This window comes from Engystomops pustulosus, chromosome 11, assembly GCF_040894005.1.
Source record: "Engystomops pustulosus chromosome 11, aEngPut4.maternal, whole genome shotgun sequence".
In the NCBI taxonomy this organism is placed as follows: Eukaryota; Metazoa; Chordata; class Amphibia; order Anura; family Leptodactylidae; genus Engystomops; species Engystomops pustulosus.
In genome coordinates, this window is record NC_092421.1 from 70257788 (window position 1) to 70745885 (window position 488098).

Consider the following 488098-nt stretch of genomic DNA (forward strand, 5'->3'; position numbering starts at 1 on the left):
GGTTCACTAGTCCACCATTAGTTATTTCCTTCCACCAACATGTTCTACTGTCCATGAAATGTTATAAGGCAAATGGAGATCCTTCAAAAGTGTAGAGATATGTTTTACTCAATATTTTATTGAAGTAATAAGGTTGGTGTAATAATTCACATACCGAATGTTGTAACAACAATGTATCTGGTTTCCAATCAGCTGAAGGTTGTCACATGCGCAGATTTCAGGCCAAGCTATCTGCTCGATTTCCCACAATTAGTGGTGACCTTGCAAACCAACAGGAAAGATGAAAAAATTCTCATAAACCCGGGTATAAAGATCCTCCACTGGTCACAGGGAACTTTTCTTGGTGACAATGAAGATTCTGATAGTCCTGTCCCTTCTGGGTCTTGCTGGTAAGTTTCAAGTCCTACTAAAGCTTGTAAGGATAAAGAGAGGACAGACTGTAGATAATATTTTGTGAGTTCTTTAAACTGTTTGCTATCTTTATTTTTAATGGACACTAATATTTTTTTATTTTCAGCGGCAACCCCCCTTGTCGATGATGATAAGATAGTTGGAGGCTATCCCTGTAATTTGCCCTATCAGGTGTCTCTCAATGTCGGTTATCATTTCTGTGGAGGATTCTTGATCAACGAGCAATGGGTGGTGTCTGCTGCTCACTGCTACAAGTCGTAAGTACTACAAAGTAGAGATGATTCATTTGTTCATAGATTTTAACAGAGATTCAGTACCAATTTGTCAATTTTCCAGCTCCAAATCTTATTTTTTTTCAGATTCACTTCTGTTGAACCTATGGTGTACTACTTGTCCTGGAGTTTGGTACATAGTCCTCTAAAACACAAAAGAAAAACTCTAAAATCTAATTTTGTTAATTTTCTACAAATTTCTTAAATGCAGTTAGGGTTAAAGTTTAGACAAGCTTTAGAGTTCACCTTAGGGTTACCCCTCATTTTGACCTTATCCGTGACCCTAACATTAACCCAACCCTAAATCTCACTCTAATATAAAGGAACAGAATTAATTGTGAAAGGATATTTTCATAGAAAGACTATAGGAATTGAGCGGATTATATGCAATCAATTGAAACAGATTTGATTCAAAGTTAAACTGACAAGGGCAAAATCCAGAAAAGGTTCTTAAAGGGAAACTGTTAGTTAAAATAACCAAACATATCTTTGAAAACTACTATTTTACAGCAGTACAAACATCCCTATATTGTTCCTCCCCATGCCTGTAAATTTCCACTGTCTGTTGGAAAAGTTGGGTCACCATTTATATATATTCATGTTCTTCCAGCTCAGACTAGCTTCCAGCTTCGTGATCGACAAGGGACCTGCTATCTCTTCAGCTGAACCAAATTGGTTCTACTACCTAATACACCCCTCCCTCAGTAATGACGGAGATGCTGCCTTTGCACTCACCAAAGAGAATTCCTAAGGGAGAGGAAATGAGAATAATAGGAATGATTTCTCTCCCATGGGTTAGCTTGTCTCTCAACTCACTCATAACTCCTCCCTCAGGAATTCTCTTCAGCGAGCCAAACAGCCAACATCTGAGGGAGTGGTGCATGAGATGGAGGCGGGGCTGAGATGGAAGAAAATGAATATACCTGACTAAGCACAAAGCAGAGATGATGATCAGACTCAATAGAGGTCATTTGCATAGATGATGAGTCAAGTTTACATACGGACTGCGGTACTTTAGAGACAAGGGGAGAAACAATATAGGGATAGTTGTATTGCTGTATAATTTCAGCTTTTAAAGATATGTTCAGATAGTGAGGGTTCGTTCAACTGACAGGTTCCCTTTAAATATCATGAGCATGGTTTAAAATTGATCGCCTATCAATATTCTATAGGAGAAGGAATAACAGTAAGATCATAGGAGGTCTTACAGATAGGACCCTTAGTATTTGGGAAGGAACAAAGCCTCCTCAAATGCCCCATAGAGCGGGCAATAAAGCAGACACAAGGGCTTGACCTGCACTCTATTTAATCAATGGGACGTTAAGGAAACTTATTGCCTGGAAATCCCATATCAGTGAGTGGAGAATACAATCCTGGCATTCCTAATCTCCCTTCCCAAATTGGGCTCTGTAGAGTAATAATGTGCCCCCCATTCTCCCAATTGTTTAGTGGTCCTAGTGGTCAGATCTCCAGTGATAAGCCACAGATTATCTATCCTGTGCAAAGAGAATGAGAGGGTTAAGTGGCACAATCCTTATAATGCCATAGAATATGTAACATAGCTATATTTTAACTAGTTAACAATTTTTGTTCCCATATTTCAGAAAAATTCAATCCAGGCTCGGAGAATATAATATCAGAGTTTCAGAGGGAACAGAACAATTCATTGACTCTGAAAAGGTCATTCGGCACCCGGGTTACGATTCTTACATGATCGATAATGACATCATGTTGATCAAGCTGTCAGTGCCCGCCCAGTTTAGTGATGTCATCAAACCCATCAAGCTCCCTGAAAACTGCCCACCTAGAAGCAGCCCCCCTGCGGGCACCATGTGCTTAGTGTCTGGATGGGGAAACACTGGGGGTAAGTTGACAGTTTTTAGTTCTTCTTACATCTGGTGGATACTGTCTGTATAACTTGCTGTTTTTTGATATCTAGTTGTTAGCCCGGACGTCCTGCAGTGTGTGGACGTCCCTGTGGTATCTGAGGAATCTTGTCGTAATTCCTACGGAGACAGGATCACAGATAACATGATCTGCCTGGGCTATCCAGAGGGAGGAAAAGACTCCTGCCAGGTAATTATGACTCCCATAAAAAGATCACAGGATGCACATTCTCCAAGAAAACTTGGCAGAATAGTGAGTGCAGCTCTGGAGAATAATACAGGATGTAACTCAGGATCAGTACAGGATAAGTAATGTCATGTATGTACATAGTGACTCCACCAGCAGAATAGTGAGAACAGCTCTGGGGTATAATACAGGATGTAACTCGGGATCAGTACAGGATAAGTAATGTCATGTATGTACACAGTGACTGCACCACCAGCAGCAGAATAGTGAGTGCAGCTCTGGGGTATAATACAGGATGTAACTCGGGATCAGTACAGGATAAGTAATGTCATGTATGTGCACAGTGACTGCACCAGCAGCAGAATAGTGAGTGCAGCTCTGGAGTATAATACAGGATGTAACTCACGATCAGTACAGGATAAGTAATGTCATGTATGTACACAGTGACTGCACCAGCAGCAGAATAGTGAGTGCAGCTCTGGAGTATAATACAGGATGTAGCTCAGGATGAGTACAGGATAAGTAATGTAATGTGTGTACACAGTGACTGCACCAGCAGTAGAATAGTGAGTGCAGCTCTGGAGTATAATACAGGATGTAACTCAGGATCAGTACAGGATAAGTAATGTCATTTATGGACACAGTGACTGCACCAGCAGCAGAATAGTGAGTGCAGCTCTGGGGTATAATACAGGATGCAACTCAGGATCAGTACAGGATAAGTAATGTCATGTATGTACACAGTGACTGCACCAGCAGCAGAATAGTGAGTGCAGCTCTGGAGTATAATACAGGATGTAACTCAGGATCAGTACAGGATAAGTAATGTCATGTATGTACACAGTGACTGCACCAGCAGCAGAATAGTGAGTGCAGCTGTGGTGTATAATACAGGATGTAACTCAGGATCAGTACAGGATAAGTAATGTCATGTATGTACACAGTGACTGCACCAGCAGCAGAATAGTGACTGCTGCTCTGGATAATGGGTGAAGAATTAGCAGCATAATTTATGTCTTCTTGTTTTGGTGACTAGGGTGACTCCGGTGGACCAGTGGTGTGTAATGGAGAGGTGCATGGAATAACATCCTGGGGCTGGGGATGTGCAATGCCAGATTTACCCGGAGTCTACACAAGGCTCTGCAACTATGTAGACTGGATCAATGAAATCATTGCTAACAATTAAAGTGCAATTGTTATTTGTGACTCTAATTCAAGACTTGGAGGTTTATATGTTACTTTATTCTCTGTAATAAATGTTCTCTGATGAACCTTATATGTCTGAGCTTTATGTCGCACATATGTGGAACGCTCTGTGCTGAATTCACTAGTCCCAACGTGTCTAATAAATACCTCAAAAATATATTAAAGAGCAGAGAATTGTATCACTGCCCTGTACATAACCTAAGAAACCGCATAACTACCCACTGCTAAAGATTTCCAAATAACCGTCATACAGATAAGTATATGGAAAATGAAAAAAAGCCTTTAACCCCTTAACGCTCTGCGCCGTAGCTCTACGGCGCAGAGGTATAAGGGATGTATGAAGAGGGCTCACGGGCTGAGTCCTCTTCATACAAAGGTGGGGGTTTTTGCATTTTGCAGAAAACCCCCACCGCTAATAACCAGGGTCGGTGCTTGCACCGATCGCGGCTACTAACCATGTGATTGCCGCCGGCAAAGTCGCCGGCGGCGTTTAAAAAACGGCGGCGCGCGGGCGCCGCCATCTTTAATGCGATCGCCGCGCCCCGAACGTCATCGGGGGGGCGGCGATTGGTTGCCATGGTAGCCTCGGGTCTTCTTTTGACACGAGGCGACATGGCTTCTGCAGATTCGTTACAATGAGCCAGTGGCTCATTGTAATGAATGTGCTGCAAAAATGCTATATATTGCAATACAGAAGTATTGCAGTATATGGTAGGAGCGATCTGACCATCTAGGGTTAATGTACCCTAGATGGTCTAAATCAGGGGCGGACTGGGAATTTAAAGTGGCCCTGGAAAAAACTGTAAAAGTGGCCCCATTCGGTGGGCGGGGGTCAAAACAAGTAGGCGTGGCCTTGTGATGTGGGTGGAGTTACTAAACTCTATGCAAACTGTTAATAGATGGTCTAAATCAACATGTACACCGCAGAGAAAGAGACTCATACTGCCTCCTTGTAAAGGAATAACACTAGAGATGAGCGAACATGCTCGTCCGAGCTTGATGCTCGGTCGAGCATTAGGGTACTCGAAACTGCTCGTTACTCGGACGAATACTTCGCCCGCTCGAGAAAATGGCAGCTCCCGCCGTTTTGCTTTTTGGCGGCCAGAAACAGAGCCAATCACAAGCCAGGAGACTCTGCACTCCACCCAGCATGACGTGGTACCCTTACACGTCGATAGCAGTGGTTGGCTGGCCAGATCAGGTGACCCTGGGATAGACTAGCCGCTGGCCGCGCTGCTCGGATCATTCTGTCTCTGGATGCCGCTAGGGAGAGAGCTGCTGCTGGTCAGGGAAAGCGTTAGGGTGTTCTATTAGCTTACTGTTAGGCAGGAGTGATTCTCAAAGAACCCAACAGCCCTTCTTAGGGCTACAATAACGTTCTACTTTTTTTATTTTAATTTGCATCTTTTACCATTTTGTGAGGAATTAGCAGGGGGACTTGCTACCGTTGTGTTTAGCTCTTAGTGGCACACATATCCATAGCAAAGACCGAAGTGGGAAAATTCAGTAGGGGTTGGATTTCTATTAGGCAATAACTCAGTGTCATCTCATCTGGCATAGTAGTGTGCTTCCTTTGATACTTGGCTAGAAAATAGCCATAGGAGAATATAAACAGCTTCTTGAAGCCTACAGTAGCGTTCTATATATTTGATTTCTGGTTGATCTGCTGGTGGCTGTAGTTTCTGCAGTGCATGTACTTGCCAATTCTGAGCAATTTGTAGTGAGACTTGCGACCGCTGTGTTCTGCGCTTAGTGGCGCACATATCCATAGCAAAGGCCGAAGTGGCAAAATTCAGTAGGGGTTGGATTTCTATTAGGCAATAACTCAGTGTCATCTCATCTGGCATAGTAGTGTGCTTCCTTTGATACTTGGCTAGAAAATAGCCATAGGAGAATACAAACAGCTTCTTGAAGCCTACAGTAGCGTTCTATATATTTGATTTCTGGTTGATCTGCTGGTGGCTGTAGTTTCTGCAGTGCATGTACTTGCCAATTCTGAGCAATTTGTAGTGAGACTTGCGACCGCTGTGTTCTGCGCTTAGTGGCGCACATATCCATAGCAAAGGCCGAAGTGGCAAAATTCAGTAGGGGTTGGATTTCTATTAGGCAATAACTCAGTGTCATCTCATCTGGCATAGTAGTGTGCTTCCTTTGATACTTGGCTAGAAAATAGCCATAGGAGAATACAAACAGCTTCTTGAAGCCTACAGTAGCGTTCTATATATTTGATTTCTGGTTGATCTGCTGGTGGCTGTAGTTTCTGCAGTGCATGTACTTGCCAATTCTGAGCAATTTGTAGTGAGACTTGCGACCGCTGTGTTCTGCGCTTAGTGGCGCACATATCCATAGCAAAGGCCGAAGTGGGAAAATTCAGTAGGGGTTGGATTTCTATTAGGCAATAACTCAGTGTCATCTCATCTGGCATAGTAGTGTGCTTCCTTTGATACTTGGCTAGAAAATAGCCATAGCAATAGGATAGGATTGTTTGGTTTTAAAAACTCAAAAAAAAACAAAAAACACAAAAAAAAAAAAAAAACACAAAAAAACACAAAAAAAAACAAAAAGAAGTAAAAAAAAAAAAAAAGTTATAACTCTCATTTTAAAAATGTTTAACCCGAGGGCTAGGGGTAGAGGACGAGGGCGGGGACGTGGGCGTCCAACTACTGCAGGGGTCAGAGGCCGTGGTCCTGGGCGGGGTGAGACACCACCTGCTGATGAGGGAGCAGGGGAACGCCGCAGAGCTACACTCCCTAGGTTCATGTCTGAAGTTACTGGGACTCGTGGTAGAGCACTGTTGAGGCCAGAACAGTGCGAACAGGTGATGTCGTGGATTGCTGACAATGCTTCGAGCAATTTGTCCACCACCAGTCAGTCTTCCACGCAGTCCACCCATGTCACCGAAATCCCCACTCCTCCAGCTCCTGCACCTCAGCCTCCTCCCCCCCAGTCTGCCCCCTCCCAGGAAAATTTGGCATTTGAACCGGCATACTCTGAGGAACTGTTTTCTGGACCCTTCCCACAGTCACAAACCACTTGTCCGGTTGCTGCTGAGCAATTTTCCGATGCCCAGGTTTTCCACCAGTCACAGTCTGTGGGTGATGATGACCTTCTTGACGTAGTGGAAGTGTGTAAAGAGGTGTCCGACGATGAGGAGACACGGTTGTCAGACAGTGGGGAAGTTGTTGTCAGGGCAGGAAGTCCGAGGGGGGAGCAGACTGAGGGATCGGAGGATGATGAGGTGACAGACCCAAGCTGGGTTGAGAGGCCGGGTGAACACAGTGCTTCTGAGACGGAGGAGAGTCCTCGACCTGAACAGGTTGGAAGAGGCAGTGGTGGGGCCAGACGGAGAGGCAGGGCCAGAGCTGGTGCATCAGCGCCACTGTCAACTAGTGAAGCTCCCGTGGTGAGGGCTCTTGCGGCGAGGGCTAGATCTTCAGAAGTGTGGAGGTTCTTTAAGGAAACACCGGATGACCGACGGACTGTGGTGTGCAACATTTGCCAAACCAGGCTCAGCAGGGGTTCCACCACTACTAGCTTAACTACCACCAGTATGCGCAGGCATATGAATGCTAAGCACCCCACTCAGTGGCAACAAGCCCGTTCACCTCCGGCCGTGCACACCACTGCTCCTTCCCCTGTGTCAGCTGCTAGTCAGCCCCCTGCCCAGGACCCTGGCACAAAAACCCCATCGTCGCCTCCACGATCCTCCACAGCATCCACCAGCGTTCAGCTCTCCATACCCCAGACGCTGGAGCGGAAACGCAAATATAGTGCAACCCACCCGCACGCCCAAGCCCTTAATGTGCACATCTCCAGATTGCTTAGCCTGGAGATGCTGCCCTATAGGCTAGTAGAGACCGAGGCCTTTCGCAACCTCATGGCGGCGGCCGCCCCTCGGTATTCGGTCCCCAGCCGCCACTACTTTTCCCGATGTGCCGTCCCAGCCCTGCACCAGCACGTGTCAGACAACATCATCCGTGCCCTGACCAACGCCGTTTCTGACAAGGTCCACCTGACCACGGACACGTGGACGAGTGCTGCCGGGCAGGGCCACTATATATCGCTGACGGCACATTGGGTTAACTTGGTGGAGGCTGGGACCGAGTCTGACCCTGGGGCTGCTCATATACTGCCGACGCCGAGGATTGCGGGGCCTACCTCGGTCCAGGTGTTTCAGGCCTACTATGCCTCCTCCTCCTCCCACCCCTCCTCCACCTCCTCCTCCGAACTACCATCCGTGGGCACGGCGCCATCAGTCGGTAGCTCTAGGCACAGCAGCAGTGCCGTCGCTAAGCGACAGCAGGCGGTGCTGAAACTGCTGAGCCTAGGCGATAAAAGGCACACCGCCCAAGAGCTATTACAGGGCATTCCACATCAAAGTTGTTAACTTTGTCGCCACCCTGCTGTGTAATCCACAAAATATACTTGCAAACTTTTACCATTTAGGGATATTATTTCAGCGCTTCTTGCGCATCTGTTTACATTCCCCTCACCCGCCATATCCTAAACTTATAAGAACGCTACTACACTTGATCTTATACAAAAGGTTCTTAGAAGTGCTGTTTGGGGAGTAGCCTATAGACAGGGGCTTGGATTGGCGAAAGCTCGCCTGGCAGCGGAGCGCCAGCTCCATGCCAAGATCCAACTAACATAGTTTTAACTGCAGCACCTTTAATCTACTACTAGTTCACTGCCTCCATACATGGTCCCCTTATCAAACGAGCTGTGTCAGGCAGAATTTTGGGTTGTTTTCATGGCTTCCATGTTAACTTTGTCGCCACCCTGCTGTGTAATCCACAAAATATACTGGCAAACTTTTATCATGTACCGATATTATTTGAGCGCTTCTTGCTCACCTCCTTTGGTTCCTCTCTGCCACCCATTGGTTTGAAGCCTGAGTCCATTTAGGGTATGTCGCCATGACACTCTCTAGCCTGCTGCCGCTGCCTCTGCATGCCGTCCCCTATAGTGTCAGGGTCAATTATTGGATGTTTTAGATGCTATCTAGCTTCATTCTGTCACTCTGTCATGGCCATGCTGTTGCCCATAATTTTGGCATAATGGTGCGATTAGGCAGCCTCAGAGGCATCCATGCATGCTGCCCCTGCTGTTTCCTGTCCATTTCCGTGGTGTTTCCATCCTTTTCTGAGGTTCCCAGGTGTTTGGCCAAGCTTCCCTGTGCAGAGCCTTGGTCCCCTTGAAAAATGCTCGAGTCTCCCATTGACTTCAATGGGGTTCGTTATTCGAGACGAGCACTCGAGCATCGGGAAAAGTTCGTCTCGAATAACGAGTACCCGAGCATTTTAGTGTTCGCTCATCTCTAAATAACACTTCTATTTTAAGAGCACACAACTTAATACTGCCATGTATGTACACTAAAAACATACTACAATACCTTCTCCAATAAACATGAATGTAACTAGTATAATACTACTGCCCCTAAGTAAAATATATTGTAATAATGCCCCCTACTATACCTACTATAATACTGCCCCCTATGTACAAGAATATAACTACTATAATACTGCCCCCTATGTACAAGAATATAACTACTATAATACTGCCCCCTATGTACAAGAATATAACTACATAATACTGCCCCATATGTACAAGAATATAACTACTATAATACTGCCACCTATGTACAAAAATATAACAACTATAATACTGCCCCCTATGTACAGGAATATAACTACTATAATACTGCCCCCTATGTACAGGAATATAACTACTTTAATACTGCCCCCTATGTACAGGAATATAACTACTTTAATACTGCCCCCTATGTACAGGAATATAACTACTAGAATACTGCCCCCTGTGTACAGGAATATAACTACTATAATACTGCCCCCTGTGTACAGGAATATAACTACTATAATACTGCCCCCTATGTACAAGAATATAACTACTATAATACTGCCCCATATGTACAAGAATATAAATACTATAATACTGCCCCCTATGTACAAGAATATAACAACTATAATACTGCCCCCTATGTACAAAAATATAACTACTATAATACTGCCCCCTATGTACAAAAATATAACAACTATAATACTGCCCCCTATGTACAAAAATATAACAACTATAATACTGCCCCCTGTGTACAGGAATATAACTACTATAATACTCCCCCCTATGTACAGGAATATAACTACTATAATACTGCCCCCTATGTACAGGAATATAACTACTATAATACTCCCCCCTATGTAAAGGAATATAACTACTATAATACTCCCCCCTATGTACAGGAATATAACTACTATAATACTGCCCTCTATGTACAGGAATATAACTACTATAATACTGCCCCTATGTACAGGAATATAACTACTATAATACTGCCCCCTGCGTACAAAAATATAACTACTATAATACTGCCCCCTATGTACAGGAATATAACTACTATAATACTGCTCCCTATGTACAGGAATATAACTACTATAATACTGCCCCCTATGTACAGGAATATAACTACTATAATACTGCCCCCTATGTACAAGAATATAACTACTATAATACTGCCCCCTATATAAAGGAATATAACTACTATAATACTGCCCCTATGTACAGGAATATAACTACTATAATACTGCCCCCTATCTACAAGAATATAACTACTATAATACTGCCCCCTATCTACAAGAATATAACTACTATAATACTGCCCCCTATGTACAAGAATATAACTACTATAATACTGCCCCCTATGTACAGGAATATAACTACTATAATACTGCACCCTATGTACAAGAATATATCTACTATAATACTGCCCCCTATGTACAAGAATATAACTACTATAATACTGCCCCCTATGTACAAGAATATAACTACTATAATACTGCCCCCTATGTACAAGAATATAACTACTATAATACTACCCCCTATGTACAAGAATATAACTACTATAATACTGCCCCCTATGTACAAGAATATAACTACTATAATACTGCCCCTATGTACAAGAATATAACTACTATAATACTGCCCCCTGTGTACAAGAATATAACTACTATAATACTGCCCCCTATGTACAAGAATATAACTACTATAATACTGCCCCCTATGTACAAGAATATAACTACTATAATACTGCCCCCTATGTACAAGAATATAACTACTATAATACTGCCCCCTATGTACAAGAATATAACTACTATAATACTGCCCCCTATATACAAGAATATAACTACTATAATACTGCCCCCTATGTACAAGAATATAACTACTATAATACTGCCCCCTATGTACAGGGATATAACTACTATAATAATGCCCCCTATGTACAGGAATATAACTACTATAATACTGCCCCCTATGTACAAGAATATAGCTACTATTACTAGTAGCCATTACCCCCCCAGTATATAGCCAGCCAACCCCCCCACAGTATACATCCAGCCCACTGTAGTATATATACAGCCCCCCAGTATACAGCCAGCCAGCCCTCCTGGTATATTCAGTCTGCCCGTGCCCCAGTATGCGGCCAGACTGCCCCAGTATACAGCCCATAGCCCCAGTATACAGCCAGACAGCCCCAGTATACAGCCCCTGCCCCAGTATACAGCCCATAGCCCCAGTATACAGCCCCTGAGCCCCTGCCCCAGTATTACAGCCCCTGAGCCCCAGCATTACAGCCCCTGAGCCCCAGCATTACAGCCCCTGAGCCCCAGCATTACAGCCCCTGAGCCCCAGCATTACAGCCCCAGCATTACAGCCCCTGAGCCCCAGCATTACAGCCCCTGAGCCCCAGCATTACAGCCCATAGCCACAGTATTACAGCCCATAGCCACAGTATTACAGCCCATAGCCACAGTATTACAGCCCATAGCCCTGTATACAGCACATAGCCCCAGTATTGCAGCCCATAGCCCCAGTACACAGCGCCAGCCTCTGATATACAGCCCATAGCCCCAGTATTACAGCCCATAGCCCCAGTATTACAGCCCATAGCCCCAGTATTACAGCCCCTGAGCCCCAGCATTACAGCCCCTGAGCCCCAGCATTACAGCCCCTGAGCCCCAGCATTACAGCCCCTGAGCCCCAGCATTACAGCCCCTGAGCCCCAGCATTACAGCCCCAGCATTACAGCCCCTGAGCCCCAGCATTACAGCCCCTGAGCCCCAGCATTACAGCCCCTGAGCCCCAGCATTACAACCCATAGCCACAGTATTACAGCCCATAGCCACAGTATTACAGCCCATAGCCACAGTATTAGAGCCCATAGCCCTGTATACAGCCCATAGCCCCAGTATTGCAGCCCATAGCCCCAGTACACAGCGCCAGCCTCTGATATACAGCCCATAGCCCCAGTATTACAGCCCATAGCCCCAGTATTACAGCCCATAGCCCCAGTATTACAGCCCATAGCCCCAGTATTGCGGCCCATAGCCCCAGTATTGCAGCCCATAGCCCCAGTATTGCAGCCCATAGCCCCAGTATTGCAGCCCATAGCCCCAGTATTGCAGCCCATAGCCCCAGTATTGCAGCCCATAGCCCCAGTATTGCAGCCCATAGCCCCAGTATTGCAGCCCATAGCCCCAGTATTACAGCCCATAGCCCTGTATACAGCCCATAGCCCCAGTATTACAGCCCATAGCCCCAGTATTACAGCCCATAGCCCCAGTATTGCAGCCCATAGCCCCAGTATTGCAGCCCATAGCCCCAGTATTGCAGCCCATAGCCCCAGTATTACAGCCCATAGCCCTGTATACAGCCCATAGCCCCAGTATTACAGCCCATAGCCCCAGTATTACAGCCCATAGCCCCAGTATTGCAGCCTATAGCCCCAGTATTGCAGCCCATAGCCCCTGGTGTACAGCCCATAGCCCCAGTATTACAGCCCATAGCCCTGTATACAGCCCATAGCCCCTGGTGTACAGCCCATAGCCCCAGTATTACAGCCCATAGCCCTGTATACAGCCCATAGCCCCTGGTGTACAGCCTGCTCCCGCTATACAGCACCAGCCCCAGGTATACAGCGCCAGCCCCAGGTATACAGCGCCAGCCCCAGGTATACAGCGCCAGCCCCAGGTATACAGCGCCAGCCCCAGGTATACAGCGCCAGCCCCAGGCGTACAGCACATAGCCCCAGGCGTACAACATCAGCCCCTGGTATACAGCCTGCCCCTGGTATACAGCCTGCCCCTGGTATACAGCCTGCCCCTGGTATACAGCCTGCCCCTGGTATACAGCCAATACATAAAAACAATAACACATGAAATTCACCTCTCTGACGGCCCGACGCTGCTCCCCTGCTTGAACACAGTCCGGCCGCGGTGACAGCTCCGTACGGGCCGGCGTCGCACAGACCATGACGTCAGCCGCTTGCCGACGTCATGGTCTATGCGACGCCGGCGCGTACGTTGTTGTCACCGCGGCCGGACAGCGTCGGGCCGTCAGAGAGGTGAGTTTCATGTGTTTTTGTTTTTACACCGGCCCCACCAGTACAGGACCGGCCCCGGACCGGCCCCAAACCAATCGGCCCACCGGGATTTCTCCCGGTGGGTCTTATGGCCAGCCCGCCCCTGGTCTAAATAATAGTGAAAAAAAAAAGTTTAAAAAATAAAAAAAATTAATAAAATATTAAAAATTCAAATCACCCCCCGTTCCCTAGAACGGATATAAAACATAATAAACAGTAAAAATCACATATTAGATATCGCCGCGTCCCAAAATGCCTGATCTATCAAAATATAAAAACGGTTACGGGCGGCGGTGACCTCCGAGGCGGGAAATGGCTCCCAAATTTCCGAAATGCGACTATTACACCTTTTTACATAACATAAAAAATTAAATAAAAAATGATCAAAATGTCGCACAGACCTCAAAATAGTAGCAATGAAAACGTCGCCTCATTTCGCAAAAAATGACCTCTCACACATCTCCGTGCACCAAAGTATGAAAAAGTTATTAGCATCAGAAGATGGCAAAATTTGTTTTTTCTTTTTTGTACACATTCGTTTAATTTTTGAAAATGTATTAAAACACAATAAACCTATATAAATTTGGTATCACCACGATCGCACCGAACCAAAGAATACAGCTGAGGTGTTATTTGGAGCGAAGAGTGAAAGTCGTAAAAACTGAGCCCACAAGAACGTGACGCTTTTTTTTCAATTTTTTCATATTTGGAATTTTTTTTCAGCTTCGCAGTACACGGCATGTTAAAATAAATAACATTACGGGAAAGTAAAATTTGTTACGCACAAAATAAGCCCTCACACAGGTCTGTACACGTAAAAATGAAAAGTTATGGATTTTTGAAGTTGGAGAGCGAGAAATGAGCCGAAAAACCCTGCGTCCTTAAGGGGTTAAATTTATACAAGACAAAAAGGTGTAAATATCAATAATGAAAATGGAAAAGTATTGTATAAATAGCACTTGTCAAAAGGCAACGCTGAAAACAGCAAAATAATAATATTTTTTAATGTGTAAAAGTATAATAAAGTTTTTAATCCATTTATGTTGCACAATACAACAGAGGAAAACGTTTTAGTCATTTTCCTATTTCTTATCATAAAGAGATAATAAAATGTCTATTACTATCTGTACCTACACGTAAAAAATAAGCAGAAATGATTAATAAATAATTACATTTATAACAGGCTTTTGGGAGTCTACAACAAAGTAATAATAATGACCAATAATTATCCAATAATTATCCAATAATTATTCAATAATTATCATATTATCATATAAATAATAACAAGAAAAATGTAAACCACAAAATCACAAAAAATATATATATATTTTTTTTTGCAAATCTCCATTTTAAAAATCCCATGGAAAGGGTTCGCTGTCGTTAAAATCTAATTACAATGTTTACACATTTATAATTGTTTCACTTTTGGGGTGAAAGGAAAGTCACAGGGAGTTTACAAAAAATCATTTAACTTACTAAAGCCACAGGGGAACATTTATTTGTGCACCCACTAGGACCCGATCTACACTCAGAGTGGGTGTGAAGGGGTGCGGCCGGTGGTGGAGGTGCTTTCCTGCCCCACGCCTGCAGAGGACCTGGAGTAGAATTGTCCACCGGTGCAGCTTCCAATCAGATACATCGGGAGGCCATGATATATCCGGGCGCTTGGTAGGGGCAGAGACCATGTGCACAAGTCCTGGTGCATGATAAATGTCCCCCATAGCTCAATAATAATTACTCATTCCCAATAAACAAAGGAAGCGTACAACATATCTGCTCATCATGTGAATGGCCAAGCATGTATGACGTGGAACAAGAACATTTTATGCAATTTTAGGCTGAAGATCTCCATTTTGTCCATCAATTTTCATTTATTCCGAATGTAGATGGGATTTGTTTAAATCCCATCTCTTATCAGTTTTGCCTGCCACTGGGGCTTCCATTCACTTTAATGGAACCTGTGGGTGATGTTATAACTTCCAGCTCCTCAGTATTAATGTATTATGTGCCAAAGAGCAAATTGGTGTGTGTGTGTGTGGGGGCTATCAAACCCCACCCAAGTTGGTTGAGACCTAACTACTAGGACTCTCTCCTCCCCCTCTCCTCTCTGTAGACTATGTAATCTGAAGCTTCTGTCTTGCTGCTGCAAAGATATGAAAAAACATAAATAAGACAGAAATGTCAGTGAAAAGCAAGAAAAAAGAAGGGAAAACCAAGGAAAAAATAACAAAAAAAGAAATAAGTGGGCAAGCAAACCCCCGCTATGTAGTCTCTTGTATATCATGTCAGCAGTTGACCAAAGACTATATGAGTGGACCCAAACCACAGTGCCCTGAACCCAAACCCGGACCTGGATTGGATCACAGGTGTTGGCAGTCCATTCGGATTTGGACTACTCTATGAAATAAATAGGTGGAGCAGGAATAAATCCTACATCAGAGCTACAGTAGATTCCAAAACTAGGAATCTCTCTTGTCGCTGTATCCCTTGCGTAAAGATGGCAACAGTTGCATGACATTGGTCGCAGATAAGCCAGAGTGGTCCACAAGCTCTTTAAAAACGTTTCTAGCTTGTGACCTTCTCCAATAGCCTCTGCTGTGCTAATTTTAAAGAATCCTCTGTCAGCATTATAAATCATTTCAGTACTTTATATAAGTTTAATTCACATTACCTGGCTTCTAGTCAGCAGTATGTGGTGGGGCCCGGGGAATGGGCAGCTGTAGCCTGTGTGGGCCTGTGTCTTCTCATGCATGGGGAGGGGAAGAGCACTGGATGAGTGTGTGTGGTGGTGCCCGGGGGATGGGCAGCTGTAGCCTGTGTGGGCCTGTGTCTTCTAATGCATTATTCCTCTCCTGTGAGGAGAGGAGACTGAGACACAGCTACAGACCGGCTGCAGCTGCCCCCTCCCCAGGGACTCGTAACGCGCTTCTAGCTGGGAGCCAGGTAATGAGAATTAAACTTTTATAAACTAATTTTTTAAAATTAGCATAACATAGGCTTTTAGAGCATGTCAACTACAAATCACATTCCTGGTGACAGGTTCGCTCTAAGCATCTTAAATCCTTTAGCCTTACTTTACCTTTTAAGATTTGTAATTTGTGATGTGTCCCCTGTTACTCATAGTGTGCATGCAGAGGGCTAATAGCAGGGGCGGGAGAACGCCAGAGAAGTGGCTGCTTCTGATACTGCGCTGCCCTTAATCTCTGTTGCGTACTTCTGACTACTTACATCACCGTGCACCCCCATAATCTGCTGCACTACCGGCAGCCCCTCCCTCTCCCTGCAAGATCTGGGACTCCAAGCATGGCTGACATGTAAACGGATTAGGACAAATTTCCCCCTAAGCACCATGATCACAGTGCCTAAGGCGGCCAATATAGATGAGGTGGCTGATGGGGAGCTGGATCGTGGGGGGAGGGGCGCAGTTGGCCTGTGAGGGACGTGAATCTTTGGTGGCTTTAGCTTTTCATTGCAGTGTGTCAGTCACTCACTGGTCACCCGCAGCAGCAGATGATCCGACGCAGCAAGAAGTGAGAGTAAGAGTTTACTTCACTCTGATTGTTTAAGGTGGTTGCATCTCCACCAATCAGGAGGAAGTTCACTAAATCCCACATATGTGTGCCACTGACGTTGGAGCGCACAAAAAAAAATGTGTATGAAAACATGTGGTCACATGGGGTGTTCACATTGCGATTAGAAACACAATGTAAATGCCTGGGGGTGGGACTTGGTCGATCAGACATGTGTTTCCTTTGAAAGACATGCGATCTGTAACTAATATGCGATTTTGTCCAAGCTCCTCCCCCGGGCATCTCTATTGTATTTTTAATCATAATGTAAATGACCCCTACGGGGAAGGGGCCCATTAAGTTGTTTCCTATGGGGCTTAGCGGCTTCTGGCTACACATTGGGGGAGATATATCATAGCGGCATAGAGGTGACCTCCTCGCCATGGTGGCATGTAGGGGGTATGGGGAGGGTGTGAAGAAGACGCGGCCACCAGCAAAGTGCATGGGTGAAGGCTTTCCTTCCCCATTCCTGAGCACTCGCTAAAGCCTGTGACCATTTACACCTAAGTGCAGGTTTTTACATAAAAACTTGCCAGATAGAGCCTGTATCCACTGCGCCATGGTGGTGGGGCTTGTATCATATGCCGGTTAATGGTAAATTCCCTTGTATAATTATAGGTCTAGCTAAATTTGGGCTTTCCACAGAGCTCACCTGTTCCAGACACAACGGCCTTCACCAGAGTCTGATAATACTAATTTGGGTAACACAGACTTATATGGCTGCCAAGACCAGAGTCATGTGTCAGGAACCTTGAGAGATTGAACAACTTGGAACACATTGCTGCCAACAAATGACTACATGACCGAAACTTATCTGATCTTACCAGATGCAGTTGAGCCAGAAAAATAATAATACCTAGTAGATACTCAGGGGGAACAGAAATATTCAGACTCTTTAAGTTTTTCTTTGTTTCATTGCAGCCAAATCGTAACATCAAAAAAGTTCTTTTATTTCTCATTAATGTGCGCCCATCTTGACAGAAGAAGTATTCGGCCCCCGGTGATAAGTATTCAGCCCCCGGTGATAAGTATTCAGCTCCTGGTGATAAGTATTCAGCCCTCGGTGATAAGTATTCAGCCCCTGGTGATAAGTATTCAGCCCCCGGTGATAAGTATTCAGCCCCCGGTGATAAGTATTCAGCCCCCGGTGATAAGTATTCAGCCCCCGGTGATAAGTATTCAGCTCCTGGTGATAAGTATTCAGCCCCCGGTGATAAGTATTCAGCTCCCGGTGATAAGTATTCAGCACCCGGTGATTAGTATTCAGCCCCTGGTAATAAGTATTCAGCTCCTGGTGATAAGTATTCAGCCCCTGGTGATAAGTATTCAGCCCCCGGTGATAAGTATTCGGCCCCCGGTGATAAGTATTCAGCCCCCGGTGATAAGTATTCAGCTCCTGGTGATAAGTATTCAGCTCCTGGTGATAAGTATTCGGCCCCCGGTGATAAGTATTCAGCCCCCGGTGATAAGTATTCAGCCCCCGGTGATAAGTATTCAGCCCCCGGTGATAAGTATTCAGCTCCTGGTGATAAGTATTCAGCTCCTGGTGATAAGTATTCGGCCCCCGGTGATAAGTATTCAGCCCCCGGTGATAAGTATTCAGCCCCCGGTGATAAGTATTCGGCCCCCGGTGATAAGTATTCAGCCCCCGGTGATAAGTATTCGGCCCCCGGTGATAAGTATTCGGCCCCCGGTGATAAGTATTCAGCACCCTGGTGATAAGTATTCAGCACCCGGTGATAAGTATTCGGCCCCCGGTGATAAGTATTCAGCCCCCGGTGATAAGTATTCGGCCCCCGGTGAATAGCAGTCAGCCCCCGGTGATAAGTATTCGGCCCCCGGTGATAAGTATTAAGCCCCTGATGATAAGTATTCAGCTCCCGGTGATACGTATTCAGCCCCGGGTGATAAGTATTCAGCCCCCGGTGATAAGTATTCCGCCCCCGGTGATAAGTATTCGGCTGCTGGTGATAAGTATTCAGCCCCCGGTGATAAGTATTCAGCCCCCGGTGATAAGTATTCGGCCCCCGGTGATAAGTGTACGGCCGCTGGTGATAAGTATTCAGCCCCTGGTGATAAGTATTCAGCCCCCGGTGATAAGTATTCAGCCCCCGGTGAATAGCAGTCAGCCCCTGGTGATAAGTATTCAGCACCTGGTGATAAGTATTCAGCCCCTGGTGATAAGTATTCAGCCCCTGGTGATAAGTATTCGGCCCCTGGTGATAAGTATTCGGCCCCTGGTGATAAGTATTCAGCCCCCGGTGATAAGTATTCAGCCCCTCGTGATAAGTATTCAGCCCCTGGTGATAAGTATTCAGCTTCTGGTGATAAGCATTCGGCCCCGGTGATAAGTATTCAGCCCATGGTGATAAGTATTCAGCCCCCGGTGATAAGTATTCAGCCCATGGTGATAAGTATTCAGCCCCCGGTGATAAGTATTCGGCCCCCGGCGATAAGTATTCAGTCGCTGGTGATAAGTATTCAGCCCCTGGTGATAAGTATTCGGCCCCTGGTGATAAGTATTCAGCCCCTGGTGATAAGTATTCAGCCCTTGGTGATAAGTATTCGGCCCCTGGTGATAAGTATTCGGCCCCTGGTGATAAGTATTCAGCCCCCGGTGATGAGTATTCAGCCCTTTTGCTCAGTGATGAGTAGAAGCAGCTTTGGAGCTGGTGCAGCCAGGAGTCTTCTTGGGAAAATCCCCAAATCCCCGCCTCCCCTGGATCATATGACAGTTCTTTTCAGATCCTCTGCAGTTCCCTGGATGACGGAAAAATATAAAACTCAAATGAACATTAATGTTGCCAATGGATAATTTCTACTTTATTGTGGACAATGGCCAATGTACACGGGTACCACAGGCAGCAGAAGACTGAACTCATGTGAAGTAAATGCCAGCGTGTAACTGCCACAGCAGTGAATCCAAAAGTAAAATAACAAATGCTTCATGAAATTGTCACATTACCTGGACACAGTCACAGATTGATGGTGGATGTGATGCCTCAGTGGTTGGGATGAGTGGACCCAAACCCACAATGTCAATGCCATTCCGGAACCCAAACCCAGATTTGAAATGGAAATTTGGTTTCAGCATTCGGCTTCATACCAGCGGAAACACCCTCAAGCAGTGCTGGCACCAATCACAGGTGTTAACCCTTTAATTGTATCAGAATTTTCCCCTTCTCTCACCAATGACATCAGGGGGCGTGACAAATGTAGTGGGTGTTAAGGGTGGAGGACAGCAAATTCGGCAAACTACAACACAAACGGCTTCACTGATCTTTACTCAATAGTAACAGTAATAGTTGACTCCCATAACATAACATAGCCTTATACACACAAGCAAGTGTCATATTATCCTTATATGATTCTGACCAATGCAGTAAATCCTGAAGGATTGGACTGATGATGGATCCTATTACAGTCTGAGCCTACACCAAGAGGTAGCAACCAGGTGGTTCCCTGATTACCCTGACCTTTGTATGAGGGTTACAACCAGAGGACCTCTAAATCAATGCAAATAGAAGTAGCCCAAAGGCAAAGGCTTGAGGACACCATTGGTCCACATTGACTACATCACAGTAAGGTGATAGTAATCAGGGATCTAACTGCTGAACTAAATCTAACTCTTTGAACCATTAGAGCACAGCAGATACTGTTCATAAAAGATGCTAAGTCCCTAAGTTCCTTAAAGAAGTGGTTCCCGACCATTTGGTATTCGGGGACCAGCTGCACCCCAAATTTTTTTCTAGAACCATGGTCACTGGAAAAAAAAAGTATGTGGCGGGCAGATACCTCAAATCTAACCCCAACCCATATAATATGTTATTTCCTGCAGCCCCCCATCTATAATGTCCACTTTTCTGTAGCCCCCCCTTTACAATGATCTATTATATGTAACCCTCTCTCGTTACTGTAGTTCCCTATTTTATGTAGCCCCTTGATAGTGCTGCTTTCTCTGTAGCCCCCTTTTTATACCACTCAAATATAAGTCAACCCAAGTATAAGCCGAGGTAACCTAATTTCACTATAAAATAAACTGAGAAGCTTATTGACTTGAGTATAAGCCAAGGGTTGGAAATGCAGCCACTGCTCATTAATGAAATGTCCAGTAGCCTCCCCTCATTAATAACATATCCAAAACAGGATCCCCTCAAAAAAACACAGCCCCCAATAGTAATGTCCCCTGTCCCCATTACTTATTTTCCTCCACCAAAATGTTCTACTGTCCCTGAAATGTCATAAGGCAGATGGACATCCTTCACAAGTCTAGGGATAAGTTATACTCATTATTATATTGAAGTAATAAGGTTGGTGGAATAATTCATATACCAGATGTTGTACCAAATTTGAACAAGAGAAAACATTTCCATTTAGCTGAAGGTTGGCACATGGGCAGATACCAGGCCAAGACATCTGGTCATGATTTCCCACAATTAGTGGTGACCTTGCGAACCATCAGGAAAGATGATAACCACAGGTATAAAGATCCTCCTCTAGTCACAGGGAACTTTACTTTGTGACAATGAAGATCCTGATAGTCCTGTCCCTTCTGGGTTTTGCTGGTAAGTTTCAAGTCCTACCAAAGGTTGTAAGAAAATGGAGACAATATTTTTGCACTATTTTAAAATTTTTGTTATCTTTATTGTTAATAGACATAAATCTTTATTTTTAGTGGCAACCCCTCTTGTCGATGACGATAAGATAGTTGGAGGCTATCCCTGTAATTTGCCCTATCAGGTGTCTCTCAATGTCGGCTATCATTTCTGTGGAGGATTCTTGATCAACGAGCAATGGGTGGTGTCTGCTGCTCACTGCTACGAATCGTAAGTACTATAAAGTAGAGATTATTTATTAGTCGATTCATAGATTTAGTACAAATATGACAATTTCCAGCTCCAGATGTAAGTTATTTTCAGATTCACTTCAGATGAACAGATTCTGTTTGAATTGTCCTGGACTTTGTCTAGTTTTGTCTATAAAAAAGGGTTTTATCTCATTTTGTGGATTTTTAATTTGAGATTATATACCAATGTATACCAGTATTACAATTTTCGAAAAACAAATTGGGAAACACCAGTTCAGAAAAATTTGATAAAAACTGAACATTTGGTGAATCTTAAATGATTTGCGAATCTCTACTGTCAAAGCTCAGAGACAACGGCCAAATCCAGAAAAGGTTCGAAAGGGGAACCTGACGGTTTAATTGATTAAATAAACATATCTTTGAAAACGACTATTTTACAGTAGTGAATGGAGAATACATTCCTGGAATTCCTGGTCTCCATTCCCAAATTGGGCTCTGTAGAGTAATAATGTGCCCCCCATTCTCCCAATTGTTGAGCGGTCCTAGTGGTCAGATCTCCAGTAATAAGACACTGATTCTCTATCCTGTGGAAAGGGAATGAGAAGGATAAGTGGCACAATCCTGATAATGCCATAGAATATTATATTTTAACAAGTTAACAAATTTTGTTCCCATATTTCAGAAAAATTCAATCCAGGCTCGGAGAATACAATATCAGAGTTTCAGAGGGAACAGAACAATTCATTGACTCTGAAAAGGTCATTCGGCACCCGGGTTACGATTCTTACATGATCGATAATGACATCATGTTGATCAAGCTGTCAGTGCCCGCCCAGTTTAGTGATGTCATCAAACCCATCAAGCTCCCTGAAAACTGCCCACCTGGAAGTAGCCCCCCTGCGGGCACCATGTGCTTAGTGTCTGGATGGGGAAACACTGGGAGTAAGTTGACAGATTTTAGTTCTTCTTACATCTGGTGGATACTGTCTTTATAACTTGCTGTTTTTTAAATCTAGTTGTTAGCCCGGACGTCCTGCAGTGTGTGGACGTCCCCGTGGTATCTGAGGAATCTTGTCGTAATTCCTATGGAGACAGGATCACAGATAACATGATCTGCCTGGGCTATCCAGAGGGAGGAAAAGACTCCTGCCAGGTAATTATGACTCCCATGAAATGATCACAGGATGCACATTCTCCAAGAAAACTTTGCAGAATAGTGAGTGCAGCTCTGGAGTATAATACAGGATGTAACTGAGGGTCAGTACAGGATAAGTAATGTCATGTATGTACACAGTGACTGCACCAGCAGCAGAATAGTGAGTGCAGCTCTGGAGTATAATACAGGATGTAACTCAGGATCAGTACAGGATAAGTAATGTCATGTATGTACACAGTGACTGCACCAGCAGCAGAATAGTGAGTGCAGCCCTGGAGTATAATACAGGATGTAACTCAGGATCAGTACAGGATAAGCAATGTCATGTATGTACACAGTGACTGCACCAGCAGCAGAATAGTGAGTGCAGCTCTGGAGTATAATACAGGATGTAACTCAGGATCAGTACAGGATAAGTAATGTCATGTATGTACACAGTTAATGCTCCAGCAGAATAGTGAGTACAGCTCTGGAGTATAATACAGGATGTAACTCAGGATCAGTACAGGATAAGTAATGTCATGTATGTACACAGTGACTGCACTAGCAGCAGAATAGTGAGTGCAGCTCTGGAGTATAATACAGGATGTAACTCAGGATCAGTACAGGACAAGTAATGTCATGTATGTACACAGTGACTGCACCAGCAAAATAGTGACTGCAGCTCTGGATGATGGGTGAAGAATTAACAGCATAATTTATGTCTTCTTGTTTTTGGTGACTAGGGTGACTCCGGTGGACCAGTGGTGTGTAATGGAGAGGTGCATGGAATCACATCCTGGGGCTGGGGATGTGCAATGCCAGATTTACCCGGAGTCTACACAAGGCTCTGCAACTATGTAGACTGGATCAATGAAATCATTGCTAACAACTAAAGTGCAATTGTTATTTGTGACTCTAATTCAAGACTTGGAGGTTTATATGTTACTTTATTCTCTGTAATAAATGTTCTCTGATGAACCTTATATGTCTGAGCTTCATGTCGCTCATATGTGGAACGCTCTGTGCTGAATTCACTAGTCCCAACGTGTCTAATAAATACTTCAAAATATATTAAAAAGTAGAGAATTGTATCACTGCCCTGTACATAACCTAAGAAACCACATAACTATCCACTGCTAAAGATTGCCAAATAACCGTCATACAGATAAGTACATGGAAAATGAAAAAAAGCCTTTAAATTTTTACAAGTCAAAAAGGTGTAAATATCAATAATGAAAATGGAAAAGTATTGTATAAATAGCACTTGTCAAAAGGCAATGCTGAAAACAGCAAAATAATAATATTTTTTAATGTGTAAAAGTAGAATAAAGTTTTTAATCCATTTATGTTGCACAATACAACAGAGGAAAACGTTTTAGTCATTTTCCTATTTCTTATCATAAAGAGATAATAAAATGTCTATTACTATCGGTACCTACACGTAAAAAATAAGCAGAAATGATTAATAAATAATTACATTTATAACAGGCTTTTGGGAGTCTACAACAAAGTAATAATAATGACCAATAATTATCCAATAATTATCCAATAATTATTCAATAATTATCATATTATCATATAAATAATAACAAGAAAAATGTAAACCACAAAATCACAAAAAATATATATATATTTTTTTTTGCAAATCTCCATTTTAAAAATCCCATGGAAAGGGTTCGCTGTCGTTAAAATCTAATTACAATGTTTACACATTTATAATTGTTTCACTTTTGGGGTGAAAGGAAAGTCACAGGGAGTTTACAAAAAATTCATTGAACCTACTAAAGCCACAGGGGAACATTTTTTGTGCACCCACTAGGACCCCATCTGCACTCAAAGTGGGTGTGAAGGGATGTGGCCGGTGGTGGTGGTGCTTTCCTGCCCCACGCCTGCGGAGAACCTGGAGTAGAATTGTCCACCAGTGCATCTTCCAACCAGATACATTGGGAGGCCATGATGTATCCGGGCGCTTGGTAGGGGCAGGGACCATGTGCACAAGTCCTGGTGCATGATTAATGCCCCCCATACTCATTCCCTTTAAGGAAAGGAAACGTACAACATATCTGCTCATCATGTGAATGGCCAAGCATGTATGATGTGGAACAAGAACATTTTATGCAATTTTCGGCTGAAGATCTCCATTTTGTCCATCAATTTTCATTTATTCCGCATGTAGATGGGATTTGTTTAAATCCCATCTCTTATCAGTTTTGCCTGCCACTGGGGCTTCCATTCACTTCAATGGAACCTGTGGATGATGTTATAACTTCCAGCTCCTCAGTATTAATGTATTATGTGCCAAAGAGCAAATTGGTGTGTGTGTGTGTGGGGGCTATCAAACCCCACCCAAGTTTGTTGAGACCTAACTACTAGGTCTCTCCTCTCTGTAGACTATGTAATCTGAAGCTTCTGTCTTGCTGCTGCAAAGACATGAAAAAACATAAATAAGACAGAAATGTCAGTGAAAAGCAAGAAAAAAGAATGGAAAACCAAGGAAAAAATGACAAAAAAAGAAATAAGTGGGCAAGCAAACCCCCGCTATGTAGTCTCTTGTATATCATTTCAGCAGTTGACCAAAGACTATGTATGAGTGGACCCAAACCACAGTGCCCTGAACCCAAACCTGGACCTGGATTGGATCACAGGTGTTGGCAGTCCATTCGGATTTGGACTACTCTTTGAAATAAATAGGTGGAGCAGGAATAAATCCTACATCAGAGCTACAGTAGATTCCAAAACTAGGAATCTCTCTTGTCGCTGTATCCCTTGCGTAAAGATGGCAACAGTTGCATGACACTGGTCGCAGATAAGCCAGAGGGGTCCACAAGCTCTTTAAAAACTTTTCTAGCTTGTGACCTTCTCCAATAGCCTCTGCTGTGCTAATTTTAAATAATCCTCTGTCAGCAGTGTGTGGTGGGGCCCGGGGGATGGGCAGCTGTAGCCTGTGTGGGCCTGTGTCTTCTCATGCATTATTCCTCTCCTGTGAGGAGAGGAGACTGAGACACAGCTACAGAGCGGCTGCAACTGCCCCCTCCCCAGGGACTCGTAACGTGCTACTGGCTGGGGGCCAGGTAATCAGAATTAAACTTTTATAAACTAATTTTTTAAAATTAGCATAACATAGGCTTTTAGAGCATGTCAACTACAAATCACATTCCTGGTGACAGGTTCGCTCTAAGCATCTTAAATCCTTTAGCCTTACTTTACCTTTTAAGATTTGTAATTTGTGATGTGTCCCCTGTTACTTATAGTGTGCATAAAGAGGGCTATTAGCAGGGACGGGAGAACGCCAGAGGAGCGGGTGATTCTGATACTGCGCTGCCCTTAATCTCTGTTGCAGAGTTTTGTACTTCTGACTACTTACATCACCGTGCACCCCCATAATCTGCCGCACTACCGGCAGCCCCTCCCTCTCCCTGCAAGATCTGGGAATACAAGCATAGCTGACATGTAAACGGATCAGGACAAATTTCCCCCTAAGCACCATGATCACAGTGTCTAAGGCGGCCAATATAAGTGAGGTGGTTGATGGGGAGCTGGATTGCGGGGGGAGGGGCGCAGTTGGCCGGTGAGGGACGTGGCTCTTTGGTGGCATTAGCTTTACACTGCAGTGTGTCAGTCACTCACTGGTCACCTGCAGCAGCAGATGAACCGACACAGCAGGAAGTGAGAGTAAGAGTTTACTTCACTCTGATTGGTTAAGGTGGTTGCATCTCCACCAATCAGAAGTAAATTAACTAAATCCCATGTATGTGTACCACTGACGTTGGAGCGCACAAAAAAAATGTGTATGAAAACATGTGGTCACATGGGGTGTTCACATTGCGATTAGAAACACAATGTAAATGCCTGGGGGTGGGACTTGGTCGGATCAGGCATGTGTTTCCTTTGAAAGACATGCGATCTGTAACTAATATGCGATTTTGTCCAAGCTCCTCCCCCGGGCATCTCTATTGTATTTTTAATCATAATGTAAATGACCCCTACGGGGAAGGGGCCCGTTAAGTTGTTTCCTATGGGGCTTAGCGGCTTCTGGCTACACCCCTGGCATTTTGCACACATTGGGGGAGATATATCATAGCGGCATAGAGGTGAGCTCTTTTCACTACGCCACCTCCTCGCCATGTGGGCATGTAGGGGGTATGGGGAGGGTGTGAAGAAGAAGCGGCCACCAGCAAAGTGCATGGGCGAAAAGCTTTCCTTCCCCATTCCTGAGCACTCGCTAAAGCCTGTGACCATTGACACTTAAGTTTTCGCAGTTTTTTACATAAAAATTTGCCAGATAAAACCTGTATCCACTGCGCCAGGGGGCGGGGCTTGCATCATATGCCGGTTCACGGAAAAATTCCCCTTTATAATTATAGGTCTAGCTAAATTTAGACTTTACACAGAGCTCACCTTTTCCAGACACAACGGCCTTCACCATAGTCTGATAATACTAATTTGGGTAACACAGACTTATATGGCTGCCAAGACCAGAGTCATGAGTCAGGAACCTTGAGAGATTGAACAACTTGGAACACATTGCTGCCAACGTTTGACTGCATGACCAATCTTACCTGATGCAGGTGAGCAGGAACCAGAAGAATAATGATGCCTGGAAGTTACAATGCTGGAAAGGAAAGTAATCAGAGCTCTTTACGTTTTTCTTTCTTTGTTTCATTGCAGCCAAATGGTAACGTCAAAAAAGTTATTTTTTTCCCTGGTGATAAGTATTCAGCCCCCGGTGATAAGTATTCAGCTCCTGGTGATAAGTATTCAGCCCCTGGTGATAAGTATTCGGCCCCTGGTGATAAGTATTCGGCCCCTGGTGATAAGTATTCGGCCCCTGGTGATAAGTATTTAGCCTCTGGTGATAAGTATTCAGCCCCTGGTGATAAGTATTCAGCTCCTGATAATAAGTATTCAGCCCCCAGTGATAAGTATTCAGCCTCCGGTGATAAGTATTCAGCCCCTGGTGATAAGTATTCAGCCTCCGGTGATAAGTATTCAGCCCCCTGGTGATAAGTATTCATCCCCCGGTGATAAGTATTCAGCCCCTGGTGATAAGTATTCAGCCCCCAGTGATGAGTATTCAGCCCCCGGTGATGAGTATTCAGCCCCTGGAGATAAGTATTCAGCCCCTGGAGATAAGTTTTCAGCCCCCTGGTGATAAGTATTCAGCCCCCGGTGATAAGTATTCAGCACCTGGTGATAAGTATTCAGCACCTGGTGATAAGTATTCAGCCCTCAGTGATGAGTATTCAGCCCCCGGTGATAAGTATTCAGCTCCCGGTGATGAGTATTCAGCCCCTGGAGATAAGTATTCAGCCCCCGGTGATGAGTATTCAGCCCCCGGTGATGAGTATTCAGCCCCTTGTGATAAGTATTCAGCCCCTGGTAATAAGTATTCAGCCCCTGGTGATAAGTATTCAGCCCCCGATGATAAGTATTCAGCTCCTGGTAATAAGTATTCAGCCCCTGGTGATAAGTATTCAGCCCCTGGTGATAAGTATTCAGCCCCTGGTGATAAGTATTCAGTCCCTGGTGATAAGTATTCAGCCCCTATTGATAAGTATTCAGCCCCTGGTGATAAGTATTCAGCCCCTATTGATAAGTATTCAGTCCCTGGTTATAAGTATTCATCCCCTGGTGATAGGTATTCAGCCCCTGGTGATAAGTATTCAGCTCCTGGTAATAAGTATTCAGCCCCTGGTGATAAGTATTCAGCCCCTGGTGATAAGTATTCAGCCCCTGGTGATAAGTATTCAGTCCCTGGTGATAAGTATTCAGCCCCTATTGATAAGTATTCAGTCCCTGGTGATAAGTATTCAGCCCCTGGTAATAAGTATTCAGCCCCCAGTGATAAGTATTCAGCCCCTGGTGATAAGTATTCAGCCCCTGGTGATAAGTATTCAGCCCCCGGTGATAAGTATTCAGCCCCTGGTGATAAGTATTCAGCCCCTGGTGATAAGTATTCAGCCCCCAGTGATAAGTATTCAGCCCCTGGTGATAAGTATTCAGCCCCCGGTGATAAGTATTCAGTCCCTGGTGATAAGTATTCAGCCCCCGGTGATAAGTATTCAGCCCCAGGTGATAAGTATTCAGCCCCTGGTGATAAGTATTCAGCCCCTGGTGATAAGTATTCAGCTCCTGGTGATAAGTATTCAGCCCCCGGTGATAAGTATTCAGCCCCTGGTGATAAGTATTCAGCCCCTGGTGATAAGTATTCAGCCCCCAGTGATAAGTATTCAGCCCCTGGTGATAAGTATTCAGCCCCCGGTGATAAGTATTCAGTCCCTGGTGATAAGTATTCAGCCCCCGGTGATAAGTATTCAGCCCCAGGTGATAAGTATTCAGCCCCTGGTGATAAGTATTCAGCCCCTGGTGATAAGTATTCAGCCCCCGGTGATAAGTATTCAGCCCCCGGTGATAAGTATTCAGCTCCTGGTGATAAGTATTCAGCCCCCGGTGATAAGTATCCAGCCCCTGGTGATAAGTATTCAGCCCCTGGTGATAAGTATTCAGCCCCCGTTGATAAGTATTCAGCTCCTGGTGATAAGTATTCATCCCCCGGTGATAAGTATCCAGCCCCTGGTGATAAGTATCCAGCCCCTGGTGATAAGTATTCAGCCCCCGGTGATAAGTATTCAGCCCCCGGTGATGAGTATTCAGCTCCTGGTGATAAGTATTCATCCCCCGGTGATAAGTATCCAGCCCCTGGTGATAAGTATCCAGCCCCTGGTGATAAGTATTCAGCTCCCGGGTGATAAGTATTCAGCCCCCGGTGATAAGTATTCAGCCCCCGGTGATAAGTATTCAGCTCCTGGTGATAAGTATTCAGCCCCCGGTGATAAGTATCCAGCCCCTGGTGATAAGTATTCAGCCCCTGGTGATAAGTATTCAGCCCCCGGTGATAAGTATTCAGCTCCTGGTGATAAGTATTCATCCCCCGGTGATAAGTATCCAGCCCCTGGTGATAAGTATCCAGCCCCTGGTGATAAGTATTCAGCCCCCGGTGATAAGTATTCAGCCCCCGGTGATGAGTATTCAGCTCCTGGTGATAAGTATTCATCCCCCGGTGATAAGTATCCAGCCCCTGTTGTTAAGTATTCATCCCTTTGCACAGTGTTGAGTAGAAGCAGATCTGGAGTTGGTGCAGCCAGGAGTCTTCTTGGGAAGATGCTACAAGTTTTTCACCCCTTGGATTTGGGGATCTCGTGCCTCTTCCTTTCAGATCCTCTGCAGTTCCCTGCATAAAGCACAAAATAAAACTTAAATGAACATTATTGTTGCCAATTAACAATTTCTACTTTATTGCGGACAATGTACCATAGGCAGTGAAAGACCGAACTCAAGTGAAGAAAATATCCAGCATGTGACGGCCACAGCAAAGACATCAATGAATCCAAAAGTAAATAGCAAATGCTTCACCAAATTGTCACATTACTTGGACACAGTAACAGATTGATGGTGGATGTGATGCCTCAGTGGTTAGGATGAGTGGACCCAAACACACAATGTCCATGCCGTACAGATCTGAACCCAGACTTGAAGTGGAAATTTGGTTTTAGCGTTCGGCTTCATACCACTGGTAACCATTTCAAGCAGTGCTGGCACCAATCACAGGTGTTAATCCTTTAATTGTATCAGAATTTTCCCCAATCTCCCCCTTCTCTCCCCAATGACATCAGGGGGCATGACAATCCTATGGAAAATGGAGTGGGTGCTAAGGGTGGAGGTCAGCAAGTTCGGCAAACCGCAACTTAAACGGCTTCACTGATCCTTACTAGAGATGAGCGAACATACTCGTCCGAGCTTGATGCTCGTTCGAGCATTAGCGTACTCGAAACTGCTCGTTGCTCGGACGAATACTTCGCCCGCTCAAGAAAATGGCATCTCCTGCCGTTTTGCTTTTTGACGGCCAGAAACAGAGCCAATCACAAGCCAGGAGACTCTGCACTCCACCCAGCATGACGTGGTACCCTTACACGTCGATAGCAGTGGTTGGCTGGCCAGATCAGGTGACCCTGGAATAGACTAGCCCCTGCCTGCGCTGCTCGCATCATTCTCTGTCTGGATGCCGCTAGGGAGAGAGCTGCTGCTGGTCAGGGAAAGCGTTAGGGTGTTCTATTAGCTTACTGTTAGGCAGGAATGATTCTACAAGAACCCAACAACCCTTCTTAGGGCTACAATAACGTTATATATATATTTTTTTTATTTGCTTGTGGCTGGGCTTGCTGGCACTAGTAGTGCAGCTAGTACCATATTGTGAGGAATTTGCAGGGGGACTTGCTACCGTTGTGTTTAGCTCTTAGTGACACACATATCCACCTCAAACACCAAAGTGGGACAATTTATTAGGGGTTTGATTAGAATTAGGCAGAGTCTGCTGATTTTTTTTTTTTTTTTTACCTTTATTTCATTTTATAGCTCAAACTCATCTTGCAAAGCAGTGTGCTCTCATTGTAGGCTACAAAATAGCCATAGGAGAACCCCAACGGCTTACTTAGGCCTACAATAGCGTTATATTTTCCTTTTTTTTGTTTGCTTGTGGCTGGGCTTGCTGGCACTAGTAGTGCAGCTAGTACCATACTGTGAGGAATTTGCAGGGAGACTTGCTACCGTTGTGTTTAGCTCTTAGTGACACGCATATCCACCTCAAACACCGAAGTGGGACAATTTATTAGGGCTTTGATTAGAATTAGGCAGAGTCTGCTGATTATTTTTTTTTTTTACCTTAATTTCATTTTATAGCTCAAACTCATCTTGCAAAGCACAAAATCCAGTTGTGTGCTGTCAGTGTAGGTTAGAAACTAGCCATAGCAATAGGATAGCATCGTTTTGTTAAAAAAAATAAAAAAAAAATAAACACAAATTTTTTTTTTTTTCAAGTTTACACTTTAATTTGGAAAATGTTTAACCCGAGGGCTAGGGGTAGAGGACGAGGGCATAGACGTGGGCGTCCAACTACTGCAGGGGTCAGAGGCCGTGGTCCTGGGCGGGGTGAGACACCACCTGCTGATGGGGGAGCAGGGGAACCCCGCAGAGGTATACTCCCTAGGTTCATCATGTCTCAAGTTACTGGGACTCGTGGTAGAGCACTGTTGAGGCCAGAACAGTGCGAAGAGGTGATGTCGTGGATTGCGGACAATGCTTCTAGCCATTTGTCCACCAGTCAGTCTTCCACGCAGTCCACCCATGTCACCGAAATCGGCACTCCTCCAGCTCCTCCACCTCAGCCTCCTTCCCCCCAGTCTGCCCCCTCCCACCAAAATTTGGCATTTGAACCGGCATACTCTGAGGAAACAAACCACTTGTCCTGCTTCTGCTGAGCTATTTTCCGATGCCCAGGTTTTCCACCAGTCGCAGTCTGTGGGTGATGATGACATTATTCACGTAGTGGAAGAAGTGTGTAAAGAGGTGTCGGACGATGAGGAGACACGGTTGTCAGACAGTGGTGAAGTTGTTGTCAGGGCAGCAAGTCAGAGGGGGGAGCAGACTGAGAGATCGGAGGATGATGAGGTGACAGACCCAAGCTGGGTTGATAGGCCGGGTGAACACAGTGCTTCTGAGACGGAGGCGAGTCCTATAGCAGAACAGGTTGGAAGAGGCAGTGGTGGGGCCAGACGGAGAGGCAGGGCCAGAGCTGGTGCATCAGTGCCAAATGTTGCCCGTAGTCAAACTCCCATGGCGAGGGCTAGATTTTCAGAAGTCTCGAGGTTCTTTAAAGAAACACCGGATGACCGACGGACTGTGGTGTGCAACCTTTGCCAAACCAGGATCAGCAGGGGTTCCACCACTACTAGCTTAACTACCACCAGTATGCGCAGGCATCTGAATGCTAAACACCCCACTCAATGGCACCAAGCCCATTCACCTCCGGCCGGGCACACCACTGCTCCTTCCCCTGTGTCATCTGCTAGTCAGCCCCCTGCCCAGGACCCCGGCCCAAACACCTCCCGTGCGAAAACCCCATCTTCGCCTTCACGATCCTCCACAGCATCCACCAGCGTTCAGCTCTCCATACCCCAGACGCTGGAGCGCAAAAGGAGGTATAGCGCAACCCACCCACACGCCCAAGCCCTCAACGTCCACATCTCCAAGTTGCTTAGCCTGGAGATGCTGCCCTATAGGCTGGTAGAGACCGAGGCCTTTCGAAACCTCATGACGGCGGCCGCCCCTCGGTATTCGGTCCCCAGCCGCCACTACTTTTCCCGATGTGCTGTCCCAGCCCTGCACAAGCACATGTCAGAGAACATCCTCCGTGCCCTGACCAATGCCGTTTCTGACAATGTCCACCTGACCACGGACACGTGGACGAGTGCTGCCGGGCAGGGCCACTATATATCGCTGACGGCACATTGGGTTAACTTGGTGGAGGCTGGGACCGAGTCTGACCCTGGGGCTGGTCATATACTGCCGATGCCGAGGATTGCAGGGCCTACCTCGGTCCAGGTCTCAAAGGCCTACTATGCCTCCTCCTCCTCCCACCCCTCCTCCACCTCCTCCTCTGAATTACCATCCGTGGGCATGGCGCCATCAGTCGGTAGCTCTAGGCACAGCAGCAGTGCCATCGCTAAGCGACAGCAGGCGGTGCTCAAACTGCTGAGCCTAGGTGATAAAAGGCACACCGCCCAAGAGTTATTACAGGGCATCACGGCGCAGACTGATCTGTGGCTGGCACCGCTGAACCTGAAGCCAGGCATGGTTGTGTGTGACAACGGCCGTAACCTGGTGGCAGCTCTGCAACTCGGCAGATTGACACATGTGCCATGCCTGGCCCATGTGTTAAATCTCATAATTCAGCGTTTCCTCAAGACATACCCCAATCTGTCTGATTTGCTCACGAAGGTGCGCCGCATCTGTGCGCATTTCAGGAAGTCCAGCACAGATGCTGCCACTCTCAGGGCAGCGCAGCGCCGCCTCCAACTGCCCGCTCACCGACTGTTGTGCGATGTGCCCACGAGGTGGAATTCAACACTAACCATGTTATCCAGAGTTTACCAGCAGCGCAGAGCGATTGTAGACTGCCACATGTCAACTTCCACCAGAACTGGTAGTCAAGACAGTCAGCTTCCTCAAGTCTACAATGAGGAGTGGACGTGGATGTCTGATATCTGTCAGGTGCTGAGTAACTTTGAGGAGTCAACACAGATGGTCAGTGGTGATGCTGCCATCATCAGCCTCACCATCCCGCTGCTTGGCCTGTTGAAAAACTCTCTGGTCAGCATGAAGTCGGAAGCTTTGCGCTCGTCACAAGAGACGGGGGAAGAAGATTCCCTTGTTGATAGCCAAGGCACCCTTAGGTCTGTTTCTCAGCGCATATCGGAGGAGGTGGAGGAGGATGAGGAGGAAGAGGAGGAGAATGTTGGCGAGACAGAAGAGGGGGCCATTGTGCAGTCCTTCACTGTTCAGCATGTATGGGCAGAAGAAGAGGAGTTGGAGGAGTTGGAGGAGGAGGAAATGGACAGTCAGGCCAGTGAGGGGAGTGAATTCTTGCGCGTTGGGACTCTGGCGCATATGGCAGATTTCATGCTAAGCTGCCTATCCCGTGACCCTCGCGTTCAAAGAATTTATTCCAGCACCGATTACTGGGTATTCACTCTCCTGGACCCACGGTACAAGCAAAATCTTTCCACTCTCATCCCTGGAGAGGAAAGGAGTGTGAGAATGCATGAATACCAGCAGGCCCTGGTGCACAAGCTGAAACAGTATTTCCCTTCTGACAGCGCTAGCGGCAGAGGGCGTACTTCTGCGGGACAAGTAGCGAGGGAGAGTAGGCGACCAGGCAGCTTGTCCAGCACTGGCAGGGGTATGCTTTACAAGGCCTTTGCCAGTTTTATGTCACCCCAGCAAGACACTGTCACCTGTCCCCAGTCTCGGCAGAGTACGGCTGATCTTTACAGAAAGATGGTGAGGGAGTACGTAGCTGACCATACCATCGTCCTAAATGATCACACAGCTCCCTACAACTACTGGGTTTCAAAGCTGAACATGTGGCACAAACTGGCGCTGTACGCCTTGGAGGTTCTTGCCTGCCCTGCCGCTAGCGTGTTGTCCGGTTTTCAGTGCAGCTGGTGGCATCATCACCGATAAGCGTACACGCCTGTCGACTGACAGCGCTGACAGGCTGACGCTTATCAAGATGAATAAAGCCTGGATTTCTCCGCATTTCCATTCTCCACCAGGTGAAAGAAGCTGAACCTGAATAATGTATGCACTCCTCCTCCTCATTGTCCTCCTTCTCCTCCTCTTTGTACACTAAAGCAGAGGAAACTGGCTATTTTTTTGCCAGGGCCAACTGGCTCTGGCTATAGTACTCTATGTATTTAATTTTTCTGGAGGGCCAACTACCCTGTCCTCTGTTTTAAACAATTTTTGGGAGTGCCACATACAGGCACTCAATCTATGTAATTTTTCTGGAGGACCAGCTACCTGCTCCTCTGGTTTGAAAACTTTTTTCGACTGCCACATACAGGCACTATCCAAATTAAATTGTCTCCATAGCAGCCTCCACACGTCGTCTTATTAGCTGCCTTCACACGTTGTCTCCATTGCTACCTCCACACGTCATCGCCATAGCTGCCTCCAAAAGTAGTCCATATAGCTGCCTCCATACATGGTCCCTTTATCAAACGAGCTGTGTCAGGCAGAATTTTGGATTGTTTTCATTTCTTCCACGTTAACTTTGTCGCCACCCTGCTGTGTAATCCACAAAATATACTGGCAAACTTTTATCATTTACCAATATTATTTCAGCGCTTCTTGCGCATCTGTTTACATTCCCCTCACCCGCCAGAACCCAAACTTATAAGATCGCTACTACACTTGATCTTATACAAAAGGTTCTTAGAAGTGCTGTTTGGGGAGTAGCCTAGAGACAGGGGCTTGGATTGGCGAAAGCTCGCCTGGCAGCGGAGCGCCAGCTCCATCCCAAGATCCAACTAACATAGTTTTAACTGCAGCACCTTTAATCTACTACTAGTTCACTGCCTCCATACATGGTCCCCTTATCAAACGAGGTGTGTCAGGCAGAATTTTGGGTTGTTTTCATGGCTTCCACATCAAACTTGTTAACTTTGTCGCCACCCTGCTGTGTAATCCACAAAATATACTGGCAAACTTTTATCATTTACCAATATTATTTCAGCGCTTCTTGCGCATCTGTTTACATTCCCCTCCCCCGCCATATCCCAAACTTATAAGAACGCTACTACACTTGATCTTATACAAAAGGTTCTTAGAAGTGCTGTTTGGGGAGTAGCCTAGAGACAGGGGCTTGGATTGGCGAAAGCTCGTCTGGCAGCGGAGCGCCAGCTCCATCCCAAGATCCAACTAACATAGTTTTAACTGCAGCACCTTTAACCCCTTAACGACTTGGCCTTTTTTAGTTTTTTCACTTCCATTTTTCACTCACCAACTTCAAAAATCTATAACTTTTTTATTTTTCCACATAAAGAGCTGTGTTATGGCTTATTTTCTGCGTAACAAATTGCACTTCGTAGTGACGGTATTTAATATTCTATGGCGTGTACTGGGAAGCGGGAAAAAAATTCCAAATGCAGTGAAAATGGTGAAAAACCACATTTGTGACGTTTTCTTGTGGGCTTGGATTTTACAGCTTTCACTCTGCGTCCCAAATGACATGTTTACTTTATTCTTTGGGTCGGTACGATCACGTGGATACCAAATTTGTATAGGTTTTATAATGTTTTCATACATTTAAAAAAATGAAAACCTCCTGTACAAAATTTTTTTTTTTATTTTGCCATCTTCTGGGGCCAATAACTTTTTCATACTTTGGTGTCCGGAGCTGTGGATAGTGTCATTTTTTGCGAATTTTGATGCCGTTTTCAAAACTATAATTTGTGGGACTGTGCGACCTTTTGATCACTTTTTATTATTTTTTTTATATTTTTCAAAATGGCAAAAAAATGCCATTTTCGACTTTGGACGCTATTTTCCGTTACGGGGTTAAACATAGTGAAAAAACATTATCATATTTTTAAAAGATCGGGCATTTTCAGACGCGGCGATACCTAATGTGTTTATGATTTTTACTGTTTATTTATTTTTATATCAGTTCTAGGGAAAGGGGGGTTATTTAAATTTTTAGGTTTTTTTATTATAATTTTTTTTTTTTAAACTTTTTTTTTATTTTTACTTTTACTACTTTTCAGACTCCCTAGGGTACTCTAACCCTAGGTAGTCTGATCGATCCTATCATATACTGCCATACTACAGTATGGCAGTATATGTGGATTTTACTCCCCATGCATTACAATGTGCAATTAGCACATTGTAATGCATGGGTTAAAAGGAAGTAGCCTCGGGTGTTCGGAACACCCGAGGTTACCATGGCGACGGATCGCCGCTCCCCGTGACGTCATCCGCCTGGGCGCCGCCATCTCTTTGAAGCCGCCGGCAGCATTGCCGGCGGCGATCACGGAGAAAACACCCGCGATCGGTGCTAGCACCGATCGCGGGTGTTACCGGTAAGCCTTTGCTGCAATATGCAGCAAAGACTTACCAGCTATGGAGACTGCTCGGCCCGCGAGCCCTCCCCATGCACCGGCGCGCGTCGGGAAGTACGGAAGTACTAGTACGGCGCGCGTCGGGAAGGGGTTAATCTACTACTAGTTCACTGCCTCCATACATGGTCCCCTTATCAAACGAGCTGTGTCAGGCAGAATTTTGGGTTGTTTTCATGGCTTCCTCATCAAACTTGTTAACTTTGTCGCCACCCTGCTGTGTAATCCACAAAATATACTGGCAAACTTTTATCTTGTACCGATATTATTTGAGCGCTTCTTGCTCACCTCCTTTGGTTCCTCTCTGCCACCCATTGGTTTTAAGCCTGAGTACATTTGGGGTATGTCGCCAAGACACTCTCTAGCCTGCTGCTGCTGCCACTGCCTCTGCATAGTCCTCTATAGTGTCAGGGTCAATTATTGGATGTTTTAGATGCTATCTAGCTTCATTCTGTCACTCTGTCATGGCCATGCTGTTGCCCATAATTTTGGCATAATGGTGCGATTAAGCAGCCTCAGAGGCATCCATGCATGCTGCCCCTGCTGTTTCCTGTCCATTTCCGTGGTGTTTCCATCCTTTTCTGAGGTTCCCAGGTGTTTGGCCAAGCTTCCCTGTGCAGAGCCTTGGTCCCCTTGAAAAATGCTCGAGTCTCCCATTGACTTCAATGGGGCTCGTTATTCGAGACGAGCACTCGAGCATCGGGAAAAGTTCGTCTCGAATAACGAGTACCCGAGCATTTTAGTGCTCGCTCATCTCTAATCCTTACCTAATAGTAATGGTTAATGACTCCGATAGCCATTGTTAGGTTTTAATAAGATAACCTTATACACACAAGCAAGTGTCATATTATGCTTATAGGATTCTGACCAATACAGTAAAACCTGGAGGATTGGACTAATGATGGATCCTATTACAGTCTGAGCCTATACCAAGAGGGAGCAACCAGGTGGTTTCCTGATTACCCTGACCTTTGTATGAGGGTGACAATCTGAGGACCTCCAAATCAATGCAATTAGAAGTAGCCCAAAGGCAAAGGCTTGAGGACACCATTGGTCCACATTCACTACATCACAGTAAGGTGATAGTAATCAGGGATCTAACTGCTGAACCCCTCTTTAAACCATTAGAGCACAGCAGATACTGTTCTTAATAGATACTAAGTCCCTAAGTTCCTTAAGGAAGGGGTGCTCGACCATTTGGTATTGCGAGACCAGCTGCACCCCAAATTTTTCTCTGGTACCATGGTCACTGGAAAAAAAATTATGTAGCGGTCAAATACCTCAAATATAACCCCAACTTATGTGTTATTTCCTGCAGCCCCCCATCTATAATGTCCACTTTTCTGTGCCCCCCCCCTTTTACAATGATCTCTTTTATGTAACCCTCTCTCGTTAGTGTAGCTCCCTCTTTTATGTTGCCCCCTGATAGTGCTCCTTTTTCTGTAGCCCCCTTTTTATACCACATATACTCAAATATAAGTCAACCCAAGTATAAGCCGAGGTAACCTAATTTCACCATATAATAAACTGAGAAACTTATTGACTTGAGTATAAGCCAAGGGTTGGAAATGCAGCCGCTACTCATTAATGAAATGTCCAGTAGCCTCCCCTCATTAATAACATATCCAAAATAGGATCCCCTTAAAAACACAGCCCCCAATAGTAATGTCCCCTGTCCCCATTACTTATTTTCCTCCACCAACATGTTCTACTGTCCTTGAAATGTCATAAGGCAGGTGGAGATCCTTCACAAGTCTCGGGATAAGTTGTACTCATTATTATATTGAAGTAATAAGGTTGGTGGAATAATTCATATACCAGATGTTGTACCAAATTTGTACAAGGGAAAACATTTCCATTTAGCTGAAGGTTAGCACATGGGCAGATACCAGGCCAAGACATCTGGTCATGATTTCCCACAATTAGTGGTGACCTTGCGAACCATCAGGAAAGATGATAACCACAGGTATAAAGATCCTCCTCTGGTCACAGGGAACTTTTCTTGGTGACAATGAAGATCCTGATAGTCCTGTCCCTTCTGGGTTTTGCTGGTAAGTTTCAAGTCCTACCAAAGGTTGTAAGAAAATGGAGACAATAGTTTTGCACTATTTTAAAATTTTTGTTATCTTTATTGTTAATAGACATAAATCTTTATTTTTAGTGGCAACCCCTCTTGTCGATGATGATAAGATAGTTGGAGGCTATCCCTGTAATTTGCCCTATCAGGTGTCTCTCAATGTCGGCTATCATTTCTGTGGAGGATTCTTGATCAACGACCAATGGGTGGTGTCTGCTGCTCACTGCTACGAATCGTAAGTACTATAAAGTAGAGATTATTTATTAGTCGATTCATAGATTTAGTGCAAATATGACAATTTCCAGGTCCAGATGTAAGTTATTTTCAGATTCACTTCAGATGAACAGATTCTGTTTGAATTGTCCTGGACTTTTTCTAGTTTTGTCTATAAAAAAGGGTTTTATCTCATTTTGTGGATTTTTAATTTGAGATTATATACCAATGTATACCAGTATTACAATTTTCGAAAAACAAATTGGGCAACACCAGTTCAGAAAAATTTGCTAAAAACTTAAACTGAACATTTGGTGAATCTTAAATGATTTGCGAATCTCTACTGTCAAAGCTCAGAGACAACGGCCGAATCCAGAAAAGGTTCGAAAGGGGAACCTGTCGGTTTAACTGATTAAATAAACATATCTTTGAAAACGACTATTTTACAGTAGTGAATGGAGAATACATTCCTGGAATTCCTGGTCTCCATTCCCAAATTGGGCTCTGTAGAGTAATAATGTGCCCCCCATTCTCCCAATTGTTTAGTGGTCCTAGTGGTCAGATCTCCAGTAATAAGACAGTGATTCTCTATCCTGTGCAAAGAGGATGAGAGGGTTGATTGGCACAATCCTTATAATGCCATAGAATATGTAACATACAGTAGCTATATTTTAAATAATTAACAATTTTTCCCACATACTTTAGAAAAATTCAATCCAGGCTCGGAGAATATAATATCAGAGTTTCAGAGGGAACAGAACAATTCATTGACTCTGAAAAGGTCATTCGGCACCCGGGTTACGATTCTTACATGATCGATAATGACATCATGTTGATCAAGCTGTCAGTGCCCGCCCAGTTTAGTGATGTCATCAAACCCATCAAGCTCCCTGAAAACTGCCCACCTGGAAGCAGCCCCCCTGCGGGCACCATGTGCTTAGTGTCTGGATGGGGAAACACTGGGAGTAAGTTGACAGTTTTTAGTTCTTCTTACATCTGGTGGATACTGTCTTTATAACTTGCTGTTTTTTGATATCTAGTTGTTAGCCCGGACGTCCTGCAATGTGTGGATGTCCCTGTGGTATCTGAGGAATCTTGTCGTAATTCCTATGGAGACAGGATCACAGATAACATGATCTGCCTGGGCTATCCAGAGGGAGGAAAAGACTCCTGCCAGGTAATTATGACTCCCATAAAATATTCACAGGATCCATATTCTCCAAGAAAACTTGGCAGAATAGTGAGTGCAGCTCTGCAGTATAATACAGGATGTAACTTAGGATCAGTACAGGATTAGTAATGTCATGTATGTATACAGTAACTGCACCAGCAGCAGAATAGTGAGTGCAGCTATGGGGTATAATACAGGATGTAACTCAGGATCAGTACAGGATAAGTAATGTCATGTATGTACACAGTGATTGCCCCAGCAGCAGAATAGTGAGTGCAGATCTGGAGTATAATACAGGATGTTACTCAGGATCAGTACAGGATAAGTAATGGCATGTATGTACACAGTGACTGCACCAGCAACAGAATAGTGAGTGCAGCTCTGGAGTATATTACATGATGTAACTCAGGATCAGTACAGGACAAGTAATGTCATGTATGTACACAGTGACTGCACCAGCAGCAGAATAGTGAGTGCAGCTCTGGTGTATAATACAGGATGTAACTCAGGATCAGTAGAGGATAAGTAATGTCATGTATGTACACAGTGACTGCACCAGCAGCAGAATAGTGAGTGCATCTCTGGAGTATAATACAGGATGTAACTCAGGATCAGTACAGGATAAGTAATGTCATGTATGTATACAGTGACTGCACCAGCAGCAGAATAGTGAGTGCAGCTCTGGAGCATAATACAGGATAAATAATGTCATGTATGTACACAGTAACTGCAACAGCAGAAGAATAGTGAGTGCTGCTCTGGATAATGGGTGAAGAATTAGCAGCATAATTTATGTCTTCTTGTTTTGGTGACTAGGGTGACTCCGGTGGACCAGTGGTGTGTAATGGAGAGGTGCATGGAATCACATCCTGGGGCTGGGGATGTGCAATGCCAGATTTACCCGGAGTCTACACAAGGCTCTGCAACTATGTAGACTGGATCAATGAAATCATTGCTAACAATTAAAGTGCAATACATGAGATGTTTGTGACTCTAATTCAAGACTTGGAGGTTTATATGTTACTTTATTCTCTGTAATAAATGTTCTCTGATGAACCTTATATGTCTGAGCTTTATGTCGCACATATGTGGAACGCTCTGTGCTGAATTCACTAGTCCCAACGTGTCTAATAAATACTTCAAAATATATTAAAAAGTAGAGAATTGTATCACTAGGGCAGTACATAACCTAAGAAACCACATAACTATCCACTGCTTATAATTGCCTAATAACCATCATACAGATACTTAAAAAGAAAAATGGCCTTAAAAAGAGTCTAAGTTGCGCACGGTTTTCACAAGACCCGGGTTGGACTTGCTTTGGCGGGATACCATCAGGTTGTTCCACAGGCTCGACTTTGTCCGCGGTGGTGGCCAAGGCGAGGTACAGACTCATAAGGCAGAGAAAGAGTCGGGGACAGGCAGGGGGTCAGGACAGACAGCACAGGATCAAGGTCAGGAAAGTAGCAGGAGGTTACAACGGAAATCAGACAGGCAGAAGGAAACAGATTTCTCTGAGGAATAGAGCGCAGAGATCCGGCAGGGGACACAGGAAGGTTTCAGGTATTTAACAGGAAAGGCGGCCGGCCAGCGCCTATCATAGGCACTCTGGCCCTTTAAATCTTAAAAAACAGGTGCACGTTGGAACAAGGGCAGGTGAGTGAAGCTGCCGCTGGCATAGGTGGGCACACAGTGGAACACAGGTGCGTCTGTGACAAGAGACATGGGTCGCAAGGGAAACCATGACAAAGTCTAGCTAAATTTGGACTTTCCGCAGAGCTCACCTGTACCAGACAGAACGACCTTCACCATAGTCTGATAATATTCATCTGGGTAACACAGGCTTATATGGCTGCCAAGAACAGAGTCATGTGTCGGGAACCTTGAGAGATCAAGTGACTTTAAACACATTTAAACACAACGAATGACTACATGACCGAAACTTATCTGACCAGAAAAATATTGATACCTGGAAGTTAAACAGGGGCTACGGAAAGTATTCAGAAATGTTAAGGTTTTCTCACTTAAATTTATTGCACCCAATTGGTAACATCAAAAAAGTTCTTTTTTTGCTCATTAAAGTTCTCCCTACCCCCATCGTCACAGTAAAACAGAATTATAGATATTTTTGCTAATATATTCAACAAGAAAAATCAGAGATCAGCCCCCAGTGATAAGTATTCAGCCCCCGGTGATAAGTATTCAGCCCTTGGTGATAAGTAATCAGCCCCCAGTGATAAGTATTCAGCCCCCGGTGATAAGTATTCAGCCCTTGGTGATAAGTAATCAGCCCCCAGTGATAAGTATTCAGCCCCCGGTGATAAGTATTCAGCCCCTGGTGATAAGTATTCAGCCCCTGGTGATAAGTATTCAGCCCCTGGTGATAAGTATTCAGCCCCTGGTGATAAGTATTCAGCCCCTGGTGATAAGTATTCAGCCCCTGGTGATAAGTATTCAGCCCCCGGTGATAAGTATTCAGCACCTGGTGATAAGTATTCAGCCCCCGGTGATAAGTATTCAGCCCCTTGTGATAAGTATTCAGCCCCCGGTGATAATTATTCAGCCCCTGGTGATAAGTATTCAGCCCCCGGTGATAAGTATTCAGCCCCTGGTGATAAGTATTCAGCCCCTGGTGATAAGTATTCAGCCCCTGGTGATAAGTATTCAGCACCTGGTGATAAGTATTCCTCACCTGGTGATAAGTATTCAGCCCCCGGTGATAAGTATTCAGCCCCTTGTGATAAGTATTCAGCCCCTTGTGATAAGTATTCAGCCACTGGTGATAAGTATTCAGCCCCTGGTGATAAGTATTCAGCCCCCGGTGATAAATATTCAGCCCCTGCTGATAAGTATTCAGCCCCCGGTGATAAGTATTCAGCCCCCGGTGATATGTATTCAGCCCCCGGGGATGAGTATTCAGCCCCCGGTGATGAGTATTCAGCCCCTGGTGATAAGTATTCAGCCCCCGGTGATAAGTATTCAGCCCCCGGTGATAAGTATTCAGCCCCTGGCGATAAGTATTCAGCCCCTGGTGATAAGTATTCAGCCCCCGGTGATAAGTATTCAGCCCCTGGTGATAAGTATTCAGCCCCTGGTGATAAGTATTCAGCCCCCGGTGATAAGTATTCAGCCCCCGGTGATAAGTATTCGGCCCCTGGTAATTAGTATTCGGCCCCCGCTGATAAGTATTCAGCCCCTGGTGATAAGTTATCGGCCCCTGGTGATAAGTATTCAGCCCTTGGTGATGAGTATTCAGCTCCTGGTGATAAGTGTTCAGCCCCTGATGATGAGTATTCGGCCCCTGGTGATAAGTATTCAGCCCCTGGTGATGAGTATTCAGCCCATGGTGATAAGTATTTGGCCCCTGGTGATGAGTATTCGGCACCCCGGGTGATGATTATTCGGTCCCTGGTGATAAGTATTCATCAACTGGTGATAAGTATTCAGCCCCCGGTGATAAGTATTCAGCCCTTTTGTTTAGTGCTGAGTAGAAGAAGCTTTGGAGCCAGTACAGCCATGTGTCTTCTTTGGAAGAAGCTTAATCTAAGGAGAGGCTTCCATCAGCACTCTCTGCTATAAAGCCCAGACTGGTGGAGGACTGCAGTGATAGTTGACTTGTGGAACTTTCTCCCATGATTGCTAATTTTAGCTGGATTGCCAGGTCAAGGAATAGTTGCACTCATCTCAAACCTCTTCCATTTAAGGCCACTGTGCTCTTAGGAACCTTGAGTGCTGCAGAAATTATTGTGTGGTAAAATAGATAAGAGTTGAGAGTCCTCAGTTGGTGAAAACTTTTATAGGATAAGGTATAAGACAATATCTGAACAGAACATAAGTTTAACACAAATGGACATAGTAACGCTATGGAGGTTGAGAGAAGTGAAAAGAAACAGAACAAACTATGGAAGAAGAAAAGTCAACTCTAATTGCAATAAATGTTTTAATGACTTGGGTAGTGAGATGGTTTTATTTTCCCTTGATTGAGATCTTGTCCATGGATGGGATGACCCCAAAAGGTCTGAGGACAGTCGGATATCTGCAAGTAAGCTTGCAACCAATATCACCCTTTTTAGTGAGCCAATACAAGGTATAAAATACCAAGGACTTATAGACAGTTTCAGGCATTTTGCACCCGTTTCATCGCAATTGAAATTTTTTTTTTAAATTATATTTTAGCTTTATGAAAATAAGTTTCTCGGTGCACTGGGGATGGGCCATTTTTCTTCTTTCTACACCATGGGGCACATTTACTTACCTGGTCCGTTCGCGATCCAGCGGCGCGTTCTCTGCGCTGGATTCGGGTCCGGCCGGGATTCATCAATGCAGTTCCTCCGCCGTCCACCAGGTGGCGCTGCTGCGCTGAAGTCCGCTGGAATGCCTCGAAATACACCGGCCTACCCAGGATGAAGGTGAGTGAAATTTTCGCGACACAATTTTTTTTTTAAATGCGGCGGTTTTTCCGAATACGTCGGGTTTTCGTTCGGCCACGCCCCCCCGATTTCCGTCGCGCGCATGCCGGCGCCGATGCGCCAAATTCCGATCGCGTGCGCCAAAAACCCGGGGCAATTCAGGTACAATCGGCGCAAAACGGAAATATTCGGGTAACACGTCGGGAAAACGCGAATCGGGCCCTTAGTAAATGACCCCCCATATATCTAGATATCATTCATAGGGTATAGGATGACATGCAGCATAAAAGAAGATCTGCCACACACCAACTATAATGGCCAAATAATGAATAGTCACAAAATGTAAACATTTTTTAAGAAAAAGTGTATTGAAAAAGTAATAGTGGAATACATCTTTATGTATTTAACATTTACTTTAAAAATCATGCCTTATATTTATATCATTGCACTTCACAAAAAACAAAAGCTCCAAATATAGCCTTAAAAAATATCTCTTGGACCTTAAGTGTTTTTCCATGTATATGAAAAAATAAGACCATGTACATGTTTGGTTCCTGATTCCTGCATAGCTCTGAGATTTCTGGGTTTTGGGACTCTACCAGAAGTCATCTAGTCATTCCTTGGACACAGGGGGGCTCATTTACTAAGGGTCCGCGGAGGGCATTCCGTTTTGTGCCGCATCGCTCCGGGGATTGTGTCCCACGTGATCGGATTTTGGCGCATCGGCGCCAGCTTGCACGCGACAGAATTCGGGGGGCGTGTCATCAGACAACCCGACGGATTCGGACTACACGCAAGATTTAACATTTAGAATTGTGACGCAAGACACGCACTTACAAGCACCGGGAAAAAGCAGGTGAACTCCGGTGGACCTCGGTGGGGAAGCGTCGGATGCAGGTACTCGGGCGCACGATCTTCATGAATCGCACCCGGACTTCATCCTCGTCGGACCGTCCGAATCGAGGATCGCGACTGGACCGGATAAGTAAATTTGCCCCAGGATATCATTCTGTTTTTTTGATGTCTTTACTTCCAGTGTTGTTCCCTGGTCTGAAGCGGCTAATCATTGGATGAAGCAGGTCCCGCGAGTCCTTGGAATTTCCAGTTACGCGCAGAGCACAAAAACGGGATACCAGCGGGAGCGGAGTAAGTGTGTGTTGCATTGAAGCCAGCACAGCAAAAATGGATTGCGTGCACCGAAATCCTAGCGCAGACACCTGTTAAATACCTGTCCAAGCCATGCAATCCCTGAAAAAGGCAAACAGTCCAACAAAAGTGAGAAGCGCAATGCTTAGTAAATGAGTCCCAGTATGTAAAGGAAAAAGCCATAAATTTGTTCTTTCCTTGAACAGAATTTGAATAAATTGTTCCAAAATGTTCATATATGTTTAAAAAATATATTAATTTGGACTTCCTGAGGCTAAATGCCCGCAAATTGGGGGTAATTTACTAAGGGCCCGATTCACGTTTTCCTGACGTGTTACCCGAATACTTCCGATTTGCGCCGATTTCCCCTGTATTGGCCCGGGATTTTGGCGCACGTGATCGGATTGTGGTGCATCGGCGCCGGCATGCGCGCGACGGAATCCGGGGGTGTGGCCGAACGAAAACCCGACGTATTCGGAAAAACCGCTGCATTTAAAAACCGAAAATGTGTCGCTTGGGACGCGCTTACCTTCACTTGGTCCAGCTCGGTGTATTGAAGTGCGTTCAGATGCTTTTCAGCGCAGCAGTGCCACCTGGTGGATGGCGGAGGAACTACCATCATAAATCCCGGCCGGACCCGAATCCAGCGCAGAGAACGCGCCGCTGGATCGCGAATGGGCCGGGTAAGTAAATCTGCCCCATTGTATCATGTATTGCACACCTGGGTAGCAATCTAATAGGTTTGCTTTGCATTTTTTTGTCTGTTTTAGAAACAAAATATAAAGACTTCAATAAAAGTTAAAAAGTTCAAATCTAACATATCTGGAAATTTACAAATCCTTTTGAGTAGAATGAAGTGAAATGAGCTCCCACTTTGTAAACCTTCTGCTACATATCTCAAAATAGATATTTTCCTGGATTTGGTACAAGGGCCTCGCCTGTGAGAACAAGCATTTGTTGTCTCCGGTTGAGATGTATAAAAGACGTTCCTGCCATACTGGTGTCCTCACTCAGTCAACATGAAGTGTCTTCTCCTCCTGTCAGTCCTGGGACTTGCTGGTGAGTACGGAAGATACTTTCTAAAATTCCTTTATTGTACAAAATTTATTATGTTTTAAAAATGCCACCCGCAAACCAGATTAGTAAATTACTCCAAAAGTATGCCAGATTCAAAAATTGATGATTGCCATTTTTTTCCTCTATGTGTAGCGGCTCTCCCATACAATAATGATGACAAGATTGTTGGAGGTTACACATGTGCTGCAAACTCTGTCCCCTGAACGTTGGCTACCACCTTTGTGGAGGGTCCCTGATTAATAATCAATTGGTGTTCCCCGTCGTAAGTTACCATAAAAAATTGATATAAATTATTATCCTCGCCATTCTTGTAGCTAACCATTGATTATTTTCGCTTTCAGACGTATCGAGGTCAGATTTGGAGATCACGACATTAAGGTTTTGGAAGGAACGGAACAATTTATTTCAGCTGAGAAGTTCATTCTTCACCCAAAATACAGCCATTACTATCTGGACCATGACATCATGTTGATTAAACTTGCCCATCCCGTGGCACTCAATAGCAGGATCCAAAGTATCAGTCTACCCACTCGTTGTGATGTGGCTGGTTCCCAGGGCCTCATCTTTGGTTGGGGAAACACTCTGAATGACGGAGGTGAGTCTAGTCTTCTAGTCGTTTACTATGCAATGTGGTATAGGATTGTCGGGATTGGACCCTTTAGCCTAATATAAATATGGGACACTCTAAGGAAAATTTGTGTAAAATTTGTAAATTTTTTGAAAACGCCACTTACCCACAGGTTGGTACAATAAGTGTTTGCTGGGGATCTGAGAATTGGAATCCCCAGTAATCCCCCAAAAAGTTGATGTTTGACGATTGCTTTACTTTTTAAAACTGAATCTGAATTTTGATTTATTTTGGACAAATCACTCAAAATGGTTGTTAGCTTAGGGAGAAATGAAATAAAAGTTGAAAAAAATTATTAAAGCGAGATAGAATGTTTTGTAGAGGACTAGAGCTCGTGGTATGCCAATTTTCAGAACGACTGGAGTAACGATTGGAGTAACATCGGTTAGGATGATATTTTTTGTTTTCAGTGAAGGTTTCAAGTGTTTTTTTCCAACCAATCCACGACATCATGTACTGTTACTTCTGAAAGTGTTAAACACACTCAAGAGTTTATGACCATACACAATGCAGTAGACTTGATTTTCCAGCAACCCGCCTTCAAGACCTCCTCCAGATTATGACTAGACCGATAACAGGCACAAAGTGTGACATTGTTATGGGCAGACAACTGGGTGGGAACACTTGCAAACTAATAGGTCTGGTGATTGTTTCAAGTTCATAGTGGTGAATAACTACCAAAGTGGTACATGGAAGAACAATTGAGAACCAGCAGTACAGTCATAGACGCTCAAGGCTAGTTGATGCACATATAAAATGAAGACTGTCTGACCAGTTTGAATCCATGGAAGGGTGACTTAAGCACAAAGTGTCCAAAAAGTTACAGGTAGCAGCATAAAATGTGTTGTCTGTTCAGCACTAGACAGTGCCCATATACTGTCCCCAGGGCCGCATCTGCCATGAGGCAAGATGAAAATCTTGCGTCAGGCGGCAGATGGCAGCTTCCTGTAGGGGGCGGCATTGCACAGCCCAGTAACCTCACGCAGACCCACAGCCTGCGTTGTAGAGCCAGTGCTGCCGCCCCACTAGAAGAAAAGTCCTTGCTGGAGAGCAGGGGAGCGTCACCACAGAGGTGACAATGCTGCTGTATAGAAGATTAATCTCTTCCCTGCTGGACCCAGAGCAGGAGAAGCTGCTGGCTGATTCTGTGTGTAGTATGTAGGAGTGTGACTCAAGTTCCATGCAGGAGAGAGAGATCAGTTCCTGCCTCATTATACTATTTGCCTCCTCCCCCGAAGTCCTTACTGTCTTGCAGAACAAGCTGATGACTGGCCCTGGAGACAGTATACTAGACGCTGGAAGGTATGTGAGGACTAGAGGATTAAACTGTCCATGACATGCAGGTCCCTGTATCCCAGCAAACATACATAGCTCCCCCTCCCTGGTGTACTGGTAGACATGTTTTTTCATGGTTTTAAACAGACTGTCACTAATTCCATATGCAATAAACACATGCACATGCTGAGATGTAGCAGTGCTGAAATTGTTATGTAGCTGCATTAATTCCATATGCAGTATACACATGCACATGCTGAAATTGTTATGTAGCTGCATTAATTACATATGCACCATACACATGCTGAGATGTAGCAGTGCTGAAATTGTTGTGTAACTGCATTAATTCCATATGCAGTATACACATGTACATGCTGAGATGTAGCAGTGCTGAAATTGTTGTGTAGCTGCATTAAAAGAAATAAATAAAACTCTGGGGCACATTTACTAAGGGCTTTGCTCCAGTTTTCTGTCGGATTTTGAGCTTTCTTTTAGGTGGTGCGGCTGCACTATTTTTCATGCGAAAAACACTGTCATTGAAAGGGACATTCCAGACAGAATTGTGTTGCACGCCCCATGTTAAAGGTGCACCAAAAAAATGGTGCACTCTGTCAGAGCACTGCAGGGAGCGCCAGATTCATGAAGAACGTGCACCAGAAATCCTGCTCTATAGACAGGTAACTGCACATAGTACACCCTGCGCTGTTCTTAGTAAATGTGCCACAGTGTATCAGTGGTCAATATAAACTTCTACACTATGAGACATAAATTATTGACCGTTTATGTTCTTTTTATTTTTCTTGTATATACGGAGGAGCAGTGGTGTTTCTTTGAGCCAGAGATGCAGATATTCATGGTTATAGTTACGGTTGGCATTGAGATCTTCATATGTAGCTCTCATTAACAACTGTCACTTAAACAGTTAAAAATGTTGCTTCTATAGCACACGTTTCCATAACTTTTTTATGGGTACATACACAGCTATGGTTTCCATGGGCTGATTATGAGCAGACTGCCCGGGCCGTCTATGTATTGTCATCTGCACTCATCACTTTTATGTGTCCCAACACCTGCGCACGTTCATGTGAAGTTTGCCGAAAGGTGTGAAAGGATGATCTTTGCCTTATTTTATCACATATTCATACCTGCCATCCAGAACTTGTCCAAACAAGAACATGTAACATTCACATTAATGAGTACATTTTTTATTTTACACTGTCCCTCCCCTATTTCTACCTATGTTATGGTGGGCAGCATTTTAATTTTCGCCTCAGGCAGCACAATTGTTAGAATCGGCCCTGACTGTCCCCCACCTAATAGAAACATCAGTGCTGGACCATGGATCAATGAAAGAACGTGGTGTGGTCTGATGAATGGGAAGGAGATGTATGTGTGTATAGTAGAACAACCTGAGGTTCTACAGTGTATAAAACTCACGTATGATGGCCTGAGCTCAGGTCAGTAAAACCATGGTGATCCATGACCATCAGTAGTCTCATACAGTATTCAACGTAAGCACTATTTATGTTAAAAACTCTAGTGGATACATAGATGATTATGAGTAGATCAAGTATTCCACTGATGTTGTTGACCTGTCCATTATCCTGTTCGCAAAGTGGAAAACCTTCATCAGGAGTTGACAAATGAGATGTTGCTCTGCTCAATACCAGGTTGGATGCCAAATGTAGAGTCAAAATATTTGTTCTATTACTTATTAAATTGCATTTTGGCCTGAATATCCATGTGAATAGACACATGTCCCACTGATATGATAACCCTCAGCCCATTAAAGGGTTTGTATTGTTGGGATCAAGTCAAAAGGGACTCTACAGGATCAACATGAAACTTATCCTTCTTTTGCTGGGACTTGTCGGTATGTAGGAGCTTATTTGGTATATGTCTACACATATGTGTAATTAATATATGTAAGAGATGTAAGATGATCCTAGAGATGCATAGATACGTCTACTAATAGATAGTAAAGAAGAATGTGGATATTGGTGCATGGAGAACCTTGAAGAACTCTAATCTCTTTCCACATTACGTGGCGGTTCCTCATCTGTTTGCCCTTTTTTATTATGTTTTATTTATTTGTTCACTTACAGCAAATTAATCACTCTCTTAAAGGGGGTTTCCCATCATGAACAAGGGATTGATCATTGGAGGTCTGACTATTGTGACTCAGAGCAAACATAAGCATGGGGCAAGGAGTGCTGAGCACATGCCTGATTAGTTCTATATGGAAATGTAGGAGATAGCTGTCCCTGAATTCCCATAAAATTGAGACCTCTGTTTGGGCACGTGTTCTGTTCATATAATAAACATGCTGGTCTTGTGATCATCAGAACTCAAGCAGTCACACTTGTATGGCCTATGCAAATAACGTGGAATGGCAGGAAATTGACTTGGTGTCCACTAAGGTCCAAAAACATTAAATAGCTTGGACATGAGATCTTCAGTCTCTACAGTATATATTGTCCACTATATTTACAATTTTCTCTTTCGAGCCCCCCCCCCTCTCTCCCTCCTATTGCATCAGTCCAGGAATATTGCTTGGACAATTGGATATTTGTAGTTTAGGTCTGATATATTTACTATATTTACCAATAATCATTCCCTCCAGCTGCAACTCCCATCAAGGAAGACGATGATAAGATCGTAGGAGGTTACAAATGTGCAGAAAGCTCAGTTCCTTACCAGGTCTCCCTAAATGTTGGATATCACTTCTGTGGAGGATCCCTCATCAGTACTTTATGGGTGGTGTCTGCTGCTCACTGCTATCAGAGGTAAGGAACTATCTGAAATGTCTCTTTCTCTGACATCTACATTAGGACTTCGGCATGATTTTGATCACATGCTAAGATTCTTGGGTGAGATAAGTAAGAGAACATCTGCAGGATTCTAAAATAGTCAAACTGGATTTAGTCAAATGGTAGACTGACTGGTGGGGGTTTAGGGTAAAGGTCATGAAAGGTAGACAAGTCAAGTCTACGCTTAAAGTCAAGTAGGTGGAACCAACCAACTATCTCATGTATATGTTAAGTTTGCTGACTCCAACTGATGAAGGGGAAAGAATGAGGGAACAAGTACTAAAAATACTACTTTTTCTCCTCTCTACAGAGTCAACACATAAGTGCAAATGGTAAGCGTGCATGTGTAGGAAGTGTTGGGATGAAAGGTTCTTGGATCAACAAGAGGAGCTCAGCCACTGGCTATAGTATCGAAGGTGTATGGCCAGTTTAGAATGTAGCTGAAGTGGATTAGCTGATGATCATGTATCTGGGATCTCCAACCCCTTGTTGAGGGTTGATCCACATGACCACTCAGCAACTTCAATATTATGTCAAGTAGAGCAATTGTTTTTATGAGTTATTGGGGCAGATTTACTTACCCGGCCCATCCGCGATCCAGCGGCGCGTTCTCTGCGGTGGATTCGGGTCCAGCCGGGATTCACTAAGGCAGTTCCTCCGCCGTCCACCAGGTGGCGCTGCTGCACTGAAGAGCATCGGAACGCACTTGAATACACCGAGGCCGGCTGAGTGAAGGTAAGTGCAAGCTCCGCAACACATTTTCCGTTTTTAAATGCGGCGGTTTTAACGAATACGTCGGGTTTTCATTCGGCCACGCCCCCCGATTTCTGTCGCGCGCATGCCGGCGCCGATGAGCCAAAATCCGATCGTGTGCGCCAAAATCCCGGGGCAATTCAGGGGAAATCGGCGCAAATCGGTAATATTCGGGTAACACGTTGTGAAAACGCAAATCGGGCCCTTAGTAAATGACCCCCATTAAGTTTGGCTTAAGGACCCCATTCAAAGATATTTGTTTAGAAGAGTAATGATGTGTGCCGGAGGGACAACCCTTAGGTATCATATATTTGAGAGGCACACGTTTGTTCATTGTTTGATGGTCAAGACATCATGTGATAAGAAAATAGACTATCCCTAGGGCATTGACGAGGTCACCTAAGACAATTAAAAATTCTTGATTGCTCAACTCACTTTTTGTATCTTAGGCGCATTGAGGTGCGACTTGGAGAATACAACATCAAACAATTGGAAGGCGCTGAGCAGTTCATCGCCTCTTCTAAAGTCATTCCACATCCACATTATGACTCTTCTGTTCTCGACAATGACATCATGTTGATTCGGCTGAAAAAGCCGGCAAGGCTGAACACTGAAGTAAAGCCAGTCAGTCTCCCGACTCACTGTGACGTAGCAGGGACTCACTGTCTCATCTCTGGATGGGGGAATATTCTCAGCAATGGGGGTAAGAAATGGATGCTGTATAAAACAAAGGCATGCATGTCATAGAGCCATGAGACTGACACCTACAGATATACTGGGGGTCATTTACTAAGGGCCCAATTCGCGTTTTCCTGACATGTTACCCGAATATTTCCGATTTGCGGCGATTTTCCCTGTATTGTCCCGGGATTGTGGCGCACATGATCGGAGTGTGGCGCATCGGCGCTGGCATGCGCGCGATGGAAATCGGGGGGCGTGGCCGAATGGATACCCGACGGATTCGGAAAAACCGCCGCATTTAAAACAAAAAAAGTGTCGCAGAGCTTCCACTTACCTTCACTAGGAATAGGCCGGTGAACTTGAGTGCGTTCCGATGCTCTTCAGCACAGCAGCGCCACCTGGTGGACGTCGGAGGAACTACCTTAGTGAATCCCGGCAGAACCTGAATCCACTGCAGAGACTGCGCCGCTGGATCGCGAATGGACCGGGTAAGTAAATCTGCCCCACTCTATGTAGATGAGGGACAAGCATTTCCAAATAAACTGATTCAATATAATAGAGTAACAAAACATTTAGAGGACTGCAATTCACATCACGACCACCATTAGATGCACATAGATAATGTATTAACACAGTGGGGTAGATTTACTTACCCGGTCCGTTCGCGATCCAGCGGCGTGTTCTCTGCGGTGGATTCGGGTCCAGCCGGGATTCATTAAGGTAGTTCCTCCGACGCTGCTGCGCTGAAGAGCATCGGAACGCACTCAAATACACCGGCCTATCCTGGATGAAGGTAAGTGCAAGCTCCGCGACACTTCCGTTTTTTTAAATGCGGCGGTTTTTTCGAATACGTCGGGTTTTCGTTCGGCCATGCCCCCCGATTTCCGTCGTGTGCATGCCTGCGCCGATGCGCAAAACTCAGATCGCGTGCGCCAAAATCCCGGGGCAATACAGGGAAAATCGCCGCAAATCGGAAATATTCAGTAACACGTCGGGAAAACGCGAATCGGGCCCTTATTAAATGACTGCACCATCAGAATAGTGAGTGCAGTTCTGGAATATAACACAGGATGTAACTCAGGATCAGTACAGGATAAGTAATGTCATGTATGTACACAGTGACTGCACCACCAGCAGAATAGTGAGTGCAGCTCTGGAGTATAATACCGGATGTAACTCCGGATCAGTACAGGATAAGTAATGTCATGTATGTACACAGTTACTGCACCAGCAGAATAGTGAGTGCAGCTCTGGAGTATAACACAGGATGTAACTCAGGATCAGTACAGGATAAGTAATGTCATGTATGTACACAGTGTATGCATCAGCAGAATAGTGAGTGCAGCTCTGGGATATAATACAGAATGTAACTCAGGATCAGTACAGGGAAAATCGCCGCAAATCGGAAATATTCAGTAACACGTCGGGAAAACGCGAATCGGGCCCTTATTAAATGACTGCACCATCAGAATAGTGAGTGCAGTTCTGGAATATAACACAGGATGTAACTCAGGATCAGTACAGGATAAGTAATGTCATGTATGTACACAGTGACTGCACCAGCAGCAGAATAGTGAGTGCAGCTCTGGAGTATAATACAGGATGTAACTCAGGATCAGTACAGGATAAGTAATGTCATGTATGTACACAGTGACTACACCAGCAGCAGAATAGTGAGTGCAGCTCTAGAGTATAATACCGGATGTAACTCCGGATGAGTACAGGATAAGTAATGTCATGTATGTACACAGTGGGGCAGATTTACTTACCTGGCCCATTCGCGATCCAGCGGCGCGTTCTCTGCGGTGGATTCGGGTCCGGCCGGGATTTATGAAGGTAGTTCCTCCGACGTCCACCAGGTGGCGCTGCTGTGCTGAAAAACATCTGAACGCGCCGGAATACACCGAGCTGGACCAAGTGAAGGTAAGCGCTTCCCAAGCGACACATTTTCGGTTTTTAAATTCAGCGTTTTTTCCAAATACGTCGGGTTTTCGTTCGCCCACGCCCCCCGATTTCTGTTGCGCACATGCCGGCGCCGATGCGCCACAATCCGATCGCGTGCGCCAAAATCCCGGGGCAATTCAGGTACAATCGGCGCAAATCGGAAATATTCGGGTAACACGTTGGAAAAAGCGAATCGGGCCCTTAGTAAATGACCCCCAGTGACTGCACCACCAGCAGAATAGTGAGTGCAGCTCTGGAGTATAATACCGGATGTAACTCCGGATCAGTACAGGATAAGTAATGTCATGTATGTACACAGTTACTGCACCAGCAGAATAGTGAGTGCAGCTCTGGAGTATAACACAGGATGTAACTCAGGATCAGTACAGGATAAGTAATGTCATGTATGTACACAGTGTATGCATCAGCAGAATAGTGAGTGCAGCTCTGGGATATAATACAGAATGTAACTCAGGATCAGTACAGGATAAGTAATGTCCTGTATGTACACAGTGACTGCACCAGCAGCAGAATAGTGAGTGCAGCTCTGGGGTATAATACAGGATATAACTCAGGATCAGTACAGGATAAGTAATGTCATGTATGTACACAGTGACTGCACCAGCAGCAGAATAGTGAGTGCAGCTCTGGAGTATAATACTGGATGTAACTCAGGATCAGTACAGGATAAGTAATGTCATGTATGTACACAGTGACTGCACCAGCAGCAGAATAGTGAGTGCAGCTCTGGGGTATAATACAGGATATAACTCAGGATCAGTACAGGATAAGTAATGTCATGTATGTACACAGTGACTGCACCAGCAGCAGAATAGTGAGTGCAGCTCTGGAGTATAATACAGGATGTAACTCAGGATCAGTAAAGGATAAGTAATGACAGTTTTTATTATTTAGGCAGAATCTTTACCGCCTCTTTTTTACCTCGGTTTGTTCTTTCATTAGTTAATTATCCGGATGTCCTCCAGTGTTTGAACGCTCCCATTCTGTCTGACCAGCAGTGCCATGACGCATATCCAGGACAGATCACTGAGAACATGGTCTGCTTAGGATTCTTGGAAGGTGGAAAAGATTCTTGTCAGGTACAGGTCCAGCTTAAAGGCTTAAAGGGGCGTGCAGTTACCTTGTGTATGGTGTGTCCTTAGACAATGCTCTGAGGTAGTGACAGAGCCACGTCTTCTACAGGATAGTTGTATCTACAGACAGTCCCCGGGTTACATACAAGATAGATTCTATAGGTTTGTTCTTAGGTTGAATTTGTATGTTCGTCGGAATTGTATATTTTATCATTGTAACCCCAGCCAAATATTTTTTGGTCTCTGTGACAATTGGATTTTTAAAATATTGGATTGTCATAAGAACCAGAATTAACAATAAATCTTAACTACAGACACCTCTGATAACCGTTACAGCTGTTTAGCATAGGGCTAAAGTATTGTAAATTACCAATTACCAGACATCCGTATGTAACAAGGGGTCGTCTGTAAGTCGGTTGTGTACTTAAGTAGGAGACTTCCTGTATACATAAAGGTTCTGCCATAAATCCTCTTCTCGTGTCTCCGCTTCCTGTAGGGTGACTCTGGAGGTCCTGTGGTCTGTAATGGGGAGCTGCAAGGAGTGGTGTCCTGGGGCTATGGCTGCGCACTACCTGGGTACCCCGGGGTATACACCAAGGTGTGTAACTACGTCTCCTGGATAAAAGGGCACCTGGACGCATAGCGAGAGAATCCGCAGATAAAGATGGAAATCACATTTTTCTCTGTAATAAAATATATGATTATATCAATAAAATGACTGTGCAATTCTGTAGTGGGGTTGGTTATGGCTGTGCCATGCTGTAGTGGGGGTTGGTTATGGCTGTGCCATGCTGTAGTGGGGGTTGGTTATGACTGTGCAATGCTGTAGTGGGGGTTGGTAATGGCTGTGCAATGCTGTAGTGTGGGTTGGTTATGGCTGTGCCATGGTGTAGTGTGGGTTGGTTATGGATTTGCCATGCTGTAGTGGGGGGTTGGTAATGGCTGTGCCATGCTGTAGTGGGGGTTGGTAATGGCTGTGCAATGCTGTAGTGTGGGTTGGTTATGGCTGTGCCATGTTGTAGTGTGGGTTGGTTATGACTGTGCAATGCTGCAGTGTGGGTTGGTTATGGCTGTGCCATGCTGTAGTGGGGGTTGGTTATGGCTGTGCAATGTTGTAGTGTGGGTTGGTTATGGCTGTGCCATGCTGTAGTGGGGGTTGGTTATGACTGTGCAATGTTGTAGTGTGGGTTGGTTATGGCTGTGCCATGCTGTAGTGGGGGTTGGTAATGGCGGTGCCATGCTGTAGTGGGGTTGGTTATGGCTGTACCATGCTGTAGTGGGGGTTGGTAATGGCTGTGCAATGCTGTAGTGGGGGTTGGTAATGGCTGTGCAATGCTGTAGTGTGGGTTGGTTATGGCTGTGCCATGGTGTAGTGTGGGTTGGTTATGGATTTGCCATGCTTTAGTGGGGTTGGTTATGGCTGTGCCATGCTGTAGTGCGGGTTGGTTATGGATTTGCCATGCTGAAATATCGGTAGGTTATGGCTGTGTCATGCTGTAGTGTGGGTTGGTGTATGCTGTGCCATGCTGTAATGGGGGTTGGTAATGGCTGTGCCATGTTGTAGTGTGGGTTGGTAATGGCTGTGCCATGCTGTAGTGGGGGTTGCTAATGGCTGTGCCATGCTGTAGTGGGGGTTGATAATGGCTGTGCCATGCTGTAGTGTGGATTGGTTGGGGCTGTGTCATGTTGTAGAGTGAGTTGATTTAAGCTATGGAATGCTGTAGTGTCGGTTGGTTATGGCTGTGCCATTCTGTAGTGTCAGTGGGTTATGGGTGTGCCATGCTGTAGTGTGGGTTGGTTGAGGCTGTGCCATGTTGTAGTGTCAGTTGGTTGCAGCTGTGCCATGCCGTAGTGTGGGTTGGTTCTGGCTGTTACATGCTGTAGTGTGGGTTGGTTCTGGTTGTGCCTTGTTGTATTGTCGGTTGGTTGCGGCTGTGCTTCAGTGTCTGCCTTGTTCAGGAAGTTTTTGTTCCGCAGAGTATAGAGATAAATGTATGAGAATGTCCCATTAGATGCAGAGATAAAGAATGTGGTCAGAGCCACTAACATCAGACATTAGGAGAGGAATGGAAATTCTCAGACACTGACTTCCTGCAAGATATTTCTGGCTTCCTGTTCTGTGGGGAATACACAAGAACAAACTACAAAGTCCAGTAGAAATGGAATCTATCAAATTTTCCTTGAAGAGACTGCAAAAGACCATATAGCTGCATTCTTCCAGGTACAGCGCTATCATATTCTTACCATGGTCTTACCAGGTATTGCAGCATTCAAGTGATCTCCAGTACTAGACACAGCCTGTGGTTATGGGGGCACTGTATCCTTTAGGAGGAACCCTCCCAAGCTGTCATATAACCCATGTTAGATTAATACTCTAACCCTTGAAGCCACCTGATTGATTTCTGGTGATTCTGCAGGTGAGCTCCATGGGTACAACTTTCTGCCTTAATTTCTGGTCCCTTTTAAATTATAGTTTATGACAATGTTAATAATGGAAAGTTTGCAGTGTTTCTCATTTTCAGCTCTTCCATGCTAAGGTTCCTCCATAGGATCTACCATCAATAATTGGTGGGTTTCACACCCCAATCCTACATGTGGCGAACCTCTGACTCCTTTCCCACCTGCTTTGAGAGATGCAAGTTACTACATCCAGGAGAAGAAATAATAAGATCTGGCCGAGGCCATGTGGGTGGTTGTCACCCTATTGCTCTATGGTGGTTGTGGCAATGGTCTGACACCTGTGTGGCCATCCTTGCAGTCATGATGACATGATATGGAAACCCCAACATTAGAAGTTGTAATATGATATTGTTGCCATGTCCACAAGATGTCTGAGATGTATATATATATATATATACCTTTGGGTCTGTACAGGAAGTTAAATAACTACCGTAATTTGTCCATAACCTGGTTCATGTCAGACCTCACCTGGTCCAAGATGATTGTTTTTGGGAAGGGCATTCATAATGATGACATTACATCATGAAACCTACCCGACTTCAGTGACATCATACGGCCTCAGTGTGTTACCAATGTTTCCAGACCTGTTAACCTATATTTCCCGGGCGTTCTCATTTTTGCAGTCTCGGTCTGTGAATTTGCAATCCACTATAATGTACAGGATTTTTGGAGAGGGCTCATGGGCTGACATCTCTCTTAATACATGGTCGGTGTATGATGTAATATGCTTACACCCACAATCGCTGCTTGCAGGTAAATGCTGGTGGCACATCGGCGATGCCATCTTGGATTAGGTTGTCACTTCCTGTGTCTCATTCTTTGTATGAAACTCCAGAGCACGTAAGTTGGCAGGATCTATAACAGTGTGCCGGAGGCCGGAGACATACCGTTTTTTTCGGATTTTCATAGTATTCAAAGGTGTGCCTTATAGTCCAGTGCGCCTTATATATGAACCGTAGTTACAGACAACAGATGCCTTGATCTGTGCACAGGTCTGCCACCTGCTGGTCATTCATCCTTCATCCTTATAATCCGGTGCGCCTTATATATGAACCTAAACTTTTTAGCAGGCATTTATTGATTGTACGCCTTATAATCCGGTGCACCTTATAGTCTGAAAAAAGGTATCCTAAAATAACCTAAAAGTCACCCCTTCTTTTTCTAGAACTGATATAAAAATAAAACAAATAAAGTTATAAACATGTTAAGTATTGCCACGTCCCAAAAGTCCTGATTAGAGATGAGCGAACATGCTCGTCCGAGCTTGATGCTCGTTCGAGCATTAGCGTACTCGAAACTGCTCGTTGCTCGGACGAATACTTCGCCCGCTCGAGAAAATGGCAGCTCCCGCCGTTTTGCTTTTTGGCGGCCAGAAACAGAGCCAATCACAAGCCAGGAGACTCTGCACTCCACCCAGCATGACGTGGTACCCTTACACGTCGATAGCAGTGGTTGGCTGGCCAGATCAGGTGACCCTGGGATAGACTAGCCGCTGCCCGCGCTGCTCGGATCATTCTGTGTCTGGATGCCGCTAGGGAGAGAGCTGCTGCTGCTCAGGGAAAGCGTTAGGGTGTTCTATTAGCTTACTGTTAGGCAGGAGTGATTCTCCAAGAACCCAACAGCCCTTCTTAGGGCTACAATAAGGTTCTACTTTTTTTTTTTTTTATCTGCATCTAGTACCATTTTGTGAGGAATTAGCAGGGGGACTTGCTACCGTTGTGTTTAGCTCTTAGTGGCACACATATCCACCTCAAACACCAAAGTGGGAAAATTTAGTAGGGGTTGGATTTCAATTAGGCACAGTCTGCCATTTTTCCTTTTTTATTTTACGTTTATTTTGTTTAATAACTCAGCGTCATCTCATCTGGCATAGTAGTGTGCTTTCATACTTGGCTAGAAAATAGCCATAGGAGAATCCAAACGGCTTACGCCTACAGTAGCGTTATATATTTGATTTCTGGTTGATCTGCTGGTGGCTGTACTTGCTGCAGTGCATCTACTAGCCAATTGTGAGCAATTTGTAGTGAGACTTGCGACCGCTGTGTTTTGCGCTTAGTGACGCACATATCCATTGCAAAGACCGAAGTGGGAAAATTTAGTAGGGGTTGGATTTCAATTAGGCACAGTCTGCCATTTGTCCTTTTTTATTTTACGTTTATTTTGTTTAATAACTCAGTGTCATCTCATCTGGCATAGTAGTGTGCTTTCATACTTGGCTAGAAAATAGCCATAGCAATAGGATAGCATCGTTTGGTTTTAAAAACTCAAAAACACAAAAAAAAAAAAAACACAAAAAAAAGTTAAAAAAAAATTAAAGCTATAACTCTCATTTTAAAAATGTTTAACCCGAGGGCTAGGGGTAGAGGACGAGGGCGGGGACGTGGGCGTCCAACTACTGCAGGGGTCAGAAGCCGTGGTCCTGGCCGGGGTGAGACACCACCTGCTTATGAGGGAGCAGGGGAACGCCGCAGAGCTACACTCCCTAGGTTCATGTCTGAAGTTACTGGGACTCGTGGTAGAGCACTGTTGAGGCCAGAACAGTGCGAACAGGTGATGTCGTGGATTGCTGACAATGCTTCGAGCAATTTGTCCACCAGTCAGTCTTCCACGCAGTCCACCCATGTCACCGAAATCGCCACTCCTCCAGCTCCTGCACCTCAGCCTCCTCCCCCCCAGTCTGCCCCCTCCCAGGAAAATTTGGCATTTGAACCGGCATACTCTGAGGAACTGTTTTCTGGACCCTTCCCACAGTCACAAACCACTTGTCCGTTTGCTGCTGAGCAATTTTCCGATGCCCAGGTTTTCCACCAGTCACAGTCTGTGGGTGATGATGACCTTCTTGACGTAGTGGAAGTGTGTAAAGAGGTGTCCGACGATGAGGAGACACGGTTGTCAGACAGTGGGGAAGTTGTTGTCAGGGCAGGAAGTCCGAAGGGGGAGCAGACTGAGGGATCGGAGGATGATGAGGTGACAGACCCAAGCTGGGTTGAGAGGCCGGGTGAACACAGTGCTTCTGAGACGGAGGAGAGTCCTCGACCAGAACAGGTTGGAAGAGGCAGTGGTGGGGCCAGACGGAGAGGCAGGGCCAGAGCTGGTGCATCAGCGCCAAATGTGTCAACTAGTGAAGCTCCCGTGGCGAGGGCTCTTGCGGCGAGGGCTAGATCTTCAGAAGTCTGGAGGTTCTTTAAGGAAACACCGGATGACCGACGGACTGTGGTGTGCAACATTTGCCAAACCAGGCTCAGCAGGGGTTCCACCACTACTAGCTTAACTACCACCAGTATGCGCAGGCATATGAATGCTAAACACCCCACTCAGTGGCAACAAGCCCGTTCACCTCCGGCCGTGCACACCACTGCTCCTTCCCCTGTGTCAGCTGATAGTCAGCCCCCTGCCCAGGACCCTGCCACAAAAACCCCATCGTCGCCTCCACGATCCTCCACAGCATCCACCAGCGTTCAGCTCTCCATACCCCAGACGCTGGAGCGGAAACGCAAATATAGTGCAACCCACCCGCACGCCCAAGCCCTTAATGTGCACATCTCCAGATTGCTTAGCCTGGAGATGCTGCCCTATAGGCTAGTAGAGACCGAGGCCTTTCGCAACCTCATGGCGGCGGCCGCCCCTCGGTATTCGGTCCCCAGCCGCCACTACTTTTCCCGATGTGCCGTCCCAGCCCTGCACCAGCACGTGTCAGACAACATCATCCGTGCCCTGACCAACGCCGTTTCTGACAAGGTCCACCTGACCACGGACACGTGGACGAGTGCTGCCGGGCAGGGCCACTATATATCGCTGACGGCACATTGGGTTAACTTGGTGGAGGCTGGGAGCGAGTCTGACCCTGCGGCTGGTCATATACTGCCGACGCCGAGGATTGCGGGGCCTACCTCGGTCCAGGTGTTTCAGGCCTACTATGCCTCCTCCTCCTCCCACCCCTCCTCCACCTCCTCCTCCGAACTACCAGCCGTGGGCATGGCGCCATCAGTCGCTAGCTCTAGGCACAGCAGCAGTGCCGTCGCTAAGCGACAGCAGGCGGTGCTCAAACTGCTGAGCCTAGGCGATAAAAGGCACACCGCCCAAGAGCTATTACAGGGCATCACGGCGCAGACTGATCTGTGGCTGGCACCGCTGAACCTGAAGCCAGGCATGGTTGTGTGTGACAACGGCCGTAACCTGGTGGCGGCTCTGCAACTCGGCAGACTGACACATGTGCCATGCCTGGCCCATGTGTTAAATCTGATAGTTCAGCGTTTCCTCAAGACATACCCCAATCTGTCAGATTTGCTCACGAAGGTGCGCCGCATCTGTGCGCATTTCAGGAAGTCCAGCACAGATGCTGCCACTCTCAGGGCAGCGCAGCGCCGCCTCCAACTGCCCGCTCACCGACTGTTGTGCGACGTGCCCACGAGGTGGAATTCAACACTGACCATGTTATCCAGAGTTTACCAGCAGCGCCGAGCGATTGTAGACTGCCAGATGTCAACTTCCACCAGAACTGGTAGTCAGGTCAGTCAGCTTCCTCAAGTCTACAATGAGGAGTGGACGTGGATGTCTGATATCTGTCAGGTGCTGAGTAACTTTGAGGAGTCAACACAGATGGTCAGTGGCGATGCCGCCATCATCAGCCTCACCATCCCGCTGCTTGGCCTGTTGAAAAACTCTCTGATCAGCATGAAGTCGGAAGCTTTGCGCTCGTCACAAGAGACGGGGGAAGAAGATTCCCTTGTTGATAGCCAAAGCACCCTTAGGTCTGTTTCTCAGCGCATATCGGAGGAGGTGGAGGTGGAGGAGGATGAGGAGGAAGAGGAGGAGAATGTTGGCGAGACACAAGAGGGGACCATTGTTGAGTCCTTCACTGTTCAGCGTGTATGGGCAGAAGAAGAGGAGTTGGAGGAGTTGGAGGAGGAGGAAATGGACAGTCAGGCCAGTGAGGGGAGTGAATTCTTACGCGTTGGTACTCTGGCGCATATGGCAGATTTCATGCTAGGCTGCCTATCCCGTGACCCTCGCGTTCAAAGAATTTATTCCAGCACCGATTACTGGGTGTTCACTCTCCTGGACCCACGGTACAAGCAAAATCTTTCCACTCTCATCCCTGCAGAGGAAAGGAGTGTGAGAATGCATGAATACCAGCAGGCCCTGGTGCACAAGCTGAAACAGTATTTCCCTTCTGACAGCGCTAGCGGCAGAGTGCGTAGTTCTGCAGGACAAGTAGCGAGGGAGAGTAGGCGAGCAGGCAGCTTGTCCAGCACTGGCAAGGGTACGCTTTACAAGGCTTTTGCCAGCTTTATGTCACCCCAGCAAGACACTGTCACCTGTCCCCAGTCTCGGCAGAGTAGGGCTGATCTTTACAGAAAGATGGTGAGGGAGTACGTAGCTGACCATACCATCGTCCTAAATGATCACACAGCTCCCTACAACTACTGGGTTTCAAAGCTGGACATGTGGCACGAACTGGCGCTGTACGCCTTGGAGGTTCTTGCCTGCCCTGCCGCTAGCGTCTTGTCCGAGCGGGTTTTCAGTTCAGCTGGTGGCATCATCACCGATAAGCGTACACGCCTGTCGACTGACAGCGCTGACAGGCTGACGCTTATTAAGATGAATAAAGCCTGGATTTCTCATAATTTCCAATCTCCACCAGGTGAAGGAAGCTCAACCTGAATAATTGATCCACTCCTCCTCCTCCTCATTTTCCTCCTTCTCCTCCTCTTTGTACAGTAAAGCAGAGGAAACTGGCTATTTTTTGACAGGGCCCACTGGCTCTAGCTATAGTACTTTATGCATTTAATTTTTCTGGAGGGCCACCTACCCGGTCCTCTGTTTTAAACAATTTTTGGGAGTGCCACAAACAGGCACTCAATCTATTCCATTTTTCTGGAGGGCCACCTACCAGGTCCTCTGTTTTAAACAATTTTTGGGAGTGCCACATACAGGCACTCAATCTATTCAATTTTTCTGGAGGGCCACCTACCTGCTCCTCTGGTTTGAACATTTTTTTGGACTGCCACATACAGGCACTCAATCTATTCCATTTTACTGGAGGGCCACCTACCTGCTCCTCTGGTTTGAAAAATTTTTGGGACTGCCACATACAGGCACTATCCAAATTAAATTGTCTCCATAGCAGCCTCCACACGTTGTTTCCATTGCTACCTCCAAAAGTCGTCCATATAGCTGCCTCCATACATCGTCCCTTTATCAAACGAGGTGTGTCAGGCAGAAATTTGGGTTGTTTTCATGGATTCCACATCAAAGTTGTTAACTTTGTCGCCACCCTGCTGTGTTATCCACAAAATATACTGGCAAACTTTTATCATTTACCAATATTATTTTAGCGCTTCTTGCGCATCTGTTTACATTCCCCTCACCCGGCATATCCTAAACTTATAAGAACGCTACTACACTTGATCTTATACAAAAGGTTCTTAGAAGTGCTGTTTGGGGAGTAGCCTAGAGACAGGGGCTTGGATTGGCGAAAGCTCGCCTGGCAGCGGAGCGCCAGCTCCATGCGCATCAGCCGCTTCTTGCGCATCTGTTTACATTCCCCTCACCCGCCATATCCCAAACTTATAAGAACGCTACTACACTTAACTTGGTGCAGGCTGGGACCGAGTCTGACCCTGGGGCTGGTCATATACTGCCGACGCAGAGAATTGCGGGGCCTACCTCGGTCCAGGTCTCAAAGGCCTACTATACCTCCTCCCAACCCTCCTCCACCTCCTCCGAATTACCATCCATGGGCATGGCGCCATCAGTCGGTAGCTCTAGGCACAGCAGCAGTGCCGTCGCTAAGCGACAGCAGGCGGTGCTCAAACTGCTGAGCCTAGGCGATAAAAGGCACACCGCCCAAGAGCTATTACAGGGCATTCCACATCAAACTTGTTAACTTTGTCGCCACCCTGCTGTGTAATCCACAAAATATACTTGCAAACTTTTATCATTTACCGATATTATTTCAGCGCTTCTTGCGCATCTGTTTACATTCCCCTCACCCGGCATATCCTAAACTTATAAGAACGCTACTACACTTGATCTTATACAAAAGGTTCTTAGAAGTGCTGTTTGGGGAGTAGCCTAGAGACAGGGGCTTGGATTGGCGAAAGCTCGCCTGGCAGCGGAGCGCCATCTCCATGCCAAGATCCAACTAACATAGTTTTAACTGCAGCACCTTTAATCTACTACTAGTTCACTGCCTCCATACATGGTCCCCTTATCAAACGAGCTGTGTCAGGCAGAATTTTGGGTTGTTTTCATGGCTTCCATGTTAACTTTGTCGCCACCCTGCTGTGTAATCCACAAAATATACTGGCAAACTTTTATCATGTACCGATATTATTTGAGCGCTTCTTGCTCACCTCCTTTGGTTCCTCTCTGCCACCCATTGGTTTGAAGCCTGAGTCCATTTAGGGTATGTCGCCATGACACTCTCTAGCCTGCTGCCGCTGCCTCTGCATGCCGTCCCCTATAGTGTCAGGGTCAATTATTGGATGTTTTAGATGCTATCTAGCTTCATTCTGTCACTCTGTCATGGCCATGCTGTTGCCCATAATTTTGGCATGATGGTGCGATTAAGCAGCCTCAGAGGCATCCATGCATGCTGCCCCTGCTGTTTCCTGTCCATTTCCGTGGTGTTTCCATCCTTTTCTGAGGTTCCCAGGTGTTTGGCCAAGCTTCCCTGTGCAGAGCCTTGGTCCCCTTGAAAAATGCTCGAGTCTCCCATTGACTTCAATGGGGTTCGTTATTCGAGACGAGCACTCGAGCATCGGGAAAAGTTCGTCTCGAATAACGAGTACCCGAGCATTTTAGTGTTCGCTCATCTCTAGTCCTGATCTATCAAAATATGGTTATTCCTGGTGGTGAATCTGTAACGGAAAATAGCACCCAAATTTCCAAAATGCCACTTTGCAACACAAAAAAAGTAATTAAAAGTGATTAAGATGTTGTACAGTCCCCAAAATGGTAGCAATGAAAACATCATTATGTCCCATAAACAATGACATCTTATGCAGCTCTATATGCTAAAGTATGAAAACGTTATTGGTGTATGGCAAAATGAAGAACGTTTTTTGTACAAAATGCTGTCATTTTTTTAATAACCTATTAAAAATTATAATAAAACGTATATAAATTTGGAAGTCCTGTGACTGTACTGACCCGAGGAATAAATAATAAGAGTCATTTGGAGCACACAAAAAACTGTGTCCAAAAGAAAAGGGCACAAATTATTTTTTTCTACAATTTCATTGCAGTTGGAATTTTTTTCCTGCTTCAGATTGGCCACCAAGGAGATAAAATGGTGTCACTAAGAAGTACAATTTGTTAAGCAGAAAAAAAGCCCTTAAAAAGCTCTGTAAACGGAAAAATAAGAAGTTATGGATTATTAAGGACGGAGAGTGAAAAATTAAAAAAAAAAAAAAAATGACCCGGTCCTTAAGGGGTTAAGATTAGAGATGAGCGAACATACTCATCCGAGCTTGATGCTCGTTCGAGCATTAGCGTACTCGAAACTGCTCGTTGCTCGGACGAATACTTCGCCCGCTCGAGAAAATGGCAGCTCCCGCCGTTTTGCTTTTTGGCGGCCAGAAACAGAGCCAATCACAAGCCAGGAGACTCTGCACTCCACCCAGCATGACGTGGTACCCTTACACGTCGATAGCAGTGGTTGGCTGGCCAGATCAGGTGACCCTGGGATAGACTAGCCGCTGCCCGCGCTGCTCGGATCATTCTGTGTCTGGATGCCGCTAGGGAGAGAGCTGCTGCTGGTCAGGGAAAGCGTTAGGGTGTTCTATTAGAATAGTGTTAGGCAGGAGTGATTCTACAAGAACCCAACAGCCCTTCTTAGGGCTACAATAACGTTATACTTTTTTTTTTTGTTTGCTTGTGGCTGGGCTTGCTGGCACTAGTAGTGCAGCTAGTACCATATTGTGAGGAATTTGCAGGGGGACTTGCTACCGTTGTGTTTAGCTCTTAGTGACACACATATCCACCTCAAACACCAAAGTGGGACAATTTATTAGGGGTTTGATTAGAATTAGGCAGAGTCTGCTGATTTATTTTTTATTTTACGGTTATTTTGTTTAATAACTCAGTGTCATCTCATCTGGCATAGTAGTGTGCTTTCATACTTGGCTAGAAAATAGCCATAGGAGAATCCAAACGGCTTACTTACGCCTACAGTAGCGTTATATATATTTGATTTCTGGTTGATCTGCTGGTGGCTGTCCTTGCTGCAGTGCATCTACTAGCAAATTGTGAGCAATTTGTAGTGAGACTTGCGACCGCTGTGTTTTGCGCTTAGTGACGCACATATCCATCGCAAAGACCGAAGTGGGAAAATTTATTAGGGCTTGGATTTCAATTAGGCACAGTCTGCCATTTCCTTTTTTATTTTACGTTTATTTTTTTAATAACTCAGCGTCATCTCATCTGGCATAGCAGTGTGCTTTCATACTTGGCTAGAAAATAGCCATAGCAATAGGATAGCATTGTTTGGTTTTAAAAACTAAAAAACACAAAAAAAAACAAAAAACACAAAAAAAAGTTTAAAAAAAATTAAAGTTATAACTCTCATTTTCAAAATGTTTAACCCGAGGGCTAGGGGTAGAGGACGAGGGCGGGGACGTGGGCGTCCAACTACTGCAGGGGTCAGAGGCCGTGGTCCTGGGCGGGGTGAGACACCACCTGCTTATGAGGGAGCAGGGGAACGCCGCAGAGCTACACTCCCTAGGTTCATGTCTGAAGTTACTGGGACTCGTGGTAGAGCACTGTTGAGGCCAGAACAGTGCGAACAGGTGATGTCGTGGATTGCCGACAATGCTTCGAGCAATTTGTCCACCAGTCAGTCTTCCACGCAGTCCACCCATGTCACCGAAATCGGCACTCCTCCAGCTCCTGCACCTCAGCCTCCTCCCCCCCAGTCTGCCCCCTCCCAGGAAAATTTGGCATTTGAACCGGCATACTCTGAGGAACTGTTTTCTGGACCCTTCCCACAGTCACAAACCACTTGTCCGGTTGCTGCTGAGCAATTTTCCGATGCCCAGGTTTTCCACCAGTCGCAGTCTGTGGGTGATGATGACCTTCTTGACGTAGTGGAAGAAGTGTGTAAAGAGGTGTCCGACGATGAGGAGACACGGTTGTCAGACAGTGGGGAAGTTGTTGTCAGGGCAGGAAGTCCGAGGGGGGAGCAGACTGAGGGATCGGAGGATGATGAGGTGACAGACCCAAGCTGGGTTGATAGGCCGGGTGAACACAGTGCTTCTGAGACGGAGGAGAGTCCTCGACCAGAACAGGTTGGAAGAGGCAGTGGTGGGGCCAGACGGAGAGGCAGGGCCAGAGCTGGTGCATAAGCGCCAAATGTGTCAACTAGTGAAGCTCCCGTGGCGAGGGCTCCTGCGGCGAGGGCTAGATTTTCAGAAGTCTGGAGGTTCTTTAAGGAAACACCGGATGACCGACGGACTGTGGTGTGCAACATTTGCCAAACCAGGATCAGCAGGGGTTCCACCACTAATAGCTTAACTACCACCAGTATGCGCAGGCATATGAATGCTAAACACCCCACTCAGTGGCAACAAGCCCGTTCACCTCCGGCCGTGCACACCACTGCTCCTTCCCCTGTGTCAGCTGATAGTCAGCCCCCTGCCCAGGACCCTGCCACAAAAACCCCATCGTCGCCTCCACGATCCTCCACAGCATCCACCAGCGTTCAGCTCTCCATACCCCAGACGCTGGAGCGGAAACGCAAATATAGTGCAACCCACCCGCACGCCCAAGCCCTTAATGTCCACATCTCCAGATTGCTTAGCCTGGAGATGCTGCCCTATAGGCTAGTAGAGACCGAGGCCTTTCGCAACCTCATGGCGGCGGCCGCCCCTCGGTATTCGGTCCCCAGCCGCCACTACTTTTCCCGATGTGCCGTCCCAGCCCTGCACCAGCACGTGTCAGACAACATCATCCGTGCCCTGACCAACGCCGTTTCTGACAAGGTCCACCTGACCACGGACACGTGGACGAGTGCTGCCGGGCAGGGCCACTATATATCGCTGACGGCACATTGGGTTAACTTGGTGGAGGCTGGGACCGAGTCTGACCCTGCGGCTGGTCATATACTGTCGACACCGAGGATTGCGGGGCCTACCTCGGTCCAGGTGTTTCAGGCCTACTATGCCTCCTCCTCCTCCCACCCCTCCTCCACCTCCTCCTCCGAACTACCATCCGTGGGCATGGCGCCATCAGTCGGTAGCTCTAGGCACAGCAGCAGTGCCGTCGCTAAGCGACAGCAGGCGGTGCTCAAACTGCTGAGCCTAGGCGATAAAAGGCACACCGCCCAAGAACTATTACAGGGCATCACGGCGCAGACTGATCTGTGGCTGGCACCGCTGAACCTGAAGCCAGGCATGGTTGTGTGTGACAACGGCCGTAACCTGGTGGCGGCTCTGCAACTCGGCAGACTGACACATGTGCCATGCCTGGCCCATGTGTTAAATCTGATAGTTCAGCGTTTCCTCAAGACATACCCCAATCTGTCTGATTTGCTCACGAAGGTGCGCCGCATCTGTGCGCATTTCAGGAAGTCCAGCACAGATGCTGCCACTCTCAGGGCAGCGCAGCGTCGCCTCCAACTGCCCGCTCACCGACTGTTGTGCGACGTCCCCACGAGGTGGAATTCAACACTGACCATGTTATCCAGAGTTTACCAGCAGCGCCGAGCGATTGTAGACTGCCAGATGTCAACTTCCACCAGAACTGGTAGTCAGGTCAGTCAGCTTCCTCAAGTCTACAATGAGGAGTGGACGTGGATGTCTGATATCTGTCAGGTGCTGAGTAACTTTGAGGAGTCAACACAGATGGTCAGTGGCGATGCCGCCATCATCAGCCTCACCATCCCGCTGCTTGGCCTGTTGAAAAACTCTCTGATCAGCATGAAGTCGGAAGCTTTGCGCTCGTCACAAGAGATGGGGGAAGAAGATTCCCTTGTTGATAGCCAAAGCACCCTTAGGTCTGTTTCTCAGCGCATATCGGAGGAGGTGGAGGTGGAGGAGGATGAGGAGGAAGAGGAGGAGAATGTTGGCGAGACACAAGAGGGGACCATTGTTGAGTCCTTCACTGTTCAGCGTGTATGGGCAGAAGAAGAGGAGTTGGAGGAGTTGGAGGAGGAGGAAATGGACAGTCAGGTCAGTGAGGGGAGTGAATTCTTACGCGTTGGTACTCTGGCGCATATGGCAGATTTCATGCTAGGCTGCCTATCCCGTGACCCTCGCGTTCAAAGAATTTATTCCAGCACCGATTACTGGGTGTTCACTCTCCTGGACCCACGGTACAAGCAAAATCTTTCCACTCTCATCCCTGGAGAGGAAAGGAGTGTGAAAATGCATGAATACCAGCAGGCCCTGGTGCACAAGCTGAAACAGTAATTCCCTTCTGACAGCGCTAGCGGCAGAGTGCGTAGTTCTGCGGGACAAGTAGCGAGGGAGAGTAGGCGAGCAGGCAGCTTGTCCAGCACTGGCAAGGGTACGCTTTACAAGGCTTTTGCCAGCTTTATGTCACCCCAGCAAGACACTGTCACCTGTCCCCAGTCTCGGCAGAGTAGGGCTGATCTTTACAGAAAGATGGTGAGGGAGTACGTAGCTGACCATACCATCGTCCTAAATGATCACACAGCTCCCTACAACTACTGGGTTTCAAAGCTGGACATGTGGCACGAACTGGCGCTGTACGCCTTGGAGGTTCTTGCCTGCCCTGCCACTAGCGTCTTGTCCGAGCGGGTTTTCAGTGCAGCTGGTGGCATCATCACCGATAAGCGTACACGCCTGTCGACTGACAGCGCTGACAGGCTGACGCTTATTAAGATGAATAAAGCCTGGATTTCTCATAATTTCCAATCTCCACCAGGTGAAGGAAGCTCAACCTGAATAATTTATCCACTCCTCCTCATTTTCCTCCTTCTCCTCCTCTTTGTACAGTAAAGCAGAGGAAACTGGCTATTTTTTGACAGGGCCCACTGGCTCTAGCTATAGTACTTTATGCATTTAATTTTTCTGGAGGGCCACCGACCCGGTCCTCTGTTTTAAACAATTTTTGGGAGTGCCACATACAGGCACTCAATCTATTCAATTTTTCTGGAGGGCCACCTACCTGCTCCTCTGGTTTGAAAACTTTTTTGGACTGCCACATACAGGCACTCAATCTATTTCATTTTTCTGGAGGGCCACCTACCTGCTCCTCTGGTTTGAAAACTTTTTTGGACTGCCACATACAGGCACTCAATCTATTTCATTTTTCTGGAGGGCCACCTACCTGCTCCTCTGGTTTGAAAACTTTTTTGGACTGCCACATACAGGCACTCAATCTATTCCATTTTTCTGGAGGGCCACCTACCTGCTCCTAATGTTTGAAAACTTTTTTGGACTGCCACATACAGGCACTCAATCTATTCAATTTTTCTGGAGGGCCACCTACCTGCTCCTCTGGTTTGAAAACTTTTTTGGACTGCCACATACAGGCACTCAATCTATTCAATTTTTCTGGAGGGCCACCTACCTGCTCCTCTGGTTTGAAAACTTTTTTGGACTGCCACATACAGGCACTCAATCTATTTCATTTTTCTGGAGGGCCACCTACCTGCTCCTCTGGTTTGAAAACTTTTTTGGACTGCCACATACAGGCACTCAATCTATTCCATTTTTCTGGAGGGCCACCTACCTGCTCCTCTGGTTTGAAAACTTTTTTGGACTGCCACATACAGGCACTCAATCTATTTCATTTTTTCTGGAGGGCCACCTACCTGCTCCTCTGGTTTGAAAACTTTTTTGGACTGCCACATACAGGCACTCAATCTATTTCATTTTTCTGGAGGGCCACCTACCTGCTCCTCTGGTTTGAAAACTTTTTTGGACTGCCACATACAGGCACTCAATCTATTTCATTTTTCTGGAGGGCCACCTACCTGCTCCTCTGGTTTGAAAACTTTTTTGGACTGCCACATACAGGCACTCAATCTATTCCATTTTTCTGGAGGGCCACCTACCTGCTCCTAATGTTTGAAAACTTTTTTGGACTGCCACATACAGGCACTCAATCTATTCAATTTTTCTGGAGGGCCACCTACCTGCTCCTCTGGTTTGAAAACTTTTTTGGACTGCCACATACAGGCACTCAATCTATTCAATTTTTCTGGAGGGCCACCTACCTGCTCCTCTGGTTTGAAAACTTTTTTGGACTGCCACATACAGGCACTATCCAAATTAAATTGTCTCCATAGCAGCCTCCACACGTTGTCTCCATTGCTACCTCCAAAAGTCGTCCATATAGCTGCCTCCATACATCGTCCCTTTATCAAACGAGGTGTGTCAGGCAGAAATTTGGGTTGTTTTCATGGATTCCACATCAAAGTTGTTATCTTTGTCGCCACCCAGCTGTGTTATCCACAAAATATACTGGCAAACTTTTATCATTTACCAATATTATTTCAGCGCTTCTTGCGCTTCTGTTTACATTCCCCTCACCCGCCATATCCTAAACTTATAAGAACGCTACTACACTTGATCTTATACAAAAGGTTCTTAGAAGTGCTGTTTGGGGAGTAGCCTAGAGACACGGGCTTGGATTGACGAAAGCTCGCCTGGCAGCGGAGCGCCAGCTCCATGCCAAGATCCAACTAACATAGTTTTAACTGCAGCACCTTTAATCTACTACTAGTTCACTGCCTCCATACATGGTCCCCTTATCAAACGAGCTGTGTCAGGCAGAATTTTGGGTTGTTTTCATGGCTTCCACAACAAACTTGTTAACTTTGTCGCCACCCTGCTGTGTAATCCACAAAATATACTGGCAAACTTTTATCATTTACCAATATTATTTCAGCGCTTCTTGCGCATCTGTTTACATTCCCCTCACCCGCCATATCCTAAACTTATAAGAACGCTACTACACTTGATCTTATACAAAAGGTTCTTAGAAGTGCTGTTTGGGGAGTAGCCTAGAGACAGGGGCTTGGATTGGCGAAAGCTCGCCTGGCAGCGGAGCGCCAGCTCCATGCCAAGATCCAACTAACATAGTTTTAACTGCAGCACCTTTAATCTACTACTAGTTCACTGCCTCCATACATCGTCCCCTTATCAAACGAGCTGTGTCAGGCAGAATTTTGGGTTGTTTTCATGGCTTCCATGTTAACTTTGTCGCCACCCTGCTGTGTAATCCACAAAATATACTGGCAAACTTTTATCATGTACCGATATTATTTGAGCGCTTCTTGCTCACCTCCTTTGGTTCCTCTCTGCCACCCATTGGTTTGAAGCCTGAGTCCATTTAGAGTATGTCGCCATGCCACTCTCTAGCCTGCCGCTGCTGCCGCTGCCTCTGCATGCCGTCCCCTATAGTGTCAGAGTCAATTATTGGATGTTTTAGATGCTATCTAGCTTCATTCTGTCACTCTGTCATGGCCATGCTGTTGCCCATAGTTTTGGCATAATGGTGCGATTAAGCAGCCTCAGAGGCATCCATGCATGCTGCCCCTGCTGTTTCCTGTCCATTTCCGTGGTGTTTCCATCCTTTTCTGAGGTTCCCAGATGTTTGGCCAAGCTTCCCTGTGCAGAGCCTTGGTCCCCTTGAAAAATGCTCGAGTCTCCCATTGACTTCAATGGGGCTCGTTATTCGAGACGAGCACTCGAGCATCGGGAAAAGTTCGTCTCGAATAACGAGTACCCGAGCATTTTAGTGCTCGCTCATCTCTAGTTAAGATCCATGAGATTGTATTTCTGAAATGTCATCCATGTCTTATGGATACAGTCTGACAGGTGTTTTTATAAACTTCAACCACAATTAAAATTACTTCTGGAACAAGACTTTAAAGTGCCAAAAAAAGATAGAAGCATGAAAACTGTCTCAAAAAAATTCCACAACAAAATGAACAATTTGAAATTTCAAAATCTAACTTTCAAATGTTTGACCATGAATTAAAAATTCATTTTGAGGTCCCAATAGAAAATGATAATAGGAATGTAATCTGATTGGACGATTCTCAGTGTGACACCCTGGGGTGTATTCTACGGGTGACCTAGTTTAAAGGTGCAATAAAACAAAGTGGGTCAGAATGTTTCCCAGCAGTGTCTGTTCTTGGGGCTGGGGAGGTCTTCATGGCTTGTTATATAAGAAAACAGAAGTTTTTTTAAATGTTTTATGTTTTTTTGTTCTCTTTGATTCAAACATTTAAAAATGGAAAAATGGATAATTTGTATCATTAATAAGTTTCTTAATAAGTAGAGGAATTCACACATCACATTTCCTGTTTCCTCTTTCTCTTTATTGAACCACAGATCAAAAACTAATTTATAGATAGAAACCGTAATAATCTGTTAACTACCAAACCACAATCTTCCGCTCCTCCTGTTGACTTCCAAGGCAAGTGCCACCAAGATCTGAGGTGTAAGACTGCAGCTGGGAGCCGATTCTGCTCTTTTTGTATGAGACTGTAACATTGTGGGGACAGGGGGCACTGTGATACAAACTCATGGGAAGCCTTTACAAAAACCCCCAAGGGGATTTATCATTGTGGAATAGGCGCTTCTACCTGATGTCACAACAATGCAGCAAGATCTGTCAACACCTTGAGTTGGGATCTATCCCTTACACATGAGGAAAGCCATTAAGGTCCAAACCAAATGCTTAGGTGGAGGGACAAATTTAACCATAAAGCAGCCCAATTATTGGTTGGGGTCTTAAAAGGGGCCCCACACTGATTTCCTCAAAACACATTACATAGCTGTGGCAGAACAGGGGGCAATAAACTGTGTTAGGGATTAGAGATGAGCGAACATGCTCGTCCGAGCTTGATGCTCGGTCGAGCATTAGGGTACTCGAAACTGCTCGTTGCTCGGACGAATACTTCGCCCGCTCGAGAAAATGGCAGCTCCCGCCGTTTTGCTTTTTGGCGGCCAGAAACAGAGCCAATCACAAGCCAGGAGACTCTGCACTCCACCCAGCATGACGTGGTACCCTTACACGTCAATAGCAGTGGTTGGCTGGCCAGATCAGGTGACCCTGGGATAGACTAGCCGCTGCCCGCGCTGCTCGGATCATTCTGTGTCTGGATGCCGCTAGGGAGAGAGCTGCTGCTGGTCAGGGAAAGCGTTAGGGTGTTCTATTAGCTTACTGTTAGGCAGGAGTGATTCTCAAAGAACCCAACAGCCCTTCTTAGGGCTACAATAACGTTCTACTTTTTTTATTTTAATTTGCATCTAGTACCATTTTGTGAGGAATTAGCAGGGGGACTTGCTACCGTTGTGTTTAGCTCTTAGTGGCACACATATCCATAGCAAAGACCGAAGTGGGAAAATTTAGTAGGGGTTGGATTTCAATTAGGCACTAACTCAGTGTCATCTCATCTGGCATAGTAGTGTGCTTTGATACTTGGCTAGAAAATAGCCATAGGAGAATACAAAGAGCTTACTTACGCATACAGTAGCGTTCTATATATTTGATTTCTGGTTGATCTGCTGGTGGCTGTACTTTCTGCAGTGCATGTACTAGCCAATTCTGAGCAATTTGTAGTGAGACTTGCGACCGCTGTGTTCTGCGCTTAGTGACGCACATATCCATAGCAAAGACCGAAGTGGGAAAATTTAGTAGGGGTTGGATTTCAATTAGGCACTAACTCAGTGTCATCTCATCTGGCATAGTAGTGTGCTTTGATACTTGGCTAGAAAATAGCCATAGGAGAATACAAAGAGCTTACTTACGCATACAGTAGCGTTCTATATATTTGATTTCTGGTTGATCTGCTGGTGGCTGTACTTTCTGCAGTGCATGTACTAGCCAATTCTGAGCAATTTGTAGTGAGACTTGCGACCGCTGTGTTCTGCGCTTAGTGACGCACATATCCATAGCAAAGACCGAAGTGGGAAAATTTAGTAGGGGTTGGATTTCAATTAGGCACTAACTCAGTGTCATCTCATCTGGCATAGTAGTGTGCTTTGATACTTGGCTAGAAAATAGCCATAGGAGAATACAAAGAGCTTACTTACGCATACAGTAGCGTTCTATATATTTGATTTCTGGTTGATCTGCTGGTGGCTGTACTTTCTGCAGTGCATGTACTAGCCAATTCTGAGCAATTTGTAGTGAGACTTGCGACCGCTGTGTTCTGCGCTTAGTGACGCACATATCCATAGCAAAGACCGAAGTGGGAAAATTTAGTAGGGGTTGGATTTCAATTAGGCACTAACTCAGTGTCATCTCATCTGGCATAGTAGTGTGCTTTGATACTTGGCTAGAAAATAGCCATAGGAGAATACAAAGAGCTTACTTACGCCTACAGTAGCGTTCTATATATTTGATTTCTGGTTGATCTGCTGGTGGCTGTACTTTCTGCAGTGCATGTACTAGCCAATTCTGAGCAATTTGTAGTGAGACTTGCGACCGCTGTGTTCTGCGCTTAGTGACGCACATATCCATAGCATAGACCGAAGTGGGAAAATTTAGTAGGGGTTGGATTTCAATTAGGCACTAACTCAGTGTCATCTCATCTGGCATAGTAGTGTGCTTTGATACTTGGCTAGAAAATAGCCATAGGAGAATACAAAGAGCTTACTTACGCATACAGTAGCGTTCTATATATTTGATTTCTGGTTGATCTGCTGGTGGCTGTACTTTCTGCAGTGCATGTACTAGCCAATTCTGAGCAATTTGTAGTGAGACTTGCGACCGCTGTGTTCTGCGCTTAGTGACGCACATATCCATAGCAAAGACCGAAGTGGGAAAATTTAGTAGGGGTTGGATTTCAATTAGGCACTAACTCAGTGTCATCTCATCTGGCATAGTAGTGTGCTTTGATACTTGGCTAGAAAATAGCCATAGGAGAATACAAAGAGCTTACTTACGCCTACAGTAGCGTTCTATATATTTGATTTCTGGTTGATCTGCTGGTGGCTGTACTTTCTGCAGTGCATGTACTAGCCAATTCTGAGCAATTTGTAGTGAGACTTGCGACCGCTGTGTTCTGCGCTTAGTGACGCACATATCCATAGCATAGACCGAAGTGGGAAAATTTAGTAGGGGTTGGATTTCAATTAGGCACTAACTCAGTGTCATCTCATCTGGCATAGTAGTGTGCTTTGATACTTGGCTAGAAAATAGCCATAGCAATAGGATAGCATTGTTTGGTTTTAAAAACTCAAAAAAAAACAAAAAACACAAAAAAAAACAAAAAAAAGTTAAAAAAAAAATAAAGTTATAACTCTCATTTTAAAAATGTTTAACCCGAGGGCTAGGGGTAGAGGACGAGGGCGGGGACGTGGGCGTCCAACTACTGCAGGGGTCAGAGGCCGTGGTCCTGGGCGGGGTGAGACACCACCCGCTGATGAGGGAGCAGGGGAACGCCGCAGAGCTACACTCCCTAGTTTCATGTCTGAAGTTACTGGGACTCGTGGTAGAGCACTGTTGAGGCCAGAACAGTGCGAACAGGTGATGTCGTGGATTGCTGACAATGCTTCGAGCAATTTGTCCACCGCCAGTCAGTCTTCCACGCAGTCCACCCATGTCACCGAAATCGCCACTCCTCCAGCTCCTGCACCTCAGCCTCCTCCCCCCCAGTCTGCCCCCTCCCAGGAAAATTTGGCATTTGAACCGGCATACTCTGAGGAACTGTTTTCTGGACCCTTCCCACAGTCACAAACCACTTGTCCGGTTGCTGCTGAGCTATTTTCCGATGCCCAGGTTTTCCACCAGTCACAGTCTGTGGGTGATGATGACCTTCTTGACGTAGTGGAAGTGTGTAAAGAGGTGTCCGACGATGAGGAGACACGGTTGTCAGACAGTGGGGAAGTTGTTGTCAGGGCAGGAAGTCCGAGGGGGGAGCAGACTGAGGGATCGGAGGATGATGAGGTGACAGACCCAAGCTGGGTTGAGAGGCCGGGTGAACACAGTGCTTCTGAGACGCAGGAGAGTCCTCGACCAGAACAGGTTGGAAGAGGCAGTGGTGGGGCCAGACGGAGAGGCAGGGCCAGAGCTGGTGCATCAGCGCCAAATGTGTCAACTAGTGAAGCTCCCGTGGCGAGGGCTCTTGCGGCGAGGGCTAGATCTTCAGAAGTCTGGAGGTTCTTTAAGGAAACACCGGATGACCGACGGACTGTGGTGTGCAACATTTGCCAAACCAGGCTCAGCAGGGGTTCCACCACTACTAGCTTAACTACCACCAGTATGCGCAGGCATATGAATGCTAAACACCCCACTCAGTGGCAACAAGCCCGTTCACCTCCGGCCGTGCACACCACTGCTCCTTCCCCTGTGTCAGCTGCTAGTCAGCCCCCTGCCCAGGACCCTGCCACAAAAACCCCATCGTCGCCTCCACGATCCTCCACAGCATCCACCAGCGTTCAGCTCTCCATACCCCAGACGCTGGAGCGGAAACGCAAATATAGTGCAACCCACCCGCACGCCCAAGCCCTTAATGTGCACATTTCCAGATTGCTAAGCCTGGAGATGCTGCCCTATAGGCTAGTAGAGACCGAGGCCTTTCGCAGCCTCATGGCGGCGGCCGCCCCTCGGTATTCGGTCCCCAGCCGCCACTACTTTTCCCGATGTGCCATCCCAGCCCTGCACCAGCACGTGTCAGACAACATAATCCGTGCCCTGACCAACGCCGTTTCTGACAAGGTCCACCTGACCACGGACACGTGGACGAGTGCTGCCGGGCAGGGCCACTATATATCTCTGACGGCACATTGGGTTAACTTGGTGGAGGCTGGGACCGAGTCTGACCCTGGGGCTGCTCATATACTGCCGACGCCGAGGATTGCGGGGCCTACCTCGGTCCAGGTGTTTCAGGCCTACTATGCCTCCTCCTCCTCCCACCCCTCCTCCACCTCCTCCTCCGAACTACCATCCGTGGGCACGGCGCCATCAGTCGGTAGCTCTAGGCACAGCAGCAGTGCCGTCGCTAAGCGACAGCAGGCGGTGCTCAAACTGCTGAGCCTAGGCGACAAAAGGCACACCGCCCAAGAGCTATTACAGGGCATCACGGCGCAGACTGATCTGTGGCTGGCACCGCTGAACCTCAAGCCAGGAATGGTTGTGTGTGACAACGGCCGTAACCTGGTGGCGGCTCTGCAACTCGGCAGACTGACACATGTGCCATGCCTGGCCCATGTGTTAAATCTGATAGTTCAGCGTTTCCTCAAGACATACCCCAATCTGTCTGATTTGCTCACGAAGGTGCGCCGCATCTGTGCGCATTTCAGGAAGTCCAGCCCAGATGCTGCCACTCTCAGGGCAGCGCAGCGCCGCCTCCAACTGCCCGCTCACCGACTGTTGTGCGACGTGCCCACGAGGTGGAATTCAACACTGACCATGTTATCCAGAGTTTACCAGCAGCGCAGAGCGATTGTAGACTGCCAGATGTCAACTTCCACCAGAACTGGTAGTCAGGTCAGTCAGCTTCCTCAAGTCTACAATGAGGAGTGGACGTGGATGTCTGATATCTGTCAGGTGCTGAGTAACTTTGAGGAGTCAACACAGATGGTCAGTGGCGATGCCGCCATCATCAGCCTCACCATCCCGCTGCTTGGCCTGTTGAAAAACTCTCTGGTCAGCATGAAGTCGGAAGCTTTGCGCTCGTCACAAGAGACAGGGGAAGAATATTCCCTTGTTGTTAGCCAAAGCACCCTCAGGTCTGTTTCTCAGCGCATATCGGAGGAGGTGGAGGTGGAGGAGGATGAGGAGGAAGAGGAGGAGAATGTTGGCGAGACACAAGAGGGGACCATTGTTGAGTCCTTTACTGTTCAGCGTGTATGGGCAGAAGAAGAGGAGTTGGAGGAGTTGGAGGAGGAGGAAATGGACAGTCAGGCCAGTGAGGGGAGTGAATTCTTACGCGTTGGTACTCTGGCGCATATGGCAGATTTCATGCTAGGCTGCCTATCCCGTGACCCTCGCGTTCAAAGAATTTATTCCAGCACCGATTACTGGGTGTTCACTCTCCTGGACCCACGGTACAAGCAAAATCTTTCCACTCTCATCCCTGCAGAGGAAAGGAGTGTGAGAATGCATGAATACCAGCAGGCCCTGGTGCACAAGCTGAAACAGTATTTCCCTTCTGACAGCGCTAGCGGCAGAGTGCGTAGTTCTGCGGGACAAGTAGCGAGGGAGAGTAGGCGAGCAGGCAGCTTGTCCAGCACTGGCAAGGGTACGCTTTACAAGGCTTTTGCCAGCTTTATGTCACCCCAGCAAGACACTGTCACCTGTCCCCAGTCTCGGCAGAGTAGGGCTGATCTTTACAGAAAGATGGTGAGGGAGTACGTAGCTGACCATACCATCGTCCTAAATGATCACACAGCTCCCTACAACTACTGGGTTTCAAAGCTGGACATGTGGCACGAACTGGCGCTGTACGCCTTGGAGGTTCTTGCCTGCCCTGCCGCTAGCGTCTTGTCCGAGCGGGTTTTCAGTGCAGCTGGTGGCATCATCACCGATAAGCGTACACGCCTGTCGACTGACAGCGCTGACAGGCTGACGCTTATTAAAATGAATAAAGGCTGGATTTCTCAGAATTTCCAATCTCCACCAGGTGAAGGAAGCTCAACCTGAATAATTGATCCACTCCTCCTCCTCCTCATTTTCCTCCTTCTCCTCCTCTTTGTACAGTAAAGCAGAGGAAAATGGCTATTTTTTGACAGGGCCCACTGGCTCTTGCTATAGTACTTCATGCATTTAATTTTTCTGGAGGGCCACCTACCCGGTCCTCTGTTTGAAACAATTTTTGTGAGTGCCACATACAGGCACTCAATCTATTCCATTTTACTGCAGGGCCACCTACCTGCTCCTCTGGTTTGAAACATTTTTGGGACTGCCACATACAGGCACTCAATCTATTCCATTTTACTGGAGGGCCACCTACCTGCTCCTCTGGTTTGAAAAATGTTTGGGACTGCCACATACAGGCACTCAATCTATTCCATTTTACTGCAGGGCCACCTACCTGCTCCTCTGGTTTGAAACATTTTTGGGACTGCCACATACAGGCACTCAATCTATTCCATTTTACTGGAGGGCCACCTACCTGCTCCTCTGGTTTGAAAAATGTTTGGGACTGCCACATACAGGCACTCAATCTATTCCATTTTACTGCAGGGCCACCTACCTGCTCCTCTGGTTTGAAACATTTTTGGGACTGCCACATACAGGCACTCAATCTATTCCATTTTACTGGAGGGCCACCTACCTGCTCCTCTGGTTTGAAAAATGTTTGGGACTGCCACATACAGGCACTCAATCTATTCCATTTTACTGCAGGGCCACCTACCTGCTCCTCTGGTTTGAAACATTTTTGGGACTGCCACATACAGGCACTCAATCTATTCCATTTTACTGGAGGGCCACCTACCTGCTCCTCTGGTTTGAAAAATTTTTGGGACTGCCACATACAGGCACTCAATCTATTCCATTTTACTGCAGGGCCACCTACCTGCTCCTCTGGTTTGAAACATTTTTGGGACTGCCACATACAGGCACTCAATCTATTCCATTTTACTGGAGGGCCACCTACCTGCTCCTCTGGTTTGAAACATTTTTGGGACTGCCACATACAGGCACTCAATCTATTCCATTTTACTGCAGGGCCACCTACCTGCTCCTCTGGTTTGAAAAATGTTTGGGACTGCCACATACAGGCACTATCCAAATTAAATTGTCTCCATAGCAGCCTCCACACGTTGTCTCCATTGCTACCTCCAAAAGTCGTCCATATAGCTGCCTCCATACATCGTCCCTTTATCAAACGAGGTGTGTCAGGCAGAAATTTGGGTTGTTTTCATGGATTCCACATCAAAGTTGTTAACTTTGTCGCCACCCTGCTGTGTTATCCACAAAATATACTGGCAAACTTTTACCATTTAGGGATATTATTTCAGCGCTTCTTGCGCATCTGTTTACATTCCCCTCACCCGGCATATCCTAAACTTATAAGAACGCTACTACACTTGATCTTATACAAAAGGTTCTTAGAAGTGCTGTTTGGGGAGTAGCCTAGAGACAGGGGCTTGAATTGGCGAAAGCTCGCCTGGCAGCGGAGCGCCAGCTCCATGCGCATCATGCGCTTCTTGCGCATCTGTTTACATTCCCCTCACCCGCCATATCCCAAACTTATAAGAACGCTACTACACTTAACTTGGTGCAGGCTGGGACCGAGTCTGACCCTGGGGCTGGTCATATACTGCCGACGCAGAGAATTGCGGGGCCTACCTCGGTCCAGGTCTCAAAGGCCTACTATACCTCCTCCCACCCCTCCTCCACCTCCTCCTCCTCCGAATTACCATCCGTGGGCATGGCGCCATCAGTCGGTGGCTCTAGGCACAGCAGCAGTGCCGTCGCTAAGCGACAGCAGGCGGTGCTGAAACTGCTGAGCCTAGGCGATAAAAGGCACACCGCCCAAGAGCTATTACAGGGCATTCCACATCAAAGTTGTTAACTTTGTCGCCACCCTGCTGTGTTATCCACAAAATATACTGGCAAACTTTTACCATTTAGGGATATTATTTCAGCGCTTCTTGCGCTTCTTACATTCCCCTCACCCGGCATATCCTAAACTTATAAGAACGCTACTACACTTGATCTTATACAAAAGGTTCTTAGAAGTGCTGTTTGGGGAGTAGCCTAGAGACAGGGGCTTGGATTGGCAAAAGCTCGCCTGGCTGCAGAGCGCCAGCTCCATCCCAAGATCCAACTAACATAGTTGCAGCACCTTTAATCTACTACTAGTTCACTGCCTCCATAATAATAATAATAATAATCTTTATTTATATAGCGTCATCATATTCTGTAGCGCTTTACAAATCATAGGAAACAAATACAAATGTAATGTAACAGAGCACAACATTTGTATGGAACAACAGGAGTGAGGTCCCTGCTCGCCAGAGCTTACGGTTTATGAAGATGATGGGGTAACACGAGGTAAAAGAATATTTAATGGTCAAGCCATTCTTCTTAGGGAATAGAAAAAAATATAATAAATGGAATTGCTGTCGCTTGAACCACTCAGCCGTCATCTTATATACCAGGTCCAGGGTGAATGGGACTGCAGAGAAGTCTGGTGCCTGTTGGTTGCTGGATAACAGATGGGAGGACGACACAGGACGGGTTAGTAGAAGAGTTAAAACTTCATGCAGTTAATGAGTGTTATAGGCTTGCCTAAAGAAATGGGTTTTAAGAGCACGTTTGAAACTTTGGAGGTTAGGTATTAGTCTGATAGTCCGGAGCAGAGCATTCCATAGAATTGGTGCAGCTCTAGAGAAGTCTTGGAGACGCGAGTGGGAGGTCCGCACTAGGGTAGAGGTTAATCTAAGATCACTGGCGGATCTAAGAGCACGGGTTGGGCGATAGACTGAGATAAGAGAGGAGAGGTAGGGGGGTGCAGCATTATACAGAGCTTTATGGATGAGGGTTATTATTATTTTAAACTGTATTCGAAAGGAGACTGGCAGCCAGTGCAGCGACTGGCATGAACTGTAAGCATACATGGTCCCCTTATCAAACGAGCTGTGTCAGGCAGAATTTTGGGTTGTTTTCATGGCTTCCATGTTAACTTTGTCGCCACCCTGCTGTGTAATCCACAAAATATACTGGCAAACTTTTATCATGTACCGATATTATTTGAGCGCTTCTTGCTCACCTCCTTTGGTTCCTCTCTGACACCCATTGGTTTGAAGCCTGAGTCCAATTAGGGTATGTCGCCATGCCACTCTCTAGCCTGCTGCCGCTGCCTCTGCCTCTGCATGCCGTCCCCTATAGTGTCAGGGTCAATTATTGGATGTTTTACATGCTATCTAGCTTCATTCTGTCACTCTGTCATGGCCATGCTGTTGCCCATAATTTTGGCATAATGGTGCGATTAAGCAGCCTCAGAGGCATCCATGCATGCTGCCCCTGCTGTTTCCTGTCCATTTCCGTGGTGTTTCCATCCTTTTCTGAGGTTCCCAGGTGTTTGGCCAAGCTTCCCTGTGCAGAGCCTTGGTCCCCTTGAAAAATGCTCGAGTCTCCCATTGACTTCAATGGGGTTCGTTATTCGAGACGAGCACTCGAGCATCGGGAAAAGTTCGTCTCGAATAACGAGTACCCGAGCATTTTAGTGTTCGCTCATCTCTATTAGGGATCCAAATAATGTTGGAACTTATAAGTCCTGGGATACTGATAGATACCAATATGAAAGAGCATGACCAAGGAAGGTAGTTGAGAGACACCAATATGGAAGATTTTGAGAGACACCACCATGGAATATGTTGAGAGGCAAAACCACAGAAGATGCTGAGAGACACCACCATGCAAGATGTTGAGAGACACCACCATGGAGGATGCTGAAAGGTATCATCATGGAAGATGCTGAGAGACACCACCATACAAGATGTTAAGAGACACCACCATGGAGGATGCTGAGAGGTATCACCATGGAAGATGCTGAGAGGCACCACCATGCAAGATGTTGACAGACACCACCATGGAGGATGCTGAGAGGCATCAGCATGGAAAATGCTGACAGGCACCAATATGGAAGAAGTTGAGAGACACCAGCATAGAAGATGCGGAGAGGCACCACCATTGAAGATGTCGAGAGACACCACCATGGAAGATGCTAAGAGGCACTGCCATGGAATTTTCTAAGAGGCACCACCATGGAATTTTCTGTAAGTCACCACCATGGAAGATGTTGAGAGACACCACCATGGAAGATGCTAAGAGGCACTGCCATGGAATTTTCTAAGAGGGACCACCATGGAATATTCGGTGAGACACCACCATGGAAGATGTTGAGAGACACCACCATGGAAGATGTTGAGAGACACCACCATGGAAGATGTTGAGAGACGCCACAATAGAAGATGCTGAGAGACAACGCCAAAGCTAAATTTTTGATAGATGAACATGATTATTGAAATTTACATAGTTAAAGCCTTATATTATGAAGTCAAAATAAAGATTAAGTATGAAATTGGCAATGGTGTGGAATAGAAGTGACATGTAAAACTAGAGAATGAAAAACTAGAGAATTAGACAGAAAACGGTTAATTATAAGGATACCGAAGGGCGCCATTATTATGGAAGTCTCCCATATGGATTTATACTAAGAATCTAAAAAAAATTCCTAAATACCAAATATGTCCTAAAGTAGAATAATATAAGTGTAACAAGTTGATTGAATGGTATTTAAAAAGTAACATCTATGTAACCACCAAGTAACATGCACAATAAATTAAAATTAGAAGTAATAAAAAGAAAAATATTGAAAAATGAAAAAACTTTTTGAAAAAGTGAGTGAGCGAATGAAGGCAGGATGCACAACTATTGTACGCTGAAGGTGGAAGAAAGAGGAGGTAGAAGGACTCATTCTAAGATCAAAGAAGATGTTCAGATTGGAAGAGAACTAGAAGAGGAGACTCATGTACTGAATACAGAGAATGAAGGAGAGACTAAAAATCTTAGAGCTTTCATGGATCATTAAGAAACTTTTTTCAAAAACATATTTTACATAATAAGACAACTAATGTCTAATGTTTAGACAATCAATGTCTTGTATGGGTAGATGGACATTGGAAGTTTACAGTCAACATTTTATGTAATGGCGCTTTTGCTCATGGAAATCTCCTTGTGGCCTCATGGATCTGCACTTGTTTTTGGAAAAGGAACAGCGCTGTTTGCCCTGAGTAAGTGTTGTCTCATTTACATTTTTATCTACTTTTTGTGTGACTTTAGGATTCATTTCTTTGTTAGAATACTGTTTGTATTCCACTAGTGAACTTATTAAGAGGTAGCCTAGCAGGGTTCTCAGTTTTTGAACTGGCCATTAGCCCTGTGTAACTATCAAGCGTATTTCGGTCAAGGGACAGTACTTGCGGTTTTGGGTTAGTATTTTTGAATTTTGTATTCTATTTTTCAATGTTATAAAATCTGTGAATTGGAAATAACTTGTTTGCAAAATTTTGAGGATGCTTAAAATAAGGAGAAAGGGGACAACCTCGTTCAGGCAAATTAAAGTGTTGTCCGCACTGGAGGAAAGAGTAGAATCAGTTCTTTTGGAGAGATTTGCAATGAGATGATGGATTCCAATTTAGCATTTTGCCAGAATATCACATTATACATTTTAAAAGTTCTGGAGATACTGTTGAACTAACTATTAGATGGTCTCCTAAGTAGATCCTATCCAAATATGGCCAAAATAAGATAGCTTCCCAATGTCTACCTCAAGCCAACACCAAAGTTCAAAAGTGTTATTGCTACCTATAATTTAAAGTAAAATTTTGCTTGGAGGACTTATTCAAAAAATTGGGGATACCAAACCCATGGAAATGCAGGTTTAAAGAGGGGTCTTTGTCTCTGTGACAAACACTGTTGCTTACTTTGGAGCAGGAACAGTACTGAGCGTTTTGGGTAAGTTTTTAAGTCTCCAAAAGACATGAGTTTACACTACATTGAACCCAGTTTATATACAGCCATGATGGGCTGTGAATGCCCAGAAGCTGGAATTTGGAGCTGGAACAACCCTTTCAGTACTAGGTAAGAACTACTTACCAGCTCTTAGTGTAGGTTTTCGACGAGGTACCAGTCTATGTGACAACCTCTGCTGCTTACTTTGGAGCAGGAACAGCAGTCAGCGTTTTGGGTAAGTTTTTTTTAAAGTTCTGTGCATAATTTTTCTTTAAGTGAGGTCGTAAATGTCTAGAAGTGAAATTATTCCTTTCTGCGTCAACTTACCCTAAGTTAGCTTACATGTGCCAGCTACAACCCATGAGGTTGTTATTATTAGAGATTTTTATCCCTCTGTGGTAAACACAGTTGCTTATTTTGAAAGTGGAACAGCATTCAGTGTCTTGGGTGAGTTTTTTATTGTCCATATGACCCCAATGTAACCTAATTTGGGGTATTTGCTTGTGGTCTAAAAATATTTAAGTTTTGATACAGTCATAATGAGCTGTGAGCAACCAGAAGCAAGAATTTGGTCCCGGAACTGTCCTTTCCGTATTAGGTAAGATGTTTGAGATGGACACAAAACCTAGACATCAATAATCAATGCTGACCTTCGGTCAAAGTCTTTTCAGTCCTGCATAAAATACTCAATTTGCCTCAAATATTTTGAAAACAACCGAAGTGTTGGTGTCATGTGGAGCTGTATTCGTTCTAAGGTTGTCTCAGCTCAGTGCCTGAAGATTGCAAAATAATAGCAAAATGTTGATGATTGCAAAGATGATAATCCGGGTTTTAATGCAGTGACATACTGCTGTGAGGGCAACACACAATATTTTGGAAGCGGGACCCATCTTAAGGTACTAGGTAAGAATGAAAGAGGAAAGTGCCTTCAAATAAATCTATATGATAATACTCATAGTTTCAGGTCACTAGTCAAAATACATTATTAGAATGTGCATGAATAAAGACATTCTTTACTTATCAAAGTTTTTTTTAACCTTTTGACAGTATGCTTGCAAAGTATATAAACATCTTTTAATGGCTTAAGCCAATTTTTTTTTTTGCATCAAAAATTGTATACGATTTGATAGACTTTGGTAACAGTGGGAGATGTTGAAGAGCAGAATTTTTGAGATTTATGAATAAAGTTGGTCCTGCTATGATGATTGGGGTGATTTGGCACAGTAAAATACTTAACCTCCACAAAATGTAAGTAAATCTTCATATGCAGCATTATAACAATAGTCAACTTTTTGGGGTTTACGTAATAAGATGAAATACCCAAGATTCTTCCAGGTCTTTTTGTTTCTCACATATTGATTTCCATTGTCAACAAAATTGTCATGAATTGGCCAAGATTAATCTATAAAACCCAACAGAACTTGTAAATCTTTTTTAGCTTGTGTCTGATATCTGTTATCTAATATCCTATTTAAATTATGTAAATTGAATATTTGTACATATAACCATTGTTAAATTGCGTTTTGCACCATATATAAGTCATGTGATCACTGGGTATTGATTTCTTTATTGGCTTTATTAATTTAAAAAATTGATTACAAAAAGTTAAAAATTCCCTTATTGGACCAGGGACCAGATTTACTGTTAGCTCTTGTCAATGTGGTCCTATAACGCTCAATATTTTGGTGAAGGGACTGTACTACATGTAGGGGGTAAGTAACTACATGATATAAATTTTGATGCCAAGTCTATTGTTGATCTAGAATAGGTGTTAGGTGTAATTTTTTGTAGGGGTCATTTTTGCTAACAATATGATTGTGTATGTTTGTTGTGTGTGTCTGTGATCAAGATGATAATCAGTGAAGGTGTACATTTCTGAAAAGTGCTAATTTTTAACATTATTTTTGTTCTCATGGATCTACCATTCCAATACCATTACCTTAGGGTGGTACAGTGGTCTAGCTAACGTTGGCCAGACCACTTAGAAAATTGTGGGTCCTAGGGCTGTTCGTCATGTGCTTTTTTTCTCCATAATATGTCAGTGTATGCATATTGCATCTGAAGTTGAAAATATAGAAAAAGTAGAAGGTAAAACCACTACACCATCAGTGCAACCAATTCAAAGCCTGGTGCAGTGAGTGCACCTGGAAGGAAACTGGTGGATTTTATACAGAGTTATGTGGCTGTGAATGCAGGGGACAGACAGTACTTTGGAGATGGGACTACTCTGTTTGTACTGGGTGAGTTGATCAGTTATTGTCTTCTTGTGTTTGTATCTATAATTTGAAGAGAACTTTTAAGTTTTAGCATTCGTTGTGAGGTTTTTCTATTCTATTTAAGAAAGACTTTGGACTGAATGACAAAATTGTATCAGAATAGAAAATGCTCAATGCTCCTCAAGCCTTGTTTATCAAAGAATCAAAGAAATCAACCCTAAAGGTGATCCCACTTTAGTTATAGGTTCCATATTCTGATGTGTCAAGGATTATGTACTAGGGTTCGAGAAGTAGACAAAAACTGGTCCACTCAAGAGACCAAGTTCGGACACAAGATTTGACCCTAATGGGTGAAATGAGATCCAGCAGAGGTCAACCTCAGGTAATCTTTTGAGGTTGGCTGAAGGTGGGGTTTTTAGAATTATTTATTCTAGTGAACCTCCACCCCCAATTAGATTTTTTTGAATTTTTATTATTTGTGAATAAAGTATGTCCATAGAGTCAAAACCATAAAAAGTCTTCATCCAGGGACATGTTTTGTAACATTAGGAAGACTGTAAAAAATAGTGAGTCTTTTAGTAGAGCTTCATGGTGACAATGGGTCACTTTTGTTTACCATAAGGTTGGATTGGGTTTGAACTTGATCTGGAGGATACATTAGATGGGGAATGAAGTTGTATTTAATGTAAATTAAGATATTGCCAAACTGTAACTTAGCAGACGTTCTAGTCAGAAGATTCTGTGGCCACAAACGGATATTAAACTTGATACCGCAGAATCCTCCTCCCTTGGGGCTCTATGAAATCTCTCCTCATAGAATAGACTGTTATCATTTAAGCATTTACATTAAAATCTAATAAACGTAACACAATATTATATAATATATTATTATTTACATGAATATGACTCAAATTGGTCAGATTCATATAGATTTACATTTCTGGTGATATCTAGAACATTCCTTATGAAACAAAAGTTTTGTAGAAAGAATAAAAAACTTAGAAGTTGAGGCAGCGAAGTTAGAAAAAGTTAAGGAAGGGTCTTATTGTAGCTGAGTGTCATACGGTGGGCCACAAGTTCTACAGTATACTTCGGTAGTGGGACCACTATTAGTGTTTTGGGTAAGTAAAAGGCAGTCAATGTATTTATATGGGTAAATAATTTCATATGAGCTTGGATGGGGTAGAATATATTTAGGGGATTTTCTATAGTGTCCTCCTTTAGGTCTTTTATAGGATTAGTTGATGGTACATTAAGGAGTAAGATATGGTATCAACATTTCTGGCTGTGAGCGGTAATGACAGACAGTATTTTGGAAGTGGAACAATCCTGACAATCTTGGGTAAGTTATTGGAATTAGCAAATTATATTCTATATATTCTCATTGGTGACTTTCTATAGTGTCCTCATTGAGGCTTTTCTATGGGATCAGTTGGTAGCACATAAGTGGCTAAGATTTTATATCATCCTTTCTGGCTGTGAGCAGTAATGAAAGACAGTATTTTGGAAGTGGAACAATCTTGACAATCTTGGGTAAGTTTATCAAATTCAAAAATTATACCCTCTCCATAGGGGATTCACATTCATTTTGGGTGAAGAATAGACAATTAGTGTTAGGATTATGAATTGGAAACTTGAGTTAATGGGTCGAGAGTTAGGACTGAGATCAATGACTTCCAATTCAAAAGCAAAATGGGTATAATATCTAAAAATTATTTGTAAAACAAAATTCTGAAAAAAAGGACTTAACATTTTAATCCATAATGAGCAAAAATTCTAAATAATTAGTTAACACCTATTAAATTTTCCATTCAATTATTTGACCAAACTGGAATGGGCTACAAATCTTAAAGTCACAGTTTCATAATCTAGAGTAGCATGGCATGAAACACAGAATATAGGACAGTGATGGCTAACCTATGGCACTGGTGCCAGAGGTGGCACTCGGAGCCCTTTCTGTGGGCACTCAGGCCATCACCAGAGATGACTCCAGGTATCTTCCTGCAGTCCCAGACAGCCCAGGACTTGCTGTGCACAGAGATATTTATAGTGACAGCTCTACCTGGGACTATTTTCTGCTTTATTGGTCCCTCAGGTGCTGGTAACAATGAAAGCTGTGACAGAAGCGAGTATAAATCACAAATTAAATTTCTGTGTTGGCACTTTGCGATCAATAAGCGGGTCTTTGTTGTAGTTTGGGCACTCGATCTCTAAAAGGTTTGCCATCACTGATATAGGAGATCCGAGTATGTCACATGGTAGTAGAACAGAGTTTGACAAAATATGTTATAGTGTGATGTTTAAAGTTCTATTGAACAGAAACAAGATTGTCCTATACTTCTTTATTGTTCAAAACTAAGTTCTGTAGAATCATATTGGGTCAGGATGTTACGGTCATAAAACTGGCCATATAATTGCTGGGTGAAACCGACTTTTGGGGTTCAAGTATGAATCCGGCTCTGCTTCATCAATTTTGTGTCCAAGTTAACCCTATTGAAAGCCAAATTGTTCATGACATCATCATGCAGGTAACATTTGGTATAAAAATCCAAGAAAGCTGCAAATAAATTATAATTTTAGGTGACTCAATTCCATTGAGTTTGCTAATACAGGAACTAGGAAATACATTTTTGTAACAGACTATAACATTGTGAGCAGTGGGGGCACCGTGCTTCAAATTTATAGAAACCCTTTACAAAAACCCTGTCCCGAATCTATGGCCAAATTCACACAGACCGGATCAGTCCGTGCCTCCAAACATTCTATCAACACATCAAAAGGCTCTGAATCACAGTCAACATATCCAAAAAGTAACAGATATAAAATTCTCTCAGTATATTATCCTAATGAAACAACTCTAGTGGTCAATGTATGGCATTAGAGAGGGAGCCTTAAAGGGAATGAAACTACACCAGTGGACATAACTTAGCCTAAAAATGTGCTATAACACAAATAAGACAATGATTAGATCAAAAACATTCACCATTGTCCCTCCGGCCCCTCGTTAAGGATTTGGAGGTTTTCTTAGCAGAATTATCTACTGTGTAGTAGTTCTGTTGTTTACTTTGGAAGTGGAACGGTTCTCAGTGTTTTGGGTAAGTTTTAAGAATTAGAACCTTTTTGTACAATGTTGTCCTGCCGTGACCACTGCTGCAAAGCTCGAGTTTGGAGGGGGCACAGTATTATCGGTGCTTGGTAAGTGATATCATTTTATGTACCTACTGTAATCATTTATATGTGTGATATCGATTGTGCAATTGAAATTTGAATTGAATTTTCAAAATTTTGGTAAAAACTTCAGGAAATTTGTGACATTTTCATTGATTCAAATGTTTAGGAAGATATAGGAAAGATTTAGTACAGTAGTTTGTGACTGTGAATGCTGAAAGACAATATTTCGGAAGTGGTACAATACTTTCTGTGTTAGGTAAGTGTAGAAGAACAAAATATATATTGTAACCTCTCATTTTCAAATATTTTTTTATTCTTATTTTTTTAATTTATACCATTCCTTTTTTTAATTCAAGCTTGTCCATCTCATTTTAGCAGATTTTGTCACAAATGTAATGTATTAAACAAAATTAATGATGTGTATTTAAAAATATATATATGCACATGCTGACAATGTAAAAAATAGAAATATACAGAATTTAAGTAAAAAAATTTAAAGCAAAACAAATTTACTTATAATTTAGATTATAGTGTTTAGATTTTTTTATTTAAAAATGCATTAATAAAAATTAAATACTTAGACATAGTATTAAAGAACATAGATATGAGATTTGGATGAGCATACTTTGGCCACAATTCTATGTTAGAATACAAGACCTTGTGGTTTTACTGATCTATAGACCCATATAGAAAGCTGGGTGAGTTGCACTGAATTGGGGAGTAAGCTTAGACTACAATGCATGCATCTTTTGGTTAGAGGCAGAATAATAGTAATCTGTATGATATATAGTTATACCTATAGTAATAACTTACTCTATAGAACAATATGTTGGCTTTGTCTTTGATTCAAAAAATTTTCCGTAACTCCCTAAAAACAGTTTTGCTGCATCTGTAAAAATGAAGCTGTAAGTCAAAGAAAATTCAAAAATTGCATTTTTTAAAAATAGTATTTGTGTAACAGAATATATTATAGTGAGGACTGTTGGAGCATCATAATAAAAATTATAAACCCATAGAAATATATCATCTGTCTTGGTAGAAATGGTGGAAGGAATATGAAGATTCTGAATTAAGAACATTACAAAACTATTCCGTGAATGACTTAGACCAAGCACTAAACAAAGCCATCCAAGAGTTATTCAGCATTGGGACCCATTTGTGGCAGAGCTCCAGAGCAATCCAGTGGTTTCCTATTTGCTTCTCCCCCTCTATGACCCCCTTCACTGTCTACTTTGCAAGTGGAACAGTTGCCAGACTGCTCCGCGGGTCTGTGAGAGTTGAGACAAAATTAAAAAAACAAAAAAAAAAACCTAGAAAAAATTATAAAAAATAAAACATTTCAGGAGAGTTTTTATGCTTAAGTAAAAGGCTGTGAACTCTGGAAACAAGCAAGAGTTTGGACAGGGGACAATAGTGTCAGTCATTGGTGAGTTCCTTATAATTAACTATTTAAAAAATGGGTTTTCTATATATTTGTCAAAAATATATACCGTACATTAAAAAATTATTAATTATTAGATATTTTTGATTTAAATTTACAAAAATTTTTTGTGTATGTACATAGAAAGAAAGAAAAAAGATAGGTAGATAACAGATAGATAAAAATGGTACATGGATGGATAGATAGATATATAGAGATAGATACTGTAGATAGAAAGATTGAATGTTAAACAAATGGGATAATATATACTTTATGCAAACCATATGGAAATTCTAATATTACATATCAGTAAGGATGCTAAAAAAATGAAAAAATAGAAAGATTTAAATAATTTTGCAAGTTATTATTTTATATTTATTTCGAGCACCAACCCTCATTTTTGTGAGCTGCAATTATTGCTGATAGCTTTGAATTTAATGAGGATATTAAATCTAATAAAGATTCTTCGACCTATACATTTCTAATTCTTTCTTATTCTATTTTTGTGTTGTTGTTCTAGTATAATATATTATATTATATTATTATTACTTTTGGCTATTAAGTGACCACATATCTATTATTTCTAACAGAAAAATACAGAATGATTGCAGACCAGTTGCAAAAATATTTACCAAGTCTTTTGTAATATGTATTTCTTATAAATTTTAGGTTCCTTTGTAGCTGTTTTGCCATGGACTGCACAAAAGTTCAAAACTTTTTTTTCAAAATGAGGGGAATGGCCTTAATAAGACTTGGCTGAAAATTAGAGGCCAAAATCGAACACATATAAAAATGCAATGAAATATAATAGTAGTGTAAATATGGTCTTATACATTAGGACAAGTTTAACAAATTCATCGTTTTGGGGATTTATAAAATGTCAAAAAGGAGATAAAAGCAAGCCACGTATCCTGATGTACACATATGGCAAACATTGCAGTGATTCAATTCGATGCTGGAAATATTAGGGACAGGCAGTCCCCGGGTTACGTACAGGATAGGTTCTGTAGGTTTGTTCTCAAGTTGAATTTGTATGTAAATAGGAACTGTATATTTTACATTTTTGTAGCTGCAACCAAATTTTTGGGGGTCTCTGGTTCATAAGAACCAGGATAATAATAAAGCTTAATTACAGGCACCTTTAATAACTGTTAAAGTAAATTATCAACATCTAGAGGTCTGTTTGTAACTAGGGGTCATCTGTAAGTCAGGTGTTCTTAAGTAGGGGACCGCCTGTATTAGGTTAGGGATCGATCAATACAACTCCAGTATTCTTATGAACAAGGGTTCTGCAGAAATTCCTACTTAAATTGTAAAACATGTAACAAACTCGGTTCCGTTGGGTGCTTCAGAAATGTATGTTCTGGCTATAAAAACAAACCCATTAATAGAACCAGTTTTCTGCTGCAATCATTTGTTAAACCAAATCTATGTGTAAACATTTATTCTTTTACTGTTTTACAGATAAAGATCCTGCAGATCCTAAAGTCTCCATCTACCGATCCAGCAAACGTGAACTTGATGAGCTTAAATTTATCTCCTTGGTCTGCGTTGCCACCGGTTTCTACCCAGAATACGTGAAGATCAAATGGTTTGTGAATAATCTGGAGAGAATCAATTTATACGAGCCTACACCCCAGGAGGCAAAGGATGGGTTTTACTCCACCAGCAAACGTCTCACCCTGACCAGATCTGAGTATTTCAACCCAGATTCCACATTTCGATGTGAGGCTGCATTTCTGGATGGAACAGGGAAGGATTCTGCAGAGGTTAAAGGAGAAGCAGGTAATAGATTAACAAATCATGCTTAAAATCAAAGGGTTTTCCTGGCACTTCAAATGCCTATCCATAGGTGTGTTTATGACAACCAGATCCTGTGCCAATCAACTGTTGCACATTATGGTAAGGCCATAAAAATACATCCCTATCTGCAGTCTATTGATCTTCCAATACAGGACAGAACCTTGTTTTTCTGTCTCAGACTGTAGAGTTTAACATCTGATCAGGGTTGTTGGGTGTTTCACTGATCATCTACTAATGGCTTATCTTATCGATAGGTAACTAAATGTTATAGGACACCTTTAAAACATTAAAGTTGGGATTCAACAGAAAGCAACAAAATGAGAATGACCTAGGTTGATGTAATAGTAGTAAAAGTAGAATGGAACTGAAAGTATGAGTAGGCAGACAAAGTGAAAGAATGGATAATAGAAAATTGAGAAAAGGTTGACCATGAAAAAGTTTTGGAGAAGCGATACAGGCAGCCATTTTGAACTGTCTACCCACTGCTCACTGTTCTATCTCTTTATAAGTGAGGAAACCTTATTGGATGTGTTTTCTTAAAGCCACAAAGACATGATGTTGGGTTAAGAGCAGAATTTAAATATCTCAGATACCTTTAGAGCAGACGTCTGTATTTTATAGCCTACAAAAATATTTCCACATTGTTATAAATATTGTAATTCCAATAGCCTAGAAGACAAGAAATGACAAACTGTATCTTTATCAATGCGTGACCTTGTATAAGACAAAAGCCATTGTAATGTCTAACATTGTCTTTCTTCTCTTATTGACAGATTGTGGCGTCTCTAGAGGTGAGTGAAGTCTTTCACTTTACATTTATATTTACTTTATATTTTAATATATTTGATCCCCCCCATCAATTGAACATACTCTCGATATCTGTGAATTTGAAGCTAATGGCCTGTGTTAGTTGAGAGCCTATCCTTGGGATAGCAAATCAACAAATGATCACACTTGGTCCTTTCTCTGATAAACTGTTTGTGCCATGCGAACCCAGAGAAACTGGAAGCAGTTGGCTCCCTGTCGAAGGTGGACTTTGTTACTACAGATGACAGTCTATGGACATCTGGTGCTTCCACCTGTACAGCTGGTAGGAGCAGGGTTCAAATGTTGACTCCCTGATCAACTAGTAATGGACTATCCTCAGGAAAAACCATCAGTAGTTTTTCTGAATAAATCCTTTCCACAACAATTTAATACACCATTACTGTGTCCACACAAAGACTGTATTCAGGCGATAATGGATAATATCAACATTAAATTCATTAAATGGGTATTTCTTCTAAGATATCTAGGCAGAGATGCAGCACTCCTTCGGTTTCAAATCTTTATTCACGTGTGGACAAAAAGCAACATTTTAGCTAACTCATTGTAGCCATTCTCAAGCATTTCTTCTAAAATATACTCAGGATAACAAAATAACACATTCTCTAATTCACTCTTATTAACAAAAATACAGCATTTCAGAGATATAATTCTAACCTCTCTTTATCTGTCCTATACAATTTGGATGTCCCTGGATCTGACCATAAATCCTCTCACTATGGTCGGACAATTCCCTCTAGCTTAGCTTGTATTGCAAGAAAATGGGGAGTGTTAGGAGGCTGAAAGCACTGCAGACACAGGTACTTCCTGCTTCAGCCATGCTCCTAGCAGCACACAGAGAACACAGGAGCAACTCAGAGCTCAGTGTGACATAGTGTCTTATGTCCATCTCATTAATCTGATCAGTCTAATCTCCTTGTTTCTATGTGTTAGATACTAGTAGACTGTACAGAAGCTAAAGTAGATAAACCCTGTACCCTGATAATCCAACACATTGTCAACACACAGAATGTCATAGCAGGGATCATGAATTGTCTGCCTAGAGACTCCACGTTCACACCCTGGGATCTTACACTGACCATCACTGAGGGATAGGAGCTAAAACAGCAATACAGCTGAGGAAATGCCAAGTAAGGGGGCAAGAATGATCTTGAATAAACAACACTAAGAGATTAAAATTTGAGAACTTTCTTTCATGGGCAAACCCCTTTAAGAAAATCCACCTGTGTAAAATGATAGATATCACTATCAACATCTGCTATGAAATCTAGCACCATAAATAAAGTTATGGGGCACCCCATGATTAACACTCTTTGCCAATAACTGTGAGTAGATTGGCAGCATAGTATGTTCCTCAAAGATGTCCTCACAAAGTTAGGAAGTCATTATACATGCAATGTACAATAAAAACAATCTATAATTACTGAGCTTGTAGGACAAGAAACTAATACAGGTCCATGTATTTACAGAGTCCTATAGTATTCAAGTTAATCAGGGGAAGATCTCCTACATTATGGTTCTCTGCAAAAGTGCCCTCTATGCGCTGATTGTCCTTATCCTAGTGTGGAGGAAAAAGGTAAGAAAATATTACCGTATATACTTGTGTATAAGCCGAGTTTTTCAGCACAAAAAATGTGCTGAGAAACTTCCCCTCGACTTATACACGAGTCAATACTGTAAAAAAATAATTAAAAATGGCCAAAAAAAAAAAAATTATTTACTCACCCTCCGGTGGCTTCGATGCGCAGCGCTGCTCCCCCGATGTCATCGCGTCTCCTCTTTTGGCTTCCCGGCTCCTCTTCTTGCTTCCGCGCTGTCTACTGTCTTCTTTAACATCGTGTTGGGCGCCGCCATTGTTCTTCTCCCGTGCGGCGCCTAGTATGACGTCAGCAGCGGTGCGTCATACTAGGCGCCGCACGGGAGAGAACAGTTGCGGCGCCCAGCGCGATGTTAGAGAGGACCACCGGAGGGTGAGTAAATATTTTTTTTTTTTATTCTGGGCTGACTGTATACTACTGGGGGCAGTGCTGTATACTACTGGGGGCAGTGCTTTATACTACTAGGGGCAGTGCTGTATACTACTGGGGGCAGTGCTGTATACTACTGGGGGCACGCTCTATACTACTGGAGGCACGCTGTATACTACTGGGGGGCAGGCTGGGGTGGCTGTATACTATTGGGGGCATGCTGTATACTACTGGGGGGCAGGCTGGGGTGGCTGTATATTACTGGGGGGCAGGCTGGGGTGGCTGTATACTACTGGGGGCAGGCTGGGGTGGCTGTATACTACTGGGGGCAGGCTGGGGTGGCTGTATACTACTGGGGGGCAGGCTGAGGTGGCTGTATACTACTGGGGGCAGGCTGGGGTGGCTGTCTACTACTGGGGGCAGGCTGGGGTGGCTGTATACTACTGGGGGCAGGCTGTATACTACTGGGGGCAGGCTGTATACTACTGGGGGCAAGCTGTAAATTATAGGGGGCTGGCTGGCTATGTATTTGGCTGGGTCTGTGACCAATGCATTTCCCACCCTCGGCTTATACTCGAGTCAATAGGTTTTCCCTCTTTTTGGTGGTAAAATTAGGGGTCTCGGCTTATACTCGAGTCGGCTTATACTCGAGTAAATACGGTATATATAATTCCCCTTTTTATACAAGATTGCCAACTGTAAAATGATGTCCATTGTTCAGCAGGCAATGATCTTGACCTAAGCATGTAACTACTACTATAATACTGTCCCTTTTTAAAAGATAATAAATACTATGATTCTGACCCTTATGTACAAGATTATAACTACTATAATACTGCCCCCTACGTACAAGAATATAACTACCATAATACTGCCCCCTATGTACAAAAATATAACTACTATAATACTGCCCCCTGTGTACAGGAATATTACTACTATAATACTGCCCCCTATGTACAGGAATATAACTACTATAATACTGACCCCTATGTACAAGAATATAACTACTATAATACTGCCCCCTATGTACAAGAATATAACTACTATAATACTGCCCCCTATGTACAAGAATATAACTACTATAATACTGCCCCCTATGTACAAGAATATAACTACTATAATTCTGCCCCCTATGTACAAGAATATAACTACTAGAATACTGCCCCCTTTGTACAAGAATATAACTACTATAATACTGCCCCCTATGTACAAGAATATAACTACTAGAATACTGCCCTCTATGTACTGAAATATATCTATTATAATACTGCCCCCTATGTACAAGAATATAACTACTATAATACTGCCCCCTACGTACAAGAATATAACTACTATAATACTGCCCTCTATGTACTGAAATATAACTACTTTAATACTGCCCCCTATGTACAAGAATATAACTACTATAATACTGCCCCCTACATACAAGAATATAGCTACTATAAAACCGCCTCCTATGTAAAAGACTATAACTACTATAATAGTGCCCACTATGTACAAGAATATAACTACTATAATACTTCCCCTATGTACAAGAATATAACTACTATAATACTGTCCCTATGTACAAGAATATAACTACTATAATACTGCCCCCTATGTACAGGAATATAACTACTATAATACTGCCCCCTATGTACAAGAATATAGCTACTATAATACTGCCCCTATGTACAAGAATATAACTACTATAATACTGCCCCTATGTACAAGAATATAACTACTATAATACTGCCCCCTATGTACAAGAATATAACTACTATAATACTGCTCCCTATGTACAAGAATATAACTACTATAATACGGCCCCCTATGTACAGGAATATAACTACTATAATACCGCCCCCTATGTACAGGAATATAACTACTATAATACCGCCCCCTATGTACAGGAATATAACTACTATAATACTGCCACCTATGTACAAGAATATAACTACTATAATACTGCCCCCTATGTACAAGAATATAACTACTACAATACTGCCCCCTATGTACAAGAATATAACTACTATAATTCTGCTCCCTATGTACAAGAATATAACTACTATAATACTGCCCCCTATGTACAAGAATATAACTACTATAATACTGCTCCCTATGTACAGGAATATAACGACTATAATACTGCCCCCTATGTACAAGAATATAACTACTATAATACTGCCCCCTATGTACAAGAATATAACTACTATAATACTGCCCCCTATGTACAAGAATATAACTACTATAATACTGCCCCCTATGTACAAGACTATAACTACTATAATACTGCCCCCTATGTACAAGAATATAGCACACTTTCTGCTAAAACAAGTAAAGTATTATATCATATATCAGAAGCTTCGGAAAAACAAATATAGCTTGTTGCCATGTTTTAAGGTTTGGCCATAATGACTTTATTATTGTACTAGTATAGAATGTAATAACGTTACTCTGTTTCTTTTGCTAGGTGAATGGAGGCTGCTACTAATGGATATTGCTGATGCGTCCCAGCTGGGCTGTATATATAAAAGCTTGATGGATAAAGCAAATGTCCCTAAAGTTTCTTTCTGGACTATAGAGTTCTGGAAAAAAACATGGCAATCGTATTACAAAGCTTTGTGCTGTCATATATGTGTGTGCAATATTTACTTATTTCCTAATAAAACGTTACATTATTGTATTATACACTCTTCTGTCATTTTTAAATTCTTAAGCAGGGATGAGTGAATTCTTTCAAGTTCAGATTTGCCAAGATCGGCAAAACCCGATTCTAAAAATAGGGTTCGGGTACCCAAAGCCCAAAACTCGCACTCACTGGTACCAGCACTGGTCACGGATGTTACCAGCAGGAGGTTGAGCACAAATGTCAGGGCCGAACCTGAACCTCTTGCTGAGTTCTTGCAGGTTTAGTTCTGTTCATCCCTAATCATAAGTAATGTAATATTTGTAGACTGTGACTCCACCATCAGCTGAATAGTGAGTGTAGCTCTGCAGTATATCATAGCATATAACTCAAGATAAGTAGATCATATGTGATGTCATATATGAACATAGTGACTGAACTAGCAGCAGAATAGTGAGTGCAGCTCTGGTGTATAATACAGGATGTACCTCAGAATCAGTACGGGATAAGTAATGTCATGTATGTACACAGTGACTGCACCAACAGTAGAATAGTGAGTGCAGCTCTGGGGTATAATACAGGATGTAACTCAGGATCAGTACAGGATAAGTAATTTCATGTATGTACACAGGGACTGCACCAACAAAATAGTGAGTGCAGCTCTGGAGTATAATACAGGATGGAACTCAGGATCAGTACAGGATAAGTAATGCCATGTATGTACACAGTGACTGCACCAGCAGAATAGTGAGTGCAGCTCTGGAGTATAATACAGGATGTAACTCAGAATCAGTACAGGATAAGTAATGTCATGTATGTACACAGTGACTGCACCAGCAGCAGATAGTGAGTGCATCCCTGGAGCTCGTTACATCGTTAAGCTCTGTCTGTTGCTGTGGGAGGCTGTGTGCTGCTGCTGCTCTGAGCTCCAGGAATAATCCACCTCCACCTGGGGCCTGCTCTCTCCCTTCCCAGGGAGGGGGTGGGTTTCCAGGCATGAGCCAGAGCGGCAAGCCCCAGGCTCCTGCTTCCCGGGCCAGGCCGGCGGGGGGCAGGGGTAGCCAGGAACCGGCCGGCGCTATGGAGGACTCAGGGGTGAGACGTTCCACCAGGAGTCGTAGTAATACTGCTCCTGCTCCCCCTGGGTCCAGTGCAAAGAGGCAAACCCAGAAGCCGGACGTCCATGATGGTGCGGGTGAGAGCGGTCCTTCCGGGGCTGGAGCCATGAAGCGGAGTGCTCACAGAGGTAAGGCTGACCATGCGGGGGGAGGCTGGGCGGTGCAGGGGCCCCGGGAGTCTTTGTCCACCTATGCCTCCCGGGTCCAGAGCCACCTCTGTGAGTACGAAGAGGCGACTAAGACCATCAGGAGGCTCCGGGAGGAGCTGCGTTGTGCCCGCGCCAGGGCGAACACGGCGCAAAAGAAGCGCAAAATAGAAATTAATGGAGAAATTAACCACCTGAAGGCAGAGATTGCTAAGCTTGATAAAAGAAAAACTTTCATATTAGATAATAGCGGTCCGTTCAAAGAAAAACTTGTTAATGACGATAGATTTGCTCAAATGGCTGATACCAGAGAGCAAAGGCTGAAGGGGTTGCAGCCTGTGAGCCAGGTGGAGGAGGAGGATGATGATGATGATAACGAGCAGCAATTCCCACCTGGCGGCCTGCAGGAAGATCAGCAGGCCTCGTGCAGTGGGCCCCCTGCAGGACAGCCAGCAGTAACACCTCGCTCGGGGGAGGACAGTGACACCGGCAGCCAGGGAGGGGCGCTCATGGCAGAGATCCGGCTGCTCGAGTCCCCAGTGTGCATGCAGAACTTTTCGTTTGGTGATGAGCTCCCAGAGGAAGCCGCTGGGGGGAGCAGCCGGAGGAAGAGTAAGAAGACCAGGCCAAAGCAGCAAGAAGAGGTGAGATTCATCTTTACCCCCCTCCCTGTACACCCCCCCGGGCAAAGCGCAGGGTCAGCTCACTGTGCAAGCCCTGCTACCCAAACCCCCCCGAGTTCTGCTGTGGACCCGGTGCAAAGGTGCAGGGAGATTACAGGTGTGACATCTGGTGTGGCGATGGGCTCCGTCTCTGTTTGTGGTAACAGTGGGGGAGCAGGGGAGGCATCGGCCGCAAGGCCGGACATTCAGGGCGGCTCGGATGTGGCGATAACATCAAAATCCAGTGCTGTGGTGCGTCCCCCAGTGGGAGGGGGGGATAGCCCGGCACTGGTGGCAGCTTCCGGTGCCTCGGCGCCTCTTCATGCTGTCGCTGCTGATCACTCAGTTGAGAGGCGGGGGCAGTGTGGAGGGGTCGCTGAGGCTGAGGGCTCCGAACCTCCCAAACAAAAAGTATTATTTTGTGTCGGTGTTGGGGATAATGCACATTCTGTGGAGACTGGAGATCAGCGGCGCCTCACACCGGCTAAAGAGCAGCGGCGAATGTTACCAAGCAACAGAAAAAGTAAAATAACATCTGCTACCGATGATGCGGAGGGCACAAGTGTGACAAGAGTTGTGGTCCCCTTTGGGCGATGCTCTGCGAGGGGACCCCCGTCCCTTGTGCCCGAAGATGCGGAGGTGGTCATGTCCCCTGATGTTGGTGCTGGTCCAGCCAGTGTGAATGGTGTCAGTAATGTTGTGGTGGATAATGTGAATGGTGTGAGTGGTGGAGAACCGTTATCAGTTATGGGAGTGAGTGATGGAGTGACTGGTGGTGTGGGTGGCGCGGCTGAGGTGGGTAGTGTTAATGAGGTAGGTGCAGGGGTTGGTCCGGTTGCTCCCCCAGTGGCGGCCCCTATTAAGAGCTATGCCAGTGTCGCTGCTGGGGGAAGTAGGGTTCCATCATCCTCGTCTCTGGGCTCTGGGGACGGCTTTTTGCAACGGCGCCTCCTGCAGGCCTTACAGAAGGGAGAAAGGACGATCAATGTAGCGGGGCAGGAGGTTGATTTGTCGTTTTGGATAGAGAGGCACGGCCTGTCTGCCTTCCGAGAGCAAAGAGGCAGGGAGACATCATGGTCGCTCCCGACAACCGGGCCGGGTGCTAACCGTAGGAATGTGGTCCGTCTTCGGTGGCGTGGCAGTGATGTGTGTCCCCCTCGGGCACGAGTAGTTGAGCTGCTGCTGAAGATGGACTTCAAGGCGGCTGACATCTTTGCCTTGATCCATCCCTATGGTACATCTGAGTTTGATATCAGCTTTGTTCGGCCGGAGGGGCTTGAGCTCTTTAGCTCTTTAGCTCTTCTGGTCCAACTATGAGCTGAGATACAACGAGCCCGAGTGGCGGGACTTTGCTGTGCAAGCAGTGTCCCGCCAGAGCGAGGTCAAGAAAGTGACCGTTCTTACCCGTAACGAATCACTATCTTGCTTTGACATCATGACCTGGATAAATCGTTATGGAGAGGTGCTAGGATTACCTGAGAAAAATCGTGATGAGTATGGTATCTGGTCAGGGGCCTGGACCTTCATGGTGAAGTTGAGGCGTTCAGGTAACTCAGTCGCCCACATCCCTTCATCAGCCTTCCTGGGGAGGGATCGGATCCTGATCTTCTACCGGGGGCAGCCTAAGCTGTGTCACAGGTGCGGTGACCCCACACATTTCAGCGCAAACTGCACCGTGCAGAAGTGTGCGTTGTGTGGGGGTGTCGGCCATCTCGCTGCATCCTGTACAGGGCAGATTAGGTGTAACCTGTGTGGTGATCTCGGTCACCCGTACAGTCGTTGTCCTCTTTCCTTCGCTAATGCAGGCTCAGCCTCAGCGGGTGAAAGCCATGAGGCTGAATCTGCTGGGGAGGGGACTAGCAGAGGCGGAGGAATGGAGGGGCCAAGGAAGAAAGACAGGAAAAAGACGCCTGCCCAGCTAAGGCGTCTAGAGAAGCGTCAACAGGAGAGAGAGCGGGGGGAGTCTCGGGCTGCTGGGACAACCTCTGGCGCTCTCCTGGAGACCTCACCTGTCGCTGAGGCCCCAGGGGATGATGTACTGGATGAGGAGGTCAGGAGGATCGAGAGAGAGGAAGGTGCCACGTCCTCAGACTCCTCCCATTATGAGAGTATGGATGAGGATAATAGGGTGTGGCTAGAGGAAAAGCGTAAGCGTGGCGCCAAAAAGAAGAAAAAGGGTAAAAAGAAGGGAGGTGTAAGATCTTCTCCCTCCCTGACTAAGATACCCAAGGAAGGTGCAACCGACCCCCCGCTGGTCGAACTTTCAAATCGGTTCCTGGCCCTGGATGGAGCCTCTCCTGCCGATGGAGGGGCTGAGGGTGAAGGGCCAGAGGTGGCGGAGCCTGCAGGGGGTGCCGAGTCTCCCCCTGGGGAGTCAGGGTCCTCAGGAGAGGAGACTGGCCCAGAGTCTGGAGACGAGGATGAGGGGGCAGGTCCTGGATCTGCCCCTGAAGCATCAGAGGTGCGGGAGATGGACACCACAATATGTCTAAAAAGGGGGTGTTCATTTCCCGAGGGTGGTGGTAAGATGGGTAAAAAGAAAGCCGTCCAACTCAATCACTCATGATGGCGGCACCCACTCCGTTGACGCTGGCGTCCATTAATGTCGCCAGCATTAAGTCTGATGCGGCTAGATTTGCGGCCTTTGATTTTCTCGGCCGTGTTGAAGCCGACATTTTATTTTTGCAGGAGACCAGGCTGCCAGATTTGGCGGCCGTGTTTAAAGCTAAGAGGGAATGGAGACACGGGCCTTCCTATTGGTCTCTTGCGGCCGAGCCGTATAGCGGAGTGGCGGTCCTTTTTACCGCACCGGTAGAATGCCGACGAGTTATTGAGTTAGAAATGGGGAGGTGCCTGATCCTGGATGTCCTCATGAAGGGACAAGAACTTCGTCTTATTAACATCTATGGTCCCCAGTCCAAGTGGGACAGGAAGTGTCTCTTTATGAGGATCAAGCCCTACCTTTTTACAAGTCGGCAGGTGGTCTTTGGAGGGGACTTCAATGCTGTCACGAGGTCCCAGGATAGGGGAGGTTCCAGAGACAAGCTGACTTATGATAGCGTCGCTCTTAATAGCATAGCCAGTGAGGCTCGCCTGGTGGATGTCCACATCCGGCACACTCCAGGCCACGCGGGGTTCACCTATTATAGGGGTAGCTGCAGGTCTAGAATAGACAGGTTTTATTTAAAGGAGGAAGCCATCTCTTCAGCAGTGTCCGTTGTTGAGGTGGAGTTCTCCGACCACTGTCTAATTTTGTTTTCTCTGAATGTTACAGAGACCCCCCGGATGGGAAGAGGCTACTGGAAGCTCAATTCGTCTCTCCTGGAAGAAGCGGAGATAAGACAATCCTTCGAGGACTTTCTTCAGAGCCAGGTACCATTGCTGGGCCTTTGTAGCAGTAAGTCAGAGTGGTGGGAGATGCTCAAGAAAAGGGTGGCGAGATTCTTCCGCCAGCTCTCGAGCCTCAGGAGCCTGGACAGGTACCGCCTGTATCAGGGCCTGAGGAGGAAACTCGAGCATCTCGTCTCGTCTGGAGGTAGTCGTGAGGACATCTCCAGAGTGAAATCCTTGCTGAAGAGGTGTCAGTACGATAGACACGCATCTTTGGTTTTTGAGAGGGATTACGGGAAATACCGCTCGCCCGACCCTTACAGAAACTGCAAGATGTCAGTGAATGGTAAAGTTGTCACGGGACTGGTTGACAGTACGGGATCCCTGAAAAGGTCCAGATCAGGGATTCTGGAGGTCGTCAGATCCTTCTACTCGCACCTCTTGGGCAGGAAGGATCTAGATCGGGATGTGATATCGGCTTTCCTGGCTGAAACTGTCCCTGAGCCAGGAGTAGACCCCTCTCTTGATGTTTTGACAGAGATGATCAGGGAAGAGGAAGTCAGCCGGGCGATTGAAGGGCTCGCCCTCAAGAAATCGCCAGGCCCGGATGGCTTAACATCTGAGTTTTATAAGACCTTTAAGGACGCCTTGGTTCCCCTCTTGACTGAGGTATTCAATGAGTGTCTTTCCTCGGGCGCTCTGCCGAAGTCAATGAGGAGGTCTGCCCTGATCATCCTGTCAAAGGGTAAGGACCGATCTCGTATTGAGAACTGGCGTCCCATAGCGCTTCTCAATACGGACAGAAAGGTTTTGGCAAAGGTGCTGTTTAATCGGCTGGTGCAGTTTGCGCCCCGGCTCCTTTCGGGGACCCAGCACTGCTCTGTTCCAGGCCGCAGTACATTTAGTGCTGTGCTTTGTGTTCGGGAGGCAGTGGAGCAGGGCAGGGCTGGTAACTGGAAGGGGTACTTGCTGTCCTTGGATCAGGCAAAAGCGTTTGATCGGGTAAACCACGAGTACCTCTGGTCTGTCCTTCTGAGGTATGGCCTGCCTGGGGAGTTTGTCAATTGGCTGAAAGTTTTGTACGCAGGGGCAGAGAGTTTCCCGCTTGTGAACGGTTGGATTGGCCGCTCTTTTGAGGTCGGGTCTGGTGTTCGCCAGGGTTGTCCTCTGAGCCCACTTTTATACGTGTTCGCGATTGACCCATTCCTTAGGAGGGTTGATCGTGGGCCGTTGGTGGGAGTCGGGATGGATCGGGCAGCACCGGAAGCCACTCTAAGGGTGGTAGCGTATGCTGATGATGTCACTGTTTTCGTGTCCTCGGGAGGGGAGGCGCAATGGGTGATGTCAGAGGTTGACCGCTACTCAGAGGTTTCTGGGTCCAAGATCAACCGGGATAAGTGTGAGAGTCTCTGGCTGGGAGAGGGGGATCCAGGGTTTGATCTCCCGGACACTCTTCCAAGGCCCCAGGACTCCGCCAAAGTTCTCGGCATCGAATTCGGCCAGGGGGATTACCCCATGCAAAACTGGGACGGCAGGCTTAAGATCGCCGCTCAGAAGGTGGACCAGTGGAAGGGTTGGTCTTTGACCCTCAGAGAAAGGGTTAATCTGATCAAAACTTACCTGCTCCCATTGCTGATATATCTGGGCAGTGTGTGCATGTTGCCAGAACCCCTCTGGACTCGGGTGTACAGTCTGTTCTTCCAGCTGTTATGGGGGAATAGGCTGAACCTAATCAAGAGGGAGGTTACTTACCGCACGAGGAGACAAGGAGGGTTGTGTATGGTCAACCCTGTGGTGTTCCTAGTGAATACCTTTCTTAAGATCAATATCGCAAACCTCTGGAAAGAGAGGGCTCCTCCGTGGGTATACTCCTGCAGGGGATGGTTTCGGCCTTTCTTCCAGGAATGGGAGACAGGAGGGCGAGTGAAGGATCTCCGCACACCACATGGGCATCTTCCGGCTTACGCTACCCCGGTTCTGAAGGTGATTCGCCGGTGGGGTCTGGGAATGTGGGAGATCAGGACCATGTCGAGGAAAGTCCTTGACAAGAGGGTTCTGTTGACCCATTTCCAGAAGCCTCTGGCCCTCAGGGATTGCCCAAGTCGGGATCTGGGGGTGGGTTTGAGTTTATTGAATTCTATCCGGATCCCCTTGAAGTTTTGGGACGTGACTTGGCGCTGCTTCCATGGAAAGCTGTGTGTGAGGGACAATCTGAAGTGTAGGAGCTCTGAGGAAAGGGGTTGTCCCCGGGAGGAGTGCGGTGGCCTGCTGGAGAGCATGGACCACTTCCTGCTTCAGTGCCCCTTTAACACAGAGGTGTACAACCGGGTGGGCGCTTCCATCCATTGGCCCGGGTTGGCCGGTCTCTCCTATGCGGAGTGGGCCTATGGAGCATTCAGAGGCCTGGGTGGCCGGGACCGCTGCACATTATTTCTAGTCAGCCTAGTGGTCAGGTACCACACGTGGAACGCACGGTGTTTAGTATCGACGCAGCGTAAAATCCTCCCGGTGGATGAGGTGGTTAGGAACATTCTGGGTGACCTGGTGAAGGTGCGCTCTCTGGAGTATGAGAGGCTGGGCACAGGGAGGGCCTCTCTCCTTTGGAGGGGGTTCTCCTTTAGTGTCCCTTAGTCTGTCATCTCCTCTCCTGGTGTTGGGCTGATGCTGCACTGTAGATTTTTGTTTTGTGTTCTGGGCATGTAGTGATGTTGGGCTTGCAGGCACCGAACCTGGGCTTTATGTGGTTTTGATTGAAGTTGTTGAGATTTTATTTGTATTCTGTTTTCTTTATGTTGTGTTGTAAATACTGTATATATTGTATATAGTTGGGTTTGGGACATAGTGTTAGGTTGGGAGGGGGGTGATGGTGGTGGGACTTATGAACGACCCTGGGCACTGGTCTGGACTACTTAACGCAAACTTTGGACGTTAGACCAGTGTCTGGGGGGAAGGGGAGGGTGCGGGCGAGGGATTTAGTTTAGTGTAGTGTTATGTGTATTATGTATTATATATTTAAAAAAAAAAAAAAAAAAAAAAAAAAAACGGGTGTGGGGTGTGATCTGAGTGGGGTGGTTTGTTATTAGAGGGTGTGGGGTGGGTTTATGTATATTTATAGTCATTTATGTTTATTTGTGGGTGTGGCTTGTCTTATTGTTTATTGGTTTGGTTGAGGATGTGACAATCGGTTGGGTGGGGGTTGTAGTATTTGGTGTATTGTAAGTTATTGTTTTGCTAGGAGTGAATGTGGCTGGACCAGCAGGTAAGATTGTATATATTGTATATTATGTTTGGTTTGTATTGTTATGTTTTTTACTTTTATATAAAATAAAAGATCTACAGGATGGAACTCAGGATCAGTACAGGATAAGTAATGCCATGTATGTACACAGTGACTGCACCAGCAGAATAGTGAGTGCAGCTCTGGAGTATAATACAGGATGTAACTCAGAATCAGTACAGGATAAGTAATGTCATGTATGTACACAGTGACTGCACCAGCAGTAGAATAGTGAGTGCAGCTCTGGGGTATAATACAGGATGTAACTCAGGATCAGTACATGATAAGTAATGTCATGTGCATACACAGTGTCTGCACCAGCAGAATAGTGAGTGCAGCTCTGGAGTATAATACAGGATGTAACTCAGGATCAGTACAGGATAAGTAATGTCATGTATGTACACGGTGACTGCACCAGCAGCAGAATAGTTAGTGCAGCTCTGGAGTATAATACAAGATGTAACTCAGGATCAGTACAGGATAAGTAATGTCATGTATGTACACAGTGACTGCACCAGCAGCAGAATAGTGAGTGCAGCTCTGGAGCATAATACAGGTTGTAACTCATAATCAGTACAGGATAAGTAATGTAATGTATGTACATAGTGACTGCACCAGCAGCAGAATAGTGTGTGCAGCTCTGCAGTATAATACAGGATGTAACTCAAGATCAGTACAGGATAAGTAATTGTATGTACACAGTGACTGAACCAGGTGAATAGAGAGTGTGTATTTTCTCTCTGTGCCTATGGAGATAATTTGCTTATGTAAAATAAGTGATTCGGTTAATGAGTTATCTCAGGTTTCTTGTTTCTTTACTGTAAGAGAGGTTAATCTTTGGAATATCCTCGCTATGGAGCTTGCCCCATGATATAGATATAGGAACACATTTCTAGAATTAACAGATTCTTTACAGTGAAAACATCAAATCTGTGGAATAGTCACATTTGGAATTGAATTAGAGCAAAAGATCTGTGGAATATCTTCTCTTAGGAGTTACATATTCAACTTGAAGTATCTCTAGAGCTTCGCCAGGCAATTACAGGCCTGTAAGCTTAACTGCCATTGTGGGGAAACTATTGAAAGGGTAAGTAAAAGACTATATACTGGAGTATGTGACATCAAATAGTATAATAAGTGACAGCCAGCGAGGGGTTACTAAGGATAGAAGTTGTCAGACTAACCTGATCTATTTAGGTTCAATATGGATAAATGTAATTTTATGCACTTGGGGGAGTAAATCTGGGAGAGTCCCTTGCTGAGAAGGACCTGGGTGTACTAGTAGATCATAAATTAAATAACAGCATGCAATGTCAATCAGCTACCTCTAAAATCAAGATATTGTCATGTATATTGCCACTCTACAAGGCATTGGTTCGGCTTCACCTGGAATATGCTGTCCAGTTCTGGGCTACGGTCCATAAAAAGGAGGCCCTGGAGCTGGAGAGGGTTCAACGTAGAGCCACAAAACTGATAAGGGGTATGGAGGGTCTCAGTTATGAGAAAAGATTAAAACAACTAAATTTATATAGTCTGGAAAAGAGATAACATAGAATATACATGATTAATTTATATAAAAAAATACATGAATGGTTTATACAAAAAAATATGGTGGAAAGTTGTTTCAGGTTAAATCTAATCAAGACGAGGGGGCACTGTCTCCATCTGGAGAAAACAAGGTTTAATCACCGGAGGCGCCAGGGCTTTTTTACTATGAGAACTGTCAATCTGTGGAATAGCCTGCCTCAGGCGCTGGTCACAGCAGGGACAGCAGAGAGCTTCAAGAAGGGTCTAGATGCCTTTTTACACCTAAATAACATTGATGGTTATGTTATATAGAATTTTTTTCCCCTAAATTCCTTCCTCATCCAATCGCTTCCCTTCCTTGGTCCAAAGTGATGGTCGTGTGTCTTTTTTCAATCATATAAACTAATATATATATATATATATATATATATATATATATATATATATATATATATATATATATATACCAGCTATATGTAATTCTACAATATAACCAGTTATGAAGCATCTTCCAGTGTGCTGTAGACCGGTGGCTCGGGTGCACGCAGCTTCCTACACTTTTCGGGTTAATTTACAGGAAACAGTGCTCATTGCTTATAATAAATATGTGACCCTATTGTGACCGCAACCTTGTATAGAATAACTGACATGGAAACTACACGCTCAATACTCGCACCCACAGAACCCACACGGCAGGAAAAACACAGCTGCAGTCACAGGCAGAAGCTGCAGGTGGGTCTGAGGCTGCTACACGGATACAGAACAAGTCATATCTACCAACACACATGGAAACCTCTGAGAAACATCGCACTTTTATATTGCAAACTTTGTTCTATAACTGTGAGAATTTTCCAACTTCAGGCAAGATTTGCATTTACTTCAAAATGGCCGCCTTCTACTAAACAGTCACATAATGAGGTTTATGAGGTCTTCTCAGTTTAAAGACCTTATTTTTATCACTATAAGATCAACCTGTTGATATATCATTGTATCCCTAATATGGATTTAAAGGGAAAGTTAAAACAAAAAAATGATCATAGATACATGTGAGATGCATTGTTTCCCGCTAAACTTTTTCGGATATTGAGTGGAAGTACCAGTGGAATTGTCAGTAGGACAGTCAGAAGGGTAGTCATGAGGAGATTCAGTGGAGAGGCCAGTAGGACAATCAGTCCAGTTACTGTAGTAGGAAAGTCATGAGAACATTTAGTGGGGCAGTCTGTAGGACAGTCACTGGAGTAGTCAGTAAGGCAGTCAGATGGGTAGTCAGTGGGGTAGTCAGTGATGTATTTTGGGGGACAGTCATTGGGACAGTCAGTGTGGTAGTCAGTGGGATAGTCAGTGTAGTAGTCAGTGGGACAGTCAGTTTGGTAATCAGTGGGACAGTCAGTAGGACAGTCAGTGGGACAGTAAGTTTGGTAGTTTGGTAATCAGTCAATGAGACAGTAAGTGTGGTAGTCAGTGGGGTAGTCAGTTGTATAGGCACTGGGGCAGCCAGTTAGATAGGTAGTGTGACAGTCAATGGGGAAGTCAGTGGGCTAGTTAGAGAGGTAGTCAGTAGTACAGTCAGTGGGGCAGTCAGTGGGGAAGTCAGTGGTTTAATCAGTTGGATAGGCAACAGGGCAGTCAGTGGTACAGTCAGTGGTACAGTCAGTAGGGTAGTCAGTGGTACAGTCAGTGGTACAGTCAGTAGGGTAGTCAGTGGTACAGTCAGTGGTACAGTCAGTGGGGTAGTCAGTGGGACAGTCAGTGGGGTAGTCAGTGGTACAGTCAGTGGGGTAGTCAGTGGGACAGTCAGTGGGGTAGTCAGTGAGTTAATCAGTTGGATAGGCATTGGGGTGGTCAGTGGTACAGCTTGTGGGGTAGTAAGTTGGGTAGGCAGTGGGACAGTCAGTGGGGTAGTGAGTAGGGTAGTCATATGGATAGGCAGTGAGAAAGTCAGAGGGATTGTTAGAGGTTCAGTCAGTAGTACAGTCAGGGGTAATCAGTTGGACAGTCAGTGGAACAGTCAGTGGGGAAGTCAGTGGGGTAGTGAGTGGGGTAGTCATGTGGACAGGCAATGAGAAAGTCAGTGTTATAGTCAGTGGAGCAGACACTGGGAAAGTCAGTGGACCATATGTGTATGTATGTATATATGGATTGATACATGAGCAAAACATTTTCATACATCATTGATCTAATATATTCAAATCCTATGGAGGACTCCCGTATGTGCATTTTATTTTCAGTTACCTTATATAATACCTCAACAATGAGGACTTCTCACCACCTCTGCTCCAACTCATTGCATCCATTAAAAGAGTTTTCGCTCTAGCCCTCAACGTTCCCCAACAATCAATGCCCTAATCTTGAAACCAAATGGTCTGCACCTACCCAGGACCACCCATCTGAGAGTAGAGAGCCTGGTGATCCTGTTGGGTACGAAAATTGCACTTATTTCACTCTCTGCTATGGTTGGAACAAACAAAGAGTTGTCTTTGGGGCCATATTATTTAGACTTTATTCAAGAATCACGGTAAGAGGCATTAACAAAAATGAACACTCATGTCCACAAGTGGGCAATAATATGACACCCAGACACCCCCATACATGTATGCTGGCTCATGTTCAGTCTTTCACCAGATGAATTGATTGTGATGCTCACTTCCTTGTAGGCTTTAAACTTGGTTGGCTATTGCAGGACCTGTGAAGCCCATCATTGGGGCTCATTTACTAAGGGTCCGAACACCACCCTTATGTCGGGTTTCCCGAATATTTCCATTTTGCGGCGAATTACCCCAGGATTTTGGCACACACGATCGGATTGTGGCGCATCGGCGCCGGCTTTCACGTGACGGATTCGGAAAAAACGTGGAATTTAAAAAAAAAATTGTGTTGCAAAAATAGCACTCACATATACCGGAATGAAGGAGGTGAATTCCAGCAAACTCCAGCGGACTTCTGCGCAGCAGCGACACCTCGGGCGTGGACATCGGGCGCACGACCTTAGTGAATCCCGGCAGCGTCGGAGAACGTGCTGCTGGATCGCGAATAGACCGGGTAAGTAAATGTGCCTCATTGAGTTTGAGCCTGGGACCTCTAGAGGATCCAATGGCACTCTGGCCTATCAACCACATACATGTATATCCTCCAAAGGTCCTCCAACTACAGAACTGAAAACCAACAGAAAAGTCCCCCTACTTTCCCAAGTAGTAAATGTCAAGCCATGAAAACATGATACTTGTGGGGAATAAAATTTCTTTGGAGCCCAGAGTCTATGGATGTGTATATTCAACACAACTCGGGTCCATGTAGTTTGGGGCATGGATCACTGTGTTTGCCTCATTTCATCACTGCAAGACTGAGGTTCCTTGTACCTGCCAAAAAAGTTGATCCTGGGGGGTCACTCAGTCATTCCCCTTATATGCAGAACTTATTCCTGTCCCCAAACTAGGTTATCAGTGGAGTTGTGACATTCGGTAACCCGGCCAATCAGCTCATTGACACTAAAAATTTGATTAGAAGCCTACATATTTACCACAAGCATAAAAGTTGCTTCTGCAATGAGCCGGATATACCACTGCACTGTAAGTGGCGCTGTCTAGATCTACGTCCACCCATAGTGGAAGCACTACTGCTTACTTTCCTATCCTATGGATAGTTCATTAATAGTCTGTGCCTTGCAGATACCTTTAAGATCTAATAGGAATTCATGGATTATCCTATAACTGATAGACCTAATTGGCGCCATATGGGGTTGTGTATGGGGTTGTGTAAGAGGTTGTGTAAGGGGTTGTGTATCGGGTTGTGTAAGGGGTTGTGTATGGGGTTGTGTATGGGGTTGTGTAAGGGGTTGTGTAAGGGGTTGTGTATGGGGTTGTGTAAGGGGTTGTGTATGGGGTTGTGTAAGGGGTTGTGTATGGGGTTGTGTATGGGGTTGTGTATGGGGTTGTGTAAGGGGTTGTGTAAGGGGTTGTGTATGGATTTGTGTAAGGGGTTGTGTATGGGTTTGTGTATAGTTTTGTGTATAGGTTTGTGTATGGGGTTGTGTATGGGGTTGTGTATGGGGTTGTGTATGGGGTTGTGTAAGGGGTTGTGTAAGGGGTTGTGTATGGGTTTGTGTAAGGGGTTGTGTATGGGTTTGTGTAAGGGGTTGTGTATGGGGTTTTGTAAGGGGTTGTGTATGGGTTTGTGTAAGGGGTTGTGTATGGGGTTGTGTAAGGGTTTGTGTATGGAGTTTTGTAAGGGGTTGTGTATGGGTTTGTGTAAGGGGTTGTGTATGGGGTTTTGTAAGGGGTTGTGTATGGGTTTGTGTAAGGGGTTGTGTATGGGGTTGTGTATGGGTTTGTGTATGGGGTTGTGTAAGGGGTTGTGTATGGGGTTTTGTAAGGGGTTGTGTATGGGTTTGTGTAAGGGGTTGTGTATGGGGTTGTGTATGGGGTTGTGTATGGGGTTGTGTATGGGTTTGTGTATGGGGTTGTGTATGGGGTTGTGTATAGGTTTGTGTATGGGTTTGTGTAAGGGGTTGTGTATGGGTTTGTGTATGGGGTTGTGTAAGGGGTTGTGTATGGGGTTGTGTAATGGGTTGTGTATAGGTTTGTGTATGGGGTTGTGTATAGGTTTGTGTAAGGGGTTGTGTATGGGGTTGTGTAAGGGGTTGTGTATGGGGTTGTGTATGGGTTTGTGTATAGGTTTGTGTATGGGGTTGTGTATTGGGTTGTGTATGGGTTTGTGTATAGGTTTGTGTATGGGGTTGTGTATGGGGTTGTGTAAGGGGTTGTGTATGGGTTTGTGTATGGGTTTGTGTAAGGGGTTGTGTATGGGGTTGTGTAATGGGTTGTGTTTGGGTTTGTGTATGGGTTTGTGTATAGGTTTGTGTATGGGGTTGTGTATTGGGTTGTGTATAGGTTTGTGTATGGGGTTGTGTATGGGGTTGTGTATGGGGTTGTGCATGGGGTTGTGTATGGGGTTGTGTAAGGGGTTGTGTATGGGTTTGTGTATGGGTTTGTGTAAGGGTTTGTGTAAGGGGTTGTGTATGGGGTTGTGTAAGGGGTTGTGTAAGGGGTTGTGTATAGGTTTGTGTATAGGTTTGTGTATGGGGTTGTGTATGGGTTTGTGTAAGGGGTTGTGTATGGGGTTGTGTAAGGGGTTGTGTATGGGGTTGTGTAAGGGGTTGTGTATGGGTTTGTGTATGGGTTTGTGTAAGGGGTTGTGTATGGGGTTGTGTAATGGGTTGTGTATGGGTTTGTGTATGGGTTTGTGTAAGGGGTTGTGTATGGGGTTGTGTAAGGGGTTGTGTATGGGGTTGTGTAAGGGGTTGTGTATGGGTTTGTGTATGGGTTTGTGTAAGGGGTTGTGTATGGGGTTGTGTAATGGGTTGTGTATGGGTTTGTGTATAGGTTTGTGTATGGGGTTGTGTATGGGGTTGTGTATGGGGTTGTGCATGGGGTTGTGCATGGGGTTGTGTATGGGGTTGTGTATGGGGTTGTGTAAGGGGTTGTGTATGGGTTTGTGTAAGGGTTTGTGTAAGGGGTTGTGTATGGGGTTGTGTATGGGGTTGTGTAAGGGGTTGTGTAAGGGGTTGTGTATAGGCTTGTGTATAGGTTTGTGTATGGGGTTGTGTATGGGTTTGTGTAAGGGGTTGTGTATGGGGTTGTGTAAGGGGTTGTGTATGGGGTTGTGTAAGGGGTTGTGTAATGGGTTGTGTATGGGGTTGTGTAAGGGGTTGTGTATGGGGTTGTGTAAGGGGTTGTGTATGGGGTTGTGTAAGGGGTTGTGTAATGGGTTGTGTATGGGTTTGTGTAAGGGTTTGTGTAAGGGGTTGTGTATGGGGTTGTGTAAGGGGTTGTGTAAGGGGTTGTGTAAGGGGTTGTGTATAGGTTTGTGTATAGGTTTGTGTATGGGGTTGTGTATGGGTTTGTGTAAGGGGTTGTGTATGGGGTTGTGTATGGGGTTGTGTATGGGGTTGTGTAAGGGGTTGTGTATGGGTTTGTGTAAGGGTTTGTGTAAGGGGTTGTGTATGGGGTTGTGTATGGGGTTGTGTAAGGGGTTGTGTAAGGGGTTGTGTATAGGCTTGTGTATAGGTTTGTGTATGGGGTTGTGTATGGGTTTGTGTAAGGGGTTGTGTATGGGGTTGTGTAAGGGGTTGTGTATGGGGTTGTGTAAGGGGTTGTGTAATGGGTTGTGTATGGGGTTGTGTAAGGGGTTGTGTATGGGGTTGTGTAAGGGGTTGTGTATGGGGTTGTGTAAGGGGTTGTGTAATGGGTTGTGTATGGGTTTGTGTAAGGGTTTGTGTAAGGGGTTGTGTATGGGGTTGTGTAAGGGGTTGTGTAAGGGGTTGTGTAAGGGGTTGTGTATAGGTTTGTGTATAGGTTTGTGTATGGGGTTGTGTATGGGTTTGTGTAAGGGGTTGTGTATGGGGTTGTGTAAGGGGTTGTGTATGGGGTTGTGTAAGGGGTTGTGTATGGGGTTGTGTATGGGGTTGTGTATGGGGTTGTGTAAGGGGTTGTGTAAGGGGTTGTGTATGGATTTGTGTAAGGGGTTGTGTATGGGTTTGTGTATAGTTTTGTGTATAGGTTTGTGTATGGGGTTGTGTAAGGAGTTGTGTATGGGGTTGTGTAAGGGGTTGTGTATGGGGTTGTGTAAGGGGTTGTGTATGGGTTTGTGTAAGGGGTTGTGTATGGGGTTGTGTATGGGGTTGTGTAAGGGGTTGTGTATGGGGTTGTGTAAGGGGTTGTGTATGGGGTTGTGTAAGGGGTTGTGTATGGGGTTTTGTAAGGGGTTGTGTATGGGTTTGTGTAAGGGGTTGTGTATGGGGTTGTGTATGGGGTTGTGTATGGGTTTGTGTATGGGGTTGTGTATGGGGTTGTGTATAGGTTTGTGTATGGGTTTGTGTATGGGTTTGTGTAAGGGGTTGTGTATGGGTTTGTGTAAGGGGTTGTGTATGGGGTTGTGTAAGGGGTTGTGTATGGGGTTGTGTATGGGTTTGTGTATGGGTTTGTGTATAGGTTTGTGTATGGGGTTGTGTATTGGGTTGTGTATGGGTTTGTGTATAGGTTTGTGTATGGGGTTGTGTAAGGGGTTGTGTATGGGTTTGTGTATGGGTTTGTGTAAGGGGTTGTGTATGGGGTTGTGTAATGGGTTGTGTATGGGTTTGTGTATGGGTTTGTGTACAGGTTTGTGTACGGGGTTGTGTATGGGTTTGTGTATGGGTTTGTGTATGGGGTTGTGTATGGGGTTGTGTATGGGGTTGTGTATGGGGTTGTGTATGGGGTTGTGCATGGGGTTGTGTATGGGGTTGTGTAAGGGGTTGTGTATGGGTTTGTGTAAGGGTTTGTGTAAGGGGTTGTGTAAGGGGTTGTGTAAGGGGTTGTGTATAGGTTTGTGTATAGGTTTGTGTATGGGGTTGTGTATGGGTTTGTGTAAGGGGTTGTGTATGGGGTTGTGTAAGGGGTTGTGTAAGGGGTTGTGTATGGGGTTGTGTAATGGGTTGTGTATGGGGTTGTGTATGGGGTTGTGTAAGGGGTTGTGTAAGGGGTTGTGTATGGGTTTGTGTAAGGGGTTGTGTAAGGGGTTCTGTAAGGGGTTGTGTAAGGGGTTGTGTAAGGGTTTGTGTAAGGGTTTGTGTAAGGGGTTGTGTATGGGTTTGTGTAAGGGGTTGTGTAAGGGGTTGTGTAAGGGGTTGTGTATGGGTTTGTGTAAGGGGTTGTGTATGGGGTTGTGTATGGGTTTGTGTATGGGGTTGTGTATGGGGCTGTGCCAGATATTGTGTAAGGTCTTGAGTCCACTGTTATTATCACCTTTCCCATATGTCTTTCTACAAGTACATCACAGCAGTAAGTAGGTCAGTACCGAGCTCCCAGGTGTCACATCGTAGCGGTGTATATTTGGGTCACATCTGTGTGCGGTGACCTACTGTACTACTGCCCTACAAGACACAAGACTCGTCTGCATCACATCACATGTCGTCCGGAACCCACATCTAAGGACTTGGGGTTCCTTATGACACATCTTCCTATGTGGGTCTCACATCTGGTGCGGAAAATAAACCTACGTAGAGACAGGTACAGACACCAAGAGCAAAACACATGCAGGTATTTATTGTACAAGAGATTACAGTTATCACAATAACAATGTAATAATAGCATAAAAGTAACTATTAATACCGTAACTATAATACCATAAATAATGGTTCAATACCTGAGATCAGGGCAGGAACTATCCAAGTAGGAAAAACTTGTGGTTGTTAAAACGTTGTAAAAGTTTACTAACTTTTCCGGATTTCATGCCCCCCCCCCTCATTCATGCTATATTATAGATAGTATAAATGGGGGGGTCCAAGATCTGTAAGTGGTCCAGGGTCTGTATACATGTGGGGTCTGTATAAATAAGGGGATTAGGAATCTATTGTTGGAAGGCATAAGGTGTTGTGGTGGATGGTAGACACATGTCACCGTGGTGCCTGGCCTCGGTGAACTAAAACCATTATTGCTGGTGTCAGCGGCATTTCCTCAGTGACATGCCACTCCTACAATAACCGCCTGCCTATCAGGATCCTCAAATTATGATACTTTTTTTTTGTGGAATATCCCTCTTCACCGCACTGTATTTCATTCATTCTGGAAAAAAAAAAACGTATTGTTAGACGTATAACCCTTCACAGACCTGCAGCACCCCCACAGGACAAATAAAATATTACACCGTCTTCTTCAAGCTGCTGATGTAAATCATGGGTGTGCCAGGTCCTCCGAGTCTCCACCCCCGAGGAACCAATCAGAATTATTCATTACTGTACTGGATGGAGTCTTTCTCTATGTGTGGGCTTCATCAGGCTATTAGAGAGATGGGCAACAAGGGGTCACAAGGGGTCACCAACTTTTGCCAGATTGATAATGTTTTCTAAAATTTTATGCCACCGAGGAGCCACTACAGATAGAAGCGCGGCCTATCAGAGGAGGGGCCATGAGTATGGTTTATGACAAAGTTAGCTTGTTTACTAGTTTTTCTATCATTTATCCTTTTATTCTAGATGTTTGACTCATATGTATTTGAATCTTTTAGTTTTTTTAGATTTTCAATTTTATACTTGAAAGTCTTATCTATTTATATGTATGTATGTACTAGTTTTTATACTCTGATGCTTTTGTACCTTTTTACTACTTTTTGTATTTGTATTTCTCTATGCTTTTATACCCTTTGTGTAACTTTTGAAATCTGTATACATACAGTTGATGCTTTCTATGTATTTCATAGCTTTTACTGATACTTTGTATATGTTTTATTCTTCTCTGTGAATCACATGTGTGTAGGCACATGTTTTTTTTTCTTGATCTGCCGGATGATTCCTCTCGTTATTACTTGGTGCTGAGGTTACATGAAAGGTGTCAGGCTCTTTGTGTCACTGTGCATCACTGGAAGCACAGAAGTAAACTCCCTGATCTTTGGCTGTAGGAGACTGGATGCGGAGAGAGCTGTGCTTATCTGCCCTGGTCCTGTCCATCTTGTAGCCAGACTTGTAGTCACCTCCATAGTCGGGCTCCTGGCCCCTTAGCATGGAGGCGACCAGCTCCAGCCCCTGCCCCCTGTTCTGGTAATACCAGTACATATTTTCATGGTCTGTAGTCAGCTGCTCGCAGGTCATGATGGCTTCAGATCTGGGGTTTCCCATTAGATATCGGGGGCTTTGAGTGATGGTGGCTTTTAGGGCAAAACCTGATGAGAAGAAGACAATGACCATTAGCAATTCCATTCCTCAAGCTGTGGGACATAAGGAACACATTGTAACAAATCCATCAAAATCAGAAATAATTCTACTGTATATATGATGATAGAAGATTCCACAGTAGACTATTACTGATGTATCCGTGATCCCATCATCCTCCACCAAATGGATATATATCAGACATCGCTGTTACATTCTTTATCCATAGTTGTTTCTGGGAGAACGCATTTCAGATTTGATCCTTCTGCCCAAAACTTACAGACTGGAAGAAGCCAAAAGATAAGGAGCAGATGACTGGAGGACATGACTGGGGGCTCAGAGCTCTCTCCCCATCCTGCGAGACACCGATCTGTATTATACCGGGAGTGAGACGCTCCTCCTACAACATGTATAGCCTTCTTCTAATCTATTATATCTATCCATCTATCTGTCTACAATCTATCTATCTATCTATCTATCTATCTATCTCATATCTATCTATCTATCTATCTATCTATCTATCTATCTATCTATCTATCTATCTATCTATCTGTCTATCATCTATCTATCTGTCTATCATCTATCTATCTATCTATCTCATATCTATCTATCTATCTATCATCCATCTATCTATCTATCTATCTATCTTTTTTTGCATTATTTTACATTCAAGTGTTCTCTCCGTGGCTCGAGCGCTTTGCTGTGCCAATACACGCTGTGTTAAAGTATAGAACAAATATTTATGCATAGCCTGGTCTTGATTTACAATACATGTCATCTTAGCTCCTAGGTTTGTTTGGGTATGACTGTGTTCAGTCTGCATTCCCGCTGTAACCCTTCATTAATTTAATGTTTTTTAACCTTGTTTTTGTGTCATAACTTATGTTAATAAAATTTGTATTTTACTCCATTATACTCTGATGTCTTTGTTATGCCCCGTTTCCCAGGCTTTGCCATGCCGTCTAACACCTTTTTTCTTTCTTCCTCTCTGTTTATAGACAGTATTTTGGGAGTCAGGATACTAATAAACTAATAACTGGGGTACAGGACAGGGTTACCCTGTTATTTGTGGGGATGCCAGATGTTAATTACATAGTTACATCGTTTAATGGTTGCATAAAGACACATGTCCATCAAGCTAAACCAAGAAGGGGAAGGTATGGGATGAGGAAGGTTCTTCCTGGTCTGGTTATTACTTGGTGCTGAGGTTACATGAAAGGCGTCAGACTCTTTGTGTCACTGTGCATCACTGGAAGCACAGAAGTAAACCCCCTGATCTGTGGCTGCGGGAGACTTAATTCTCAGTAAACTTTCTTTCCCTTTATTCATCCGATTCATCTCGTAGCCTTCCTTGTAGCCATCCTCATAGGTGGGCTCGTTGTTCTTCAGCATATAGGTGACCAGCTTCAGCCCCTGCCCCCGGGTCTGGTAATACCAGTACATCCAGTCATGGTCAGTCGTCAGCTGCTTACAGGTCATTACCACTTCACTACCCACCTTTCCTATGTGAAGTGGAGGATCCTGGGTAATGGAAACTTTTTGGGTCAAACCTGGGAAGAAGTTATGACCAACATTCAAGGGAGCTACTGATATAGTGTGTAATACAACAAGTGGAAATTACATTACAACTGAGATATACTCACAGGCTGGAATAAGAATATAGAGCCGGAGCCTCCATGTAAGATACATCATGGTGTGATACAGGGAAGTTCTCAAACTACAGTGTTGAAGGGAGGAGCTCCATGTACAACACCTCTATTTAACATTGATCATATGATCGCTGCAGGATCAGGGGCAGTGAGCAGTATTCCTACAGCGGCCACTACAGGATGACTGTGGTATTGCATAGCTTCAAACACAATAAAAGGATTTTAATATGATATTATGATATTTGATTGAAGTATCAATTCTACAAACTTGATAAAAGAGAGGATCAGAATCAGAGAACTTCAGTCAGCGGCTAAGAATTCACACTCAGGACCTTGTGCCTCTGAAGGGGTGTTATTGAGCCATCAGCCATCAGTATTACAGGGGTCTTCTGAACTGCATTTTGGCACCTAAACTTAGGTTACTTGACAATGACACACTTGTGTACAGGACAGCAATGCATTTACACTTGGGGGGACATGCTGATATTTGGGGGATAGGACAGGGACATGCTGACACTTGGGGTACACCACAGAGACACGCAGACACTTGGGGGACAGGGACATGCTGACACTTGGGGCGCAGGACAGGGACACGCTGACACTTGGGGGGGCAGGACATGGACACGCTGACACTTGGGGTACAAGACAGGGACACGCTGACACTTGGGGTACAGGACAGGGACACGCTGACACTTGGGGTACAGGACAGGGACACGCTGACACTTGGGGGACAGGGACACGCTGGCACTTGGGGTACAGGACAGGGACACGCTGACACTTGGGGGGGGAGCAGGACAGAGACACACTGACACTTGGGGGACAGGACAGGGACACGCTGACACTTGGGGTACAGGACAGGGACACGCTGACACTTGGGGGACAGGGACACGCTGACACTTGGGGTACAGGACAGGGACACGCTGACACTTGGGGTACAGAACAGGGACACGCTGACACTTGGGGGACAGGACAGGGACATGCTGACACTTGGGGGGACTGGACACGCTGACACTTGGGGTACAGGACAAGCACACGCTGACACTTGGGGGACAGGATAGGGACACGTTGACACTTAAGGGACAGAACAGGGACACTCTGACACTTAAGGAACAGGGCAGTGATTTTATATTTGGGCTACAGGACAGAGACACCCTGACATGTTGGTAAACTTATTGCGTTGTATATTTCATTCAGTGCTGCCCCCTACTGGTGATGTGTGTGTGTTGTTATGATTTTATTTTTGAGTAGTTTTTGTTTTCCTCAATTACAGATTGAGGTTACATCAAAGCCTTTAGGCTCCTTTGTGTCACTGTGCTTGGCTTGAGGCACAGTAATAAACCCCCTGGGTCTCGGCTGTCAGAGTCTTGATTTTCAGGTTGCTGTACTTCTTGCCTTTTCTTCCACCCATCTCATAGAGACCTTTGTAGTCATCTTCATAGGTTGGCTCACCCTCCAACATCCTAGTGGCTATTAACTTGAGACCCTCATTAACTCGTTGGTGGTACCAGTACATGTAGTTGTGGTCTGTGGTCACCTGCTCACACTGGATCTCAGCACCAGTCCCACCTTGACCAATGATAGCTTGGGGTGTTTGAATGATGGTGGCTTCCTGGGCAAGACCTAGATCAGAAATGAGTATTTAATTACAAAAACCAGGCTCTAGAAGATGAGGAACCTAATGTGCTGGCAAGAAGCAGCCAAGACAACTATAATATCTATTATAGACAATATAAAAACTATTGCGTTGTAAGAACCCAAAATGTCCCACCCCATCTCCTATTCTGTCCTCCCTGTGGACTTGGACTCAGTCCTTGAGCTTCAGTGCAAAACCTCTATTACTAGCCTATCACTTACAAGCTGAGATGAGAAGATACAGAAGAAACATCTGTGGAGGAGACATGGGGACAATAAAGCCGTGCAGTCTAAGAGCAGCAGCGATATCACAGGGGCGGAAGTCAAAACCCTTCATATGGCAAAAGTGTAATTAACCTTTTACTTGTTGTCTTATGTCAGGGACAGGCTGACACTTGGGGGACAGGACAGGGACACGCTGATACATGGGGCGCAGGACAGGGACACGCTGACACTTGGGGGACAGGACAGGGACACGCTGACACTTGGGGTACAGAACAGGGACACGCTGACACTTGGGGTGCAGGACAGGGACACTCTGACACTTGGGGTGCAGGACAGGGACATGCTGATGCAACACCCTCGCCGATGCAATGGCGAGGTAGTGTTTGCGAATACGTCCCACCTGCATGTAATCCCATTACACTACATGGTCCTTATAGGACATAGGGGTATTGCAGTGGTGAATCCTGCCTGGCAAGGCAGAGGTTAAGTATTTTGTATGATGCAAGATACTATTGTCCAATGATCTGTGTTACATCCTGTGCTCTGTAAGCTGAGATGTGATTGGAGGAGCAGCCACCACCTGACCAAAGGGAGGTAATAAAACCCCTGGCCAGGAATGTTCTGGAGATAGAAGATTCTGAGAACTCTGGAGAAGTCTCTCCCAGATGAGAAGAGGAGAAGATCTTGTAGACTTAGAGTGAGTGAGTGAGTGAGTAATCTCAGTCTAGCCCATACCAGAGCAGGAAGAGCCTAGCCCCTGCCTCTGAAGAGTGGAGCATTAGACTAGAGTTAGTGTAGTGAGGAAAAGGGGTATCATCTTACCTTTAAAGGTGATACCTGAAGCCCTACAGGACAAGCTGAAGCTTCCTACCAGGAAACAGCTGCCTCCCAGCCTGCCCTCTACATCCAGGCTGGTGAACTATCTCCTGAGGCTCCCTCCAACTCACATCTCAGCACTCCATCTACCTGTTAAAGGCACGTTGCTGCGGTTCCTGCCGGTTCAAATAAAGAACTGTAAGTTGTTTTCTTCAACTTCTGTCTCCGTCTGGTCCCTGCTAATACGGCTGCCTTCATCACCGGCACCCTGTCCATCACCCAGAGACTCACACTCGGGACATTAAGGGGTTGCCCCAGGGAGATCCGCTATAGCAGCCTCTCCCTCATCATTTCTTGCCAACACCACCCTGCTGGAGACCTGCCAGGCTGTAGGACAGCCCTCCGGTTCCCCCGTACCAAGCACCGTGACAATAGCGTGCTTAGGCCGCAACCGCCAGCCACTCCGGTACCGCGGGCCCCGGCTGTCACCAGGCCTCACCTCAAGGGCTAGGCCCCGGTGGGGGATGTTGCAAGTGGCGTCACGAACAGGATTCATACTTCTGTGCCTTATTACGGCATTAAAGACTTTCCTTTATTAAAAAGACTGTGCTGCCTAACCCTGCTGCCATCCGGGTTTAGGCCCAAGTAATTGTGTGTTTCTGGACTGAACTGTGTTATACTGCTGCCACGTGCTGTCGAGCACCGCTCCAGCACTCAGGAGGTTAATCCCTGCAAGAACTGTGCCAGCTCTGCTACATCCGGCACTGCCGCGTCTGAAGATTTTTACCTCAGAAACTGTGGCGCAGCAAATAATTCAAGCCCGCCAAAACCTTCACTGGCGGGAAGTCCAGATGACTCACCAAACTCCGCCCACGCGCGAATGGCGCGAACCCCGCCTCCTGTGGCGCAGGAAAAATTAGAGCCCGCCACAGCTCTTGGACTTGGACTTGGACTCCTCCCACTGGCTCGAGGCGGACTTCCTGCCCCGCCTCAGAGAAGGGCGAGAATCTTGGAGAGTGAGGTCAGCACCATGTGGGGTCCTCCGCCATTCCCCCCTGTGGAGCAGCCGGAGTTCTACGAAATAATGGAGACTATGGTCGTGGTCTCTGCCCAGCCGGTCCGGAGACCCTCCGCTGGACATCGGCTGCACCGAGGACTGACCCGGGCCTTCGTCACCAGGACATGTTTTCAAACGGTGACACAGCACCAGATACCACCCGGGCGGTTCCTCGTGCCTCTCCCGGCTACCATGCTGGTACCGCGGACCCACGTGGAGGCGCCACGTGGAGAGGCCCCGACTCCTGCCGAGCCAACGCCTGGGCCTATTGCTGCCGCTCCACCTGCTCCGAGGCCTACCCTTCCCGCTGTGCGGCCTGCCAGCCCCGCTGTGATGGTTCCTGATCCTCCGGCAGTTCCTGATCCTCCGGCACCTACCTGTCGCCCAAGGAGATCCGAGCCTGCACCGGGGCCACGAGCCCCAGCACCGGCACCTCCGCAGCCTCAAGGCCGAGGTGAGGCCGTCCGCCGGCGACTCCGAGACGCTGTCTCGGAACAGCGACGCCGAGAGAAGGAGGCCCAACGGTATATGGCCGGCCGGTCTGCAGCTGGAGCTTGGGTGGAAAAGAACCGCACCACCGGCATGGTCCGGTTCTTCCATAAACAGCGTGGCTATGGCTTCGCCACCCAGGACTACACTGGACGGGAGGTATTTATTCCCCGCCGGTCTGTCAAGAGGCCCGACTTGCCGGAGAGATTGCACAATCTGAAGCCAGGAGAGTGCATCGAGTTCTCCATGCAGGAAGGACCTCGAGGACCATGGGCGGCTGGCGTAATCCGGATCCCCGACTCCGATGAGGACCGCTATCCACCATATGACGACTGGTATGAGGACGACGAGTGGCCGGAATCCCCGAACACCTCTTCTTCCTCGGCTGCGAGTCCCCGGGCGGTGACCCACGTGAATGCCCCATCCACGGTAATCGTGAGTACGGGTCCCATTGCCATCCATGGGCCGGGCATGATCCAGGGCGCCACCCCCACCGTCTCCCCTGCCGGGAGCATTGCCAGGTCCCGCGGCTCTTCTGTGGGAGAAGACATCCCGGCTAGCGCGCCTGGTCCGGAGGTTCCGTCTAGGCCCACATCTCCCCTTGCCGGTTACCAATGGGGTGATGACCCGGCCCCGGAAGAACCGGGGCTGGAAAGAGCTGCGGCGCTGCCGCAAGTCCCAGTTTATTTCGTTCTGGACCCCTCCGTGGTCCCTGGCTCAGTTGAGCCCCCGGCTGGAACAGCCGACACCCCGGGCGACAGCGCTCCTCCCCCTGAAGGTCCGGAGGATGTTGCTGCACCTGCAGTACCCGCTACTGCCACCGGGTGTCCCCAGCCGGCACCTACTCCCGCTGAGGATGCACAGGATTCCCTACTGACTTTGGATCCTGTCCCTGCTGAACCCAGCGAAGATGCTGAGTAACCCCTGAAGGGCTGTAGCCCACTTCAGGTACTGTACATATTGTGTGTATTTCTGTCCTAACCCTAAAGAGCCAGAGACTTTCCTGAGACTCTTACCCTTATTTATCTCAGTCAAGAGATTATACATTGTCATGTGCTATGATAGCACCCTTCCTCTGCCACAGCAGAGAATTTCTTCAAAGGACTCTGTCCCTCTACACTAGAGGAGGTCCTTTGCTTCTTAGTGCACTTTTCCCCACATCAAGGGCTTTACCCAGAAGATGGACTTTGTCACTAGAGACCTTCTGAGAGACTTTTGCCAACCTCAAGGAAAAGTTGCTACTTAATTTACTATCATTTTGCACTTAATGCCTTCCTTTCTAGGTATGGACATTCTGCTTGCACTTTTTATGCCTTTTCTTTGTAGGAAAAGAGACATTTGCTATCGTGCTACCCTGAGCCTATCTACCTCTGTAACGTTTGTAACGTTCAAGATGTGTACCCATTGGGCTCCTAAGCCAATGTGATCTTAACCTGTTTGCACACTGTCAGAAAATATATGCCAGTAGTCTGCATTAACCCTTTCATAGGCTTTACAGGTTGTAGTGTGGCTGTGTCGGACCGTCTTTTTATGTAAAACACTGACCACTACCTGATCCCTCAAACTGAGGTTTGCACATGGGGGTAGTCCGTAAACTGCGGGTCTTTCGGGGACCGGGGGTGTTACACAGTTAGCACCTGGATGCCACCCATACATGGGTAAGGATGCCAGTCAGGAGGTACTTGTGTCGCATATGCTAACGCAATGCATATACACACATTATATAATTGCCGCCAGGGAAGAAGCGTTGATACAACAAATATACAGGCCTTGGTGCGAGGAGTGGAATACAGGACATGACACCACACCTTTCCTACTGTACAGTTTGGTTTAATGGCGTCAGCGACCAACTGTCATACAGCTACATGTTTTGTCTTAGTCCGACACCAACCCAGGTGCCTGTCTCCAGGACCATGGGCGGTTTGTCCCTACACCTCACATAGCATGCACTTCCCAGAAGTGCCCTTAGCCCCCTCTGTGCCCCAAAACATCTATAGTCGAGCCGAGGGCGGCTCTTTCAATTGCCCCCGGGGTATGCAACACCCTCGCCGATGCAATGGCGAGGTAGTGTTTGCGAATACGTCCCACCTGCATGTAATCCCATTACACTACATGGTCCTTATAGGACATAGGGGTATTGCAGTGGTGAATCCTGCCTGGCAAGGCAGAGGTTAAGTATTTTGTATGATGCAAGATACTATTGTCCAATGATCTGTGTTACATCCTGTGCTCTGTAAGCTGAGATGTGATTGGAGGAGCAGCCACCACCTGACCAAAGGGAGGTAATAAAACCCCTGGCCAGGAATGTTCTGGAGATAGAAGATTCTGAGAACTCTGGAGAAGTCTCTCCCAGATGAGAAGAGGAGAAGATCTTGTAGACTTAGAGTGAGTGAGTGAGTGAGTAATCTCAGTCTAGCCCATACCAGAGCAGGAAGAGCCTAGCCCCTGCCTCTGAAGAGTGGAGCATTAGACTAGAGTTAGTGTAGTGAGGAAAAGGGGTATCATCTTACCTTTAAAGGTGATACCTGAAGCCCTACAGGACAAGCTGAAGCTTCCTACCAGGACACAGCTGCCTCCCAGCCTGCCCTCTACATCCAGGCTGGTGAACTATCTCCTGAGGCTCCCTCCAACTCACATCTCAGCACTCCATCTACCTGTTAAAGGCACGTTGCTGCGGTTCCTGCCGGTTCAAATAAAGAACTGTAAGTTGTTTTCTTCAACTTCTGTCTCCGTCTGGTCCCTGCTAATACGGCTGCCTTCATCACCGGCACCCTGTCCATCACCCAGAGACTCACACTCGGGACATTAAGGGGTTGCCCCAGGGAGATCCGCTATAGCAGCCTCTCCCTCATCATTTCTTGCCAACACCACCCTGCTGGAGACCTGCCAGGCTGTAGGACAGCCCTCCGGTTCCCCCGTACCAAGCACCGTGACAATAGCGTGCTTAGGCCGCAACCGCCAGCCACTCCGGTACCGCGGGCCCCGGCTGTCACCAGGCCTCACCTCAAGGGCTAGGCCCCGGTGGGGGATGTTGCACTGACACTTGGGGGACAGGACAGGGACACACTGACACTTGGGGTGCAGGACAGGGACATGCTGACACTTGGGGTGCAGGGACACGCTGTCACTTGGGGTGCAGGACAGAGACACGCTGACACTTGGGGGACAGGACAGGGACACGCTGACACTTGGGGTGCAGGACAGAGACACGCTGTCACTTGGGGTGCAGGACAGGGACACGCTGACACTTGGGGTGCAGGGACACGCTGTCACTTGGGGTGCAGGACAGAGACACGCTGACACTTGGGGGACAGGACAGGGACATGCTGACACTTGGGGTGCAGGGACACGCTGTCACTTGGGGTGCAGGACAGAGACACGCTGACACTTGGGGGGACAGGAAAGGGACACGCTGACACTTGGGGGGCAGGACAGAGACACGCTGTTACTTGGGGTGCAGGACAGGGACATGCTGACACTTGGGGGAAAGGGACACACTGACACTTGGCAGGACAGGACAGGGACACGCTGACACTTGGGGGAAAGGACATGGACACGCTGACACTTGGGGTACAGAACAGGGACACGCTGACACTTGGGGTGCAGGACAGGGACACACTGACACTTGGCGGGACAGGACAGGGACACGCTGACACTTGGGGGGACAGGACAGGGACATGCTGACACTTGGGGTACAGAACAGGGACACGCTGACACTTGGGGTGCAGGACAGGGACACACTGACACTTGGCGGGACAGGACAGGGACACGCTGACACTTGGGGGGACAGGACAGGGACATGCTGACACTTGGGGTACAGAACAGGGACACACTGACACTTGGCGGGACAGGACAGGGACACACTGACACTTGGGGTGCAGGACAGGGACATGCTGACACTTGGGGTGCAGGACAGGGACATGCTGACACTTGGGGGACAGGGACACACTGACTCTTGGCGGAACAGGACATGGACACGTTGACACTTGGGGTGCGGGACAGGGACATGCTGACACTTGGGGGGGCAGGACAGGGTCAAGTTGGGGGAAAGGACAGGGACACGCTGACACTTGGGGTTCAGGTCAGGGACACGCTGACACTTGGGGTGCAGAACAGGGACACGCTGACACTTGGGGTGCAGGACAGGGACACGCTGACACTTGGGGTGCAGAACAGGGACACGTTGACACTTGGGGTGCAGAACAGGGACACACTGACACTTGGGGTGCAGGACAGGGACACGCTGACACTTGGGGTTCAGGTCAGGGACACGCTGACACTTGGGGGACAGGACAGGGACACGCTGACACTTGGGGTGCAGGACAGAGACACGCTGTCACTTGGGGTGCAGGACAGGGACACGCTGACACTTGGGGTGCAGGGACACGCTGTCACTTGGGGTGCAGGACAGAGACACGCTGACACTTGGGGGACAGGACAGGGACATGCTGACACTTGGGGTGCAGGGACACGCTGTCACTTGGGGTGCAGGACAGAGACACGCTGACACTTGGGGGGACAGGAAAGGGACACGCTGACACTTGGGGGGCAGGACAGAGACACGCTGTTACTTGGGGTGCAGGACAGGGACATGCTGACACTTGGGGGAAAGGGACACGCTGACACTTGGCAGGACAGGACAGGGACACGCTGACACTTGGGGGAAAGGACATGGACACGCTGACACTTGGGGTACAGAACAGGGACACGCTGACACTTGGGGTGCAGGACAGGGACACACTGACACTTGGCGGGACAGGACAGGGACACGCTGACACTTGGGGGGACAGGACAGGGACATGCTGACACTTGGGGTACAGAACAGGGACACGCTGACACTTGGGGTGCAGGACAGGGACACACTGACACTTGGCGGGACAGGACAGGGACACGCTGACACTTGGGGGGACAGGACAGGGACATGCTGACACTTGGGGTACAGAACATGGACACACTGACACTTGGCGGGACAGGACAGGGACACACTGACACTTGGGGTGCAGGACAGGGACATGCTGACACTTGGGGTGCAGGACAGGGACATGCTGACACTTGGGGGACAGGGACACACTGACTCTTGGCGGAACAGGACATGGACACGTTGACACTTGGGGTGCGGGACAGGGACATGCTGACACTTGGGGGGGCAGGACAGGGTCAAGTTGGGGGAAAGGACAGGGACACGCTGACACTTGGGGTTCAGGTCAGGGACACGCTGACACTTGGGGTGCAGAACAGGGACACGCTGACACTTGGGGTGCAGGACAGGGACACGCTGACACTTGGGGTGCAGGACAGGGACACGCTGACACTTGGGGTGCAGAACAGGGACACGTTGACACTTGGGGTGCAGAACAGGGACACACTGACACTTGGGGTGCAGGACAGGGACACGCTGACACTTGGGGGGACAGGATAGGGACAGGCTGACACTTGGGGGACAGGACAGGGTCAAGTTGACACTTGGTTTACATGACAGGGTCAAGTTGACACTTGGGGTACAGGGCAGGGACACGCTGACACTTGGGGTGCAGGACAGGGACACGCTGACACTTGGGGGACAGGACAGGGACACGCTGACACTTGGGGGACAGGACAGGGACACGCTGACACTTGGGGTGCAGAACAGGGACACGCTGACACTTGGGGTGCAGGACAGGGACACGCTGACACTTGAGGGGACAGGATAGGGACAGGCTGACACTTGGGGGACAGGACAGGGTCAAGTTGACACTTGGTTTACATGACAGGGTCAAGTTGACACTTGGGGTACAGGGCAGGGACACGCTGACACTTGGGGTGCAGGACAGGGACACGCTGACACTTGGGGGACAGGACAGGGACACGCTGACACTTGGGGGACAGGACAGGGACACGCTGACACTTGGGGTGCAGAACAGGGACACGCTGACACTTGGGGTGCAGGACAGGGACACGCTGACACTTGAGGGGACAGGATAGGGACAGGCTGACACTTGGGGGACAGGACAGGGTCAAGTTGACACTTGGTTTACATGACAGGGTCAAGTTGACACTTGGGGTACAGGGCAGGGACACGCTGACACTTGGGGTGCAGGACAGGGACACGCTGACACTTGGGGGGACAGGACAGGGTCAAGTTGACACTTGGTTTACATGACAGGGTCAAGTTGACACTTGGGGTACATGACAGGGTCAAGTTGACACTTGGGGTACAGGGCAGGGACATGCTGACACTTGGGGTACAGACCCCTAAAGTTTTCGTACTTGGGTCTGTTGGGTGTCACTTTTCAGACACTTCTTAGACTTCACTCATATAGAAAAAGGTTTTATACTGACAATGTAGGGGGCATTCATTATTCCTTATTTGAAAAGCATGCAAGAAGTCACAATTCCTGGTACCCGGCTTGGAATTGAAATTTTGGGATTTCATTCCTGTTGAAGAATATACAACAGCTTTAGCTTATGTTAGAGGACTTAGGTCATACAGACAGCAGGTGGCGCTGTGTTAAGTGTTAATGTGTTCACTTATAAACTGCTGTGTCAGTGTTTTACTACTCTGCTGGTTAGATCTCTCTTGTATCCTCCATGTTTGTGAGATCCCATGTTAGGCATGTAATGGTTGCTGTGTGTCTCCTGTAAAGATCACAATGAATATCCTTCCACAACTGACTGTGTGCTGGTGCTTCAACTCCAGATAGCTCAGACTGACAGTGTCCAAGCTGAACAATGACAATTATCAGCTATGGAAGTGTAAAGTGGAAATGTAGTTATCCAAGGATGACCTGTGGGAGGTTATTACCACAGAAAGACCACAGATGAATTACCAGGAATGGGACAAGAAGAACAGGGCCACCCTAAGTCTGTTAGTGGAGGATGAGCAGCTGATTCATATAAGACATGAGAATACAGCACAGGGAATGTGGGAGGCATTACAAAGGATGTATGAAAGATCCAGCTTACACAGCAAGTTATTTCTACTCAGAAAATTATACAGAATGAGACTTAGCAAAGAAAAAGACATACAAGAGCCTATAAATGCAATGCTGGAAGTGGTTACCCAGCTGAGGACAATGGGTGAAGACATGAAAGACAGTCACGTGGCAGCCATATTGTTACATATGCCATACAGTTTACCTGACTCATACAGTGCACTGATCAATGCTCTGGAGACCAGGCCTGAGGCAGACCTGACCCTAGAATTTGTAAAGACTCGGCTGATCAATGAATTTCAGAGAAGAAAGGTACTTGTGCATGAATCCATGGATACTGATGCTGGAACTGCCCCTAAAGCTGCAGATACAAGTTTTCAGAAAAAGGAAACCAGGGCATGTTTCAGATGCCACAAACAGGGACACTTAACCCCTTAGCGCTGATGCCGGCTCGGCTCTGGATTGGAGCCGAACCGGCATCGGTAAACACGGGGTGCCGACTGTAACTAATAGCCGGCACCCCAGTGTAATACCCGCAATCGGAGTGGGCTCCGATCGCGGGTGTGTAACCCGTTAAATGCCACTGTCAGTGCGACTGTGGCATTTAACTTGCCTCTGGGGGGTCTTTCCCCCATGATCCCCCCCCCCCCCTGAACCGGTTTCGGGGGGCGCCGATCGCTGGTATGGAAGTGCTGGGGTCCGATCTGGTCCCCAGGACTGCCTGCAGGCACTGCCGGTAAAATGGCGTCTGTGACGCAAGTGCACAGGCTGGCACTGATAATACCCTGCAATACATCAGTATTGCAGAATATTATCATGAACAAGCAATCAGATGATTGCTTGTTCAAGTCCCATGGTGGAAAAAGTGAAAAAGTAAAAAAAAAATGTTATTCAATAAAAAATAAAGTAATAAATCAATTAAAATGCCCATAAGCCCCATAACATATAAAGAGACATATAGCCCCCCATAAAAGTCTAAATCAATGCAAAACCCCCACATATACAGTATCACCGCGTCCGTAACAACCCGTAGAATAAAAGTAAATCATTATTGAACCCGTATGATGAACGCCGTTAAAAAAAAATGTTGAAAACCCACCAAAAATTATTATTTTTACCTATTCAATCTTACAAAAAATGCAATAAAAAGTGATCAAAAAAATACTCTAGAATGATACTGGTGCAAAGTACAACATGTCCCGCAAAAAACAAGCCATCAACCAGCTCTGTAGCCAAAAAAGTAAAAATGATATTCCACTTGGAAGACGGCAATGCAAAAATTATAGATTTTTTCCCCACATTAGTTTTTTATTTGGCAAATTTAGTAAAACATAAGAAAAAATATTCATGTCTGGTATCCCCGTAATCGTATCGACCCATAGAATAAAGATAACAGGATTGTTAGGCTAAACGGTGAACACGGAAAAAAAAAAGTACAGAATCCAGTACAGAATTGATGCTTTTCTACTTCTGCCCTCAAAAAACGAGTTCCTAAATTTTCAACAATAGGTGATACCAACCCCAAAATGGTAACACTGGAAAAAGCATCTCATCCCGCAAAAAAAATGGCGTCACATGGCCCAAATAACGGAAAAGCGAAAATTTTACAGCCTTCAAAAGGAGACGAGAACACTAAAATCTTGGCAGCTGCAGGGTGCTCCTTCCCTTCTGCGCCTCGCTGTGCACCCATAAAACAAGTCACGGCCACATGTGGGGAGTCTCTGTACTCGGGAGAAATTGTAGAACAAATTGTATGGTGGATTTTCTATTTTCATCTTTTGGAAATGTGTAAATTTTAGGGCTAAATGAACGTATAACCGGCACAATTTGACCATTCTAAATTTCACCTCCATTTTAATTCAATTACTATGAAGATCTCAAGGGGTTAACAATCTTCCTAAAAGCTGTTTCTGATAGTTTGAGGGGATTTGAAAATGGGTAGATTATATAGGGGGTTTTGATGCTAAATATGTAAAATTTCATTCAAAACAGTATTTATCCGCAAAAGAGTAAATTCTGAAAATACGGAAAATCGCTATTCGATTTGTAAGCCGCGTGACATCAAAATAAATTATCCAGACATTTCAAAAATTATGAAAATGTAAAGTAGACAAATGGGAAATGTTATTCAGCAACTTATTTAGGTGGTAAATCTATCTGCCTGAAAATGTAATGATGAAATTTTTTAAAAAATTCATCATTTTTTCTTTTTTTGGAAAATAAACACAAAACCTATCAGCCAAAAATTACCACTAAAATGAAGTAAAACATGTGGGGAAAAAAACAATCTCAGAATAGCATTGATAAGTAACAGTGTTCAAAAGTTATAACCATATAAAACGACACAGGTCAGAATCCAAAAAATGGGGCTGAGCCTTAAGCTGTAAAATGGCTGCGTCCTTAAGGGGTTAAAGAAAGACTGCACAATATGGAAGGCAGAATAACAAAAACAAATACCCAAAGGAACTAAACAAAAGGTCAAAGCTACTACATCCCAACCACATGTTAATAACCGGAATGGTACATTCAAAGTAACAGATGATCAAAAATTGCAAACTTGGTGCATTGATTCAGGTGCAAGAAGTCACATGACAAGCGATAGGAACTTCTTCAAAGAGCTAGACACAACTAAAAGGGCAATGATCTATATTGCAGATGGAAGCAGCATTAATGCAGAAAGAACTGGACATGGAATCTTAATGTGCCCAGGTAAAAATGGAGGCAGTTCAGCCATACCCATGCAGGATGTGCTATATGTTCCCAGTCTGGAAGGTGGACTGTTATTGGTGAAACGCTTGACAGCTAAAGGACTTACTGTCAGATTCCAAGGTGATGAGTGTGCTATCCTACACGGAAAGAGGGTAGTATCCAATGCCAAAATAAATGAGCACTTGTATAACCTCAGCACAGTGAAGGAACAGTTAAAACTATGCACTCATGGACACAATGGGGCAGATTTACTTACCCGGCCCATTTGCGATCCAGCGGCGCGTTCTCTGCGCTGGATTCGGGTCCGGCCGGGATTTATGATGGTAGTTCCTCGGCCGTCCACCAGGTGGCGCTGCTGCGCTGAACTCCGCTGGAATGCCTCGAAATACACCGGCCTATCCTGGATGAAGGTGAGTGAAATTTTCGCGACACAATTTTTTTTTTAAATGCGGCATTTTTTCCGAATCCGTCGGGTTTTCGCTCGGCCACACCCCCGATTACCGTCGTGCGCATGCCGGCGCCGATGCGCCACAATCCGATCGCGTGCGCCAAAATCCCGGGGCAATTCAGGGGAACTCGGCGCAAATCGGAAATATTCGGGTAACACGTCGGGAAAACGCGAATCGGGCCCTTAGTAAATGACCCCCAATGACTGTATACACATATGGCACAGACGATTAGGCCACCGACATCCTGACAGCATACAGGAACTACAGAAAAGGAACCTGACAAAGGATCTTGTGTTATCCACCATTTGGTGTGAATGTTGCATTAAATCCAAAGCTACAAGGGCAACACTTCCTAAAGCAAGTGAGAGCAGAGCCTCAAGACCACTCGACATTATACACAGCGATGTGTGTGGCCCAATTAGACTAAGCACTACTGCTGGAAACAGTAGTGACCTTCATAGACGACTATTCAAGGTACACAGTTATTTACCTAATGAAAAACAAAAGCGAAGTTTTGGATAAGTTACAGGACTACATAACAAAGACAAGCAACAAGTTTCAAAGGAAACCTCTGATACTGCGAAGTGATAATGGAGGTGAATTCACTGGACACAATATTGAGACCTATCTAAATCAACTCGGTATAGAGCACCAAAAGACAGTACCCTACACACCAGAGCAAAATGGGGTAGCTGAAAGGAAGAACAGAACACTGACTTAAATGAGCAGGTGTATGCTAACAGATTCTGGACTACATGAGAAATATTGGGGTGAAGCCGCAGTGACAGCTACTTATCTACACAACAGACTTTTCTCTAGGACAATGGAGAGAACCCCATATGAACTGTGACATGGTGAGAAGCCAAAGCTACAACACATAAGAGTGTTTGGTTGCAAAGCATTCATGTATATCCCACCAAACTCCAGAATAGAGCAGTGGAGGGGGTTCCAGTTGGATACAGTGATAACTGAAAAGGATACAGAATCCTAGACACCAAAGCATAAAGGGTTACTATTAGCAACAGTGTCACTTTTATTGAAGAACTAAAGGATGGTGTGATGACTACACTGGAATCAAGAACAGAAGAGGAAAATTCTGATGACCAGACAACCACTGCATCCTCTGAACAAGTAGTTGAAGTCAATACAAACTCAGATACCATGAGTGAGATGACACAATCGACCCCAAATACAGAACCTAGGCGTTCAACTAGAGAAAACAAGGGTAGGGCACCAGTGCATCTCTCATACAAAGTGAGTACAGTTAGCGTTCATGAACCTGCATCCTGGGAAGAAATATCACATCTTCCGGACAGGGAAGCCAGTAAATGGATAAAGGCAGCAAAGGAAGATTTTCGGTAGCAGCTAATAATAAAATGCAGGTGAAACGTTTTGATGTAAAAACTGCCTTTTTACGTGGTGAGTTAACTGAAGACATTTACATGGAACAACCACCAGGATTCAAAGACGAGCAAAGACCTGACCTAGTATGCAAACTTCAGAAAAGTATACATGGTCTAAAACAGGCAGCCAGAGCGTGGAATGTGAAATTACATGAGGTCCTTACCAGTGAGGACTTTCAGCGGAGTAAGGCAGACCCCTGCCTGTACACAAAGAGACTGACAGACAGATGGATCTTTGTGCTCATTTATGTGGATGAACTTTTGGTCTGTTTTGAGCGAGAAGGGGATGAACGAGGAATATTACAAACCTTGAATCTGAACTTTGAGACCAAGGATCTTGGAAACATAAGCAATTACCTCGGCATTCAGATCGAGAGGGAAGAAGATGGATGTTTTCTTCTGAACCAGCAGCAGGAAAATTCAGGAAATAATTGAGACTTTTGGATTGGAAGATGCAAGTCCCCCATGGAAACCAACTACTTGAAAGAAATGAACAATCAAAACAAATTGCTACCAAATGATAACCAATGTAGAAGAGCCAACGGAAAATTTCTGCCACTGCTACAAGACCAAATATTGCAGCAGCCGTAGGAATTTTATGCAAAAAAAACCCTCAATGCCAAGTCAGCTATATTCAAATGGCGTAAAGAGATTAAGACTGTTCCTTGTTTCAGGTGGTGCTGTAAGCTGGGCTAGCAGAATACAGCCGTGTGTAACACTTTCATCAACAGAAGCAGAGTATGTCGCAGCAGCACATGCAAGTCAAGAAGCTATCTGGCTACGACAACTGTTGGTCGACTTCGGTTGGAACCAACAAAGGTCTTTGAAGACAACCAAGGATGTCTTGCACTTGCACAGATGGAGAGAGTCAACCCAAGAACCAAGCATATCGATGTTTCATTTTCTGCGAGTTCTTCAAGAACAAGAAGTTCTGGAATTACAGTACTGCCCAACTGAGGAGATGCTCGCGGATATGTTCACGAAACCTCTAAGCACAGAGAGACATTCTAGGCTGACGAAGAAACTCGGCCTAATGGACTAAGCCTTAGCTGTTGAGAAGGGGTGTTGGAGAATACACAACAGCTTTAGCTTATTTTAGAGGACTTAGGTCATACAGACAGCAGGTGGCGCTGTGTTAAGTGTTAATGTGTTCACTTATAAACTGCTATGTTAGTGTTTTACTACTTTGCTGGTTAGATCTCTCTTGTATCCTCCATGTTTGTGAGGATGATCCATGAGGATCCCATGTTAGGCATGTAATGGTTGCTGTGTATCTCCAGTAAAGATCATAATGAATATACTTCCATCACTGTCTGTGTGCTGGTGCTTCAACTCCAGATAGCTGCAATCTGCAACAATTCCGAGGGCGGAGCACCCCTCTGGAGACCTGTTCCTGGAGTCTCTAGTAAATCTGGGGTGCAGTGCACCTGCGGGGGAAAATTAGGTCTGGAGCCGAATAGAACAGTCTTAATAAATGTCCTCCTATGTATCTACACATGACCCTCTTGGCTGCTGCACTGTATGAGATCTTGGCTTCCTGCATCTGGTTGAGGTTCCTCATCATTAAAGGAAACCTACCACTTGTAGTGGCAGGTTTCCGATGGCAATACCGAGCACCAGCTCAGGGTGAGCTGGTGCCGGAGCTTATTTTAGTTAGGGTTTTAAACCGTGGTATCGCGGTTTAAAACACTTTTTAAACTTTATAGCCGGCGCAGGCAGGTACGCGCTCGGCATTTACCGTGCACGCGGCTACATAGGAAGTGAATGAGAGCCGCGCGCATGGTAAGCACCGAGCGCGTACCTGCCTGCGCCGGCTATAAAGTTTAAAAAGTGTTTTAAACCGCGATACCACGGTTTAAAACACTAACTAAAATAAGCTCCGGCACCAGCTCACCCTGAGCTGGTGCTCGGTATTGCCATCGGAAACCTGCCACTTCAAGTGGTAGGTTTCCTTTAAGTTACATGAAAGCCGTCCTGCTCCTCCGTGTCACTGTGCTAAACTCGATGCACAGAAATAGACCCCCTGGGCATGGGAGGTCACAGACTTGACTTTCATGTAGCTGTGCTTGTACCCTCTCTTGGTTCCCACCTCATAGTTGTCTTCCTGCTCATCCTCATAATTGGGTTTCTGATCCCTCTGTAATAAGGCGATGAGCTTCAATCCTTGGTTCCTTCCTTGGTGGTACCAGTACATGAAGTTGTCACCTGGTCACAGTCTATAAGAGCTTCAGAGCCAACCTTGGCCACTATGGCTTTGGGTGTTTGTTTCAAGGCAGTTTGCTGAGCAAGACCTACAGAGATCAGAGCTGAAGAGTCAGTACATGGCAATATATTATACAGTACTGAGACAGCTGACACATGCCCCGGGACAACCATCAATGACCATTGTGAGACTTGTCACGCCAACCCATTTCTGATGTATCATATCTATCCAATAGGGTCTGAACCCCTGGAACCCCCTTTGATTCTGAGAATGGAGGTGCCCGGTGCTTGTGCTCGGCTGGTCCTATAACTATAATAGATGACCAGTCACTTGACCAGGAGCGGATAGAAGTGTGCGCCTCTTTGGTTGGACTCCAACATATCAGACAGAAAATGACTTCAAATTTTTTCTTTATTTTTTTGTCACTGCTTCACAGACAGAGTCCTCGGTGACTACTTACCGTAGTCTGGCTATTACTTCCTTCAAGATACTTACATGCTGGGATAAGTAGATAGACCAGGAGCGTCAGTCCACAAGACATTGTGACACTGCTTCTCATAAGACACCAAAGAACAAGACAGAGGAAGTGAAATGCTCCAAATGCAAAATCATCAGAATTAACTCCTTCCTGACTCCAGACACCACCAAGTATGATACACCACGGGCACTTACTCAAAGATCCTGGCATCATAACTGTGGTCATATACTTATATTTGTTATTCATGGCATCCATCCTTCTAAAAACAACTTTTAAAATTATGCTAAACAGATGGTGCATTTTACCAGAGCCCCTTCATGCTGTAGCTTCACGGGCTGTTACACTGTCTCCCCTCTCCCTGTACTACCTCAGCACTGCACCCCTCCCTCTGCCTGATGTAATCTCACACAGTGGGATGGGAGAATGTGCTCCTGCACAGTGTAACAACCTGTGAAGCTACAGCATGGAGGAGCGCTTCTGGCTCATTAGCATAATTCTCAAAGTTGATTTTAGAAGAAAAGAGGCCACGAATAACAAATAGAAGAAGATTACCACAGTCACGGTGCCTGGATCTATGAGTAATGACCCTGGTTTATTATCGTGGATTTTGATGGTAGATTTCCATTTAAGCCAACTCATATTGTACATACTGGGGCAGATTTACTTACCCGGCCCATTCGCGATCCAGCGGCGCGTTCTCTGCACAGGATTCGGGTCCGGCTGGGATTTAAGAAGGTAGATCCTCCGCCGTCCACCAGGTGGCGCTGCTGCGCCGAAAATAATCTTAACGCCCCGGAATGCACCATCCCATAGCAGGTGAAGGTGAGCGCTTCCCAAGCGACACATTTCGGTTTTTAAATGCGGCGGTTTTTCCGAATACGTCGGGTTTTCGTTCGGCCACGCCCCCCGATTTCTGTCGCGCGCATGCCGGCCCCGATGCGCCACAATCCGATCGCGTGCGCCAAAAACCCGGGGCAATTCATGTACAAGCGGCGCAAATCGGAAATATTCGGGTAACACGTCGGGAAAACGCGAATCGGGCCGTTAGTAAATGACCCCCACTGTATTTCTACAAAACGGAGAAAGATCCGAGCACCACAATTAAAAAAGAGAACCAGAGGATCCTCCGGTGGGCCCTGGCTCAACCCAATACTGAACCCCAGAGGTCCATCAGAAAACACCATAATTTGGAGGCTGCTAGAGTATATCTCCTGGGGGATAATGAAGAGAGGCCCCCCAAATTGATTTTCTCTGGTGGGCCTAAGGAAACCCAGTCCGACACTGGCTTAGACCCTGCTAAGGTCCCTCTGCTGCTTTGTCCTGGTGTACTGCGAAACAATGTTACAAGATTTTGTGGTCTCTCTCTGGTGCCCCGATCCCGGCACTGGGGGTAATAGTAGAAAACCAATGGGGTCACTTGGATAACGTCTTTGGGAGTAACTCAAAGCCAAAGCAGTCAGGTAGCACATTGGGTCCACAACTGCCTTCTCAGCCATCTTACCGAGACAACGAAATATGGTACCGGAGTCCTCCTACGGAGCAGAGGGCAAAAGAAACTGGGGGAGGGAGTGAAATCTACCCCCACCCCTGTAGTTCCACCTATGAATATGCTGCTAATACTCAATACCTGAAACAAAGTAGCAATAAAGTCTATAAACCAAACACTTTACATACATGAGAATATTTAATTCTATAATGTAACAATATAATGGGAGTCGCCTCCCAGCAGCAGAGATGTAGAGGAGTTTTTGTAAGGCAGCCCCCTCCACCTGCACCCCTGTGGTACTCCATGCACAGTAATACACCCCAGTATCATTGCTAAATATCTTCTCTGTTTCCAGGGTAAAATCTGAACCAGTCTTTCTCTCAGCCTTAAAGTGTTTGAGTGTCAGCTCACTGACCGAGCCCACAGTTACAGATAATGAGATGAGTTCAAGGGTCCGATCCGGGGGTCCTTGTCTGTACCAGTACATATTGGGCACCCCGGCATTAGTCACAGTGCAGCTCAGTGATGCCGGGCGACCCGGCCGGAGGATGAGGGATGGTGGACTCTGGGTGATGGTGGACTGAGGCTGAGAATAGGGACAGGAGATGACGAGGAGGAGGAATCTGAGCATTGTCACCGGGGGTCCGAGGATGTGCCATACTATGACTGATACTTCTTACCTTCTACTCTCAGTAGTTGAGAGTCGTTCCTCCTACTTCCTTTGAGGTTCAAGCAGTTGAGGGAAAGATAAAGACCTCCAGCTCTAAATTCATTGTCAGACCTCGGGGCATCAGTCATAGCTCATGTACCGAATCAGAAATACACCCCCAAGTATATCCTGTGTAAGCCTGGAACTGTACATCTTGGGAGCCTCTGCCAAACCCAAGAAGATGTGGCTATTAGGGTTAATTATTAAATTGATGGGTCTAAGCAGCCAGTGCACCAAAGGCGGAGACTGAGCAGCTGGTGCACCAAAGGCAGGGTCTCAACATCTGGTGCACCAACAGTGGGGTCTCAGCAGCTAGTGCACCAAAGGTGGGATCACAGCAGCTGGTGCACCAAGGGTGGGGTCATATAAGCTGGTGCGCCAAAGGCGGGTTCTCAGAAGCTGGTGCACCAAAGGAGTGGTCATAGCAGCTGGTGCACCAAGGGCAGGGTCACAGCAGCTGGTGCACCAAGGGCGGGGCAACAGCAACTGGTGCACCTGTTTTTTTCCTCTAGGAATGTTAAAGGAAACCTACCATTTAGAATGGCAGGGGTAAGCTGTAAGTATCGAGCACCAGCTCAGGGTGAGCTGGTGCCGGTACTTACTTTCGTTAGTGTTATAAACCGCGGTATCGCGGTTTTAACACTTTTTAAACTTTAGAGCAGAGGAGGCTTCGGCGCTGCGCGCGACCGTGCGTGCGCAACATCTACAGCATTTCCTATGTAGGCGCGCGCGCGATCGTGCGCACGCAGCGCCGTAGCCTCTTCTACTCTAAAGTTTAAAAAGTGTTAAAACCGCGATACAGCGGTTAATAACACTAACGAAAGTAAGTACCGGCACCAGCTCACCCTGAGCTGGTGCTCGGTACTTACAGCTTACCCCTACCATTCTAAATGGTAGGTTTCCTTTAAAAAGTGAGCAAAGAGGCTGCACCAGGCAATGATATGACTGAGTGCAATAATAGGCACGAATGCTCCCCTTATGCACCAAGTTACTTTGCATAAATATAAAGATTTTGTAAAGTAACTAGTAAAAAGGTAAAGCCACAATGTTGGTTTTTCATGGTTGATGCATCATCCACATTCCACAATATTCCATGTGCTGACATAACCTTCAATAATAAGGATTATAAATAGTTACAAATGGTAAAGTGCAAAACTGCTGCAAAAAGCAAAGAAGCATGTTTAATGAAAAAGATTAGCAAGTTTTTGTTGCAATAGCTTGAGTTTCTAGTAGCATCTCCAGGGAACCGCTATGGGGTCAGATTTTACCCTACTATGCAAATTTTTAGCTGGTGCTGTGCTAAATCAACCTCCACTCATCAAATCAAGAAGTCTTCATTGACCATGTGATTTTGTTGGAGACTATTTATAAACTAAACATTAAAAATATCTTGGTTGTGGTATTTTGGCACATACTAATTATTTTGAAAGGCGGTATCTATGTTTTCACTAGACATGTGACTCTTTATGCATGGCTATGGCATATAGAGGAGCCTAAATCAAGGAGACAGAGGTCCAGCTTGTCTGTAACCCATTTAGAAAGACAAAACAGAGTAGAGGTTCCCAAAGAATAGGTGGCCTGAGGGATGAGGATATTTTTTATATGACTGTCCGTCTTTAGGTTTATTCACATAACTGTGTGATGGTACCCAACTCTGACTACTAGGCATCGAGCAGACATACATGTATACCCCCAGGGAGCAGATATAGGACAATGAATGGTGAAACCTTATAGTATATTGACCTGTATCCATTTCTGGAGACATCTGTGTTGTACAATATCCGTTGCCTGCACCCCCCGCATACTGTATACCACCTGCTGCACTCTTCCTCTCATTGTGATTACTGCATAGAAATAAATTATATATATATATATATATATATATATATATATAACCACACACATGTGCACGGATAAAGACTGCTATACACCGACATCCTGCGTCCGGGAGGGGAACTTCTGTACTAAATGTTCTTCTCAGGGGCTTTATGATAGTATGACCACATAGAGTAACATTATAAGGGCAGTGCAGGTTTAATAATCCTGGGGGTCCAAGCAAAGCCATGTCTGGGGTCCCTCTAATGCACTAATGCATGGAGTCTATTGACCGCTTGTTGTGCCATAGCTTTAAACAGTATTGGCATCCGAAGGACTAAGGTATAGCATGCAGGAAGATGTGGATGATGATGATCCGACCACTGTAGGGGCCCCCCAGGAAGCAAGATAGATAGATAGATAAGAGATAGATATAGATAGATAGTGGGTGAGTATTTGTATTGCCCCCGGCTGCACCTCTTCTGCTGTGTGACTCCAGGCACAGTAATATATTCCTCCGTCCTCTTTCTGGATATTTTCGGAGCTCAGGCTGAATTTCTGCTCGCTGTTTCTTGTGGCATTGAATTTAGAGACTGTAACTTGTTCTACAGAGAGTTTCCCGACAGAAGAGACTATAAATGTGAGAGCAGCGGTGGTCGTCCTCCTGTACCAGTACATGTAGGGGTCTGAAGCCCCCTGTACCCTGCAGCTCAGGTCTACCCTCCCCCCTCGGTGTTTTAGCAGAAGACGAGGTGACTGCATTATGGACTGAGCGAGCGATGAGGGGAGGAAGTAAATAACAGAGAGAAGGAGATACATTGTAACAGACGGATGGTTCTGTGCAGTCTCAGGGTCAGATCTCTATGTTCCCCTATGACCCCTCCTCCTCCATCTATCTCACACCGCGTTGTATACAATTTCTTTCTCTGTGTCATATAAATCATAACTGCACATTTTGGTGTTTTGTTAGGACTGGACCTGATTTTTCTGCTCGTGTCCGGGGCATGGTGGCTCAGTGGTTAGCATTACAGCCTTGCAGCGCTGGAGTCAACATCTGCAAAGAGTTTGTATGTTTTCCCCGTGTTTGTGTGGGTTTCCTCCGGGTCCTCCGGTTTCCTCCCACACTCCAAAACATACTGGTAGTTTGATTAGATTGTGAGCCCCCTGGGGACAGACTCTGTGCAGCGCTGCGGAATCTGTGTGCGCTATATAAATAAAGGAATTATTATTATTATTACAGGGGGTGTCCCCATGGACAATCATAGCCATGGCCTGTAGTTAGGCTGTTCGCCAACCAATCCAGAGTTTTAAAAATCTATTCGGCTTACACCTGTGATGGGCCCTGGCACTGATCATAGGTATTAAATGTTTAAATGCCACCAGCAAATTTGTCAGTGCATTTAAATTGCTGCAGCCACGTGTGCAGTTCCATTTTGGGGAGGTTCATTCGTCATGATGACATCATCTAGGAGCGACAATCCTCTCAAAAATTGTGGCACCTGCGGTCAATCACAGGTATTAACAATACGGAGGGTGAGAGGTGGAGCCGAACCTGGACCAGAACTGCTGAGGATGTTCAGGGTCAGGTCCGGGGAACTGCAAAGTTTGGTACAAATCCAAACTTTCCTTTATTAGGAGAACTCCAAGAGCAGCAGACATCAGTCTGGTCACAAACTCCTTCCTCTGGGGGCACGCAGGGCTGCACATTGGCTGGCGGTGGCAGGAGATAAGTCCTCTAGATGGCATCAACAAAAATTACTTCAACCTGGAGGAGTGGTCATCTAGACTCGCAACAAACTCCAGGGAGCCAGATCGGCTCTGTTGCATGAGCAGCATGACAATAGCAATCAGACAGCCTGCAGGGCCTCAGGCAAGTCACTGAAGTGACTTTCATAATATAAGCAAAACTCGTTAACCCTTACGTTAACAAACTCAGCTATACCATAATAATGCCACAGAAATAGAGAAAATATTGAATCCCTGGGTCGGGCGGATAGGAAAGCTAGCGTCCCATTATGTGAATTTGTGATATGCACATTTTTAATTGACACTTGTGAGTATGATGAACTGAAATAAATTTTAACTTTATTGGAACGTACCACTCCATCTGCCTGCATATTTTCTTCCAGCTACAAATATAATTAAAGGAGGAGAATGAGTGCGATGGTGCTAGTCTGAATGGTGACATACTTTCAGCAGGAGAAACTGAAGATTGGTGCTGTTCATCGATGTTTTAAGATGGAATAACGAGGGAGAAGAAGAATATTTGGAGCTCCGGTCATAGTGAAATTATTTTCTCTATTTCTGTGGACTTTTTCAAAGACTGTGTGGACCGGTCTTATACCGTGAGTAGCTCCTTAAGGGGCAAACTGTGCACCACGAACAACTGTGTTTCTGTACCATAATAATGCACCTACATCACAGGGACCTATTTTTGCCACTTTGTGCTGGCGTTGTACCATGCAGTCTACCCCAGGGTATTAAATATAGGGAATAAACAAAGTGCCATAATAACTGGATACCTGAGAGTCTGAGATGCCCAGTGGGTTGATCAGTCACACTTGGTCCCTTAGGCAAGAACACAAGGGTTATATTTATTAGTGGCCCAACTCAAGGACATTTATACCCTCCAGGGGGAAAATAAGCGGCCCCCAGCTTGGCTAAAAACCAGGGTTGACTCAAAACTGGAAAATAAAACAGACACAATACAATTTGGCACAACTGGTGATGATAAATATTTTAACCAATTCAGCCCAAAGAGGTGGCATGGCCCTGTCCTGCAGCATCAGGGCCGGAGCATGTTCTGTAAGGGGCTTAGCCCATCAGGGAATCAGGTGCAGCTCCATTCCCGTCTCCTTTGGGCGCTGGAACAACATCCTGGGGGGTCACTCTGTGTAGCAGGTATCTCAGGGTACTCAGGGAGGACGTCAGAAACTCCGGCTGACATGGGATACCCAGAATCCTTAGTTGTAGCAGGAACTGATGATCAGTACAGGAAGAGTGGAATGATGTTTTGATGGGCCTTCAGCAGTCAGTGGGGCTGATGAGCTTGCAACATCTGCATAGCTCCCAACCGTCCCGATTTTGCCGGGAAAGTCCCGTTTTTCTTACTTCTGCCCCGTGCGCTATGAGATTGTCACAGATTTTTCCCCCAGGTCCCGCATGTCCCGGCATAGTAAATACTTTGAAAGCCAGAACTCATAGTACAGAATCGCTTGTACAGACATCGGGAAGGGAATCCTTTTGAGAGAAATGTCGGGTTAGCGGAGAGCAGGGACCACGTCATCAGGTTCAGATATCTATCCATATATGGTCACTGCATCTCCTAGGGTTCCCCAGAGAAGACATTGGGCAGGGAATCCTTTTGACAGAAGTGTCGGGTTAGCGGAGAGCAGGGACCACGTCATCAGGCTCAGATCACCATCTGTCCATATATGGTCTCCAGGGCTTCCCCAGACACAAGCTATTTATTTAATTAAATTAAATAAAGTTTTGCCCAGGCTGAGATTCAAATCTGGGACCCTCTGCACTGCAGACAGGAGCCTTAACTAACTGAGCTATAAGCCCAGTGATACAGAGCTGAGGATTTCTGGTAACTAAGAAGTGTTATCTGACACTGTTACACTGTGACACAGACTAATGCACTGATATATAGAGAGGGATCTTCTCAGAGATTATTATTGTAATTATTGAGACTATTATTATTATTATAAATTTTATTATTTTTATTATTATGGAGACGATTATTAATAATAGTAAAAATAATAATAATCATCTCAATAGTAATAATAATAATCATCTCCTTAATAATAATAATAATAGTCTCAATAATTACAATCATCTCTGAGAAGATCCCTCTCTATATATCAAGGCATTAAATCTGTGTCACAATGTAACAGTAGCAGTCACAGTTCTTAGTTACCAAAATTCTAGAGCCAGAGAATCACAGAGGTCATAGCTCAGTTGGTTGAGGCACTGTGTCATTTAATTTCATGGACACTGCAGGTTCTAGGTTCAAATCCCAGTCAGAATATTTTTTTTTTTTATTGAGAGGATTTTTATTATTATAATATGGTTAAAATTTGGGGCGTGGCCAGGTAGTGATTGGGGGTGTGGCTTAGGGGGAACACCTACGCTACGCGTGCCGCCATTAAGAATGTGAACTGCGGCGGACCTGAGCGGGGAAGCGACATATGCAGGATATCGGGCGCACAATCGTAGTGAATCGCAGCACAGGGAATTATCGTTGGACAACACTCTTTCGGGGAACGTGTCAGAGCAGGGAAGTAAATGTGTCCCATTATGTGTGGCGCTGCCATGCAAACACTGTGGCTGTAATGAGAAACCTTATTGTGTTAGTGGGTGGGAGGCCCATTTTGAGTCTATATAAACCTTTTCATTCGGGGTATTAGTGGTCACAGCTGTTACCCTATCACATCCCTCTGCACTCATTCCCCCACCCTCAGCCCTTGTTGCAGACACCCCATAACAATATCATAAGTAGTATTAGTAATGCAACATCCCCACCAGGACCTTCCGCATGCGAGGGCAGTAGGAACTTGAACCCGGAGTGGCCGGTTATGATGGCGGCTAGGCTGCAGGTGTCATGGAGGCCTGTGGGTCTGATGTAGGAACAGCAGCAAAACATTGGCTCAAACTCCTTCCTTTGAGGATCGCAGGGCTGTTGATCGGTTGGATATGGCGATATTGAATGTCAGTGGCTTGCAGGATCGTCATTGCGGATCAGTGGTCAGAGGAAGAATCGCCCATGGAGCAGCGTCGGCTGTAGCGTCAGCAATCAGTCTAGTAACAACCATCTCAGACAGAGACAAACTCCAATCTCATTAGAGAAAGCCACAGCTCTCATCGTATAAAATAAAGTCTAATATAAAAATGCACTGTAGTGCCCTATTTCTGCCACATGGTGGTAGTGTGGTGCCATGCAGTCCAACCGCTATCATAGTGATCCTGAGTGTGAATGAGGCCATTAATAACTGCATTGATCTTTGAGTTGGGACCTAAAGGGGTGATCGGTCCCCTTAGCTCCCTTGGATTAAGATTATTCCTAGTTAATTTCGTAATGGAACAACTCCAGGATATTACAGTAGTAGACTTGGAGCAGATTTTGTAGCTCTTTATCCTGATCTTCTCCCTCTATGGAGCTCCAGGCACAGTAGTAGACGCACCCAGTCTGTACATTTGGAGACCAGGGTGTAGTTGGATCATCTCCGCCAATGGCACTTAAAGTTCTGCAGTTCCTCCATAGATATATTTCCTAGGGAGTAAGCGATAACCTGAGGGGCCCCCTGCAGACCCCCCATCTGTACCAGTATATATGTGAGCATTCTCCACATTGCATTGTGCCACATAAGATACCAATAAGCAGGAAGAACAGATGACAGTCTCTGGGCGGCAGGGCAAGAGGGACAGCTCGGGGGCAGGTAAAGGGATCCACATCATCATCACTGAGGAAGACTCGGAGAAGGCGCCGGCTGTCCCCCACCTGGCAGCGGCCACGTCTTTACATCCTTCCTGTGGTTTACTCTCCAAGTTACAAGAGGAAAGTGCAAAACAGATGGTTTAGATCCAGGATTAGATACAAGTTTGCAGGCAGTATCACACATGATAGGACTGGAGCTGGGGGTGTAGCAAGTTCTATCACACATATTATAGGATTGGATACAGTAGGGCAGCAAGGAGTATCAAATTATTTCATTGGATACAGGGATGCAGCAAGAAGTATCACACATCATAGGATTGGATACAGGGATGCACCAAGCAGTATCACATATGATTGTATTGGATATATGGATGCAGCAAGCTGTATCACATAAGGTAGGATTGGATACAGTGATGCAGCAAGCTGTATCACATATAATAGGATTGGATACAGGGATTCAGCAAGCTGTATCACATATAATAGGATTGGATACAGGGATGCAGCAAGCTGTATCACATATAAAAAAAACTTGTAAAAAGAGATGCGTTCCTCCTCCAGTAGGGGGCAGCATACAACTAAAGTAACATCTTAACTCCTTAGCGCTCCATGTCCGATATATCCGATGCTGAGCGCAGTGACTTAGGATATGTCCTGTAGGTAATGTTGCACAATAACTATTACACCCTCCCTCGTCCGGTTTTCCTTGCGCTATTCACAACGACGTCCGGTTTTCCTTGCGTTATGCCCCCATTGCCCCCCCCCCCAACCACACTTGTAAGTGCATTCTGATAGTAGAATCCCTAAAATGTTGAATTTGTACCCCCAAAAAAACCCGACCAGTCAGCAAAATTATACTACTAATATAAGATACAATGCGTCACAAGAAAACAATCTCAAAATCAGTTTGATAAGTTACAGTGTTAAAAAGTTATTACGACACAAAGAGACACTGGTCAGATTTCAACAAAATGGGCTGAGCCTAAAGTGCAAATTGGCTGGGTCCTTAAGGGGTTAAAGGAAATCTAACATTTGTTTTTATGCATTGTGAACCAAACATACCTCGAGAATGCTGTAGCGACACTGATGCAGGCACATATCTTGTTTAATCCCTGAAATGAGTGGTTCTGCTCAAAAAACTATTCTAAACTCAGGACCTTGAGAAAGCTGGGTGCAGGCTGGCTGCTGTTCATAAAGACATTACTTCCACTTACACAGGAGCTGTCTGAACTGTCCAGACAGGACTAATCAACCTGAGCTGGATGACTCATACACAGCAGCTGGGGGATGGTGCAGTGATTGATTTACTTCTACCTGTCAGGGACAACACAGTGATTATGTATTCTCAGTTTATCCTGGGCAGGACAAGGCTGGAGCAATGTATAATTAGGGTGAGGAGAAGCGATGGGGCAGCCACAGGAGCGACAGAGCCTCATTATCATAATTTTATAATTGTTTTTTCAGCAAAACCACTCAGCTCAGGGATTAAACAAGACATGTTTCTGCATCAACGTAACTATAGCATTCTCAAGGTATGTCTGGTTCATAATGTATAAAAACAAATGGGAGATTTTATTTAAGACAAGACATCCTGCAATTCTTTACACTCACCGGCCACTTTATTAGGTACACCTGTCCAACTGCTCGTTAACACTTAATTTCTAATCAGCCAATCACATGGCGGCAACTCAGTGCATTTAGGCATGTAGACATGGTCAAGACAATCTCCTGCAGTTCAAACCGAGCATCAGTATGGGGAAGAAAGGTGATTTGAGGCCTTTGAACGTGGCATGGTTGTTGGTGCCAGAAGGGCTGGTCTGAGTATTTCAGAAACTGCTGATCTACTGGGATTTTCACGCACAGCCATCTCTAGGGTTTACAGAGAATGGTCCGAAAAAGAAAAAACATCCAGTGAGCGACAGTTCTGTGGGCGGAAATGCCTTGTTGATGCCAGAGGTCAGAGGTGAATGGGCAGACTGGTTCGAGCTGATAGGCAACAGTGACTCAAATGGCCACCCGTTACAACCAAGGTAGGCAGAAGAGCATCTCTGAACGCACAGTACGTCCAACTTTGAGGCAGATGGGCTACAGCAGCAGAAGACCACACCGGGTGCCACTCCTTTCAGCTAAGAACAGGAAACTGAGGCTACAATTTGCACAAGCTCATCGAAATTGGACAGTAGAAGATTGGAAAAACGTTGCCTGGTCTGATGAGTCTCGATTTCTGCTGCGACATTCGGATGGTAGGGTCAGAATTTGGCGTCAACAACATGAAAGCATGGATCCATCCTGCCTTGTATTAACGGTTCAGGCTGGTGGTGGTGGTGTCATGGTGTGGGGAATATTTTCTTGGCACTCTTTGGGCCCCTTGGTACAACGCCACAGCCTACCTGAGTATTGTTGCTGACCATGTCCATCCCTTTATGAGCACAATGTACCCTGTAACATCTGATGGCTACTTTCAGCAGGATAATGCGCCATGTCATAAAGCTGGAATCATCTCAGACTGGTTTCTTGAACATGACAATGAGGTCACTGGACACAAATGGCCTCCACAGTCACCAGATCTCAATCCAATAGAGCATCTTTGGGATGTGGTGGAACGGGAGATTCGCATCATGGATGTGCAGCCGACAAATCTGCGGCAACTGTGTGATGCCATCATGTCAATATGGACCAAAATCTCTGAGGAGCTTCCAGCACCTTGTTGTATCTATGCCACGAAGAATTGAGGCAGTTCTGAAGGCAAAAGGGGGTCCAACCCGTTACTAGCATGGTGGACCTAATAAAGTGGCCAGTGAGTGTACATTTTTTTTTTAAAAGAATTTATTTTTGCAATTTTGAAATTTTATACAATTAAAATAAACAAAATCGAAGAACAAGATTGTCTGTCACATATTTCTTTCCCCCCATTACAGGATTATTAAGCAACAACCATGGTAACAATCAGGTTCTTACTGCGTTTCAAAACTAACCGAGGGATATTACAGTAAATGACAGCAGGATACTACAGCCAGACATCCTGATACAACACAAATAACTATTGACACATAGACAATCAGTCACACACACACACACACACACACCAGCACGCTCAGTCTCCTTCATCATGGAGAGGAGTATATATCACACGTGATTATAAGGCAGTATGGGGAGTCGCGCACCATCTGGACCAGATGCGATCAAACTTCTGGGGACACTTCCTGTTGGTATACAGGGACCGGTAGTGGGGAATGACACTGTTAATAAGTAGTATCCATCTTTTTAACGGAGGGGGCTCCTGGTCCTTCCAGGTCATCACCACCACTTTTCGGGCGTAGTATAATACAAACCTAAAGAAAATTTTGTCATAGTGGCCATTGATAACTTCATTTATGATACCGAGGAGACACACAGAGGGAGACAGTAATCGTGGGAAATCAAAGTGTACATTTAGGAACTCCAGCACTTCGGACCAGAAGACATGGACCCTAGGGCAGGACCAGACACAATGCAGGAAGGATCCGACTTCAGCCTGACAGCGAAAGCAAAGATCATTGGGCATTGCTCCCATGCGGAATAGTCTAGCAGGGGTGAAGTATACTCGATGGAGGAATTTAGATTGGATCAGGAAGTCCCTCGCGCTCACTACAGATGTGAAGTAGGACAGTTCGACCTCCCTCCAGTCATCATCTGACAGGTCAGGGATATCCTGTCTCCAGCGTTCACGGGCTCTATCAAATGGTCTGGACTTTTGCTCTTGCAGGAGAGCATAGCACTGAGTGAGTGGCTTAGGGAGGTCCGGGGTACTCATCAGAGTCTCTAGTTTGGAGAATTTCACTGTCAGGCTGAAGGAGCCGAATTGGGCTTTGAATGCATGTCGCAGTTGCGTGTAATGGAAGCTGGCCGTAGTGGGTACAGTATGTCTCTCCCTTATTTCGTTAAAGCTGAGTAATTCTGCTTCCGGAGATAATAGCTGGCCTACAAATTTCACCCCCGCCGCCCCCCACATTGTCCAGCCCGGGAGGGAGAGGAAGTGAGAAAGCCACGGATTGAGCCACAATGGAGTCCTGGGCGAGAGAGGGGGAGAGCTGCTCGGTTCTACCAGGGATTGCGCCCTACGCCAGCACACCGCTACCGTACGTAGGGGAAGTGGGGTATCAGATGGGGACTTGTATCTGTACAGCAAGTTTGTAAGGGCCTCGTAGGAACCTACCAGGGCACCAGCCAGTGCAGTAGCTGCATTACCCATGTCTATATCTATCCACCACTGGGCATATACTAGCTGGGAAGCCAGGTAATAAAGATACAGATCCGGGGCAGCCAGTCCACCCCTAGCCTTGGGAGCCTGAAGCAGCGCTAAACTGAATCGTGGGGCACTACACTGCCAGTAAAAGGACCTGAGAATGCCGTCTATGCGTTTAAACAGGCTCTTTGGAAGCAGTATAGGACAAGCGTGAAAAAGGTATAAGAATTTTGGAAGAAAAATCATTTTAAATATGTTAATACGCCCGTACAGAGACAAGGGGAGAGTGGACCAGGCTTTTAGACGCGATTCAGTTGCAGTTATCAGGGGTGTAATGTTTAACTCTGTAAATGCCTGGACCTTGCGTGACACCTGGACTCCCAGATATTTAAAGGTGGACACCACCTGGACTGGGACGGGGAGGGAGTGTACCCCTACATCAGATAAGGGAAAGAGGGCTGATTTGTCCCAGTTAACCCGAAGGCCTGAGAACCCCCCATAGCGTTCTATCAAGGACAGAAGGGATTCCAGAGAGGGGCCCACATCTCCAAGATATACAAGTGTATCATCAGCATAGAGAGATACCTTCTCAATAATAGTACCTCTAGTTATGCCCTTAATGCCCTCAGAGTGGCGGATCGCCACAGCAAGGGGTTCAATGGCGAGTGCGAAGAGGAGGGGAGATAGTGGGCAACCCTGTCTAGTGCCCCTGGCCATAGGGAGAGTAGGTGAGATGTTAAGATTAGTCCGTACCCTAGCCTTGGGATCATTATACAGTAGTTTAACTAATGCTGTAAATCGAGGGCCAAAACCCATTCTAGGCAGGAGGGTCCATAAATATGTCCACTCTACTGAGTCAAACGCCTTACAATTGTCTAAGGATAATATAAACCCAGGGTCTGGAGACCGCTCTGCTTCTGCAATGTTCAGGTGTAGTCTTTGTATATTTATGTCAGTTCCCCTCCCAGGCATAAAGCCTGTCTGGTCTGGGTGAACCAATGATAATATTACTTTGTTAAGCCTTGTCGCCAGAATTTTTGCTAGTATCTTAACATCTGAGTTTAGGAGGGAAATTGGACGGTATGAGTCGGGAAGCAGAGGGTCCTTGCCAGGCTTGGGAAGAACTACAATAAGGGCCTCTCGCATGGAGTCGGGGAGGGAACCGCTGTCAAACGCATCGGAGTACAGGCTAAGGAGAAGGGGGACCAGAGTCTCACAGTTATCCCTATACCACTCACCTCCCAGCCCATCAAGTCCAGGAGTCTTACCGGGGGGCAACGATTGGATGGCCAGTTCCACCTCCTCCGCCGAGAGCGGGGCATCAAGCTCCGAAGACTGTGCCGGTGTGAGCCTCCATAGTGGAAGACTGTCAAGGAATCTGGAAATCTCGACGGAAGAGGCGGACAATCTGGAGCTGTAAAGAGAGGAATAGAATTCATAAAATACCATGTTAATGGCCCGGGGTTCTGTAATCAAGGCTCCGTTACCATCAATAATAGAGGGAACGGAAGCACAAGGACGTTCAGCCCGCGAGAGATACGCAAGCAGCTTCCCGTTTTTATCTCCGAATTCAAAGATGGACGCTTCCCTGGCTTGCAGGCGCTTGCTGGTGCGCTCCTTCGCTACAGCTAAATGGTTCCTCTGCGCCTGAGCCCAAGTCTTTTTATTCCCTGGAGTAGGTTTATCTAGATATTCCTTTTCTGCGGTCACCAGTGCAGCGGTCAACCTCTCCTCCTGCGCATTTAAGGACTTCCTATGGCCAGCTACCCCCGACATGAATGCTCCCCGCACCGAGGACTTGTACGAGTCCCAGACTAGGAGAGGATCAGGATGGGTTGAGTGTACGTCCCAGAACTCGCTGTGCGCTGCCCTAACAGTACTCTGGACCGCTGGGGATAGGAGCCAAGCCGGGTGCAGGCGCCATAAGCGGGAGTCGCTGGGGGGGCCTATAAGGAGACTGATGAACAAGGCGGAGTGGTCTGATGCACTGCGCGGGCAATAGGATACCTGATCAACGTGCGGCAACATATCTGGGGAAACAAAGGCCAGATCAATCCGAGAGAAGCTCTTATGAACAGAGGAATAAAATGAATATTCTCTCTCTTGAGGGTGTTTACTACGCCAAACATCGGCGAGGTCTAGAGAAGTGAGCCACTCATTCAGACGGACCGAGCCTGTGTCCAGACCACTTGTACGATCTAAGGAGGGATTAGGGACAGCATTGAAGTCACCAATGCAGAGTATCGGACTTGGAGGCATAGCAGCAAGTTTACTGGATATTAGGTGCAATACAGCTGGATCAAAGGGAGGTGGGACATAAATAGACGCTATAGTAAAGGTAAAGCCCCACAAGGCACAATGTACGATCACAAAACGGCCAAAGTGATCCGGTGCTACCTGTATGACTTCTATGGGAAGCGCTTTGGATATGAGTATGGATACTCCCCTGGCGTAGACAGAGTAAGAGGAATGATAACCTCTAGCCACCCATGCCCGCTTCAGGGAGAGGACCTTCTGACCCGTAAGGTGTGTCTCTTGGATACATACAATATGGGGGGCCTGACGCTTAATGACATCTAACATCAGAGCCCTCTTGAATTTGGAGTTAAGTCCCCTCACATTCCAGCTCATTACCTTAAGTGAAGACATCTTAGCGGAAGGGAAAGGGGTGTGGGGAAGGAGACGTGAGCAACCAAGCATTCATCCTTTCATACCACAGAGACATAGACAGACAGACAACAGTGAGCATAACAAATATAACAGAACTGTACTAACAATCCCAAGAATACAAACCCCCTGTCTAACACCCTAACAGCAGTAGTGTAGACCTAGACCCACTAACAGTCAAATAGCAGAACAGTGGTCCCTAACTTAAGACAAACCTACACCATTTGTCCCGGGACCTTCAACCCTTAATGTATATGTGATCAGGAGGTTATTAGGCAGCCATATTTTGCGAGAACCAAAGAGGAGATAGGGGAGGGGGGAGAGAAAGGAGGGAGACGTAGGGAGGTAGTGGTAACAGGAAAGGGGGGGAGGAGGGAGAGGGAGGAGGGCGGAGGGAGAGGAGGAGGGAGAGGGAAAAGTGCCATGTGTGGCGCACTGGTCGATATGACCAAAAAATAGAACGCAATCAGTCACAGGGTACATTTTGTGAGGCACGTAGTATGTAAACAGATAGTAAAAACCTATAATAGTGATCTGGGACCCCTAAATATCTAATCAGGACTAAGTCCAGCATTGTCATTGCATATCAGATAAAAGGATATGTGAGTCCAGTCACTCAGGAGGTGCGGGCCTTCCAGCTGGGGCCCGTGGAGCTGCATCAGCCCAGTGAAGTGCTTCGGTTGGGCAGGTGAAGAAACGAGTCTTCGGTCCGTCCACAATTCGGAGCTTGGAAGGATACATCATGGAGTATTTATACCCCTTGTCACGGAGACGGGCACGGACCTCAGTAAATTGTGCTCGCTGTTTCCTGACGGATGCAGAGAAATCAGGGTAGAAGGACACTCTGCTGTTGGCATAGAGGATTTCTCCCTTGGTACGGACAGCCCTGAGGATAGAGTCCCTGTCCCTAAAGTGCAGCAGCCGGGCCAGGAAGGGTCTTGGATTGCCCCCTGGAGGGCCAGGGCGGGATGGCACACGATGGGCCCTCTCCACTGTGAAGAACGGGGAAAAGGTATCTGCAGGCAGCATATTTTTGAGCCAATTTTCAAAAAAGGATACCGGGTCAGACCCCTCCACTTTTTCGGGGAGGCCAACCACTCTGACGTTGTTCCGTCGCAGGCGGTTTTCGAGGTCATCAGCTCTGTCGATGGAAGCAGACATTTGGCGCTGAAGCTCTCTTATCTGTGTCGGCATAGGCCTCTGGACATCCTCCACTTCAGATATTCTGCGTTCAGTTTCTGTTATTCGCTCTTTGGCTTTGTGAACATCGTGTCTTAAAAGAACAAAGTCTTGTCGCAGCTCATCCACCTTGGTAACCAGTTTGGATTGGCACCCATTAATGGCCGCCAGCACCTCTGCAAATTTGCGGTCCAGTTCAGTGGCCACGTCAGGCGGATCAGCGCCCTCCTCATAACTTACACGCTGCGGCGGGCTCTGGGAGCCTTCAAAGAGGGAGGGAGAGGAGTTTGGGGACCCCTGAGGAGAGCAGGGCTGTGTGCGGGAGAATCTCCCCAATTTTTTTGCAGCGTTTGACTGTATCTGTGCAAGAACGGCTTGTGATGTGGAGCATTCCTGCGCATCCAGGGGTTCCAGGGACTGGAATGGAGGATCTTCATGGATGGATTCATCATCCGATGGAGGCGCAGACACCCCGGACGCCACTTTTTGCAATTTAGCCGTCCTCCTCCGGTTACCCATGGCGTCTGGACAGAGGGGGCCAGTGATAAACAATCGAGGAGCCTAGCGTCCAGTAATTAGCAGAGATACAGTCCAAACCCACGTGGACTATTGCAGCGGCACTGCAAGGGTTAATATAAAGCAGAACCCAGGAGCAGGGGATCACTGGGAGTATGGAGGACTCAGTGCTGGGCTGCACAACTAGGGGTCCCCAGGGCAGAGGTGGGCAGCAGCAGGGGAATTACTTCCCTACCTGGTCCCGGCTCAGTCTGGCAGTGTCAGGGTTAACCCTGCGCGCCTAGGCCTCAGGCAGCGCAGGGGAGTCCCACAAGATGGCGCCTCCAGCAGGATGCAGTGCTGGCTGGAGCTGTCACGGTGCCTCCGGTGGTGGGAGCGTTGTTCCGGGCTGCAGGGGAGGAGGATGATATCCCCGGTGATCAGCAGCGCTGTGTACCTGCCGCGGGACCGGGCGGCTAGGATCGGGCCGCCGCGCTGGTCACGTGGCCGGCTGCAGGGGAATGCCGGGGAGCGGTGCGGAGTCCACAGCCGCCTCAAGATCGGTGCCGGTGGACAGCGGCAGGTGCGCGGGGCACAGCGGAGCAGGAGAGAGGTGGCACAGGTGAGGGATGGCTGCCTGGGAAGGGAGATAGGGTGTCGGGTCCCGGGAGCTCCGCGGCGCACGTCCGCTCAGTCCGGCATCAGGCCACGCCCCCAGTGAGTGTACATTTATACAATACCACAGAAAAAAAGATCATATTTAAGAGTTTATTCATCTGCACCAGAGACAATAAAATACACAGAACAGTTGGGTGAGGGGCGCCCCCTACAGGTGTCAGAGAACTGTCCCCTATCTCTGCTTCCTCTATGTGAATTGTTGACAGTTTCTTACAAGGTATCAGCCTCAGGCTTTTTAAGTTCTCTACACACTGAGGTCTAATATAATGACTGCGGGCAGAGCTTTTGAAAAAAGAAAGAGTTTTAAGCAAAAATTTGCAAAATTTTTCATTTGTACAAACTGTAGAATTTGTCCTCCTACTCCTTGTATTAAAGTTTACATACAGTGGAAGACTACATGTATGTACACAGTGACTCCACCAGCAGAATAGTGAGTGCAGCTCTGGAGTGTAATTATTTGCTATATGTACACTTCTTCTGTATGTAACCTCTGGGATCAGACCTTTCATGAATATATAACAAAAAATGTTGCAACTTGATAATTTGTTGATAACTGATCTCTTCTGTGTCTTGGTTATTACGCTCTTCCATTAAAAAGAGGGAAGTTATAAGCGTCCCTTAGATGAGATGGTCACCCCTTCCCAAGTTCTCTTATCCTCCTAGTCTCAGTTCCACTTCTTTATAGGATTCTTAGAGAATAGTTCTGTGTACATCAGGGTCATGTGACTGTATCTCGGCGTCATCCCTCACCCGACATCCCTTATTTTCATGGATCTTTTCCTTTGTTAGACTTCCACCGGCTCCAGGGGCTGTAGATGAGCCTTCAGGAGCTGTATGCTACTAAGGATCTTCTTCTGGTGGCCAGAAAGTGTCACTCCAATTAGCTGAATATCTCTGGAAAGGAAGAAAACAGATCACGTACATTAAGATTGACGCAAACTTAAAGGGCACCTACCACCACGATTCTACCTATAAAGGTAGAACGGGTGGTAGGTGCATGTATGGGACGTGAGGATAGCCCTTTGTAGAGCTAATCATCATGTCCCCTTTATTTTGTAAAGCGGCTACTGGGGCGTGAAGTAGCCGGACATGAGGCTACAATTGCAGCTGCTCCAAGCCCCAGTGGCCTCTTTGCTCCTCCTACCCTGAGATCTTTGGCGCGCAGCTACGCAGAACACAGGCCCGTGGCTGCGCGGCCACTGCTCCAAAGCCAGAGCTGCTGCGCATGCGCAGAACTCCGGCTCCTCGGATGAGGGTGCGCAGCTTCGAGGAGCTGCTTGCCGAAGATCTAGGGGTAGGAGGAGCCAAGAGGCTACTGGGGCGTGGAGTAGCCGCGACATGTGGCCTCATGTCCGGCTACTCCACTCCCCAGTAGCCGCTTTACAAAATTTATATATTAGAACAATAAAGATTTCAAAAAGATAGTGGGGACGTAAGGATTATCTCTAAAAAGGGCTATCCTCACATCCAATGCATGCCGTTCTACCTATATAGGAAGAATCGTGGGGGTAGGTTCCCTTTAAAGGGAAAGTATCCTGAAAGTCCAGAATTTGCCAATGAGAGTCTATTACACTCATATAAATCCTCCCAAATCGCCCGGATTCTCCTTACTCTGCCGTCAGTCTAGAGATGGCGTCCAGCGTTGTATATCCGGCCTTGTCAAAGTTTTCTTTGTATCTCTCCATCTTTATCGCTTCCAGCCATTCGTGGGGTGAGGAGAGGGAGGGGAAGTCTGGGGGGCAGTTACTGAGGAGCGGCTGCGTGGGTCTGCGGAAAAAGCGTAGGCGAAACGCGTCAGGATTCCACATGAACGGACATCGGGAGGTGTTTTACTTTTGAAGTCGCAGCTTTTAGGTTAAATTATTTACATAAAAAGATCACAATGAATTAAAGGGAATCTCCTGTTTCTGTGGCAGCAGAGAATGGAATTTGTCGGGCGCCTCGTGTAAAACCAACAAAAAAGTTCTAACAAGTTATTTTATATAGAAAATCCCCAGAACTAGAATAAAGGAGTTTAGCTTCTGCTTCGAGATTTCCATTCATTTAAAAAACTAACATAGATAAACTAAAATAAAATAGTAGTTAAAATCCTTAAGTTCTCTATATTACCAAAAAGTGCAAAAAAGTTACGTAAATGAACAAAACTATATAAAAACTGCCTTAATATCTTTCTTTAAGGGCGGGTCCTCTATTCAACATCTTCATTTTATTACATAAGTCAAGATTAGTTTCAAATAACATCTCAGACTCGGATTCCTCCCATCCTGTGCTGCAGATATATAGTATGTAATGTGTAATACCTAATTTGCCCTGTGGAGGCGCTGCTATGAAACTCAATCCTTTCTGTCAGGTTTGTAATAAATCCCCTTCAGGAGATGGAGCTGCACTCACCTGCTGTTGGAGACTCCCAATGTTTTCAAGCTATTAGGATTTCTAATCATCCGATCCAAAGAGCTGACAATCTGCTCAAACCGAGGCCTCTGAGAGCGGTCACGCTGCCAGCAGTCTAACATGAGGAGGTGCAGGGCACTGGGGCAGTCTGGAGGAGGGGGGAGGCGGTACTCCTGCTCCATGGCATCTAATACCTGATGGTACAAAAACAAGATAATATGGCTGATGTGTTTATTTTCTTATGTCCTCCCTTTAACTGGGTTCACCCATGAAAGAAAATTTGCAAATTTTAACCCCCCTGACACATAAAAAGAGAGATGAGACAGATCAGATATGAGATGATGAGATACATGAGATGCATATAACATTCTCAGCTCTTGCTACATCTCAGCTACACACACTATCAGATCTAATGTGCCTCCCTCCCCTCCCCTGTATAAAGAACTTATCTGCCTGTAGCTTGTAATGCAAGTGTGAGGGCTAGAGGAAGGGAGCAGAGAAGAGCTCAGCTTCAGAAGATTCTGGGTCGGAAACTGAAATTGTGTACAAAAGAATTGACGGGGAGACAGGTTGTCTGTGATAGGTTTCATTTTTGTTAATAAGAAGAATATGCTATTTTGTTATCCTGAGTAAATTTAAGAATCTGGTCTTGGGAATAGCCATTTAATTTCCTCTTGGCTGGACATGTGTTTTGTATATTCCTGAAAAAACTACACATTTTTAAGTACTTTTTAAGTTGCTTTAAAGTCATAGATATATGAACAAATAATACCAGAAAGAATTCAGAAAGCTTGTGAGTCCATCCCCCACTCCCTTATAGAGAAAGCCTGTGAGTCCATCCCCCACTCCCTTATAGAGAAAGCCTGTGAGTCCATCCCCCACTCCCTTATCGAGAAAACCATTGAGTCCTGTAGTCACAGGTTGAATAAACGCAGCAGTGTGAAGATTTGTGCTTGAGAATCAGACTACACAGGGTTTGTGTGTAGTCTGTACCCATGGAGATTCAAAGATCTACATGGAAGCAAATATGTTCCACGTAAAACCATAATTATAGATGTCACCTCTTGATTACTCATGTCCCAGTAGGGTCGCTCCCCATAGGAGGCGACCTCCCACATGACGATCCCATAGCTCCACACATCACTGGCACTGGAGAACTTGCGCTGATGATGAGCTTCTGGGGCCATCCATCGTAGAGACTGCCTTCCAACCTGGAGGAAAGTGGTGGGAATTCAGTTATACTGAACAACTTCGGTAGATCTCTTTTCCAATGTGTTAGTATGATTAATAAGTTGAAATTGATGGCCAATCCACCAGTGGAATGGGCTATGTGGACATTCACAGTTCTCTAATGTTAAGTTGGTGAAAACTTCTAGGTTTTAGTGAGTGTTTTACAGAAGATCGAGAGGACACTTTGGCTCCTGTACTTGGGTGGAGGGATATGATGACTTGGGCACACAATGGACCAAAACATAAAAAGAATGGATAGAAAATCAGTCACATATACTAAAACTAATTCCTGAAGAACAGCCAAGACCCTTTCTTTGAAGTATGGTGGACAACCCAGTTCATGCTAATTACATTATTGCAAAATTTTGTCGGTTTTTGTAACTGACAAAAAGGAAAATTCCAAGAGGCCTGAGATCCCAATTTCGTAGGAGACCTTTTAGGAAGTGACCCAAAAAAGCATCAGTCTTAAGCCAGAATTTTCTCTCCCAATTATCCCAGATGGTATAACAAAACTCAACAGTTGACAACGTTCAGTCAAGGATATGGACTTACCACATCTAAAGGTCCATGTAGTCCGGACACTTTGCACACCAATTGTCCATTCACCAAGATGCTCCGAGCTGCAAGATTTCTGTGGATGTAGCTTCTGTCTGACAGATACCGCATACCAGATGCTACGCCACGGAGCATCGAGACCATCTGTAGGGCAGGCAGTCCACCCTCACACTGCTGAGACCCGCAAAGAAGAAGAAGAGAAACTCAGCCAACAACCATCAGGCAATTAAAAGAGCCATCATCATCACCACCCATTTCTATGATCCATTGTTCCTAATCCCCTACCCTAAGATAAGCGTCCAGTGCGCCATTCTCCATGTATTCCGTCAGGATCATGATGGGACGACTTCGAGTCACGGCCCCCTCTAGACGGACCACGTTGGGATGGTCAAACTGTCCCATGATGCTTGCCTCACCAAGAAAGTCCCCTCGCTCCTTGTCCCCGCTCCCCGAGCGCAGCGTTCGAATGCACACCGCTATGTCTCTCTTTCCTGGTAGACACAGGCGACCGCGGCAAACATCCCCGAAATCCCCTGGAAGGAAGGATATAGCATGAGCGAAAAAATGTTCTCCGGAACTGACCGAACTAGCTCATAAGGAATTACAACGTTCCCATGTGACAGCATTACCTGTTCCAGTCACTTCTTCAATCTTCACAAAAGACACATCAATCTCTCTAGCAAATTCCCGCACAGCCTCAGTAGGATCCTCGTACGTGGAGGGATCAATGTAATATTTCACTCCCAAACCTTAAGATAAATAGCAATTATTTATATACCACTTTACTAGAAAACTATCAAATATTTACATCCTGTATTATACTCCAGAGCTGCACTCACTATTCTGCTGCTGGTGCTGTCACTGTTGTACATACATGACATTACTTATCCTGCACTAATCCTGAGTAACGTTCTGTATTAAACCCCAGAGCTGCAGTCACTATTCTGCTGCTGGTGCAGTCACTGTGTACATACATGGCATTACTTATCCTGTACTGATCCTGAGTTACATCGTGTATTATACCCCAGAGATGCACTCACTATTCTGCTGCTGGTGCAGTCACTGTGTACATACATGACATTACTTATCCTGTACTGATCCTGAGTTACATCCTGTATTATACTCCAGAGCTGCACTCACTATTCTGCTGCTGGTGCAGTCACTGTGTACATACAAGACATTACTTATCCTGTACTGATCCTGAGTTACATCCTGTATTATACTCCAGAGCTGCACTCACTATTCTGCTGCTGGTACAGTCACTGTGTACATACATGACATTACTTATCCTGTACTGATCCGGAGTTACATCCTGTATTATACCCCAGAGCTGCACTCACTATTCTGCTGCTGGTGCAGTCACTGTGTACATACATGACATTACTTATCCTGTACTGATCCTGAGTTACATCCTGTATTATACTCCAGAGCTGCACTCACTATTCTGCTGCTGGTGCAGTCACTGTGTATATAGATGACATTACTTATCCTGTACTGATCCTGAGTTACATCCTGTATTATACTCCAGAGCTGCACTCACTATTCTGCTGCTGGTGCAGTCACTGTGTACATACATGACATTACTTATCCTGTACTGATCCGGAGTTACATCCTGTATTATACCCCAGAGCTGCACTCACTATTCTGCTGCTGGTGCAGTCACTGTGTACATACATGACATTACTTATCCTGTACTGATCCTGAGTTACATCCTGTATTATACAGTCATGGCCATAAGTTTTGAGAATGACACAAACATGATCTGTTACCCTCTGGTTTTATGTGTTTTGTCAGATGTTTTTATCGCATACAGAAATACAAGTGCAATCATATTATGAGTAACAAAAGCTTTTATTGGCAGTTAGAATGAGTTACTGCAGCAGTCAGTATTTGCAGTGTTGACCCTTCTTCTTCAGGACCTCAGCAATTCTCCCTGGCAGCTCTCAATCACCTTCTGGACCAAATCCTGACTGATAGCCGTCCATTCCTGCACAATCAATTCTTGCGTTTTATCACAATTTGTTGGTTTTTGTTTGTCCACCCTGAGCCATTTAGTTATCACCTTTGCTTTATGGCAGGTGTTCCATCATGCTGGAAAAGGCATTGTTGATCACCAAACTGCTCCTGGAGGGTTGGGAGAAGTTGCTCTTGGAGGACATTCTGGTCCCATTCTTTATTCATAGATGTATTTTTAGGTAACACTGTGAGAGAGCCGATTTCCTTGGCTGAGAAGCCGCCCCACACATGAATGGTTGCAGGAGGCTTTACAGTTGGCATGAGACAAGACTGGTGGTATCGCCAGGGCCGGTTCTAGACAAAGTGGGGCCCTGGGCAAAACTAAAAGTGGGGCCCCCAAAAAAAAATATTTTATGACCAGTCACAGTCAGCAAGAGGCTCCCTTTAGTATGGCAAAACAAACTGTAATTTTGGAGAATTTTATAGGAGATAGATGATAGGGAGATTGATGGTCAACATCTGCAAAGAGTTTGTATGTTCTCTCTGTGTCTGTGTGGGTTTCCTCGGGGCCCTCTGGTTTCCTCCCACACTCCAAAAAATTACTGGTAGGTTGATTAGACTGTGAGGCCCATTGGGGAGAGGGACCGATATTTTGTGAAAGCAGAAACTTGCCCCATTTTCAAAATTGCATTAAAGATTTTATAGACATAGGCGCCTTCATGCAACTTTGATTCAAACTGAAACATTTTATAAAAAATACTTAAAATTTTACTTTAATGGCAAAAAATGTTCTCCAAACAGAAAATATTTCCCTTCACATCTCCTGAATGTAATAGATGGACATGTGTAGAGTTCACAAATGTCCCATATTGATATGTTCACATGAATAAATCATCATAATATCACTAAAACTGTAATAACTAGATACAGGCAGTCCCCGGGTTACGTACAAGATAGGGTCTGGAGGTTTGTTCTTAAGTTGAATTTGTATGTAAGTCAAAACTGTATATTTTATAATTGTAGATCCAGACAAAACAAATTTTGGCCCCAGTGGCAATTGGAGTTCAAACATTTTTTGGTGTAATGGGACCAAGGATTATGAATAAAGCTTCATTACAGACACCTTACAGCTGATCATTGCAGTCTGGGACTATAGTAACATCCAGAGAGGTCACCAGAGGTCAGAGGGGCCTGTCTGTAACTATGGGTTGTCTGTAAGTCGGGTGTCCTTAAGTAGGGGACTGCCTGTATCTGCTTTTCAGCTAGAAATTTTAAGACGGTCACAACCTGCAAAATATAGCAATAAAACAGAATAAAAAGTAAAGGCGCCATAAAACCTATAGAATTTTGAAAGCAGACAACCAGGCGATGCATTTGGCAATTAACATTCAAAGTTTCCTCTAAAATATGTACAAATCCAGAATTCTTATATAAAGAAAATAAACTTTCCTACAACAGTAAGATGTGAGGAGATCATACAGACCCCACATGTGTATATTCACCAAAATATGCAGCAAAGGGAACTGCAGAAAATTACACTGAGCGTCACACAGATCTATCATTGTATCTCCCATACACAATGGTAACCCAAATAAATAACTATATATCCATAAATCAGGCTAATGAGATAATAAGCCACGTATAGATGTCACCATTGTATTATCCGCACAATGACAGAACCCTCCGCGCTTCATAAGAATGAGAGTGAGAACGTCATAACATAGGTGTAAGTAATGGAGGATGGTGGGAAATAATAACTTTATTCCAGGACATGTGTGTCGTTTTGGTGTAACATATAACTTTATGGACATGTTCTGGTCGCAGTGTAGTCACATTAGGCGAAGAGGATCGAATGTTCATCGTATCAGTCAATTTTCCCAACAAAAAAAACTATCACAAAATAAAAGACAATAAGAGAGAAAGTGTGTTCTTAGATAGTTCTGCATAGAGAAGGGTTAAAAACATGAATATTAGTTCATAGTATTCCTTATCAGAATGTAGTAAGATAGAAAGTGAATATTGCCATTATCTGTGAGGTGCAGCAGCTCCTGTGTGCAGCAAATGCTCCCTGCAGCCTGATGGCTAAAAATCTGGAGGGGGTGGACTTTAGGGGGCTGTATCTCTGGCTCTGTGATGTATAAAACCGCACTTCTTTTTTCCTATAAAAGAAGAGAGTCTCCTCTTTTATATGAATATGAATCTGGGTTTCTAAGTGTTAGGAAAACGTAGATATTAACTGTTAAACTGCCGTTGGGAGTGATTTTTATATTTAAAAATGTCCCCAGTTTTTCTCACTTTAAACCTGAATATCTTTGGATCCATGGCACCTTGAAACATAATTCAAGATTCATTTGAAAGAAGAGATTCTCCCCTTTCAGGGCCATGGGCAATTGCCCCCTTTGCCTACCCATAGCGCCGGCCCTGGGTATCGCTCACCTTGTCTTCTCCGAACAAGCTGTTTTCAGATGTTCCAAACAATCGGAAAGGGGATTCATCAGAGAAAATGACTTTCCCCCAGTCCTCAGCCGTCCACTCCTTGGACCTTTTGCAGAATATCAGTCTGTCCCTGATGTTTTTTCTGGAGAGAAGTGGCTTCCTTGCTGCCCCCCTGGACACCAGGCCTTGCTACATGAGTCTCCACAGTGTCACAGTGCGTGCAGATGCCTCACACCTGCCTGCTGCCATTCCTGAGCAAGCTCTGCACTGCTGGCAGCCCCATCCCCAAGCTGAAACACTTTTAAGAGACGGTCCTGGCACTTGCTGGTCCTTCTTGGGCTCCTGGAGGCTTTTTGGCAACAATGGAGCCTCTCTCCTTGAATTCCTTGATGATGTAATAGATTGTTGATTGCAGTGCAATCTTTCTAGCTGCGATACTCTTCCCTGTTAGGCCAGTTTTGTGCAGTGCAATGATGACTGCACGTGTTTCTTTAGAGATAACCATGGTTAACAGAAGAGAAACAATGATGCCACGCACCAGCCTCCTTTTAAAGTGTCCAGTGGTGTGATTCTTACTTAAGCATGACAGATTGATCTCCAGCCCTGTCCTCATCAGCACCCACACCTGCGTTAATGGAGCAATCACTGAAACCATGTTAGCTGCTCCTTTTAAGGCAGAGGCCTGCAATGAAGTTGAAATGTTTTTTGGGGGAAAAAGTTCATTTTCTAGGCAAATATTGACTTTGCAATGAATTGCTGATAAGCTGATCTCTCTTTATAACATTCTGGAGTATATGCAAATTGCCATTATAAAACCTGATGCAGTAGACTTTGTAAAAATTAACATTTGTATCATTCTCAAAACTTATGACCATGACTGTACAGCAGAGCTGCACTCAATATTCTGCCCGACGCATTGTAAACAGTGAAGGGTAGGGACACATATACTGCACTCACCTCTGGAACTGATGTAATGCTGCAGCCTGTCAGTATAAGGAGTCTCTCGTCTTTTACTGTGATTACAAAACACACAAAAATCATATATACGGGGTTATTTATTATTGGTTTTCCTGGGCTTTTTGGCATAAAAAAGTCATAAAGTAGTCGCATTGAGGTTTTTTAAGACTTTTCACTGCTAAAAAATCTTACAGGACTATTTACACCTCTTAATTAATCTGGTGTAAGCTGTGCAAAGCCAGATTCATGACTTGGGACTTTTGCAAAAAGTCTCATAAAAAGTCTCATAGTTACTCCAGTCCTCCGTTGATCTAAGTGCTGGGATATTTTTTTTTTTTTTTGGGGGGGGGACTTTTTGAAAAGTAGACCATAAGAACATTTATTACAGAGCCAAAGCTGCTTTAATGACTCTGATGGGCACCGGAGCTCCAAAAATAGACATAGGGGCACATTTATCAGGGCCTCTGAAATAATCGCAAATATTATCTTATTGCTAGTACTTGCGATTATTTGCCCCAATCCACCACCTCCGCTAATATTACTATTAGCCAGCTTTTGGGCTCTAGACCACCAGGGACATATTACTAGTACCTGGGCTCCAGACCACCAGGGACATTTTGATTTCTTTGGCTCTAGACCACCAGGGAAATTAATATTAGCTAGTACCTGGGCTCCAGACCACCAGGGACATTTTGATTTCTTTGGCTCTAGACCACCAGGGATATTACCATCTTAAAAAAATAACCTTTTAAAGAGAAGAATCAGAACCAGGAGGATGGAGAGACCAATGAAGGCTAAAGCACCGAGGCAGGACCCAACTATGAGAGGAAGCTTGTCCTGGGATAATTCTGATTTCTCTCCACCTGAAAATAACCAGACAATTATTATACATGATTATTACTATACAGGGAGGAGGCTGTATTCATATACTGTACATATAAGATATAGTTTCCATTGGTTGATAAATCCAACTTTTCCAATCCTCTATATAAAGAAATTATACCAAAATTGTCTTTGTCTGGAGTCACCACTAGGATGAGCTCAGAAGCCTATTGCAGATTGGGTTATTACTGAAGTCCTTGTATAATGCAGGGACCGCAAGCACTGTATGTGACCCCTGACCCCCTGCACCCTGATATTCCTGTGCAGCTGTGCTCCATATTTTGTGAGTGTAAAGTAATTTTTATTAGGTGGAACTATGATCATTGAACCTGAGGAAGGTTTATTGCACAATGTGGCCCTTGGATCAGAAAAGTTTGTGCACCCCTGAAAGAAGCGGCTTCAGTGAGGTTCTCTGCTGCCCCTGGTGGTGACTGCAGGTACTGTTAGATTTTACTACAGACAGTCCCCGGGTTACATAAAGGAGAGGTTCTGCAGGTTTGTTCTTAAGTTTAATTTGTATGTAAGTCGGAACTGTATATTTTATCATTGTAGCTCCAGGAAAAAATTTTTGGGGCTCTAAAACAATTGGATTTTTAAAAATGTTCGGTTTTGATAAGAACCAGGATTAACCAGCTTCATTACGGATGCCTGTGATAACTGTTATAGCTGATTATTGCAGCCTAAGGCTAAAGTACAGTAAATTACCAAAATCCAGAGGTCCGTTTGTAACTAGGGGTCGTCTGTAAGTTGGGTGTTCTTAAGTAGGGAACCGCCTGTAGTCTGTTCACATTTGGAGCTATCAGTAAAACATGTCCTTATAGTTTATCATCACCGATCTAAAAAGTTTGGAGACTTTTTTAAAAATAACCAGTCTCCAGTCCTCGGCTGCACTTGCACATTGTCACGACTCGTCTTCCCATATACATAAGCAATGAGGCTGTCAGCACAATGTCCTTAGCGAGCAGCCGGATATACATAATACATTGCTGCTGCAGTTAGGGTATAGAGGGTATAGCGGTGTGTGTGTATGGCGGGGCTCTGCTCATAGCCGCGCGCAGCAGATGGGTCGTTTCAGTGTATCAGGATACATTATTCATCAGTAGGGGTTACCAGAGCTCCTCCGGTGTGCCGCTCACCTCCCAGCAGGGTCTGGAAGTACATGTTTCCGCTGTAGGCGCCGTAGCCTCGCTCTGTTCTCGCCCTCACCTGGAAGGAGTAGATCGCCCCGGGGTTGAGTCCTCCGACGGTCGCCGTGTTGGTCTCAGTGATCAGAGACAGGGACTCGCCCTCATAATCCTGGGGGACAGAATACACCCGGATCAGGGCGGGTAACCATAGAGTACACCGGAAAACTGCCCAACAAGGGGCTCAAAAAGTTGCAATGCATTGGAGCCATTGGGTGTCCAGAAAATGTAACTTTTTGACACTTTGTCGCAAACTTTATCGGACGCCATCATTGTGTAAGAAAATTTGCAACATTCAGCCGGGGGGGGGGGGGGGGAGGGCAGTCAAGATGCTGCAGTTTGGGGGTGCACAATGTTATGGCAAAATATTGCTACTACTACTTGTGCATAATGTAGAGATTTTTTTAAAAATAGTTTTTACTTTTTTAGTACTTTGTGGGGAGAAATCCGGTTGAAAAAATGGCAAAAGTTATAGCTAAAATCTACACCAGCCCCAGGATGCTAATAGGACGCTGACCTGAATACAGGTAGTGCCTGCTGGGGGCGCTGTTTTTCTGGATTTTATTTTGCAGAGAGGGCAGAGAACTTTTCATTTCATTTAAGATCTGCAGATTCTTTTGTTCCCTTGTGCTAAATGATTATCATCACCAGAAACCACCATGTACTTAACAGGCAACACACCAGGGGGGTCATTTATCTTAAAGTCACTAAAATACAACTAAAATAGGTGCATCATAATAAGATAAATGACCCCCAAGATGTATGTAGAGATAGAGAGGTAGATATGGGATAGATAGATATGAGATAGATAGATAGATAGATAGATAGATAGATAGATAGATAGATAGATAGATATGAGATAGATAGATATAAGATATGAGATGGATGGATGGATAGATAGATAGATATGAGATAGATAGATAGATAGATAGATATAAGATATGAGATGGATGGATGGATGGATAGATAGATAGATATGAGATAGATAGATAGATAGATAGATAGATAGATAGATATGAGATAGATAGATAGATAGATAGATAGATAGATAGGAGATAGATAGATAGATAGATAGGAGATAGATAGATAGATAGATAGATAGATAGATAGATAGATAGATAGATAGATAGATAGATAGATATATAGGAGATAGATAGATAGATAGATAGATATGAGATAGATAGATAGATATGATATAGATAGATAGATATATTGATGGATAGAAGATAGATATTAGATAGATATATATGATATAGATATGAGATAGATGGATGGATGGATAGATAGATAGATAGATAGATAGATAGATAGATAGATAGATAGATAGATATGAGATAGATGGATGGATAGATAGATAGATAGATAGATAGATCCAAAAAAAGGAGGCAGCACTCCCAATAAAGTGAAAAAATAAAGAATTATGAGATATAAAATAAGCTTAGTTCGATTGTATCTATTTATCTTTCTCACTTCTGATCTTCTATCTCTCTCACATATCTATCTATCCATCTGTCTTTATCTCTTTATCTCTCTCATATCTATTGATCTAGTTACACATTGTGGAATACGATGGTTCCCCTATATAAGTAAAGCTTTATTATCTATCTATTTCACATTGGTAATGGGGGATTCTTTCTATATTTTCCCTGATGCTGCTCTGCCCTTAGGCTGGGGCCCAGTTGCTGCGTGGGCGTCCTATCAGTGTGGATATATCCGCGACACGTTCCGCAGATGTCACCGGAGCAGATGTTGCGTTGGTTGCTGCGGTCACACGCGCGGCAGGTACCTTCTCCCGGTATCGCAGCTGATAGTCCAGAATCTTTCCGTTGGGTTGTTCTGGTTCCGGCCAGGATAAGGTGATGCTCTGCATGGACCTGCTCACCTGGTGGATGATGGGCACGGCAGATGGCACTGGAATGGAGATTATGAGACATAATTGGGGAGGAAGGAGAGAGGCGGCGGGGGGAGGGAGAAGATGAGACCCAACATATTTTCTGTGTATCAAAAACACAAACCCCCTAATCTACAGAAAGAGCGCGCTCTGTGCGGTGACATGTGACTGCGGGGAGGGGGACGCTTGGCCGGAGCTGTCACTTTGAATTTGGGTCACAGCATCACCGCCTCTTGCGAGACCCCCGCACGCAGGGTAGAGAGGAAGCGTCACAAAGACAAAATCTATTAGAGTGCAAGCCCTGGGGGAGAAGCGGAGAGACTGGTAAGGAGACAGCCAAGAAACCGGAAAGGAGATACAAACCACTACCAGGATGCTGGGTGTTGTAGTCCAACAAAAAGAGACTGCATTGTACTGAGACTGGGGCTAATGTCAAACATGGAGCATTACTGTGCGTCTTAATACTAGGGCCCTGTTCACACTAGTGTCCAGTTTTAATGTAATAGTGATCGCCCCCAGTCGGGTAACTAGATGTTGATGGGCCCCAGTGCAAAGTCTGTGCCGGGCCCCCGACTATAATGTATGGTTTATAGTAATAGTCTTCTCATATGGGTAAGTGACACCATAAGGGCTCCCTAAACCTCTTGGGCCCTGGTGCAACCGCAACCTCTGCACCCCCTCAATGAAATGTTAGTTGCAAAAGTTTACACACCCTTTTTTTCCAATAGTTCTTATTTTTAAAAACGGGTCACCAATGAATCATCCTCAATCGAGACGATTTGAGAAGCTGCTGCGTTTTAGATCCATGTGTACAAAAGAAATGACACCTCCTTTTATTATTAGTTTTTTCTATATGATTTAAATGTTTTTAGTTTTTTTTAAAATTCTATTTACCTTATATACTCGAGTATAAGCCTAGTTTTTCAGCACAAAAAATGTGCTGAAAAACCCAAACTTATACTTATACTCGAGTAAAAAATAAATAAATCAAAACTCGCCTTTCAGGCGGCACCCATAGATCTTCTGTGCGATCCATCCGGTATTATTGTGCTGCACGACGGGGAGGGGGGGGCTATATACACTGGGGCAGGGGTTGGCAGGCTATATACACTGGGGCAGGGGCTGGCAGGCTATATACACTGGGGCAGGGGCTGGCAGGCTATATACACTGGGGCAGGGGCTGGCAAGCTATATATACTGGGGCAGGGTCTGGCAGGCTATATATACTGGGGCAGGGTCTGGCAGGCTATATACACTGGGGAATGGGGCTGTCAGGCTATATACACAGGGGCAGGGGCTGGCAGGCTATATACACTGGGGCAGGGTCTGGCAGGCTATATACACTGGGGCAGGGTCTGGCAGGCTATATACACTGGGGCAGGGTCTGGCAGGCTATATACACTGGGGCAGGGTCTGGCAGGCTATATACACTGGGGCAGGGGTTGGCAGGCTATATACACTGGGGCGGGGGCTGGCAGGCTATATACACTGGGGCAGGGGCTGGCAGGCTATATACACTGGGGCAGGGGCTGGCAAGCTATATATACTGGGGCAGGGTCTGGCAGGCTATATATACTGGGGCAGGGTCTGGCAGGCTATATACACTGGGGAATGGGGCTGTCAGGCTATATACACAGGGGCAGGGGCTGGCAGGCTATATACACTGGGGCAAGGGCTGGCTGGCTATATACACTGGGGCAGGGGCTTGCTGGCTACATACTGGAGAGGCTGTGACCAATGCATTTCCCACCCTCGGCTTATACTCGAGTCAATAGGTTTTCCCAGTTTTTTGTGGTAAAATTAGGGGCTTCGGCTTATACTTGGGTCGGCTTATACTCGAGTATATATGGTAGTTGTAAGTCGCTAAAAATATCTTTGCATAGATTTGCAAAGATGATTTTGTTTTTAAATTAAAAAAAAGTCCATTGTAAAAGTTTGCGCGCCCTTTGCTTTTGTTTTTTTTCCGATTGATATTTCTAAGCATTTTCTTACGGACCCTTTTCCATCTTTTTACTCCCCTCTTTCCACAAGCCGTATCTTTTTTTGTTTTCCCATTTACAGAGATTTATGAGGGCTTATTTCTTGTGGGACAAATTGTACTTTGCATCATTTTATATTTTTTTCATTGTACCGAGAACCTAAAAAAAAAAATCCAAATGTGGTAAAATTGTAAAAAAAAAAAAAACCCACACTTGCGCCTACGCTACACCTATTTTGTGTGTTCCGAAAAAGAGTCTGAGGCTCATTCTTTGTTATCCCCCAGGGAATAGCAGCCTCCAAATTTGGTTGTTTTCTACTGAACCTCTGGGCAGGGCTGGCATTGGGGGGCGGAAAACTGGGCAAATGTCTAGGGCCCCCTGTCCTAAAGGGGCCCACTGCATGTAGACTTTTGTGTGCAGAGGATGTATTGCTCCTTTAACCCCTTAAGGACGCAGCCATTTTGTAGCTTAAGGCTCAGTCCCATTTTTTGGATTCTGACCTGCGTCGCTTTATATGGTTATAACTTTTGAACACCGTTACTTATCAAAGCGATTCTGAGATTGTTTTTTCCCCACTTGTTGTACTTCATTTTAGTGGTAAATTTTGGCAGATAAGTTTTGCATTTATTTACAAAAAAAAGTAAAACATTTTTAGAAAAATTTGCCATTTTCGAAATCATTGCGTTTCCAGGCAGATAGATTTACCACCTAAATAACTTGCAGAATAACATTTCCCATTTGTCTACTTTACATTTTCATCATTTTTGAAATGTTTGGATAATATATTTTGACGTCACGCGGCTTACAAATCAAATAGCGATTTTCTGGATTTTCAGAATTGACTATTTTGGGGATAAATACAGTTTTGAATGAAATTTTACATATTTAGCATTAAAACCCTCCTATATAATCTACCCATTTTCAAATCTGCACCCCTCAAGCTATCGGAAACAGCTTTTACCAAGATTGTTAACCCCTTGAGATCTTCATAGTAATTGAATCAAAATGGAGGTGAAATTTAGAATGGTCAAATTGTGCCGGTTATACGTTCATTTAGCCCTAAAATTTACACATTTCCAAAAGATGAAAATAGAAAACCCACATACAATTTGTTTTACAATTTCTCCTGAGTGCAGCGACCCCCCACATGTGGACATTACTTGTTTTATGGGCGCACAGCGAGGCGCAGAAGGGAAGGAGGGCGCTGCAGCTGCCAGGATTTTAGTTTCCTCATTGGTCCCTTTTGAAGGCTATAAAATGTTCACTTTTTCGTTATTGGGGTCATGTGATGGCATTTTTTTTGCGGGATGAGATGCTTTTTCCAGTGTTACCATTTTGGGGTTGGTATCACCTATTGTTGAAAATTTAGGAACTTTTTTTGAGGTCACGAGTAGAAAAGCATCAATTCTGTACTGGATTTATTACTTTTTTTTTTGTGTTCACCGTATAGACTAATAATCCTGTTATCTTTATTCTATGGGTCGATACGATTACGGGGACACCAGACATGAATATATTTTCTTATGTTTTACTAAATTTGCCAAATAAAACCCTAATGTGGGGAAAAATCTATCATTTTTGCATCGCCATCTTCCAAGTGGCATAACATTGTTACGTTTTTGGCTACAGAGCTGGTTGATGGCTTGTTTTTGTGGGACATGTTGTACTTTGCAACAGTATCATTCTGGAGTACATACGTTTTGTTGCTTTTTTAGTGGGATTCAATAGGAAAAAATCATAATTTTTGGTGAGTTTTTAAAGTTTTTTTTTAGGGTTCAATAGTTATTTAGTTTTATTCTACGGATTGTTACAGACGCGTTGATACTATATATGTGGGGTTTGTGTTATGATTTAGACTTTTTTGAGCGTTATATGTCTCTTTATATGTTTTGGGGCTTATGGGCATTTATAGTGATTTATAAAGTTATTTTTTATTGAAAAACATTTTTTTTTACATTTTTTACTTGATCCACCATGGGACATAAACAAGCAATCATCTGATTGCTTGTTCATGATAATACTCTGCAATAGGCTGACACTGTGCCTTTAAGATGACGTCACAGACGCCATCTTAAAGGCACTGCCTTCAGGCATCTCTGGGGTCCCGACCGGACCCCAGAGATGCCATAGCAGTGATTGGCGGAGCCGATCATGGGGGAAAGACCCCCGGAAGGCAGGTTAAAAACCGTGGTCGCTTTGACCGTGGCATTTAACGGCTAAACACCTGCAATCGGAGCCCACTCCGACCACGGGTGTTACCACTGAAATCCCGCGACCCCCGATGCCGGTGCGCCTCCTGTGCAGAGCTGAACCGGCATTGTCTCTGCACAGTAGCTGTACTGCACTGAGAGCTATTCGCAGGACTCAGCGCAGTACAGCTACGGCGTGGAGCGCTAAGGGGTTAATGCCCCTTGGTTAAATATGTGGGTGAAGAAGCTTCTCATCTATCTCCTGTCTAATTATATATTTCCTGTCTATTTCATATCTATCTATCTATCTATCTAACTTTATGTCTATCTATCTATCTATTTCCTATCTATCTATCTATCTATCTATCTATCTATTTATCTATCTATCTATCTATTTCCTATCTATCTATCTATCTATTTCCTATCTATCTATCTATCTATCTATTTCCTATCTATCTATCACATATCTATCTATCTATCTATCTATATGTCTATCTATCTCCTATCTATTATCTATCTCCTACTTAGCTATCTATCTATTCATCTATTAATCGATCTCCTATCATCTATCTCACTATATATAATCTACTTTATATTTCTGCATCAATAAATCTCTATCATCTTTCCTATGTATCTTCTATCCTCCATCTCCCTATCACCAGTCTCTCCTATGATATTCTCCTACAGTCCCATATTACAGACACTTACCTCCTACTGTGTGTAACCACAAAGTGTTATTATTATGTTGGGCTAAAGGAGCCTCTTACTGACTGTGACTGCTCATAGAATAGTTTTATTTTGGGGCCCCACTTCTATTTTTTCCACTTTGTCGGTTGAACCAGGTGCCCAGCGGAGAATCCTCTGGTACTCTGGTGGGCCAGTCCGACTTTACTGTTAGGTGGCGCTGTTGAATTCAACTGCGGCACCTGACAGGTTAACTGCCATGATCGGTGACAGGGACCGGCAAGTTGTCAGCTGTGTATGGAATTTATTTTAGTAGTTTCAGTAATTTTTTAAGTCGCCATGGATACCTTTAATCCAGTCTTTGAGAGACATTGATTCACTTTCAATTTTTCAATAAACAAATTAGTTTGCAAAAGTTCTGTGTTTGGTGTCCCACTAGAGCATGCTGGGAATTGTAGTTTTTACAGTGACTAGAGCATCAGGTTGCATTATATATAAATTCAGTACTTCCTTATCGTAGAATAGAATGCTAGAGCTACAGTAAAGACTGACACTATATTATACAGACTCTATAATACACATGTACAGTATATATTATCCAGCAGTGTGACTATGACAACACCTCCGGGCACTGCTATACGTGCGCATCTCATGTGGTTATCAGTCTCCCCATGTCCTCACATCTACTGACACTAACCACAAGTGTGAACATATCACACACACAACACGTAGGGGACGCGAAGCCAGCGCGGCAGATCCGCTCGGGGGTGGATTCTCGCAACTTGGGCCCAGCGAGGCGCGAATGTTCAGGACTCCCAGAATCCGTGGAATCAGTCGGCAATAAGTAAAGGGCAGAAAATTTTGTCTTGTCGCCAAGTTTGTGTTTGTGATAGAGAAAAAGCTACAAAATGTGCAAAGATGTCAATTCTATATAAATTTCTATTTGATACATATGGTAATTAAAATGACTAATTGCGATGAAAAAATAAAACAATAATGAGGCGTGAAAACTTTTGCAAACGACGATAATTATGATTTTAGAAAATACTGTAAAAATAATGCAAAAATCACGAGTGCCACTCTGTCTGTGTGTCAGTCTCCACTGCGCTTCTGGAATTTTATTTTTGAGCCCTGGAAGCAGGGTACAGTGGCTCTAGTTGGCCAAACTGCATGTAAAATCGCTTAAAGGGGTCCTCAGACAATTCTGCTGTAGCTTCGCAGGCTATTACACTGAATCCGGACCATGATTAAGAACGGGTGTTCCATCTGAAACTCGATGGTTTTTGTCTGGAATGTAATGTGGAAATATGATTTGAAAATGTAATAAATTTGAAGTGTTTGGAGTTTGGCTGGACCGCTTGGATTTATACTATTACACTGAATCCCCCTGCTCCCTCAGCACTTGTCCCTCTGCCTGCTGTAATCTCACACTGTGGGAGGGGGGGGGGGTTGTGCTCCTGCACAGTCCTGCCTAACAGCCTTCGATACTACAGCATAGAGGAGCTCTGGTAACACCCCCTTCAGGCTCATTAGAATAATTTTGTAAAAAGTGTAAGATTTTTGTAGCATTTATTAAATATTGGCTAGAAGGTTATGCTTTCAGTTATCTTGGCTCTGTGGATGTATAGAACTTTACTGCAACTTTGTTTCCTTTCTAGTATACTTAGTATATGGAAGTGGTTTTGACCCCAATACTTTACCCTGCAGGCCATACCCAGAGAACTGCCTACAGAGAAAAACTTTAAGGATTGAATGAACTTTATAAGGATAATCTTGTAGGAATCTTGTAGGAATAAACACAGAACCCAATTACCCCCACCCATCACCATTACCCCAATTGTCCTGGATTGGCAGGACTCTATCTGAGGGAAGGGGGGAACTTGGCTGCAATGTGGGGGATTATGTGGGTGAGAAACATTTAGATTTTTGTGATTAGAATAGGGGAGACAATTATAAGTGGGGGTTACAAGCAGTGGTGCAACGGCTATAAGGCAAGTTAAGCCTTTTGCCTCAGGCGGCAGAACCTGCAGAGGGGTGGAAGCCTTAGGGGTGCAGTTAACTGCTATAAAGGAGGACCTGACACTTAAAAATAGTCTCTCTTCATACTTAATGTCAGTGGGTGGAGAAGACACGTACTAAAAAGATAACCTGATCCGTTACTATTGTATGGGGCGGGGAGGGAGCTGCTGTTTGGCTCGTCTCAGGCAGCAGAGAATTTAGGTTCACCCCTATTACAAGAAATGGGTAAGTAAATTTGGAGGCAATACCCATCACTCCCCCTACTGACCTGACTGGCTGATGCTGAGGTTCAGTGACGCGTATTTGGGCTGTTCCACGCTCATCTCCGACACCCTGTTGGTAGACTGCACCTCCAGAGTATAGGCCACCCCAGGGAGGAGTCCGGACAGCTGGACCCTGTTCTGGGTGACCCCCACCTGACCCGGCCGAAAGGTCACCCCGTCCCCACAGCGCAGGCAGCGGCTGGTCACACACTCTTTACAGGCCACGGAGTACATGATCTCGGGACGTCCCCCCATTTCTTTTGGGGTTCTCCAGGTTATAGAGACAGATCCAGGACCGATGACTTCATAATTCAGGTCCCAGGGGGCCGAGGGAGGTCCTGCAAATAGTCAAAAAGACTCAAATTCACAAATATCATCCCCATTATTCCAGTTGTCCCTAGTATGAGGACATAGATGTCACGGTTATGGGGATTTGGGATCTGTTACTGGGATAATTATGAGGGCACTGAGGCGACCAATCAAAGCTGTCATTATAAATTGGATACTGATGATGTCACCAGTAGGAGGGAACTAGGAGCAGTGAGGATATCATAAGATTGGTGGTAATGAGAGTTTCACTAGTGTGGGGTCACCCTGGATGTCCCATCATTGTTGGCACTGAGGGTATCACTAGTATGGGAGAACTGAGAGTACCACCAATATGAGAGATATTGGCAGTATGGAGGCACTGAGTATAAGACTTGTATAAGGGCTCTGAGAATGTTGCTAGTATGGGGGCATTGTGAATCTCCCTAATATGGGGGCACTGAGAATGTTACTGTTATGTGTAATGTCCCGGTGGATGGGTCATAACTAAATTTAGCCCTTGGTCACCTGGAGAGGGTTTGACTTCAATCCAATAGCTATCCTCTGCTGCACAGAAGTAGTGTTAATCGCTGCAGTACATGATGCCTACTACTGAAGGATTAACATCTGATGTTTGAAACATTTGTTGACTTTACCACAGAATTCCAGGCGGTGATTGGTTGGCAGCTCAGCATGCTTTGGAATGATCTCTGCAAGAAACTATAAATAGAAGTTCATTCCAAGGCGCTGGGTCTCTGGTTATTGAGTTTAACTGACAAAAGATCAAAGAACATCTCACATATACTGCTGCCCATGTAGTAGAGTCAAACTGGCTCCTACTCGTCATTGGGGCCATTTCACCATTGGCGCTTAGGTACTATTAAACTCCTTGTGTGTGCCTGCAGGAAGGACCATTATCGGACTTGCTGATGTTTTGGACTGTCTGTTATCTACAATGCAGCCTCCCCCTTTTTTGCATCTCCCTGTTGGCCCTGATGGCCATGGATGAGACCTGTTCTCCTGGATAAAGTAACCCATGACATATCCTAAGCTAACAGGTGCCCCCTCACTGCAGTCAGGCTCTGGTGGGGCACGTTGCACTGAGGGTAGGTAGTCACAAAGGATGTTACTAGTGTGGGGGCACTTAAGGTATCAATGGGGAGATTTATTGTATTCCAGAAGCCCCGCCCCTATGGCACCTCCAGATACATGAAGAGGCTTAGGGTGTTGTCGGCCAAAGCTAAATCCATGTTCAAGTTCAAAGTAAATGTTCACTATTACCATTTTGTGCAGGGACACCTGCTATGCCCCCTTGGCATGGGGGCACTAAGGGAGTCACTAGTGTGGGGCTGTCACATTTGTGGGGGCACTGAGGATGTCAGTACTGGGGGGCACTGTGGATGTGCTTACTATGGGGGCACTGAAGATGTCACACGTGTGGGGGCACTGAGGATGTCACTAGTGGGGGGCACTGAGGATGTCACTAGACTGGGGGCACTGAGGATGTCAGTAGTGGGGGGCACTGTGGATGTGCTTACTATGGGGGGCACTGAAGAGGTGACGTGTGCGGGCACTGAGGATGTCACTAGTATGAGGGCAACGGGTGGCACAGATGGCAGCACACTATATCTGGACACCGGCAGTCACTTACATTGGTCATTAGTGATTTTGTTGGGGGGCACTTTGTATGCAGGTCCTTTGTTACCCTATCCCCCCCCCTTAAATCTTACCTCTGCCCAGGTAAGTAGGAGCAGTAATAGTAGTAGTAATAAAGCTGTGACTTACCGGTGCACGGAGACTCCACGGATTCCTCTGGGATGCGGTGAAATCCCTTGTTACACACACAACTGCGGGCACCGGATGTGGTCGTGTTACTATTGGCCGGACAGACATGACACCGAGCGCTCACTGCATCTGGAGGACTAAAAGTCCCAGGAGGGCATGCTGGGGAGGAAGGGGGCACAATTAGCATCCTTTACCAAAATTAGAATGAAGTTACAGAGCTGTGATTGTCAGATGCAGCAGAGCTGTAATTGTCAGATGTAGTAGAGCTGTGATTGTCAGATGCAGCAGAGCTGTGATTGTCAAATGCAGCAGGACTGTGATTGTCAGATACAGCAGAGCTGTAATTGTCAGATGTAGTAGAGCTGTGATTGTCACATGCAGCAGAGCTGTAATTGTCAGATGTAGTAGAGCTGTGATTGTCAAATGTAGCAGGACTGTGATTGTCACATGCAGCAGAACTGTGATTGTCAGATGCAGCGGAGCTGTAATTGTCAGATGTAGTAGAGCTGTGATTGTCAAATGCAGCAGGACTGTGATTGTCAGATACAGCAGAGCTGTAATTGTCAGATGTAGTAGAGCTGTGATTGTCACATGCAGCAGAGCTGTAATTGTCAGATGTAGTAGAGCTGTGATTGTCAGATGCAGCGGAGCTGTAATTGTCAGATGTAGTAGAGCTGTGATTGTCAAATGCAGCAGGACTGTGATTGTCAGATACAGCAGAGCTGTAATTGTCAGATGTAGTAGAGCTGTGATTGTCACATGCAGCAGAGCTGTAATTGTCAGATGCAGCAGAGCTGTGATTGTCAAATGTAGCAGGACTGTGATTGTCAAATGCAGCAGGACTGTGATTGTCACATGCAGCAGGACTGCGATTGTCAGATACAGCAGAGCTGTGATTGTCAGATACAGTAGAGCTGTGATTGTCACATGCAGCAGAACTGTGATTGTCAGATACAGCAGAGCTGTGATTGTCAGAAGCAGCAGTGCTGTGATTGTCATACGCAGCAGAGCTGTGATTGTCAGATGCAGCAGAGCTGTGATTGTCAGATGCAGCAGAGCTGTGATTGTCAGATGCAGCAGAGCTGTCAAACAAAGGTTATCCCCATTTGAAGGGGGTCAATTTCCAACAAATTCGGCGCTGCTACATCTGGATCTCAAAATATATAATATATATTCTATACAGAAAAAAAAACCATTCTGTAATTCAGTTCTCTTACACTGGTTTCCATTGCTATGCATATTCCATTTTCGATAGATCCCTATATTTTACTAGATGAACAGATGTAGTAGAGCCGAGTTTGTCCTCTTATAGATCTTGTAAATATTATAATAAATATTCTTGTAAATATTATAAATGTAGTTTATTGACCCATTTGCTACTTATTGCACAAACAACAAACGCGACCTCATCCCAGAAGAGAGAAGAGATGGCCGCTAATACACTGTCATTTCGCTCATATGACAAACTCAGCTCAGTTGTGCTACATCTGGATACTATACTGAAGAGAGCAGAAAAACCTCAACACAATGTTGATTTCCTCTCCTGGAAGTAGGACACGGTAGTAAATCTCAGGGTGATCGTCACATGTAGATGATCCTGGGCAGTGCCAGAACCGGACCACCAGGGATTCCCTCTAATTAACGTTCCAGGAAACGTATCTGAGAGGTCGGTCAGGCAGAAGCTTCCATCTGAGTGATCGCCAATGACCAGGGGGCAGCGCCACAATCACTGCCTACGATCAACTCCCTCTAATTACAGCAATTAATACAGGGTTGACTGCAAATCAATGGAAACGGCGAAACTCTTCATTAAAGGGAATGTGTCAGCAGCTTTCCCCATACAGACACAATGCAGCCAGCATTAGGTATTGTCCCTGGAGAGATGAGTAATCAGACTTGTGTGTTAGTTAGTAGCAGCAGAACTGTGAAATATGGATATATATTCCAGGACTGTAGCGTATACAAATGCATTGAGAGTGTGTTCTCACACTGCTGTGCTCTGTGCTCTCTGCAGCCAGTGTTATGTATCATCCCAGGAGAGATGTACAAACAGAACTTTCTGTAAATTTGTAGCAGCAGAACTGTGAAATATGGATATATATTCCAGGATTGTAGCGTACGCAAGTGCACTGAGGTTGTGTTCTCACACTGCTGTGCTCTGTGATCTCTGCAGCCAGTGTTATGTATCATCCCTGAAGGGATGTATAATCAGAGCTTTCTGTAAGTTAGTAGCAGCAGGAATGGGAAATATGGATTTGTATTACATGATTGTAGCTTCTCCAAGTGCTCTGGAGGAGTGTCCTCACACTGCTGTGCTCTGTGCTCCTTGCAACCAATGTTATGTATCACCCGGTGGAGATGTGTAATCAAACCTTTATGTATGTTATTACATACATGTAAAATATTCCAGTATTTCAGTTGGGGACCCGTCCTCACACTGCTGTGCTCTTAACTCTATGCATTTATCAGCTTCACAGGCCCTCCCATGTGCTAATGCTATTCTGATTGAATACTTCACTATTCACTCACTCACTAGAGAGGAAGGGATGATGTTAAGCAGCTCAATGCACAGAGCCAAGAGCCCAACAGTGTGAGGATATTGCATCCTTATTGCACTTGGAGAAGCTAAAATCCTGGAATATAAATCCATATTTCACAGTTCTGCTGCAACCAACAATGTACACAAAGGTCTGATTACACCTCTATCCAGGGACAATACCTGACACTATCCGCAAAGATCTAAGAGCACAGCAGTGTGAGGACAAGCCATCCATGTACTTGTAGAAGTTACAATCCTGGAATATAAATCCATATATCACAGTCCTGCTGCTACTAACACCCTTCATCAAGGTCTGATCACACATCTCTCCGGGCCAACACTGAATTATATAATTCTACATTACCGCGTTTTTGTGCTGTGCCGTGTGCATATAACCGCCATACAGTGGCCGCGTACTTTAGTATTTTTAAAATAATATAATCGTTTAGTATCCAAATAATCTGCACTGTGCAAATAATATTACCGCCATATAGTGTCAACATTATAATATAATGGAATATTAAAATTATAAGTAATATTACTGCCATAAAGTGTCAAAAATATGTTAATATAATAGAATATTAAAATGATAATATAAATAATATTGCTACCATAGAGTACACATGACTTGCATTGCTGAATTAATAATCCTCCCATAATGCATCTTAATGATATGCAGTCTACAAATAAGAGCGCTGCCATATGGTGCACACATGACATACTGTACACCATTTAAATAATACCCATTTAGATCCTAAATAATGTGCATTATTCACATAATTCGGGTACCATATAATTTCCAAATAACTGTTTTCATACTTTTTTACCGCCATGTAGTGCCAAAATAACAGGGGTCATATATATCCCATGTTTATACCGCCACATAGTGCACAAATGTCATAGACAGCGCATAGAGTTAAACTATAAGCTGTTATTAAAATTATACCGGCCATATTATAACAAGTGCTGTGCCCTTTGAGAGGAGACATAATACCGCCATACAGTACACATTAGTGATGGGAATTCCGGCTCTTAGTGAGCTGGCTCATTAGGCTCCGCTCACTAAGAAGAGCCGGCTCTTCTGGCTCCTGAACGGCTCCCTATTACATATATAATAGGGAGCGGCAGGCCAGTAAGTCACCCCAGACCACTCCACTTTTAACCCGATTTTATTGGGTTAAAGGGGGTGTGGTGAACCATTTATGGGCGGGGTTTAGTGAGCCATCACGTGAATGAGCCGGCTCTCTGTGCCAGCTCGTTCGCGAACGACACATCACTAGTGCACATAAAATACTACTCTCTTGTGTTGCCCCGGGGGGGACACGGAGCCCCACAGGAAGCTGGTCATGGTGTGAGCAGAGACCTGATGGCGGTAATGGATGACGGTACGGAAGGTGTCGCTCATTGTTCCGTTCCCAGGGTATTAGAACTGCAGAACCTTCCGCAGCACATGGTCCGTTCGTGTCGCGCTGCCGCCGCGGTGACATTTTATTCTTCAGAGAAGCAGAAATTTGTTGACGCTTTGGGGCCGATGACCTAGATTCATCATCGGGAGATAAATGTTTAAGGTTTTGATTTTTTTTTTCTTCCTCTTGCCGTAGGGAATACAGGGGAAAAAAACTAAGTGGACGTCTCCTGCCTGCTGTTATAATCATGTACAGCGATGAAGGGATGAATATTTCATATTATAAACACCATGTAGACCCGTCTGATACATCTAGGACTACGTGTCAAAATAAGACAAGTGGGAGGGGAGGGGGGGGGTCGCTAATTTACAGAAGGAACATGTTACAGGGAATCAGTCAACACAACTCTGATCAGTATAGTCCCTGGAGAGATGTGTAATCAGACCTTTGTGTAAGATGTTAGTAGCAGCAGGACTGTGATTTATGGATCTACATTCCAGGTTTGTAGGTTTGTGCTATGTGCTCCCTGCAGTTAGTGTTAGGTATTGTCCCTAGAGAGATGTTTAATCAGACCTTTGTGTATGTTATTGTATAGCAGCAGGACAATAATATAGTAGTGTGATCATACTCTCCCAGTGCACTTGGAGAAGCTACATTTCTAGAATATAGAGCCATAAATCACAGTCCTGCTGCTACTAACAACTTAGGCAAAGGTCTAATTACACATCTCTCCAGGGACAATACCTAACACTGGCTTCAAGGCGCACAGAGCGAATGAATGTGAGCACAATCCCCTAGTGCAATTGAAGAAAATACAATCCTGGAATATAGATCCATATATCACAGCCCTGCTGCTACTACCAACCTACACAAAGGTCTAATTACACATCTTTTTTAGGGAAAATACCGAACACTGGCTGTAGAGACCACAGAGCACAGCAGTGTGAGGACATAACCCCAGTGCACTTGGAGCAGCTACAATCCTGGAATATAAATCCATATACCACAGTCCTGCTGCTACTAAAAATATACAAAAATAGCAGATTGCACAGTTGTCCTGGGACAAATACCTAACACTGGCTGCAGACTGTATGGTCACGGCTGCTGACAGGTTCCCTCGATTTCATGTATGTAGGACGCGGTATGGAAAAAAAAAATCCTATATTGAGATAATGAGGTTGTTAAATCCAGTATTTATGTTCTACATTAAGAGACGTCCCCTGCTCCATGTAAGATGAATTTTTTATGATTCCGTCTCCATAGAACACACAGTATATTCTCTCACTTCGTGAAAAACATTTTTTATGTAATATTTTTGATATTTATGATGTACAAATCTACATTTTTTTAATTGAAACTAATTTTTCTGTGATTTTTTTTGTTGGATTATTAAATCATTTTTATGTTGCACCAAAAAGGGAACAACATCGAAGAATAAATGAAATTGTATCAGAAAATATAAAAATAAAACCAAATTAAAGCCGGTGATTCGTTTGCTACAAAGTATCCAGGAGCCTCCAGACATTTGTCTTATTAAAGGAGCAGAGACCTAATTAGTGATATTAGTCTCCGTACCCGCCGCGCCCCCAGACCCGCGCCTCTGCGCTCTACACGCCGGATTTGTCTGTTTATCTAATATTCTAAAATTCTAGGTCAGTTGGAAAATTCAAAGTGGAAATTTTTGTAAATTTGTGTTACGTCAAAATAGACGAGAATCTGTATACAAGAAGGAGGGAGAAGAAGAGAGGATGAAAACACTCAGAGAGGAGGAGAAAATATCCCCAGCGGCAGAAACTGCGCTATGTGTCTTTTCATGCCGCAAGATTCACAATAACTAAAGAAAGAAGCCCAAAATAATAGCAAGAAAGGACAAATATGGAAACAATACATAGAGGACAGTATTATAGTAGTTATATTCCTGTACATAGAGAACAGTATTATAGTAGTTATATTCTTGTACATAGGGGGCAGTATTATAGTAGTTATATTCTTGTACATAGCAGGGCAGTATTATAGTAGTTATATTCTTGTACATAGGGGGTAGTATTATAGTAGTTATATTCCTGTACATAGGGGGCAGTATTATAGTAGATATATTCTTGTACATAGGGGGCAGTATTATAGTAGTTATATTCCTGTACATAGGAGCAGTATTATAGTAGTTATATTCTTGTACATAGGGGGCAGTATTATAGTAGTTATTTTCCTGTACATAGGAGCAGTATTATAGTAGTTATATTCCTGTACATAGGGGGCAGTATTATAGCAGTTATATTCTTGTACATAGGGGACAGTATTATAGTAGTTATATTCTTGTACATAGGGGGCAGTATTATAGTAGTTATATTCTTGTACATAGGGGGCAGTATTATAGTAGTTATATTCTTGTACATAGGGGGCAGTATTATAGTATTTATATTCTTGTACATAGGGGACAGTATTATAGTAGTTATATTCTTGTATATAGGGGCAGTATTATAGTAGTTATATTCCTGTACATAGGGGGCAGTATTATAGTAGTTATATCCCTGTACATAGGGGGCAGTATTATAGTAGTTATATTCTTGTACATAGGGGACAGTATTATAGTAGTTATATTCTTGTACATAGGGGGCAGTATTATAGTAGTTATATTCTTGTACATAGGGGGCAGTATTATAGTAGTTATATTCTTGTACATAGGGGGCAGTATTATAGTATTTATATTCTTGTACATAGGGGACAGTATTATAGTAGTTATATTCTTGTACATAGGGGGCAGTATTATAGTAGGTATATTCTTGTACATAGGGGGCAGTATTATAGTAGTTATATTCCTGCACATAGGGGGCAGTATTATAGTAGTTATATTCTTGTACATAGGGGGCAGTATTATAGTAGTTATATTCTTGTACATAGGGGGCAGTAGTATAGTAGTTATATTCTTGTACATAGGGGGCAGTATTATAGTAGTTATATTCTTGTACATAGGGGGCAGTATTATAGTAGTTATATTCTTGTACATAGGTGGCAGTATTATAGTAGTTATATTCTTGTACATAGGGGCAGTATTATAGTAGTTATATTCCTGTACATAGGGGGCAGTATTATAGTAGTTATATTCCTGTACATAGGGAGCAGTATTATAGTAGTTATATTCCTGTACATAGGGGGCAGTATTATAGTAGTTATATTCTTGTACATAGGGGGCAGTATTATACTAGTTATATTCTTGTACATAGGGGGCAGTATTATAGTAGTTATAGTCTTGTACATAGGGGGCAGTATTATAGTAGTTATATTCTTGTACATGGGGGCAGTGTTATAGTAGTTATATTCTTATACATAGGGGGCAGTATTATAGTAGTTATATTCTTGTACATAGGGGGCAGTGTTATAGTAGTTATATTCCTGTACATAGGGGGCAGTATTATAGTAGTTATAGTCTTGTACATAGGGGGCAGTATTATAGTAGTTATATTCTTGTACATGGGGGCAGTGTTATAGTAGTTATATTCTTATACATAGGGGGCAGTATTATAGTAGTTATATTCTTGTACATAGGGGGCAGTGTTATAGTAGTTATATTCCTGTACATAGGGGGCAGTATTATAGTAGTTATATTCTTGTACATAGGGGGCAGTATTATAGTAGTTATATTCCTGTACATAGGGGGCAGTATTATAGTAGTTATATTCTTGTACATAGGGGGCAGTATTATAGTAGTTATATTCCTGTACATAGAGACAGTATTATAGTAGTTATATTCCTGTACATAGGGGGGCAGTATTATAGTAGTTATATTCTTGTACATAGGGGGCAGTGTTATAGTAGTTATATTCCTGTACATAGGAGGCAGTATTATAGTAGTTATATTCCTGTACATAGAGACAGTATTATAGTAGTTATATCCTTGTACATAGGGGGCAGTATTATAGTAGTTATATTCTTGTACATAGGGGGTAGTATTATAGTAGTTATATTCTTGTACATAGGGGGCAGTATTATAGTAGTTATATCCTTGTACATAGGGGGCAGTATTATAGTAGTTATATTCTTGTACATAGGGGGCAGTATTATACTAGTTATATTCTTGTACATAGGAGGGCAGTATTATAATAGTTATATTCTTGTACATAGGGGGCAGTATTATAGTAGTTATATTCTTGTACATAGGGGGCAGTATTATAGTAGTTATATTCTTGTACATAGGGGGCAGTATTATAGTAGTTATATTCCTGTACATAGGGGGCAGTATTATAGTAGTTATATTCTTGTACATAGGGGGCAGTATTATAGTAGTTATATTCTTGTACATAGGGGCAGTATTATAGTAGTTATATTCTTGTACATAGGGGGCAGTATTATAGTAGTTATATTCTTGTACATAGGGGGCAGTATTATAGTAGTTATATTCTTGTACATAGGGGGCAGTATTATAGTATTTATATTCTTGTACATAGGGGACAGTATTATAGTAGTTATATTCTTGTACATAGGGGGCAGTATTATAGTAGGTATATTCTTGTACATAGGGGGCAGTATTATAGTAGTTATATTCCTGCACATAGGGGGCAGTATTATAGTAGTTATATTCTTGTACATAGGGGGCAGTATTATAGTAGTTATATTCTTGTACATAGGGGGCAGTAGTATAGTAGTTATATTCTTGTACATAGGGGGCAGTATTATAGTAGTTATATTCTTGTACATAGGGGGCAGTATTATAGTAGTTATATTCTTGTACATAGGTGGCAGTATTATAGTAGTTATATTCTTGTACATAGGGGCAGTATTATAGTAGTTATATTCCTGTACATAGGGGGCAGTATTATAGTAGTTATATTCCTGTACATAGGGAGCAGTATTATAGTAGTTATATTCCTGTACATAGGGGGCAGTATTATAGTAGTTATATTCTTGTACATAGGGGGCAGTATTATACTAGTTATATTCTTGTACATAGGGGGCAGTATTATAGTAGTTATAGTCTTGTACATAGGGGGCAGTATTATAGTAGTTATATTCTTGTACATGGGGGCAGTGTTATAGTAGTTATATTCTTATACATAGGGGGCAGTATTATAGTAGTTATATTCTTGTACATAGGGGGCAGTGTTATAGTAGTTATATTCCTGTACATAGGGGGCAGTATTATAGTAGTTATATTCTTGTACATAGGGGGCAGTATTATAGTAGTTATATTCCTGTACATAGGGGGCAGTATTATAGTAGTTATATTCTTGTACATAGGGGGCAGTATTATAGTAGTTATATTCCTGTACATAGAGACAGTATTATAGTAGTTATATTCCTGTACATAGGGGGGCAGTATTATAGTAGTTATATTCTTGTACATAGGGGGCAGTGTTATAGTAGTTATATTCCTGTACATAGGAGGCAGTATTATAGTAGTTATATTCCTGTACATAGAGACAGTATTATAGTAGTTATATCCTTGTACATAGGGGGCAGTATTATAGTAGTTATATTCTTGTACATAGGGGGTAGTATTATAGTAGTTATATTCTTGTACATAGGGGGCAGTATTATAGTAGTTATATCCTTGTACATAGGGGGCAGTATTATAGTAGTTATATTCTTGTACATAGGGGGCAGTATTATACTAGTTATATTCTTGTACATAGGAGGGCAGTATTATAATAGTTATATTCTTGTACATAGGGGGCAGTATTATAGTAGTTATATTCTTGTACATAGGGGGCAGTATTATAGTAGTTATATTCTTGTACATAGGGGGCAGTATTATAGTAGTTATATTCCTGTACATAGGGGGCAGTATTATAGTAGTTATATTCTTGTACATAGGGGGCAGTATTATAGTAGTTATATTCTTGTACATAGGGGCAGTATTATAGTAGTTATATTCTTGTACATAGGGGGCAGTATTATAGTAGTTATATTCTTGTACATAGCAGGGCAGTATTATAGTAGTTATATTCTTGTACATAGGGGGCAGTATTATAGTAGTTATATTCTTGTACATAGCAGGGCAGTAGTATAGTAGTTATGGGAGAAAAACAAGAAAACCATCGGCAACAGGCAAAATAAGAAAGGTTAAAAAAAGGAAAAAAATTATTGTAACATGGTTAAAAATATGATCACATGGCAAAAAAGCGGTCACGCGTTTCGGACCTCAAAGACAAGGGTCCTTATTCATACCTCCACCATGGAATAATGGCTACACATATATAGGGGAAGGGGAGACATGTCAGAGTGTTCCAACCTGCAATCCAAGCTGTGAGCGATAGGCACATAATTAGCAACAGGAAGGCTTGCAAGAAATAAGCAATGCACAATGAAAGAACATGAAAATGGCAAAAGGTATATGTATGAAAACCAAAGGACAGAAATAAATATACCAATGATTAGTATATATAGTTTAAATCACTTCTGAAATTGAGACCAAGCGGATGGCGTGTGCTGAGTGACAGAATCCACTTGTCTTCCTTGACATGGAGCATTTTAACCCTATCGCCTCCTCTTTTATTGTGCGGTATATGGTCAATGGCAATGACTTTAAGGGAGGACATATTGCCTCTATGTACATCCCGAAAATCTTTGGATAGACTGGTTATGCTGCGTGTGCTGGATACAGTGCGGGGGTTAGCACCGGTGATATGTTCGGATAGGCGATCCTTCACTTTTCTAAATGTGCACCCCACGTACTGTAGATTGCACAAAGTACATTCCGCCATATATATCACATGGGTAGTGTCGCAATTCATGTATCTGGAAATTTTATATGTGCGACCGTTGACAGTGGAAGAAAAAGTCCATGTATCACAGTCCTGCTGCTACCGACATTATGCACAAAGGTCTACACTCACCGGCCACTTTATTAGGTACACCTGTCCAACTGCTCGTTAACACTTAATTTCTAATCAGCCAATCACATGGCGGCAACTCAGTGCATTTAGGCATGTAGACATGGTCAAGACAATCTCCTGCAGCTCAAACCGAGCATCAGTATGGGGAAGAAAGGTGATTTGAGGCCTTTGAACGTGGCATGGTTGTTGGTGCCAGAAGGGCTGGTCTGAGTATTTCAGAAACTGCTGATCTACTGGGATTTGCACGCACAACCATCTCTAGGGTTTACAGAGAATGGTCCGAAAAAGAAAAAACATCCAGTGAGCGGCAGTTCTGTGGGCGGAAATACCTTGTTGATGCCAGAGGTCAGAAGAGAATGGGCAGACTGGTTCGAGCTGATAGAAAGGCAACAGTGACTCAAATCGCCACCCATTACAACCAAGGTAGGCAGAAGAGCATCTCTGAACGCACAGTACGTCGAACTTTGAGGCAGATGGGCTACAGCAGCAGAAGACCACACCGGGTGCCACTCCTTTCAGCTAAGAACAGGAAACTGAGGCTACAATTTGCACAAGCTCATCGAAATTGGACAGTAGAAGATTGGAAAAACGTTGCCTGGTCTGATGAGTCTCGATTTCTGCTGCGACATTCGGATGGTAGGGTCAGAATTTGGCGTCAACAACATGAAAGCATGGATCCATCCTGCCTTGTATCAACGGTTCAGGCTGGTGGTGGTGGTGTCATGGTGTGGGGAATATTTTCTTGGCACTCTTTGGGCCCCTTGGTACAACGCCACAGCCTACCTGAGTATTGTTGCTGACCATGTCCATCCCTTTATGAGCACAATGTACCCTGTAACATCTGATGGCTACTTTCAGCAGGATAATGCGCCATGTCATAAAGCTGGAATCATCTCAGACTGGTTTCTTGAACATGACAATGAGGTCACTGGACTCAAATGGCCTCCACAGTCACCAGATCTCAATCCAATAGAGCATCTTTGGGATGTGGTGGAACGGGAGATTCGCATCATGGATGTGCAGCCGACAAATCTGCGGTAACTGTGTGATGCCATCATGTCAATATGGACCAAAATCTCTGAGGAGCTTCCAGCACCTTGTTGAATCTGTGCCACGAAAAATTGAGGCAATTCTGAAGGCAAAAGGGGGTCCAACCCGTTACTAGCATGGTGTACCTAATAAAGTGGCCAGTGAGTGTAATTACACATCTCTCCAGGGACAATACAATACACTGTCTGCAAGGAGCACAGAGCACATGAGTGTGCTACTACCAACTTACACAAAGGTCTGATTACCCATCTTTTATTTTACCGAACACTGGCTGTAGAGAGCACAGAGCACAGCAGTGTGAGGACATAACCCCAGTGCACTTGGAGCAGCTACAATCCTGGAATATAAATCCATATACCACAGTCCTGCTGCTACTAAAAGTATACAAAAAGATCAGATTACACATCTGTCCAGGGACAATACCTAACACTGGCTGCAGACTGTATGGTCATAGCTGCTGACAGGTTCCCTGTATTTACAAATATTGCAACCTACTGCCACCGCAACAGTAGCTGCCCTTGTAGTTGAGCCTTTTGGGAGTATGATCGGTATGGAAAAAGATGTGGTTAAGGTGGGTGCCCGGCAAGACACACACATTATACCCTGGGACAGTATATTTTTTAAGATGTTATCGCATTCAGAATAGGTAAATGCTTTTTAACAATATTAGCAACCTGCGTGAATTGCCGTGAATATTGCGTGCTGAAAGTAGGCTTGGAAGATACTTGTGGACGTTGGATGCGTTTATCTGTCAGGTAATGTGAACGGGATTTGGAGTTAACTATGCGTTCAGCGCGTTCACATGTAGTAGGGGTATTAACCTCCCTGTCTGAGGCGTGCGGTCATATTAGTACACTCTGCCACATATGGAGCCTCAGTGGATGAGGCATATTTGGCTCGTATGAACTCTCCGATAGGTAAGTTGCGGATGGTGTGCTTAGGGTAATAGCTTTCGGCTCTCAAAATAGTGTTGCCACTTGTGGGTTTACGGTACAATTTAGTGTGAACTACACCCAGGGAGGGATCACCACTATCACCATATATCCAAAAATGAGATGGACGAACCACCGTGTTCATAAGTAAAAGACAGGTTAAGAGTGTTGTGGTTGATGTACGAAATGAAATCGACGCCCGCCTCCTGGTGCCCAGTCCACACCAGGAGGCAGCCGTCCATGTACCTGCCGTACCATTTGATGTAAGTAGTGAAAGGATTTTTGGAATGGAAAAGGTATTGTTCCTCCCATGTGGCCATATAAATATTGGCCAGTGATGGGGAGAAGCAAATGCCCATAGGGCAGCCAGTAACCTGCAGAAAGAAGTGCTCATCAAACATAAAAAAAAATTTTTTTGCAACAAATAATGTAACACAGTAGAAATATATTTCTGAAGTTCGGTGTCATATATACATATGTTAAGATGATAGGTAACTGCTTCACATGCCAAGTAATGTGGAATACTGGTGTATAACGCAGTAATGTCGCATGACAACCAAGAGTCTTATTACACTGTGTGTATAATCCCTGTACTGTGACATCACTGTGTGTATTATCCCTGTACTGTGACATCACTGTGTGTATAATCCCTGTACTGTGACATCACTGTGTATTATCCCTGTACTGTGACATCGCTGTGTGTATTATCTCTGTACTGTGGCATCACTGTGTGTATTATCCATGTGCTGTGACATCACCACTTTATACATTTTTATGTTGTAGTGCCCCCTTCATATGATGATACCATCTTACCTTGGCATTCCGTTCCTTCTTCACTTTCTTCCCTTCCCGGGTCACAGACACAGCTCCCACTGGACACCATCCACTCGCCCTCTGCCCCACAGTGTAGACTAAGTCTAGTGGTCCCCAGCAGATGAGCACCAACCACACAGCTCCCTCCAGCTTCAGTCAGTGACGCCCCTCCATCTCCACTTGATGGGGTCTCAGGGAAGGATGCCAGGCTCCGAACAGTTGCTGGACACTTATGAAAATAAACTCTTACCCCGGCCAAAGATAGACAAGCCCCCGAATCCACAAAAGCCAAGAAGAACCCATTCTTGATTATAGGTCCAAAGTCTATAGTCCTCTCCTCCATCCGAGGACCTTGCCCGCCTTTTCCAGGGTTCCGGTTGAAGCTCTTTCCAGCCCCAATGGTGTCTACTTTTACCCAAGCCTCCTCTGACCATTCCCATTCCTCCGCTTCCATGGCGCTGTTCACTTGGCGGTAGGACAGCGCAAATGTTTCCTTGCATGCAAGCTGACGCCTTGATGGCGGGGGCTTCAGGCTGGCACAGTCTCGAACTGAAAATTGTAACTTGACGTAGACACGTCGGGCACCACGGCTGGGGATGAAGCCCGTGCGCAGCCAATTGCTCTGGTTGGAGCGTTGAGCGTAGGAGTTGCAGACTTCATAGGTGCGTAGAAGCCGTCGCTGGCCGTCTAATACACTGACTTCATCCCACTGTGGGAAAAATATACAAAGTTAGGAAGTTGTCTGACCACATTGCATCCTGTAGGAGGATTTATATTAGTATCTACTTGGGTTACTCACCCCTCCTTCTGGGTAGGTTGACCATCCTATCTCTGAGGTTTCTTGTGTTGTGTCAAGTAGGATCTCTGAAATATGAGAAGGAATAATGAAGAGTAAGCTTGAGGAACCTCAAAAAAATGGAGGGGTTCTGCTCTTTCTGTCTAGCAACCCAGAATTCCCACCTGTCCCCTCTTTAGGTTATCCCAAGTAGACCAACTTTTGTGAGGCGACCAGTAGATTTAAGGTCTTTGAGGGCAGTTATACTGAAAATCATTTTCAAGTTAGCCAATGGTTTGCCACCACTTATCCAAGGTTGGGTCGTTGGTTCCCAGCTGGCAGTCTGCCCATGTGTTGTCAGATCAGATACTATCTGGGATCTACATTTGTTAAATCCCTTAGGTGAAGCGACGTGGAAAATGTAGATACTTGATCTGTGATACCATCAGAGACCTTCTTCCCCAGGTGGTCCAGATGTCTTTTGAGTAATGATAAGTAGAAATGTTATGTTAAAGTTAGTTTATGGTTATTAATCTTAATAAAAGAAGCTGCCATGGCCCTTCTGCTACACGTCACACAATGGGGCACATTTACTTACCCGGTCCTGTTGCGATTCCACAGTGCTTTGTCCGACGAGGATTAGGGTCCGACGCTATTCACTAAGCTCGTGCATCCAATTTCCTGCATCTGTCGCTTCTGCCCTGAGGTCCACCGGAGTTCACCTTCTTCTTCCTGGTGCATGTGAGTGCTGATCTTGCGACACAAATCCTTTTTTAATATTTGCAGTTTTTCCAAATCCGTCGGGATGTCCGGTGGCAACGCCCACCGATGTGCAAGCCGGCGCCAATGTGCCACAATCCGATTGTGTGTGTCAAAATCCCGGTCAATTCGGCGCAAAATGGACAATGGAAACCTGACGAAAATGCGTCCGACGAACCCTTAGTAAATGAGCCCCAATGTTTTGTACGGGTAGTGGGTAATCATAAAGGACCATGGGTATGGTAATTGGTTTGTTTGGTTGACCTCAACCATATATGACTGCTCCTCTGCTATCTACAGTTGCAATTTCAGATTATACCTCTACAATCTGTGGTTGCTTCCATTGACCATTACTCTACACCTAAGGTCTTCCCTCTAATATCTGCACCTCTGCACCTCAACAGTGAATGGGTTGCACATCCACCACGCGTGATTAGACCTCTATTGTCTAAACTCCTCCAACATCGGAAGCAGCCATCTTACCATGTCAGGTTACACCTCAACCATTAGTGGTTGCTCCTCTACTCCTCTCATCTTAATCTTAAAATTTCTCTGAGATCACACTTGTAAATCAGCTATGTGAGGATGTAACTCTGAAATCTGAAGTTTGAACTCAACTTTGTGGAACCACGCCTCAACCATCTATGAAAACTTCTCTATTATCTAAGACTGAACTAAGATTGTAGCTCTACCATGGTCTGTTTCCCTGCATCTCTAATATCTGAGATAACATCAACCATGTGGGATCTATCCATAAAGAAAACCCCAGGAAGTAGAGACCTTGGTGGCAACCACCCTGAACAACTCCTAGAAAACCCCAGGAAGTAGAGACCTTGGTGACAACCACACTGAACAACTTGTAGAAATCGGTCTTTTTCCCAGTCAACGAGATCTTGATTCTTTTTCACTAATGAGATATCTCTAGTTGTGTTGCCTCAGTTCCAGGGTGTCACCATGGGGAGTTTGGAGGCAGCAGTTGCACCCCTGTCCCGTTATTTATTTTCCTCTATTTGCTGCGTGCATACAGTTGTGAGTAGACTTCCCCTTTAAGGACTCTCTTAGACTAATTGTGCGCAGTCCCTTCCCTTTCTCGTCTCTCTCGGCATTTCTTCCTGGAGTGTGTTTTATAATCTGTGGGATCAGAAAGTAGGTCATGGAGGACGCATGTAGCAGCTGAGACCAGCCCCGGTCAGACCCGCATTGTCTGAGTGATGGGCAATGGCGCGCGCCGGCGCTGACGTCTGACATCCATTGTGACATAGCGCTCGCGACGGCGAAGGATTCTCGCACGGAATGTCATGTGTCACTGACACACTTTCTCTTCTCACCTCATGCAAATTCCGGGGGGAAATTGAGGACAATTCTTCAAGCTTCAGACATGAAACTACTTAGTAAATTCAATGATCTGGAAGATGTTCTAGACACGGAGAGCGGATTATGGGATGGAGGTTCCCAGATGTGAATTTCCAACAAGATTTCTACCCTGCATCCGCAATGTTAATCCAGAGGAAGGCAAACCATTGGGACACACTGAATTTACCAATTCTTTTTAGGAGACAAATCCTGGAATACTCTCCAGACTCTTCCAGTTGATGTTGTGTCCACTGTATAAGAGACCTCTTCATATTCTACACCTACTTGCTTAAAGGAAACCTACCACTTGTAGTGGCAGGTTTCTGATGGAAATACCGGGCACCAGCTCAGGGTGAGCTGGTGCCGGAGCTTATTTTTGTTAGTGTTTTAAACCGCGCTACACTTTTTAAACTGTATAGCCGGCGCAGGGAGGTACGCGCTCGGCGCTTACCATGCGCGCGGCTCTCCTTCACTTCCTATGTAGCTGCGCGCATGGTAAGCGCCGAGCGCGTACCTCCCTGCGCCGGCTATGCAGTTTAACCCCTTAACGCTCTGCGCCGTAGCTCTACGGCGCAGAGGTATAAGGGATGTATGAAGAGGGCTCACGGGCTGAGTCCTCTTCATACAGAGGTGGGGGTTTTTGCATTTTGCACAAAACCCCCACCGCTAATAACCGCGGTCGGTGCTTGCACCGATCGCGGCTATTAACCCTCTAAACGCCGCCCGCAAAGTCACGGGCGGCGTTTAAAAGACGGCGGCGCGCGGGCGCCGCCATCTTTTTTTCGATCGCCACGCCCCCGAACGTCATCGGGGGGCGGCGATCGGTTACCATGGTAGCCTCGGGTCTTCTTTTGACACGAGGCTACATGGTTTATGCAGGTTCGTTACAATGAGCCAGTGGCTCATTGTAATGTATGACCTGCAAAAACGCCATATATTGCAATACTGTAGTATTGCAGTATATGGTAGGAGCGATCTGACCATCTAGGGTTAATGTACCCTAGATGGTCTAAAAAATAGTGAAAAAAAAAAGTTTAAAAAATAAAAAAAATTAATAAAATATTAAAAGTTCAAATCACCCCCCTTTCCCTAGAACGGATATAAAACATAACATACAGTAAAAATCACAGACATATTAGGTATCGCCGCGTCCCAAAATGCCCGATCTATCAAAATATAAAAACGGTTACGGCCAGCGGTGACCTCCGAGGCGGGAAATGGCGCCCAAATGTCCGAAATGCGACTTTTACACCTTTTTACATAACATAAAAAATGAAATAAAAAATGATCAAAATGTCGCACAGACCTCAAAATGGTAGCAATGAAAACGTCGCCTCATTTCGCAAAAAATGACCCCTCACACATTTCCGTGCGCCAAAGTATGAAAAAGTTATTAGCGTCAGAAGATGGCAAAAATTTTTTTTTCTTTTTTGTACACATTCGTTTAATTTTTGAAAATGTATTAAAACACAATAAAACCTGTATAAATCCAGTATCACTGCGATCGCACCGAACCAAAGAATAAAGTAGGCGTGTTATTTGGAGCGAAGAGTGAAAGTCGTAAAAACTGAGCCCACAAGAACTTTTTTTCAATTTTTCCACATTTGGAATTTTTTTTCAGCTTCGCAGTACACGGCATGTTAAAATAAATAACATTACGGGAAAGTAAAATTTGTTACGCACAAAATAAGCCCTCACACAGGTCTGTACACGGAAAAATGAAAAAGTTATGGATTTTTGAAGTTGGAGAGCGAGAAATTAGCCGAAAAACCCTCCGTCCTTAAGGGGTTAAAAAGTGTTTAGCGGTTTAAAACACTAACAAAAATAAGCTCCAGCACCAGCTCACCCTGAGCTGGTGCCCGGTATTTCCATCAGAAACCTGCCACTACAAGTGGTAGGTTTCCTTTAAGGGTGTCATACACGTTAGAGAAATATTGTCCATGACTGATGATTTTGACTAGATAGTGAGGCACCTACTAAGTTTCATTTTTACAAGTCCAATTCATTTGTTCTCAAGGCAGAGGTGTCTCTACCTATTGACACAATAAAATGAGCCGGAATGGCTATGGCAAACTTAAGAACATGACTCTTCTCACCTCATTTTCACATAATCTGAGTCAAGCTTATTGGCGGCAGGAGGAGTGTCATTTCAGAAGTATCTTCTGTTCTATAGCACCTAGAAACATTCTACTGGTGTCATATTACAGATAAGAATTTCATCCTACAAAAGCTTTAGAACTGGACAGGCAGTTAAAAAAAATATTCAGGAATATTTTGCATTTCATGCTATGTGTTTTGCCTGTCTGTAGCTCTGGTTCCGTAGCCCACAAAGCCATAAGTCTGATGAAATCTAAAAGATGAGGCCCTTATCTTTAATATGACACCAGTATTATGTTTCTATGAACTAAATCACAGAAGATAGGGGCTTAGGAAATGGCACTACCCCTGCAGCCACAAAACTTGACTCATCTCATGTGCAAATTAGGTCAGAAAAGTCTTATTTCCTGTGTGGGGAAATTTTTCAGAGATAAATGGAGGATATTTCACATAAAAATTTCATACCCTACTTGAGGGGCTGGTATTTTAGTGGAGTAAAGCCTGGTGACAGGTTCCCTTCTGAAAAATCTCATAGGGGTAGTGGCAACATTGACAAGAAAAAGTTACTGCCATGTTCCCTTTAAGATCCACCCTCAGGAAATAAGAAGCAATATACTATGGGGCACAATTTATCATATGCTGTCGCTAAGTGCACCAGTATATGATGGTGCCCCCAGCGTGTAGCTACGAGGAGCTGCGCACACTCATCCGAGAAGCTGGAGTTCTGCGCATGCACAGTAGCTCTGGCTTCGAAGCCGAGTGTGCAGCCGACGGCCAGTGTTCTGCGCATGCGCAGAACTCCGGTTTTGCAGACAAGTGCACACAGCTCCTCGTAGCTGCATGCTGAGCTATCTGGGTAGGAGGATCAAAGAGGCTACTGGGGCGTCGAGTACTCGCGCCATGTAGCCTCAGCTCCGGCTACTCCACGCCCCAGTAGCCTCTTTAGAAAATTTGCATATTCCCTGATTAAAGATAATAAAATATATAGGGGAGTAAAGGATTAACCCTAAAAAGTGCTATCCTTACATACATTAGATGCACCTACCACCGGATCTACCATAATAGGTAGATCCGTGGTGGTAAGTTTCCTTTAACATCTGAAATATTATTTACCTTCTCTTAAAACCAGAGGGACATCATTCATCAGTCGGGAAGAATCTATCTGTTCAGTTTATGCAACAAGAAATCCCAGCACGGAGGAGAAACTTCCCGCCCGGACACTACATGTAATCCCATCATCAATGTGATATTTTGGGATTTTCATCAGCGCTGGGCGTCGCTTTATCTTTTAATACGCAGGATTTTCCCATCGGCACAACATGTATCATATCATCTGGTACAATGTATCAGCGCAGTCTGCTTGCTCTCCATCATTCCAGGGGTTCTGTTACATATTTTGGGGCTCAATTGAGATTCCATCAAAATCAAACATTTTCCCAGAAACAAATGTGTACAAGTCATCTCCTTGTGAGACGTCTTCCACTTCCGACTCCCTGACTTCTACGTGGGTTAAGTGATAAAGACTAAAATCATCTATTGGGACGTTGGTTCGGGATCTTTGGAAAGGTGAATGAACACTCCAGAAATAGGGAATTTAATATGTGAGAGGTCAAGGGTTAGACTTGCTCTTCACCTTTGAAGACCCAAATTTCCCACCTGTTGGAACTACGACTCCTGGCAGTAACTGGATGGATAACTGGATGGATGGATAGTAGAAACCCTGGTGCTATTCTGAACCCAAATCTGGGTCAATTTTGGGTAATTTGCACCAAATTCATGATAATATTTTATTAGGGTTCATGGAACTGACCAGGTTGTATTGAGCCAAATAAGGTCAAAAAGTGATGATTTTAAGGTGATAATGTTCTCATGTGATCCGCACCCATAATATCCTATGAAGGGATTTGGAATTGGAGAAATCTGAAAAAAAAGTTAGTAAAATACAGCTCCAAAATCTCTGCAAAGCCCCGGGGAAAAAAATTATCAATCCGGACTTCTTGTACGACCACTAGATGGAGCTCCAGAGTGTGGTAAATATAGTTTTTTACATTTGAACTTTATGATGACACAATGGGGCTTATTTACTAAGGTCCCACGGCTGCACTTTCGTTGGATATTCCAATGTTTTCGGGGATTTGCGCAGCTGGGACAAGTATTTAGCAGAAATCGGGGGCAGGCCGTCAGGCGATCCGACTGATTGGGACTGAGCGCAAAATTTAACTTACAATTTGTTTCACAAGACATGCACTTACATGCACCAGGAACAAGAAGGTGAACTCTGTAGGAGCTGAGCGGGGAAGCGACATATGCAGGATATCGGGCGCACAATCTTAGTGAATCGCAGCAGATGTGCACTTTCGGGGATCACAACAGGAGTGGCAAGTAAATGTGCCCCTGTATGCAGTTTGTTCTTGAGCTCCCCCTAGTGGCGCAGGTCGATAATATTTTATTACTTTCTTATATATCTATGACTAGTATGTCAGTGTGTTTGGTTTACAATCCTTCATCCTGGTGGTAGATCTCCTTTAACACTTTGGAACTCGGTATCAGAAAAATACTTTATAGTTATATTCATAGTGATACATCTATGAACAACTTGATGTTAAAAGCTGAACCTAAGGCAACATTCCACCTTTTTAGGGAGGAATATTCATTCCATCGTTAAGGGCATCTACCACCAGAATGATGGACTGTATGCACATGAGCTTGAGGGGCTCCAGGCTGCATAGGTGTTAATGGAGCCTGGAGCCCCTCAGGCTCATTTGCATACATCCCTTCATCCTGGTGGTAGATGCCCTTTAAAGTAATAACATATTGTAGCGCAATCCCTGCTGTTACACATCACTGTATATTCCATGTTCATACTCTGATAACAGGATGAATACTCCAAGACCTACAACTCCCATCATGTTCAGGCAGTATAAAATGCCTTTGAGGGTTCTAAGGAGCAATTAAAAAGATTTAGGTGCTTACCCTGAAGGAGCGACACCAGAGGCAGCAGGTAGAAGATACAAATGAGTCTCCTGATGGGCATGGTGGTGTCAGTGCTGTGGCCAGGCGGGTGCCCGATAAGGTGCCCACAAGTAGTACCGGTGGAAGGGATGAGCGTGTCCCCTCATGACCTGATGTGGGAGCAGATGACGGTGCCAGGAGTCCTCGCTGTGATATTCCGCATTAGATGTCTCTTCCCGGGGGTCTCATCTTCCTGAGTTGTGGTGGTCTCTGCTCCTTCTGTGTCTCTGCTCTGAGCCGTGTCCCCCTCCTCCCCTCCCCAGCTGTCTCACTAATCTCTCCACGCTCAGTGCCCCTCACTCTCCACCAGCACACAGTCTGCTCGTATCTGAGCATCTCCTGCGCCTGTGGATCACCTGTTACTATGTAGCCACAGACTTCATGATAAGAAGCGCAAGGTTACAGTATTGTTACATTTCTTTTCCAGTGAGATCAGACGCAAGGGTGACTGCTGACTGCTTCCAAAAAAATAAGAGAACCTGTCAGCAGGTGCCACCATGAAAACTGCAGCCAGTGTTATATAATGTCGCTGGAGGTATGTGTAATCACATCTTTGTGGATGTTGTTAGTAGCAGCAGGACTGTGGATGTATATTCCAGGATTGTAGCTTCTCCAAGTGTATTGTCGGCTTGTCTTAAACGACATCTAAACCAAGCACTCTGACATACTGGTCAGGATCTGCTCTTCTTTTAGCTTCTTATGCCCTGGTTTATACTATAAAAGGCTTTTATTTTATGTATTATGCAAATGAGTATGAGGGCTCTGGACTCCGTGGATGTTAATGGAGCCTGGAGCCCCTTAGGCTCATTTACATAGTTCTTAAAGTCTTTTTTTCTTAAAAACAAGGGGCACAAGAAGATTAAAAAAGAGTGGATCCTGCCAGAGGGGTCGCACACCAGTATGTCAGTGTGCTTGGTTTACAACCCTCCATCCTGGTGGTAGATGTCCTTTAACACTGCTGTGCTCTCTGCAGCCAGTGTTAGGTATCATACTTGGAGAGATATTTTAATGAGATGTCTGTGTATGTTGTTAGTAGCAGCAGGGCTATAAATATAAAATATAGATTTATATTCCTGGGATTGTTGCTTGTCACTGGCGACACGTCCTTACACTGCTGTGCTCTGTGCACCAAGCAGTCCTTACACTGCTGTGCTCTCTGCAGCCAGTGTTAGGTATTATACTTGGAGAGATATTTTAATTAGACCTCTGTGTATGTTGTTAGTAGCAGCAGGACTATAAATATAAAATATAGATTTATATTCCTGGGATTGTTGCTTCTCACTGGCGACGTGTCCTTACACTGCTGTGCTCTGTTCTCTCTGCACCAAACAGTTTGAAACTCCCTTTCCTCTGAGTTACTGACGAAGCATTCAGATTCCTTGCTGCCTTCAACAGCTTTTACTTAGAGCCGAGAGGAGGGGCTGTAGAAGAGCTTCCTGCACTGAGCAGAATAAATCTTATTCTCGTAGCAAAGACATAAAACAGGAAAACATCACTGAAACCTTGTGAAAAGTAGAAGAAACGTCTGTTTGAACAGTGTAAGAGTCACCACTCCATTAATTGCAGTACCCTCTGGAGACCACAAGGTGGTGTTTTTTTTTTATAAACATATTTTTCTATATATCTATCAATTATTTATCTATCATTTGTCTGTGATCACGGCCGTGACAAGTGCCGTGCCATGGACTGCTGCTGCTTATTGGGGAAATCGAAAAGTCTCAAAAAAAGAAAAAAAATTGAAAAAACCCCAAATTAAAACATAAATCAGCCTCAACGTGTGTTGTAAAAAGTTCTAATATCTATATATCTTTCTATTATCTATCTAATAACTATCTATCATCTCATATCTAATATGTATTATCTAACATCTATGTAACACTTTATTATCTAATAATTATCAATCCATCTATCATCTCATGTCTAATATGTGTCGGTCAATGGGCCAAATGTATCACTGTTCTGCGCACAAGTCTCGTTGGTGCGCCATAATTCTGGCGCATTGTTGCGCCAGAATTATCACAAGCCACAACCATCTGTGATGAGTTCCTGCCTCTTTTTAATCCCTTTAATTTAGGCACAATGTTAGATTCAGGCACTTACATGTGATCCTGCTACAAGCTCCTCTCTGCTTCTCTCCCGCACCCACAGCAGCACCCAGGTGTGTGACACCCAGCACCTAGTGATCTCCTCGGCAGTGGCTTCTCCTGGAGGGGATCCCCCAGTGCTGATCTTCTGCTGCCCCCCTGTAATTCTGCACAGTATCCCCCTCAGACAGCAAGGAGGACATCTTGCCCCCCAAATTTTACTTTCCTGTGATGTTATTTATTATTCCATTCCATGTACTGGGAAGCAGGAAAAAAATTCCAAGCGTGGAAAAATAGAAAAAAAATTGCATGTGCGTCACGTTCTTGTGGGCTCAGTTTTTTATGACTTTCACTCTGCGCTCCAAAGAACGCCTCTACTTTATTCTTTGGTTCGGTGCGATCGCGTTCATCAAAAGTCTGTCGGGAAACACAATCCATATGATTACATATAAGAGACATAGCAATCATTTATTATATTTGGCTATAAAAGTTTCACAACATGTTATGAGATGATATTTTGTACTGTACTGAATTTATACTGGGGTCCCATCAGAAGATGTCCAGGAGTAAGGCAATGGGGGTCATCACACAGAGGTTTACAAATCAGGATAAGGGTTTAAAGGGGATGTTTTTATTTTAGAGAATTCACATGATCCGACCCATTTTTTTTAACTTGTGATATGTGCACCTAGAAGTTTCCAGAAAAGTGACTCCTGAATATTTTTAGATTATATAAAATCCCACATCACCCTCTAAAATTTCACTGACACATCAGGCCACTAGATGGCAGCTGAAGACTTTGCTGAAACATTGTAGCCAGTATCATCATCATCATCATCTCTATATGTGGGAGTGGAAAGTGGATATTATATGTGGATGGACCCCAATCTGGCTGATGCTAAATAGACCTTTTCGAGTATCCTTCCATCCCTCCATTCATTTGCCAAGCATGCATGTGTTTTTAGAGTGGCAAAAGGGACTAGGCACCAGCAAGAGGAGATAATTCCTTTCCTAAGATCTGTTGGGGGACAGGAGGAGGAAGAAGAAGCATCAGGGTAAGAGGGAATTGCAGTGAGGAAGAGGAAAAGAAAGCTACAGGGGATGAGGAAGCTGCAGTGAGGAGGGAGCTGTAGGGGAGGCGGAAGCTGTATTCAGGGGGAGAGGGCAGCTGCAGGGTAGGAGGGAGCTACAGTAAGTAGGAAGAGGGACCTGTAGGGGAGGAGGAAGTTGCAGTGAGGAAGAGGGAGCTGCAGGGGAGGAGGAAGCTGCAGTAAGGAGAAGGGAGCTGCAGGGGAGGAGGAAGCTGCAGTGAAGAGAAGTGAGCTGCAGTGAGGAGGGAGCTGCAGGGGAAGAGGAAGCTGCAGTGAAGAGGAGGAAGCTGCAGGGGAGGAGGAAGCTGCAGTGAGGGGGAGAGGAAAGCTGCAGGGGAGGAGGAAGCTGCAGTGAAGAGAAGTGAGCTGCAGTGAGGAGGGAGCTGCAGGGGAAGAAGAAGCTGCAGTGAAGAGGAGGAAGCTGCAGGGGAGGAGGAAGCTGCAGTGAGGTGGAGAAGGAGGGAGCTGCAGGAAAAGACGTAGCTGACTGTTTCCAGGTGGTGGTGAGATTGTTATATTTGAATAACTGTAGAATTTTGTTTTTAGAAAAAAATATAGACATCCCCTACCCACATTTCGGACCAAAAAATAATATAAGACCCTGTCTTATTTTTAGACAAACAAGCTACTGCTATGGGAGGGGGGAAGGGTGATGGAAAGAATTAAAGAAAAATCAAGTACAGAAGGAAGGAGCTTTTAGCGGACTAGAGGGGGTTAAATACTGGTTTACAGGATAAATAGAGGAACATCGGTTCTGAACTTACAGGTTCCGACCCGAACCAAATCTTTTTAAAATTTCAACAAACCTCCTGTGAATTTGATGATCCCCTCAGGTTCTCACTGTGAGAAGAATTTGGTCAAATGATTCTGAGCATCAGTGAAACTTAATGGGAAACTGAGATTTGGGGAATGTGAAGGAAATACCAATAATTTATTTTACTATCAATTTTTTAAAAAATTGAGGAAATGATAAAACAATAATAATAATGATAACACTGACGATTATTATACATTTTGTTACTGATACATGATCACAATTTCCTGCAGCCTGTAAGGGGTTTCCAGGTGACCCCGGGAGGGTGACGCGCGTTGTCAGGCTTCATGGCGCTCCCGCTGTGAGGACCAGGCTCCTCGTCTCTTGTTTTCATTCCTGATAAATTATTTAAGGAGAAATAAATGGAGGCAGGTTTCCATAAAGCGAGATCTGAGCGGTATCACCGGAGCCGCCCGGTGCACAGGGATGTGCCGCCACCCGATGCCCCATATGTAATGTCTCATCATCTGTCACCAAGGACTGATCCACAGGGGAAGAAAAAGTGACCTCAAAAATAATGAAATTAAAATGTGCTGCAGCCCCCATAGTGTGTCCTGTGTCCTGAAATATCCAGTGATTATTATTCATTATAACTGATTAGTAAAGTGTCAGCACCAGTATTGTGCCGCGGCTGCATCATGTCCACCACAATACAAGATTCTGCACCGGAAGGCCGACCGAGCACCACATCTAATACTGCAACTCGGCAGAATTGTGTGAGACAGTAATGTCACAGCGCAGAGATGCTACACACAGTGATGTCACAGTACAGAGATAATACACACAGTGATGTCGCAGTACAGGGATAATACACACAGTGATGTCACAGTACAGGAATAATACACACAGTGATGTCACAGTACAGGGATAATACACACAGCGATGTCACAGTACAGGGATAATACACACAGTGATGTCACAGCGCAGAGATGCTACACACAGTGATGTCACAGTACAGGAATAATACACACAGTGATGTCGCAGTACAGGATAATACACACAGTGATGTCACAGTACAGGGATAATACACACAGTGATGTCATAGTACAGGGATAATACACACAGTGATGTCACAGTATAGGGATAATACACACAGTAATGTCACAGTACAAGGATAATACACACAGTGATGTCACAGTACAGGGATAATACACACAGTGATGTCACAGTACAGTGATAATATACACAGTGATGTCACAGTACAGTGATAATATACACAGTGATGTCACAGTACAGGGATAATACACACAGTGATGTCACAGTATAGGGATAATACACACAGTAATGTCACAGTACAGGGATAATACACAGAGTGATGTCACAGTACAGGGATAATACACACAGTGATGTCACAGTACAGGGATAATACACACAGTGATGTCACAGTATAGGGATAATACACACAGTAATGTCACAGTACAAGGATAATACACACAGTGATGTCACAGTACAGGGATAATACACACAGTGATGTCACAGTACAGTGATAATATACACAGTGATGTCACAGTACAGTGATAATATACACAGTGATGTCACAGTACAGGGATAATACACACAGTGATGTCACAGTATAGGGATAATACACACAGTAATGTCACAGTACAGGGATAATACACAGAGTGATGTCACAGTACAGGGATAATACACACAGTGATGTCACAGTACAGGGATAATACACACAGTGATGTCACAGTATAGGGATAATACACACAGTAATGTCACAGTACAGTGACTGTACTGATGACCGCGTTGTGCCTTATCGTTATAAGAAAGAACAGAAAACTTCTGGTGCCTCGTTGACAATCAGACCTTCCCGGTGACATTCCCATCTCTGCAAGTCTCCAATAGTGTCCAGGTCCCTGAGGTTCAGAGAGATGGTCCTGACAGCTACATGAGAAGGTTCAGTGTCCTCTCAGGTGGTAATGGAATTCTATCCCCTGATGACCTCATGGCCGCGCTCCACCGGGAGGACTAGAAATCTCCTCTTAGTATTGATCGAGGCTACCTGATTTCACTCTGTATTTTATCCGCTCCATCTCCCTGACTTCCACCTGAACCACGGATGTTGTACTCGTCACATAGATCCGGCTCAGCGCCAAGAACATTCTAGAAGATCCCGCTCTACAGCTACACAGAAGGTCCGAGCTGGACCGTAGTGGTGGAAAATCAAGGCAGATGTGATTCTGATGGCACAGCCCCCTAAAGTGTATAAGCACTTGTTACCATGTAGCCTGCAGGCCCTGTTATGTATTGACCCCGGAGAGAGACGTTTAACCCCTTAACATTCTAGACCTCTCCACTTTTTTTTCCATTTCCCATTTTCGCTCCATTCTTCCCAAAAAATCATACCTTTTTTCTTTCCATTGAGTCACATGAGGGCTTGTTTTCTGCCGGATAACTCGTATTTCCTAATGGTGCCATTTAAGGTTACAGTCTATGTAAAGGGAGGCTGGAAAAAAATTCCAAGCGTTTCAAAATAGACAAAATAAAAAAAAACATTTGTGCCACTTTCTTACAGGTCTGGATGGTATAACCGATGGTATAACCGATCCATCCACAGAGATACCACATGTATAAGATTACTTTTTAACCACTGAAAATCTTGTAAAAAAGTAAGGGGTTCGTCTTATACCCTGTATGAGAAGTTGATGAGGTCAGGTGGCGCCTCCTGGAGGTTGCCTGGATGTTCATGTATCTTGCTGGCCGATATAAGGTCATGTGACCGGTGCTCAGCCACTCAGTACAGGCTCCGGTCACAAAACCTGAGGGAGAAGCTTCCTGCCCCATGCTGCTCTGCTCCTGCCTGTGTTACTGTAGCAACTCCTACCCCATCCTGTGACTGGGGAGCACTAAAAGTTCTCTTTCTGTGTATAATTCATTAAGATTGTGCTCCAGAAATCATGAATCTGGCAATGGCCCGACAGAGTTCACGCACATAGGGCATGCGGCAGACTTTGCATGTTAATTCACTACACACTTCTGTCACTACATCCCCCCCCCCCCCCACACACTGCATAGCTCCCGACCTGGTTTGGCCGGGACAGTCCCGTTTTTTTTACCTCTGCCCCGTGTCACGGGCAGCTGTGAGATTGTCCCGGATATTCCCTCCCGGTCCCGCCCTCGCTGGGGAAAGTAAATACTTTCAAAGCCAGAACTAATAGTACTGAATGGCTTCTACAGACATCAGGCAGGGAATCCTTTTGAGAGATGTGTCAGATTAGCGAAGAGCAGGGACCACATCATCAGGTTCATATCACCATCTGTCCATATATGGTCACTGCATCTCCCCGGGCTTCCCCAGACACAAGCTCTTTATTTAATTCAAATAAATAAATTTATGCCCAGCCCGGGATACCCCAGACCCTCTGCAATAGAGATAGGATCCTCTACCCACTAGGCTATAAGCTCAGTGGATGTCAGTGAGAGGATTTTATGTAACTAAGAGTTTCACTGTTACATTGTGACACACTGATAAATAGAGACGGATCTTCTCAGAGATTATTATTGAGATGATTATTATTATTGAGATTATTAATATTGAGATTATTATTATTATTATTATTATTGAGATTATGGAGATTGAGATTATTGATATTATTGAAATTATTGAGATTATTAATATTGAGTTTATTGCCATTATTATTATTGAGATTATTATTATTATTGAGATTATTGCCATTATTATTATTATTATTGAGATTATTAGTATTGAGTTTATTAACATTATTATTATTGAGATAATTAGCATTGAGATTATTGAGATTATTATTTATATTATTAAGATTATTATTGATATTATTGAGATTATTACTATTGAGATTATTGAGATTAATATTATTGAGATTATTATTATTGAGGTTATTATTGAGATTATTAATATTGAGAGTATTAGTATTGAGATTATTGATATTATTAGTATTGAGATTATTACTATTGAGATTATTATTGAGATTATTGAGATTGATATTATTGAAATTATTATTATTGAGATTATTAGTATTGAGATTATTAAGATTAATATTATTATTGTTATTGAGATGATTGAGATTATTATTATTTTAATAATAATAATAATTATCTTCATGGTAATAAAAATAATAATAATTGTCTCAATAATTACAATAGTAATCTCTGAGATGTATCTCTATATACCAGTGCATGTAGCCTGTGTCACTGTGTAACAGTAAAAGACTGACGATTACATGTTCATACTGATAGACAGTATCAGTCTGAACATGTATTTATGTGCAATCTATGCCAGAATACTGAATAGACGGCTTAATAAACGTGGACCAAATATCTATTTTTGCTTTTTTTTAATAATCCGGACATAAAAGTGATGAATAAATAACAGAAGAGTTTATTATGATCCTATATCCTCCTAGTAGGACAGGTTGGGGTGATGCCGCTGTATGATCGGGGTCTCTCTGCTCCTCCTATTATTGTGGCTGCAGACGGCAGAAATCGTGCTGCTGAAACCGAGAAGAGACGGAGGATACCGGAGACTGCAGGAAGACGGAAAGAGAGAAAACTGCATCACTACAGGACTGTAGGACATTACACCCGAAATCCCAGAATCACTATGAAGAGATTCATCACATCCCAGGTTACAGGACTATAGCGATGTGCACAGTCCTAACCCCGCTGTGCTGACATTTTATTGTTACTATGTGCACAGATATACAAGCAGGTGACAGAGTATACAGCAGTGTACATGATAAAGCACTGTACTTCCATGGTGATGCCAGGAGCCATGAAGACGATGATGATGCAGTGAAGTTCAGTGGTTCCTCACGAAGATGACACCATCAATTTATTGGATCAATATTGGGAGTGCTGATTGGGGAAGGTGATGATGGGGGTTGGTGATGATGAGGGAAGGTGATGATGGGGGTGATAGTGGCGCTGCCTCTGATGGTATATGGGGTGCCATGTAACTCGGTGGTCGGAGGTCAGATAATTGCTCTTGGTGGAGGAGAGCACTTCCACGTATATGGCTGCCTATAGGGGACAGTCAGGGTCTTCATATGGAAATTTCCAGGATGGTCTTTACATCCGGATGAAAAAGGTCTCCTTCTTGATCTTTTAAGAAGGGCAGGTCATAGGGCAGGCCAGCGGGAGGGCTGATGTCCATCCTGGGTGGAAAAGGAGGATCTTTGTATCTACTTTTTGCCAGTCTATTTCGCCATAAAATGGATGCTGACGGACGTCCCCACAATATCCCAGATGCTTGAGTTGTTGTTTGCTGAGCAGGTTAGATATAATGTCCTTTGTCTCGGTGTTGAAGGTGTCTGGGAATTGGGGATCACCAGTTACGACCACATCCCGGAGTTGGCGCATTGTTCTGCATGTGCCCAATGGGTAATTGTTGGTCAGTAGGCAATACAGCAGGACCCCAAATGACCATCAGTCAGAAGATCTACCAAAGGGGCCACCGGTGATCATCTCTGGGGATTTGTAGTAGGCGGTGCCAGCTCCTCCAAATATAGTTTTGCCCCCAAAGATGTTCTCCACTGCCACTCCGAAATCGCAGATCCGGACATGTCCCTGGTGATCGATGGCGATGTTTTTAGTTTTGATGTCCCGATGGATGACCCCCAGCTTATGCATGTGTTGTAGCCCACATATGATCTGGGCTGTACACAGGGCGGTGGTCTTGACATCAAGGGGTCCCTCTGCCTCCAGAAGCTTCTCCAAATCGCCGACAGGGAGGAGCTCCATGACCAGGAAGGCGAATGATGGAGTCTGGAAGGTGGAAAATAAGCGGCAGATACAGGGGTTTCCGGCTACGTGCTGCAGCATCCTTTTCTCCAGCTGGATTTTATCTGTGTTTAATTTGGTGAGGACTTTAATGGCCACGGTGCTGCTCTTATCTCTCACTGATGCCAGATACACAAACCCAAATCCTCCTCTCCCAAGTTCTTTCTGGAAAGTAAAGGAAGTCAGTCCACGGTGAGCGATGGTATTTATAGTGGTATCAGCTCCGTTGTCACCCAGCTTCAGTTTTTTGTTGGCCTTTTCTTCCTCCTCTTCCAGTTTCCTCTTCTGTCTTCCATAGGAATAGATGGAGGGAACTTGGTCCTGCACAGATCGGGATCCACATTTTTTGGATCTTGAGATGTTCTTTTCTATATCACTAGTTGTGATGTTATTTTTTGGTTGGTCATCCTCTTTGCTCTCCCTCTTCATGCCTTCTCCCCTGAAGGGGGCGACATCTTTGGTGAGATGAGGTGTTACCGATAATCCTACTCCTCTCCTTCCCCCAGATACCCAATTCCCAAAAACCCAAAGTCTCTTAAAAAGCGCACTCCAAGGACAAGATCCAGCAGGAAACAGATCCAGTATGGAGCCTGAGAATGTGCCACTGTGTTCCGTGTATTTACAGTCCCGTGATGTCATAAGTGCAAGTGATGTCACATTAGAACAACCACTGAGGTGGGGGCTATCTTCAGTGTGTCCCATGTTGTCTCAATCAAGTGATGTCAAAGTGGCCAAGCCAATGTATGCAGGGAGCGGAACCACTGTTTTGCCCGTGGGGGACAGTCAGCAGGCCAGATGCAGGAACCCCTCTCACGTAAGGTGGCAGCTGAGGGGTTAACGCGGGCACTGTGGTGGCCCACGCAGAGGCTTCAAGATGGCGGGTGCCTCGAGTGGCGGTCTGCTTCTTAATCCCACCAATCTATATTGTCTGCTGGCTGATGTGGAGCTCGCTGTAGCGTCGGAAGGGGTGGTGAATCAGGGCGCCCTTGATGTTAAAATAAGAACCAGGAGGCAGGAGTGATCATCCAACAGGCCCAGCTCACGGCTCAGTTTACTTCAATGCTTACAAATGTCCATATAATGAAAGCCGATTTACACTTGTTCCAATACAGTTCTGTAAGATTCAATCCCCAAAACTGTCACTTTGCTGCACTCCTCTATTCCTGTGGCTGCTCTCTATCTTCACTGGACCCTTATATCTGGGCCTAAGCTCCTCTGGCTTCTCCATGGTCTCCTTGTTGTAGGCCATGGCCTGTATACTGGGACATTCATCCAGCTGCTCCTGGAGACTGGGTGACTTGGGGGTCCTTAGTCTCTCACCTCGGTGATGGGGTGATCTTTCTCCCTCTCTGTGAGCTGCAGATGATGATATTTTGCCTGTGGTCAGGCTCCTGCTGCTGTGTCAGACTGCCACTCTCCTCAGCACACACTCACTGACTGAGGACACACTCACTGAGCACATGTCTGGGGGTGGTCCCTTCCTTACATACTCTGCTCTGACACTTATAATATTAGGTAACTCCTACATATACAGGTTCTACCTCCCAACCTAGCAGGGCTTGAACCTTAAAGTGGTACAACCAATTTACATAGCATACATGGATAATGCCATAGGACCAGTGTTATCACATTATACACAGTGCACTTCAGTACAAAACATCATCATGAACCAGTTCTCGACCGCCTGCCGTGTATTCACGGTGGCGGTCGGGTCGCTGCATGGAGAGGGCTCACGGGCTGAGCCCTATCTATAGCCGGTAAGCAGGGGTGCACCAGCCATGAGGCGAGTTGAGACTTTCACCTCAGGGCGGTGTGCCTCCTGCTGGTGGAGAGGCGGCATTTTGCACGCTGCCAGGCTGCGCCGCTACTACTTACAATCGTACTTGCATCATTCAGGTGCAAGTACCATTGCTGACAGCACCGCGCAGGGCGTCCTGTGCGGCGCTGCTGTGACATAGGAAGCGCTTACTAGCGCTTCCTGTATCACTAGCACAGAGGCAGCCTGGAGGAGCGAGGAGGAGGAGGAGCCAGGGGGAGGAGGAGGGGGAGTGGGAGCGCCACATTCAAAGATGTGGCTGATCTCCCTGGAGGTGCAGCCGCTGCAGAGCTGACAGGAGCTGACAGCCCCGCCCACCAGCCCGGCCTCATGCACAGAGGAGACTGCTCCATAGGCCTCCCTGATGTATCCACTGCCTGACCTGGACCTGCTGCTGTATACCAGGTAAGTGCAATGTATATGTGTGTGTGTTCTCTGTTTATATGTGTTTTGTCATGTGTATATGTGTGTAAAACATGTCATGTGTGTGTATTTAGAGGTATAACATGTAAACATGTAACAGGTATGACATGTAATAGCTGTATATATAGGTGTAATCCGTATGTATGTAGAGGTATGACATGTAATAGCTGTATATATATAGATGTAATACATGTATATATAGAGGTATGACATGTAATAGCTGTGTGTGTATATATATATATATATATATATATATATATATATATATATGTAATGCTTGTGTATATAGAGGTTTAACATGTAATAGCTGTATATATAGGTGTAATGTGTATGACATGTAATAGCTGTATATATAGGTGTAATGTGTATGACATGTAATAGCTGTATATATATAGGTGTAATGCGTGTGTATATAGAAGTATGACTTGTAATAGCTGTATATATAGGTGTAATGTATTATATATGTGTGTATATAGGGGTATAACATGTAATAGGTGTGTGTATATATAGGTGCCATGTATGTGTATATGCAGGTATACCATGTAAAGGGTGTAGATATAGGTGTAATGCGTGTATACTGTATATACAGGTATAAAATGAAATAGGTTTATGTATATGTGTGTGTAATTTGTGATGTGTGTGTGATATATATATGTATACAGTAATTGCTTTCTTTTGGGGGGAGCTGTATACAGTCATTGCTGGCGTGGGGGGTATATTACTCTTCCCTGTCTGGACTACATTCAATGGGGGCCCTGGCTGTATATGTTTTCTACTACATGACGGTACTCTATGAATTTTATACTACATGGCTGTACACTGTATCTATCTTGTACTACATGGCGGTACTCTGTATGTATTTTCACACCAAACCAATATGATGGATCTGGCCCTGACATTCCCTTATAAATGGCGGGGGGGGGGGGGGCGTCTCTCTATGGCTCGCCTCAGGCAGCAGACAGGCTTGGTACACCCCTGCCGGTAAGTCTTTGCTGCATATTGCTAGCACCGATCGCGGGTGTTTTCACAGTGTTGGCTGCCGGTAAAGCTGCGGGCAGCCTCAATAAGATAGCGGCGCATGGGCGCCGCCATCTTACCTGGTATCGCCGCTCCCCGTGACGTCTTCCGAAGACCCAAGGCTATTTAGTTTCAACCCCTTCATTACAATATGCTGATAGCACATTGTAATGAATGAGGAGGAAAATCCCCATATACTGCCATACTGTAGTATGGCAGTATATGATAGGATCGATCAGACAACCTAGGGTTAAAGTACCCTAGGGAGTCTGAAAAATAGTAAAAATAAAAATAAAAAAAAGTTTTAAAAAAAAAATTATAATAAAAAAAATTAAAATTTCAAATCACCCCCCTTTCCCTAGAACTGACATAAATATAAATAAACAGTAAAAATCATAAACACATCAGGTATCGACGCGTCCGAAAATGCCCGATCTATCAAAATATAATAACGGTTTTTCAGTGTGTTTAACCCCGTAACGGAAAATAGCGCCCAAAGTCGAAAATGGCACTTTTTTGCCATTTTGAAAAATATAAAAAAATCTATAAAAAGTTATCAAAAGGTTGTACAGTCCTAAAAATGATATCATTGAAAATATTATCAAATTTCGCAAAAAATGACACCACCCACAGCTCCGTACACCAAAGTATAAAAAAGTTATTAGCGCCAGCAGTTGGCAAAAATCAAAAAAATAATTTTTGTACAGGAGGTTTTAATTTTTGTAAATGTATGAAAACATTATAAAACCTATACAAATTTGGTATCCCCTTAATCGTACCGACCCAAAGAATAAAGTAGACATGTCATTTGGGGCGCTCAGTGAAAGACGTAATATCCAAGCCCACAAGAAAATGGCGCAAATGCGTTTTTTCACCATTTTCACTGCATTTGGAATTTTTTTTCCGCTTCCGACTACACGGCATGGAATATTTAATACCATCACTATGAAGTGCAATTTGTTACGCAGAAAACAAGCCGTCACACAGCTCTTTACGTGTAAAAATAAAAAGTTATAGATTTTTGAAGGTGGGGAGTGAAAAATGGACATGAAAAAACAGGAAAGGGTCCGGTCCTTAACCGGTTAATAAACATTAACCCTTTCACTGATGTGGGGGGGCCCAAAGGTGTACTAATTAACATATTTCTTAAAGGGACATACACACAGAAAAATATGTGAAGTTTTATAATGGAATTGAAAAGAAATCTATCAGCAGTTTTGTTCCTGCAGAGTTGTGTCCCCACTGTACCAGGATGACAGGCGAAATTTATGCCAAATGATTGGGGTAAATTCAGAAGAGGATTGGCCATGTTTTACACAGTGAATTTGGCAGTGTTAAATAGACCTCAGTATTGGTCCTGGAGACCAGTGTTGTCCCATTTCTGTGTGTTTTATAGTAGCAGTGTCACGGGTGACCCTGCAATCCATGTTGCGGATCGTGCACCCGCTGTCTGCTGCTGCCGCTGCCCCGCTCCCCCCAGGTCAGTGCTTACCTGTCCCGGCTCCTGGTGCCTCCATCACGGTCTCCTCCAGGTCGCAGGTCTGTCTCCTGTCTAGGCCGCGCGCTCCCGCTGCTAGGGCGCACGCGCGCCTACTCTCTAAGAATTTAAAGGGCCAGCATCCTCATTATTGACGCTGGCATTCCCGGCTCGGCTATATAGCCTGGCGACTCCCAGAATCCCTTGCCCGATCTTCAGGTCGAAGCCTCCTGAGTGTTTCCAGATGCCTCCGTGATTCCTGAGCGTTTCCAGACGCCTCCATGTCCCCGTGTTCCTGTGGTGTTCCCTTGTTCCCGTATCCTGTGGTGGTCCTGTAATACTGTGGCGGTCCTGTAATCCTGTGGCGGTCCTGTAATTCTGTGGCAGTCCTGTAATCTTGTGGCAGTCCTGTGGTCCTATGGTGGTCCTGTGGCGGTGCAGTTATCCTGTGGCAGTCCGGTTATCCTGTGGCGGTCCGAGGTCCTGCCAGCCGTTCATCTGAGGTCCTGCCAGCCGTCCATCTGAGGTCCTGCCAGCCGTCCATCCGAGGTCCTGCCATCCAGAGGTCCTGCCATCCCAAGGTCCTGCCTTCCCGTGGTCCTGCCTGCCAGGGGTCCCTACTTCGGCTGCCACCGCGGGCCTAGTCGCACCGAGGCGCGACCTGGTGGCTCCCCAGTCCTGTATTCAGTCCATTAAGATCTCTGCTTGCTCACAGTGAATGCATAACATTGTTTAGCTGAGGTTTTGCTACAATTACCTCTGGTCTTTAATTTTGTGACAGTCATCTGGAGCTTCTACCAGTAGGTCAGTGGTTGGGTTACACCTGGGTGAGGGGGCACAGCTGGCAGCGCTTAGCAGGACTATGGCTGTAATGTCACCCATGGTCCGGCTTCTCGCTATCCTCCTACCTCTATGGTGGCAGCAGCTCTGCAGACATCACATAACGCAGCGGAGACGTAGCTTCCTGATAACTGATGTAACTGCATTTCTCTGTCACATGACCTGCACCCGCTGGGAGTCACATGATGTACAGCCAGGACCCGGGAGTCACATGATGTACAACCAGGACACCGGGAGTCACATGATGTACAGCCAGGACACCAGGAGTCACATGATGTACAGCCAGGACACCAGGAGTCACATGATGTACAGCCAGGACACCGGGAGTCACATGATGTACAGCCAGGACACCGGGAGTCACATGATGTACAGCCAGGACGCCGGGAGTCACATGATGTACAGCCAGGACGCCGGGAGTCACATGATGTACAGCCAGGACGCCGGGAGTCACATGATGTACAGCCAGGACGCGGGAGTCACATGATGTACAGCCAGGACGCCGGGAGTCACATGATGTACAGCCAGGACGCCTTTACACCTCCCGGAAATGAGGCAATTGGAGGCGGTTTTGGGGTGGGCATGGTCCCGCCCAGGTGTTTTAAGAAGCTTGAGTGCACGTGGGGGACCTCTTTCCTTCTGCTCTCAGTAACGGAGAGGTGTGAAGTCTCCCTCCCACCCTGCTCTCAGATTTAATTCTTTTCAGGTTCCTTATTCTGTGGATTCTGGCCGTTTCCTTCTGTTTTTTACAGATGTCGAAGCATAGGCGAAGCTGGACAAAGGACCAAAGCCGCAGCCGCCATTCGGGCGCAGTTCTGTCCCAAGATCAGCCCTACCCTGCCGAGACTGGGGACAGGTGACAGTGTCTTGGTGGGGTGACATAAAACTGGCAAAGGCCTTGTAAAGCGTACCCCTGCCAGTGCTGGACAAGCTGCCTGCTCGCCTACTCTCCCTCGCTACTTGTCCTGCAGAACTACGCCCTCTGCCGCTAGCGCTGTCAGAAGGGAAATACTGTTCCAGCTTGTGCACCAGGGCCTGCTGGTATTCATGTATTCTCACTCTCCTTTCCTCTCCAGGGATGAGAGTGGAAAGATTTTGCTTGTGCCGTGGGTCCAGGAGAGTGAATACCCAGTAATTGGTGCTGGAATAAATTCTTTGAACGCAAGGGTCACGGGATAGGCAGCCTAGCATGAAATCTGCCATATGCGCCAGTGTCCCAACGTGCAAGAATTCACTTCCCTCACTGGCCTGACTGTCCATTTCCTCCTCCTCCAACTCCTCTTCTTCTGCCCATACACGCTGAACAGTGAAGGACTGAGCAATGGTCCCCTCTTCTGTCTCGCCAACATTCTCCTCCTCTTCCTCCTCATCCTCCTCCACCTCCACCTCCTCCGATATGCGCTGAGAAACAGACCTAAGGGTGCTTTGGCTATCAACAAGGGAATCTTCTTCCCCCGTCTCTTGTGACGAACGCAAAGCTTCCGACTTTATGCTGATCAGAGAGTTTTTCAACAGGCCAAGCAGCGGGTTGATGATGGCGGCATCGCCACTGACCATCTGTGTTGACTCCTCAAAGTTACTCAGCACCTGACAGATATCAGACATCCACGTCCACTCCTCATTGTAGACTTGAGGAAGCTGACTGACCTGACTACCAGTTCTGGTGGAAGTTGACATCTGGCAGTCTACAATCGCTCTGCGCTGCTGGTAAACTCTGGTTAATGTTGAATTCCACCTCGTGGGCACATCGCACAACAGTCGGTGAGCGGGCAGTTGGAGGCGGCGCTGCCCTGAGAGTGGCAGCATCTGTGGTGGACTTCCTGAAATGCGCACAGATGCGGCACACCTTCGTGAGCAAATCAGACAGATTGTCTTGAGGAAACGCTGAACTATGAGATTTAACACATGGGCCAGGCATGGCATATGTGTCAGTCTGCCGAGTTGCAGAGATGCCAGGTTACGGCCGTTGTCACACACAACCATGCCTGGCTTCAGGTTCAGCGGTGCCAGCCACAGGTCAGTCTGCGCCGCGATGCCCTGTAATAGCTCTTGGGCGGTGTGCCTTTTATCGCCTATCCTCATCAGTTTGAGCACTGCCTGCTGTCGCTTAGCGACGACACTGCTGCTGTGCCTAGAGCTACCGACTGATGGCGCCATGCCCACGGATGGTAATTCGGAGGAGGAGGTGGAGGAGGAGTGGGAGGAGGAGGAGGCATAGTAGGCCTGAGAAACCTGGACCGAGGTAGGCCCCGCAATCCTCGGCATCGGCAGTATATGACCAGCCCCAGGGTCAGACTCGGTCCCAGCCTCCACCAAGTTAACCCAATGTGCTGTCAGCGATATATAGTGGCCCTGCCTGGCAGCACTCGGCCACGTGTCCGTGGTCAGGTGGACCTTGTCAGGGCACGGATGACGTTGTCTGACACGTGCTGGTGCAGGGCTGGGACGGCACATCGGGAAAAGTAGTGGCGGCTGGGGACTGAATACCGAGGGCCGCCATGAGGTTGCGAAAGGCCTCGGTCTCTACCAGCCTATAGTGCAGCATCTCCAGGCTGAGTAATCTGGAGATTTGGACGTTGAGGGCTTGGGCGTGTGGGTGGGTTGCACTGTATTTCCTCTTGCGCTCCAGCGTCTGGGGTATAGACAGCTGAACGCTGCGCATGGATACATTGGTGGTTGCTGTGGAGGATCGTAGAGGCGAAGGTGTGGTTTACGCACGGGAGGTTTTTGGGCCGGGGTCCTGACTAGCAGAGGCAGCAGATGACATGGGGGAAGTAGCAGTGGTGTGCCCGGCCGGAGGTGAACGGCCTTGGTTCCATTGAGTGGGGTGTTTAGCATTCATATGCCTGCGCATACTGGTGGTGGTTAAGCTGGTAGTGGTGGCCCACCACTGCCTCTTCCAACCTGTTCTCGTTGAGGACTCGCCTCCGTCTCAGAAGCACTGTGTTCACCCGGCTTATCAACCCAGCTTGGGTCTGTCACCTCATCATCCTCCGATCCCTCAGTCTGCTCCCCCTTCTGACTTCCTGCCCTGACAACAACTTCACCACTGTCTGACACTGTCTCCTCATCGTCCGACACCTTTTTACACACTTCTTCCACTACGTCAACAATGTCATCATCACCCACAGACTGCGACCGGTGGAAAACCTGGGCATCGGGAAAGAGCTCGGCAGCAACCGGACAAGTGGTTTGTGACTCTGGGAAGGGTCCAGAAAACAGTTCCTCAGAGTATGCCGGTTCAAATGCCAAATTTTCCTGGGAGGGGGCAGACTGGGGGGAAGGAGGCTGAGGTGGAGGAGCTGGAGGAGTGCAGATTTCGGTGACATGGGTGGACTGCGTGGAAGACTGACTGGTGGACAAAAGGCTAGAAGCATTGTCCGCAATCCACGACATCACCTGTTCGCACTGTTCTGGCCTCAACAGTGCTCTACCACGAGTCCCAGTAACTTCAGACATGAACCTAGGGAGTGTAGCTCTGCGGCGTTCCCCTGCTCCCTCATCAGCAGGTGGTGTCTCACCCCGCCCAGGACCACGGCCTTTGACCCCTGCAGTAGTTGGACGCCCACGTCCACGCCCTCGTCCTCTACCCCTAGCCCTCGGGTTCAACATTTTCAAAATGAAAGTCTATTATATAGACAAAAAAGAAAAAGAAACTGTAATATTTTTTTGTGTTTTTTTTTGTGTTTTTGTATTGTTATATACGTCGGCCGTATATGCGTCCTCCATACGTCATTGTGAATGTAGCCTTACCTGAATTTCGGCACAGCAAATTTGCAGTGTATTCCAGTAACTTTGTAGGACTGATGATAATCCTGTACACGCAATGCCGAAAATTCCCAGCGTTTTTGTTTTATTATTTCTCACTTATTACTACCAATCCTGGTGTGGAGATCATGGTGCAGTGCAAAGGTTGGGTTCTCACCCCTCACTGGTAGGGCACAGCTTGCTGCTTAAAGGGAACCTACCACCACAGATCTACCTATAAAGGTAGATCTGGTGGTAGGTGAATCTATAGGACGTGAGGATAGCCCTTTAAAGGGCTATTCCTCATGTTCCCGCAATTTTTAAATAACTTTTATTTGCCTAATATGTAAATGGAGGCTAAAGAGGCTACTAGGGCGTGGAATAGCCGGAGCTGAGGCTACCCGGCACTGCTACTTCACGCCCCAGTAGCCTCTTTGACCCTTCTACCAGATGTCTTTGTCCACGAAACCTGCCGTCTGTGCATGGCCTGTGGCTGCGCAGCTCCAGCTTTAGAGCAGTGACCACACACCGCGGGACTTCTGTTCTGCAGACAGCAGGTTTCGGAGACGAGGGGCACACAGATAGAAGGAGCTGTATGCCGAAGATTTCTGGTGGGAGGATTGAAGAGGCTACTGGAGCGTGGAGCCGCGTCGTGTAACCTCAGCTCCGGCTACTCCACCCCCCAGTAGCATGGAGGCTGGAGGACTTGAGACCACATGAGAAAGCTAGAGAACAGGAGGCCACAGAAGAAGGATAGAGGATAGTAGGCCACAGAATGAGGCTGGAGGACAGTAGGCCACAGAATGAGGATGGAGGACAGGAGGAGGATGGAGGATAGGAGGATACAGGAGGAGGATGGAGGACAGAAGGCTACAGGAGGAGGCTAGAGGACAGGGGCTACAGGAGGAGGATGGAGGACAGGAGGCTACAGGAGGAGGATGGAGGACAGGATGATGCTGGAGGAGGCTGGAGGACAGAAGGCTACAGGAGGAGGCTGGGGGACAGGAGGAGGAGGCTGGGGGACAGGAGGACGAGGCTGGAGAACAGGAGGACGAGGCTGGAGGACAGAAGGCCACAGAATGAGGCTGGAGGACAGGAGGAGGATGGAGAACAGGAGGCTATAGTAGGAGGATGGAGGACAGGAGGGGGATGGAGGAGGCTGGAGGACAGAAGGCTACAGGAGGAGGCTGGGGGACAGAAGGAGGAGGCTGGGGGACAGGAGGACGAGGCTGGAGGACAGGAGGACGAGGCTGGAGGACAGAAGGCCACAGAATGAGGCTGGAGGACAGGAGGAGGATGGAGAACAGGAGGCTACAGTAGGAGGATGGAGGACAGGAAGGGGATGGAGGAGGATAGAGAACAGAAGGCTACAGGAGGATGCTAGAGGATAGGAGGAGGATGGAGGACAGGAGGCTACAGGAGGAGGCTGGAGGACAGAAGGCCACAGGAGCAGGATGGAGGACGGGAGACTACAGGAGAAGGATAGAGAACAGAAGGCTACAGGAGGATGCTGGAGGATAGGAGGAGGATGGAGGACAGGAGGCTACAGGAGGAGGCTGGAGGACAGGAGGTTACAGGATTAGGCTTGAGGACAGGGGGCTACAGGACAAGGCTAGAGGACAGGAGGCTACAGGACAAGGCTGGAGGACAGGGGACTACAGGAGGAAGCTAGAGGGCAGGACGAGGATGGAGGACAGGGGGCTACAGGAGGCGGATGGAGGACAGGAGGAGGCTGGGGGACAGGAGGCTACAGGATTAGGCTGGAGGACAGAAGGCTACAGGATTAGGCTGGAGGACAGAAGGCTACAGGATTAGGCTGAGGACAGGAGGGCACAGAATGAGGAGGACAGAGAACAGGGACCACACCATGTGAAGGGGTGGAGGTTTGAGTACAGATAATATTGGGGCCGATTTACTTACCCGTTCCGTTCGCAATCCAGCGGCGCGTTCTCTGCGGTGGATTCGGGTCCGGCCGGGATTCACTAAGGCAGTTCCTCCGCCGTCCACCAGGTGTCGCTGCTGCGCTGAAGTTCCCCGGAGGCACGCTGGAATGCCCTGAAATTCACCGGCCTATACCTGGTGAAGGTAAGTGTAATTTTCGCGACACATTTTTTTTCTTAAATGCGGCGGTTTTTCCGAATCCCTCGGGTTTTTGTTCGGCCACGCCCCCCCGATTTCCGTTGCGTGCATGCCAGCGCCGATGCGCCACAATCCGATCGCGTGCGCCAAAATCCCGGGGCAATTCAGGTACAATCGGCGCAAATTGGAAATATTCGGGTAACACGTCAGGAATTAGTAAATGACCCCCATTATGTTTAAGTTTTGGGAGATAAATAAAAGCTGAAAACCAAATGTAAAAGGAGGATGTACCATGCCGTTGTACCATGTGGGGAACATCAAGTTCGATATTATATCATGCTTGAGGGTGGGACAATGGGCGTGGTTTAGAAAACGGGGGAGGGGCTTTGTGTCCCTCTTTCTCTTGCCCAAAAGTTGGGAGGTATGGTCACATAAGGTACAGCCAGGACAACGGTAGTCACATGATATATAGCCAGGACGCCGGGAGTCACATGATGTACAGCCAGGACGCGGAAGTCACATGATTACAGCCAGGACACCGGGAGTCACATGATGTACAGTCAGGACGCCGGCACAGGAGCAGCGATGTGACCTCCTGTCCCCAATCAAGAAAACACTTTTAGGTTTGTGGCTATAAAAATAAGGAAAAGTTCAATGGATGAGAAGACTTTTGCAACCCTCTGTATCTGCACCACCCAGGACACGGGAACAGATCTTGAAATCCAGAGATGTCCAGCTGAATCCAGGAAGGGGTGGAATATGATGGAAGCTGAAGAGGTAATGTCCAAGTATTACCGAACTGCAATCCTTGATTTTAAGGTCTGTCCCACTGTCCAGGGAGGTGGAGATACAGTAAGAGGATTTTATACCCTTTAATTATTTTTAACTGTTGCAGCCACAAACCTAAACGTATTTTATTGATATTTTATGTGATAGAACAACAGAAAGTATCCATATTTGTGAAGTGTAATGAAAATCATATTTGCTTTTAGAAATTTTGCTAAATTAAAAGACAAATGTGTGGTGTGTGTATATGTATTCACCCCCCGAGTTACTAGAGGCTGGAGGTCGCCACATTCTTTTCACAGTGTTTCATTCCCAATTGTTGACCTCCTGTTGTGACCCCAGACCTGTTCCTGATACTGCTCCTTTGCTGCCATCCCTTATTTCGCATCATTGCCGCCTGCCTTGACTGTCTGCCTGTTCCTGACAGCAAGACTGCCTAGTGATCCTGTACCTCAACCTTGGCTGCCACCGTGGACAAGTCACGTCTGTGGAACGACCTGGTGGTACCACACTGCAGCAAGACCATCCTGCTTTGCGGCGGGTTCTGCTGAAGACTGGGTGCCACTTAGACTCCGGTCCCTGGTGTTGGCTTGTGTCATCATCTGCGGTGGTCCAGGGGGTTCACTACTCCAAATCCTTACACCCACCACATGCCCCCCAGTAGATGGGTAGCCCCAGCACATGCCCCACCAGTAGATGGATAGCTCCAGCACATGCCCCCCCAGTAATGCTCCCACGCTCTTCTTTGACCCAGGCTTAGATGATGGCGGCAATGGTACCTGGGTCATACAAAGGACGTAGGAAACGGTAACATTGCAGCCTGTGTCCAGTGATCAGTCTAGGAGACACACAGCAGCCATCACTATTTATTTAAAATCTGCCTGAGAGCCAGCTGCAGCCAACAAAAGAGCCATATCTGGCTCCCGAGCCATAGGTTCCCTACCCCTGATTTAAAGTATGGGAAAGCCACAGAAATGGGTGTATTGTGCAGGGTGAGAGCCATTAGGCATACTAGGGGGTGATATCAAAAGCATAACAAAGGGCGTTGCTTATGGAACAAAAAAATTGGGGCATGCACAGCGTTCTAGATTTTCTGCAACAAAGGAGATAGGGGCGTAACTAGGAGAGGCAGGGCCCATATTAGATTATTGAATGGGGCTCTTTTTCCCCTTAGAATAATATACAATTTTGTACACTCACGTTTATACAATCTCCTACAAATACAATATACAGGGCAGTATTTGGTGTGGATGCTGCCCTAGGCACTCTTGGTGTTTCTTTCCCTATTGGTGTCATCAAGCTTCCCATAACCCCCAGCACAGGACCCAGGAGGAGTCTTTCCAATCACCCACTGCTGGCATTAGATTCCGGGGGAACAGGCCTTGTCCATTCCGGTAGGTACATTGCAAGAAAAGAGAGGGAGATGCTGTGAATGAATAGTAGTTCTGCCTAGGGCAAACCCGATGTGTGTGTGTGAGGATCCCTGGCTAGATGGTAGATACATAGCTCCCAACCGTACCGGATTTGGGGGGACAGTCCCGGTTTTTCACCTCTGTCCCGCTGTCACGGGCAGCCTGGAGATTGTCCCGGATATTCCCTCCAGGTCCCGCACTTGCTGGGGTTGTCCTGGCTCTGTGTCCCACCTAGTAGATACTTTCAAAGCCAGAACTTGCAGTACTGAATGGCTTCTACAGACATCAGGCAGGGAATCCTTTTGAGAGAATTGTCAGGTTAGCGCAGAGCAGGGAGCACATCATAAGGGAGATATCACCATCTGTCGATATATGGCGGAAGATTTATCATGAAGTTTCTGAGGTAATACTGTTCTAGTTGCCCACGGAAACCAATCGGAGCTCAGCTTTAATTTTATAAACAGCTGTGGGAAAATGAAAGCTGAGCTCCTATTGGTTGCCATAGATAACTAGAACAGTTCTGCTCTAAGTAACTTATGATGAATCTCTCCCTTGATGTCTATCTCTCCAAGGCTTCCCCAGTGCAGACATTGTGCAGGGAGTCATTTTGAGAGATGTGTCGGGTTAGCGCAGAGCAGAGACCACGTCATCAGGGAGACATCACCATCTGTCCATGTATGGTGTCTACATCTCCCAGGGTGAAGGATCTATTTAATGCAATTATATAAATTTTTGCCCTGCCCAGCAGTCCACCTGCCATGGAGACACGGAGCCTCTATCCACTAGGCTATGCGTTCAGTGGTTGTCTGTACAGGGATTTTTGGTGAGGGATCTTCTCAGAGATTATTATTGTAATTATTGAGACAACTATTTTTATTATAATAATAATTATTATTATTTTTATTATTATAATGGAGATAACTAATAATAATAATAATAATAATAATAATAATAATCGGCTCCATAATAACAATAAAAATAATAATAATTGTCTCAATAATTACAATAATAATCTCTAAAAAAAATCCCTCTCTATATATCAGTGCATTAAATCTGTGTCACAGTGTAACAGTAACAGTTAACAGCTCCTCCAAATTCCTCCAAATGATAACCACTGAGCCCTTAGCCTAGTGGATAGAGGCTTTGTGTATCTTTGACACATGGACTGTGAAGGTACTGGGTTCCAATCCCTTCCCGGGTATAAACGTATTTAATATTATTGAGAAAATGATTATTATTATTATATTATGGTAAAAATTTGGGAGTGGCCAGGGAGTGATTAGGGGTGTGACTATGCTATGCGTGCCGCCATTTTTTCCCTCTTTCCCTTCCAGAAATGTTGGCAGCTATGCCACTACACCCTCCTGTCACTACACCCCCACTATACCCTCCTGTCACTATATCCCCCCACTACACCCTCCTGTAACTACATCTATTTCTATGCTTTTTTAGTTTTATTAGGTTTTTAAAGGCAATTTTTTTGCAGTTTGTAATCAATCTCATGATACCTCAGCACATTGTCGCATAATAATTGTACTATTTTTGCCTGCAGGGAGGACAGTGTCGTCTTACTTCTCTTTATCAGAGTTATTGTACACTGATGGCACCGGCCTCATGGGGAGCCACCACGTGGCAGCCAGGTATTTCTACACAAGGTCCTGCCTGGGATAGATTTGCGCTATAATCTGAGCCACTACCTGGCGCAAACTATAGCTTGTGCACAGGCATAGGACAAGAAGACCCTGTGCCAACCAATATCACTTTTTGGCCCTGAAAAAAAAAAATTATACCTTTTATTATACCGGTAATTATACCTTTGTGTATGCAGTTAGTAGCAGCAGGACATTGAAATATAAATTTATATTCCAGGATTGTCGCTTCTCGAAGTGCACCGGGGTCGTGTTCTCACACTGCTGTGCTCTGTGCAGCCAATGTTATGTATCTAGAGGGATGTGTAATCAGACCTTTGTGTATGTTGTTAGTAGCAGCAGGACTGTGAAAATAAATTTACATTCCAGGATTTTAGTATCACCAAATGCACTGGAAGTCTGCACTCACAGTGCTGTGCTCTGTGCAGCTAGTGTTTTGTATTGTCCCTGGATAGATATATGTGATAGATGTGTATATAGTTAGTAGCAGCAGGAATATCTACAGTAGATTTATATTCTACTGTTATCTCTACTGGAGTATTCAGCCAAAAGGCTCCTCCAATATTGACTTTGGCAATAATGAGCAGAGCGGAGAGGCGATGGAGAAGCTCAACACACAGAACACAGCAGTGTGAGCACACTCCCTCCAATACTGCAATATAAATCCATATATCACAGTCCTGCTGCTACTAACAACATACAGAAAGGTCTTATTACACATCTCTCCAGGGACAATAAGTCACACTGGCTGCATTGAACCAATGGGCAATGTACAATGTAATATGAAATGGATCGGGTCAATAAATTGATTGTATAAGTGTCAGGTGGAGGTCATAAGGAATAACTATTGGATATAGTAGAAGTGCACCATTCATGATTCAAGTGGAGTTCTTCACCTGTGGTAGCACCCTGCCTGTAGGGGGCAGTATTTTTGTAATCTTTCTTTGCATTAGGTAATCTTCAATCTGCAGAGGAGGTGATTCCATTACAGTTATGGGGTTAAGAGAGGATCCCAGATACATTCTAGGAGAAGACTCTCAATAAAGCCAAGGGAAGCAATTGTTCTGTATGGAAATTTAATGCACCTTTTTTTAAGTGTAATTGTAACTGACCCCTCCCCCCAACCACGTTCCAGAAATGGGACATTCCAGACAGTCACACATGTTTTTTTTGTTTTGCTCAAGACCTTAAATTGTATTTTATAGAGTAGGATTTCCACTATTGACAGAAGTATATAAGCATTCCTTCCATACAAACATGGACCAAGGTGTCCTTCAAGCTTCAACATTGAGAACATGGTTTGGGTTTTGATATAAGACATTGTTCCCCACATCAATAAAGCAATGATCTTCCACTTGTAGCTCTTCATCCATTCTACAACCCCCAGCATGCTGGACGTTCTAGTTTTGCATCAACTACTGAGCCACAAGTTGAGGATCAATATCTTTGGAGATGTCTAGAAGAATCTAGAAGTACAACCAAAGTCCCAAAACTCTTTCCGTTTCCTGGATCCCTAAAAATGTATCAATTATTGAAGGAACTCTTCGTAGTTTACAGATAGTTGGGCTCCTACTTGTAGGTCTGTATGTTCTACTCCGGGGAGTCATCTTCACAGTAGTAGGGTGGCGGTAGAGAGATGGGTGGTAATACACTTGTCTCGTTCACTCTCGTCCCCTGTAGAATAAGAAGACACACAAAAAGTTTAGTTTATATAATCCATAGCATGAATTTGTAGTGTTGGAGCACTTGGAACAAAAACTTTGACCTTCAGAAGTGGTTCAGCTCTTCAAAAAGATGATATGGCAGCATGAAGGCATGGACAACTGGTGGACAATGGACAACTGGTGGACAAAGTTTATCTGAGTCTAGGTTCTGGTATGAGGTCCATCAGTGGACCTGTCGTGGGACTTTCTCCAAGGCAACTTAGGTTGGCCACAGATTTAAGACTATAGTCACTTTGACTTTATCATCTTATGGTTGTTGTGTCCTCCTAACTCTTGCAGATGTCAGACAAGACAATTTAGGTAATAGTCCCTTGGTGGACCAGTGCTGAACAGTCCCATAGCCACCAGCTATCCATAATCATAAGAGTGCTTGCACAAGTTTTGTCTGCTTCATGATGGTCTAGAAAAGGCACCTTCAGTACGAGAGCACCAGTCATCACACATCTTGGGTTATATAAGGCATCTTCCTCATAGAGAAGGTGTCTGAGCAATAAGGTACCTAGCGTTCTCCTGTTTGATTCCAGTGCTGGGGGGGGGGGGGGCAGGTGCTGGCTGTATACTGGGGGGCATGGGCTGGATATATACTGTGGAAACATACTGACTCGAGTATAACCCTGGGTGGAAAATGCATTGGTCACAGCTGCTTCCACTAATGAAATGCCTAATAGCCTCCTCCAATAATAAAAAAGCCCAGCAGCTTCCTCTCACTAATAAAATGCCCAGCAGCCTCCCCCACTAAAGAAATACCTAGCAGTCTCCCCTGAATAATGAAAAGTCCAGCAGCCTTCCCTAACTAATTAAATGGCCAGTAGCTTCCCCTCAGTAATGAAATGCCCAGTAGCCTCCCCTCACTAATGACATGTCCAGCAGCCTCCCCTCATTAATGAAATGCCCTGCAGGCTCCCCTCAGTAAAAAAAAAATAGCCAGCACCCTAAAAGTTGCCCTGGAGGACCTGAAATCTAAATAAGAAACATGTCTGGTCATCGTCAGTCCTCACCTCCCGGTGCTGAGCTATCGCCTTGTGATTCGATGTCATGACGGCTTGTTGGGCAACAGCTCTGGTATCATCATCCCAGTCTACAGAATCAGTACTCATGATTGCTTCCATTATACTGGAGAGGACAAGAGGGGAGAACATGATACAACAAGCAAAGCAACAAAATAATAGAATAGCATGATGTAACGATGATATTTTCAATAAGAAACTCTTTTAAACCACCAAGTCAGATTTTTTTTTTGTAGACATTGCAACCACTATGTCAGTTGCCTCAAGTTAGGTTGTTGGTAACTTAAAGGGAACCTTTCATCAAGAAGAGGCACAATAAACCTTACTCACCCCTCAGTGTGCCTTTGGTGAAGAGGAGTGCAGGTGTCCTAGCTTAACCAACGTTAAAAACTGTCCCCCAAACTTTTTCTGCCGTTGTTTATGATGGCTCCTCCCACTTGTGTGTGGCTCCGCCCCTTCACAACTTGGCCTCGCCCATAGCAGGGTGTGTGAAATGGTCAGAAAATCTGCAGTTTCCCACACTGTGCTCACTGTATGTACTGCTGGTAGGAGGGCTTAGAGAAGAACCCAAATATGGTGCTGGGTAGGGGTATTGTTGGTCTACGCATGTGATAAACTTGACAGTGGTGGTGACTGGATTGCTATACATTGTCCTATACATTCCAGGATTGATGCTTCTCTAAGAACACGTCCTCACACTGCTGTGCTCTAAGATTTCTGCACTTAAAGGACATTTACCACCAAGACAAAGGATTGTAAACCAAGCACACGGACATACTGGTGTGTGCCCCCTTGGGCAGTATCTGTTCTTCTTGTAGCTTGCTATTCCTTGGATTACAAAAAAAAAGCATTAAAATTATGCAAATGAGCCTGAGGGTATACAAATAAGGTAAAAACAAGAGTATAGGTAGCTTAGAAGAGCAGATCCTGCCAGAGGGGGCGCACACCAGTATGTCAGTGTACTGGGTTTACAATCCCCGATACTGGTGGTAGATGACCTTTAACTCCTCCACAGCTCCTTGTTGTACTGAACAACTTATTCAGTATTTGAACAGTTAAAAGTTAACTCCAATCAGATAGAATGGTCTCTGGAGTAGTTGTGTGCACAGAGCTCAGAGCACAGCAGTGTGAGAATACATCTTAACTTGGTCAACTGTTGGTTGCTTAATTAATGACCCTATATCGGGTAGAACTAACCTATCGGCCTTTTCCAGCCCTAAGGACTCGGTGACATAATGAATATCCTGGTAGCTCCAGCAGGCGGCGATGGGCAGAGCGGGATAGTAGTAGAGGAATCCGATACACATCTCATTGAGGGAACTGGGGCCCCCCTGTGGAGAGAAATATACATTGAGCACAATGCCCCCTAGTGGTCAGTATATTATGACATGGTACTGTATGGTCAGATCTCCACATGGATGGAAAAGTAAAAACACTTATAATGGGGTCTTCTCGGCTGTCAATAGGACAGTCACTACTTTATGGGACGGAGCTGCCCCACCCTGACCCATCCTGAGGTCAATACTCCTGTAAAAAAACACTTAAAAGAAATATTGTTACATAACATTATTACTCCATGACAAAACTTACAAAGGTGACGCCTTCTCTGTCCATGGTGCTGGACGTACATTCCACCAATATCTGATCGCCCTGAGAGGAGGAAATAGATGCACAGATATTACAGAAAGAGAAATGTTACTGCACTAAAGTTACAGGGGTAGAGATGGCCATTTATAGATATCATTATTATTATTATTTATAGAGCACTATTAATTCCATGGATAAATAGATAGATATGAGATAGATAGATAGATAGATAGATATGAGATAGATAGATAGATAGATATGAGATAGATAGATAGATATGAGATAGATAGATAGATAGATATGAGATAGATATGAGATAGATAGATAGATAGATAGATAGATATGAGATAGATAGATAGATAGATAGATATGAGATAGATAGATAGATATGAGATAGATAGATAGATAGATAGATATGAGATAGATATGAGATAGATAGATAGATAGATAGATATGAGATAGATAGATAGATAGATAGATAGATAGATAGATAGATAGATAGATATGAGATAGATATGAGATAGATAGATATGAGATAGATATGAGATAGATAGATAGATAGATATGAGATAGATAGATAGATAGATAGATATGGGATAGATAGATAGATAGATAGATGATAGATATGGGATAGATAGATAGATAGATAGATAGATAGATAGATAGATAGATAGATAGATAGATAGATGATAGATATGAGATAGATAGATAGATAGATAGATAGATATGAGATAGATAGATAGATAGATATGAGATAGATAGATAGATAGATAGATAGATATGAGATAGATAGATATGTGATAGATAGATAGATAGATAGATAGATAGATATGAGATAGATAGATAGATAGATAGATATGAGATAGATAGATAGATAGATAGATATGAGATAGATAGATAGATAGATAGATAGATAGATATGAGATAGATAGATAGATAGATAGACATACAGACAGACAGATAGATAGATAGGTAGGTAGGTAGGTAGATAGATAGAGATAGACCCTCACTCCTATTGTTTCATATGACTGTTTGTACTCTGTAATGCAGTATTTTATTTGTATATGTCCCCTTTGATTTGTAAAGCGCTACAGAATAAGATGGAGCTATATATAAATAAAGATTATTATTATTAGAGATTGATGGTGAAAGAGAGATAAATACATAATTATTGAATATAGATATACCGGTAATTGAAAGTAATAAAAAGTGAAATACTGCACATGGATAGAGTGACAGTATCACCATCTTGTGGTCACATGAGAGTACTGCAAGTAATGTAGATGTTGATTAGATTTTTTTGCTATGCCTGATTTCATGTTATGAATAGGCAACAATACATGAAAAAAGGATAGAAATCTATCTATCCATCTCATATGTATCTATCTCATATCTATCTATCTATCTATCTATCTATCTCATATCTATCTATCTATCTATCTATCTATCTCATATCTATCTATCTATCTATCTATCTATCTATCTATCTATCTATCTATCTATCTATCTATCTATCTATCTATCTCCTATCTATCTATCTATCTATCTATCTCATATCTATCTATCTATCTATCTCATATCTATCTATCTATCTATCTCATATCTATCTATCTCATATCTATCTATCTCATATCTATCTATCTATCTATCTCATATCTATCTATCTCATATCTATATCATATCTATATCATATCTATCTCACATCTATCTATCTCATATCTATCTATCTATCTATCTATCTATCTATCTATCTATCTATCTATCTATCTATCTATCCCATATCTGTCTCTTTATCAATTTATCTTTCTATAAAAATTTTAAAAAACGGATCTTCTCACCATTTTCACTGTTACAGAATTTACCAAATTTCTGACTTGTTGAAAAGAGAAATCATATCTCTTGTCTTCTCCTAAGGTTCCGATTAAGGTGCCATTTCTATGGAGAGGAAAGATACTTCAGTTTAAAACTTCTAACTGCAGGTTATTAGGACTTATGAGTATGTATTTACTATGATAGATATTCATCTTTCTCTGCTCCTACCTGTAGTGCATCACCCGCAGCCCCCGAGCCGTGAGATGTGCGTGCAGTAGGTAGGTTGTGACTGTAAGATCTTCAAAGGGTCTCCCTAATACCTAGAGGAGACGCGGAAACATCTACAGAAGTGACTCAGAGAGGGAATTTATCATTGGCCTTTCGGTCTGGCGTTATTTTGGCGCAATTGTGGTAGAAATGCTGTTTTGCAACATTCCATTGCACCAAATGGACATACTACAGTGCGGAGACCCTGCTTGTACCAAGTTCATTATCTACATGGACTATTTGTCACAATAGTACTGAATTTATGAATTTGCAACTTTCCATTTATGTGTCAGTTTTGGCGCAAATTGACTCCAGTCTCACTCTGGTCTATGACAGAACTCTGTGACTTTTTATGTGACCGCCGCAAACAACACCCATAGCATAAGCCACTGCCAGCATACTTATTAAGGAGAAAAAGCACTTTAATAAATCTTAGGGCAACGGAGCCCCAAAGACACAGAACTCGTCGTAAGGAGCCGCCTAATGATAAACTAAGAGATTGCTCCAGGAGTGTAAGAACCTTCCTGAGCCTGGTCCAGGTTATCAATAAAACCTTAAAACCTGACATCCAAAACCAACAGTCTGTAACTACCCCCCCTCCCCCCCCCCCCCCCATACACAGCGAGCTGCCATGTCCTGTGTGTCCTGACACCTTTCTATCATAGCCAGCAGTGGTCAGGGGTCAGCATGGCCGCTCTGACCCCTCTGTGACTACACCCCCCATACACAGCGAGCTGCCATGTCCTGTGTGTCCTGACACCTTTCTATCATAGCCAGTAGTGGTCAGGGGTCCGCATGGACGCTCTGACCCCTCTGTGACTACACCCCCATACACAACGAGCTGCCATGTCCTGTGTCCTGACACCTTTCTATCATAGCCAGCAGTGGTCAGGGGTCAGCATGGGCGCTCTGACACCTCTGTGACTACACCCCCATACACAGCGAGCTGCCATGTCCTGTGTGTCCTGACACCTTTCTATCATAGCCAGCAGTGGTCAGGGGTCAGCATGGGCGCTCTGACCCCTCTGTGACTACACCCCCCATACACAGCGAGCTGCCATGTCCTGTGTGTCCTGACACCTTTCTATCATAGCCAGTAGTGGTCAGGGGTCAGCATGGACGCTCTGACCCCTCTGTGACTACATCCCCCATACACAGCGAGCTGCCATGTCCTGTGTGTCCTGACACCTTTCTATCATAGCCAGCAGTGGTCAGGGGTCAGCATGGGCGCTCTGACCCATCTGTGACTGCACCCACCATACACAGCGAGCTGCCATGTCCTGTGTGTCCTGACACCTTTCTATCATAGCCAGCAGTGGTCAGGGGTCAGCATGGACGCTCTGACCCCTCTGTGACTACACCTCCCATACACAGCAAGCTGCCATGTCCTGTGTGTCCTGACACCTTTCTATCATAGCCAGCAGTGGTCAGGGGTCAGCATGGGCGCTCTGACCCCTCTGTGATTACACCCCCATACACAGCGAGCTGCCATGTCCTGTGTGTCCTGGCACCTTTCTATCATAGCCAGCAGTGGTCAGGGGTCAGCATGGGCGCTCTGACCCCTCTGTGACTACACCCCCATACACAGCGAGCTGCCATGTCCTGTGTGTCCTGACACCTTTCTATCATAGCCAGCAGTGGTCAGGGGTCAGCATGGTGCTCTGACCCCTCTGTGACTACATCCCCCATACACAGCGAGCTGCCATGTCCTGTGTGTCCTGACACCTTTCTATCATAGCCAGCAGTGGTCAGGGGTCAGCATGGACGCTCTGACCCCTCTGTGACTACACCCCCATACACAGCGAGCTGCCATGTCCTGTGTGTCCTGACACCTTTCTATTATAGCCAGCAGTGGTCAGGGGTCAGCATGGGCGCTCTGACCCCTCTGTGACTACACCCCCCATACACAGCGAGCTGCCATGTCCTGTGTGTCCTGACATCTTTCTATCATAGCCAGCAGTGGTCAGGGGTCAGCATGGGCGCTCTGACCCCTCTGTGACTACATCCCCCATACACAGCGAGCTGCCATGTCCTGTGTGTCCTGACACCTTTCTATCATAGCCAGCAGTGGTCAGGGGTCAGCATGGTGCTCTGACCCCTCTGTGACTACATCCCCCATACACAGCGAGCTGCTATGTCCTTTGTGTCCTGACACCTTTCTATCATAGCCAGCAGTGGTCAGGGGTCAGCATGGGTGCTCTGACCCCTCTGTGACTACACCCCCCATACACAGCGAGCTGCCATGTCCTGTGTGTCCTGACACCTTTCTATCATAGCCAGCAGGGGCTTTCTTTGTGCTTACCTCAGCCATCAAGTGAGTGTTACAAAGTCCATAATTTCTAAATGCTTTAGATCCTGGAGGAATAAACTGCATGGGAAATGTGAATATTCCAGTCATTAAGGTCGCACTGTCATGGAGACGTAACTCAGGGGTGTAATAAATCCTCATTCCAGAACTATCTTTCAGTCCTAGAAGACAAGAAGTCAAACATTTATGAAGAACCATCATCTGCTCCAGCTACTGTATATGTTAGTCCTTGATTATCCACATCTCCATTCCCAATGGTTACTGGCACCTTGTCCGATGGTCCATGGTACAACTGCATTTCATGTTTTTGTGATATATTTTTAGCTAGCCATTGCCTAGGTGAAGCCAATTCATATCATGGCCATTATCAGACTTTATCTGCTAGACGTGAAGTCCATTGGATGTTTGTTGGTGGATTGGTTGATGTCTACAGGACAAGGTACGGATAGTAGAGAAGGTACATCAAATCCCAGTGATGATTACCAATGCACCGCCCAACCAGATTGTGAGAAGTAGCTGCTAGTACCAAGATCAAAATTTCAGTCCTTTGTTGCTCTTATTTTCCATCTTCTTAGCACACTTGGCTACTCTCAGGTGGAACAAGAGACAGTCAGTAGGGAAGGAGGAGGAGAATGGAGGCTTGAGGTGTGGACCTTGTGTGTTAGGTTCCAGACTAAACAGGACTGTCCAATGAAAGATGTTCCAGTAACTAGAGCTTTGAAAAAATTACAGGACTCGATAATGTCTTGCTCCACCCCTGAGGAGCAGCACAGAGTGTATCTTTTCTTTAGGAAGTGATCATTTAAGGAAATCCACCACTAAATCGATCATGATAAACCAGGGACAGTTACTCATAGATCCAGGCACCATGGCTTTTTAATCTCATCAAATTTGTTATCCATGGCCTCTTCCTTTTAAAATCAACTTTAAAATTATGCCAAGGAGTCTGAAGGGTTACCCTAGCCCTTCTCTGATCTGGCTTTACAGACTGTTATACTGTCTCACCTTCCTCCCTGCTCCCTCAGCACACAGATTTCAGCAGGAAGTTCTCAGTGCTAAGGGAGCAGGGGAAAAGTGAGACATAGGGGTACATTTACTTACTCGTCCCGTTGACGCCACTGATCCGGAATGTCCAACGAGGATTCGGAGCTGCCGAAGCGACACATGCTGCTAAAGCGACACATCCTGCCAAAGTGACACATGCGTCCAATTTCCTGCATGTGTCGCTTCCCCGCTGAGGTCCGCCGGAGTTCACCTACTTCTTCCCAGTGCATGTGAGTGCTGATCTTACGACACAATTTACTTTTTAAATTCCACAGTTTGTCCAAATCAGTCGGGTTGTCCGACGACCACGCACTCCAATTTGTGTCGCATGCAAGCCGGTGCCAATGCGATCGCGTGCTCCAAAAACCTGGGGCAATTTAGTGCAAAACAGAAAAATCGCAAAACCTGACGGAAATGCGTCCGACGGACCCTTAGTAAATGTGCCCCATAGTAACCGCCTGTAAAGCAAGATCACAGAAGAGCTAGTGTAACCCCTCTGACTCATTAACATAATTATAAAAGTTGATTTTAGAAGGAAGGAGGCCATATATAACAAGTTTAAGAAGATACCACAGTCACAGTGCCTGGATCTATGAGTAATGTCCCTGGTTTATTAAAATGGATTATGATTATAGATCATTAGTATCCAACAGATGATTCTATGGAGATTGACAAATCTTGCAATTGGAACACAAAGAGAATAGGCACAAGAGAAATTAGAAATTTCATTTTATTACCTTCTTTATTCTCAAAGTTACTGTAATGGATTTCTATTCTGACGTATAGCGGATCCTCCGGCATTCCTATGGATACTCCAGAGTTCACTGGATAATCAAAGGGCTAAAAAGGAGAAGAATATAAAGAAATACAATGAAACATCAATATTTTACTATATATTAGATTTATGGACATGCCTGAGATACATTACTCTTCACCACTGTCCAGAGCTCATAAACCGTAGAAGCCATTTGCGCCCGCAGTATGGAATTCTATGGGGGAGATTTAGCGCTGACGTTTTGACGTAAAAAGTGGAGAAAAATTGCAATGGCCTTTTACTGACTCTTAGAAAAAGTGGCTTAAACATAGAACCAAGCCAGATTTATGATTTAAAGAATTCCAAAAAAGTTGCAAGTTCACTCCCCTACTGGCGTTTGTGCTGTTGGGTTTATTTTAAAGTATATACTTTAGCATAAGATGACCCGTGTATAAGCCAAGGCACCTTATTTTACCACCAAAAACTGGGAAAACCTTTTGACTTAAGTATAAGCCTAGGGTGGTAAAGGCATTGGTCACAGCCTCCCCAATATATAGCAAGCCAGCCCCCTGTAGTATATAGCCAGCCAACCCCCTGTAGTATATAGCCAGCCATCCCCCTGTAGTATATAGTCAGCCAGCCCCCTGTAGTATATAGCCAGCCAACACCCTGAAGTATATAGCCAGCTCCCTGTAGTATATAGCTAGCCTGCCCCATGTAGTATATAGCCAGCAAGTCCCTTAGTAGTATATAGCCAGCCAGCCCCCAGTGGTATGTAGTCATTCCCCTGTAGTAAATAGCCAGCCCCCTGTAGTATATAGCCAGCCCACCAGTGGTATATAGCCAGCCTCCAGTGGTATATAGCCAGCCCCAATAGTACAAAAAGATCATCCAAGCAGCACAAAAATAGGAAAAGAAAAAATGGGTGCACGCTAACCAGGGCCGGGCTAGCCCTGGTAATATATAGCCAGCCCCCAGTAGTATATATTCAGTAAGCCCCAAATAGTATATAGCCATCTGGCCCCTATTAATATATAGCCAGCCAGCCCCCTGGTAGTATATAGCCAGCCAGCCCCCTGTAGTATATAGCCAGCCCCATGTAGTATATAGCAACCCCCTGTAGTATATAGCCAGCCCCCAATGGTATATAGCCAGCCCTAGTATGTAGCTAGCCCCAGTAGTATATAGCCAGCCAGCCCCCAATAGTATATAGTCAGCCAGCCCCCGTTAGTATATTGCTAGCTCTCCCCTGTATTATATAGACACCCCTCTTTAGTATATAGCCAGCCATCCCCCTGTATTATACAGCCGGCCCCCTGCAGTATATAGCCAGCTCCCTGTATTATACAGCTCGCCCCCTGTAGTATATAGCCAGCCAACCCTGTGTAGTATATAGCCAGCCCTCTGTAGTATATAGCCAGCCCTCTGTAGTATATAGCCAGACCTCTGTAGTGTATAGCCAACCCCCTGTAGTATATAGCCAGCCCCATGTAGTATATAGCCAGCCCCAATAGTATATAGATAGCCAGCCCCCTTTAGTATATAGCCAGCCATTCCCCAGAAATATTTAGTCAGCACACAGTAGTATATAGCCAGCCAGTTCCCAGTGGTATATAGCCAACCAGCCCCCCCAGTCATATATAGCCAGCCCCAGTAGTATATAGCCAGTCCCAATAGTATATAGCCAGTACCAATTAGTATATAGCCAGCCCCCATTAGTTTATAGCTAGCTAGCCCCCATTAGTATATAGCTAGCCCCCTGTGGTATAAATCCACCCCCTGGTAGTACATAGCCATTACCCTGTAGTATATAGCCAGCCAGCCCCCTCTAGTATATAGGCACCCCCCTGTAGTGCATATCCAGCCAGCCCCATGTAGTATATAGGCAGCCCCCTGTAGTATATAGCAAACCAGACCCCTTTAGCATATACCCTGCCAGAACCTTGTAGTATATAGCCAGCCCTCTGTAGTAAACAGCCAGCCCCATGTAGTACATAGCCAGCCAGCCCCCTGTAATATATAGCCAGCCAAGTGTAGTATATAGCCAGCCAGCCCCCTTTATCATATAGCCACTCATCCCCTGTAGTATATAGCCAGCCCTCTGTGGTATATAGCCAGCCCCCATAGTATATAGCCAGCCAGACCCCTTTAGTATATTGCCAGTCCTGTGTATTACATCGCTAGCCAGCCCCCTGTAGTAAATAGCCAGCCCCATGTAGTATATAGCCAGCCCTGTGTAATACATAGCCAGCCACGTGTACCCATGTAGTATATAGCCAGCCCCATGTAGTATATAGTCATCCCCATGTAGTATATAGCCATTCCCATGTAGTATATAGCCAGCTCCCTCTAGTATATAGCCAGCCCCAACTAGTTTACAGCCAGCAAGCCCCCAGTAGTTTATAGTCATCAAGCCCCCAGTAGTATATAGCCAGTCCCCAGTAGTATATAGCGAGCCAGTATTTAGCCAGCCCTGTGTAGTATATAGCCATCCCCATGTAGTATATAGCCAACCCCCTCTAGTATATTGCCAGCCCCCAGTGGTTTATAGCCAGAAAGCTCCCAGTAGTATATAGCCAGTCTTGTGTAGTATATAGCCTGAACAAGTGATCAAATGATCACTTGAACATGTCCCACCCAGGGACAAAATAAAGCAGTAAAAAATTTTTTTTTTTTAAATGATTAAAAAAGAATAAAAGTCCTCTGAAGTCCCATCCCATGCAATAATGAAATAAAATATAAAAAAGTGAATATCACCCAAATAAAACACAACATATTTGGGCTCATTTACTAAGGGTCCGCAGAGCGCATTTTCGTACGGTTTCCTGACGATTTCAGTTTTGCGCCGAATCGCCGAATCGAATTTTTTACATCTAACCTCATAAAAAACATATAAAAAGTGATCAAAAAGTAATATTTATCCCTGACAAGATACCAAGAAAAAGTTCAGCTTCTCCCGCAAAAAATAAGCCCTAAAACAGTTCTGTAAAAAAAGAAATATAAATGTTCTGCCCAGTGTTACATGGCGATGCAAAAACAACAAAAAATTCTCACAAAATGAGTTATATATTCTGCAAAACAAGTTAACCATAACAAAGCTATAAAAATGGGGTATAACTGTAATCGTGATGACCCATAGAATAACGATCATTTTTATGATGATTTTTATATTATGGTGAACGTCCAGGAAAAAAAATGCTAAAAACCATAAACAAGAGTGAATGATTTTTTTTTAACCACCATTGAACACCCCGGAAATGATGCATCTGAAAAGTGGACTTCACCCACAAAAAAACTAATCCCCCAAATTACAAATAAATAAACATTTTATAGCCTGTAAAATCTCACAATGCAGATCTGGTCTGGATGGCTCCTCCTTCCGTTCTATGCCTGGGCGTACACCCATACAGCAATTCAGCAACACATATGGGGTATCCTTAGACTCGGTAGAAATTGGGTATCAAACTTCCTGACATCCTGGTCCCTCCTGACCCTGTACCATGTATCATCCATAACATGTGATATTATTACACTGCAGACATCCCGGCCCCTCCTGACCCTGTACCATGTATCATCCATAACATGTGATATTATTACACTGCAGACATCCCAACCCCTCCTGACCCTGTACCATGTATCATCCATAACATGTGATATTATTACACTGCAGACATCCCAGCCCCTCCTGACCCTGTCCCATGTATAATCCATAACATGTGATATTATTACACTGCAGACATCCCAGCCCCTCCTGACCCTGTACTATGTATCATACATAACATGTGATATTATTACAGTGCAGACATCCCGGCCCCTCCTGACCCTGTACCATGTATCATCCATAACATGTGATATTATTACACTGCAGACATCCTAGCCCCTTCCTGACCCTGTACCATGTACCATCCATAACATGTGATATTATTACACTGCAGACATCCCGGCCCCTTCCGGACCCTGTACCATGTATCATCCATAACATGTGATATTATTACACTGCAGACATCCCAACACCTCCTGACCCTGTACCATGTATCATCCATAACATGTGATATTATTACACTGCAGACATCCCAACACCTCCTGACCCTGTACCATGTATCATCCATAACATGTGATATTATTACACTGCAGACATCCCAGCCCCTCCTGACCCTATACCATGTATCATCCATAACATGTGATATTATTACACTGCAGACATCCTGGCCCTTCCTGACCCTGTACCTTGTATCATCCATAACATGTGATATTATTACACTGCAGACATCCCGCCCCTCCTGACCCTGTACCATGTATCATCCATAACATGTGATATTATTACACTGCAGACATCCTGGCCCCTCCTGACCATGTACCATGTATCATCCATAACATGTGATATTATTACACTGCAGACATCCCGGCCCCTCCTGATCCTGTACCATGTATCATCCATAACATGTGATATTATTACACTGCAGACATCCCGGGCCCCTCCTGACCCTGTACCATGTGTACATGTGATTTTTTCATCCATAACATGAGAAAATCCTGCTCTGCTCTTACAGTAAAGAATCCTGTTACTGATGACAGTTATACCCCTCTCCTGTAGTTGTAGAAGGTGTCCCCCTAATTTTTCCCTCAATTCTCTTTTTTTTCTACTGTTCTACTTTTTTAGGAACAGGAAGAGCAGGATGAACATCAGATATATGTACAAGAAGGCCAATTCAAGGCTCAGCTTTTTGAGAGGATTATAGCAGAACAATTCTCAGCATCTACTGCTATGTGTACTTACCTCTCCACCCACAGCCCAACCAAACGTAGGAGACATACACTGGGAGAATCTGGCATCGCTGCCATAGCAATCTCCGATTTCTGACGTGATGTCGGTGTTATTCCCACAAATATATATCAGGATGTGATGCACTATCCCAACAGTATCTGGGTCTTCAATTGCGTCGTACTGCGTTGGATGAAAATTAGGAGTAATTAATATTGTGTAGTATCACAGTAGACAACTAATAGACAGGCACATCGGGGGTATTTTTCAGAACTGAAATAATCGCAAATATATGTAATAAATCCTGGCACACCAAGGGTTCAATGGGTAAATTATGTTCTTTTTATTTGGATTTTTCGGCTTTATTTGTGTAACGTTTCGAACCTGTCAATGGGTCTTTGTCAGACACTGATTGCCGATGGTTGGAATGGAAATGAAGACTTAAGGTATGGCACTGCCGTGCCAAGCTAGCTGATTGCAAGCTTTCTGCCACCTCCACGCCAGGGGGGTAAGGAGGGGCATGAAGGGAAGCTCTCCCAGTGGAGGAGTGGGCACGACCAGCAAGGTAGCAAATTCTACAAATCAAACACTGCCCCGCCAGCCGTCGTATGATAAATACCCTCCATCAAGTCCAACCTATAAACCTACAATGTTGATCCAGAGGAAGATAAAAAAAAACATATAAAGCTACAGTCAATTTGCCTGTAACAGGGCCAAAAATAATTTCTGATCCCATATTTTGCCACCAGAATATATAGTCATGTTGAAGGATGCATTTTGTAGACTTTCGGCAGGAATAGTGAAAATTATGGACAAGAAATACAGCTGGAGCAACCTGGATCCCAACGTAAAACCTATAACAAGGTCGTATAGATCGGTGGTAGACTGGGATGTTGGAGTGGAAACCAGTGGGAATGATGTGGGAGCTGTAGAAATATTGGGTTGTTGGATAGGAGGGAGAGGCCATGAGAACATGACTTAAGAGTTTATGATGAGCTGATGGGCGAAACTGTTTATTAATGGGTTGGATTGTCCATGTTAGACTATGAAGAGCTAGAGGAGTCTCATGTAGTCTCTAACTGAAGTAGTGTGGGCGTATTGTTAGTCCTGGGAGTTGTCAGATCTGGTGGTCTGCAGGGGTCTTTGTGAGATATTGGGGCTTATTTACTAAGTGTCTGCGGCCACACTTTTGTCGTTTTTTCCAAAGTTTTTTTGCGCCGCTGGGACAGGTATTTAAGTGGAGATTGTGCGCTGCTTTCATGCGACACAAATTAAGGGGTGTGCCGTCGGATGATCCAAATGATTCGGACTGAGCGCTGGATTTAACTTTAAAATTGTGTCGCAAGACAATGCACTTACATGCACCATGAAGAAGAAAGTGAAATTTGTCGGACCTGAGCGGGTAAGTGATACATGCAGGATATCGGGCGCACGGTCCTAGTGAATCGCAGCACAGTGCATTATTGTTGGACAATGCACTGTGGTAAACTCTGCAGCACTGGACTCCATTGTCCTGCTCCATTGTCCTGCTCCATTGTCCTAGAGAAGAGCCAACCTTGGTTGGGTCAATAAAGATCTTATCACTAAGAGAACAAAAAAGTATAAAACGTGCATGAATGTGGCTTTAGTTTTGAGAGAAATGGATGGCCTTTATCTCTCAAGATGGTAGCAGCAAACCTGTAATTTTTTCATAAATATTTTTTTCATTTAGGGTAATTTGGATTGTGTCAAGGTCCTTGCCTCAAGGTGACTACTGCCTAAGGGATTATACTACATGAGCAAGTTATTCCACTACCTATTCCACCAACTTGTGTCCTATATGGAGGCTGTTTTCAATTTTTCAACCCTGGGGAAAGGGGTTTTATGTGGAGGTGTAGCGCATTAAAAAGGGGCTAATGACTTGAGGGGAAATTGGTTACCCTAAGTTCTGTTTGATGAAGTTGTCCTATGGTCTAGTGCACTGAATAGGATCTGAATAATGGGATCCCAAAAACATGTTAAGGCATTTTAGGGGGCTCATTTACTAAGGGTCACGCTGCTCACTTTTGTCGGATTGTTCGCCTTTTTCGGGGATTGCACGGCTTGGCCAGTTATTTATGAAGTGTCTGCGCTGGTATTGTGTCACACCCGATCGGATTTTGGCACAGCTGCGCTGCTTCCATGCGACACGAATTGGGTGGCGGGCCATCGAACGATGAGACTGATTCGGACTGAGCGCGGGATTTAACTTTTAAATTGTGTCGCAAGCCCAAGCACCTACATGCACCAATAAAAAAATGGTGAAGTCCATCAGACCTGAGTGGGGAAGCGACACATGCAGGCTATCGGGCGCATGATCATCATCGGACAATGTACTTTCGGTGAACTCCAGTGGGCGGCTAAGTAAATGTGCCCGACAGTATTTGATATACACGTCTACTGTGTGGCCTGTGTGGATTTAACAATGATTTTACCAAAGTTAGACCTACATTGTCTACAGCCTTGGTAAATCTATACTCCAAATTTTGTAAGTTGACCTTGGAGAGATGGACATCAATTGAGGTACATCAACATTTGGAAGATCCCAATACCAATCGGATGCTGTCACAGGCAGAATATTACAGGCAGGCCATCCCATGACTCAACCTTGTCAGAAATCTCTTTAAAGTGAATGGAAAGAATAATGTAGACATGGCCACAAGGGATGAGCAGACCAGGACCACAATTCAGCCAGAAGTCTGGGGTTAGCATGAGGGCTCACCCCTGCTCTTAACACTTGGCTGTGATGGTGGCATTTAAAGGGTTAAAACCTGGTTTTCATGCTTTGTCCGAACTTGCCGAATCTGATTTGGTCTGCTCATCCCTAATGGCCACTTTTTCATTCATAGCGGCCATGGCACCTGGCAAGATTGGAATCAAGGAAATCCAAGTCCCAGGGGACCATGTCGTGAGGATGCAGATAAAGTTACAGGTGATACTGGACTTACTTTTACAGGTGATACTGGACTTACTTGGGAACAGTTAATGATTAAAAGGGTCATCAATTCCTGCTATATAACATTGAAGTGTTCTACCTCCCCAGGAAAGAACCTTGTAGTAACCGAAAAGCTGCATAGCTCCACTCGGAAAATACTGCACAATTGATATTGTGTAGTACCATGTAGTATCACAGTAGACAACTAATAGACAGGCACATCAGGGATATTTTTCAGAACTGAAATAATCGCAAATATATGTAATAAATCCTGGCACACCAAGGGTTCAATGGGTAAATTATGTTCTTTTTATTTGAATTTTGCAGCTTTATTTGTGTAACTTTTCGACCTGTCAATGGGTCTTTGTCAGATACTGATTGCCGATGGTGGGAATGGAAATGAAGACGTATTAAAGTATGGCACTGCCGTGCTGTATTGAGATGCAAATGCTATCTGATTGCTTGCAATTATTTCCTGCTGTTATTGTGTTACACACAATAAATTTAGACCGAAGCTACAAAGATTTTCATGGAAAGAAGATGCAATGTAACATGTGCTTACCCTTATGACGTGATGTTTCTTGGACACCCTGGGCATTGGAATGAAGGTGCAGGCATAAGTCGTGTCCTGGTCCGGAACAAGAAACTAATGGAAAAGTTAAAAGAAGAAGAAGAAGAAGAAGAAATATTAGGTATAAGTTCAGATCAAGCATCAAACTGTGAAAGTCTCCAGTAATACTCATAGAAGAACTGGAATCTAGTTGTCTTTGTGTTCTCAAAATGTTTTATTTGTGGAACCCCAGCGCTCTAGGCAAGATAAGATCCTGGAAATTAATTCTTCATCACCTAAATATTGTTGTATGATCCAAGGAGCCGAGAGGTGGAGGCTAGGAAAGGTGGGAAGCCTACCTGGTGGTGGACCACCGCTCCATTCCTCATCATTCATGATGATCAACCTGCAAAGATTCATCTGAAAAAGAACAATTCTGGTCCTTACGTCAGTCACTTTGAAATCGTAGAATAAAGTTATTTCAGGGTACAACACATCTGCCAGAATTTCCAGGAAGAAGATGGATTTTCGAAATGTGCGGTCATCCGAAAGCTCCATATTTTCACTGTCTCCAATGGCAACCATGACTCTCACCGTATCATTCTAAAAGAAACAGAATCGGAATGTGCATGGTGAAGAAATGGGGAGAAAAACTATACAAAAAGAATCCAAACTGGAGTTTTTCTTAATACAGGGAGAAACTCAGAATTCAAAATGGATAAGTCATGTATGTACCCAGTGACTCCACAAGCAGAATAGTGAGTGCAGCTCTGGAGTATAATACAGGATGTAACTTAGGATCAGTACAGGATAAGTAATGTCATGTATGTACAGAGTGACTGCACCAGCAGCAGAATAGTGAGTGCAGCTCTGGGGTATAATACAGGATGTAACTCAGGATCAGTACAGGATAAGTAATGTCATGTATGTACCCAGTGACTCCACAAGCAGAATAGTGAGTGCAGCTCTGGAGTATAATACAGGATGTAACTTAGGATCAGTACAGGATAAGTAATGTCATGTATGTACAGAGTGACTGCACCAGCAGCAGAATAGTGAGTGCAGCTCTGGAGTATAATACAGGATGTAACTCAGGATCAGTACAGGATAAGTAATGTCATGTATGTACAGAGTGACTGCATCAGCAGCAGAATAGTGAGTGCAGCTCTGGAGTATAATACAGGATGTAACTCAGGATCAGTACAGAATAAGTAATGCCATGTATGTACCCAGTGACTCCACAAGCAGCAGAATAGTGAGTGCAGCTCTGGGGTATAATACAGGATGTAACTCAGGATCAGTACAGGATAAGTAATGTCATGTACGTACACAGTGACTGCACCAGCAGCAGAATAGTGAGTGCAGCTCTGGAGTATAATACAGGATGTAACTCAGGATCAGTACAGGATAAGTAATATCATGTACGTACACAGTGACTGCACCAGCAGCAGAATAGTGAGTGCAGCTCTGGAGTATAATACAGGATGTAACTCAGGATCAGTACAGGATAAGTAATGTCATGTATGTACACAGTGACTGCACCAGCAGCAGAATAGTGAGTGCAGCTCTGGAGTATAATACAGGATGTAACTCAGTATCAGTACAGGATAAGTAATGTCATGTATGTACACAGTGACTGCACCAGCAGCAGAATAGTGAATGCAGCTCTGGGGTATAATACAGGATGTAACTCAGGATCAGTACAGGGTAAGTAATGTCATGTATGTACACAGTGACTGCACTAGCAGAATAGTGAGTGCAGCTCTGGGGTATAATACAGGATGTAACTCAGAATCAGTACAGGATAAGTAATGTCATGTATGTACACAGTGACTGCACCAGCTGAATAGTGAGTGCAGCTCTGGAGTATAATACAGGATGTAATTCAGGATCAGTACAGGATCAGTAATGTCATGTATGTACACAGTGACTGCACCAGCAGCAGAATAGTGAGTGCAGCTCTAGGGTATAATACTGGATGTAACTCAGGATCAGTACAGGATAAGTAATATCATGTATGTACACAGTGACTGCACCAGCAGCAGAATAGTGAGTGCAGCTCTGGGGTATAATACAGGATGTAACTCAGAATCAGTACAGGATAAGTAATGTCATGTATGTACACAGTGACTGCACCAGCAGCAGAATAGTGAGTGCAGCTCTGGAGTATAATACAGGATGTAATTCAGGATCAGTACAGGATAAGTAATATCATGTATGTACACAGTGACTGCACCAGCAGCAGAATAGTGAGTGCAGCTCTGGAGTATAATACAGGATGTAACTCAGAATCAGTACAGGATAAGTAATGTCATGTATGTACACAGTGACTGCACCAGCAGCAGAATAGTGAGTGCAGCTCTGGAGTATAATACAGGATGTAACTCAGGATCAGTACAGGATAAGTAATATCATGTATGTACACAGTGACTGCACCAGCAGCAGAATAGTGAGTGCAGCTCTGGGGTATAATACAGGATGTAACTCAGGATCAGTACAGGATAAGTAATGGCATGTATGTACACAGTGACTGCACCAGCAGCAGAATAGTGAGTGCAGCTCTGGAGTATAATACAGGATGTAATTCAGGATCAGTACAGGATCAGTAATATCATGTATGTACACAGTGACTGCACCAGCAGCAGAATAGTGAGTGCAGCTCTGGAGTATAATACAGGATGTAACTCAGGATCAGTACAGGATAAGTAATGTCATGTATGTACACAGTGACTGCACCAGCAGCAGAATAGTGAGTGCAGCTCTAGGGTATAATACTGGATGTAACTCAGGATCAGTACAGGATAAGTAATGTCATGTATGTACACAGTGACTGCACCAGCAGCAAAATAGTGAGTGCAGCTCTGGGGTATAATACAAGATGTAACTCAGGATCAGTACAGGATAAGTAATGTCATGTATGTACACAGTGACTGCACCAGCAGAATAGTGAGAGCAGCTCTGGAGCATAATACAGGATGTAACTCAGGATCAGTACAGGATAAGTAATGTTGTGTATGTACATAGCGAAAGCATAATAGTGAGTGCAGCTCTGGAGCACAATAAAATCCCTTAGCCATAAATGTGACATAAACACTCACTTCAATTTCTTGATCATGACGGTCACATGTGAACCACGGACGCCAGACTCTCATTATAGTGTGAGTCTTATTACGGCTCAGGTCGAGCAGTACGTAGTCCTGCGACTTGTCCTTCACTGGTGGCCATTCCCCCTCTGTATGAGCATCCTGAATGAATATGATATTAATCGTTACTTAATCTTAAAAAACACAAGCAGCTCAATCCATGACTTGTTGCAGTCTCTAAGTCTAACTTAGATTTCTAAGTCAAAGTATTAATAATATCTTTCCAGGGATTTTTAGTTCTTCTCCCTTTGGGAGAAACTGCCTGGAAACCAATATGGCCGCCATCGTTGTTGATGACCTTTCTATAATGATTAAAACAGGAAACAAAAAATTGGAATAATAAATGAATGTCATGGATTGAGGATCATCTTAAATGCTTGGGAAATTTGAATATTTTCCCTTTGGGAACTCGGCACTTCTTACTTTATTTTACATCAAGGGTTAACTTTCATTACTCTCTAGTGTTTTGTTATATACATTCTGTAAAGGGTTAATGAACATTGAGAGACATTTCTGACCTCTAACTAAAGAGAATCCAGTAATTTTTCAGCTATAGTAGTGATTGTTTTTCAGAAATAAACAGACTTGTTACCAGATAAGCAGACAGCCTGACATTTAGAATGACTGACAGGTGCTGTCTGGAAAGTTGTTTACACTTTAGAATCTTGCTGCCATAGAATATTATGGGGACTCAATGCAAGCTTATGGGAGAATGCTTTGTTTTTGTGCTGAAATGTAACCACTCCTCCCTTAGTAGACGGTATATATTGAGAACAGCCCAGTCCTTAGGGTCTTGTAGTTGGGGAACAGAACTGGAGGAGAAACTTCCGGTCCATCTAAGCAACCAGAAGCTGAGATGGGGATACTCTGCCATAGACCCTCACCATGGTACCAGCCTGGGAAAGAGAGGAACAGCTAGAGGAACAGCTAGCCCAGGCCTTTTTCTCAGCATTAACCCTTCTTCTGCCAGGAAGGAGATTGGAGAAGTCAGCTCTTTCATTTGCTTGTATTGTTTTGCACCTGAATTTCTGCAGTAAAAAAGGAAACTGTTCACATCAAACCCTGCATTCCTTTAAAGCAAACCTACAATTTGATTTAATTTATTATGAAGCAAACATACCTTGAGAATGATGTAGCTACACTGATGCAGAAACATATCTTGTTTAATCCCTGAGCTGAGTGGTTTTGCTGAAAAAGCAATTATAATATTCAGGACCTCAAGGAAAACTGGATTGCTTGAGCCTGCCATTGATAAACACATTCCATGGAGCTTTTTGAACCGTCCAGACAGGACTAATCGACCTGAGCTGGATGAATCCTACACAGTAGCTGGGGATAGTGAAGAGATTGTTTACTTATGCCTGTCAGGTACAACACAGTGATTACATCATTCTCCGGAGCAGTGCATAACGAATGTGAGAGGAAGATCACCGGAACAGCCACAGGAGCAACAGAGCTTCATTACCATTATTTTTTTTATTTTTATTTTTAAGCAAAACCACTCAGCTCAGGGATTAAACAAGATATGTTTCTGCATCAGTGTAGCTACAGCAAGTCTCAAGGTATGTTTGGTTCATGATGCATGAAACTCTAGGAGTCTTGGAATAGTTGGGTATTTAATGACCCCTGTGTGCACATAGATGGACTCTAGTTCAGAGTGTCTGATCTGACCACAGTGGAGCTGCTTGTTCCAAGATAGCTGCAACCGGACCCCTGAATTATCTGCATTTTTGTCCTTGCTATGTTTTGTTTATTAGTTTTTTCTTAACTAAATACAAAGCCTTTTCTTTCGACCTGGAGCCTGAGTGAAGACCTTTATAAACGTATGGTGGCAGCGGTGGGATGTCCATTTGGACTGGACTAAGTAAAGTTTACCCCTCAGGGCAGTCTGCTAGACCACCACAGCGCACTAAAGCATGTACACATCCCAAACTGGCAGAAGGCTCTATCCAAACAGCAAAAACAGCTCCATTGTTGGAGATGGAAAGTGCCTAGCCCAGGGGTATGCAAATCTGTGACTCCAGAGGGGAGCAATGCAGCTCCAAAAGTTACTGATCTACCAGTGAGTGCAACTGCTCCCCAAAGGACGAAGGAACTCCTTGTATGGTTGGTCCAGCGCCAAGAGTTTAGTGATCAACATAGGAAAGAGGAGGAAAAATTCTTCCATGAAAAGGAGCAATGGAGGAGAGAAAAGGAGGAGGATGATATAGAGATTGATGAAGGAAAGTCATATCTAAAAGTATTTGAAAGAGGGGCTCAAGCAACCAAGTGGCCTGAAGATCAACGGGTCCTTCATTTACTTTTGATCTGAAGCCTGAGTGAAGACCTTTTTTAATGACCAGAAGAACCCGTGCAATGACAAGTGCAATGACATAAAGGGGCTTATTTTCTCAGGGTCACGGAACAAACTTTCGTTGGACTGCTCATAGTTTTCCAGATTTGTGCAGCTTTGACAGGTATTTAACAGGTCTCTGCACTGGGAATGTGTCAAGCACGATCTGATTGTGGCTCAGGGGCGGGCCATCGGATGACCCGACTGATTCGGACTGAGCGCGGGATTTAACTTTCAAATTGTGTCGCAAGACAATGCCCTTACAAGCACCGGGAAGAATAAGGTGAACTCCAGGGGACCTGAGCGGGGAAGCGACACATGCAGGATCTCGGGCGCACAATCGTAGTGAAACGTGGCACAGGGCATTATACACGGACAATGCACTTTCTGTGAACTCTGGGGGACTGGGTAAGTAAATGTGCCCCATAAAGTTGTTATTTAAGACGATTTCAGAAGAAGAACACCTCCTTTCTCAGATCTAAAATCCCAAAGAGGCAAATTCATTAACTTGGAGTAAACATGACAAGTTCTACGTTCAGACCTGCTTTTAACTGGTGTAAACTGTGCAACAAAATATAGCGCGCCCAACTTAATTTTTGGCATACAGACTATATCCTGCCAGCCATGCCACCTTTTCTGATTTATATCTGTCAGATGAGTTTGTAAAGCAGTGATAAATGTGTCGGGAGGCGTTGGAGACCACAAATCTGGCAAGAAGATTAAGAAATCTGCCCCGAAGTGCCACTCAATGACCCAATTACCTTTCATCCACATCAATCTTACTGATATTGAATCCCATACAACCTAAACATATTTTACAGTATTTTATTATTATTTTATTGATTTATTTTATACAGCATCCAGTGAGCCCTTCTCATTGCATTACATGTATCTGTTTTATTCTCCACATACAACAATGTTGTGAATATATCTACAGATACTTACACATACTGGGGCAGATTTACTTACCCGGTCCATTCGCGATCCAGCTGCGCATTCTCTGCGGTGGATTCGGGTCCGGCCGAGATTCATTAAGGCAGTTTCTCCGACGTCCACCAGGTGGCGCTGCTGCGCTGAAGAGCATCGGAACGCACTCAAGTTCACCAGCCTATTCCTAGTGAAGGTAAGTGCAAGCTACGCAACACTTTTCTTTTTTTAAATGCGGCGGTTTTTCCGAATCGGTCGAGTTTTCGTTCGGCCACGCCCCACGATTTCCGTTGCGTGCATGCCAGCGCCGATGCGCCACAATACGATCGCGTGCTCCAAAGTCCCAGGACAATTCAGGGGAAATCGGCGCAAATCGGAAATATTTGGGTAACACGTCGGGAAAACGCGAATCGGGCCCTTAGTAAATGACCCACACTATGTGCTTTTCGATCTCAGGAAGGAGGTGGTCCATAGCATGTGTGCCCCTAAGTATTATTTCCAATTATCCCCAGGTGCATTTCCAATCTTATCCACAGGAATCTAAATTCTGTCAAATGGCAACGCAGATGGAGCAGTGGGTGTATTTGTATGTGGTGGGCGGCATTAATTATGCTGCAGATCCAGAACCCAGGGAGATCCTTTTAAATGCCCCACTTCAGACTGGTTTGCATATTTTGAAGGAGATTTTTTTGTGCCATTATAACAAACAACATAAGGAATATAAAAGGCAATCCTGCATTACTGAGGACTCCAGCTATAAGCTGGGAAGCTTGGTTTTAGGGAAACAACTTGTATGAAAGATTGCTTTAAAGTTTAATAGAAGATGTAGGATGTTTAAGAATATAACTACTATAATACTGTCCCTATGTATAAGAATATAACTACTATAATACTGCCCCCTATGTACAGGAATATAACTACTATAATACTGCCCCCTATGTACAAGAATATGACTACTATAATACTGCCCACTATGTACAAGAATATAACTACTATAATATTGTCCCCTATGTACAAAAATATAACTACTATAATACTCCCCCTATGTATAAGAATATAACTACTATAATACTGCCCCCTATGTACAAAAATATAACTACTATAATACTGCCCCTATGTACAAGAATATAACTACTATAATACTGCCCCCTATGTACAAGAATATAACTACTATAATACTGCCCCCTATGTACAAGAATATAACTACTATAATACTGCCCCGTATGTACAGGAATATAACTACTATAATACTGTCCCCTGTGTACAGGAATATAACTACTATAATACTGCCCCCAATGTACAGGAATATAACTACTATAATACTGCCCCCTATGTACAAGAATATAACTACTATAATACTGCCCCTATGTACAGGAATATAACTACTATAATACTGCCCCTATGTACAAGAATATAACTACTATAATACTCCCGCTATGTATAAGAATATAACTACTATAATACTGCCCCCTATGTACAAGAATATAACTACTATAATACTGCCCCCTATGTACAAGAATATGTCTACTATAATACTGCCCCCTATGTACAAGAATATAACTACTATAATACTGCCCCCTATGTAAAAGAATATAACTACTACAATACTGCCCGCTATGTACAAGAATATAACTACCATAATACTGCCCCCTAGGTACAGGAATTTAACTACCATAATACTGCCTCCTATGTACCAGGATATGACTACTATAATACTGCCCCTATGTACAAGAATATAACTATTATAATACTGCCCCCTATGTACAAGAATATAACTACTATAATACTGCCCCTATGTACAAGAATATAACTACTATAATACTGTCCCATATAGACAAGAATATAACTACTATAATACTGCCCCTATGTACAAGAATATAACTACTATAATACTGCCCCCTATGTACAAGAATATAACTACTATTATACTGCCCCCTATGTACAAAAATATAACTACTATAATACTGCCCCGTATGTACAGGAATATAACTACTATAATACTGTCCCCTATGTACAGGAATATAACTACTATAATACTGTCCCCTATGTACAGGAATATAACTACTATAATACTGCCCCCAATGTACAGGAATATAACTACTATAATACTGCCCCCTATGTACAAGAATATAACTGCTATAATACTGCCCCTATGTACAGGAATATAACCAAGAATATAACTACTATAATACTGCCCCTATGTACAAGAATATAACTACTATAATACTGCCCCATATGTACAAGTCTACAACTACTATAATACTGCCCCTATGTACAAGAATATAACTACTATAATACTGCCCCCAATGTACAGGAATATAACTAATATAATACTGCCCCCTATGTCCAAGAATATAACTACTATAATACTGCCCCTTATGTACAAGAATATAACTACTACAATACTGCCCCCTATGTATAAGAATATAACTACTATAATACTGCCCCTGTGTACAAGAATAAAACTACTATAATACTGCCCCCTATGTACAAGAATATAGCTACTATAATACTGCCCCTATGTACAAGAATATAACTACTACAATACTGCCCCCTATGTATAAGAATATAACTACTATAATACTGCCCCTGTGTACAAGAATATAACTACTATAATACTGCCCCCTATGTACAAGAATATAACTACTATAATACTGCCCCTATGTACAAGAATATAACTACTACAATACTGCTCCCTATGTACAAGAATATAACTACTGCAATTCTGCCCCCTATGTATACGAATATTACTACTATATTACTGCCCCCTATGTACAAGAGTATAACTACTATAATACTGCCCCCTATGTACAAGAATATTACTACTATAATACTGCCCCCTATGTATAAGAATATAACTACTATAATACTGCCCCTGTGTACAAGAATATAACTACTATAATACTGCCCCCTATGTACAAGAATATAACTACTATAATACTGCCTCCCTATGTATAAGAATATAACTACTATAATACTACCCCTGTGTACAAGAATATAACTACTATAATACTGCCCCTATTTACAGGAATATAACTACTATAATACTGCCCCCTATGTACAGGGATATAACTACTATAATACTGCCCCCAATGTACAGGAATATAACTACTATAATACTGCCCCCTATGTACAAGAATATAACTACTATAATAATGCCCCTATGTACAGGAATATAACCAAGAATATAACTACTATAATACTGCCCCTATGTACAAGAATATAACTACTATAATAATGCTCCATATGTACAAGTCTACAACTACTATAATACTGCCCCTATGTACAAGAATATAACTACTATAATACTGCCCCCAATGTACAGGAATATAACTAATATAATACTGCCCCCTATGTACAAGAATATAACTACTATAATACTGCCCCCTATGTACAAGAATATAACTACTACAATACTGCCCCCTATGTATAAGAATATAACTACTATAATACTGCCCCTGTGTACAAGAATAAAACTACTATAATACTGCCCCCTATGTACAAGAATATAGCTACTATAATACTGCCCCTATGTACAAGAATATAACTACTACAATACTGCCCCCTATGTACAAGAATATAACTACTATAATACTGCCCCTATGTACAAGAATATAACTGCTATAATACTGCCCCTATGTACAAGAATATAACTTCTACAATTCTGCCCCCTATGTATAAGAATATTACTACTATAATACTGCCCCCTATGTACAAGAGTATAACTACTATAATACTGCCCCCTATGTACAAGAATATTACTACTATAATACTGCCCCCTATGTATAAGAATATAACTACTATAATACTGCCCCTGTGTACAAGAATATAACTACTATAATACTGCCCCCTATGTACAAGAATATAACTACTATAATACTGCCCCCTATGTACAAGAATATAACTACTATAATACTGCCCCCTATGTACAAGAATATAACTACTATTATACTGCCCCCTATGTACAAGAATATAACTACTATAATACTGCCCCGTATGTACAGGAATATAACTACTATAATACTGTCCCCTATGTACAGGAATATAACTACTATAATACTGCCCCCAATGTACAGGAATATAACTACTATAATACTGCCCCCTATGTACAAGAATATAACTACTATAATACTGCCCCTATGTACAGGAATATAACCAAGAATATAACTACTATAATACTGCCCCTATGTACAAGTCTACAACTACTATAATACTGCCGCTATGTACAAGAATATAACTACTATAATACTGCCCCCTATGTATAAGAATATTACTACTATAATACTGCCCCCTATGTACAAGAGTATAACTACTATAATACTGCCCCCTATGTACAAGAATATTACTTCTATAATACTGCCCCCTATGTATAAGAATATAACTACTATAATACTGCCCCTGTGTACAAGAATATAACTACTATAATACTGCCCCCTATGTACACGAATATACCTACTATAATACTGCCCCTATGTACAAGAATATAACTACTATAATACTGCTCCTATGTACAAGAATATACCTACTATAATACTGCCCCCTATGTACAAGAATATAACTACTATAATACTGCCCCCTATGTACAGGAATATGACTACTATAATACTGCCTCCTTTGTACAAGAATATAACTACTATAATACTGCCCCCTATGTACAAGAATATAACTACTATAATACTGCCCCCTATGTACAAGAATATAACTACTATAACACTGCCTCCTATGTACAAGAATATAACTACTATAATACTGCCGCTATGTACAAGAATATAACTACTATAATACAGCCCCCTATGTACAAGAATATAACTACTATAATACTGCCCCCTATGTACAGGAATATAACTTCTATAATACTGCCCCCTATGTACAGGAATATAACTACTATAATACTGCCCCCTATGTACAAGAATATAACTACTATAATACTGTCCCCTATGTACAGGAATATAACTACTATAATACTGCCCCCTATGTACAAGAATATATCTACTATAATAAAGGTTCCTGTGTAAGTAAAGCAATTTATTAGACTTACATAAAAGTATGTCTCGTTGTGTTCGTTCCATCCTCCCACAACGAAGTCAGACCTATTCAAAGATGTATCTGGTCCTAATCCTAGAACCACAGAGGATGCCAATGGTGTCTGTATCTCCAGGGTGATCTCCTGGACTTCTCGGTCATATCCCCAGAGTAGAAAAACATAGTCATCTCCTTCCAGAGCGTTGACTGGTCTGGAATGTGATAAATCTAGTGGTCCTCGTGAGCCTAGAACATGGAGAACTGCCACCAGGAGCAGGCAGACGTTCCTCAACGCTGAACCTCTCCTAATCTCCATGATGAGAAGCTCTGGATGGGCAGATTTTGGTCATGGTGACTGTACATAGATTTCTCCATTCATTAAAAAAGGTTGGTGACGTTTTATAGGATTCTTCCTGAGGCTTATATTTCATTCTTCTTTCCTGTGTCGGTGTCACTGAATCTCACTTTTATCTTAGGTGTTCTCAGTGTTATCTCAGGTCCCAGAATATCATGTTCTAGATTGTCATGTGTCCTTTTAAAGATTTTTGTAAGAACTTAACCATCTACTCAGATGACTTAATCACACCACGAGGAGGAGGGGGGGACAAAGACCTTATCTCATTGTCGTTATGTCATGCTTATTTGTCTCTATTGTCCCAAATTTTTTTTCATTTGCCCTCCTAAATTGAGTGTGGGACTAGTGCCTGGGATTTTGGAAGGGAATGCTTATCTGACTTTTATCATGTTGAGGTTTGACCAGAGTAGATGATTATGTGATGATTATGGTGTTTTTTCTTACTGCGTCTTCTACCTTGCATGTTAAAGTGATCAACTCTTGGATCCTGTAATATTTGTGACCATTCAGGCTTCAACGCCATCCTCTGCTTGGGAAGTACAGCAGAAGATGCTCTCCTGACTGTGATTTTGTGGATAGGTTGTATTCTGTCCTGTACTAGTCTAAACACTTCCTTATTTCGCTCTTAGCTGTCTTCTGCCTCACCTGTCTGTCTCCTGTTGACTTTTTATGGGCTTCAGGCAGTTAACCTTTACACTAAAATTTGAAAAATGCTCAAATTATTATTTGATTTCTGATTTCCCTTGGCTTCATACATGATCTTTCACAGAAATTAGTTTTTGCACTAGACAGTTCCTGGGGGCCCGTTGTTAATTGTCTCAGACAATCCCTGGTGGTCAGTACTTATCAACTAATGGGTTTTGTGCCCCAATTTCTGATAATTGTTTGTTGTCCTGTCTGTTGAGTGGTCTAGAACATTTGAATGTTAAAGTCTAGATCACTAGTTATAGCGAATTTGGTTATCTGTATCTGGTTCCCTACTGTGTAGAATAGTATTTATTGATCCACCTCTAGCACTAGGGCTTAGGTACAACTACTTTCTTGAGGCCTCCAATAATGTTGTACCTCCGTAACTTTGCTCATCTGTCATGGTCTACTTGTAACTCGTCTACTGATTTGTACCTTGTTAACTATGACCCCCCCAGTAGTTGGATTCTTCATAAATCAACACAGTATCATGATTCTTTACCATCTAAAATCAGTTGTTGGTCAGTTTACAGAGATGATTGTTGTAATTCCGTTGTAGCTGAAGCTTCCCATGATCTGTTCTTCCTGAAATAATATGCGCCTTATGCAAACATTGCCATTGAAGAAACTACACAGTAGTATTACAGTAAGTATTAAGCTGTGTTGACAAAGCGTAAAAATCATCAAGAAATTGACCGTGAAAAGAGCACAAGCGTGACGCGTGTGAACATGGCAGAAGCAATGCTCTGCAAACACAAAGGAAATGTCAATAATGGAACAACTATGTAGCCAAAAGCTATGATTTCACAAGGACATCTTATCTCTGTTCAGGCTTCTCATGAGAAGGACGAGGATTACTCCATGTTAGGTATGTTCCAGGTCATGCAGAACAAGAACAGGGAGTGAAGATGGCTTATGGCATGGATACTGAGCTGGGTAGGCTTTCAGAAGAACAAGGCAAAAACACTGGGGCACATTTACTTACCCATCCCGCTGTGCAAGGATTCGGGTCTTCTGCGATTCACTAAGATTGTGCGTCCAATTTCCTGCATGTGTCGCCTCCCATACTGAGGTCCGCCGGAGTTCACCTTCTTCTTCCCGGTGCATGTGAGTGCTGATCTTGCGACACAATTTGCTTTTTAAATTCCGCGTTTTTTCCAAATCAGTTGGTTGTCGTGTGCGCCAAAAGCCCGGGGCAATTCAGGACAAATCGGAAAAAAAATGCGAAACCCGACGAAAATGCGGCATTCGGACCCTTAGTAAATGTGCCCCATTGTCTCAGGCCACCACACCCATCTATTGGTAGATCAGAGGAGAAGATAGCGTCACCTTTAGGCAAGGGTAGACTGAGGTTTTCAATGGTTTTCCATTAGTGAGACATTTCCCAATCCAGTAGACCTAATCTGTACTTGTGTTACATGGATGAGCAATTAACCGACTCCCTTCCCACAGACTGAATTATCTTCTACATTATTCTTTGGGGTAAAGAAATCAGATCACCATTTTTGTGTACTATTAAACTAAACAAGTCAAGCAGCCAAAATTATTGAGAGGGTTGTGTTCACATTTGTACTGCAATTTTTGAAAATGACATTGGATCTGTATGCAGAAATTTAGATAATGGAAATCACAACAGAACCCAATCGATTCCACTTGACAAAGCCCACTCATCCGGCGCTAAAATCCAATCGCGTGTGCCAAAATCCCGACGGAATTTGGTGCAAAACGGAAAAAGTCGGGAAACCCGCAGAGCCCTCAGTAAATGAGCCCCAAAGAGTTTGATATTGTTTGATCCAGTGATCTTGCGGTAGATAACCTATTAAACTTATACCTAATGAGGACTTGTGACCGAGTCCAATATTGATGCTAAAGCCAACCTCTACGGACAATTAGTCCATCATCTTAAGGGCCGGAGAGTAAAGTTGGTAACTTCTCCTTTTTTCCAGTTTATCAATGTCTAATCTGTTTGTGGCATGAAAGGAAACTAGATATGGATGACATGTCATAGCATATATGTTAACTAAGAAATAGAGGATATATATAGTAAGAAGAGAAAAGCCATTCTCAGAATCTACTGTAAGCCTCCTGGAGAATCTAAATGACCAACCAACTTTGAGGCCTTCTGCTGGATTCTTGGGGTTATATTGGACTACTACACCTTTTTCCATCAGAACTTGAGCTTATAGAATTTTAAGATGTTGTACTAGTAGGCCATTCTTGTCCAGGAGCCTTGGTCCATTGGATAATCTACTTGATGGGCCAACCTAGAGTTGTCTACTGTGGTGTTTGTGGTGTTTGTGGTCATGTGTTAGTTGTAAAACACTCTTGTGTAACAGCCTAGACCCACTGGAGAATCCAGTTGTCCTGCTGGAGTCCTGGGATCATATTGTGGGCCAAAGTTTGGGTTTACTTGATGAACCAATCCGATCTTGTATGTATAAGATATGTGTTACAAAACATCTTCACTCTAAATTTAGCAAGCGTAGAACAGGTAGGCAGCACTGTGAGAAACAAAGGGGATTCAATCCGTGTGAGTGCCGACTGCGTTCGTCTGACCCAAAACCCAGTTGCTTAGCGATAGAAGAGAAAGCAGCAGCACTCCGTTTTCCTAGTTCAGGATATATTTATTCACATGTGGATACAAAGCATGCTTTGTATCCACATGTGAATAAATATATCCACATACAAAGCATGCTTTGTATCCACATGTGAATAAATATATCCACATACAAAGCATGCTTTGTATCCACATGTGAATAAATATATCCACATACAAAGCATGCTTTGTATCCACATGTGAATAAATATATCCTGAACTAGGAAAACAGAGTGCTGCTGCTTTCTCTTCTACCGCTTCACTCTAAATTTAGGTTTCCATCATTGCCATGAAAAAATGAAAACTTGATGTATTTCCAGATCAGTGATATTTACTCTGTGGCAAAAATATAAATCTCAACCTTGTGTAATCATCATACAGAATCTTTTGGCAGAAAGAAGACGATGACCTGGGTGAATGTCACTGGGCGTTCTTGAAAGAGAGATAGTCAGGCAGGATTATGGAGAACATCCAACCCTTGCAAATCAGTGTCTTGGTGGTTCTTCAGAATCACAAGCTCTCATTGCATCAGATCACGCGGCACTTCATATATGAGTAGAATTTCTAATTTGTATCATTTGTTTCATTAAATGGGTTTTCCAACTAAATAAGTTGGGCCCTATCCAAAGCACACACACACACACACACACACACACACATATAATTTATATATATATATAAATTAATTTATTTTTTAATAGTTTTTTTTAATGAAAAAAATGTTTTATAAAAAATGTTCATATATTTACATATTTTTTACAGCTGCTTTTTTGGGCAGCTACAATCTTTTCCTTTAAAATTAAGAAACCATTTGCATGGCTTAACAAAGGCCAATCTAACTCCTTCATAGTACCCCTGCCCACATACTGGCTTGCAATGGTCTCTTTCAGGTGGCTTTGCGTAGGCTGTTTTAGGTCAACGAAATCCACTGCACGGGACCATTACTGTAAAAGCCAACTGTTACAGGACTGTGCAAGGATGATCCCAGAAAATTTTGCACTGTTGGCAAGTCTGCTCCCTCTCTTACAACTGATCAGGGCCAGATTATCGAGTCGGCTCCCGATCGCATGCCCTGGGGCCCCACCAATTTACTACTAAGGGGGGCCTTCACAAGCAGCAATGTCTGAGCTTTGGGAGCAATGCACAGCGGCACACTCTCAGGGTCACATGACTCATTCATAGCGAGCAGAAGCCCCCACTCTTTCAGTGACATCACACTCCCAGGGTCACATGATTAGTTAATAGTGAGCAGGAGGACATGTATGTAGGTATGCTACATTCAGTGGTGGTCTCCAACAGGTATTACGACCAGTAGCTTCCACTAACCTTAATCCAGCCCTGCCACTGGTACCATGCTTTTTCTAGTTGCACATGGTCATATGTGTTGAATAAGCTCCGTTAGTTATTGACCTTGGATTTGTAGTGCCACACTACTCTGTCAGCTATGTTACCATAACCTACTCTTGAAATACTATCTGCAAGACCCTTGCAAGGCTCTATCTGCCCTTATAGATCACATCTACAGAAAAATCATAGCCAATTTTTGCCATATGCCAAGTCTATTTATGGTGCAGTGGACCCATGTCTACGGATCCACACTCACCAGTTGCCTCCCAGTATTCAGAAGACAGGGGTGAAGCTTCCATGAAGCGAGTTGATCCTGTTGCCTCAGGGTAACACCTTCAACTTCATAGACTGTAAGCTCTTATAAGCAGGGTCTTCGATCCTATTGTTCCACATGATTGTGCTCAGTAATTTAGTATTTTATTTGTATATGTGCCCTATAATTTGTAAAGCGCTACGGAATATGATGGCACTATATAAATAAAGACAATTATAAGCGTCAACCACTGCACACCTCTGGGAGTTAGCCCTCTCACTCAGTAGCATCTATTTAAACCTGATGTCAGAAAGGATGGAAAACACTGGACAAGCTGAGTAAAATACACCCACAAGATATTACTATGTGGGTGACGCTGAGGGGGTTATTTTCCTCTTCCTTAATGACAAGGTGTTGCCAAAATAATAAAAATTGTTATCATTTATTTTGCTTATATCACTGTTGTCCACTAGAGGAACCATATTCTGTATATTGTATCAATAAGATGTGCAGAACACTGATAATTCTTACATGGAACAGAACCTAAGATTATGTCAACATTGGGTTGCTTCCTGCTCTTGTTCTCCTTAAAGCAGGTGAACAAGAACAGTATAGAGAACATAGAAGATTATGTTCAATAGAAAAGCTGAATGAGCATCTTGAGGTCATTTTACAACTTGAGAGAACTCATAAGACAGGCACATGAACCATCAATTTTTATTACGACATGAAGAAACGGAGCCACAAGGTCATCTGTGTCTCGAATAATATGTCCAGAAGGTCCAAGATGTTGTCCATCATAAAAAAACTACCGACCAAGAGAAACATAATGGGATGAGGGAGAACAGCATGTTATGGATCTGAGGTGAAGAGTCTTCTGTCGTGATAATCATATCCACAAGTTCTCTATTTTCCCCAGGGGGAGCTGCGAAGAATGTCTCAATCATCCGCACCGACCCTGGAAAGAGAAACATGGGCAGTGAGATGTTGCTGGGACAATAGTGCATGGGCTTATGTAAGACTCATAAGATAAGCTTGCGGGGACCTCCAGAGCTTCGAATAATGAAAAGGTTACGGTGACAAAACCCTTCCACTCATCCTTGGACACTTCATCCTATTATAGTCCCTGTAATCCATAGGATCTATAGTCTACATCACATGTGGGTGCAGGCAGTGTCGGACTGGGTTTTCTTTGGCCCACCAGAGAAAAATAATTTGGCGGCCCACTCTTCATTATCCCCCAGGAAATATACTCTAGCAGCCTCCAAATTATGATGTTTTCTGATGGACCTCTTGGGTTGAGTATTGGGTTGAGCCAGGGCGCACCGGAGGATCCTCTGGTGGGCCAGTCCGACACTGGGTTCAGGTGTCATGGAGGACCTGACAGAAGCATTGATACACAAGAAGACTCTGATTCCTGCAGCCTACTTACACAAGTAGTAGAAAGCCACAGCCCTAGCGATCCCCATCAACCGTATGTCTTTGTTGCTCGTTCACGTCACCCCACATCTGATGGCCGGACACTCTCCCATAAGGTTGTCCCTCATTACCTTCTTGTTCAGAGACCTCCACCTCCTGCCGCTTTTGCTTTTTTCCTGCAGGGAAGTGTGTGATGGTGAAGGCGTGCATGAAGATCAGGATGAGCACTAGGATCTTCACCTCCATACTGGTGTTGATGTTGGTTCTCCTTGGGTTCCTTTGGAGATTTTAATATTTTGGGAGGAACATAAGAAGATTCCCCTAAGTCTTGCCCTCATAGATGTTGTATCGCCTTGGAGAAACCTCTGATTATTCTCTAACCTTCCAGGAATATGATGTCATAGTGATCACATGACATCAGTGATAGAACCTTGAAGCCAACTTCCCATGTATCACAATGAGAAAATTCGGCAACTTTTTGTTACATTTTATGTTATCCCTTTCATCTTTTCAATTTTTTCTGAATTGTAACAACTTTTCTCTTCTCTTACTCCAAGACATGTCCTCAGCTTATACGGAAGAATTTATACATGGCAAATATTCTGAACTTTCTGAAGTGGACTTGCAGAAATCCAAATTTAAAATTCCCTGTAAAGAATGAAATCTACAGAAATTTCCACAACCAAAAAGTATTATTTCATGTGTTTTACTTCTTCCACATTATAGTATTGTGTGTTTACATTTTCAGATTACATTTTCTGGTCACTGACAGCAAGCTGTGATCTTAAAACACAGAACAACAGATGCAGAATTTTTTCATAATAAAGTAAGAAAAAATAAATCCCTTTAAATAAGGCTTTCAGCAAATAAATATTTAAAGGGGCATTTACTGCCCCGCTTCAGTACCTGGGCTCCTGGTACACTGCCCTTCCTGGGTGTGTCCCGACACAATAGGAGACACTAGGGCAGTTGTTCTCAATTTTCCTAATGCCTTGACTCTCTAATATAGTTCCTCCGGTAGTGATTACCGGTATGTCCAATTATAAAATCATTTTTGTTGCTGCTTCATAACTGTAATCTTGATACTGCTAAAAATCATAATCGTAGTCTCAGTGATCCCTCCCAGTAGACTGCAGACACGGCACCTGCCCCTTGTAGCCAGTAGTCAAAGTTACATGGTTAATGTGGTTGAAAAAAGACACATGTCCATCAAGTTCAACCAAAGAAGGGAAGGGATTGGATAAGGAAGGGATTTAAAGGAAACAGTTCTTTACTGTAACATAACTGTCTATGTTATTTTGATCTAAAAGGCATCTAGTCCCTGCTGTGCTTCTGCTGTCCCTGCTGCGCTGTACTATGCATGCAGCACTTTCTGCTGTTCCTGCTATGCTCTGCTCTGTGTGAAGCTCTCTACTGTTTCTGCTGTGCTCTGCTCTATGTGAAGCTCTCTGCTGTCCCTGCTGTGCTCTACTCTGTATGAAGCTCTCTGCTGTCCCTGCTGTGCTATGTATGAAGCTCTCTGCTGTTTCTGCTGTGCTCTGCTCTATGTGAAGCTCTCTGCTGTCCCTGCTGTGCTCTGCTCTGTGTGAAGCTCTCTGCTGTTTCTGCTGTGCTCTGCTCTATGTGAAGCTCTCTGCTCCCCCTGCTGTGCTCTGTGTGAAGCTCTCTGCTCTCCCTGCTGTGCTCTGTATGAAGCTCTCTGCTGTTTCTGCTGTGCTCTGCTCTGTGTGAAGCTCTCTGCTGTTTCTGCTGTGCTCAGCTCTGTGTGAAGCTCTCTGCTGTTTCTGCTGTGCTCTGCTCTGTGTGAAGCTCTCTGCTCTCCCTGCTGTGCTCTGTGTGAAGCTCTCTGCTCTCATTGCTGTGCTGTGCTCTGCTCTGTATGAAGCTCCCTGCTGTTCCTGCTGTGCTCTGCTCTGTATGAAGCTCCCTGCTGTTCCTTCTGTGCTCTGCTCTGTTTGAAGCTGCCTGCTGTTTCTGCTGTGCTCTGCTCTATGTGAAGCGCTCTGCTCTCCCTGCAGTGCTCTACTATGTATGAAGCTCTCTGCTCTCACTGCTGTGCTTTGCTCTCTGCTGACCCTGTTGTGCTCTGCTCTGTGTGAGGCTCTCTGCTATCCCTGCTGTGCTCTGCTTTTTCCTGTCTCTTCTGTCCCATTAAAGGGATCCAACGTAACCTAAATATCTGTTCTTTTAGTGTAAGTCCCCTGCGTCATAACCAGTACTTTTTTTGAAATAAATTGTGGCTTTAATGCAGAGAAATTTGTCCCTGCTGTGCTCTGCTCTGTGTGAAGCTCTCTGCCATTCCTGCTGTGTTCTGCTCTGTGTGAAGTTCTCTGCTCTCGCTGCTGTGCTCTGCTCTCTGCTGACCCTCCTGTGCTCTTCTCTGTGTGAGGCTCTCTGCTCTCCCTGCTGTGCTCTGCTGTGTATGAAGCTCTCTGCTGTCCCTGCTGTGCTCTGCTTTTCCCTGTCTCTGCTGTCCCATTAAAGGGATCCAACATAACCTAAATATCTGTTCTTGTAGTGTAAGTCCCCTGCGTCATAACCAGGACTTTTATGAGAAAACTTGTGGCTTTGATGCAGAGGAATTTGTATTTTTATATGCAAATTTAACTTTTGAGCGCTCCATGGTCGTAAATGTACTTTAAATGTGACCCCTAAAAAATCATATGTATTTAATGCACATCTATAGGAATTATTTGTATCCTCATACACAGGTCAATGTCCCCTAGGTCACCGGTGGTCGGTTTGGACTAGCACATTATGCAGCTTCATCCTGGAGTAGTAGATTTTGTAGATTGCTGCTTTTATGTAGAGGATCCATATTTTTGAAGGATTTTTCCAATTTCAACTTTTATTTCATGTGCAATCAAAGGGTTAACTCTCCCTGAAGATTCAGTAATGTGCACATGGTAGCGGCTGGGTAAACATCTCCCAGCAGGACGGTTTATGTGACAATTGAAGGACTGAGACGTTCGGGTCACTGGGTTAATACTCATATTTTCCCCGGTGAGAAGCCGCTGCACCAGTCGGTGAAGGTTAATGTGACGACCCGGAGGGGCTCCACCTCTGTCACGTTCTTATCTTATGTTCTCCACCTCATTCAGAAATTAATGTCCGTGATATCTTGTCATTAATCGGTCATGAATTGTCCCCATCGGCAGAGCCCGGACCGGGCAGGAAGCTCCGACCTGATGATGATGAAACCTCAGGACTGGATTGTTGACAGGTGACTGGAGCAGAGGAAAAATACTGCAAAAACATAGCAGCCACTTAAAGGGGATGCCCCAGTTACCCCATTGAATTAAAGAGAATGGGGGACATGTATTATCGTATCTGCGCCCAAAAAATGCCGGGATTTTACATTTTTTTGGGCGCAGAATTGTTGCGGATCATTTATACTGAGTTTGCACCAGAAAGAACAGATGTTTCCGACTATCCCGACACCTTCAGACAGGTGGGCGTGGCCTAACGTTTCCACATTATCCTCCACATTTATGTCTATCTTGCCGGCATTTTTAGGTGCAAATTTAGGCGCACAATAGACCAGGAAAAAATTAGTCTGAGAGCAAAATTAAGGCGCAGTGCATGTAACATTTGGGCGCACACTTCATTACTGACGGCATAAAGTGCGCCACTTTAATACATCAGGCTGTGCTTTGCGGAGACTGATCTCCGATGCCGACAGTTGTGCTTGCGGCACAATTAGTAAATCCCCCCCAATGACTTTCTGATCAGTGAAGGTCCTAATATTGGGGCCACCACTCTGAATAAATTGAGTAGATTATTATTATTTCTATGGATACTCAGTCCCACATGGTTCATTCTGAGTCCTCTGTGATGATTACACAACTAGAACCCTCACTGATCAAAAAATTATCCCCTAATCTCTCAATCCCCTCTGTTCAGGACTCTTATCTCTTGGCCAGATTGTCTCTCCCTGTGGAGGGGAATGTCCTGCATTCTACAGAATTATATCCAGGAAAAGGAAACAGTCAGAACAGTGATATTCAACCTGTCACTCCAATTAGACCCCCATCCTCATGATCGGTGATGAGTAGACCTGAACCGCAATGTTACGCTCCATCCCAAACATTGCAGAATCCGTTCCCCCCAAACCTGAACTTCAGTGCAAAGTTCAGGTCCGGGTTCGGATCTGCTTACCCCTTCTGATATTAACGCCCATTATAGCACCAATTGGAGGTGTTAACTGTTGAAATTAATGTGGTGTTTGTACCATTTTGGGGGTGATTGGTGCTCCCAATGACGTCATGGGGAGTGACGTTAACACCTGCATGCTACTGGGAGGTTCCTGTTTAATTATTTGTAAGCCAATTTGCTCTGCCTTGATCCCTGCCTTGATCTTTAGATAGAAGCCCCCCTGACCCTGATCTGTTCTCTGCCTATGTCCTATAGACTCCTAAAGTAGAAAACTGGTGTTCCACTGCAGCGATCCTTCTAAAGGGTAGAGGGGTCCTCTTGAGTAGCCACAGGGCAGTTTCTGGGTCCACACTTCTTGAAGTAAAGTGCGTCACGGTGTAAAATTGACGCCCACCGCAGACATACTTCATAACACTAAGGGGTTAATTATAGACCTTTTAAGCAGATAATATAACGTCCACCACCTGGTATGGATATGACACAAACTAAGACCCTTCTCTTAGAAGACCCCAAAGCGGTCACATTTTGAAAGCCTTCCTTCAGTGTCCCCTTTAATTCTCCCCTTTAATTCTCTCTAATGTCCTCCGCTCTCTGTGATATCCGGTCGTATTTATCTAATCTCCTTCATTTATTAATCTGTGATATCTGCACTTAATCTTCCATCGGAAATGAAGGTATCACGTGTCCCTAATCCGCCCCCTCCTGATGGTATCGGGTTCCTCCAGGAGTGTTACACTGATGTGGAATTTTCTTGTAACGTCTTCACGCTCTATGATTTTATAGGTTCTCACATTCCATCACATCCGATATCCTCGCACAACCCCCCGCACCGGCCGCTCGCCTGTCCTGTCTGAAGGACGCTGGGGTATAATGTCTGGAGCTGCGAAGACAAGTGTGAGGTTATATGGGGTGCAGAGAAATGGGTGCACCTTGACCCCACAGTATAAGGGGTCCAGGTGCCCTCTTGTACAGTACATAAAAATACCAGGTAATGGCCAACTGGGCAACTCAAAAACAGCAAGTACCACCGAGTCCAGTCTTAGTGGTTGAACACCCCAAAATTGGGTGCTCATTATGGGACCCCTTTAATCCTGCCCTCCAGTGGCGTAACTTGAAGCTGATGGTCTCTAATGCAAAATCTGTGCCAGGCCCCCGACTATAATGTATGGTTTATATACTAGTCTCCTCATATGGGAAAGAGACACCATATGGGCCCCCTAAGCGTCTTGGGCCCAGTTGAAACCGCACCCTCTGCACCCCCTCAAGTTACACCCCTGCTGCCCTAATTCAGGCGGTCTCCTACTTAAGAACACACAACTTACAGACGACCCCTAGTTACAAACGGACCTCTGGATATTGGTAATTCACTGTACTTTATCCCTAGGCTTCAATAATCAGCAGTAACAGTTATCACAGGCGTCTGCAATGAAGATTTATTGTTAATCCTGGTTCTTATGACAACCCAACATTTTTAAAATCCAATTGTCAAAAAAATTTGTCTGGAGCTACAATTCTAAAATATACAGTTCTGACTTACATACAAATTTAACTTAAGAACAAACCTACAGAACCGATCTTGTACATAACCCGTAATCTTGTACTGCCTGTAGTAGAATTACTTATTTTTGTACTGGGCTCCTAAAACCTCAAGTATGGGTCCAGAGTGATGGTTCCAAGGCCCCCAATACCCAACTCAATCTTATAACACCTGAACCCATGACTCTACCACAAGCACAAGCACTTGAAATCTATGCTCCAGCCGTAGGTTCTCCCAGTGCCTATCGTAGTCTCACCGCACTCTCCATCCTCATGATACTGATATGATGGAAAGTTGTACACTGTAACGCTGGGGTGCTGTGCGAAGAGCAGGCAGGAAGAGATATAAAGGGGGTTGGGACCATTAGGGAGCTTGTGACAGGTCTTCTTAGGTTCCTTGTAGGGCTGAGCTTGGCCTGGGAAGTAGTCAATACAATGGGGCTCATTTACTAAGAGTCCAAATCGCGCATTTTCATCAGGTTTCCCGAATATTTCTGATTTGTGCCGAATTGCCCCGGTATTTTGCGCACACAATCGGATTGTGGTGCATCGGCATTTCACGCAACAGAAATCGGGGGTGTGGCCGTCGGAAAACCCGACGGATTCGGAAAAAACATGGAATTAAAAAAAAATTCTATCGCAAGAATAGCACTCACATACACCGAGGTGAAGAAGGTGAACTCCGGCAGACTTCAGCGCAGCAGCGACACCTGGTGGATATCGGGCGCACGACCTTGGTGAATTCCGGTAAAACCCGAATCAGCGTCAGACAACGCGCTGCGGAATCGCGAATGGACCGGGTAAGTAAATCTGCCCCAATGTTTTGTACTCAGTGGGACAGTCCTGTATTTCGGGTGCCCTTCTGAGTGACAGGTGGTAGGTCCCAACACAGATAGAGTTTATTCCAATGACCTTCAATGTTCACCCTGTGCCTCCAATTTTGGTTTGGACACACGCAATGTAGTGTTAGGGGGTCTTATTCTATTAGAGGTGCACAAAGGGGACACCACTCAGTTTGGGAGACACTAATAGGGCATTAAAATGTGTGGGGGCCATAAGAACCTATTAAGAACACTAAGGGGGCATAATAATGTGAGGGGGCACCAAGAGGACATGATACTGTATGGGGGCACACAGCCCTTTTCTGTATGCAGAAAATAAAAGGAGATTAAACTGTGTGAGGGCAGTACAGCGGCCTTAAACTATGTAGGAGGATGGCCTAAAAGTGGTGATCTATTCATTATAACTCTAGTGAGACTGCTGGGAGTTGTAGTTTCACAAGAGCTGGGTGGAGAGCACTAGGGAGGAAAGGAAATCTCTCATCAAAATCCATCATGATAAACTATAGATCCAGGCACGGGGACTGTGGTATCTTCTTATATTTGTTATCCATGGCCTCCTTCCTTCTAATATCAACTTTTATAATTATGCTAATGAGCCAGAAAGGCCTCAGCACTAATGTCTCCTTCTGTCTGATGTAATCTCACAGAGTGGGAGGGGAAAGTGCTTCTGCTCCTTTAAAGCTGCAGCACGAAGGGGCTCTGGTAAGAACAATTCCTCATGGTTGTCTAGATCTCTGCTTGCTGTCCTTCTATGTTTACTTCCAGTGGACAGAAATCTGACCCTGGTCACACAGGTGCACGGCTCGTTATATCACACAGCCCTGATTACTCTCTGTGATACTAATGAGCCGCTCACCTGTGTGACCATGTTCGGATTTCTGCCCACTGGAAATAAATATAGAAGCTTCCTATAGAATGACTGTGAGGAATTACCAAGTTCCTTGTGTATTTTAGACATTTTTTAGTGCTTTGTCATAAGGGATGTGTCTTAATGCTACGCATAAACAAAAAATATTTTCTATTTTCAGTGAAGTTTCCAGGCTCATAAAAAGTTCGCAGATCCACTTTCTCTTAATGGCCACTAGATGTCACTCACCAACATTGTAACCGTGCCACTGGCCAATTGCTAGGTCTGCTAGGTAGTGCAGGTCTGTGTCCATGTGACCCCCACGGTGCAGGTCTGTGCCCATGTGACCCCCACGGTGCAGGTCTGTGCCCATGTGACCCCCACGGTGCAGGTCTGTGCCCATGTGACCCCCACGGGGCAGGTCTGTGCCCATGTGACCCCCACGGTGCAGGTCTGTGCCCATCTGACCCCCACGGGGCAGGTCTGTGCCCATGTGACCCCCACGGTGCAGGTCTGTGTCCATGTGACCCCCACGGCGCAGGTCTGTGCCCATCTGACCCCCACGGCGCAGGTCTGTGTCCATGTGACCCCCACGGTGCAGGTCTGTGCCCATGTGACCCCCACGGCGCAGGTCTGTGCCCATCTGACCCCCACGGCGCAGGTCTGTGCCCATGTGACCCCCACGGTGCAGGTCTGTGTCCATGTGACCCCCACGGCGCAGGTCTGTGCCCATCTGACCCCCACGGCGCAGGTCTGTGCCCATGTGACCCCCACGGTGCAGGTCTGTGTCCATGTGACCCCCACGGCGCAGGTCTGTGCCCATCTGACCCCCACGGCGCAGGTCTGTGCCCATGTGACCCCCACGGTGCAGGTCTGTGTCCATGTGACCCCCACGGCGCAGGTCTGTGCCCATCTGACCCCCACGGCGCAGGTCTGTGTCCATGTGACCCCCACGGTGCAGGTCTGTGCCCATCTGACCCCCACGGTGCAGGTCTGTGCCCATGTGACCCCCACGGGGCAGGTCTGTGCCCATGTGACCCCAGGTTGGTGGCCTGGTAAGTCTGTAGTTTTGGCTCCTTGTCAAAACCTAATTTTTCTGAGACTTATTTGGAGCAAATTCTAAAAAAGGTGCATATTCATACTATTGCTTTTCCTACACATGATTGTCGGGTTTTTGTGCAATTATTTGTGCCATTCTAGCTGCAAACCATTGTGTAGAAGGGCGCAAACATCTGGTAGCAGGAGAAATACAATACTGCTCAAATTATAGACAAAAAATTGTGTACAAATTGGGGGTTATTTACTAAGGGCCTGAATCGTGTTTTTACTGCGATTTACCCGAATTTTTCCACTTTGCGCTGATTTTCCCTGTATTGCCCCGGGTTTTTGGCGCACACGATCAGATTATGGCGCATCAGCGCCGGCGTGGACGCGATGGAAATCGGGGGCGTGGCCGTAGGAAAACCCGACGGATTTGGAAAACCCACCGCATTTTTTAGAAAAAATAGTCGCTTGACATGCGCTTACCTGCACTCGGCCCGGCTTGGTGAAGTTCAGTGCATTCAGAGGAACTTCAGCGCAGCAGCGACACCTGGTGGACGTCGGAGGAACTGCCTTAGTGAATCACCGAAAACCCGAATCCTCTGCACAGAACGCGCCGCTGGATCGTGAATGGACCGGGTAAGTAAATCTGCCCCATTGTGTGCAAATGCACCCAAAAAGTCACTAAAATACCACCAAAAAATTCTCATCAGACAAAGATATTCATCATCATAATTAGAGATGAGCGAGCACTAAAATGCTCGGGTGCTTGTTACTCGAGTCGAACTTTTCCCGATGCTCGAGTGCTCGTATCGAATAACGAACCCCATTGAATTCAATGGGAGACCCGAGCATTTTTCAAGGGGACTAAGGCTCTGCGATAAAATGTGTCATTTTATTGAGAAATAAGGAAGTCAGTCCTGTTTCTTCGTTTTTTTTTAATTCAATGGAATATTCGTGGAACTTCAAAAAGGGAGAATGACCCGTGTTAAACATCTGCAATGTGTTCTTCACACATATTGTTCTTCACATACTATTGTGAAGAACACCTTTCTGTACTCATGTCTTCTGATAAGTCAGCAGATGAATGGAAACATCTGCAATGTGTTCTTCACTGTGTTCTTCACTTAAATGATCCTTAAATTTTACTGTTCTTCACTGTTCTTCACTGTGTTTCCTTAAGTAAAAGCTTGTTATCGAGCAGGCGAAATACTCGTCCAAGCAATGAGCCATTTCGAGAATGCTAATACTCGAACGAGCATCAAGCTCAGACGAGTATACTCGCTCATCTCTAATCATAATCATTCATCATTAGCAACTTGTTCATTTAGGCGCAAAAACACTCGAGCCTGAAGGTGGGGTAAACTGAGAAGCAGCACTGAACTCTTGTGCAGAGCATCTTATCCCCTGCAGCAGAGCTCAGGAGACACTACAGACATTGGGGCAGATTTACTTACCCGGTCCATTCGCGATCCAGCGGCGCGTTCTCTGCATTGGATGCGGGTCCGGCCGGGATTTTATAAGGTAGTTCCTCCGCCGTCCACCAGGTGGCGCTGCTGCACTGAAAAGCATCTGAACGCACTGGAATACACCGAGCCGGGCTGAGTGAAGGTAAGCGCAAGCTCCGCGACAGGTACACTCGGCGCAAATTGGAAATATTCGGGTAAAACGTCGGGAAAATGCGAATCGGGCCCTTAGTAAATGACCCCCATTATGTGCAGCTTCTGTTTAAAGTTCATGACCTTCTATTTTTAAACACTCTGCAAAAGCAGCAGCTCAGAGCAGGAGAGAAGAGTGAGTGGGAGTTGCAGACAGTACAGAGAAGTGTCCCCCGTGTAGCAGGATGGAAGAGAAGTGAGTGGGAGCTGCAGACAGTACAGAGAAGTGTCCTGTGTAGCAGGATGACCACGGATAGTGGACAGAATTACAGAGGGGCAGCAGGAGACCACCACAGGGGAATCTCCTCCAAGAGAAGCCACTGCTGAGGAGGTCACTGGGTGCTGGGTGTCACACACTTGGGTGCTGCTGTGGGGGTCATTCTCATGCTGGGGTGCAGGAGAGAAGCAGAGAGGAGCTTGTAGGATGATCACATGTAAGAGCCCGAATCTATCATTGCGCCTAAAGTAAATTGATTTATTATAGGCAGGAACTCATCACAGATGGTTGTAACTTGTGATAATTCTGTCGCAACAATGCGCATACATCTGGCCCGCTATATAGATACAGTAGATAGATAGATGCCATGACAGCTGTCATTCATAATGAACTGCATAACAATCGTATTACCGTACATTGTATGAGGTTTGTGGCCAGAACGCTCATAATAGGGATCACTTCACTGCTCTGGCCTTCCTCATTTTAGAGAGATAGACAGATAACTAGATATGAGAGAGAGATAGATATTGGATAGATAGTTAAATAGATAGATGAGCACTACCCATCAACCTAAAGAAACCAATATCATGATGTCCCAGAGGAGAAACGCTCCCCTCCTTCACACTGAATAGCTGCCCTTTTGACAGTGACTGACAGGTACACCTACCTGGGCCTGGGAATACAACAAGCATGCCGAACCTACCATGTACAGTGACAGTCTGGACAAACATAGGAACCCAAACCCAGCAAGAAACAAACATGGACCAACCACAGCTGACCAAAGCCAAAATCATGGTGCTGATAAACAAGGTCCAGGAGGAACATGTCAGTGCCTGGAGGACCACCATAGAGGCATCCCAGAAGCTGACCGTCTACCAGGATCTACAGAGAGACTACAGACTGACCCTGTACCTGGAGAAACTACCAGACCCCAGAGACTGTCAGATCCTGAGCCGCTACAGACTGAGCCATGGAGTCCGTGCGGCACAGACAGATGTACGCACCCAGGGAGAGCTGACTGTGCCAACAGTGCCAGGACCAGGAGACCACCGAGGATGAGGTCCACCTCCTGCTACACTGCTCCAAATACTCAGCAGTGAGGGATACTCACTTTAGGAGACTCTCAGATCTCCTCCCGGGATTCTGTTCCATGGAGGAGGAGGTAAGATCCATCCTGCTGGGGGAAGAGGAGACCACAATGGCCGCACAATGGGGCTCATTTACTAAGGGTGTCGCTAACCAAGCACTTACATGCCCAAGGAAGAAGAAGGTGAACTCTGGCGGACCTGAGCGGGGAGCAACGCCTGCAGAATATCGGGCGCACGATCTATGTGTATCGCAGCAGACTTCATCCTTGTCGGACAACACACCCCGGGGATCAGTAAATGTGCCCCAATATGTCACTGCCTGCCATAGACTGAGAGACATGTCATACAATGGACAATAATAACCCCCCAATCCCCATGTCCCCATTCATCCTGTTCCCCATAACCCTGTACCCCACCTTATTCCCCACAATACAATATTTTATAAATGCTTCGGCAATGCTAACTTATACGAGTCCTGCCAATAAAGCTTATTTTAATTTGAATACAATTTGAATTTGATTGATGCATAGACAGATAATTCCAAAGAAAAGGCAGCATTCCAATGTCAGTGAAAGATGGGGTGACTCTTTATTCCATAGCAAATGGAATATTCGAATTTATTATGAAATAAAGATTCACCCCATCTTTCACCAATATTGGAATGCTGCCTGTCTTTGGAATTACTTATGTGACCCTTTTACTTGGGTTATGTGGCTTTGCATTCACTTTGGAGTTGTGCTGCTCTAGACTTTCTTTTTAGATAGACAGAAAGCTAGATATGAGAGAGAAATGAGATAGATAGATAGATAGATAGATAGATAGATAGATAGATAGATATGAGAGAGAAATGAGATAGATAGATAGATAGATAGATAGATAGATAGATAGATAGATAGATAGATAGATAGATATGAGAGAGAAATGAGATAGATAGATAGATAGATAGATAGATAGATAGATAGATAGGAGATAGATAGATAGATATGAGATAGATAGGAGATAGATATGAGATAGATAGATAGATAGGAGATAGATAGATAGATAGATAGATAGATAGATAGATAGATAGATATGAGATAGATAGATAGATATATAGATAGATAGATATGGGATAGATAGATAGATAGATAGATATGAGATAGATAGATAGATAGATAGATGGATAGATAGATAGATAGATAGATGGATAGATATGGGACAGTTAGATAGATAGATAGATAGATAGATAGATAGATGGATGGATAGATAGATGGATGGATAGATAGATAGATAGATGGATGGATGGATGGATGGATGGATAGATAGATAGATAGATGGATAGATATGGGACAGATAGATAGATGGATGGATGGATAGATAGATAGATAGATAGATGGATGGATAGATAGATAGATTATTGGAAAGTCCAGAGCAGCACAGCAACTAGGTCGGGTGCAAAGTCCTTGACGCTTTGGCTAAAGCGTTCTAAGTATATAATTCCACAAATAGGCAGCACTCCTGGTTAGTGTTCAAAAACGGTGGGGTATCTTTATTCCATTTGCAACGTTTCAGCTCACGCAGAGCCTTTATCAAGCATAGTGTGTATGGCCAGTAGTCAAACATATAAGGGCCAACATTACATCTCATTGGTCCACAAACGGGCCGTGCCAATTACATTCAATAGATCACAAAACATGGTAAAGTGCTTAGTGCAAGTGCAAGAGTAATACATCAACATTGATCATAAGTTGATATGGTGAAAATATAGCATTTAAAACAGTAAACGATGTGAGAGTAAGTGTAGTTGAGTAAATAAATACCCTCCCACCAGGGATCGGACCGCCCACAGTCTCGGCTTTCCATTGATAAAACATGATAGACAGCTAGATCTGGGCGTCTGGAAGATCAGCCTCCAATAGCGTTCAAGCGGCGTCACCGGAAGTAAACGTGGTCACATGAGCGGGCTTCCATCACGTGATCTTGGCGCATGCGCATTCGCTATCTGTGTAGCGGGCGCCATTTTGTTTAAGGGAAGAAAACCACACAGTCCCAGACGGATCCTATGTCAGGATAAGAACGATGTTGTGACACTCCAAAACCGGGTGCATGTGAGTGACAACAGGTAGTGGTAACACCGCCGTTGTCCTCCTGCTCGGATTAACGGGAATACTTACGGTGTCCTGCTAGAGGACCTCCGTTGTTCCTTCCCTTCATCCTACCTGGTATTCCTGGAGTAAAAAGTCACGGGCTGAGGTGAAAACCTCTAACGTTCTCCTGTAGGGGTACGACTGGAATTTTTGTGTGTATAAACATGAAAGATATGCATAGATTTTGTGTGGCCCATGATCGATATGTTGATTATAGTGACTTTCAACAGTATGCACTGTATAAGGGAGAGACACGAGACTTGCGGGGGTTAACGATCCATACGGTGAGGGTCAAGTATTCCAAATAAATCTGGAAAAGACAACAAATACATGCATAAGAAAGGGCATAATGTGTCAATGATATACAAATGCAGACAAAATATTTAACGGTATAAAATATTCTGGCAAAGAGATTTTCTCAAGACTATACCTAACACCTACACAACAGAAAGAACAGAGGGCTATGCAGTGAGCTATTGTACGACCATTTCCCCAAAAAAAAGCATTACGGAGCGGTTAAACAATATTGAGCCTATTGTAATGATTAAATGAGTCCACTTAAGTTGTATTCGACATTCAAACCATGGGGACAATCATATATAAGGGATACCACTGATTTTTTGTGCAAGCTAAAGCAGTTACAACCAGCTGATCCAACACAACTGACTCTGGTCTCTTTTGATGTAACATCGTTGTACACATCTATTGATCATGAAATGGGACTTAAATGTGTGGAGAGACAATTACATAGAACGAATTTTAAACAATCCGAGAAATCGTTTATTCTCGAGTTACTGAGATTGGTATTGTTTAACAACTATTTTTTGTTTGGCAGTGACTTTTACGTGCAGCTTAGGGGTGTGGCCATGGGGGCCAATATGGCCCCTACTTACGCCAACATAGTCATGACTACACTTGAGGAGGACTTCGTCTATGTGTCCCACCACTTCCAACATGTCATGGGGTGGTGGCGATACATAGACGATGTCTTCCTCCTGTGGACAGGTGACTCTAAACAATTGACTGATTTTCACGAATATCTCAACACAGTGGACAGTGACATCAAATTTACCATGGTTCAGTCACAACAGAACCTACAATTTCTAGACGTACTCATTGAGAACACGCAACAAGGCCTGACTACAGACGTCTTCTATAAACCAACTGACAGAAACACCATTTTACGGTTTGACAGCAGCCATCCACGCCCCATGGTTAATTCACTTCCCCTGAGTCAATTATATAGGGTCAAGCGTATAGCCAGTGATGATGATAAATTACAGAAAAACACCTCACTGATGTTCTCCCGATTTAAACAGAGGGGTTACCCCAATAGGGTACTTCTGGACAACAAGCAAAGGCTGGAGAAAAAAAGTAGAGATGAATTGCTATCACCTACACACCCACAAAGCAAAGGGGAGAGGATCCCTTTCATTTCTACCTTTTGTGACACAAGCACCAAGATTGCATCCATAGTGAAAAAACATTGGAAAATTCTGCAGAGTGACCCCACGGGGGTACCATCATTACACAACCCCCCAATACTTTCTTACAGAAGAGCTCGGAATATTAGGGACCGAGTAGTAAAAACTGACACAGGTCCAACCAGGACACTGGTACAAAGGGGCATTTCAGGCCCCATCCGCAAGGGGTGCTATCCATGCCGGTCTTGCATTAACTGTTCTTATGCCATCAAAGGTGACACATTCACCCACAAAGGAACACAATACAGAATACAACATCACTTGAATTGTAATAGCGATCACGTGATATACCTTTTGAGCTGCCCATGCGACCTAAAGTATGTAGGCGAGACAACATTGGATTTTAAGACGCGATTCACACAACACAGGTATACGATTCGCAAGAAGAAAAAGGATTTACCAGTTAGCAGGCATTTTGCTGAGACAGGACATAAGGAGAGTGATCTCAAATTTATGATCATAGACCACATCCCCACATTGAGAAGAGGAGGCAACAGGGAAGCCATACTCAGGAGATGTGAATTAAGGTGGATACACAAACTGGGGACCCTGCAACCCCATGGTTTGAATGTCGAATACAACTTAAGTGGACTCATTTAATCATTACAATAGGCTCAATATTGTTTAACCGCTCCGTAATGCTTTTTTTTGGGGAAATGGTCGTACAATAGCTCACTGCATAGCCCTCTGTTCTTTCTGTTGTGTAGGTGTTAGGTATAGTCTTGAGAAAATCTCTTTGCCAGAATATTTTATACCGTTAAATATTTTGTCTGCATTTGTATATCATTGACACATTATGCCCTTTCTTATGCATGTATTTGTTGTCTTTTCCAGATTTATTTGGAATACTTGACCCTCACCGTATGGATCGTTAACCCCCGCAAGTCTCGTGTCTCTCCCTTATACAGTGCATACTGTTGAAAGTCACTATAATCAACATATCGATCATGGGCCACACAAAATCTATGCATATCTTTCATGTTTATACACACAAAAATTCCAGTCGTACCCCTACAGGAGAACGTTAGAGGTTTTCACCTCAGCCCGTGACTTTTTACTCCAGGAATACCAGGTAGGATGAAGGGAAGGAACAACGGAGGTCCTCTAGCAGGACACCGTAAGTATTCCCGTTAATCCGAGCAGGAGGACAACGGCGGTGTTACCACTACCTGTTGTCACTCACATGCACCCGGTTTTGGAGTGTCACAACATCGTTCTTATCCTGACATAGGATCCGTCTGGGACTGTGTGGTTTTCTTCCCTTAAACAAAATGGCGCCCGCTACACAGATAGCGAATGCGCATGCGCCAAGATCACGTGATGGAAGCCCGCTCATGTGACCACGTTTACTTCCGGTGACGCCGCTTGAACGCTATTGGAGGCTGATCTTCCAGACGCCGAGATCTAGCTGTCTATCATGTTTTATCAATGGAAAGCCGAGACTGTGGGCGGTCCGATCCCTGGTGGGAGGGTATTTATTTACTCAACTACACTTACTCTCACATCGTTTACTGTTTTAAATGCTATATTTTCACCATATCAACTTATGATCAATGTTGATGTATTACTCTTGCACTTGCACTAAGCACTTTACCATGTTTTGTGATCTATTGAATGTAATTGGCACGGCCCGTTTGTGGACCAATGAGATGTAATGTTGGCCCTTATATGTTTGACTACTGGCCATACACACTATGCTTGATAAAGGCTCTGCGTGAGCTGAAACGTTGCAAATGGAATAAAGATACCCCACCGTTTTTGAACACTAACCAGGAGTGCTGCCTATTTGTGGAATTAGATAGATAGATAGATAGATATAAGATATGAGATAGATAGATAGATTACAGTCCATACTTGGCAGCAGTCATTACCAGACATTAAATGACAGAATATTTTCCTTTTCTAATGATAGAAATTACAGATAATTAGAGGCTAGAAGAAGCCTCTGCCCGCAGCCTCAGACATCTCCGGAATCTCCTGATGATTACTATGGATGAGGATCCTTCTCCTAATTGTACAGGTAATTGAAATCTCATGAAAAACAACCACAAACCCCGGGACCTTTCCATGGAATGTCTCATTACTCTGACATCTGGGTGTGACGACTGCGGTGACAGGTGGATACAGTATTCCAGAAATCCTTGCCAGGTTTTTGTTGTTTGCACCCATCTCTTGTTGGATAATGATGATATAATAGATAGATGATAGACAGATAGATATGCCGTACAGGTAGATAGTGCCACCACTAAAAATTTTGGTGCCCCTATTTGTGCTTCTCCCACTCCACCACACTATTAGTTTCTATGCTATGTTAGTGATGTGACACCATAGTGGGTACATTCAAGTCACGTTTAAGACCAACAGCCTCTGCTGCAAATGGATTGTGGCCATCCCCATGGTCTACAGTGCTTAGATGATCTGAAATTGTGTGCATAAAAAGCAGTAATATACAAAGTTGTTACATAGAAACTACAATATTAGAAAAAATATTACATGGAGAGAGCACCAAAACCAATCTTACTACATAAATATTTAGTCAGAACAAAGCTTACTAGAAAAAGCACTGGAACCAAGCTTACTACATAGAAAAAACACGTGAACCAAGCTTACTACATAGAAAAAGCACTGGAACCAAGCTTACTACATAGAAAAAACACTTGAACCAAGCTTACTACATAGAAAAAGCACTGGAACCAAGCTTACTACATAGAAAAAACACTTGAACCAAGCTTACTACATAGAAAAAGCACTGGAACCAAGCTTACTACATAGAAAAAGCACTGGAACCAACCTTACTACATAGAAAAAGCACTGGAACCAAGCTCACTACATAGAAAAAGCACTGGAACCAAGCTCACTACATAGAAAAAGCACTGGAACCAAGCTTACTACATAGAAAAAACACGTGAACCAAGCTTACTACATAGAAAAAGCACTGGAACCAAGCTTACTACATAGAAAAAACACTTGAACCAAGCTTACTACATAGAAAAAGCACTGGAACCAAGCTTACTACATAGAAAAAACACTTGAACCAGGCTTACTACATAGAAAAAGCACTGGAACCAAGCTTACTACATAGAAAAAGCACTGGAACCAAGCTTACTACATAGAAAAAGCACTGGAACCAAGCTCACTACATAGAAAAAGCACTGGAACCAAGCTTACTACAGAAATACTGTAGTAAGATAATTGAAGATGATGCCTTTTATCAGAGGAGTCTATTCTACCTCTTCTCCTTGGCTACCATGTCAGCTTCTTCCTGCTAGGATTTTTCTCTGCAGTTTTGGAAACACAAACATTTTACCATCTTCTTAACACAAACCCGATACTTCTATACTGCTAGCCAATGTAGTGCCAATAGTGCCCCCATAGATTAAAGAAAATAACAGCACTCTATTTGCACAATTGTCAATATTATGATTGAAAATAAATCTCACAGTCCATCCCTTGTCCTGTATTTGCTATGAAAAAGCAGCTTTGTTCAGTGATGTCTGGCACAAATGTGTGGAGGACCTACAGAAGGTTCTGTAAGGATCACATGACCATATGTGTACAGTTTCAGGTATCATTGAAGGACCTGCTTGAAAAAGGTCACATCATCATGTGCATAAAGATCCTTTTATCTCTGAAGGACCTGCAAAGGTAAGGTCACTTGACCATATATGTGCAGGTACTAAAGGCAGAGAACAATGCTGTACAAGGAAGGTTAGTATAAGATGCTGTGTAAGTGTATGGGATGTAGGGTCTACAGTCCATAATTAGAGGTTCTTCCATGGGTTAATTGGACTGTATAGATACATAAGGTAAATTCCTGCCCAATATACGTAACTTAGGGACCTGCCGAAGAGGGGGAATATCACTTAAATAAGTAAGTATGATGGGGTGATTAATAGCTTCACCAGCTTAAGAGCCAGCAGTGCATGTCTGCAACCCAGGGATACACGTAGCTCGGGAAACCGGTGACCACCAGGTCAACCGTACAAAAAGAAGAAGACTAAGGTTAGTAGAAACACATCAACACTGACAATGGCCCTTGGCAGATGTTGGCCATTGGGCTACATTATGGAGAGAATGTGGGAAACACTCATCAATCTCACAGTTTGCAGGTCCACACCCAGAATCTCAGAGAATTTGTCCATCTTTGAGGTCCTCCAGAGTCCCATGTATACTCCTTCCATGCCCCTTTGAATTTTACGACACAGATTTTTGACTCCCAGATGATCGTTTTCGATTGCAGGATGACGTCCAACAGTTTACTTAATCCTTTTTAATTATCTACTAATCAGTCAGATGTATGGTAACTATGAGGAGCCATAAGCCGGTGGCCCACACCCTTCCCACAGGTCACAGAGAAGATCCAAGGCAGACACAACTCATAGACAGTAATCCATGTTAATTACCCAGCACCAAGCCAACTGCTACCGTATACCAGACTCTTCTCTCCATCATAGACCTCAGATGCAGATTAGGGGTAAAGCAAGAGCAGGGACAGATTAGGCATTTTAGGGGTCCCCTAATCCATAGTTTAGTTTTAAATGACAGTGCTGGATTGTATTACTTTGCATTGGCTTCTTGTAGACTATTACTGTTTTTTCTTTGTGGGCCTTCCCTAATCTCAAGCAAATGCATTGGTTTAGTCTGAAACATTTGGTCTCCTGGCTATGATGGGTGATTTTGAATTTGATTTATTACATAAATACACGTCTCCCCTTCTCTGGGTGCTGGCCATTTTTTCTTAGTTAGCTCTTTACCTTGTTTGGGACTTTGATTATTGTTTCCCTGGTATCCTGACCTTTGGCTTGTGTTCAGACTATTCCACTGTCTTTTGATTTTGTACTGCATTTGCCTTCTTGTTGTGACCTGTCTCTGGTGACTATTCTCATATGTTTGTATTGTTTTGTCTTGATAGACAAGTATGTCTTGATAAACAAGTATGTATGTAGGTAGTCTGGTGGGTTCAGAATTAGGGCTCACAGTCTGTGTCCACTTTTCAGTTCCTAATCCCCACATTACCGTTATCATATAAGAAGGCGGAAAATTATATATGTGTGAGGGAGAGTCAGCTCACCTGAGGACTTATCAGTGTGATGCCGGGAGTCCGAGCACAGATAAACTGTGTTCAAAGGCCAGCGAATCATACACAGTGGGAATCCAGCTCAAGGACAAGATCGGGTTGGAGTGAAAACATATTTTATTCTTTATTGAGACATCCAGGAAATCCAAATATATACGATAACAGAGGGAAACGCATGGCCACAGCTTCACGGTCTACACGTTTCAGAAAAAGTCCTTATTCATGACCTGACGTGGTGTGTGTGCAGGTGTGTATAAAGCACTCTCACCTATGGTCACATGACCTCTCTTGTTAAAGGGAACACACACACGTTTAAAATCTAAAGAATGAACACAACAATTTTGTATAAAAAGACAGGGTAAACAAGTGGAAGAAATGGTGGCGATCAAACAGATACAAGCTGTCAAATAGAGAGATATAGTTGCAGATATATTAAATTTGGAATATCATGTCTTGTCTCAGACCATGCAGCAATCTTGTATCAAGGGAAAATATCCAAAAACTCTCTCTATTCAACACCTTACATCTATGATCGCCACCTCTTGCTGGTTTTCTGACTTTCTCTATAGCAATTATGGAAAAATCTGTACAATTACCATCATGTTTCGAAGTATTTCGATGCCATAGATACACTCACCGGCCACTTTATTAGGTACACCTGTCCAACTGCTCGTTAACACTTAATTTCTACTCAGCCAATCACATAGCGGCAACTCAGTGCATTTAGGCATGTAGACATGGTCAAGACAATCTCCTGCAGTTCTCCCGAGCATCAGTATGGGGAAGAAAGGTGATTGGAGGCCTTTGAACGTGGCATGGTTGTTGGTGCCAGAAGGGCTGGTCTGAGTATTTCAGAAACTGCTGATCTACTGGGATTTTCACGCACAACCATCTCTAGGGTTTACAGAGAATGGTCCGAAAAAGAAAAAACATCCAGTGATGCCTTGTTGATGCCAGAGGTCAGAGGAGAATGGACAGACTGGTTCGAGCTGATAGAAAGGCAACAGTGACTCAAATCACCACCCGTTACAACCAAGGTAGGCAGAAGAGCATCTCTGAACGCACAGTACATCGAACTTTGAGGCAGATGGGCTACAGCCAGGGCCGCATCTGCCATGAGGCGAGATGAAAATCTCGCTTCAGGCGGCAGAATGCGGGTCCCTGTAAAGGGCGGCGAAATTCGCCGCTCTAAAGTGGGCGATTCGGGCGTCCATTAACGCCCGAATCGCCCACCAGCTAAATAAATCGCACCTGTCTCTTTAAGACACAGGCGCGATTTATATGCGGAGCGACGCAGCGCCTTTCCGGCAGCTGCGTCGCTCCGTTCTAAGCAGTGACACAGGCGTCACGACCTCACGCCGCCTGTGTCACTGTGCGGAGCTGCGGCTCATAGGAGAGCCGCTTGAACACCGGAGCAGCGCCGAGGGAGCAGCTGCCTGCAGGTGAGTATGATTTTTATTATTTTTCATGTATTTAATTAATTGTGGCTAATAATTAATACTGCGGGGGGGGGGAGCGGGGGGGGGGGGCGCTATATATATCATATGGGGCCAGAATTATTTTAAACTGGGGGGTGGGGGGGGGAACGATCATGGAATGCTATGTATTTTATTTGGGGCTATGATTTGTGTTTATACTGGGGGGATGCTATAGATATTATATGGGGCCAGAATTATTTTATACTAGGGGGGGGGGGTTCTGTATATTTTAATTGGGGATTTGGGGCTATAATTATTTTATACTGGGGGGGGGACGCTATATATATTATTTGGGGCTATACTTATTTTATACTGGGGGGGATGCTATAGATATTATTTGGGGCTATAATTATTTTATACTGGGGGGGATGCTATAGATATTATTTGGGGCTATAATTATTTTATACTGGGGGGGATGCTATAGATATTATTTGGGGCTATAATTATTTTATACTGGGGGGGATGCTATAGATATTATTTGGGGCTATAATTATTTTATACTGGGGGGGATGCTATAGATATTATTTGGGGCTATAATTATTTTATACTGGGGGATGCTATAGATTTTATTTGGGGCTATAATTATTTTATACTGGGGGGGATGCTATATATATATTATTTGGGGCTATAATTATTTTATACTGGGGGGGATTCAGTATATATTATATGGGGCCAGAATCATTTTATACTGGGGGGTGCTGTATATATTATATATACAGTATATTACTAAGTATATTACTAAGCTGGGGGGGGGCTGTATATCGGGTACAGTATATTACTAAGCTGGGGGGCTGTATATGGGATACAGTATATTACTAAGCTGGGGGGCTGTATATGGGATACAGTATATTACTAAGCTGGGGCTGTATATGGGATACAGTATATTACTAAGCTGGGGGGCTGTATATCGGGTACAGTATATTACTTAGCTGCAGGGGCTGTATATGGGATACAGTATATTACTAAGCTGCAGGGGCTGTATATGGGATACAGTATATTACTAAGCTGCAGGGGCTGTATATGGGATACAGTATATTACTAAGCTGGGGGGCTGTATATGGGATACAGTATATTACTAAGCTGGGGGGATGTATATGGGATACAGTATATCACTAAGCTGGGGGGCTGTATATCGGGTACAGTATATTACTAAGCTGGGGGGGCTGTATATGGGATACAGTATATTACTAAGCTGGGGGGAGGTATATGGGATACAGTATATTACTAAGCTGGGGGGCTGTATATGGGGTACAGTATATTACTAAGCTGGGGGCTGTATATGGGATACAGTATATTACTAAGCTGGGGGGCTGTATATGGGATACAGTATATTACTAAGCTGGGGGGCTGTATATGGGGTACAGTATATTACTAAGCTGGGGGGGCTGTATATGGGATACAGTATATTACTAAGCTGGGGGGATGTATATGGGATACAGTATATTACTAAGCTGGGGGGATGTATATGGGATACAGTATATTACTAAGCTGGGGGAGCTGTATATGGGATACAGTATATTACTAAGCTGGGGGGCTGTATATGGGATACAGTATATTACTAAGCTGGGGGATGTATATGGGATACAGTATATTACTAAGCTGGGGGGATGTATATGGGATACAGTATATTACTAAGCTGGGGGGATGTATATGGGATACAGTATATTACTAAGCTGGGGGATGTATATGGGATACAGTATATTACTAAGCTGGAGGGCTGTATAGGATACAGTATATTACTAAGCTGGGGGGATGTATATGGGATACAGTATATTACTAAGCTGGGGGGCTTTATATGGGATACAGTATATTACTAAGCTGGAGGGCTGTATAGGATACAGTATATTACTAAGCTGGGGGGATGTATATGGGATACAGTATATTACTAAGCTGGGGGGATGTATATGGGATACAGTATATTACTAAGCTGGGGGGCTGTATATGGGATACAGTGTTACTAAGCTGGGGGGCTGTATATGGGATACAGTATATTACTAAGCTGCAGGGGCTGTATATGGGATACAGTATATTACTAAGCTGGGGGGCTGTATATGGGATACAGTGTTACTAAGCTGGGGGTTGTATATGGGATACAGTATATTACTAAGCTGGGGGGATGTATATGGCATACAGTATATTACTAAGCTGGGGGTGCTGTAAATGGGATACAGTATATTACTAAGCTGGGGGGGCTGTATATGGGATAAAGTATATTACTAAGCTGGGGGGCTGTATATGGGATACAGTATATTACTAAGCTGCAGGGGCTGTATATGGGATACAGTATATTACTAAGCTGGGGGGCTGTATATGGGATACAGTATATTACTAAGCTGCAGGGGCTGTATATGGGATACAGTATATTACTAAGCTGGGGGGATGTATATGGGATACAGTATATTACTAAGCTGGGGGGCTGTATATGGGGTACAGTATATTACTAAGCTGGGGGGCTGTATATGGGATACAGTATATTACTAAGCTGGGTGGCTGTATATGGGATACAGTATATTACTAAGCTGGGGGGCTGTATATGGGATACAGTATATTACTAAGCTGGGGGGCTGTATATCGGGTACAGTATATTACTTAGCTGCAGGGGCGGTATATGGGATACAGTATATTACTAAGCTGGGAGGGGACTGTATATGTGGGGCAAGATTTTATCCCTATATAATGAAGGGATGTGTTATATGTGGGGTAGTGTGCGGTCAGTTGTGTTATGAGGAGTATATATTATTTAGGAGCGCAGTGTTGTTTTCCAGGTGACTTTATACTGTAAGTGACTGTGGTATTTTTAGGGACGCCGGGTGGAGATGCTGCACGGAGCTGAAGATATCCGGCCGTGAATTCAGCAGTGATACGTCATGGATTGGAGAACCCGGAATAAAGTCCTCCTGATGGAAGAGATTGTCATCTATAAGGTACTAGATGCCACTAATGCCTCTCAGATCCTGTAGTCAGTCACACAGTGTCAGGGAGCTGTCTGTAGGGTTGTTACTTGTTAGTAAAGTATAAGGATTTACTTAACAGGGAGTGGGGGGGGGGGCAGCATTTTAATATTCGCCTTAGGCAGCAAATATGCTAGAATCGGCCCTGGCTACAGCAGCAGAAGACCACACCGGGTGCCACTCCTTTCAGCTAAGAACAGGAAACTGAGGCTACAATTTGCACAAGCTCATCGAAATTGGACAGTAGGAGATTGGAAAAACGTTGCCTGGTCTGATGAGTCTCGATTTCTGCTGCGACACTCGGATGGTAGGGTCAGAATTTGGCGTCAACAACATGAAAGCATGGATCCATCCTGCCTTGTATCAACGGTTCAGGCTGGTGGTGGTGGTGTCATGGTGTGGGGAATATTTTCTTGGCACTCTTTGGGCCCCTTGGTACCAATTGAGCATCGTTGCAACGCCACAGCCTACCTGAGTATTGTTGCTGCCCATGTCCATCCCTTTATGAGCACAATGTACCCTGTAACATCTGATGGCTACTTTCAGCAGGATAATGCGCCATGTCATAAAGCTGGAATCATCTCAGACTGGTTTCTTGAACATGACAATGAGGTCACTGTACTCAAATGGCCTCGACAGTCACCAGATCTCAATCCAATAGAGCATCTTTGGGATGTGGTGGAACGGGAGATTCGCATCATGGATGTGCAGCCGACAAGTCTGCGGCAACTGTGTGATGCCATCAGGTCAATATGGACCAAAATCTCTGAGGAATGCTTCCAGCACCTCAGCAAAAGGGGGTCCAACCCGTTGCTAACATGGTGTACCTAATAAAGTGGCCGGTGAGTGTATATCCACAGCTTGTTTGTTCTTTACATCCAATAAATGGCATCTAATTCTCACCTTTAAGGCACATGTGGTACATCCCACATATTGTATCTTACTTATTTTTAACAGGTAATACAGTAAACTACATATGTAGAGTTGCAGTAGTAAGAGCTGGCAATGTGTTATGGAATAGCACCCAGGGTGACCCCAACCATAAGAAGTTTCTTTAAAGCAATCTGTAGATCTGATGTGGGGTTACCTTTAGGTGTACGATAAATTGCTGTATCACTTAGAATGGTTAAATTTAGTTATTTATACAATTCAGCATTCATAAGCTAAATGCCCCCCCCCCCCCTTATCGGCATGTCTGACCAATAGATCTTTATTAGCCTGTAACCGCTTGATAGCTATGCTTTGTGAAGTTGTTAAGTTTTTTATGGATTTTTTATTATCAGTTGTTACTTTACTATGCAGCTCCATCTCCCTCCACCCTATCCTGAAATATATCAAGAATGGGTGGACGAGACTGTAAAGGATAGTTAAAGGGGTTGGAGGTTTTAAAGGAAGAATTGCATTTAACTATACAAAGGAGGAAAATTGATCCAAAGATTATGGAATCTGCACAAGATGCCTGGATTTTGGTTGACCTCTAGTACAGGTAGTCCTCGGGTTATGTACAAAATAAATACTTTAGGCTTGTTCTTAAGTTGTATTTGTATGTAAGTTGGAACAGGTATATTTTACAATTGTAGCTCCAAACTAAATTTTTTTTCTTATCCCAATGACAATTGGATTTTCAAAATTTTTTGCTGTAGTGGGAACAAGGATTATCAATAAAGCTTCATTACAGACACTTTACAGCTTATTATTGAGACTAAAGTAAAGCATCCAGAGATCCTTACTAGAGGTTACAGTGGGGAGGTTCTCTGTAAGTAGGGTGTCCTTAAGTAGGGGACTGCCTATATACTATATGACTTAAGCTATATTCACACTAACGTGTGCCCACCGTACCGTAGCACGGCGGGCACGCGTCAGCGCCGGGGAGAGTAGGAGGGGATGAGAGCCGCTCATCCTCACCCCTCTCCATAGAGAAATATGGGGCACGGCGCCGTATTCCGGCACATGTCCCACCATGCGCTGCACCGTACTGCTCCCATATGGCGGATTACGCCGATTGCCGCCTATGGGGGGCGTACATATGCCGTATAAATATTGGCCGTATATAAGCCCCCCATACGGCAGTGTGAATGCAGCCTCACTCTAGATAAATACTTGTAAGTGGTAAATCTACTTATTGTAAGGCTTCACGAAAGGTATGTATCCATAATTACAGCCCAAGTACAGTGTCCTAGATACATGAGGATCAGTGAGTTCAAATGTAATTTATCTCTGTGATAAAAAAGTTTCTCTGCAGTTGTCACGCACACTTCACATAGAAAACACAGGGCAAGGTTCCAGCGCTCTCTCTATTATCATCATATCATCATCCCGTACGATGTCAGGGACAACAAAACATTCTTCTCATTGTTCGCACCCACTCGCTACACCCCAGATCCAGTCCTTTAATATTCTTGACAACGAGTTGCGGGATTTATGTCTTTAACCCCTTAAGGACGGAGGGTTTTCCGGCTCATTTCTCGCTCTCCAACTTCAAAAATCCATAACTTTTTCATTTTTCCGTGTACAGACCTGTGTGAGGGCTTATTTTGTGCGTAACAAATTTTACTTTCCCGTAATGTTATTTATTTTAACATGCCGTGTACTGCGAAGCTGAAAAAAAATTCCAAATGTGGAAAAATTGAAAAAAAACCGCACGTGCGTCACGTTCTTGTGGGCTCAGTTTTTACGACTTTCACTCTTCGCTCCAAATAACACGCCTACTTTATTCTTTGGTTCGGTGCGATCGCGGTGATACCAAATTTATATAGGTTTTATTGTTTTTTTAATACATTTTCAAAAATTAAACGAATGTGTACAAAAAAGAAAAAAAATTTTTGCCATCTTCTGACGCTAATAACTTTTTCATACTTTGGCGCACGGAAATGTGTGAGGGGTCATTTTTTGCAAAATGAGGCGACGTTTTCATTGCTACCATTTTGAGGTCTGTGCGACATTTTGATCATTTTTTATTTCATTTTTTATGTTATGTAAAAAGGTGTAAAAGTCGCATTTCGGACATTTGGGCGCCATTTCCCGCCTCGGAGGTCACCGCCGGCCGTAACCGTTTTTATATTTTGATAGATCGGGCATTTTGGGACGCGGCGATACCTAATATGTCTGTGATTTTTACTGTTTGTTATGTTTTATATCCGTTCTAGGGAAAGGGGGGTGATTTGAACTTTTAATATTTTATTAATTTTTTTATTTTTTAAACTTTTTTTTTTCTTTTTTTTTTCACTATTTTTTAGACCATCTAGGGTACAATAACCCTAGATGATCAGATCGCTCCTACCATATACTGCAATACTACAGTATTGCAATATATGGCGTTTTTGCAGGTCTTACATTACAATGAGCCACTGGCTCATTGTAACGAACCTGCATAAACCATGTAGCCTCGTGTCAAGAGAAGACCCGAGGCTACCATGGTAACCGATCGCCGCCCCCCGATGACGTTCGGGGGCGTGGCGATCGAAAAAAAGATGGCGGCGGCGTTTAGAGGGTTAATAGCCGCGATCGGTGCAAGCACCGACCGCGGTTATTAGCGGTGGGGGTTTTGTGCAAAATGCAAAAACCCCCACCTCTGTATGAAGAGGACTCAGCCCGTGAGCCCTCTTCATACTTCCCTTATACCTCTGCGCCGTAGAGCTACGGCGCAGAGCGTTAAGGAGTTAAAACTAAACATAGTAAAAGAAAACCTAACATAATAATAAAATAAACAGAGTTTTTGTTAAAGGAAACCTACCATTTGAAGTGGCAGGTTTCAGAAGAAAACACCGAGCACCAGCTCAGGGTGAGCTGGTGCCGGTGCTTATTTTTGTTAGTGTTTTAAACCGCGGTATCGCGGTTTAAAACACTTTTTGAACTGTATAGCCGGCGCAGGGAGGTACGCGCTCCCTGCGCCGGCTATACAGTTTAAAAAGTGTTTTAAACCGCGATTTAAAACACTAACAAAAATAAGCTCTGGCACCAGGTCACCCTGAGCTGGTGCCCGGTGTTTTCTTCTGAAACCTGCCACTTCAAGTGGTAGGTTTCCTTTAAAAGACTAATACAATAGAATAATAAAAGTGAAATACAAATTGAAATTGTGTTTATTACAAGACTTTTTGGGGGTCATTTATCTTATTTCCACCTTCTCTGGGCTCTTTTTGCGCCTTTTGTGAGTCCATTTTTTGCACCTGATTTGTCTTTGTCAAATAAAGTTTTTGCACAAATCACTCCATTGCCTTTCCTACGCATGGGCTTGTTATTGTGCAATTATTTGAGCCCTTTTATGTGCTAATCAATGTTAAATAAGGCGGAGAGATCTGGAAGTAGGAGAGATACAAAGACAAATTAGGCGCAGACCAGGAAACTGCTACACGGAGAACTCCGGCAAACTGCTGGAAAAAGGCGCAAAAATTGTGCAAATACCCCAATGAGCTCAAAAGGTCACTAAAAAGGGTGAATCAAACTAAATGACCCCCTTTAAGTTAAAAGTGGGAGATAAATTATCATGGAAAGGGCAGAGAGGGCACTTTGGCATTGAAAACATTTCTGTACTAGGTCATTTTAAGCTGAAGGTAAAGAGAACAATATGGATCAAAAAATGTTTAAATTAAAAAAAAACTCAACATACAAATATGAATATTGTAATTAAGATGAAAAAGTTAAAATAGTAAAAGAGACAAATAAAAACTGGTTGTTACAACCAGGATTGGGGGTTTTCTTATTGATTTAATATTTAAAGCAAAAAAAATAAATAAATAAAAATAAAGTTTTAAAAAAACATATTTAACAGAAATCCTAATTTATGTTCTAATTTAGCACAGTAGCAACAAGAATGAATGTAAATGCAGACCTACAAAAGTTGAATTATAGAAATATTTTTACCTACATTGAAATGAAATAACAATTAGAAATGTTTTTTACTCCATTTTGAGTTGTTGTTTGTATTGAATGGCTCAATAAAACATCTCACATTTAAAAATAAAAAAAAAATGGATTGAACATTAGAAAATAAATTAACTTAAAATATTTTCTTTTTATTGTTACTAGATTTAAAATTTGAACAAAATATGCACAAAAAATACTAAATAAATGCTAATTAATATCTATTTTTCTCTTGTTTAAACCTAATATAATATATATTTTACATACCTAATACATTTTATAACTCCCCTTTATACAGGATCTACTTTGTTATTTTGTTATTTAAATATGTCAATATGAATGAATAGTTTATATGTAAAATAAAATAAGTAAAAAGTGTAAAATCTATATAAATATCAAAAATATGTATTGAATGGACAGTAAATATGCAATTTTAGTGGCTAAAATTGGAATGCTCTGCTTTTTCTGTAAAAAAGCTATTTGAAAACAATGGGATTTAACTAGAGATGAGCGAGTATACTCGTCCGAGCTTGATGCTCGTTCGAGTATTAAGGTACTCGAAACGGCTCGTTGCTCGGACGAGTATTTCCCCTGCTCGAGATCGAGCATTTAATTAAAAAAACACAGTGAAGAACAATGAAGAATAGAATAAAAACAGTGAACACAGTGAACACAGGATCATTTAAGTGAAAAAGTGAAGAACACAGTGAAGAATAGATTACAGATGTTCGGCACATCTGCTTACTTGTGGGGATATACGCGCGGAACGGCAGCAGGGAGACATCAAGCAGCAGGGAGACATCAAGCAGCACGGGGAGACATCGGGCAGCACGGGGAGACATCGGGCAGCGAGGAGACATCGGGCAGCACGGGGGAGACATCGGGCAGCACGGGGGAGACATCGGGCAGCGGGGAGACATCAGGCAGCACGGGGGAGACATCGGGCAGCACGGGGGAGACATCGGGCAGCACGGGGGAGACATCGGGCAGCACGGGGGAGACATCGGGCAGCACGGGGGAGACATCGGGCAACGCGGGGAGACATCGGGCAGCACGGGGGAGACATCGGGCAGCACGGGGGAGACATCGTGCAGCACGGGGAGACATCGGGCAGCACGGGGGAGACATCAGGCAGCACGGGGGAGACATCGGGCAGCACGGGGAGACATCGGGCAGCACGGGGGAGACATCGGGCAGCACGGGGAGACTTCAGTGGAACAAGAGGAGCGGATCCCGGGACAGCGCATCACCCCGACAAGTAAGCAGATGTGCCGAACATCTGTAATCTATTCTTCACTGTGTTTTTCACTGCATTTTTCACTTAAATGATCCTGTGTTCACTGTTTTTATTCTATTCTTCACTGTTCTTCACATCTGATAACTTGTCGGGAGATAATATACGCGCGGAACAGTGAAGAATAGATTGCAGATGTTTGCATACATCTGATAACTTATCAGAAGACATTCTTTTTCAATTAAATAACACATTTTATTCCCGAACCATGGTCCCTTTGAAAAATGCTCGAGTCTCCCATTGACTTCAATGGGGCTCGTTATTCGAGACGAGCACTCGTGCATCTGGAAAAGTTTGTCTCGAATAACGAGCACCCGAGCATTTTAGTGCTCGCTCATCTCTAGATTTAACCTTAGGAAAAAAAATAAAATAAAAGCAAAAAAGTAAAAAAAAAAAAAGCAAATGTAGAAAAAATTGACGCATCACTCAAAAGTACTTGTATCATAGTATCATAGTATATAAGGCTGGAAGGAGACGCAAGTCCATCAAGTCCAACCTTCAAGAATTAAATAAATGTTTTATCCACATAACCTGTGATATTTTTTCTCTCCAGAAAGTCATCCAGGCCTCTCTTGAACATGTACATAGAGTCGGCCATAACAACCTCCTGCGGCAGAGAGTTCCATAGTCTCACTGCTCTTACAGTAAAGAACCTTTGTCTATGGTGATGGTAGAATCGCCTCTCCTCTAGGCGCAGAGGATGCCCCCTTGTCCTGGTCACAGGCCTAGGTATAAAAAGATCTTTGGAGAGATCCTTGTACTGTCCGTTCAGGTATTTGTACATTGTAATGAGGTCTCCCCTCAGTCGTCTTTTTTCTAAACTGAATAATCCCAAATTTTGTAATCTGTCATTGTATTCTAGTCCCCCCATTCCCCTAATAATCCTGGTTGCTCTCCTCTGCACCCGTTCCAGCTCTACTATATCCTTTTTATATACTGGTGCCCAAAACTGTACACAATATTCCATGTGTGGTCTGACCAGGGATTTGTATAAGGGCAGAACTATGTCTTTATCATGAGAATCTATTCCTCTCTTGATACATCCCATTATTTTATTTGCTTTAGCAGCAGTCGCCTGGCTCTGGTCACTAAAATTAAGTTTACCATCCACCAATACGCCCAAGTCCTTTTCAGCTTCAGTTTTACTAAGTAATTGACCGTTTAGAACATAATTATACTTTTTGTTTCCATGGCCCAAGTGCATAACTTTACATTTGTCTACATTAAACCTCATCAACCATTTCTCTGCCCATCCCTCAAGCTTCCACAAATCCCTCTGTAATGCTAAACTATCGACCTCAGTATTTATTACTTTACACAGCTTAGTATCATCTGCAAATATTGAAACTTGACTGTGTAAACCCACTACAAGGTCATTAATAAAAATATTAAAAAGAAGTGGCCCCAATACTGACCCCTGTGGCACTCCACTGGTAACATCAACCCAATCTGAGAATGTGCCATTAATGACCACCCTCTGTTTTCTATCACTAAGCCAATTACTTACCCAGATACACAGATTTTCTCCTACTCCCAGCAGTCTCATTTTATATACCAACCTTTTATGTGGCACGGTGTCAAATGCCTTTGAAAAGTCCAGATATACAACATCCACAGCGTCCCCCAGATCCAGTCTTGAACTTACCTCCTCGTAGAAACCAATCAGATTAGTCTGACAGGACCGATCTCTCATAAACCCATGCTGACGCTGGGTTATAAGGTTGTGCACAGTGAGATACTCCAGGATAGCATCTCTAATAAACCCCTCAAATATTTTCCCCACCACAGCAGTTAGACTGACGGGTCTGTAGTTTCCAGGATCGCTATTTGATCCTTTTTTGTATATTGGTACCACATTTGCTATGCGCCATTCCTGTGGAACATAACCAGTCCTCAGTGAATCTTCAAATATTAAAAATAACGGTCTGTCTATCACCGTACATAATTCATGCAGAACCCGGGGGTGTATGCCATCTGGCCCAGGTGATTTATCTATCTTAGTGGATGCGAGGCGGCGCCGTACCTCTTCCTGGGTTAAACTGTTGACATTATAAAAAGAATTTACATTATTCCTCATTGTGTCTTCCACCAGGGGATTTTCCTGGGTAAAAACAGTTGAGAAGGCGACATTCAGTAGATTGGCCCTTTCCTCATCTCCTTCCACCATGACCCCCATGTTATTTCTAAGGGGACCCACACTCTCTGTTTTTAGTTTCTTATCATTTATATACTTGAAAAATAATTTGGGATTATTTTTGCTCTCCCTGGCAATATTTCTCTCAGCCTCTATTTTTGCGGCCTTTATCTGCTTTTTACAGGATTTATTTTTCTCTCTATAATCCTGTAATGCCTCATCGCTACCTTCACGTTTTAGCACCTTAAACGCTTTATCTTTCTCGCTTATTGCTTTCCTTACAAGACTAGTTAGCCATAGGGTTTTTCTTGTTCCTTTTATGCTTTTTCCCATAAGGTATGTGTTTCTCACAGGACTTTTTCAGAATATATGAGAAAAAGTCCCATTTTTGGGGGGGGGCTTTTGTCTTTGAGAGCATTATCCCAGTCTATGCCTTTAAGGTCTTCCCTTAGTTGATGAAAATTTGCCCTCCTGAAGTTTAGAGTGTTGGTTGCCCCTTCACTAACGTGCTTAGTAAAGCGTAATACAAAATCAATGATATTATGATCACTATTCCCCAGGTTCCCCCCAACCTGTAGTTTTGATACCCTATCAGGTCTGTTGGTAAGGATAAGGTCCAGCAGTGCCCCCCCTCTTGTTGGCTCCAGGACTAGTTGCGACAGGTAATTGTCTTTTGTTGTTGACAAGAACCTGCTACCTTTGAAGGACCTGCAGGTTTCTGCCCCCCAGTCAATATCTGGGTAATTGAAGTCTCCCATGATAAGTACTTCACCATGCTTTGAAGCCGCATCCATTTCACTTATCAGCATTTCCTCTGCTGCCTCCATTATATTTGGAGCCTTATAACAAACCCCTAGTAATATTTTATTACACATTTTTTATCCATTGCGTTTTATTCATTTTCATTTACTAGTACAAAGTGTGGAAAAAAAACATTGAAAGATAATGAATGTACATTTACATGTATGTAGATGTATTTTACTTTTCTTCTTTTACTTTTCTGCTTTTTTCGTTTGGATATTTTTGAAGGTCCGTTGCCTGGTCCTCATTGAGCTTGCACCCACCATTTTGGACTATTGTTTGTGCTGCTTGATTTCTTCCCGATGGATTTTTTTTTAAATAGATAGAGATAGATTTCAATCGATTTAACAATAAATAAAGTAATTTTTCATCAAGAACATAATTCGTTTTTTTGTTTGGAAAGGAAAGTTAATATTTGCATCTGTGATTATGTGTTATTTATATGGCACTTCCCTATTTAAAAAAAAAAAAAGAAAAAAGATTTTTGCATTTTTTTTCACTTTTTTGCACTTTTATTTTATACCAAGGCATAATACTAAAAATCTAAAGGACCTAATATTCGACGGCTAAGAGTGATATTATAGATTATGTCAGTATTATATTAAGTTAAAATATTTGATTTTATAAAACAAAAAATACTTTATGTATCTTAGGAAAATGTAAAGTTATTAAAACTTAGTAATATAATAAAAATACGACAAATAGGAGAAAGACCAAAAGAATTTACTTGGAATTTTTGACATCAAATATTTTATGTTTTAATCAACCAAAAAAAGTAACAATAACAGTTGTTGCGCCTCTATGGGTGCTAATTAGAGATGAGCGAACATGCTCGTCCGAGCTTGATGCTCGGTCGAGCATTAGGGTACTCGAAACTGCTCGTTGCTCGGACGAATACTTTGCCCGCTCGAGAAAATGGCAGCTCCCGCCGTTTTGCTTTTTGGCGGCCAGAAACAGAGCCAATCACAAGCCAGGAGACTCTGCACTCCACCCAGCATGACGTGGTACCCTTACACGTCGATAGCAGTGGTTGGCTGGCCAGATCAGGTGACCCTGGGATAGACTAGCCGCTGGCCGCGCTGCTCGGATCATTCTGTCTCTGGATGCCGCTAGGGAGAGAGCTGCTGCTGGTCAGGGAAAGCGTTAGGGTGTTCTATTAGCTTACTGTTAGGCAGGAGTGATTCTCAAAGAACCCAACAGCCCTTCTTAGGGCTACAATAACGTTCTACTTTTTTTATTTTAATTTGCATCTTTTACCATTTTGTGAGGAATTAGCAGGGGGACTTGCTACCGTTGTGTTTAGCTCTTAGTGGCACACATATCCATAGCAAAGACCGAAGTGGGAAAATTCAGTAGGGGTTGGATTTCTATTAGGCAATAACTCAGTGTCATCTCATCTGGCATAGTAGTGTGCTTCCTTTGATACTTGGCTAGAAAATAGCCATAGGAGAATACAAATAGCTTCTTGAAGCCTACAGTAGCGTTCTATATATTTGATTTCTGGTTGATCTGCTGGTGGCTGTAGTTTCTGCAGTGCATGTACTTGCCAATTCTGAGCAATTTGTAGTGAGACTTGCGACCGCTGTGTTCTGCGCTTAGTGGCGCACATATCCATAGCAAAGGCTGAAGTGGCAAAATTCAGTAGGGGTTGGATTTCTATTAGGCAATAACTCAGTGTCATCTCATCTGGCATAGTAGTGTGCTTCCTTTGATACTTGGCTAGAAAATAGCCATAGGAGAATACAAACAGCTTCTTGAAGCCTACAGTAGCGTTCTATATATTTGATTTCTGGTTGATCTGCTGGTGGCTGTAGTTTCTGCAGTGCATGTACTTGCCAATTCTGAGCAATTTGTAGTGAGACTTGCGACCGCTGTGTTCTGCGCTTAGTGGCGCACATATCCATAGCAAAGGCTGAAGTGGCAAAATTCAGTAGGGGTTGGATTTCTATTAGGCAATAACTCAGTGTCATCTCATCTGGCATAGTAGTGTGCTTCCTTTGATACTTGGCTAGAAAATAGCCATAGGAGAATACAAATAGCTTCTTGAAGCCTACAGTAGCGTTCTATATATTTGATTTCTGGTTGATCTGCTGGTGGCTGTAGTTTCTGCAGTGCATGTACTTGCCAATTCTGAGCAATTTGTAGTGAGACTTGCGACCGCTGTGTTCTGCGCTTAGTGGCGCACATATCCATAGCAAAGGCTGAAGTGGGAAAATTCAGTAGGGGTTGGATTTCTATTAGGCAATAACTCAGTGTCATCTCATCTGGCATAGTAGTGTGCTTCCTTTGATACTTGGCTAGAAAATAGCCATAGGAGAATACAAATAGCTTCTTGAAGCCTACAGTAGCGTTCTATATATTTGATTTCTGGTTGATCTGCTGGTGGCTGTAGTTTCTGCAGTGCATGTACTTGCCAATTCTGAGCAATTTGTAGTGAGACTTGCGACCGCTGTGTTCTGCGCTTAGTGGCGCACATATCCATAGCAAAGGCTGAAGTGGCAAAATTCAGTAGGGGTTGGATTTCTATTAGGCAATAACTCAGTGTCATCTCATCTGGCATAGTAGTGTGCTTCCTTTGATACTTGGCTAGAAAATAGCCATAGGAGAATACAAATAGCTTCTTGAAGCCTACAGTAGCGTTCTATATATTTGATTTCTGGTTGATCTGCTGGTGGCTGTAGTTTCTGCAGTGCATGTACTTGCCAATTCTGAGCAATTTGTAGTGAGACTTGCGACCGCTGTGTTCTGCGCTTAGTGGCGCACATATCCATAGCAAAGGCTGAAGTGGCAAAATTCAGTAGGGGTTGGATTTCTATTAGGCAATAACTCAGTGTCATCTCATCTGGCATAGTAGTGTGCTTCCTTTGATACTTGGCTAGAAAATAGCCATAGGAGAATACAAATAGCTTCTTGAAGCCTACAGTAGCGTTCTATATATTTGATTTCTGGTTGATCTGCTGGTGGCTGTAGTTTCTGCAGTGCATGTACTTGCCAATTCTGAGCAATTTGTAGTGAGACTTGCGACCGCTGTGTTCTGCGCTTAGTGGCGCACATATCCATAGCAAAGGCTGAAGTGGCAAAATTCAGTAGGGGTTGGATTTCTATTAGGCAATAACTCAGTGTCATCTCATCTGGCATAGTAGTGTGCTTCCTTTGATACTTGGCTAGAAAATAGCCATAGGAGAATACAAATAGCTTCTTGAAGCCTACAGTAGCGTTCTATATATTTGATTTCTGGTTGATCTGCTGGTGGCTGTAGTTTCTGCAGTGCATGTACTTGCCAATTCTGAGCAATTTGTAGTGAGACTTGCGACCGCTGTGTTCTGCGCTTAGTGGCGCACATATCCATAGCAAAGGCTGAAGTGGCAAAATTCAGTAGGGGTTGGATTTCTATTAGGCAATAACTCAGTGTCATCTCATCTGGCATAGTAGTGTGCTTCCTTTGATACTTGGCTAGAAAATAGCCATAGGAGAATACAAATAGCTTCTTGAAGCCTACAGTAGCGTTCTATATATTTGATTTCTGGTTGATCTGCTGGTGGCTGTAGTTTCTGCAGTGCATGTACTTGCCAATTCTGAGCAATTTGTAGTGAGACTTGCGACCGCTGTGTTCTGCGCTTAGTGGCGCACATATCCATAGCAAAGGCTGAAGTGGCAAAATTCAGTAGGGGTTGGATTTCTATTAGGCAATAACTCAGTGTCATCTCATCTGGCATAGTAGTGTGCTTCCTTTGATACTTGGCTAGAAAATAGCCATAGGAGAATACAAATAGCTTCTTGAAGCCTACAGTAGCGTTCTATATATTTGATTTCTGGTTGATCTGCTGGTGGCTGTAGTTTCTGCAGTGCATGTACTTGCCAATTCTGAGCAATTTGTAGTGAGACTTGCGACCGCTGTGTTCTGCGCTTAGTGGCGCACATATCCATAGCAAAGGCTGAAGTGGCAAAATTCAGTAGGGGTTGGATTTCTATTAGGCAATAACTCAGTGTCATCTCATCTGGCATAGTAGTGTGCTTCCTTTGATACTTGGCTAGAAAATAGCCATAGGAGAATACAAATAGCTTCTTGAAGCCTACAGTAGCGTTCTATATATTTGATTTCTGGTTGATCTGCTGGTGGCTGTAGTTTCTGCAGTGCATGTACTTGCCAATTCTGAGCAATTTGTAGTGAGACTTGCGACCGCTGTGTTCTGCGCTTAGTGGCGCACATATCCATAGCAAAGGCTGAAGTGGCAAAATTCAGTAGGGGTTGGATTTCTATTAGGCAATAACTCAGTGTCATCTCATCTGGCATAGTAGTGTGCTTCCTTTGATACTTGGCTAGAAAATAGCCATAGCAATAGGATAGGATTGTTTGGTTCTAAAAACTCAAAAAAAAACAAAAAACACAAAAAAAAACAAAAAACACAAAAAAACACACAAAAAAAAAAAAAAAAAGTAAAAAAAAAAAAAAAGTTATAACTCTCATTTTAAAAATGTTTAACCCCAGGGCTAGGGGTAGAGGACGAGGGCGGGGACGTGGGCGTCCAACTACTGCAGGGGTCAGAGGCCGTGGTCCTGGGCGGGGTGAGACACCACCTGCTGATGAGGGAGCAGGGGAACGCCGCAGAGCTACACTCCCTAGGTTCATGTCTGAAGTTACTGGGACTCGTGGTAGAGCACTGTTGAGGCCAGAACAGTGCGAACAGGTGATGTCGTGGATTGCTGACAATGCTTCGAGCAATTTGTCCACCACCAGTCAGTCTTCCACGCAGTCCACCCATGTCACCGAAATCCCCACTCCTCCAGCTCCTGCACCTCAGCCTCCTCCCCCCCAGTCTGCCCCCTCCCAGGAAAATTTGCCATTTGAACCGGCATACTCTGAGGAACTGTTTTCTGGACCCTTCCCACAGTCACAAACCACTTGTCCGGTTGCTGCTGAGCAATTTTCCGATGCCCAGGTTTTCCACCAGTCACAGTCTGTGGGTGATGATGACCTTCTTGACGTAGTGGAAGTGTGTAAAGAGGTGTCCGACGATGAGGAGACACGGTTGTCAGACAGTGGGGAAGTTGTTGTCAGGGCAGGAAGTCCGAGGGGGGAGCAGACTGAGGGATCGGAGGATGATGAGGTGACAGACCCAAGCTGGGTTGAGAGGCCGGGTGAACACAGTGCTTCTGAGACGGAGGAGAGTCCTCGACCTGAACAGGTTGGAAGAGGCAGTGGTGGGGCCAGACGGAGAGGCAGGGCCAGAGCTGGTGCATCAGCGCCACTGTCAACTAGTGAAGCTCCCGTGGTGAGGGCTCTTGCGGCGAGGGCTAGATCTTCAGAAGTGTGGAGGTTCTTTAAGGAAACACCGGATGACCGACGGACTGTGGTGTGCAACATTTGCCAAACCAGGCTCAGCAGGGGTTCCACCACTACTAGCTTAACTACCACCAGTATGCGCAGGCATATGAATGCTAAGCACCCCACTCAGTGGCAACAAGCCCGTTCACCTCCGGCCGTGCACACCACTGCTCCTTCCCCTGTGTCAGCTGCTAGTCAGCCCCCTGCCCAGGACCCTGGCCCAAAAACCCCATCGTCGCCTCCACGATCCTCCACAGCATCCACCAGCGTTCAGCTCTCCATACCCCAGACGCTGGAGCGGAAACGCAAATATAGTGCAACCCACCCGCACGCCCAAGCCCTTAATGTGCACATCTCCAGATTGCTTAGCCTGGAGATGCTGCCCTATAGGCTAGTAGAGACCGAGGCCTTTCGCAACCTCATGGCGGCGGCCGCCCCTCGGTATTCGGTCCCCAGCCGCCACTACTTTTCCCGATGTGCCGTCCCAGCCCTGCACCAGCACGTGTCAGACAACATCATCCGTGCCCTGACCAACGCCGTTTCTGACAAGGTCCACCTGACCACGGACACGTGGACGAGTGCTGCCGGGCAGGGCCACTATATATCGCTGACGGCACATTGGGTTAACTTGGTGGAGGCTGGGACCGAGACTGACCCTGGGGCTGCTCATATACTGCCGACGCCGAGGATTGCGGGGCCTACCTCGGTCCAGGTGTTTCAGGCCTACTATGCCTCCTCCTCCTCCCACCCCTCCTCCACCTCCTCCTCCGAACTACCATCCGTGGGCACGGCGCCATCAGTCGGTAGCTCTAGGCACAGCAGCAGTGCCGTCGCTAAGCGACAGCAGGCGGTGCTCAAACTGCTGAGCCTAGGCGACAAAAGGCACACCGCCCAAGAGCTATTACAGGGCATCACGGCGCAGACTGATCTGTGGCTGGCACCGCTGAACCTCAAGCCGGGAATGGTTGTGTGTGACAACGGCCGTAACCTGGTGGCGGCTCTGCAACTCGGCAGACTGACACATGTGCCATGCCTGGCCCATGTGTTAAATCTGATAGTGCAGCGTTTCCTCAAGACATACCCCAATCTGTCTGATTTGCTCACGAAGGTGCGCCGCATCTGTGCGCATTTCAGGAAGTCCAGCCCAGATGCTGCCACTCTCAGGGCAGCGCAGCGCCGCCTCCAACTGCCCGCTCACCGACTGTTGTGCGACGTGCCCACGAGGTGGAATTCAACACTGACCATGTTATCCAGAGTTTACCAGCAGCGCAGAGCGATTGTAGACTGCCAGATGTCAACTTCCACCAGAACTGGTAGTCAGGTCAGTCAGCTTCCTCAAGTCTACAATGAGGAGTGGACGTGGATGTCTGATATCTGTCAGGTGCTGAGTAACTTTGAGGAGTCAACACAGATGGTCAGTGGCGATGCCGCCATCATCAGCCTCACCATCCCGCTGCTTGGCCTGTTGAAAAACTCTCTGGTCAGCATGAAGTCGGAAGCTTTGCGCTCGTCACAAGAGACGGGGGAAGAATATTCCCTTGTTGATAGCCAAAGCACCCTGAGGTCTGTTTCTCAGCGCATATCGGAGGAGGTGGAGGTGGAGGAGGATGAGGAGGAAGAGGAGGAGAATGTTGGCGAGACACAAGAGGGGACCATTGTTGAGTCCTTCACTGTTCAGCGTGTATGGGCAGAAGAAGAGGAGTTGGAGGAGTTGGAGGAGGAGGAAATGGACAGTCAGGCCAGTGAGGGGAGTGAATTCTTACGCGTTGGTACTCTGGCGCATATGGCAGATTTCATGCTAGGCTGCCTATCCCGTGACCCTCGCGTTCAAAGAATTTATTCCAGCACCGATTACTGGGTGTTCACTCTCCTGGACCCACGGTACAAGCAAAATCTTGCCACTCTCATCCCTGCAGAGGAAAGGAGTGTGAGAATGCATGAATACCAGCAGGCCCTGGTGCACAAGCTGAAACAGTATTTCCCTTCTGACAGCGCTAGCGGCAGAGTGCGTAGTTCTGCGGGACAAGTAGCGAGGGAGAGTAGGCGAGCAGGCAGCTTGTCCAGCACTGGCAAGGGTACGCTTTACAAGGCTTTTGCCAGCTTTATGTCACCCCAGCAAGACACTGTCACCTGTCCCCAGTCTCGGCAGAGTAGGGCTGATCTTTACAGAAAGATGGTGAGGGAGTACGTAGCTGACCATACCATCGTCCTAAATGATCACACAGCTCCCTACAACTACTGGGTTTCAAAGCTGGACATGTGGCACGAACTGGCGCTGTACGCCTTGGAGGTTCTTGCCTGCCCTGCCGCTAGCGTCTTGTCCGAGCGGGTTTTCAGTGCAGCTGGTGGCATCATCACCGATAAGCGTACACGCCTGTCGACTGACAGCGCTGACAGGCTGACGCTTATTAAAATGAATAAAGGCTGGATTTCTCAGAATTTCCAATCTCCACCAGGTGAAGGAAGCTCAACCTGAATAATTGATCCACTCCTCCTCCTCCTCCTCATTTTCCTCCTTCTCCTCCTCTTTGTACAGTAAAGCAGAGGAAAATGGCTATTTTTTGACAGGGCCCACTGGCTCTTGCTATACTTCATGCATTTAATTTTTCTGGAGGGCCACCTACCCGGTCCTCTGTTTGAAACAATTTTTGTGAGTGCCACATACAGGCACTCAATCTATTCCATTTTTCTGGAGGGCCACCTACCCGGTCCTCTGGTTTGAACAATTTTTGGGACTGCCACATACAGGCACTCAATCTATTCCATTTTACTGCAGGGCCACCTACCTGCTCCTCTGGTTTGAAGAATTTTTGGGACTGCCACATACAGGCACTCAATCTATTCCATTTTACTGGAGGGCCACCTACCTGCTCCTCTGGTTTGAAGAATTTTTGGGACTGCCACATACAGGCACTCAATCTATTCCATTTTACTGCAGGGCCACCTACCTGCTCCTCTGGTTTGAACAATTTTTGGGACTGCCACATACAGGCACTCAATCTATTCCATTTTACTGGAGGGCCACCTACCTGCTCCTCTGGTTTGAAACATTTTTGGGACTGCCACATACAGGCACTCAATCTATCCCATTTTACTGGAGGGCCACCTACCTGCTCCTCTGGTTTGAAACATTTTTGGGACTGCCACATACAGGCACTCAATCTATTCCATTTTACTGCAGGGCCACCTACCTGCTCCTCTGGTTTGAACAATTTTTGGGACTGCCACATACAGGCACTCAATCTATTCCATTTTACTGGAGGGCCACCTACCTGCTCCTCTGGTTTGAACAATTTTTGGGACTGCCACATACAGGCACTCAATCTATCCCATTTTACTGGAGGGCCACCTACCTGCTCCTCTGGTTTGAAAAATGTTTGGGACTGCCACATACAGGCACTATCCAAATTAAATTGTCTCCATAGCAGCCTCCACACGTTGTCTCCATTGCTACCTCCAAAAGTCGTCCATATAGCTGCCTCCATACATCGTCCCTTTATCAAACGAGGTGTGTCAGGCAGAAATTTGGGTTGTTTTCATGGATTCCACATCAAAGTTGTTAACTTTGTCGCCACCCTGCTGTGTAATCCACAAAATATACTTGCAAACTTTTACCATTTAGGGATATTATTTCAGCGCTTCTTGCGCATCTGTTTACATTCCCCTCAACCGCCATATCCTAAACTTATAAGAACGCTACTACACTTGATCTTATACAAAAGTGCTGTTTGGGGAGTAGCCTAGAGACAGGGGCTTGGATTTGCGAAAGCTCGCCTGGCAGCGGAGCGCCAGCTCCATGCGCATCATGCGCTTCTTGCGCATCTGTTTACATTCCCCTCACCCGGCATATCCTAAACTTATAAGAACGCTACTACACTTGATCTTATACAAAAGTGCTGTTTGGGGAGTAGCCTAGAGACAGGGGCTTGGATTTGCGAAAGCTCGCCTGGCAGCGGAGCGCCAGCTCCATGCGCATCATGCGCTTCTTGCGCATCTGTTTACATTCCCCTCACCCGGCATATCCTAAACTTATAAGAACGCTACTACACTTGATCTTATACAAAAGTGCTGTTTGGGGAGTAGCCTAGAGACAGGGGCTTGGATTGGCGAAAGCTCGCCTGGCAGCGGAGCGCCAGCTCCATGCGCATCATGCGCTTCTTGCGTATCTGTTTACATTCCCCTCACCCGGCATATCCTAAACTTATAAGAACGCTACTACACTTGATCTTATACAAAAGTGCTGTTTGGGGAGTAGCCTAGAGACAGGGGCTTGGATTGGCGAAAGCTCGCCTGGCAGCGGAGCGCCAGCTCCATGCCAAGATCCAACTAACATAGTTTTAACTGCAGCACCTTTAATCTACTACTAGTTCACTGCCTCCATACATGGTCCCCTTATCAAACGAGCTGTGTCAGGCAGAATTTTGGGTTGTTTTCATGGCTTCCATGTTAACTTTGTCGCCACCCTGCTGTGTAATCCACAAAATATACTGGCAAACTTTTATCATGTACCGATATTATTTGAGCACTTCTTGCTCACCTCCTTTGGTTCCTCTCTGCCACCCATTGGTTTGAAGCCTGAGTCCATTTAGGGTATGTCGCCATGACACTCTCTAGCCTGCTGCCGCTGCCTCTGCATGCCGTCCCCTATAGTGTCAGGGTCAATTATTGCATGTTTTAGATGCTATCTAGCTTCATTCTGTCACTCTGTCATGGCCATGCTGTTGCCCATAATTTTGGCATAATGGTGCGTTTAAGCAGCCTCAGAGGCATCCATGCATTCTGCCCCTGCTGTTTCCTGTCCATTTCCGTGGTGTTTCCATCCTTTTCTGAGGTTCCCAGGTGTTTGGCCAAGCTTCCCTGTGCAGAGCCTTGGTCCCCTTGAAAAATGCTCGAGTCTCCCATTGACTTCAATGGGGTTCGTTATTCGAGACGAGCACTCGAGCATCGGGAAAAGTTCGTCTCGAATAACGAGTACCCGAGCATTTTAGTGTTCGCTCATCTCTAGTGCTAATCAATGTTAAATAAGGCACAAACATCAGGAAGCAGGAGAAATAAAAATTATGCGCAAATTATGCAAATTGTGCACAAACCAGGAAGCAGGAGAAATGCAAATGTAGCAAAAATTATGTGAATTATGCTAATTATGCACAAACCAGGAAACTGCTACACGGAGAGAACTCCGGCAAACTGCTGGAAAAAAGCGCAAAAAAAATTGCACAAATACTCCAATGCGCTCAAAAAGTTGCATCAGATTAAGACAAATGACCCCCTTTATGGATAATTTCAGTATTATATAGTTAAAATATTTGAATTTATAAAATTAAAAATACTTTATGTATCCTAGAAAAAAGGAAAATTTATTATGACTTAGGAATATAATAAAAATACGACAAATAGGAGAAAGACCAAAAGAATTTACTTGGAATTTTTTGACATCAAATATTTTATTTTGTAATCAACCAAAATAAAGTTAACAATAACAGTAATTAATAATGATTAGATATTGTAATATCTTCTGCGTTTTATACTGACATGTTCTGTGTTATATAATGTTGCTATAATAGATTTTATATACATATATATATAATTTTTTTAAATTGTATTTGCAATGGGAATGAGGTCGTTGTTCCAGTTTATCCCGGCTGGTTGTACCTCGTAACATTTAGATCAAAAACATCTTGATATCAGATTCCTCCGAACAGGATTCAGCCAGCTACAACCTCTATATCATAACCTTACTGCCAGTATGAGATTTATAGCTACAATCCTATAATACCATAACTTTTTACACGCAGAGTAACGTGTTTGTTTGAATCCGTTAACACATCGTTAAACTTTAGAAAAACAAATCAAAAATTGCATTGTCTTTTAAGGTGTACAGGTAGTCCCCGGGTTACGTACATGATAGGCTCTTTAGGTTTGCTCTTAAGTTGAATTTGTATGTAAGTCAGAACTGTATATTTTATAATTGTAGCTCCAGACAATTTTTTTCTTTTTTGTCCCAGTGACAATTGGATTTTTAAAAATTTTTGCTGTAATGCGAACCAGGATTATCAATAAAAGTTCATTACAGACACCTTACAGCTGGTCATTGCAACCTGGGACTAAAATAAAGCATCCATAGATCTACACCAGAGGTCAGATTGGGCAGAGAGCTCCGTCTGTAACTAGGGGTCGTCTGTAAGTCGGGTGTTCTTAAGTAGGGGACCGTCTGTACTCTTACCTTACATTCCATTCATTTATAATGGCGGTGTTACCCCTGTAGCCCCTATCAAGCAGTGTTTATTGGTAAATTCCCTAAAATCCTGCCCCCCCCCCCTACACTTACACACACATTAGACAAAACATGAGGTACAGTGGCCAACCCCTTTAAGTTTATGGAATGGAGTGACACAAATTTCTTATAGTGACTTTCCATCCTTGATAAATCTGGCATATAAGTTGTTTACAACTTTTTTTAGTTGGATGAAATTTAGTTGGTTGTGTTTTGGTGATTTTTTTTGCCCATTTGGGGTTTTTTAACAATTTTTTGCAACTTTTTCTAACACATGAGTTTGCCGTGTACCAGTAAACCTGGTTTGCACCTAATTTGTCTGTGTATTTCCCCTCCTTTCACATGTTGGATGATGATTTGCCATTATTATGTGCCTAAAAGGTAGCAAATAATTGCACAATAACACTGTAGACCCTCCTAGATGTGGAGTCATTTTGAAAATTTGTGCCAAAAAAAGTCTCAACAAACCTGCATTTGGCAGAATCCTTAGTCCTGAAAACAATGACAAATAAGGCACAAACAACGGTTTGCGCATCATTTTTTTGAAAAGTCATGTCATAAATTTAATGTTGCACTGTCCATCAGTACCTTTGACCTCGGAGGGGTCTATATCTAAGTGGGGAACATCGGTTAGGGTAAAAAAAAAGCAAAATATGTGATAAATTTATATCAATATCCTCGCACAGATACTAAAATAAATCCCTTTTGTCTTCCTCACACCACATTCTTTATAGAAATGTCTTCCTTAGCGACGATGGGTGGAACTTATCATGAGCATAATGCGCCAGCACCATCTCTGATGGACAGCATGTGGTCAGGCAATTATACACTATGCCCTATCTGGTGTAGAATTGCACTATAATCTGTGCCCTGAACTGTGATGTGCTGGCTTGGGACAGGAACGCCTTGTGACGGCCCCCTTTCATGCCTCTTCAAGCTCACTTGGCATGGAGGTGGTGTAAGGGAGCAAATAGTCACAATTACTGGCAAAGGACCAGGAATTGTGACTATTGCAATGCTCGTACACCATATATTAGAGGATTTGAAAAGTGATGATGGAAGAGGCAGCAGGCAATTCTACTATGTCCTGTCTGGTGTAGATTTGCTTTGTATTCTATGCCTTCATGCCCTTTCAAACCCACTTAGCATGTAGGGGGTGTAAGGGAGGAAATAGTCACAGCACCAGCACCAGGAACTGTGACTATTGAAAGGCTTGTACACCAGATATTAGAGGATCTAAAAAGTGATGATGAAAGAGTAACAACTAATGTTAAACATTACACAATTAAACATTTTAATTATAACCAGTGATGGTACAATGAAAGGAACTTCAGACATCTAGAGAATGTAGAAGGTTGACGTTGTGGCCCCATCAAAGTGTTCTTTTTTTTTCTGCAGAGCCATGCTCTTGGTTACCGTATTTTTTGGACTATAAGGCGCACCGGGTTAATTAGGAACAACATCAAATGCCCACTAAAACATTTAGGTTCATATATAAGGCGTACCGGATTATACGGTGCACCGAATTATAAGGCACACCTGATTATAAGGATGAATGACCAGCAGGTGGCAGACCTGTGCACAGTTCAAGGCAGCTGTTGTCTGTAAGTACGGTTCATATATAAGGCGCACCTGATTATAAGGTTGAATGACCAGCAGGTGGCAGACCTGTGCACAGTTCAAGGCAGCTGTTGTCTGTAAGTATGGTTCATATATAAGGCGCACCTGATTATAAGGTTGAATGACCAGCAGGTGGCAGACCTGTGCACAGTTCAAGGCAGCTGTTGTCTATAAGTATGGTTCATATATGAGGCGCACTGGACTATACGGCGCACCTTTGATTTCTCTTTTTTGTACGCCTTATAGTCCAAAAAACCATGCAGGGAATGACAGGAGATTTTACTTTATATTTAAAAAAAAAGCAGAGCAGAACTATTAATAAGTGTATATTGGTAAGTTACCTAATATCCTGCCCCCCCCCCCCCACACTCACACAAACTTACACAAAACATGAGAAAAAGTGGCAAAAAGAGCATTGTATATACAGAATTTTTTCCCCCGAGAAAAACAATTTCATTAAACTTGTTACTTTACTTTGCATTGTGTTGTGTTTTTATTCATTTTCTTATTAGTAATTATCATAATTTCTATTATTACTGTTGTTGTTGCCATTATTATGATAATGATGACATTGATGAACAATAAAATTAGGCTGTGATGGAACCTGAACCTACCCCCCCCCCCCCCCGCCGTGGTCCTGAAGGAAGACAAAACATGTCCTGGGTGACCTGTTGCTTCTTGGCTGTGATGCTTGTGGAAGTCCTTCAGAATTCTTCAGAAACAAGGATGAAGCGACACATGGATGGATGTGTCCTGTCTCTGCTTTCAGCCTAAGTGACGCTCTCACACAGACACCAAACAACTTTATACAATGAATGTGCGATAATCGACGCAGATACGACACAAGCCTTGTGTGTTCGGTAAAAGTTCATCGTCATCTACACATCTAACATTTCAAAACTTCTTTTAACACAAACCTCAATTTGGGTCCTACAGGTCCTTATGAACCGGTTGTTTAGTGTCTGAAATCTGCCTTTATGAGTTCTGTCTGTGACCGCAGACTCGCTCCGAGATCTCCAGAACTCACATAAAGGTAAGTTAAAACTTTTTTTTTTTTATTGAATCCATGGACAGAGTTCAAATATGCAGATTTGCGACACTAAACCACAGGTCATCTTCATGCACTTTGTTAGTAATACAGCTCTTGTTTCTGGGTAAACTCATGGAAAAGTGAGTGCAGCTCTGGGGTATAATATACGATGTAACTCAGGATCAGTACAGGATAAGTAATGTCATGTATGTGCAACATCCCCCACCGGGGCCTAGCCCTTTGAGGTGAGGCCTGGAGACAGCCGGGGCCCGCGGTACCGGAGTGGCTGGCGGTTGCGGCCTAAGCACGCTATTGTCACGGTGCTTGGTACGGGGGAACCGGAGGGCTGTCCTACAGCCTGGCAGGTCTCCAGCAGGGTGGTGTTGGCAAGAAATGATGAGGGAGAGGCTGCTATAGCGGATCTCCCTGGGGCAACCCCTTAATGTCCCGAGTGTGAGTCTCTGGGTGATGGACAGGGTGCCGGTGATGAAGGCAGCCGTATTAGCAGGGACCAGACGGAGACAGAAGTTGAAGAAAACAACTTACAGTTCTTTATTTGAACCGGCAGGAACCGCAGCAACGTGCCTTTAACAGGTAGATGGAGTGCTGAGATGTGAGTTGGAGGGAGCCTCAGGAGATAGTTCACCAGCCTGGATGTAGAGGGCAGGCTGGGAGGCAGCTGTGTCCTGATAGGAAGCTTCAGCTTGTCCTGTAGGGCTTCAGGTATCACCTTTAAAGGTAAGATGATACCCCTTTTCCTCACTACACTAACTCTAGTCTTAGACTCCACTCTTCAGAGGCAGGGGCTAGGCTCTTCCTGCTCTGGTATGGGCTAGGCAGAGATTTCTCTATCACTCACTGATCTCTAGGATTCTCCTACACTAGAATCTCTCTGAAGATCTGAGAGACTTCTCTCTAGAATGACATACTGGAATCCCCCAGAACATTCCTGGCCAGGGGGTTTTATTACCTCCCTTTGGTCAGGTGGTGGCTGCTCCTCCAATCACATCTCAGCTCACAAAGCACAGGATGTAACACATATCATTGGACAATATCATCTTGCATCATACAAAATACTTAACCTCTGCCTTGCCAGGCAGGATTCACCACTGCAATATCCCCTATGTCCTCTCAGGACCATGTAGTGTAAGGTGATTACATGCAGGTGGGACGTATTCGCAAACCCTCCCTCGCCATTGCATCGGCGAGGGTGTTGCATGTGTACACAGTGACTGCACCAGCAGCAGAATAGTGAGTGTAGCTCTGGGGTATAATACTGGATGTAACTCAGGATCAGTACAGGATAAGTAATGTCATGTATATACACAGTGACTGCACCAGCAGCAGAATAGTGAGTGCAGCTCTGGGGTATAATACAGGATGTAACTCAGGATCAGTACAGGATAAGTAATGTCATGTATGTACACAGTGACTGCACCAGCAGCAGAATAGTGAGTGCAGCTCTGGAGTATAATACAGGATGTAACTCAGGGTCAGTACAGGATAAGTAATGTCATGTGTGTACACAGTGACTGCACCAGCAGCAGAATAGTGAGTGCAGCTCTGGAGTATAATACAGGATGTAACTCAGGATAAGTACAGGATAAGTAATGTCATGTATGTACACAGTGACTGCACCAGCAGCAGAATAGTGAGTGCAGCTCTGGAGTATAATACAGGATGTAACTCAGGATCAGTACAGGATAAGTAATGTCATGTATGTACACAGTGACTGCACCAGCAGCAGAATAGTTAGTACAGCTCTGGAGTATAATACAGGATGTAACTCAGGATAAGTACAGGATAAGTAATGTCATGTATGTACACAGTGACTGCACCAGCAGCAGAATAGTGAGTGCAGCTCTGGAGTATAATACAGGATGTAACTCAGGATTAGTACAGGATAAGTAATGTCATGTATGTACACAGTGACTGCACCAGCAGCAGATAGTGAGAGCAGCTCTGGAGGCGGTTACCTCGTTAGAGGAGGGTGTGTCTGTGTGTGGAGCTGCTCTGTGCTTGTGCTCCTGAGCTCCTGGAGCTCCATCTATCCACCCAGGGCCTGCTCTCTCCTCTCCCAGGGAGGGAGTTAGGTTCCTGGGGATGAGCGAGGGAGCCGACTCCCAAGCTCATGCTTCCCGGGCCAGGCCGGCGGGGGGCAGGAGAGGACAGCAACCGGCCAGCGCGATGGAGGACTCAGGGGTGAGGCGTTCCACCAGGAGTCGCAGCAGTGTGACTCCTACCCCCCCTGAGTCTAATGTGAATCAACACCCTAAGGACCTGGATGTCGGTGCGGGTGACAGCGGTCCTTCCGGGGCTGGAGCTATGAAGCGGAGTGCTCACAGAGGTAAGGCTGACCATGCGGGGGGAGGCTGGGCGGTGCAGGGACCCCGGGAGTCTTTATCCACCTATGCCTCCCGGGTCCAGAGCCACCTCTGTGAGTACGAAGAGGCGACCAAGACCATCAGGAGGCTCCGGGAGCTGCGATGTGCCCGTGCCAGGGCGAACACAGCGCCCAAAAAACGGAAAACAGAAATTTATCGTGAAATTAACAAACTTAAAGCTGACATTGATAAGCTGATGAAGAGAAAGAACTTTATTTGTAATAACAGCGGTCCATTTAAAGAAAAACTTTTAAATGATGATAGGTTTTCAGAAATGGCTGATAACAGAGAGCAAAGGCTGATGGGGTTGCAGCCTGCGAGCCAGGTGGAGGAGGATGATGATGATGATAACGAGCAGCAGTTCCCACCTGGCGGCCTGCAGGAAGATCAGCAGGCCTCGTGCAGTGGGCCCCCTGCAGGACAGCCAGCAATAACACCTCGCTCGGGGGAGGACAGTGACACCGGCAGCCAGGGAGGGGCGCTCATGGCAGAGATCCGGCTGCTCGAGTCCCCAGTGTGCATGGAGAACTTTTCGTTTGGTGATGAACTCCCAGAGGAAGCCGCTGGGGGTTGCAGCCGGAGGAAGAGTAAGAAGACCAGGCCAAAGCAGCAAGAAGAGGTACGTTTCATCTTTACCCCCCTCCCTGTACACCCCCCCGGGCAAAGCGCAGGGTCAGCTCACTGTGCAAGCCCTGCTACCCAAACCCCCCCGAGTTCTGCTGTGGACCCGGTGCAAAGGTGCAGGGAGATTACAGGTGTGACATCTGATGTGGCGATGGGCTCCGTCTCTGTTTGTGGTAACAGTGGGGGAGCAGGGGAGGCATCGGCCGTAAGGCCGGACAGTCAGGGCGGCTCGGACGTGGCAATACCACCAAAATCCAGTGCTGCGGTGCGTCCCCCGGTGGGAGGGGGGGATAGCCCGACACTGGTGGCAGCTTCTGGTGCCTCGGTGCCTCTTCATGCCTCGGCGCCTCTTCATGTTGTTGCTGCTGATCACCCAGTTGAGGGGCAGCGGCAGTGTGGAGGGGTCGCTGGGGCTGAGAGCTCAGGAACTCCCAAACAGAAAGTACTGTTTTGTGTCGGTGTTGGGGATAGTGAGAATTCTGTGCAGACCGGAGATCAGCGGCGCCTCACACCGGCTAAAGAGCAGCGGCGATTGTTACCAAGTCCCAGGAAAAGCAAAATAACATCTGCTACTGATGATGCGGAGGGCACAAGTGTGACAAGAGTTGGGGTCCCCTTTGGGCGATGCTCTGCGAGGGGACCCCCGTCCCTTGTGCCCGAGGATGCGGAGGTGGTTATGCCCCCTGATGTTGTTGCTGGTCCAGCCAGTGTGAATGGTGTCAGTAATGTTGTGGTGGATAATGTGAGTGGAGTGAGTGTTGCAGAACCGTTACCAGTTATCGGGGTGAGTGATGGAGGGACTGGTGGTGCGGGTGGCATGGAGGTGGGTAGTGTTAATGTGGTGGGTGCAGGGGTTGGTCCGGTTGCTCCCCAGTGGCGGCCCCAGTTAAGAGCTATGCCAGTGTCGCTGCTGGGGGAAGTAGGGTTCCATCATCCTAGTCTCTGGGCTCTGGGGACGGCTTTTTGCAACGGCGCCTCCTGCAGGCCTTACAGAAGGGAGAAAGGACAATCAATGTAGCGGGGCAGGAGGTTGATTTGTCGTTTTGGATAGAGAGGCACGGCCTGTCTGCCTTCCGAGAGCAAAGAGGCAGGGAGACACCATGGTCGCTCCCGACAACCGGGCCGGGTGCTAACCGTAGGAATGTGGTCCGTCTTCGGTGGCGTGGCAGTGATGTGTGTCCCCCTCGGGCACGGGTAGTTGAGCTGCTGCTGAAGATGGACTTCAAGGCGGCTGACATCTTTGCCTTGATCCATCCCTATGGTACATCTGAGTTTGATGTCAGCTTTGTTCGGCCGGAGGGGCTTGAGCTCTTCTGGTCCAACTATGAGCTGAGATACAACGAGCCCGAGTGGCGGGACTTTGCTGTGCAAGCAGTGTCCCGCCAGAGCGAACTCAAGAAAGTGACCGTTCTTACCCGTAACGAATCACTATCTTGCTTTGACATCATGACCTGGATGAATCGTTATGGAGAGGTGCTAGGATTACCAGAAAAAAATCGTGACGAGTATGGTATCTGGTCAGGGGCCTGGACCTTCATGGTGAAGTTGAGGCGTTCAGGTAACTCAGTCGCCCACATCCCTTCATCAGCCTTCCTGGGGAGGGATCGGATCCTGATCTTCTACCGGGGGCAGCCTAAGCTGTGTCACAGGTGCGGTGACCCCACACATTTCAGCGCAAACTGCACCGTGCAGAAGTGTGCGTTGTGTGGGGGTGTCGGCCATCTCGCTGCATCCTGTACAGGGCAGATTAGGTGTAACCTGTGTGGTGATCTCGGTCACCCGTACAGTCGTTGTCCTCTTTCCGTCGCTAATGCGGGCTAAGCCTCAGCGGATGAAAGCCATGAGGCTGAATCTGCTGGGGAGGGGACTAGCAGAGGCGGAGGAATGGAGGGGCCAGGGAAGAAAGACAGGAAAAAGACGCCTGCCCAGCTAAGGCGTCTAGAAAAGCGTCAACAGGAGAGAGAGCGGGGGGAGTCTCGGGCTGCTGGGACAACCTCTGGCGCTGTCCTGGAGACCACACCTGTCGCTGAGGCCCCAGGGGATGATGTACTGGATGAGGAGGTCAGGAGGATCGAGAGAGAGGAAGGTGCCACGTCCTCAGACTCCTCCCATTATGAGAGTATGGACGAGGATAATAGGGCGTGGCTAGAGGAAAAGCGTAAGCGTGGCGCCAAAAAGAAGAAAAAGGGTAAAAAGAAGGGAGGTGTAAGATCTTCTCCCTCCCTGACTAAGGTACCCAAGGAAGGTGCAACCGACCCCCCGCTGGTCGAACTTTCAAATCGATTCCTGGCCCTGGATAGAGCCTCTCCTGCCGATGGAGGGGCTGAGGGTGAAGGGCCAGAGGTGGCGGAGCCTGCAGGAGGTGCCGAGTCTCCCCCTGGGGAGTCAGGGTCCTCAGGAGGGGAGACTGGCCCAGAGTCTGGAGACGAGGATGAGGGGGCAGGTCCTGGATCTGCCCCTGAAGCATCAGAGGTGCGGGAGATGGACACCACAATATGTCTAAAAAGGGGGTGTTCATTTCCCGAGGGTGGTGGTAAGATGGGTAAAAAGAAAGCTGTCTAACTCAATCACTCATGATGGCGGCACCCACTCCGTTGACGCTGGCGTCCATTAATGTCGCCGGCATTAAGTCTGATGCGGCTAGATTTGCGGCCTTTGATTTTCTCGGCCGCGTTGAAGCCGACATTTTATTTTTGCAGGAGACCAGGCTGCCAGATTTGGCGGCCGTGTTTAAAGCTAAGAGGGAATGGAGACACGGGCCTTCCTATTGGTCTCTTGCGGCCGAGCCGTATAGCGGAGTGGCGGTCCTTTTTACCGCACCGGTAGAATGCCGACGAGTTATTGAGTTAGAAATGGGGAGGTGCCTGATCCTGGATGTCCTCATGAAGGGACAAGAACTTCGCCTAATTAACATCTATGGTCCCCAGTCCAAGTGGGACAGGAAGTGTCTCTTTATGAGGATCAAGCCCTACCTTTTTACAAGTCGGCAGGTGGTCTTTGGAGGGGACTTCAATGCTGTCACGAGGTCCCAGGATAGGGGAAGTTCCAGAGACAAGCTGACTTATGATAGCGTCGCTCTTAATAGCATAGCCAGTGAGGCTCGCCTGGTGGATGTCCACATCCGGCACACCCCAGGCCACGCGGGGTTCACCTATTATAGGGGTAGCTGCAGGTCTAGAATAGACAGGTTTTATTTAAAGGAGGAAGCCATCTCTTCAGCGGTGTCCGTTGTTGAGGTGGAGTTCTCCGACCACTGTTTAATTTTGTTTTCTCTGAATGTTACAGAGACCCCCCGGATGGGAAGAGGCTACTGGAAGCTCAATTCGTCTCTCCTGGAAGAAGCGGAGATCAGACAATCCTTTGAGGACTTTCTTCAGAGCCAGGTACCATTGCTGGGCCTTTGTAGCAGTAAGTCAGAGTGGTGGGAGATGCTCAAGAAAAGGGTGGCGAGATTCTTCCGCCAGCTCTCGAGCCTCAGGTGCCTGGACAGGTACCGCCTGTATCAGGGCCTGAGGAGGAAACTCGAGCATCTCGTCTCGACTGGAGGTAGTCGTGAGGACATCTCCAGAGTGAAATCCTTGCTGAAGAGGTGTCAGTACGATAGACACGCATCTTTGGTTTTTGAGAGGGATTACGGGAAATACCGCTCGCCCGACCCTTACAGAAACTGCAAGATGTCAGTGAATGGTAAAGTTGTCACGGGACTGGTTGACAGTATGGGATCCCTGAAAAGGTCCAGATCAGGGATTCTGGAGGTCGTCAGATCTTTCTACTCACACCTCTTGGGCAGGAAGGATCTAGATCGGGATGTGATGTCGGCTTTCCTGGCTGAAACTGTCCCTGAGCCAGGAGTAGACCCCTCTCTTGATGTTTTGACAGAGATGATCAGGGAAGAGGAAGTCAGCCTGGCGATTGAAGGGCTCGCCCTCAAGAAATCGCCAGGTCCGGATGGCTTAACATCTGAGTTTTATAAGACCTTTAAGGACGCCTTGGTTCCCCTCTTGACTGAGGTATTCAATGAGTGTCTTTCCTCGGGCGCTCTGCCGAAGTTAATGAGGAGGTCTGCCCTGATCATCCTGTCAAAGGGTAAGGACCGATCTCGTGTTGAGAACTGGCGTCCCATAGCGCTTCTCAATACGGACAGAAAGGTTTTGGCAAAGGTGCTGTTTAATCGGCTGGTGCAGTTTGCACCCCGGCTCCTTTCGGGGACCCAGCACTGCTCTGTTCCAGGCCGCAGTACATTTAGTGCTGTGCTTTGTGTCCGGGAGGCAGTGGAGCAGGGCAGGGCTGGTAACTGGAAGGGGTACTTGCTGTCCTTGAATCAGGCAAAAGCGTTTGATCGGGTTAACCACGAGTACCTCTGGTCTGTCCTTCTGAGGTATGGCCTGCCGGGCGGGTTTGTCAATTGGCTAAAGTTTTTGTACGCAGGGGCAGAGAGTTTCCCGCTTGTGAATGGTTGGATTGGCCGCTCTTTTGAGGTCGGGTCTGGTGTTCGCCAGGGTTGTCCTCTGAGCCCACTTTTATACGTGTTCGCGATTGACCCATTCCTTAGGAGGGTTGATCGTGGGCCATTGGTGGGAGTCGGGATGGATCGGGCAGCACCGGAAGCCACTCTAAGGGTGGTAGCGTATGCCGATGATGTCACCGTTTTCGTGTCCTCGGGAGGGGAGGCGCAATGGGTGATGTCAGAGGTTGACCGCTACTCAGAGGCTTCTGGGTCCAAGATCAACCGGGATAAGTGTGAGAGTCTCTGGCTGGGAGAAGGGGATCCAGGCTTTGATCTCCCGGACACTCTTCCAGGGCCCCAGGACTCTGCCAAAGTTCTCGGCATCGAATTTGGCCAGGGGGATTACCCCATGCAAAACTGGGACGGCAGGCTTAAGATCGCCGCTCAGAGGGTGGACCAGTGGAAGGGTTGGTCTTTGACCCTCAGAGAAAGGGTGAACCTGATTAAAACTTACCAGCTCCCATTGCTGATTTATCTGGGCAGTGTGTGCATGTTGCCAGAACCCCTCTGGACTCGGGTCTACAGTCTGTTCTTCCAGCTGTTATGGGGGAATAGGCTGAACCTTATCAAGAGGGAGGTTACTTACCGCACGAGGAGACAAGGAGGGTTGTGTATGGTCAACCCTGTGGTGTTCCTAGTGAATACCTTTCTTAAGATCAATGTAGCAAACCTCTGGAAAGAGAGGGCTCCTCCGTGGGTATACTCCTGCAGGGGATGGTTTCGGCCTTTCTTCCAGGAATGGGAGACAGGAGGACAAGTGAAGGATCTTCGCACACCGCATGGGCATCTTCCGGCTTACGCTACCCCGGTTCTGAAGGTGATTCGCCGGTGGGGTCTGGGAATGTGGGAGATCAGGACCTTGTCGAGGAAACTCCTTGACAAAAGGGTTCTGTTGACCCATTTCCAGAAGCCTCTGGCCCTCAGGGATTGCCCAAGTCGGGATCTTGGGGTGGGTTTGAGTTTATTGAATTCCATCAGGATCCCCTTGAAGTTTTGGGACGTGACTTGGCGCTGCTTCCATGGAAAGCTGTGTGTGAGGGACAATCTGAAGTGTAGGAGCTCTGAGGAAAGGGGTTGTCCCCGGGAGGAGTGCGGTGGCCTGCTGGAGAGCATGGACCACTTCCTGCTTCAGTGCCCCTTTAACACAGAGGTGTACAACCGGGTGGGCGCTTCCATCCATTGGCCCGGGTTGGCCGGTCTCTCCTATGCGGAGTGGGCCTATGGAGCATTCAGAGGCCTGGGTGGCCGGGACCAATGCACGTTATTCCTAGTCAGTCTAGTGGTCAGGTACCACACGTGGAACGCACAGTGTTTAGTATCGACGCAGCGTAAAATCCTCCCGGTGGATGAGGTGGTTAGGAACATTGTGGGTGACCTGGTGAAGGTGCGCTCTCTGGAGTATGAGAGGCTGGGCACGGGGAGGGCCTCTCTCCTTTGGAGGGGGTTCTCCTTTAGTGTCCCTTAGTCTGTCATCTCCGCTCCTGGTGTTGGGCTGATGCTGCACAGTAGATTTTTGTTTTGTATCTGGGCATGTAGAGATGTAGCGGCTTGCAGGTGCCGAACCTGGGCTTTATGTGGTTTGTATTTATGTTGTTCAGGTTTTATTTGTATTCTGTTTTCTTTATGTTATGTTGTAATCAGTGTATATATTGTATATAGTGGGGTTTGGGACATAGTGTTAGGTTGGGAGGGGGGTGATGGTGGTGGGATTTTGGGATTTATGAACTGACCTTGGACTCTATGACCCTGGGCACTGGTCTGGACTACTTAACGCAAACTTTGGACGTTAGACCAGTGTCTGGGGGGAAGGGGAGGGTGCGGGCGAGGGATCTAGTTTAGTGTAGTGTTATGTGTATTCAGGGGCGGACTGGGAATTTAAAACGGCCCTGGAAAAAACTATAAAAGTGGCCCCATTTTATGGGCGGAGTCAAAACAAGTGGGTGTGGTCATATAATGTGGGTGGGGTTATAACAGACAAATTGTTGGTAGATGGAACAAGAACAAGAACATGTTTTGCTAGTAAGTGAATCTAATGTGCAAAGAATGTGACCTGTCGATCAGTAAATGATGCAAACACACGACCCGATAAGCCTTATATACCTTTCCCCTGTGCCATACATGTGCAATTCAGAGATATAATATATTGATACTGCCTCCTATGTACAAGAATAATGCTGCAATAACACATTTAGAATAACCCATTCAATCCTGCCTTCTGTATACAAAATAAAACTACTACAATACCTTCTCCCATATACAAGCCAACTACTATAATACTGCCCCCTATGTACAAGAATATAACTACTGTAATACTGCCCCCTATGTACAAGAATATAACTACTGTAATACTGCCCCCTATGTACAAGAATATAACTACTATAATACTGCCCCCTATGTACAGGAATATAACTACTATAATACTGCCCCCTATGTACAAGAATATAACTACTATAATACTGCCCCTATGTACAGGAATATAACTACTATAATACTCCCCCTATGTACAAGAATATAACTACTATAATACTGCCCCCTATGTACAAGAATATAACTACTATAATACTGCCCCCTATGTACAGGAATATAACTACTATAATACTGCCCCCTATGTACAAGAATATAACTACTATAATACTGCCCCTATGTACAGGAATATAACTACTATAATACTCCCCCTATGTACAAGAATATAACTACTATAATACTGCCCCCTATGTACAAGAATATAACTACTATAATACTGCCCCCTATGTACAAGAATATAACTACTATAATACTGCCCCCTATGTACAAGAATATAACTACTATAATACTGCCCCCTATGTACAAGAATATAACTACTATAATACTGCCCCCTATGTACAAGAATATAACTACTATAATACTGCCCCCTATGTACAAGAATATAACTACTGTAATACTGCCCCCTATGTACAAGAATATAACTACTGTAATACTGCCCCCTATGTACAAGAATATAACTACTATAATACTGCCCCCTATGTACAGGAATATAACTACTATAATACTGCCCCCTATGTACAAGAATATAACTACTATAATACTGCCCCTATGTACAAGAATATAACTACTATAATACTGCCCCCTATGTACAAGAATATAACTACTATAATACTGCCCCCTATGTACAAGAATATAACTACTATAATACTGCCCCCTATGTACAAGAATATAACTACTATAATACTGCCCCCTATGTACAAGAATATAACTACTATAATACTGCCCCCTATGTACAAGAATATAACTACTATAATACTGCCCCCTATGTACAAGAATATAACTACTATAATACTGCCCCCTATGTACAAGAATATAACTACTATAATACTGCCCCCTATGTACAAGAATATAACTACTGTAATACTGCCCCCTATGTACAAGAATATAACTACTGTAATACTGCCCCCTATGTACAAGAATATAACTACTATAATACTGCCCCCTATGTACAGGAATATAACTACTATAATACTGCCCCCTATGTACAAGAATATAACTACTATAATACTGCCCCTATGTACAGGAATATAACTACTATAATACTCCCCCTATGTACAAGAATATAACTACTATAATACTGCCCCCTATGTACAAGAATATAACTACTATAATACTGCCCCCTATGTACAAGAATATAACTACTATAATACTGCCCCCTATGTACAAGAATATAACTACTATAATACTGCCCCCTATGTACAAGAATATAACTACTATAATACTGCCCCCTATGTACAAGAATATAACTACTATAATACTGCCCCCTATGTACAAGAATATAACTACTATAATACTGCCCCCTATGTACAAGAATATAACTACTATAATACTGCCCCCTATGTACAAGAATATAACTACTATAATACTGCCCCCTATGTACAGGAATATAACTACTATAATACTGCCCCCTATATACAAGAATATAACTACTATAATACTACATATATACACAGAAGCGAACATGCAAAAAATCAGTATGTATCATATGCAGCTACAGAAAACACATGAGATCCTCACCTTTTGCATCCAGTGACATCAGGTGACGTTTCCTCGGATTGTTCTCGTTCCTCATCTTCTCCATTAGTTCCACCATCTCCTTGTCTCTTCCTCCAGGTACACAGCTTTCCTGCAGAGTTTACCAAACAGACGTCTTATGTTCTGCACTTTCCCATTGTCCCTTCTTCTGCTACCACCAATACTGTGCCCCAAAGAATATTAGTACCACACAAATAGTGCCCCATAATGTAACTGTAATGGTAAGGATATTCTCTCCTGAAACCTCCTTTACCCCCCCCCCCCACCCCAGTATTGATAGAGCTCCGACTATGACCCAGGTGTAATAATAATGGCCCCAGCATACCCCAGTCATAAAATTAATGCCCCAAGCCTGCCCCAGACATAGAATTAATGGCCCCATCCCACCCCAGAAAAAGAATTAATGGCTCCAGCCTGCCCCAGACATAGAATTTATGCCCCCAACCTACCCCAGACATAGAATTTATGCCCCCAATCTACCCAAAACATAGAGTTTATACTCCCAGCCTACCCCAGATATAGATTAATGCCCCCTGCCAGCCCCAGATATAGAATAATGCCCCCCCCGCCCCAGACATATAATTTATGCCCCCTGCCAGCCCTAATGCCCCCTCCCGCCCCAGACATATAATTTATGCCCCCCTGCCCCAGACATATAATTTATGCCCCCCTGCCCCAGACATATAATTTATGCCCCCTGCCAGCCCTAATGCCACCTCCCGCCCCAGACATATAATTTATGCCCCCTTGCCCCAGACATATAATTTATGCCCCCTGCCATAATTTATGCCCCCTGCCAGCTCTAATGACCCCCCCCCCGCCCCAGATATATAATTTATGCCCCCCTGCCCCAGACATATAATTTATGCCCCCTGCCAGCCCTAATGCCCCCCACCCCAGACATATAATTTATGCCCCCTGCCAGCCCTAATGCCCCCCCACCCCGGACATATAATTTATGCCCCCTGCCAGCCCTAATGCCCCCCCCCCCGTACCAGACATATAATTAATGCCCCCCTGCCCCAGATATATAATTTATGCCCCCCTGCCCCAGACATATAATTTATGCCCCCTGCCAGCCCTAATGCCCCCCACCCCAGACATATAATTTATGCCCCCTGCCAGCCCTAATGCCCCCCCACCCCAGACATATAATTTATGCCCCCTGCCAGCCCTAATGCCCCCCACCCCAGACATATAATTTATGCCCCCTGCCAGCCCTAATGCCCCCCCACCCCGGACATATAATTTATGCCCCCTGCCAGCCCTAATGCCCCCCCCCCCCGTACCAGACATATAATTAATGCCCCCCTGCCCCAGATATATAATTTATGCCCCCCTGCCCCAGACATATAATTTATGCCCCCTGCCAGCCCTAATGCCCCCCACCCCAGACATATAATTTATGCCCCCTGCCAGCCCTAATGCCCCCCCACCCCAGACATATAATTTATGTCCCCTGCCAGCCCTAATGCACCCCCCGCCCCAGACATAATTATTGCCCCATTCTATCATTAAAAAAAACAAAAAAAACATCATACTCACCTCTTTGGAGCAGGTTTCTTCCTTTCCCTCGGTCTTCGGTGGCATGGTGTAGAGGCGCGGGATAGTGACGTCACTGCTCCGCGCCTCCACACCAAGCCGCGGAGCTGCAGGGAGGGCCGGACAGCTGACAGGGTAAGTGTCAGCCTCCTCCACGCTACACAGGTCGCGCAATTACGTCAATTGCGCGACCTGTGTAGCTGCGGGTGTACACAGACGCAGAAGCAGCGGTGCTGCGCTGCGTCTGTGTACTAATCAATAGTACCGGCATCGTACGATGCCGGTACTATAGATTATGTTAAAAGTTGTAAGGAGGGAGTGCGGACCGGCCCCGCACCAGCTCCGGACCGGCCCAGGACCGACCGGCCCACCGGGAAAATTCCCGGTGGGTACAATGGCCAGTCCGCCCCTGTGTGTATTATGTGTTTGTTATTATATATTTATATTTATTAAAAAAAAAAAAATGGGTGTGGGATGTGATCTGTGTGGGGTGGTTTGTTATTAGAGGGTGTGGGGTGGGTTTATGTATATTTATAGTCATTTATGTTTATTTGTGGGTGTGGCTTGTCTTATTGTTTATTGGTTTGGTTGAGGATGTGACAATCGGTTGGGTGGGGGTTGTGATATTTGGTATTTATTTTTGGTGTATTTTAAATTATTGTTTTTGCTAGGAGTGAATGTGGCTGGACCAGCAGGTAAGACATTGTATATATTTTGTATATATTGTATATTATGTTTTGTTTGTATTGTTATGTTTTTTATTTTTATATAAAATAAAAGATCTACAGGATGTAACTCAGGATCAGTACAGGATAAGTAATGTCATGTATGTACACAGTGACTGCACCAACAGCAGAATAGTGAGTGCAGCTCTGGAGTATAATACAAGATGTAACTCAGGATCAGTACAGGATAAGTAATGTCATGTATGTACACAGTGACTGCACCAGCAGAATAGTGAGTGCAGCTCCGGTGTATAATACAGGATGAAACTCAGGATCAGTACAGGATAAGTAATGTCATGTATGTACACAGTGACTGCACCAGCAGCAGAATAGTGAGTGCAGCTCTGGAGTATAATACAGGATGTAACTTAGGATCAGTACAGGATAAGTAATGTCATGTATGCACACAGTGACTGCACCAGCAGCAGAATAGTGAGTGCAGCTCTGGATATATAATACCGGATATAACTCAGGATCAGTACAGGATAAGTAATGTCATGTATACACACAGTGACTGCACCAGCAGCAGAATAGTGAATACTCTGCTACAAGTTGTTTAGCCTCATCTATTTTATGTGAGAGACAATTAATGACTTCCATCACAACAATTTGTATTTCAGAGAACTCATTACCCATATTCTTGGCATGCTGCGGCTGCCGCGCCTCTGCTACTCATTATATAGTATGAGAAAATAAATCTGCAGATGTCGGTAGTAGGTGGAGCTGTGATTATTTATCACAATTAACTATATATAACTGGGCAGGTACGGTAGAATTCTATCCATCCGTAACATTTTTTCATCAGCTTTCCAACAGCTTATTGACACACATGGATCGGTTCTACAGTATCAGGAGAGGTTATTCTCCTTTTTGCTTACACTTTATTCTGATTTGGTATTTTTATCATGTTGATGACCTGGGCTGCTAATGCTGAACCTAATTAGAAGCCATCATATAGATTCAATAATTAACCACTGTTTTGTGGCAGGAGCGTCAGTGCTCGCATCACTTTTTCACGTTTTTTTTGCTAAAATTTACCAAAGCAAGTACAGGCCCCAGGTTACGTACATGTAGGTTCTGGAGGTTTGTTCTTAAGTTGAATTTGTAAGTAAGTCGGAACAGTATATTTTATAATTGTAGCTACAGACAATTTGTTTTGGTTTCTGTAACAATTGGATTTTAAAAATGTTGGGTTGTCATAAGAACCAGAATTAACAAAAAAAGCTTAATTACAGACACATGTCTTAACTGTTATAGCTGATTATTGTAGCCAAGGGCTAAAGTATAGTAAATTACCAATTACCAGAGGTCCGTTTGTAACTAGGGGTCGTCTGTAAGTTGGGAGTTCTTAAAGGGAACGTACCACCATGATTCTACCTATAAAGGTAGAACAGGTGGTAGGTGCATGTATTGGACGTGAGGATAGGATAGAGCTAATTCTCACGTCCCGCTATCTTTATAAAATCTTTGTTGCCCTAATATATAAATTTTGTAAAGCAGCTACTGGGGCGTGGAGTAGCCGAAGCTGAGGCTACACGTCGTGGCTACTTCATGCCCCAGTAGCCTCTTTGCTCCTCCTACCCTGAGATCTTCAGCACGCGGCTCCTACTTGTCCGAGAAGCCGCAGTTCTGCGCAGTAGCGCCTGCTTCGGAGCAGTGGCCACAGGCCTGCATTCTGCGCATGCGCAGAAAGCCGGCTTCTCGGATGAGGGCGTGCAGGTAGATCTCAGGGTAGTAGGAGCAAAGAGGCTACTGGGGCGTGGAGTAGCCACGACGTGTAGCCTAATGTCCGGCTACTCTACGCCCCAGTAGCCGCTTTACAAAATTAACATATGTGGGGACGTGAGGATTAGTTCTAAAAAGGGCTATCCTCATGTTCCATACATGCACCTAACACCCGTTCTACCTTTTATAGGTAGAATCATCCCTTTAAGTAGGGGACCGCCTGTACTAGTGTTTTTTACACCTCACAAATTCTGGATGGGCGATTTAGCAGAGCTTGTCTAGCACTTTTCTGGTGTACAAGCCCTGAAATAGTCACAATTCCTAGAGCACAGCCAGGAATTGCATTTATTTCTTTCCTTATGCTGCTTGAAGTTAAGGGAGTCATCTTGATCGGCGCCTGCACACTAGCTATAGCCTACACCCTAGCACCTTCCATATGACGACTTGAGACTCCCACTTCGGGCGGCGCCCCCTGCTCGGTGAGCAGGGGCAGCATTTTGTGAGCTTGCATTGCATTGGCTGCCTAGGTCTGCAGTAGCCTTCTGTTTAGTATCAGAGTTTGGTTTCTTTTATTCTTCTCCATAAGAGAAGAATGTGTCATTTGGGCCGTACATTAAAAACAATATAATTAATATAACAATATAAATTGTGCTGCATTTGGATTTTTTTCCAGCTTCCCAATACATTGTATGGAATATTTAATACTAGACACTAGGAAATACAGTTAAAAAGCCTCATACAGCTCTAAATAGAACGGCTCTGGCTTTTGGAAGGTGAAAAAATGGAAAAAGGCTGTGGCCCTAAGGGTGCGGTCACACATAGCTCTAGTGTTCGGTTTCCTAACGCAATGCTAGCGCACGGGGCAGGCATCGGTCCAATCCCATTTGTGTTTCCAGTGAAATGCATGCAATCGGTAACCCGCACCTGTTGTCCTGCTTTTAGACAATACAAGGCACCGGGTGCTGATTACAGATCACATGCGTTTCACTGGGATTGCGTATGCGATTGGGCTGATAAAACCATAAAAGGTTAAACCTACCATGAGGAATCTAAGAGAAGTAGATGTGATGGTAGATGCCTCCTGCTGCCTCTGCCTTAATCTGTAATCTAATAATCCTGGATCCTTAAACTTTATTTTAGTAATATGCAAATGAGCTGCAGAGGCTACTGGGGCGTGGAGAAGCCCTTGCTCCCAGTGCATTGCTTCTATCTTCGGATGAGATCTTCCCACCACTGTCCATGTCTCCATAGATGACAGCGAGCTCTGTAGTTTTCCAGCTCCTCATAACATGACTCTTGAGAAGTCAACGGGTTTACGGAGAAGGAATTGCCAAGCCGATAGCTATAATACGGAGGTGTGTCCGCAAACTATCTCTTAAATAATCTCCACACCCTTTACTGGAGAGGAGTCAAGATGGTTGTGATCCAAAAATCGGTGGAATAAGCTAAAGGCAAATCCTTCACTACAAAACATCGCTCCTCTGAAACCTTGAATTCATGTTCCTCAAGCTTCTCAGCCACCACCATATCTATTCCTGTTAACCCTTTCAGGACCTGGCCCTTTTTTGTTTTTTCATTTTCATTTTTCACTCCCCGTGATCAAAAATCCATAACTTTTTTATTTTTCCATGTCCAGAGCTGTGTGACAACTTGTTTTCTGCGTAACAAATTACACTTCATAGAGAAGATATTTATTGTTCCATGCCGTGTACTGGGAAGCGGGGAAAAAATTCCAAATGCAGTGAAATTGGTAAAAAAACGGATTTGTGCCGTTTTCTTGTGGGCTTGGATCTTACGGATTTCACTGTGCGCCCCAAATGACATGTCTACTTTATTCTTTGGGTCGGTGCGATTACGGGGATACCAAATTTATATAGGTTTTATAATGTTATCATACATTTAAAACGTCCTGTACAAAAATTTTTTGGGGGATTTTGCCATCTTCTGGCGCTAATAACTTTTTTAGAATTTGGTGTATGGAGCTGTGGGTTTTGCAGATTTTGATAACGTTTACAATGTTATCAATTTTAGGACTGTACAACTTTGTGATCACTTTTTATAGAATTTTTTTATTTTTTTTAAATGACAAAAAAGTGCCATTTTCGACTTTTCCGTTACGGGATTAAACGCAGTGAAAAAACGTTATGATATTTTGATAGATCGGGTATTTTCGGACGCGGCGATACCTAATGGGGGTCATTTACTAAGGGCCCGATTCACGTTTTCCCGACGTGTTACCCGAATATTTCCGATTTGCGCCGATTTTCCCTGTATTGCCCCGGGATTTTGGCGCACGCGATCAGATTGTGGCGCATCGGCGCTGGCATGCACGTGACGGAAATCGGGGGGCGTGGCCGAACGGTAACCCGACGGATTCGGAAAAACCGCTGCATATAGAAAAACAAAATAGGTCGCACGGGCCATACTCACATGCACCACGATGAAGACGATGAACTCCGGGGCATCTCGGCGGACCTCGGCACAGCAGCGCCACCTGGTGGACATCGGGCGCAGGACCTTCATGAATCGCCAGAAGACCCGAACGCTCGTCAGAGAAGCCGCCGCTGGAACGCGAATGGACCGGGTAAGTAAATGTGCCCCATAGTGTTTATGATTTTTACTGTTTATTTATATTTATATCAGTTCTAGGGAGAGGGGGGTGATTTGAGTTTTTACGGGTTTTTATTATAATTTTTTTTTTTAAACTTTTTTTTTATTTTTACTATTTTTCAGACTCCCTAGGGTACTTTAACCCTAGGGTGTCTGTACGATCCTATCATATACTGCCATACAACAGTATGGCAGTATATGGGGATTTTACTCCTCATACATTACAATGTGCTGATAGCACATTGTAATGCATGGGTTAACCCGAAGTACCCACGGGTCTTCGTGAGACCCGAGGCTACCATGGCGACGGATCGGCACTCCCCGATGACGTCACGGGGAGCGACGATCCTCGAAAAGATCTTTTTTAAGCCGCCGGCAGCTTTGCTGGCACCGATCGCGGGTGTTACCGGTAAGTCTTTGCTGCATATTGCAGCACCCGCATATTGCAGCACTTGCACCTGCGCCCGACCCGTGATGTGCTATTACGTCACGGGTCGTGAACAGGTTAATAGAATAAAGCCAGGATTACAATGATTCTTATACTTCAGATAATGTAAAAAAAATATTGAAGACTAAAAAAAACTACACATTGTAAAACTTTAAATCTATATGTAATCCCCCCCCCCAAATTAAAAAAAACTATTTGGTGTCATAAATTAAGGTAAAATCTTCCATAAGAATCCATCATGATGAACCAGGGACACTTACTCTTAGATACAGGCACAGGGACTGTGGTATTTTCTTGTATTAGTTATCCGTGGCCTAATTCCTTGTAAAATCAAATTTTATTATTATTCTAATTAGCTTGAGGGGCTCTGGGGGGTGTTTCCAGAGCCCCATAGTGATGTGTTTACACTCACTGTTACAATGAGCAGAGTAGGTCTGCTATACCACACAGGCAGAGGGAGGAAGGAGAGAGCAGGGGGTTGGTGAGACATGTTCTGCTCATCTGCTGAGCCTGTGAATCTTCAGATCAGAGGGGCTCTGTTAAGCCCCTCCTTGAAGCCCCTCTGGGTCATTAGCATAATTATATAAGTCGAGGTAGAAGCAAGGAGGCTGAGGATAGCAAATATAAGAAGATTACTATAGTCACAGTGCCTGGATCTATGAGTAACGTCACTGGTTTATCATGATGGAGTTTATTGGAAGATTTCCTTTAAGTGATTTATTTCTAAAACGTTTTTAAATTATAATTTTAATCCTGACTAATTATACATGTTATATTCATAACAATGATGGTGTCATATGTAAATATACGGTAATGATCGTATGTTCAATACTAATGGACACATTACACGTACATAACTCAGAACAAAAAGGGAACATTTTTGTTCATTAAATTAATGTATAGAAAATTGCAACAACAACATCAATTGCTAGAACCTGATGCCCCTGAGAAATAATCAGCTTGTCCTGCTTCACCTCTGTCTTAGAACTTGAGGAAATTCTTCAGAATCCTTCAGAGTGAAGACACAAGAGAAACTGTATCTTGAAAACAAAGACGTCATAACACAACAATGTCCTGTCCCTTCTGTCACCCAAAGGGACGCGCTCACACAGTTAGTGAGGAGTGGACTTGTTGAGGTTGGGGTTTGCTGAGTTCTGCTGAACTTTGAACAAATGTTCAGTTTGGATATGTGAACCAGAAAGGGACCACAAGTGAGTCATTAGTGTTTCATAGTATCATAGTATATATAAGGCTGGAAAAAGACTATCGAGTCCATCAAGTCCAGACTTTAAGAATTAATCAAATGTTTTTTCCTCATAACCTGCAATATTTTTAATCTCCAGAAAGTCATCCAGGCTTCTCTTGAACATATTTATAGAGTCCGCCATAACAACCTCCTGCGGCAGAGAGTTCCATAGTCTCACTGCTCTTACAGTAAAGAACCTTTGTCTATGGTGATGGTAAATCCACCTCTCCTCTAGGTGTAGAGGATGCCCCCTGTCTGTGATGATGGTGATACATCTCTCCTCTAGGTGTAGAGGATGCCCCCTGTCTGTGATGATGGTGATACGTCTCTCCTCTAGGTGTAGAGGATGCCCCCTGTCTATGATGATGGTGATACATCTCTCCTCTAGGTGTAGAGGATTCCCCCTGTCTATGGTGATGGTGATACGTCTCTCCTCTAGGTGTAGAGGATGCCCCTGTCTATGATGATGGTGATACGTCTCTCCTCTAGGTGTAGAGGACGCCCCCTGTCTATGATGATGGTGATACGTCTCTCCTCTAGGTGTAGAGGATGCCCCCTGTCTATGATGATGGTAGAACCCCCTCTCCTCTAGGTGTAGAGGATGCCCCCTGTCTATGATGATGGTGATACATCTCTCCTCTAGGTGTAGAGGATGCCCCCTGTCTATGATGATGGTGATACGTCTCTCCTCTAGGTGTAGAGGATGCCCCCTGTCTATGATGATGGTGATACATCTCTCCTCTAGGTGTAGAGGACGCCCCCTGTCTATGATGATGGTGATATATCTCTCCTCTAGGTGTAGAGGATGCCCCCTGTCTATGATGATGGTGATACATCTCTCCTCTAGATGTAGAGGACGCCCCCTGTCTATGATGATGGTGATACATCTCTCCTCTAGGTGTAGAGGACGCCCCCTGTCTATGATGATGGTGATACATCTCTCCTCTAGGTGTAGAGGATGCCCCCTGTCTATGATGATGGTGATACATCTCTCCTCTAGGTGTAGAGGATGCCCCCTGTCTGTGATGATGGTGATACATCTCTCCTCTAGGTGTAGAGGATGCCCCTGTCTATGATGATGGTGATACGTCTCTCCTCTAGGTGTAGAGGACGCCCCCTGTCTATGATGATGGTGATACGTCTCTCCTCTAGGTGTAGAGGATGCCCCCTGTCTATGATGATGGTGATACATCTCTCCTCTAGGTGTAGATGATGCCCCCTGTCTATGATAATGGTGATACGTCTCTCCTCTAGGTGTAGAGGATGCCCCCTGTCTATGATGATGGTGATACATCTCTCCTCTAGGTGTAGAGGATGTCCCCGGTCTATGATGATGGTGATACGTCTATCCTCTAGGTGTAGAGGATGCCCCCTGTCTATGATGATGGTGATACATCTCTCCTCTAGGTGTAGAGGACACCCCCTGACTATGATGATGGTGATACGTCTCTCCTCTAGGTGTAGAGGATGCCCTCTGTCTATGATGATGGTGATACGTCTCTCCTCTAGGTGTAGAGGATGCCCCCTGTCTATGATGATGGTGATACATCTCTCCTCTAGGTGTAGAGGATTCCCCCTGTCTATGGTGATGGTGATACGTCTCTCCTCTAGGTGTAGAGGATGCCCCTGTCTATGATGATGGTGATACGTCTCTCCTCTAGGTGTAGAGGACGCCCCCTGTCTATGATGATGGTGATACGTCTCTCCTCTAGGTGTAGAGGATGCCCCCTGTCTATGATGATGGTAGAACCCCCTCTCCTCTAGGTGTAGAGGATGCCCCCTGTCTATGATGATGGTGATACATCTCTCCTCTAGGTGTAGAGGATGCCCCCTGTCTATGATGATGGTGATACGTCTCTCCTCTAGGTGTAGAGGATGCCCCCTGTCTATGATGATGGTGATACATCTCTCCTCTAGGTGTAGAGGACGCCCCCTGTCTATGATGATGGTGATATATCTCTCCTCTAGGTGTAGAGGATGCCCCCTGTCTATGATGATGGTGATACATCTCTCCTCTAGATGTAGAGGACGCCCCCTGTCTATGATGATGGTGATACATCTCTCCTCTAGGTGTAGAGGACGCCCCCTGTCTATGATGATGGTGATACATCTCTCCTCTAGGTGTAGAGGATGCCCCCTGTCTATGATGATGGTGATACATCTCTCCTCTAGGTGTAGAGGATGCCCCCTGTCTGTGATGATGGTGATACATCTCTCCTCTAGGTGTAGAGGATGCCCCTGTCTATGATGATGGTGATACGTCTCTCCTCTAGGTGTAGAGGACGCCCCCTGTCTATGATGATGGTGATACGTCTCTCCTCTAGGTGTAGAGGATGCCCCCTGTCTATGATGATGGTGATACATCTCTCCTCTAGGTGTAGATGATGCCCCCTGTCTATGATAATGGTGATACGTCTCTCCTCTAGGTGTAGAGGATGCCCCCTGTCTATGATGATGGTGATACATCTCTCCTCTAGGTGTAGAGGATGTCCCCGGTCTATGATGATGGTGATACGTCTATCCTCTAGGTGTAGAGGATGCCCCCTGTCTATGATGATGGTGATACATCTCTCCTCTAGGTGTAGAGGACACCCCCTGACTATGATGATGGTGATACGTCTCTCCTCTAGGTGTAGAGGATGCCCTCTGTCTATGATGATGGTGATACATCTCTCCTCTAGGTGTAGAGGACGCCCCCTGTCTATGATGATGGTGATACGTCTCTCCTCTAGGTGTAGAGGATGCCCCCTGTCTATGATGATGGTGATACGTCTCTCCTCTAGGTGTAGAGGATGTCCCTGTCTATGATGGTGGTGATACGTCTCTCCTCTAGGTGTAGAGGATGCCCCCTGTCTATGATGATGGTGATACGTCTCTCCTCTAGGTGTAGAGGATACCCCCTGTCTATGATGATGGTAATACGTCTCTCCTCTAGGTGTAGAGGATGCCCCTGTCTATGATGATGGTGATACATCTCTCCTCTAGGTGTAGAGGACGTTCCCTGTCTATGATGATGGTGATACATCTCTCCTCTAGGTGTAGAGGATGCCCCCTGTCTATGATGATGGTGATACATCTCTCCTCTAGGTGTAGAGGATGCCCCCTGTCTATGATGATGGTGATACGTCTCTCCTCTAGGTGTAGAGGATGCCCCCTGTCTATGATGATGGTGATACATCTCTCCTCTAGGTGTAGAGGATGCCCCCTGTCTATGATGATGGTGATACGTCTCTCCTCTAGGTGTAGAGGATGTCCCCTGTCTATGATGATGGTGATACATCTTTCCTCTAGGTGTAGAGGATGTCCCCGGTCTATGCTGATGGTGATACGTCTCTCCTCTAGGTGTAGAGGATGCCCCCTGTCTATGATGATGGTGATACATCTCTCCTCTAGGTGTAGAGGACACCCCCTGACTATGATGATGGTGATACGTCTCTCCTCTAGGTGTAGAGGATGCCCCCTGTCTATGATGATGGTGATACATCTCTCCTCTAGGTGTAGAGAACGCCCCCTGTCTATGATGATGGTGATACGTCTCTCCTCTAGGTGTAGAGGATGCCCCCTGTCTATGATGATGGTGATACGTCTCTCCTCTAGGTGTAGAGGATGTCCCTGTCTATGATGGTGGTGATACGTCTCTCCTCTAGGTGTAGAGGATGCCCCCTGTCTATGATGATGGTGATACGTCTCTCCTCTAGGTGTAGAGGATGCCCCCTGTCTATGATGATGGTGATACGTCTCTCCTCTAGGTGTAGAGGATGCCCCTGTCTATGATGATGGTGATACATCTCTCCTCTAGGTGTAGAGGACACCCCCTGTCTATGATGATGGTGATATGTCTCTCCTCTAGGTGTAGAGGACACCCCCTGTCTATGATGATGGTGATATGTCTCTCCTCTAGGTGTAGATGATGACCCCTGTCTATGATGATGGTGATACATCTCTCCTCTAGGTGTAGATGATGCCCCCTGTCTATGATGATGGTGATACGTCTCTCCTCTAGGTGTAGAGGATGCCCCCTGTCTATGATGATGGTGATACGTCTCTCCTCTAGGTGTAGAGGATGTCCCCTGTCTATGGTGATGGTGATACATCTCTCCTCTAGATGTAGAGGACGCCCCCTGTGTATGATGATGGTGATACGTCTCTCCTCTAGGTGTAGAGGATGCCCCCTGCCTATGATGATGGTGATACATCTCTCCTCTAGGTGTAGAGGACGCCCCCTGTATATGGTGATGGTAGAACCGCCTCTCCTCTAGGTGTAGAGGACGCCCCCTGTCTATGATGATGGTGATACGTCTCTTCTCTAGGTGTAGATGATGCCCCCTGTCTATGATGATGGTGATACGTCTCTCCTCTAGGTGTAGAGGATGCCCCCTGTCTATGATGATGGTGATACGTCTCTCCTCTAGGTGTAGAGGATGCCCCCTCAGGGCCGGCTCCAGGTTTCAGTGGGCCCCTGGGCTATAGAGCCTCAGTGGGCCCCTTAACAGTGAACTTATGTAGCGACATTAAAAAACAAAAACTTAAAATACCAAAACACATACGCACAGATAGACAGAATATATACACACACATCCAGTATATGCAATACATACGCACAGCTATACAACATATATACATACGCATCCAGTTTATACAACAAATACACACAGATATACAGCATATATACACATACATCCAGAATATACAGCATACGCACAGCTATACAGCATATTTACACACACATCCAGTATATACACAACACATACACACAGATATACAGCATATATACACATACATCCAGTATATACACAACACATACACACAGATATACAGCATATATACACATACATCCAGTATATGCAGCATACACACACACATACAACATATATACACATACATCCAGTATACACACAACATACACACACATATACAACATATATACACATAAACATGTATTTACAGATGTAGCAATTATACTTACCTCAGCTGGATGTCACTCGGTCGGGACGTGGAAGGGGACCGCGTAGGAGAGGGCGGACAGGCCTATGATGCATGCGGCCTGGGCTGTACATGAGGCGTGCAGGCCCGGCCGGATGTGAAGTGCTCGGCCGGGTGAGATGGAAGGCGCGCGGGCCGGGCTGCAGGTGAAGCAGGTGGGCTGGGCTGGGTAGGGCAGGGCAGGCGGGCAGGGCGGACGCCCCCTGACTATGATGATGCTGATACGTCTCTCTAGGTGTAGAGGATGCCCCCTGTCTATGATGATGGTGATACGTCTCTCCTCTAGGTGTAGAGGATGCCCCCTGTCTATGATGATGGTGATACATCTCTCCTGTAGGTGTAGAGGGCGCCCCCTGTCTATGGTGATGGTGATATCTCTCCTCTAGGTGTAGAGGATGCCCCCTGTCTATGATGATGGTGATACGTCTCTCCTCTAGGTGTAGAGGACGCCCCCTGTCTATGGTGATGGTGATACATCTCTCCTCTAGGTGTAGAGGATGCCCCCTGTCTATGATGATGGTGATACGTCTCTCCTCTAGGTGTAGAGGATGTCCCCTGTCTATGGTGGTGGTGATACTTCTCTCCTCTAGGTGTAGAGGATGCCCCTGTCTATGATGATGGTGATATGTCTCTTCTCTAGGTGTAGAGGATGCCCCCTGTCTATGATGATGGTGATACGTCTCTCCTCTAGATGTAGAGGACGCACCCTGTGTATGATGATGGTGATACGTCTCTCCTCTAGGTGTAGAGGATGTCCCCTGTCTATGGTGATGGTGATACATCTCTCCTCTAGATGTAAAGGACGCCCCCTGTGTATGATGATGGTGATACGTCTCTCCTCTAGGTGTAGAGGACGCCCCCTGTCTATGGTGATGGTGATACATCTCTCCTCTAGGTGTAGAGGACGCCCCCTGTCTATGATGATGGTAGAATTACCTCTCCTCTAGGTGTAGAGGATGCCCCCTGTCTATGATGATGGTGATACATCTCTCCTCTAGGTGTAGAGGATGCCCCCTGTCTATGATGATGGTGATATGTCTCTCCTCTAGGTGTAGAGGATGTCCCCTGTCTATGATGATGGTGATACGTCTCTCCTCTAGGTGTAGAGGACGCCCCCTGTCTATGATGATGGTGATACGTCTCTTCTCTAGGTGTAGAGGATGCCCCCTGTCTATGATGATGGGGATACGTCTCTCCTCTAGGTGTAGAGAATGCCCCCTGTCTATGATGATGGTGATACATCTCTCCTCTAGGTGTAGAGGACGCCCCCTGTCTATGATGATGGTGATACGTCTCTCCTCTAGGTGTAGAGGACGCCCCCTGTCTACGGTGATGGTACATCTGCCTCTCCTCTAGGTGTAGAGGATGCCCCGTCTATGATGATGGTGATACATCTCTCCTCTAGGTGTAGAGGATGCCCCCTGTCTCTGATGATGGTGATATGTCTCTCCTCTAGGTGTAGAGGATGCCCCCTGTCTATGATGGTGGTGATATGTCTCTCCTCTAGGTGTAGAGGATGCCCCCTGTCTATGGTGATGGTAGAACCTCCTCTACTCTAGGTGTAGAGGATGCCCCCTGTCTATGATGATGGTGATACGTCTCTCCTCTAGGTGTAGAGGATGTCCCCTGTCTATGGTGATGGTAGAACCACCTCTCCTCTAGGTGTAGAGGATAACCCCGGTCTAGGGTGATGGTAGTACTGCCTTTCCGGTGGTGAGGAGCTGATCCCAAACTTCTGGAGTCTGTAAGTCTTGAAACCCAAACCTGTAATGTTTGTCACAGATCTAAACATTAAGGTTTGGGTCTTCTCAACCTTATACACAATTCACACTCATTACCAAGGAGCCTCCTTGCTATTCTTCCTCCGAGTCTCAGAGTCCCCCACTGATTCTGTTGCTGTTTTCAATAAATATTTGCTTCTTATTTTCCAATGTTATGTTTTTATGTTTCAATAATAATTAGACTTTATGTGCAAAGTATTACCTTGCTGCCAGCGAATGAGAATACTTGTTTCCATACAGAGGCTGTAACCCTTTACAAACTGTAACTCAGGGTGGGCAATTCATTTTCCCATGGGACCACATGAGGTCCGGACTAATATATTTAACTCAGTTCTACCCAATACTCAATGCCCCCTCTCATTATGTCCCCTTCCATTACTCCTCCATTCATAATACCCGCTCTCATCACACCCTCAATCATAATGCCATAGAAGTGAGAGGAGCAGCTCATTCTGCACTCATTGTAGTTACAGGATGGGGGACCCCATTCCCACTATAGATGCAGGTCCTGTCTGAGAAGTGGCCATTCATATACAACTCTTATGGTAACTCCAAAAACTGTTGAGCAGGGGATTGACCCTTCAAGTCTGACATCTCCCAAGTTGTCACTTACATTGACCAAGTTGACAACTTCCACTAAGACATTTCTGAGAACTGATTTCCTTTAAGTAAAAGATTTGTCAAGGTGAAGCTACCGCACCTCCGACAGTATGTGATGAGAGTGAATACAATGGCCACAAATCACAGCTCTGCCCATGGCAGGTCATCCCTACAGCCGGAGTGCTCCAACGTCACTAGAGTATGGTAAGTGATATCGATCATGATATACACTAGAGATGAAAATTCGAGAACAACACACAATTTCCTAAATGTCCAGGTCATTGGGGCAGATTTATTAACCCGGTCCTGTCGCGATCCCACGGTGCATTGTCCGACAAGGATTCGGGTCTGCCACGATTCACTAAGGTTGTGCGTCCAATTTCCTGCATGTGTCGCTTCTGCGCTGAGATCCGCCGGAATTCACATTCTTCTTCCTGGTGCTTGATCTTGTAACACAATTCCGTTTTTAAATTCTGCAGTTTGTCCAAATCCGTCGGGTTGTATGACGGCACGCCCCCCCGATTTCTGTCGCATGCAAGCCAGCGCCAATGCGCCATAATCCGATCACCTGCGTCAAAAATCCAGGGCAATTCGGCGCAAAATGGAAATATTCGGGAAGTTATTGGTGCTAATTTCCTTCATTTTCTGACACACCCTATTTTACTGGCGACAAACTTTCTGAATCCCTCTGGTAGCAGGTTGTCCAGATGAAGGCCAAAGGGGTGACCCTATCACCATGACCCTATCAGCCATAGCAAGAGAAGTTGTCCGAATTCTGTAATTTCCTGAATATTGTATCAATATTGAATATTGCACAAACTCATTCAAGTCCCCCAGGAGGGCCGGTCACCCACAAAAGACAAATACAAGAGAGGACAGGATAATGTGGAGAATCTCCATGGGGAATTGTTTCATCACTGCAGCTGAAATTTCTGCAAGTTCAGAACAGGGTAAGGTACAGACAGAGCTACAGGAAGCAGAAGAAGGTTTCTGTTTTATCCCAAATATGCTATTTCTACACCACCAACTCCTTTATACTCAATAGTTTCCTATACGACACTTACTATGGGTCTGAGTAAGAGAGGAGAGAAACAAGGATGGATTGGGACTATTGTTGGCAAAAGTGCTTTATTCACATCAGTGCAGGTTAGTTCTTCTCTAAAAATGTCTTATATGAATCTGATGATATTTATGAGAGATTTATGGAGCAGAACCCCCTTTTACTATTCTCTGTGTAATGAATAGGAGACATCATAGATGCATAGATGTTAGTCTCCAGCCACCAGCTCTGAGACAACGGATAACTAGAGACTGAGACTGCAGAGGGGAAACTGCTAAGCACTGCAGAAGACAATTTGATGGCCAGAAAAAGTGTAACTCCTCATATGCACACATTTATGCAAAGTTTGGCATCCACCACCTGCATATCAATAAATATCTCAAAGATGACACTGAGCGCTGTAGTTTTCCAGCTGCTCGTAGCCATCATAACGTGACTCTCCAGAAGTCAACGGGTTTATGGAGAAGGCATTGCCAAGCCAGTAGCTATAATATGGAGGTGCGCCGGCTTTTTAATAGCTGTAGTCACACCCTTTACTGGAGAGGAGTCAAGATGGATGTTATTGAATCCAAATATGGCTGAGAAAATTGTAAATTGTCTTCAACTGGAAGACCAAAGTAACGGGTCAACGTATATATCTGCTACACAGCTGGTCAGGCTCTTGTTCATCCGACACTTGTTTCAATCCCATCAAACACAAACATGCTCTGCTCAGTTGAGTGATGCTAGACTGGAGACTTTCACTCCTCTCTTGGAGTGGAAAGACACCACTTACAAGAGGATGGGGCCATTAAAATCCAATTGTCTGACTTCTCCTAATTCTTGACGTCGGGTGAGAGTCAGGAGATGGTAGTGACCAGTTTGGCTGATAAACATCTATTGGGTACGACCTGCCTAGAGCCGTTGTCATACCGTACTTACCTTTCCGTTATCCTCATACTTATACCCCCAGCTTTTAGGAGAATAGGGTCTATTGCTGAATATGCATGACTGGTGCTATGGCATTGCTGTTACCTGCTCTGATGCACATCAGAGATCTAGTCTCAGAGGGACTTTTGGTCCCCCTTCTCCCTAGTCATTGGGGGTTCCAACAGTCAGACCCCAAACTCATCAGCTACTATGTGGAAATGTAATGTATTTGTTTGGTGAGATTGAATTTTGACCGCTATTGTGACCAGGACTGGATTAAAATTGGTGGAAGCCTTGGGTCCAAAACTTTTGGGGCCCCCCACTGAATGTAGCCAAGACAGTTGTACATATAACTATTCTAAATTATCATAAATATTCTAAACTTTCTCCAACTTACACTGGCACCGGCACAGTGACAGGAGTACTGACTACTAGTCTCAGTTGGCATGCCAGTCCCACGTGCCACTGCTTCCCTGAGAGTTCTCTCTCCTCCTCTCACAGATCGGGCCTAGTGAGTTGTGAGGAAGGTCAATCTAACATTGGTTGGCTAGAACTTGGCTGGATCCAGTGTTAGGTACTAAGCAAGGGAATCAGGTGTCACTCTTCATGCAGCACAGCTCCTGAGAAGCACACTGCATGCAGAATGTGATTGAGTATGGCAGGATGGGTGCGCTCTCTCAGTGGCAGCCAGTAGGTCTCTGATGCAGCTTGGAGGCAGGTGCATGTGCAACATGGTGGAACTGTCACTGCGCATCACTCCCAGAGACACTCAACTCACAGCTGTGAGCTGACTGTCAGACATTGCTGGTAGGTGCCCCATTTTAAGTGGTGGGGGCCACGGGGCATGTGCCCCTGGAGCCCTCCCTATATTCCGTCCCAGATTGTGACTCCTTTGAGATATACCAACATGTCATTCCAAAGATCTGCTTTTTATTCTCCGAATAACTTGTCTGTTGCGTCATGCTAATTTTTCCAATATGATTTGTGTTTCAGCTTCTCACCATATTCAATAAATCTGCTTTTTGTCAATGAACCACACGAAGCCACTGGTTGGCTAATTGGTTGGCTAACAGCTACTAAAATCCCAGGATATTGTCTAGACTGGATACAATTGTAACAATTTCTCAATCTTGATTACATTTAGAGTCATTTGGGCTGTAGTGACCAGATCCAATCAGTTGCTCTGCCTCTAGTGGACAGTATTGGAAATACACAATTTTGCCGAGGTCGTTGCGTTCACTGTCCGGGCACGGGGCCAGCCTGGGGTTAATGAGGCTGAATACTATCAGGTTGTTACAGTGAGGTGATGAAAGAAGTTTTCTCTGCCAGCAGGGACCAGCGCCAGGCGTGGAAGGTGGAGAGATCGTCCTATGGAGAGACTCTTCCTCGGGGATGAGAGAAAGTTGTTGGAGTTTGGTGAATGAATCAGAAGTTGTTTCTTTTGTGTGAGTGAAAGTAAAGAAGTGCGCAACACTCCGGGATTAGGAACATGAGAGAGCAGTGATATGGGATTAATCATTTATCTAGTAGATAATCTGAGGTGATACAACAATCTTATTATTATATAATATTAGCCCCCCCCCACTGCAAACTGATGTCACGTGTCTATAGCAAAAAAGACTACTGCACCGCTAAAATATGAGATTATATAGAGTCTACGGGAAAGAAGGGGGAAGAAGATGCGATACATGAGAAAAGAGGAATTCAGGAACAAGCAGAGATTTCTGGAGCTTTAAGAAAGTTTCTATCTCACCCCAAGTGCTTTGCTCCCATTAGTAGAAGTCAGGGCCTCTCTTTAATGTCCTATACAATCCCAATGTTAATTCTGAGCAAAAGCAAAGAGATATTGTTACAGAAAGTCTGCTGCGGACAATAGCGAGCTTCTAGCTTGCCCTTAATTCAATCAGTAAGGCCAGTACTTAATAGGACATATTGGGGGTCATTTACTAAGGGCCCGATTCGCGTTTTCCCGACGTGTTACCCGAATATTTCCGATTTTCCCTGAATTGCCCCGGGTTTTTGGCGCATGCGATCGTATTGTGGCGCACCGGCATGCATGCGACAGAAATCGGGGGGGGCGTGGCCGAATGAAAACCCGACTGATTCGGAAAAACCGCCGCATATAAAAAAAAAAATGTCGCTCAGCACGCGCTTACCTTCACTCAGCCCGGCTCGGTGTACTCCAGAGCGCTCCGATGCTCTTCAGCGCAGCAGCGCCACCTGGTGGACGTCGGATGAACTACCTTAGTGAATCCCGGCCGGACCCGAATCCACCACAGAGAACGCGCCGCTGGATCGCGAATGGGCCGGGTAAGTAAATCTGCCCCATTATATCTCACCCCAAGTTCTTTATTCACATCAGTCCAGGTCTTTACTTCTCTATAATGTCCTATACGAACCTGCTGATGCTTCTGAGTGAGAACAGAGGCTGATGGAGATACTAGGAAGTTTTCTATCTCACCCCAAGTGCTTTCATATCAGTCTAGGTCAGTACTTCTCTATAATGCTCTATATGATTCTGCTGGTGCTTATGAGTGAGAAAGAAGAGACATGTGGATAGAAAAGGATTGCTGAGGATATTAGAGACAAACAGAGGCTGATGGAGATTAAAAAAACCAAGTATTTTTTATATAATGCGCCCGGTGTAGAGACGCGATGGGGATGATCGGCAGATCCAGTCTCTAGGAATAGATTCCCAGAACTTTCCAGCTCTTACATAAGATGTTATTTTGTGCTGTAAACATGAAGATTATCCGTGACTAACACTAGATGCCAGGTTTCCACATCTATCCGGATACGTTTATCTTACCTACAACCTGGAATCCGTGAAGAAGGAACCGTGACGGCGAATGTGAGAGACGTGCCACCTCCTGGTGACTAGTGGTACGACACCAACAGCTTCAAGGGAGAAGGACCCTATTTTCACAATATAATAACTGAGAATAATACATTTTTGAACATTTTTTACATCAAAATCCTCAAGGAAACTCCTAAATCAAATTTCTTTTTAAAACAATTTTTTTTAAAGTGCATTGAAAAACAAAAAACGGAACCGATTTAATACAAATATTTTTAAAAAATCCATGTGATGAGATTGTAGAAAGAAACGCATTTGCTCCATTTTCTTGTGGACACAGTGGGGCAGATTTACTTACCCGGCCCATTCGCGATCCAGCGGCGCGTTCTCTGCTCTGGATTCGGGTCCGGACGGGATTTATGAAGGTAGTTCCTCCGCCGTCCACCAGGTGCCGGAATGCACCGAGCTGGACCAGGTGAAGGTAAGCGCTCCCCAAGGGACACTTTTTCGGTTTGTAAATGCCGCGGTTTTTCCGAATACGTCAGGTTTTCGTTCAGCCACGCCCCCCCATTTCCGTCGCGCGCATGCCGGCGCCGATGCGCCACAATCCGATCGCGTGCGCCACAATCCCGGGGCAATTCAGGTACAATCGGCGCAAATCGGAAATATTCGGGTAACACGTCGGGAAAACGCGAATCGGGCCCTTAGTAAATGACCCCCAGTTTTTACATCCTGCACTGTGCGCTCCAAATGACACCTCCACATTATTCTTTTGGACGGTATGATCGCTGGGTTAACAAATTTACATAGGTTGTATTATGTTTTCATAATTTTTTTTAAAGTTCAAACATTTTATACAAAAAACATTTTATTCATTTTGCCATATCCTGACACTAATAACTTTTTCATACTTTGGCGCAGGGAGCTGTGTAAGGTGTCATGACCATGCACCTGTGTGACATTACATGACCGGGGATATAACGAGCCGTGCACCTGTGTGACATTACATGACCGGGGATATAACGAGCCGTGCACCTGTGTGACATTACATGATAGAGGATATAATGAGCCGTGCACCTGTGTGACATTACATGACCGGGGATATAACGAGCCGTGCACCTGTGTGACATTACATGATAGAGGATATAATGAGCCGTGCACCTGTGTGACATCACATGACCGGGGATATAACGAGCCATGCACCTGTGTGACATCACATGACCAGGGATATAGCAAGCCGTGCAGGGTCAGACTGGTGCGGCAGGGGGCCTGGGTATCCCCCGGTTGGCCCCGGTCCCAGACGACCAAAGTTATTGCAGGGGCCTCCGTTTGCATCGAAGGCCCCTGCCAATGATACTACTATAAATATATGCGGCCGCTACAGTGCCTAATCGGGATTCTCGCAGCACTGTAGAGACAGCCGCCCCCAGCATTGCCCCCTGCTTCTTTAAAGGAAACCTACCACTTCGGATGGGGCTTCTAAGCAACAGCTTATCTTCGTTATGTTCTTAAACGGTTTTAAGGCATTTAAACACTTTATTAATCTTTATATCCGAAGTAGCTTCCCCGCACCGTGGTCCGCGCTCAGCGCAACATGTGCGCGGCCGTGCGTGTGCCTGAATAGGAAGTGGTAGCACGCATGGTGCGCCGAGCGCGGACCACGGTGTGGGGAAGCTACTTCGGATGTAAAGATTAATAAAGTGTTTAAATGCCTTAAAACCGTTTAAGAACATAACGAAGATAAGCATCGGCACCAGCTCACCCTGCGCTGGTGCACGGCATGTGCTGCTTAGAAGCCCCATCCGAAGTGGTAGGTTTCCTTTAAAGAAGCAGGGGGCAATGCTGGGGGCGGCTGTCTCTACAGTGCTGCGAGAATCCCGATTAGGCACTGTAGCGGCCGCATATATTTATAGTAGTATCATTGGCAGGGGCCTCCGATGCAAACGGAGGTCCCTGCAATAACTTTGCACGTGGGCCCCTTCCTTATGTATAAATTTTAACCCCTTCCACTTCATTTACCCCCCTCAGGGGAACCCCTTGCTTACAGACTACCCCTAGTTACCTCTGGATGTTGGTAATTTACTGTACTTTAGCCTTAGGCTACAATAATCAGCTGTAACACTAAGGTTTTTTGTTAATTCTGGTTCTTTTGACAATCCAACATTTTTAAAAATCCATTTGTCACAGTGTTAAAAAGAAAAATTGTCTGGGGTTACAATTATAAAATATACAGTTCTTACTTACATACAAATTCAACTTAAGAACACACCTACAGAACCTATTGTGACGGGTGGTCCCGCGACCCATATCGCAGGTCGTGGGCTCACCCGTCTCCTGTCTCGCTCCCATCCGCTGTGCAATCGCGTCCTCGACTCCTAGGGTGCCGCCTTCTCTAAATTAAAAGGGCCAGCGCGCCATTAATTGGCGCTGGTTGTTTCCTCAAAATTCTATTTAAGCCTGAATCTTCCTTCAAACCTTGCCGGATCTTTGTGCCTTGTGCATTAGAGAAAGCTGAGTTTGATGCCTTGTGCTATTTCTGTGATTTCCCGTTGTGACCCCAGTTCTGTTTCTGACTTTGCTACTTTGCCGCCTGCCCTGACCTGTTGTTACGTCTTCGACTTTGATCCTATGTAGCTATGGGGAACAAAGACAGATTTTATTAAATTAAGTCCAATGACTGAATGTTTCCCAATTTGCCATGAATGCAGGATACCATAAAGCTTCTTGCAAACGTGGCTTTCTTCTTCCAATAGCTCCACACATGGTACATACAGGTATTGCAGCTTAGCCGTTTGGAAATGAACAGAACTTGCAATACCAGTTACAACCCGTGGTCAGCTGTTTTTAAGAAGAAAGCAGCCATGTCTTTCAGGCCCCAGACAACCCCTTTAACTTTTCTCTGTTTGCATTGCTAAATACAAGAAAAGTTAATTTTGCTGTACTGCAGTGGTCAAGACACTTGTATTTATAAATTGCGCTAAAATCCACTTGTCCATATGCGGATGCCTAAAGATAAACATTTAATATTTCCATGTAAAGAAAATTTCACTGGTGGGCCCTTGGCACCCCAGTTCGACCCTGGAGACGTGCACCTGTGTGACATCACATGACTAGGGATATAACGAGCCATGCACCTGTGTGACATCACATGACCAGGGATATAACGAGCCGTGCACCTGTGTGACATCACATGACCAGGGATATAACAAGTCGTGCACCTGTGTGACATCACACGACCAGGAATATAACGAGCCATGCACCTGTGTGACATCACATGACCAGGGATATAACAAGCCGTGCACCTGTGTGACATCACATAACTGGTGATATAACGAGCTGTGCACCTGTGTGACATCACATGACCAGGGATGTAACAAGCCGTGCACCTGTGTGACATCACATGACCGGGTATATAATGAGCCGCGCACCTGTGTGACATCACATGACCGGGGATATAACGAGCCGTGCACCTGTGTGACATCACATGACCAGGGATATAACAAGTCGTGCACCTGTGTGACATCACACGACCAGGAATATAACGAGCCGTGCACCTGTGTGACATCACATGACCAGGGATATAACAAGCCGTGCACCTGTGTGACATCACATAACTGGTGATATAACGAGCTGTGCACCTGTGTGACATCACATGACCAGGGATGTAACCAGCCGTGCACCTGTGTGACATCACATGACCAGGGATGTAACAAGCCGTGCACCTGTGTGACATCACATGACCGGGTATATAACGAGCCGCGCACCTGTGTGACATCACATGACCGGGGATATAACGAGCCGTGCACCTGTGTGACATCACATGACCAGGGATATAACAAGTCGTGCACCTGTGTGACATCACACGACCAGGAATATAACGAGCCGTGCACCTGTGTGACATCACATGACCAGGGATATAACAAGCCGTGCACCTGTGTGACATCACATAACTGGTGATATAACGAGCTGTGCACCTGTGTGACATCACATGACCAGGGATGTAACCAGCCGTGCACCTGTGTGACATCACATGATCGGGTATATAACGAGCCGCGCACCTGTGTGACATCACATGACCGGGTATATAACGAGCCGCGCACCTGTGTGACATCACATGACCGGGGATATAACGAGCCGTGCACCTGTGTGACATCACATGACCAGGGATATAACAAGTCGTGCACCTGTGTGACATCACACGACCAGGAATATAACGAGCCGTGCACCTGTGTGACATCACATGACCAGGGATATAACAAGCCGTGCACCTGTGTGACATCACATAACTGGTGATATAACGAGCTGTGCACCTGTGTGACATCACATGACCAGGGATGTAACCAGCCGTGCACCTGTGTGACATCACATGATCGGGTATATAACGAGCCGCGCACCTGTGTGACATCACATGACTGGGGATATAACGAGCTGTGCACCTGTGTGATATCCCATAACCGGGGACATAACAACCAGGCATATAATGAACTGCGCAACATCACATGACCAGGGAGCGGTGTTTACCCATATCAGGTGTAAGATTTGTCGGGGATGAAGATGGAAGCGCTGAGGGATAGGGTGGGGTTGGGGAGTGGAGGTGAGAGAGAATTAATTTATCTACATAATTTTTTTTCTCTGCCCAGGTAATGAGGGGGAAATAAGAATACAATATTAAATGGAATATCGTTTTTATGAGGGATCATGTAATAATTGTAATGATTTTGAGAGTATAATTTATACTTCCTAAAAAAAAGGACAATGTTTATTGAGTCCAACGGGGCACATTTACTTACCTGGCCCCTGCGCGATCTTGCACTTATTGCTACTGAACTTAACTTGGAATTATTACGCATGCAATATACTTCTATCAACGCTCTTAATTGTCACTGTGCATATTCAATAAAATATTAATTGACTCATAAAATCCCTGTAAATAACTGTATAAAATCTAATCAATCCTCAGTCAGTAAAATTTTATACAATGGCCATCGTAATATACGTTGCTTTTCTTTTCCAACAGATTTAAAAATCACATTCACTGATGTTATTCTGCATTGTACCAATAGGGGGCAAAAGGGAGGTGATCGAATTACACTTAAAATAAACAAGGAATGCAAAGAAATATTAATATTCTATTTCTGAATATGGAAGGCAATATATTGTAATAGTATATATAGGGGGCAGTAGCAAAGCAGTTATATTCCTGTATATAGGGGGCAGTATTATAGTAGTTATATTCTTGTACATAGGGGGCAGTATTATAGTAGTTATATTCTTGTACATAGGGGGCAGTACTATAGTAGTTATATTCTTGTACATAGGGGGCAGTATTATAGTAGTTATATTCTTGTACATAGGGGGCAGTATTATAGCAGTTATATTCCTGTACATAGGGGCAGTATTATAGTAGTTATATTCTTGTACATAGGGGGCAGTATTATAGTAGTTATATTCTTGTACATAGGTGGCAGTATTATAGTAGTTGTATTCTTGTACATAGGGAGCAGTATTATAGGAGTTATATTCTTGTACATAGGGGGCAGTATTCTAGTAGTTATATTCTTGTACATAAGGGGCAGTATTATAGTAGTTATATTCTTGTACAAAGGGGGCAGTATTATAGTAGTTATATTCTTGTACATAGCGGCAGTATTATAGTAGTTATATTCTTGTACATAGGGGACAGTATTATAGTAGTTATATTCTTGTATATAGGGGGCAGTATTATAGTAGTTATATTCTTGTACATAGGGGGCAGTATTATAGTAGTTATATTCTTGTACAAAGGGGGCAGTATTATAGTAGTTATATTCTTGTACATAGGTGGCAGTATTATAGTAGTTGTATTCTTGTACATAGGGAGCAGTATTATAGGAGTTATATTCTTGTACATAGGGGGCAGTATTCTAGTAGTTATATTCTTGTACATAAGGGGCAGTATTATAGTAGTTATATTCTTGTACAAAGGGGGCAGTATTATAGTAGTTATATTCTTGTATATAGGGGGCAGTATTATAGTAGTTATATTCTTGTACATAGGGGCAGTATTATAGTAGTTATATTCTTGTACATAGGGGGCAGTATTATCGTAGTTATATTCTTGTACATAGGGGCAGTTTTATAGTAGTTATTTTCTTGTACATAGGTGGCAGTATTATAGTAGTTATATTCTTGTACATAGGTGGCAGTATTATAGTAGTTATATTCTTGTACATAGGTGGCAGTATTATAGTAGTTGTATTCTTGTACATAGGGGGCAGTAATATAGTAGTTATATTCTTGTACATAAGGGCAAGTATTATAGTAGTTATATTCTTGTACATAGGGGGCAGTATTATAGAAGTTATAGTCTTGTACATAGGGGGCAGTATTATAGTAGTTATATTCTTGTATATAGGGGGCAGTATTATCGTGGTTATATTCTTGTACATAGGGGCAGTATTATAGTAGTTATATTCTTGTACATAGGGGGCAGTATTATAGGACGTATATTCTTGTACATAGGGGGCAGTATTCTAGTAGTTATATTCTTGTACATAAGGGGCAGTATTATAGTAGTTATATTCTTGTACATAAGGGGCAGTATTATAGTAGTTATATTCTTGTTCAAAGGGGGCAGTATTATAGTAGTTATATTCTTGTACATAGCGGCAGTATTATAGTAGTTATATTCTTGTACATAGGGGACAGTATTATAGTAGTTATATTCTTGTATATAGGGGGCAGTATTATAGTAGTTATATTCTTGTACATAGGGGGCAGTATTATAGTAGTTATATTCTTGTACATAGGGGGCAGTATTATAGTAGTTATATTCTTGTACATAGGGGGCAGTATTATAGTAGTTGTATTCTTGTACATAGGGAGCAGTATTATAGGAGTTATATTCTTGTACATAGGGGGCAGTATTCTAGTAGTTATATTCTTGTACATAAGGGGCAGTATTATAGTAGTTATATTCTTGTACAAAGGGGGCAGTATTATAGTAGTTATATTCTTGTATATAGGGGGCAGTATTATAGTAGTTATATTCTTGTACATAGGGGGCAGTATTATAGTAGTTATATTCTTGTACATAGGGGGCAGTATTATCGTAGTTATATTCTTGTACATAGGGGCAGTTTTATAGTAGTTATTTTCTTCTACATAGGTGGCAGTATTATAGTAGTTATAGTCTTGTACATAGGGGGCAGTATTATAGTAGTTATAGTCTTGTACATAGGTGGCAGTATTATAGTAGTTGTATTCTTGTACATAGGGGGCAGTAATATAGTAGTTATATTCTTGTACATAAGGGCAAGTATTATAGTAGTTATATTCTTGTACAAAAGGGGCAGTATTATAGTAGGTATATTCCTGTACATAGGGGGCAGTATTATAGTAGTTATATTCTTGTATATAGGGGGCAGTATTATCGTAGTTATATTCTTGTACGGAGGGGCAGTATTATAGTAGTTATATTCTTGTACATAGGTGGCAGTATTATAGTAGTTATATTCTTGTACATAGGGGCAGTATTATAGTAGTTATATTCTTGTACATAGGTGGCAGTATTATAGTAGTTATATTCTTGTACATAGGGGGCAGTATTATAGTAGTTATATTCTTGTACATAGGTGGCAGTATTATAGTAGTTATATTCTTGTACATAGGGGACAGTATTATAGTAGTTATATTCTTGTACATAGGTGGCAGTATTATAGTAGTTGTATTCTTGTACATAGGGGGCAGTATTATAGTAGTTATATTCTTGTACATAGGTGGCAGTATTATAGTAGTTATATTCTTGTACATAGGGGACAGTATTATAGTAGTTATATTCTTGTACATAGGTGGCAGTATTATAGTAGTTGTATTCTTGTACATAGGGGGCAGTATTATAGTAGTTATATTCTTGTACATAGGGGAAGTATTATAGTAGTTATATTCTTGTACATAGGGGGCAGTATTATAGTAGTTATATCCTTATACATAGGGGGCAGTATTCTAGTAGTTATATTCTTGTACATAAAGGGAAGTATTATAGTAGTCATATTCTTGTACAAAGGGAGCAGTATTATAGTAGGTATATTCCTGTACATAGGGGGCAGTTTTATAGTAGTTATATTCTTGTATATAGGGGGCAGTATTATAGTAGTTATATTCTTGTACATAAGGGGAAGTAATATCGTAGTTATATTCTTGTACATAGGGGGCAGTATTATAGTAGTTATATTCCTGTACATAGGGGGCAGTATTATAGTAGTTATATTCCTGTACATAGGGGGCAGTATTATAGTAGTTATATTCTTGTACATAGGGGGCAGTATTATAGTAGTTATATTCTTGTACATAGGGGGCAGTATTATAGTAGTTATATTCTTGTACATAGGGGGCAGTATTATAGTAGTTATATTCCTGTACATAGGGGGCAGTATTATAGTAGTTATATTCTTGTACATAGGGGCAGTATTATAGTAGTTATATTCTTGTATATAGGGGGCAGTGTTATAGTAGTAATATATTTGTACATAGGCGGCAGTATTATTGTAGTAATATTTTTGTACATAGGGGGCAGTATTATAGTAGTTATATCTTTACCTCTATTTTACTTGTGTGTATAGCACAGCATTATACATCTTCCCTCGGAGGGATCAGCAGTATGCATAATATATTATGGATTGTGGGAATGTCAGTCACAATCTTTCCTGTCGGATTCTGATTACCATGTAAATGTATTGGAATGCTGACAATCTGGTTCTCGATGCCATGAGGCTATTACAAAACCTATATATATTTTTATTGTTATATTTAGATTGACAATGATTGAGTTACTAAATATGTTTGTCCATATCCAAGCCTGGGAGATCTTCAAGGATCAAGATGAGAGATATCTTCTTTATATTTCTAGAGGTTGGTAATCCAGCCATGAACAATAGATAGAAGCCCAATGTCACTGTTTGCTAATATATGTGATGGAGAGTTTAGTCACTGGAATGGAAGCTGAGCTGCAGTTACCTGATCTGGCCACTATACAGAGAACGGAGCTGTGCTTCCATCTACCATCTCTAGGTTGCTTCTGCTATCAGCGTAGCCAGCAGATGGCGTTGCTGAGTTCTGAACCTCCACCGATCCCTCACTGCTGACCTATGGCCAATGGTTCATTGGGGGGCCATATTATTTGCTTTTTACCAGTTTTTTGGCATTTTTTTCTTTTGTTGCACCATATTTATTGAAGTGTCGGTACCACAATATTGCTCCTTTTCCGACACTCACATCTACTTTGGGGGGGGGGGGGGGGGGCTAATAATCACAAAACTTTTCCTGCACTTCCAGGTTTTAAACACTTTTTTGGTGCATTTTTGGTGCTCAAACAGATGATCTGAAGACTGGTCTACTGTGTTGTATTTTACCTTTTTGAATGTGGAGACAATTTAGATCCTTTTTGGTCGTGTGCCAATTCATTAACCCCTTGTGCCACAATCTAGCATCCCTGGGTAAAGTAATGCACAATTCATGTGCCAAAAATCCGGACCCTGTAGCAATATTGATAAATGCTCCTCATAAAGTGTCTCTTCCATAAAACTAAATAGTGAGAGCTGTGACTCTTGCCAATTAGCCTAAATTTGGACCCTGGTGGCCACTTTGTAGGACAGATCTGTGATCTGAGAACCCCCTATACAGTCCCTGGTGGCCATCCTTATGGACAGTTTTGGGATCTGAGAACACCTTATTAGGTCCCTAATAAAAATCCAATAGGGCAGGTCTCAAAATTGTCCCTAGTGGTCAACACATAGACAGGTATGAGGTCCAAGAACCCCTTATATATTCCCTGCTGACCACCCCATAGGGCAAATATGGAGTCTGAGAACAACCAATTTGGTTCCTTTTAGACCCCATAAAAGGAAGATATGGAGTCTGAGAAGTACCTATATGGTGCAAGGTGGCAACCTCATAGGAGAGGTAAGGGATGAGAACCCCCTATATATTCCCTAGTGGGCACCCCAAAGTGCAGATATGAGGACTATGAATCCTATATAGTCCCAGGTGTGGTGCCAAGTAGACAATTTAGGAGATGCAGGAGAAAACAATTTGTCCTCAAGATTCCTGTAAATTGGATTGATGGGACAATAGATGTGGTTAACTGTCTTGATTGTCCGGCTCATTGGGGGGAGGGTAGCTGAGGGGGGGGGGGGGGAGGAATTACTAAAGACATTTTAAGATATTTAAAATTGATAGACCCTTCCGATACTATGAGTTTTCTCGACTGAGGGTGCATGTAGCTGCTAGGATCTGGCCTCAGTCCTATCTGATACATAGTATCACATACTGTATCGTCACATGTATCAATGGCCAAGAATAAAAGTAACAGAATGTTCTAAACAATTAGATAAGTGAAATCTCTATCTATCTGAATGTATCTATGTCCAGATCTGTGTATCCATAGATCTTAATTAGCTGTAGGTGCCCATCCCAGGTTATATAATGGTGTAGCATATGGTATATGACAGAGACATTATATACCTATACTACATATGCTCAGTTATCATCAAATGCTCTAGACCACCAGGACTGCTATCAGAGGAAACTTTTCTAGATAGAACTGACATATACAGACTGCATGTCTGTATATGGTACTGAATGTATAAATATATTGTGTATATACTGGATGTGTGTATTTATATACTGCGTGTCTGTATTTGGTACTGTATGCATGTGTATATGTGTATATACTTTCTTTATATACTGTATGTGTGTATATGGAGTGTTAATAGTGATACATGTGTGTATATATGGGATTTATATACTGTATGTGTAATAATATGATGTTTATATGCTGTATGTGTGCGTATATATGATGTATGGTGTGTACATACTGGATGTGTGTATTTATATACTGTGTGTCTGTATTTGGTACTGTATGTATGTGTATATGCAGTATGTGTGTATATACTTTCTTTATATACTGTATGTGTGCATATGGAGTGTTAATAGTGATGCATGTGTTCACATAGGATGTATATACTGTATGTGTAATAATGTGATGTTTATATGCTGTATGTGCGTATATGATGTATGCTGTGTATATAGTGTGTGTGTATATGTACACTGTAAGTTTGTATATTGTACTGTACATTTGTGTGTACATGCTGTATATGCTGCATGTGGTTGTATATGGTGTAAGGTGTGTGTATATACTGTATGCATGTGTGTATTTATGTACTTTATGTCTGTATATGGCACTGAGTGTATTAATATATGGTGTGTATATACTGTATGTGTAATAATATGATATATATATATACTATATGTGAGTGTGTTTCATCTATATGTATTGTATGGGGTAGATTTATCATGCACTAGGCTCCTCAAGTATCTGACAGTGTATATATTTCTACAGTACGTCCTTGCTGATGTAGAAATTTGTGCAGCATGTGAACTTTCACTTGTGCTGCTGCCGCGGAGTGTGAAGTGTAGGGTATAATTATGGCAATTCCTGGCAGGTTGCTAAAAATGTGATTATTTCAGGGCTTCTACACCAGTTTTCTTATATAGGAGACCTGATGAATGTCCCCCCATATATGTATAAGTGTGTAAAGGTATATATGAGTGTATAAATGTGTGTGCATGAGTGTATAGAAGTTTATGTAGAGAAGTCTGTGGGGTCCAGCTTCTCCTAGTTACACCCTGCCACCAGGGATACTAGTAACTCTTTAGCTCCCATCCTGCATCAGGATTGCTGATATTTACTACTCCACAACACTGGACCACCAGGGATATTGGTAATAACTCTTTCATTACCATCTAGTACTAAGGACACTGACACCTTACAACACCAGGGATGCTATCATTAACCCATTGTTGTTTTTCTAGATTTGCATGAATTGTGTCTGGAAATATCTTTACAGGTTGTTACTTACCTGCCGCTTATTTCACCTAAGTGCTAGTTGGACAGAGGAGATCATGAGGATTTTATGATATTGTCACACAATAAAAAAAAATACGATGATGTGAATTGTTGTGCCGTGTAAAAGTAACATATAATGTTGACTTCGTCTGGTGCTTATTAAAAGGGAATGGGCAGAGGCTCCTTCAGATGAGGTGTCAGAGCCTTGAAGAAAAATTCTAGAAATTTTGGGATCTGGATGTGGATGCAGTGTGTTACAGGACCCTATTGGTTTCTACCACCAGGATGAAGGACTTTATGCAAATGAGCCTGAGGGGCTCCAGGCTCCAAAGGTGTTAATGCAGCATACAATATTTCATCCTGGTAGTAAATGTCTTTTAAGCTTCGAATTCTTTCCAAGGGTGTTACCCTAGTGATCCCATTGGGTTTACCATGGCGATCCCTCGGCTCTATCTATTATTAAGATACATAGATAGATAAAAGATAAATAATAGATAGATGTGATATGGAGAAATTAGATAGACAGACAGACAGATATGAGATAGATAGATAGATAGATAGGAGATACCAGTATATAGTTATTGGATGTAGATACCAGTATATAGTTATTGGATGTAGCTACCAGTATATAGTTATTGGATGTAGATACCAGTATATAGTTATTGGATGTAGCTACCAGTATATAGTTATTGGATGTAGATCCCAGTATATAGTTATTGGATGTAGCTACCAGTATATAGTTATTGGATGTAGCTACCAGTATATAGTTATTGGATGTAGCTACCAGTATATAGTTATTGGATGTAGCTACCAGTATATAGTTATTGGATGTAGATCCCAGTATATAATTATTGGATGTAGATCCCAGTATATAGTTATTGGATGTAGCTACCAGTATATAGTTATTGGATGTAGATCCCAGTATATAGTTATTGGATGTAGCTACCAGTATATAGTTATTGGATGTAGCTACCAGTATATAGTTATTGGATGTAGATACCAGTATATAGTTATTGGATGTAGCTACCAGTATATAGTTATTGGATGTAGATACCAGTATATAGTTATTGGATGTAGATCCCAGTATATAGTTATTGGATGTAGCTACCAGTATATAGTTATTGGATGTAGCTACCAGTATATAGTTATTGGATGTAGCTACCAGTATATAGTTATTGGATGTAGATACCAGTATATAGTTATTGGATGTAGATACCAGTATATAGTTATAGGATGTAGATACCAGTATATAGTTACAGATGTAGATACCAGTATATAGTTAGTGGATGTAGCTACCAGTATATAGTTATTGGATGTAGATCCCAGTATATAGTTATTGGATGTAGATACCAGTATATAGTTATTGGATGTAGCTACCAGTATATAGTTATTGGATGTAGATCCCAGTATATAGTTATTGGATGTAGCTACCAGTATATAGTTATTGGATGTAGCTACCAGTATATAGTTATTGGATGTAGATCCCAGTATATAATTATTGGATGTAGATCCCAGTATATAGTTATTGGATGTAGCTACCAGTATATAGTTATTGGATGTAGATCCCAGTATATAATTATTGGATGTAGATCCCAGTATATAGTTATTGGATGTAGCTACCAGTATATAGTTATTGGATGTAGATCCCAGTATATAGTTATTGGATGTAGCTACCAGTATATAGTTATTGGATGTAGATACCAGTATATAGTTATTGGATGTAGATCCCAGTATATAGTTATTGGATGTAGATACCAGTATATAGTTATTGGATGTAGATCCCAGTATATAGTTATTGGATGTACCCTGTTTCCCCTAAAATAAGACATCCCCTGAAAGTAAGACCTAGTACAATTTTGTTCAGGCTTAGAAATATAAGGCCTCCCCTGAAAACCTAGCAGCAGTCATTGCAGCAGCTCCCCCCACGCCATACATTAGTATTAGGAAATCTTTTAGATGCTGCAGAAGGATGTCACATGGGGAAGAATTCATTGAAGTAAATCACTGGCTGTTGTGCTGCAAATGTGATCCCAGCAGCCACCAGGATAAGAAGGGTCATTTATGGGAAGTGCTTTTACTAAACATGAGAGATCGGGGCCAATTATTCTAAGAAATACAATGATTCTAATAGAAATGGAGTCACAGGAAATACAGCATGAAATGGAGAGATTGGAGAGTCATAAGGAGGTTAGAGAAGTTGATTTTTTTTTCAACGATGAATGTAAATTTTTGTTCGTGGAAAAATAAGACATCCCCTGAAAATAAGACCTAGTGCCTCTTCAGGAGCAAAAATTAATATAAGACACTGTCTTATTTTCGGGGAAACAGGGTAGATCCCAGTATATAGTTATTGGATGTAGATCCCAGTATATAGTTATTGGATGTAGATACCAGTATATAGTTATTGGATATAGATCCCAGTATATAGTTATTGGACGTAGATACCAGTATATAGTTATTGGATGTAGATACCAGTATATAGTTACAGATGTAGATACCAGTATATAGTTATTGGATGTAGATACCAGTATATAGTTATTGGATGTAGCTACCAGTATATAGTTATTGGATGTAGATCCCAGTATATAGTTATTGGACGTAGATCCCAGTATATAGTTATTGGATATAGATCCCAGTATATAGTTATTGGATGTAGCTACCAGTATATAGTTATTGGATGTAGATACCAGTATATAGTTATTGGATGTAGATACCAGTATATAGTTATTGGATATAGATCCCAGTATATAGTTATTGGATATAGATCCCAGTATATAGTTATTGGATGTAGCTACCAGTATATAGTTATTGGATGTAGATACCAGTATATAGTTATTGGATGTAGATACCAGTATATAGTTATTGGATGTAGATCCCAGTATATAGTTATTGGATGTAGATACCAGTATATAGTTATTGGATGTAGATACCAGTATATAGTTACAGATGTAGATACCAGTATATAGTTATTGGATGTAGATACCAGTATATAGTTATTGGATATAGATCCCAGTATATAGTTATTGGATGTAGCTACCAGTATATAGTTATTGGAGGTAGATACCAGTATATAGTTATTGGATGTAGATCCCAGTATATAGTTATTGGATGTAGCTACCAGTATATAGTTATTGGATGTAGATCCCAGTATATAGTTATTGGATGTAGATCCCAGTATATAGTTATTGGATGTAGCTACCAGTATATAGTTATTGGATGTAGATACCAGTATATAGTTATTGGATGTAGATACCAGTATATAGTTATTGGATGTAGATCCCAGTATATAGTTATTGGATGTAGATCCCAGTATATAGTTATTGGATGTAGATACCAGTATATAGTTATTGGATGTAGATACCAGTATATAGTTATTGGATATAGATCCCAGTATATAGTTATTGGATGTAGATCCCAGTATATAGTTATTGGATGTAGATCCCAGTATATAGTTATTGGATGTAGATACCAGTATATAGTTATTGGATGTAGATACCAGTATATAGTTATTGGATATAGATCCCAGTATATAGTTATTGGACGTAGATACCAGTATATAGTTATTGGATGTAGATACCAGTATATAGTTACAGATGTAGATACCAGTATATAGTTATTGGATGTAGCTACCAGTATATAGTTATTGGATGTAGATCCCAGTATATAGTTATTGGATGTAGATACCAGTATATAGTTATTGGATGTAGATACCAGTATATAGTTATTGGATGTAGCTACCAGTATATAGTTATTGGATGTAGCTACCAGTATATAGTTATTGGATGTAGATACCAGTATATAGTTATTGGATGTAGATCCCAGTATATAGTTATTGGATGTAGATCCCAGTATATAGTTATTGGATGTAGCTACCAGTATATAGTTATTGGATGTAGATACCAGTATATAGTTATTGGATATAGATCCCAGTATATAGTTATTGGATGTAGCTACCAGTATATAGTTATTGGATGTAGATACCAGTATATAGTTATTGGATGTAGATACCAGTATATAGTTATTGGATATAGATCCCAGTATATAGTTATTGGATGTAGATACCAGTATATAGTTATTGGATATAGATCCCAGTATATAGTTATTGGACGTAGATACCAGTATATAGTTACAGATGTAGATACCAGTATATAGTTATTGGATGTAGATACCAGTATATAGTTACAGATGTAGATACCAGTATATAGTTATTGGATGTAGCTACCAGTATATAGTTATTGGATGTAGATCCCAGTATATAGTTATTGGATGTAGATACCAGTATATAGTTATTGGATGTAGATACCAGTATATAGTTATTGGATATAGATCCCAGTATATAGTTATTGGATGTAGCTACCAGTATATAGTTATTGGAGGTAGATACCAGTATATAGTTATTGGATGTAGATCCCAGTATATAGTTATTGGATGTAGCTACCAGTATATAGTTATTGGATGTAGATCCCAGTATATAGTTATTGGATGTAGATCCCAGTATATAGTTATTGGATGTAGCTACCAGTATATAGTTATTGGATGTAGATCCCAGTATATAGTTATTGGATGTAGCTACCAGTATATAGTTATTGGATGTAGATACCAGTATATAGTTATTGGATGTAGATCCCAGTATATAGTTATTGGATGTAGATCCCAGTATATAGTTATTGGATGTAGCTACCAGTATATAGTTATTGGATGTAGATCCCAGTATATAGTTATTGGATGTAGCTACCAGTATATAGTTATTGGATGTAGATACCAGTATATAGTTATTGGATGTAGATCCCAGTATATAGTTATTGGATGTACCCTGTTTCCCCTAAAATAAGACATCCCCTGAAAGTAAGACCTAGTACAATTTTGTTCAGGCTTAGAAATATAAGGCCTCCCCTGAAAACCTAGCAGCAGTCATTGCAGCAGCTCCCCCCACGCCATACATTAGTATTAGGAAATCTTTTAGATGCTGCAGAAGGATGTCACATGGGGAAGAATTCATTGAAGTAAATCACTGGCTGTTGTGCTGCAAATGTGATCCCAGCAGCTACAAGGATAAGAAGGGTCATTTATGGGAAGTGCTTTTACTAAACATGAGAGATCGGGGCCAATTATTCTAAGAAATACAATGATTCTAATAGAAATGGAGTCACAGGAAATACAGCATGAAATGGAGAGATTGGAGAGTCATAAGGAGGTTAGAGAAGTTGATTTTTTTTTCAACGATGAATGTAAATTTTTGTTCGTGGAAAAATAAGACATCCCCTGAAAATAAGACCTAGTGCCTCTTCAGGAGCAAAAATTAATATAAGACACTGTCTTATTTTCGGGGAAACAGGGTAGATCCCAGTATATAGTTATTGGATGTAGATCCCAGTATATAGTTATTGGATGTAGATACCAGTATATAGTTATTGGATATAGATCCCAGTATATAGTTATTGGACGTAGATACCAGTATATAGTTATTGGATGTAGATACCAGTATATAGTTACAGATGTAGATACCAGTATATAGTTATTGGATGTAGATACCAGTATATAGTTATTGGATGTAGCTACCAGTATATAGTTATTGGATGTAGATCCCAGTATATAGTTATTGGACGTAGATCCCAGTATATAGTTATTGGATATAGATCCCAGTATATAGTTATTGGACGTAGCTACCAGTATATAGTTATTGGATGTAGATACCAGTATATAGTTATTGGATGTAGATCCCAGTATATAGTTATTGGATGTAGCTACCAGTATATAGTTATTGGATGTAGATACCAGTATATAGTTATTGGATGTAGATACCAGTATATAGTTATTGGATATAGATCCCAGTATATAGTTATTGGATGTAGATACCAGTATATAGTTATTGGATGTAGATACCAGTATATAGTTACAGATGTAGATACCAGTATATAGTTATTGGATGTAGCTACCAGTATATAGTTATTGGATGTAGATCCCAGTATATAGTTATTGGATGTAGCTACCAGTATATAGTTATTGGATGTAGATCCCAGTATATAGTTATTGGATGTAGATCCCAGTATATAGTTATTGGATGTAGATACCAGTATATAGTTATTGGATGTAGATCCCAGTATATAGTTATTGGATGTAGATACCAGTATATAGTTATTGGATGTAGATACCAGTATATAGTTATTGGATGTAGCTACCAGTATATAGTTATTGGATGTAGCTACCAGTATATAGTTATTGGATGTAGCTACCAGTATATAGTTATTGGATGTAGATCCCAGTATATAGTTATTGGATGTAGATACCAGTATATAGTTATTGGATGTAGATACCAGTATATAGTTATTGGATGTAGATCCCAGTATATAGTTATTGGATGTAGATCCCAGTATATAGTTATTGGATGTAGATACCAGTATATAGTTATTGGATGTAGATACCAGTATATAGTTATTGGATATAGATCCCAGTATATAGTTATTGGATGTAGATCCCAGTATATAGTTATTGGATGTAGATCCCAGTATATAGTTATTGGATGTAGATCCCAGGATATAGTTATTGGATGTAGATACCAGTATATAGTTATTGGATGTAGATACCAGTATATAGTTATTGGATGTAGATACCAGTATATAGTTATTGGATGTAGATACCAGTATATAGTTATTGGATGTAGATACCAGTATATAGTTATTGGATATAGATCCCAGTATATAGTTATTGGACGTAGATACCAGTATATAGTTATTGGATGTAGATACCAGTATATAGTTATTGGATGTAGATACCAGTATATAGTTACAGATGTAGATACCAGTATATAGTTATTGGATGTAGCTACCAGTATATAGTTATTGGATGTAGATCCCAGTATATAGTTATTGGATATAGATCCCAGTATATAGTTATTGGATGTAGCTACCAGTATATAGTTATTGGATGTAGATACCAGTATATAGTTATTGGATGTAGATATCAGTATATAGTTATTGGATATAGATCCCAGTATATAGTTATTGGATGTAGATACCAGTATATAGTTATTGGATATAGATCCCAGTATATAGTTATTGGACGTAGATACCAGTATATAGTTACAGATGTAGATACCAGTATATAGTTATTGGATGTAGATACCAGTATATAGTTACAGATGTAGATACCAGTATATAGTTATTGGATGTAGCTACCAGTATATAGTTATTGGATGTAGATCCCAGTATATAGTTATTGGATGTAGATACCAGTATATAGTTATTGGATGTAGATACCAGTATATAGTTATTGGATATAGATCCCAGTATATAGTTATTGGATGTAGCTACCAGTATATAGTTATTGGAGGTAGATCCCAGTATATAGTTATTGGATATAGCTACCAGTATATAGTTATTGGAGGTAGATACCAGTATATAGTTATTGGATGTAGATCCCAGTATATAGTTATTGGATGTAGCTACCAGTATATAGTTATTGGATGTAGATCCCAGTATATAGTTATTGGATGTAGCTACCAGTATATAGTTATTGGATGTAGATATCAGTATATAGTTATTGGATGTAGCTACCAGTATATAGTTATTGGATGTAGCTACCAGTATATAGTTATTGGATGTAGATACCAGTATATAGTTATTGGATGTAGCTACCAGTATATAGTTATTGGATGTAGATCCCAGTATATAGTTATTGGATGTAGCTACCAGTATATAGTTATTGGATGTAGCTACCAGTATATAGTTATTGGATGTAGATCCCAGTATATAGTTATTGGATGTAGATCCCAGTATATAGTTATTGGATGTAGATCCCAGTATATAGTTATTGGATGTAGATACCAGTATATAGTTATTGGATGTAGATACCAGTATATAGTTATTGGATGTAGATACCAGTATATAGTTATTGGATGTAGATACCAGTATATAGTTATTGGATATAGATCCCAGTATATAGTTATTGGACGTAGATACCAGTATATAGTTATTGGATGTAGATACCAGTATATAGTTACAGATGTAGATACCAGTATATAGTTAGTGGATGTAGCTACCAGTATATAGTTATTGGATGTAGATCCCAGTATATAGTTATTGGATGTAGATACCAGTATATAGTTACTGGATATAGATCCCAGTATATAGTTATTGGATGTAGCTACCAGTATATAGTTATTGGATGTAGATACCAGTATATAGTTATTGGATGTAGATACCAGTATATAGTTATTGGATATAGATCCCAGTATATAGTTATTGGATGTAGATACCAGTATATAGTTATTGGATGTAGATACCAGTATATAGTTATTGGATATAGATCCCAGTATATAGTTATTGGACGTAGATACCAGTATATAGTTACAGATGTAGATACCAGTATATAGTTATTGGATGTAGATACCAGTATATAGTTACAGATGTAGATACCAGTATATAGTTATTGGATGTAGCTACCAGTATATAGTTATTGGATGTAGATCCCAGTATATAGTTATTGGATGTAGATACCAGTATATAGTTATTGGATGTAGATACCAGTATATAGTTATTGGATATAGATCCCAGTATATAGTTATTGGATGTAGCTGCCAGTATATAGTTATTGGAGGTAGATACCAGTATATAGTTATTGGATGTAGATCCCAGTATATAGTTATTGGATGTAGATACCAGTATATAGTTATTGGATGTAGATCCCAGTATATAGTTATTGGATGTAGATCCCAGTATATAGTTATTGGATGTAGCTACCAGTATATAGTTATTGGATGTAGATCCCAGTATATAGTTATTGGATGTAGATCCCAGTATATAGTTATTGGATGTAGATCCCAGTATATAGTTATTGGATGTAGCTACCAGTATATAGTTATTGGATGTAGATCCCAGTATATAGTTATTGGATGTAGATCCCAGTATATAGTTATTGGATGTAGATCCCAGTATATAGTTATTGGATGTAGCTACCAGTATATAGTTATTGGATGTAGCTACCAGTATATAGTTTTTGGATGTAGATCCCAGTATATAGTTATTGGATGTAGCTACCAGTATATAGTTATTGGATGTAGCTACCAGTATATAGTTATTGGATGTAGATATCAGTATATAGTTATTGGATGTAGCTACCAGTATATAGTTATTGGATGTAGCTACCAGTATATAGTTATTGGATGTAGATCCCAGTATATAGTTATTGGATGTAGATCCCAGTATATAGTTATTGGATGTAGATACCAGTATATAGTTATTGGACGTAGATCCCAGTATATAGTTATTGGATGTAGCTACCAGTATATAGTTATTGGATGTAGATACCAGTATATAGTTATTGGATGTAGCTACCAGTATATAGTTATTGGATGTAGCTACCAGTATATAGTTATTGGATGTAGATACCAGTATATAGTTATTGGATGTAGCTACCAGTATATAGTTATTGGATGTAGATACCAGTATATAGTTATTGGATGTAGATACCAGTATATAGTTATTGGATGTAGCTACCAGTATATAGTTATTGGATGTAGATACCAGTATATAGTTATTGGATGTAGCTACCAGTATATAGTTATTGGACGTAGATCCCAGTATATAGTCATTGGATGTAGCTACCAGTATATAGTTATTGGATGTAGATCCCAGTATATAGTTATTGGATGTAGATACCAGTATATAGTTATTGGATGTAGCTACCAGTATATAGTTATTGGATGTAGATCCCAGTATATAGTTATTGGATGTAGCTACCAGTATATAGTTATTGGATGTAGATCCCAGTATATAGTTATTGGATGTAGATCCCAGTATATAGTTATTGGATGTAGATCCCAGTATATAGTTATTGGATGTAGATACCAGTATATAGTTATTGGATGTAGATCCCAGTATATAGTTATTGGATGTAGCTACCAGTATATAGTTATTGGATGTAGCTACCAGTATATAGTTATTGGATGTAGCTACCAGTATATAGTTATTGGATGTATATGTTATATGTAGAAGTATACAAATAGACATTCGATAATGATGTAGCAGTACCAAATTGGTATCCCTTATCAGCAATATGTCCCTTATGATTTGTACAGCGCTGCAGTATTTGATGGCGCTATATATATATATATAAAGATTTTTATTATTATTATCAGCAATGGGATATTAGAATTTATACCTATTTTGTGAATATGCACTGATCACAAGACACAGCAGAAAGTGACAAACTCAGCTCTGCTACATCTGTATTTCTCTATTTTACCTATTTACCACATAAAAACGTAGTTTCTGTTTTCTTTACCAAAACAAATAAAAACACCCCCCTCCTCTCCTCCTCCTCCTCTCCTCCTCCTTCTCTCCTTCTCCTCCTCCTTTGCAGCCCCTGTGTGTCCAGAAACAAAGCCCAGAGACCCTCATTCCCCCCTCCTATGTGCTTGTGTTTGCTCTTAAACAGTGCGCTATCTCTTTAATTGTGTGAGTAGGTGTGTGACCTGCAGGTACAGGAGGCTCCGCCCACTTCTCCTAATTACATGAGAGATAGTTTTTAATTTGGCTGCATCCAGCCCTGTGCCACCAGTCTCCCGCAGCCACTCACGGAACATTTCACACTGTAACAAATCCTCAAGATTCTAGAATGTTCAGGAGCTTTACGTTTTAGGAGGTTTTTTTTTTAATTGCAGGTTTTATACTAAAATTTTAATTAGCATTTTCCCAATTTACTATTTTAAGACACTTTATCTAGATTTTATTAGGGGGAGATCTAAAACAATCCGGGATCCCTAGGAATTGACTGATCAGGAGTTAGGATGAAATAAGGAAACTTGAGACTAGAAGGAGCTGGGGGACAGACTTTTTTTTTGAAGGTTACCCCGATATCATCATGGGGCTCTGTTATTGTGATAAGACGTCTGGGATCACCAGTAACGTATGGAATGGGATCAAGAGTCAGATCCAGAGCCGAGCACCAGAGGGGCTGGAGCTGGATGAGATCCACATGCTGCAGCAGAAGCGGTGAGTAGGATATTCTGTGGTTTATTAATGGTCTTGGTCTCTGGGCCAAGGAGCTTGCAATCTAATTATCTGCGCATATTGCAGATTGTCATGCAAAAAAATCCAGGTGAAAATCTGCATATAATTTGCACCAAATCTGCAAGTTTTTTATGAAGATTTGTGAAATTTGTGTGTTTTAGTTGTGTATTTACCGGTACATGCATTTTTTTGGCATACTTTTTTTTTTACGTCTTGTTTCACCTAATCTGATGTCATTTAAAGCAAAAATCTACATCATCATGCGGGTTTGATGCAGATTTTCACATGGACATAGACTTCAATCTAAAAAGCAAAAAAGCATGCAAAAAATGTGCAGGCGAAGACAAGAAAAGTGACAAGATCTTTATTTTATCGAGGAACAATGTGGTCTATGTTACTTTTTCCAAATCGCATTCACTTTAATGCCACTGTATAATGCCACAAAGCAAAATCTGTGCTTGAATTATTCCGCAACGTGACACCTGCTGCGCCTCCCCAAATTCTGTTCCGCTTTCTAGTAAGAAAAAAATTGTAAAGAGGGCACCCTGCATGGGTGCTGCCTTGCCACGGCACCTACACAGTGGGGTCAATTGCACACCAGCGAGTTTGATCCGTCAGACCCGTGTGCCGTGGCAGCAATGTCCAGTCCAAACACTGAGCAACCAGAACCAAACTGAGATGCTGAGTTCAGTTGTGATTGCTCACTTTTTGGGCTGGACATTGCAGCCACTTCACACGGATCTGATGGATCGAACTCGTTGTTGTGTTACCGACATCACAGTGTAGGTGCCGTGGTGAGGCAGCACCCATCCTGTTTACAATTTATTGCTTACTAGAAAATGGAACAGTAAGTGCGGACACGCAGCAGGTGTCACATAGTTTCCACACCACGATTGCCACAACTCTACCCAGCGCCAATCAAATCAGAAACCTGGGGGTGCTGGTTGCCAATTGATGTGTTTTCAAAGAGATGCAAAATGAAATCAAACCGCTATGGCAATGCATTCCACACCCCCACTTTCCATCATTGGTTGTTTGTGGCCGAAATAAAGCCGTAGAAGGGGCCACAATGATAGGTGATAACTTGTTGATCGGTGAGGGACCCCATGGATCTCAAGAACAGGTGTCAGTTATACCCCAGATGAACAGAGCAAATGGTCACACATCTGAAACGCTGATCTACTCTCTATGCACTGATGGAGATAACTGAGCGCTGTACTCTATCTCTGTCTGTTCCCTAGACAGTGAATGGTGAGGTGGTGCGCATCCATTCTTTTGTGGCACAACGGATCCCAGTGCTCATGATCTGTGGTGGTCAAACCACTGATCGTCAAGTTATCCCCTTTACTTAAACTAGGGATAAGTTGTTGTATCTGGACAACCCCTTTAACAGGATAGCAGAAATCTTCAGTGATGCTGCAGCAGAACCTGACTCTGCAATGTGAGGATCCATCCGGTGCTATATGCTGTACTTTATGCAGGGATTTATCTTACTTGGATGCAGGTTTTTGGTTGGATTTTGGTGACTTTTTAGGCACATTTTGTTATTTGTGCCATTTTATGCAACTTTTTCAACCAGTGCACCAGAGTTCTCCTGGTTTGTGCCTGATTTGTTTTCGTATTTCACTTGCTTCCAGATGTTGCCGCCTGATTTGCCAGTGGATTGTGCTGAAAAGGTCACAAATAATTGTGCAAAAATGCTCCAATCCCCGCAAAGTTGCACTTTTTTGAAAATTTACACCTAAATGTCTCAAAAAAAGCGCAGACAACAATGACAAATAAGACACAAGATACTAGAGATGTAAAAAAGAGCAAAAACTAAAGATAAATGACCCTCTGTGTGTCAGCATCGCCTCTCCTGTGTCTGTAACCGCAGCAGTTTTTACAAATACAATTAATCTGCTGTCAATCTGATTGAATAAAGGAATCCTAATTCTATAATAGATCTATAGATACTGGACATATGGAACGTGAATGACCAATAGGGGTGGACTACAACTTGTGTCTCTGGATTCTGAGCATGCTGGGAGTTGTAGCCACTCAAAAACCAGAGCCTGGACCTCTGTAAGTAGGAAAGCAGAACATGCTGGGAGATGTAGTTTCTCAGCAGACAGAGCTCCACAAGCTGCCAGGCTGGCAGGTCATGCTGGGATTTGTAGCTTCTCAAAAACCAGAGCCTGGACCTCAGCAATCAAGAAAGCAGAACATGCTGGGAGTTGTAGTATCTAAGCGTCTCACGAGTTGGGGTGAATTCAAATGCGGCAGAATTGTTTAACCATTATTAAATGGATTCTGTCATGTGGATCCATTGCGCCCCTAAAAACACCACAGTCACTTACAATATAATGTCACATAGATAAAAACCATGTCCTAATTTATATATTGTGCCCACTATTAGTTATGCTCTTATTAATTAACATGTAACTCTGCCCCCCCCCCTCTTATTATAGAGTATATATCTACTGTCCAGGACGGTCTCCCATATAATATACAGAACAAGAGCCACCCCTCTTATAAGTTACTGCCCCCTTATAATATACTGCCCAGGAGTCATGTTTGTCTCCCACCCTCCCTGCTCTTATATACTGCTCAACGGCCAGTCCCCCCCCCCTTCATTATAATATATTTCCCCAAAAAACCCTCTATACTCAATTCCCTGGTCTGCACACAATGTATGAGGCGGCGCAATAACATCATTACGGCACCACCGCGCCATAGCGTAGACACAGGTAGAGCCGGGGACGTGCCTGGCTGGCTGCTTGTGTCGCTGAATCAGTTCTATGGGGGAGATTTATCAGAAGTGTCTGAGAGCAGGACTGCTCTTCTTGCTCATGGCAACCAATCAGAGCTAAGCTTTTATTTTCCCACAGCTGTTTATAAAATGAAAGCTGAACTCTGATTGGTTTCCATGGGCAATTAGAACAGTTTGACTCCAGATAAATCTCCCCCAATGTGCGTCTCAATGATACAGATTGTAGATTTCTTGGAAATTGGCCTTGGAAAGGGCTGGGCCCGGTCATTACACCACTGTTTGTCACATTTATTACTTGTTAGCAATGTCGTTCTCGAATATATGTAAAATGGCCGCAGTATGGGATAGGTGATGTAAGATCAGTCTCCAGGCAGGCGGGAGTGTTTACCACCAGCCCAATTACTGCTAATTGATCTGTCCCAGAAAACATAGAGGAGGCATGTACCAGGATAACACCTGCATATAACAGATCTGCTGCTATTAATATGTGGTTATGACCTACTGAATATCAGTATGTGGAGAGGAGATAAGAAATAGATTGGAACCCAATATAAGACACCAGTGGTGGCGAAATAATCCCAATATAATTACTACATTAACACATATTTTCCTATCATAAAGAATCAATAATGCAAGTAATTTCCACTCCAATTCATCTTTCCCCTGGTTCTTGCTGCTTTTAGTTACCTCCTTACTGACTCTTCCTCCATCTCTTTGGCCTCCACAGCTGCTCCTCCTCCTCTCTGCTGCCCCTCCTCCTCCCTGCTGCCCTTCTTTTCCCTTCTCCCTGCTGCCCTTCCTTTCTGCCTTCTTTTCCCTGCTGCCCTTCCTTTCCGCCTTCCCTCTCTGCCTTCCCTCTCTGCCTTCCCTCTCTGCCTTCCCTCTCTGCCTTCCCTCTCTGCCTTCCCTCTCTGCCTTCCCTCTCTGCCTTCCCTCTCTGCTGCCCCTCCTCTCCTCCGTTTTTCTGGCCCACTCTGCTGCCCTGCTTCTCCCTGCTGCCCTTCTTTTCCCTTCTTCTCCCTGCTGCCCTTCTTTTCCCTTCTTCTCCCTGCTGCCCTTCCTTTCTGCCTTCTTTTTACCTGCTGCCCTTCCTTTCTGCCTTCTTTTTCCCTGCTGCCCTTCCTTTCCGCCTTCTTCTCCCTGCTGCCCTTCCTTTCCGCCTTCTTCTCCCTGCTGCCCTTCCTTTCCACCTTATTTTCCCTGCTGCCCTTCTTTCCGCCTTATTCTCCCTGCTGCCCTTCCTTTCCGCCTTATTCACCCTGCTGCCCTTCCTTTCCGCCTTATTCACCCTGCTGCCCTTCCTTTCCGCCGCCTTCTCCCTGCTGCCCTTCCTTTCCGCCGCCTTCTCCCTGCTGCCCTTCCTTTCCGCCGCCTTCTCCCTGCTGCCCTTCCTTTCCGCCGCCTTCTCCCTGCTGCCCTTCCTTTCCGCCGCCTTCTCCCTGCTGCCCTTCCTTTCCGCCGCCTTCTCCCTGCTGCCCTTCCTTTCCGCCGCCTTCTCCCTGCTGCCCTTCCTTTCCGCCGCCTTCTCCCTGCTGCCCTTCCTTTCCGCCGCCTTCTCCCTGCTGCCCTTCCTTTCCGCCGCCTTCTCCCTGCTGCCCTTCCTTTCCGCCGCCTTCTCCCTGCAGCCCTTCCTTTCCGCCGCCTTCTCCCTGCAGCCCTTCCTTTCCGCCACCTTCTCCCTGCTGCCCTTCCTTTCCGCCGCCTTCTCCCTCCTGCCCTTCCTTTCCGCCGCCTTCTCCCTCCTGCCCTTCCTTTCCGCCGCCTTCTCCCTCCTGCCCTTCCTTTCCGCCTTCCCTCTGTCCCTCGCTGCTGCCGTTTCTGCCTAAACAAGAAATAGATTGGAACCCAATATAAGACACCAGTGATGGCGAAATAATCCCTATATAATTACTACATTAAGACATATAGTAATTGCCGCTCCAATTCATCTATCCCCTGGTTTTTGCTTCTCCTAATTACCTCCTTACTGAATCTTCCTCCATCTCTCTGGCATCTTCTTCTCTCTGCTGCCATTTCTCTCCTCAATCTCTTTGGCATCCACAGCTGCTCCCCTCCTCCTCCTTTTATCTTGTCCTTGCTGCTGCCCTTCCTTTCCTTATTTTCCTCCTTCTCTCTGCTGCTTTCCTTTCATTCTTTTCCTTCTTCTCGCTGCTGCCATTCCTCTCCTCCATCTCTTTGGCCTTCGCTGCTACCCCTCCTCTCCTCCATTTCTCTGGACCTCGATGCTGCCCCTCCTCTCCTCCATCTATTTGCCCTCTCTGCTGCCCTTACTCTCCGCCTTTTCTCTGCTGCCCTTCCTTTCCTTCTTTTCCTTCTTCTCTCTGGTCCTCGTTGCTGCCTTTCCTCTCCTCCATCTCTCTGGTCCTTGTTGCTACCCTTTCTTTCCTCCATCTCTCTGGCAGTCACTGCTGCCCCTCTTCTCCTCCATTTCTCTGGCCCTCGCTGCTGCCCTTATTTTCCTTCATCTCTCTGGCCCTCTCTGCTGCCCCTCCTCTCCTCCATCTCTCTGGCCCTCCCTGCTGCCCCTCCTCCATCTCTCTGGCCCTCGTTGCTGCCCCTCCTCTCCTCAATCTCTCTGGTCCTCGTTGCTGCCTTTCCTCTCCTCCATCTCTCTGGTCCTTGTTGCTACCCTTTCTTTCCTCCATCTCTCTGGCAGTCACTGCTGCCCCTCTTCTCCTCCATTTCTCTGGCCCTCGCTGCTGCCCTTATTTTCCTTCATCTCTCTGGCCCTCTCTGCTGCCCCTCCTCTCCTCCATCTCTCTGGCCCTCGTTGCTGCCCCTCCTCTCCTCAATCTCTCTGGCCCTCGTTGCTGCCCTTCCTTTCCTCAATCTCTCTGGCCCTCTCTACTGCCCTTCTTTTCCTCCATCTCTCTGGCCCTCTCTGCTGCCCCTCCTCTCCTCCATCTCTCTGGCCCTCGCTGCTGCCCTTCCTTTCCTCCATCTCTTTGGTCCTTGCTGCTGCTCTTCCTCTCCTCCATCTCTCTGGCCCTCTCTGCTGCCCCTCCTCTCCTCCATCTCTCTGGCCCTCGCTGCTGCCCTTCCTTTCCTCCATCTCTTTGGTCCTTGCTGCTGCTCTTCCTCTCCTCCATCTCTCTGGCCCTCTCTGCTGCCCCTCCTCTCCTCCATCTCTCTGGCCCTCGCTGCTGCCCTTCCTTTCCTCCATCTCTTTGGTCCTTGCTGCTGCTCTTCCTCTCCTCCATCTCTCTGGCTCTCACTGCTGCCCTTCCACTCCTCCTTTTTGTCTATAATTGCTTCTGAATGGGAGTATAAATAAACTCAGAGATTTGTTGCCTGACAAAGTGGCCTTAATATCCGTGCCAGCTTTATGACCCAATCTCTGTCTTGGAGGCCACAAGCCGATAAGAGCCAGAGCTCTCTTGTCACACCCTACAGGTTTTCCGTCTGTATATGTACTGTATCATTCTGTCTTAAAGGAATACCAGCACTTGGTTGGTGATGATTTACACCATTTAGACTTTTAGGTCGGCGTTAGAAGTCTGTTTTAGGACAGGTTTTTGTTTAGCTGTAAATAGCATGATTCCAGAGAAAAACTACTTTAAAAATATGCTAATTAGCGCTGTACCTTTCACCAGCACTCCCACCCATCTGCCCGAGAGCTGGTGACATCAGGGGCGGCTTCCTGATGGTGATGTGCACTGCTCCAGTGCGATGACTGTGACTTGATCCAGCTCTCGAGAATTCTCACACACGTGCGGTGTACATCGCTATCAGGCAGCCACATCTGCCGGCTTGCTTTCACAAGACTTCCCGAGAGCGGGATGACATCACCGGCTCTCGGACAGATGCCTGGTGAATCGAAGAATGGAGGCTGGGTAATTAGTAGATAAAGAAGCATCGGGCCGCCTGTGTTATGTGCACTGGAGCCCCCGGCGCTAATTACCATATTTTTGAAAGTAGTTTTTCTCCGGAATTACAGCGAAAACCTGTCCTGTTCCAGACTTCTAAAGTCTGACCTGTAAGTATAAATGGTTTAATTCACCACTACCCAAGTGGTAATTTTCCTTCAAAGTTTTTTTTTTTTTTTTAGTACTCCTTGATGATCACTGCCTATTGTGCATAAAATGCTGTTAATCTTCTGTTTCGTACATAACATCATGTCTGACAAAGAGAACTAGGATAGCACTGTTTTTAGTAAATGTGGTCCACGGTTGAGAATCGCCCTCATCAGCTGATTGCCTTTGACTTGGGAGTAGCCGCACCATGTAGCCTTATTTCCGGCTACTCCACGCCCCAGCAGCCTCTTTAGAGAATTTGCATATTCCCCGATTAAAGATAGAGGGGAGTAAAGGATTAGCCCTAAAAGAGGACTGTCCTTACATATGTTAGATGCACCTACCACCCAATCTACCTGAATAGGTAGAGCTGTGGTGGTAGGTTTCCTAGAAAGGGGTTTTGCAGACAATTTCTATTGCTAACCTATCAATACACTAAATCATCAATAATAGATTGGTCACCATGTGCCGCTTGAGGCTTTCCGATAAGCTTCTTGTAGTTCCCTGTTGCTAAAATCAACATAGGGAACTGAAAGTGAAGAATAGCTCCATTCTTTGTGTAGTGGTTAAGTCGGGTAGCTGCAGCTTGGCTTCCATTCATCTGAATGAATGTGAACTGTAAACATAGAGCTGAGCATTTCTTTCAGCTTCTTTCTGAGCTGTGAGGGTCACAGTTGTTAGAACCTCAGCAATTTGATGTCATATAGATCTCTATATAGGCAATCTCTGTACAAGCTGGAAAACCCCATTACATCATGCATTTCTGTGTGTCTGAAGTCACCACTAGGGGGAGCTATTGAATTTACTGTATACTATTTACTGTGCTCCTGTGGCTGCTCTGGTGTTTCTCCTCTCACAAGTATGCACTGCTTCAGAGAATGCTGTATTCACTGTGTTGTCCCTGACAGACAGAAGTAGTCAATTGCTGCACCAACCCCCAGCTGTTGTGTCGTCCAGCTCAGGTTGATTAGTCCAGCAGCCAGTATGCACCCAGCTTTCCCAAGGTCCTGAGTTTTATAATTTGTTTTTTCAGCAAAACCACTCAGTTCCGATACTAAACAAGATATGTTTCTGCTTCAGTGTAGCTACAGCATTCTCAAGGTATCTTTGGTTCACAATGGATGAAAACAAATGGTAGATTTCTTTGAAGCAATGCATCGATCAGGCGTTTTGTTCATATAACTCTGCGCAGACTCTTTCCTGTGTCATCATGTCTGGAATGGCTTATATTATGTACCGAGCCGGGTCACTAATGTTCTGTAGACTATGGATTACTCAACACTTCTTGGATTGAGCTGCTGCATAATGAGAGCAGAAAAACCATATGAATGTTGCAAGATGTAAGACTACATCCAAAATTAACCCATTAATTACCTGATGCCATAAACTTCCTGGACAATAAATACAATATCTTTGTACATTATAGTGACTGGACAAAACCTAGATAACAGTGTATGTTGTGAACTTCTTCGGTTCCTTAAAGGGATATTCTGAAATGTTCTCATCTCTTATTATTTGATATCAGACTTGCGGGGGATCCCACATTCTGCTATTTGAGGAGCTACAATATTGGTCATTCCCCCTGTATCCCTTTTGAATGACTATATCTGACCTGAAATACCAGGTATTGTCACTTGGTATTGTCTGTGTGACAGCCCCTTTAAGCTCACTTTCTTTTAAGAAAAAAAGTCTTAGGGATTTGGACCCAGTTAAGATTCCTGCTGTACAATAACATTTAGAAAAAGGGGAGAACTCCTGTGATAGTCGGGTGCTTTACAGCTAAACCTGATCATGCTCTGCACTTCATGTTCTCCTGGAACTACTTAGTGAAAAGTCGTCTTTAAATATTTCTTAATCTTTTGACGAAGCACAAGTTCTTTCAAGTTTCCCCAGAATGCATCAGTTTTCAAGAAATGCTGTGTACATAGTTACTACATACAGTCTGGACGCTTGAGTGTTTACCGGACGCAATCCGGAGACTAAATATTTAATCATAGGAAATGTTCATTAATTGTCACCCAGAATGGTCCTATTCCTGGGATTATAACAGAGACATCACCTGAAGGTCCCAGGGCCCAAAATTCATGGGTGCCAAAGCATTCCCAGGTGTCCAGTTCACTGCAAATACAAATATGTCCTGACCTTTGGCTTGTTCCCTCTTCCTGACCTCGCACTGTACCTTGGACTCTTCTTGGCCGCAGTCTGCCCTGAACTTTGACTTGTTCCATAGACACTGCCTGACCTCACCCTCTACCTTGGACTCTTCTTGGTCGCTGTCTGCCCTGACCTTTGGCTGGTTCCATAGACACTGCCTGAGCTCGCCCTGTACCTTGGGCTACTCTTGACCACTGCCTGCCCTGACCTTTGGCTTGCTCCATAGACACTGCCTAACCTCACCCTTTAGCTTGGACTCTTCTTGACCACTGCCTGTCCTGACCATGGCCATTTCCTGACCCAGTTATTCTTCTCAGCAGTGTCCTCAGACCTTACTGGGCCAGCTTCACCAGATAAGAGTATACCACTTCAACTTTCTGTTTCTGGGTTTTGTTGACTGCTCTATCCTCCAAATGGGGGGAATAAGGGGAGTGACCCCTTGAGTAACATATTCAGTGTGGGGGAGGGGCTGTAGGTGCAGTTTTCAATACAATTATTTTTTTTTTGATTGGAGTATAAGGAGGAGAAAGAGTCAGTTTGTTTTTCATAGACCTACGATGTATATGGAGAGCAACACTTAAGCAACTCCGCTTCTCTGAAGAATATGATTGATAATGATGTGGAACTCCCCCAAAAGTATGCATGAAATTATGTATGCAAATTTATAAACTCTATTTCTAAAAAAAACCCAGCAAATCCTTGACTTTAACAGTAAAAATACATTTATAAATTTAAGAAAACAAAAAGGTCATCATTGATGGTGGTGGTCACAAGGAATAATTTATATCTTTGCTTGTGTTTTTTTTTTTTTTTTTTTACATCTGTGAGCCCCCAATGACATTCCTAATCTACTTTGTCTCTGCAACCTACAAATTATAATGTTATGTCTGTCATATTAAAAACCTTCAATTACATGGAGAAAACTATGATAGTATATATAACATGCTCCTGGCATCTAAAGGAAGGAAATGTATAGCTTCTTTGTGATAAATTAGCTGCTATAGGTAAAATGTCAGAGAAGTAATTTAGAATATTGGTATTATAACTTACTTCTCTGACATTCTCTGACATAATTTGGTATATTTCAATACATTTGTTTGTGTACAAGAGTATTACTACTATAATACTGCCCCCTATGTACAAGAATATAACTACTATAATACTGCCCCCTATGTACAAGAATATAACTACTATAATACTGCCCCTATGTACAAGAATATAACTACTATAATACTTCCCCCTATGTACAAGTATATAACTACTATAATACTGCATCCTATGTACAAGAATATAACTACTATAATACTGCCCCCTATGCACAAGAATATAACTACTATAATACTGCCCCCCTATGTACAAGAATATAACTACTATAATACTGCCCCCTATGTACAAGAAGATAACTACTATAATACTGCCCCTATGCACAAGAATATAACTACTATAATACTGCCCCCTATGCACAAGAATATAACTACTATAATACTGCCCCCCTATGTACAAGAATATAACTACTATAATACTGCCCCCCTATGTACAAGAATATAACTACTATAATATTGCCCCCTATGTACAAGAATATAACTACTATAATATTGCCCCCTGTGTACAAGAATATAACTACTATAATACTGCCCCCCTATGTACAAGAATATAACTACTATAATACTGTCCCCTATGTACAAGAATATAACTACTATAATATTGCCCCCTGTGTACAAGAATATAACTACTATAATATTGCCCCCTGTGTACAAGAATATAACTACTATAATACTGCCCCCTGTGTACAAGAATATAACTACTATAATACTGCCCCCTATGTACAAGAATATAACTACTATAATATTGCCCCCTGTGTACAAGAATATAACTACTATAATATTGCCCCCTGTGTACAAGAATATAACTACTATAATACTGCCCCCTGTGTACAAGAATATAACTACTATAATACTGCCCCTATGTACACGAATATAACTACTATAATACTGCCCCTATGTACACGAATATAACTACTATAATACTGACCCCTATGTACAAGAATATAACTACTATAATACTGCCCCCTGTGTACAGGAATATAACTACTATAATACTGCCCCCTATGCACTCTTTATTGACCTGAGGACATAATTTTCTCTTATGACCTGAGCTACGTACCTGTATGTGTTCCCTCGACACATATTCCAGTATTAGGAGTATGTCATATGTTGTCGCCGCTGCAGTGTTTGCTCTCTTGTATATACAGTAGTAATTATTATTCCTGGCTTAATTGACTTTATTCGGGAGGTATTTTAATATAGTCTTACTGGATTATCTTACCTTCCTATGATGTCATTTGTGCAGGAATTCAGATACTTGGCCACGAAGATTTATGTGGTACCTCTGAGTGTTTATGAGGACGCTCTATGTTTATACGTTATGGGTTTTCTTGTAATATTCCCTTAGCAGGGGATTATGGGAGGTTCTTGATGGAAGATGATTTCAATTTAAATTGATAGCAGTTTAGTAATGGTGTCTGGACATGGAAAATTAGATCTATTATGGAGAATCCAACTGGTTTTCCTTCTGGCCACGGATGAGGAGGAAAAAAAATCATATACCATTACCATGTCAGAAATTTTGGACCCTCAGGTGTTGGGAAGAAGTAATGGTGGCAATAAAATAACAGTGTCTTTACGTAAATTCTGTAAAATTAAATCTATTATGTAGGATCAACTGGTTTTCCTTCTGGCCATGGTTGAGGAGAAAAAAAATTAGCAACCATTCGGAGAATTCTTGGACCCCCCAGGTGTTGGAATCAAGTACTTCTGACCTTCAAATGGGTAATTGGTACCGTATTTGGATGGACTCCTCCAAGGTACTCAATGAGATTGAAATCTTTGGACCCCCCCCCCTCGCTCAGTCAAGTATTGGAAAAATAGCCCTTAAATGGGTAGGTATATGGACTCCCTTCTAAGGTCTAGAATACTTGATCCCAACAGCTGGGGGCCCAGAATCCTTACTTGGCGATAGTTGCCGATTTTCTTCAAAAGTTAAGATCTGTGAAAGAGTTGGATACAGTCTCAAGAGACTTCAGTTTCAACAAAACATTTTGGGGAAATTGAGGCAAGTTCTTGGATAATGGGCGATTCTTAACCATTGACCTAAAATTCAGGACATTTGTTCATGCCCACACGCAACAACCACACGTCAGAAGTCCATTACGTATAGATTTCCCCCTCCCAAACACATCCTCAGCATAATCCGACTCATCTGATGGGGTCTTAAAAATCTGTGGGGTCACAACCAATTTGCCTTGAATATGTGTGATAGGAAGGCCCTCGGTTCCGCTATTTTATGTTCTGTCTAGACCCGCTTTGGAGAGTTTCTAATTCATCGTGTGTTTTTTAATTTCAAAAACTCTTGGAAGAAACTTTTTCCTATTCTGTATATTGAGTAATACACTTCATAACCTTTTTGTGTGATTATTTCATGTGTAAAGACTGCAAGCCAAATGTGAACATGACAAGACGATGGAAAATTTCTACATAGGAAACTTAAGAATCTTGTATAATTCCACGTTACCATCTAGTATAGTTCGCCTACAGGGGGTGCTATTATTCCTCTCCTCTGATACATTGTATCATGTGACTGGGTCACTGCCAGAAATAATTTCCCAACCAAACAAGTCATTACAACGATATAATTGGTGAGAACACAAGACAAAAATACATCCCAGATGAGAGTGAAATGCAAAATAGGTTGAGTATTCGTTTATACTCCAATTACCGTTTTTTTTTTTGTTTTTTTTTATGGCACTGATCTTTTAATAGGTGGATCCGGATGTCAAAAGGTCAGTTTTTCATGAAGTTTGGTCATGTTACTCCCAAAATTAGAATTTGTAAATTGACAAACGATTTAACGAAATATTTTGCTCTTCTCTTGGTCTAGTGGCGTTGAGCAGTTTCCCTAAATTTTCAGTTCTGTTGTAGCGTCACATTGAATTTTCATGTAGGCCTAGAAGGGAGCTCTCTAAGGGCCTCCATCACAGATCTACTAGGTCATAGCTTTAGGGGGTTGCATAGGAAGGATTTTCTAGGCTCCAGGAGTGATGCATGGTTCTGTTTTTTGGATATATAATTATTGACTGGTATTTCTTGAGTTTAATGGATAAAATGCCTCAATGGGACTGTTTTTAAAGCCACCCCATTCCTTAAATATAGCACCTTCCATATTTGGTTGTCTTCTGATGGACTTCGGAAGCAGATAACTGTGTTGAGTCCCCCAGTAGATGTTGGGCCCATCTATTACTCCAGTGGTCCAGTCCTTGGTTTGGTCTGTAGTGACTCACTTCGGTCCTCCAAATGTGTCCTAAATGTCCACGTCGGTCCTACAAATGTGTCCTAAATGTCCACGTCGGTCCTCCAAATGTGCCCTAAACCTCTATTCCTCCAGATGAGCAGATTCATTATGCCTTTTTTTTTTTTTTTTTTTTTTTTGTGACAAACTTTTCTCATCTTCTCTAGAATCCGAGAGTGTCCGTTACTAAGTGCTGTCAAAGATAATGATATCGGTGCGCTGAGAAAACTTCTGGACTGCTCATCCACTGATCTGTATCTGAGAGGTAGGTGGAGCAAGTCATGAGATGGTCGCATCCAGCATTGATAATTGTTAGGCTCTAAAGCCTTTGGGTGAAAACTTACAACTGTATTGTTCTCTGCCGCAGGGGCAGTTGGAGAGACTGCACTACATGTGGCTGCCTTATATGATAACCTAGAGGCTGCCGAAATAATTCTAGAGGCTGCACCAGATCTCGTGGACCAACCCTTCACCTCTATGCTCTATGAAGGTCAGATACTGGGATTGCACAAAGTTGAGATTTCGGGACCATAATGTGTTGGGGTTGTTTCTCTACTTATTAATATTTAAGGTTCTTGGTCACACTTTGTGAGCCTTTTGCCTCTTGAAGTTTGCAATAGAGAGACTAAATAACCTGTATGTAAATTGTAAGATGATTTATTACCCAATGGGAAATTTCACACCACCATACATGATAATGAACAAGAATATTATATATATTGTGGGGTTTTATTGACTTTTCACCCTAAAAAATTGCACTTGTTAAATGATCACAATGTATGTATTGAAACAGCCGGTGAATTTACATCACAGGTGCTCTGAAAAGACACCCAGGAGCCCTTCTGGCTCATTAGCATAATTTTACAAATTGGTTTTAGAGGTGAGGAGGCCATGGATAACATATATATGAAGATTACAAAAGACACTATGGGGCGGATTTATCAAGCAGTCTGAAAGTCAGAATATTTCCAGTTGCCCATGGCAACCAATCACAGCTCAGCTTTCATTTCACCAGTGCTCATGAATATTTTAAAGGGGAGCTGTGATTGGTTGCCGTGGGCAATTGGAAATATTCTGACTTTCAGACACTTGATAAATCTGCCCCTATGTCTTAATCTACGAGCCCCAGGTTTATCATGATGGATTTTAATGGTAGATTTCCTTTAATTCTGGTGCACAGGGGTCACTGGAGGAAACTGGTATATGGGGGTGTTCAAATGTACCCCCATTGATATATTGGTGACCTAAGCTGTAGATCGTACATCACCTTCACTAAGTATTCTGGATATACACTTTACATCAAATGACCCAAGATACAACCATCCCAAAAAACTGATGAGCACCCAACTTTTTTTCCCTCCTGTTGCCATTATGTTCAGAATATAGTTAATTGCACATTTTAAGGCCTATTCATTTTTGTTTTGATCTTTACTCTTCTTCTAGGACAAACTGCTCTACATATTGCGGCTGTCAATCAAAACTTAAATTTGGTGAAATTACTGATTGATAAAGGTGCTGATGTCCGCTCTCCTCGAGCCATCGGCAGCTTCTTCTCTTACAGCACGGACAACCTCTTTTACTTCGGTAAGTACAATTATTGGCAACTAAATTCCTAAAATAACAATCTTTTGGATAACATAAATATCTTAACCATACACAACTTTTTCATTTTAGGTGAGCACATTTTATCTTTTGCTGCATGCACCGGCAATGAGGCCATTGTCCGTCTTCTTATTGAGAATGGCGCTAGTATTCGGGCACAAGATTCCTATGGTGAGAAGGAATTCTAAGAACTTATGAGATACTTATGTATCTGACTTGGTGGGTTGGTATGGACCTACAGTGTCTCTCATGGGGAAAGAAGGATGGAGCTGGTCAGTTAGTGAAACATAATATTAGGGATTGATGTTCAGGAACAGTCCAAGGTATTGGCTGGCTGAACAAGTATTCATGGTCAGACGATAGCAGGGACCCATGCTTGGGAAGGTGAGAGACGTCAAGGCATTCCTTGTCGGCATAGAGCTAATGGGTGGACAAAATGGTCAAACATGAAAAATCTGCAGGTCCAGATATACCACACATTGAAAGAAGAAAACTCAGAACCTTCCCTAAGGTAACGCTAACTCCAATATGCACAGGAGTGAAAGGATGGACTGCGGAACTTTTTTTATACCCTCAGGCTGGCAGAGCAGGAGATGAGACTAACAGAGTAAAATGTAAGTGTCCATGGACTGGGTAGGTGCTGGCATGTAGAAGATAAGGAACCTTTGTGGTCACCTGCAGGTTGGAGATGTGCTACAGCATCATTTGGTTTCAGAAGTACCAATAATTCTGTAGCTATTGTGAGAAAATGGGATACTACTGGAGACCCTATATGACTATTGGGGTTTACATTGCTGGTGTCCAACATCTCCACAAAATAACGTTGACTTTTCTTATTCGAAGGTAACACCATACTCCACATCTTGGCCCTGCAACCAAATCAAACATTTTCCTGCCAGATGTTTGATCTTATTTTGTCCCATGATGACAAACAAAACCATGATGTGGACATTCAGATGATCACCAACTATATGGGACTTACTGCCTTTAAACTATCTGCTGCCGAGGGAAATATTGTTGTAAGTTTGACTTTCTGAAAACTTTCTTTAGTTTAATTTATCAAAAAGTTCAGTATCTCCACAATCTGTCTGTGTCCATGTACAGAAAAGTGGATGAGATTTTAAGATTCATCCCAATGGGGTAACAAAACCCAATAACTGTTAATACTTCAGATCTAGCCAAAGGCAGAAAGCAGAAGAAGATGAAGAACATATCGTTAAAAACTACCTCAGCTTATGAACATAACTGCTACTGTATTTCTATGCCAGTCATTTGGGCAGCAAAAACCCACTGTGTGGACGTCTTCTAAGGACTTTGTGTTGGGCCAGCCCAACAGAATACCAGAGGTTCCTCAGATCCAGGCTCTAACCTAACACTAGTCCCCAGAGACACAGCAGAAGACAACCTAATTCGGAGGCTTGTAGGGTTTATTATTATTTCCAAGGGAATCGTGAAGGGTTTCCCCAAAGAATAGGTTTTGTCCGGAGAGGCCAAGCAACTCCAGTAAGACGCTAGAATAATTAATGTATAAATCGGAGCATTGTACATTGGTATGAGGCCATAGCAGGTGCATTCTTGGTCAGAACGTGCACATCCAAGATACGTCCTTCTAGAATTGAATTTATTTTCCACATATTCCATCTAAATCGAAGACCATATCTTTAGGTTGATTATTCCTTTAAATTTATTTACTATTTGTCATTCTCAAAATATTTTCTGCTTGACCATGCACCTGTTCTTATTCTGGAAGGAATCTGCAATGTTTTTCTAATAGATTATGATATAAACTTATAAGATCCTCACCCCCTCTAATGTGATGAAAGTTTTACTTAAAATATGACTAATTTAAAAATGTATATATAGACGTATAAATGTCATAACGTATTCTTTTTGACTCTTCAGATGTTCCAGCATCTATTGAATAAGAGGAAAACGGTTCAGTGGAGTTTTGGCCCAGTGAGTTCTGTCCTATATGATCTTTCAGGTATCGACTCCTGGGGAGAAGATCAGTCGGTGCTAGAACTTGTGGTATCTTCTAGAAAGAGAGCGGTAATTATATGTTTCTTATGTTTTGTTTGTCTGGTCGGTGCTACATGTGACGTGTGCCTTCTCTAACCTTATCGTTCCACCCAACCCTCCTTGTAGGCTCGCCATATCCTGGACCTTACACCTGTGAAGGAACTTGTGAGTCTGAAGTGGCGGAGCTGTGGTCGACCATACTTTTGGTTCTTGGCAGCAGTCTACGTCCTGTATATGATCTGCGTCACCATGTGTTGCATCTACAGACCCTTGAAGGAAATTCCATTCAAGCCGAATGACACTCGAGACACTACCATCTTAATGCAAAGACCTCTTCATGTATGTAATACAAAAGCAAAGGAGTTAGTGAGGATTTTTTTAAGTCTTTTCATTATATTTATGGTTGCTCTCTGCTCTATCCTTATAGGAGGCCTACAAAACTTCTCAGGATGACCTTCGTCTAGTCGGGGAGCTTATTAGTGTTTTAGGGGCTATTGTTATACTTTTGCTCTTGGTAAGAGATTCTCCAAGTTTTCTTTTATGATTTGATATTTTTGTTATTTATCATATTTGTTCATTGTTAATTCTGTGTTTTAGATTCCTGATTTGATTCGAGTTGGAGCTACAAGATATTTTGGGCAGACCGTCCTGGGTGGACCATTTCATATCATCATGTAAGAACAATTTATATGATTTTTTTTTCAATTGTTTTTAATAGATTGGTTTACTTTTTATTCTGCAAATTTGCATGACTTTTGTAGAATCGTTTTTGCCTGCATGGTGATGGCGGTGTTGGTCATGAGGTTGACTAATAGTGATGGAGAAGTGGCTCCTATGTCTCTGGCTTTGGTGTTGGGTTGGTGTTACATCATGTACTTCACACGTGGGTTTCAGATGCTTGGACCATTTACCATCATGATACAAAAAGTAAGTAATAAGACACACAGATTTCAGAATGTCCTGTTCAAATAAAAGGGGCTGTACGTATAGCAATATGATTAATAGGATCTGAAAGGTAGGTAATGGCAACCCCTTGTGGAGATCAGCGAAGCCACTTCTACATGCTATCATTTACTCTAGTACTCTACTACTCACTAATGACGGCTATAACAGTGAGGGTGAGAATTGAACTGTTGGGTTATAGGCAGGGACAGTTTTAGACAAAGTGGGGCCTTGGGCAAAACTAAATGTGGGGCCCCAAATAAAACTATTTTATGAACAGTCAGTCAGTAAGAGGGTCCTTTAGCCCTACACACCAACACTTTGTAGTTTACAAGTAGTAGTAGGGTAAGACAATGGGGCACATTTACTTACCCGGTCCCGTCGCAATCCCGCGGTGCGGACAACGGTGCGACGGGACCGGGTAGGTAAATGGGGTCTGCTGGGATTCACTAAGGTGGTGCGCCCGAGTTCCTGCAGGTGTCGCTGCTGCGCCAAGGTCCGCTGGAGTCCACCTTCTTCTTCCTGGTGCATGTGAGTGCTTGATCTTGTTACACAATTTGTTTTTTAAATTCCGAGTTTTTTCCGAATCCGTTGGGTTGTCCAACGGCCACGCCCCCGATTGTTGCATGCAAGCCGATGCGCCACAATCCGATCGCGTGCACCAAAAACCCGGGGGAAATTCAGGAAATCAGAAATATTCGGGAAACTCGACAAAAGTGCGGCGTTCGGACCCTTAGTAAATGAGCGCCATTGTGTAATATTGGACTGTAGGAGAATTTTACAGGAGAGACAGATGATGATAGAAGATAAATATGAAAGATTTTATAGATGACTTATAGATTTTTTTAGATGAATAAATTTAAAGTAGATAGATGATCGATATGAGAGATTAGAAGATCCATTGATAGATGGATAGAGAATAAATAGGAGATAGGTAAATAGACAGATATATAGATAGTAAAATTTTAGGAGATAGATATAGACAAGAGATGAATGATAAGCATCTTTACCCGGGCATTCAACCAAGTGGTATTTAAGGAGCAATACATGCTCCGCCCACAAAAGTCCACATGCAGGGGTACCTTTAGGACAGGGGGCCCTGGGCAATGGCCGCCCCCTGACGCTGGCCCTGATTATAGGCTTAACTTGATGGATCAAAAACCTCTTTCAACCTATTCTAGTATACAATGATTTCTTAGTATAACGTTTGACTGTGAAGTAAAGATGAACACCCAAAATGTTTTTGATCTCTGATAAGTTACGATCTTCGTTTTTTAGATGATTTTTGGAGACCTGCTACGTTTCTGTTGGCTCATGGCTGTGGTTATCCTTGGCTTTGGTGCAGGTAAGACTCCATGTTATACAGCTTCCTCTCAGATTTAGTTCAGGGTTATTAGGGCACATATGATCTAAAGGTAAATTATTGAAAGGGTTGTCCATTACAAAAGATTTAAAATGACCGGATGTAAAATGTAAAATAATGTAATTATGTAAAAATAAATAATTCATACTCTTTAGGATCCTTTTCAGCAATGACCTGTTAAAGGGAACCTGTCACCAGGGACCTCATTTTCACTAAAGACAGTTTGTAAAAGTCCATGACACCTGCAGTGCAAATCTGCCTTTCTGCCTATTCTAAGCATTTGCATTACAATATAATTGTGTGTTACAACTATACTATTGCATTCTGACAAAATCCTGGGGTAGTCACAGGGGTTGGGCTTTGGTTGGGAAACATTAAAAATCATAATTGTAATCCTTTTCTCCACAGCTTTCTTTGTGATCTTCCAAACCCAGGATCCAGAAGAACTTGGGCAATTTATGACTTACCCCATGTCTTTGTTCAGCACATTTGAACTGTTCCTCACAATAATCGATGGTCCGGCAAATTATGCGGTAGACCTGCCATTCATGTTCAGCGTTGTGTACTCTGCATTTGCTGTTGTCGCTGCTCTTCTTATGTTGAATCTGCTCATTGCCATGATGGGAGACACACACTGGCGTGTAGCTCATGAGGGAGACGAGTTATGGAGAGCTCAGGTAGGTTTATCTACCTCAATGGTATGTTGATGGATAAAATCTGCTCTTTCCACATTGGTGGAATGGAAAGTACAATGTTTAAGTGGGCTTCAGTGGGACTGGCCTGGAGGCCCACCCTCCGTCAACCCCCTGGGAACATACTTTAGAGGCCAACAAGTTGGGTTGTCTTCTACTGGACTTCTGGCATTCAGTATTTGGATAGTGCCCAGGGTTCAATTGAGTATCCTCTGTTGAAGTAGTCGAAAACTGCATACCTAATGTTTTTTTCTATGCTCTCCTACAAATGTTGAGCTTTTGGAGGCATTGATGGATATATGGCTCCGTATTTGATTGGCCTGTCACACAGCACCTATAAAAGTCACCGGCTTTTACAGCACTCTAGATGTATGAAATGCCTTTTTCAGAATTCACTTTTTTTCTATAAAAACAAATAAAAACTTCTGATATGGAAATTACCTGATGTACTTTATCCTAAGAGGGTGGAAAGTGTTTTTTAAGGGTTTTTTTTAGGCTTCTATAGCATCATGGTTCTGATGTCGTTTTCAAGACTAGGATCTCAACTTTCCAAAAGCAGGGTTACGGTTCTGTAAGATATAAAACCAGAGATACACACAACCTTAATGCATTTTCAAAGATAAAATTCTCGTTGTGACCCGACTTTCATGCCCTACCTGAGAGGAATGTTATGAAGTGAGGCACCTTAGTGTGAAATAGAAAAAAGAGCGATCTCCAGCACTTCCAATAATAAAAAATATAAAACTTTACTATGAAACAGGTTATGTACATCCACAAAAAAAGAGTCTCCTAGAGAAATGTCTCGAAACGCGTAGATCTGTCTTTTTCTATCTGTAGATGTACATTATAGTATTTACCATGTCACAATAAAGTCAAGTTTTATATTTTTTATTATTTTTTTTTCTATTATTCGTTGCTGCCGACTTGGAACGTAGGACTCTTTCTCCGTGCACGTCAGAATGGAATCGAAAAAATAAAGATTGGAATTGTGAGCTGAATATTTTATTGCATTTTTTTTTTGTAAGAGGGGCCTTGTCACCCTCCAGGGTCTTGGTGCCTTGAAACCCCTATGGTTATTATATATTTCACAGGCAGAAGCTGTAATCATTGGACACATATCACAATTAGAGGGAATTCTAATTACAGACTATTTTTGCACAGTTGGCTATTACGCTTAATAGAAACCTGTAATTATACGTTATGACTTATGCCGTGCATTGTGGAATATGTAAAATGTATTATGTCCGAGGAATTACTATGATAACTGGTCTACTGGCCTCCGATAAGGTTCATGAGAAGTGATCAGCGAACCTGGACTTCAGCCAGAAGTTCGGTGTTGGATCTCGCCCCACGCTAGTAACACTTTATATGCTGCTGCCATAAACTCTGTGATAATCATTCCCCGATGACGTGCTTTGCCGGTGGCATTTGATGAGTAACACTCACATTCAGTTCCAGCACCGATTGCAGGTGTTACCTATGGGGCTGAGCATTTAGGTTTGGTACCTGAACCAAACTTTCAAGTTTGGCTGAAAGCAAACCTAAACAACTTTGTTAATCCATTAGGTTCCCTGGGACTCCAAATTGGTCCAAGTTTTATATATAAATTTAGGCTCCTCCTATAGTACCAACATCTGTAAACTGATTTTAAGTGGAAGATTTCCTATGGTGTTTGCATCTCAAACTTGCCAAAAATGTACCTAATTATGAAGAGCTTGAACTATAAATTGTCCAAGTAGAGATGAGTGGTCCTGAACTTTAGGTTAGATGTATGTTCGGCAGCTCAGCCCTCGGACATGTTACCAAACCTTAAGTTTGGGTCTGCTCATTCGATTATTATACAGTGGGTATGGAAAGTATTCAGACCCCTTTAAATTTTTCACTCCTTTGTTTGATTTATGGTGATAAGTATTCAGCCTCTTTGTGCAGTAACGAGTAGAAGCCGCTTTGGAGCTGGTGCGGCCATAAATTTCTCACCCCTGGATTTGGTTATCCTCTGCCTCCTCCTTGCAGATCCTCTCCTGGTCCCTCAGGTTGGATGGTGAACGTTGGTGGAGGCCATTTTCAGGTCTCTCCAGAGATGCTCCATTGGGTTTAGGTCCGGGCTCTGGCTGGGCCGGTCAGGAATGGTCACAGAGATGTTCTGAAGTCTCTGCTGTGTCAGTTTAGTTGTGTGCTTAGGGTCATTGTCTTGTTGGAATGTTTGACCCAGTCTGAGGTCCAGAGCATCTGGAAGAGGTTCTAATCCAGGATATCTCTGTACTTGGCCACATCTTTCAATTGCAACCAGTGGTCCAGTCCCCACCACCATGTGTCACTGCTGGGATTGTATTTGGCAGGAGATGAGCAGTACCTGGTTTTCTCCACCACTTAGAATTAACACCAAAAATTTCATGCAAACTGTATGCAGCTACTATATGTCTTGCACTGAGGAGAGGCTCCCGACTACATACTGCATCTCTGGAGCTCAGCCACAGTGATCTTTGGGTTCTTCTTTACCTCACTTACCAAGACTATTTTCCCACAATAACTTAGTTTAGCTAGATGGCCAATTTGGTTGTCCCAAACTTCTTCCATTTAAGGATTATGGAGGTCACTGTGCTCTTAGGAACTTTGATTGCTGCAGAAATTCTTTTGTAACTTTGGCCAGATCCGTGCTTTACGACAATCCTGTCTCTGAGCTCCTAGGGCAGTTCCTTAGACCTCATTATTCGCATATGCTCTGAGATGCACTGTGAGCTGTGAGCTGTAATTAAACACAGCTGGACTCCAATGAAGTCATCTCAAGGAGGAAGAAATGGACAGCGTTTGAGTTAAATGAATGTCACAGCAGAGGCAAAAGCATACTTATAACTATATTTCTTTATATTTCAGTATTTCACGTACATGCACGGCACAGCTGTGCAGAGGCTATATGAGGATGGCTCAGACGCTGTGCCCTCTTCATACAGAGGTTCGGTTTGCTGCATATTGCAGCAAACACCCACCGCTTAAACCTGTGGTCAGTGCTAGCACTAATCACAGGTATTAACCCTTCCATCACTGCTGGCAAAGATGGCGGTGGGTGGATGTCACCATTTTTGTTGCGATCATCACTCCCCCGAATGTCATAGGTTTAAAAAATAATAAAAAAATTTAAACTAAATAAAAATTCAAATCACCCTCCCCCCCCCCCCTTTCCCAAGAGCTGATATAAAATATAATAAACAGTAAAAATCACAAACTCGTTAGGTATCGCTGCATCTTAAAATTCCCGATCTATCAAAATATAAAAATGGTTATTGGCAGCGACAATGCCCTTAACGTAAAATAGCGCCTAAATATCCCAAACGCGACTTTTGCACTGTTTTACATCACATAAAAGATGAAATAAAAAAGTGATCAAAAGGTCATACAGTCCTCAAAATTGTAGCAATGAAAACATCAGCTCATTTTGGAAAAAATGACACCTCACAATACTCCGTACATATAAGTATGAAAAAGTTATTAGCTTTTAGTGTTTAATTTTTGAAAATGTATTAAAATACAATAAAACCTATATACATTTGGTATCACCGTGATCGTAGCTAGACAAAGAATAAAGCAGAGGTGTTATTTGGAGCTCACAGTGAAACTCATAAAAACTGAGCCCACAAGAAAGTGATGCAAATGTGGGGTTTTTTGCCAGTTTCACCACATTTGGAATTTTTTTCCAGCTTCCCAATACACGGCATGGAATAATAATATTAAAGTTATTGAGTAAAATTTGTTACGCAGAAAATAAGCCCTTATACATCAATGTACATGGGAAAAATTAAAAAAGATTTTTGAAGGTGGAGAGTGAAAAATGAGCCAAAAATCCTTCCCCATAAGGGGTTAATAAATTGGCAAAAATACCTACGTGTTTTTTTTTTTGTTTTTTTTTTTTGTCAAGATGGGGGGTGTACCTTAATGAGCAAAAAATACAAACTTGCCAATTGGCTGCAATGAAACAAAAGAGTGAAAAATTTAAAGAGATCTAAATACTTTCCGTACCCTTTGTAAGCTTCGACTAGAAAGTCTAAAAATGGAAACCTTTCTTTCCAACGAGCATTGAATTAAACATACAGCATTCTATGCCTTGTACATGAGGCTTCAGTGAAAAAAAAAAAAAAAGTTTAATACTTTTGTATTTGTTTTTATGTTTACAGGTTGTAGCCACAACTGTAATGCTCGAAAGAAAGATGCCCAAGGCCCTTTGGCCTCGGCTCGGTATTAGCGGCAAAGAGTTTGGTTTAGGAGACTCTTGGTATCTCAGGTAAGTGAAACTTAAATAAGTTACTGTGTAATGTTTTCCATTTTCTCTTGGTTTTAAGATTTGGCATAAACCACGTTTTTCAGGTAGTATCCCCAAGTAGTGATGTCAGATAATGGAGACATGAAGGGGCGTAACTTGAGGGTGTGGTCGCAAGCGGGCCCAAGAGGCTTAGGGGGCCCATAAGGTGTCACATTCCCATATAAGAAGGCTAGTACTATAAACCATCCATATATAGTCGGGGGCCTGGCACAGACTTTGCACTGGGGCCCATCAGCTTCTAGTTACGCCACTGGAGGCAGGTGTGGGGTTTTGGCCCCAAGGTCCAGGGGCAAACCACATCTTTATTTTTGTAGACTTTGTTGATGGAAAGAGGTGCTTAATCCCTAATGTTCATATTTATCTTTTCTTAATTTGTGGAGCTTTCCTGCATAACCTGCCAAGTAGGAAGAATACACATGGAGCTTGATGAACCCCATTCATTGCAATGTGATCTGCTAGGTTCAACTGAGTCATCCCGAGAAGCCTAATCTCTAAAATTTTGGTTCCATTTTATAACTTCCCGTTTACACCAAAAGACAACTTTGATACTTCACTTAAATTATCCTCTATAATCATTCTCTTCTGATTTTTGTAGAGTCGAAGAGCGCAAGGATTTAGATAAGCGTAAAATAAAGCGCTTATTAGACGCCTTTCAAAAAACCGAGGATGACAATGAATCCATCGAAAAGGAATCTCTGGTAATGGATTTCCATGAAGATGAGCTGATAACCAAGAGAGTGTCTATATGTGAAACTCCTGCTGTGCTCCGAAAACTTTCTACAAGAAGAACAAGCAGTGGATGGAATATTCTTAAAAGGGTTTCTATAGACCATCTACAGGGCAAGGTCAACTATGCTCTTGATATTGATGAGGAGGTGTACGATGTGTGAGTCGGTGGACACTTCTTCTGAGGAGACTCTTTATAATCTGTTTTATCTAAGATAAATCCACCTGGGTTATCCAAGGAATCCGCTGATCAGCTTTACGAGAAAAAATTATTTTGAAAATGTGTAAACTGAGCAGAAGTGTAAGATTGTCCACGTCTTCTGAAGACCAAATATCTCCTCCGATCAAGACTCATGATTCATCATTGAATAACCCTGGCCACTTCGAAGAGATGATTTTATATGGATTTATGTTGGATTCTCTGTTCCTTTTTGCAGACATCTAGCTTCAGTAGAGCATCTGATCTTAACCCACAAACATATCCAATCTTAATCCAGATGTTGATTCAATCCTTTGTGATATTTGCTGTGTTTAACCGGTTAAAGAAGACTTTCAATGGCCTACACACAGGATTAACTCCTAAAGCCAAGCTAGGAACACCTTGAATTCTCCATGGCCACAATCTTGCCATTGTGTAAATACTTCCTAGCATCTGTTATCCATGAATGGATCTCGAAGGGAAAGAACTTGGCTACGTATCTTAAGTTGGCAGGCCACCTTGGATATTTAGCACTTTAGAAAGAACATTCTCGATGAAGGAGTCATTACTGTCCCTAACCTACTTCTTGTTTATATAACCTATGCTTCCAAGTGACAATTTTAAGTTTCTCTTAATGGACATCTTCTTATACCTTAAACTTGAGATGTTGACTTCTCAATTGTTACCAATAACTGCCATGTACAGTATACCCTAATTGCGAGGATTAGGTTGGCCACTGCTAGAGATCTTTTATTATTGGTAATCTAGAGTCACCATAGTTTTTAAATGGACACTCCACATACTTGGGTCACTACATCTATTGTCTTAATATAGAACATTTTTATGCACTATAAGCAATATTGTTGGAGGCCCTGTACAGATTTTGGATTGGGGCCCAGCAACTTCAAGTTATTCCTCTAGGTTGGAAGTTCAGTTTCGTAAGGCTGAGAATCATTAGTACTTATGAGTCCGGGGATGCATGAGACGCAATCAATATTATTTTCTTTTAGAAGGAATTTACTGAGGAACCCCTCCAAGACTTATCATGGCGTCATTGACTCCTATGTCATACTCCACCATCTCTCTTGGGACATCAGTGACCTGGTGCACAATATCCTTCCCAAAGATAACTCTCTTGACTTATTAGAGGTTATGGTTTTGGGGATCTTTCACCCTTACCTAATCCTTCTTGTGGTGCTAGTGGCCTTTTTGCAGGATTGGACTTCCAATGGTGGGCAAACTAACCTCATGCCTATATTGCCCATTGACACTGTTATAAAAAGTCTTATAGTTCCCCACAACATATGCGATTTGTGATCACTATGTAGAAATAATTGCTCTTATTTTAGTATATAGTAAGTACGTTGTGTAAGTATTGCCGGTGCAGGTCTGCGGTACACTCGGGCTAGTGTATCTAATCCTCAACACATGTTTATAGTCATGGGTTAGTGACTGAAGGATAATCCCACTAATCCATACATGGTGCTTCTGAGAGCTAATATTTGCAAATGGCTCTTCGTATAGAACAAAACAGTTGTCTTACGTACTTGGCTCATACTTTGTTGGCTTTCTTCCGGACAGGTTGTTCTTGGCAGGGTCTATATCTATACATTCAGAAGAATGCAGGATCCTCTATAGGCTCATACTACTATATCTGTTTTAATCCCAAAACTGGACTGATGGTCATCTAATGTACAGTCCTTGTATCATCCTCAAAGGAAATTTATCATCAGGTCTGGGTTCTTTTTGATATCCTATCAAGGGTTAAGTAGAAGGCAAAGCTGAACCTATTAAATGACTGGGTTTGCTCCCAGTATGAACTTGTTCTGCTTGGTCTTTCTACCAAAAAGGGCTCTTCCCATTTTCTGGAAGATAAGACTGTATAAAAAATACCATGTGGCCTTGTTCTTTATGACTGATTCGTAAGAGACCATTTGAGGTCAAAACCTTTTAAACCAATGGTGGACATTTTGGGTTGTCAGTAATGAGACTCACTTGCCCAATTTAAAAAAATAATAATAATAATAAGATTTTTCATTTACTCAGATCCGGATAGAAATCGTTCTTTATGTTATCATCTTATCCGTTCTCCATGCCAGCCATATGGATTTTTGGCATGCATATACGCAGCAGATTTTGGTTTAGCACTTTAATTCTTGACCGTCGAATGTGTTTTTTTTTGTCCAATAAAATTTTATTTTCTGTAATTTTTTTTATTTTGCCATTAAAACATGAAACTATTTGATCGATTGTGAGATTGGGGTATGTTGTAAGGTCAACTGAAAAGGAAGGATGGGGATTTTATCCTTTGTAGAATACAAGATACTAGGAAAAGATGCCAGAGATTGCATCCACACCTTGGCCCCTGGTTGCCCCACCGCAGAAAAGCCCCTCACCAAAGGTGACTACCACTGCGGAGCAGCCACTGGTGAGGACCACCGCCGAAAATTCCCTCAGCCAATAGTAAGCACCACCGTGCAGCCAGACCTTTGGACATTAGTGAGCAGCCCCACGGCAAATGGTGAACACCACTGCAGAAAATTCTCTCGGCCAATAGTGAGCACCACCATGGAGCAGTCCCTCGGTCAATGGTCAGCACCACTGTGGTACAGCTCCTTGTCTATAACCTTGAAAATCACCATATGCCCTTCAAAAACTTTTTCTCCCAATGCTGCTCCCAAAACCAAGGATATTTCCAAACAATTCAAGTTGCTATTTGCTCCCATGTTTCATGGTCCGCTATTATTAGAAAATTTGGGAGCTAAATGATTATGGTGTGTGGATAATGTAGGTTGGTTATGTTTTAATCTACTATTTATAACCAGTAACTGCAAGCACATCCCAAAATAATGAGTCCTCCAAGAGGAGATTTTGCCATTGAGGCCTGGAGTGGTAATGTTACTTCTCCTCATGTTTGCATGTCCTAGGATTCCCTGTCATCCACTTTTATCTGTAGAGTTCTCCACCCAGGACCAGAAGAACCAGTACGATATGTATCTTGCTGATCTCTCTGATATAGTAGTTTACATATGAGCATAAAGCCATTATCATTGCTGCTCACGTACATCTGCCACGAGTCCTGGTAATTAACCTTCTGTTGGCTCCTTCATTCTACACAACTATTCATCAGATTTACGTCATCAACCATATTTTACAGTTGCGGTAATGAGAGTTAATTGGAAAGATACAGAATCTTAACAATTTATTTTGGTAAAATTGCCACTCGATTGATCACAAAATGGGGGTCTCCTGTACCCCTGACTATATGGTGCAACTGGTCACACATGGGCAGCTGATACATTTACTTTACTGAACCTGGCAAAGGACCTGTGCCAGGAGCACTTTGAATTTATTTGGAGGTACAAGCGTCCCCTAGTATTGTGATTAGGAGTATCTGCAGTCAGAATCCCACTGATCATTTGCCCTCTACTGGCTCAGGAAGAATGTCAGAGACTGTAATGTCCCAATTTAGCCTACATGACTTCTGAACTCTTGGAGTAGCTGACCTTAGATGAAACTGCATGGCTGGAGAACCTGCTGACCAGTGAGAAGCACCATGGCACTCCATTTCCACCACGATAGCTCCATCGCCAGGGGTAGGCCCCAGCATGTTACTCTTCAATTTAGCCTAACTGCACCACAAAGTCATCTTCCTTAGACAAGTCCATCCATTTTGCCCAAGTAGGGAGCCAGGTAGGCTATACCTGGTCTGTCTGAACAACCCTGCCCCCAACCCTTGAGTATGCTACCTTTTTTTTTCTTTTTCAACTAAACATTATATAAATCCTCCCAAATTAATGGTCTAGCACAGTGATGGCGAACCTTTAAAAGACTGAGTGCCCAAGCTCAAACCAAAATCCACTTATTTACCATGAAGTGCCAACATGGCATTTTAAGCAGTAACTTCCACATCTTTTAGCTCCTGAGGCCACCAATACAGTTGAAAGAAGGAGGGCACATTCAGACTCTCATTGTAGCTTCTCTCCAGGGTCTCTATGTAGAGGAAAAATTAAGGGTCCAGCAGGACGACCTCAAAAAGATACTGCACCCCTGTTCACACCTTCTCACTTATCTCACAGTACCAAACATCCAATGAATTTTCACTTTAAAATAGCGCTGACAGCAGCATCTCTTAAGTTGCATGGGACTGCAGGAAGATTTGGTGGATTTGTTCCTGTCTGGTAAACTTTGTCCTGGGGTGATAACCTGAGTGCCCACAGAAATGGCTCTGAGTGCCACCTCTGGCACCCGTGCCATAGGTTCGCCACCACTGGTCTAGCAGGTAGACCAAGATGGCAGTCATGGAGGCCAATGGTAGACACTCATCTGCCCGTGTAAATCATTTCCATGAAAGATGGGGATTAAAACCCCATGGGTGGCATGGTTATTATTGACCACAACATTTAAAGGGTCACCTACAACAAAGAAATGCTGATGTAGAATATACAATGAATTTAAAGTTCACTTTCACTTAAAGAAGTTTTACCTTCTTGGGTATTCATGATTTACCCCCAAGATGTGTCATAAATACATAACGGATACAGATTCCACCTCTGAGTCCTACAATTCCCTGCAGCAGAGCAAAAAGGAGAGTTTTCTGTGCGTGTGCAGCCCCTTTCCATTCAAAACTTTGGGAGACTCATGAAACCTGGATGTAGTAAGATCACTGACTGATCTCTCCTCTCTGGATGTCAGTGTGAAAGCATCACCATCTAGTGGCCATTGATCTATATGCAAACAAAAGCTTCAAAATAACATTGAATAAATATCTTCTCATGTGCAACATTTTGAGACCAGCTGTTTCCCAGTGAGAATTTCTTTTTAAGACACTGAATATTTGTTTTTATCCCTCAGATCCCTCTAGATTTCTTTTGCATGGTTACTCAATGATCATAGGGGATTTGGCTACAATGAACCCCACACATCACTGATTATGATTTCTAGATTTGCAATAGCTGGGTTTTTAAACTAAACAAAAACATTGAACTGCAACGAATAATATCCTCCAATGTGACCAACTTATACTGCTTGCTTCCTCTAGCCCCCCATAATTATACTGCTCTCCCTTCCTCTTGCTGCCTTACATATGCTGTTCTCACTTTCTCTAGCCCCTCATACTTATTCTGGATTCCCTTCCTCTGCCCCCCTTACTTATACTGCTCTCCCCTCCTGTAGCCCCACCCAGTACTTATACTGTTCTCTCTTTCTTCAGCCCCCCTTGCATATACTGCTCTCCCTCCATTAAGACCTAATGCTTATACTGTTCTCCCATCTTTAAGCCCCCCCCCCCCTTACTTATACTGCTATGGCTTCATTTAGCCCCCCCTTGCTTAAACTGCTCTCCCTTCATCTAGACCCCCTTACTGATACTGCTCTCCCTTCATCTAGCCCCCCTTACTGATAATGCTCTCCCTTCATCTAGCCCCCCCTTACTGATACTGCTCTCCCTTCATCTAGCCCCCCTTACTGATACTGCTCTCCTTCCATCTAGCCCCTCTTACCTTTACTGCTCTCCCTTCCTCTAGCTCCCACTTATTCATACTGCTCTCCTTCCCCTAGCTGGCCCCTGTACTTGTACTGTTCTCGCTTTTCTCCAACCCCCCCTAATTATACTGACAGTTGGAGTAGTACAGAAGGGCCCTTGTGAGCTGCTGCAGCTTATGCACCTCAAGTGGAGGGGCCCAATGGGCGCTATTGGTGAGCTTGTGCCGTGGCAGAGCAGTAGTCATGTTTGACAATGAGCTGACTCTAAGAACCGGCTAATCTATGTGAATGAAGTGAGCCTATGGCTATGCTTGTGAAGGGGCCCCATTGAGAATTTTGTTCCAGAGCTCAGAGGACTCTAGTTACGCCACTGAGCTCCAGTCTGACTTATAATGCCCACCCTGATGTTATGTCCCCATTCTCTCTTTAAAATAAAATAATTCAGATACTCGCCTTTCTTGGTTCCCCAAGGTAGGTGTCAAGTCTTCTCTACCACTGTGGGTGATTCTGAAGCAGCAGAATGATGGCTTCTAATCCCCACCAAATAATGGATCAGAACCACCCACCAGGACAGTGGGACAAACCTCAAAATCCATTACTATTTCATTAAATCTGGGATGTTTGGGATTTAGACAAGATTTCTCGCATTCACTGACAGAAAGCAGAGATCTGAAACATTTGAAGAATTCATGTCCACAGTAAAAATTGTAAAAAACTCTGTATGTTTAGCTGTCATTTAGCCCTCTTGAAAGACGTTTTGTCCCACTAAATAGAAACTATACGGTAAGTCTAAAATAAATTCAATTTTAGAGGGGTTTTTCATTTAAAGGGGATGTTCCCTGTAACACTGTCATCATACTCCACGTTTGTTGTCTAACAGTCAGTGAGACACTTGTACACAACGTCCGCTCACGTTTCAGTGCACAATCCAGGGCAGAACAGGTTAACTCAGAAGTGGAACAGGTCTGGTGAGGACGGGGGTTGTAATGAAGCAGTGTCTTAGAAAGAGACATTTAGGAGAGGGCACCTGATGACTCCAGGGACAGGAGACCTGGTGGAACTATGATCAGTGACTAACGCAGTTGGGTTTTCTTAAAGGGGCAGTAGTGATGAAGTGACCCTCTCGACCAGGGGACCAATGACCGTGAGAGGAACATGTTCTATCCACTAAGAGAAAGGATAAGCACTTGGACTACGAGCCAGCAGACAGCCGAGGAGGAGACGGAACTGATCCAGAGGAAACGGTAGATGTCGTGTGTTGTGGGGATGTTTCTGTTTGGGCTCTTCTTTATCACTATAGGGTTTTATGTTTTTAGTTACTGCAGCTGATCCTACACAAGTATTAAGCTATATCCTACATATAGGTCAGACTCTCTACCTACCTGTGTAAACAGTGAAGGGTTTCCTATTACCTGGCTGATCAGAGAAGGTCCCACAAGAAGGACCCTTACGGATCATAAATCTATGGCCTTGTTTAGAGGATCTTTAAAAAAAAAAAAACATATATGGATTATATATAGATATATAGATCTATATATGAGGATTGTAGCTTCTACGAGTGCACTGGGGGTCTTTCCTCACACTGCTGTGCTCTCTGAATCTTTGTTACTGCTGTAGACCAACCAGAAATCTGCTGCATTAGTATCTTGGAGTGGAGCAAAAGGTCTATGGAGCAGCTTAGTGCACAGAGCACAGAAGTGCGAGGACAAACCCCTAGTGCACTTGGAGATACTACAGTGCCTGAATATAAATCCATATGTGTCAGTCTTACTGCTACTTACTACATACACAAAGGTCTGATTACACATCTCTCCAGGGACAATACATAACACTGTATGGTTACACCAACTGACAGGTTTCCTATAAAAGGAACCTGTCACCTCCGCTGCAGTTTGCAGATCTGCAAAGAGTATTTTTGCAAAAAGTCTCTACCTACCTGTGTAAACAGTGAAGGGTTTCCTATTACCTGGCTGATCAGAGAAGGTCCCACAAGAAGGACCCTTACGGATCATAAATCTATGGCCTTGTTTAAAGGATCTTTAAAAAAAAAAAACATATATGGATTATATATAGATATATAGATCTATATATGAGGATTGTAGCTTCTATGAGTGCACTGGGGGTTTATCCTCACACTGCTGTGCTCTCTGAATCTCTGTTACTGCTGTAAAGTAGAGGCCGGACCGTAGCTTGTGAAGGGGAGGCCAGCATGACAGGGCCTGTTGGGAGGGGACAGTTGTTAAGGGGCGTATTCTGGGGTGAGCGGGTGTTGTCAGGAGAAGGGTTGTCAGACGTCACATGGGATAACCGTTAATCAGTCTGTGAGGTACAGGAGAAAGTGGCCCACCCGCCTTTGTTTTTTGGTGGGATAGAGGGGAAGATGGGTACAGGAATAAAGTTAATTTATGTCATGGCAGCAGGGGGCAGGGTGAGAGGTCCTTGGAGTTGGTAGAAAAGTTCGGGTGATGGAAAACATAAGGTTTTGATTTCCTTGAAAAAATGTGTCCTGGGGAGTGTTTAAAAGGGGAAGGGGAGTTTGCCATACGGTGAATTGGATATGGTGCCCTCGAACCAAAGGTGGCGGTTGAGGGTAAGTTACAAGGTGGACAGATTGCCATACTCTCTCCTTTAGTAGCTCCAAGGGCCTCCTCCTTTCTAGGGGGTTGTTAATTTAATAATAAATGTTATTTATAAAGGTTAAAAATGTTATTTATGTTTTATGTGGTTTGTAATAAAAATGGCTGCTGTGACCAATGTCATCCAACTCTTGTTGTGCGTGTGGTTAATGGGAAGGTGAGAAGCGGGAGTGTGGGTTGGAAGGCTGGGGCAGTCAAAAACGGGGAGGATTTAGGGAAAGGAGTTATCAGAAAAAAGGGCCCAACTCAACAGTGCCAATGTCATGACCAACCAGAAACCTGCTGTATCAGTAACTTAAGAGTGGAGCAAAAGGTCTGTGCAGCAGCTTAGTGCACAGAGCACAGCAGTGCGAGGATAAACCCCTAGTACATTTGGAGAAACTACAGTCCTTGAATATAAATCCATATGTCACATTCCTGCTGCTTACAACATACACAAAGGTCTGATTACACATCTCTCCAGGGACAATACCTAACAATGGCTGCATAGAGCACAGCAGTGTGATGACCTCAGTGTACATGGGGAATCTACAATCCCGGAATATAAATCTATATTTTACAGTCCTGCTGCTACTAACAACATACATAAAGGTCTGATTACACATCTCTCCAGGGACAATACATAACACTGTATGGTTATACCAACTGACAGGTTTCCTATAAAGGGAACCTGTCACCTCCACTAGCCCCATAAAACCACAAATAGATAGTTTTGATAATGTTGATAGTTTTTTTAATGTTGCAACATTACAGTCCATAGGGAGTAAGATACAAACAACCCTCAAGAAGTAGGTTGCTTGACTGCATGGTTCAGCTCCCCCATCTCCTTGACGAGAGGGAATGAATAAAAGCTGTTTTTTACAGTCCTGCCACAACATTGCGAGACTATGAAAATAAAAACAAATTAAAAGGACCTGCAAACTGTAGGACCACGTACCATTTGTGGTTTTGTGGGGCCAGCAGGGGTGACGAGTTCCCTTTTAAATGGTCTGTAACTTTTCAACAAACTTTGCATTAATAAATCTTCTCTGTTCGTCGTCCTTATCCATCACAGTTCTGCGATGAGCTGTAAGACAACTGGCTGCAGAGGAGTGTGCAGCCGGACAAGACAACATTGTTGAGACCCGCCCCCTTTCTCTAAGCCCCACCCCTCTAGTCTACCACCGGTCATTGATTAAACTGATCATTACGATATTAATGTGTAGGATATCCTTTATACTAAGGGTGCCGTCACACGCTGCGTTCTTGGACTGCATTTGCATTTTTGTATGTTTGCCTTGCGTTGGGCTGGTTTTGATCCATTTCACAGCTGCTTAAACTTTCAGAAATTAATAATAATAATAATAATAATAATCTTTATTTAAATAGCGCCATCAAATTCCGTAGCGCTTTACAAATCATAGGGGACATATACAACTATATTACATTACAAAGAACAAACAGTCATATGGAACAATAGGATTGAGGGCCCTGCTCACAAGAGCTTACAGACTATGAGGATGAGGGGGTGACACAAGAGCTTACAGTCTATGAGGATGAGGGGTTGACACAAGAGCTTACAGTCCATGAGGGTGAGGGGGTGACCCAAGAGCTTACAGTCTATGAGGATGAGGGGGTGACACAAGAGCTTACAGTCTATGAGGATGAGGGGGTGACACAAGAGCTTACAGTCTATGAGGATGAGGGGGGGACACAAGAGCTTACAGTCCATGAGGGTGAGGGGGTGACCCAAGAGCTTACAGTCTATGAGGATGAGGGGGTGGCACAAGAGGTTGTATAATGGTCCAGCCATTCTTTATAAGGGAACAAGGGAAGAAAAACGAATTCAAACCAGCCAAACACATGGTAAACATACCAAAATGCCTGTGTTCAAAAACCATGAAAGAATGGTCCACGAATGCACCGTGTGACAACACCCTAAACCTCAGCTTGTTCCGATTTGACTTCTGCTTATAAGCCAAGCCGACCACAAGCTGAAATGGAATCCAAGCCCATAGCCTATGACGAGTATCTTTGGCTTAGCTACAATGTCCAATGGAATCTAAGGTGTCTGTCTACGATATATCACCAGTCACTGTTTTATCCAAGGATTCAGGACCTTCCTCTACTACGAGCTGCAAAGGAAAATGATATTCACCTCCTGAAGCAACTTCTAGAAGATAAGAATTGTGATCCATTCCAGAGAGGTGAGTGACCCAAAAAATAGAGGCAAGTGATGATCGGAGGAACCATGTGATGCAATATCATTTTATGGGAAAGATAATATTTACTTGTGAAACATAACTTTATGCAATTTCCCATGAACTTATGGGGTCGTCGGTCTATTGCAGGTGGATACATTGGTGCTCATTTGCTAAGGGTCCGAATTGCGCACTTTCATTGGGTTTCCCAAAGTTTTCTGATTTGCCCTGGATTGCCCCGGGATTTTGGCACACGCAATCGGATTTTGGCGCATCGGCGCCGGCTTTCCCGCGACAGAAATGGGGGTGGGGTGGCTGTCGGACAACCCAACAGATTTGGAAAAAATGCGGAATTCAAAAAATTATTTGTGTCGCAAGATCAAACACTTACATGCACCGGGAAGAAGCAGGTGAACTCCGGCAGACTCCAGCGACACCTGGTGGATATCGGGCGCACAGACCTTAGTGAATCCCGGCAGACCCGAATCCTCGTCAGGGAATACGCCGCTGGATCACGACTGGACCGGGTAAGTAAATGAGCCCCATTGTCACAGGTTCTCTGTGGTTGAGAACCTAGTTCTTCAGCCAATGGCTTTAGCAATAGGCTTCAGCAGTCTCCCTGGTTTTCACTCTTTAACCCTCTATACAGGGGTCTTGTACTTTGCTGGACTTGGCTGTATGGAGGTCACTATGCCGCCATTATGGAGGTCATCCAGTGTAGGAGATGGCTGGCCAAGAGACACTGATGTGAAGAGTCAAGAAGAGAGTCACCAAATATCAGAAACATCAGTACAGGTAGAGATCAAGCAAGCTAAAATGGCTTGCCCCATCTTATGGGGCATAAGATGGGGCAAGCCATGGTTGACATGGCAGATCAACAAGTCTGAGACAAGACACTTAAGCAAAGTCGAGGAACAAACCAAGGCCAGTAACATCGGAAACAGTCAACAATCAGGAACACATAAGTAATGTACCATCCTGTGGAAACCTCTTACAACAAGGATCTAAAAAGATCATTGATGGGATTGGAGACTAATTTGTGCAACATTCTTGCTGGGAGAGGCATGTACCCATACACCATTATGGAAAGGAAGAATTGCATACCAGATTAGGTAATTGAACTGACAACTGTGACTACTGGGAGGATGACGACAATGGTAATGGCTAATAACACTCAATGAGACCACTCTACACGTTTATTAGAAGAGAAGGATCCTGAATGAGGAAACCACTCAACTTACTCGGAATAACCTCCTTTTCTGATTCCTTAGACACTGATTGTGTCTACACTGTATATTCAGTATCTCAGCCATGGGGCATTTGGTTTATATGTATATACGGAGGTGCTCAGTGAGATTCCAGATAAGTGCCATCTTCTGTATCTTCTACCAGTTGAAAGTTGGTAGCAGATATCATAGATGACCTTTGTATGACGATGAACTACTCTGGAATTTTACTGGGTTAGCTCATTTCTTTTTTGTCTATGGACCCTAAACTTGCTGAGGTTCAGATACCAGTAGATGTGACTGGATTGGCACCAGGGGATAATTGGAAATAGGACTTAGGTGGACACGTTTGATAATACATAAAGGTTTTATTTAATAAAATTATACACGTTTCGGAGGTGGAACACTTCCTTCCTCAGATCAGATGTTGCATCTGCATGTGAATTGTCCTGTCTTAAATAAACACTTTATGTATCGTTGCACATGTGGACCTTAGACCTATTTCCAGTTATCCCCTGGCACCAATCCAGACACATCCACTGGTACCTGAATCTCTGAAACGTGCACATGGATGTCTGATGCAGGCCACCAGAGATTAATTTAAGGCCTTATCCCAAGAGCAATGAAGGTAATCCTCCACCTAGGGTGCGAGTAAAATCTAAACTTTGAAGCCCACCATAGTGTTCTCATCTCATTTCTATTTTCTGTTTCTCGTTTCTGTCTCGTTATTAGATTTTCGAAACTTCCTGGTCGTTCAAAGCTAATCGTGGTTTCTTACCAATGTTTGGACAAAACTATAGACAGACGTATTTACAGGGGCTATCACATCTTTACGTTCACTTTTGGGGCCCACTCATACTATTTCCATCTTCTAGGGGTGGGTTACTACACACTTGGGTTTGCATAATCATGCTATACTGGTAAGATTCCCTATAGATCCATCCCAAAGATTCCTAGTCTTGTAGAAGGTCTACATTGGGTTTTGACCTCTTCCTAGCCATCTACAACGTGTAATATTACGATGCCCTTAACAAAACAACTCTGTGTCCCTTGGACAATTGTGTTTCCCAAAGCCCAAAACACCACCATATGTGTCCAATACCCCTCATGTTTCAGTCACTCTTTGCCACCCGCCCACTGGTGTAATCCTCAGAAGCACTGGGCCCAAATCTATGTTTTCATTGGAAATGTTGACACCATTGCGCCATGAAGGAATAAGTAGGATAAAGGGCGTAACTTGAGGGGGTGCAGAGGTTATGGTAGCACCCGTGCCCAAGAGGTTTAGGGGGCCCTTATGGTGTCACTTACCCATATGAGAAGACTATTACTATAAACCATACATTATAGTCTGGGGCCTTGCACAGACTTTGCACTGGGGCCCATCAGCTTCTAGTTACGCCATTGAGTAGGAAGTCAATCCTTTGCATCTAGAACATCGGGAAATCCAAGCAGAATTTAAAGCACCGGATGCAAATACAGATTCATCAATTGTGATGCAGTCTGTACTATGTTCAGTTTACCTTTCTGATGTACAAGGTGCGGCAGATGGCTGAATACTGGCACATAGTCTTCATTAATCTGGCACCCCCTGCACTGCTCTGGAGGTGAGCACCAACTTTTTTTTGGTGCACCTTTTACATAGAGCGTTTGACACAATTCTGTTGTGTTGCAGTAATAAATGTGGCGCACGGTCTGTATCGCCTCTTTAGGTGCAGAACTTTGTGGTGTGGTGGAAACAGTGCAGCCGCGACACAAAACTGGCGCAGACACTTTATAAATAGATGTGCAAGAAGTTTGAAGGCTCTTTTCACGGCAAAGTCAGACAGAAAACTAGTGCAAAAGTTTTAATAATTGTTGGTCATTATTTCCCTACTGATCTATCCACAGGAGCAGTTGGAGAGACGGCGTTGCATGTGGCAGTTCAGCATGAAAACCTTGAAGCGGCAGAGATTCTCCTGGATGAGGCTCCTCAGCTCATTAACCAGCCAATGACCTCCGACCTCTATCAGGGTAATTGTTTAAAGACCTAGTGCCACAGTTTTGTTGTAGCATTTATATTCTTGTATATAGGGGGCAGTATTATAGTAGTTATATTCTTGTATATAGGGGGCAGTATTATAGTAGTTATATTCTTGTACATAGGGGACAGTATTATAGTGGTTATATTCTTGTACATAGGGGGCAGTATTATAGTAGTTATATTCCTGTACATAGGGGCAGTATTACAGTAGTTATATTCTTGTACATAGGGGGCAGTATTATAGTAGTTATATTCTTGTACATAGGGGGCAGTATTATAGTAGTTATATTCTTGTACATAGGGGCAGTATTATAGTAGTTATATTCTTGTACATAGGGGGCAGTATTATAGTAGTTATATTCTTGTACATAGGGGGCAGTATTATAGTAGTTATATTCTTGTACATAGGGGGCAGTATTATAGTAGTTATATTCTTGTACATAGGGGGCAGTATTATAGTAGTTATATTCTTGTACATAGGGGGCAGTATTATAGTAGTTATATGCTTTTACATAGGGAGCAGTATTATAGTAGTTATATTCTTGTACATAGGGGACAGTATTATAGTAGTTATATTCCTGTACATAGGGGGCAGTATTATAGTAGTTATATTCTTATACATAGGGGGCAGTATTATAGTAGTTATATTCATGTACATAGGGGGCAGTATTATAGTAGTTATATTCTTTTACATAGATGGCAGTATTGATGTTGAATAGAACTACCAGATAATAAATTATATCATAAATCTCAGTACATTAATCTCCTGATATGTGCGTCTTATTTCCAGGTCAGACGGCGTTACATATAGCCACTGTCAATCAGAACATAAACCTGGTGGTTGCACTGATACGTAGAGGAGCTGCCGTCTCTTCACCTCGAGCTACAGGGAAATTCTTTGCACTTAACCCTAGGAGCCTCTTTTACTTTGGTGAGATGAGAGGAGCGTTACATGTTTGTAACTGAGTAGATACAAGGCAGTGTTTCTTGTTTGGCTTCATTTTTACTTTGATGGAGTAAACACACCGAAATTTGTGCCAAACTTTGGATGCTCTCTGGAGCAAACGACGGGTATGGGATCCATCTGTGGCACCATTAAGGATCTCATACCAAATGGGCAACCCCCTTTGAAATACTTGGATTTACCAATGGCCCCAATATCTTCTAGGTGAACACATACTGACGTTTGCTGCATGCGTAGGGGACATTGAGATTGTGAAGATACTTCTAGATCATGGAGCCAATCTCCATGCCAAGGACTCTTGGGGTGAGTAAATTTTGGAACGTTTTTGGAACTTTGATTCAAAACAAACATCATTGTTGCATTGTTGATCACGTAGATCTGATCTGGAAACCCCTTCTTATCAAGGAACGTGTGATTCCACCTAGTGCGTAGTCTAAAATTACAGGGCTTGGCTATCTCTGGTATTCTCATAAATACTGAATGGAGCCACAAAGCTCCTACAGCCAGTTACCTTACAGGGCTCAATGATTATGGTTTGGATTTCTGTCATATGAAATCTGGGGATAGAACTCAAAACATTGACTGATGGAGATAACGTTCTACAAAACATAATAGACAAAACATCATAGTAGAAGACATCTCTGTATTCCTACTGGCGATACTTTGTTGATCCAACGACCCCTTTAATTGCAGGTAACACCATCCTACACATCCTTGTTCTTCAACCAAGCAAAAGTCTTCTGTGTCAGATGCTTGACTTCCTCTTATCAAAGGATGGCGGAAAGACTCTGATTGACATTCCGAATGCACGAGGACTGACGCCCCTGAAGATGGCCGCCTCAGAGGGAAATGTGACTGTGAGTTTAGAGAGTATTCTTAAGTTTCGTGGTGCATGATGGTAAAATGAATCTGATTCTCCATTATGTCAACTTGTGACAGATGTTTCAGCATTTAATCCAGAAAAAAAGAAAAATCCAGTGGACATACGGCCCTGCTGCCACAATGATGTATGACATATCAGAATGTGATTCTATGGAAGATCACAAGTCAGTGCTAGAGCTCATTGCTACATCCAGCAAAAGCCAGGTAGGAAATAGTAAAGAACACTGCCTCATATGTACAAATTCCATAATTTTGTCCTTTATTTACAAGAATATAACTACTGTAATACTGCCCCCTATGTACAAGAATATAACTACTATAATACTGCCCCCTATGTACAAGAATATAACTACTATAATACTGCACCTATGTACAAGAATATAACTACTATAATACTGCCCCTTATGTACAAGAATAAAACTACTATAATACTGCCCCCTATGTGCAAGAATTTAACTACTATAATACTGCCCCCTATGTACAAGAATATAACTACTATAATACTGCCCCCTATGTACAAGAATAAAACTACTATAATACTGCCCCCTATGTGCAAGAATTTAACTACTATAATACTGCCCCCTATGTACAAGAATATAACTACTATAATACTGTCCCCTATGTACAAGAATATAACTACTATAATACTGCCTCCTATGTACAAGTATATAACTACTATAATACTGCCCGCTATGTACAAGACTATCACTACTATAATACTGCCCCCTATGCACAAGAATATAACTACTATAATACTGCCCCCTATGTACAAGAATATAACTACTATAATAGTGCCCCCTATGTACAAGAATATGACTACTATAATACTGCCTCCTATGTACAGGAATATAACTACTATAATACTGCCCCCTATGTACAAGTATATAACTACTATAATACTGCCCGCTATGTGCAAGACTATCACTACTATAATACTGCCCCCTATGCATAAGAATATAACTACTATAATACTGTCCCCTATGTACAGGAATATAACTACTATAATACTGCCCCCTATTTACAGGAATATAACTACTATAATACTGCCCCCTATGTACAAGAATATAACTACTATAATACTGCCCCTTATGTACAGGGATATAACTACTATAATAGTGCCCCCTATGTACAAGAATATAACTACTATAATACTGCCCCCTATGTACAGGGATATAACTACTATAATACTGCCTCCTATGTACAAGAATATAACTAATATAATACTGCCCCCTATGTACAAGAATATAACTACTATAATACTGCCCCCTATGTACAGGAATATAACTACTATAATACTGCCCCCTATTTACAGGAATATAACTACTATAATACTGCCCCCTATGTACAAGAATATAACTACTATAATACTGCCCCCTATGTACAGGAATATAACTACTATAATACTGCCCCCTATTTACAGGAATATAACTACTATAATACTGCCCCCTATGTACAGGGATATAACTACTATAATACTGCCCCCTATGTACAGGAATATAACTACTATAATACTGCCTCCTATGTACAAGAATATAACTACTATAATACTGCCCCCTATGTACAAGAATATAACTACTATAATACTGCCCCCTATGTACAAGAATATAACTACTATAATACTGCCCGCTGTGTACAGGAATATAACTACTATAATACTGCCCCCTATGTACAAGAATATAACTACTATAATACTGCCCCCTATGTACAGGAATATAACTACTATAATACTGCCCCCTATGTACAAGAATATAACTACTATAATACTGCCCCCTATGTACAAGAATATAACTACTATAATACTGCCCCCTATGTACGAGAATATAACTACTATAATACTGCCCCCTGTGTACAAAAATATACCAACCAGAATAACCTCACTTTTATGTTATAGGCACATAAAATACTGAATGTTCCTCCGGTGAAGGAGCTGCTACAGAAGAAATGGCAGAATGTCGGACGCCCTTATACCTGGTTCTTGACCGCTGTCTATATCTTATATATGATCTGTGTCTCCCTATGTTGTGCACACCGCCCTTTGAAGCCACGAGAGGATAACGTCACAAACCAAAGAGACATCACCATCTATGTCCAGAAAACGCTGAAGGTGGTATATTCATCATTAACAAGTAAAATTTAAAAGGTCAAGTTACCCAAAACCACTATTTTCTGTATGTTTCCCATGGTCCAGTAGATAGGCAACACCTTTCTCCGTGACAGTAAGACAATGGCCCAATAGTTGACCCTGGTCCTGGTCCACTTATCGCAACACTTTTCCTTAGGTCAGCAAACGAATAACCCAAGTAACGGTAAAGAAGAAAATTTCAAAATAAAATTCTGGAACTTTCTAAACTTTAAAAAAAAGGAAATTAAAAGAAATTGAGATAAGTTTAAAAAAAAAAAAAAAACAACAAACCAACTAATTTCTCAAATATAGAAAAACCACAAAAAGTTCCACTTTTTTTTATAAACCAAGTAATTTATAAAAATTCTAAAGTTTCAAATGTAATTAGTTTTAACCCAAAATGTTCTAACATTAAGCAGAACAAATTGAAAAGATTAAAAATATTTTTTTCAACACAAATATTTTATTTTTTCAATTAAAAAAAATAAAATATGTTTTTGTAACTCAAGTACTTTCTAGCATTAAATTGAAATCAAATAAAAAAGTTCACAAATATCCCAAAATTTAGAAAGTCTAATTAGCATATTATTTACCAAATGTGATAACGCTGTTTACTTTGTTACGATGATGCCGGTTGATATCAGTGGAGGGACTTCTATTGAAGGATGAACAGAGTTGCTGATGATATAAGGTCTTTTTTAAGTAGTTACTGAGCCAAAAATGATACCACAGAGATCCATTCTGGCAAGTTCTCCTTTGTTGGTCTTACTTGGCCTATCTTTATTTTGTTAACTCTTTGGGTATAGTGCTACACTCTTAACTTTAACCCTCTCGGAGCTAAAACAACGGTCCAGGACTGATCCAGAAGTCCCAATGTTAAAATATAAAGAGATAGAAATAAAAATATATAGATTTCTTATCTCTTTATATCTTTATTTTGTGTTTTTATTCTTCACCCACAGGAAGCCTATTTATCAGGTGATGATCGTCTAAGACTTGTTGGGGAGATCATTTCAGTTGTTGGAGCATTCATACTTCTGCTGAGTGAGGTGAGGTGAGATGAGTAGGGCTTTGGCAGAGTAGATATTCCTAGGGTTAGACATACCCTTTATAAAGATGTCCCAAACAATGTTTAAACACCAAATTGAGTTGTGTGCTGTGTTCTCATTTGGAAGAGATCAAAAATGATGCGCCATGTGGAATTTCAGAGACTTGATCCTTATTTTACCTAACATCTGACATTGCGAAAGAGTCAGAGCATTTGATGGTAAGCCTGACTTGGCAAAAACATTGGGTTTGCTCAACGTCATCCTACGAGTCTGGACACCCTTCGATTTATTTTTAATATAAACACATGGACATTCCCTTTTACAAGTGTTATGAACACTACTATATCATTGGTAATGGTTAAAAGGTTATATGTGTCAAACCCCAAAAGAAGGTGACCTGCTCTACCTCTAGGGGGAGATTACCCATTTGGCTCAGGGTGACTAGGGTTCTCTTGTCTTAAATTCTTACAAAAGTACATTTTTTTCAGCTCTCGCAGGCCTACATATTTGGTTTGAAGTACTTCATCAGCCATAACTTCTGGAGAGATCCATTCAACATCATTAGGTGAGATAACATCTTAAAGGGGTTTTAAAAGGTAGCTCTTCTACTCGTTATTACAGATTGTGATAGAGAGCTCCAAGTCATTGCATCCTTTCACCCCATTGTAGAAAAATGTGAAAGTTTTGGCTACCTGTAGTCACCACCAGGGGGAGCTCTAATATACAGCACTAATGAGGTATGAAAATATAAAATGTAGTTGAAGGAAATCCCCTGCACTTACTACAACATCTTTTTTTACGGATCAATAAAATGCAATGAACCGGCACTCTTCAAGCAATGTGTCCTTTATTCCACCATTGTTCAGACAGGCAACGTTTCACCTTCTCAATTATTGCATTATCAAGCCATATTTCTTATATTTACAGGATTTGCTATTCCTGTATGATTTTGGTCATACTCGGTATGCGCCTTACTGATGCAGATGGAGAAGTTGTCCCCATGTCCGCAGCATTAGTTCTGGGCTGGTGTTATATCATGTACTTTGCCCGTGGATTCCAAATGCTGGGACCTTTCACCATCATAATACGAAAGGTAAGAATATACATAGTAAATGATGTGCCCATGCCACCTACAGCTGATGGTTTGCTATAATAGTGTATGTTTGTCACAAGCTAATCGGATTTTGAAGTCAATATCATTTTGCAGCTTTGACACAAAGTAATATCCTTCATATACCTATGTTCTGCCCCCAGTGGTTGTTTGGTGTGCTGCAGCATTTAAGGGTTTTGTTAGCATATTACAATAGTAAATTTACCAATTTTTAACTTGCGGTGACCATTTGTCTAAGACCGATCCTGATCATTTACCTCTTAGACTCTGAGTTGAAATTGGCAACCCACTGGTTAGACCCTCTTTCATACCATAGAGGGGGTTCCTAAAGCTACTAAAATGCCCCATTTATGCAGAATACAATGAATTTCTTTCTTCTCTGACACAGATGGCGGCAAGTGATCTCCTGAAGTTCTGCTGGCTCATGGCTGTGGTGGTTTGTGGCTACAGTTTAGGTAAATATTCTTCAGACTGAGCTACGAATCCAAGAAGGGATCCCACATCAACCATTTTTGAATTATGAAATTGACGGAATATGTTTAGGACCATCAATATTACTTTGGGGCTGGTCTAATTTCCCACACCCCCACTCAGTGGACCATTTAGTCAACTAAAGTGGTTTTCTATGTTTCAAATACTTAAGACCTTTTCTAAGGAGAGTTCCTCAAAATTAGATTTCCAAAAAGCAGCTGATACTCAGAGAATAGAACAGGAAGCACAAGCCCCGTTCTCTGTGTAGAGGCTGAATCAAGTTACTGCAGTCAATTCCCATTTAAGTACATTGTAGCTGATCTGCAATAACCAGGACTCACCACTATACAGAGATTGGTGCTGTCTACTTCCCAATCTATTCTCTGTATAACAGCTGATCTGTGGGGCGTCTTCCCCCAAATCTGGTATATAGGACTTATTCTATGGATTTGTTATCAATCGTTTGGGCCAGATGCCAGCTATTGGAAATCTGTAAGAGGCAAGTCCATGTTGGCCATGTAAGTCTATGAGTTATCTCTTTATTGAGGCAAGTCCAAATTTTAAAATAGTTTTCCTTCACTTTTCAGCCCTGTATGTAACTTTTCAGACCGTGGATCCGCAGGCTCTTGGGGCTTTCTATTCCTATACGATGACTTTGATTAGCACCTACTGCCTCTTCTCCAATCTCCTCAACGGCCCGGCCAACTACACCATTGACAACCCGGCTATGTACAGCCCCCTCTACAGCTCGTTTTGTGTCATTGCCTTCCTACTTATGTTCAATCTTCTCATCGCAATGATGGGGGACACACAATCGGCCATGGCGAAGAAGAAGGAAGAGTTGTGGAAAGCAGAGGTGTGTGAATAGAGGGGATACTAGATCCATGATAATGTTCTTAAGGGGAAGTGCAATAAATACAAAATTTTCTTCATAATTCTGTGATGTTTTTTTTTTCCATCTTCTAGATTAGTGGGGCCACAGTAAAGATGGAGCAGACATTTCCAAAGAGTCACTGGTTTTGCTCAGAGTCAAGTGGAAATGACTTTAAAGAAACACGTTATATAAGGTATGTTAGACCCAATCCTGAAAAATGCAAAAAATTACCAAAATTTTACAATAATGTAATAATTTGCAAGAAAACCCATACCATGTTATAGCGTTTTTATTATTTTCCCTAACATTTATTGCTGTTGAGATGACTCTACTCGCCGGTCCTTTAGTTGTTTACTGGTCAAACTGTATGGACCTCCCCCAGGCTATAAGCCGGTCCATACTGGCAAAAAAAAAAAATTGATGGGATCTTTATGACGGAAATACTATTGAGTGGCAGATCAAACTCTGCTTGTGTCCCTCTCTATGACAAAGGCTGTGTGATGACATCATTGCACCCCCTGTGTCCTCCCACTGATGATGGGGCAGGAGAGGGGATGATCAGTGCAGGGTGGGATCGCTGTAAGGTAAGTTTTAATAGCTTTGGTTTTAATCTGACATTTTTCAGCACGAATCAAATACGAATTTCTCGCTCCAAATGTACTGGAAATTTCTTCTGTCAGGGTTAGCATTAGTATGAGATTTAACTCTAACCCTAATTTTAACCCTAACACTAACCGTTTCTGGGCACAAAATTGTTTGGTTTTACATTGACGTTGACATTGATTTTTCACTGAACCCATTTTGGCTTATGGACATATACAGATTGGTTTTCTCTTCCTGGCTTCAGTGATTTGCCTTACTGAACCATTCTTTTCAATGGACTTTTTCACAGTTTTTTTCGAGGAAGAGTAAACCAATCTGTAAGCCAAAATGGGTTCACTGAAAAATCACACATGAGAAATCACCCTTAGAGCAGGGCCTGTATATTAATTCATTTGGCAATATATTAATTAAGAGGGTGGATATATAACATTATTAAAGGGGTATTCCCAGGAAGACAAGTTTCTTATATGTACTCAGGATAACAAACTAACACATTCAAATTCACTGTTATTAGCAAAAATACAAAAATACAAAAAAAAGTCTTGGTGTACACAATTTCGGTTGCCCCTGGTTCCGACCACTAATCTTCTTACTTTAGGGTCGGGTAGACATATTGTTCTCCTGTCTGACCCCACCCTTGCATTCCAAGACCAGTTCACACACACAGACTTCCTGCCCACTCGTGAGGAAATCTACAAGCTAGAGACAGATAAGGTCTTTATCCAGGGGAGGGAGGCACAGCAGATCTGAGTGTATGTTGTGGTTACGATGTAGCAGTGCTGAGAATGTTATATGCAACTCATGGATCTCTTCAGCTCTCATCTCTGATCTGTCTCATCTCTCTTTCTATGTGTCAGATACTAGTACAATGTTCTGAAACTAAATGAAAGTGTATGTAAACCTATACCCTGATAATCTAACCACCTTGTCAGCATTTCACAGTGTCTATTTAGAGAGTCTTCTCTCATACTCTGGATTCTTACTCTGTCCACCTGACTGATAGGAGCCCCATGATTTCTCCTTACATAAATCCCAGAACTGCAAATATATATTTTAATAACTTAGAATTCATTATTAATTTATTACTTTTTTTAGCCTAGAGGAAAAGAAGTGGCACCCGTTCCACCTAGAAGAAGCCAGTGGGTCATCAAGTGATGATGAGTCAGATGAGGATGTCCCACCTCAAAACAGTCAGGAGCGGAACCCAAACCTAGATCCTTACCAGGAGATCAGAGAGGACATCACTGATAGAGCGGAAGACAGGGGAAATGTCGATCACAACGATAATGAGATTTGGGAGGAGGAGTTATTTGAGTTTTAATGTTTTTGGAATAATCTGTAGCATGTAATACTGATACCTTGTCAATTCATGACCTTAGTATATTGTCATTAAAAGGGTTGTCTCATGACCTTTCCACTGTCATCATGTCCGTCAGATTCTAAAAAATTAAGATTATTGGGCGAACATTGGGGCTGGAGAGAAAAAAAAAAACAGTTACGCAGAAATCTGTGGGGTGGCACCTATCAATGGTAGGAGGTGGAATTGTTTTAATGTAGAGTGTCCACAAGTAAGAACTCTGGTCGTTCTCTGGAACCCCCTCCGTTGTCAAGAATGAAGGATTCAGTCGAACACCTGGATGTGCATGCGCTGCCACTTTGGAGAGCTGCAGTTGGTGGAGTTGGTTATAAGGGTTGAAAAATTTGTTAAACTAATTTCCCAGGATCAAAAAATATAGAAAGTGACAGTTTTTGATATGTCTAGGCCAGTGATGGCCCAAACTACAATCCAAATCCCACTTATTTTTCGTGAAGTGTCAACACAGGATTTTAAGCAGTAACTTATTGCTCCTTGTGCAACTTTCATCATACTTGAAGACAAAAAAGTTGAAACAAAAAAGCAAATTTGGACTATCATTGTATCATCTCCAGAGTCCCTCTGTAGAGGAAGAATAATGGGGTCTTAAGGAGGACCACAAAAAATATAAATAGGCCTGTCCACATTTTCTTTTGGTTCATAAAAGCAAATTGTAGATTTTCTTTAAGTTCCCTGAAAGTGCACGACAAGTCTTGAGTCTTGTCTTGGGAACTCTGCTAGGGCGAGGGCCTGGGTGCCCACATAGAGTGCCCACAGAGTGGCACTTTAGGCACCCGTGCCATAGGTTCGCCACCACTGGTCTAGGCTATGGACGTCAGCTTGTAAAAATTTCTGCCACATCTGATTCTGCTTACTGCGCAACTTTTTAACTTTTTTATGTCAGAAGATATCAATTTTTATGTCTCTCAATAGATAGGGGAGATATTCCCTGTCCAAATGGCAATAAATCCCCATGGGCAGCATAGGCGTCCATTGCCCAGGACGACCTTCAAGGAGCAACTACCCAGGAGCAACTTCAATAACTGTGAACCTCTCTAATCATTATTGGTATCTGTGATAGCAATTTTCTCCCCTCGTGTGGAGAATCCGTTTGATGCAATTCATCATGCAGGAAGATCAGATACCAACGATAGATCAGTGATTGTAATATTTCTTTTGATAGCAAGATGTAAGCAGGTGATGTGAGACTTTGGGAGGAGGCTTAGAGTAAACACGAGATCAAATTTTGAGATGCACTCTATCACCTCTGAGACTATGTCAATAAGATGATGTCTGACAATAAGACTAGGACTGAATAGAAATCTTATGTAAATGGAGTATTGCTGTGGATAGGGAGTGGGAGGCACTCCAAGTCCTAGAACTTTTAGGATGGCTTACAAGATTGTCAATATCAGAAGTCCCATAGAAGTAGGACCACCCGATCTCTGATCTTGCGGAGATAATGAAAAATTCCCTTTTAAGACGTTTTGACATAAGTCAAAGAAAGATTAAGGGGATTTCTATGATAATGAGGACCTAGTAGCTAGGTAGGGGTCTGACATTCACATCCTCCACTGATCTTGTCCACAACAGTTGAGTAGAAATTTAGCTGCAGTGCCTGGAGCCAAAGGCCCTTTGGTTAAAGGACACCTGTCATCAGGTCTCTGTCACGATTTCTGTCACCTCTACCTGTTGCAGCAGCTCACAAGGATTCCATCCCAGCCTTTATCTAATCAATTCATACATCAATCATTGTAAAATCGTCTTTTCTTTATTATGTAAATGAGGCTGGTCACATGGTCAGAGGCAGTGATGTCACCCCAGTCACCCCTCCCCTCTCCTCCCCTGCTCATGTTTGTGTGTAATGTATAGTAAAACATTGCTGGTGTCTGTGCTTTACCTGCTGACATGCTTTCCCTCCCATACACATGTGTGAGACACAGACATCAGCTACCCAAGTACCTGACATGTTCTGCTATTACATGGCTGCCTGGTGCTGTTGTGTCTCCTATACACACACACAGGCTGCAGGGGGTGCCAGCACCAGGAAGCACATGGAGGAGCCATTACACCATTATACCTTATACCATTATACAGGCTGTCAGTCATGTGTATAGGAGGATCTCATACACACAGGCTGCAGGGGGCGCCAGCACCAGGGACCACATGGAGGAGCCATTACACCATTATACATCACATCATTATACAGGCTGTCAGTCATGTGTATAGGAGGATCTCATACACACAGGCTGCAGGGGGCGCCAGCACCAGGAAGTACGCGGAGGAACCAATACACCATTATACCTCACACCATTATACAGGCTGTCAGGCAAGCACTGGGGGTGTGGCTGTGCCTCCCACTCATGAATAAGCTGGACAGCTGAATATGCTAATGACTCATTGGACATCTCACAGGTCATTTGCATACAGCTTTAGGACCACATTGCTTATGGTTTACAGGCATTTAGAGGGACAATAAATTGATAGAGGCAATGCTTTCTAATGGCAGTTTATGAAAATATATCTAGGGGGTTAATTTGCCTGACGGGTTCCCTTTAATCATAAATTCCTTGTGAATGTGGGTGTCAGTGGGTGGGTTGAGGATGGTCTCATAGCAAGGACTTAGAGGGAAACTACCAGCTCCCAAATCAGATCAAAAGCAAATATAGCATTATGTATGGACACTATAAACTTAGCAGACATATCTATTCTGCTTTCCCATAATCAAAAATTTTAGTAGAAATTAGACTTTTATGTAGTGCACCAGGGGCGGGACCATGACTACTTCTGCTACAACTTCTTCTATGTGATAAAGGATTTAATTATTGTGTAAAAAGTAGTGCTAGGAGCTGCTAAACCTGTAGAGAGGGACACTGAGCACCTTATTTGCTTAAAATTAAAAAATCTTTAGATTTATATTACAAATCTTAAGAAAGATGAAAAGTTTATACTTATGATCTATTTAAAGATTGTGCCTCACTGATTCTAGTACAGTTGGATTTTTTCTCTAGCTCCCACCGTTCCCGAGCAGTGAGTGCTATTAGTTTCAGCCCCTGGTATGCTGATTAAACTCCCTCCTATAAGGTGGACGGTCCTGGACTGGAGCAGATAGTCAGGCACCGCCCACCTGAAAGCAGAAAGTGTTGATTTCTTGGGAACGGCAGGAGCTAGAGAAAAAATTCCAACTGTGCTGCAACCAGTAGAGGGGGACCTATTAAAAGGCGCAAATGGGTAAAAGTGGTGAAAAGATCCCTTTAAATATTCGAATTTAGGTTTCTTTCAAGTCTTTCTGTGGTATCAAAACTACAAGTCATTCTACATATGTCAGCAGATTCCAGTCTGTGTCCTGAAGTCAACTCTTAAAGTTTCAGTGCACATATTTTCTTTACATTTGGTATTCATACTGGTAGTGGGACATCTAAAAATCTTTAAACCAATGACCTTTAGCTTAGAATATATTTGGAATGGAGGAATTTGACAGCTTTTTCTCAGCAGATACATGATGATGGGGAGATAATTGGACGTCAGACTGGACTGACCACAAGCCTGAGAACAAGCCCCTCCTCCCACAGAACATTCTACCAGCTCATTGTTGTTAAAGGGATAATAAAACGTTTAACATCCCATTGTTTCTGACAATGTACTCAATACATTGCAAACTATTATTGGGAAATTTACAGTAATTCCCTCCGGTCGACCTGCAATTCTGGTTATAGATTAGAATAAGTGAACCTTTAGAGTGGAATCTCATGTAGCTGCCACCATGATTGGAGTTTTTTTTAGTAAAATATTACCTGGACATTCCCTATTATTGATAATACTTCACTATTACCTACCAAAAAAAAGACTAAAGGGAATGTATCATCAGGTATGACCATACAGACTGCAGGCGGTGTTGTGTATTGTCCCTGGAGAGATGTGTAATCAGACCTTTCTGTAGTTATATTCCAGGATTGTAGCTTCTTCATGTGCCCGGGTGTCTGTCCTCACACTGCTGTGCTCTATGCTCTCTGCAGCCAGTATAAGATATTGTCCCTGAAGAGATGTGTAATCAGACCTTTGTATATGTTGTTAGAAGCAGAATGACAGGGAAATATGGATTTATATTCTGGGATTGTCCTCACACTGCTGTGCTCTATGCTCTCTGCAGCCAGTGTTGGGTATTGTCCCTGGAAAGATGTGTAATCAGACCTTTGTGTTTATTGTTATTAGTAGTGGACTGTGAAATATGGGTTTATATTCCAGCATTTATCAAGTGGAGGGTTGCTATGTTTATATGTGCTCCCCACAGTCATTACCAACACTGCCTAGATAGCACAGAGCACAGCAGTGTGAGGAAACACCCCCAATTGGAGCCATTAATAGTGATACCCTGGCTTGTCACTGTGCTACCCCTACTAACCATTGCTTGCCTTCAGTAGTCATAGTGTTGCCCCCATCAGCCAGTTCTTGTCCTCAGTAACAACAGTGCCGCCCCCAGTAGCCATGGTGCTGCCCCCCAGTGGTCGCAGTGTTTCCCTCAGTAACAAGTGCTTTCCCTAGTAGCCACCGTGCTTCCTGGACAAGCCAATTCTTGCCCCCCAATAGCCACAGTGTTGCTCCCACGAGCCACAGTGCTGCCCCAAAGTGGCTACCGTGCGGTGCCGAGAGCTCCTATGCTCCACTGTCTCATATATGGGGGTGGGAGCCGGCACCTCTGCTGGATTACATCCCTAGAACATCTTTGGAACATCCATCGGGCGGATGCCTGCTTCACCAACATCCGCCATCGCCGACCCCCATCCTTCCCTCCTCCGTTGAGCTTTTCTTCCTTAAATACAAATTACCCCTCCCCTTACTAAGCGCAGAGAAAGATTCAGCATTACATATAATGCAGAGTGCAGACATCATCCATACACCATCCATACATCATTCATACATCATCCACAGACTGTGCCAGTGACCCCATCGTTCAGGATACACTACAACAGCACAGGATGAAGATGGCAGAGCAATGGACATTTACAGAGCAGGACACGGCAAGGTTTCAAGGTAGATTTTTTATAAAAGCTCACAAACCCCCCTAATAAACTATATCAAAAAAGTTTTTAAACTTTTGATTTTTTTAAAGTTTTAAAGCACGTATAAAGCAACAAAAGTAAGTGTAATGGTGGTTACGCTTTAAACAGGTGTCATGAGTCTACAAGGAGGCTTAGGGTAAACTCAAGATCATAGCTTAGAAGTGACAGAGTTTATGTCAACAAATCTGACGAGGAGTCTGGGACTGCAAAAAGTCACAAACTCATCAGAAACCTGATTTAACTCTTTCATGAGCTGTCAACATAAAATGAGTGGTGTATAGGGAAGGCTCATGGACTGGTATCAATGAAAACGTCATGTCACCCCACAAGAAATGCGAGCTTGACCAGGTCAACAAAGGCTTTTTTTGACAACTCTACCACATTTGGAATTTTTTTTCCAGCTTCCCAAAACATGGCACATAATCTATAATGGAGCCAATAGAAAGTGAACCATAAAGCTTCTAAATTGGAAAACAATACAAAAAGAATCGACTGAAATGCAAAAAACAGAAAATAACTTGTCTTGAAAGAGTTTTTACTGTGGTTTTTGGAAAAATGTCTGATAATGGGAGACTCTGCAGGTCCGACTGAATATGGGGTTTTATTGGGTTCTCCAGAGGCAGGGCCACAACTGCTACACCTCCTTGTACCTGGTATAGTATGCAATCATTGTTTAAAGGTAGTGCTAGGAGGTGCTGGAGGTGCTTTTTGTATAAATGACAGATCAGAAGAAAACTGGTAATTTTCTATTTACAAAATGCGAAGCATCACCCAGGATGTGGCAATAGAATCCATCCTCTTTATTTCATCATAATGAAAGGCATCGAGCCACTCAAGAAACACACAGAGGAGAGGAGGCTTCCCTGACCTATGCGTTTTGTCTTTAGTTAGTTTTAATCATGGTCTAACTCATGGTTGTCAGGATTCGGGGTGAGTGGATCCTTTGGACCACTGGGGGAGGTGGTACTAGCTGACACCTGTGACCGGAGTCTAAGTGGCACCTGGTCTTCACCAGAGCCCACTGCCAAGCGAGTTGGACTTGCTGCAGCTACCACCCGGTCGTTCCACAGGTGCAACTAGCCTGCGGTCAGCCAAGGTTGAGGTACCTTAGCAGGAGAAAGTCTCGTGGTCTGGTTCAGGCACAGGGTCAGGGCAGGCAGCAGAGATGCAAGGTCAAAGTCCAATCCAGGTTCAGCAACGGGAGGTCCAGGCAGACAGGAATAGAAACACAGGAATATGGGACACAGGAGCAGGAACACAGGAACGAAAGAGCGGGCACACAGAACTCAGGAGCAGGAACACACAGGAATGCAGAAATATTGCTGGGAAGTTTTCTCTAAGGCGTAGGCACCAAAATCCGGCAAGGGACACAGGAAGGGGCTGGAATTTAAGTAGAATGGCTGGCTGGCCAGCGCCAATTATCGGCACACTGGCCCTTTACATTTCTTAAAGCTGACGCACGTGCCCCCTAGGAGGAGGGGATGCTTGCCGTGCTGCCGGAGTTATCACAGGATTGTGGCGAGGTGAGTGGATCGACGAGGGCCTGGAGCAGCAGAGAGGGGCACGGGTTCGCTCGTGACAATGGTACAATCATAGTGTAATATAAAACACCTAATAACTCGAATTGTCGCACGACCAAGTCATTTGCACCACCTCAACTTATTCCCCTATAAAGTAGATCTCATTTGCGACTACTAAGGAATGCAAAACTGAGAACAGAACGTTCTGAGCTTCATTTTTGCACCAAAAAGTTACTGCATGTACAACGTCCAGACTGCACATTGTAGTAAGCGCAGAGACTAAAAGTTACAGATATGTAGAAAAAAATTCTTGCTCAAATGAGTCTCTGCCTATTTTATTATAATGTATAGGAAATGGAGTCTAATAACATGTTTAGATCTGACAATTATCGCAATAAAAAATATCATCCTATAGAAAATAATGCTCGATACTTGAGAGGATTGAAGTATTTTTTTTACGTTACCTTCAGTTAATTTGTAATTTTTGAAGAGTTGACTGACCTTTGTTTCCAGTAATGAAAAGGGAGTTTTTTTTCATGTGCAGATTTTTTCAGAGCAGGTGTATTTTTGCTACTTTTTGCGTCTTTTTAGGAAAAAAATAATGATAGATACCTTACATCCGCAGATCACCCATTCGCTATGTCGGATAAGGTGCAGAGGCTCAAAAGGACTAAGCGCCAGACTTTTGCTTGCATCTAAAAAAGTCGCAAATTAGAGACAAATTTAATAACTGTGCCAAAAAATTGCATAAAAATCGTCAAAAACTTATGATCAGTTTTGATCAATGTCCCCCTAAGTGTGCCGCAGATAATTCTTCATGTTTACTACATCTGGTTCCTGGTCTTGGGATCTACACCCGAGGTCCGACGATTCTCTTATAGAATGGCGCGTTAGCTTTTGTCTTTTTCTAGCTTATATTTAGCATCTCCTGATGTTGTGTCACTAATTCTTGTGCAGTTGGACATTTTCTTTAGTCTCCACTAGAGATGAGCGAGCACTAAAATGCTCGGGTGCTCGTTATTCGAGACAAACTTTTCCCGATGCTCAAGTGCTCGTCTCCAATAACGAACCCCATTAAAGTCAATGGGAGACTCAAGCATTTTTCACCACGGAAATGGACAGGAAACAGCAGGGGCAGCAGCAGCGGGGACGTGAGGATTAGCTCTAAAAAGGGCTATCCTCACGTCCCATACATCCACCTACCACCCGATCTACCTTTATAGGTAGATTCGTGGTGGTAGGTGCCCTTTAATCGTACCATTATGCCAAAATTATGGGCAACAGCATGGCGATGACAGAGTGACCGAATGAGGCTAGATAGCATCTAAAACATCCAATAATTGACCCTGACACTAAAGAAGACGGCACGCGGAGGCAGCGGCAGCAGCGGCAGGCTAGAGAGTGTCAGGCGACATACCGCAAATGGACTCAGGCTTCAAACCAATGGGTGGCAGAGAGGAACCAAAATAGGTGAGCAAGAAGCGCTGAAATGATTTCCTATGTGAACAAAAGGTTGACGGTATATTTAGTCGATAACACAGCATGGTGGCGACATAGTGACCAAGTTCCATAACGTATCTGGTGAAACACCTTAAAAATGAGTCTGACACAGCTCGTTTGATAAGGGGACGACATGTGGAGGCAGCCATGGAGACGACTTCCATGATTAAGAGTGATAGTATGGAGCATCCATATGGCGCTGCTATGATTGAAACTTCAGGTCTCCACCATTATGTATCTGGTGAAACACCTAAAAATTCTGCCTGACACAGCTCGTTTGATAAGGGGACGATGTATGGAGGCAGTAAAGTAGTAGTAGATTAAAGGTGCTGCAGTTAAAACTATGTTAGTTGGATCTTCGGATGGAGCTGGCGGTCTGCTGCCAGGCGAGTTTTCACCTGTCCAAGCCCCTGTCTCTCGGCTCCTACCAACCCAAAATGGGCCTTGGGGGCCAGAAGCGTTTACTTTGAAAAAATTATAATTTTCAAAGCAGACGGGAGCTACAAACAGCACTTCTAAGAACCTTTTGTATAAGATCAAGTGTAGTACTGTTCTTATAAGTAATTGGCTTGGTTATGGCGGGTGAGGGGAATGTAAACAGATGTGCAAGAAGCGCTGAAATAATATCGGTAAATGATAAAAGTTTGCCAGTATATTTTGTGGATAACACAGCAGGGTGGCAACAAAGTTAACAAGTTTGATGTGGAAGCCATGAAAACAACCCAAAATTCTGCCTGACACAGCTTGTTTGCTAAGGGGACAATGTATGGAGGCAGCTATATGGACGACTTTGGGAGGCAGCTTTGGAGATGATGTGTGGCGGTAGCAATGGAGACAACGTGTGGAGGCAGCTATAAAGACGACGTGTGGAGGCTGCTATGGAGACAATTAAATTTGGATAGTGCCTATATGTGGCAGTCCAAAAAAGTTTTCAAACTAGAGGAGCAGGTAGGTGGTCCTCCAGAAAAATTAAATAGATTGAGTGCCTGTATATGGCACTCCCAAAAATTGTTTAAAACAGAGGACCGGGTAGGTGGCCCTCCAGAAAAATTAAATACATAGAGTACTATAGCTAGAGCCAGTTGGCCCTGGTAAAAAATAGCCAGTTTCCTCTGCTTTAGTGTACAAAGAGGAGGAGAAGGAGGAAAATGAGGAGGAGTGCATACATTATTCAGGTTGAGCTTCTTTCACCTGGTGGAGAATGGAAATCCTGAGAAATCCAGGCTTTATTCATCTTGATAAGCGTCAGCCTGTCAGCGTGTACGCATATCGGTGACGATGCCACCTGCTGCACTGAAAACCCGCTCAGACAACACGCTAGCGACTGGGCAGGCAAGAACCTCCAAGGCGTACAGCGCCAGTTCGTGCCACATGTCCAGCTTTGAAACCCAGTAGTTGTAGGGAGCTGTGTGATCATTTAGGACGATGGTATGGTCAGCTACGTACTCCCTCACCATCTTTCTGTAAAGATCAGCCCTACTCTGCCGAGACTGGGGACAGGTGACAGTGTCTTGCTGGGGTGACATAAAACTGGCAAAGGCCTTGTAAAGCGTACCCCTGCCAGTGCTGGACAATCTGCCTGCTCGCCTACTCTCCCTCGCTACTTGTCCCGCAGAAGTACGCCCTCTGCTGCTAGCGTTGTCAGAAGGGAAATACTGTTTCAGCTTGTGCACCAGGGCCTGCTGGTATTCATGCATTCTCACACTCCTTTCCTCTCCAGGGATGAGAGTGGAAAGATTTTGCTTATATCGTGGGTCCAGGAGAGTGAATACCCAGTAATCAGTGCTGGAATAAATTTTTTGAACGCGAGGAACACAGGAAAGGCAGCCTAGCATGAAATCTGCCATATGCGCCAGAGTCCCAACGCGCAAGAATTCACTCCCCTCACTGGCCTGACTGTCCATCTCCTCCTCCTCCAACTCCTCTTCTTCTGCCCATACACGCTGAACAGTGAAGGTCTGAGAAATGCTCCCCTCTTCTGTCTCGCCAACATTCTCTTCCTCTTCATCCTCCTCCACCTCCTCCGATATGCGCTGGGAAACAGACCTGAGGGTGCTTTGGCTATCAACAAGGGAATCTTCTTCCCCCGTCTCTTGTGACGAGCGCAAAGCTTCCGACTTCATGCTGACCAGAGAGTTTTTCAACAGGCCAAGCAGCGGGATGGTGAGGCTGATGATGGCGGCATCGCCACTGACCATCTGTGTTGACTCCTCAAAGTTACTCAGCACCTGACAGATATCAGACATCCACGTCCACTCCTCATTGTAGACTTGAGGAAGCTGACTGACCTGACCACCAGTTCTTGTGGAAGTTGACATCTGGCAGTCTACAATTGCTCTTCGCTGCTGGTAAACTCTGGATAACATGGTTAATGTTGAATTCCACCTCGTGGGCACGTCGCACAACAGTTGGTGAGCGGGCAGTTGGAGGCGGCGCTGCGCTGCCCTGAGAATGGCAGCATCTGTGCTGGACTTCCTGAAATGCGCACAATTGCGGCGCACCTTTGTGAGCAAATCAGACAGATTGGGGTATGTCTTGAGGAACCGCTGAACTATAAGATTTAACACATGGGCCAGGTATGGCGCATGTGTCAGTCTGCCGAGTTGCAGAGCCACCCCCAGGTTACGGCCGTTGTCACACACAACCATGCCTGGCTTCAGGTTCAGCGGTGCCAGCCACAGATCAGTCTGCGCCGTGATGCCCTGTAATAGCTCTTGGGCGGTGTGCCTTTTATCGCCTAGGCTCAGCAGTTTGAGCACCACCTGCTGTCGCTTAGCGACGATACTGCTGCTGTACCTAGAGCGACCGACTGATGGCACCATGCCCACGGATGGTAATTCGGAGGAGGAGGTGGAGGAGAGGTGGGAGGAGGCATAGTAGGCCTGAAAGACCTGGACCGAGGTAGGCCCCGCAATCCTTGGCGTTGGCAGTATATGACCAGACCCAGGGTCAGACTCGGTCCCAGCCTCCACCAAGTTAACCCAATGTGCCGTCAGCGATATATAGTGGCCCTGCCCGGCAGTACTCGTCCACTTGTCCATGGTCAGGTGGACCTTGTCAGAAACGGCGTTGGTCAGGGATGATGTTGTCTGACACGTGCTGGTGCAGGGCTGGGACGGACATCTGGAAAAGTAGTGGCGGCTGGGGACCGAATACCGAGGGGCGGCCGCCATGAGGTTGCGAAATACCTCGGTCTCTACCAGCCTATAGGGCAGCATCTCCAGGCTCAGTAATTTGGAGATGTGGACGTTGAGGGCTTGGGCATGTGGGTGAGTTGCACTGTACTTCCTCTTGCGCTCCAGCGTCTGGGGTATAGAGAGCTGGACGCTGAGCATGGGGACATTGGTGGATGCTGTGGAGGATCGTGGAGGCGAAGGTGTGGTTTTCGCACGGGAGGTGTTTGGGCTGGGGTCCTGGGCAGAGGGCTGACTAGCAGAGGCAGCAGATGACACAGGTGAAGGAGCAGTGGTGTGCCCGGCCGAAGGTGAACGGCCTTCATTCCATTGAGTGAGGTGTTTAGCATTCATATGCCTGCGCATACTGGTGGTGGTTAAGCTGGTAGTGGTGGAACCCCTGCTGATCCTGGTTTGGCTCAGGTTGCACACCACAGTCCGTCGGTCATCCAGTGTTTCTTTAAAGGACCTCCAGACTTCCAAAAATCTAGCCCTTGCCACGGGAGCTTCACTACGTGAAACATTTGGCGCTTATGCACCAGCTCTGGCCCTGGCTCTCCGTCTGGCCCCACCACTGCCTCTTCCAACCTGTTCTTGGTGGACTGCGTGGAAGACTGACTGGTGGACAAATGGCTAGAAGCATTGTCCGCAATCCACGACATCACCTGTTCGCACTGTTCTGGCCTCTACTACGAGTCCCAGTAACTTGAGACATGAACCTAGGGAGTGTAGCTCTGCAGCGTTCCCCTGCTCCCTCATCGGCAGGTGGTGTCTCACCCCGCCCTGGACCACGGCCTCTGACCCCTGCAGTAGTTGGACGCCCACGCCCTAACAAGGGCTGTAGGGTTCTTGTAGACTCACTCCTGGCTAACAGTAAGCTAATATAACACCCTAACGCTATCCCTGCAGCAGCAGCAGCTCTTTCCCTAACGGCATCCAGACAGAGAATGATGCAAGCAGCACAGGCAGAGGCTAGTCTATTCCAGGGTCACCTGATCAGGCCAGCCAACCACTGCTATTGATGTGTAAGTGTACCACATCATGCTGGGTGGAGTGCAGAGTCTCCTGGCTTGTGATTGGCAATGTTTCTGGCCGCCAAAAATCAAAACAGCGGGAGATGCCATTTTCTCGAGCAGGCGAAATATTCATCAGAGCAACGAGCAGTTTTGAGTACGCTAATCCTCGAATGAGTATAGGGGGACTGCGTGGAAGAGTGACTGGTGGACAAATGGCTAGAAGCATTGTCCGCAATCCACGACATCACCTGTTCGCACTGTTCTGGCCTCTACTACGAGTCCCAGTAACTTGAGACATGAACCTAGGGAGTGTAGCTCTGCGGCGTTCCCCTGCTCCCTCATCGGCAGGTGGTGTCTCACCCCGCCCTGGACCACGGCCTCTGACCCCTGCAGTAGTTGGACGCCCACGCCCTCGTCCTCTACCTAGCCCTCGGGTTCAACATTTTCAAAATTAAAGTGTATACTGTAATTTTTTTGTGTTTTTTTGTGTGTTTTTGTTTTTTTAACAAAACTGTGATATCCTATTGCTATGGCTAGTTTGTAGCCTACACTGACAGCACACAACTGGATTTTGTGCTGTGCCTGATGACTTATAGTTTTGAAAAAAAAAAAAGAAAAGAAAAAGCAGACTGTGCCTAATTCAATCAAACCCCTAATAAATTGTCGCACTTAGGTGTTTGAGATGGATATGTGTGTCACTAAGAGCTAAACAGAACGTTCGCAAGACTCCCTGCAAATTCGTCACAATATGGTACTAGCCGCACTACTAGTGCCAGCAAGGCCAGCAAATCAACAAAAAATTAAATATATGACACTATTGTAGCGCTAAGAAGGCCTATTGGGTTCTCGTATGCCTAGTTTCTAACCTACACTGACAGCACACAACTGGATTTTGTGGTGTGCCTGTCACTTTAAGTTTTGAAAACAAAAAAAAAGAATCGGCAGACTGTGCCTAATTCAATCAAACCCCTAATAAATTGTCCCACTTAGGTGTTTGGATATGTGTGAAGAGCTAAATAGAACGTTCGCAAATCTCCCTGCAAATTCCTCACAATATGGTACTAGCTGCACTACTAGTGCCAGCAAGCCCAGCCACAAGCAAAGAAAAAAAATATATATTCTAGCCCTAACAAGGGCTGTTGGGTTCTTGTAGACTCACTCCTGGCTAACAGTAAGCTAATATAACACCCTAACGCTATCCCTGCAGCAGCAGCTCTTTCCCTAACGGCATCCAGACAGAGAATGATGCAAGCAGCGCAGGCAGAGGCTAGTCTATTCCAGGGTCACCTGATCAGGCCAGCCAACCACTGCTATTGATGTGTAAGTGTACCACATCATGCTGGGTGGAGTGCAGAGTCTCCTGGCTTGTGATTGGCAATGTTTCTGGCCGCCAAAAATCAAAACAGCGGGAGATGCCATTTTCTCGAGCTGGCGAAATATTCATCAGAGCAACGAGCAGTTTTGAGTACGCTAATCCTCGAATGAGCATCAAGCTCGGACAAGTGTGTTCGCTCATCTCTAGTCTCCACCATTCCTGAGCCCCCCATATGCTAAATAATCTCTCTTGTATAAGGTGGGTGTTAACGGGCTGGGGTCGATAGTCATGCACCGCCCACTTGAAAGCAGAAAGCTACACCTGCAAAAAATATCAAAAATCTATAAGTGAAAATTACAAATCATAAGAAAGTTGGTAAGCTTATATTTATAATGCATGTAAAGATGTTTGATCGCTGATTCTGGTGCAGTTGGAATTTTTTCTCTAGCTCCCACCTTTCCTGAGCAGTGAGTGTTATTAGTATCAGCCCCTGATATGCTGATTAAACTCCCTCCTATAAGGTGGGCGGTCCTGGGCTGGAGCAGATAGTCAAGCATCGCCCACCTGAAAGCAGAAAGTATTGATTTCTTGGGAACGGCGGGGGCTAGAGAAAAAATTCCAACTGTCATGGAACCAGTGGAGGGGTATGTATAATAAGATGCAAAAAATTAAGAGGGGTGAAAAAATCCCTTTAAAATTCACATTTTTGGTATCAGGAAATATCTCGTTATTCTGTGCTATAAAAACTACAAGTCATTCTACATTTGTCAGCAGATTCCAGTCTGTGTCCTGAACTCAACTCAATAGAATATATTCAGAATGAAGGGATCGGAGAGGTTCTTCTCAACAGGTACATGAAGACGGAGAGATATTTCCATTTTGCGCCGCTGGGACAGGGATTTAAAAGGGGGTTTTGGTGCATGTGGTTGGACTTTGGTGCAATAGCTTTCATGGGGGGACGTGTTGTCGGACGATCCGATGGATTCGGACAAATAGTGGGATTTAACTTCAAAATTGTGTTGCAAGACAATGCACTTACATGCACCGGGAAGAAGAAGGTGAACTCCGGCGGACCTGATCAGGGAAGCCACACATGAAGGATATCGGGCCCAGGATCTTCATGAATTGCGGCAGACTTCATCCTCGTCGGACAGTCCAGTTCAGGGATCGAGGAGGCACTGGCTACAGTTCAATGCAGAGAGCACAGAGCACAATAGTGTGAGGATACACCCAACAATATACATAAATGTATGATTAAACATCTCTCCAGGAACAAGACCTAACAATAGCTGCAGATATATATCTGTTATTCTCTAGCCCCATACCTATATGGGACCTATTACTCTGCATTGTTTTTGCCTACCTTCATGCCCTTTACGGCGATTACTTCTGGACACATGTATTTTATACTTCACTGTAGTCTGTGGGGTACACCTGACTGTATAAGGAAGGTACCCCTAGACTGGGGGCTGATGTTATTAGATGCAAAGGGGTAAAAGTTTGGGTACTATTGCACTTTAATAGGGTTGGTGATCTGTGGCTTTAAGATGTGTTCTCACTCCTCCCCTGTTGCTTACCTCATAATGTCCTCCCCTCCTACAGGACCTGAGGGTATATATATGACTGATCACTCAAGGATATCTCCCTCTTTTAGGCGACACTCAAGATGTCCGTCCCTCCCTCCCTATGTTATTAAGATGTTATGTAATTTTGTAATATTTTACCTTTGTACTTTTAGTTAATTTCAAGTCACAGCAGGCAGAATGGTGATAGATTTGAGATGGTGGTCGCTCGATTGGCCGACTTGGCAGCTGGGAGTCCAGCTGGCATACAGCTTCCAGAGCTCAAAAATGTGTGATTCTATTCCAAATGCCTGATTTTGGATATTACGGGTTAATATATAAAATAAATAAAGCTGTGACCTAATTTTCCACTCAGCAAGAAGTGTCTGTCATATTTTGGAAGTTACAGTTTACTGATATTTGTGTTATGGTTAAACAATTAAAGTGCTCTTACAGGTGGTTTACCTAAGGTGTTCTGTTGCATGCCCTCCAGTCTGTTCATTATTGCTTCTTGATTTTTATGTTTTTTATGTGTTTCAATAAAGAATGTGATTTGAGTATAATTTGGAGGTTTGACCTCATTTTTATGTATTTGGTATTTGGTGGTAAGACCTAACAATAACTGCAGAGAGCACAGAGCACAGCAGTGTAAGGACACAGCACTATTGTACTATGAGAGATTATTATCTGGGAAAATAAGTCTACTAACAACACAAAGTTCTGATCATATACAGCTCTCTAGGAACAATACTCAGCACTGGCTGTAGTCTGTATGGTCACATAGACATATGGTCTCACAGTGACATAATCAGTACTTAAGAAATCAAAGTAGGAAAGAAGATGGCGATGGAGTGAACGGGTTCAGCTAAACTTTAGACTTTTGGTTTCCTCCTATGGATTCAAAAGATGATGGAAAAAACCCCATAATATTCTACTGGCTTTAGGAGCAGCTGCTTGACATTGTGCTGTCAAAGTCAATCCCACCAGTACACTTACCATGTGACTCCCTGAGACTCAAACCCTGAGGATATGTCAATTTTTGGTAATTTAATGCATTACTTTACATTGTTTGTGACAATGCTGTACTACAGATGGTAGCTACAACAGCAAAAACCCAATATATCAATCCTGTCTGCTAAACTACACTGTATATATGGGCAAAGTACTACTACTCCTATCCAATATATGAGGACACCACACAGTACTACTCGAAACATCGAAACAGCACAGTAGTACTACTGTGTGTGTGTGTACAGCACAGTACTTCTGCTCCTATCCTGTATATATGTCACAGCACAGTACTACTACTCCTATCCTGCATATATGGACAGACCACAGTACTACTACTCCTATCCTGTATATATGAGCACAGCACAGTACTTCTGCTCCTTTCCTGTATATATGTCACAGCACAGTACTACTCCTCCTATCCTGCATATATGGACAGACCACAGTACTACTACTCCTATCCTATATATTTGGGTCCAGCACAGTACGACTACTCCTATCCTGTATATATGGGCACAGCACAGTACTACTACTACTATCCTGTATATATGGACACATCACAGCACTGCTACTCCTATTCTGTATATATGGGCATAGCACAGTACTACTACTCCTATCCTGTATATATGGGCACAGCACAGTACTACTACTCCTATCCTGCATATATGGACAGACCACAGTACTACTACTCCTATCCTATATATTTGGGTCCAGCACAGTACTACTACTACTATCCTGTATATATACGGGCACAGCACAGTACTACTACTCCTATCCTGTATATATGGGCACAGCACAGTACTACTACTACTATCCTGTATATATGGGCACAGCACAGTACTACTACTCCTATCCTATATATATGGGTCCAGCACAGTACTACTAATTCTATCCTGCATATGTGGTTCGCATGGGGGAATGACAGGTCCACCCTGAAACATTTGTCCTGATGCACTGTTATTCGTTACTAGAACCTTCCTCCCAGTTGAATGACATATCAAAATCTCAAAAAACTTAAAAAAAAGATTCTCCTTCTACACCATGGGAGGCGGATCGGGAAATTTTCATGATTTGCCTCACTGTGACAGGGATTTAGCGGGGGATTGTGTTGCACATATTTTTTGCGCCGGTTTTCAAGCTACATAAATCGGGGGGGGGGGGAGGCTTGGGTGTTGCTGCTGGACGATCCAACTGGTTCGGAATTTAACATTCAATTTGTGTCGCAAATTACACCGGGAAGGAGAAGTTGAACTCTGTCGGACCTGAGCGGGGAAGAGACACGTGCAGGATATCGGGCGCACGATCTTAGTGAATCGCGGCAGATGTGCATTCCAGTTGGACAACGCACTTTTGGGGATCGCGCAGGGACCGGGTAAGTAAATGTGCCCCAATGTGTCTGTGCCATGATCGCCCTACTCCTTACTGCCACTATTGCTCTGGACCACATTTTAAAGAGGTCGAAACTCGTCCACTTTTAGTGCTCAGAGCTGCCATACATTGTCTGGTGTCCCTGTATATGTTTTGGTTATATATAATTTGGATGTTTCCAAAATCTGCCTTCTCTTTTTTAACCCCTTAATGATGCGGCCTTAAAAGGCTTGATCCCGCGTCTAAAGACGTTGCCGCTGACTCCGGACTTTAGACTTCATTGGGAGGTCCAAAAGGAGTTAACCTCAAATTAGAGCCATCAAACCTAGTGATCACTTTGGATATGTCAACTGCAACTTATCAGAGGTCACATGTAGAAGCCACCTTGTAGTCTGACCTTGGGATTGCCGGCAGGAAGTCCCTACATCTATGATGAACATCTTCAGCTTAAATTAACGTAATTAGGAGTTTTCCCTCTAGTTTAGCCCAAGGCTGACAACTTTGGCTCAAACCCCTACACAGAGGCCTAACCAGGAGATATGTTAAATTAGCCCTGAATAGTTAACTGTGCAAAAACAAACTCACCTGACTAGATTCAAGAAGTTCTACACAGTTCTACGGGTCATACAGTTTGGGAAGTTCCACCATGGTATATATATATATATAGTGGGTTCTTTGCTGTGTTGATGAAGGGGAATAAATAAAAAAAAATATAAGAAATTCTAGTCTACGGATGAGCGGATCCAGGTCAAGTGTTCTGGCTCAGACTCTCGATGGTCCATCAAATGCCGGCGGTGTGTTTGGACCACCATTTTTTATAGCACTGTCTCTCCCCAATGACCTCATGAGAGGGAAGATCCCAAGGAAAATTATGATGGAATTTAAAGGGCAGAACCAACGATCGGTGTAGGTGAGTGGGGGTGAGTGTTTAGGTTTGGGTACCTGGACCCGAACTTTTAGGAAGGGGTTTGCTCATCCCTGTCCTTATCTAGTCCTTAATACCATAAAAACACAAGCTCATAGGAAGAACATTGCCTTGATTCATGATTTATTTGTAAAAACTAGGCCAATGTATGGAGACTCCATATGTGAAAGACTAAATTTACCCCATGAATCCAATGACCAACTTTACAGTAATACCAAGTAATTCTGGTTTGTAGCTGATATTTTATTGTCTGTTAGATATATATTGACCGTTTTGGGAAGTAATTATGTCCACTCTTCTTTTCAGCATTGCTTCAGGACATTGAGGTTAGAGCCGTCAGTTATGGGCCCACTACAGCATTTATTGGGTTGTCCATGGAACATTGGCTTCTAGTTTTCTGGCAAATAAAGGCAGATGAATCTCCCCCTCCCTGCCAGTTTTTGTCTTTAGTAGTGTCAGGGCAGAGAGCGGATGGGAAGTTGGGTGGAGGAGGGCGGGCAGGGGCCTGAATGCCCAGCCCACCAGATTTACTATAGTCTCCAGCGGCAAAAGGGCGGAGACTATAGCAAAAAACTCAGGTCTGCACCTGTATTTACCCGTTTCCACCCGTAATTACCAGGTGACCGAGCCCTTAGCGGATGCATGCATTTTAAAGTTAAGAGTAACAATGCTTAACTTAGTCCTTAACCACATAAGAACATAAACCTTGTATGAAGAACATTGCCTAGACTTATTCTGTATGTGCCAAAATGACACATTTCAAATTCATATAACACTTCCACTTTGCATGTAGCCACCCCCAGAATAAATTATAGTACGCACAGCATAACCATAACTAATTTATTAAGTGTACCGGACCACACTGAAGTGATTTGGGCTACAAACCGCCTAATTAATTGACATATATACAATATAAAGCCCCGTGCCCAGTATAAAATAGAGCCCCTCCCCAGTATAATATACAGTCCTCTCCTCAGTTTAATGAAAGCACCTCAGTATATACAGTTGGACAAAAACACAGGTCCATCAAGTCTAACCTTATTAAGATTAACGGAAATCAACCACATGAAAAAAATCTAAGTATACTCACCTTGGGTCCTCTTCATCTTAATCCCGGCGCTGACCTCTGCTTAGCTTGACAAGCCGGGATAACCTAGACAAGAAACTTATATTTAGCAGCACAGAGCACAGGATAAGATGTCCGGCACTTTGGGTTGCTAATTATGCACGCCCTGCACCTCCCTCTCCCATGCTGAGAGAGGGAGGTGATGTTATGTAAGAGGTGTGAATTCTCGCCTCTCATGGGAAGGTACCTCCCCCTCCTTTGCTCCCAGCATGGGAGAGGGAGGGTGGGGGCGTGCATAATTAGCAACCAGGAGTGCCGGACATCTTGTCCCCACGCTCCGTGCTGCTAATTGTAAGTTTCCTGATGTGATCCTGATGTGTCAAGAATACAATGAACAGCGCCAAGATGAAGAGGAGCACAGGTAAGTACCGGATGAGTTAGCTAAAAGCTGGCACTGCCCTCTTGATGTATCTGTCAGGGGCCTGAGTAGCGCTTATATCTATGCCAGGCCCTGCCTGGCGTTGAAATAACAGCAGTTATTTCTCAGCCGGCTGCAGAGAATGTGCAGGCATTGGGACCGGAACGTCCCGCGCCAGTCCACTCCCTGTGGCCGAGCCCCACAGTCTGGATGGTCGTGCCCCCCCATCATGCCCCTTCATGTCCCCCTGGCTTGGTGATGCCGAAAAGTGGAAAATAATCACAAGTATTAGCATTAAGCCACTGGCATGGTGCAGAAGCCCTGATACATACCCCAATAGTATCTGTCTATCTATCATGCAGTGATTGTATTGTACACTTGACCGGCTCATCCTGCTGACACTAGACACAAGTGGTAACAACCACTCACACTCATGTTTTCGTATCAATCACGTTTAGTGAAACTTTTCCCTAGTTTGACATTGGCCCTTGTCACTCTAGCTTTTAGCTGACTCATCCGGTTCTCGTTTGTCCACATGATCCCACATCTTCTTCACATGGAGCCCGAGGCAGAAAATTTTCTGCAAGTTTTTTTTTACTGATGTGTTGTTGATTTTACTTTGTAGATGTGTTGTGCGGTAAATTGATTTAATTTATGAGTTTTTGGTTAAGTTTTTTAACCAAAGGCTTGAGAAAGCGCCACACAGGCGCGAAACGGCCCGTCGCTTGCCGCGGTCTGCACCATGTCCAACGTCTGAACTCTGTGGTTTTGAATAAATCTTCTGCACGAGTCCGGTGAGTGCCGCTTCTTGCTTTCTCCACTATAGTGATATTATTGGTGTATTCTATTGACCAGCTGAGCACCACCTGAGTGCAACCTTTATCCCTGACTGGAGAAGGGCGCTAAGGAGAGAATTGTCCTCAAGGGGTAGTGCAGGGTATCCACTTCATTGTATATAAGTTTTTTAAAGCTACACTTTTGTTCAGGGTCATGCCCCGAAGGACCGTATCCAGTCTTGCAGTTTTTGTTTCGGACTGTCTCAGATTTCTTTTGTTGTTTTCTTCAAAAAAATCTATTTTTATGATATAGAAAAGCAAATCAACAAAAAAGTGTTTTATAAAACGTTCTGTTTGCTTCCACAGTCACTTTGATGTAGAAAATATGTGTTTTTGGGCAAATGGGTTATGGTTATGGGTTATGGATTTTTTTTCACAAAACACCTCATGACCTCATTACAAATTATAAATTTTAACATGGTACCTTAAAACTGTAAGTAGAGCTAATAATTCTCCCTTGTGATCAGTTAGGTGACTCAACTGGACCAATGAGACACCTTCATAGCACCAATCTCTTCTACTTTGTGCCGGGCCGATGCTGATTTAAAATTCAAAAGGCAATCACTTCAGAATTACATAACAGGACAAATTAATAATAATTTGGTTAATAAATCAGAATGAAATGGAAGAATCTTGAAGTCTTCGTCAACCACTAGAAACGAGCCATTGCCAATTTTTGTAGCAGGACGTCCCATTGTCCTGTTGGAAGATCTCATTTTTCCTAGTGAAGAAAGCAACATGTATGGGTGAACTTGACATTGAAGAATGGATACCCAGGTGGCTGATTAGAATCTAGGGGATGCATTGTCTATTTATTGGCTTTTTACAAACCAATAGACAAAACTATCTTCCATTCATTGGAAGCATTGAGAGACTTAAGATCAACCCCTCAAAAAACACAAAAAAAACTTGAAATACTCACCTCACCTCCACTTCTCTTTATCTTGATCTTGGTGCTGTTCATTGCTAGTGTTGAAACTCTGAGATCACCTAGAAAAGACAGTTATAATTAGCAGCAGGCCCCGCACTTCCCTCTCCCATGATTTGAGATTTAGGTAGCATCACACGCTTTAGGAAGGGAGGTGCTTACGTGTGCATAATTAGCAGCCCTGAGCGCAGGATATCCCTGCGCTCCAGACTGCTAATTATAACTACTTTTCTAGGTGATACCAGCGTGTCAAGACTAGTGATGGGAAGCACTGGGATGAAGATGAGGAGGAACGGAGGGGGGAATTTTGAGGTTTTTTTGTGTTTTTTGAGTGGCTGATTTCCTTTAAGAACCATGTTTACTGCATGGAGAAAACTTTGCCCCCGATGCCACCTTTAGAAATGTTACTCCCTACAAGTCACTGTAAGACTTTTAAATAGGATTCTGATGTGACTTAGGATTGAGCCAAATCTGAACCACTGTACAGAGTACACATCGCCCTCCTGACTGTGGATACGATAGAAATTCTCACCTGCCCAGGTAAGTTCCTAGCTCTTCACTTATGAGAATCAAATACTCCAAAACAGATCTCTGTTGATAGGACCAGTTTAGCTTAAAGGGATGTTCCCATCTGGGCATTTAAATTTAATTTAATTCATTTACCATATGTAAACATTTCTTCAATTGGATGTTATTAAAAAATTCATTTACCATATGTAAATATTTCTTCAATTGGATGTTATTAAAAAAAATGTCCCTCTGTGAAGATAATTTCTCATAAATGCAGCCATGTTGTCCCTTAGAAACGAGATGGCTTCCTTGGATACGACCACCTCACTTTTTGGCAGCAGTGGCCAGACGTGCGCTATTGAGCCCTGCCCGACCACTTGGCTTCAGTGTTCATTACCACAGGGGGGTGTGGGACATGTAGTAACTCCTCGGACATTTCATATACAAAAACCTTTTTTTTTCTTTGTGCAATCCCTCCAGCAGAGGTGGTCGTATCCAAGGACACAGTCTTGTTTCTAGGGGACCATAAGACTACATTTATGAGAAATAACATAAGTAAATGTGCCCCAATAACTATAGAGGATGAGACAAGTGATAAGACGGTACAAATAATCTTTTAGCTGGAGGCCAAGTTTTCATTGTTTTATAACTTTTTCCCAGAATTATTAGTGCCCATAATTCTCCACACACCTCCACTTCTGACTCTGAATACAGAATATACGATGTGACGGCCTCTGGTTTTTGGGCATTCAAAATAGATTTAACACTAAACCCAACATTTCATGTTTTCCCTCTCACCTATTGCCCGGAGAGATATCTGCTTCTGAGACTTCAGAGACGTGTCCTGTATTTCCTATTTACTGAAGATAACTTTTTCTAGAACATACTGTTCATATTTTTTTCCTATTACTTGTTATGTTCTATACCAGATGTACTCTACTAGATGTACTCTATGTACTCTGTATCTGAGCTGCCATTATAGAGGTATCTACCTTATCTAGAGCTGAGCCACTGGGGGACATCTATCATAGTTTTTTCTTTCTTTGGTGAATTTTTGAGACATTTGGAAGGTCTATTTTGCACCTTAGGTATGATCATGTCTTTTTACATGTGATACATGTTCAGTTTTACCTATCCTGGCAGATGAGAATTTTGGCTTCTTTTTGGGACTTTGCTGGATTAAGGTTGGTGGGGGGCCCCTGGGCACAAAATCTGGTAGGAGCCCTCATTGAATCTAGTCCAGACAGTGAACTACAATCGCTATATACCGCTTCCAAGCAATCACTATATACAGCCTCCCCAGTAATCAATATATACAGCACCCAGTATTCACTATACACAGCCCCCAGCAATAAATATATACAGCTCCCAGTGTTTACTATATACATCCCCCAGTAATCACTATATACAGCCCCCCCCCAGCAATAACTATATACAGCCCCCCCAGTAATCACTATATACAGCCCCAGTAATCACTATATACATCCCCCAGTAATCACTATATACAGCCCCCCCAGCAATAACTATATACAGCCCCCAGTAATCACTATATACAGCCCCCAGTAATCACTATATACAGTCCCCTCCCCCGTAATCACTATATACAGACCCCAGCAATAACTATTTACAGCCCCCCTAAAATGACTATATACAGTCCTAAGTAAAACAATAAAATTGTACTCGCCTTCTATCGTTCCCCCAATGCGCGCCAACCTACTTCCCTTCCCTCGCCATGTCAGAATAGTGGATATTAGAGGTGTACCAAGGTGTACTGTGGCTTTGCGGCTCTGTGACATCACACACTGCGCCACCAGCGGCAGGGCGCTGTCATCTTTGTATAAATCTTATCGTTTATGGCAGAGCAGGGAACTTATTGTCCCTTGCTCTGCCATAGACTGAAGTTGGGGAACATCTGTGGGCGATTCGGGTGGTAATAAATGCAGCCGGCGGCTTTTCCCATATGAAAAGTCGCCAACGGCAGGGAGTGTGCCGGTGCGGGGACAGTAGTGCCCCTTTATGCCCCTTCACATGCCACTGGCAATAAGCTAGCATTTACGATTTCAGGGCCTCCACGCCACTGACAGGGTGCAGAGGTCCTGATAAATATGCCCCACTATGTCTAATATATACATAAAACCAAAAGGTTGGGCGGTGGAATATCTAGCAAAATACACATTGGATTGAAAAACTACAAATATATTATATATTTTTTTATTTATCCAGTGATACCTGGGGGTAGTGAAGAGGACAACTTTAAAAGCTAAAATGGGAGCCCCATTGCATTTTTCAATGCAATTTCGGAATCCCCTGGAAAAATTACATTGTTTCAATCTAAGATTCAAGTCATTTTCTTTGACAAAGATAAATTGGTAAAAAACTGTTAAAAAATGTGGAAATCTCAGGAAATCGAGGGCTGGTGTAAATTGATCCCTCAACTTTCAAATATTGGGGGCTGGTACAATGTGAGTCCCCAACTATCAAATATCGGGGGCTGTTGTAATGTGAGTTCCCAACTTTCAAATATTGGGGGCTGGTACAATGTGAGTTCCCAAATCTCAAATATCGGGGGCTGTTGTAATGTGAGTTCCCAACTTTCAAATATCAGGGGCTGGTTCAAATATCGAATGTTCTACACTAAGTGCTCAAATTTCATAGCATTGGGAGCTTTTAGAAATATGTTGCAAGTGTATATTTTCAGATTTTGGATCTGACATTTTTGTACACATTTCGATTTTTGGCGATTACATCTGTCACCAAAATTGAAAAAGGTTGAGATCAAAACCAGGGGGTGGTAGAAGGCCAAGTTTGCTATAATTGGATAGATTTTTGGAAAATATTTGACACATATATTTTTTTTTTTTTTCGATCCAATGTGTATTAGTACATGTGATATTAAACTTCCCCAAACTTTTTGTTACTTTTTGTTATATACATAAATGGGTTTCTGTAGATACAGTGGCAGTGATAGTAGCTTAGATACAGAGGCTGACCTTTGCCATGGAGGATGCCCTTATAACCTCTGGTTTATGGTCCTGGTCATGCGTGCGATCCTTATACTTACACCATTTTGATTACTTATATACGAGCATCTTCTCTATTGCTGTGCAGGATCGGCTCATTTCCATTAAAACAGTGAACTCCAGTGGACGGCGACTGTCACTCAATAGTTAAAATGACTAAATATTGTCACAAAGGCCACTGCACAGCGCAACCTCTTAGGTATACCCCAACATTGTTATGTATACACTTCCCGCTGATTGACCCACAGCAACAGATCTGGCTTTTCCTGTTTGTGCCTTCCATGAGCAGTTAAGGGTTAATGCGGACAGAGAGAGGCCCCTAATTGCTGATGACATCTTAAGTGATAATGAGCAAGGGGGAAGCCCTTTGTTTAACCCCCCCACCCTACTCAGTTAGTTGTATGTAAAGTGTCTATTGAGTAACCAGCCAAGCAAGTTTCATGATGTTCTAGAAGTTAGAAGCACAACAGGGTCTGACCATAAGCCACAATCCGGGGACCTCACACGGGGTTTCTGCAGGGGGGTCATTCCCAAAAACGCAGGGTTCTGGAGGAATATGACAGATGGGAAGGTTTTCGTTACACAAGGCAATGCCGCAGATTCTCGGGGACTGGTGAGTTGTCAACTTGTGTCCACGCTATGTTACAGTGTATCAGTCACCTCCAACCTGTGCCTCTTCACCTTTTGCATAACTACTACTCTCAGCATTTTAGGAGATGGAATTTGTATCAGTCTTAGATCTACAAGTTTAAATATTTCAATTTTCTTACTTTCTATGTTGCCTCGATTTTTTTCAAATTAGATTTTTTAAGATGTGTGGCGATTTCTGTTTTAGACTTTACAAAAGTCTAAGATTTATTTTTATTTTTTTGATATCGTCTTTTCAATCTTTTTTTTTTTAAAAAATTTGTCAAGTTATCAGGTATTGTAAATAAACCTATAGTTTTCATTTTCTTAGTTTTCATATTTTTTAATAAATTTTTCTTTAATGTTTAATTGTTAATTACCTTTGGACGAAATGAGTTTAAAGAAGTATTTTGCTCTTCGTTCTTTAGTTCGTTTTCCTGTTTTGTAATAATTTAATTTATATTTTATATAAAGTCATTATTATAGTTTCTCATCTTGCTTTAGATTTACATTTTTGGTCGTTAATCAGAGTTAAGTCTCAGGGGGTGTAAAAATAAAAGCACGAGGACCATTCATGTTCCAAGAGATGTGGACATAGTGGCCTTCAAAAACATTACCCTACAAGTACTACAGGAGACACACATTGGTCAGGGATTACCGAGTTATAAAAAGCTTCAAGATGATTTGTCATCTAATGTTGTGGCTTATTGGTAGATCTTCTGATATGGTGACACCACAATGATGGTTCTGGTTGATGGAATGATTTTTTGTTTTCTTGGGTCATCCTACTTACGTATCTGTGCAATGTCCTTAATATAAGGTCTACTATGTTACCAGTCATAACATTAGGGTTTTATTAGGTGATTTATTGCTACAGGCTTACAAAGTCATCTTCTATAGATAATTTTTTCCAAAATTGTAGTCTACAATGGGTCCTTCTCTGACTATGGCTGGTAAACACAAATTACAGGTGGTCTCCTACTTAAGGACACCCCACTTACAGATGACCCCTAGTTACAGATGGACCTCTCAGCCCACTGAAACCTCTGTGATCTCTAGATGCTTTACTTTAGTTCCAGGCTGCAATGATCAGCTGTAAGGTGTCTGTTATGAAGTTTTATTAATAATTCTTGTTCCCACGACAACAACATTTTTTTAAAATCCAATTTTTATTGGGCAAAAAAAATGTCTGGAGTTACTATTACGTAATATACAGTTACAACTTACTGTACATACAAATTCAACTTAAGAACAAACCAAAATAACCTATCTTATACGTAACCCAGGGCTCACCATAGCACTAAAAAGAAATCTTTTTCCAGCTCACCTCCAGCCTCTGTGTACTTCGGAAATGGCACGGGCTCACCTCGTTTGCTGAGGTCACAAATGCTTACAGAAAAAACTCTCGACAGTCCAGCCAGAATCCGGAAAAAACTTTGAGACTTTTATTTAGTCAGAATACAAACATCCACAGCATTGTTTTTCGATATTCCCTTTCTCAATCCAACGCGTTTCAAACGGATTAACCGTTCTTAATCATGGTGTATCCATAGCACTACCACCAGCAAGTGTGAACAAAATGTGTCCATACAGTTAAGATAAACATCAGCCAAAACCTATTAGTTTCGGAGCAAAATGTAAACACAATTTAATAGGGGGCATTTATCAATTGAATTGTGCAATTCTGTTGTCTTTTGCATAATTTTTTATGGATTTTATGACATATTCCTAATTCTAAGGGAACCTACCACCACGAATCTGTGGCCTGCTGTTCTGCGAATGCAGATTTTGGGTAGGAGGAACAAAGATGCTACTGGCGCGTGGAGTAGCCGCACCGTGTAACCTCAGCTCCGGCAACTCCACGCCCCAGTAGCCTCTTTACAAATTTTACATATTAGGAGAATAAAAGTTAGCAAAAAAGTGCGGGGACGTGAGGATTAGCCCTTAAAAGGGCTACCTCATGTCCTATTGATCCACCTACCACCCTATCTACCTTTATAGGTAGATTCGTGGTGGTAGGTTCCCTTTAATTGCAATGCCCCTCTAAAGATTGATATGTTGAATATTCAATCCTTGGAGTTGTTCTTCAGTCCTAATGGAGACACCACACAGTCCCCCATACACATGCACACTTGGCTTGGCTCATTGGTGTGGCATTACCTTCCATGAGAGTATAAGGATTGAGGATTTTGAAATTCAACAAGCTGATCTTTTTTCCATTTGACATCTACTATCGTTGGATTTTTGGGACATTCACATATGTATTTGGGAGCCAATGCACTTCCTCTTAACATGTCCACAAGACTTGTTCTCAGTGTAACTGGTTGGAGTTTATTTCCAGAGAAGGCACTGTGAATTGTCCTGACACTATATTCCTTTATATCTTGCAGGTGTCTTCTTAGGATCAATGCCCAATGACGAAGAGGTGGAGGATTCAACTTTTTGATAACGATTCATGAGAGCACAAATTATTTCCTCAACCTAAAGGATGAAAGTTCGGCTCCTCTTCAATCCATAGCCAGTTAAAGGCATTGACCGGTGAGACAATCTTAAGAGGACCACAAAAATGTCTCTGTGGTGGAAGCGGAAACCAATGGAGAACACTTGTGAACTCAACTTGCGACAGCAGAAGAGGTGAGGGACAAATATTCACCTGCTGGGTTAAAAAAATTCTCTTTTTTTGTTTAACTGTAGTTTTATTGGTTTTCAATTTTATAAACACACAAAATCTTTCTGAGAAAGTTGGAAGATGATTGTAATGTTCTCCATTGCAGATGAGAATGTGATCCAGTTTACGCACATATATATGTATGTAGACATGATGTAGAATGATACAATTCAGGTTAAATCACCATGAGTGAGAACCAAAGAAAATTCTGCATAATATGCATCCTCATACTCAAGTGGTGGCTGAGGGACTCATTGAAGTATGAGCCCAGATTTTACTTTTTTTTGGACATCTTGTTTAGACAGAAGGACATCCTGTTAACCATAAGATGACATCATCATCTATCTTATTCATTCTTTTTGCCCCATTTACTGGCCTTTATTTCCATTACATTTTGCTTTCAATATCAGCCTCAAACTTGAACTTTGGTTTACCCCAATTACCCCTTCAATGATGGCTTTCGGGTCTGACCTGTAAAGTTATAAGTTACTTTTTTTTTTAAGTTATAAGTTACTTTTTTGCTAGAGTTTGCCTACAGTTGTATTTTGTGTTATTTTTAAGATGCAGGTTGAATAATATTTTAATTTATACATATTCTGTGCCTTTGTAACCCATTAGTAACCATGTAGTTTCATAGTAGTGCAATTTTGTGGGAATTTTGTGGAAAATGGGCAGGTTTGTCAAAGAACATATTTCGTTTACAAATTTTTTTATATTCTTGTACATAGAGGGCAGTATTATGGTAGTTATATTGTTGTACATAGGGGGCAGTATTATAGTAGTTATATTCCTGTACATAGGGAGCAGTATTATAGTAGTTATATTCTTGTACATAGGGGGCAGTATTATAGTAGTTATATTCTTGTACACAGGGGGCAGTATTATTGTAGTTATATTCTTGTACATAGGGGGCAGTATTATAGTAGTTATATTCTTGTACATAGGGGGCAGTATTAGAGTAGTTATATTCTTGTACATAGGGGGCAGTATTATAGTAGTTATATTCCTGTACATAGGGGGCAGTATTATAATAGCTATATTCCTGTACATAGGGGGCAGTATTATAGTATTTATATTCTTGTACATAGAGGGCAGTATTATAGTAGTTATATTCTTGTACATAGGGGGCAGTATTATAGTAGTTATATTCTTGTACATAGGGGCAGTATTATAGTAGTTATATTATTGTAGACAGGGGGGGCAGTATTATAGTAGTTATATTCTTGTACATAGGGGGCAGTATTATAGTAGTTATATTCTTGTACATAGGGGGCAGTATTATAGTAGTTATATTCTTGTTCATAGAGGCAGTATTATAGTAGTTATATTCTTGTACATAGGGAGCAGTATTATAGTAGTTATATTCTTGTACATAGGGGGCAGTATTATAGTAGTTATGTTCTTGTACATAGGGGCAGTATTATAGTACTTATATTCTTGTACATAGGGGACAGTATTATAGTAGTTATATTCTTGTACATAGTGGGCAGTATTATAGTATTTATATTCTTGTACATAGGGGCAGTATTATAGTATTTATATTCTGGTACATAGGGGACATTATTATATTTTTGTATATATTATACAAATATTATACTATATAAATTCTTTTACATGAGGGATAGTATAATAGAAGTTACATTCTACATAGGGAATGGTTCATAAAAAAAAATTTAAGTAAACACTTTTTTTGCATTTCTTATGTTCCGTTTATAAGCTTTTATTATTTTTAGCTCATAATTGTAGCATGAAAATACAATACTAAAAATAAGGCCATATATAGTGATGGAAATATGAAAAGTTTCTCTATGATGAGAATTAAGGGACAATAAGATTGATCTCTCTTGAACACCCCCAGCAGAGCTTTGTGCTTATTGTGTATTTACGTCTCTGCAAATTTTGACTTTGTTTGTGTTGGAATACAATGTGCTTGGTGTCACCTTCCTATTACCATACAATGGGGCAGAGGAGTAACAATGGGCTGTTTGCTTTGCAGGATTCAGGAATTGCCTCTTTTATGTTGTGCACAGAGGAATCGCTGGAAATCTCTGAAGAAACTTCTGTCCTGTAAAGCTATCAATCCGCTACAAACAGGTAACTCATGATGGGTGGCGATACGTCCTCAGATACTATTACCCTCACACTCTACCCACACGACATAATGTTATTTAGATAATAAATTGACAATTGAATTGTTGGAACTACAGTGTGATGGTTTTTGGTGGCAACTAAGGTGGATTGAGAAACCCCTGGTCAGAGAGTAGGCATCTAGCGCAGGTACAGGACATGGACATAGTTCTGCTTTTCCATGGTTCAGCGATCTAACATAAAGTAGTTATGCAGTAGGATGGACTAACTGGATCCAACCTCTGGGCAGAACCATAGAGAATAATCAGTTGCGATTTGATGAGAAGGACCTTACATCAACATTGGGGTGTGGAATCTAAGCTTCTTGAATGTGGAGAATTTCCATTAGTTTTAGGTCAAGGTTGGACAGTAACCATCTACGGGAGATAAGGGAAGACCAGATATCCAAGGATGAGCTCATCCAGTACGATGACGTGTCCAGAATCTCTGCTGCCTTCCAAGATGCCCACAATCGCCTGCTCCACCGATTCATCAAACCAAAGTTATTATTTACCTTTTGTTCTCTTTTCACGTCTTTGATTTGTTCTGCACTTTTTATACCGTATGGTCTATCACAGTTGCCTTCTTGTATAAAGTTCATGTTTATCAGGAATATCAAGCTCTCGATGTTTATAAAACCTGCTCTGTGACATTTCATATCTCTATAACCCGTACCACCTTCTATACCTCACGATGATAAACTTTTACTTAGGAGCCGTCGGGGAGACTGCGCTCCATCTGGCCGTGCTGCACGATAATCTGGAGTCTGTGAAGGTTCTTCTCCAGCATGCTCCTGAGCTGGTCAACTTGCCCATGACATCCGACCTGTACAAAGGTGGGTTCTGATATGTTCTTCTATTATTGGCTTTCATCTATTATATTCCGACTTGTTGTATTCTCCAGAGTGAGGGATGTTCCATTTGGTATCAGACATAGCAGAAAGTCTGGAGGACCTCATATGTGAATGCATAGACAACCCACTGGTTACAATTAGTTAAATTAGCTTAAATGAGTTGTTTTGCCCATTGATACCTCAATCTATAAGTGCAATTTGGATTGGGTTTTGAAGATTAGGGGATCCTTCACTGTGGTGGGAACTGGTCTTATTGGGATCTCATCTATAAGTGCATACACGTTATGTGAGTGACCTTCATGCTGAACAACCTACCTTGCCTTTGTCTTAATTGGAAGACTAATAAGACTAATAATGCAATTTATGCAATTTTGGGGGGCTCTAGAGATCGTGGGGGGATGTGAAGTTGACCCATGTCCTCAGGATGCAAATACCCATAAAGCAAGGACTCCCGCTCTGAAATTGAGTATGGAAAAGTGTATTAAGGAGTTCATAAGACATAACTATGTTTGGTACTCCAGAATTACCAAAAACTTGATATAAGGTTTTCTAAATATTACAATTTACCTGTGAGAGGTTCTGGAAGTAGGAGTCCACGTGCCTAAAGGACCACCAGGATCACGGATTGTAAACCAAGCACTGACAAACTGGTGTGTGCCCCCTCTGGCTGGATCTGCTCTTCTCTTAACTTATTATGTCTTTAATTTTTTTTTTTAAAGACTTTTAAAATTATGCAAATGAGCCTAATGGGCTCCGGTCCCCATAGGTGTTAAAAGAGCTTGGAGTCCTGGGGATAATTTGCCTAATTTTAAAGTCTTTTTTTCCCTAAAACCAAAGGCATAGGAAGCTTAAAGAAGAGCAGATCCTGCCAGCGGGGGTGCACACCAGCATGTCAGTGTGCTTGGTTTACAATCCTTCATCCTGGTGGTAGATGTCCTTTAACGTCTACAAACCTATCGAAGTAAAAAAAAAATTATGATTTATCACATGGCAAAAACCATTGAAAGTCAAGTTAACGTTTTGCTAAAATGTTTAAGTCTTTAAGTGTTAAGTTAAACTTTGTTTCATCTGTGAATCGCCTCCAGTTCTGATGAGCAATAAACTCATTTATAGAACTTTATAACCAAAAGAAGGGCAATTGCAAGGGAAACCATAAAAAATAGGGTCCCTATGTATTATTGAAAAAAAATAGCATGCTGAACTATATATTTTAACTTACAGATAATTCATGCTAAACAAGCAAATAAATATCAATGCATATTTTATTAAATTCATTGTGAATATATGCACAGATAGCAGTAAACATCCCATATGTCTGAAATGAATAGTAGAGGTGGTGCTACTAGCTGTAAAACCTGTGTGTCATAAGGGTAAGAGCTAAAACCTAAAATGCCAAAATATTGCTGAGCACTCACCACTGCTATGTTGAAAATGTGGAAATTTTATTTGTTGGCATATAAAAAAAATTTCATATGGAAATGGCTAGATAACATGCATGATGTAATACATAAACAATAAAATTACACAAAACACGCAACAAAATAAACGTATAAAGTTAGCGTAGGTCACACAAACCCCTTTAAGTATCCACATTTCCCACTGCAACCATACACAATATTAATTGAGTTTGAGTTTAGCTTGTGAATACATCAGACTCACTTTCCCACTCTGCAGCTGGACTCATAAAATGCTATTTTAATATCTGATTAAAAACTTCTCAGAAAACTTTCACAAATTGTAAGCAACCACGCGTGGATAAAGCAAGTCCATCAGCTTGGAGTTCTGGAATAGCTTTATCAATCTCTGTTGGCCTCTCTGGTGACTCGCTTGGTCTGATGAACTCACATGTCATTTTCTTTAGATTTTCCCATGACTGCTGACATCAGTTATCTTAATATGACGTCACCACCTAAGGCCTAAGGGATTGGAGCAACAGCTCAGTAACCAGGCGGCCCACTGAGAAGTGAATTTTATTCCAGAGATGTTTTTGAAATGTCAAAAACTTTACTGATGAAAGTCCGAAGCTAACAAATTACTGCCCAAATCAACGTTGTGCACTTTATAAGCCATCGAGGCATATCTCAGCTGAGGCAACGGTCATCCAGTGACATCCAACATTTACTCTTTACACATGATTGACTTACCCAAAAGGGGAGATCATCTGGCAGACGATCAAAATCAAAATGTATTAACTCCAAATTGAACTTTTTGAAAAAAAAAAAAAAAATTCAAGAACTTTTTGAGGCAGGGACAATATTAAGAAGATCCTTTGGTAGATCCAGGATCTGACACCATAGTGAGCCTAAGTGGTCAACTGCATTTCGAGGCTACTAAGGTCTAGTGGTGGATGGTTGATACTTAGAAACACTTTATTTGGTGGCCCCAAAGACCCTGATCCAGACACTGATTGTCTATTTGTCTTTTGTCAGGTCAGACGGCTTTGCACATTGCTGTCATGCGTCAGAATGTGGCCATTGCCCAGGAGCTGATTCGACATCGAGCTAATGTGTGTATGGCGCGGGCAGTGGGCACTTTCTTCCAGCTTAAACCCAATTCATTCTATTATGGTGAGTAAAGAGTTATCGGCATGAAGAACTGTTTTATACCAACTTTAAAATCTCCTACCGTTTTCTGTATCCAGCCTACTGTCTCCATGACTACAGACTACAAGGAAATAGTGTAGTCTGATGTTGGTAACATGACCTTCTTCCACATTTTCACTACTTGCCAACTTTTTGTAATCAAGAAGTAGAGATGGATAAGTATTGGGGGTGGCTGGTAAATCTGCATGATGGAGGTATACACTTATGACATTCCTGTAATGAGCTGCAAAAACTTAAACAGTTAAAAAAAATTTTTTTTAAAGAAATTAATATTTAATGTAGGTCTGCCTCCCTAGTCTTTTACGCTTCGCTGTGCATTGAGCTGCTCTTCAGACTCTCCGCTGTTCCCTAAGGGTATTGCTGTAGTATCCAACCAGAAGCCTGCAACAGCTTTTACTCAGAGCAGAGGCGAGGGGCTAAGGAGCAGTGCAATGCAGAAAGTTTTTCAGCCTGAAACCTCCTTAATATAAAAGCTCAGTCTATTGCTTCAGATCCAACTATGAACCTTTCGATGTTGAGCCAGATGTATTGGTTGTCCCATGAGATCCTCATTATTTCTTCAGAGGTGGAGCTTAGAGTAAGATCTGATTGTTTTCTCATTTCAGGAGAGCATATTCTTTCCTTTGCTGCATGTGTTGGTAATGCAGAGCTTGTGCGGATGTTACTACTACATGGTGCCGATGCTCAGGCCAAAGATTCTCATGGTGAGATATCAACAACAGCAAAGATATTGATGGCCATTCTTTACAATATTACATATAATCTTGGTGGGGGTCTTACCTGGCACCCTCGTCAGTTATCTGTTCTCTCCAATCGTCAATGCACAGAGAATGGAACTGGTAACAGACTGCTCCAATCCCTATATAGTGGCCGAGCCTAGTAATTGCAGCTCATTGTCTTATCAAGTGAATGGGGGCTGAACTGAAGTAACAAGGTCTGGCCACTATACAGTTACTGTCTCCCTTCTCTTTCATTCTCAGTGCATTGAAAACTGAGGGCAGCTGATTGGTGAGGAAGCCAGATTCTGGATGACCCGTTTCTTTTGGTCTTCCTTTAGGAAATACAATCCTCCACATCCTGACACTACAACCAAACAAGATGTCTTCCTGTCAGATGTATGATCTTATCATGACCTACCACAAGGAGAAATATGGTCCAGGACTAGAGGAGATTTACAATAACGAGGGCCTTACCCCATTAAAGATGGCTGCTCTGGAAGGTAACACTGTGGTATGTATGCTGTGATGACCACATGTAGATAAAGCTTGTAGGCGTGCATGGGGATAGGGTGCTCCCAAGACAACCTCAATCCAACTAAGGTCAAATAGGCAACTTTCCTCAAATCAAACGGCATTAATCTAGCACCAGGATGAAGGACTGCATGCAAATGAGCCCGAGGGCCTCCAGGCACCATAGGTGTTAATGGAGCCTGGAGCCCCTCAGGCTCATTTGCATACAGTCTTTCATCCTGGTGGTAGATGTCCTTTAGTGACTTGAATATTGCATTACGAACCAAACATACCTTGAGAATGCTGTAGCTACACTGATGCAGAAACATATCTTGTTTTATCCCTAAACTGAGTGGGATCTGTTGCTCCTGTGGCTGACACAGAGCTCTCCTCACCCTAAGTATGCACTGCTACAACTTTGTCCTGCCCAGCATAAGTCGAGAAAACAAGAATACATAATCACTGTGTTGTCCCTGACAGACAGAAGTAATCAATCTCTGCACCATCCCTCAGCTGCTGTGTATGAGTCATCCAGCTCAGGTTGATTAGTCCTGTCTGGTCACTTCAGGATGTTTCGTGTAATGTGTTTATGTACGGCAGCCAGCATGCAACCCTGCTTTCCCAGTGTCCTGAATTTTATAATTGTTTTTTGAGCAAAACCACTCGGATCAGGGATTAAACAAAATATGTTTCTGCATCAGTGTTGATACAGCATTCTCAAGGTATGTTTGGTTCATAATGCATGAAATCAAATGGTAGATTCCCTTTAAGGTTCCTAGAACTGTGTAGTCCTGTACTTGTCCTGTACTTGTCCTGTACTTGTCCTGTGCTTGTCCTGGGCTTACCCTGTGCTAGTCTGTGTAAAGGTGTTGATTTTGAAGCCCTTTGTGTTCCAGCTCTGATTCTGCTATTTAATTCTCTACTCTATTTTTGGTGATGACCTCTGCCTACAGCTTGGATTCTATATGAACTATTCCTACCCAACCCCTGGCCTGTATCTTGAATTGTTCCTGATTACCGCCTGCTTTGACCCTATGCTATCTCTGACTAGTCTTAGCCTCTGTTGCCTTGCGACACTATCACCTGAAAGTCCTGTGCCAGCTGTTACCTACAAGTAGATTACTCTGAGAAGTGTCTTCCTTTTATCTTTGTTGCATCAAACAACAGATTAGCTGAATCATGTTCTAATAAACCCCTGTTAATAGACATATTTGTGTCATGTGTAAATCTATGTTACACACCACATACATCTAATTTTTTAATGCATTCCTTTTCATCTCAATTTTCTCAGATGTTCCAGCACTTAGTACAGAAGAGGAGACAACTACAATGGACATTTGGTCCCATTAGCTGCTATCTGTATGACCTTACTGAGATTGACACATGGGAGGATCCTCAGTCGGTACTGGATTTGGTGGTCTCTGGGAAGAAGAGAGAGGTGTGTAATGTAATCTATGTTATAGGTTGTATAGGTATAGGTGTCATAAAGTTGTAATATGCAGTTTTAAAGGCCAGTTCCCCCCATAATTGTTCTCAAATTTCAACCCCCTAGTGATGTTTACACAGTGAAGATCATTTTTTAACCCCTTCCTTTGCAATTTTACTCAATTCTATTGCTGTTTCAGCTATCACTCTCTAAGCAGACACTTCATGATCCCTCTAGTGCTGTGAGATGCTGTGTGCTGACAATGTGGTTACAGTATTAGGGTCCAGTTTTATATACACTTTCATTTAGCTTCTGAACATTTACTAGTATCTGACACATAGAAAGAGAGATGAGAACCATGAGATACATATTACATATGACATCCTCAGCTCTGCTATTACAGCCATTACATACACACAGCTCTGCTATATGCCTCCTTCCTACTCCCCTAGATAAATACCTTATCAGCCTGTAGCATGTACTTTTACTCTACTCACAATGTGTTGCCAGCAGGAAGTCTCTGTGTGGGAGCTCATCCTGGAATGCAAGGGGATACCTGGAGCCTCTGGGACCTTGTAAGAGGTAGACATGATCACAGCCCTTATCACCCAATGCTCTGGGGGTGTGATTTTGTCACAGCTTGCAATGTTGTCAATCAAGAAGGAATTTATGAGACGAGAGCTGTGACTCTGTCACCGTGTACACCTCTTACATGGCCCCATTGACTCCAGGTATGTGATTTACTGTATACAGAACACACTGATATTAAACTTATCCTTCTGCCAGAATGTCAAAAGGAGTATTTAACTAGAACATATAAAAAATTCTCTTTACTAGCGCCACATAAGTGCTGTAGCTGGTTCCCTTTAAGGGTCTCTCTCGTATGTGTGTGTACAGGACATGGCTGTCTCCAGCAGTCCGATAGAGGTTGGCTGCGCCCAGGGGACCACCTGCTCCATTCATTCAGGGCAAGGACCTTACTAGTGGTTTCCTCATGCCACTGATTGGCCAAAGCTGGTCCCATGACCACTAAGAGACCTTAAGACCAATGTGATGTGGAAACCTTAAGGCTGAACAGGATAAGTACTCTTTGCTCATTTGACCAGACCCTTAGTGGGATTCATAGGGGGTAATTTGATACAACTAAAAGTGTAAGAAATGAAGAAATAGAGAAGAGATTGACAAAGATCTTTATATTACTGACTAGTTGGGGTAATTACTGATTTTTCTATTCCAGGCTCGGCGGATATTGGACCTAACCCCAGTGAAGGAGCTGGTCAATAAAAAGTGGCAGAGGTTTGGGCGGCCATATTTCTGGACTCTAACCGCCCTCTATATCGTGTACATGACCATTGTTTCTTTATGTTGTGTGAACCGACCTCTCAAAGACAGAACGGACAACAGGACTAGCAGTAGAGATATCACCATCAAGGTGCAGAAACCCTTGAATGTAAGAACCTTTAACTTTACAATGGGGACATTTCCTCTACTGATTTTGGTTACAATTTGTTTTCTCCTACATTCACACAGTAGAATATTATGGGTACTTCCATAACACATAGTAAATAGAGATGAGCGAGCACTAAAATGCTCGGGTACTCGTTATTCGAGACAAACTTTTCCAGATGCTCGAGTGCTCGTCTCGAATAACGAGCCCCATTGAAGTCAATGGGAGACCCGACCATTTTTCAAAGGGACCATGGTTCGGGAATAAAATGTGTTAATTAACTGAAAAAGAATGTCTTCTGATAAGTTAGCAGATGTATGCAAACATCTGCAATCTATTCTTCACTGTTCCGTGCGACAAGTTAACAGATGTGAAGAACAGTGAAGAATAGAATAAAAACAGTGAACACAGGATGATTTAAGTGAAAAACGCAGTGAAGAATAGATTACAGATGTTCTGCACATCTGCTTACTTGTCGGGGTGATACGCTGTCCTGGGATCCACTCCTCTTCTTCCACTGAAGTCTCCCCCGTGCTGCCCGATGTCTGTGTCCCCCGTGCTGCCCGATGTCTGTGTCCCCCGGGCTGCTGCCCGATGTCTGTGTCCCCCGTGCTGCCCGATGTCTGTGTCCCCCGTGCTGCCCGATGTCTGTGTCCCCCGTGCTGCCCGATGTCTGTGTCCCCCGTGCTGCCCGATGTCTGTGTCCCCCGGGCTGCTGCCCGATGTCTGTGCCCCCGGGCTGCTGCCCGATGTCTGTGTCCCCCGGGCTGCTGCCCGATGTCTGTGTCCCCCGGGCTGCTGCCCGATGTCTGTGTCCCCCGGGCTGCTGCCCGATGTCTGTGTCCCCCGGGCTGCTGCCCGATGTCTGTGTCCCCCGGGCTGCTGCCCGATGTCTGTGTCCCCCGGGCTGCTGCCCGATGTCTGTGTCCCCCGGGCTGCTGCCCGATGTCTGTGTCCCCCGGGCTGCTGCCCGATGTCTGTGTCCCCCGTGGTGCTGCCCGATGTCTGTGTCCCCTGTGGTGCTGCCCGATGTCTGTCTCCCTGCTGCTTGATGTCTCCCTGCTGCTTGATGTCTCCCTGCTGCTTGATGTCTCCCTGCTGCCGTTCCGCGCATACCTTCCGACAGGTAAGCAGATGTGCCGAACATCTGTAATCTATTCTTCACTGTGTTCTTCACTGTGTTTTTAACTTAAATGATCCTGTGTTCACTGTGTTCACTATTTTTATTCTATTCTTCACTGTTCTTCACTGTGTTTTTTTAATTAAATGCTCGATCTCGAGCAGGGGAAATACTCGTCCGAGCAACGAGCCGTTTCGAGTACCTTAATACTCGAACGAGCATCAAGCTCGGACGAGTATACTCGCTCATCTCTAATAGTAAAGCATCGAACTTGGTTACTTAAAACATAACTTTTACTTAATCACTTAAAATCCACTTATATCTTATAAATGCAGTAAATTAAACAAACATTAAAAATAGGGCAGTCTTACCAGGTGGAGTATCTGGCTGCAGGAGACCTAAGGGGGAATTACTGTTCTCTCCCTATCATAGAGCTGTCCCTACTACCCCAGATGCTCCCGTCCTGACAAGGACAGTACCCGAATCGTCCCTGGATAGGTGTACTTTTATGCCCTATAAGGTAAAGCCAAAAGAGTGCTCCCCGTCCCTCCCTACCCTACGCGTTTCATCACCGGTCCTGGTGAATCATCAGGGGATTAAATGAGGACTAACACAGAGTCCTGGAGGGGGAGATATAATCATCGGTCTGGGGTTCCAGAAATCCTGGAGAAAGATCACACGCAGGCCTTCCTGGAGATTTCCCCAGAGGGGTCGGGTCCACCTTGTTTCGGTGGTATACCTTGGCTAGTGAGCATTGGCCTATTGTGATAACTTGGTTCCTGATGACCCAATGTAGGTGGAACTTGTTGACCATCTTAGGCAGGTAAAGGTCTGTTGACTCTTCCTTCAGACCTGGATGGAGATGAGGCACATTGAAAGTCTATTCCTTTATTATGGGATAAGTTGTAGAACGGTGGAGATCAGAGTCCATTTACATTGGCTGCTAGGACTACCAATTCCAGCACTTGGCTATCTCTAGTAGCCCCATAGAAATAATCCATATCAATCCATTCAGTTGGGGTACAATGGATAGGGTTCCAACCCCAATGAATTAAACTTACCGCATCTCTTATCCTATGTGTAAGGAATATGTATATATCTTGGGCAAACCTCTTTAAGTTCTATATACAAAGCAATTTAAAGGAGGTTTTCAAGGTTTGAGAATTTGTTGGCCAATCCATAGGTTAGGTCATCAGTATTAGATCGATGAGGTCCAACATTGGCTCCATACTCTTTATTTTCTAGCTGACCCTGAGAATTCAATTTTATTTTCTGTTCTCAAATTTTGAAAGCTACAAAACAAAGTTTGGAGAACGCACAAAGTCCAACTGCTAGAAACTGGAAGTCTTTCTGCGAATGGACCGCCGTTGACTGCCACATCTGATCCATCTTTTTCCCTATTTTTTTGGGTCACAGAGTTTGGTCATCAATCTCGAATTAAGCTTTTTAGTCACATGATCCCACTGACTCAAGGAACTAAAAACCAATATAATATATTGAAAGCAAAGTGCAGCTTAATATTTGCTGTAAACATGAACAGTATTTTATATAGGAAAATGACTTCCTTGTGTGGTTATTGCTCGTGACAGGAAGTGTCGCGTTATGTAACCGGTTCTCGGCTCTGTATGTATAATGATGTATGTGAACTCATTGGTTATTGATGAGTGGTTGACTGCAGACAAGAGGACAATAGACATTATCCGTGTGGCTTCAGAGGAATGTGACAAGTGATAGCAATCTGTGTACTCTGTACACACATTATCGTTAGGTCTACGACTGTCAGGCTTATAATAAACAAAGCGGATCTACTAACATGCGCTGTTATAAAATTCTCCCCTAAATACCATAAATCGTCTATACATATAACACCGAGCGTTGTCCTCTTCTCTCAAACTGTCAGGTCCCCAAATTCTAGAGATGCCTAGTCACTACCAATTTAATTCCAGAGATTTTTTGCCAACCCCAAAGTCCCTCTGAGCTGCCCTATACTTTTTAGGATTTACAGGATCTAATAGTCCCATAAGCCATCCCAGAAATTCCATAAAATCAATGTCAATCAAACTGACCTATGGGATTTCCAGGAAGCCTCCCAGGAGATGCCTATCATGGAAGTCCTAGGTTGTATAGGGCAGCCCATTCTGATGATTGCAGAGGTTCTTTCCCAATAATCAGACACGTATTGCCGATCCTGGTAGTGTTATATTCTTAAAAGGATCCTATGTAACCTAACTCCAACAGCATGTCATCTTTTTCTTCTAGGAAGCCTACACCACATCTGATGACTATCTACGTCTAGCAGGAGAAATTATTAGTGTCGTAGGAGCAATCATAATCCTCATACTAAAGGTAGGAACTAGAGCATATTAAATTCTGGCCTCAAATTCATCCTACTCATGGGTGGGGGGTGTATGCACTCATTTGGGTTGTGTGGATAGTCGCCACTCCATTGGTTGAGGTGTCTGTACTCAAGGATGGTGTCTCCACTCCAATAGGTAGGTCATCTCCACCAATGGATGCTCTCCATTGCATAGAGAGTGACTGCTCTTTGAGACCCTTGTATATGAACAAAAAACAAAAACTTTTTTAGTACAAAATAGCTAATTGTATCTAAAATCTCTTTTTTCTTAGATTCCGGACCTGTTTAAGATACGTGAAGCAAGATATCTAACCCAAGCAGTACAAGGAGGACCATTCACCCTTATTATGTGAGCATCTCATATGGTCTGGATGACCTCATCATTTTGAATTATTGTTGCAGTGACAAAGACATGTGTGGCATTTAAAATAATGGAGTCATGTCTGAGAGCTTGAATCCAGATCTTCACTGAAGGCCTTAAATGAGATACTGTCTCTGAGGGAAAGAGCATTAAAGATTCCCCTTAGATTGGAGATGTACTGACTCCAGATTAGCACACCGAAAATGATTACTTGCTCAGGTCAAGGGGTTACAATCTTCTTATCACTGGATACAATTGAAGTAGAAATTCATCTGTTATACCTTTAGAATATACCACGAGTAGGATCATAGTTTATCGACGAAGTATTTATCGACTCATATGTATCTATATGCACTTTACTTTCCTCAGAATATGCTACCCTTGTCTGGTTCTGGTAGTGTTAATTCTAAGACTAACAGACACTGGTGGAGAAGTCATCCCAATGTCTACCTTGTTAGTGCTGGGCTGGTGCTATGTCATGTTTTTCGCCCGTGGATTCCAGATGCTTGGTCCTTTTACCATCATGATTCATAAGGTAAGCAGAGTTCATAATGTCATGATGTAGGACTCATCACAAGGTCGTCTGCATGTACAGTTTATATGCATATATTTTTTGTAAAACTACTAACTGTCCATCTGGTGATTCTGTACAAAAACTGTAAATAAGAAGTGCTCCCGGATGGTGGCCAAAGAGTAGATGTGACAAAAGCTGAAGGTTTTCCTCATGGTCTGAGGATCTACCGCTGTCTTAGGCCACCTTACAATGTTGCTTATTGGACTTTGCTTTGGTGCATACTCAACTCATCATGGTCTTTTGGAAACGTCTTTGGTTGTCCAGCCAAGGGCACAATATCTGTGCAGTAGTCCAAAGACCCAATTTTATTAATATCAACGTTCTAGAAAGCTTCTACATAAAGTGAGCTACCCTCTTAGTAAACTGGTCCACAGAACAGATGGCACAAATTTTGCATAAAATACATAAAAATGTAAATTTCTTCTAGATGATCTTTGGAGACCTCTTACGATTCTGCTGGCTGATGGTTGTGGTCATTTTTGGATTTGCCACCAGTAAGTATACTTCACTGACCTCTCTCACAATCATTGCTCATGGACTAGAATGAACAATTTTTTCTTACAAATGAAATAATATTTAAGCTGCTTTATAAATTTCATTTTTCTATATTTCATTTCACAGCCTTTTACATAATATTCCAGACCGAAGACCCCAACCAGTTTGGATATTTCTACGACTACCCCTTGGCCCTGTTCAGCACATTTGAGCTCTTCCTCAATGTCATCAACTCTCCAACAAACTATGATGTTGACCTTCCCTATATATTCCATATTGTATATTTCACCTTCACAATCATTGCCAATCTTCTCATGTTAAACCTCTTGATCGCCATGATGGGGGACACCCACTGGCGGGTGGCACAGGAAAGAGATGAACTTTGGAGAGCTCAGGTTTAGTATCTTCTAAATTTTTTTTATTAAGGTGGAATGTCTGGTTCTTAATGTTTGGAGAATTGCATCCAGGGGTAGGATCCGACCATCTCACCCCGACTTGTCAGAGCCGGTGTTAAATTTACAGCCGGCTCTAAGAGCCAGAGAAAAGCTGGTATCACTACAAGCTGCTGTCTCTCCAAGCAGTGAAGCAGCAGGTAATGGAAGCTCTGATCTTCCCTCCTCCGCAAAACATCGGATGCTGAGGATGAGAGTTCCTAGTATGAATAAGAAGTAGGAAACGGCTAAACTATGTGCCCCCTGATCCTTGGCCTCATTTTCGGAATTTATTCATTCAGTACCTGAGCTCCTGTCTTTTTTCCTTACTCTTCCCAAGTGCCAGTGGATAGGGTATGAATGTGTAAGCTGAAAGTGCATAATGGTTATGTGTGCAATAAACATTATTTAGAGTAATTTTGGATCTTGTATGATTATTCTCATGCCTGTTTCATCACCTGATCTTCATCTGTTTCCTCAGGTTGCTGCTACAACCGTCATGTTAGAGAGGAAAGTCCCACGATGTCTCTGGCCTCGAACTGGAGTTTGTGGCACCGAGTATGGATTAGGAGACCATTGGTATCTCCGGTAAGTTCAAGTCAATGTCTAATAAAATTTTGCCCAAGGACATTGAAACAGGTCCATTTGTTGGTCTGATTTCATGGGATGTTCACCTTGTACAGAAGGCGAGTCCTTGAAGTATACAGGCAGTCCCCGGGTTACGTACAGGATAGGTTCTTTAGGTTTGTTTTTAAGTTGAAGTTGAACTAGTTGTCGTCTGTGTGCTTAAGTCGGGGACTGCCTGTAACAAAATATTATACAAGGACTTCCCGTCTGCCGGTCAGTATTAACTGTTACTTTTAATACTGTATTGGAAGTTAATATTTAGTTATAATGCAAGGATTCCCTTTCTGTACAAGGTGTGTAGTCTTTGGGATCGGGTCTACATATGGGCCGATTTCTCAGGCTTCACAAGATTGTGTACATTTGGCCTAAGGCACATGTTTTCTGCCCTACTGTAGTCTTAATGTTAATTTATTGCCTTATGGAATCACCATAATCTTTGGGGTTATTTTTTGTGGGATTTTACCTTAGCAAGTTCTAAGAATTAAACTTTGGTTGTATTAACAGTGTGGTGATAAGGAAGGATCTCAGTCAACAGAAGATACGCCGCTACGTCGAAGCCTTTCAAGGACCTGAAGGGGAGCATGTTGATAAAAATTTGCACAGTGGCAAAAAAACATCTGAAACTTTTTCTTCAATCATAAAGCCCAATCTTCCCATCTTGAAGGTCACAGAGGTCCATGCACATGAGCCACCAAGGACGTCACAAACTCAATATAGAACATTACAAGAGGATTCCACCTCCATAAACAGTTCACACATGACTTTCCTTGAGCTCCCACAAGTACATGTAGAACGTCAAAGAATGGAAAGGCTAGCTTCCAGTGATGTAACATGGAAGGGTAGCGGTCGTGGGTGGCAGATATTGAAATCCATTCCTATACAAAAATTACAAGTACAGGTACCACAAGATGGTAGTAGTGAAGCCGAGGAAGAAATACACCATGTTTGATGAAATAAGATAAAAAGTCATGGTCGGATAGGCCAACTGGTGAACCACCGATGGTAGCTCTAGGCTCATACACGATAATGGGCACCAGAGGAGTGGCAGAAGACAACTCAATAAAGTCTTATTCCTAGAGTTTGAAGGAGGTTGCACCAAGAGTTTCATCTAATCTGGAGGACCCAAGGAACCCCAGTCCGACACTGATTCCATGGAAGTAAAGTGGTTTACCTTGAACAGTATATGGAGATGGGCAAAAAGAAGTTGAATTCTGGTATTAATATAAAGACATTACTTTACTTTGTAAAAGTATTGTAGCCATACAAGACGAAAGGACAGAAAATCTTTGGCCAAGAAACCAGAATAAAAAAAAGGGTATTTGACTTTGGCTGCTGTAATATGATCAAGACGTTGGTCTGTCATATACTGGTATATAATGGACTACAGTATGTAGTTATGTATATAATGTCAATAGGAATTGCAAATATTTTACTGTAATAAATAACTGTAATAAAATGTTATTATATTTTATAATAAATATTGGGATCTGATGATAATTTACATCAGGGCTGATACAAAATGTCAACTTTTAATTATACAAAATCTTACATGGACTGCGCCTTAATTTTGCTACCTGACCATTTTTTTCCTGGTCTATTGTGCTCCTAAATTTGCGCTTGAAAATGCCGACAAAATACACATAAATGTGACGGATAACGTGGAAAAGTTAGGCCCACTTGATCCAAAAAAAGACAGAGGAGTCGGGATAGTCGGAAACATCTGTTCTTTCTGGTGCAAACTCACTATAAATGATCCGTAACAATTCTGCGCCAAAAAAAACATAAAATCCCAGCAATTTTTTGGCGCAGATACGATAATACATGTCCCCCAATGGGTAGTGTGAAACCAGCAACAGAAAGAAGTTTGCTGCTTGGTCGAATCAATTATAGTTACGCCCCTGCAACTGGTAACTGTTCAAGTATTTAAAGGGAATCTGTCCAGATTTCACATTTTCATCTAAAGACAGTTTCCCATGGCCTTTTTACTACTAATTCTAAAAGTAGATAAAAGTTTGCCCGGCTCCCTGCCAGTAAATTCCATTAATTGGTGTATGAGTTCTTGTGTCATCATCATTATCTTCTCTCTGCTCTGCTAGCTCTTCCCCCGTCTCCATTCTCCCTCATGCTGCCCTTAGCTGACCCGTGCCGCAAGCAAATTTCTGTCAGATCTTGTCGACAGTAGGGAAGGGGGAGGGGGGGGCCGGGAGAGTATGGGGAGTAACAATTATGACTTGCAGTCTTGTGAAAGGCTCCCCTGTGACTCGATCCAGTTTGCTGTCGGGGAGCTAGGAATGCTATTATCAATGTTAAAAAGTGATTGGAAGTAGTAATGTTAATTATGAAAACGGAAAGAGTAATAGTATTAAAAATGCCATGGGCACCTGTCATCTGAGAAAATGTGAAATCCTGATGACAAGTTCTCTTTAAATGGTGGTAATTTCCCTGAAACTATCCAAAATTTTTCAGAAATACTTTGGTTTGTGCAAAATTTCCTTTCTTCACCCAATCAATGATGTTGATGTAACCATTGTCAGTGCCAAGAAGGACATTGGAGGATGGTCAAGGTGGTGCTGCAATCCGTCACATAATGGTTGAGTTTGGAAACCATTGAGAAGATAATAGTATTGCAATAAAGAACATGTTTCGAGAGATTACTTTTTATTAAATTAAAAGATTTTGAAATAAATTGTGTCTTTATTCAATTTTAATGCTAACAATGCCAAATTTGTATATTCTGCATTATAACAGAGAACCCAGATCAAATCACGATTTTTGGAAGAGATTTAGCAAACTACTAAATGAAATAGACCTCTTGGTCTGCATTGCCCTGCAACTGGTCGATTGTTGCCCTGCGGAGGATCTGCCACCCTTTGCTGGATCTTCTTGTGGCTATGTTCCCATTGTCTGTGTTATCGCTGGTGGTGGAAGCTGTGGAGGTCTTCCACATACTCGGTGTATCATGGGATGAGCAGTTCTGTGGTGAATTAGTGATGATGTCAGGTTCTTCTTGGTTTTCTTTCTTGACACTGAAAAAAAGAGATTCTAAATCATATGTCTGCCAAAGAATCATATGTCTGCCAAAGGTAAGAGGTAACAAAAGCTGAAAGCTTTTCAGCATATGTAAGGGATCTAAATGCTCTCTATGTTGACATAATATATAAAGGATGTGTCAGCTCTCCTCCTGTGTGGTGTAGTATATAGAGAGGTGTCAGCTCTCCTGTGTGGTGTAGTATATAAAGGATGTGTCGGCTCTCCTCCTGTGTGGTGTAGTATATAGAGGATGTTTCAGCTCTCCTCCTGTGTGGTGTAGTATATAGGGAAGTGTCAGCTCACCTGTGTGGTGTAATATATAGAGGATGTGTCAGCTCTCCTCCTTTGTGGTGTAGTATATAGAGGATGTGTCAGCTCCTCTCCTGAGAGGTGTAGTATATAGAGGCTGTGTCTGCTCTCCCCTTGTGTGGTGTAGTATATAGAGGATGTTTCAGCTCTCCTGTGTGGTGTAGTATATAGAGGATGTGTCAGCTCTCCTTTGTGCTGTAGTATATAGAGGGTGTGTCAGCTCTCCTCCTGTGTGGTGTAGTATATAGAGGATGTGTCAGCTCTCCTGTGTGGTGTAGTATATAGAGGATGTGTCAGCTCTCCTCCAGTGTGGTGTAGTATACAGAGGAAGTGTCAGCTCTTCTGTGTGGTGTAGTATATAGAGGAAGTGTCAGCTCTCCACCTGTGTGGTGTAGTATATAGGGATGTGTCAGCTCTCCACCTGTGTGGTGTACTATATAGAGGATGTTTCAGCTCTCCCGTGTGGTGTAGTATATAGAGGATGTGTCAGCTCTCCTGTGTGGTATAGTATATAGAGGGTGTGTCAGCTCTCCTGTGTGGTGTAGTATATAGAGGCTGTGTCTGCTCTCCCCCTGTGTGGTGTACTATATAGAGGATGTTTCAGCTCTCCTGTGTGGTGTAGTATATAAAGGATGTGTCAGCTCTCCTGTGTGGTGTAGTATATAGAGGGTGTGTCAGCTCTCCTCCTGTGTGGTGTAGTATACAGAGGATGTGTCAGCTCTCCTGTGTGGTGTAGTATATAGAGGATGTGTCAGCACTCCTCCAGTGTGGTGTAGTATACAGAGGAAGTGTCAGCTCTTCTGTGTGGTGTAGTATATAGAGGATGTGTCAGCTCTCCTGTGTGGTGTAGTATATAGGGATGTGTCAGCTCTCCACCTGTGTGGTGTTGTATTTAGAGGATGTGTCAGCTCTCCTGTAAGGTGTAGTATATAGAGGATGTGTCAGCTCTCCTGTGTGGTGTAGTATATAGAGGATGTGTCAGCTCTCCTCCTGTGTGGTGTATAATATTGATGATGTGTCAGCTCTCTTTCTGTGTGGTGTAGTATATAGAGGATGTGTCAGCTCTCTTTCTGTGTGGTGTAGTATATAGAGTATGTGTCAGCTCTTCTCCTTTGTGGTGTATTATGTAGAGGATGTGTCGGCTCTCCTTCTGTGTCTTGTAGTATATAGAGGATGTGTCAGCTTTCCTCCTGTGTGGTGTAGTATACAGAGGATGTGTCAGCTCTTCTGCTTTGTGGTGTAGGATATAGAAGATGTGTCAGCTCTCCTCCTGTGTGGTGTGGTATATCGAGGATGTGTCAGCTCTGCTGTGTGGTGTAGTATATAGAGGACTTGTCAGCTCTTCTCTTATGTGGTGTAGTATATAGAGGACATGTCAGCTCTCTTGTGTGGTGTAGTATATAGAGCATATGTCGGCTCTCCTGTATGATGTAGTTTATAGAGGATGTGTCATCTCTCCTGTGTGGTGTAGTATATAGAGAATGTGTCAGCTCTCCTCCTGTGTGGTGTAGTATATAGAGGATGTGTCAGCTCTCCTCTTGTGTGGTGTAGTATATAGAGGATGTGACAGCTCCTCTCCTGTGTGGTGTAGTATATAGAGGATGTGTCAGCTCTCCTCCTGTGTGGTGTAGTATGTAGTGGATGTGTCAGCTCCTCTCCTGTTTGGTGTAGTTTATAGAGGATGTGTCATCTCTCTTGTGTGGTGTAGTATATAGAGAATGTGTCAGCTCTCCTCCTGTGTGGTGTAGTATATAGAGGATGTGTCAGCTTTCCTCCTGTGTGGTGTAGTATATAGAGGATTTGTCAGCTTTCCTCCTGTGTGGTGTAGTATACAGAGGATGTGTCAGCTCTTCTGCTTTGTGGTGTAGGATATAGAAGATGTGTCAGCTCTCCTCCTGTGTGGTGTGGTATATCGAGGATGTAGAGGTGTAGTTTATAGAGGATGTGTCATCTCTCCTGTGTGGTGTAGTATATAGAGAATGTGTCAGCTCTCCTCCTGTGTGGTGTAGTATATAGAGGATGTGTCAGCTCTCCTCCTGTGTGGTGTAGTATATAGAGGATGTGTCAGCTCCTCTCCTGTGTGGTGTAGTATATAGGGATGTGTCAGCTCTCCACCTGTGTGGTGTTGTATTTAGAGGATGTGTCAGCTCTCCTGTAAGGTGTAGTATATAGAGGATGTGTCAGCTCTCCTGTGTGGTGTAGTATATAGAGGATGTGTCAGCTCTCCTCCTGTGTGGTGTATAATATTGATGATGTGTCAGCTCTCTTTCTGTGTGGTGTAGTATATAGAGGATGTGTCAGCTCTCCTGTGTGGTGTAGTATATAGAGTATGTGTCAGCTCTTCTCCTTTGTGGTATATTATGTAGAGGATGTGTCGGCTCTCCTTCTGTGTGGTGTAGTATATAGTGGATGTGTCAGCTCCTCTCCTGTTTGGTGTAGTTTATAGAGGATGTGTCATCTCTCTTGTGTGGTGTAGTATATAGAGAATGTGTCAGCTCTCCTCCTGTGTGGTGTAGTATATAGAGGATGTGTCAGCTTTCCTCCTGTGTGGTGTAGTATACAGAGGATGTGTCAGCTCTTCTGCTTTGTGGTGTAGGATATAGAAGATGTGTCAGCTCTCCTCCTGTGTGGTGTGGTATATCGAGGATGTAGAGGTGTAGTTTATAGAGGATGTGTCATCTCTCCTGTGTGGTGTAGTATATAGAGAATGTGTCAGCTCTCCTCCTGTGTGGTGTAGTATATAGAGGATGTGTCAGCTCTCCTCCTGTGTGGTGTAGTATATAGAGGATGTGTCAGCTCCTCTCCTGTGTGGTGTAGTATATAGAGGATGTGTCAGCTCTCCTCCTGTGTGGTGTAGTATATAGTGGATGTGTCAGCTCCTCTCCTGTTTGGTGTAGTTTATAGAGGATGTGTCATCTCTCCTGTGTGGTGTAGTATATAGAGAATGTGTCAGCTCTCCTCCTGTGTGGTGTAGTATATAGAGGATGTGTCAGCTCTCCTCCTGTGTGGAGTAGTATATAGAGGATGTGTCAGCTCCTCTCCTGTTTGGTGTAGTATATAGAGGATGTGTCAGCTCTCCTCCTGTGTGGTGTACTATATAGAGGATGTTTAAGCTCTCCTGTGTGGTGTAGTATATAGAGGATGTGTCAGCTCTCCTGTGTGGTGTAGTATATAGAGGGTGTGTCAGCTCTCCTCCTGTGTGGTGTAGTATATAGAGGATGTTTAAGCTCTCCTGTGTAGTGTAGTATATAGAGGATGTGTCAGCTCTCCTGTTTGGTGTAGTATATAGAGGGTGTGTCAGCTCTCCTCCTGTGTGGTGTGGTATATAGAGGATGTGTCGGCTCTCCTCCTGTTTGGTGTAGTATATAGAGGATGTGTCAGCTCTTCTCATGTGTGGTGTAGTATATAGAGGACATGTCAGCTCTCTTGTGAGGTGTAGTATATAGAGCATATGTCGGCTCTCCTGTATGGTGTAGTTTATAGAGGATGTGTCATCTCTCCTGTGTGGTGTAGTATATAGAGAATGTGTCAGCTCTCCTCCTGTGTGGTGTAGTATATAGAGGATGTGTCAGCTCTCCTCCTGTGTGGTGTAGTATATAGAGGGTGTGTCAACTCTCCTCCTGTGTGGTGTAGTATATAGAGGATGTGTCAGCTCTCCTCCTGTATGGTGTAGTATATAGAGGATGTGTCAGCTCCTCTCCTGTGTGGTGTAGTATATAGAGGATGTGTCAGCTCTCCTCCTGTGTGGTGTAGTATATAGAGGATGTGTCAGCTCCTCTCCTGTTTGGTGTAGTATATAGAGGATGTGTCAGCTCTCCTGTGTGGTGTAGTATATAGAGGGTGTGTCAGCTCTCCTCCTGTGTGGTGTAGTATATAGAGGATGTTTAAGCTCTCTTGTGTGGTGTAGTATATAGAGGATGTGTCAGCTCTCCTGTGTGGTGTAGTATATAGAGGGTGTGTCAGCTCTCCTCCTGTGTGGTGTAGTATATAGAGGATGTGTCAGCTCTCCTCCTGTGTGGTGTAGTATATAGAGGATGTGTCGGCTCTCCTCCTGTTTGGTGAAGTATATAGAGGATGTGTCAGCTCTTCTCTTGTGTGGTGTAGTATATAGAGGACATGTGAGCTCTCTTGTGTGGTGTAGTATATAGAGCATATGTCGGCTCTCCTGTATGGTGTAGTTTATAGAGGATGTGTCATTTCTCCTGTGTGGTGTAGTATATAGAGAATGTGTCAGCTCTCCTCCTGTGTGGTGTAGTATATAGAGGATGTGTCAGCTCTCCTCCTGTGTGGTGTAGTATATAGAGGGTGTGTCAACTCTCCTCCTGTGTGGTGTAGTATATAGAGGATGTGTCAGCTCTCCTCCTGTGTGGTGTAGTATATAGAGGATGTGTCAGCTCCTCTCCTGTGTGGTGTAGTATATTGAGGATGTGTCAGCTCTCCTCCTGTGTGGTGTAGTATATAGAGGATGTGTCAGCTCCTCTCCTGTTTGGTGTAGTATATAGAGGATGTGTCAGCTCCTCTCCTGTGTGGTGTAGTATATTGAGGATGTGTCAGCTCTCCTCCTGTGTGGTATAGTATATAGAGGATGTGTCAGCTCCTCTCCTGTGTGGTGTAGTATATAGAGGATGTGTCAGCTCTCCTCCTGTGTGGTGTAGTATATAGAGGATGTGTCAGCTCCTCTCCTGTTTGGTGTAGTATATAGAGGATGTGTCAGCTCTCCTCCTGTGTGGTGTACTATATAGAGGATGTTTAAGCTCTCCTGTGTGGTGTAGTATATAGAGGATGTGTCAGCTCTCCTGTGTGGTGTAGTATATAGAGGGTGTGTCAGCTCTCCTCCTGTGTGGTGTAGTATATAGAGGATGTTTAAGCTCTCCTGTGTGGTGTAGTATATAGAGGATGTGTCAGCTCTCCTGTGTGGTGTAGTATATAGAGTATGTGTCAGCTCTTCTCCTTTGTGGTGTAGTATATAGAGGATGTGTCGGCTCTCCTTCTGTGTCTTGTAGTTTATAGAGGATGTGTCAGCTTTCCTCCTGTGTGGTGTAGTATACAGAGGATGTGTCAGCTCGTCTGCTTTGTGGTGTAGGATATAGATGTGTCAGCTCTCCTCCTGTGTGGTGTAGTATATAGAGAATGTGTCAGCTCTCCTCCTGTGTGGTGTAGTATATAGAGAGTGTGTCAACTCTTCTCCTGTGTGGTGTAGTATATAGAGGATGTCTCAGCTCTCCTCCTGTGTGGTGTAGTATATAGAGGATCTGTCAGCTCTCCTCCTGTGTGGTGTAGTATATAGAGAATGTGTCAGCTCTCCTGTGTGGTGTAGTATATAGAGGATGTGTCGGCTCTCCTATGTGGTGTAGTATATAGAGGGTGTGTCAGCTCTCCTCCTGTGTGGTGTAGTATATAGAGGATGTGTCAGCTCTCCTGTGTGGTGTAGTATATAGAGGATGTGTCGGCTCTCCTCCCGTTTGGTGTAGTATATAGAGGATGTGTCAGCTCTCCTCCTGTGTGGTGTAGTATATAGAGGATGTGTCAGCTCTCCTCCTGTGTGGTTTACTTTATAGAGAATGTTTCAGCTCTCTTGTGTGGTGTAGTATATAGAGGATGTGTCAGCTCTCCCCCTTTGTGGTGTAGTATATAGAGGATGTGTCAGCTCTCCTGTGTAGTGTAGTATATAGAGGATGTGTCGGCTCTTCTCCTGTGTGGTTTAGTATATAGAGGATGTGTCAGCTCTCCTCCTGTGTGGTGTACTATATAGAGGATGTTTCAGCTCTCCTGTGTGGTGTAGTATATAGAGGATGTGTCAGCTCTCCTGTATGGTGTAGTCTATAGAGAGTTTTTCAGCTCTCCTCCTGTGTGGTGTAGTATATAGAGAATGTGTCAGCTTTCCTGTGTGGTGTAGTATATAGAAGATGTGTCAGCTTTCCTCCCGTGTGGTGTAGTATATACAAGATATGTCAGCTCTCCTCCTGTGTGGTGTAGTATATAGAGGATGTGTCAGCTCTCCTGTGTGGTGTAGTGTATGGTGGATGTGTCAGCTCTCCTGTGTGGTGTAGTATATAGAGGATGTGTCAGCTCTCCTCCTGTGTGGTGTAGTATATAGAGGATGTGTCAGCTCTCCTCCTGTATGGTGTAATATATAGAGGATGTGTCAGCTCTCCTGTGTGGTGTAGTATATAGAGGATATGTCAGCTCCCCTCCTGTGTGGTGTAGTATATAGAAGATGTGTCAACTCTCCTCCCGTGTGGTGTAGTATATAGAGGATGTGTCAGCTCTCCTCCTGTGTGGTGTAGTATATAGAGGACGTGTCAGCTCTCCTCCTGTGTGGTGTAGTATATAGAGGATCTGTCAGCTCTCCTCCTGTGTGGTGTAGTATATAGAGAATGTGTCAGCTCTCCTGTGTGGTGTAGTACATAGAGAATGTGTCAGCTCTCCTGTGTGGTGTAGTATATAGGGGATGTGTTAGCTCTCCTGTGTTGTGTAGTATATAGAGAATGTGTCAGCTCTCCTGTGTGGTGTAGTATATAGAAGATGTGTCAGCTCTCCTGTGCTGTGTTGTATATAGAGAATGTGTCATCTCTCCTGTGTGGTGTAGTATATAGAGAATGTGTCAGCTCTCCTGTGTGGTCTAGTATATAGGGGATGTGATAGCTCTTCTGTGTGCAGAATAGGAGGAAGGAACTTACCATAAAAACCACTTGTTTCCAAGACCATATTCTGATCCACAAATACCAAGTCGAGGCCAGAAGCGTTGGGGTAGTTTACTTTCCAACATAACTGTGGTTGCTGCAAGCTGTAATAAATGTAAACACAGTTTACATTTACTCTTATTATCAAACGGTTTTCTCTGCAATCTATAGGATAGGTGATTTATAGTTTATCGGTGAGGGGAGGGGGGGATGCTTTAGCCTTTAGTAGGCAAACGATCTAGAAAACTCAAGTAATTAATGACTATCAAGCTGATATTTTTCGTCCCACTGGTTTTCTGGCTCCTGCCATATTTCCACATACCTGTGCCCTCCATATGTCGTCCCGCTCCTGTGCCACCCTCCAGTGCGTGTCACCCATCATAGCAATCAATAGATTCAACATTAACAAATTGGAAATTAATGTGAAGAAGAAATAGGTGATGCTGAAAATTAGAGGAAAGTCCACATCGTAGTTGGCAGGGGAGTTGATGACATTGACGAAAAGCTTATAGGTGCTGTATATGGACATGGTGTAGCTGTAAAATACCCCCAAAGCTTGGGGGTCCTGAGTCTGGAAAATCACATAGAAAGCTGCAAAGAGAGAAGAGACAAAACATTTTTATTTCAATTTGGCACCATTCTCTCTGTAGAGGCTGTTAGTTGTAACTGCAGCTGTTGTTTATATTCACGCCACCTGTAGTAAGGCCATCATTAGTAACTAATGAAAAATTCCTTTAATTGCCATTATGATTGTCCTAGGTTGCATTTTACTGTGAAAACAGGTTAATTTATTAATGCTTTTCCGTAACCTCCAACCAAACATGTTTTTGGTTTCTGATAATCTTTAAAGGGAATGTCCAGAAACAGCTGTGCCTTCCATTGAAGTGAATATTTGCTATACAGAGCATGGAGCAAACTATTTGCTTTCTGTGTATGACTGACCAAATAGTTGAGCGGTGGTAGCCCCCACAATTGTCTGTTTATGGTCTATTCTGTGGTTCAATGACAACCCTGAAAGCAGGACCCTCACCCAATTAAATATGATCACTTACTGAACTTGATGCTCTGGGTCCAAATACTAATACTTTAATAGTAGTACCACACTACCACCATTAATTAGTCACCCTTTACCATGGGCTACTAGACAGATACACTGTCCATGCTGCAACGTTTACCCCCTATAAAAATACAGTGCAAAAGAAAAAATGGGAGCACCAGGAAACAAAAATATTCAAAAATTTCAATTTCTCTAGAATGCCCGGTTGCTTGGAAAAGTTTAAGATATATTGTAAAACAAATTCCACTAGGACAGTCCTACAAGACTGTATAAAATACAAAATCAAAATACTTAAATTATAAAAATAGTTGTCAACATTTTTGTATGACGAGTGGAAGTTATACCTGTGCCAAACCCTACTATGACAACCATCATAAGCCAGAAGAACCGCAGGAGATCTCCAAATATGATCTAAAATCAAAGAAAATAACATGACATAGGTTTATATGGGAACTTTATTGATTAACGGCCATCTATGGCGACCTCTACATCGCCCATAATCATGGCTGAAGAAAATAAGTTGGCTTTTCATGACATCCCCACAAGCTCCATGTGTTTAAGAGATGGGAGAACTCTGAACTATGGACATTATTATTGTCTTAGACAACTCTTTAAAAATTTTTCCCATTTGTTCATGATTTTCCCAATTTTTGGAACTGACCATTTGAGATTTCCAAGAAAACCTAATTCACCAGAACTAACCTTGTGTATCATGACCGTGAAAGGTCCAAGCATCTGAAATCCACGCGCGAAATACAAAGCATAGCACCAGCCAAATACCAAAGCCAAGGACATGGGAATGACTTCTCCTCCAGAGTTTGTGAGTCTCAAGACAAGTGTGAGAAGAATCGAGCAGGAAAAGAACATTCTATAGTGACGAAAACAAGAGAATATGCTTTGTAGCTGCACATTGGGAAGGTTTGAGATTCTGGAAGCTCCAACTATAGTTCAGCTTTTAATGTGTGGTCTGTTTCTGCAGTGTGGAATAGGTGGTTAATGTGGACGTCGGGAATACCTCTCCATATCAACTACTGATGTTGTATCCTGAGGATAAGCCGTTTTTCCGATTCCTTGAAAACGCTTTATAAATAATTGTAAAGAGTTGATTTAGGAGCTTCTCATTGAAGAAACTTTACATTTTGAGCTCCAACAGAATTCACGTAGTAGTAGATGCAGGTCAGGTAACAGCTTCAGGTCAGGTCTGAATTTAATCAGTCTGAACCAATTTTTCTTCAATTGTTGCTAGAACCAACTTTGTCTCAAAGTCTAGAATTAGGAGCAGCGGGTTCAGCTAGTTCTGTTGGTCTAAATTAGAAGAACAAATAAAAATACTTACAGGATTAAATGAAATAGTCCTCCGGAAACAGTGTCCTGGAGTATGGAGATACTTCGTGGTTTCATTAGCACAGGGATCTAGGGGCAATAAAATAATAATAAAGAAAATGTCTAATTTCCTCCTTTAAGATGTCACAAATTTTATTTCCGATCTCTAGTTTAAAAAAAAAGTCTGACCTAGGTCATGGCAGAGGCTAGAGCTTTTTTAAATTTGACCCTTGAAAGAGCAGTTTGTTTGTGTTTTTAGGGCAGCCATAATTATTTTATTTTATAGTCAGGACTGTATATATATATATATATATATATATATATATATATATATATATGTATAGGGGAGGTATTGGGAAAATTGGAATTCCATTGCTTTGGTAATTACCTCTAAAAGTAACATGACCAGCGCCCCAATAACTGAAATGATTTCACCCACCAACCTCAGGTCGTCCAGTGGAGTGAGATAAGATTCCTAAAAAAAAAAAGAAATAAGCACAAAATACATGTTACAAGAGAAAACTCAAGTCCCCATCTATTTTGACTAGTTGCCCCCAACCTATGGTCCCTATGGTCCCTGCCAGTTTTTTATTTTTTTACATTACAAAAATATATATCTCTAATTAAATCTCTAATTAAAAATAAATATAATATAAAACAAAATATAAACATAAATCCCAGAAAACAGGATTTACTGAATTTCTTACCAGAAGGTCCATCTGTACCATGATGCTAATATCGCGGGGATTTGAGGATGTGTTTTGTAGAGGCTTGAGAGGTCGATTAGCACAACACACAGAGACACAGGTCATGTACAGGACATAAATTGTGGCCAAAATCCAAAAATATGGCCGTCCAAAGCGCTGCCATTTCTCATCAATAAGTTCCTTTACAGGAGAGATGTTCAGAATCCGGTGCGCCTAAAAAGAAAAAAGAAAATGAGTGTGCAAAATTAAGTAATCTCTACACCGACGCATTGGGGGTCATTTACTAAGGGCCCGATTCACGTTTTCCCGACGTGTTACCCGAATATTTCCGATTTGCGCTGATTTCCCCTGAATTGCCCCGGGATTTTGGCGCACGCGATCGGATTATGGCGCATCGGCGCTGGCATGCACACAACAGAAATCGGGGGGCGTGGTCGAACGAAAACCCGATGGATTTGGAAAAACTGCTGCATTTAAAAAAAGAATGTGTCGCGGAGCTTGCACTTACCTTCACTCAGCGCGGCTCGGTGTATTCCAGTGCGTTTCGGGGAACAGCAGCAGTGCCACCTGGTGGACGTCGGAGGAACTGCCTTAATAAATCCCGGCCGGACCCGAATCCAGCGCAGAGAACGCGCCGCTGGATCGCGAATGGACCGGCTAAGTAAATCTGCCCCATTGAGTTACTATGGTATTTATTATGATGTTTTCTCCAATTATACACTGACTCTTGGGATTAGCCCCAAGCCAAACCCGTCAGGTGACACAGAAGCTTCACATCTCACATTCCGTTTCATAGAAAACGTACCTCAGCCTTACGAGATGTGAGAATGAGATGAAGAACAGAACATGCAGTCCCCCAAGAATCAATCTCAGTTAGATCGTATAGGGTGTAACATGTTGGTCCCATTGACTGCACCCTCCTAGTTCCCTTCTTCAGAAGATGCTGGAACATCTAGAGATAGAATTTGACAGTCATCAGTTGGGTTTATTTGTATTCTTCCCGTCAGTCAGCCTGCCAGAACTTCGTTGACCATATTAAAAGTTTGTAAGTTTAGTCTGGCAATATTGGTAAGAGGGTGAGAGGCGGCCTTATGAGGTAGCAAAATAGGTGTGGTTTTCCTAGTCCCATCCTGGAAAACTTATTTGCATATTTCCCAGAATCCCCTAGTGGAGCATCAATGGCTATGAGTCTCCACACGCCTACAAGGTGGCCTTAATCGGCAAATGTTTCCTCAGGGTCCTCCAGTTTCCTCCCACACTCCAAAAGCATACTGGTAGGTTTATTAGATTGTGAGCCCCATTGGGGACCTGGACCGATTTGGCAAACTCTGTGCAGCGCTGCATATTCTGTGTGCACTATATAAATAAAGGAATTATAATTATTAAGTCTCTATTAGGTCTCTCTAAGGAGAACTCTTACTCTCTGACCCTAGTAAAAAAACAGCTTCTAGATCTTACCTCTTTCATGGACCATGGTGGTGACATCATCCAGAAAATCAACTTTGAAGTTGGATGTAAGTTAGATGTATAAAGTCATGGAGGTGGAGAGTTAAACACAGAAATCAAGCTCTCCCTGCCTCTGAACAAGTTTTTACATGTGATTGATATCATTCACTGGACTTCAGTAGATCTGATCAATAATGTCCCTGGTCAGAGGACCATCAATCACAGTGAATGGGGCATTTAAGGAAAGCTTGACTTCAGAGTTAAACTCTCCACCTCCTTGACTTCATAAAACCAATTTACATTTCTCTTTAATGTTGATTTTCTAGATGATGGCACCACACCAGACCATGAAAGAAACATGATCTAGAAGCTGCTCAGCTGCTCAACAACAGACTAGTAGTGGTTTACAAGCCAAATTTCTGATGACAGGTTCCCTTTAAGTGGTGACTAAATACCTATAATTCCCTACCATAACATTTCCTTCAGAGGCGGCCATCTTAAGCGGAGTGAGACCCTGGTTATTTGTTATTTGATCCAAACAAGGGCCACTCAGTTTAGAGTCAAGAGAGAGAAGGAGGTCATAGATCTGACAGAACATGGGTTTGCTGGGCTGGAGAGTCAGAATGTGAAGGGCAGTGTTTCCTATAAGAAAAGAACAGTCTGTTAGTAGAGAATAATTAGGTATTCTTGAAAGGGCCACTAGAATAATGGACTCTCACCCCAACAGTCCTGAGCATGCAGGTTCGACCCATTCTGTACAAGTAACTTGACAATTTCTGTGTTCCCAACACAAGCAGCGAAGCTCAAAATGTGTTCCCCTAAGAATGCAATATAAAAAATTAGACTTATACTACTAACGATATCAAAGCCATAGCTAATTAAAATAACTCAGCTCAGGAGTCACATATAATCAGACAGATGTCACTCTAATCCCATGCCCGTCTATCCCCTGAAACAGCAAGGGGCTACCGGAAAATGTGTACCCAGAGATACTGCTTGAAAAAAAACAAGACTTCTTGAAGTAACTTTGGATTTGTGTAAGACACAATGGGGCACATTTACTAAGGGTCTGCACACCGCATTTCCGTCGGGTTTCCCGACTATTTCCGATTTGCACCACATTTAACAGGGGTGTTTGGCACACGCGAACGGATTTTGGCGCAATTGTGCCCACTTTCATGCGACACAAATCGCGGACCTCAGCGGGATATCAGGCGACACATGCAGAATATCAGGCGCACGATCTTAGTGAATCGCACTGGACTTCATCCTCGTCGGACAACACACCTCGGGGATCGCAACAGGACTGGGTAAGTAAATGTGCCCCAATAGGTGGCTGTGCAAAACATTTGACTAAAAAAAGTCTGGGGCAAATCGCTATACCAAAGTAGAAGAGGCCCTTGGGTTTCAAGGTGAAGAAACTTCCGGTTGCCCTCGGGGAAGAGACATCGGCTCCTCGCTGTATCAGCATCTTGACAAAATTCATATTTTGATTGACGGTGGCGATGTGAAGAGCAGTCTGTCCTGTAGACAAAGGAAGGAACTTAGCATTCCGCTTCTCACAGCAGCCCCCATGGTCATTTTTCGACCTGAATTACACTTATGTTTAACCGGCCTGTCTTAAATATCAACTTGTCAGTGAAAGAGTGACTATTTTTTATGTTTTGGGTTAAAATAGACCTTGATAGATCTCCGAGGTCATGGGAAGGTTCAGCAGGTATGGAGCTTCTGTAAGGAGAATTTCTGCTGCCTCCAGGTTATCATAGAGAGCTGCCATGTGCAGGGCTGTTTCTCCTAATGCACCTAATAATAAATCGAGACAAAATGGTATTGGTGATGTCATGTTACATTGGTTATATGTTGTATTTTATGGAGACATATATAGCAACCACTGGTGTAGCTTGATGCTGTCGGGCCCCAGTACAAAATTTGTGCCAGACCCCATTTATAAAGTAATGTTTATAGTACTAGTCTTCTCATAAAGGAAAGGTACACCATATGGGCCTCCAAGGCGTCTTGGGCCCGGTTGCGACTACACCCTCTGCACCCCCTCAAGTTACGCAACCACAGAATGGCCATAAGCACTGTGCTCTTTTCTCCGAAACAGATAAACAGTCCTTGGTCCCAATATTTTCCAGCTCTGTGTCTTGTGTCAATGATGGCTAAAGCTGAAGGTCTCAATCCTTGAGGTATACTTTTTTGGTACTTACCTCTCTGAAAGGGGTCACATCTATCAGATGATAAGATCTCTCTCAGAAGATCCAAATTATTCTCTTTTGCAGCTTGAAGGATAGGCATCTCTTTGATACTAAAACAGAAAAATTTGGTGAAATTGACTCTCCTGGGAAATTATGCCCAAAGTCTCTTGCCCCCGAGGACTGAATTATAGTATATAATCAGATAGTGATGCCTATTAAAACTCATCTATATGCAATACCGTCTCTGTTGTAGCAGGTCAGTGTTAACCTCCTTTTCCATCATATATAAGCAGTTGACAGGGAAGCAGAGTTCTTTTTTGGATTTCTTCTTCATTTTGAAATCATATCTGGAAAATTGTGAGTTTACAAATATTTTATTGCCCCAAAAATAATAAACTAAGAAAAACGTGCAAAAATACAGACTGCAGCTAAATATAAAAAATAAAGAACGAAAGATAATAAATTATTTTTTAAAAAACCCGCATTAAAATTGTAACATTACAATGACAACGATAAATCTGCATGTTTAGTGTATATTTTTGATGGTGCTGTTGGAAGTGAAAAAGTTTTTTCTTTTTATAAATATATTGATCATCAAACTCGCCATATGTAAAAACCCTTACAGCAGGTATTGTTCTCTCAAAGTCACTTTAGGAGTTTTACAAAGTTTACATGTAAGAAAAAAAAACATAAAAAACTGCATGAAAATCGGCACAAGTATTCTTCCCATTATTATGCAAAAATTATGCAATTGATTTAATAAAAATCTGGATTGCATCTGCTTCAGAAAATATACATGCTACGGGTGGAAAAATCTGCTTGGCAACCTCCTTGGCAATTTACACTCAAAAATCTCCATGTCTATCACATCCCCATGGACAGATTATATCCACTAGAAGTAAACTTAGATGCTTTCTGTCGAAGCAAAGCAAGCAAAAATCTAGAAAACGGTGAGGAACTGATACAGAAAGTATATTGGTAAATTGTGTAACTTTTCCTTACACAAACAATAGAAATGATTTGCTGAAAGTGGACAACCCCTTTAAATCTGCCCATGCCGATGATAATGATACTATATTACACATTAAGCTCTGTGTGATCCACACTTTCTGAAGCTTTTCTTAGAAAAACTAAAATCAAAGTTGGAAGAAGGGGAAAAAGAACACGATTGGTTGTTGGTTCATGATACAAGTGACTATATATAATTATAAATATGGAGTAAAAGAAAAAGAAAGACTAAACTATAAATGTAAAAAAAACTAAATTACAAACTTAAATGCAAAAGTGGAGATATTTTGATTTAAATTGGTAGAAATAAATTCCGTTATTTTATACAAAAGCAGCAATGAGTTAAAGTCAAGATCATATTGTGATCCCAATTGGAGTTAGATCATTATCCCTTTTCTTAATGCCAATACATTGATAGACTTTTTATAACACTCACCTCTGATTTCTTGGCTGAACGTGTAGTTGCTATATCCCATTCACGTTTACATTATGAATATGTCCCATCAGCAGGGTCCAATATGCCATAGATCCCTGGTTCTGTTTACACATTGGTACCTCGGAGCCATGTGGTGAATGACAATGATCCAAATATCCGATCCTCTCCTGCAAAAGACTTGCTTACGTCTAAGTACATGATGATCTTGTCTACCGGGTGGGGGGAGGGAGAACTGTTATCATCCTGATCCTGTATAGGAATGTAGCGAGACCTGTCCGGGAACTTGACTTGTGTACAGTAGATGACACTCTGTTCTAACTGTACATACAAAACAATCTCATCTGCATAGAAAATGAGGAAAAGGAAAAGTGTCACTTAAATGAGAAGGTCAAGTATGTGTAGAAGTTTGAAATTTACACTAGATGTCCCGATGGTGATCAGTCTAGTCCGTCCACAGTCATCATAATGTTGCTGGTAGCAAAGAGCGGACCGCAACTGCAATGAGGGGTCCAGGTCCCTAAACCAGATTTCAGCCAGAAGTCGCATTCACCATTGGGACTCACCCCAGACAGTAACACCTGTAATCGGTGTTGGCACTGATCACTGGTGTTAACCCTCTAACTGTTACTGGTGGTATTTAAATTCTGGGCAGGAGCAAATGTAGGTGTTACCAACTGTGGGGAGCCTGAATGCCGAAACCAAACTTTAGGCTGAAGTCCAGGTTTGGGGAACTGAACCTGCAATGTTTTGGAAAGACCCAAACATTGTGGTTCTTGTCTGCTCATTCCGAGTAGAAACTATACAAAGTGGGGAACCAGAGGGAACATGTTTTATAGACTTTAATGGCAAGTAGGTAATACTGAGGAAACTGAACAATGGCCAAAGGGTTCTACAACAAAGAAAACTGCAACAAATCCCCATCAATAACACATTAATGCTCCGGGCTCCTGAGATGAAGGTGGTTACATAGTGGTGCTATTCTGTATATTTTCCTAGACCAGATATTTTGAGGAATCAGAGAGAAATCTTCTAGTCTGCATGCTCCCCATTTGCCATTCACAGTCCTCTACAGGTCACCAATACCGTATAAATGGCAGCTACTAGGAAGTTCAGGGCCCCTGACCGGCAAATTTTGTGGGGCCCCCACAGAATGATCATCCACCCCTGTCTACACAGTGAGTTCCCTTCATCTAGAAGAGGGTTTTCTGTGACTTTGGACACCTTCTCTTCCTCTCCATTGGGGCCCCCTGAACACAGTCACACTAAACCCCCCTTGATGGCAGCCCTGGTCGTATATAGCCACGGCCTAGTGTGCATTAGAGGGCCTCTACAGGCATAATTTTGCTTGGGGAGCCAGAAGCACGGTTTCTAATTTTGCCTAGGCAATAATATCAGGTTCTTACATATAACTTGATTTTTTGTGAATAAAGGGCAAATGATATAGAGGATTTAGAGGTAGGATTTTTATCCTGGACTTGGTGCTTAGGGTGACCCACAGCATTTTGTTTCTTAAATGTTATTATTTTTATACCTTTGACCTTTTAACAAATTTACTTCAAACATCCAGCAATTTAAATGTCTCCAGCACCACCTACAGACTACACCAGAACGATGAAAGAAAAGTGAAGAGTCATCTTCCAGTCTATTTATAAGGTTTTAGCTTAATCAACTCAAAATAAAAATTATTAAAGAAGTAAAGATTAATAGAATCCAACAGCAAGTACAATGTGTTACTGGCCAATCCAATCCTTCCCGGACTATTTCTAATAACCTCATTGCCTTCAGACAGCAAGGTCAGTGTTGGACTGGGTTTCCTTAGGCCCACCAGAGAAAATCAATTTGGGGGCCCACTCTTCATTTTACCCCAGGAAATATACTCTAGCAGTCTCCAAATTGTGTTGTTTTCTGATGGACCTCTGGGGTTCAGTATTGGGTTGAGTCAGGGCCCACCGGAGGATCCTCTGGTCCAGTCCAACACTGAGCAAGGTCCTATATCAGGTCTGGTCTTGGTGCACCCGCTGCCTGTTAGTACCCCACAGTGGCCCTATCCTCCCTCAAACCAGAAAGAGATGGTTATAAGAATTCCTGTGCCTCTAAGGGGGGGGGGGGGGGGTTGGCAAGTGATACTCATGCATCATCTTTTTGTACCTAAACATATAACATATTTCTTTCATACACAACAAAGACGTAATGAATATGTAACATGTTTAGGTACAAAAAGTTGAATAACTTTATAAGTTTAAGACTTCATATCAACCTCCTTTTTTGTGTCCCTTTTTCTGGGTCATTACATTATTGTTGATACATAACTTAGTGTTTCCGATTTATGTATTAATTGATATGTCATGTGACGTGTGTTTGTTCATTCTCAAATATGCAGCTACATCTTAAGGTGTAATGTATTTTATAGATGTAGACTAAGACTGTTATGCCGAAACGTGTCAATCGATGAACTTTATCAGTTTACGATGCATCCACGTGTTTTGTACTGTAATTTTAAAGAATAAAGAAATTGGAAGATTTTTTCATGGATATAGAGTGCCAGATTGCTTATTTTTTGGATATGTTCATAACCTATAGGAGCTTCGGGCTCTTCCGTGCACTGGATCCCATACTATAAGAAACAATGAGCTGGCACATCTTTATTTGGACATTTACCTATAAGATCAGTCCAGTGAAAGTATATGAAGGCCCTGAGGGAGGAGAAGATGTCTTGGCCATGAGGAACTGTCAGCCTACTGTACATCTGCTGGTTTCACACGCGCCCACACTTCCATTACAAATATTGTTCCTAATTGCGTAAGCGTGGATATATCTTTATACAAACCCGGAATATGAAATCTGCCCTTCAGTGGATTCATTTTCTATCCCCGTCACCATCCTGGGTCAACAGCTTTCTAGTAATTATATAGACATGGGGTTCTTGGTCAATCCACAAGGCTGCTGTTCATGACTTTTCCTCTGAACAGTATATACTCTCCATTGCATATTGTGGCTACAGTCCTCCAGCTACTCCGAAGGACTGTGCCTTAGAGTCACAATCACAAAAAGATCCCAGATGGTTCATTATGAAGGTATCAGTGTACAGGAGACTCAATCATTATCTACAAAGACGTTGTGGACATGATGTGACGTCCCTGGACAAATACCCGGATCCATAACTAGATTTGATAATTACCAGGAGACAAGCGAAATCTCACACAATAAAATAACAAGATGTCTAGTTATCAAAAATATCAGAAAAAAAGGAAGCGTGTTAAAAATGAATGTGAGGACCAAGTAATAATCACAATAAAGTGATTGCTCTACAATCAGAACAGATGGCTCTTGACACCACACTCAGGAGAGCTCAGCGCAAGTCTTTAAAAGGATACAATTTTTGTTAAAATTCATATTTTTCCCCTAAATTTATATTTCTACCTGGAAAGAGAAACATTATTTCCCAAGCATGGGATTGAGTGTGCTAAGTGTTGTTGGGCCCTTAAAAACTAAAAATATTAAAATGAATATGTTTTAATAAAATGTTTAGCTTGATCCCAAAATATGCTTTCAGAGAGTATGACAGCACGTTAGGAATATTGCTATAGCCAAACTGATTGTTAATGTCACAAAATGTATAAATTGAAAATTTTAAATAGATAGTTATTTTTTTGCAGGAAGACATGAAATAAGGACAACTCGCTTAACTTTTTATTTTTTTTTTATACAAGAAACTTTAAAGCTTCCTTAACCTCTGTATTCCTTGGACTGTAGGCCACCTTGTCCTCCTGTTCTGCGTAGCTGCTGGATGGTCAGAAATACAGGCAGTCCCCGGGTTATGTACAAGTTCCATAGGTTTGTTCTTAAGTTGAATTTGTATGTAAGTCAAAACTGTATATTTTATAATTGTAGCTCCAGACAAAATATCTTTTTGCCCCAGTGATAATTGTAGTTTCAAATTTTTTTGCTGTAATGGGACCAAAGATTATCAAAAAAGCTTCATTACAGACGCCTTACAGATGATCGTTGCACTCTGGGACTATAATAAATAATCTAGAGAGCTTCACGAGAGGTCACAGTGGGCAGAGGGGTCCGGCTTTAACTAAGGGTCGTCTGTAAGTCGGGTGTCCTTAAGTAGGTGACCGCCTGTACATAAATATCACAGTCCAGTAGAAGTTGGTGACCAAAGTCATATGAGAGGTGCAGGTGCTGAATGTTTTATTTCTGCTCTCAATGGAGCAGATTCCTACAATGGTCAGCATGTAGGAAAATGATGAGACATGTCACACATCTAAACGACCAATAACAAAAATCACAACAATGTTGGTGGTTATTTTAAAGCAAGTCAGCTTGAAAAGTGGTGGCATATCATAGAAGTCGTGGCAGATTAAAAAAATCTAAGGCAGAACACAAAACAAATGAGAACAAAAGCAACCTCCAAGTTGGCCTCCAAGAGAAGCAAAAAAATCAGACAAAGGACATGGCAACTCCCCAGGAGATGGAATATACCACCACTACTTGGAGAGGAAGCCTTTACTAAAGGTATTACCAGCATTTGTAGACGGCATAATAGCTCTAGCTCCTGTGTTTGCAACTGACCAAAAGGATATGATCGATTTGGAGCACCGACAAGTGCAAGAGGAAGAACTTATTTTGATATTGATGAGGTTCTTTCTCCTTGAAGTATAGATCTTAAAGTTACCTGTCTTTCCACAGTGCCGCAGCCCTTTACACCAGCTCACCCACTACCTAAGGCATTCAATTTATTCCTTACAAGTTAAATTTTACAGCTAAAATCCAAAAAGCAAATCTTCCTGAAGCAGGGACAACCAACTGGACAAGACAGAAAGACTGAGATAAACAAATGCACCAATATTGGGTTCTGTAACACCTAGAACCCTAAATTTGGTGTCATGGTGTCACACCAAAAGAAGATCCATTTTCTGACTTAACTGTATGTATTTGTGGTAGGGAACCACCCAGAATGACAGTGCATTTTGAAGAATGCGATTATCATCTTTAAAATTAGATTAAAAAGCTTGTTTTTGCCATAGAACCCAAGATTGCGCCGTCTGAAGTGACGCTGCCACAGGTAGTAAGTGACTCCATTATGCTCATTTGCACATGAGTTTTAACAGCGCAATACACATATTGTTACTTACTAAACACAAGCGTTTGGGTCGCATCACATGTATTTAAGGAGAAGTTTCACATGATGAACTTGCAATACATTTCGAAATGTTATCCAAACATCATGTGAATGAGGGTTCACCAAATTATAAATCTCTCCTCATTAAAAGATGTTTGTCACGGCTGCTCCCGTGATCCATGTCGTGGATCGCGGGTACACTCGTGCTCCGCTGCCTGCCAGTCCCCTTCCCCCTGCCCTCACTTACCTCTCCTGGCTCCTGTCTGTGCTCCAGCTCCCGGTGTATAGGCCGCAGGCCTCCTTGCCTGCAGTCGCATGCTCTCACCACTAGAGGGCGCGCGCACGGACTTCTCAATCCTTAAAGGGCCAGCGTCCTCCTGATTGGCTCCTGCTAATCCGGCTCGCCCTTATAATCCGGCACCTCCCTTCTCTCCCTGCCGGATCTTCTCCTAGGATCTCCTATGGTTTCCATGCCAGGCTTCCTTAAGCCGTTCCTGTGGAAGAGAAAGCCCAGTAGCGTTTCCAGGCGCTTTCCTGTGTTCCTGTGTGTCTCCATCGTTCTCATACACTCCTGGTGTGTCCTGTCTTCCAGCGTTTCCAGACGCCTCCATGTCTCCTGTCTCTAGCGTTCCCATACGCTTCCTGCTGTGCCTTCCAGGGTTCCAGTCCAGCGGTGTTTGCAGTCTGTGCCAGCGTTACCAGTGTTCCTCTGTGTTGCTGCTGTCATCCCAGGCTTGGACTGTTTCCTGCACATCCCTGTACCTTGGCTGCCACCGCGGGCCGCATACCATCTCCCGCGGTGGTCCAGAGGTTCCACTGGTCCACAGACTCCTCCCTCCGGACTCTTCCCATAGAGACTTTTAGTTTTGTTGTCTGTGTGACCCGTTACAATGTTTCTTATGTCTGGGGCTAACTTCACATATGCTGTAGCATTATGATTTTTTCCATACTTAAAATTGGAAACCTGAAGGACGTTACCCTTCCATACATGGATCCTAAGGACAGAAGACCTTCCATAACATAAACTTGTAGTGCAGATGTGATTTCGGGCTGACAGTGTGGTAAAAATTCTGATAGGCTTACCCTAGTATGTTGAGAAAATTGTTGACGTACCGTGTTAGCCAGGAAAAATCAAAAATCTGATGTAAATACTTTTGTGTAAAAACTACAAAAGTGCTTAAGGAATAATACCTTTATTGGCTAACCAGAAAAATTATATTTGGTGCAAGCTTTCAGGGCACACAGGCCCCTTCTTCAGGCATGGATACAAATGAAGCACTGAGAGAAAAACACAATATTTGAGGGATGTTACAACAAAATAATACTCATAATATACTTACCCTCATGGAAGTTCCAGGAGCAGTGTGTCACATGATCCCACCAGCAAGCAGAGCAGGGAATTCCTGTTAGGTTCCAACTCTGCTGGCTTCCAGCACATGGAGAGGTAAAGCAGTCATTACTATCTGCACGTCGCCATCGTAACCACCATGAGTAGTGAATGCCGAGGACATCTGCACAGCTCTACAGGCCCCTGACAGCCTCCAGGAATGTTTAACAGGGATAGGGTCACCCACTTATCCTCTTCTGCCTATTAGGGTCATCGACTTCCCCTATTGAACTCTCTTAAAGAAGACCAACCCCTTTAAACTGGCTGGAGTAATCTTGATTGTTGTACTATATGTATGTAGAAAGTTTGGTTTCTGTACTATATCTAGGTAGTATGGTTGGTTCTGGTACCGTATCAATTGAGTCAGCTTGGTTCTGGTTTAGTATCTATGTAGTAAACTTGGTTCTGGTACTGTTTTTTTTGGAGTAAGCTTGGGTCTGGTACCGTATCTACTTAATAAGCTTAGTTATGGCACCATATATATATAGTAAGTATGGTTCTTATATCTCATCTAAGCAGTAAGCATAGCTTGGTTCGAGAACAGAATCTAAGTAGTATGCTTGATTATTTTTATTTTACAGTATCTATATAGTAAGCTTGGTTATAGTACAGTACCTATGTAGTTATCTTGGTTATAGTACAGTATGTTGTAACCTCAGTTTATTCTGGTGGAGCCCACAGCCTATAGTTGCCTTAGTCTACACCTGAAGAGGAGTGTTGAGTATTTGTCATATGTATAACAACCTACTCACTGCTCTTGCGACATTGAGTGCTTCCACCAGTGATGGAAGTGCTCATTGGTTCACTTTTTCTTCCTGGGTTAAAGGTCTGGTGATGATGTCATCTCAGGTCCTTGCACAGTGAATCATGGCCTTGCATCATGAAATTGCACCTATCATCTTGAGGCAGACACCTACCCTCACCTAACCTAATTCCCGAACAGAGCAATTCTACATCCCCAGATGATCTGTGCGTAGTTATCCAGATTGCCCGTAACAATCCCTGCTCGAAGGTGTGGCCATTCCAAAAATAGATTTAGATTTACCTTCTGTTACCTTTACTTTGCATATCGTTAATTGTTCAAAAAGAAAAAACCTCTGATCACTTCTCTTCAGTTTTTCCATGCCTGCCTAAAACTTCTGCACAGTACTGTATCAGTCAAGATTTTTTTACAGTATCAATTGCTGTTCATTTATGTTAAAGGGGTTATCCGGGTTTAAAAATCTTTTTATGGCCGGGCTGGGGAGGGATAGTTAAACATAACTCGCGCCGCGGTCACTTCGATCCGTGCCCCTGTAAACAAACAGGGGCACGGAAGCCGCGCACAGGGAGCTTCCGGTCCGCGTTGTGGACGGCTCCTCACGTCCGTCCCTATCTCTCAGCGTTGTAAGCGCTGGGAGATGGTGCGCATGGGAGCATCCGGCTGGCCGGAAGTTTCTTGTGCGCCGGTGTAATGAAACCGGCGCACGGAGAAGACGGGCCGCGGCGCAGGACATCGGCAGCACCGGAGGAGGTAAGTACATGTTTATTATGTTTAAATAGCCCTCCCCAGCCCGGCCATAAAAAAAATGTTTAAACCCGGATAACCCCTTTAAGGATAAGTATAATGTATTTTGGGTAATCCCGTTTATATTCTGGGTAGGAGGAAGCCATATGAAGCTGAAAAGTCATCCTTGTTTATAGTGAGACAAATAAAAGCTAAAATTTCCAATCTCAATTCCTCCTATTTTCCGGATATTTTTGATAATCTTCTGTGTGTGAGTTTATGTTATTGTGAGAGATTTATCTCGTCTCCTGGTAATTATCAAGTCTCGCTGTGAATCCGAGTATTTGTCCGTCACATCGTGTCCACAATGTCGTTACAGGTAATGAATGAGTCTCCCACCTGTACACTGATACCTTCATAATGAACCATCTGGGACCTTATTGTGATTGAGACTCTAAGACTCAGTCCTCTGGAGTCTCGATGTTGTAGCCACAATATACAATGGACGGTATATACCGAATAGAGGGGAAGTCATGAATAGTAGTATCTTTTTCTCCAAGATTGGAGTGGGTTTTTTTTCTTGAACGCTGAAAGAATGGCGCTGGCTGGTCCCGTAAAAGTGATTTATTTCATTGAACGTAAAATAAAGTAAAATAATTAAAATAGAATCAATAGTAGTAGTGGATAGATCTAGCCCCCTCCCCAGGACAGGAAGCTGGTTCCTAAATGTTCTCAGATTTAGCACGATTGGTGGGAAAGT

The 488098-nt window shown here is 43.8% G+C and overlaps 9 protein-coding genes, 3 long non-coding RNA genes and 1 gene segment (V, D, J or C); 7 read left to right on the forward strand and 6 right to left on the reverse strand.

The window, feature by feature from the left end:
• The first annotated feature begins 299 nt into the window (after positions 1-299).
• LOC140105473 (uncharacterized) lies at positions 300-23895 on the forward strand. The gene is made up of 10 exons (XM_072129424.1): positions 300-389; positions 518-668; positions 2288-2547; positions 2623-2759; positions 3793-3941; positions 21468-21532; positions 21643-21793; positions 22457-22716; positions 22791-22927; positions 23656-23895. The coding sequence occupies exons 1-10, from the start codon at positions 350-352 to the stop codon at positions 23803-23805; spliced, it is 1500 nt and encodes a 499-aa protein (XP_071985525.1). The 5' UTR covers positions 300-349; the 3' UTR covers positions 23806-23895.
• Positions 23896-39423: 15528 nt separating this feature from the next.
• Positions 39424-41947, forward strand: LOC140105651 (anionic trypsin-2-like). The gene is made up of 5 exons (XM_072129658.1): positions 39424-39476; positions 39587-39737; positions 40421-40680; positions 40756-40892; positions 41703-41947. The coding sequence occupies exons 1-5, from the start codon at positions 39437-39439 to the stop codon at positions 41850-41852; spliced, it is 738 nt and encodes a 245-aa protein (XP_071985759.1). The 5' UTR covers positions 39424-39436; the 3' UTR covers positions 41853-41947.
• A 5472-nt stretch (positions 41948-47419) lies between these two features.
• LOC140105670 (uncharacterized) lies at positions 47420-48107 on the forward strand. The gene is made up of 3 exons (XR_011850619.1): positions 47420-47500; positions 47651-47780; positions 47860-48107. It is a non-coding gene; the product is annotated as an uncharacterized lncRNA (long non-coding RNA).
• Positions 48108-51155: 3048 nt separating this feature from the next.
• LOC140105662 (anionic trypsin-like) lies at positions 51156-57419 on the forward strand. The gene is made up of 5 exons (XM_072129667.1): positions 51156-51294; positions 52045-52207; positions 53434-53687; positions 56573-56709; positions 57200-57419. The coding sequence occupies exons 1-5, from the start codon at positions 51261-51263 to the stop codon at positions 57344-57346; spliced, it is 735 nt and encodes a 244-aa protein (XP_071985768.1). The 5' UTR covers positions 51156-51260; the 3' UTR covers positions 57347-57419.
• Positions 57420-86556: 29137 nt separating this feature from the next.
• LOC140105669 (T-cell receptor beta-1 chain C region-like) lies at positions 86557-101636 on the forward strand. The segment is given in 5 exon segments: positions 86557-86843; positions 95836-96156; positions 96948-96965; positions 98469-98575; positions 101419-101636. Coding segments are annotated over 5 exon segments (588 nt in total).
• Positions 101637-160101: 58465 nt separating this feature from the next.
• Positions 160102-204585, reverse strand: LOC140106494 (ephrin type-B receptor 5-like). The gene is made up of 16 exons (XM_072130960.1): positions 204260-204585; positions 197102-197166; positions 196303-197011; positions 182733-182891; positions 180647-180979; positions 173403-173527; positions 171569-171728; positions 170296-170413; positions 169551-169606; positions 164831-164950; positions 164487-164734; positions 164199-164375; positions 163478-163627; positions 162417-162610; positions 161637-161792; positions 160102-160919 (listed from the first exon to the last, which is right to left on the reverse strand). The coding sequence occupies exons 1-16, from the start codon at positions 204318-204320 to the stop codon at positions 160811-160813; spliced, it is 2940 nt and encodes a 979-aa protein (XP_071987061.1). The 5' UTR covers positions 204321-204585; the 3' UTR covers positions 160102-160810.
• An 8080-nt stretch (positions 204586-212665) lies between these two features.
• On the reverse strand, positions 212666-214724 carry LOC140105964 (protein kinase C delta type-like). The gene is made up of 2 exons (XM_072130092.1): positions 213022-214724; positions 212666-212795 (listed from the first exon to the last, which is right to left on the reverse strand). Exon 1 carries the CDS (start codon positions 214687-214689, stop codon positions 213697-213699), a length of 993 nt encoding a protein of 330 aa, XP_071986193.1. The 5' UTR covers positions 214690-214724; the 3' UTR covers positions 212666-212795; positions 213022-213696.
• Positions 214725-216148: 1424 nt separating this feature from the next.
• LOC140105370 (transient receptor potential cation channel subfamily V member 6-like) lies at positions 216149-417026 on the forward strand. Of its 6 annotated transcripts, none has more exons than XR_011850565.1 (16): positions 368423-368856; positions 382305-382402; positions 382505-382627; positions 383581-383721; positions 383812-383910; positions 384583-384758; positions 385642-385788; positions 385885-386097; positions 386186-386272; positions 386356-386432; positions 386520-386685; positions 387979-388045; positions 388472-388740; positions 392925-393031; positions 400578-400723; positions 404204-404301. XR_011850565.1 is itself a non-coding variant. In XM_072129285.1 (16 exons), exons 2-16 carry the CDS (start codon positions 400635-400637, stop codon positions 416936-416938), a joined length of 2067 nt encoding a protein of 688 aa, XP_071985386.1. In that variant the 5' UTR covers positions 392931-393031; positions 400578-400634; the 3' UTR covers positions 416939-417026. The 6 variants fall into 6 exon arrangements, 4 of the variants coding, with proteins under 4 accessions (XP_071985385.1, XP_071985384.1, XP_071985386.1 ...); XR_011850566.1 differs by lacking the exons at positions 400578-400723; positions 404204-404301 and adding exons at positions 389691-389743; positions 393666-393682; XM_072129285.1 differs by lacking the exons at positions 368423-368856; positions 382305-382402; positions 382505-382627; ... (8 more) ...; positions 387979-388045; positions 388472-388740 and adding exons at positions 407409-407531; positions 408332-408472; positions 408710-408808; ... (8 more) ...; positions 415107-415207; positions 416713-417026 and having other exon boundaries at positions 392931-393031.
• LOC140105425 (uncharacterized) lies at positions 230542-233291 on the reverse strand. Its single transcript, XR_011850577.1, has 3 exons — positions 233222-233291; positions 232016-232130; positions 230542-230967 (listed from the first exon to the last, which is right to left on the reverse strand). It is a non-coding gene; the product is annotated as an uncharacterized lncRNA (long non-coding RNA).
• On the reverse strand, positions 233594-259801 carry LOC140106417 (DBH-like monooxygenase protein 2). The gene is made up of 10 exons (XM_072130856.1): positions 259502-259801; positions 251160-251306; positions 248509-248664; positions 248074-248157; positions 244574-244741; positions 239780-239882; positions 237993-238159; positions 235652-235743; positions 235450-235546; positions 233594-233674 (listed from the first exon to the last, which is right to left on the reverse strand). The coding sequence occupies exons 1-10, from the start codon at positions 259799-259801 to the stop codon at positions 233594-233596; spliced, it is 1395 nt and encodes a 464-aa protein (XP_071986957.1).
• LOC140105995 (uncharacterized) lies at positions 265425-266560 on the reverse strand. Its single transcript, XR_011850693.1, has 2 exons — positions 266274-266560; positions 265425-265681 (listed from the first exon to the last, which is right to left on the reverse strand). It is a non-coding gene; the product is annotated as an uncharacterized lncRNA (long non-coding RNA).
• Positions 417027-445256: 28230 nt separating the features above from the next.
• Positions 445257-462448, forward strand: LOC140105372 (transient receptor potential cation channel subfamily V member 5-like). Its single transcript, XM_072129287.1, has 15 exons — positions 445257-445457; positions 447488-447585; positions 448331-448453; positions 450901-451038; positions 451680-451778; positions 452132-452304; positions 453595-453741; positions 454967-455179; positions 458556-458642; positions 458925-459001; positions 459383-459548; positions 460015-460081; positions 460209-460477; positions 460995-461101; positions 461645-462448. Exons 1-15 carry the CDS (start codon positions 445390-445392, stop codon positions 462087-462089), a joined length of 2277 nt encoding a protein of 758 aa, XP_071985388.1. The 5' UTR covers positions 445257-445389; the 3' UTR covers positions 462090-462448.
• A 1395-nt stretch (positions 462449-463843) lies between these two features.
• LOC140105435 (transient receptor potential cation channel subfamily V member 6-like) lies at positions 463844-479565 on the reverse strand. Its single transcript, XM_072129392.1, has 16 exons — positions 479338-479565; positions 478133-478240; positions 477906-478003; positions 477376-477498; positions 477079-477219; positions 476415-476513; positions 476165-476337; positions 475055-475201; positions 474250-474462; positions 473931-474017; positions 473556-473632; positions 472922-473087; positions 472564-472630; positions 471485-471753; positions 471160-471266; positions 463844-464166 (listed from the first exon to the last, which is right to left on the reverse strand). The coding sequence occupies exons 2-16, from the start codon at positions 478225-478227 to the stop codon at positions 463935-463937; spliced, it is 2094 nt and encodes a 697-aa protein (XP_071985493.1). The 5' UTR covers positions 478228-478240; positions 479338-479565; the 3' UTR covers positions 463844-463934.
• Between the last annotated feature and the right edge of the window lie 8533 nt (positions 479566-488098).

Bases quoted from the DNA above. Each gene is read 5' to 3' on its own strand.
- LOC140105651 (XM_072129658.1), top strand. From the start codon at position 39,437: ATGAAGATCCTGATAGTCCTGTCCCTTCTGGGTTTTGCTG. The intron at 40,681-40,755 runs GTAAGTTGACAG...TTTGATATCTAG, and splicing joins TGGATGGGGAAACACTGGGA to TTGTTAGCCCGGACGTCCTG. The intron at 40,893-41,702 runs GTAATTATGACT...TTTGGTGACTAG, and splicing joins GAGGAAAAGACTCCTGCCAG to GGTGACTCCGGTGGACCAGT.
- LOC140105435 (XM_072129392.1), bottom strand. From the start codon at position 478,227: ATGAAGAAGAAATCCAAAAAAGAACTCTGCTTCCCTGTCAACTGCTTA. The intron at 477,220-477,375 runs GTCTATTTTAAC...CTTTGTCTACAG, and splicing joins GACCTCGGAGATCTATCAAG to GACAGACTGCTCTTCACATC. The intron at 464,167-471,159 runs GTAAGTTCCTTC...TCTTTTTTTCAG, and splicing joins GGAAACAAGTGGTTTTTATG to TGTCAAGAAAGAAAACCAAG.
- LOC140105372 (XM_072129287.1), top strand. From the start codon at position 445,390: ATGTCTCTGTGGTGGAAGCGGAAACCAATGGAGAACACTTGTGAACTC. The intron at 448,454-450,900 runs GTGGGTTCTGAT...GTCTTTTGTCAG, and splicing joins GACATCCGACCTGTACAAAG to GTCAGACGGCTTTGCACATT. The intron at 459,002-459,382 runs GTGAGCATCTCA...TACTTTCCTCAG, and splicing joins GGACCATTCACCCTTATTAT to AATATGCTACCCTTGTCTGG.
- LOC140105370 (XM_072129283.1), top strand. From the start codon at position 368,726: ATGGGGCTCTGTTATTGTGATAAGACGTCTGGGATCACCAGTAACGTA. The intron at 388,046-388,471 runs GTAAGACTCCAT...TTTTCTCCACAG, and splicing joins TATCCTTGGCTTTGGTGCAG to CTTTCTTTGTGATCTTCCAA. The intron at 388,741-392,924 runs GTAGGTTTATCT...TTATGTTTACAG, and splicing joins ACGAGTTATGGAGAGCTCAG to GTTGTAGCCACAACTGTAAT.
- LOC140105473 (XM_072129424.1), top strand. From the start codon at position 350: ATGAAGATTCTGATAGTCCTGTCCCTTCTGGGTCTTGCTG. The intron at 669-2,287 runs GTAAGTACTACA...CCCATATTTCAG, and splicing joins GCTGCTCACTGCTACAAGTC to AAAAATTCAATCCAGGCTCG. The intron at 21,533-21,642 runs GTAAGTTTCAAG...CTTTATTTTTAG, and splicing joins GTCCCTTCTGGGTTTTGCTG to TGGCAACCCCTCTTGTCGAT.
- LOC140105662 (XM_072129667.1), top strand. From the start codon at position 51,261: ATGAAACTTATCCTTCTTTTGCTGGGACTTGTCG. The intron at 52,208-53,433 runs GTAAGGAACTAT...TTTGTATCTTAG, and splicing joins GCTGCTCACTGCTATCAGAG to GCGCATTGAGGTGCGACTTG. The intron at 56,710-57,199 runs GTACAGGTCCAG...CGCTTCCTGTAG, and splicing joins GTGGAAAAGATTCTTGTCAG to GGTGACTCTGGAGGTCCTGT.
- LOC140106494 (XM_072130960.1), bottom strand. From the start codon at position 204,320: ATGCCCATCAGGAGACTCATTTGTATCTTCTACCTGCTGCCTCTGGTG. The intron at 180,980-182,732 runs GTAAGTCACAGC...GACTATTTGCAG, and splicing joins CGTGGAGTCTCCGTGCACCG to GACCTCCCTCGGCCCCCTGG. The intron at 161,793-162,416 runs GTGAGTGCAGCT...CTTTTTCCGCAG, and splicing joins TTGGGAGTCTCCAACAGCAG to ACCCACGCAGCCGCTCCTCA.
- LOC140105964 (XM_072130092.1), bottom strand. From the start codon at position 214,689: ATGACATCACGGGACTGTAAATACACGGAACACAGTGGCACATTCTCA.
- LOC140106417 (XM_072130856.1), bottom strand. From the start codon at position 259,801: ATGGAGATTAGGAGAGGTTCAGCGTTGAGGAACGTCTGCCTGCTCCTG. The intron at 251,307-259,501 runs GTAAGTCTAATA...ATATTCATTCAG, and splicing joins ACAACGAGACATACTTTTAT to GATGCTCATACAGAGGGGGA. The intron at 233,675-235,449 runs GTGAGAAGATCC...TCCTCCTCTCAG, and splicing joins ATTCTGTAACAGTGAAAATG to GGCGATCAGATATTGGTGGA.